Source organism: Opisthocomus hoazin, chromosome 8 (assembly GCF_030867145.1).
Source record: "Opisthocomus hoazin isolate bOpiHoa1 chromosome 8, bOpiHoa1.hap1, whole genome shotgun sequence".
Lineage (NCBI taxonomy): Eukaryota > Metazoa > Chordata > Aves > Opisthocomiformes > Opisthocomidae > Opisthocomus > Opisthocomus hoazin.
The window spans coordinates 48,542,937-49,085,558 of NC_134421.1; the positions used below are offsets into that span (position 1 = coordinate 48,542,937).

A 542,622-nucleotide genomic window follows, 5' to 3' on the forward strand; every position below is an offset into this window, starting at 1 on the left:
TAAACTTCTACAGAGAGTTATAAATGCTGATTTGCCAAAGAAATTTCTACAAAAAGATGCAGGAAAAAAAAATCTTATGAAGTAACATCCTCTGTGATTAGTATAGAGACAGATACAGTTAAATACAGTAAATACTATATATATAAAACTATAGTTAAATATAGTAAATGCAATTGAGCTGTGGTGTACTTCTTTGCTTGCACAAATTAAAGCAGCTCTTTGCCCACTGTAACTCGCACTACAAGTCAGTCTGGTGTGCAATAACATTCAGCATCACGGAGGATTTCGAACAACTTCTGACTGCTTTTTCAAGAACTATGAGATTTGCATTGCTGAGGACTCAGCTGCCTGTCTTGTGGCAGATTCATTTTGGGGTAACTCAGTTTCTGCTGCAGTTGTAATCCTCACGAAATTTAGTATGTTCACAAATAATGTAACCGTACACTGCATTTCTAAAGGCGTGTGAGAAGAACTTGCCTAGAGACCCAGCACGCTCCACAAGAACAGAAGAAACACAGTTCATAGGAAAGGGTGTCTCCGCTTCTTAGGACTAGCAAATCAAAACTGTCTGTGACTTCATTATGTGAAATCATAATAATTACGGGTTGTCCACAAAAGTAATTATGAATTTTTTTTGGTCTTTCCCTAACTGTTCTAGCCAGTTCTACTGTAGGTTTTTAAATTGGATGTCCCCATAAATTGAAAAATGTCATCTAAATTCACTTCTCTGTATCTCTTGCACTTCTGAGGTTCGTGGGATGCAAAGGCATTACTGGGCATAAGCAAACATTGGCCCTCAACTTTTAGTATTCAGTTAAAGTAGCCCAAAGTGGTTTCTAAGATGTAAACATAAAAGAACAAGAGTTTATGTGATTCCTTGCATTCCTTGTAATCACTTTTTATTATCAATTTTAAAAGCCAATATATGGTTCCTTTAAAATATAGTGGGTTAAAAAAATAAGGTTGCCATTTCTTTTTCATTTTCTGTAAAACACAGGAAAAGAAAAAAAAATCTAAGCCATTTCTAGTTAAAGCTAAACGATTATTTTTCTGAACATATTGTGGCTCAGATTTCATTTAACTTCTTCAGTAGAGATTACTTTTACAAATTCTTGCTTGTTCAGAAAAAGATACTCATCTGAACGTATTTATCATCCAAGGGTTTTTCATTATTGTTGTTTAGAAAGTTCTTGTTCAAGATTATTTCTGTTAAATTTGAGTTTGGCAAGGTTTTTGTGTGGAGGTATAAACTCTTCAGATGTTTCGTGGTAATATCAAGAGGTTAAGAGGTGTTTCAGAAATATTTTGAAAAGGTTTATTTTGTGCCATCAGTTGTATTTAATCCCTCTAACCTAAAGTACCACCGATCCAGGTTTCTCCTACATGCTGTGTCTGTCTGCAACTGAATCTTATCGTCCCATCCCTGAAAATGATCGTTTAACCTACCAGTGCAGTTGCAGACAAGCTGCTCACATTTGCATTTGTGAAGTATCACTCCCTTGTTTTCCACCCAAAATAAAACTTACCATGTATTAATTTTTCATAGAATTATTCAGGAAAAAAAAATCAGAAAGTCAGCTTCTCTGTGTGTTTTAATTGATAGTAACTGAAGACAATTTCTTAGAAGTCACATAATAATGGGGGTGAAATATTAGCCATCTCAAAGGCAGAAGGGGAGGAGTTTTTGTATTTCCACCAGCACGGTTATTGGATTTAGTACCATGCCTGATTAAATGCGCAAGGATTCGATTACAGCAGAGTGACAGAACAGTGGAGCCATTAAACAACTTCCACGAGAGCTTCAAAGGATGACTGGAGACAGACATTGGTCACACCTCATCATACCACCAGAGGTGCTTAAAAGGAGAAGTTTGGTATTAGTTGAAGAGTCTCAGACTGCTGAAGCAGAACGCCGATGTTCTGCGAAGGAGGGGGCCTAACGGCGGGTCCAAGCAGGCGTCGCGGGGGGTCGCAGCGCGCTCTGCAGCCCCTCGGCGCTCAGCCAGAAGCGATCCAGCTGGCAGTCGGCTGCGCACCAGGAGAAGAAGGGGCACCCAGCGCGGAGCTGGAGCTACCACTGCCCCTACAGGAGCTAAAACTACCACTGCCTTTATGGGAGAGGCAGGAGTTGCTACTCAATTGCTACCGCTGCGGTTGCCAGCGGGGTGCCGCACAGTTCCCCCTGTTTGAGGATGGTACCTGGGCAAACCAGTAACCGAATGGCCAGTGGGTGGAAAGGTGTACACGCCTACAGAGTTATAACTACTCCATAGTAGCATGTCAAAACCTCAGGCACAAATCGGGTCTCTATTTTCTTTGCCAAGCACCAAAGAACAAAATAGTGACTGTCCCATTCGAAGTATGGCACATCAGGTGCAGAGCAGGAGCTTTCCAATTTTCTAGTTTTCAAGCACTAATTAAGCTGTTTGTGGTGCTAAGCTGTGACCAACATGCCTTCGTTTGAGCTGACTCCAGATGAACCTGTGACACTTAGTCTCTCAATTTTCACCACTGTGGTAATCAAGAAAAAAAAAGGGGGGGGCAGATTTAAAAACAATATGCTTCCTTGATTAAATATTGTCCAATATCCGTTTTGGGTGCCTTGAAATACTCTGGATTTCTGTTCAGCAACCTGTGAAGTGGAACATAGTTTTGGATAGCTACTGGAAAGCTGTGTGCTTAGTTTATATTTTGGCATGCATGGATTTTTCTTAAAAAAACACAAAAACCATAGCGCTAATATGTTTGCCTCCTCCTTTTTTTTGGAGGGGGGGGCAATTGCCTGATCACCAATAAATTAGTAGCAAAGCAAAGCCAGTACCATTTCATCTTCAGAAAGAAGTATGTATCTGACTCTGTGAGAAGATCCTGCTGTTGCTGTTACTCCATTTCTACAGCGATGTATGGCAGCTTTGATATTTCTGGTAGCTCTTCCAGATACGCGGCGCTTCCAGCGTTGACACACATTAAAAGAACTGTAGCATCTGACAAGCACAGATGAAATTCAGCCCCATCTGAGAAATCCTGGGTGGGGACTGGGGGTAGAGGGCAACTACTCCTCCTTGACAAGAGCTCTCGGCTCCAAGTCCCAGAGGCACAGGTCTCCTCTCCCTTTCATTCAGTATTAAAGTGAAGCTATTGTGATTGATGGGGGGTGGGCTACAACACCTTCAGGATGCTAATGCTGAACTCTACGGCTCTGTTTTAGCAGATTCAGACGCACCAACACCCTTCTCCCCCCAGCGTCCATGAGGGACCGGTAGAAGGAGGCCGACCAGTTGTCATACATGATACGGATAATATGGCAATGATGCTGACTGGCAAGCATGAACCAGAAAACATAACCTTTCCTTTAGGGACAGGTGACTATTTCTCCTGTCAAAATTATCTACAACTAAAAAAAAAACAAAAAGAAAAACAAAAAGAGATAAAAAGTATTAATCTCATCTGTGGTAAGGAGAGCTGTTAACAGCTCTAAGCTTTGGATGTATATGAAATGCTGGCTTTTGTCTCTCATGATGGTTTCACCAGCTTTGAATTGCCTCTGACCATTAACTAGAAATTCACTTAACCTGAGATTAATCTTGAAAGACAAGAAATGAAAGGTAATGCTGCGCAGGCCTTCTGAGACATGTATTAATCCCAGCCTTTGACACAAACATGATTTTACAGAGCGAAAGAACAAATGAGCTATCCTCATCTCCCTGTGAAGTCCCGCGTCTGTAGTGTTTACCTCAAGAAATGTAGGAAGGAGAAACACTTATCCATGCCCATCACTGACTTTCTCTACTTCACCTTGGAATAAAACTAGAGTGCCTCATTTCCACTCCATTTCAAAACGCGGTCGCTTGTGCACAGGAGTTCCTGCCAAAAATAGCATTTTTCATCAGGAAAACACCAAAGAAGTCAGATTATGCATTGCCTGCAGATCTTTTATGGAGGGAAGGCAAAGCACCCGTTACTGTTTATAAACCTGTAAATGGTCTACGATTGAGCAACGTCAGAAATTCTCCCTTTTGAACCATACAAAAGGAAGAAATTTAGTGCTGCTGCCTGGGGAAGCCTGAGCCCTCATTTCTCCCAGCACTTAGAAAACAGTCTGGAGAAACATGGTAGAGCACAGAACTGCCAGGCAGCTGGGCAGCCAGCGCACGCGGTCTTCTGCAGCGTCTTCAGGCCTCGTGTAGATGTTTGGTTTGAGACTGATGCGACACACTCATTGCAAGCTGGCCAGATTAGATTCTCCTTTCATTTCGTCAGATATTTACATTAATATCCTTTTGTCATGATATGAAATACTTCTGTGACTGTTCCAGCCTACCTGCAGTGCTTAAATAGTTTTGAACTGTTCAAGAGAGTTATAAAATGCAGATACTTAGTGCCTTGCCAAGAGGGTATCGCACTCCTGAGCGATAAGAAGAGCAAGCTGGACTTCTTCGATGCCTCTCAGGCGAGGGGGGGCTCACGGAGATGGCACACCCACATGATTTCAGTGGGATCTTTGGGACGCCTGACCTTTTACTACATGCTGCAAAAGTTTACGTTTGGCAAGCGAGGAAGGAAGAGGAGCCGGTGATGCGCTGCAGTCATTTGGGGGGCGGGGGGGGGTGGAATTTATCCCTGTTGGAGACCGAATGACCCTCTCCCGGCCTCGGGAGCCGGGCGGACCTGGCGGGGAAGCGGCCACGGCTCCTCAGGGAAGCCCAGCCTGTCCCCCCCGCCCTGCCCGACCCTCTCCCCCCCCCCCCCTTCCCAGCCCGCCTCCCGGTGTTCCCGGGGTCGCTCCGGGGGGGGCCGTGCACCTCCCGCATCCCGCTACCCCCCTCCGCCCCACATCAGCGCCGGAAAGCGGGGACGGGCTCCCCCCCCCCCGAGGTCTCCCGAGGGGGGGACCCGCTCCATGGAGTCCCCCCACGCCGCTGATCACCGGCCGGGCTCCGGGATGCTTTTCCCTCGGGATCTGGGGGGGAGGGGGGGGAGGAGCGGGGCGTCCCCTCGGTTCCCCTGGGGGCTCCGTGAGAGGCTCAGCCCCGCAGGGGTGCCGAGGGAGGCGGGGGGCGGGGAGGTCTGGCCGAACTAAGGGTCCGACCTGTTGCTTTGGGTGAGATGAACTCCAAGGCCGGACCCGGCGGGCAGCACCCGTTTGCGGTGCCCGGGGGGGAAGGGGGTGTGGGTGTGGGGGGGTTACAAACCCATCCGCCCCCTCCCGCCGCTCCTCAGGCGCCCACCGAGGAGCGGACTCTGCCGTCAAGGCTCGGCTTGGCATAGTCCGCCGAGCGGCTAATAACATAACAACCCGGCTTTGATCAACCCGAACTAATTATCCCTCTTAATTAAAGCCTTTAGCGGTTGTTTCGGTGTTTTGGCAATGGCGCAGCGGAGGCTCGCCGCCGGGCAGAGGCAGGGCCGCCCCCCCCCCGCGTGCACCGCAGCCCCCCAACCCCCCCCGCAGTCACCCCCGTTCAGATATTTATTTCCACCACGTCAACGAATTCTTTTTTTTTCTTTTTTTTTTTCTCTCTCACGTGCAAGGATCAAACCGAAATTCAAATCCGTACATAGCGAACCAGCTCTGTCCATATAGATACGATATTTGGGGGGAGGGGGAAATCAGGGAGTGGGGAGGATCACCGGCAGGCAGCGGAGGCAGGGCAGGATCAACACAATGGAAATATATATATATATATATATACCCGGCTCGGGTAATACAGATCCCAAATAAATACGGCAGAAATTGGCTTGGCGCTTTTTCTTTTTTCTTTTTAAACCATCTCTTCACCTGAGATGCAACGACAACCAAAAAAAAAATCCTTAAAAAACAAACAAAAAAAATTAAAAAAGAAACGAGGAAAGGGTCGGTCCCACAAACGTTAGTGGCGATACAGAGAGCGCAATACACAAAACCGCTGAACGGGAGCATGCAAAGGGGCAGGCGGGCGCTCAGGGCTGGAGCGGCGGGGCCGGCAGCAGCGGCCCGGGGCCGGGCGGGTGGTCGGGCCCCCCCAGCTCGGGTGGGGGCCGGGGCAGTCCCAGCGAGCTGTCGTGCAGCTTGCGGACGTGTTTCTTGAGGTCAAAGTTCCTGCAGAAGCCTTTGCCGCAGGTGGGGCAGGTGAAGGGCTTCTTGTCGTTGTGGGTGTGCATGTGGAAGGTCAGATTGTACACCTGGTGGAAAGCCTTGTTGCAGATATTGCACTTGAACTGCTTCTCCCCGCTGTGGGTCAGCTTGTGGTTCTTGTAGTTGCCTGGGGAAGAGAGGAGGAGGGCAAAGGGACGCGGGGTTGAGAACAGGACGAGGCAGCGAGGAGAAACGAAACAAAACAAAACAAATCCGTAAAGCAAAATCCCCGACCGCTGCCCCATCCCCAGAGCCCGGCTGGAGCCGGCGCTGCCCGCCGGTCCCCCAGCCAACACCCGCCCGCTCCCCATCCCGCCCGCCGCTCTCCCTTGCGGCCACCAGAAGGGAGTTATCGAATAAACCCAAACCACGTCGGCGGCAGAAATAAAACCCCGGCGCGTAGCCTTCCCAGCAACGCGGGGACAAGAACCGACCGAACTCCTGCGCTCGGAGAGGGGAAGAAGAAAACAAACAAACAAGCGGCGGGTTGGCTGGCCCCGCTGCGCTGGGAGTGCGCGGGGAGCGGGAGCCGCGGGTCGGGCCGGCGGCGCTCCAAATTAACCCCAATGTCTAATCACAAATTAAAACCAAAATCAGCTCTCCCCCTCCACCCCGTCGCAAATTGTCCCGACGCTTGACCTCGCCTGGGGGGAGGGTGGGGGGCCCCGGCAAGGGAGACCGGTACCTTTCTGGTGAAACCCTTTGCCGCAGAACTCGCAGACGAAGGGTTTGTAGCCGGCGTGTATCCGCGTGTGCGTGTTCAGGGTCGAGCTCCGGTTAAAGGCTTTGCCGCACTGGTTGCACTTGTGTGGCTTCTCCTGGAGGGAAACCGACGGCCGAGTCGCGACTTGCGGGGTCTGTGTGCCGGTTTGTAGGGTTGGCGGGTTTGTATGCGGGGCTTGCGGGATGGCTTGCGGGCTCTATGCACCGGTTTGCGGGGTTTGTGGGCTGGGCTGCAGGGTTTGTGCACCGCTTTCCAGGGTTTGTCTGTTTGCAGGGTTTGTCTGTTTGCAGGGTTTGTGGGTTGGTTTGCGGAGTCTATGCACTGCTTTGCGGGGTTTCGGTGTTTTTTTGCGGGGTTTGTGGTTTTTTTGCGGGGTCTGTGGACCGGCTTGCGGGGTTTGTGGGTTTGTCTGCGGGGTCTGTGGGCCGGTTTGCGGGGTTTGTGGGCCGGCTGCCGGCTCGCCGTCGAGCCCCCAGGAGCGGGGCACGCCCCGCACCCCATCTCCCCCGGGGCAAGCGAAATGCCCGTCGCCCCCGTCTCAGCCGCTGCCGCGGAGCGGCCGGGGAACGCGAGGGTCCCCAAAAAACCGTGAGCGGGGGGGTGTCGGGGCGGGCGGGCGGGAGGGAGGGAAGGAGGGATGGAGGCTCACCTGGGTGTGGATGATCTTGTGTCGGCACAGCGTGCTCGCCTGTCTGAAGCCCTTCCCGCAAACTTTGCAGACAAAGGGTCTGGCTCCCGTGTGCACCGGCATGTGGCGAGTTAAGTTGTAATGTGCATTAAATACCTTGAGAGCGAAATCAGACAAAAGAGAAAATAATAACAACAATTGCGATTAGCAGGCGAGAGCGCCGAGGAGAAGCCGTCGTTCAAGCATAAAGCGAGCGAGCGGGCGGACAGACGGACGGACGGGGCTGGGGGAGCCGGGGGGAGCCGGGCAGCGGCCCTACTTGCCTTTCCGCAAACTTCACACGTGAAAACTTTGGGCTTGCTGCTCGGGGAGCCGCGGCTGAACTCCGAGGTCTTGTAGGCGATTTTTTCTGAGAGGATCTGGGCGCTCTCCTTCATGTAATGCTGGAGCTGAGCCTGCGACAAGTCCTTGAAGGCCACCCCCGCCGGGTACTTGTCGACGGCCGGCAGCACCAGCTTGTTCCTCTCGGCCAGGTAAGCCTTGGGCGGCGGGTGCAGGGGAGAGCTGAGGAGATAAGAAGCCACCGGGTGGATGTTGACACCGGAGGACGGGTGACAGGGGCCGTCGCCTCGGTTGAAATAGCACAGGGCTCCCATGGCGTGGAAGGAGGAGTGATTGACCACTCGGGGTCTTACCAGTTTGTACTGCTGCAAAGGCAGGGCGTCGCGGGGGAAATCTCCTTTCAAGCTCAGGGCACAGTTCAAGAGATCGCCGCAGCTGAAGGAGGGCGAGGAAGAGGAGTCTAAATGAGCCTTCCTGGGTTCCGCTCCGGCCGCCGCCGCCTTGGGCAGGGAGTCGTACGCCACCGGGACGAAGGGGATCATGCAGGGGATGGAGGAGCTGAGGTGCAGCGGGTGCTTGGGGTCGGCTTTGGCGGCGGAGCCGTGGAGGAGCTGCGGGACGGGGACGGAGCGGGGCTCCGGCGTCCGCGCCATGATGCGCTCAATGGAGAAGGCGAGGGGCTTGGGCGTGCTGATCATGTTGCTCCTGGCAGACAGGCTTTCTCTGGCCGGAGGAGTCGCTAGGATTTTGGTCGCCGTGTGGTGGCCACTATTGTCCATGGCTGGATCGCATTTGTTCGCCCGGTTTGAGCCGCTTTGGTAGACGCCTCTTTTTTTTTTTTTCCTTTTTTTTTTTCTTTTCCTTTTTCCCCCTCCTCTCCCTTCTCTCTCTTTTTCTTGTCACTGATCTGCGAGGAGAGAGCCCGGCTCCGCCGGCGGAACCAGCCTCCTCAGCCCGGTGGGCTCCCGCCAGCCCATCGCCGTTTGCCTCGGCGCACCAGCGACTTGGGACAATCGCTACTTATTTCTGTCAATAGAAAGTGTTGTGTCAATAACGCAGCCAAGATCTCGCCAATCGTTAACTTCCAAGAGGAGAAGGTAAACTAGATAATTGCTCAATTCGCTTCCGACAGTCAACAGGAAAAGTTTCTCCCCCTACCCCCACCAGTAAGCGGCTACTTTTCATTGGCGCCCGCGCCTCCCCCGCCCCGGGAGGAGGTGTCTCCCCCTCCTCCGTGCCTCTCTCCCCCTCTCCCCGTCCCCCTCTCTCTCTCTCTCTTTTTTTTTTTTTTTATTATTATTATTATTTGCAATCTGCTTAACCAGGCTTTAGAGGCCAAGCAAATCCGAGATCAATTTTCTTGTTTGGCTTTAAGTGACATCATCTAAAATCATTGTCCAAGTGCTAAACAGGGACATGCGAAACCCGATGCGAGGGCGGGCGCTGGGCCGTTCGTCAAGCGAGGTGCCGCAGAGGCAGCGGCTGGAGGGGAAGCGGCTCGCTTCCCCGCCACTTTCCAGCCCGAGCTCTCTTTTGTGCGTGGGTGCGGGTGTGCGAGGGAGGGAGGAGGCTGCCCCGCTCCTGGGACTGCTCCTGGCCTGCTCGCCGCGTGAAAGAACAAGGTCAGGTGGCGGTGAGCTTTTGGAAAAACGCAGTAAACAAACGAGCGCAGAAGTGGCGACAAGAGCAGCGCTTGGGGGTGCGGGAGCCGCCCGGGCCAAACCCGGCGGCTGTTTGTGAGCGAAAGGATGAATCAAAACCTGGGGCTGGGGAAGAGAAGGGAAGAGATAGGAACAGCGAGTGCCTTTTAAATCTGAAGCACTATATATATCTATATATATGGTGTACCTGCATATACAGGAGGTACAGCTTTTTTCCCCTTATATAATACACGCACAACACAAATACCGAAATCTCAGGACCGGTATAGACACATAAAGAGGCATCTTTGTGCACCCCGCTTGTCGGTACGCGCCCACCTGCGCGGCTGCGGTCCCCCGGCGCCCCGGGACAGCCCGGCGGGCCTGGCCCGGGCGGGGAGCGGGACGGCGGCGGGGTCAGGGGCTCGCTGCATCCACCCCCGTCCCGACACCCGGCAGGTCGGGGGCAGAACAAGCTCCAGCTCCTCCCGCCGGCCCGGGGTTCGCTCGGCCGCCGAAACCCCCGGGAGCGGCCGAGGGTCCCCCCGTTCTCCCCGCCGCCGGCAGCGGTCTGGGGCCCCGGGGAGGGATGGACGGAGGGATGGAGGGAGGGAGGCCGTGACCGGGCCGATGCCGCCCTGGGCCACCCTGGTTCGAGGAGGACAAGGCGGCCGCTGCCTCATGGCGGTACCTCCTGAGCCGGGAGCCGCCGTGCGAGCACCGGGGAGCGGCGGGGGACGGGGGAAGAGGCGTCCGATGGCGGGCGGGGGCCCGGGCATCCCTCCCACCCCCCGGGGAAGCCCCCCGCACGCCCTGCCACCTCCGTGTCTGCCCGTCCCGTCGGTGCCCCCCGTGCAGGCTCCCCGCTCCGCTCGGCTCCAGCCCCGCTCCCCGCTTTCCCTCGGCCAGGGGCAGCTCCCCCCACCCCCCCCATCCCTCCTTCGCCCCCCCGCAGACGGGTCGCGGCGTTGAGACCGCAACCGCTGTCCCGCACCGGGCTGCCGCAGCCCTCCGCATCTCACCCGCTGCTTCCTGCCCCGGCACCGCTGTCACCGACCCTGGGGGGGGGGGCTGCGAGGAGCGGGGGGGCCGGGGCCGCGTCCCCCCGGCACCGTGCGGGGCAGCTGCCCCCTGCTACCCCTACCCGCTTCTCCGGGTCGGTGTCTCTCGCCTGTTTTGTGCCCGGCAGAGAAGAGTTTCCCCCTTCAGAGCAATTTACATTTAATTCAATCTAGGCAAATTTCCTCTTGATTGGTGCTGAAGAAGGGAATTATTGTTGAGTGGGTTTTAGAGGCTTCAAATCCCATATACTTAACATGTTAACAGCTTGCTCTTAACTGGTCTTTTTGGGATTGGCTTTTTGACATGTGTTTGAAAGTAAAATATGTAGTGTCATTTGAGCAGGGTAAATATCCCAAAGCAGCAATTACGGCCCCGCCATCGCAATTATACCGGCCTCCTCGACACCGAGATGCGCTCTCGGAGGAGCGGGAGCTGTATTCTTCGTTACGTCTTTACGGAGATGCCTCCTTTGCTTTCCGTACGGCGCACGAAAACTTACGCTCGTGCCTAATTATTAAAGAGCGATCTAAAAGCCATAGTCCTAAAATTTTTTTTCTTTTTTGGGAAGTCATTCCGTTCCGACTCAGAGATGGAGCCTTCCTGGTGCTGGAGCTGCCCACAGTATAGACAGACCGACTAAAATCAAGGTCTATACGTTTGTGGTTTTTTTTTTTTTGGTTTGGTTTTGGGTTTTTTTTGTTTGTTTATTTTTTTGTTTTTTTTTGTTTTTTTTCTTTAAAGCCCTGTCCCGAGCTTCGCCTTGCGCTCGGACGGCTCCTTTTTCGCGACGTTACACGTCTGCCAAGCTGCAAAGCTGCTGCCGTCGTGCCGGCTGTTCCCGAGGCAGAGACATTTGCAGGCTCTGAGGGGGGCGAGAAGTCACCTCCCGGCCTGTACCTTTGTTTCGGGGGGCACGGGGGGGTGCAGGCCCAGCCAGCCGTCCCCCCCCCGGGCCCGGACCTCTCCCCGGGCTGGCGGCGCGTACCGAGCCCCGGCGGGAGGGTCGGGGGGGAAGGAGCCGGCCCTCCGGCCTCCCGCAGGTACCAACCGCCCGAGGAACCAAGGGCGAAAGTTTTGCCAACAGTCGATTTCGCCTCCTGCCCGGGAAAGCCGCTGTTCTCTTTTTCCCCGTAATCGGTTTTGTGTTTCATTCGCTCTAAGCTATGCCCGTGATATTGCTCACTTGCGTTGTCACCAGCACGGATCTCCGCGCGCTCTCCAGGTCCGGGCCACCGGCGAATTCATCTCGGCGTCGGGATTACTCCGATCCGATCCCAGCGGCGATTAGAGGGAGGTAAAACACCGCCTAAAGCCTAATCTTCAATTTCTTTCTCCTTAATAAAACGAATAATTCCATTGCGTTTTTGAGTTTAAAAAAAAAAAAAAGGATTGAAAAGGATAATAACTGCGGTAACCTTCTGCTGCGTGCATCCGCTTCTCCCCGCAGCGCGGGCGGCCCCGCGCAGCTCCCAGCCCGGAGCCTGATTGCCGTTATTATTATTCTTATCATTAATAGTGCCGCCGTCGAGGTTCGCTGGGGTCTGCTCTCGCCACATACCGGTCCCCCTCCCCCCCCTCCCCCCGATCCTCCGGCTTTGGGAACAGGTGATTCCCCCCCCGCCCCCCGGCAGACCCCGCCGCAGCGAAACGCACCCCTAAAACCGGGGATCAGCCTCCGGCCGCCGGGCTCGCCGTTCCCTCCCGCTCGCTCGCCGGCTTTTGAGGGGGAAATCGAAATATAAACGGGGCAAAGAGTCAAACCCGGGGGGGAGCGGAGCCCGGGGTGGCCCGGCTGCCGTCCCCCCTTTATCAGCCGGCTCTGGGGGGGGTCCGGGGCCGCCGTCCTTCCCGGCGGGAGGCTGCTGGGGCGGGGGAAGGGGCTGCCCGGGCCCGGCGGGGCGAGGCGGGGGCGCCGGCAAAGGGGGTGTCGGGGTGCTCGGGGTTGTAACGCTCCGGCGTGCTCCTCCGGGGAAAAGATATCTATACATATATCATACATATATCTGTGTGTGTGTGTGTATACACCTTCTGAGGCTGTGTGTAGCCTCCCCGTACGGTGGGTGCGCGTTGGCATCCCTCCGCGTCAGTCCCACCGCAAGGCAAAGAATAAAGTGTTGCTGTTTTGAACCGAATCCGTCACAAAAGAAACAAAGAATAAACAAAAAAGCCCCACAGCTGACGCTGACCCGCCGAACACCAGTGCTCCCGGAGGTAACACCAAGCTTGGCAGCGCGGCGCGCCCGTCACGGACCCCTCCAAACCGGGAACCAAGCGGGGGCAAACGGAGCCGTTAGACCGCGGACGGGCTCCGCGTGCCAGCGGCAGCACACCTCCCCCCCCCCCCCCATCCCCCATCCCGCCATCCCGCCGGCGAGGGGACCCGGCGGTGCCGCCGGCTGCGGCGGGCCCCGGGTGGCGGCTGGGAGGGGCCAGCGGCAGCCGGAGCCGCCGGTGACGCTGCCCCGCTTGTTCCTTTCCCAGTCCAGCGAACGTTGCCCCCCCCCGCCGCTAAATGAGCTCCTCGCGCTCTTTGGCTCGGGGAAGCTATTTGGTTTTTTGTTTTTTTTTTTTTTTTTTTTTTCTTTTTGTAAGATTCCTGAATAGGATCAGGAGCAATTAACTTATTTTTGTTTCTGTTTTCTCCCGGCGTGTTGGGAGCTAACCCGGGGCAGAGCAAAGAGCCGCTCGGCTGCGTGGGCGCCTGCGTGCTGCCCTCTCGGCACGGGGAGGGGGGTCCTCCATCAGCAGGCTGCGGGCACGACACCGGGGCAAACCCCGCTCCCCGCGGCTGTGCCGCTGCCCGCGGGGGCGGGAGGAGAAGCCGAGCCACGAACACGGCGAGAAGGACAAAAAGCAGGAGCCGTGGGTTGTCGCGGCCACTGCTAGACGGCGCCCGGCGAGGGGTCCCCACCGCCCCCGCACCCACCCCCGGGCACGGGGGACAGCTGAACAGCCCCCGGGGAGGGACAGTGCTGCCCCAAAGGTCAAACGCTTTGGGGCTTGGTTGTGCGGTGGGGTTTTAATTTTTAGCTGGTTGATTGGTCGGCGTTTTTAAGTCTCTATTAGCGTGGGACGGGGGCTGCGCTGGGCATCCTGGGCCGGCCGAGGTGCCTCCGCGGGTCCCACGGGGGTCTCAGGCTCCACAAACTGAGCCCAGCTCCCCTCCCTTCGAGAGAGACCCCCCCCCCCCGTCGCTGCCTTGCGGCCCCCGCCGCTCGCTTGCCGCTCGCCCAACGTTTGATCCAGAGCCCCGTCGGAAGATGCACGACGGGTGCTCCCTGCATTGGGGGGTGGGGGGTGTCTCCCCAGAAACCCACCCCGCAGCCCCACACCCCCTCCCTGGCACTGCCGCGCCCGTCGCTGCCCACGCCGAAGTGCCCCGATGGCCCTCCGCGCCGAGGGCTCGCCCTGTCCCAGCGAGGGGCTGTGGAGACGTGCGGGGCCTGACCCGAGATCCCCCCCCGGGATACCCCCGGGACCCCGGAGCGCGTGCCGTCTCCCCACGGCCGAGGCGGGAGCCCTCAGCTTCGGGTGCCTTTGCCCAGCACCGGGTCCCCCGGGCGAGCCGCTTCCCCCCTCGCTACAGAGCTGCCTCCGCGGCCGCGCCGGCTCCTGCTACCGGGGCCGCCCCTCTCCCTGCTCGGGGTGCCCCTAAAAACACGAGTCCCACCGGCGGGGAGCCCACCCCCGAGGTCACCCCCCCCCGCGTGCCCTGAGCCCCTCGATACACGAGTGACAGCCCGAAGGGGGACCTTGCTTCCCTGCCGGGGGGCTTCTGCGGCGGCTGCCCGGGGGCTGCCACACAGACCCCCACCGGCCTCCTCCAGCTCGGCCTTGGTTCACGGCTTTGCAAAGCCAGTTACTCAGAAAAGACTGGAATTAATAAGGAACGGGGTGACCTCTGGGGCGCCGTCATTTCTGTACCCGCCTTCCTGCGATGCCCGCTGTGCCGCCTTTCCAGTAATAGCAGGTTCTCAGATACTTCTTGTCTGAGTTAATTTCTCTGGAATCACAAATAGCTTGTAACTTCTTCATGGTTACATCATCTTTGGGTTGTTTTTTGTGTTATTTCCTTACTCATCTGGCTTTCACCGACAGACATGTCTTGCAAGTACTACATGCAGATGGAATTGTATAGGAAAGCGCTCGACATATGGGGTGTAAACGTATCGCGCTACGTGAAATTTGAGTATCTCAGACCTGCTTCAAGCCACAAAAATTCATAGTAGTTTTGTTTTTGTTTTTTTTTTTCAGATGATGTCAGGGCAGAGAAAGGGTTGATTGCTCCCTGAGGGACAGGGATCTGGTGGGGGGTCCCCAGGCTGGCAGGGCCCCACCATCCAGGGATGGTCCCTCTGTCCCCAGCCAGGGAGTGGGGCAGGGGGAGAGCCGGTGGCAACCAAGCCCGGATCACCAACCTGTTTGTGATCAACAGGCACGTCTGAAGTCAACCCATGGGTCAGCGTCGGGATTAGCAGGGCCCACGAGCGAGGGCAGGCAGGGCTGCTGCTGGGCCAGAAGCCAGCACTCCTGCTCCATCGCTGGGGCAGAGACCGGCCACCCTGGGCTGAGCTGAAGGGCAGTGGCCGTGGGTGGGGGTCCCAGGTGAGGCTGCTCAGGACCACAACAGCCTGTGAGTCCTCCTGAAGCCCTGACAGGTGAAATCACTACAACCTACTCCGTAATTGTCCAAATTGATAGGGAGAGTTGTTTGCTTTACCAGGAAACCCTTCTTGGTGTGGAGACAACTCAGGACAGAGGACAGGCCCACAGGGGAGGTGAGTGTAAATCAGTGTGTTTCCCACAGAGCTTTTGGCTGGCGGGGCTGGGCAGATGGGTCACTGCCAGGTTGGTCTCTGCTGAAGGAGAGTTGGACCTATCGCCTGCTGGGCTGTGCTGGTGACAGCCACTCCTGTCCCAGTCCTTCTAGTTCCCACTTCAGGCCCCCACACTATCAGTGACAGTGTCCAGTTTTGATATTGCTTCCTACCCTCGTGTCACCTCAGAATCTTAAAGATCTCCTAATGCCTTCTCACGGGGAGAGCTCTGCATGGAGCTGTTATGCTGCTGCACCAGGAGGCCTTGGCAGCTTCCACGCACCGGCACGACTAGGATGAGAGATGGGAAAGGGGTATGTGGTTCTTTCAGTGCTGTCAAAGCCCAAACCAACCAACCTGTCCGGAAGCCTGGGAAGGGTGGAAAATGCCGCTGAGGCTCCCTGCGCTCCCTCCAGCCCAGCAGTGCTGGCAACGTGAAGCGATGGAGGGGAGCACTGCGCGTGCCCCGCCTGGCCCTCGGGGCGAGCCCTCAGCTGGGGCATGGCAAGTTGAAAAGAACAGTCACCTCCACCAGCTCCCGCATCTCCCATCTTGCTGAATTCACCTCAGCTCACATGCAGGTGAGGAGGCTGGTTTGCCACAGGAAAGAAACTGCCACTTTGGGTTTCTCCCTGGGCAAGCCAGGAAGAATCGCAGAATCATAGAATCATTACGGTTGGAAAAGACCTCTTAAGATCATCAAGTCCAACTGTCAACCCAACAGCACCATGCCTGCTAAACCATGTCCCGAAGTGCCACATCTACATGTTTTTTAACACCTCCAGGGATGGGGACTCCACCACCTTCCTGGGCAGCCTGTTCCAATGCCTGACCACTCTTACAGTAAAGAAATTTTTCCTGATATCCAATCTAAACCTTCCCTGATGCAACCTGAGGCCATTGCCTCTCGTCCTATTGCTGGTTACTTGGGAGAAGAGACCAACACCTGCCTCACTACAACCTCCTTTCAGGTTGTTGTAGAGCGCAATAAGGTCTCCCCTCAGCCTCCTCTTCTCCAGACTAAACAGCCCCAGCTCCCTCAGCTGCTCCTCATAAGACTTGTGAAGAAACGTAACTTGCCCTTCCCTGCTTGGCGGAGCTTCCAAGAGGGCTGCAAAAGACTTTCCCCACAGCTCTTGTCCTCAGCTCCTGCCACCCCACGCGCTCGCGACAGATCCCTGAAGCCCTGTGGCCTGTTCTTGCAGGGAAACTTCACGCTGGCCTCGCAGACCCCCAGCAGTCCGTCAGCGAAGCCCTTCGAGTGTAACACTATGGCTCAGCGAGAACCCCAGTAACCCTCTCTGCTGCTTTAGGTATCACCCTTGTCCGTGTTCTTTCAGATTTTTGTCTACACGAAACCAGGAATTAGTCATGTTCCTGGGGGGGAAGCAAGCTGCGTGTTTCATAAGTTGTGTGAGTTTTGACTCCTGTGTATCTGAATTCTTTCCAGCTCATACTGAGGGCATGGGAAAATAAGCAGTGGGCACTGTCTGTTCATCTGTTACCGAGGGGCGTTTGTTTGCTTTTTTTCTTTAGAAAGCCATTGCATCCTTGGATATTTGTTTGCTATATATATATGGTCTATAAACCAAATACATTCACTATATATCACTATATCAACCAAACATCATAATCTTTTAGAAAACCCACTCGTTCTCATGAGGATTCATACAACAGTTCAGATGGTTTGAAATACTGAAAACATCTTTTAATTGTAGAATTCTATACAAACTTGGGTAGATACAGAAGTGGTCACGACAAAATGTGTTGTTATTGCCTGAAATTTTTCACAGAAATAGAAACATTGATGGCAAGCTTACTGACATCCAACGTGATGATATCTTTAAACTTGCAAAATGAATAGACACAACAACACTCCTAAGTAGTGTATGAGCTTGACTGTCCTCAATACATACCAACCTCAAAATACAAAGAAGCAAGATTAAAATTTTTAATGCACATCACATAATCATGTAAAATCAAGCACAAAAAAAGGTAACGAAGTGTAATCCTGAAAATACACGATTTTTTTTTTTTTTTAACCTAGGCCACGGACATACTCCAAGAATGATTTCCTGTATAGCTGTGTTTTAAGTGAGGCACACGTTTTGTTCTCTGCACAGGACTTCAATATCTGATGGAGATACAAGAACAAACGTCAATGAACAAAAGGGAAAGAAATGTAACCACAAGTGGAACTCAAACTCCATGCCAGTGTTCTCACAGCCCTAAGCAAAGCTATACATCAAAATTTGCTACGACCATTGTTCTCAAAAAGTCCTTGGCACTTTTCCTCTAATAATCTTACTTTTGTTTTTTAAAAAAATGGAGCAAATTACATTTCTGCACCTATATCGTAAGGCAAAACTATAAATGCAACTACAAGGACAAGCTACCAAAAAAACCCCAAGCCAAAGATAACCCCCACCCTCAGGCCATCACCCTACACCTGCAGACTCTTTGTGAAATAATATCACCCTTCCTCTTCATCACTGTCTTTCATAGTAATGCCCTGAAGTCCTCCCCCATCCGTGACTGAGACTGTGGCCTCCTCCACGGTCAGACGGCTGTGAACGGTGTCGTAGGTTTTACTGTTCAGCGTTCCCTCCAGCACGCCTTGCAGCCTGAAGTCTCGGTAGGTTTTCTGCGGCAAAAATAAAACATCCTGAATTGGACTCCAGCAAGTCTGAGCAGTCTTCCACCATGCACTGGTCACTTCTAGCCTGCCAGCAGAACAGCTTCGTTCCTCCCCTAGTTAGGGACCCATCATCTAGAGTTTGCTAAAGATTTTGCAGTCTTAATTTCCAGGCTGCATGAAATTTCTATAAACTCTAGAGAGTCTACAAGCCACACCTTGGTGATCATTCCTTTAAGAGATAGTGTTTTGTACTACATTTCTATAACTGTATGCTGCTTTCTCAGTGACTTCCATTCGTATCACTTATTCAACAAGAAACCGACTAAGAATTTTTCTAGCTGCATTTTGAAACGTGAATTTGGCCACAGGTAGTTCTGTCATTTGACAGAAAATTGAAATAAATGTCTGACTCTTTCCCCATAATATGAGTTTATTTGCATTTATCTTTACATTTATATGCCAAATGTGGGAAAATAAAATAAATTTAGATTATGATCTATATTCTATAATGTGAATGTTTCTCAGGTGACTACTTCAGACAGTTAATTTACATTCTAAGTCATCCACATTTTGAGTCACATCTTTTTTTTTTTTTTTTTCCCACTTGAGGAAAGTTTCTTTCCCTGGTATCCATCCTTCCTATGAACCAGCAGATACAACTTTTTTCTTTGACTTTCTATCAAGTAAGAATTCTGAGTGAAATAGTTTTATTCATTGATGTTATGTTCAAGTGAGCATATGGAAAATCATCTACTCTACCTTCTTTATTTTTAAATTGTAATACATTTGAAGTAATCTTCCCTGAAGTTAGCCTAAAAAGCTTAAGAAGGACGAGCTGATCTAGATAGTTTCTTATTTTGTGTACACTGTTACTACGAGTTCCCAATGTTTATGGAAGAGACTATAGGACAAAGAAAATGGAAAATAATTAGGGGTATCAGGCCCATTCCTCTGCTAGAGACCGTGCACAACCCATAGAGAAAGAAAAGAGAAGAGAGCTGATCTTGTTTCACTCAATACTTCAGAGAATTGCAAAAGACACCTCTCAAAATGGGTAACATTCAGCTGGGAGAATTTTTTTCTGTCACTGTCTACGATGATTATTTAAACCTTGTCGCAATCACTGCAACTAAGATATATTTGACTTTCATAGGTCAACTTCAGAGTCAATGGATGCAGCCTATGTTTTGCTCACACGCTTCTGCGAGCACCCTGACTGGTCTTTCTCAAGTGTCACCACTGCATTCCCTTTTTGTAACACTGTGCACTCAATTTCCTTTTACGCTGTTAACAGGTCCCACAGCCATTTCTTTCAGTCTTCCATTGTATTCCTCCCATTCTCAGACCAGCGCTCTGGGGTTCAGTCACTGCTCTTCTCTTGACATACTTTTGCAGGATAATAATGTTCACTTCCAAACTTCATTTTTCATTTCTCCCTAACTTTCCTCTTGGTCCTTGCCCCTTCTTTCGTCACGTCCCTCTGCTTGTGTCCCAGACATCTAACGACACCTTTACACCATCATGCCTCAGTCTTGGCTTTAATGGCAACAAGCAATGTTTTCATCTTCTGGTCATTCTCAATAATGCCACCACCTTTGCAGCATCCAAACATGAAAGAGTCATCTGTTTCTTAGTCATCCCATGCTCATTAAAAATTATCTCTTCCTACATTTTTTGAGCATTTCCAAGAGATGACAGGGGCAACACAGCCTCCCAGTTTTCGCAAAAGCAAACAGAGATGTCCTTCCATTCACTCCAGAGTTTGGAGGAACTGTGCCTCTCCACGTGCCTCTCCCCAGCTGGGCTGTGGCAGTGAAAGCTGTTTATGATACTCGAACCACTGTTTCTTATTTCCCAGCAGCCTCCTGTTTGCTGAGTTCCTGCTTTACCAGGAAATGTCTTCTTCTCCCACCAAAACACAGGTGGACAAGATTTTTTATCTGCCAGTACATTGACCAGAACCTCTTTGGCTGACATCATCTTCTGAGATCTTCTGTATCCACAGAAGGTGCCATGGAGTCACACACTCGGAATTTATGTGCAAAGCAAACCAGGTGTACGGGCATGGAAAGGCTACGGCCATAACCAGCGTGTTCCCATCACTGCCGGGAGCCGACTTCTTTGAACAAGGCCAGTGCCAGGCCGCAGAAGGAAGGCTGCCTGACTGTGCCACTCGTTCACCTGAACTTCGGTTTTGTAAGAGCCTCTTCGTTTAACCTCCCAGATGATACTTAACTGGTATAATTCAGTCTTACCATTCTTAGATCTCACCGGGCACGGTTTTTAGATCCTGTAACACTTTTTCTCGCCCAGAGGATGACTTCCTACACTTGAGAAGAGCTTTAAACCTTTCACAAGAGCCATTCATTTCAACCACAAATAGCAAACTGCTTCTACAATTCTGGCACATAATACAATGATGAGCCAAATTCTGTTCCCAGAGAAATCAGTTAAGGTTAAAAATAGCAAAGCTAAGCTTGAGTGGTTCAGGGAGCCGTGGTGACATCATTATGACTCTCTCTTTTTTCCTTTTAACTACTGAATACTGAAAGTTGCAGTTGTGATTCTAGCACCCACAAATTAAAATACTTCTGACTCTACAGCCTTGCATGAACTTCATGAGAAAATATTTTACAGAAATCAAGGTCACCATTGACAACAGGTGCTTCTTGTTCCACATTTATACGGAGAACAAGAAATGTTCAGAGTTAAACAAGACAGAATTAAAAGGAAAAAAATCTGAAATGGCTTCCTGCCTCTCGCCTAAGGGCATTAACCGAGATCTAAAAGGGAGTTAGAAGAAAACTTTCTTTTATGGTAGGTTAACCCATAATCGCCTATTGCAAGGCAATTTACACTTCGCTCAGAAGCATTTGACATTGGACAGTGTAAATGGCTGAGGACTGGGCTGGAGCGATCAGTATTTCTATTGATACTTAGAGTATGAACAATTAGAAAATGTTATCTAATATATTGAATGTTGTTTTCCAATTGAACTTAGTAATCACATGCGCGTAAGAAACAGAAAATAGTTACTTCTTAGGAGAGTGGGGAAAAATGAAGAAAGAATGCTATTGTGCTTGTCACGGTAAACAAAAAAAAATGAGTAATATGTCAAATAATAATTTATTAGGAATACAATACAGCATTGCTGTACAGCTAGCAGTAACCTACTAAAATTCCTTGGAACAATCTTAATTGTCACTGACTACAGAATGGTTGACAATTACTAGTGCACATATAATTAACATGAGAGGTTTTAATAAATTCTTTTTCTTCTGAAATTTGCTACAACTGTGAAAAAAAATTCCCAGCCTAAAACTACATAAGTTTGCAACTTTATTCCAGATTTTTTAACTTTTAGGATGATCTACACTTAGCCATGTTAACACTTTATCACTTTTCTCTCTTTATTATGCAGCCTAACGAACACATTTTATTTACCTTCACTATCTTGATGAGAGTCTTCAGCTGGTAGATGTGAAGCTGAAGGTCTAATCTATCAGCCAACCACATGCATATGACTTTCATGGAGCTGCTATACCATTGCTGAAAAGAAGGATAAAGAAAAAAAAACAACCCACACTAAATAACCCTGCAGTATTCATTTAACAGATTTGGTAATGAGAGGTAATGAAACACTTTGAAACGATCACAGATCAGCACTTGAAGTCAACAACGATATAATTTCCTGTTAAGAGAATTGCATGGGTCAGTAGGAAATCAAATAACTTGACCTAGACTGTTCTTCACATGAATTAGCAACTGCCATTTTATCTTTCAGTTACAACATTTTCAAGCAAAATAGCGTTATGCACTTTGCTATCTGTCAGTAAGAACGGACATTAAATACACAATTACATGAGAGAATTGACAGCTAAAACAGCAAGGGAAAAACACAGGTAGGGTATCTTAAAAGAGATTTTTGCAGTACCTCGGTTTTCCAATTCAGACAGGAAAACAGCATCAAATATGGAATAAGGAATCTGTCTTTCTTTTTTTTCTTTTAAATCACTTCTTCATTAAGGAAAAAATTCAGAACTCCGTGGAAATTGTATTCAGGTATGATCAAAACACGACTGCACCCCCCCAAATAAACATGTTAAATTTTTTCTTTTTAATATGTTAATTGCTAATTATAATTACAGCCCACCTTATTTCCTTTTTGTGTCTTAGGCATGGGCATGTTTTCACTCAAAGCTTCACGAATGGCTGGGGTAAGAATAAGCTCTCTGCTGTTCGTGTCTATGTTACCGTAAAAAAATGCTCAGATCCAAATAGCTACTATAATAGTTCTTTCACATTAACTGGATTAAAAGAAATTTTACTAAACATAGTCGTAGCAATTTTCCTCCCCGTCCTGTAAAATACCAACGAGATGTCATTTAGTCAAACTGTAAAAAGGAAGGGATTTTTTTCTCATTTTAGCAGTGAGAGATTAAAAGAGTTTGTGTCGTAGCTCTGTTTCTAGCCTCTTCCCCACAGGGAAGAGGCTTAAATTATTTTCTAATGTAATTTCCTGCGTCTTTACAAAATACACAGATACGCAAAGAGAGGAAGTATTGTGCATATTTGAAAATGCAGCATGTTAGGCAAGGTATACATTGTGAAGTAATTCAAAGGAAGGATCAAACATGTCTCATTAGCCATCTCTACAATGACAAATAAAATGAAATACATATTGAAAAAATGAAGACAAATTATTTGCTATTGGATGTAACAAGAGACAAAAACAGAATTCTTTAATCAAAATGTAAGGTCTCTGGCAAAAGCTTTAAATATATACAGTAACTATATGTAAATACTTTTTCCTTACAGGAAACAGTCTCATCTCATTGTAACTATTGGTTTTAAGGCAAGTTTGAAATAAGAAATAGGATTTTCAAATAATAATGACTTCATTTATTTTGTTTAATGTGTTAAAATGTATTTTAACTATAAACCATTGGAAATAAATGTCTTTTACTTTTTTTTAGAGCTTCTCCTATTAATTTACTGTTTTACAGAAGAGAACAAACGCACCACACGAAATGCAGACAGCTGCACATTTCATAAAAGTAGTTTGATTTATTCAATAAAATGGGACTGATTGGGTATGCATAAAATGTTGGGTTCTTATCACTGAATGACATTCTTATATGATTTACGTTATTTCACCCCAAACATGCATGCTGGTTTTGATTTCCTTTACAAGCATCTGTAAAATATTTTTAATGTGTCAGAGTTGTTACTAAGTGGCAGCTGTAAATATATGACAGGTGTTGTATGTATACAGATGTCTAGAAAACAAAATACAGTTGAGCTGATTCACTTGATGAACGCTATTGATCTAAGAAACATAAAAACTCACATGCCAAGCATTCTACCCAGAACATCTATTGTTATGTACAATAAGATGAGCCCAATTATTATATTATCACTCAGCCTCTACAGTTGTTAATCTTTAACATAATCATGGTAGATATAGAGGATGATTTTCGTAGTGGAGTTTTCTCAGAACTGATATTATTCCATAAAAAAAATAATCCAATAACACACTCACGATGTGTTTGGTTTCTATCAAGTAGAAAGCAGAAGGGGCTCAAGCTTGCTCACACAAACAAACTACGGACGGGATCAAAAATTCCTTGATCGGTTTCCCCATGCAACACCACCAAACGGTGCCAGATCACTGAGAATAGACCCAGTCCCAGTTTTCTGGCAAAACATGTGTTTTAAAGCCCAGCCAGATAACTTAATTAAAATGGATGCAGTAAAAATTAGAGTCTCCACACATATCTGTGATATACTTGCATGCACTGAAAACAAAGCTAAGGAATTAGAGGGAATTAATTTTGCTACCCAAATTGGTGAATGAAAACAATACAATATCTTTTCCTGACTAGTTTTGACACATTAAACTTTCAGCAGATATGTTTCATTTGGTGATTGTGAACACTCTGTCAACATACCTTGTTCAGAAAAAATACCACTGCTGTGGTATTAGAAAAAGATGCATTCTTTTTTTGAATTGTCACGGTATTTTTAACAAAAATCACATCCAGTATATTTTGAGAATCCTCCTACAGGTACTTGTGGATAGTATTCCTGTTCACTATTGGCCTTAGACCCACTGGTTTTGAGCAGTTAGTATAGGCTGAAGCTGCATAAACATAAATCTGCGGGACTTCTTAAGCAGAAAAGTAAACATTTCCCTATCGCTTCTTTTGGAGCCTGTTAAAACGCACAGAGCTGCAAATGCCTCTCAGAGGTGGAAGCCAAGGCCACACATTTTGCCAACCTTGAGCATGTTATAGAGGCTGGGATGCATCTACTGCGGCTCATGGGAATCTACTGCAAACTCAGAAGCTTCAGCGATTAGATAATGACACAGTTTTTAAGTAATACTCATTTAAAAAAAAATCCTTCTAGCTGGTTTTGAGAAAAAGTCACTTTCCCGCTAGTAACAATAGCACTGAAAGGACAATGCGACTCTTGCAGATGTCAATAACACGGTCTTAGTGCCATATTCTTTGCTGTCGCCTATGCAAGAATAAAGCAGTAAGTGTTTATTATGTACTTTTTTCACATCAGCACATAACAGCAGCCAACCACTTTAACAAAAATATGTTTGCCTCCCTGTTTCCCCCCCTCTTCTCATTCATAGCTCATCCAGCTCCTGTAAGGGCATGCATTACTCACTTCATTTTCCTGAGATACCTCTTTTAAAGTAAAAAATAAGAGAAAAGGAAAGGCTAGGGTTGACTCTGTGAGACCCCTGTATTTATTCACACTTATCGTGCATGACTGTAGACTGGTAAATCATATTAGCAGCCTGTCTCCCCATCAAGCTGCTACTTGCTTTCCAGCCCTGGGAAGGTTCAACAAATCAACAGGAGCACGGAAAACAGAACATCAGTTTAATCTAGTGTTTAAGGTGAAGTTTTCAAACCCAATCTAAGAAGATCTTTAGAGCAAGCAACAAGCTGAAGGGCTCAGAAGGTGGTATTGACAATGAAAGAGTGCTGAAATATTGAGAAGCGCAGCACTTGTGCATTTTTAATAACAAGAGGGTCAACAAGGACACAGCTCCCTCAGTGCCAATAGTTGCCACACCAGGGCTATAAACGCTCTCAGTTCATCAGATTTCTTAAACAGTTCATCAGCTTTCTTAAACACCCTAAACCCCCTCAGCGGACCTTTAGTCTTAAATTAACAAACCAAAGCAATGAAAGAGGGTGTAGCTTGAATGGCCAGCATTGATCCCCAACGGGGCTCGGCGCGGCTACAGGCACTGAAAAACTCGCTCCATTGTCGGGAGGAATTGACAAACCTCCTCGCCTAAATAGTCCAGCTGAGGCGGGCTGGAGGCACGCAGCTGTAAAGGGCTCCCCTCGCCCCGCTCCCAGCGCTCACAATGCGCCAGGCATGAGCTCTTTGTCAGGCCCAGACTCTGCAATTTTCTAACAAGGATTAAAGTTGTTTCTCGGCAGGGCCAGTGAAAAGCGATTTAGCAACATACCGTGCTTTCTTCAGGCAAGTTAAAGACAAGTAGTTAAGGAATTTCATTATTCTGCTGAGCGGTGGAAACACAAAACAAATATATTAAATATTCACCATCTTTCTGGGTGCCTGAGCTATAACATTCGCAGAACGGTTCAATTAAATATAACACTTATCGACTGAAAGCAAGCACTTCAGATTTATTTTTGAAGTTTTTATAAAAAGGTGCAGCTGTTTGCCACCTGGAAGGAGGCTCAATACATACTAACACACAATGCTTCAGCCCTTCTAGGGCTGGTATCCCTAACGCCTGAGACACAAGACCCCGCCGGGTTTCTATATCTTGCCTGCTCTTGATAAATGGGGACTGTCAAAATGCTTTTTCTGCTGAATATGGCAGGGGGAACAGCTTTTCTAGGAGCCACATTTTATCTTCCTACCGAAGCCTTTATTGCGCTATTGATTAGGCATTGAGTCGCTCAGACGACAACGGGAGCGTCTTTACTTCCTCCAGCTCTACTTTTCCTACCAGGAGCAATAACAGAAAGCATTCTTCTCACTGAAGAGATCGTACATCAAAGGCAGCACAAGCTAAAATGCATAAGAAATACTACAAGCATGCTAAATATTAAGTGCTAAAATGCCCACTTTTTATTAAAAGGCAATGCTATTATATTGTTTCAAGATTTTGATAGCTGGCACTAGTAGTGTGCCAAGGAACTTCTAGAACATCTGAAAAAAAAAGGTCAAATGACAAAAGAATTCCTTAAAAAAAGCAAAGCAAAAGTTAGAAAAAAGTTCCTGATTTAAGTTTCACAATTTATTTCCCTCTGCAAAATACAAATAATCATACCGACTTCCTTTGTTGAATGCTTATGATCATGAGGGAGCCAAGCATTACTTGTAGTGTCTTTCAAAATACTCTTGACGTTTAGAAGTTACAGCTGTATTTTCAAGTTTAGGTGTAGACATCACCCACCTAAATAAGCACTTTCACCTGAGCAGAGAAGAACTCATAGACTCTTCTGAAGGCTGGAAATTCTTGGTAACTCTTAAAAAAAAACTAACTGGGGAAGGAATGCTCAACCTGTGGGCCACCATGATACACCAGAAGGTCGTTTGCATCTTGTAAATATACACAGGAACACCAAAGTAAGAAATCTAGTCAAAAGAAGTAATTAACATTCAAAATACATTTTTTGCAGAAATGAAAAATATTTAGTTGCAAACTAAAAGCAACAACGAAGTAACTTTGCATATGATATTTATGTTTTTCCCTCACATTTAGGTAGCCTTTTGATTAAGAAAGCCTGAGAAACCTTTGAAGGTTGAGACAACTGTAGGTAGACATAGACAAAAAAGTTCATGTATAAGCATCTAGACATTTTGTTTGCACTCTTCCTGCCCTATCAATTCTGATTCCCAACACAGGCAATTTATGGTCAAAATACCCCTTTTTTCTGCTGGAGGGAGACCAGAACTTATTGACTAGTGAGGCAGTATCCTCTCACCACCCCCTGCTGTATCTTCACTCTCCTGGGAGGAGCAGATTACCTCCACAGTGACTTTTCTGTTCTAGATTGCACTCATCATGGACGTGCATCAGTCTGCGAGGCACTTCCAGTTGCATCTCCAATGAAAATAACTGTGCCAGTCACCAGCAAAATCAAGGAACAGACCCTGGGGAAACCTCAGAGAAGAGAAAGCCCTCATGCAAGAGCTTTCTCATCCCACTATCAGCTCCATGTGGCTTCATGGTGACAGCCACTGCCCTTCTGCGACAGGTCATCCAACCCCACAGAAATGTGGTTTCTCATCATACATAGCCTCATAGTGCCACAACATAAATGTTGAGCTAGCTTTGACTCTGAGCACTCAAGTTTACAGTGACATGCCTGAAAAAATATTCCCACCAAAATTCAGAATTTTTCCTTTGTGGGAAGCCCACGCGACGGTGGTATTTTTTGTGTGCGTGTGTCTCAGTGTTATTGTTCTGAATCAAGAGAGTGAGACGTGCTTCTACATTAGAGTCAGTAAAATTCAGTTGGCTGGTCATTTTGCTGGCCTTTGACTGTAGAAACAAAAATTATACCATCTCTAGATACAATAAAATTGTCATGCACACTTGTAGCCCGGATGTTCTTACAGCAACCCTAATGCTTTTGGCTGTTTGGGTTTTGGCAAGATAGTAATCTTTCTGTTCAGAACATCAAAGAACTTTACATTATTTCTATGAAAAATGAAGAAAATCTCTACCATCCGATTCAAAGCACTGCTATGACTGGGTAAAAAGTTTTATGTGGTATAAATTTCATAGTGAAATAAATACAGAGGGAAATGGCTGACATTCCAACTGTGCCAAGAGTTAGAATTGTATCTCCACTTCATGGGCATTGATCAAGCTCTACTTACCTACATGTTCACTTCCTGTATATTTACTGTATCTGGACACACTACTTTTATTGTTATTTACAACATATAAAATACAATCTGAAAGGATGTTTTAACACACTTTGGCTTTCATCCAATAATAGTCTATATCCATTCATATGCAGACATAAGAACTGGAAAGTTTGGGGGCTTAATTTTGCATTTTCTTTAATGTTCACAAAATTCAAGTAGAACAATATAGGGCTTAGGGGGTCACCATGATGCCACTACTTTTATTCTTTTTGCATTCCCCCCCCCCCCCCATGAATTTTAATTTAAAAAAAACTGAAAGAAATGAAGATTAAACTAAGCACGAGTGGAAAATCCATGGAATTAGCCTTGTTAGAACCACGGGGTCAGCAGGCAGTCCAAACAAATAAAGCTTTTCTTGTACACTGAAAATCAGATGTTTAAAAGCCCTTCATCTGTAAAATGCAAATGATTAAATCAATATTAAATGCAATATGAAAAATCTGTATTTATCTCTGCCCCCCATTTTGCTTCAATTCCTTCCCACATTTTCATCCAAGGACCTGTCCGAAAGTCCCCCTATTGCTGTATCACTCATTTCTGCTACAACACTCCCAAGCCCTGCATTCCCTCATGTGCTCCTACTTTGCACAGAGCCCCTGACACCCACCTCTTCCACCCCACCAATGTCTTACGCTTCTAATGCTTGGCACCACTTCACAGAATCACAGAAGCACAGCACAGCAGGGGTTGGAAGGGACCTCTGGGGATCATCTAGTCCAAACCCCCTGCTGAAGCAGGGTCACCTACAGCAGGCTGCACAGGACCTTGTCCAGGTGGGTCTTGAATATGTGCAGAGAAGGAGACTCCACAACCTCCCTGGTCAGCCTGTTCCAGTGCTCCGTCACCCTCAGAGTAAAGAAGTTCTTCCTCATGTCCAGCTGTAACTTCATGTGCTTCAGTCTGTGCCTGTTGCTTATCCCTTAGTCCATTACTTAGCAAGGCACCTTCCTGCAAATGTCTCTAAGGCTTTTCTCCAGCTTCTGCGATTTGCTTCCTCGTCTAGACCTGAAATGCTAAGCCAAGTTTTGAACTTTGGCTTGGAATGTGCAAAAATGTTCACAGCCTAAATTACAGCTACATGTACCAGGAAAGGAAAAGCCAGCAAGAGACCACATACGACCACTTGCTTCAACACTCAAACTCCTTGTGATAAAGCGATCAGGACCAAGATTTCTTCAGCTTGGTAACTTCAAATTACAAACTCTGCTTGGGTAACAACTGCATCTTTCTTTTTTCTTTTTCTTCCCCCCCTTTTTTTTTTCTTTTTTGGTGCTTGTATGTGATTGTAGCACATTTATTAACTTGTCTCTTGCGCCCTTGCTTGGCCAGGGAAGAAAGGTTTTCTTCTTTCCAGTGGGACCCTTCCTTTGGTTTCTTTCCCCCCTTTTTGTCCCATCACTCCAATGAACCTCTCAGGGAGCTCAAAAATATTTCATTTTCTTAAGAATGACTAATTGAAACAAACACTTTAGTCTCTAGTCAGTCTCTTCTTTGCCTATTCGAATGAAGGATTCCCACTGTCACTCCCAAAGCAATCCGGAGAAAAGGGAAAGGAGCTCAACAGAAAGAGGAACCCAAACCCTGACAGAAAGACCCCGTTCAGCAGGACTTATGACAACAAACAGGTGGACAGCTGCTGGATGAGATATTTTGGTGATATAAGGAAAGAAATTACGCAAGCTAGTTTTCAGAAATAAATAATGAGAAGAAAAGAGGGAATGGGGCTCACTTAAAGCATATTAAGCATATTTGAAACTTCTAGGCAAAAAGAATATTATCCTGAAACAACAAAAACCATCTAACACATGAAAAGCTTATCTTTTAGGAGGAAATTCAAGTTTTCATATTTTGGGCTGATAATTAGAAGCTGGCTAGTTGCTATGGAACTGCTGCCAATTCACAAATAAATATACGCTTTTAATACAAAATTTACAGTACTCATCTCTCCCTGCATGGTATACTGGTTGCTAAACAGCAATTACAATATTTATGCTACTTTGTAATGTTTGTGACCTTCGCTTTTTTTCTGGCTGCTTCACATATGGTAGATGTGCTTGGAAACTGGAAGTTTGCAAAATTAGACAGGCATAACTTCCTTCTGTATCTGGACATATGTAATGTTACCATTCTGATTTTAAACACTAGATGCTAACATAACGCTCATGACCGCGGCAGACTAACAGCACAGACAGCTTCCCTGCTCCACTCTGGATATGCAGTGCATCTGTGAACAGTACTTCCACAGGTTATTCCGGTGCTAAAACTCTCTGGAGCAAACACTGTCAGTCTTGCTAGGCTGGGTGCTGTGTTGCAGTTTGTGTGTATCTGCAGACATCCTCCAAGGCACAGAAAGGGGAACATCACTTGAGTGCCCTTGAAATGAAAGCCAGCTTGGATCCGCAAAACAAACAAATGAGCATAATGCAAAATGACCAAGTTGTTACTCTAGGCTCTTGCTATCCGGCTCTAGCTTTAAACACTTTACAAATGTGCTTGGCTGCCTAAACGCTAAGCAGTCTTTCTAAGCGCATGCGTAGCATTAGTAAGGTTCAAGGTCCAGGTTCACTCTGCCTGTAAGGTATGTAACTGCGATGCTCATCTCTGCTTTTGCCCAGTCACGCGGGACTCCTCAGGGAGCCCCTGGAGGGAGGCATCGGCGAAGGGACTGCAGGAAGAGACCTCTCATGAGCTGCATCTCTCCCTTCAGGGGAGTATATTCTTCATCTCCGTACCATGTACCAAAAGTGAGGTGGACCGAAGGTGGGCCGAAGTCAGTGCCGTAGCTTTTACACTCACGTTAGTCCTGGAGTCTTCTATTTAGACTTCCTGCTCTATGTGGAATGAGGTCAAGTACATATTGTAATCAGAGTATTTAAACCATCCTGGGTTCCTCTGGGTGAATATTTACAGGCAGCTCATTTCTTTCCACCTCAGCAATCTGGACTCATCATCCGTTGACTCTGTATGTTGCTGCAGTGGCATATGGCAGGGCTGGATGCAGCTGCGAAGTTGATAGGGAGCTGCACAGTGGTGGAGCCACTCCTCTCCTACGCTGCATCGACCCGGCACCACACTGAGCAGCACTCCTATGGAGCAGAGGTCCAGCCTCTCGCTTCTCTCCTCCCCTCATCTCTTTCGAGAAAAAGGCCTTGGATTGGGCAGGTGCCTGGTTTGCTCCTTTGCATCTCTGACCCTATTGCCCATGTGCACTCGCTCAGCTACGCAGATTTTACAGCTGCATTGCTTTTTTTTGGAGCTGATTTCTCTGTTCATTATTTGTACTATTTTTCTTGCACATTGTAAACACATTTAGTACAGTATAGTACAAAGGATAGTCAATGCAGTGTACATTAAGAATATATATGATGAAACCCTTGAAAATTATTTAAAGGAAATAATCTCTACATAGGTCAACACTTCTGCACATTTAAATCAGCACTAAAGCTCCAGTTCTCTGTGATCAAACAGGTTAAGAAGCTCTTTCCACTGAGGAATCACTGACTTTGTCAGAGCACTCTGCAGCATCCTCACCTGGTACTATTTTGATTTACAACATAGCAACCTCTTTCTGTTACTCCAGACTTGTTACAGTAAAACTAGATTATTCTTACTCTTTCTGGCGCTGTTCTTCTTGTAATATCATCAACAACGTAGTTGTGTGTCTATTTGCGAACACTTACACAGAAGTTTGCTTGATTTTCCTTTTTAAACTAAGCTTGACCCAAAATGAAATACAGGTATAAATATCAAACCCTCAAGTAAGGTTTGAGAAACCACAAGGTTCTCCTGCTGTTTATACGTGTGTGAATTACAGTACATCAAGAAATCAATATTCCCTAGATGGTGCTTGTGCCTGGCACTTCATGGTGAACAAACATTAGATAAGACAATATAAATGGTACAATCCTTATTGATTTCTCTTGACTGCGTAGAATGTGAAAGCTGCAGCCACAGTTAACACTTACTGACAGACTCATCTAAAGTTTCAGTGCTATTTTATATTTTTATAGTTGTCCACGCTCAATTGATTCCATTAAGTTGCTAGACACATTTCAAGCCATCTAGAGAAGAAAAAAAAAATGCAGTGCCTGGAATGAGATGCTGCTACTTTGTGCCTAGCAGGATGAAAAGGTTAAAGGACTAAATTGTGCGTGGATGTTGGAAGGAGTTCTCTTTTATTTGACAGAATTTGTTATTGTTTTTAGTGAATGGATACTGTGAGTGATGGATAGATGCATTTAACTAATTTAAATAAATGAATGAACAGTATAGACCAGCAATGTCTATGGGGAAACTATACTGGAAGCTCCCGACGTTATAGCCCCTCCTCAAACAAACAACCACCCCCCCCCCCCCCCCCCCCCCCGTAGTTCCACCTCTGTTTGATAAAATTCCCTCAGAAGAAAAATCAGATTGGCTTTAAAATCTTGAGTTGGGGATTGTTTTCAATCTGTTTTCTCTTTTGACTCATGACACGCATTTTAAATTGCCTTTTTATAGCAGTTTATGTATTGCCCTTTTTTTTAAAAAAAAAAGTGAGCTTCTCACACAAGGCTGGGAAATTAGGAGGTAGGACAGTGTAAGAAATTTTGAATATCAGGATATGATATTTAGTGCCTCAGACAATAATTTTCTACTTACCTTTTATACCCAAACAGCTCTTTTATCAAGATATCAGAATATCTGTTTCATAGTTTCTTACTCCCCCACTGGGAAAATTTAAATAACATGATTAAGTTAGTGTGAAAAAGGTGGCAGACATCCATTCCACGAATACTAAATGCAGACTGGACTATGGGATACATAACGTCTTGTGAAAACCCTTTTCATATTTTTCGGGGCTTTTTGATACCCAACAAGATGGAAATTCAGAAATTAAAAGTGGCAGCAAAAATGAAGAAGTGAGGAAATGTATCATATCAAAACCATTTCAAAGCCAGCCATTGTGTTACGGTTTCCTCCAGAGAAAACACTCTCAGCTACTGTGTAAAATAGCTTACAAAGTGCTGAATATTCTGATCTTGAAGCAGCAAACTCTGAAGCACATGCTCTGCTTTAAGTGTGTTGTGGTCCTATTGATTTCAACAGTACTGAGCTTCACTGGACTGACAGCAGCATAATCAGCACCCTCCAAGAGTGGGCACTCCTTTTCTCAGCATATTCCAGAAAAAAAAAAAAAAATCAAAGAAAACTTAGATACTGTATGAAATCAGATGAAAGTTACATTCTTCAGCTTTCAAAAGAACTGTTGTTCTTTTATAGAGATATCTATCTCAAAAAATGGGGAGAATCTACTTGAAAACATTGGGAATAATTTAATAACTTTGAAAAGACTTTGAACAGTAAATTTGCAAGATGTTGTTTCCATCTTGCAGAATAGTTTAATATATTTGAGCATGTTAACATAATTCACTTTTTCAGTCCACATTTGGTGACGCTGCCTACAGTTTTCTCTAAAATTCTTTCTTTTACCAAAAAAAGACATGACAAACTGTTTTAAAACAACAAGGATGTCTTCAGATCAAGAGAAAACTGCAGAGCGGTTCTCGTATCAAGAGCTTTTTATTTTCCCTATAAAATATTAGACATAATTAAAGGTGAGTTTAGACTTTGGTGAAAATCTAAAGAGCATCGGCAAATCTGAGCACTGCTCAGCTTTTCAATTGCTTTTCTACTTCTCAGTTCTTTTAAATGGTTTACTATGGCAGGAACATTTTTCTTAATTAGTCACAGCTAATTAGTGTTCTGGCATAGACAAGTAATCAGAAATGTCAGAGCTGCAAGGCTACATCTCCCTAATCCTTTGATAATAATTTAGCCTCCTGGGAGGGCCTCAAGCTGCGGTAAGTAGTGGCTGACAATAAGGCAAAATTAGGTGGGCAGCAGACCATTAGGATAGAAAAATAAAAAGCACTACCAAATCCTGCTGAGCACCATCAGGCAACTAACTACACTGCCAGATGAGGTGCCTGTTTAAGCCTGTGTTGTTAATTAGCTGATTCTACCAGACCTGCCACATATGTCCAGGTGCATCATGCAAAGATGTGTGTTCCTGGGTTTGCGCCAAAGGACAATTTTGCACTGTGATCAAATTTCAAGAATCTGAGAAAGAAGCCCACATATTTCTTGAAGATTATTCTGAGTTATCAAAGAAATAAGAAGATCAACAAGCTACAATCCATTTTTGTTGAGTCTTTTTTAAGAAATTAGGCACGGTCCTCTCATGTTTCTCAGAGGTTAATACAAACACAGCTTTTGACTCAAACATGGCCTTTAACCAGTTCTACCTAGTCCCAACTTGCTGAAGTTGTCTTGGCATACAATGCAGATCAAAAAGCAGACCTTTTGTCAAATCACACACTTGCAAATAACTACGTAACAATGAAAGTGAAGATTACCATTAAAATTAATGTGGCAGGAAGCAATTTGAGAATGAGGAAAAAAAATCACAGTTGAAGTTTTCTAGAAAGACATTGTTGAATACTAAATACCATGGTAATGGTGCTTTGGAGGTAGACAAGGACAGCACAAGGAGCTGGTACTACAGAAAACTCACATTTAAAATACGTGTTCCTATTAGCTTTGTAACACCAGTTGAAGATTAACCCACTTGCCAGGAAGAAGCATTTGCACATTTTTAACACATTTTTTTTGTAAAAGGTCAGAAAACTTACATGAATGATGCAATTGAATAAAGCATTTGCTAAAACTGTACTTGCAGATATGATGGCAAACAGAAATGATGAGTACTTCGTGTCTCCATTTAGGCACAGAATGAAGTACACGACATAGTAATCTTTTGAGAATAATTACTACCTCAAATAACCTCAAGTACATCATTGAACTTAAATTGTCCATCCATGCTACTAATGGAAAAGGAAAATAATGGTTGTGATGTGGGAACACTCCTAGCATTTAATTCACATTCCAGACAAAATACGAGCATATTTTCAACAGAAAAAGAGTATCACATTACATCTGAACTTTTGAAATACAAAAGCCAAAAGCATCGATGTAAATCTGGAGCGCTTGAGTCTTTATACTGCTCATAAAGATGTTCAGTCTTTCTGCACTCCAAAGAGAGTTGTGCGAGTTCCCTGCCATTAACATTGCTTACGCTGCTTGTCAAACCACGACCCCGCATGAGGCCGCAGCCCCGAGGACGTTCACCCACGTGAGCAGTCCCTGCAAAGTCAGCAGCAGTCTGCCGTCACCCCACACTGGGTGAACACCCATGAGAGATGGACGATCGGGGGCCAAAGTCACCACCTGCCAATAGGTGCCACCTTGCACAAGGTAATGAAGGGACCTATTTGCCAATGCCGACCTTTCCAGGATGCACACTCTGACTACTTTATGTATTTGTGGTACACTTGTGCGCAGGTTTCCCAGAAATTAGAGCCTTAAAAAATTAGAAAACCTTTACGTTGTGTCAATGGTAAAACACGGATGTGTGAAAACTGTTCTCTTAAACCATTCGCTGTTTCTCCAAGCGGCAATCAATTATTGCATAAAGATTTCATTGCATATATAGTCTTAATAAAATTGGAATCGCACATCTGTTGACACTATAAGTTCTTCACAACAGACCCAACACAAATATAACCTACAAGATAATGTTTTTAATGGCAAATAAACCAAGAAGGGGTTTGAAGGAGAAATGTTTGAGACTAATTTTTTCTGTGTTCAGACAAGAATATCTATACTTCATGTGCAAAGAACAAGTACAAGAAAGTAGGAATCTACCCACGTGGCACTTAGGAACTACACATTACTACAGAAAGTAAGTATCACATCAATGTTTTAAACAGTGCTTCATGCAAAATGCCTTCTCTTTTCAAGGCTGGTTTGTTAACATAATCCATTTCTGTTTTAAGGGAAACAGTTTTAAAATTATAGTCTCATGTAATTTAAAATGCTCAGGAGTTCAAGACTTCTTAGTCCTATCTTAAAAATTCAGGGAGAAACATGAATCTAAGCCCAGTCAGTGATGATAGCCTGGCATGTTTATGGACACAGCACTGCTTTTATTGTGGTTAATGGTAAAACTTCCTTTAATTTTGACAGTGTAGAACCAGACCCCATGGGAATTTCATAGTTGGTTATTTTTTACCTCTGTTAATTTTGTGATCAGATACACAGCACCGTTCTTTGGTAGGCTGCACAAATGTTCTCACACCATCCAAGAAGCAGATTAGCTTTATAAATAAGTGCGTCAATAATAATTAGTAATACTGTAGATTTATTCTAGGTTTGTGTAATTATATTTAAATACTTAATTTTCCCATTCACCAACTGCTACTTTCACAGCCTTTTCTGGAAATAAATATTTTTCAAGCTCTTGTTCCAACAACAACAAAAAAAAATTAAAGTACAACTTTGTTTCTAAAACACTTTACTAAACACAATTTTATAAAATGAGTTCTTGGCTTAAGTGATTCAACTTTAGAAAAGTTTTAGTGGGTGATGCTTTTAACCATAATTAAAAATTGCAATAATTAAACAAACACTGTAGTGCCTGTCTTCATGATTTAGTTGTTTTACACGGATTCTACCTGAGTCACTGCAGCACTAATGGTAGAAAAGTTTGCTTTATTTGAATTTATTCGAGAAACTTGTCCCAACACAACTTCATTGTCTTTTAATTTACTTCAGTGGAGTATGGAATTGTAAGGAAACACATAAGTCATTCATTTAATCAAGCCTACAGAAATCATGAACGTGGAGCAGACATTTCACCCAAAGCTACTGCAGACCATCCACATGTACAGCACAAAACCTTTCTAGTGATCTTTAAGATCTGTGGTGTTAAAAACAAACAAGAGACCAGTAAAACCCCCCACAACTACAAGCTGCTACAGCATGAGAGGAGGAGATGAATATTCTGAGTTCCTGTGACAGGAAGGAATTCCCAGCTGATCTTAGAAAGAAGACCATCTCCCACAGCACAAAGGAAGACAAAAAGTCCTAAGTGTCTCTGACAAACTGAGCAAGCAAAAAACTCTATGATTCCAAATCTGGTGATTAAATTTGAGGACAAGAAGACGGCATGCTGACCTTGTAGAGCCCAGTGCTACCAGCAGCACCAAGCCACCTTGTTGTGCATGCTGTCTATACCCCTGCTGGAGGAGATGAAAAGGACATGCGCACAGAAGCCCAGTTATACAGAAAAAAAGGAAGGAAAAAATAACCACCTTGGTTCTGCTGTGTAATCAGCAGAGGTACTGAAGCATGGGATTTAAATGGTTTAAAAATGGTGCAGAAAAAACTAGCAGCCCAGTCTTCTTTCAAAGTCCCCTGGAGATCTGAGTCTCTTTCACATGTAAGGATTCGTATCTCAAGCTTAAATTCCACTCTCCTGATTTTTCACATTTTGTATTGCATGGCAGTGTGCTTTTTCAGCCTTATCCAGCACCATAAAACAATTCACATTTTTTTTGTCTTCTGCCTAGTTTGAGACTTCTCAAATAGACAGAATATTTTCCAACTTCTAGCCTTAACATATTTGTGACCCACCGGCAGACATTTCTACTTGTATCGATATTTTATTGCTGATATTCTTCAATTCAAATGACCTTTGATGTGTACCTTACTTCATACAATCAAGTCAATGAAATTCACGCATTCATAGTTTGTAAGCATACATTTTTGAATTAAAATAGCATCTGAGGCTTGATCTCATCTACATTGATAATTAACACCTCTAGCATACAGACCAGTCTGGGTTTTTTTGGTTATTCTGGATGAGGTGTTTCCCTGGCTGAAGCACAGACGTGCACTTTTCCTATTGTGCTTGGCTGACCATTTATCGGGTACAAATACAATGTATTCTGAGAGGAAACCGACTATGAACTACAACTGTAGCCAATCGAACGGCTTGAAGTATATTTACATAAAAATGTGAATAATTTTATTCTTTCTATTTAAATATAACTTTATAGAATTGAATTTATAAACAGTACTTAGGTTTTGTTACATCACGGAATCACAGAATCATAGAATGGTTTGGGGTGGAGGGGACCTCAAAGATCATCTAGTTCCAACCCCCCTGCCATGGGCAGGGACACCTTCCACTAGACCAGGTTGCTCAAAGCCCCATCCAACCCGGCCTTGGACACTGCCAGGGAGGGGGCATCCACAGCTTCTGTGGGCAACCTGTGCCAGTGCCTCACCACCCTCACTGTAAAGAAATTCTTCCTTACATCTAATCCAAATCCACCCTCTTTCAGGTTAAAGCCATTACCCCTTGTCCTATCACTCCATGCCCTTTTAAAAAGGCCCTCTCCACCTTTCTTGTAGGCCCCCTTCAGGTACTGGAAGGCTGCTATAAGGTGTCCCCAGAGCCTTCTCTTCTTCAGGCTGAACAACACCAACTCCCTCAGCCTTTCCTCATAGGAGAGGTGCTCCAGCCCTTTTTGTGGCCCTCCTCTGGACCCGCTCCAACAGGTCCATGTCTTTCCTGTGCTGAGGGCTCCAGAGCTGGACACAGGACTCCAGGTGGGATCTCACCAGAGCAGAGCAGAGGGGCAGAATCACCTCCCTCACCCTGCTGGCCATGCTGCTTTTGATGCAGCCCGGGACATGGTTGGCCTTCTGGGCTGCAAGTGCACATTGCTGGGACACATTGAGCTTCCCATCAACCAACAACCCCAAGTCCTTCAATCTTTCCAAAAATCACAGGCAAAATCTCACTCAGTCATACTATCCTAAATCGGGATTAATCTCAAGAAAGTTGAGTTAACAGAGTTAGGTGCCTTTGTTTTAAACTTCTGCACACTATGAGCTTACATATTTTATAGTGTATTTATCTGATTCTGTGCAGTTGCTTATACCTCCTAGTGTGACGTTAGGTAGAAATACAATACCACCATATATAAAGAAAAAAAATACAAATAGGTATTTGATACACAGAATACTTACCATGTATATATTTTTTTCTCTCCTTACAGCTATAAGTGTTGTCCATGACAGCATATGATGCATATTACTAAGTAGAAGGATTTGTATCTCCAAGGCAAATTTGTGTCTCTGTGTCATGGCTTGCATCCATACAGGAGATGTTTTGTTGTGCTGAAAAGCTCGATTGCTGAAATAAAACTTCAAAGAGGTCCTCGATCCATGACAACTCCGGTTGTACTGAGGCCTTGTCCTTGGGCTAGGGCTAGTTGGTCTCACTTAAAATTACACCAGGAATCATACTTATGACTTAATGGTATGGATGATCACTTAATTGTTCTCAGGTCTGTGACCAGGCCTGGGCCAGTTTACTGCTATGGACAGAGCCGGACACTTGGTCCAATCCCACTACGTCAACAAAGTCAATATGGTCTCTCCAGTGAGAGTTAGACTTGGCCTTAGTCACATAATTTTATTAACATACAGGAAATTACAACATAAGCAAAAATAACCCCAAAGAAAAACAAAAAATAGAAACTTGAAAATGAAACATATGCTTGCAGATTCAGTGCAAAAGCAAACTGAAGCAGAAGTTGCTAATATGGTTTTAGTACTTTGTGAAGGTGCCAGCTGGATGGATGATAATTTTTCTACCCCTGCAGGGCATCAAAGCTTTTATAAAATCATTCTTTTCACACATATTAGCACTTAGCTTATTAAAACAGATGATACTTTTTTTATAAAGCTGCCTGGGAGTGTCTGGAAATATAAAATCTGAGAGATAAGTCTCATTTTGACCACCCAGTCTAACAAACAACAAACACTGACATGACATACCATGGCTGAGAGTCTATGTTATGGGACCTTCTGTGACTGCCACAACTGTAGTGTCACAATAAAGGCTGTGAATTGCTGTTATGAAAACATTTGCTGTAACTTGCATAATTAAATGAAACTGCCAGCAAAGCTTTCTAAAATACTTAGGAGATGACACACAAATAAATACATTTCAAAGTCTGTATTATGTTCTAGAATTTGTTTTGTAATGAATTGCTTTGCACAGTGCCAGAGATGACTTCTTTCCCTGTTCAAACTCCTACATCATTAGAAGTAACTGGCATCATTATCACGTAAATTGATCCAAATTTATAATAAAATAACATCTATTTTAGACGTATATTAACTGCGTAGTGCTTTAAATTTATACAGAAGGTACAATTCCTGCTGCCTACAGCTTCTCCTTCAGACCACTCAGAAAGGAATATACCAGACATAAATTAGTGGTCAGAACTTTAATGAGCAGAAACATGCCCAAGAGTATTTCTAGTGGCCTTATAGGAGAGCTTTGTATGAGGAAAATTTTGGTAGGGTAGGTGTTCATTTCTAACAAAAAGAGGAGGAATCAGGCACAAGTGGAGGGAGTCCACAAAACACACCAATCCATGTCTCTCCATTAACAGACTAAAAATCAAAATATGGAATAAAATTGGACTACTCACAGTGGAACAATGACTATTTCAAATAATAATTTTCTACCAATTTGATTTATGATTTCTAGCACTTAGAATTTTCCTGCAGCAAATGTTTAAAGAAAGGCCACCCTTGATAGCTGAATATGATAAAGCAAAAGCAAAAATTATCAACAGGGAAGAACATCTCAACAGCTTGCTGAGTACACATCATCAAAATGCAGCTTATCCTTTCTAACGTAGTAGTGATACCAGCAAGCTTTGCAAGGGTAGTTACTTACATCAAATAACTTCTCTATGTACATTTCCTCATTGACTTTTTCTCGAAGTATATCCTGGTTTTGCCGAACAAACATAATGTAGGTATCTGCCAGATCCATCCCTGGTTTCTGTGGAGACATAAAGTCAGGGGACAAAGTAGTGGGAAGGGAAAGAGACAGACCACTCAACAACTGAGACAAGAAGTCATACATAAACATACTGAAAACTGAGATTTATAATGTTCACACATGTGTAAACTGTATTTACTCCATCTGCTGTGAATTCTGGGTTAGTTACCAAGTTCAGGAGGGTTTACTATTAATAAAGTTCTCAGCGTTATAATTTATGAATGCTTGGAGTCACAAATCTATGCTGACATATGTAACAGAATGAAGTTTCGGCTCCGGTAATGTCAACGGCAAACTTGGACATTTTCCCCTTTGTCGCCAGCATGGCTCCCATAGTGACTCCATTCAAGGTCCAGACCCTGCCACGACATTCAGAAAATGTTCAAAAAGCACTCAGTTCCTTTTGCTTGGCCTCAGGTTTGCTGCGATTTGCTTCCAATCTACAGTTGAATTTTGTGTTTGAGGTTAGCTTCTACCAATTCCGATCCAAACTAAGTTCAAGCATTTCCCTGAGAGCATCGGTGTAAAAAAGTTGGTATGAGAGCAGACCTGTAGCCCTGTTTTTCTGAACATGTTGTTCTGGCAGAATCAGTCCAGAGGCTGACTAAGGAAGAAGCAAGAGCTGAAATGTTTCCTTTCTTGTACCGATCTATGCTCTGCATGAATAGCAGAGTAGATGTAACTTTATGCCACGCTCCCAAACATGGGATGGGCTAGGGTATGTCGTGTCTATGTGACATTATGTCAGGCCAGGCAGAGTGGTTGCTGAAACTGCTCTTTCCCACCCAGCTGGGACTTCTGGACCTCTGTATCCACGAAACATTCTTCCTCGCTGAAGCCCCTGACAGCCAGCAACATCTCCTTTCCCGGCAGTGTACGCCAGAGAGCTGGTCAGGAGTTCACCTTTCTCTACCAGGAACCAAGACCAAACGTAAACACTTTGGAAAGTCTTCTGTAAATGCCATCTGTGTGAGCAAGTCTGTAAAGTATCGCTTGCTCCTAGATAATACAAAGTTCACGGCATGCGAAAGAAGGCTAAGTTTTATAAATAAGCCTTAGCACACAGCTAATTTATAAATGATTCAGATTTGGCTAAGACCGACTCTGTACAGAGTAATTAAGAGCTCTAGGGAAGGAGGATGAAAGCAGCTATACCCATTCCCTGAATTCCCAGGCATAAGCCATCTCTGTTTCTCAGAAGCTGTTATTGTCTGAAAACAGCATAAGTACAATGCTGTAAGAGTAAAATATTTAGCATATTTTGAAGGCCTGTATGCATAAACATGCTCATACAGTTAAAATATTTACACGTATTTTTATGTTAAGGCTTCCTTTCTAGTCTACAAGTGGATAACTTTTAATTTTTCTCATTCCTTATTATCATGTATGTAATGGATTATAATGTATATAAACAGGTCTGAGCACAAGAGGGAAGGAAAGGTGCAACATGACCAAACTAATACCTGTCCAGAAACTGCCATTACAACAGTAGGATGAGAGCATTCTCCCTTCAAAACTGCAGTGACTGAAACCTGCTGGGTCATGAGCTTCATCTCTTTTTTCCTGAATCTACCATGGACACATACACGAATATGATGTACAATAAGAAGATTTCCTTTTTTGTTTATACATGTGCATCAATGGCAGTTTCACTTCTTAAAAGTAACAGTTAAATGTGGAATGATAGCCTGATTTTACACTCCCAGCATCTCCAAAACTCACACTGAAAAACTGAAATATCTCCTGTACATTTAGACTGGTCATTCCAGAGGCAATGAAAGCTCATTTCAAAAACTTATCACACACATACATGAAACTCTTAAGAGGAAAGCAGGACCATTTACATTTATATCTGAGTTACACACCTTGAACCTAAGCATAGAAATAAAAATAAAAGCTTACAATAGATAAAACAGTACTCTGTTGGAAAACCTGGCTCATGGAAATCAATAGATTTCCTTCACAAAAATGTGCTTTCATTAAAATGTGACAGAAATGTTTTTATATTAAACTAAATCCAAAGTGAAGGAGATTTAAAACAGAAAGCTCCATATCTTACCTTAGTATACTCATTTATGATGGTACAAAAGAATGCAACCAGTGTTGAAATTATAGATACTTTCTAAAACCTGACAAGCAGTTTATAGGAATTGGACTAGTTTTGACTTGGAAGGATAACGGAAAAATATTTTGAAATCTCCAGGGGTGGTGAAGGAGATAATCTAGCAAACGAAAGGCTGATTATAGTTCTTAGAGATATACATATATTTTTTCTTTTACTAAGTTCAGTAAAAAATGTTGATCTTGTAGACAGCCAAAGCTAGAAAAATAACATTTCCCATCAGCATTAACTCTCCCCATATCTTTGAGATGTTTACCTCATCCTGAAGCTGTGACATATGGGAATTTCACACCTAGTGAATATATTTTCATGTAGCTTGTGGCACAGAAGTGTAATCATTAAAAGAATATACACAAGTAAGAGTAACTGCAACAGCTGGTGACATTTACCAATTAGAATTACATTTCTTTAAAACACTTCATCCTTCTTTAATGTGTGCAGGATAATTATCTTTGAAATTGCTGTGGAAAAAAAAATGAATTTTCCTTTTAAACGGTGTCTGCCTACAGTAGACCTACGTCTGGGTAAGAAAGATTATCAATACCCCAATAGTATGGCTCTCTGTTTTAAAATCTCACCAAAATCACTGCAAGTTAACCACCTTTGCTCATGGTAGGCAAAACACACATTAAACATTGAACGAACCAACATCCAGTAGTTTGTTATCTCTCCATATTGCATGCATTGAATTCATTTGTTTTCTCTAAACATGTGAAAGAAGAAAAGCAAGCTATTATAAGCATCAAAACAGGCTTAGTGCTATGTATTTCATGTTGCAACTTTTTTTTAATAGGGATTATGTATTAGATGGGAACCTCTGATTACATGATCCTCTATTGCTTTATTTTGGATTTTTAAACTTCAGAAAAAAACTCAGGCTAATGTAGAATAAAAACACCAAACAACAATTAAGCAATTGGATGTACCTTAAAAGACAAATAGAAACTGAGATACATTTTAAGTAACTGTCGCAGCGGGCATTTCATTACTAATATCAGACAGACTTCAGCAACTCAAGTCTCCACTTCTGCACCCAAAATAAAAATTTCTGCTCCTCTGAATTTCTGGCAGAACATCTGCTGAAGTTAATGGGACAGAGTTATTTGCACGTCTTTGGGAGAAGAATTTAACCTGGTATACTTATCTGGATAAGTGTAAAAAAAAGGTATTCTGTCTGAAAACTTCCCCAAGAAAAAAAGTGTTATTTTATGACAGATAAAAAGTTATTGTAGGTTTGTTTTATTCAGAACACCAGACAAGATGTTTTGCCTATCTGAAAATGAAAGAGAACCAAACAAAGAGATGAATGGAGAAACTGGAAACACAAAGACATCAAATAAAATACCAGGAAATGAAGAGTTGTAAATAGGGTTACTTTGTCGCTGGTTACACAAGTAACTGAATACGCTGGCGAGTGAATGAGTTTAAACAAGAGTGTAGGCTTCAGCACATTCTTTTTTAGGGTTAATCACTAGTTAACCTGGCAAGATGAACATGCTGTTTGGGGGGAAAAAAAAAATCCGTGTTAATTATATAGTGCAAGCGCTCTTACTTCCTGCTGCTGCACCTAATCCCACAGGTGCAGGTTGTCGCTTTTACTATTCACTGGTAGGTGGGTCCAGATCGACAGGCACTTTTTCATAGCAACACATTCAAATAAAGAAGAAACAGCTTAACTTTCCCCCTTTAAACAGGAAAACACTATCACAGCGTCTGTTTAACAAGGAGGCAATTTTTAAAACACATTCTTCCAGTTTCCAGGATGATGGAGAAGCTGTATTGACAGCCATGGCTCCCGCTGGCAAAATCTGCCTGAGGCACCTAGTCAAAAGCAATGCTGCACTGCCTTGATTTCCAGAGGTTCAAATATTTTGCTGCTGAAAGGTTTGCAACAAGCTTAGTAGTGCCGCTAATATTAGACTCTCCCTACAGGAGAGATACACCTAAGTTTCTGCACAGCTTTTTGCAGTGCAACAGTTTGTAACAAATCTCAATAAAGCCTGGGTACATTTGTAAATATTTGAGTTCTGTTTATCCTCAATTTGGCATTTGTCACAGAACATTTCTTACCATCAGAAAGCATTAACCAAACTTGTATTCTTGATATTACCAAGGAAAAAATATCTAGTTTTACTAAGTTGCTATCCTGTCAAAGCATTAATGTTCCAAAGACGAGAACAGATGTTAGAGACTAACTATATAATAACAAACTTCATCCCATTTTGTGTTTGCTCTCCTGTCCACCCCCTTCCCCTCCCCTGCAAACTGGAGGGAGACATTTTAACTACAGCGTGGATGTAACAATGAAATGAAAAGGCGTGATGAGCCGGAGGGGGCTATTGTGAGAAACAGGAGCTCCTTATTCAGTGTCCACCATCAAATGAAAGAGCACGTTGGAAAATTTCACTGCCTGAAATACTGCAAGGCTCATCACTTGGGCTTTGGAATGCAGCATTAAAGTATCATTAAAATATTTTTGGAATAGAAACTACTTGTACTCATGACAAGATCCTCGCTCCCTTCATTTCTTACAAATTGAAATACAGAAGTTGGGCAAGGAAGATGCACCGTTTGTACGATCATTGTATTATAAAGGTAACATTTTATTCTCACATGGTTATGAAAAATAATATTTCGCTTAAATGAAAAAATACAATGCATTTTCCCTGCCTTTACTACATCTTCTTGTAGATGAAAAAGCAACCTTAGCAAAGGCTGAACACGTGTATTTTGAGAACTGTCATGCAGAACTTAGGCTGTGGTTCAGCAAGCATTTAGGAAAATGCTTTTTCATATTTGTATGCTTTCATTGCATTCATGGGGCAACACAGGCATGCAAGGATCTTGATTCAGTAGCGCAAAAGGTCTTCAGAATGCTACAGTTCCTATGACAAAATCAGGTATTAAAATACGCTTTTTCCCAAAAAATAACTGTGCTATTTTAACTTTCCTGCTGATTAGCAGCCCTCCTTCTGATCTCCATTCAAGAGGTATCTCAAAAACACTGCTGACTTAGAAGAGATGATGCAGGGCTTTCCCTCCAATTCTGCAACAGCTTGTCTGTAGGGATCTGAAAACAGAAGGGCCAGTTCCCAGGTTGGGTTATACAGAGGAGGAGGAGGAGGAGGAGGAGGAGGAAGAGGAAGGCAGGAGAAGTCCTGAGCATGAGGATAACAACTGTTTTGTGCTCTGTATTTTTAAACAGAGGTCTCCAAGTAAATCCTGCTTAAAAATGAATGGCACAGGGTGGCCACACCTGATTAAACACTGATTTCCCAGAAAAAGTCGTTCGCTTCTCAAAACCAACTAATAGAGGCCACGCAGTACAGGTGTGGCGTTGGGAAATGGAGGTATCTGGAAGGTCCCAACGTGTATCCACATGGCAGAAGGCAGGGCTCCTCCTCTGGCCTCTGCAGGACCCCGTAAGTCAAACACTGGCACATGTGCGAGGCCCCTTTTCACACCTTTGATCCCCGCATAAAGGCAAGAGCGGGGCGAGAGGCCCGGCACTGTGCGAGCTGCACGCTGCTGTTGGCCCCGGGTCCTTCCCGTGGCCCCTCTGCACTTGGTGCGACAGGTGGCCTACGTGACCTGAGGGAGGATCACGTTCCTTCTGCACCCTCTAAATGACTGGCATAGATTACCGGCTCCTACAAAGGGATTTAAACGTACCTTTCTGTACAAAAAGCCGTATATAAATATGCATGTGACTGGATGCTCAATTTGTATGAGTAATTGTTCTGGTTATATTTGTAAATGAGGCAAATGTGTGTAGAAATGACCAGTTACAGCCACAATTATTTGTGTGCAAAACTGACTTACGCGATAAGAAACTGAACACAAGGAAATTATCTACATGATTGAGGATTAATAATCATTTGAGATTAATGACACACATTTTTGCCCCCAGTTCTACTGCAGTCTTTCTCTATTCTCATTAATTAACTGGCTTTGTGACCAGAACGTTACAAAATAAAAAGGAAAAATACAGACAGGTTGTACTACATCTCCTAAGGATTGCTTGGGCTTTAAGAGTCTAACAAAGAACTATAGCGGATTTGAGTGAGTTGTTTTTGTTTTTTAAAAAAAGTAACCTAAATAATTTCCTGCATTTCCAAACATCAAAAATGGCATTAACAAGACAAAAAATTGCATCCTTGCTATACTACTTATAGTTGTAACTATTTACCTCTGAACATTTGGTTTCTTTCACGTGCACAGCAGCCACAATTTCTTTCACTTCAGAGCATGGCATACTGTGACAATTATCAACAAAAAGAGCATAACAGCAACCTGACTTTTTAATTATTATTTTTAGGAAATCGTAAGCCTTCATTCTTGTTACTCTTCTTAGTCTGGGTTATTTTGCGCTGTTCCTAGTATTTCTGTTGCTGTTTCAATTACTCAAACATATACAGTGTCCATATAGCCCTACATGCAACCGCTGCGGAAAGCAATGAGAGCTCCTTGTGACTGCGTACGTCCTGATTCCTAAAGGGCATTCTGAAAAACGGAGGCTTATGTTGAATGCTTTCTTAAACAGGTTAAAAAACAAAAAGACAAAACTTTTTTTTTGACTGAGATATTCATAACTCTCTAGCAAGATTAACGAATGGAAGGGTAGGCAGCAACATTTTAACGAACATATCTGCCAAATGAATGGCAAGTCTGTGTCTGTATTTCCCACCCTGGCCCTGAGAAGTTGAGGGATGCCTTCTGAGGAGTGCGCATCTTCATGCCCAACTATTTAATGTTTACATCCCCTCTCAATATTAATAGAATTAACCTTTTCCTCAAAATTACCAAGAATCATCCAAGAATGTCCTCCTCCTTTTTGAATCCTTTATTATTTCTATTTTTATTTACCTTTTAACTTAATTATCCCCTTTACCTCTCACCCTTTCTCTAAAACATTCTGCTCAGTACTATCTTCATTTTCTTCTAGCATCTCTTTTGTCTAGTTAGTTTCTTCTTCTTTCACTATAAACCAGCATATTTTTCCCTCCTTGCCAAATACTGAGCTTGGTAATCAAAGATCAAAAACTCCGTTGAACTCACACACTCAAAAAAACCCCAAGGGCCTTTTGCCCCCCAACCTCCTTCTCCCCCAGAGCCACCAAGTGATCAACAGCTCTGTTTCAGGGACCCCAAGGACAGGGCTAAGGTGATCCAGTGACATCCTCGAATGGGGGTGGGGCATGAGGGCAGAGTGCAGTTGTCTAACAAAAGTGCAATTTTGCACTTATTTGCAACTGTATCAAAAGAAAGGGTCTACTGTGGTCACCTTTAAGTCAGTTCCACATAGGCGGCTATATGGTAAGAAGGGACAAGAAGAGACTTTAACCCGTATCAGTTCAAAAATGCAGCCACACAAAGCATTTAATTAGCTTCAGTGCAGGCTTGCTGGGATACCATCACACTACCGAGAGCTCACTGTAAATTCCTCACCCTGTGCTGCCTCTTTCTCCATTTCTCACTTCAGTTGTTAGCCCAGGAGATGACCTTGTAACGTGATGACTTACAGACTCCTTTTGCAGTTGGAAATTGTAACTTCCACAAGCAGTGACTTTAGACCGTATTCAGACTGGACACTAGCTGCCAGTTGTGACACTAATGGCTCTTCTTGGCATCTCAACTGCATCTTCACAAGGGCAAGAATGTGGAGAAGCAAAACCAAACCCCTGCCTATCCAAGTCCTTCAACCCAGGAAAAATGTCCTCCAGAATTTGGAACATGTTTGCTTGGCCAGACCCACAGCCTCCCTGAAGTACAGTTTGCACCTGTGGTTTACAACTACAGTACTGTTGCTCTAGTGCAGTTCACATCTTGGGCTGTGGGAAAGGTGTGTGGGATAGCTGAAGAGCAAAGGGGCTGTAAAAATGCCAGGATCCTGATAGCCTGTCTATAACCTGGTCGCCTCTTCAGACCAAGCAACACCATTCAGTGAATGTGAGACAGGTAACGGGGCTCCAGCAGCCACCTTCCTGCTCTGCCTTCCTCTTCCTCTGGAGCAGGGCATCGTTATGTGAACTGACTTGCAATAGTCCCCTAAGCCTGCAGCAAAGGTATCTTTAAGTCTCATCTTTATCACTAACTCAGACTTCAACATATCCAGGCTAATGGTAAAAGACTTTGACATCTCCTTCTCCTAGATATTCTATACAATTTGGAGAGTTTGTCATGTTACCTAACAGAAGTCAATGAATTTCTAGTTTGTATGGTAATTTTTTCTTAGGCTTTTGAGTCTTAAGTGCCTCAACAAGGACCTGTTGGAGCAGCTCCACAGCACAATATATTAACAAGAGGTATTCTAATTTAACTGGATTTGATGTGAGGTCACCCCTTTGAATGCAAGATTGGGCCTACTTTTTCATAAAACACAAGAGCATTTATACAATTCAAGGAAAAGAAGAAGTCCACATGTAACCAAATAAGAAAAAAAATCTGAAAACAAAATCCAAAGAAATATGTTACAATTTGTCATATTCTGAATAAAGTGAATATGAAGATAGCAAAATAAGAAGTTCCAGAAACAGAGATTTTTCCTTTCATTTAGCACGCATGGGTTTTTCAAAAATATGTAACAATGTAAGCTTGAAAGTATTATATTTTTAAGTGTAGAACTGCTGAAAGGATTTCTAGAACCACAGAGTCTAGCATGTCTGGCTTTCTTCTATATTTGTAATTTTATTTCTTGTAAGGCCATTAACATAATTTTAGCCAATTTTTTTTCTATGAAAATAAGATTCTCTTAAAATCACATAAAAAGGGATGAGAACACAGACTCGAGAAAGAACAAAGGATATTCATCAACAGCGATAATGACAATATTTGAGAACTTCTTCCTTGCTTTTTTAAAGAAAAGATATTTTACTATGACAGTCCAATAAAAATATTCTAAGAGTTGAATTTTGCTTTCATGTGTAAAAGAGCTCCAACAGGTACCTTTTCTAGTTTTTATTTATACCATACAAACTTTGCAGAAGCAATGGCAAATCAAATAGAGACTTAGCAAGCAAGGGATTAAATAAGGTATATTGGGTCCTGAGGTAAGAAATCAATAAATAATTGATATTCAAGTACGATGCTTTTACTTGTTGCTTATCCCGTACATTCGACCAATTTATCCAAACGATTGAAAAACCCCTACAAAAGAGTAGTATCTAAGTTGCAATCCTTGCTCTTCCACAACTGAAAAAGTGCATTGAGAATAACCTTTCTAAGCTTTGCTTTGAGAGTTACTCATTGCCTGAGGGAAATGAAATGCCCTCTGGGGGTTGTAGTGGCTGTTTAAATACTCTGTGTAAAACTATAATGAATCTCTGTAGGAAAGCAAAGTGTCAACAATAAAAAATGTGCGCTAACAAACCCCTATTTTTTGAATTATTATGAACACTAGAAAAAATAGATTAAAAGGGTTGTACTTACAGGAACGTCAACATATTTTGCAGCTGCTTTCACCTTTAGAAAATTAAAAATAAAACAACACACAGTAAGTGCTTCTTACTACAGATTGTGCACAATTTCAGAATTATGCACAGAAAGAAGAACAGCACCATTGTGAATCCAAACACTCACAGTGAATGAAACTAATGATGAGAAGAAAGTGCCTTCATCGTATCTTGACAATTTAGACAGCACACCTTCTAACACCGAAACAACCTGGAGGAAAAGCATAGAGAAAAATATAAATGCACAATCTGAAAAGAAAACATTTTGAATCAGAATGCGAGTTCTTCTTCCTCAGATTTTTATTGTTCAGCAGGGCAATGCAAACTGTAAATTTGATCACTTTCTCCATCTCACAAAGTGCTGAAATCAAGGACAACACTCGTTTCTCAGCTTCCCCTATCGTCTGACCTGATGGAAACCATTGACGAACCACTGCAGAAATAGAAATCCAATCCAAAAACTCTCCTGATGAGGGCCTGCTACCCAGCACCACTTTGCTGCCTCTAGAACGTGTGCTTAAACATAGGAGTGTGTGTGTACCCAGCATGTATTTTGGGTAGAAAACACACGCTGTTTTCTAGGACCACAGTTTCTCGGATCACAGCTTCGAAGATGATGGAGCACAATTGTTAAAGCCGATTATCTTGGTAATGGGTTCCTCTCATCTTTGCTATTGAATAGAAACCTAGCCTTGATTTCACCCAATAGGGTAACAGCACTTGTGTGTTCTGTCAGCTCATCTTCAGCCATGGCACGTGCTCTTGAACTGCTACTACATGGCCAAGAAGGGGCAAGAAAATGTAGGCCCCAAATCTCTGGTATGGTGTGGTTCCTCTCCCCCACACTTTCACCTGTGATTTTCTAAGTAGTGCGACTCCTCAGCAAGTGGCACAAAAAGGCGTTTTTCCCACATTTCTGTCCAAAACCTATCTTATTAATTGCATTAATTATAGACAATATTTAAACTCCTCCAAATTAACCTTAAAGCAAACAAATCCCCTTCTCACATTCCTCTGTGATGTTACGTTGCTGAAGTCATTCATAGTATATAACATAAAATACGTCAGCTGTTGTATTTGTGTGCATTTATTTTACACATATGAATTGCTTTCCAGTTTATATGAAGATTGTTCTAAAAGTCATCCCTTGCTCCCAACACAGTCATTCCCACAACCACGAGTATCATTTTATGAGTGTGAGGACAGAACAAAATTCCATCTGGCATGCTGTTAACGGGCACTGTAACAGTGTCACAACAGTGTCACCTACAGAGGAACGGAGATCATCACTTTACAGTAAGCCCTGCTCTTAACAGTTCAAGGAGCAGGAGCAAGTGCAAACCTACATTTGTCATTTATCAATCTAACTTGTCATATTTACAGTGATTAATTAAGACACCAGTGCGTAGGTGCCGATCAAGAAATAAAACCATATCACAAGAGAGAGTGGCAGTTGCTTCTGCACCCCATGCACAGCATAATTACAGTCCCTTTATTAGACCAAATACCAGTTTTCTGCTTTGCTGTTGCATCCCTGTGAGAAGCTGCCGCTCATACTTTAGCTCATTTTATCTGACTGGCAAGGATTCTTGCTGCAGAAGGGTGTTCAATCTTCTTGTGCAAAAAGACCTGCTATGGAAGGGGCTGATCTCACAGACAACATGGTGTCCACAGCACCAACAAATGGTTCCAATATAAGTGGGACACAAAAGAACAGAGAGGAAAACATTGCTGTGTCAAGGATGCCCATTTAAACAAAAGGCTTAGTTATGAAGCTGGAAATTTGTTTTCTAAGATCTCAGCATACAGAGACATGGGAAGCTCTAACAGCATCTTGCGTGTACCTCACATTCTTTCAATTGGTTACCCTGAGACACATTGTGCTTTGTTTCATTGTTTTGTGCTATTCCTGTGATTTCTTAAAAGCTTTAGCTTGGTAAATCTTGCGTATAAAATGCATGGTGTAGTCTTTACCAAGTAAAGTCTCAATGAAGTGAAAGTACTCTTTTCATTTTCACAGATGACTTGCAGCTAAAAACAATTATTGAAACACTTATTCCACTGGAACTCAAAGGAAATAATACAGAGGCAAAGGCTAAAAATAATGAAAATAGATAAAAAAAATGAACACACATGGATATTATGCACATTGATGTGAATTTTTCCTGGTCAAAACCAAGAGCGAAATATCACCTTCCCCTCTACGCTCAGAGGCTTTCTGCCTTGAAACAGAAGCTATCAGGATGTCATTGGCGTTTCACATCTCAAGTGAGGAGAGACTGGTTAAGCTTCCAGTGCTCAGCCAGTGACACAGAATATTTGCCTCCTGTTCCCAGACTTTAACCTCTGGTAATAATGTATGTGATACTCCATGATGGCAATCCCTCTGTATTGATGGCAGTTGTCTCCAGAATTTCTTGTACATACATTCAGGGGGAATAAGACTATTTCTTCCTTCTTATATAATCTCAGATATTAAAAACATCAATGAAAAGGTTAACTTTTAATAGCATGATTTGCTCTGATTAAATTCCCCTTTTTTCCTTGTCCTCTTCATGAACACTAAGCACATAAACTGACAGGTCAGTTCAGAATGATGACAGGTGACATGTAAAACTTGAAACTGTTGAGTTGAACTGTTTGTAGTTACATTTTCACCAAAACTTTACTTTAGAGAAAAAAACATGTGTGGTTTTTACACATTTATCTGTAAGTGGACACATTTTGCTTTAACTTCTACAACAATCTTACAAAAACCCTTCCTCTTCAACTCCTGTGCAAGCATGGTGGGTGTCAACCCAAAAGGAGATTCCTGCTCCCCCCACCCTGTGCCAGCAAGCTGTAACAAGTAAAAATTAAGGTATGATCAAAATATGAGCAGAGTCTTATTTTTTTTCCCACTCGCAAATTGTAAATGTACAGCTTATTTCTCCTACCTGGAAAATCAGATATTTCTGGGTAGTTTGCAATGCATAGATAACAAAATGTCTTACAAAGTTTTTCTGTCCTGTGATTATTTGCTGTGTCCTTCCAACTAATAGGGACTGAAAGCTTTTCTTTTATATCAAGCACTTAGGACTTTTGCTGGAGCAGAGGTGCTACAGTAACATAAGACATCATTTAAGTTTTCTTCACTTATTCTCCAAGTACCTACATCATGTCAAAACATATTTTCTTTTTAAATATAAAACACCTACAAAGTCAACTTCAAGCAACAGCAACTTATAAAATATTTTTAAATTAAATGGTTTGTAGAGCAAAATCTTATTAAAAAGTTATACTGATATTCTGTATGTTGTCCATCTTTAAATACAAGATTTAAATACTACTTAGTGATAGGAAGAAAGTTTTCATGTGAAAAATTAAACAAAGAAATAAAACATGCTATTACTTAAGATTATATTGACATAATCAAGTCCCACCAGTTCTACTAGCTGCTAGCAGTTCTTATCTATAACAGAAACACAGATGAGAAACTTATCCAATTAGCAAGTTGCATAGAAATTGTTTACCTAATGGGTTATAAAATTTAATTTTGCAAATTCAATATTATTTGGATGACTATTTACAAATCGTGTCGCTGTCCCCCCCCAAACTCACTGTGTCCAGAAAAACTGTGATATTTAAAGACATTTCAGAAGTTAGAGACGTATTTTTTTGCTTTATTATAAATTAAAATCTAAATTGTTTTACCTTTGAAACAAGAAGTGAAATAATTTCTTTAACAGTTTCTTCAATCAAGTCATCTATTTTTGAATGGTATTGTTGCTGTATTTCAAAAGATAAAGAAGCATTAGCATGTATATGAACACACACTTTTGTCATAAGTCATAAACAGTACAAAGCTGATAACCCTGCCAGATCAGATTTACTTAAAATTATCATTTTGAACATCAGAAGAACAAACCCTTGAAAATGATCCACCCAATCAACACTTTCTTACATTCTGTGTTGAAAATTTTCCCATGTACACTGTTGAGTTAAGCAGCTAATGGGGTTATTATTTAGATGAATTGAGTTCTTATTCTTATTCAGGCGAAGGAATGTGAAGGATACTTTTTGTCTTCTCCTATATAATTAAGGTGGTCATGTATTTTTTTTCTAAAGGGTTGGTTTAGCTGGAGAAGCAAAAAGACTAGAATAAGATTTAATTAATACAGCATTTCATGTCTGACAACTCTCATTCATAAGTTATTTTAAATGTCCTCTAGAAATAAAATGAGCTCCAATTGTTCATCCTAAAAGAGCCTTTCTGCTCACACAGTGAGCTGCAGTTTATACAGATCTTACAATCTGCTCAAGCAAGGGCAAAATTAAAATTTCATCAACAAAGCAGAATACATGGTAACAAATTAATAGGCCATAAAGGCATAATAAAACAGACTTCATTCTCCATAGCCTTTTTTCTTTTCCTTTTTCTTAAAGAAGGTGCCTTTAAGTAAATGCTTTTAAAATAAACCTGAAAGACTTTTTAGATAATACTACAGTTTCCTCCTGAAATTAACAGGAACTAGGGATCCCATTCTGTCAAGGAGGCACATCAATTTGAACAGTAATTCTTCCTTTAGAAACATTTATCTGACAGCAAAGATTGTCCCCAATAGCCACTTCACAGAAAATGTGACTTGTAAAGACTAACCCTATCTTCATAGTTCAAGGCTACTTGGAACAGCTAACAGCATAATGCTCGGTGTAAAAGTACTGAGGTCAGTATAAACATTAGCCTAACTTAGCAGCTGCCAGCTGAATAGTTTTCAGAGTTGTACGTTTTTAAAGGCTATTTTTCATCTGTCTCAGAGCTGCCACACAAAACAAAACATTTAAATTTGATCTGCTCAATATATTTAGGAATGATTTTCTGAACAGCGCACCTACTGAACTTGCATTTAAATTAAGAGAGAACAAAATTATGAGATGTGTTTGCCCACATATATGTATCTGTTCCAGGGACCAACATCAAACGTGCTAATTTTTGGTTTTAATTTCTTTTAAAATTTAGAATCACTTGGAAAATGTAAATACATGTCTCAGACAAACATAAGCAGACATCTCAGAAGAGTGAAAGAATGTATTAGAAATACACAAAAGAACTTTCCATAGCTCCAGATATATTTTACTCTAATCATATTAACTTCTTGATCAATATAATATTCTCCTGATCTGCTAAGGACTTCAATCACCCAAAATTGTCTGACATCTGTTGCTTCTACAGTCTTCAGAAGGCAATGGTTTCTCATTCTCTGAAAACAATAAGTTAATTATACTCCCACAGATGCATGTCAAAACTATACATGTTCCTATCATCCATGAAAAATCACAGTTGTCCCTCCCATAAAGTGTCTGCAACTTTACCTCCACAGCACATTAAATTCATGGATCTATATATATACTAAGATCAGTTTCTGTATTTTTGCTTTTTTTTCTTTTCTTGTTTACTTTTTTTTCTCACCACAAGGCAAATACAATTTTGCAGGAATGGAATATGATCAGTAACTTCACTGTGTGACCAAGAAAAACAGCAACTAAATCAAATTATTTAAAAATCACTAGATTCCAAAATCATGACATTTGTTTAGAAATAGTTTTTGATTTTTTTTAACCTGAATTTAATTTCCTTTTTTTCAAGATTTGTTTTGCAACCTATGAGATCATAAATGTTTTGATCCACTCCTCCCCAGTGCCAACATCCACTAAACCAGCCACTCCCGACAACACAAAACTTCAGATCCTCACGGAGGATTATTTGACTCCAGGAGACAGGCTTTAAGAACATGGGAAATGTTGCAAAATTCATGACAAAATCGCATGAGCTGACAAGGTTGGATGCACGATCCTGAAACCAGCACTTGTAGGACTCCAGCTTTTCTACTTCTGCCAGGCTTGCTCGGTGAGAACAGACAAATGCCCACGCCTTTTCCAAACACATCTATGGCTAGTTGTGCCTTTGCATTCCTCTGCGGCTGATGGGATCGCTGTCCGCATGGAGCCCAAGTGTAGACAAGTCAGCACCCACAGCTGAATTATTTGAATACACATTGTAGAGTCTTTCAGCATCATCCCAAGGCCCCTGAAGGGGCCTCTGCCTTTCCAGCTCCCCTTGAGTAACTCCCAGTAAAATATGAAATACAGCTGCAGCTGCAGGAGGTACCTGGGAGAAAACTACGCTCGGTGGCAAAGGGTGTCATGGGACGTAACCAGACAGGACTGTCTCTTGAGGACAATCTGGCTGGTCTTCGAAACGTAGCTCTCTGCGCCAACTAGCATTTGGAAGGAGAGAAAGTATTTTTGTGCCTTTTGACACTTGTGCTTTCGTGGAACAAAGGAGTTTGTTCCTAAATCCTGTGGTGATGAGCTGAGAACTGTAACTTGCTCAACTCTCCAAGACATTCAATTTTCTTTTCAATTCTACCTCACTGTGACCCAATATTAGAGGTGGCTTTTTTTATTACTTAGGGTTTTTTTTTGTTTGTTTTATTTAAAAGATTTTCAAGTTAGTTTTCCTTTGTTTGATGGCTGTGAAAATAAATTGCACATGACCATCTGACTGGAAACTGCTACTGCCAACATATAACATTACAATATTACATACATATTAAAATGTCTCTGCACTTTACTATCAAATCAACTAATTCCCTAGTACTTATCCAGTTAAATGAGTCTCCTCCTTGAACTGTATGAATCAAAATAGATTCAGAAACAAAGTTCATAAAATTAAAGCCCACTTTTCCCTCAATTTGTCTACAGATATATATAGCACTGGCTGTGGCACATTCCATGCAAATGGCACATCATTTTTTTCCCCAAATTGAAAAGTATGTCTCTCTTTTATAAGCATGATACAGTACTGTGAGGCTGGAATTCTGAAAGAAATAAAATAACTTCTATACATGTTCTGCTATGAAGCACTCAACAGTACAGAAAAATGGCATTTACTGTGTACATGCTACCCAGTTACACAAAACAACAAACAAGCTGTGACTGAGATCTAAGGTCCTGCTTGGATCTAACAATTTGTCAACTTAAGCGGCCCTAGAAATATTTTTCTATTTGATTCTTGCATCCAGCAATATTTCCTGTGTGATTCTTACCTATCATACTCAAAAAGGTGAATGTTGTCAGAATACTGCAGCATCTAGACCATAGAGTTAAAAGTTAACAGGCTTTAAATCGCAAATAACAAAGGACAAATATCTCTGGATTGAATGATGCATGACTGAAAAGGTTTCCCTCACTGCCGCTATTCATTTGACCCGGGGTCTGTGGACTGTAAAGGAGTAGCACGTGTTGGCTTCTGGTTCGGGAAAGAAAGAAGTGGGATATTGCTCACCATACCACTACGCAGGATTACACACACTGAAACTAAGAAGCCAGGCAGGCAACTGTTTGAGAAACAGCAGCAAGTGGTATGTTACTCAACTGTCTTCCTGCACCCTTCCCCTGCACTCCATGAACTGCCATTCTGGTTGTCCATGAAGTGAGCTGCAGGCACCAACAGTCACTATGAGATAAGGTGATTCTCCCCTGGACCTGCTACTCAAACCCTCCTCAGGCAACTGCCAACCAACGCAGAAGGCATGCAGTCAGCGGAGCTCTCTTTGAACAAAATGTAATGATTGTGGCTGTAGCCAAATGATGCTGTGCTTGTCTTAGGTTCTAAGATGACATCCAGAAGGCAAGGAGGGGAGCCCTCCTGAATGGCAGACAGCAACTCTTTATGAGAGTGGACTTCACTGGAAGATATTTCGGAGAATGATGAGCAGTGCATGAAGTAACGTAGGAAAACCTGGAAATTTAAACTCTTAACTCAAGGTGCTATTATTGGCAGCCATGACCAGAACGCCCTAATTACATGGTAAGTAAGAATTCCCTCCTATCTGACAACACAGGGTGAAAACTTCCACATCTGGCACTACTTGAACAAGGTATGCAACTGCCCATAGCTCTGTATAGGGAATGAACAGAGCATGCTGTATTCAATGAGATGCTGGGAGTCTAACCATCTCATTAAATAACACCTTCCATCACTTGCAGAAGAAGTTCTAGAAATTGTCACACGGATATTCAGTGTTGAATTTCAGATGAATGAACAGGCCTTTTAAAAAATGTTAACTCAGGCGTTATGGACTGTTTTTCTTGACCGGCAAAAAAGACCATGTTTGAGACTAAAATGAAGATGAAGGAGGATGAGGGAAAGAAAGGTACTATGGAAAAGTTTCAAGACAAAGTGTCTAATTAAGAGTAATTGGAAATGCCAGAGCTGCTACAGAGGAGCCAGAGATACAACTGTTTATGTTATGACATGACCTCCTGCCTGCTTTGACAGATGGGCAGATTCCAGAATTATCTCACCCAAGAAATCCTGAAGCATTTCAAACAACCAAGATATCAGCTACAAGCAACTGAAAAGCCTATTTTTTCTTGTTCTTCAAAAAAAGCCTTGGGAATGTAAGAAACTGATAGACAAGAATTCAAAATCATATGAGAAAGCAGGCAGTTGCCACATTATCTGATCATTTCTGATATATGAAGGCTCTGAGATTCTTTTGGTTTATTAGATGAATTGGGATGAAGGTTAATTTGGGGACTTTGAAAAATGTAATGTATTTCATCACAAGTAGGCTAAATTGTTGAACTCTTGCACTGAAATGAAGCATTGGAACCATCTAGGGTCGTGGTCAGACCTAGCAGGGAACAAGGACTGCATTTCTGTTTTGGTGTTGTGAAAAGTGTATGATGGAGCTTGAAAACCTAGAGAATGGGAAGATTTCAGAAGAGAATTTGGTGAGTGTCTGCAGTCCAAAAGGTAACTGCAAATGCTGGACTTTGGCTTTGAGGGGCCTGGCTGAGAGTGCAGGAGGCATCGTCCAGGGCAGGCGACTCTGTGGCGCAACTGTGGAGAGCGAGGCTATACCATCTGCCTGCAGATCCTTATGGAGGTCCTGGTATTGCCCGTCCCCAAAGAAAGGTATGCACGGGTGTGTTTGCAGTTTACTGCTCGGATAGTAAGCGAAAGACGAAATGGCAGCATCAGCCTAAGGCAAAGAATTGCTACTTGTGGTTTACTTCTGATGAGCCTGAAACAAGACTGTTTGTTGCTCTTTTGCCTCACTGAGGTGAAAGAGTCTATAACTTTGCGACCCCATAAGACAGGACACTAGGTCTGAAAAGCAGAAGAGTGAAGAATGCATCTGGAATCACCTTAAGAGGATGAAGAAGGAAAGAAGAATTGAGAAGCTGACAATGAGTCTGTAGCAAGGTCAGGCTGCAAAGGAATTCCGAAGGCTCGGCTAAAAAATTAACAAGAAAAGCAGTATTATAATTTCAAATAAAAAGTGGCTGTTAACCAAAGAAAAAAAGTAAGTTAAAAAACAATGAAAAGACACTTACCCATTGACTAGTAAACTGGTTCATGTCACGGAAAACCAAAAGGAAAAATAAAGATGACAGGGTAGAACAGGAAAATGATGAATGTCTCATTGAATTGGGAAAAAAAAAAAGACAATTACATCGAATACGCTAACTGGACAAGATGAGCCAATAAAACGCAGCGCACAGTACAGAAATGGAAAAATCAACAGAATCAATATGACCAAATAATGTAAACGTGAAACTGCCCAAAGGAGACATATGTTTTTGTTGCCAAATGCTGACAAATGTTTCTACCCTCTCTCCAAAACCAAATCAAACAAAATTACACTGCTAATGAACTAGCACAGCAAGAACAGTTTGAATTTTATGCTGGTGATCTCACCAGTCTATGTAGTGTGCCCTTTTTCACTTCACAGATTATTCCTGCCGAGAGGGACAATATGGGAAGGACAGTAGTCAGTGAAGTCTAAATATCCTTCAAAAACACATCAGTGCTCCACTGTGGAGTGTCTACAGCCCTGGCAGCAGTCTACTGCCAAAATGGTCCCTGTCCTTGGAGACCAAATAAAAAATCCCATTAAATTACCCAATTATTTCTGTTCTCTATTTTCAGCATGTATACAGACATGAATGCTGGATATATGAGCCATTTAAAAACCAACCTTACTCATTTAAAACCTGGCTGCAAAGGACAATGTTTTGGCTCTATTTTACTGTTACAAAAGAGTCCTGAAGTGGGCTATTTCTCTGCTGCAACCCAAGAGAAATTCCTGGAGAGGCTGCGAGTCAAGAAATCCTCTGAATGTTCAACAGATTCACAGGTCAAAGCAAATAAATTACAGAAGCACTCTGTGTCTTCTCTGGTGGAAGAAGAGGGGTTGTGTCTTGCGTGGTGCTTCTAGGGAGCAGTCTATGCGTGCTCCCGTACAAACAGAGCTACGTGACACATCTCAGCTAGTTTGAAATTAATCTACTAAGGACCGTCTGCAGTGTGAGATATTTCAGATTAACCGAACATAGGAATTAAACACACAAAATTCTACTTACCTCTTGCCCCCCATCCAGTATGCAGAGTTTAGCCGTCTGTTTTTTGGCATCAACTAAGACATTAAACATTGTACACAGAGAAGAAGGGATACGCAAGTCTGTGGATTTGTTTGTCTTTTGCAGCTTGAGTTCAAAGGCAATTCTTGTTCTGTTTATTAAAACATAATTCATGAGTCTCTGATAATTGTGAACAACAAGGGCACAAACGTATAAACCTTACTAAATGTGTTGTCTTAACAATGTACATGCACGTGAGAACATCTTAGAAATAAAATTCTGTAAGTACAGAATATCCACTCCTTGAATAAACAACTGCATTGATGGTAATCTCAAGGTTCTGCACTGCTTCAACTAATTTAGTTGAACAATAAAAGTATTATCTTCTTGCCTACTAGATAACAATATGCTTCCTTGTATGAGGACTAAGAACAATTTAAAGCAGTGAAAATACCCCACATTATCCAGCTCTTCTATGTTAAAGTGCAGTTTATCATACCAAATACTTGCTTCTAAGAAATATAATTAAAAAGCCCTCTCCTGAATTTAACAGAAAAGAAAATTTTATTGAAGAAAATGAGTTTATTATTAAGCAAATATTAATGTTTATACTGAAAGGTAAGACGCATCAGGAGATACATAACACAAAAAAACTATTTTCTTCTCACAGCAGTGTACATAAGGAGCAATGTCACTGAAATAAACTATACTAGTTCAGAATACATAAATATAAAAGTAATGTTTTATTTCCACCTTTCTTTTTAAATGTGGGTACCAGAAACTGACACAATATTTTAAGAAGATGAGAACAGAAGCATCCTATTTCCATTTAAAAAAGTCTTACAGATCATATTAGTATCAAAATAAGAGTTACAACAGAATAGTTCCATCATTCTTTTCTGAGTTGCTACTGTCTGATACACTCCATCTTATGGATATAATTTACTTTCTTTGTTACCTGACGTACAGTATCTTTGACAACACTAAAACGTACTTAGTGTATTAACACTAGTATGTTATGCATTAACTCTAAAATATTAACACATTTCATGCGCTGACACTAGGATCATTCTGTAATGTTTATTAAACCTTCATCTACTGCCACCAGAATCTTCTTATTCTCTACAAAAGCAAGCAGCAAAAATGTCAGGGTTGGTATCACAGACCAAAAAATGATCCATATGGAATTCTTTTCGTAATGCCTCTGTGTTAACAATTCTGTTTTCAGCTTCTGGTTGTGAACCCGGCAGTGAGCCACTTCTAACATAATTTTTGTGTGCCATTAAAATCCACACAGTCAAATCTGTATGGTGCAAAGATTTAGATCATGCCAATATGTGGCATTAGATTTACTGCCCAGGAGAAATTCAAGTATTCATATTAACACAATTGCCTTTCCTACATTAATCTGTAATAAGCTTTAAAAAAAGATATGAATTTGAAAAGCTTAATTTTTCAATAAAATATTTTAACTAGTACTACTCGTATACGTCTTATCGTATTTTACACCTTATCGTATTTTACATCTTGTTGCATTTTAGTCCTGTTAACAGAGTCCCAGTGTCAAGATTTTTTTCATTTTTTTCCTGACTCAGCGTCAATATAATCAATACATTACTGCATCTCAATGCTACTCCTTCTATGGTTTTTAAGACTGAGATTACACTGATAGTCTTCCAGTCCTTTGAGATGTCATCATTTTTCTAAGATTTGTGAGATATTTGTAGTGGACTGAGCTTCTACGCCAAATTCTTCAGAACAGATGGATGTAAGCTTACATGACTTCAACTTTAATAGGTATCGTCTCATATCTTCCTTTGCTACAGAACTTAAACTTTTATTCCATTCTCTGTATGATCCCCTTTCAAAATCAAATAGAAATGTTTGTGAAATGCTTCTGCCTTTTTTACCATGATTTCAGCATTGTAGCTCTAGCGATAGGCTCATATACTAGGCCTGAGGTTCTCCTTGTTCCTAGTATGTTTAACAGAAAATAATAAAATACATCATCAGATTTAACCTTACTGGACATTAAAGGTTCTGTTTCTTTAGCCTTCCTTATCAATGTTGTATATTTTCTGATTGACACTGCAAAATCGTCTACAAACTTTATTTTTTCCCCATTTTTCTATTTATTTTTCAAAAAAATCAGTATTTCTCTATGTCCAGATTAAGCTTTCTCTGTATGTGGGATCATGGCTTCTGAAGTACCTAGTAGGAGATCCCTGTAAATTTTATGGACATACAGATATTTCTTCTGAACACAATGATATGTACCGAAAGCTATGGCAGAGATCTTTTCAGATCAACTGTGCTTCATTTAAAAGAATATACCCAAAATATATTGAAGAAAAAATCAAGAAAAAACCCCACTGTTTTCTATAATTTCCAGAAGCTTAGCAATATAAAACGTACTAGATGACCCACAGAGGTCCCTTCCAACACCTACCATTCTGTGATTCTGTGATTCTGTCACTTACAGATTGCATTCTTTTGTTTATTGCACAAATGTGGAAATGCTGTATACTTTTTAGATTGTAATATATTTCTTAGGGACAGTCCTTTAAGATAATGACAAATTAAGGAGTATTAAAGAATAATATAGTAACGGAGAAGGGGAACGTACTAAAAGAAAAAGGATTTCTTCCAGCAGAATTCTGAGATTTGTCAGTATTTGCCACATATATGGAATAGAAAAGAGATTTGTTTTTTTCACTTCCAAGGGTCTATTCGCAACATATGTAGAAATTCTCCTTGGTATTTCTTAGATGTTGCCAAACTGCTGATTGCCAGATGCGGGGAAATACACACAAGTCATGATCCCTTTGCAGTTGCCCTGATTCCTATGATAGGATTTTGGTACAGATGCACCTCTGCAAGCCAGTATGGCTGTTCTTCTGTTAATTTTCAAATCTCTCCCAATTTTTAACAGATCATTTCAACTGTACCTTTTAACGCAGGCTTCTATCATGTCAGTGGCCATGAGTTTAAGTCTCTGCTCTAAATGATGGGCAAATTCTGGTTCTGGCCAGTGAAGATCAAAAACAAACATCTGCAGAGCATCCAGTTTCCAGAAAAGATCTTCTGATGTAGCTGAGCCATTTCTGTAAGAAACAAACCAAAACAAAGTCCCCAAGAAACCAAAGATAAATGTATGGATGTCTATCCCAGTTGTCACAGAATTATCTAAGTTAATAACATTTCCTTTTCACACCATCTTCCTCCTTCACTCCACTGTATGTCACACCACAGTTGCTCTTACTCCAAGAATGTGAAAATGGTCATAGAAAATTTAAAGTAATTCCCACTAGGGTGAAAAAAGTAAAGTTTTCTCATCTGTTAGCTGAGAAATATGACAGGCTAGGGAGGTAGATGGGATGTTGGGGAACATGGAAAATGAAGTAGCTCAAATTTCAGATCAAGACAGGAAAAATAAAAGGTACAGGAATTATCAATTACTAAGAATCTTTTCAAAACAGTGAAGATTTTGCACATATGTTTTCTTGCCTTCATAACTCTGGTAGATAAGCCTACCAAAGAAACGAGGATGCTAGTAGTAATATTGTAAAAGAGACACCCAGACAAATAGTCCCTTGATAAATGCTCATTAATTCTAACTGAGGGAATAACATCAGATCCTGGTGGAAAAAAGAGAACAGAAATTATTCAAAGAAATGTGTGCACAAACAAAACAGGGGATTAATATGGTTCTGTGTCATCTCAGATTGTCCACACTGTTTTAAAACTCTTCTTCCATCCCAAACCGATTCCTAAATTTAAAGACATTGGCTTGTGATAAGATACAACAATTTAAGGCTAACCTTAGCTGTAACTACAGTGACACTTCCACTGTCATCGCGGATTAATTACATTTTCACGATGCGTTGCATTGCAACGCCTGGGTTACTGTTTAAGTACAGTTCTACCACGCAGCATGGCATTCCAGACTGTTGGTGACACGAGCAACCAAAACTCAGCCTGACAGTCCCGGTTCAGATCCAAACAGTTTAATATGTCACTGCTGACATTTTATTGCTTCTGCCTCGTGACAAAAGAATGTAATTGTCAAAGTGCTCAGTGACCCCAGCTCTCATGGAAGGAGTCAGTGAGTGCTGAGTGTGCTCAGGACAGAGCAGGGTCAGACCAAAAAAGAAATGACAAAATAGAAAGGACCTGTAACACCCGACCACCCAACGCACGCCTCCGAGAGCAGCACTGCCACAGTTCACACCAGGTTAGCAGAGGCAGTGGGCGGTGAAGGGAAGCAAAGCACAGCTCATGTTCAGGGCTCTGAGGAGGCAGCACAGATGCAGCAGGAGCACCAGTCGGTCCCACAGCACCCCGCCACCTCCCATATCCCCCCAACTGCTCCCTTGTCCCCACTGCCTTAATGCCAGCATGACTTCAGAGCCATGGCTGCCAAGTTGGGAGCATGGACGCCCGCCTAAGGAGGAGGCCGTCTCCCAGCAACCGATCCTGACTTCATCTCTGGATTTAAACGGTGCAAGTTTTGGTATCTTCACTATGCGTAGCAGGATATTCCACAGTTTTAGACAGGCTTTTTCGATATCACACATATTTTCCCCACTTATTTTACACAGTAATTGTTAAGTTTACATTGCATCGTTGCTCCTGAAAGAAAACAGCAGAAACAGGCGAAAGGCCCGTGGGACTGCTAAGGTTACAGCTTGCACAGGGACGGAAGTTACCTGTTCAGGTTGGACCTCAATAGGGAACACTTTCATACACCGCTAAGTTTAATTACAAAATAGAAATAACAAACCACCCAAACTTCTCAGGAAGTTTATAACCCTGTTAGACTGTTTCTTAAGTTACATGATAAGCAAATATTGAAGATTTCATTATATCTGCTGTGTAGACCGTCAGTGAGTGAAGTTGTAGATGTTACGTTATACATATTATTTGATTCAGAAGTGACTAAGTCAATTTCTGAGATGACTGGGGTAAAAGACGAAGACAAATTATATAGGGACAGAAATGGGGACAATCTCAGTATACATATTACAGTTGATAAGAACACGTATTTTCCAGAAAACAAACCATAATTTCTCAAGAAACAGAACTAGCATTTTTTATCATCAGATCACATAATTTAACTATTTTTTATTCTTCCATAGTTTTTCCTTTTTTTCCCTAATGGAATTCCAAATGAAATTCTTCAGGACTCAGAAGGACTAATGTGCTGCCAATAACATGAATGTATTCTTGTGCACGTTCACTCCCTGGTAGCCACTTAATTTGGCTTCATTAGACTACCAAATAAAGTTTCACAGTTGTAATAAATATAATAACAGATACAGGTTCATGAAACACTAATTCATTCATTCTCTTTTCATATCATTTTGAGCTCCCACTCTTCAATTTTTTTATTCAGCATTGTCCAATGACACTTAAATTTACCTAACATATTATACTAGTAAGATGGGGAAGGAAAACAATGTGTTACAACAGAAGTTATTTGTTCCTAGTTCACACATCCAGACACAAATGTCTAATTTGTTTGTTAAATGCTGCAGAAAACTGCGATTTCAATTACCTTGTTCTCTGTACCAGACACTTGTTTTATTTGGATTTTAGGATTTTTCCTGGCCCTTATTCAGTAAAAAACATTAGAAATAGTACTAATTGTCAGCATATACCTCAATACCCTGAAGTGGTTGTACAGACTATAGATTCGCTTTCCCTACTAGGAGCTAGATATGTCACTCCAGGGTTTAATACTACATAAAGTGTAACATGAAGAAGAGCTAAACTCAGTTTTTACCTCCTCCTGGCAGCAAGAGGAATGAAAACCACCAAAGCATTTGAATTGACATCTGTAATTCCAGAACTATTTCTTTTTTGTGAAGGGACAGGACAAATTCTTGGCTATTGAAAAGTTTTTATTTGAACCTGTATGGTAAAGCTACTTCAATCTAATGAATGGAATAATATTGTTCTGCCAGGAAAATGAACTGGTACTCTTTCTTTAAAAACTATATTCACTATAGTTATCTACATTTTTAAAAATAAGCCCAAACTCCACTGTTTTGCTGGTCAAAACTTAAGATTTCAGCACTACTTCTTTGCGCAAAAGGTACTATCTAGTCATCCACCCTTTTTAATCAGGTCATGGCAGTAAGAGAAGGTTTCCAACGGTTAAAAGAGGCAAATATTATGACTATCTTATTTATTTTTAATGACAACTTAACTTTGTATTTGGTCACACTTTGACTGGGAGAGTGGACCAGGTATCTCCAGAGGTCTATTTTAACCTAAATTATTTTATGGCTTTCTGCCTTGCATCGTATTGAACACAGCAAAAAAAGGACCAAGACACAATGTTTCTCCAAGACCCCACAGAATGTTAAACTTAGGAGCTACACACAGCTTCCTAAGTAATTCGCTTATCCACTGACAGCTGAGAGAGGCAGCTTCCCACTAGTCTTGCCAGCTACCCAAACAGTAGCAATTAGTCCAACAGTCCACTAATAAAGCACATTGGCTGCAACATCAGTACACATATGACTCCAGAGTAGATGTAGAATATATCATTTCTTGTCCAGATGTGGAAAGCCATAGGGTAGCTTGGGATATGAAAATGTAGGAGAACTATTAAATATCTAAGGGCATTCTCAATCAACCACAAGATTCAAAGGCAGCTAGCTTCCATTCTTATGGAATTTGCCAAGGGCAATGATGGTGATTTTATAAATTACTGTAATTATCTTTTTTTTTAAGGTTATTACTGAGTTACTGCCCATTAGTGTTTTGTTAGGACTGTTTACAAAACAGGGCATCATCTCTATGTCCTTTGTGAGCCCCCAGCTTGTGAGCTCCACCTCTATTTTCTTTATGCTGCCTCAAGATGTATATTCAGGGCTCAGAAAGCCAACTGAGAAGTTCTTCAATAGAAAAGGATTTTCATTAATTATGAGGTCAATGGCACTTAGCTCCATCTCTCTATTTTCCACCAGCAGATGAGGGGGAAGGATGCAGCAGAACTTTGGTAAGTAACAGCTTGCGTATGGTCCCTCAAAGATAACAGGGACAGAGTTACCTCACAGTTCCTCTTACTTTGTCCAAGACTGAGGCAACCTGAGGATCAAACAACCAAAACATGTTTGTTGAGTCTTCTTTCTTCCTGCATGCTAGTATTTTTGAAAGGAAAGAAATTTGGCCCACAATATACATTCATCCTCCAGAATGCTCAACAGGAAAAAACTATATTCAAATCTCCTTATTCCACAGAAACTAAATCAGCTAAATTTCACTATAACATCAGTCCTATGGCTATACTTTTAAATACCCAACCTTAAAAACGCAGACCATGGCCTCCTACCACTTTACGGGAGGCAAGTGCTATGACAAGAATGTATGTGGCACTACAGATGCAACCCCCCAAAACAGCACTGAAACGTGGCCTCCTGACTTATTCAGCATGGACAAACACACAGAGAGGTCCAGTATAAGAGCTCGGACACATTCAGACCAGATCCCTTCATATCACTATGAGAGCACTGTGACTGCTCCATCTGGTCCCTCTTGTCACTCATCATAGCTGAGCCATAGCAGGAAGAAAAGAACATAGCTGACACATTTCCTTTGATGTTGCCTGTTCTGGGTGAAAGACAAGCCAGGACTATTCTCCTGCAAGCATGTTCCTTATTCCATGTTTCCCCAGCCTTGAACTTTGCTCAACCCGATATTCTAGACTGGCACCAGACAGCAACAGAAAACCTCAGGTCTATACCTGCAATATTTTTGGTCAGTGAATCTATGTCATGTCTGCACTGAAAATAATACTATATAAATTAAATGATAAACAATTAAAATTACCCACAAATGTAACTTAAAAGCCAGGTCCAGAAGAGGCAGAGAAATTTAAAATAGAAATGGAACAAAAATGCAATTTAAAGTAGTGCTTTTGAATTAATGAATAAGTAAGGAAAAATCCCCCTCATTCTGGCTGATTAGAAGCTTTTACAGAATATCCAAACTTTTTTCCTCTTCAGGGAAGTTGCCTTCAGCCAAATGGAGCAGTAATCCACAGTGCTCTGCATGTCTAGCCAAGGCGTCCTCTGAGTTGTTCTCTCCTGAGACCAATCAAGAAAAACAGACTACTACTCACAACACTTTCCCCTTTTCATATCTCCCTTTCCGATGCCCAATAACAAAAGGTTAAGCCAAAACAACTGAAAATGAGCTAACGGTCTTCCTAAGCGCTATTATAAGCAGCATACATTTACTGCTCCAAAACATGTGATCAAGGAAAAAAAAACCAACAGTGAATAAAAAAATATAAACAATCATCTCCAGCAATGTTCAGAAGAATTGTAGAAATTTCTAAGTGAGAGAGGGTAAAATCTATTTTCTTCAGTAAATCACACAAAGAAATGCCTAAATGTGAATACATTTTCAACTCTTTCTCTTCAGCAAAATTTCTCAGGTAGGCACATAACAGCTCTGTTGAATATGAATGGACTTAAACACGAATATTAGAGCATGAATATGAACGTTAGTAAAGTTTGGAGAGCATGAAATCTCTTCCTGTTGCAGACAAAATAGACACAGGACTTGACATTCTCAGTAAACATTTAACCGCAACTCAGTTGGCTCACAGACTGCTTTTCCTCATTATTTTTGCCTGCAGATTCTTCATTGTGTAATTCAAATTGATAATGATTAATTGGCAAAAATCATCACTTTCCAAAAGAAAGAGAGAAGTCCAGCACAACTCTGTGACAGACATAGTCATCTTCTTGCCAAAGCATCAGCTGTGTGGCCAGGAGGCAGCATAGTGGACTGGGAGAGAAAGACTTGGGGGAGTCGGTGGGGAGCAGGAGCTACCTGCGATGACTGACAAAGCAGGGCCTGGGCTCCTGAATTCAGGCACCTCCACTGACTCTGTGTACAATACAATATGCCACGCTAGTTCATTTAAGGTGGGTGTTCATCACTTTGAAAGGGAAAGCCGACAGGAAACACTGGGTTTTGCTTAACAGGTATTACAGTGTAGGTATTTGGTTACTCTCCACTGGAGAATTTAACTAGAAAGAGGAAGCTTTGTTCTTCCTGAAAAGGATGAGATGGGAGAAGTGGGGGAAATAAAACTCTCCGCCTTTCTTTCATGTAATAGTGAAAGTGAACCACTTCCTCCACCAGAAGCTGAGACACAGGAATCCGCAGGAAAGAGGAAACTCTTTAGCTTGGGAGGATGAATAACTCGCTTGCAGTGCTTTCACTTTCATTTTTTGATCCAACTACAATACGTGGCCATTCTGAGAAGTTACTTGGCTCTTCAGCAGGATGTAGGTAGGATGATTCTTAAAATACTACCCGAATTCCACAGTATTACAAAGGTAACTTATACTACCTCCAATCTTGAATGTTAATTTATGCACAGTTTATAAAATACAACTTCAAAGCTCTATGTTTAGGGAAAAAGAACATGAAGAGGTGCCTACAACAGAGCCAGCACCTCAGCAGACCTCCTCTCGAATGCTGTGCGGAGCAGCTGAAAAAGGGGTGATGACCTTACAAAGGCCATACTGCAGTGGGGACACCGCTCATCCTCACTTCTCTTACGAAGCAGCAGAGCAAAAGCTACTGCTGGCAAGTGCTTACGGCACACGTCAACCTCAGAATTCACTGAACGCTTTGAAAACCTCACTGATTAGTTTTAGATGTTCTGCGTACTTTGCCATACACACCATGAACATTAACACCAGGTGATGTGCAAGGGGGATGAGCTGATGGCTGAAATTCACTACACTCACACATTTCTTTGACAATACAGTCTAGGAATTTATTGCTACACCAAAAGCTTCATTTAGGAAAGATCTAACACTACTATCCTCCAACCAGAATCCATACTTATTATACATTAATTATAAATTCAATATTCAAAATACATGAATTTTAATATGTACAAGTTATTTTTACTGGATGTGGTTGCTAGAATACAGCCTGTAAGAAGACCACATCTAAGATTATAACAACCCTGAACTCTGAAAGCTATTCTTTGAAAAAAAAGTAAACCCTCGAAAGCACTGGAATAACAGAAAGGAATTTGAGTAGCAGAAGACCAATTAGTTTGTATTCAAAGCTGAAATGATTGGCATAAGCACTTCAGGAGAAACCTAGCATTAGTATGGTAAACACGAAAGGTACCAGAGCCAAGGATTAAGAGGAATTTTGTCAGCTTTTAGGGGAATTAGCATCAGAACAATAATCATAATACTCAACAGACAAGTGCCAGAAGTCTGGCAGAGCACAAACTATCGAGTCCCTTTTTACAAGGAGTCACACAGAAAAGATGAGGGGTAATGGGTACAAGTTACTCCTGGGGCGATTCCGGTTGGACAAAAGAGGAAAATTTTTCACAATGAGAACAACCAGCCATTGGAATAATCTCCCCAGGGAAGTGGTGGATTGCCCAGCACTGGACACTTTTCATGTTCAGCTGGACAGGGTGCTGGGCCGTTTGTCTAGACTGTGCTTTTGCCAAGAAAGGTTGGCTTGAGGTCCCTGCCAACCTGGTATTCTACAATTCTATGAACTCTTGCAGTAATGGATCTCAGCGCTTGTTAGGAGTGTTTAACTCCCTCATAAAACCTGAGAAGACAATACCTGGCTTGAAATCCTATCATCAAACTTTGTGTCCTGAATGTGTGTTTTTTTAAGTCTTTCACATTCATCCCTTTCTAATACAACTTTAGTCAAAATAAGGTTCTTCTTGAGCCTTTCTCTAATGTATATGAATGTGTCCTCACACAGAAATCTGGCCTGTAACTATGGGAATATTCCCACAGAACATGGCACATCTGCTCTAATTTTTTTTTTTCTTTTTTTAAAGAGAAGAGCACTGAAGTGTTAGGGAGAAATCAAAAAGAAATACATATTTTTTCAAACAGAAAATGAAATGGATGTACTTCTACTCTGGGTACTTACTAACCTTTTACTATTTTCCTGTAACATGGACATTTAATCTAATGACAATATTTGCAATCAATGATTTTCAGAACCAATATACAATGAGTTAATCAAACCCATGCAAAAATATGATGGGCTGCCTCACTTTACACAACCACGATCTAAAATAAATTATCCAAAAGGTTCCGCACTGCTTGTTAATTCAGAAGAGTCGTTCGGTTGTTTAGGGTATTAAACACCATCCGTACTATGACAGACCTTTGCCAAGTTGATTTTGTAAGTTATTGAGTTTAAAACTGCTACATTTTAATGCACTAGAAAGCGCAACTCACTAACAGCCCATGCTTGGCTCACTCCCAAGAAACAATGATTTCCAGCTAAGAGATCATGAACACCATGCAATCCAAATACAGCTGCACAGAACACCAGCAAGGCCATGCAGAGCTGACATACAGTCAGAAGGTTATTGAAGAATACACACGTGGAGTCATACAAAGAAGTCATCCAGGTTGGTGTAGTAAAGCTAGGTATTTGTGGAAGATTAAGAGGCAAACTTGGAACTTTTGGAAGAGCTACATTAGGAAGACTGTTGGTGATGCTCCTGTGAAGAAATAAACAATGTAGGAATACAATAAAAACCAGAACATTTACAGGACAACAGGGGAGAACACCTGATTAGACAGAAAACTATAGGCAGGTGCTTTGTTCAGATCTTGTAGCAAGCACTTACTTGACAGGTTGCCATGACTCTTGTTCAAGACCTCTGTGAATGGACTGGGCAATTGATGATTCCATGAGATCGATGTAGCGGATGACCATGGGAACAAAAAATTCTTGCAAGTGCTTGTGAAATTTTCCATTGCACAAAAATGCTTTAAAAACAAACAAAACACAAATAAAAAATGTCACGCCTTTCCCCATTTTATTTTGCTATAGGAAAAAGTATATTTTAAAATAATACCTCTTAAAGTGTTTTAGTACACAAAAGCATTTTAAGAACAAGATCTGCCTTGTGTAGGAAATACAGTTCATAAAAGCTAAATGAAGTGCTCCATGAGGACACTGCAGTACATTTTAAACTGTCACTGTTATGAAAACTAGGCACATATTAAAGTCCTTTGTTGAATCAGAACACTTTTGCATCTTCTTAAAATTAATAATATACTTTGCTGAAATGAAACCTGAGCAATTTCGTTCAATACTTAGACACCAAGACAGAAAAAAAACACAAATCAACCAAACAGTATTTGAATGTCATTCAATTATTTTTATTTTATTTTATCCTAAGAAGAACAAAGGTTATAGTAAAACATTTCAACCTCACTAGACTATGTGTAAAAATACAGATGTATACAGCTTTTCCTCCAGATTGGTTAGTGGAAAAAAGCAGTATGTGACATATGAGTGTTTGGGGGAATAAGAATAGTTAACCCATCTGCTCTGTGTCCTCAGGAGCTGACAAAGTCCTGAATCACTGCCTATAGCTGCACAGGACATTCAATGAGCTCTTGAACGTAAAACATGTCTTGGTACACCTATGCATGTCCATATGCAAAAATCTCAAAGGCCAGAGCTCACCACCAGAATCCTGTTTTTTCCCATCCTGACACGTGCCCAAACCTCACCAAGACCCCCACAAACAAAAATACCTCCCAGACAGTCTCTGTTCGTGTGAAACTCAGCCCCAGCAGCCAAGCTTACCTCTCCTCTGCCCTCTCAGCTGCCTTGCAAAATTTTAAAGGGCGCTAACTCTACACTTCCCTTCTGGAAGTTTGCTAATTCTCTGGTGTGATTATCTCCAACTTTACAGCAATCGCAGTTCTGCAAGTCTTTAAAGGAAGTCCTGAAAACTAGTTGCCTATAGTGCTTAGGAAAGTTGACAATATGTAACACACCTAGAGGTGTTCTCTTGCTTTTTGAAAGAAATGGAGTTGACTGGTGAGCATACTATTAAGCATGAAACATATTACTCAAGGAAAGTAAAGTAGCTATAAGCAGTAGAAAATTACCTGCTTCACAAATGGGATTTACTTCATGAAAAACTGTATACAGAACACAAAATGAAAATGTTTCAAACCTGAAAATTAGTTTGCCACCACCGCTGCTTGTCCCTGTACTCCCTGAAATGTCCTCTTAGCAAATCCTAACTCTTAGCACACTAATGTCCTGTCCCACCACGGGAGTATATCAGTTTCATGTTTTGAATGTGTCTCTGCGCAGCCGTTAATCCAGCATTATTATTAGGACCTGTAAGAATATTTCCAGGTGTACGTGGAAATCATACAGGCAAGCTGAGCCACAGAGAGAAATTTTCATGATTTTGGTAGCCCTTCTTTTCTCCTACCCATATTCTGTTGTTTTAAATTCTCTTGTGGGTTTCTCCTCCTACCTATTCCCACATCCAGGCTTCTCAGTTGATTTGGATCGGTACCACAACTGTATTTTGAGGAGGCTTCCTCCTCTTCCTGAGAAGAAAAGGCTGGGTCATGTGGCTCAAAACCCTGGAAACTATCTCATAAAATTACAGTCCCTCTTGTTCCACTACTGGTACAACTCCATGTATAACATATAAAAATTACTTATGTAACTTCCAGAAACTCTCTTGCCTTCCATTCCTGAATGATGCCCACCACAAACTGAACCTGGGAGAGATGGCAACTTGTGAAAACGTCATCAAGTTTCAGTTCTCTATTGCTACTTGTATTGCAAGGAAGTGCCTTTGCTGCTGAACACTAATATTTTTTTTTTCTTGAATACAATGATCTGAAAGTAAGAAATATTTTCTTGAAAACATCCTTGCAGAGTAATGGGAAATTATGTATCAATCACCTTTACCTAAGGAGACAATATTAATGTGGTCAGCTCTCTCTGGTTTTGTTCACCTGCCTCTCTCTTGCTAAGAATTTTGAAATTTTTAGCCAATTTCAACCATATTAGACACAGGGGTGAAGACATCAGATATATGAAGCTTCATGAAAACAGGCAGCTAGGTAGCAGGCAGAGATTATCAGGGTTTCCACTGAGAAAAAGGCAGTGGCATAGACTCATTAAACACTTGAGAATCCACCCTTGAGAGCACCTGTGAGTCCATTACAAACATGCTCCATTATTTACCCTGCTTATAGAACTACTTGTTAACTAGCTAGCTCTGGCATAATTATTTGCATATCAGGCACTCAAAACAGTGTTATTTTTTTCTGTATTTATATATCTCAAAACTGCAGCCTCTGTGACCAGCAGTAATAACAACTGAGAAGGATTTGGATATTGAGACAAAGGTTTCTCAGTAAAAGGATGATGAACATTGCCTTGGAGAAACAAAAGGGGGCTGGTATAAAGTTACATATTAGGCTGATTTTTCAAGGCAACCTTGAGCTTAAGAACAACAAGAATACAACTGTGTCAATTAAGTCAATACTGCCACTTTACAGTGATTCAGTGCAGGACTGGCATTAATCAGGCAATCACAGTTACTTGAAGGGATGAGCTTGTAGTTTACTGTTTTCTGAGCACACCGCAGAAATGCTCTGCTACAAGTCCTACTCTGGGAATTACTGTAATAAAGCCTCATGGGCAGGAGGGCAACTCTTGTTATTCCAAAGTCAGAATGAAATTTAAAGAAGTCACAGGCAATAAAAGCTGTTCAACTTAAAAAGCTGAATCATTTTCCTAACATCCTGACACCAGCCTTTGCAGAGAAGGGAAACTTTCCAAAATGATGCCAAGACTCTTAATGTGACTGTCCCTCCGCAGAGATCCCTCTGTACGTGGGCACGCGCACAAGAGCGCTGTCTCGGATCAACAACTCGGTGAGCATTCTGTTTTCCCAGGGCTGAGGACATGGCAGCTCTGATTTAGCCTTCTGGAGATCTCCGTCAAGGATTACTGCAGGGCAGGGCAAGAACTCGGAGCACAGGGATAAGTGATATAGCTGAGTATCATCCGCAGACTCGTGGCACTCTACCCTATGATTAGAATTGATCTTGCCAAAAGGTACCACCTGTGCATCAAAGTAGATGGGAAACAAGAGATCCTTGAGGAAATGCCACACTTCAAATCCTTCAACTACCACTTGTCTTCAAAGCTATGTAGCTTAATTCTCCATTGTCTTGTCAATATAGACACCCCACACCCTCTTCATATGAGTCATCTCATATTCACACAAACAACAACAAAATGAAAGCCTATGCCAGGGCAAGCTAATGCATAGACAACATTCATGGAAAACAGATTTTAGAAACAGAAATAGATCCCCAAATGAAAAATTCTTGAAATACTGAAGTTGAAGATGAAAGTTACTCAATTTTTACATATTAGGTAGTTGAAATATATTAAAATATGACAAGAAGAGACCAGAGATGAAAAGTACAGTCTAATAACCCAGTACTGGAATGACGTTTCTCCTCTAATAGTAGGAAAAGCATCTACTGTGCTTGTGTACAACAGAAGCTGTAGGGCTTGTTTTGCTTTTACTTATACAGGCACAACTTTGGAGTTCTCCCGGAGCCAGCGTGTTAACGCTGTCCTCAAGAGCTTCTGGAGAATCAAAGGAAAGGAAGAATGACACAAATGAACATGAGTGTCTCCTCCACCGACAAAATTAGCACTTTGGCAGACAGTCTATAATTATCCTGCTCTCCATAGGATTCTCGGGAAGGCAGCACTTGGATTTTCTGGTGTATGTTAAAATCTAAAATAAAAGCTGTAAATTTCAAGAAAGAAATTTCCTTGCAGTTCCATTTTCTATTCGTGGCAGTTGAAAATCACCCAATAACTTGTAAAAGGAAAGTTTACATTTCCATTCATTTCCTGTTTATATTACATTCTGTTTCCACATTTATTAATCTGTTACTTAATGTGGTGAAAATTGCAAATGTCTCAGCTTATATACAAATTGTGTATTTTTACATACAAGACACAATTTAAAAGTGAATTTGAGAGATGTGCTATGTGGATGCAAGCTGAACATTTATTTTACAAGACAGTGACACCAACAGCTTATTGCAAAATTTTCTTGTGCCTAAAGCTACCATTCAGTCAAAAAGGTTATTGGATATTCTGGTAAGCAATAATGCAGCCTGAGTTAGCTCTCAGTATCAGTACCCAAAACACGTAGCTCTTATCTGAAGGCAGATTACGATTTCAAAGCAGCTCCTAATACGACTAAGCAAAAATCATAGCTCCCTGACCTAAGAAAAGATTCCCACTACAATTAATCAGAAGTGTAAGGTTTGATGAGAGATATCAGTGTGGGTATAAAGTTTGCCCTGATTACCTTAAATCTGCATTGTTATCTATCTTTGCCCTGATTACCTTAAATCTGCATTGTTATCTATCTCCATCCTGTAGTTTAAGATGGGGGCTATGATGTTATGCATAAATACTAGTACAAAAGTGGTACACAGGCTGTAACAAAGCATGAAAGTGATGAGGTCTTTGGTTGTGTTTGCCACTCTGCTACTAGCAACAGCAATAGTGGAAAAAACTTCTCAGAGAATTCCTGTTTGAAATCGATAGCCATGAATAATGGAAATGGCTTTCAAGAGGCTAACACTCATGCTGTTTTTTCTAGATTAGCTTCATTAGACTGTCTACAGGTGTACCATGGCTGAGTTAGAGCAGGTACACAGACATTTCACTGAGTAACACTTGATGGAAAATGAAGATTAAGAGTTAATTTTAGAATATTCCTAGTTTGACGGATTTGTGCCAATGTAATGCAATAATGCTGAGCAACAGCACAGTACATAGTGTCAGTAAGTGATACTTGGAAGGAAAACTTAGCAAGTAAAGGAGCAGAATATTGAATATACAATTGAAAAACCTCAAAAATAAGCCAAATATATAGACACTTCAAGGCATATGCCACTACACGATATCTCTGACACCATCTTAAACAAAGAGGAATTAATACATGTCTGTCTTGAGGCACTAAAAACCTGATTAATCTGAATAATTAAACAACTACACAAAGTAAATTGCCCTCTAGAGCAGGCCCCTTCATAACATCATTTATAGGCTCTGTGTACAAAAAACAACATGGTCATTACAGAAAATAAGACACGATCCTGGGACAACCATGTCCTTCTTCCCTCTATGAATACCCAATTCTGGAAAAAATAATTTCGCTAGCATAGAGAGAGACTGGGTACTGTTACTGCTGCTCCACCTGCAAAGCTTTATACAGTCAGGCGTAGGTGTGTATTAACAATAGAAACTTTGGAGATCACGAAAATGTATACTATAAAAGCAGCTACAATTTTTTTTAAACCTTTAGGTTTTGAAAAATCACAATAAATTTATCTACAATGTATTACTCATTTCCACAGTAAATGTCACTTTTAAAGTCACTTTTTTTTATTTGTTAGCTCTTGTCAGAAAAGCTGAAATATTTTATAGGATAGCAAGATCATACTCCTCTATCTACTATTTTAAGTAGTTCTTCAGTTAGACTTAATAGGAAAGCAATTGCTGATGAACTCAGTGATGAACTCTTAATTGTTGTAGAATAAGGTCAAAAAAAAGTGGAGAAAATATGACTTAAAATTGAGTCCTTCATAATAGGAATGTGAAGCTTCAGTCAGGACTCGCTCTTCCTCCCTCCTTTTACTTCATAAAAAGTTATACGCTGTATGAGAAAATGCACTTTTCTCTCATTGTTAAATGAATATTGGCTTTGAAGTATTCGGCTTGAATCTTGTGCAATGTTTTGTATACTATGTAAAAAACCACATTCGGTATTATTTGAAAAGCAAAGACTATGCATTTTCATTATCTCACAGTCTTTCTAATATTATATTTTTGTGACATAGTTATAAAAATAGTCTCACATGTAAGTTTTCTTTAATGTTGTAAATGTTCGATTGTTTCTTTATTGTTAGGAGTTCGCTCATGTCAGGTTTACGTGAAAACTGACTCCTGCATCGAAGATTTAGAGCTCATTTAAAGCTCTTGAGATAGAATAACACGCAGGTGTCAGTCCTCCAAATTTCACTGAAGATTAACCTAATATGCAATATGGTGACCTAACAGTTCTTCATTTGAAAGAAATCTGAAAAGTAATCTCTGATATAGCCGGAGAGTGAGAATAACCCAGTGGGATTTCCACCTCTTCATTTCCTAATGAGTTTTTTGATAATGAGAGGCGACTTTGCCAGTCACTGTGGGCTCTATTATGGCTAATTTACTCCACTTCACTTTCCTTGTTAATTATTAACACTAGCCTTTTTATCCTCATGAGACCACGTTCCAGTTTTTCCCTTTTTAGATTTTTTTTTTCTAAATCTATCTTTATGAGGGTGATGATAGTTTCAGGAAAAGGTTTTCACTTAGGGTAAAGCCAGAATTATTCATTTCATTGTGAAAGACTGTAAAATTGATTATGTAAGCATGGAGAGCTCTTTCTAATGGCTTTAATGCACTTGCAAGGTGAAAAGGCTGTTAATTAAAGAATAAGCACTGAGGTATGTTCCACTTGGGAATCAGTTCTAGGTAGAATGGTCACTTGCCACTTGCTAACATATCCACCGATTAAAAGGTGACTAATTTCCATGATTGCTTTCCAATAGTTCCGGGAAAAAAAAAAAGTATAATTTTCCAGATGGCGTTCACTTGCTAGAAACTGTCATTTACTATATCTATTACCATTAGGGAATTACTGAAATTGGTATACAGGTGTGACATTTCATACAGCAGTCATTTCGTATCCTTCAGTTAAGCTTTTACAATCTTTCTAATAATTGCTTTGACATGAAAGTTTTCATAAAATGTCTTTCCTAAGGCTGTTTTAATCATTTAGCATTATTATCCATTTAATCTTCTAAGGAAAGAAAAAAATCAGCAGCCTCCCAGCAACCTCTCTGCATGTGAGGACAAACCTTGTTTGTTTCTGTCACTTCTTTCAGGTTGGGACCAAAGTGCAAAGGAACACAAGCGACACAATAATCTAGTTAAAACTGGTGCCACAAATCCTTCTGGTAAAACTACTGTTAAATACCTCCACAGCTTTCAGAAACCAACTAATTGTTCTAAGTGCAGATAACATCACAACTACAGATGCGCTTCCTAAACTGAAAATATAAGCTGGTAGGAAAGACACCTGAATACAGGCTTCAGATTTTTAACTCTGGATTTTAGATGACCAGACACCCACCTAAAGTAATGCAGAATCCACCTTGCAGAAGTCTAACTCTTAGGAGAACTGTACCAAGACTGAAGAATTCCTACATCCCTCTGAACAGCCTTCTAAATTGAGTTTAAACTACCACCTGCATGGCATTTTTAATATGTTTCTGTAGTTGCGGTTTGTCCAACAAAGGTTCCAGATGAAACATTCGTGAACTTCTTAAAAAGAAACTAAGGGAAATACTAACCAATACATCTTCTTTCATGAGGATAACATGTGAAAAAAGAAATCATCAAGAATGTCACATTTCATATATTGCTAAATGTCAGGGTATGGAAACATAATTCCTGAAAAGAGAGCTCTAAGACTGGATGTAAATGTTCTTTCACTCTGTCCTAGACCACATCCAACGTGGTGCAATAACACTGACTTTCAACAATTCTGTTTAAGATTCAGCTTTAGTTTAGTGGCCCTCTCCATTTACCCCTCTCCCTCCATGAAGTTCGTCATCGATCATCTTACAGTGAATTGCACATTTGCTATATGCTCCGTTTCATGATAGGGTGCTGTGGCCAACAGGTACTATACTGAGATGACCTACATATTTCAATAAACACTTGGCAGCTAAGGTTAACAATAATACAGTGATAAATAATATAGGTTTCCATATGTGTAACCTTGGAGAAAATCTCTTTATTACTATTTTCCATTCTTTCAGTCAAGCAGTTTCCATACATGGAGCTGAAATTCTTAAAAGCTATTGAACTTCCACAGAAATGAAATGAATTTTCAGGAAGAGTTAAAAATTATTTATTTCTTGTATTTATAATAAAAAAATCAAATTTTGGAATAACATGAATCATTCAATAAAAAGATCATTTGGATCACCAAGAAAATGAAAAAAACAGTAGGTCATTTTCTCATTTTTAAAAATAGAATATGAGGAAACACATAGCACAAATATTTTTTTTCTTTATGATGCCTTAAAATATTAGGTATAGTCTAGTATTTTTAAATCAACACCTAATCTTCTTTGGTTTCATTGGTTATTTCCTTACTTCCATTATTAAAATCACTTTCACAAAAAACACGCCTAGGACATCACCTAACTATCATAAAAAAACCCAAATCCCTCTCTTCAGAGATGAATAAAAGCAAGATAATATGGCTATCTAAAATTTTGGTGTCCAACTCAAATAATACAACAACACATCAAACGAAAATAACATTCTGCTTTGTTGTGTGTATCTTAGCCCATTCATGCTAAGCCTACAATACCTTTATAGATGTAACTAGTCTGAAAGTAGTTTACATGAAAGCTTAGAAGGAAATATTAATTACAATTTTATTCAAGCATTATAGATTAAATATGAAATATCAAACATATTATGCTGCTTGTACCTCATTGATTTAAAACTGAAAACTAAAACAACTTGTGAATACTGAATAGTTAAGGGGTTGGCAGAATAAGGACTGAAACCGTGCAACAATAGAGAGAGACTGCTCAACTTCCATGAAATGTAGCACCAGGACACATATCACAGACACAGGCACTCTCACTTTTATTTTGAGATTTATATTATTTAGAAACACATTTCTAAGGTGCAGGCACACTGAAAAATCTTATGCACGCAATAACTAAAAAACTTAAGATCTTACTGTCGTTTCTGAGGGCGTTATTCAGCAGCTGGAAAAGTGGGAAGCTGTCCCAGGAGTCCTGTGGCTGTGCCTCAAGCGCTGAATCCATATCAACAGAATACAGAGACAAAAACTTCTCTGCATGCTCAGCCAATAATTCTGGCCACCAAGCAAACGCCTGCAAACACGACAGAATAGAATTACTAAACACGAGTCATAAAGCAGAGAGATGTGTTGTATCTATGGCAAAATACATTTGGATATATCACTTCATGTCCTATCTCATTTGGGGAGGACGAACAGGCCACGTGAAACATATGAAAACATTTTATAAAACCTTGCATCAAAAATGTAGGAAATAAAATAGATTATGCTGGGAAAGATGATATAATCAGAACAAAAATGTAACACAAAAAAAATTAAAAAAGGAGTACAAATCCCTATATATCTTATTGTCAGAGAGGAAAGAAAAGAATAAAGGCCTCATTGTTCAAAAACTGCTGTATCTGTTTTGATTTCATTCAATTCTAAGGCTGTAAGTAATCAGAATAATTTATTTTTCAAATACATCCTTGTGAACACATTTTGCACTCATTTCTTAAACAAAAGGTATGGTTTTAATGTGAAATGATATTCCTGGAAGTCTAAGGATTTTTTTAATAGATGCAGAGTGCTTTTTACTTCCTATTTTTGCCTTAAAGATGCTGGCTTCTCCTGAGAAAGGTATGCAGTTTTCCTTCCACAAATGCTATGAACACATCATAGAATCATAGCATGGTTTGGGTTGGAAGGGACTTCAAAGATCATCTAGTTCCAATCCTCCTGCCATGGGCAGGGACACCTTCCACTAGACCGGGTTGCTCAAAGCCCCATCCAACCTGACCTTGAACACTTCCAGGGAGGGCGCATCCACAGCTTCTCTGGGCAACCTGTGCCAGTGCCTCACCCCCCTCATGGTGAAGAATATCTTTCTTGTGTCTAATCTAAATCTACCCTCTTTCAGTCTAATGCCATTACGCCTTGTCTTGTCACTCCATGTGCTTGCCAAAAGTCCCTCTCCACCTTTCCTGTAGGCCCCCTTCAGGCACTGGAAGGCTGCTATAAGGTCTCGCCACAGCTTTCTCTTCTCTGGGCTGAACACCACCAACTCTCTCAGCCTTTCCTCACAGGAGAGGTGTTCCAGCCCTCTGATCATCTTTGTGGCCCTCCTCTGGACTCACTCCAAAAGCTGCATGTCTTTCCTGTGCTGGGGCCTCCAGAGCTGGATGCAGGACTCCTGGTAGGGTGTCACCAGAGCAGAGTAGAGGGACAGAATCCCCTCTCTCACCCTGCTGGCCATGCTTCTTTTGATACAGCCTGGGACATGGTTGACCTCCTGGGCTGTGACTGCACATTGCCGGGACATGTTGAGCTTCTCGTCAACCAGCACCCCCAAGTCCTTCTTCTCAGGGATGCTCTCAATGCATTTTCTGCCCAGCCTGTATTTGTGCTTGGGATTGCCCCAGCAAGAGTTGACAGATGAGGATTCAAAAATTTTGGCAAGAGTTTGAAATGGAGTATTTTTTCTCAAACTAGCAGAGGTTCCTCACTAGTAAATTCTGTTTGAATGGGAGCTCATTAAAGCATAGACTCCTTACCTCAGAAAATAACTAAAAGCAAAGAAATAAAGAAAGAAGAAAATAAATGTATACAGGCATTGGCAGGTGTTCCTGTTAGGGAAGCAAAACTCCTTCCAGAAAATATTGCCAAAAACTCAAAACAAACAAAGCAAAACCTAAACCAGAAAATCAGCTCATTTTCTTTCCACCCTCTTCCCCTTTGCAAATGACATTTTGAACCCAGACAGAAATTCTTCTGATCCTCTCAGGAACTACCCATCATTGCTTAGGCAGCAAGGAAGAAGAACAGAAAAACAAACACTACAGATAGTTGTGCAGTCATTATGGATAATACGAAAACAGGCTGAAGGCAATTAGCAATTGGTGACACATTCTAAGAGAACAAAAACATTGACCATATTAAAGGAAGACTGAAGTCCTTAGATTCTAGAAACACAGACAAATGTGGCAATACCACACCAGAAATCACCAGAACAATTTATGCTACACATTCAGTGCACAGTTCCATGCTACAAACGGTGAAAAATAATGATTAGTTCATCATGGATCACATACCTCTCTTCCCTTTGGGAATCCCAAAAATTTGGAAGTGTTATGAATTAAAAAAAAAATAAATCCAGCATTAAAACATGTGATATACTATTTTAGAGATTACTGACCCTTTTCATCAACTGCGTCATCAAACACTGAACATTTATGTAACATTATGATGTGAAATCACCATTCATTTTCAGTAGGGAATGCATAATTTTGTGATCTTTTTGTCAGATATATTTTAATATTGAAAATCTGCATGCTCTATAAATTTCAGTAAAATTGAACATTTATTACATGAAATGAAGGAAGGAGAAAGTAATCTTAAAATTATGTTTACTCTTTTCAAGCTGTCTTAGGGTAGACTGAAACCTTTTGCTGAACTGATTTTTCGAAGGCACAAGCAACATATTTACCCTTCTGAAAAATACCACATTTCTGACTGCAAATAAGTACTACAGAAAGTAATATTTGAAAGAGATGTTTAATCATACATGTATCACCTGATCTGTTTCTTCTGTGTTCTTTTCCACAGAATTTTAATATGCTTACAGTAATGCAGTGCCTCAAAAGATAAAGACAATATATACATTTTATTAAGTAATCATTACAGAGTAACAGGGTGGCAACAGTAGTGTAGAACGGGACCTCCAGGGAATTAATTTCAAATCATTGAAACAGCTGTTTCTTCAGTATAAGATAAAACATCTATAACAAGTTCACACATGACAGGTGTAAGCTAAAAACTAGATTCTATAGTGTGATATAAAATCAGATGTTTTGAATTATCATATTTATAACTACATATACTAAATCATGTTTATCTCTTTGCATATTTTCCTCAAAAATATTTATTAAGTTTTTTGATAACATTTTTAAAACAATTTCCTGATCCTTAGAAAACTATATTTATTAATTAAATGTTAATAATATATACAATTGTGTGTACCTGGTCAAGTTTATTTTTGTAGTTCCTCGATAGAAAAGATGCTATAATTACAAATATTCTAAATATTATGGTTTTGGTATCATGAAGCAAAAGGCTTGAGAGTAAGAAACATGAAATTGTTCCATTTTATTTCTTCTATCTTATAATGCCATTTTAAAAATGGCAAGTTTAAAAGCAGTACTTTTCCAATCAACAGAAAAGCAATGTGAATGTGATTATTATACCCATCATTATTTTTATGTTAAAATCGAGATCCATACTGCATGATGAAAATTAGCATTCAATTATATTTTCTTTCTCTTTTGAATGAGGTGAAAAGTTGGAAGGAACAACTGTATAAGGCTATGAATGTTTTCCATACCATTTCACCACCTCCAGCACAAAGATGCTTTCTCTATTTTATGCTCTTTAATCTTCATTTCCAAACCTACAGTTCATTCAAGCAGAGTTTTATTTCACTTCACTTTTCATAAGCTTCAAGTCTCTTATTCCTCTGTAAATGTGAACTACCTTAAACATATGTCAGAAAGTAAAGCTAAAATGTTTCTTGACAGAATTGCTTCGCATCAGGGGAGAAAAAATCTAGGAACAAACCATTCTCTACAGCAAATGCAGTGACGGCCTTACCTCTGAATGATGTTCTTCATTTTGCTGCAATACCTCGATACAGAGTTCTGCAAGGTGAAGCACCTCTTCCAGTTTTCTAGCAGGTGTTGCTTGGTTCATGGTCTCTATATGAACGTAAAATGCAAATCAAAATTGCTTTAGTTAGAAATAAGACTCAATAGTAAGAAAAAACGATGCCAGAAAGAAATGGGAATGGTTCAAAGTTACAATTTCTTGAAGTATAAGCTATTTCACTTGCTAAGGACAATCCTTTAATACAAGAAAGTGCAGCTGAATGTCCAGATCACCAGAAAGAGAAAGTATTTAATTCACAAAAGAATCACTGATCATTGTAAACATTATCCAATTTAATATGCGAGAACTAACAGGTGCATCAATGTATTAGATGCTCAACTTCTGCAACGAGCAAATTCTAATTCTCCTCAAGGTCAGACGCACAAAGACAGCAGACACCAGAGACCTTTTTTGTTATTGTACCGTCCGTACAATGCTGTTCTCGCTAGATGACTCATTACTGTCACCGGCAAGATTCATGCATTTTGCAGCAGTCAAAAATTCCAAATGTTTAATCTAAATAAGACAGTACATGTTAGGTGTATTTAAAAACAAGAAAAGTGCAATAATTATTTAAATAACTAATTTCTAATAACTAATTATTCAAATAACTAATTTTCTACCTGCTGCTCAGCAACAAGAGTGAATCTGCATTCTTTTCAGAACCATAGTGAAAAGTAGAACTATAAATAAAGAAGTTAGAATTGACACAAATCTACTGCAACTCCACATAAAAGAAAACAAGGATAAATGGAAAAGTTACAAATGACATGAACATCCCTCATTCTACAGATGAGACTTCAACAAGAATGTAAACAGCAATGGTAAACCAAATGTAACTAAAACTATTACAGGGCAATTAAACTCAGTTTAATTTTCAATAAACAAAAAAATGCATAGGACCAGATCCCAGGAAGAGTCATAGAATCATAGAATGGTTTGGGTTGGAAGGGACCTTAAAGATCATCTAGTTCCAACCTCCCTGCCATGAGCAGGGACATCTTCCACTAGACCAGGTTGCTCAGAGTCCTGTGCGGTAAGGGAAGAGACCAATTGAAATTTTTTACAATCATAGTTTATATCAGTGAAAGCAATTTGTCCAACTACTTAATCTGTTTCATTAGGAATAACTTCAACATTAGCTATCTGAGCTTGTTAACCTAACAAAGCTCTTGTCCCTAAGCGAAAATCACAGGACAGAAATGATGCTGTACAGTATAATCATATATACAGTATGGTCACATTAACCAGGTTTGCAGTGGATTTATGAAGCTGATAACATGAGGTGAGCGAGGGTCTCAGGAATCCTATTTTCGTGTCTTCTGTGCATATTCATGGATCACATGAATAGTAAATCAGACAAATACAGATGTTCATATGCATAAAATGCTGGTGATATTTCTTTCCCACTTTTTGTATTCATCATGGCATAGAACATTAGGAGATTAATTAAAAAACTTACATAATCTCCTTGGTGTCAGTAACAATATCAAACTGCATGTACTAAATATTTTTAACACTTCACATTTCTGTCAAGTCAAAACAACTTTTCAGACATTTTAAAGTCAGGTGACCTTGTCCAGTTCTTCAAGACTAACACCCTGATGCATAGTACCTTTAATGCACTTTTTGAAGAAATATTGGATTAGAACCTCCAACAAACGTCTACTTAAAGGTGACTACAAAACCCCATTCTCTTCATGCAAAAAACAAAGCAGACAAATTAGTTACTAAAGCAACCAAAAAAAAAATCAATTCTTACTAAAACAGATCACATAAGCAGACACGTTCAAATACCATGAGTTCCAAAACCACAATCTAACTGAAGAGAGTTACTGTATGAACATGGACCAAGCACAAAACATGCACCAGGACACAAAACTACATTTGCTATGTCAAGATCATGGTTATTAATACTGTACTGAAAATTTGCAAATTTGATACTGTGGAACAATTATAGGAGTCTAACCACAACTGTATTAATGTATTATGTCAAGTGAAATTAGAAAGGATTAGTCCAGCCCCTATTATTTAGGTTATATTATACAGACTACTATTGGATTCAGACTTCAGCAGTGGTTTCTACGCTTATCCTGGACTGAAATTGCTGTTTCCTCCAGTGGTCAGTGTCCTCCCCTTCTTGCACACACAGCAAGTACTATTCATACAGCTGATACATCACTACCAGTATCACTAGCGAATCTTAGGAAAAAACCAGTGAGATTTAATACCGAGCATGACTGGCACGTCTGATTTCAGCGTAAACAACTCTTTTTATTACAAATTCAGCCTGATCTTCATAGACCTTACCACTAATCAAGTAAACAAAATAATTGCATTCATAATTGCATTCATTCCTAATGCAACTAAATAAGCTGTACACTAGTCAAAAATCATATCCTAGAAGGGCTCCTCTAAATTAGCGAGAATGTAACTCTAATACTTACATTGAATCTGATGTTGCATTTTTGCATTGGACTAAATTCACTTATTCCACACCTGGAATAAGCTCAAAACAGACTAGAAATGGCTATCAAATGGACATCATTATCAGTAGGGACAGCAGGAGAAAGACCATAGTTTTACTAGCTAACTGTCAGATTATCCTGAACCACTACTGTGATGAGATCACAGTGAAGAGTGACATGTTCTCAGGGAAGTATTATTTCCATTGAGCAACACACCAAGGTAATGCAGTCCTGGTCATCTGTATTGAAGAGATGAATTTTGATCGGAAATGGCATTGAAAGTATGAGAATTCTGAATTTCAGTCAGAAATGGCAATGAATGGAGAGTCTGGTTTTGTTTGTTTGTTTGAAAGGCACAATAAACCTAACAAAATCAAGGGTGAAAGAGGGGATCAGAAGTGTTCTCACACAGGCAATGTGGGAATGCTTGGGAAGGAGAAGACCTACTTCTGATCAGGGATGATGAGGCATGAAAATAAATCAGCCATGATAAGTTATTTAAGCCAGAAATTTCAAGGATTTCAGTCATTATGGGACTAATGTTCAGGAATACTTTTTTCAATAGGAATAGTGTGTTTAGGAGGAAAAAGAGGACGAAACCTGTAAATTTCCCTTTGAGGTAAGTATGGCAAGTTTCTGAATGACGTTTCATGGCAGGAATGACTAAAAATGTGGGATAGATTAGGCTCAGTGAATTCCAGCTTCAAGTTTCCATGAAATTCCCCGTGCTATTTACTTGTTTACTCCAAAACTATTTACTACTAGCTAAAACCATGACAATTACTCTCGATGCTTCATACAGCTTTAGACAATTTTTTAAGAATAATTCTTTTTCTCTAAGGCTTATTGATAAGAAAAGGTGGCACATAATTGCACTCACTTTGCATCCTTGGAAAACCTCTCTAATTTTGTTGTCTTTTACCTATTCACAGAATAAATCAAAAAATGCATTTTCATTTGGATGGTATATGCTTCCCTACATTTTGCTTAGGCTACATCTAAAGCTTCAATTTCCACCTGTAAATTCTCAGCTCGTCTTTTTTCTCTCTAACTAATGACCCTTCTCTTTACAAAATCCAGCAAATATGTGTTATCGATAACCACTGTTTACACCAGTGTATAAACAAGGGGCCATGTTTGAGAGAAAAAGAACAAAATAGTAACTTTTTTTTTACCAAACAAATAGTATATTTGAAATACGAGCACCAATAAAGTATTATCTGGAAGCTTTAGGATCTCCAAAACATCTGAGCAAAATACTGTGCTTGTTTTTATAAGCGTAAAAAAATTACAGGAATGGAAATCAGTGCTGTCAGTTTTCATTATATTCATGATGTCTTTCTCCCCACAATTACTAAGGGTTGTTAAGATGTGTTTACACTGCTCAAACTAACAAGTTGCAGCAGGAGTCGAGTCAGTAAATGTGCTGCTTGACATCTTTCAGAAAATAAACAGAAAAAGCCTTCAATCATCTGTTTTCAGCTTCACATTCTGCTGAAAGGAAAAAGCAAGCCAGGCTTTGCGAACAGTGGATGCTTTCTCAAGTACGCGTTATGCGTGAGTCACACAGGTACCAAGAAAATATTGTTAAATGAGCTAAGCTAACCAAATAAAATGCTACTGAAATGAAAAGGTGACTGCTTCACGGACCGATGGAGCCTGGGGCCAGAAGGGACTGTCAGATCATCCAGTCTGATCTCCTGTGTCACACAGGTCAGAACTTCTCCCCGTTCCTCCTTTCTTGAGCCCATCAGTATGGCTATAACCTAACATCAGTGTGTCTAAAACCTAACTCCAGCTTGCTTTCCAGAAAACAGTTTATCCTTGTAGATAAATTTACAATTCACCTCTTTCTTTTTCTCCCCAGAATGTAAGCTGTTACATGTGTGTATTTAATTTCTCATTGGCATTTGCTGAGCACAGGAATCTGCTGACTGAAGAGGTGATTCTGCTCCTCGGGTACGAGTGCGGTGCAGCTGGGAGGTACCTGTCTCTGGCCTGCCAGTCTTGCCCCCGTGGCACAGCATATATCCCTTACTGTTTTTCCCCGCCCAATATTTCACCCTTCCTCCTTTCCTTCATACAAGCATATCCAGACCAAGACACTCAGGAGAGCCAACCTGTCTCCAGGCCAGAGGATCTCCCATGGACCAATTTCAGGGACACTGGAAAACAGGCCAGTAGCCGTGTGACACTTTAGAAGGGCTGTTCCTTTGGACCGTCATGTCCCTCCACCCCAGGTTCACCTACAGGGTGAACCTCCTCACGCTACATGTACCTCCTCACCCAGCTGGCTAGGTGGAGCTGGAGGCTTCTGCGGTCATACTGCAGCTTAGAAAGCTGGTCAAGCTCATTTTATGCCAAACTGCAAGAGAACATCCAGTCTGCATTTTGATCCTTCATGTAAGGCATCTGGCAGTGGTTTTAATTTTCATCAGCACGGTTGCACTGGTCGCTGGCAACTCCGCTGTTGTGCTACATAATGTTAACGCTACCAGTGTTCAAGCCTGGAGAAAGTGTAAGATGTCTACTAATGGAGCTGCCTGACCATCAAGTAATTAGTTTCTATGCACGTGCCAGAAGAAGACCCACAGGAGGGGAGATAACATGACGACTGATGGCTGTAACACTCCTTCCAGGATGCCCTGCACACACAGCAGCACATGGCCTGAGCAAGTTTTGGTTTCTGAAGGAATATTGCCTGTTTGCACCTTGTGCAGAGGAACCTAAATCTTACATGCTCCTTTCCAAATCCAGTTCTAGTGCATGGAGGCTAAATGAGCTACCTTTTACTCTGTATCAGCTCTCTTGCCAAGGAATCTGATGGATTCACTCCCAACAAGAGCCTGGGAGTGAACTCATATTGAGGCAGAGGGAAGGATAGGTGTCCTGGTTTCAGCTAGGATAATTTTCCTCCCAGTAGCTGCTGTGTTTTGGATTTAGCACAAGAATAATGTTGATAACACTGATGGTTTCAGTTGTTGCTAAGAAATCAAGGATTTTTTGCATTCTCCCATATTCAGCTGAAGAGCAAGTATGCAGGAGCTGCGAGGCAGCACACCTAGACAGACAGCCAAGCTGGCCAATGGAAATATTCCATACCATAGATGTCATGCTCAGTTTATAAATGGGGGTTGGGCAAGGGGACAGGAATCTCCCTTTATTTATTCCTCTCTTTTCTGTGAGTATGAACCTTTCTGGGAGTTCAGTCTTTTTTGGGGGTTCCATGAAATTCACAAAATCCGCAAGCTCCAAATTCCGCCATTTCTGCTCGGGGACTGGCTGCGAATCAGTCATCGGGTGGTGAGAAAATTGTATTGTGTACAGTTTATTTTGCATGTTCATTACTATTACTATTATTAGTAGTAGTATTAGTATTTCCTTAGTTGTCTTAATAAACTATCTTTATCTCAACCCACTAGTTTTACCTTTTGTTGATTCTCCTCCCCCATCCTGCTGAGGGGGAAGGGGAGAGGCAAGCAAGTGGCTGTCTAGCATGTAGCTGCCAGCTGCCGGGTCAAACCACAACAACAGGGAAGCCCTGCAGTAAAACAGGTCATAAAATAATTTGATAATATAGATACATCATAATTTGAGCTCTGTGGAGCTGACTCTGCTCCAGTAGGGCCCACTAATTCAGACTTACTGACATGTGAAACCAGCAAGATTGCTTGTAGACTTGTATCAAAAGCAGTACAAACATCAATAACCCGGAGCCAATACGTTACTAGACCTGAACTGACTCTCTAGAGTTAATCTGCAACTGGGATAATCCACCCACAGAAAATTTAAATTTGACTGTGGTGGATTGTCTTTGCAAATTCCACAGAATTAATCTTGCATGAAAAAGTAAGGAGTGGACATTTGGGAGAACATCCTATATTCTTCTGATTAAAAAATAAATCTAGTTTTATATAAATAATGGTATTTAGCTTTAATTATGAAGTTGAAACCAGTCTTTCCATAATTGCTTTCCAAGAATTCAACAGGATTTGAAGTTCTAGGGACAAAAAAAATTTAAAAATTAATTACCATTATCACCTATGTATAGAGAAATTACGAGATTTGTAGAAAGTTAAGAGTTTATATCTCCCAGTCTGTAACTTCTCATTTTATAAAGAGCGTCACATAACAGTGTTTTCAGTTCTTTAAGATTTATGATAGTATTCAATGGAATTACCTTCATGGGACAATCACAGATTTTTTTTTTAAAGGAAATCTTTTGGCTCATGTAGAGCTGGAAAAAAATGAAACAACAAATTTGAAGAGGTAAAAGCAGAATAAAAAAGGCAGATATGAAAAGAAGTCTCAATTTTTAATTACCAATCAATGGCACCTAATTTATGATTTTTTGTATTCTAGTTCTGGCAACTCAGTTGGTATTTTCATCCTTTCCCTCACTTCTAATTTCTCTTCAAAAGGGGGAAGAAGTAATGTTCTCAGCACTTTCTGTTCTGTGGAACAAAACTCAGAAGTAACAAACATGGCAAACAGAAGAGCTCCATAATGAAGGGACTTGAATAACTGACATCCTAGAATGAGAGAAAACTGGCACTTGAAATAAATGTTTTTAAAAAAATCTAATAATTTTAGAAGTCTGAAATTTAGAGAGTTACTGGAAGATGACAATAGCAAATCTAACGCTAGCAGGTAAGGAGAAGGGAAAAGTGATGTTGACATTTATTAACTTTAAAACAAATTTTGAAGAAATGACTAATTGACGACACAAAATTAACAGAAAACAGCATAAAATGTAACACAGATTTTCAAAGGTAGGTCGTACTAGACTTGTGCAGTAGCTTTTCTTGACGTGATATTTTCTTGGAAAAGAAATTCAGTAGATCTCATCTATTCTGAGTTTAATAAAGATTTTGATACTGTGCCTCATTGGAAAACTGTCAGTTAAGCTGAAGAAAATGAGGATTAAAAAAGAAACTATGTGTTGGATAAAGAGGCTGCCTCACAAGAAAGACAATGGGTAGCATTGAGAAAGAGCAAAGCAAGGTTTCTTGAAGAATCCTTGATGATCCATCCATCTTCAGGCTGAGCTTCCTTAATATTTTCACCATTGATTTCAGAATAAATATTAGGAGTGGACTGACAACAACATTGTAAAACACTGGCAATAGACAGCAGGGTCAAAGTGCAGTAACAAGAACTGGGTGATTCCAAAGAAGGAGAGAGGGAAACAAAATTTAATACTTTAAGAGGGAGCACATTTGCTGTAAACTGGGAACTCGTCAGCTGGAAATGATCAGAACTCTGAAGACTGGGTTGAACTAACTTTTCACAGAATGGCTGTGCGCCACAAGCATGATATAGACAGGAAAAGACAAGTGTTCCTTGAGTATATTAGATTAAGCATTTCTGGTATAATAGTACTACTAGTACTGTGTAAGGCATCTCATGGGGATGACTGTACTGTTTTGGTCACCAATTTTCAAGAAGTTTAATAAAGAAAGGCTCCTAAGACGATACAAATGAAGAACAGGAGCCTAAAACTCTGAGACAAGGTGATGAAAGCCTAGGTTGAATAAGTACGAAACAATTACCTAAAAATGCATCATATGGCGAGGAGGAACTGGAGTTGATGAAATGCTAATGAAGGAGGGAACTATCCCTCCTTCATTACGGATATAGAACCAGGTTAGCATGCTAAAAACTAGGAACTACTTTGACTGTAAGGTGATTCCTACACCTATAGAGCAAACAAGACTTGAAATTGCCTTCACATGGATGAAGCAGGGGGTAGAAAAGGGGAAGAGCAGTGACAAAGACTGACTCAGCCCAGCTGCTAAGAGAGGATGTGGGTATCTTTATGAAAGAGGTATCAGTACGTGGATCTAAAAATTAGGGGTTCTTTTCCAGACCTCTACTCCAAAATTGAAAGCAGGGATATTTGCCCATATCCTCTTCTTTCCATTTAGTTGCACAACTGAGACCAAGAAGGTGCTATGCTGCTGTGCAACTCATTCATTTTTGTTTGTTCAGTGAAATGAACATGCATGAAGAGCTTTAATCAAGTCCTCTCCAGGTACAATGACTCTCTCCACTTGCCTTCTCAATTTCAATAATGTTTGTAGTGTTCTTCTTTTTAAGTCAGATAGATCCTTCTGAGCCTTGAGGGTATTTACATACTACCCTTCCTTTAGAAACCTGTATGTAATGATTATGTTAACGGTCAATGTCCTTTAAAAAACAGCAAACTGTTGAGTTGCTCCTGACCTTCTGTTTTATGGAGTTAACAGTTATTCAGCCTTTGGCAGTCTGATAGAAAGAAACATTGGGATGACAACTGTAATTTGTCTTTGAGCAATTGCACACTACACAGTAACTATGTGCTCTGATTTTAATAGAATTTAATCTCATTCCTTTTATTAAAACTGATTGGCAGAAGGAGCCAAGAATATTCAGTTACTAAAGACTTTTAAAAATCATGTGCTAAAAGACAACTACCTAATAATTCAAATCTTTACAATCTGTTTCTTGCCTTAAAAATGAATATCTATGGATAATGACAGATACTGCCCTGTTTGATTCACAGCCATCTACTGCTTTAATCTCTAACCCAGTCCCCTTTTTTCTCTACAGCAAGGTAATGCCCTTGTGCTGAAAAATATATTTACATGTAAGTTTCTATCACTTCTCTTAGGCAATGACAGCAGCACTAGCAGAGTCCACTACTCTTCAGCCATTCAGATTTGAAATAAATTTAAATGGGGAAAACCATTCATTTCTGAGAAGTAATAACTAAAGTATTTTATTATTCTGTGTGTTAATGGATGTGTATAAAATATAAGTAAAAAATACGAATTCTGTATAAGGAAGGCCATCTTTTTTGAAGGAAAGAAAACAGGTGAGGGAGGCACGCAAATTTCTATAAGCTGTTTATTGGAAGCTATATAAAATGCATCTGAAGAATGCTAGTTGTCTCTGGCCTCAGCTTTTAGCAGGTCCAGCTATGTTCGACATTATCTATAGGAAGAGTCAACTCAAGTTAAACACTGAATAAGACAGGAAAATGTGCCATACACAAAATGATCAAAGTACTTTCAGGTAGCGAAGTCTCAAAGGCAGCATGTGCTGAAATAAAAATAGTTTACACTTCAAAAGAGATTTTCACAAATTGATGCTGTGATCGTCTCCTTGACAAATTATAAACCCTTGCTGCAAACTACAAGGGCATTATATGAGAGTTCTTAGACATAGTTCAAAATTATAACAGTAGCTTTGCTGCTGTTCTCCCCATAATGGTAATTATACTGACTGAACAGATCAGCTGCTCCATGAGAATTTCAGCTACACATGACATAAGGAATGACATGCTGAACCTTGTATAATTGTCATTGCAAATGCAATTTTTATTGAAAAAAGCTGTTCTATATTCATAATAGTACAACGACACGGGAGTGCTAAATAAAATGTCATCCTGACTGCAAACAAATCCTGTTGATGCAAGTGCTGCTTATACCACTGTGTTTGCCATTAAGAAAGTAACCACCGTCTTCTGGGAAAGCATTCAGAGTCTTGTTCAATTGAGACTGCGAAAATGAGCGCACTTGGGGAACAGACCTGGGAACGTGGCAACCACACTGCTGAAAAAGGATTCTTGCAACAAAAAGAATTTGCATGTTCACCTCTGTCTTACCTAACAAAGACACTCCTGCGATCCAAGATTCTGTACACAGTATCTAGTGCACATGTTAAAGGGTAAATAATAGTTATCAAGAAATAGGTTCTTCCTTATTTTCCACGACAATGCAATATATGGTATTGGGGCTAAGCATACTGTACATCAAATTCATGATGAAATCTGTAGGAGTTTAGCTAGCAACACCAACACAAGCAGGATTTGACCCTCTTAGGCAGGCTAAAATATAATTTTATGGGGATTCCTTTCAGCTGCTTCATCTTTTGCATCAGAGAAACATGTTCAATGGGACACAAAATTCTGGTTGAACACAGTCTATTCACTCCTTTCAATAAAAGTAACTTTTCTGAGTTACCTGATTAATTTTCAGCTGCATTTTTCATCAGAAGCAGAATTTAATTAAGCAATTAAATTATAAACACAGCGTATAAACCTCGAGCTTCACCTAACTTGCACAGTGAATTTCCATTTACTCACTGTATGTGATAGGCTTTCCTCTCATCAATTACCTAATACAGTTATTTGCAAGGTCACTTACAGGACAGCTTTACTATCCTATCTTAAGAACACGGCAATAGTTTCTTTCAAAGCATGCATAAACCTAATGTAAAATGACTGAAATCAGGTTCGGTCTTTTTTCTTTTTTCTGTGCTTGTAACTGTATGTCATCTGTGCTTAATCATCCATATTTCTGACATAATGAGCCTCAGAAAAAATAAGAACAGCAAGCATGTGTGGCACAACGAAGATTTGTACTTGAAATGATGCACATTATATAAAAGTGTACAGCTGCGGTTTTACAGAATCACGGGGTTGGCAGGGACCTCTGTGGGTCATCCAGTCCAACCCTCCTGCCGAAGCAGGGTCTCCTACAGCAGGCTGCACAGGACCTTGTCCAGGCGGGTCTTGAATATCTCCAGAGAAGGAGACTCCACAGCCTCCCTGGGCAGCCTGTTTCAGGGCTCCGTCACCCTCAGAGGGAAGAAGTTCTTCCTCATGTTCAGATGGAACTTCCTGTGCCTCAGTTTGTGCCCATTGCCCCTTGTCCTGTCACTGGGCACCACTGAAAAGAGTCTGGCCCCATCCTCCTGACACCCACCCTTGAGATCTTTGTAAGCATTTATAAGGTCCCCTCGCAGCCTTCTCTTCTTCAGGCTGAACAAGCCCAGCTCCCTCAGCCTCTCCTCATAGGAGAGATGCTCCTGTCCCCTCACCATCCTCGTAGCCCTCCACTGGACTCTCTCCAGTAGCTCCTCATCTTTCTTGAACTGGGGAGCCCAGAACTGGACACGGTACTCCAGATGGGGCCTCACTAGGGCAGAGTAGAGGAGAACCTCCCTCCATCCGCTGGCCACACTCCTCTTGATGCATCCCAGGATACCGTTGGCCTTCTTGGCAATCAGGGTCAAAAGACACAAACTCCAAATTAGTTTTCTCATTTCACAAATTAATTTCAACATTTTTCTGATTTTCTAATTTGAAGAGATATTTTCTTCAATACCTACAGGTGTAGAAATACTAAATGGAGTATTTGTGCTGTCTTACCTAGTCAGGAAACTTTCTTATACTGCATTTGTATTTGACGGTGTGAGACAGGTCCTTTCAGAGCAAAATTGCTAAAGAGGCCTCCAAGTGCTCTCAATCACCTGCTTAAGAAACCTCTCCCTGTTGATCAGAGGGGGTCAGGAGATTATCTGATGAACATGAGCTCATATAAACTAAAAGGCTGTGGCACGAATGTCCATACCACCACTGCATCATCTGCTCTCTTTTTTAACAATTCCAAATAGAGCTCTTCTATTTCCAGGGCATTTAAAGCTTTCAGATGAAAACCAGTGGAATTTTTGGGAACCAATGGAATTTTTTGACCCTTCAGCTACAACCACTGACTTTAAAAAAAGTAGTTTCTACAATTTGCTAATATTTTTTGCTTGTTTACTGGCTAAAGAAGCTGTTCCTCTGAAAATGAACCATCTCTCTCCTTTCAAGCCCCTCATTGGCAAGGGGGCCCATTCTGAACTACTTTCATGTGACCTTTAAAGTCATCACCCCAGTCTGTCTTTCCAGATGGAAAATAATTTTGTCTTGAGAAAACTACCAGCTAAATGTGCCTTCCCATAACTGTGGTTGATATTTGTGGAAACCCCACAAAGCATCATGATCAGGCTTCCACTGGCTCTGTGTACATATTTAAAAAAGGTAAGACCAAGCAGTGTGTGCATCTATATAAAAGTATATATATGCACAATCCCCGATACTTCTATGCAGCCAGTACTACTCAGCCACAACCACTTCAGCTATGCTCTTTTTACGATCACTCTGTTAAATATTTGGATATAAGCACTCAAAAAACCTCTCTGTACTACTGGAGAATATATAACATATCAGCTTCATGAAATTAGGAACACAAAGAAATAATCACCCTCGCAACACTAGAAAAAGAAACATATTACTAAACAAAGCCATATAAAAGAAATGTAAAACCAGCTTTACAAAATTAGTTCTCCTATCAAGAGCTTCATCAATAAACACAGTAGTCCCATCAAAAAAATGGATACCATTTTTGCTGATGACTATGAAATTACATTTCTCTAAATAGACAAACTGATATTGAATTTAACAGCCAAACTTTTCTCCACCACTTAGTTATACCCCTTTCACAGAAACTACAATTGTACCAAATTCCAAAATATAACATTATCTAAATTGCTAATAAATATGCACATCATAGTTAAGTATAAGTGTAAATGAAGAATGCATAGACTATACTACATCAAAATTAATTTTAATATTCACACATGTTCTGATAAATATCTTGATTTTGTTGAAATCAACAAAAATAATAAAGCAACAGACACAACACACTAAATCTGTAATACATGCAGACATGCACACACATAGTAATCACCTGTGTCCTTTTCTGCTGTTGCTAAATACAAAACAAAAAAAAGAGAGAAGAAAATCATTACAGAAATGGACTATTTTAGTTTCATTAGAGTAAAATAAATACCAAATAAGGACTTAAAAACTTTTAAATATCTTGAGTATAGCGGTGGGAGTCCTGACAGCCAGCTCACCCAAGTTCTGAATTTTGTCAGCTGAGGCAGAAAAAGTGTATGTGTATAGGTTGTATATTTTTATTTACTATTTCCATGTAGTCTCTATTTCAGGCACACTGGCTGAGATTGCATCCATATTGTGCCTGGGAATTTAGAAACATAAATAACAGTAAAAGAATATAAGAATGTAAGAATGTAAAAATATTATTTTTGTTAGAGACCTCTTTGCACATCTACTTTTTAGGTAGTTACTATTCGTCTATAGCTGATGTTGTCATGCAACAGTTGCACTTTGACTGATACGATGATGTTCACTGAAAAAATAGTCAAAGAACAGCAAAAAAATCCAATTGTACGACAGCTACATTTGAGGACATCAGTAATGTTAACAAAGAGAATGACTATATGCTTTCTGTATGCAATCTGAGGAGTAAGCAAACAACGTAAATAGTAACACACATTACGTTCAAGAGAAGAACGTACTTTCAGTGCACAGATAAAATAATACTCCTATAAACCTAAAGAAGCAGAATGGAACCTATTGCTGAAAACTATTACATTTATACTGGTAAAAATGCAGGATACTTGTAATGACCTGAGTATAGAAAGAGACAAATCTAGGTCTCATTGCTACTGAAAACCAATGTGTTTAATTTTCTGATGTTATGATGCTGGAGTCCTTAACTTTCAAATTGTACCCTACTTTATTCTCAGAAAAGTACTCAACCTATTTCTTGTTGAGGTACTAGACTTACATATGCAATTCTCTTTTGTGCTTTGGGTTTACAATTACTTGAGCGTAAAGCTACTTACAGAAACCTAGTTGTGTTTCAACCAAAAGACAATAAACCAAAAAAGAAATCTGCAAGTCAAAATATGCCATGGGATGGACGGTAGTTTTATGTGTTGCTCCAGCTTACTGAAGTGTTAACAGTGCATATTTTAAAGTGCAAAATTTGCTGCTTGCAGTGGAACTGCCACAATTCTCTAGGATACAGTTAAAAATCCTGAGCAGAGATGTATTTATCTCACTGTAAAAAACTCTTCCAATCCAATTTAGTGTCAGCGAGTTTAGATATCTGTTGCATGCTTTTATCATCTTTTAAAAATGTTTCTATTTTTATATCCATTTTTTCAACAGGTTTGCTAAAAAACTGAAATACCAACCATTAAAAAAATCCCCTTTATGAATACAGAAAGATAAAACTAAGGAAAACAGTACTTCTGCTTTTTCGTTGTCCAGAATAGATTTAATATTCATCCTTCTTTAACACAACATGATATCATAATTAATTATGATAAACTGGTTACTAAAATGGTTCCATGTTGTTACTCCCGTGATATAATACTGGTTGCTATAGTGATAAGATGGGGTTTTTTGTTAATCACTTGTGAGATTGGTTAACTCATGTTTTTCAGAGAATTTGAGCAGAAACGGAAAAAGGAGAAAAGTTTGCTTTATAATATTGCTAAACATGTGAGGCTTCTTCATTTTGCTGCTTTGATAACTCCATTTTTTCTAGTGCATTGCTAGAAATACATACTGTAGAAGAACGTATCATGCATAAAAAATGGATTTTTTTAAGGTAGAATTCATGCTTCATATATTTGCCTACGAATTGACTCTACTTTCAAAAAAACAGTTATATAGATGCGCACACACGGTCTTCTATTCCTGAATATATCTGCACAGGTATATCTTAAGCTTTCTGCACTTCATGGAGAATTTTGACAAGACAATTGGCTATTATGACTTCCTTTTTGTTCTACATAAGGTTTACAAATATTAAAATGACATTGTGTATGCTAGCCAATCTTTCTGAGCAAAATCTTCATTAATTTCATGGTATACATTCTAGCAGATATGTAAATTCCAGAAAAACTGCTGATTACCATTAGATCTAGTACTTTATCCCATTAGTTCATTCTGGAAATCAGGATGTAATTGAAGTTTTGATGATCATATTATTATTATACATCTGACAACAGAACAGCAAAAATAAGTAAGACTTCTCTATCCTCCTGCCTTATAAGTACAGCAGAAAAGCATCTATACCCAGAATTTTCAAGTTTCAAGGTACTGTTACTGCTGATAAGAAAAGAAAATCCTGTCAGTAGCTAATTACTAGAAATAGTTAGAGAAATAAAAAATAACCCATAAACAACCTTTTAGATTGATGGAGAACTCAAAAGTAAGAACAAAGGGCAACTTAAATTAAGAAGTCCTAGTCTTCCATTCAAACAGGGTCCCAGGAGGCATATTAAAGCAATGAATAGGAAAAAGCTCCATAGTTCACCAGCTGAGATTTTAATGAGACATTTCCCCTTGCTGTGGAAGGGGTTTGTTCAGGAAAGGGAAAAGGCTGCTCACAGAATATTCAGTTAATAGGCATTGTTGGCTTTTACAGCCACTTTGGCAGTTGATTGCTGTACTAACCTTCTATTTTGGCATACTCTGTAAGTCGAGTGTAATTGATCAAGGCAGCCTTCTCCAGACATTTTCTAACCACTTTCTTCACCTCTTCTGCTGGTATGGGAGTGGCAATATCTTTCATTAAAACCTGTGCCAGAGACAATTATACCGCTTGGTTACACTCATTACCCAAAGCCCAAAGGAAAAGGATAAAAGTAGCCTAAAGTTAACTGCAGATCTGATAATGATTAAAGCCAGAAGTCAAAAAGGAACTATTTCAGCTGGTGGAACTAGATATTTGTCTTTGAAGGTTTCTGTTCAACCCTGACTTGTCTGCCTATATGGCATTTATATACCATACCCCTACCATTTGGCACCTTGCAGCATGCCACTCAGGCTTCACTTGGGTGACGCCAAGAGCAGTATAACAAGAGCATTCCATGAATGGGCTGGATCATGGTGCCCACTAAAGTTGTGGAGGTAGAAATTTGCTTGGTTCTCACCTGTGGAAAAGTTTCCACCATTGCATAACCATTGATTTTTCAACAGTGTAAAGGAGAAACTGTGAAGACCACCATAAGAGCTAGATAATACTGACTTGCTTTTCTTCCTTCATAAAGTTATTCCAAATCAGTATGTCCATGCTATGAAAAAGAGTCATCTATAGTAAGGAGGGGAAACACTCAGCTTCTGGCGGAATATTTTATTATGGACAAAGAGAAGAACGGATCATGAAAAGCTCTTCTTAAACCTGCAAGTTTTTAGAGCCTATTCATTTTTAAGATATAGGACTTTGATGGAATGGATCATCTGTTGCAAGTGAGGTAATCTGAGAATATACCTCTTTATACACATGCAACTTTATATACCCTGGATTGCTAACACTGAAGTTGATAATCAAAAAAAAAAAGGAATAAATATTGTTAATAATTCACTTGCATTTTTACTTTAATTCTATACTCCACTAACTTTCAACAGGCAGGTGTAGACAAAACTCAGTATGTTTTTACCACATGTTAGTGTAAATAATAAAATTTCAGACAACTCACGACCTTTTAAAAATGCTTCTTCAGTGGATCCGCAGACAAGAAACACCCTTATAAAACATATCTAAAAGTTACTGTTACAGGGAGAGAGCAAGAGATATGGTCTGGCAAAGGATATGGTAGAAAAGAAACAGGGTCAGCACCAGAGAAGCTGTTAGGAAGGCATTGTTTCAAAGCAGACTTCTCCCATTACTTGCACACAGATATGATGTAGCTAACTTTGTTAACTTGCACCTTTTTAATGAGTGACTTCTGTGTTATAAACAAGTGAAAATACAGTATTCAAAACCATTTATTCTGGATCTAATTTTTTTCCAGAATTTTTAAAGGCAGGTAAAAAAATGTTTGTAACCCGTTGTGCATCCACAGGTATAGGCATGTACATTCACTCCCAGTCAAGACTGACAACGGTGTTGCTTGACAGCCAGCTAGAGAGCACCACTGCCATTCATAACAGCAGGGACAGTGAGAGGAAATGGCTGTTTCATATAACGCAAAGGAATCTACAGCACTACAATCACTGAGATTATAAGTGAAAGAAAACTTATATACCCAGACTCCCCACGCATCTTTGAACATGGCAGAGGTTTTCTAAGAGTGAATCTCCACCCACGGAGTGTTCCGCAGTGCAGAACAACTGACACTCCCCGGGATCGGATCTCTCAGATTTTGGCAAAGCCAACACAGACTGGGATCTAAGCTTTTTTTCAATTCATACCTTCATCAGGCTCCTGCTGATACAATTCCTCTGAAATCTGTGCTGGAATTTCAAGTTCTCTTTCCTCAGAGATGACTGAGATGCTTTACCATTATGAGATCTTCTCCCCCAGTCAATACCAGAGGATTTGCCAGGGAGGAGTTTACATTCATAGCTGCCCATGTCAGTTTTGCTGCATATAGCTTTTTCTTCTTAAATTGACACAGGTTATGCATTCATGGAAGACTATTTGGATTATATAGAAGCTTTTTAATGTTACATATCAGTATAGACAACATCAGCAGCACAGAAGCCATAGAAAGCAGGAAAAGGGGGGTGTAGAGTAGACTTGTACTGCTGTAGAGGTAATGCTGGGTAACCGTTAAATTATATAGAAAGAGAGCGTCACTACAGTGGCTTGAAGTGAAAGCCAAATAAATAAGTCCTACAGAAAACAGCTGTTTGCCTCTGTGGAAGATACTGAGAAAAAAAACCTCCTAGTGAACAATTAAAACCAGTAGTAAAATACCTGAGAAGACACGAGTCTGTTCTCTGTAGCCTGAAGGCAAAAGAAAAATGCAGGCTTAGCACTCAACTAGAATTAAAAAATGTTCTCAAACTTACCCTTTCAAGTAACGAAAGTGTGGCTTTCAAAGCTCCTTCAGGACGTCCAAAAGGGAAACAGTATCTTAAAAAGTAAAAAAAAAAAAAAAGAGGAGGAAGAGAAAATTATCAGAATTATAATACCTAAGTTAAGAAATTACTTTGAGACATAACTGTACACAACTTGCATTAAATTATTGTCCTGGTTTTGGCCAAGATAGAGTTAATTTTCCTCCCAGTAGCTGCTGTGCTTTGGATTTAGCATGAGAAGAACGTTGATAACACCAGTGTTTTCAGTTGCTGCTATGAAATCAAGGACTTAAAAAGTTTCCAGCTTTCTCATATTCGGCTAATGAGCAGGTGTGCAGGAGCTGGGAGGGAGCACAGCCAGACAGACAGCCCAAGCTGGCCAAGGGAAATATTCCATACCATAGACTTCATGGTCAGTTCATGAATGGGGGTAGGCCATGGAGAGAGAGCTATCGGCTCTTCTTGGTTTCCCCGAGTTTTGAATCCTCTCTTGGCCAGGAGTTTGAACATTTTTCAGGCTGCGAATCAGTCATCGGGTGGTGAGAAAAATTATATTGTATATAGTTTGCTTTGCATAATCTTTATTATCATTGTTATTATCATTACTATTTATAGTATTATTAGTAGTATTAGTATTTCCTTTGTTGCCTTATTAAACTGCCTTTTCCCAACCCACAAGTTTCCTCTTTTGTCCATTTCTTATACCCATCCCACTGCGGGGGGAAGGGGAGGGGTGAGTGAGCGGCTGTCTAGTGCTTAGTTGCCAGCTGCTGGGTTAAACTAAGACAATTATGTTAGCAGAAGACTCCCATACATGAAGTACTAATGAAAGCAGAAAACCTCTTCAGCAGTCTGCCATGAAGCATATATATAGTACAGCAGTATCGGCCCACCAGTAGCTCAGGCCTAAATACAGAAAAAAATACAAAAGACAAAAGCATCACTTCCACTTTTTCAACTATGAAGGATATTTAATGGTCTCTGAGGAGCTTCACTGTTATCTTCCTGGAAAGAGGTACAATTTCCCATGTAGCCATGACAGCTACTGGAGCTGTGAAGCAGAAGTTTGTATATTATATCTTGTTTTAATAATGGATTAAGAGAAGGATAAAAGGTTAGATATTTAAGTTTCTAGAGATATATGGGAATAAACATGCCTGCAGATATTCCATAACTTTTACTGTTATATCGTAAATAGCCTGGAAAAACATTTTATGTTATCTTAAATTTTATCAGCTACAACTTAAACCATATCCACTTCTGTCTTGATACTTCTAAAATTATGTAAATTAAAAACTGATCCCATTCATAGCTTTGTTTTTCATTTTTGTCTACAGAATGATCCAATTTATCAGCTCAGTGGGACTACAATGTTCAGGAAACTGTAACCTCTCTTAATCCTGTCTATAAAATCTTGGTGGGATATCCCCAATTGGAAAAAGGATTTTTTACTTTGCTGAGATTATTTTTTTCTTATTATTACTCACTGAGAATGGTAGGCTCATATTCTAATATCTTCCAGTAGTAAAATCTTTTCCAATAATAAAAGGATTCAGACCAGTGAATTTTAGATAGACATTCTGGTCAACCAAAATAAAGCCCTGTAAATGAGTTCAAAAAAGGATTTCCTGCAGTGAGAATTCCAGTATTTGCTTTGCCTCATTTTGTTTCTTTCTTACTGTAGTGCTACCAATTATTTGGGACAGGTTAACAAATTAGCAAAGCAGATTTAATGACCTTTAGGCATTAAGTCATCTTAAAACAGAACACATCTTTAGGTGTTTTCTCCCCTCCTCCCTTTTCAGCATATTTCCACAATCCTTGACTTGTCTTTCCCGATGTTTATTCCTATCAATCTCTAATGACAGTTTTTGAACAAATGTCACTCATTTCTTGATTATACTTAATATTTCAAATCAAAGACTTCCAGACTGCATCTTAATCACAAGGGAGCCAGGCTGATAGCAATGAAAATTAGAAGTAAAAAGGCTATAGAGGAGTATTAAAACTGGAAGCTAGGGGTTATCTGACAGGCATGGGAGAGTATGTTTTTCAGATGGGTGTGACCTAGTGATCTAGGAGGACACAGCAAATTGTCCGTGCATCTCTGAAAAGGCAGAAAGAGAAGTACACTCTTCAGTTAAACTGGCCACAATGACAGCTCACCAGTGCATGCAATGCTAAGCAAGGGAGGAGCGAGGGCAAAGCTTAGACGAGTTCCGACATATTACAGAAAGTGCTGGTGATCCTTGAAAGTCTGTACCACTGACCCCCTAATTAGGATGATGAGAGTGATTAGGAAATGTTAAGTGAGATTAGAGGAGCTGCAGATTGATGACAGATAATAATAGTAAGAGATTTCAACTACACACATGTACACTTGATCAATGTTTCATTAGGATGAGATATAATGATAATATTTTGGGACACAGTTTTGAATTGCTTCCTTGGACAGCTAATTTAGGACTCACAAGAAAAGATGCTATTCTGAATTTGGTCTCAAATGTGAATAGGACATAGTTTGAGAGGTGCAGAGCAGGAGAGGTGCTCTGTAGCAGTGATCATAAAACAATAAAATTCAATAATGTAGCTCAAGGCAACAGGCTAAAAAAATCAGTATGTGTAAATTCAGTAAATGTATATTAAATTTCAAGAATAGGAACTATGAAAAGATGAAGAACTTAAAAAACAAAAGCCAAAATCTTAAAGGAGCAACCATAAAAGCAAGAAACCTACAAGCAGCCTGAGGGAAAATTCAAAAAGCAGGAGCCCAAGTCAAATGCACACCACAATTGAAAAAACAAAGTGGTCGAAAAAAACAAACAAAACACCCTCTATGTGACTGCTTGAGAAAGATAAAGAGGTTATTGTAGGGAATCTGCCCTTCAGAAGCTGTAAAATCTACCCGAACAAGGAGGACATAGAAGTCTGTAATATGTTCCAGGACACATGTAAACAGCACATGCTCAAACAGACAGTTGCCAGAACAGTGGAAGGAGGAAGCCAGTTTGGGAGACGGTGGGACTGCCCAGTGACATGAAAAAAAAGGGCACTCAGGGACAGTAAGGCCAAAGCAGAGAAACTCCGTGCACGCTTTGCATCCATCTTTACAGCTGAATGTATTTTTTGAAATATTCAGCATTTCACTGTTATCACAGCAATTTTGATCGACTGAAATACGGAGTGGTTTTAGTATCATGTTTTCTTAAGAAATTAGTCTCACAGTCAGAATTATTCTGTGTTAATTAAGGATACATGTGATCTTTTTATATTACCTGAGCGTACATTTCTTTAAAAGTCTAATGCCAATTCTTTATCAGGATGTCCTATACAGTGATTCTATACGCTTTATAAATTCTGATACCAGGGCACTATTTATTCTTCCTTCTACCAGTACTATGCCAGCATCCTCACTTAAATCCAGATATTCCACCTATTTTTTTTTTCTTTTCTAACAATTGCTTAGAGAAAGATATAGTAATTACTCTTCACCTGGCACAGCACTGTTTGTCTATCTTGATTAAACAGGATTTTAATGAAAAACTTAGAGTCCTCTGAAGGATGGAGGCATTCACCTTGAATGACACATTTAATTGCTCTCAAGGAGGAGTTTCTATCTTTGTTTGAATTCCCTCAAAACCCACCAAGACTAAGGCAGAAAGATCCTGTGGTCACTGACACAGCCCAAGCTCATCAACACACTCTAGTGTATAGGTAAGCAGAAATTATGGGTTTTACCTTCATTTGTTCCAACCAAAATAATTATTTAGATGTTATTAGACATTTTGTAATTAGTCTTATGCACACAAAGGCCTGAAGGTGAACAGAAATGTTCTGAAGATGCCCAGCCTTTTTTCTTGTTCCCCCATCTCCCTCCTTTCTGAAGAGAGTCTTCAGAAGGCTTCTGCTGCTTCAATACTTTTTGGGCCACAGCTGCTCTCACTGCCCTCACCACTGTGTATGAGTAAAAGTACTTCTGTTCATTGGGAATTACAGCAATCGTTTCTACCATAAACGTGACAGGATATGTTCTTAAATATGCCATTCACAGGCCAGAGGTTTAAAGGGACCTCTGGAGATCTTCTAGTCCAAAACCCCCGCCAAAGCAGGGTTACCTAGAGCAGAGTGCACATGACCACGTCCAGGTGGGTTTTGAATATCTCCAGAGAAGGAGACTCCACCACCTCTCCGGGCAACCTGTTCCAGAGCTCCGTCACCCTCAGAGGGAAGAAGTTCTTCCTCATGTTCAGATGGAACTTCCTGTGCTTCAATTTGTGCCCGTTGCCCCTTGTCCTGTCACTGGGAACCACTGAAAAGAGCTTGGCCCCATACCCCTGACATCCACCCTTATGATATTTATAGGCATTTATAAGGTCCCCTCTCAGCCTTCTCTTCTTCAGGCTAAACAAGCCCAGCTCCCTCAGCCTCTCCTTGTAGGAGAGATGCTCCAGGCCCCTCATCATCGCCGTAGCCCTCCGTTGGACCCTCTCCAGTAGCTCCTCATCTTTCTTGAACTGGGGAGCCCAGAACTGGATGCAGTACTCCAGATGAGGCCTCACTAGGGCAGAGTAGAGGGGAAGGAAAACCTCCCTTGACCTGCTGGCCACATTCCTCTTAATGCATCTCAGGATGCCACTGGCCTTCTTTGCAACAAGGGCACACTGCTGGCTCATGGTCAACTTGTCGTCCACCAGGACTCCCAGGTCTCTCTCCGCAGAGCTGCTCTCCAGTAGGCCAGTCCCCTGCCTGTACTGGTGCATGGGGTTGCTCCTCCCGAGCTGTAGGACCCTGCACTTGCCCTTGTTGACCTTGATCTGTTTCCTTTCTGCCCAGCTCTCCAGCCTGTCCAGGTCTCACTGAATGGCAGCACAGCCTTGCGGTGTATGCAGTCAGTACTCTCCTCCTCCCTTTCCAGGACCTGGGTAGGAAGCACTCTGTCCTACATTGCTCTGTATTGCTTCTCTGGCAAGAGCTATTTAATCCCGCGGAAGACAGGAATAGGAAACATGTCAGCGAAAAATCTTTGAAGGGAATAAAGGAAGGGAGCATAATTTTTTATCCAAAAAGAATCCCTAAACATCTTCTACTGCTATAGCAGTCCTCACATATGACAAACTCTTTACTGAGGATGATGGAACTGATTTACGAAAGGTCATGAAAATGAGCAAATGACATTAGACATTCAGAAAAAAGTTTTATCTGCCATATACCTAACATGTACTCTATTCATACAATTTTTCTGATCAGCACTAATCCAGAAACTGGTACAACTGTCATTTTCACACAGGTGATTTTCTTAGAGCTACAGAAATCTTAAAGTTTAAAAGGACCAACAAACTTTAGGCCTATACTCTTGCACAATCTTTTCTACCATAGAAAAATTCAACTTATATGATACGCACATAAATTCTAAGCACAACCAGTTGTGTAAATAAATTATTCCATATTTAATATATTAAAAAACTCTTTGCACGTGGACCCTTTTATTTTCACTCCACTTGTTCAAGAGTTCAGCACTATTGGTTGATCAACATCATCAAACAGCATGAGAAAATTCTTCCACACAAAACTTAGTATTTATTGAATAACTTATACACTCACCTGAAATGGCTTATTTGGTTTTCTAAAAGGGAGGATAGTCTGTCCTTAATTTCCTCAAACCTTTCTTTCTCTTCAACAGATACTGTTCCAATTCCATCTGGCCTGTAATATTAAATATTTAAGAATTGTTGGTATCTTTTCATGCTGATTCCTCTTCAAACAGCGATCTTTGTTTTTAAAGCTTTCAGTTAACATGCGTGCTAATTCTCCTTTCCCCTTTCCTATTGCCTTGAAGGATAAACAATAACTTGTGAATACAGCTAAAGAACAGGCTGCAGCTAGACAAACGACTTAACTTTGGAGCTGAACTTTTAATTTCAAGTCCTAAGTTGCTACCTGCTCCCAATATGAACACAAGCCCGTATATATTTCTACCAAATAATTTCCTAAGATATATAATATCCTTTCTCAATAACATTTGTACTGTTGGAACAATAGAGGGGCCTATTTGGATCTTGTTGATTTTCAGCTCCTTGAATCTTCCATGTTTTCCCAGAGGCACAACATGTCTGAAAGTCATTTTAAAATAAAGGTGGGAGGCAAACTACAGTGAGAAAAGCAAGAACAGGCAACACCTAGGAATCCCCCTGCTTAAAGTAAGCATAGATTTTTGATTGCCTATCCCATATTGACAAATAGCAGCCTGTAAACAAGACTTCCATACAAATATAGCATAAAAGATGTATCAAATAAATAGTATTTGAAAAACAAAAGCGCTGGCATTTAAAGATCAGATTTATGTCCCAATAATTAACAATAAGGCTTGTATTAAGTATGTTAAGCACATACTTAAAGCCTTTGCCTAAAGGTGTTAGTAATGTATTTCTATTAAAATAATGACAAAATTAAATAAATTTAAATACACATTTCTCAAATGGTATTTTTGCCAGGCAGTCGCAATCTCTTCGCTTACAGCATACTTTAAAAAGGAATATCTGAAAACTTCCTGGTACTCTCTTAACTTCCAGCACCAGGGTAACAAAACAGCTACTGCTTCCCCCTGAGTTTACTACCCTGACACTAAGGGTGGATCCAACCTATACCTCCTCCAGAGCCTCCAACACTGCAACTCCATGTTTCTAGAACTGCGAAAATTGTAGTAAAATGACATGAAGAAAGACAACATTGTTTTGCTAAATCTTTACTTCAGCTTTATCCACTATACTTCAGTCTAGGGGGGGTAAGTAGCTACCTGGCCCTGACATTAACAATTCTCTCACCCCCTAAATGACTTATAGTTGTGATCTGTCAAGTGAAGGTGGAAAGAATGCCTGAGCTCCTTAAATTATCGTGAAGACAACAATAAAAATCAGATATGGTGGAGATACGAGTAACCAGGCACTTCAATATACTATTGTATAAATTTGATGTGAAAGAACAAATAACTTATCTTCTCTCTTTTGATGGATGCCAGGATACTTTACCTCAGCCTTCTGACAGATGGAATGGGTTCAAATTTAAGTAAATTGCACTGTCTGATTTCATTGTCAGGAGAGATCGTGCTCTAGAGTGATAAAGCAAATACTTCTGTCATATTAAACCTTGCTGAGGCATGTCATATATATGACAGAAAAGACCTAGGGGTTCAGATAACAGTAAGTGAAAAAGGTGACCCAGTAGGATGTCATATCTGTCAACCTGCACTAAGGCTAGGATCCCTACGTACCAAGGACCTTTCACTTCACTGAGTTTGTTGTCATAAAGAACCTTGCTCACAACACCTAAAATTTCCAGAACTGTTAAATATATTTTAAGTGGATGTTTGGATAGAAGCAAATGTCCCAGAAGAAAAAGATAGAGTACACAAAAAGGTGTTAGAAAAATGTACCACCTATAGTACTGAAAAACTTGTCTCTTGAAAACATGGTTTTAGAAAACAGCACAAATTCCGAGTCATTATTTTGTTTCTTCCTGTTAGCCTTATTGTAACAAGCAGAATATAAAAATGCATTTTTGCAGCACAATTCTGAGACACATATTGAGCTGGAGATAATTTTTTGCTACTCTTGGGAATGGCTATCTACTACTGAGAAAAAAGAATCCACAGAAAAAATAATCTGACTCTGAGACGAGCTGAGATAGAAAAAACAGATAGTTTCAAAATTCCTGTGCATTTTGTTTTATTCTTCTCCATGATTTTTGTCTGTTTTCTTTAATTGCTTTAAAGACGGAATAAAATGAATTTGCACTGATTTGAGCTGGTTATTTTTATTTACAAATTACTGTGCCTTCCCAGAAAATCAGACTGCAGTTGTCACTTGGTTGTCAAAGGTTTAGGCCATCCATAAGCTATGCAAGAACTATTTGCAACTAAAACCAGCAACAAATGTGCCTTTCCTACTATACCAATTGTTATGGATAGTGGTTTGGACTTTTTTTTTTTTCAATTCAAAACCAATATTCAGCTTTCTTCTTGCAGCCTGGGACCTCTCTTTCAAGAACTCAGACAAGAAAAGTGACGGACTGTCTTAAGAAGAATTTTAATTTTAACTTTATCTTCTCAAGAAGGTAAAGGAAGAGTGAATTTTCCTTTCCTCCACATTCTTTTCCTCCTTGTTGTTCACAACTGCTTTGGGGATTAGAGAACTAGGTAAAACAGTGAACACTCAAAATCTGAGTAGCCTCCTCTCTCACTTCTATTAGTTTTCCACTTTTTGAGAACTCTGTCAATTTGATGTGGATTGTCTTGTCTTGTCTGCTTAGATCACAGTCTAACTGGTACAGATGTTAATATTGTCTCTGGTCACAACTCAGATTGTTTAATTCACTCAGACTTAAATATCAAAAGAGATTTGAAATATATACCTCATGAACTACAGCCAGTAAATTAAAGTGGGAAGTAGTTGTTCGACCATAATGACATCAACAATAGAGGTTAACCAGAATTTGTAAAGAAACTTTTACTGTGACAAGCTTGCAAGACTGCTGTCCTGATGGCAGTTACTCTAGTGAAGCTGATTGATTAGGTGGTGGATTTAGGTTTTTTTCTGGGAATGAACTTGTTTTACTCACTTCAAGGCTTGGAGTACCCCCTAGAAATATTTTAATGTCCAGAGGTCCTAAAACCTGTAATAATATGCAGAGGTCACTTGATGCATTGTAGAATTAACATTTTTGTGAATAGTTATGGAACGAGATAAAAATGGTATTCCAGTTCCAATGGGAATTGGATATGATGGACTCTAGATTGATTGTAGATTGTTTCCAGCCCTCAACTTTGGAAACAGCTTCTCCTAGTGGCCTCTCAGAGAGTGAACTGTTACCTTAAGCAAGACTGCTTTGTTGAGACAGCCTTGCGAAACACTAACTGAACATGCCTGACGTATCTTTTTATGTCTGGAACATCATTGATACTGGTGCTTTTTGCACATTTTAAAACTGTTTAAACTCTTTTCAATAAGCTTTCCTCATTAAAAACACAGAACATCACCTTCGTCTGTCATGAAAAAAAAGTTATGAGGAGAGGAATGCACATATTGATATTCTAACACATACACACACACACACAAATGAGAACAGCAAGTTTGACCAAAAGAATCTGCCAGAGAAAGATGAGAAATTATGAAGAAAAACAAAATACAAGAAAAATACTTCAGCTAAGGTCTTACTTCAAGACATTTATATAATAAACTACATTTCAAGGGTGTAGGAAAAACAAAAACAGAACTTAAATGTCATCTTGGCTCCTAGAAACAAATTGTTTTAGAAGACTTCAGTGCTTTCTAAGAGCACTTGGTTTTAAATTCAGCAGGATGTACAATAAAATGAAAGAACTGTGACAATTTTCAAATTAGCAAGATAAAAGTTTGACTTCTTGTTTCTTAGTAAACTGAACATTAAATTGTTTTGAAATTTGATGTAGAAATTTTACTATCTATTTATAGGACTTTAATATCCAAGGACTTTAATACCCAAATTATCTTTTAAAACACAATTGTATTAATTAAGGCTTTTGCAGACTCCGTGGTTTATGTTAGACAAATCTAAGAAAAACAATGATTTACAATATTAGCTTAGAAGCAGACTGAGCAGACTTCTTTTTATTAACAGAAAATGAAGAGAACAAATTATCACATGGCATTTAAACATAGCTTTAACCAGCAGGCACTTGAAGACCGAGCATTTTGTTGTTTATATTAACTATTCTTCAAACATTCTGACAAAAAAACCCAGCACAATAGAGCCTTCTGCTGTGTGCATTTCTAAGGCTGATCCTACATCTGCTTACAGGTCATACCCTCTTTTTCACAAGTGAATGAAAAAGACCAATTCTGAAGGCCACTAAAACAGATTAAGATGACAAATCAGGTTAATTTTAATGATCTTTTATGCAGTTATACTTTAGGTGGGATTCATTAATGTCCTTCTACTAAAAAGCTAAGCATGTACTAATATAATACCATTTTACCCAAAGTGTAAGGGTATGTATAGGCGTTATTCAGTTGAAATTAATGACAAATCAATGTATAATGTTTAGGGCAGGCGAGAATAAATAATAGCATTAGCTGTTCCTTCATTGCCTAAGATGGAAAGTATCACCTTAAATAAGCAGAACTTTGTTCTAGTATTTCTTAATAATGTGTGAATTGTGATTAGTTTTCAATTGACAATTTCTCTGAGGCTTTTTAGAAGCAGATTTGTTTTGATATGTTGAAAAATTTGGCTCTGCTAATATTGCAGTGAGGATACATTTTATTATAATGTTATTATAGTTATTAGCACTTTAAAACACAGGACAGAATCCTTCCTTAAACCAAAGATGAGGTCAACATGGTTTCACTTGGTACCTGCAATAGGGTGGAGAACTTCTAGCTTCTAGCTTTGAACTCAGCAGAACTCTACTGATGACTTTCTTGTGGCTATTTATAACAGTAATATATAGAAAGCTCTGTCACTAATTGAACAACGTTAATTAAAAAACCCCGAAACAACTATTTAGAGAGGCCTCGCATCAGAGACTTGGGGGTACGATGCTCATAAATGAACCACTTAGAAAGGAGAATACAGATTAAATTAAAGAAGATTTACCTTCCTCTGTGCTCCATGTACCTTGGAGATGATCAGCTTCCAAAAATGAAGGTTGAACTGGACGATGCTAGACACTTGGCATAGGGCAGTACATAAAACTGAAAGACCTAGTGAAAAAGTTCTGTTCTCAGCATTGCCCAACGAGCCTCAGAAAAGGGGAAGATTTTATTCACTTGAAGAAAAGGGATATAAATATCCAAGGACCAACTAGTTTTTCCAGTTTTGAGAAAACACCGCTTTTATGTAGAAGCACAAGCTCACTCAGCATATCAATCCTAAAAGGTATATTTTCTCATTCTATTATTCTGGGGAAATGGTGACTGATAACAAATGACTTCTGAATAAAAACACCCTTTCAAGTATAAGAAATCCCCTCTCACCATTTCCATTTTAGAGGACTTACAGAAAAATGAGACAAACTACAAAACCAAAAGACTCTTGTTAAGTCTCTAGATGCTTTATCAAACATGAGAAAGAATTTATGTACAATGCTTGTAGACTGCTGGAACATAACTTCTGATGTAACATGCTGCCTTACAGATCCACACTGTAAGGGATCTCAGGCTCCTTCCTCCAGCTGTCGGACAGCCTGGGAATGGATCTAAGATTAAAGCAGAAGGCCCATTTGCCAATAAATAGAAAGAAAACCTTACACCTGATATTGTTACAACACAGAAAGAACATGTGGGGTTGAGAGTCAATAAGCAGCACAGCAGAAAGAGGAAGCATTTTCAAGTGCTTAAAACTGAAAAGTTCCACAAAATCCTGCTAGCAATGGTTTCTTGGGAAAACCTTCTAAGAAGAAGTCTACATGCTATTAAAATACTTTTATATACAAAATTACACATACAAAAACATAACACTTCTGAGAAGAGATCAGCTGGACGAAACCTTTCATGTGAGATGGTTACCATGAGCAGATATACGGTGAAACTACTGACTTGAGTTCTGGATTGTTAAGTTAAATCTTATTAGATATTGTTTATGAAAGATATAAGATGAAGGAGAAACCAGCAAGACACAGCAACCTTACTTTAACTCTAGTGTTAATCAGAAGAGACGGAAATATCTAGCTAAAAAAAAAATATATTAGAAGAGACAGAGCAATGTAATGATAATATTTTCCGTATTTTTACAAAGTTCTTGTCCCAGATTTGAAAGGGGTGATTTCTCTGAGCATTCTTTTATCACTTGACACAAAGTGTAAAATTGCAATAAATGGTTCTTATCACAAAACACTGAAAAATGAAAAGAAATATATGAATGCGTAGCACTCTCCAAAGTATCCATAGTTTCATTTCTCTTATGTATTCATTTACTCCTCTTTAGGATACTTCCTCCAAGCATAACAGGAGCAAGAAGCCTATCAGAGAGTCTACAGTGCCAAACGATGGCAAGGATCTAAAAGGAGCTCTCAGAGAGGGCAAGTCTATTGCAGAGATATGAAATGAATTCTTTGCACTGGTGTTTATTATGAAGACAGATTCTGTGCTGGAAGCCTTCTTTGTTCACTGCAAAAAAAAAAAAAAAAAGAAAAAAGAAAATCTTCATTTTCAGCACAGAATCTGTCCAAAATTAAAGCTACTAACAAAAAACTTATGGAACGAATTAGAAAAATAAACAGCAGTAAGTTGCCAGGACCAGAACTGAATTACCTATGGTGGTGTGAAAGTTCTCACCGAGAACAGCCTTCCTCCTGAGGAATGGGAGGTGAAGAATGTAAGATCAATTTAAAAATCGGAAGAAGTCTCCAGGGCAGGTAGGGGGAATTACAGGTCTGTAAACTTTACATATATCCTAGTAAGAAGGAACTATAATATTAGGATATTTAAGGAAAAAATTAAAGAAAATTGGGTAAATATCTATTGTGAAGAAGTCTGTATGGCTTTGAAGCCATTAGGCAGAGAAATCTTACCTTCTGATCTTCTTGCAGCTCTCTAAAGGGCTCAAACACAGGTGGATAAGTGTGACCTGACTGATACAATGTACCTGGATTTCCAAAAATCTTTTGTCAGAGACACTAACCAACAGCTTTTAAGACAATTAAGCAGGCACTGAGTAAGAGTGAAAGTCCTTACATTTACAGTGAAAAAAAAGAGAGTAGGAATAAATGGTGAGTACCTGCAGTGAAGGCAAGTTATCAGTAGAGTTCTTCAGGGATCTGTGCCGAGACCTGTGTTATTTTACAGTATTCATAAATGTGCTGGCAAACAGCGAAGAACTGAGGTGACAGTAAATGTAACTGTAATGATAGTTATACGGTGTAGTGTGGAATTCCAGAAGGACCTTATGAAATCAAGTAGCAATAAAACAGCAAACAGTGATCCAGGTAGATAAATGTAATGAAAAATCAGTTGCTACTCAGGACAAAGATCTTGGTGTCATGATGGATAATTCTATGAAGGTGTCCCTGTTCAGGAGCAGTCAAACAAGTAATCAACATTGGGAATTACCAGGAAAGGATAAGGAATTAGCAGAAAACATCCAACCAGTGTAATCAATGCATGGTTCACTCTTACTTCTTGAATCTTAAATAGCAAAGAGACAAGAGAGAAGGATATTTTTTTTTGTCTCTCCTCCGTCTCTTCCAATAGCAATAGGGAATGAAACAAGATGTGTAGGAGTCAAGTTCAAAGCAAGAGTTCTTCAAGCAAGTGGAGGCTGTGTTGTGGAACTTGCTGCCAAAGGTGTTGAGGGTTCAAAGGGCTTACACAGGTTCAGGGGTGCAATGGACAAGTACCTCACACAGAGACTCTCTCCAGGTTACCAAACAGGCATATTCTGAGCTGCAAAGAGCTGGAGACTGAAAGAGTGCTAAGAAGAAATATTGCATACGTCTGCCCTTCTCCTACTTCAAGCAAGTCAAGGCTGTGAGACAGATGACTGACTGGCTTAGAAGAACCCTGACTCAGTATGACTGTTCTTCTACGCAAATACACATGCACTGAAGATTTCAAAGCGAAGGCAGAAAGAAACTATCTTTGGTTACAAACTGACTTTTGTGGTATTACTTTCACGTTCATTTCTTTTATACAAACTTCTAATAAATCAGCTTTCTTTCTGAATAGAAAAAGGTATAACCGGGGAATATGTTTGAATTTTGAATTTTTCAATTCCGTCTGTAGCTCAGCAGGTGGAAAGAAGTCACTTTGCACTTCATGTGATACCCACCAGCATCCATTTCAGACAAGAGGGACTGAATAGAAGTCACAGCATGAAAAGCAGACAAAAGTGAACGTGATGGGGAAGAAAACAATAGCTCCCACCTGGACTGTTTAGACTGAAATGTCAGCATTCAGGAATATCTATAGTTCCTTGTTCTGCCCACTTCACTTTCACCAGAGATACACAAGTGTGTGCATAACTGCAGTGCAAGAAGTTCACTTGTGAGCTAATGACTTTGATGGGGACCACACAGTGGAACGTCTCAGAAGAAAAACATTGTGAAGAGGAGCCAAAGGAGATGATACTGTGAAGTTACACAGCACCACAAGCACAGCCAACAAAAGTTGATTTTAATTACTAGAGGAAAAGGAATCCGTTGTTTCAGAAACAAGGATGTGTTTTTGTTTAAACACTCATCAAGGCTGCTCTTTTACTAAAAAATTTTGCTTTTTGGCTATTTAGGAAGAGAATGTCTTAGAATGTCATCCACAAAAGCAGAAACAATTTTCTGCATAAGCAGTTTGTTCACCCATTCATAGTGCTCTTCCCAGCAGGAAAGGAAAGGCATGAATGAGGCTTGAATTCCTCAGACTAGGACTCAGCACAGTGTGCTGGAGCCTGCATCAACAATTCTGTTCCCAAACCAACAACACTGGCATAAGCAACACACTAAGTACCAGTATGCTTGACAACTCTGTCAGAACTTGTTACCTGTATTTTCATCTCAAGAAAGAAAACAGTTGGGTTCTGTTCTCTGGTCCTGAAACTAGGTGTCAGGGTCTGCTGCATACAGCCTACACCAGAGCTCAGTTCAGGTCTCTGTGCTCCACAATGTCCCTGAAGCTCTAGGACAGCAATTCATTTTTCTGTGTTTATTCCAGGTGTTTTGAAATAAACCCATGGCTATTGTGTTACAGCCTGCAAGAGCACTACAGCCTGCAGCATGAAACAGAGTTAATATTTCAAGGCCTAGGGTACAGCAAAAGAGCACAGGGGATACATGAGTGCTCAGAATCTGCCAGAAGAGTTCTGGAGACATACGAAGGGTGGAAAGAGCCAAAGCTTATTCAGCCTTGTTCATAGTGCTTACTAGGAGCAGCATTCAGTACATGCAATCCCACCATCATGCCTGGGATCTTAGAAGAGTGCCTATGACCAACGGAGAGTTGGGATCCGTTGTATGAGACTGCTTTCTCACCAGTTTCCTTTCACAAATCAGATGTAGCCATTGGTGTACTCAGCATATGTCCTGGTACAGCCCTGGTATATTTTGTAGATTTGTTCTGAATTGTGCTCGATTTTCTCCTCACCAGACTACCAGAAATGAAGGCGAGTGACACCTTTATCTGATCATTTGACTGATATCACTAGATTGCCTGCTACTCTAAAAATCATGCCTAAAAGAAATTGATAATTTGAACTACAGATACTGCTACAAGCTCCTCCATCATCTGACTTCAAGATCATTTTTGATGATCTTTCTCAGGCTAGTGGAAGGTCTAAGATCCCTCTGTGAAGCAAAGGTGAAATACAAATTGAATACATCATGCTCAGAGCATAAAGATCATTGTCTTTGTTCTGCGGTCTTTCTAATTCTCAGCCTGACTTACGAAACTAAGATGTATAACGCCAGGGATCAGCCTAGAACTTTGGCCTGTTGTGCATTGTCTGCGAAATTCTTTTTTCCCTTTCACTATTTCTTAGTGCTGCGGCAGATGAATGAGTGGATGTATTATGTGCGTATATGTGTGTCTGTCATCCTCAGTGAGTGTGTCTGCTTCTGTCCTTGACTTACTTTTCTTCTTTCTTCATGTTTCTTTTTTCTTCCTTTTTACAATATCTCAGTTCTAGTCAGACCCTCTCTGTTCAACACTTCTTTTATTCCTAAAACACTCATAATGCTATTCAGAGAATATCTGTACAGAAGGAATAGACAGAATACAGAGTGCTTACCACTGTGTAAATGATGTGCTCCCTGAGATATTTTCATGCACTGCACGCACTGTTGTCCTTCACTTAAATTATGAAATAAAAAGAAATGTATCTACCTTTCTTTTGAATTCTTGAAATAAGTTTGAGTAATTATCACTGTATATTTGTCTTGTTAGGTTGAAACCAGTAATAAAAAGGCTAGAAACAACAAAGACTTAGACTCAGTAGGAAATACGAATGTGTCTGGTTCTTCAGGAACTGACAAAAGAATCATGCTTTTACAGAGAACAGGTTACCAAGTAAAAGCCAGAAAAACTCCTAACTTACCAGTACGAACATTAAGATTCTTGAGATTATTTCTGGCATATTCAAAAACATTTTAATTTTGAATATTATTATCAAGGATTACATAATGTTAATCTTCCACTACTAAATCACTCAGGTTGCAAATGCCCAGCACCTTTCTCACAGATGAGGCTTTGTCTGAGCCAATGAAGGAAACAATATCCATTTTAGGGACTGGCCCTTTTTCACTGGCTCGAAGACAAGTAAAATGGCCTCTGTGGTTGACTGGCTGCAAGGCAACATTAGCATATATGTTGGGAAGAAATCCCCTTTCTCTCTCCTGATCTCTACCAGGATTCAGTTTTGAGGATTTACTGACAGCATCACAGTAATCGCTTTTTGGGACTACAAGTAGGTTCTCCCCAAGTGGGAGGACTGGATCAGTTGAGGGGAGGAGATTTGTTGGGTTTTTCTCTGTTATGTTTTGACTTTTCAAAACATACTTCCTACAGCAGTATACAAATCTAGTGTGCACAGCAGGGTTTAAATGCATGTTGTGCTGTAATCTCATAGATTGCCCATTCCACTGCCCGCTCTAAGGAAGACATGGACATACTGGAGCAAGTTCAGTGGAGGGCCACCATGACAGTCAGAGGCCAGAGCACTTGCTCTGAGGAGAGGCTGAGGGAGATGGGCTTGTTCAGCCTGGAGAATCCTTGGTGTCTAGGGGGGACTGAATGGCAGCCTGCTAGCTGCTGCTGGGAGGTTGACAAGAGACAACGGATAGAACTATGCTGCAATAAGACAGGTTCAAACCGAGCAAAGACCTGACTGGATAAAGCCCCGAGCAACATGGTCGGACCTCACAACTGACCCCGCTTTGAGCAGGAGATCTTTGAGTCTAGAAACCTCATGAGGTCTCTTCCAACCTGAGCTATCCAATGATCCTACCTCCAATACCTGCTGTTCAACAGCAGAGCTAGTTTCTTCACAACTTGGAATAAGACATAGATGAAGCACAAGCTTTTAAAGAATGTGCTTAGCACAGCAAAGCAACAACTTAATATTTTACCAAGTTTTTCACTTGCAAGTGGAAGGAAGACATCGTCCCAAGAGCATTACTGTGACCAACAGCTCCTGAAGTAGCCTACCCCTTTAGTAGGAAGAACTCCAGAAGTGTCCTAGCTCTTCCTGGCTGGGGGTCACACCACGATCCCAATATATGTTATTTCTCCCTGTGGTAGCACAGCCAGAAGAACTCAGTATAGCACGCTTAGTTGCCAAGCTATAGACTGCAGAAAAAAGAGTTAAAGCTTCCCTTGAACTGCAAAATTGTTCAAAATGCTCACTGGAAATGTCATTCACTAACACAACACAAAAGCAGAATGCAGAAGACTACCTTTTTAACAGAGTGATATCCTTTAGTCTTCAATCTGCCTGTCTTTACAACGCCCAAGAAAACACACTGCATTAAGACAGTACAAACTGAAAGGAGATTTTTTTTTTTTTATACTAATCTGTACAGAACCTCCAATAGCCCTTAAGAAACTTTCATGAACTGATTTCTGTTGCATGCAACTTCCCTACCTGGTGAATGCAAGGGACTATAAATACTTTTGCTTCATCCTGAGGCTACGAATTGAAAAATATACCATTAAATTACCTGTTACCATGAACATGAGAAGCACAAAATGCAAAACTGTAGTGGAGCAAGGTTGGATCAATGACGGAACCATTTTCTGAATGCTCAATCAATTCATTGAGATAGCAAAGATGGCGGTGACAGCCTCTCACTCCGTAGCGAGCACAGTATTCATCTAATACGAAGACCTGACCTGGGCTAAACCAACCCTGAAAGAGAAAGGCAAAAACATTTTCAGATTTCTTTTCCTACTCACAGCTTTTAAATAAAACAAAAAACAGACGCATATATTTTTATGTGCATTACACAAACTTTTCATACTAGAATGATTTATATTTGACTAATGCTGTGGCACTGGAAGCTAGATCCAACAAGAGCCCTCTGTCTGAAAGGAGTAAATGTCAGAAAACTATTCGCAGTTCTGAGTTACCACTACTATGAAATACGTGGTTTACAAAAACATGTTAATACATCCAAAGTCTGGTACAGATTCAATTATATCAATACCTAACATAAAATAAACTAACATTTAAAAATAATTAATTATGTTAAAGTAATTGTAAGCTATGAGAGAACATTTGAGTAATGGTGAGGGACATGAACACGGACAGTTAAAACACAGTTTCTGGATGGTGAGTTTCCCGTGGCTGCAACTTTCATGCAAGAGAACCACAATTTGACCATTTACCCTGTTTCTTATGTAACATTCATGCACTTTTAACAACATTTTAACAACCTTTACTAGTAAAGTGATACAAAAGCTAGGTAGTTTGTTAAAAGCCACCTGAGTAAGATAAGTATGATTTGACCTTCAATAATAATTACATATTCTGGGTGATACTGTGGGCTTATTTGAGCACAGGCTTGATAAGACCAGAACAGTGTAACCCTGACACAGACATGAACAAAGTACAGACTCCTTCCCACCACAAAAACAGCTCTTGAGTGAATCCAGAGTGTAAAAAACGTAGTCGATTCTTGGTGTGCAAATATGAAAGAGAAGAGCCTTGATTGCCTTACTTCCCAATATGAAAAAAGATAGCACAGTGCGCTTCCAGAAAGCAGCAGGAAGAAAATCATAAGCCTTGGGAAACCACAGCTACTGCATAGCTGTTCTAAATAAGCGTTTTTCTTTGTTCTTTTCTTAATTGTGGTGATATATCCCTCTTACCATCCCTGCCAAATGATTAAGAGAGCTTGAGGAACACCTGAACTCAAATATACAAATAACACAGATAAGCAATAACTTGGATAAGCAAAATGGTTTTGCGAGCCATGAATTTGTAACATCAGTTTAGCATCTAAAGACTGTATTTCCCTATTGCTTGTGAATACTTCTGCAAGCTCAGATGTTTAATATTTCCACAAAATACCAGCAAAAATACTATTAATAGATACAAATATATTCATATCAGGTTTAAATCATCTGTGTTTTAGCTTTACTAAAAAATCTGCATGAGACAGAAATCAAAATTTTATATTCTCTCTCAACTCTTGAATTTAACATATCATTTGCAAACATGAATGCTCAGAGTTATTTCATAAATTTCTTTGCTCCTGATTCATTCCTTCAAAGTCAGTGTTTCCACTGCCTTTAAAGAGCTTCAGCTGTTTCTAGAGAACACTTAGCTTTATTACAGCACCCAGAAAAGTACTCAGTGTTTTAAACTGTCAATGCCTAGGAAATAATTATTAAAACTTCTGTATTATAGGAGAAAATTCTGACAAGAACAAAAATTCTAAAAGAACTCATTAGTTTAACTTCAGTCACTGCAAGAGATCTGTTTTAGTGTGATCATTTTCACACAAATATGTGCCTTCCTTGCCCTTGACCAGCTCCACACCACACGTCTCACAAACACATAATAGCTCTTTGCTAGAGAGTATTAGATAACTACTTATTTTTATTGTATAATTGCAAAAAAAAAAAAGCTCCCCAATATCTAGATGAATATAAAATTAAAGAAGTTTAGTTCATACAGCAATTTAATATAGAACTGTGCTTAATACTAGTTTTTACACATTTTTTGTTTTTATTTTTACAAGTTGTATGCATGGTTACTCTATATTTATCAAAACAAAGGGATGTATTTTTTCTAAGAATGGTAGCAAGCAAGTTGTTCAGGAAAAAAATAATCCCACTTACATGTTCACGTATTCTATTGCCACCTTCACATTCTGGATTTTTTTAATTAAAAATTAGTTACATATGCAATTTAACAAAAAATGATCACCCACTCTACTTATTAAAAGCTGAATTTTAAAAAGAACAATAAGAAATGCATCTGCTTTATGGTTGCTATAGCACTGTGTATTTCACCTAACCTCTTCTAAAAGTTCCTGATTTCAAGGTTATATTAAGTGTCTTACTATCTTATTATTATAAAAAAAGATTTTGACCCCAATGCACTGTTAGAAAGCTAACCATTTTCTCTTTGAGTGCCAATTACTTTGTACAGATGTACCTTCAGGCCTCTTCTTTGACTCAGTGTGCAACCCGCAGACGGAAAATGAGTCCTTTAACTTTTTCTATACATACTTATCTGGTAGCATTTTAAAAAGGAAGCAACTGTCATTAAATAATCTCCCCCCTTCCCCATTTTTTTATACTTGCAAACAAACCTAAAAAACCCATCATTATCTTTGTATTCTATGACTAGTCAGACCAACAGAAAAAAAGAAGTATAGTTATCCTTTTTTCTTGCTGTTCACATGGTAAAGTGAAAAAAATTATGCGCTATCAGGCATTTTAGGTCTTTAGTGAGAAATCACTATTTCAGACACTATATCGAGTGAAAAATAAAGCCACACAAAACTGTTTAACAAGTGTGTATAATCTGATGTACTTCCACAAGACTGTTGCTGGTTTTCCCTACTGAAAACAAAATCAGAAGCAGCCCCATCCTCAACTCCCAGTCCCACAAAGCACAGAGTAGAAAATGTTATGTAGGAAAGAGAAACTGCAGCTACAAATACAAAAGCATGTTATGCCAATGTCTTGTCTTTCATAGCTGTCTTTGAATGTGAAAAACATTAATTTTGATACAGAGATCACACTTTACTTGTTTTTGTTTAATAATTCTATTCCCGTTTGTTATTTGCAATTCAGGTAATACATATACGCCCATATATCTCTATTGCCTGTGGTTCTGCTTCCTTTCTTTTAGCATTTTTCCTGCTTCACACCACAGTAGAAAGAAGAAATACAAGATAGTGAAAATGTCTTACATGAGGCGACTACATTTGTACCTTAAAATGCCTGTACAGGTGTCAGTAAATCCTACCACAGGAGCTCTTACCATTTATTCAAACCTCCATAGAGGACATGATAAATTTCAGCTGATAAAATCAGAGACAGTTTGGGTCTCTTTGCTTTCTATTGAGTGGCACAGCAGCAGCTTGCAAGTGTATAATTTTCAAATTTGAAACCAATCGATTGGACCCTATAATTCAAACTACAACCGCAGCTATTGAATGAACTAGGAAGAAAGGACTACTTTGTAACAACTATTTCTCACTTCTTTATATCTGTCTTCCAGCCAGTACTCACCAAACAAGAATAGGAGTCATTCAATCTGTGATCCAAGGTCTGCCTCTGAAGCAGTCTAAAGAGGGAAGCATGGTCAAATTTGCAGGGATTAGCAGAAATAAACTCATCCATGCCATGTTTCTGACCACGGTCTGTATCTGTTCATACAAAGGAAAAATGTGCAGAACAATACACGTGAGTGTGTGCGCAGATTTACAAACACAAGGGTACACGTGGTACATAAATCTAAACATACAAACTTTTGTGAAAAAAAATCAAAGAAACAAGTTACATACATAGATGCTTGCAGGTGACTTAATATAGAATCTTGTTTTTTAATCTGAAAATAATATTACTACATTATTTTTCTATCATACCAATCTATGCAGTGTAACAGTGAAAATAAAATAAAGCTGATACCCACTCATAGATTAAACAAAATTTAGAAAAGCTACCAGAAAACACAACATAGCACATTAAAATAATTCTTAGAGCATGGTTTTCTAGTGGAGTTCTTCAAATGTTACAATTCACAAAACAATGTTATGAGTACAAAAAAACCGTGTTCCATAATTTCCTGATTTTGTGTGACTCTCTAATTTTAGCAAAATAACAAATAAATATATTTCCCTCCATTGCAAAAAAAAAAGAAAGTTTTCTGCATTTATTTCTTCACACAAGAAAGAGCATCTTTAAAGCAGATCAAAGTACCACTCATAGAAATATTCATCATGGCTTGAAGCCTACTTCTCAAATGGCAAACTGGAGCAGAAATGAACACACTGGCTTGAGCTAGGTCATTTCCAGCCTTCTTTTTGTACTCAGCTTTTAATGAGACAAACCTTAATGTAGTAATGGCAAAGAGCTCCTTCAACCTTCCAGCAGAGAGTAGTGAAAAAGGGAGCAGCATTTTCGTGTAAATACATTGAGAAAACATACCATCCCAAATGGCACTTCAATCAAAGGCCCAAATTTATTGTTCTTCACAGATTGCATCTTTCAACGCCTTTAAACCCCGCGGGTTTATCAAAAGAGAAGCTCTAGTGATTGCTTTCATTAATGCTATGTTTTGTCAAAGTCCTCAATGTGAATTATCTATCTAGTATGGACAGAAAAAGCCTTACAGTGCCCAAAAGGACTAGTTATGTATTAGCACATTAGATGTCTCGGATTCTATAGACTGTACTGGGGTGAACAGTCCTATCAACTTAAAAATTGACTTCCCCTTTCAATAGGGTCTTAGCTCTTTGTTCCTTTAAATTCAGACCTAGGTCTTTTTATATTCGTTACTAGAAAAGTATAGATCTAAGTGTATCCTAAATGCAATTTTGAAAACCTGCATAGTACAAACCTAAAATTTCTAAAGAAAAGGAGACAAAAGTTTATTGATTAAACCCAATTATAGAGTCAGGTTCATAATAAAACTCAATATTGATCTGTGGGCATGATGCTAACATAATCAGTCACATTTAGAAATTTAGCCCCAGATCATATTGATCCATGTCAAGTCCAACTTTCAGCTGTATTTGTGGATGGGAGAATTATTTAATTCAAGCTGAAGGATCTGCAGCATCACATCCTGGAAAGATGTAGAAACTAATTCATATCACTTGGCTTTGCATTGTCAAAGCAAGAGTCACATCCATGTGACAGTTTTCACCAAGGTGGATGTAGCAAATAAACAGTATGACAATACATCGATGGTGTAAGGTATGAGACCATCATCCCAGAGAAACAGCGGCACATATTTTTAACGGTTTAAGGATCAGTAGCGTATGTGATTACATAGATTAACAATATTTCCATGAGCATTAGACCAGCCTATCATTAACAACAAACATGGCTCACATTTCTGACATAGATACATGAAATACTTTCTCTTAATTAGTGCAATTTAAATGTACTTAAACACATGATTTCAAAGATAACTGATATCAACATAACTACATTACTGAAAGTACTAAAGTACAATGTGAAGTTATCTATAGTTTCTAAAATGGTCCAAACACAGATCTGTTTCATGTGTGACTGGTTTCTACATTTCTTGTAAGTATTCCTTTTTATATGGATATCTGATTTATTAAGCCATTATTTACAATAGGACATGACAGAAAAGAAAAAGGTTTCGTATTATTAGCTGGGCTTGTTCAGCCTGAAGAAGAGAAGGCTGCGAGGGGACCTTATAAATGCCTACAAATATCTGAAGGGTGGGTGTCAGGAGGATGGGGCCAAACTCTTTTCAGTGGTGCCCAGTGACAGGACAAGGGGCAATGGGCACAAACTGAGGCACAGGAAGTTCTGTCTGAACATGAGGAAGAACTTCTTCCCTCTGAGGGTGACGGAGCACTGGAACAGGCTGCCCAGGGAGGTTGTGGAGTCTCCTTCTCTAGAGATATTCAAGACCCGCCTGGACAAGGTCCTGTGCAGCCTGCTGTAGGTGACCCTGCTTCGGCAGGAGGGTTGGACTGGATGACCCACAGAGGTCCCTTCCAACCCCTACTATTCTGTGATTCTGTGATTCTGTGATTCTGTATTTCTGCCATTGGTCTCACACACAAATTAGACACAGCTGAATCCTTCTTAAATTACCGGCTTAATATTTTCTCTGGTTAACCACACAAATATGAAAAAAATCCCCCTTTTTAAAAGAAAATCTGTTTTAGTACTGACAAGTAATGAAGTATTTTGAAATCAGGAGACTGCATGTTGCAAATGAACCAGATTCAACATTCTGATACAGTCATCCAGATGATCAGAATGTATCAGGTAACCTACTGCGTACAATGCAGCTTGTGAAAGCAGAATCTTCTCTTACATAATTTGGACAAAAGACACAAAAATATTTATTTAAAAATATAAATAGTTGCTACATTTAAGTCTACACAAAGAACCACGACTGATCACCACCTTTTTAAGTGAATCAAACAGTACAAATAACACTGTCAAATAGTAACAGAAGATCTGTTACCAAATATATTCTAGCAACAGAAAAACAATTACAAACTTACTTTTGCCAGCTGTAGGCGAGCAGGAAATAATAGAAAAATAGATGTAGTGTAATACATTACATTTTACTTTACTGCTATGATATACATACAAGATAACTGGTAAATCTTTTTGAAACAAAATGAATTTTCAAAAAAAATACAGGAACTTGAGCAAAGATTATGAGGAATTCATAAGTGTTATATGACTGTGATTTAAAAAATATTTAACACCCTACATTTTAAAAATGTTAGAATTATTTAATTTTTCAAATTCGTCCATAAATGACCTTTAGATGCCCTGTTCAAATTACATGCATATGCAAAAAACAGAAAGAGTGCTGTATTGTGATACAATTCAGAAAAAATACAATTCCATTTTATTCTCTACACTTTCTCAATCTTGGAAAATATTGGGAAGATATTTGGGGAGAACTTTGAAGCAGTAATACTTCTCCTACTTTTCCACAATTCATTTTCTTCTCTCAATGGAATCTGTTGTCCTGCTTTCAAGTTGCCTCTAACTTGAACTCACTGTTTTGACTGCTATTTCCATGTTACACTCTCTGTTTCATATATGTAATCTTCCAGAAACTGTTAGCCAAAAAAAAAAAAAAATTCATTTTTTTTGGATCAAGGTAGGACAAATACATATATTTTAAAACCATGGTAAAAATTTACAAAAGCTATTGCAGGAGTTTTAGCAAGTTCTTTGAGTGTTCTCTTAGACAAGGACATCCATTTTGGCAAAACAGCATCCTAAATATGCCTTTTGCCATCTTGACAAGAAACTTTCAATTTTACTCCAGTTGCAAAGGCTGTACAGATCATCACATCCTCAGTGACTCAGCAGAGCTGAGTGAATGAAGACCACCGAGAATTCTATGTTTATGGCACATGCTCGAGTGGTTCCGAGGGATAACCAAATCACCAGGCATCATCTCTGCCCCATTCCAGCCCAGAAGCAAATATAGGTTTTCTGTAGCATTTACTCTGTGCTAGGGTGAACTAAAGGAACTGGCCTTGAAAAGTGGTGACCTCCTCCCTTTTGTGGCCCTCAGTGACATCCCTGCTTGAGTTTAAGCATCGTGGAAGCAATTTGAACTAACTCAGGCAGGCAGGAGAGAAGAGCGGGTAGGGACAAGAAACGTAGTATTGTAGGGATTAAAAAGATGTAGAGACTGGGAGTAGTAGGGTAAGAACTATGACTCTGATAGAGAAGAGGCTGGAACTGGTTGGATGAAGATGAAGATGCACATGCTCTTTGCACAAGACAGTGACAAGACATGCATTACATTCCTTCAAGTGCCACTCCATACAGACAGTGATAGCTTACATCGGGAACATTTTGACTTCTGATCATTGACCAGGACTCCAAAGTGCTACATGCTTAGAAACACAGGCCAAAGAGACAATCTATGCCCCCAGAACCTTATCATTTAAATATCAGACAATGAAACAACAGATGCAGAGAAAGTGGCAGAACATGAGAAAGCCGCTGGCCCATAGGCCCCAGCAGTCAGGGTGGGGACAGCACACTGATGGACTGCCAGAATTTTGCTGAAGGACAGATCTGGAGAATACTTGTTATTTTTTGTGCGTTTCTGTGTAGCACGAGAGAGAGCATAAATGTGACTTACTGACTGCCTAAGATGGTAGAGGCTAGCGTTAAGCTTTTCTTTCTGAATGGGAGATGAGTGTAGTTGGAGACAAGCAGGAGTGGGACCAGAAGGGGAATGGGGGAACATGCAGGGAGGTTGGAGGTGCCAAAGTATATGATGGATATAGAGATGCCAAACCTGCTGAAAAAACTATGTCAAATGAAAAAATGTCTTATATTACTCTTTCTTTCCAAATGATTTAATTAACTGAACTTAAAAATATAAACTTGCTCAGAACTATTTTAAAAGAACTGCTTTATAAGAACATTACCAATTACTCCAAAACTGAGCAATGCCACCATAAGGTTAAACAGTGGTATTTTTATGTGTACGTATTATGACACCAGTATCTTAATATTAATCATATTTTTGTTTTCCCACAGAGTCTCAGAAGTAGCCAGTTCAAAGACTGAGAGTGATACAAATAGCACTTGAAAGAAATACGAAATTCATCATTTATTCCCGTACCATTGTACTACGACATGGAGAGAAATTTTATAATGCTTATCATTGGTATATCCAAGTAGATTGAAAATGTTAATGTTATATTTTCATGACTAATCCCAAAGCATTTCTTCATTTAGCAAATTGCCTGCACTTTCTTCTTGAACATAACACTGATTGCTCCACTTTGGATAATTTAAATGTCCACACAAGCTTCCTCTGGGGTGCTCTTTTGGTCAGATGGATGTTTCACTTGGAAATGTCTCCAACATTGCTGTCACTGGACTCATGTCTTGTAATACCAATGTATGCCCTATGTATTTGACTCCTTTTCCTAGTCCCTTGCTATATAATAAATAGGATTTGATGTTTTGTACTTGGGTTCTAACCAGCATTCTAATAACAACTGTTATAATTGGTTTCTGCAAAATCTCAGATTATTTTCCCTTTGTGAGCTGTTTTGATAAGTGATATCATACTAAAAGAGAGATGAGGAAAACTATACATCTCAGATCAAATGATTCCTCACCTAATTTGGTTTTCCAGTATCCGTCTCGCTCCTTTTCTCTCTGCAGATATTTTTACAAAGAGACCGTCTCTGAACTCACAGTGGTGTAAGATGAGAATGATGTTTGCCTTTGCATTGCTTCATTAAGACATGACAATCCTCCTCCTGCTGCTGTTACTTCTTTGTTATGACCAAGTTATTAACAGTGGTCATCACCTCAGTAGCCTTTGCAACTGTATGAACCGATCTCCTAACACATTGCTCATTAAGAAAGGGATCGCCTCCTGCACCTTTATGTGACTCAGATGAATCTATTTTTAATTGGTGCTTTCCCTGAAACATTCATGTCCTTGGGAAACTTCTGGCTTTTCTACAATTATGCATACTTAAATACTCTGTCCTTCGCATTACAGCATGCTTATTCAGAAGAGCAGAACCGAAGAGCAGTCTCTTTTTTTTGATCATTGTTGACATTAGCCTGTCTTCCCTTGTGGAGCCACCTGCTACTACAGAAGCACAGTACCAAGTTACTTAGGAATGAAGAAACTGGCTAGTATTCATTTTAGAAGTTGGACTGGTACAATAGCAGTTTGATTCCAGTGCCACTCTTAAATGTGTATTTACCTCTCCGGTAGCATGGAATATCAACTTTCTTCTAAATGCCCTACATCAATGATCCTAAACTGCCTTACAGCATCAACGAAAGGAGGTTGCCCGTTCAGATCAGTCAGAGCTCTGCAGGTTGGCCTTTCGGAGGGCTGCTGTTGTGCACACGCAAGAGCAACATTTCCATTTGCTGCCTTTGTGATAATTGCTGTAAAGATCAGTCAGACCCTGGCTGTCTTACTATACACATCTCTGGTTTCTTTTCAGAAGTTCCTGATGTGTTTGTTTTGATCCAGCTCTGAGATGGCTGGATCTTGTTCACGTCATTTTAAGCACTTTTTTGTACAAGCAATTATCTTACATGGAACAAAGCACCAGTAACTGCAAGAAATACAGCTCTCTTTATACGAAAGGAGTCTCTTACTCCTTCCTTTCTACTACTTTCTTTTATACAAAAGGAATTCATGGTATAGACCACAGGAATAATTCTATCACAGTTTACAAAAACTCTTCAATAAATTTTGAGCTCAAGAATATAGAAAACAGTAGAGGTTGTGAAAACAAGGTGTCATTTATTGTCATGTACATGTATCACTTGACTAAAATGTTAAGAATTTAATGAAATACTTTCACAAGTTGCCATTTTCAGCTAATAATGTAACACTAACTTTGGAAGGTAGAATTTTTTCTACAAGGCAATGGAAAATGGAAATGTTAGAATATATTTCTAGCAAAAATTAACCTTAAAACTGCTAGGTATGTGACACATTAATCATCATCTGATGTTTTAATTTCTTTAATGACAGTTTTCAGTTGCTTTTCTTACCTATTAAGAGAATTTCAGAGTTTGGGAAGATAATTTATAAACACAATATATAAAAAAGTTGTTACATGTCTCCTTAAGTTGGTTTTCTCTACATCCAGCAGTTCAATGACATTTAAAGTTTTTCAAGTTATTGAAAGCTCTTTTTGTACATTTTATCAGGATAAGTGAGTTGCATTTCTTACCTTCCTAAAGGATGAGGAATATGGGGACAGCCTTTCAAAGCTTGAACATTATTAAAGGACATTTCTTTTGCAAAGATCTAGTTTGTTATCTGTTTTATGTATGTGGAGGTGGAGTTGTGTGACATACTTTTAAAATTGAAACAATATGATCTTGCATTCGCTGGAAATGGTTACTGGTGTATTAATTGAAAAATAAGATACATAAAAAAGTAGTTGACAAATTCTCCAGTCATAACTGTATTTCCTAATACTAAAGTTGTATCATAACAAAGAATACAAAACTGGAAATTAATTTCACTTAATATATACACTAGATCTCAAGTACTTGGTGTTGTATCTTCCTTAAAAATGCAATACTCTCAACTTTGTACAAACATTTTTCTAGAGGGAAACAAAATTAACTTCTTAGGAAACTGAGCACATTCAAATCTGATAAAAAGTCAGATATACATTCTCCTTAGAAGTAAAACTGTGCCCCAAGAAGATCAGCACAGTATGTGTAATTGAAGAAGGAGTTTCAGAAAATTATCTAAGGTTATATCTGTAACCCTAGGTCTTGCAGTTTCTTAAAAATCGATTCATTTAATTAAGCTCATTTCTACATTAAGTGCAGAAGAGAAAGAATAACATTTTCCTCGTGTAGGCAGAACTGGAGGTATTTCAGAAATCTGTTGAACATGGATTCTTTTAAAAGTAAACCTCTTATTAAGCTAAATTTCACGTTACTCTATTGCAAAGAATTCTATATATTAATTCTAAAATACCAACATTGAAGTGTACTAAAACCAAAGGCAAATAATAATGTAACCATGGAGAACTGATTTATATACAACTCAGTTATATCAGTTTGTGCAAGTTGATAAATAGGTATGACACAAAAGCACACGATATTTTGAGGCTGTTGAGCTTCCCTTAAACTGTTTTTAGAATAAGCATTATTTTTAGTATGGTTTCCACCTAAGAACTGTAGTCACCCTAACTTGCAATTGTTCTTTGTACCTCTTTCTTTCTATAACTTCCCCTGCCCTGTGGTCAGCATTTTCTAGTTGCTTTCACTTCGATGTAAACCCTCTGGCCAAGAAGAAAAGCAGCTCCTTCTGACTACAGTCACTTCTTTCGTGCTCTCTAACTGATGCATGTGAAGTAGAAATGTTAGGAAGGGAACACAAGGAACTCCCGGTACCTAGCCCAGATCCAGGTAACTGGGAGGTGGTGAGCATACCTTGGCTGTTGCCCCACCTTTGCTTTTGCAGTGTTACTTACATTCTTAAAGTACTTCACCTTAACATCTCCCATGACACATGGTTAGTTCACCCTTCCAAATCAGTTCAGATTAAAAACTCAACAGGTGTCAGTGCTTCTGTGAGATAAACCATGTTTTTCAACAAGCACATTTTACTGTCTTCTGATAGTGTAATGATAGAAGGTTACAGGATAAATGGAAGACCGTGAGACTAAGTGATAGCAGGTCTGAAGTAGGAGAATGGTTTTGGGTCAACCTGCTATAGACTTCAGACATTAAACCAAGCTGAGTCTAAAACATGCCCTTCTGTCACTCTACATATATATATATATATGATAAAGAAGGATTATTGTATGCAGTCCAATGATGTTGTAAACATTTGATAGCTACTACAAAAATCCTTGGATTGCACTAGTTTTATAGGATAGAAAAGTTGCTCCCCTCAGCTCCAAAACAATAAAAAACCCATATATGCTTCCTATGTGCAGGTATCTACACGACAGGGTACTTTTAAAGAGATTATACGAAAATTTCAAGATCTGATTAATAAATGCTGTCTACCTTGATTTTCTTTGAAACAGTATTTTCTTCAAAAAAAGGGAAGGAAAATTCAAACCTGATTTTTTTTTTTAATTTTATACGCAGTTTAATATTAGACTGAAGGGCACAAAAATTCAGCAGCCCATCTAGTGCCTTTCAGCTCACAAGATACTGTCTGCATTGCAATTTTTAGATCACCAATAATTAAAATGTATGATAAAGCTGACCTAAAACTATAAAATTCTGAGGACAGATTGTCACTTTTCTATTCAACTCTGCACTGGCTGGCTACTGAAAAATATAATGTAAATGAAGCACCATCTCCATGGTAATATGTGGGTCAACTGTAACGAATATGAAGCCAATTGCTGTATTTCCAAGGATTACAATAAAAATAATGACCTGCAAGTCAGGATTTCCCTGGCTGGTAATAATAACGTGAGCTAAAGAGCTTCTGGCTAACGACAAACTGCTAGGTACATCTCCTTAGTGAATGACTTCTGCTTAATTAAACTTCGTTGAGGAAGCTGTTAACATATTTTACCAACTAAAACCAAAACCAAAGCCACAAAAGAAAAAGAGTCAACTTACAAATTGGGGATATATCTGTGTCAACATTTCCTCCTTTAGGATTCATCTTCTGAGCTTGACTTGCAGGAACAGGCTTATATGATTGACCTGTGGCTCTGTACATGGCTTGAACCCAGAGTATTCTATCCTGTTCATCATCACTGGCAAATATTACGGTATCGCCTTCTTTAACAGCATTGAAAAACATTCGACCACCCTGAAGACCTGAAGCGAGAAATAAGAAGGTAATATTAATAAATAGATGTGACTTCTAAATCACCATCCATGTTTATCAAATTACTCGTTGTCCTCTGTGTGTGTGGGTAGGGTGGGTGTTAAAAAATGTTATAGGTATTTATGACCTAGAAATACGATTGAGAGCTATAAGGATCAAATGGTAACACATGGAAGTAACATATAAGTAGAATAAATATAGAAGTCACTGGAGAAAATATTTCCATAATTCCATTTCCGATTCAATTCTAATTTATCTCTTATTCATCTTTCTGTGTCATATGCTATTTTGCATTTCTCTAACATATCTTCCTTCTTGGCATCATTTTCTTAGTTGGAACTCCCCATCAACTTTATCTCTTCTTGAACAGAGGCAGCTCCTTACATATCAGTGTTCCTGCTCCTTCCTTGGTACCTTTTTCTTATTCTAGTGTTCTGTTCTGACAGTGCATACCCAGAACAGCACATACCAGTCAACGCGGCTGACCTAGAGATTTTTTTATGCAAATGTTGTTTTGGCTTTCCAAACACCTTCTGAGCATTGTTTGCCTTCTCAATTATTCTAAACATCGAGCCAACGTTTCCAAAGACCAATCATCAATATTTTAGATGTCTCTTAAATTCACAACCCTCCACTGCATAGGTAGAGTAGAATCACAGAATCACAGAATCACAGAATCACAGAATCACAGAATAGTAGGGGTTGGAAGGGACCTCTGTGGGTCATCTAGTCCAACCCCCCTGCCGAAGCAGGGTCACCTACAGTAGGCTGCACAGGACCTTGTCCAGGCGGGTCTTGAATATCTCCAGAGAAGGAGACTCCACAACCTCCCTGGGCAGCCTGTTCCAGTGCTCCGTCACCCTCAGAGGGAAGAAGTTCTTCCTCACGTTCAGACGGAACTTCCTGTGCCCCAGTTTGTGCCCATTGCCCCTTGTCCTGTCACTGGACACCATTGAAAAGAGCTTGGCCCCATCCTCCTGACACCCACCCTTCAGATATTTGTAGGCATTTATAAGGTCCCCTCGCAGCCTTCTCTTCTTCAGGCTGAACAAGCCCAGTTCCCTCAACCTCTCCTCGTAGGGGAGATGCTCCAGTCCCCTCACCATCCTCGTAGCCCTCCGCTGGACTCTCTCCAGTAGCTCTTCATCTTTCTTGAACTGGGGAGCCCAGAACTGGACACAGAATCGTGTGTAATTTTGATTTCCTTTTGCCATTTTAATCCTACCTTGTGCATATTTTTCTGGTATCGTCAAATTTAGTTTTGATTGCTCTGAGTAGTTTGTCTTTAGCAAGCACTGTCATCATTCACCTTCTTTTCTAAGTATGAATATACTTCACAGTACTCTGCCACATGACTCCACCATCAAAAACAGAGAGAAAAGGGAAAGACTAACTAGAATTCATAATTATTCCCTTGTATCACATGTGGTTTTACAATGTTTAAGGCAATCATAGTGTAAGTTTATTGTTTGTTCTTTATAGCACAAGCTTCTTTCTAAAAGCATGATTTTTCACACTAGAAAATCCTAGAGGAATAATTGCAAAGCCTTCAGATGCTGAAGAAAAGAACCTAGGGTTTTTTTGCTTCTAGATCAAAATGAACAAATTGAATCGATGGCTTTACACAAATATATCACACTTCAAAATCATGAAAAGTACCTGTGTGAGGAGCTGTATAATCCACAGTGTATCCTTCGAGTTGCATCAGTTCCTGAGGCTCAGATTTCTTTTCTCTGTAACTGCACATTGCAAACGTGTATTGGCTAACCTGAACAAGAAAGGACTTCTTAATTGCTGAATTCAGTTCTGGAATTCTATAACACATGTACCATGGTTTAAATTAGCTTTCAGTTGTGTTGAAGAAATAAACCTTTTTTTTTCCCCCCCAGAAATATTTTCAGTGTAAAACTTTACGTTCTTTCCCCTTCCTGCCAAAAGGAAGGAAAAAAAAAAAAAAAGCCATAAACGTATTTCTCTGCAGTTTCCTGAAATACAATGTATTTTGGGCTGCTGCTTTATGAAAAATGGAAAGCAAGCAAATTGGGTTCTGATAGGGAAAATACTTTGTACTGTGGTACTGACCAAACTGATCAGTCTACTGTGTGATAAAAAAAGTCCTGCATTCCAAGAAGCTGGAGAAAAAGGACTTTGAAGAGTACTGTTTGCAGGAGTGCCACAATTATTTATTAGCTGGAAAGATGAACACATAATCTGGCCAATTCTAGTTGAAGATGGTAAGCACCAGAACCTTCAGTTTGATTTTATAGTCTAATTTCTGCATCCTTTGCACCTGTATTCAGACCTATCTTCAGGTTGTTTGGTTCACTGGATACAGTACTGTGTAGGCCAAGCAGCTTGTGGCTGGTATGAACAACATCAGTTGCTTCTCATCAAGTACAATTTTTAAAAAAATAATTAATAAGATGACAATCTGTCATCCTGTGGTTTAAGACAGAATAGAAAGTGATAAGGAGAGCTGAGGAAAAAGTGACTGGAAAGGGCGAGAAAGGAACGTAAAAGCTTGGAGAGGAAAAGCAATCACTGAAACAAAACTGACATGTTCCCAGCCCTAAATGAAGAGCTGGAAAGACTATAAAAGGTGACCAGAAGAAAGAGCTTGTGAATCTGTGAACACTTGAAACTCACGGGAATTGAATTTACATGGGCCTCGGAACCTCGGAAACTCTGATTTCCATGCACTGTAAGACATCTGGCCAACTGACTTGTTTTGAACTATAACATAATTTCTTAGATCTGTAAAATTATGCAGGGACACAAGGACAGGCAAGGAGCTTGTCTGATAGATGATGGATCATCTTTATCTCAGTTGTCCACTGCTCAGCTAACTGTTACCTAAATTTGTTGCTTTGACTACAGCTTCAGGAATGATCCTTTTTGAAGAAAATTTCAACAGTTGGTTTCAGCTTTATGCATATATTCACAGGTGCTGTACCCACACACCACTCCACCTTGAAGTACAACTATTCAACTGCAATTGACAGATGATTTTTGACTCTCTGTAAAAGACTGATATTTTTGGAACACAAGGATAGAAGGTGTGGTTATTATCTGCATAACGCTCTAAAAAAATATCACTGTTTTAAGTATTTGGGTTTTTCTGAAACAGGATTATGCTGTGCTATGTGTATGCAGCGTACGGTGACTGAACATCCTCTGCCACAGTGCACACATGCAAAAGGAACAAGTGCAACAGCTCGCTCTGCAAAAGTGCCATCAGCTCTCAAACACTGAACTGACATCTCCAGAACCACAGCAGAAGTCTACATCTGAGAGAAATTATAGGTATTCCAGTTTAATCAATGCATTAGTTATGTGAAGGCAGTTTTATAGAAGACAAAAATTTGAGACACTGCGAGGCAACTAAAACTGAGTGCCAGCTTTCCACATCAAAATTAGTATATTCACTTAAGTGGGCTGTACCAAGAACTGAGAGCTAAATATAAATAAAGACAAGAACCAATCTACCCCATCACTTTCAGAAATTCAGATTTTCAGGCTAGAAGGGACTATTACAACCAGCCAGCCAACCCTCCACCGTAACACACGACAGAATTTCACCTTGCTGTTTTGTGCATTGAGCCCATAGTTTTGCTTTCATTTATAATACATATTTTGTAAAATTACTATAGTTTGGTTTAAAGACGTGAAGTTATCCCTTGGGTGCCAGGGCAGGGCCTGGTAGCCAAGGCCCGGCCAGGAGCAGGGCAGCCGAGGGCACCGGGCCAGCCCCAGCCCCTGGTGTCGGGCACCTCCCTGGGCACAGGGCACGGCTGGGCCGGGCTGTGGGCCTGCGGGCCTGGCTCGGCAGGGCCCAGGGCTGGGCAGGGCATGGCTGTGGGGAGCTGGAGAGCAGCCCTGCTGTGGTGTCACTGGGATAGGGGATGATGGCCCTGGGAGGCTGAAATGGGGTCCTGGGCTGTGGGCAAGGCCGGGAGGACCTGGAGGTGATGGGCAGGGACAGTCTGGGCCTGTGGTCCCTCTCGGGGCCCTGACACAGGGCTCAGCCCCTGCGCCATGTCATCTGCTCTAGGCCCAGCAGCAGCACCACTGCTGCTACTGCTTGGTGTTTCCCTCTCTGTGTTCCCAAGAACTGTATTTGCCCTCCTGCCCAAGCACGGAGGGAGCTTTTGGTTAGACACACCCCTCTAAATCCTTTGCAATTAACACCATATTTCATGAGAGCTCCCTCCTCTCCTTTTCTTGTAAACTGAACCTACAGATTTAATTTTCCATACCTGGCACTGCAGTAAAAACATTTTTCAAATTATTCTATTTTGTGGAATGAAATAGCCTGGCAAGCACCCACATCGCTCACATTTTCATGTCAACGACTCTGTGTAACCACACTGTACAGACAAACTGAGCCATCAAAAAGGAAGCTAGCAGACGCTACTTGTGCAAATGCATAGGATGCCCATTTTTTTCCACATTTTTTCAGCCACTATGTTTTTGAATATAAGCTTGTGGAAGACCTGGGCTATGCGTCTTTTTTCACGTTTAACCTCAACTCTGTAACAAGACAGAGATTACAATGCTGTTGATCTTACCCTTCAAACTTATTTCAAATGCAGTCTCTTATTTTGAATTAACAATTTATTAAAAGATATTCATGTTACAATCAGTCCTATACTTCACCTTTTTGTTCAAAATGAGACATTTTAAAGACTCTCCACCACAGAAACAAATAGAAAAACTCCAGAAAACTTTGTTGGGGGAAAAAAGTCTCAACAAAATAAAGAAATACAGAACTTCCCTCATTTGTTTACACTTCCACACACTCTTTTCCTCATGGTTATCCGTGGCTGCTATCAGTTATTATAGAGAAAACCACCAGCACAAGCTGAAATTACACTTTTTAATATAGATCTATGACTGGGTTTAAGTGTATTGTTAGCAGCTAATGGAGCTGTTCGTAGTTTTTTGTTAGAATTCAGCAAATTAGCATCAATACTTCATGGAATAATGGATACTGAAAAGTCAGGACTGTGTACAACACATTCTCAGATAAAAGCAGAATCAAGCCACCTTCTTAAATAGTAATTCTTGACAGAAGGAAAGGCAGTTCTCTTCCTACAACCGCATTTACCTGAATCTCCTAATTTTCCAGAGGTCCAAACACTTGACTACCAGCTGTTTTACCTACTTTGTAACAAAGTGGAAAACCAACAACCTGTGCACGCATGACAGACAGACAGGCACAGAAACGTGGACATGACTTATGAGCAGTGTCACGCGGGGATGTCCCCACGGGGCAGAAAGACCCTGCTCAACGTGCTTGGAGGAACTGCGACTGCAAACCTGGAGGCTGGCTCTGTGGTGCCTGCTACAGGGCATCCCTGGGCAGCCTGCTTCAGGAGTTCGGCAGCAAGAATTAGCCTGCGTGGTTGGCGTGTTTAGAAAAAAATTATCCATGAAACAAATGACTGACAGTTCAAACATTAGAACAGATGAAATTAAAATGACAGAAGTGAATCTGCGTTCAGATTCCTGGAGGAAGATATTATCAGACAGTAGATGAAGTAAAACACAGCATGTCCAACTGAGGCTTTTTACCTAACGTGTTATGTCCCTGTCTTTTTCCAGTTTGAAATGAATAATATTTTAGAAAAGTGACTGGACTGTAAAAGGAAGAAAAGCAAATATAACGAAGAGGTTAAAATTTCCAGACTCTGTAACCTTCCTACAACATAGAGCTGTTCTTTCAGAAACCACTAACAACTTCTAATATGTGTAGCAATAATGAAGGTGCACATTACTTACATCATGCTCCTGAAAAATCAACATTATTCACCTAATTTCACAGCTGAGTTAAATTTTCAAAGCATGTGTAAATCATACTGACAGTCTCTGTCTTAGAACTGAATTTCATGGCCTTAATATCTTACTAATGTAAGCTAAAACCTAATCTATAGAAGAAGACTCATCAATGTGTCAATAATGTATCAATACAGCAGACTGATATTCATTACTGAATGGTTATTTCACAAAAATTGACTTCAGCTAATTATCAGTGTATGTATCACGGCTGGACTATGTAAATGAGCCAGAGATGTCTGGACAGTATTGATTTACCATGGTATTTTTTATATAGCCTTATTTAGTTGATAGTTGCTTTAAAATGGAAAAGATGTTTAAATCCCATCACAGTTGGAAAATTCCTGTAATATTCTCCTCCAGTATTTCAATTTCAGCATAGAAGGCAGAAGATAGTTAAAATTAACTTGGCTGGAATAAACTGGTCTCCCAGGTGGCTCCATATCACAAGCACAGAAAGACTGGGTCTCTTAGGTACACACTTTAAAACCCAGATGACACCTGTGGCTTAGAGGAAGAGAACAAGGTCTTTCTTTTTGTGAAAGCAAGGATGTAAAGTAGGAGGAGCGTTAAAGAAAAGCGCGAAGGACAAGAGAGCATCTAGCTTTTCTTTTTTCTCTTTTTTTTTTTTCCCTGTAACTTTAAGTTATTTTCTCTTCACATCCATGCCTCAACAGCTATCCCATATAGCAATCTTCCCAACCTTTACAAATCTTCATAAAGTCACAAAAAGTCCTTGTCTCTTCACAGAGGGCCTTGGTAAAATCAGAACCCAAATGAATTTAGTAGATTTTCCAGAAGATCCTGTTCAACCTTATAACCATTACTCACTGATTATCAATACGCAAGCCAATTTCCATTAAAGTCAGGGAGAACACTGTATTGACATTAAGCTTAGTGAGAATAATATGAAAATACTCTCAGCTTTTAACTTTACTTTATTAAAGATGTTGCTCAGGATTTTTTTTTTTTTTTTTACATCCTTACAATTTTCATCGCTTAGAAGTAGGAGGAGATCGGGTAATTGTGACTGACAGAGTGGTAGAGAAAGGAATCAGGCTTACTGTAAAGTAGTTTCAGAAGCCTTTGTTCTTAAAATAAGCCTCGTTAACAGGCTTCATCCTTTGTATGACATTTACGGAGACTCACAATTTAACAGTTTTCTTTCAACAAAACAAAGGACACAGAAGAAGAGTGTTCTCTGAACTGACTCAGAAGAACATCAAATTTGTAACTGCAATCTGAAGACAAGCACAAACAGAAAATAATGACTTTTCCTAAGGCTCACAAGAATCGTTCATTTCTCAGTTTTGATCACTGTTCTACTCCTATTCTATTAATGTCATGTTAATGTCACCTTCCACTAGCATGTGAAAATACTTGCAGTTCTAGGTTTGGACAAAAAAGTTATGAAATACCAGCCCAACACATTTTTGTGGCTAAGAACAATTGTTACACCAGATTTCCTGTAACAACTACATAATTTTACACAATTTAACATTGCACGGAAGAACAAAAAATAGCATTATTAAAGAAATATTTACAAAAAAGTTCTTACTAGGAACTATTGTTGCTTTTATTTAATTTTTAAGGCAAGAAATCTTTGTTGAGATAGAACAAATGAAACAGTAAGTACAATCCACTTTGCGAAATGTAACTTTATTTTAAATTGAGTGCTGCTAGAAAGCTGTCAGCGAAATGTTTCAAGGTCACAACAATTTCATTCAGAAATTTCTAGGTTTCAATCAAAACACTGCTCGGTGTAGGGACTCCTTTATATATATGTAAAACTCGGTGACATTTCTGTTTACTATGTATGAAAATTAAAAAAAAAATACCCTGGATGTGTGTATGCTGTAAGAAGCTTGGAGTAGTGTGGCATATGTTGCCTGAAGTTACGGATTTACTAATGGCTCCAGAAACCATATGTTAAGAAAATTGATAGTCCAAGACTACTTTTTAAACAAAACTTCATGGCAGACTACTAACCTGAACAAGAACAAAGTAGCGTTTTTTCCACCGCTTCCAAACCTTCTGTCCTAGAGCATACAAATATCTGCAAAGGAAATAATAAAGAGAACGTTTTTCCATTAATAAGCAGCATGATATTAGGAGGATCCAATACAAATGAGTGTATTCATTTGCTTTACCTACTGAGCTGCTTCTTCACTGTTGTCACTTCTAAGAAGTGATTTTTTTTTCTTCTGTTTACTCAGACCATAAAAATGCAAAGAGATACTCTTATGTTTAAGAAGACTAGCCTGCTTATCACTTATATTTTAGCAACTGTGTCCGAAAATAGAAAAAACAGCTTAAAGTAGAACACTTTTGACTGCACAGAAATACTGTATATTAGAAAAGTTAAACTCCGCAACACTTTGCCCCCCCCCCCCCCCTATTTGGTTTCCATAGATTTGCTAGTGTTTCTCTAGTCAGTGAGAAGTCAGTCACAGTGTCAGTTTGGGAAAATGCTCAAATAGCAAAATGCCAGCAGACACATAAGATTGAATTTTTTTTCCACAGTAAACTAGAATCTAATTTCCCAAACAGAAGCACTTCGCTATAAAGACTCATAGATTACAAAAAACCTCCATGTCACCTTGGCAACTTCCAGGCTTGGGATTAGGCAATGTAATCAACCAGTGAGATGACAAAACCACAGATGATACTGTTTGGTGGTGAAGAAAGCACCCTCATCACCCAAGAAGATGCAGTAAGTTTTATGGCATTATAGTGACACTTTTTTTCTGTCACTGTGGTCACGTTGCACTGCTGTTAACAAAGACAGCAAGAGGACAAGGATGAGCTGTGGCATTGTAAGCAAGAGCCTACAAGTGGTAAAGATCTGCTGCTTAAAACCAGACAGGAGAATAAAATATTACTTATGAGACATCCCTTCCGGCTGGCCAGCTTCTGTCAAGGGCATCTAGTACAACTAGGTAGGTCAATGGCAGAATAAAGATCCAAATTGTTCAAATTAATGAATGCTGCTTCACAAGGCACTCGCCAGAAGATGCTGGCACATGTACTATGGAGAAGTTAAAATGACTTGGATCAGAGATGGTTGGTTTGGATGGTTGGTAGATGGACAAGTGCCTTTGTGGCAACAGGACAGAATCTGCTGCCCTCTACTTTCTGGTGTCTTTTTGGGCTCTGTTGCCCGATGCTTCTGAACTCAGTCGAAAAACAGAGCAATCAACCAATAACTCCCGTGAAACAAGCAAGCACAATACAGGCAAAACCTCTTTCCCACCTGTCCTGGGCATATACTCGAGCACATTCTCTACTGCTTGTGATATCACAAAGAACAAATTTTTGCCTAACACCTTCAGTGTAATGCTTATTTACTATGGTGGTTTGTCAAGCCTTCTTCAACTGTGCTACACCTGTGTTGAAGCTCTGCCTCGCTTGGTTACTCTGCTTTTTATTCGTATGAGAGAGAGGAGAACTAGCTTCGTGTACACCATTACCAGTTATGTAGCTTTGATAGTCCAGATCCTGCCATGCTCTTTTTGCCTTCTTAATTATGTGATAATATTTTAAGTTCAACAAAGAAGGAGAGGAGTAAGAGTTATGTCAGAAAGGTTACCATAAAAAGGGCCTGCTAGGGTTTATATAAAAGTTTATAATGTTTTGCAGCTAAAGAAGCGCTTACCTCACAGAATGATAGGCACATATTCCACCACAAAATAAGAACTGTTTTGCTTTTCACATGTTTCAAAAGAGACAGGCATGTTCCCCTAAATCAGAGCATTTATTTTCCCCAAAGCACACCGCATTGCTATTGCCCCATTAATCTCTTTACTACTGCCACAAGGTGGAGAGAGAATGACTGATGAATTTCACTCATCCTTGAAGACGAATGAGCAGGGGGGAGAAAAATACAGGGGTCCACAGGTGGCCTTTGGGCTCTCTCAGTCCTAAGCCTGCCCTGTTCTTCACGGTGATTCTACCACCACAACCCTCAGAATATCCTGTGGGTTTCTCGGATGCATGTTGGAGGACAACTGCCCCGTGGACTGTGAAGACCAACTGAGAATACACAGTCCTCAAATGCTACAGTACAAAGATATCCTGACCATGTTCCCACCCTCTTGGCATGTCTTAAATGACTGTAAAGGAGCCATACACTAACGGAGGATTCTTCTTGCTCGAGAGCAATCCCAGTATCATCAGCAGTGAGTAATCCTGGTATCATTAGCGGTAGCGACTTTACATTCTACCAGGACCACGGCAGAAAACGAGTAACCCAACCTTAGCAACACCAGGTTTAACTCATTCTTTTTCATTATTAACTGAGCCTGGTATAGAAAGGTGCATTTAAAATAAGAGATTTTAAAAGAACTTTGGCTATCAGAGAAAAGGTGGGCTGCTTTTTAAATTACTTTTCATGCAAGATACACCATATCACACAGGTCCTACAGGCAGAACTATCATAAGTTACAGTAAATTCAAAATCATAAAATAAGAAAGCATACAGAAAAGAAATTAAATAGCATCTTGCACTTTTTATTCCTCCTATAAATCAATTCCAACTAATGTGCTAAATAAGAGCCTCCCTGGGAAACAAAGGAGTGGAACGTAACTATCTAACTTTAAAATCCACTGGTCTTAGATAAGATTAGGTAACAAAGAAAATACCGTTCACAGACAGAAAGCTGGGATTTAGCAGAGAAGTGCAAAGCCTTATGTTACTCGTTTTGCAAATCACTCTAAACACACAGTTATAATCTTATGTTATTAATCCCTTTTCCAGTGCCATCTCCAATGATGACAGGTTTTTTCTAACACAGAAAGTTTCAGCTATTCACACGGATTATATCCTGTGTTCACCTTAAGCATGAATGTTCCTGAAAGATGAAGAGATTAATTCTTACTCAAGAGTCTAACATTTATACCCAGAAGGAGTGAAACATCCTAGACCCTTAAAATCCTCTTTGACCTTATCCTTCCCATTTACTTTCCATTGAAAAACATGGGAAGCAACGGATCTAAGAACCTTGTTAAATTTGAACAGTAATATCTAGGTTTTGTAGAAACTGCAGCTGATATTTAGCACAGAAACAGTCTACAACAGCCAGTTCCAGAATTAAATGACAATTGGTTTTACAACTGGAGCAAAAAATTAATAGGTTAACACATTCAGAAGTGAACTAAGTCCTAGAGCTAAGTTGAAGAATGTTTTATTTTTAAGATGGGGAATTGCATCAGTTTTCATGGGTCTCAGGTAAATGTCAGTACCACAAACCAGAGCAGACCCTCACAGTAACCAAATCCTAGAGCTTCAGCCTGCTATTTCTTTACCCATACTTGTATCTGTTATTCACCTACAAGCCCCACTCACTCTCCCCACCCAAAAAAATGTGCACAAAATGCACAGCGTTAATTGTTCAGACTACTCGAAACAGCCTCAGCACCAACAAGAAACACACAACAGCCATTTCTTCAAACACTGTACCTTTCCCAGGCAAAATATTCTATGAAATACAAAGAAGAAACTGATATTCAGAAGTAATCAATTCCAGATTTCTAAAAATAAACCACACCATTTGCTACAATTTTTGTCACTCTAATTTGGGTTCCAGAATTGGGATAATCTAAAATAATTCTTGAATTATTACATTTTAGTCATACATCGAGAAGGAAGATACTGAAATAGTTCCCCTGTATCTGAGCGCTGAAATAGTAATTGCTTATGACTAAATAGATTTATTTTGACTTTTTAAGATAATGTTTTGAGAGTGTTTAATGAGTAGGCTGAAAAGAAGTTAGGAAAGATTGGTTTTCTGATGTACATAGAAACAGATATAGATGGCAGACTTTTATTCTGTAAAAATTTAGTAATATAATAAAAATGTATACATAACATCCATATCTGTACATGTGCACATTAGACAGCATATTTCTAGTTAGTACGTATGTGCTTGGTTGCCTTCTTCAGTCTTTTTAAATTACTCACACAATTTCCAGTAACTTCAGACTAATATGCCTGCTTTTATACAGCACACAGAAAACAGGACCTTGATCAAACGCGTTGTCATTAAGTGCTACCTCAATGTAAAGATTTTCTAACACAGTTTTGTAGTAATATGAAAACGCAACCAAGCATACAAACTATACAATTACTTTCTCAAGACTTTCGCACTTAAAAAGTTCTACAATTATCTTTTCTTAAATATTATTTAATACTGCTTTCTTTCTCTTCACTCACTCTCACATTGAAAAGTAAAAATAGGATTTGTATGAAGTCACAGATTTACCGGATTATACCTCACAATGCTTACAATATGATAAAAAAAAAAAAATTAATATTTAAAGTTCATTTTCCTGGAAAACAAACAAAAATACAGGCAACTACATTTCCACTGCAAAACACAGAAACTCCTGGACAAAAATGTTTTTTATATCATCCTGTCTCAGCCAGTACCGTTTTCTCCTCCAGAAATAGAACACACAGACTGAACAACCATTATCTTTAAAAAGTCTCAGCATCGCTATATTTTAAATACATAAAGGTTAAATATTTTTCAAAGTGCATTTCCTTGCGTTACAAAAATGCAAAACCATATAGCTAAATATTATAGTTCAGTTTCAATGATCTGATGGCATACACAGGAAAGAAGATGGCAGCTTATTTGCTCTAAGTCGATGCTGCGACAGTGCAGGGTTCTACTTTTTGATGAAAAAATCAGCACTAATGAATAGCTGGAAAACATAATTGAGTGTGGAATACCGGAGCTATTCACTGCTGGAGAAATGAGAAAAGACTTATTACTTCTACAGAGATCATTTTTAGACCGGCCTTTTTATTCTAAGGAATGAAGCAATCTATCTACATCTTGAATGATAAATTCTCTACTTGTAAAAGGCTTCATTTATCACAAACAATGAAAAAAAATATAGAAAGAAAAATCAATACGTGCAGCAGTTTAGTCCAGCAAAGGCCTTTCTTAAAGAGAAACCTCAGTCAAGGTTGAAAGAGCAATTAATGCAGTCTCAAAAATCTGGGCCACTCTGATAGAGTTCGGTTAACATGTGGCAGAAGTAATCATCCACTTGTGAAAATGATTTTCAGTTCATTCTCAAACACCTTTCAGACACTCATGATCCCATTTAACTGACAACAATACAGGCTATCTGTGGGCATCATTGCATTCGCTGCGAGAGCCAATGGGGACCAAATGCCCACAGGCACTTTCAGTCATCCCTGCACAGTTGCATAAAAGGAATCTTCCTTGCACTGCATTCCTTCTTCTATTTAACCTCGTAAGATTAAGCCATTTTTTTGTCTTCAGTTGAGGAGGAGAGAGAAAACTGATTCAAGACAACAATATGACCTGGGTCATAAGAAACCTAGCTGTAAACATTCTTGGATTCATTTTAGTACTTTCTGTGCTCTTGAGAAAGAAAACTAAACAAGCCTTCAACAGATGGAAAGAAAAAAATCAGCCTAAACTTCTACTGTAATTATGCCTGCTAAGGATAAAGAAATGTTGAAGAATGTCAAGTAATACAAACACCACAGCCACAGAAAACAGCTCCGTTTATTCCAATGAGCAAGACACTCATAACACAAAAAGGAAAATGTGTGGTGTTTATTTCCCCCCCAAACAACTTTTCACTTACAGTATAAATGGTTATTGGTATTCTGGAAGATCAGATATCCCTAGATTCTTTAACAGTGGGATCTTGCTGCACTCCAGAGCGCTTCAAAAGTTACAGAATCACAGAATGGCATGGGTTGGAAGGGACCTCTGTGGGTCATCTAGTCCAACCCTCCTGCTGAAGCAGGGTCACCTACAGCAGGCTGCACAGGACCGCGTCCAGGCGGGTCTTGAATATCTCCAGAGAAGGAGACTCCACAACCTCCCTGGGCAGCCTGTTCCAGTGCTCCGTCACCCTCAGAGGGAAGAACTTTTTCCTCATGTTCAGACGGAACTTCCTGTGCCTCAGTTTGTGCCCATTGCCCCTTGTCCTGTCACTGGACACCATTGAAAAGAGCTTGGCCCCATCCTCCTGACACCCACCCTTCAGATATTTGTAAGCATTTATTAGGTCCCCTCGCAGCCTTCTCTTCTTCAGGCTGAACAAGCCCAGCTCCCTCAACCTCTCCTCGTAGGGGAGATGTTCCAGTCCCCTCACCATCCTTGTAGCCCTCTGCTGGACTCTCCAGTAGCTCTTCATTTTTCTTGAAATGGGGAGCCCAGAACTGGACAGTACTCCAGATGGGGCCTCACTAGGGCAGTGTAGAGGGGAAGGAGAACCTCCCTCGTCCTGCTGGCCACACTCTTCTTGATGCACCCCAGGATCCCATTGGCTTTCTTGGCAGCCAGGGCACACTGCTGGCTCATGGTTAACCTGTCGTCCACCAGGACACCCAGGTCCCTCTCCACAGAGCTGCTCTCCAGCAGGTCTGCCCCAAGCCTGTACTGATGCATGGGGTTGTTCCTCCCCAGGTGCAGGACCCTGCATTTGCCTTTGTTGAACCTCCTCAGGTTCCTCTCTGCCCAACTTTCCAGCCTGTCCAGTTCACCCTGAATGGCAGCACAGCCTTCCGGTGTGTCTACCACACCTCCCAGTTTGGTGCCATCAGCAAACTTGCTGAGGGTACACTCTAACTCTTCATCCAGGTCGTTGATGAAGAAGTTAAACAAGACTGGGCCCAGTACTGACCCCTGGGGGACACCACCTGTTACCAGCCTCCAACTAGACTCAGCGCCACTGATGACAACCCTCTGAGTTCTGCCATTCAGCCAGTTCTCAATCCACTTCACCGACCACTCATCCAGCCCACACTTCCTCAGCTTCCCTAGGAGGATATTATGGGAGACTGTGTCAAAAGCCTTGCTGAAGTCTAGGTAGACAACATCCACAGCTCTCCATCTACCCAGCCAGTCATGTCATCGTAGAAAGCTATCAGATTGGTCAGGCATGAATTCCCCATGGTGAATCCATGCTGACTACTCCTGATAGCCTTCTTTTCTTCCACTTGCTTGATGATGGCCTCCAGGATAAGCTGCTCCATCACCTTTCCTGGGATGGAGGGTGAGGCTGACCGGCCTGTAGTTCCCTGGGTCCTCCTTCTTGCCCTTTTTGAAGATTGGAGTGACATTGGCCTTTCTCCAGTCCTCGGGCACCTCTCCTGTCCTCCAGGACCTCTCAAAGATGATGGAGAGTGGCTCAGCAATGACATCCGCCAGCTCCCTCAGCACTCGTGGGTGCATTCCATCGGGGCCCATGGATTTGTGGGTGTCCAGATGGCTTAAGCGATCCCTCACACAGTCCTCCTCGACCAAGGGAAAGTCGTCCTCTTTGTAGGCTTCTTCTCTTACCTCCAGGGCCTGGGATTCCTGAGGGCCAGTCTTAGCACTGAAGACTGAAGCAAAGAAGGCATACAGTAGCTCTGCCTTCTCTGCATCCTCTGTCACCAGGACACCCGCCTCATTCAGCAGCGGCCCCACATTGTCCCTAGCCTTCCTTTTGCTGCTGATGTAGTTGAAGAAGCCCTTCTTGTTGTTTTTGACATCCCTTTGTTGTGAATATGCACGCCAGTACTTATGGAACCCCTGAAGAAACTGCAATGGCAACTTGAGAATTATTAATCCAATTTATGTCATATCATGCAAACTATTTGGTATGTAAAGTGGGAGTGTTTGTCAAGACATAAAAACATCCTTCAGCCTTGAGAGAATTCCAGGCAACAAAAGAATGAAATCCTTCAGATGCAACATAAATTTAGAAAGTGCTCTGATTCTAATGTAACCCAATTGTAATGTAAACCGGGAATGCAGCACGACTGCGAAACAGCTGGTGTTGAGGAGCAGATATCCACTCGCTGTGTTCTTTGATGCGCCTTACTTTGGACTAGCTCTAGTCTGAACCCATGGACTGAATTGCTACCAGTGGTGGCAGCATACATGGGTGCACCCCTGGAGCTCATCTCTTGGTTTAACTTTGTCTAAAAGGGTAGCAGTCTGTGAACACAAACTGTTCTGTTATGTGAAATAGAGCACAATAAGCAGGAACAACTAAAAGATTGGTTTTAAAAGTGAAAATCTGAATTTAAACGCTGATTTGATATAGCAGAGAAAGTTTCAATTGCACTGCTCTCCCCTGAGGTCCTGGTGGCCCCTTTTTCCACACAGGCGGTGAATTTATTTGTGATCTAGAAAGCCCAAATGGCCAAGGACCTGTTACTAAGGAAAACCTACTTTTGTTTCTAGGTCATACAGCGCCACTGATGGAATCCGTCAAAACACCCTGCTCAGTGTCACACTGGAGTAAAACAAATCAATGAACAGAGCCACCAACTGAAGCAACTCCAGTTCTGCAGTCCCAGTGTTGAAAGCAGCCCACTTTCGGGAAGAGTGGCTGAGGCTAGTAAGAGCAGTGAATTCCTTCAGGAATGATACCTGGCTTTGGCTATCTCTGCCTGGTTATGTATTTATTTTCACTGTCTAGAAAGCTACTTTTGAACTCATATAACTTAAATTTCGTAAATACAGACCTCAGCAGAGCTACTTTTGTGGGTTTTTTTGTAGTAACATACATAAGCAGAACAAGAGGCACATATTTGCATCCTAAAGATTGTAATTTCTAAGTATTCTCATAAGATTTATTGTCATCATCACTAGTAGGTATTATAAAGTTATTATGGTTTAGTATAAAGAGGTGCATCTGATCTATAAAAGGCACGAGGAAATATGTTACATCTAGTATGCTTTTTGTGATCTGAAATGAAGCACAGAAATTCTTGACAGTCAGATTTTTAAAAAATCCCTAAAATAATCCCATTAAAAACACTGTTTTAAAACATCACCGAAGTTTTGAAACAAATCAGTTTAACAAGTCCTAATTTACCTCTTGCTATTTTCTTAATAGGAACATTGCTTGGCACTTGAGTAGTGCTTTATAAACTTCACGTAACTACTGCCTCACAACATGTCCAGTGAGGGAGGTTAGCATTACTACATTAGCTTCTGTGGGAGGGAAACCACGGTGGAGAAGAGCGAGAACTGTTCAGAAACTGAGGTCCTAACACAGCAGAAGAAACGTTCAGGAAAGCCTCACACGAGCCCTTACCTTCCAGACATCGGAAAACACATTTCAGAAGCCTGTAAAGCTGTTCAGCCTTTTCACTCCATGTGTCAAAATAGACAAATCATCCATGAATTAAAAAAAACCCATAAATGTTCCAAAGGGAAACAGCAAATCAAATACATTTGTCTTTGCAACTCCCCTGTGCCACTTCCAGAGACCCTGTTTCTCTTGTACTTTGCACGGATCCAGTGTAAACTACTTGGGGCACACTTCATCTTCAGAGCTTTGTGAATTACCCTTTGGAAGCACCCTTCTGTCTCCTTGGCTATATCAGATCCCTACAGCGCCAAGACTTCAAACTTCAGCGTTGCAGTCAGTTGCCTGAAAACAGATGAAATGAAGGTGGCCTTCTGTACCCAGGTATCATCAAAAGGAGATAATGTGACATTCATGGAAAATGTTTGCTGTTTGCAGTCTGACAGAAGTACTTGCTCTAAAGCACAATTCAGAATAATACGTATTAGTTTGCTCTTTTCAGTCGGTTCCATGAGGTAAAGCTTCTGTGGATGCAATGACTGAGCTTAGCTGACAGTGAACAGAGAATACATGGACTGTAAAGATTCAAAATGCTTGGCACACTTTGTAGAAAAAATTTCTTTTCAGTTGCGCTACTATAGAGCAGTCCAGAACGAAAAGTGCTAGAGTACAATTTAAGCAACAGTAGGGAAAATGCCGTTACCTTCTTGGGAGTCATATGCAACCTTTGAAATAGCAGTCTCCCCATGTTGCAGAAATAAAGCGCTTTTTATTGGGAACCATGTGCTTTTTCTTCTAGTTTAAAATTTTGATGCTTCATGCTCTCATACATTGGACAAATTCCTTTTAATCTACCAGACTTCACAGAAACTTTGGAACCAATGAACACCATCTCTCCTTCCACCAACATACAGCAGCAGAAAACCCCACGATGCTGCCTCTGTCAGTGGCACAGACTGGCTCCGTTGCATCTCTAGCACCTCTAAGGAACATAGGAACAGTGCCAGACGTTAATTTCCTTTCTCACACAGCAAAGCAACTGTTATGGCTTGTTTTCATGAACTCAAATTAGTCACATTTCATTGTGCTTTTCATGCATTCCTGGAAAGGTTTGTGAAAAACAAATTGAATTGCACTGAATGTTGCTTCACACAAAGAACCGTATCTGGCTCAGGAGGTCCTTGCTCTGCAGATGGGTGGAGTCTGAAAGACTACTGATAACCCTTCCCAGTCATCTGCTGCTGGCCACAGTGGGAGACACAATACTGCTTTAGCTGAACGTTTGGTCCAGGACAATAAGACTAACTCTAACATTCTGATAGAGACATTTCATCTTGGAAAGCCTACCAGAATGACAACTGTAGGTGATCCTTTCACCGAAACTTAAGAGTCAAAAAAGTACTTTTATACTCCTAGCTGCCTTTTGATGACAACACAGGAGTAAGGACAAGGAAGAAAGCTTCACAGTATGACCCAGCCAATCAGTTCTCTTGAAATACACATTTTAAGAAACTTTCCTATGCAGAGTATGTGCAGAATTTTAAAGATGCCACAGAAACACAGAAACTTCTGATTCCATGTCACTTCAGCTCTTTTGAAGAAAGTTTCTCTATGAAAGAACATAGAATTGGCCACCCAAAAGCACATACGTGCCTGTACCTTGTTCCCAACAGGACATGGAGAGAAGCAGAAACTGGATGGAAGCATGCAGTTACACATCACCAGAATTTTCTCCTATATTCATGCTATTACTGGCTCTGGGAGTTCCTTTACCTTGAAATGGTGTCTCTGTATTTACTACTTTTTAGTGTATTTTTGTTTCAATGAATTTCCATAATGGTTTTCTCAAACCTTTTCGACTTTTGAAATCTATGTCCAGTAGCACAGTTCCACGTCTCAACTACTTGTGCCTAGAAGCAGCAATTTTGGTTTGCTTTGAAACTGCCACCTACTAGTATTATCTAGTGATCGTGGCACTAGAAGAGACAGCTTCCTGAGTACAGTAATCTACATTAGAACCATTAACATGTTTGAATGTTTATTCTTGGAAAAGCCACATAGAAACAAACAACCTAAAAATGAATTCAACAGGAGTTATTCCAGGAAACAACAGAATTGCACCACTGAGAAATACATCCCCTTTAAGAAACTTACTTTAGTATCCTTTCACAGAACTCAGGATTTTTAAAATTCATTACGATAAATAGGAAAAAAATCCTAAAGAAATGTTAACAGATTACGAATATCTCGAAAATGGTTTTGGTTTGGGTGGTTACAGAAAACCAAAAAAAGTGATACAGGAGTCAGACATGAGCCTGTAACAGCATGGATTTGCTCTTTGTCAAAAGTTCTTTACTGTAACAAATACATAGAAAATAAGAACATTCAAATGCACTGTCTCTGCACGAGAGTTATCAAATTGGAGCTAATTTGCATTTGGAGCTGTAGAAGTAGGACTTCAAGAACACAGAATTTACCACCTGTGAGGGAGCATCAGAGCCATCTACTGGGGTCAGCCCATTCCTGCTGCACAGGATTGCTCTGACAAGCAACTGCCCCCCCAGAATAGCAACACTGAAGTGATACTCTACCGTAAAACTGCTGTTACATAAAAATAACATTAAAAAATCCATAAAATCTAAGAGAAAATATAAATTGTAAGACTGATGAACTGGATGTGAGGGGAGGTTTGAGTGGATTCTCCTCTCGAAGTTTTATAAATACTCTTTAAAAAATAGTATTTATTTGTGTATAACACAAAAGGTCAAATGCCTTCTTTGAGTGCTTTGGTTATCAATTTAAGTGGAACAAAAATATAATTAATCTTTTTAGCATCACTCATTGCTTATTGTTCATACCTCAGACTGAGATTTTTCAGTCTCCTTCTCCAAACAGAACTTTACGCGCGTGTGTGTATACATATGTATAGAGAGAGAGAGACACACACATATATGTCAAAAAACTTATTTCCTGCTACAACTCCATCAAGAGTTAGAGACAAGAGTAGTTTCAGTGTCCCTTAAACCTACTGGAATAGCTACCTTCACTCTCCAAATATTTACCAAAATACTGTAACAGATTTTATTGGAATTTGCAGAGCTAAATTTCCAACCAGGCTTTAATAACTCCTGCATGATGTTTTTTAAGACCTTCTAAAATAGACTGCATATATACGGAGAAAAACTTCACTTTTCTACCTACTAAGAAGCTACACTTGGAAACTTCTAAAATTAACATGTGTTTGCTTTATCTGCATAGGCTAGGGAAATCTGCAGTATTGTAAATTACAAAAGCTTTCACAAAACAATATAAACAAAAGTGAGACTCACTTAGCTGCATTGTGATTTCATTCCCATATTCTCCCTTGATTTAACCACGCTGCCCTCCTGTGGATGTCAGGAGATGTGTAACCCAACGGCTCAGGCTATGACAACCTGCTGCCTGCTACCTGTCTCTGACTGACTTGAAGAGGAAAGAAAATGCCACTGTGTAACCACAAAAAAGCGGTTAAATTACACTTCAGGTTAAGGACTGTGAAACTTCTGTTTGAAATAGTTTTAAATTGAATATTTTATACAAGCAGAATGTCTTACTATTCTACAAATCGTGGATATATGCAAGCGCAGAGTCATACATATCAATAATACATTTATTCTCAAATTAGGGGGAAAACATTCATTGCATAATGACGAGTTACTTCATTCGCTGAAGTGCTGTCACTGTTGAACACATATATTATAAAGATTATCAAACAACTCAAAAAGCATAGAAATCATTTGCAATATCAGCATTTGATAAACTGAAAAAGTGCCAGCGGGTAGAACTGAAATCTTTTTTTTCCTGGTACAGAAATACCAAACACATCTTGAGGAATTATTGAGTCAAAACTACTTTACGTCTTTAAAGAAAAATATCAAAAATGGTTGGGAATAGAAGAACCTAAAACTAAGGGCCGGTGTAATAAACTGTTCAAACAAATTACCTCACATAGAAAAAAAAAAATCTTTTTTGATCAATTACACTTCCATAAAATGTCTGTTCTCATAAGGCCTGTTACTGTTTCAGTGGAAATTAATATTACGCACTAAAACTTTTATGTAATTTGATCTCATCTATATTCTGTTAGAGTTGTCAGATTTGTAAATTATTGGTTTAAAACAGATCAGTACAGAACAGATACCAAAGTGCAATAGCTGGAGTGACACAACGCTGCTGTTTTTCCTCTAGACTAAATCTGTAAATGCTGACAAATTATGCTTAAAGTCTTACTGATAAAGAATGCCTAAAAATACTTTTCTTTCTGAATAAAGACCAAAATTTCTAAAACCTACAAAAGGCAGTGATACTTTGTGATTTTAAAATATGTTAGGAAGTAAACACTTTTTCTTTAGAATCTTTTTTGTCTTTAACTCAGAAATAAAAATGAAAAGTGAATTGCAAAATTTTAAATCAAGCCACTCTCTGCCAAAATGTTTTATATATTATTGAAAAGACTGAAATAAATAAAAAGTCTTAGGAAAGCGAAAAACCATAAAAAATTATTTTGGACAAGAAAAGACATTTAGTACATTCACACGCTATTTTGTGCCAATTAGCAAAGTTGCTAACATGCCATATCAATAAAAAACAATTGACCTAAGCAGTGGGGCTAATTAAATGAAATAAGAGAATTAAATGCTTCTCAATATATAATACAAAATCATGGCTGAAAGTGTTCCATAATGCTGTCTTTTTGTTTTCCTATTATCTGCTTTTCTGCTTAGTTTTAATTAGTGTATCTACATGCATAAAAAACAGATAGTGTCCAGATGTTAATGTGTTGGTGACAGGAATCAGGTGTTCAATTAAAATTTATTGAGTATGCAAGGAAAAAAACCCAAGCCTTCCATTAAGCAGAATACATACAGCTCAATTAAAAATGAATGTAGCATTTGTGATTAAATTGAACACTCACATTCTATAATGGCAATAAAATTTTACCTGACATACGATTAGTTTATTAACTTAATCTTATTCATACAACACTAATCTAAGGATCAGAGTTATCTTCTGTTTGAAAATGGATCCGTCGCTTCTTAATATACAAAATAATGGTAAAGCTGCATTTATGCAAATTGTTGGTTCCTCTCCTCTGGTGCTTTGATTTTTTTTGGCATAAGTAGTGAATGAAAGAAAAGCAACTGCAACATTTTTAGAGATCTTAGTCTAGCACATGTTCACAGCTACTGGCCATACTTGTTCTACGTAATACCAGCCCCGACTGTGTTGCTTGCGTAACAACTCCGATTGCGTTTGAATGCATTCAGTACTCAGAATGCTTTTCTCAATGGTTTGACTGAAGGACCCTTAAAATGACATCTCATGCCCACGTAACGTGGTATCAGGTCCCAGCCGACTGCCTTTAACCTAAAATCATTCCATAGTCTAAGTCTTCACACCCTTGTTTCAGATTTCAGCTTCCCATTGAAAGCTAAGACTTACACCTAGATGAAAAGGGCTAGAGAGCCACAAACGCTGACTTTCAGACAAGAAACTGGCCGTCAGGAGTCCGGTTGTGAGGGAGCACATCCTCAGGTAGACTTCTCCATGCCAGCGCTAGTATGCACTGAGCCAAGTTTCTTGTTCTCTTCTACTTAGTCAACAGCATGGTGCATTCCACTCAAAACTCTGAACTTAAAATGATTTCAAAATTTAAATCAGTGGTCAAAATCACAAATGGAGGGACACATGATAAAAACAGTAACTTCTAGGCCACTGATTCACTGAGCAACAGTTACTAGTTTTGTATTTAGGATTGTGTTCACTTGTCTCACCAGAACCATACAGCTTTACATCTTTGGAATAAACTCTGAAGGAAAGCAGATGGCAGTTTCGGGTTGGTGATTTTCTAATGTTTTCAGAGGAGCTCTCCATCTGGTAAGGCCAGGGAAGTTGGTCTGACCCCGATTGAGACAGCGGTGGAACTCAAACCTACACCTACCAGAGTACTTCCCCTGCCAATCTGTCCCTGGTGTACTGCATACAAGCAGCATGAAAGACAATCTAACAGGTCTTTTCTGTCTCTTGCTCCAAAGACAAACCATGCACAGGATTTCACATACATGCATTTTTCACTTACCTGCTCTCTTTTATCATTTACACATAAAGTGAAAAAAAATCACCCCACACATCATGAAAAGAAAAAGCAATACTACGTTGCTGAACAAGCACAAAATTAATTTTGGATGGGATTAAATTACAACAGGTTTGTGACAGTAAGCATGCTAAAAAGATTATTTGTAGTGCAGCGTGAACTCTTCATCACAGTTTTTATTTAAACAAAAAGACAGTGAGCTAATCGTACAGAGCTCTGCATGTTCTCCACTACACTGAGGACACCACAGCCTACCAAGGTGATGCCAGCACACTGCTCACTCGGGGATGTGAGATGTACTTGAGGACCCTGACAAAATAGTACAGTATGGAACTGCCAACACAACTGTATTGACATTTAACAGACTGTGGAATATTTAAAGGGAGTTGGCTGTGTTGAATGTACTGTTTGGGCAAAACAACAGTAGTGCGGGGCCATGGGGACTCTGTTACTATGCCAGAATTAAATGTAATACTGTAATCATTGAAATGACACTACTGTGGAGGGAAAAAATCCACTAAAGTGAATTTACGAAAAATTACCTCTACCTCTAAGCCTCATATAGACTAATATAAAATTGCAAGTACGGAATGTATTAGCCACATCCAGTAGTGTTCTAAAATTATTTTTGCCCATACAGAATAGTGTATTGTGAATTGAAATCCACCCTCAGACACAGTGTAGCACAACTGACTGTACAGTATCTACCTGGGCCAGCATTCTGGCACAGAGAGGATTAAATTGGTTACATACTATTAGCATTTAAAACTGCTGTCATAAATGCCTTTAATTTTGTAAGGGTTTATATTCCAAAAGACAAAAATTAGATGAATTTTACCTTCCTACAAGTAACAGATGGACAGCGCAAGTGACAGAAGGATACAACAAGCAGGTGGCATGCCCTCGCACTCTTGATACAGAAATAATGGCACGTCATGCCAGATCATATGCAATGTCAAAGTATGTCAGGTGGCAATAACTCTTCCTTAAATTTATATTACAGATTAGTGTATGGTACCAAGAAACAAGCCAGGTCACCTGATGCGACCGGCTAACAAATAAATTGCATCACAGAATCACAGAATCACAGAATGGTAGGGGTTGGAAGGGACCTCTGTGGGTCATCTAGTCCAACCCCCCTGCCGAAGCAGGGTCACCTACAGTAGGCTGCACAGGATCTTGTCCAGGCGGGTCTTGAATATCTCCAGAGAAGGAGACTCCACAACCTCCCTGGGCAGCCTGTTCCAGTGCTCCGTCACCCTCAGAGGGAAGAAGTTTTTCCTCATGTTCAGACAGAACTTCCTGTGCTTCAGTTTGTGCCCATTGCCCCTTGTCCTGTTCCTGGGCACCACTGAAAAGAGCTTGGCCCCATCCTCCTGACACCCACCCTTCAGATATTTGTAAGTATATATTAGGTCCCCTCGCAGCCTTCTCTTCTTCAGGCTGAACAAGCCCAGATCCCTCAGCGTCTCCTCGTAGGAGAGATGTTCCAGTCCCCTCACCATCCTTGTAGCCCTTCGCTGGACTCTCTCCAGTAGCTCTTCATTTTTCTTGAAATGGGGAGCCCAGAACTGGACACAGTACTCCAGATGAGGCCTCACCAGGGCCATGTAGAGGGGAAGAAGAACCTCCCTCGACCTGCTGGCCATACTCCTCCTAATGCACCTCAGAATGCCATTGGCCTTCTTGGCAGCCAGGGCACACTGCTGGCTCATGGTCAACCTGTTGTCTACCAGGACACCCAGGTCCCTCTCCGCAGAGCTGCTCTCCAGCAGGTCCACCCCAAGCCTGTACTGATGCATGGGGTTGTTCCTCCCCAGGTGCAGGACCCTGCATTTGCCTTTATTGAACCTCCTCAGGTTCCTCTCTGCCCAACTTTCCAGCCTGTCCAGGTCACGCTGAATGGCAGCACAGCCTTCCGGTGTGTCTACCACTCCTCCCAGTTTGGTGCCATCAGCAAACTTGCTGAGGGTACACTCTAACTCTTCATCCAGGTCGTTGATGAAGAAGTTAAACAAGACTGGGCCCAGTACTGACCCCTGGGGGACACCACCTGTTACCAGCCTCCAACTAGACTCAGTGCTGTTGATGACAACCTTCTGAGTTCTGCCATTCAGCCAGTTCTCAATCCACTTCACCGACCACTCATCCAGCCCACACTTCCTCAGCTTCCCTAGGAGGATATTATGGGAGACTGTGTCAAAAGCCTTGCTGAAGTCTAGGTAGACAACATCCACAGCTCTCCATCTACCCAGCCAGTCATGTCATCGTAGAAAGCTATCAGATTGGTCAGGCATGAATTCCCCTTGGTGAATCCATGGTGACTACTCCTGATAGCCTCCTTTTCCTCCACTTGCTTGATGGTGGCCTCCAGGATAAGCTGCTCCATCACCTTTCCTGGGATGGAGGTGAGGCTGACCGGCCTGTAGTTCCCTGGGTCCTCCTTCTTGCCCTTTTTGAAGATTGGAGTGACACTGGCCTTTCTCCAGTCCTCGGGCACCTCTCCTGTCCTCCAGGACCTCTCAAAGATGATGGAGAGTGGCTCAGCAATGACATCCGCCAGCTCCCTCAGCACTCGTGGGTGCATTCCATCGGGGCCCATGGATTTGTTGAGGTCCAGATTGCTTAAGCGATCCCTCACACAGTCCTCCTCGACCAAGGGAAAGTCGTCCTCTTTGTAGGCTTCTTCTCTTACCTCCAGGGCCTGGGATTCCTGAGGGCCTGCCTTGGCACTGAAGACTGAAGCAAAGAAGGCATTCAGTAGCTCTGCCTTCTCCGCATCCTCTGTCACCAGGACACCCGCCTCATTCAGCAGCAGCCCCACATTGTCCCTAGCCTTCCTTTTGCTGCTGATGTAGTTGAAGAAGCCCTTCTTGTTGTTTTTGACATCCCTTGCCAGCTTCAATTCCAGGTGGGCTTTGGCCTTCCTCGTTGCATCCCTGCACGCTCTGACCACATTCCTGTAATCTTCCCAAGTGGCCTGCCCCTCTTTCCACATTCCATGGACCTTTCTCTTCCACTTGAATCTCCACTAGAAGCTCCTTGTTTAACCATGCAGGTCTCCTGCCTCCTTTGCTTGATTTCTTTCTCAGGGGGATGCACCGCTCCTGTGCATGGAAGAAGTGTTGTTTAAACAGCGTCCAGCACTCATGGACTCCCCTGCCTTCGAGAGCCCTGGTCCACGGGATTCCTCTGAGTAGCTCCTTGAAGAGGCCAAAGTTAGCCCTCCTGAGGTCCAAGGTTTTGACCCTGCTTATTGCCCTGCTTCCTCCACGCAGGATCCTGAACACGACCATTTCATGGTCACTGCAGCCAAGTCTACCTCCGACCTTCACATCCTCCACCAGTCCCTCCCTGTTTGTTAATACAAGGTGCAGCAGAGAGCCTTTCCTTGTTGGTTCCTCCACCACTTGCATCAGAAAGTTATCATCGATGCTCTGTAGGAATCTCCTGGATTGCGCCTGCCTAGCTGTGTGGTCTTCCCAGCTGATGTCAGGGTGGTTGAAATCCCCCATGAGAACCAGGGCCTGTGACTGTGAGGCTGCTTGCAGCTGCCTGTAGACGGCCTCATCAATTTTCTCCTCCTGGTCAGGTGGCCTGTAGTACACACCCACCGTAATGTCACCCTTGTGAGCCTGTCCCTTAATTCTAACCCACAAGCTCTCAACTCTTTCCTCATCTGCCCCCAGGCCAAGCTCAATGCATTCTAGTTGCTCCCTCACATATAGAGCAACTCCCCCACCTCTCCTTGTTGGTCTGTCTTTCCTAAAGAGTCTGTAGCCATCCATGACAGCATGCCAGTCATGCGAGTTGTCCCATCATGTTTCTGTGATGGCGACCAAGCTGTAGCCATCCTGCTGTATAATGGCTTCCAGCTCCTCCTGTTTATTGCCCATGCTACGTGCATTGGTATAGACACACTTGAGCTGGGCTGTGAATCTCACCGCTGACCCTGGCACACCAAGCCTAGGCTCATCCCTAGTGAGCTGGGTGATGTCCCCTTCCCCCTTCGAACCTAGTTTAAAGCCCTCTCAATGAGCCCCGCCAGCTCGTGGCCAAGAATCCTTTTCCCCCTTTGAGATAGCTGAGTTCCACATGTCGCCAGCAGGCCCGGTGCTGTGTACACCTCCCCATGATCAAAGAAGCCAAAATTTGACTGATGGCACCAGTCCCTGAGCCACCTGTTAACCAGGCGAGTTTTCCTGCCCCTTTCAGTGCTGTTCCCTGCCACTGATGGGATGGAGGAAAACACCACCTGCGCCCCTGATCCCTCGACCAGTTGCCCCAGTGCCCTGAAGTCCCTTTTGATGGCCTTGGGGCTTCTCTCTGCAATCTCATCCCTGCCAACCTTCATTACCAAGAGGGGGTAATCTTTCATCTGCATGACGTGTGTCATGCTGATCTGTAGTAGAATAAAGCAGTATATACAAAATCTAAAACAATTACTTCAATGTTTTTTGGTTCTGCAGTCTGGGAAAATAAGAATTCTGCTTAGGTGACTATGTTCTGTAATAATTTTGTGAATATCATCACAGTCAGTTACATCTTCATTATTACAGACTCTTGCACATAAGGGAAGTTTCCAGACAACTTTCAAAAGGAACATATATGGCAAAAAAGTTAAAAATTATAATGTAAAATAAATACATATATTCTACTATATATAATTCTGGAATAGGTTATGAAGCAGGGATACTTCTGTGTGATTTCATTCTAAAGGTACTGTCAGCACTATTCTAGAGTGCATTTACAGAGCAGTAATTTTTTTGTTAAGTTTTAAGCAAAACTAAAAGTCAGATGTTCTGAATGGTACTTTTCTGAAGCTATGGGAACAGTGTAACAACAGCATAAAGAAATTTAAGCTAAAGAAACCAACCTGAACGTTCCAGTCAGAGCAGAGTCTCCTCAACTGGAGAGTAGAGTTACTGGGAAGTTCCCACTACTCTTCACTTACTACCGAAAATTTAAGAACACCTCTGATGAGATAAAAATTTTTTAGCTGTTCATCATTAATTGAAGCAAAAATAAGCAGCCTACTCTATGCTCTTATTTTAGTAAGACAAATGATGCAAAAGAAAATAAAATGACCTGCCTATATTTCACTTCACGTACATGTAGAAACAAAACTGCTCAGACCATGATCTTCCATATGGGGACCTAATAAGACACATTTTGCTACAACTTAAGAACATTTGTTTTTTTTAATGCTACTTTCAATCCATCAATTCTCAATTCTTTTACTTCATGTTCTGAAAAGTTACCAGCAAAAACAAAGTAACATTTTTTTTTTAAGGAAAAACCTGTACGTTAAGTTTTCTAACTATTAACCTTGCTTAACCCATAGATCTTTTCCACATGAAGTATGTTGTGGTTAAGCTAAGTGAGTTTGGACCTAAATTTATTTCTCAGCTTTTACAAATATTTCAGATTAATTACTATGGAGTGAATGAAGAATGACACCTTAATTAGTAATGCTTCTCTTGGCAATTAGGATTCTCTTGGCTTCTCTTAGCAATTAAAGTGGCAGTGGCATATCATTAAGGTCTTGAAGATTCCCCATGCCTCCTCTGAAGCAATTACTGTGGGAAGCACTGAAAATCAGGCTCATAGCTATAGTCTGTTCTCTAAGGATCTAGCAGCAGGATAAACACTTTTGCTTCTTCCTTCCATAGTAATTTTGCATTAACCCATCACCATTATCCAATCAATCATTAATGTAATTTAAATGTGTCATTTTTCATGAAGTTCAATTTTCAATTTTAAAAAGTAACTGATTACAGTCAATTCATTTTGCAAATGTGTAAAACATTAAAATCATTTAAATGAAGACAGTTAACACATTAGCACTGTTCTCCATGTCAAAATGCTAGCATTCATTTAGCACAATGAAATACTAGCATTTAACAGAATTTAAACTAGCATAACAGGAAATACTGCTGTAAGACACCTTGGAATAATAATAGTAAGGCATTCATATATCACTAAAAGTGAATGAAAATCAAGCCACTTTATCATGCCACTTATAATGCATACAGGAAAGTGTAGTATATACAAGTGCATGTTGCCTTATGAACGTAAAAATGAGGACAGGAATAGTCAGAATTTAGCAAGAAATATAAGCTAATTATAGCTACATGAATGATACTTTTGACCCTCTGACTAAACAAAGAAAATATACACCCTTGCTATTGGACCCAAACTTAAAAATGTTTATTAATTATCGGCCAAAATTTGACCAATATTTCTGCTAACTGTAAACTCACTGTTACAGTTTTCAAATTTTGTGTTAGTTTCTCGGTGGTCTCACTCCATGTGTTCTTAAAAACACTTGGGTTTACTCTGTGCTGGGATTTATGAGTCTCGACTTGCAGAAGGGGATATGCACATGCCTGTCTTCTGGGTCTTGGATCTTTGGAGACAGCAACTGTCTGAGAGCTACTGCTGAAAAGAAAGATAATCTCTTCCTATGTTTCAGCTCTTATGGTTTCGAAAGAATCAGGCAACCTTATGTCGCAGGAAGCGTATCAGCAATGCCAGTTCAAGGTATTCAGCAATGACTACGTTTCACGAAGTATTCTGAAGTTTGCAGCCAGACACCTTCCACAGTGCTTTCTGACATATCCTTCCACAGGATCATTCACTGAGTAGAGAAAATATGCTCTACACATACAACTATGTGGTGCTGGATGTTAGATGACATTTTGGCATACCTTGATGTAAAGAGAAGAGCAGACATTCCTGAATATTCAGGAGTATTTGCGGTGCTGTATACTCCTGTTGCTGCTCAGATTTTGTACTGAAACCCCTTTTTTCTTCAACAGTCGACGGTGAAATTCAACCAAAGGCTATTTCATCAGCATCTTCCTCAATGCATCTTCTGTAGGTGGTGTTGAGTAAAGCACTGGCATTAATACAGTTTCCTTCAGCACTGCAGAGCAACCTACAGCTACCACACTTGTCTTGATCCATCCTAAGATTCTGGATTGTCATTCTAGGTCTAGGTTGAACACGGATTGGAACACGAAGCTTTGCAGTTCACACCTCTTCTGTCTCTGAAGCCAATGAAAGTTAACTGAAACTCTGATACTTCTTTATGCCTTCCTATCAGAGACTACAATGAAGTCTTTTGCCCAGTGTCTTAAAGGTCCTCTGTATGGCAAGCAAATATGAGGTCACATTGTCCATGCTTTGAGTCTGAGCATGAGCCAACTCTAATGCAAGAGCTGTGGCCATGCTGGTGACCCCAACAGTTCTGCAGCTCAGGTGCTGGCACCACATTGTCAGTTCTTAGTCAGGGTGGAGAGCTGGCCAGGTATAATTCTCTCTCTCTCTCTCTCTCTCTCTCTCTCTCTCTCTCTCTCTCTTTCTCTCTTTCTGCTGCCAAGTCCCATGACCTCCTCAAACTGTCATATCTGAAATATTTTGTTATGTTAAAGAGAAACCTCTTTTTGCTTAATATCAACCACTTTTGCTGGATAAATAAAGTTTCTTTACTACAGACCTTCCTTTAGATATGTCTCTTTTGTTCATCTTCCGTATTACTGACATCTCCATTAGCTTATAAGGAACTCTTTGGAAAAGAGTTCATCTACATTGATAGGTGGAATGTGGTTCTATGAACAACTTCAGCACTAATTTTGAGGCTAGCTACACTCAGCAAACATTGTCCCATTTGCCAGTAACAGCAGAGACCAGAAAAGCCTGTGCACTCTATACAATCAAAGCTAGAGGGAGTGACTATGTTCTACTTAGACCCAGCTGACTTGAACACACACTTGATTCCTCTGATGGGACCCTCTTGCAGCAGATTGTTGCATCCCACAGTATTTCAACATGTTATAACAAGATTTCATCAGGTAACAACTGCAACAACCTGAGCCAATAGGACCATTTTTGTTATATGGTTAGTGAATCAAGACTCAGGTGAGGACCGAGGTGCCCTTCACCTACACATGAGGAATGAGTGGCAGAGGATTATCTTTTCACCAATGGCACAAATGTAGTTTAATAACCTCCCATTTTTATACGGATTACAGGTCATCTCAAAGTACTCGAAGGCCTGAGGTTGCAAATGACTGTGGGCAATATCTGTTAGGTATCTGTGGAAATATTTACCTCCTAAATGTATTTGAGACTAATCAGGAGTAATTGTACTAAAAATTATACAGAGCACTGATATACTCCACCCTTATTTCTTACAACTTTACTGTGCTTATGACAGAATAAGAAGATGCTTTGATCAAAACTGCAGATGTTAAAAATACAAATCAAGCATGTCTGCTGCCAAATAGAACAATCTACATGCGTCACAGGACATCACAAACCCAAAACTACCACCAGTGCACACAAAAAATCCTCACAGGAATTAACTGAAGTGACATTTATTTCATATAAAACACCTATTTAATTTCATTCATCTTCTTAAGACTATATACACAGACACTATTTTATCTATAAAGAGCAATATTCATAGCTAGTAAGAAACCCAAGAAATATCAGTAGAAGTGAAGATAGTTCTCCTAATTGCATGGTTACCTGTAGCACAATTGTCTTACCAGCTATCAAAAGCAGCCCGTTTCATTTAAAATAAAAGGAGACTTAGCTTTTAAAAATTACATAGGCACCTATGCATAGTTTATCTCTGACCTGAATTTAGATCTGAGAAACTGTGAATTAGGCAGAAGCAAGAAGATGACACGACTGCAGGGGGGTTTGGACTAGATGACCTCTATGATTCTACAACTGAAGCCCACCTCTTGGTCTGGTAATTAATTTTTCCAAAGCTTTGGTGACTAGGCATTTATTTTAATTTAGCAGATAATCTATACTTCTTCTGAATGCAGTATATGCAGAGAAAAGTTTACCTTACCAGCTTCAGTGTACCTTTCCTTTTTTTTCCATAGCCAGTGTCTCAGCATTGATAAACCACCTGTCAAGAAATTCCTCCCTTTGAGAAAACTCAGAGAACTCTGACATACTCTAAATAACTAAATTTTGGGCTGCTATAGTGAGGCCATGTGACTAAATGATCAGAAAAGGATTCCAAATTATCTGATGTTCTGTAAAGTCCGCGAAATCAAAACAAAGTCAACAGTTTCTTCCATGTGACTTTCTTTATGCTTCCAAGACTTGACATTCACAAACTGAAAAATAAGCCTTCTACTAAAGGACAGAGAGAACTCTGCTCTTCGAAGCAGCAGCTGAAGTCAGCGCTCTACTACCCTTTTTTAAGCTGGAAGAAAAGTGCAATAGCAACAAGCAGAAAGCTAGATGGTGCCAATGTACTGAGTTTATGGTTACAACTAGACATGCTCTGCACAGACTTGGAAAGGCAAATCAGATGTTACAAAGAGATACAGAAGAGTTTACGTACGCAGATAAAGAAATGCTGTAGTTAGGTAAGTATCTACTTCACATTTGGTTCAGACAATTATGTTGTGTTGGTAAGAAACAAAAAAGAGCAACAGGAATCTCTCAGCTGGCCCCCTCCCTTTTGTAAGAGAAAACCATCACTATCCTCACTAATGAGAAAAGTATTTTCAGCAACTGCTGAAAAGTAATGTAGAAAGTTATTTGTTTTATCTCACAGAAAATAATACTAATTGAAGAAGTCAATGCTACATATTACCACATCATAACAAGTATTAGTAAGAATTTTCTACGATGTTGGATACATACAGGTTTCTAACACTTTTTCTCCGTTTGCAGCGGCTGTATACCTGTCGTTCTAAGAGAAACTAAACTTGACATTTTAGCTTAGCCAAAATTTTGTTTCTATTTCATCTTTTTAGCGGTGGTAAAACAAATTATTTAGAATTATTCTGACATATCTATGCGTTTCGGCTCAGACAAGGCTCTGAAACCAGTTTCAGATTCATTCTATGCAAAACAAAGGCCTAGCTGTGACAGGGAGCATGGGGCGCCTGCTCAGAGCATTGTGGCTGTATTGTGACAACTTACTTTACCTGTGAAAGTAACCCAGAATTGAAATAGAGTTATTTCAATGTGGTCACCTTGCACATTTCTCTGAAATAACGATACTGGGAGCAGATGTCATCTTCAGATCAGCCTTCAGCCTATACATCTTGAAGCTGCAAAGCTAATTCTGTTCCTCCTCCTGCCCTTCTTTGCTGGATGACCATGGACAAGCAGCACCTAAGAGCTGGCACCACCTTTGTTCTGGCTAACTTCAGTGACACTGTGGCTCTTCTTTATTAGAGTTATGAGCTCACTAGTAGCTATGACAACGGTTTATCCCGGTGACAGTCACACACTACAACCAACCTGACCCGCTGAGATGCCAGCAGACCCCAGTGCTATCCTCAGCTCCGTCACTGAATTGCCTGTGACCTCGGGTGATCTCCGTTCATTTCTGCGCTTCATTTCACTCATCTGTAAAACTGAGATAATTATACTCGCCTTCCTTCCCAATGAACTCTTTTCTCAATGGGTGACAAGGGTCATAAAAATGAGAGGGGAAAATTACTTATCCTCTAATTCTGCATCTTGGAAGACTGCAAGCCAGGGCATTTATCTCACACGTTTCCTTAGCTCTAAAACTACAGCAGCAGGAGGAGAAATGTGATACTACAGTCACACACAGGAACCAGTAGCTATATTTGTTGTTTATAAATGCTCTCCCAAGAACATTTCAGTCAACTCCAAATGCACATTAGAAAAGTTTTTAAAAGGTTAGCAAATTCATGGTGATCTTTATATTCTGAACTCATAAAATAATAACAATAACAGTAAAGTTGTGAAAGAAAAATGATGTCACACATATTCCTTACAATTTCAGAGAGTACAAGTTCGAAAAAGTTGCCAAAATAATTGCTTTATAGATGAGAGACAGGAAGAAAATCTTGGCATGTACATACTCAGGACTGTATATTCCAAACACAAATGTTTAAGAATTTAAAGGTATAACAACTCTATATGCAACTTGTCATAGTAGAAAGCAGAACAGAACTTCTAAGAATGAATTTTGCCTTTCAGATCTTGGAAAAAGTTCTAGGCTAGAGCTACGCTGAAATGTTTTACTTTGGAAGTCAAACCCAAATAATACTACTTTGTAATATTGTCTTCTTTAGGCTGTTCAATCTGTAAGAATTTCAGTTTACCTTACCATTTATCGTCCTTTTTTAGGTATGACAATTGAGCATTACTAATCCTTTTAAAGCAAGCTATTTGAAAAAATATCAGTATTCTTTTTTATTTCCAGTTTGGAAGCGGCAGAATACTACCCTTTAGTAACCACTAGGCTACACTAACAGACAACTCAGCTGACACAAAATCTACTTTAGAAAGAATGTATACTTTAAATGCATGCGGATATGCAAAGGCACATTAAAAAAAATGCATTAGAAAAGGTATTTACAGTAACCCATATACCTTGAGCAGATGAACCTGCTCTCCTTGGGTTTTAAACCTTGATTTAGTTAGGGGTTAAGGAGAGTCAGGTGAGCCTTCCTGAGGCAAACAGAAACTCCCTAACACTGCCTATCTAACTCTACAGAAATGAAAAGGCTTTTTGCATTTTATATAGGAATTTTTTAGACTAAAATTTGCTTATTTCCTCTGATGATTTGTTTTAGGTTCAAGATTGTAACAAAAGAGATGAATAGAAATGTCACAAAACCTCCTTTCGTATGGATGTTGGCTTTACTGCCTTAATATTGAAGGTAAAAAAAAAAAAAAAAAAAAATGTATCTGCTCTGGATTTTAGACCAGGAAAAGGTTACCACATTCTATGATAACATGACAAATACATTATAAATTACGAGAAAGAAATCTGAAGTATCATGAATTGCCAGTGCTCGGCATTGTTCTACAAATCCCCATTAATAAGTGACATTTACCTTGTCATTACTCAGAATTTCTAGCTGTGCTTGCTTCCCCTTATAATCTATTCATGGGGTTTAAACAGAAAAGGATGGTTATACAACCTTCAGGTTGTTCCATACTTTGAGAGCCTTTCACACAAGAATGAACAAAAAAACCCCATTATATTTACTATAAGACATATGTAAGTATTCTTTATTATTTAAGCATGTAACTATGCACAGAAAAATCACTGTTTTCTTAATCAAGTGTTTTTTTAAAAATCACATTAGTGGAGTAACACTAGACTTGCTGTATGAAGGTGTCATCATAAACACTAGTGTAGAAGTAATGCGGTTAGCAAAGCTACCTCTTTCGCGCAGTGGTACAAATCAACTGCAATTGAGATTCATGGTAGTGTTGAGTCACAAGGATTTTTATTTGTTGTTCTTAGGTTTCAATTTGTATTGAAAAAAATCCCAAGTTTATAATTCTATTTGAAATATAATTATTTCTTATGACTGTGGAAACCCAAAGAGGGAACGCGATCTGAAGGTGCTGCAGTCCAGAACACTGTCTGTGAATTAAAACTCTCAGTTTAAGTACAAGACAGTATAATTTGTAAAACTGAATATTCTTGAAGCATAAATGCAAGACAGGTTTTGAAGTCTTTCAGCATATCTCCTGAGTCAAAAAGTAAAGTCAGTCTTAAATAGTAGAAACTTTTCTGAAGGAGTAAAACTGTAAATCCACAATTAGCTTGGATCTGTGGGTTTTGCTGACCGTGCAGAATCTGAAAGACTTGAGCATAGCTTCCATTTCTGAAGAAAAAATGGTCTTTTACTATCATTATATTTTTTTAGTCATGATAAAGCATTATCTAACAAAATCCCTCTTTCTACAGTTGGGTATAGGGTAAAATTTTAATTTAACTTTCAATAAATTTTGAGATTCTCAGCTGAAAGGCATTATCTAATGCCAACTGATTGCCTTTTTCTCCTGTCAGACAAATACGAATCTTTCACTTTAGCTTGTTAACTCAGACCGACACAGAAGATGTAAGCTTTCTAGTTCAAAGATTGGGCAAAGATAAAGCATGAGACACTTCTGCAGAATAAACTAAAGAATTAGAACTTAACTGGGATAATCAAACTAACTATGCTAGAAATCTGTTTTTAAGGTTGTAAAATTCAACTTGCTAACATGACGAAATTCCAGCAGCAAGGATGATCACGGTCTTTCATCCTTTTATTTTCTCTCCTTTTGTGTACTCTGTGATATTGTGCTTAAAATATCTGACCACATACTAAAAATAAGATAAAATAAGATAAAATAAACAAAAACCTCCCAGCCCTTTTCATTATTCAGGACAGCAGCAGCTGCCTTCCAGCTCTTCAACACTTTATTTTCTCCTATGGCCTGTTTCATTGCATGTTACTCAAATGCTGCTTTATAGAGAGAATGGAGTTATTTGCTTTTCTGCCTTGTGCAGGTTCCCCAGGGAGCTTCAGAGCCTGGCACTGCAATAACACAGCCCGGCAGAGCGTAAGCCTTTCAAGAGAAGCAACCATGCCCCTCTCTTGTCCCAGCTCACAAGGAACCTTTTCTACTGGTTTCTTCTCAAGATTTGCCTTCAAATGTCTATGACTCTGGCAGGTGGTATTATTCTCCCTTGATAACAGGAGAACTGAAGTACTAAAAATTTTAGGCTTCAGATACTAAGATGAAGATCTCATTTTTAGGGTATCTGGACTCTGACGGCACAATGTATATTTACAGCCCAGTTCCCACTGATTGCAGCTAGAAGCTGTGAGTGTTGGGCACCTCTATGAAGTCAGATTCCAGTTTATCAAACTGGTCCCGGGAAAGAAATGACATATATAGGACCGGTTACTATAGGCGGAGAAGCTTGGTTTCAGGCTCTTATATACAGGTAACACAAACAAGAATAAAAGCCAGTCCTTCAAGGCATCTCTCAACTACCTTAACCGCAAAGTACTCCTTTAATACCATTCATCATACACTGTGTGTTTCCAGCCTCTTCACAAACGAGGATTTCTCTGCTAACACAGTATCATCTTGGAATCAGAATAGCTTCAATCTGTGTGTTGAAGCAGGTGGGAATCCCTCTTGAAAAAATATCGGATGACCATTTAATACTTCTACTCACCCAGGAAGTCAAGAGAAGGCTGCAGAGAGTGACTGGGTGATGGCTTTTTGTAACATTAATTACAGTTCCTGACTGCTTTTTTTTCCCTCCAAACAGCTTTCTTCCTATCACTGTAACTCCAGTGCCATCATACAGTATTTCATCAGCCTTTTCAATGGTTATTGGAGGAAATATTAACCTTTTATTTCATTTCACATAAATTTATGGTGGAGGAGTCCATACAGCCCTCCTTCGGTGCCGTAACTTTCCTAGACAAATGTGTAGGTAATAAACTTTATAGCTAATGGCTACAAAGAAAGGGAAATGATGACTGACCTTGAGCATTTTTGGTGGGAAGAACAGCAATTTTTGCTGGTGAATAGCGACAGCAGTGACCATGAAGTCAAATGAAGAAGTAAACAACTGTGTCAGCAGATTAGAATTAAAAATCAAGGTGAGGAAGTAACCAGCCACACAGATGAAAGGGATAATCATTGAATTAAATTATTGAAAGTAATATTTGATTGGGCAACCCATGTAATGCTCAGACAAGACTAGTGACTTAAACCAGCATGGAAAAGCAAACTGGGGGTTAGAAAGACCCTCTGAAGACCCCAGAAGGACAGCACCCCCCAGCCACGAGAGCCTCTGTGGAAACCCAGGAGCACGATGGGAGGAAGCATTGGAGCCTTGTCCTTGTTGCTGGACCCAGGTCAAAGTAAGTCGTATTTTAGGTTGCAGACACCACTATCCTAACATTATTAGTGACCTGATCAAACATGGGGGCTTCTGCCAGTCATCTGCTGGGATAGGTGCATGGCAGCACAACACCCCTGATGTAGCTGCAGGGTGGACTACACAATCAAACCAGGTCACGTACAAGTTAGATGCATCTGTTGTGTATTACTCATCACTGATATTGTTCAAGCCATCCCATCCCCATGGCTGCCTTCTGACAAGCCACTGAAGAATGTGCCACCCCTGCAGCATTCCCTGCTTCAGCCGACTGAGTAACCTCCAGCAGTGGGAGACTGAAACCATGCTAGCGGACTGAATTTAGGCAAGGATGTGCCACAACTACCAAACCATTTCAGAGGCGTTTGGTGAGTGCAGATGAATGGGGCAGGGGGTGGCGACTGACAGGAGAGCATCATGCTTTAGTACAGACAAACAGTTTTCTCTCCTCCCGAGGTCCTCTCCACTCCAACTTACTCATGTCAGCCTGGCCTTGCTGCTCTCTCCTGTCACATTACCCCATCTCCCTTATACATGTACTTGCAGCCCTGTTTCTAACTCTTCTAATCTCAGTCCCAGTCCCCAAGCACAGCAGCTCCAGTTCCCCCACTGGCTCCATAACTGGTTTCCCTCTCTCTCCTCTCGGCTCCTGGTCACCAGCCGCAGGTCCCCAGCCAACAAGTCCCACTGTTACAGGCCTGATCACTTGTGTTTCCCAAGACCAAAATGAGGGCTGAGGTTGATACCTGGCAAATTTCAGCCCAACTAATTATAGCTTTGCCAAAACTTAAATAAGTTTGGTTGTTTTTTTTAAAACAGTATTGAGTATAGGAAGCTTTGGCAATTGCTGTCTGTATATCAACAAGCAAAATATTAACAAGAGGAGACTAAAAAGAAATCTAAATAGTATAGCCACTACATTAATTCTACATTAACATGTTGAATAGTTCTCTTTTTTTGAAATGTACTACTTCTGAATTAAGTAGAAGTATGAAGGGTGGAAAACAGCCCTGGTAATTGCTTTATAACAACAGATACAGCCTTGCTTACTATGGGCAACACTACCTGTTTCTGCAGCTGGGATGAAGAATAGGGGTGGCAGCTGGCTAAGGTAGCTGTCTTTATGAATAATCTATTCCATATAGTTTCAGTGTTAGACAGAAAAACATCCTTCAGCTGGTATTTGGACATAAATTTCTTTCAAGAGAATTACCATACAGCTGACAGAGTGAGAAAAGGGGAGACTATGTTGCAGGTACCATCACATTCAGGTATATAATTAACCCTATTTAAACAGAAAAATATGTTTGTCTGCAGTATTAACTCTTTTGTTTTTCAAAGTGCTATAAATTGTAACATTCAAACCCAGTTTCTAAATGACATTGTACTCTTAGTTCTGCATTTCTTAGTTCTGCATTTCAGAGCTAGCTCATCATCTGTCTTTACACACCACTGAACATCTGAAATTAATAATATTCCTGACTATTCTAAACTTTACATATAGAATGAGGATATAACACAATACTATACTACAGGAACTGCTGTACGCATTTGTAATGTATTACAAACTTTATGTTTTTAGCCACACATGGTTAAACATAGGCACAATGACACAAAATAATTAAGTACACACAGCCCCAAAATGGACACTTACCCACAGTGCTTCATGTGAGGTGGTTTATCCATTCTCACTGCCAGTTTAATTTTCAAGTCACTGTCCTGGCTGTTTTTGGGGACTATCATTTTATGCAGATCAGGTGACTTCGGGCTATTGGATGTTGGATACAACACTACCTGCAAGTCATAAAATAAAAACTTCAACGAGTTGATACAGAAAAAAATCTGGCGATGTTTAATGGAAACTTCTAAGCAGTGAAGATTCTTGTTGCATCTCCTCCAATCTGAAAGGCAACTAAAAAAGTTTTCATAAATCTAATAAACCAGTTGACTCAACCTTCTTGTAACTGACCTATTTCCAAAATGAAGTTATTAATTTTTTTACAAATGGGAATTTTTGTAAGAAGAGTTAATAACTTTCCTCCTCTGTTAGTTCATTCTGAATTAACAGTTTTAAACAAAAAGGAAGAGTCGACACTTGAAAACGGTCATGTACAATTAAACAAGAATCTGAACTTCTACATTACTCGGTGCTCTCCTGGGAACATCCTATTGAAACAACTTGCTGTACCATTATGCAGCAGATTACCCCTACAGTAGTGACATTGCTTGAGGGAAGAACACCAAAATATGTTCTTTCTTACCAACTCCTTTATATTAATAGAAGTCAATTATAGTAAAAATCACAGAAATTGGAGATTAATTCCAAATCATCTTTGCTGTATATGTAGTATAATAAATGTAAGATACTATGTCCAGCTCACACGTGCCAAGACAGAAACCTTTCTTTTAATCTACACTGGTAGACATAAAAAAAAACATATACACTGAATTTTAAATATTTAATTTAAAAAATACACATATAAGTTTCTTGATAGTTTTACTAGCTAACCATTAATTTTAGATTAATATTAGTCACAAGCTGTTAAATATTTATTAACTTGCCATCCAGAAAGTATATCCATTTATAGCCAGTACAATTAAATGCTACTACTCCTTGAAATCCTTACCCACAGTCACAAATTTAGCAGTTAAATGCTGCTGAAATATAATTTCCTTTCATTTGTATTGTAAGCACTAATTTTGAATCTATTTAGACTCTAAAATATTCTAAACACGCTATTTGGGAGACTTTCATAACAATCAGTGAGTTCTGAATTATCATTATCATGAAACAGTATTTCAAAAGTAATAACAGTCTAAAAAGCAGCGTTCTTCACATCTTTTATTTCTTGAAAACTAAAATTAATCATAATGTTAACCATCAAGTTAATTCCTTATACATAGTACATATGCCTTGTGTCACACATATAAAACACAATATATTCTCCCCTGTGTTATTAGGAAAGTTAAACCAAGGATTTGAGTAAGAATCTTTAAGAAAGCATACATCCAACAGATGTTATTCAGCCAAAAATATTACAATAGTGTCATTCAGATCTAATCATCTGCAAGATGACGTAGGCTGAAGGCCTTCAGCTTCTCATCTCAGTATTTTGCAGAACACATTCCTGCATCCCGTTAATATCAGAAGCTCCAGTGAAGCAGAGAAATATGATGCATCACCCCTGATCAAGTGTGCAACCTTCATAACACCAGTGGGAGAAATAACCTGTCAGATCTACTGAATACGTCCTGCACCTTTCAAAGAGACAGCAGAAGAATCAGTACATTCTAGTTTTAATAAATCAAGAGGCTACTTTTTTTTTCTTTTTGCAAATGCATAGCAAACACTATCATAGAGCTTATTCCTTCTTTCCTAAGACACAATCTGATTTTCATTTTGAGTAAAAGCCATCTCTTCAAAAAACGTTTAAAAGCATTATGAGTATGGCAACCTTTGCGTCCTGATGCATTGAACAGAAAATGATTTCTAGTTTGTTTACCTTTTTAAATGCAAGCTCATATAAACAGAATTATTACTCAGCCCTTGCATTTAATCACTTGGCATTCACGTAGGACTGTAGGTGATGTTACGCATTTTTCCTCTTCTACAGGCTGCAGCTCCTGTTGTCCTGTAGCAGCTCATTACTACAGCTCATGCACTGCAAGCAACATCTTTCTCCTGTCAACTTCAGGAGATTTTAGAATGCTGATGAAAATATAAGCAGACTTGTATAATTAATTCATAACTTCAGTACTGACAATTCATTTTCTGAATTTTTCAAGAAACATTTTTGAGCTTCATTTCTGAACCTCGCACAATGAACAAGTATCTGGCAGAATCTTTCAGTATGCACTGTGTTGTGTCTGCATTACGTTTTGTCATGCCTTCCAGATTTTAACAATGAGAGCTAAAAGAATTTTGTCAAACTTTTTATCTTTACCCACAAACACACATATGCACATGCACACAAAGCATTAATTATCTTCACTATAACCTTCATGCTAATATTGCCCTTCAGGGCAACACTAACTGTTGTGTACTACAGCATCAGGTGGCACAAACTGTAAGCTCCCATGAAATCACTGAAGCCAAAACACTGGGCTAACGTTTCTTGATAGAAAAAGTAAAAAGTTGCTGAGATTTTTATTAAAAGCATTCTCTCCACTATGGCACACTGCAATGCAATGTCATTGCAATTATCCACGGAGAAACTTTGTAGGCTATTCTGCCTCAGATCTCCTTTCAGCACTGCTTAAGGGACTTTAATCTTCTACTTGCTGTTTTGTAATTTACTTTAAAAAATATAATGCTATTAACTCCTATGTTGTCTCTGGGGGATATAAAACTCACCTACAGGATACTCTTTCACTGTGCCTAAAACTTCTAAAAGTTTCATAAAATTCCTACTACATCATACATTTCTGAATTAATTTTTATTTTATTTTATCTTATTTTATTGCTCTTATACCCGTGAATATCACCATAGTAGATTATTCAGGAGCAGCACAGAGAACTATGAGTTGTTAGTCTACTGGAGAGAGTCCAGCGGAGGGCTATGAGGATGGTGAGGGGACTGGAACATCTCTCCTACGAGGAGAGGCTGAGGAAACTGGGCTTGTTCAGCCTGGAGAAGGCTGAGAGGGGACCTAATAAATGCTTACAAATATCTGAAGGGTGGGTGGCAGGAGGATGGGGCCAAACCCTTTTCTGTAGTGCCCAGCAACAGGACAAGGGGCAATGGGCACAAACTGAAGCACAGGAAGTTCCGTCTGAACATGAGGAAGAACTTCTTCCCTCTGAGGGTGACAGAACACTGGAACAGGCTGCCCAGGGAGGTGGTGGAGTCTCCTTCTCTGGAGATATTCAAGACCTGCCTGGACAAGGTCCTCTGCAGCCTGCTGTAGGTGACTCTGCTTCGGCAGGAGGGTTGGACTAGATAACCCACAGAGGTCTCTTCCAACCCCAAACATTCTGTGATTCTGTGATTCTATGACTGAGTTTACAATAAGTAGTCTAACAGGTAATCTGCATGAAAAAGTATAATGAACTATTAATGACCAGAATGCTACACATTGAACATAGCTGCTGAGCACTGCATTGCTTCAGCTGATTTAAGGCAAATTAATAGTATCAGAACAGTGTCGGTTGAGATAATTCAGTAAATTCAGTCATCTCATGATCATTAAAAATACTCGGCTGTGTGGTCTGATCATATCTAGTATTACATTTCCTCAGACCACACTTTAACTGAAAAAGTGTCAAGTTCACTTTACACCTCTCCTCATTTGGATGTAAAATAAACACAGAAATCTGGAATATTACAGAGTAGCACATTTATGGATTTGTGCAAGTTGATGTTCTCAAAATAGTTTCTTAACTCTGAATGACCAAAAATGTTTCTCGCCTGGACTTAAAATATGACAGATTGAAAGACAAGAAGCTAGTATCATTCGGAGACTTAAATAACCATCATTCATTGTGAATCAGATGTGTATTTAAGTCTCCAGCTGGATCACAATAGAAGTTGTTACTTGAAGTACACCTGAGTCAATCCAGCCTAGCAACTACTAACTCTACTCCATCTTTAGCACATTGATCATATCTTCTTTGAAAGGTACGAAAGAACCGTTGAGGCATCCAAAATATTCTGAAAACTTGAACAAACCAAACTGGGGACACTCTTGCTTTCTCAGAGCAGATAACCAAGCAGAAGGTTCCGAGCCAAAAATACTGTGCAGAAATACCTCCTGCTGGTATTCACATGTTTAGATAAAGCTCTCAAGCTAACCATCCTGGGACGCAGTTGTCCTGTTGTCAAAAGAAAATGCAGCCTTGAAAAGGGACCAATGAAGCAAAGAGGCAAGCAGAGTGGCAAGCTGCAGGCACATTTAAGAAAAATCAAGAGTCAAGATAATCTCTACTTTTTCCCCCACCCCACACTCACAGCTGAGTTTATTTTCAGCCAACCCATGTCCTCACATCCCAGCTGCTCCCCCTCCCCATCTCCCACTTCCACCCAAAAACATTATATTCAAAATGAGATACATTTTACAAGTTGGGGTTGTCTAAGACACATTTTGAGTTCTCGGACCTTGGGCACCAGACCTTGGTAATCATAGTAATTCTGAGCAGACCATGCTGTCACTATGGCTCCCTGTCACAAGCAAAAAAGATGAAAGTGAAGAAGATCTGCATCTGCTCCTTAATGCCCTGGTGAAGTGGTAGATAACACTTCACATTCTATTACAGAAACAAACCAAGAATATCCTCATCTCACCTTCAGTACAGCTCATACCACACAACGCTGAAGAAAATCAAGATGCTGCCCATCAACAGTCTCTTCTTCATAACAGAGACCGGGCCATCTTCAAAAAGCAGACCAAGCACTCAGACTGTCCCCATCGCCAGGGAGGTCCCCGATGCCTGGGGCTGCCCTGGTGTCCCCCATCCTGCCCTGCTCTCTCCTGTCCCAGGGAGTCCCTGCTGCTTCTGGCACCCTGCTTCCCGTCCTTTCTTCAAACTGCGTGGTCCCCAAATAGGAAAGTCAGAAGATTTTATGAGACAAAAGAAGTTCCCATACCAGGTGTGCTCTTCCAGAGCATGAATGGTGCTACAAATGGTTGCTTTTTGCTATTGACCAAACCCACATTTTCTTTCTATCTTATTGCATACCTAGAATGAAAAAATTAAGCCTGAACACTTAAGGTCTGACTAAGCTACAAGCAACTGAAAACTGATGGTCTTAATCATAAGCAGCATTTCCAACTCTGTTCAGAATAAATAATATGCTTGTGGTTATGCAAGAAACCCCACGATGAACTGGAGAAACCAACTTCTCTAACTCCTGTGCTCTACCAGAGACACTTATAACTCAATTTGTGATTATTGAAAACTATGAAAAATAGCAAGTGCCCGACACATAAGACCACGCACTCCTTCAACTGCATTTGTTGAAGCTTTCATCACACAATGGGTTTAATAACTCATTCTACGGAAGGGTTTTTCTTTCATGTTTTAAAATGCAGCGATTTGAAAAGATGCCTATGCAAGCAGAGAGGACAGGCCAATTTTACGTTATGAAATAAGGACTCATTATTATTTGGCACAGGCACATTTTACTTTATGAAATAAGCAGCCAACTATTATCTGGTACATGCAAATCTATGCCTCCGGTCATTGTTGGAACAAAGATCACAGGAAAAATTCCTAGTTAAATACAATCTGTTTCACTGATTTCAAAATAGCGTTACAGACCAAAAATTATTATAGCTGGTTTGGGATAGCAAACGGATGACTAGTGACAGCACAGAGAGCCTTTAATGTCAGGTTGTTTGTGTAACTCTGGCCCCAGCCTTACTTAGGAGGCGCTTATCTGGTTTTGACAGAAATGTCTGCTGACTCCTCTCCAGCCACCTTCCCCCCTAGCTGGAAAGTCTGCGGCTTTTCCAAGTTACGCCAGCCCCTCGCCTGAAGCCCGAGGAACGTCAGGAAGCCAGAAAATGCCATTGGTGCGGCCAGCAGCGCTGCTGCCTCGATGCCCCAGCCGCCAGCTGCTGAGCACAGCACCACACACGCGTCCTCCGACCACTACGTCGCGATGCGCTGTGCCAGCAGGATGAAGCAGAAGAAGCTCAAGGGAAGGGACGAGGTTGGAGGTAGGTGTGGGAAAAGGAGATGGCTCTCTTGAAAGTAACACCCCTAGAGAAGTTCTCACCTATGGAACCCCTACAGAAAGGGTTAATAAGAGCTCGATCACCAAAGGAGCTTAGAAGCATTTTACACAAGCTCCATCGTCTCACCTACTGAGCGATCTCCTACTTTTCAGCTATGATTGTGTTACAGTCGAAAGACTGAGACAAGGCTTCAGGCAACAGGTGGTTAAAAAGGAACAAAAATCAAACAGAAAAACTGAACAAGTGCACGGTGAAAGAGCTATCTAAAACACTGTTGTTGACAAACAACTGGGAAGACTTTGCAATTTATGCAATCAATGGACCTCTGCTGATGCTGCCAGCTGAACACTTACCTTAATGGAGCTCAGCAATTGATAGAAGTTGCCTTTAAGTCCTTCCCAAACAACAACTCCCCCAAATCTAAGACAAAGCACGCCTGAATGAAAAATATCTCAAGAATTTCTGACAAGAGGCATTCTCAGAGAAGCTACTGAGAAACTCCCTGTTAGCATGGAAACAGTAACACTCAGCCAGACACAGCAGGGTGCTGACAGGCAGACTGCTTGGGGAGCAAGAGAGAAAGGGGGGAGCGGAAGCAATCTCTTGTCATTTTCCAAACTTAAAAAAAAGGCAGCAAAACTCAGACCTGCAAAATCTCAGTCATTTCAAAATGCGATGGAGAAACACATTGTGCAGGACAGCAGGCTTTAAATTAACATATTCACAGTACGAAATTGTCTTTGCTCAGCGGCCCTTCGAACGCAGCACAGAAGATAGCCAACACACCCGGTGTGGTCGGCATTCAGAAACCAGGCAATCATGCAAGTATGGGTACCTAGCCAGTAGAGCTATTTCATAATGTCTTTAAATCAGAGTAACGGCACCAATAAAAAAATCCATAACTGCACAGATAATTATTGCTGGCTGCAGCTGACTGTGACAAGCAGGTTGTGAGACAATAGTTCCCTTTTAATTGAACAGTCAGAGCAACAAGGCTGAAATATTCTTAGATTTAAGAAGTATCAGCAATCAAACACCACCTGGTGTTCTCACATTGTATTCACATGTGTGCTATGCAAGGACAATGGCTGTCACTTTGAATTACTAGGTTTGAACATCTTCATACACAAAGTACTGAACACAGAAAAGTGGTGTCACATCCCTGGTTTTCAGAAACCACCAGGCTGATTTTTCAGAAGTATTTACTCCAAACTCTGCAGGCTTCTTCACGATTCCCCACTTGTTGCACCTACAAATACAAACATCAATTCTGCCTTCTCTATGCACATACAAAAATTACTGAAGTCGCCAGATCAATGTCAGTCACATAAAAACCGGGCCACACATTTCAAAGATATTTGAATAAATTAAGTACTTAACATTTCCTCATTACAAGAGACTTGGCTACAAGGATGCAGGCTGCCTCACTTTCTAGAAGTTAAATTCAGTGGCTTACTGTATGCAGAGGTCCTCACAACCACAGACACAGACCGTGACTCCAGAAGCTCACATTCTGCAGAACCCAAATCCAAATAACATCCTTTCGCCTCCTGTGCACACGTCTCCATTTTTCCTTCCAGCGGAAAACTGAATTTGTCCAACTGTCCTTCAGTTTGTGTAGAACAGAGAATAAAGGCTAAGATCTGTTTTTTGTTTGAAGACACTTAAAGTGGTCAGCAGAGAGCCAGAAGAGTATCCCCCAGCAAGCAACATCATCTCTCCGCATTCACAACTGGACTTATTTTGCTTTTTTTAGAGGAAGAGAGAAATGTCAGACAAGCAACATGGTAAGTCCTACTTCCTATCGGTTAAGCACATCTTAACATCTGCTCCCTTCAAGGCATTTAAGTACAAACAACCACCCTGCTGTTGCTCGGTACTCACCTGGTGACTTCTGCAGCAGAGCCGGAGCAGCCCCCATCCTTTGCTTCCCAACAGGGAGTACACAGAGCTGTAAGTATGGCCTGCCCTCTCTACTGAAAGCATGAGCCTGCATCCCTTCTGCCCCAACATGACCTAGCTACTTCTAGAGATCAGCAGTGTCTACTCCTCTAACTGAGGAGCTGCAGTGCCATCACACTAAGACCAGGGCCTACATCTTCAGTTTGTAAGTGTGAGAGACTGCCATCCACTGATGGCGTCAATGGACATGCCTTCTCCTCTGCAGCTCCTGGGAGACCTTTGTTGGCTCCACATTTCACACCTTTGATCTGTTCCCATAAAAAGTCGATCCCCTTGGCAGCAGAAGAAGCCCTTTGGTATGCGATGAAGTTCAAAATTCAAATCGTGTAGCTTGATGCTGTCTTCTATTTCTAATTACAGATTAAACAGAACAAAACCTTAACAACAACCGCAGGGTATGGGAAATGCAAGCTTCAATAATGTACAAAAGCAGTATCTGGTCAAGACACATGTTTTGAAGAAAGTATTTGACAGGAGAATTAATGTCCACAGCAAGCCTACCTCAGAAGGGGCAGGTTTGAGTTGAATTTCTAAGCACAGAAAAAATACCAGCAGAAGTATCTTCAGGTCTCTTCAGAGCATAACAAACTTTGCTGAATCAGCTGCACTCCTGCAAGGCACTGCAGTGTACTGACCAGGCATAAAGTTGCCAAACTTTATTAGAATTAAACTTCTTGAGATGCAGATCCTGCATCTTTTCAAAGGCTATCTAAATTTAAACCTCTCTAACCTGAAAATGAAGACATTGACAACAAAACAAGCCTTTGAAAGGTGGAATGTATACCACGAGCATACAGGGTACCTTAAAAATATTTTCTAAAAATTCTGTCAAACATTGTCCCAATGTCCCCTGACGCCAGCAACCACCAGTCTGCCGTACTCTGGACAAAGCAGAGAGGCAAGCTGGCAGGTTCCCCCTTCGCCCGAGCTGAGCGTCCACCACCAGCAGCCAGAAGGTGTCTGCCAGCAGCCCTGGGTATTGCCAGACGCGGGCGGCGCAGGACAGACCAAACAGGCTGACATGCAGCCAACATGCCCTTTTCCATGTTCTTTTCCACTGCAAAGGACCATGCGCTGTACACAAGGTCTATCTTTGACTGACTTATCTTTTGCAGGGGGTATTTTTTGGGCAAGGACTGGGGCTGGACATTTTTGGTAAATCAGGAATAGATTATAAAATGGAAAATCAGTATCCAAGCATTTCTCAGGTACTTCTACTTGCTATGCCAAAGCTTTAACACAAAAGGTGATGGCTTTTGTCCTTTGTGGCAAGGGGGAGAAAACCCAGCAAAAAGCGGTGATTTTAATAGCCTAATTCTGGTACAAACTGTCATACCTCAGAGCACCTGATACATGCAGACTTTCCACTGAAGAACAGGAGAGTAAGAATCAGCAACAGAAGCCGAAGATTGCTCTTTCCTCCTCACCTTTTCTATACATTGCTTTGTCTCTGGGAAAGCTGGGTCAGACTCCATCCAACAACAGGGCAGTGAGCTCAGCCCCAGCCCCTCTCAACTACCTATTCTTATTTTCTCTCTCCCTTCACCACTCCCAACCAAGAATGGAAAGTTACTACCTTCTGTAAACTGGTTTGGCCAGCTGACAAATACAGATGTGTCAGAAGGCAGACAGGAGTGGGAAGGGAGCGGAGGCAGGGAAAAAAAAAACACAAACCAAACATCTAGGGCCACAGGATACAGTTAAGGCAAAAAGCTATATCAAATATTTTACAATCGAAATGTTTCCATTCTTTAAAGTCACTAAAAATATTTTATCCTCCCATCCTAGAAACTCTGACAAGCAGCAGCGTAAGAAAGCAGACCAAGCTTGTATCTGACCTTTGGCTATTTAAGGTTGCAGAGCAAAAGGATCCTGTTAATGCTTGTAATTCTTTGCCTCTTTATTCTGTTAATGCTTTTTTTCTTTTCTGACTCCTTGGCAACGACTATGCTGGCTACTGTTCACAAAGGCCACGCAGTCCTGTCTCCAGTGCCCTGCACCTTTGCATTGACACTCCTTCTGCTTCTTTGAAAGGACCGAGCAAGGAGGGACAGAGAAGAAACTTCTCTGTGTTTAAAAGCAGTATGTAGTTCCTGTAAGTCCACCCTTTCAGTGTCTCTTCTTGTTGTTTTGAACCCAGATATTGGTTCCTCTTGTCTGCTAAGCTGCACCACTGTGGCTCTTCTGCATCGGCCACAATGCCTGCCTGGCTCCTGCCAGTGTGTTATGCCTACTGGAAATCCTCCCCACGCAGATCCCACCTTCACCTCAGCCATCCTTGACCAAGTGACCCTGGAGGCCTCCCAGAAGGGCATGAGAGGACGCAAGCAGAAGTAATACTGGGGACTCAGTCCAGACCTTAACAAGTGACCCAACGCGTGGCAGAATCTCTCTTTGTGCAGTGCCTGCACATGGAGGACACAAAGTGGGGTAGAGCCCTGCTCCTCCCAACAAGCTGTCCTTGCTTGAATGAGAAACAGCTCTGACACTGAATGAGCTCTCCCCCAGTGCCGTACGTGTCAGAGGGGAGAATTTCAACAGGAGATGGGGGGGCTAGATTTGCAGATGGTCTCTGTCTTGTTCCTACTACCCTCCTCTTTCAATGATGCATTGCACTTTCTAGCCCCTGATTTTGGCCTAAGAAGAAGAAATGGTCCTGTCAAGATAGGGAAAATGTGAAAAGGGAAGGGAAGCTTATACAGCGCAAGAGTGAGAACTCTTACTTTAGTCTGATGTATTATCTCCATCTCTCCCTTCCACTCCTCATCCTTCCACCACTTAAGTCCTTCTTTCCCTTTCCCCGTCATTTGCTATATTTATTACACACCAAGTCTTCTCTCTTTCCTCTTCACTCCTAATCTGAATAGCTAAAAGCATTGGTAGTTCACATAGGAATTAAAAAGAGTTTTCAACAAGAGAAAGAGAACCCGATACAAGTTTCTGAAAGGCAATTCAAGTTAACACATCACATTTTGAACACTGGGAAAAGTCATCCTTTAAAGAAGAAGCACTGTTTGGTTCAGCTGCAGCAGAACAGGTGCTGTACCGAATACCTTCTATCCTTCTATGGTATGTTTTATCAATACTCACAATGCTGTGCATCATTTCTCACATATTTCTTTTTTCTACACATGATACTCACTCTTCCCAGTTCTTTATCTTCAAGCGCCAGCACCCCAGTGCTTTCTGTAAAGAGTTTTACTTTGACAACAGGCCGAGGGTGAGTAGTGGTGAAATCCCCTTGGGTTCCCCATCTGCAATAAACAAAAGAACAGAGTTTAACTGTGGCAGAGGACTGGCCTGAGTGTGACAGGATTGTAATCTTTTCACAAAACATTTATCAATGCACTCCTAGAACTTAATTTCCAAACTTATGAGGGGAGAGGGCATGGAATTACATTTTTGAGCATCCAAGATTAAATATCTACATGGGAATACTGGCTTTTCTCTGTGATAAGAGAAATCTGGGGGGTTTTTGTATGACTTTTGTCATCAAAAATCAGTAAGAAACTTTCTAATGGCAAACCCCAAAGTACTGGAATTATATCCTCCTAGGAGAAAACATAACCAAGCAAGAAAGCAAAGCAGGAGGAGGAAGAGGAAAAGGGGGAAAGGGAAGAAAAATCTCTTTTACATTAAATATATTATTAGGTTCGCTATCTTGTGCATACAAGCCAAATTAACTCATCAAAGTGTCATGTCTCAATTCTAAAAAAAAATCTTACACGTTTAACTTTAGGTGAAGGAACTGTGCAGAGACAGACTTGAACAGACAAAACCTCATGTTTCATGTCTCAGTTACAACTGAGAATAAGCATGCAGGAAAAATGTAAATGCAAAGGCAAAAGCTGGAAAAAATTGTTATTTATCAGAGTGATGGTAGCTCTGCAAGCTAATTACTGCCACAAGGCTTCACGCTTTTAGAGAAGCTAAATTACGCAGACAAACTTCTAGCTGCTAATCTCTTATCTCAGTTAAGACACTTGGTTTGTCAGCCTTTTCCCTTCACTGTGTGACAGTGCTACAGAAAAAGGACAGTTACATGAATTAGATTGCAACTGCATCTGACAAGCTATTCCACTTTGCTAAACAAATGCATGGTACTCATTGCACTGATGATACTGATGCTGATTACACTACTACGCACAAACAAAACGCAAAAAGTACACACAGCTCCAGTTTCTCTTCATTTTTTCCACTACTTGAGATATTACAATTAGCAGAAACTAAAGAAATAAAGAAAACAGGTGACCTTAGGAGTATGCTCTCTAAAAGGCTGTATTACACAAGCAAACATCTTAAAAGGGCCTCGTTTACAAAAAGCAATATTTTCATTCTACGTTCAAGAATATTTTACACGGACTCTCCATTGTCAGGAAATGAGCGTACAGTAGTAATCCTCTAGCAAAGGGGTCTCATAGGTAAAGGAAAATCCTTCAACTAAGGTGAGTTACAGACTCCAAGACAAAGTCTGGAAAGTAATACACAACCAAAACCAAAAAGTTTCACGAAAGCAGTGGTTCTGTACAAACTGGTCCTACAGGTGGCTGAACACACGCCAGACTACAGAAGTGAGGTCCACTGAAAATCAACCAAATCTTACATTGCATTCTGTCGTCTTTACTTTGTCTGGACTAGGCAGATGCTCACTCTTTCTGTCTGTGGCGGACACCGCCTTAGCCTCAGCTACAGTGGTAACTGAAACAGGGACTCTGACACTAAATTACTTTCCTGAGAGGGGAAAAAGCCTGTTTTGTGATCTGACGCTAGATGCTGCAGTCGCAGGACAAGACACTGCTTTGTCACAATACAGAAATGAGATCTCCAAGGCAAAAGCATCTTCATAGAAGATGAGACAGTCGTATCTTCAGTCTCCCCCCCCTAGACCCCACTACTCGGGAAGAATGCTGCCTTGCAGTCACAAACACAGCCTTAGCACGTTGTTAGCTGCACTCTCTCTCTCTTGGGCATCAGGATGTATTTTTCCTTGAGCTTCCAGAAACCTTGAACTGTGCACACCGCAGTGGATAGGACCACCCAAATAATCAAGAAAAACTCCTATTAAAATACCAAAACAAAAGCCTCTCTACAAACACCTAGTGCCGGCATTACCTCATAGTTATTTCCACTGTAAAATTCTGTCAATTCTCTTCATATTTTTGGCTATTTATTCTATAACTATGTATCTGTTCAAGGAACTGTTCGGTTCAATGGTGAAAAAACACCCTAAATCCAGGTCTGACAAACGTTCTGTCGTTTGTGAAGCACTGTGTGAATGTGGAATTTATGAAGCATTGCATATTACTAACTACTACTGCATATCTACAGACAGAGAGAGAAAAAATCTGAGCGAGCAAGCCGCTGAACCAGCAGTGCAAGTTACCCCACAGCGCTCTGACAAGAAGTCTTTAATTTGACAAGGAGGCTCCATTCAGCCAAATAAAAATAGAGTCAAATTCACACTTCTCTGATTCTGGATTTTTTACTGAGACTCACAAAGAGAGTATTACTTCATACTAATTGCTGCTGATTCTTCCCCACGAATAATTGGACAACTATCATTAAGCATTTCCTTTTCTCCTATGAGCACAGAAATACTCATCCATTTGCCAATGACTGACACCAGGATGCCATACTAGAAATCATGACCTCAGCGCCAACAGCTGCCTTATACAACCCAAAGGCATGTTTATTTTCTCTTTTGCACACCTTACACAACACCACAAACGTTTCAGCTTCTCCTCTTTATGAAACATTTTGAAAAAGGATGTTGAAATATTACTGCACAACTGACAAGTTTATTATGCAGTGTCACAGATTTAATAGGGTAATGATTATTACTTACATGCAACATCACCATCACTATTTTATTCAATATATATTTATGTAGATACTCTCCATTACATCAGTGGGATCTCGAAATCAAGTTTAAAACCACAAGGGGAAGAGTTTGTATGTTTGTACCATTTCATAATGCTTGTAACGTGGTTTAGGTTGCAAATTTTTTCGGGGGGGGGGGGGGGGGGGGGGGAGCGTGTGTGTGGAAGAGTCTACATTTTCTTATTTCACTACTTCAAAACTACTCATTTATTTTGATGAAAGCGCAAGGAGCATAATTTCCTCCACCAGAGCAAGCACATTAAACTGCAGCTGAAAAGCAATGCATAAAGAAGGTTCTAAACAAATCATAATGTCCTTTTACAGCAGAAACACAGACAAGCCCTGCACTCAGGAAAATTAAATCGTGAGCTTGGCCAAGTGTCTTGGCCCTTGATCACTGAAGTAATCTAATCTTTTACATGCCTTGAATCTGTTCTTCCCCGTGCTACTGTGACTCCACTACAGGATGGAAAGTGATACAATTGCCTGTAAGCGTCACCTTTGATTCCACCTAAGCAGTGTCTACACTATTGTCCCTTACTTTTACTTTTTCTCTTTTTATTTTTTCTTTTATCATTTTTGATTTATTTCCATCTATATGGGAAACTTTGACTCGGCACCCTAGTGGTTTGAAATGCAGACTAACAAGCCCATCTCTTCAGCGCTTCCCTTACAGGAAAGTCAGGTGTTCTGCACCTGTAGCTGCATACCCTAAACAGCCCAGCAGTCAACTTCTGAATGCACTGTCGAGTCACCACCTAGTATAATCGCTCAGAAGAGTGGATGCTTTTCATTTCCTGTGAATTCCGCAGCAAAATTAAAAGTTTTTTAGGCTGGTTGTTACAAAGCATGGGCAATCGCTTCTTGGAACTCTGCTCTGAAGAACTGAAAGCTCCGAATCAGATCTTTACTCCATCAACAGCAAGGATACAGTGTTTTGATGGTTATGCTATATTGTAAAGCCCCTTTACACAACTAGATTAATAGTAAAGGGAATAAAGAATAATCTGATGACATGGTGGTTTGATCAGGGTTTGCTTTTAGCAAAAATAATAACTGTTTTAAATAAAGGAATTAACAGAGCTCAAAATCACTAATCATTTATCACAGAGCTAATAATGAGCTAGATACAATCATGTATTTCTTTTTAAACATAAAAGGTTAACAACATCTGAAAAAAATTACTTGTAAAAAAAAGACAAAACTGTTCATAGTTTTCCTTTAAAGCAAAAAAGTGTCCAATACAAACCTGAAAGGAAACCAGGAAAGGGGTTCAACGCATAACAAGCAACTAAGTAAAAACACTCATTTAGGCTTTCTACACCGAAAACGAAAACAGTGCATACTAACACCACAGAATGCTATTATGACAAGTATTGTCAACACAAACATAAAACAGTACAAATAAATTATTACTTAGTCTTTCCTTCCCATCTCTTTTTTCAATGTAGATAACCGAATCAAGTCAGTGTGGAGATTTTCAAGGGTATGCAACGAGACTGACACGCTGCCAGGCACTGGGAACCACTGCTGAACATACTGTATGAAGAATTCATGACAGGCATTAACCCCTGCTTTCTACCGAGCTTCAAACCCAACTAGGGGCTGCTGATGGACACAAAGGCAAGACACAGTGATCTATGCTCTCAAAGTTTCTATATGCATATTTACCTCACTTTTGCCCCGAGAAAGACAATCATAAATCCATCACAACAGTGTTAGAAGTTGCAAATCCTACTTATTTCATGTTACTTAGTATTTGTGTAACACTATAAACCTTCAAAATGTTGTATAAATGTTAAACTGACAGTACTTTGTTGAAGCAGATAGATGTTGTCATCTCAGTCTAAAGATGTGGGAAAACAAATCACAAAATAGACTGATCTATCTGAGCCTTCACAGTTTATCAGGGAAGACTCAGGAATCAAATCAGAAAATTTCAGTGTTCCATCTGGCATCACACCACTTCTCTTTTATTCTGAAACCCCTTTTACTCCTCTTTCTGACTCCTACTGTTCTTATCAGCTGTCCACATTACTCTGCCTTTGTTTCTGCTGTCCTCCTACACTCAATCTGCTGGTATGGCTCTCAAGTAGGCACATTAACCTGTAGATTCATACCTTATATGCTAAGTAGTTATTAAGAATTTTCAAGATCTATACATTTTTCTCTTCATCTGTTCAGTGGATAATTCTGCATTCTAAAAGTATTGGACCTCTTGACATCTCTGAGGATCAATGCATATACTGAGATAGTGACAGCAAAGAGTCTGCCCATGGTAGGGTGAAAAACAGTTTTCTGAGTGTCATGAACATTTGAAATGTACAAAGTATTCTTAGCCTGAATAGGGCTCAAAAGCATAAATTTTTTTCTTTTAAACCCTTTGCCTCAATCTTTCTCTTCACCCAGAAGAACAAACCAAAACTAAATAAAACCCTAAAACTTGTTCCAATTCAAACACTGCATCTAGTCAAACATTTAGCAGTTATTCTGAATGTACCTGTATTATATTGCTTACAACAAATATAAGCAAATTTTTGAAAGGTGTCTTCAAACCAAAAGACAAGAACGGTATATTTTGAAAACGTGAAATGGGACTTCCTGATCATATCAAAATTTAAGAGAAATCCAAAGGAATTATTTTCACATCAACTATTGCTCACAAAAAATAATTCAATTTTCCAAAGATAAGGCAGGGCAGACCACTCTGCATGACAAATTTCAAATCCACTCTGACAGAGTATGCCAGAAGGAGACTGGAGGTAAAATTTGACGTAATCTTTCCCAGCCCCGACTTCTTTTTTGACAGACCATCATCCCTCTACATGATACTTCACAGGCTGCCTTTGCCTTCACTTTGACCCAGCCAGAGATCATGTAGCTATATTAGTATGAGGCTTAGCCTGATCCAAAATATTTTTCTTCTGAGCAGGATTTAATTGGCTTTGGCTCAACATCACACTATTCATAGCCAAATGCCTTCCAGTTTGAAGCTGGATGACACGTCTATAGATGCTTTAGTGCAATGTTAGAGAACGCTTATGTCTGTCTGCAAAATATGACACATTTGGTGTAGATCAGGTGGGAATGAGAATGGAAACAGCTATACCATGTACATTAAGCAGCACGTAAACAGTCCTTCTCCAAGCCCTGACTGTTACAGAGAAAGGGATAACAGCGAGACATGCATCTTTAAGCCCCAAGGTTTCCAAGATTTGAAACTAAACTGGTATTAGTCTTGCAAGAGACACGTCGTTATACATTTTAGAAGATGACCATCACCCCCAAACAGCTATTCTTTCAAGCAGGGACACTAGATGAGGAGGGTTAATATCCTGACTCTGAACAGAGAACCTACTAATCATAAAGCCTTCATCCCACTGGCTTTCTGTCTGGGGTCAAAGCGCTGCAGCAGAAGGCAGTGCACCAAAGCCGCAGTCTTCAGAAGTGCAATCACACCAGGGCAGAAATCCTGTTGCTTTCAGTCAGTTATTAGCATGCTGAGCACACACGAGCAAGAGGAACAACCAGGATTTAGCCAGAACAATCAAAAAGATTAAGATGAAGAAAATTAAAAAAAAAGATATGTTCTGGTAGCAGAAGGATTATGTTTATTGCTAACTATTCAAATAGAGTAGAGATCACAACCAACTTTATCTCCTCCCTCCTCTCATCCCAGTTTCTTCCGTGTCACTCTTGTCTTGACCTGACAAGTGAATATTCCCTTCTAAAAGCGGTGGTTTTCACAAGTCCCTGAGGTAGATGGACTTACATGAGAATATTTTGGGAGTTAATCATAGAATCACTGTAAAATTTAGGCTGGAAGAAACCTCTGGAGGTCATCTAGTTCAAACCCTGCTCAGAGCAAGGCCAGTTAAAATGAGGTTGCTCGGGTTATTATCCAGTTGAGTTTCAAATGTCTTTTAATATTAAGAGCCTGCATGTAATTCATATTTCTCTGCAATAAGAGAGGTGAAAAATCTCTTAGACAACACAAAATAGAAATCAATGATGGAACATAGCATAGAAACTTACTTATTTTAGAAATCCCATACCTTTTTCTTGTGGATCTCATATTGCGCTTATTTGAGGGGATTAGGTATTATGTCCTTTCTTTAAAGAAGCAATTGATCTGGCATCAAGAATAACTGAATAAAATTGTCATGTAAATTTTCAGCTGAATCCATACTCCTTTTGTGAAACTCTTCCATCATTAACCCAGAACACAGGCTGTGATAAATGTGTTCTTTTTCTTCTCCGTCTTTTTCTTTGCAGAACCAAGAAAACATAAGACAATTTCCTACTGGCAGTTTCTTTTTTCCTCTTCACAGCTGGATATTTGACTGACATATATGGTATTTGCTCATAGCATCCAATTTTTTGCAAGGTAATTTCTTCCACCCTATCTTGTTAAATGCTCCAGTCATGACAATCCAAAAAAGAAAGACTTACTGACATATGACAAGATGAAAGCCGTGATAGAATTTATCCTTTAAAGAGATAGAGTTGAATCTTTGAGCAAACGATAATAATAATAATAATCCTTATGCAACTCAATCAAACCTAGTTTATGAAAGCAGCACTTTGTTTCCTGTCATGATCCTTACCCCACTGGCATCTCTGAAATTCCAAAATACTTATTAAAGGATCACGCTCCCCTTCACCAAGTTTTCAACATTGTCCACATCAATGTAATTATGTCTCTCAGGCTTTAGCCTTTGAAATGATTTTGCTAATAATACACAGATGTTCTCTAACATACAACCTCGCTTTCGTAAATGTTGCATGCAATGTATTTATGTTTTAAAGAAAGTAAGTCTGAATGACAAAAGTACACTGAAGATTTGTTATCCTTTGTAAGATCAACGCTGGATTTCACTGCGCTTACCTGTAAGTAAAAAACTTCCAGTGGCAATAGTCAAAAAAACAGGTGAAATCCATCACGTAAAAGACTCTCTTTAAGAAGACAAATCCTAAAGGGGATTTATCCTCAGAAGATACAATAGAAAGCACACGAACATCAAGATAAGCACGGTTAGATCAGACACTATGAAACTGCAATCTCATTATCCCTCTGTAAAAAGCCCATGTGCAAATACATTCATTTCAACAAAAAAGCACCCAGACAAACAATGGAAAAGCCTCACCCCCTCAGGAGAGTTGTGTGGCTTGCCAGCAACAGACTGGTTTGATTACTGCCGATCTGATCAGCAAGCACTTGTGCTTCTGTCCCTCGCTTCTTCCTATGTGTAGTCTCTAGTTTTATACTAAAGACTCGAAGCAATATGAGGCAGGGACAATTTCTTAATTCTACTTTTTCTCCTGTGCAAGAGCAAGAACACCGATTCCTACACATGTAAACAATATAAGGAATGATTACTGAAAACTAAAAGTGTAAGTAAAGTATTACTGATCAAAATTAACCTCATTTATGCAGGTGTATCACATACAGAGCAGTAGCAGGTGAACAAAAAAAAAGAGTAGGTGTGCCTTCTCTTTCCTTACACACGGTACATCCATGTCGTGCAACCACAAGTTGGTGACAGTTGTAAGTATGTTCATCTCCTTGTTTCCCTTAATCAAAAACAAAAATTGGAAAGTTGCAGGGACTATGATGAAGAAATAAAACTAGATTATACTTGGAACATGACTGTCACAGCTTATAAGTGTTGTCTATCCTTTTTCCCTTCAGAAATGTCATCTTAGGCCATATCCTCAAAACATTCTATTAAAAAAAGTATTTTTTTCATGAGTCCATGTTGTTTAAGAAAGTTCTAAATTTTAGAAATTAAGTCTTTTTTTTTTTTTCAAACTGTTATATGAAAGTTTCGCTGAGCAATATTTAATTATGCATCCACAAGCACTTATACTTCAAATACTTTGTGAAATTAACGATGGTGGAATACTGCATAAAAATAACATAAGCAGCATTAACTATTTGTGCAGTGTTGATGAAGGTTCCCTGCCTCCTTTGATCAGATATTTAATCATGCATCCTTCACATCCTTCTAATATATAATAGCTCTTTTTATAAGGTTATGCATTCACTGGCATCAAAATATGATCACCTTATTTGTCTTGTTTGTATGAAGAATTAAATGGCTTAATTAAATTTAATGGCTCCATTAAAATTTTCTCATCACGCAAGATACGATCTTTTTCTATTGCATAAATATGTGACAACAGAATGTCACTTGTAGTGATAAAAGACAGCATATTGCCATCTTTTATCTTTAGGCATGAATATACATACCCAAAAGATGACACTTTCAGGAAATCACATTATTTAATATTTAGAATGAATAAAAATCAATGATAAGAAAACACGTGGACACAGACTCCACAAGAATAAAAACTAAGCCACACCAGTAACATCTGAAAACTGAAATTAGCACTGGATTTTGCAAGATGACCCACTGTGGCGTCACAGCAACAAAGTTATGCAAAGCTTCACATAACTGAAGGGGTCCTCTGAAGGCGCTGCTTACTGATATCTGGCAGAAAAGGTCACCGGCTATGTTGGAGGGATTTTCAGCAGGGCTAAAAGGCAGGAAACAGTTGGAAGGAATAAAGAAATATTTCACAAGCAGTAATAAAAAATTCATAGGGTTTGCATGTGAAGCTGTATAACTGATCTGCTTGCAAAATTGTCCAAGACTTAAGCTCAGTCAAAGTATACTGTTCTACAGCATTTGCATTTTAGAATGACCATTAGCTATTCAGTAACATACCTATAAACAGTGCTTTCTTTAGCTTCTTAAAGAAGGAAATGAAGCACTTCAGTATAAACTCACTAAATTAGTATTCAAAGAGAGAGAAAGCAGACAGTGGTTAAAAGTAATAAGAAAACAGAAAATACTTCTTACTGACAAACTGTCAGGATAAAACTGTGCTCTCCTCTCTCAGACTTCTAGGTCTTTCCCCTTTAAGAAAGAAAGAACATTGTTCCTAATTTCCTTATTACTCTTACAGAAGCATCCAGGGATTCAGAGGAATACTTAAATACATATTCATAAAAATAATTGAGAAAACCTTCAGCACTGGAATAGTAGATAAATCCTGTATCAAGTTTCCACTTGACTCCTGCTTCCATTAATCTCCATTCTAAGGTCACACAGGCGTGCACTCCATTTTGAAGCATTCGTCTGAGTATCTCGTTTTCTCCTTTTCACTGTCAAAGCTTTGGAAATTTCTGACTGAGTAGTAGCATCGCACTGCGTACACTGCTGTTTCACAGACGAAAAAAATAGGCATAAATAATTCTTTATACTGCTTCTTTTCACAAATGTAGCTACCAGTTCAAGACGATAAACCAACTTCAGAAAACGTGTGTGACAAGCACATGATTTGGAGCTCTTGCCAGCAGGCTCCCACAGCAGGCTGGTGGTAATCATTCACTTTTCATCACTGTCTCATTCTACGCTTAGGATGAGAGCTTTGCTACCCTTTTCTAGCTGCACGTCCTATATAAAATCTGAAGTTATGTTCTCATTTATCTGGGATTTGTCAGTGCAAATATGTTACTGCTAGTGATTTGAAGAGTTGAGCTGAACTACAGTTCTCAATTCCTTTTTTTTTTCTTCCCCGATGAGTTTTGGGTTTTCTCCTCCAGCCTCACATCAGAATAACAGTATGGAAAATTATTCCAGCAAGGAGCCAGCTCCAGCAGCAGGCAAAGCAGGCAGTAGCCTAGGGCAGCCGACAGTTTGTTTTTTCTGCGTTGGGAAAGAGACGGACTGTTTGTGCTTGCCCAGCTGGTCACTGGCCTCTGCTCACATGGCTTTGCCCACTGCTGCCAAAGGACTGAGACGGAAAGGAGGCATCTCCCTTCCCAGCAGTAGTACCACTACTAACATCAACAGCAGCGGAAAGTCACTTCTGTTTCTGTTTCCACTCCTCATTGCAGGAGAACATCCAGCCCTCCACCCCGTGACTGATCCCCCCCTCCCCATCACCCTGGCAGGTCCCCATCAGACAATAGTGATGAGAGCTGGTAGAAGCAGGGGGGCAAGAGGAGGCAGGTGACTGCATGGGGCAAGGGATGCATTGGTCATAAAAGTAAGAAAGATGTTAGAAGGACTGGGCACAGGCTGGGATAGAAGAGACACACCGTAAGTCTTCTGAAACCTGGGGAATCCTCCCTGTCTGTAACAGTATTTCCTGGGCTCTCTTCATCAGAGCAATTTTCTGTTTAAACTCTGCCAAGCCCTCTTGCTTCCCTCTGCCATCAACCAAAAAAGGCAATATCGCTAGTGTCAAGAAAACCTGATTTGGCTCTAACAGAAAAATCAAACTGTGGAATAAAGAATCTCCCATTCTATAGGCAGCTTCCTCCATCTTCTTTACTGTTTGCCCATAATTTGCTAAATTCATGCTTGTCTAATTTAATATCCTCCTCTGTTGCCTCCAACTACATCTCTATATATGCTCACAAACTACATGTCTCTATATGCTCATAATCATACTGTACGCCAATGTCTCATAACTACTACTCTTGCCAGAAATGGAAAACAGTACAACTCAGAAAAGCATAAGAACTAGATAGATTTCAGAATTCTGTCAGCCGTGCCCCTTCAAGTTACACTGTTTTGTAGGACAGCAGGTCAATAGCACCAGTAACTCCCATTCCTGTCCCTCCAGTGTACGGTTCAGGGTATCTCTCAATCATTCACTTCCTAAAAATGCATAATTTTTTCCATATAAATCCATATGAATTTGGTTCATACAACTTCATTTATATGGAATAGCCCATAACCTGTCTTTCTCCCATATTCAATCAACTCATATCTATTGAGCTTGAAATCTGCTTAATCAGTTCACATGCTCAGAGCAGGTCCTTACACTACCCCTTTTCCTAGAAACACTCCAGTTGTTCTCCTGTTGACCCTATCTATTCTAAAAATTTCTTTTCACAAAGCTTCTACTTTGACAGGTAGGAAATTCAACTAAACTGATATTAACCTTTACCAGATGTATCTATACACAATGTATATCTTCTGATTGGTTTTACAACCTTAACTGCAGCCCTCAGTATGTTCTGAGTAAACCATGAACTGTCCATGAACCATCCCCACCATGTTTTGTCCACCATATCTGGAAACAGCTACAGAGAAAGAACACTTAACATTTACAAACTGTTTTCTGGAAGGAGAATGACTGTGCCCAAGATTCAAGAGTTTGTGTATTCTAGCTGCTTTAGGGAGATTTGAAGACACTTACCAACGACATCAGGGGTTAACTGAGAACTTCAAATAGAAGTCAACAAGCTCAAGGGTGAGGAAAAAGTGGGGCACACCATCAGAAGAAACGGGAACCTTGACTGTGACAGTAGGCAAAGGTTGGCGGCACTCAGTGCAGGGAGCAATATGAGAGCAACTTCTGAGTTTGAAGAGAAAGCTTGGCTTGGAGATGTGTCCTCCATGAGAAAGCCTTGCAACTCTCCTGGGACCCTAAGCCACCAGAGAACAGCCCAACGGGTTCACAAATGAGCAGGGGATGTTGTATACTCACTTACGACCTTGCTTCAATGCGTGTATGTGTGCATCTTTTACGCTACCGTTGCTTTTAGAAGTCCCTCACGTACCACACATAAATGGTAAGACTGAGCATTCCTACGCCCTGGAGTGTGTTTTACATCTTGTCCCACATACTTACAGTTCTGCAAAGCTGTCTGAACATGTTACTGGAGTAGGCTGCTGGCTTACTTGCCCATGAAATTTGCTGCCACTAAGAGAAAAATCTACCAAATCAGATCTCCTCCTCCTCTCAGCACCAGAAGAGGCAGACAAAACCCTGTGCTTATAATTTTGCCTAACAGAAGTCCGTATTTGTGGTCTGAACGGAACAGAAACCACCATCCCAACTCCGTTCAAGATGTTTTCTCACATACTGTAACAACTACAATTTTTAAATTGTTCTTCACAAGGCACACTATGGTGCCAGTAAAACCCAACACGCTGTCTGGAAAGTTATCTACAAAAGATTCCAAATGACACTTTAACGGAGAGAAAAGTGTCTGAAGTCAGTGTGCACGGTCAAACAAATCAACCAAAAAACATACTTCATTTTCTTCCTCTCTGCCACTCTGACTGGTTCAACTACAGATGGCATGATGTTATCCCCCTCCAAGTCAGTTTGCTGACTGCCTCCCTCAAAAATTAATTGAACGAAGTGGATCCTATAATTTAAAATGAAATAGGCTCAGCAGGTGCATAAGCTTTGTCAAGACTGATTACCGAGTATTGATTTCCCACCAATTGTACAAGTTACACTCCACAAGGCCACCTGCACATTAACCTACAACACAGAAAATCACCTCAGGCTAACATCTATCAGAAGGTTTGTATTTTCAGAGGATGCAGGTAAGAACACAACGCTGCGGTCCCTAGCTCTTTCCCTCAAACACACATTCAATGGTGTTTATTTGGACAGCACTCACACTTTGTACTTATTTCACCATAAATAACTATTATTTGTATTTTCATTTTTCAGAATGAATTTAAGATAGCTACCCAGGAAAAAAACTTCACATAACCTCATGCTAATTAATTCTAAAAACTGTAAAGATACTCAGTTAGGTTCTCCCATGATACGGAGGACAGAGATGCTGGATGCAGCAACAGCAAAGTGGCTTACTGTGGTCTGGAAGCTTCTGCTTGGTCCGTCTGAAGCTTCTCACCCCCTTCCACCTCCATGGTGCAGTAGACAATTCGATTGGGAGCGACTGACTTTAAACCCTGCACCTCCATTATAACAATCTGAGGAAAAGAAAGCAAATAGTTTATGCTTCAGAAAACACTACATAGCACAGCTACCGCAGTACCAACCTCCATGCCGGTGAAACAAAAAAGAAAAAAAATCCCCAAACCCCACTCACTCAAATCTCAACAGACAGAAGATTTTTAATTCCGCCTTCTTTTTCCACTTTCAACAATATATAGTAGGAATTGAAATTTTCACTCTGTTTGTACTTGGACAACGACCAAAAACTCACTCCAACCATAATTTAAATGCTACTAGTTGGATGAGACTAATGTCTAAATATAATTCTAAATCTTAATACATGAGGAAATGTATCTTTTAAGCAGCCATCTAAATAAGTGTTTACAGAATGAATAGGTTACTAAGTCACGCTGTAAACAAGTAAGTACACTGGTCACATCTTGAAAGGCTGATCGTGGTGCTGTGACAGTGGGAGTTGCAACCCTTGCCACTCAGAAATGACCTGGTGGTGTGCGGAGCGGGAAGCACGTCAGAGTATCACCATCAGCAGCTGTCATTTTTTTTCCCCTGCTACCTACCCCTTTTCCTTCTCCCAGCTCAGTACTGGGAGCCAGGTTGAGCATGCATATGGGCCCAGGGCAGGGGGAAGAGAAAGGGAAAAAGCCACCTCTACCAGCTGCACTCTGAGAAATTTCCTCACCAGGGAAATTCTGAGCTTGGCAGATCCCATCGTTTTTCAGCTCCTCCTAACTACTCAGTTATAGCCTCGAAGAGCCAAATACAGTCCCTGCTTCAAACTCTCTCTGCCTTTTATAAACCTTACGGTTTGTCACTGTGTGAAATTATTGGAATTTTTACACTTCAGATGTTTCGGAATCAGAGAAGATTTGAGAATAAAGTCAGGTTTCCCTGCTTGCTTTGGAAAAGCTGCTTTCCTTTCCAGCTCCATTTGGGCCTCTGAGAAGAAACTGGGGAAAAATGTAGTCCATTCAATCAGCAGAGAAGCTGTCCTCAACTGAACTATACGCAAAAAGCAGTATTTATTAGATCGTTTTAAAGGTGACAAAAGTAATGACTACTTTTGGTCTCATTAGAGGCAATTGGGTTCTTAGGTCAGCAATCAACTACAAAAACATTTTGCTATTAAACTGTCTGCATATTTGCCAACTTGTTTCAATTCAAGCACGTTAAGTCAGACTTCACCCCTAGCTGTAAAATTCTTTGTACTTTAAAACTGCCAGAACCTTAGTAAGTTAGATGTCTCGTAAAATTGCCAGTTCCATAATATACAGTCAGATGACAGTCATTGATCATTTAGAAAATTTTTACCTTACTCATAAATTATCAACTCCGCCCATTATGCTTTATAAATAATAACAGCAATTCAGGAAGAATGACATAATCATCTCTCTTTTCCATCTTTTGTGGTCCAAGAATTCAAGTAGTTATCAAAGTGATCAGCCATCACTGGGAGACTGCATTGGAGAACCTTCTAGCTAAAACTGCCCATATGACCTTTCCACATCGCCAAACATACGTCCTTGTTGAACACAGACTTCATGCTCCTTCGTTTTTGTGTTGCTACTTCTTTTCCTTGAGTTTCCAATTTAATTGTACAGTACTTTTGTCTTTGGCAGCAATTCTGGACTCCGGCAATGGAAAAAAAGTTGCACTTCATTAGGAAAGAAACTGTCACTAGCTGATTTACTAGCTCATTAGCTGATAAACAGCTTCCTAAATACTGCTTGTCTATTTCTGAAATTGTCCAACAGCTGAAGAACCTAAGTCTTCTCCTACTACTTTGATATTTTATTATTTATTTATTTTACGAATTCCTGCCAACAGGCTGTTTGAGGAAACATCCGACTTGCAAAAACAGTCAGCATTGCTTGCAGCGATGCACAGGGATGTCTCTTATCATAGCCAGCAAGGTCTATTCCCACCAGAACATTAAAAATGTTACTAACATCTTTTGCTGTTCTGCCTTAATAACAACATGCAGCAGCAGCATGAACCTCAGACACTTTTCCCCCTGCCAAGAAACTTGTCAAGTTCTTAAACTTTATTTTAATGTTTAGATATGTTGCAGGAAATGTTTGTTTGTGTGCCTGTGCCGCAGCCCTCAGTGGGGATTCTGCTGGTTACCCTACAACTCAGTTCAGTCACCCCACAGAAGACGTGGCATGACTATGTTCACATGTTATTCAAGAAATGTGCAACTGTACACATATGACCACACATTTTCCAAACCCAGAGTATTCTGTCTCTGTGCTGGTTTTGGCTCAGATAGAGTTGATTTTCTTCACAGAAGCTAGTATCAGGCTATGTTTTGGATTTGTGCTGAAAACAGTGTTGATAACACAGGGATGTTTTAGTTCTCGCTAAGTCATGGCCTTTTCTGCTTCTCATGTTGCCCCCACTGGTGAGCGGGCTGGGGGTGCACAAGAAGCTAGGAGGGGGCACAGCCGGGACAGCTGACCCCAGCTGACCAAAGGGATAACCCATACCGTATAACATCACGCTCAGTGTGTCAAGCTGGGAGGAAGAAGGAGGAAGGGAGGGGATGTTCGGAGTTACAGCATTTTGTCTTGCCAAGTAACTGTTACATGTGATGGAGTCCTGCCTCTCTGGAGATGGCTGAACAGCTGCCTGCCAATGGGGAGTGGTGAGTGAATTCCTTGCTTTGCTTTGCTGGTGCACGTGGCTTTTGCTTTACCTACTGAACTATCTTTGGCTCAACCCATCAGTTTTCTCACTTTCACCCTTCTGATTCTCTCCCCCATCCCACCAGGGGGGAGGGAGTAATCGGCTGTCTGGTGCTTAGCTGCCGGCTGGGGTTAAACCACAACAGTCTCCGAGGAAATGCAATCAGCTTTTCTTATTTGCCCATTTGCATAGGAAAAGAGCAGATCTCCTGTGTTTCAGTCTAAATGAATATCAGTTCAGCTGTTTCCTTTTGCCGTCACATCCTCTGAGATTTAGCTTCCCGAGAGTAAGATATATACATGCTTGTCCAGCAAGCAACTCAACTTTTGTGGTTAACACCATGTTTAAAACAAAAATTGGGTCTACTAAAAACTGCTACATGTAGAGTAAGACTTTAATTCCTTGCCTTGCACTGGAAGAACTGTAGATTACCTACCTTGCAGAACATCTGTGTGTTTTCTTTATCAGTGATGGGAAAAAAAAAAAAAAAGAAAAGCCAAGTTCACCAGACCTAACAGTCGACACTGCTGGCGTGAGAGGGGAAGGGTTGTAAACAAAGCAAAACAGTTCCAAATGTACCAGAAATTATATCTCCTGTCATTTTTCATTTCATGATTGTTTCAATCTTTCACTGCACTTTTCCCCCAAATATCATTATCATTTTTAGTACACACTTAATATTTCTCTCTACAGACACAGCGAAAGCTTTTCTTCTTACCTCCCTCACCAAGAAAACTTTCTTGAAGATAGAAAACTTTATCAACAGACTTTTTCAGGCACTTTTTAGATGCTTCAGAACTACTCTTTGTTATTGCTACTTCTGGACCATTCCAGGCTTGGTATTCCACTTGAGGCAGACACAGAAGCACACGTGATGGAGATGCACAGGAGCTGTAAAACTACTTTATCATTTCATATACTTCGGTACTAAGGCCGGCACTCCAGTTTTACATGCTTGAAGAACTAATACTTTTTGGCATATAGACCGATGGCTCTTACTACTCTTTGAAAGTTGACGTTGGGCTTTTACATTCTTAGCTAGTAATATTAAAATTGCATGCAGTGGGATAAGTTATACAAAGAATTTAAACTTTTCATCTGTCTATTTTTGACATTTTTTTAGTTCTGTGTGTATATTGATGACGTGAAAAAAAATTCATCTGAATTGTCAACATTACATGAGAAAGCAGATGCTCGTTTCACTTAAGAAAAAACATTGTTTAAAAGATAAACAATTTTTTTTGTTTGTTTTAAACCATTTAACAATTGAAATATTTATTCTGTAACATCATCTGTTGTTTTAAACAAACTAAAGCCATTTCAAGTGCATAACACAAGCGTGGCACCTTCTGACCAACAAGCACACAATATACACTCTCAGAATGTTTTGATTTATTATTATTGAGAGATCAGCATTTCCTGACACGCACATTTGTGGAACCGGACCTGAGCTATGACACTGTCATTAGGTGTGTTTAAGTAACTAACTGCATTTGTGGCTTCCTGCTGAAGTCAGTTGAGCTCTACACAGACTAGGACATCACCCCTTATAGACCAGACTTCCTGCAAAGTCTCAGTAAGCATGAGCTAGTTTCTGGAGGAAAACACAGAAATCTGCTACAACCATCAGCAAAAATTTTTTTTTTTTTTTGCTTATTCTCTAAATGCTTTCCGTGAGAAAACATAACTTGTTTGTAAAAATCTATGAATGAGCTCATGATAAAAACTGTGTTTTGTTATTACACTCAAAAGTATACTTAGGTATTTAACGTACTGGAATTCATTTAAAGTTACCTACATGTGGGAGATTCAACTGCCCACATTGCTGTGTGGGCCCAAATGCAACTACTGCTCCAAGAGAAAAATTCATCATATAGCTCTATTCTAACTCAAAGTTACCAAAGAGACAACGAATAATTTCCTTCTTTAACACAAAATTTTAAAATTACCAAGCAAAGACTAATAACAAGAAAGTATTAAGACATATATATTCTAGTAATTTAAACTGTCAACAAGTTTTCTGTGAAATACGTGATTACCTCTAATGTGAAGGAGAGGACCACATCAGACTTTGACAGCTGAACCTCATTTTCATCTCCTATGTCCAAGAATGCAGAATTCTGTGATCGCTTTAACTTCTGCAGTTTAAATTCCGGACCACCTTTAGACACTGGAAGACTTTCCAAATTTGCCATCAGTAAATTCACCGAAGACCGCAGCTCTTCTATGTACATGTTCTCCATTTCTCTTGTTATGAATTTTGGGAATTTTCTTTCCTTGGAAGATACATTTTTAAAGTTAGGGAGGAAAAAAAATATCATCCCACATTATATGACATATTAATCTACTGATTTGCTCTCAGTTAAGAGATACTTAATAAAAATAAAAGTCTTAATTCCAGCGTTTATCTATTTTAATACTGTCAAAACAGTAATAGGAAGGCTAATCCCATCCCATAAATACAGTTAAATTTGAGAAGAAGTTTAATCTGAATTGAGAATTCCATCATATTCCTCAAATATAGCAGACAAAATATCTATTTAACATGTCAAAAAAATAAAGTAATGGGTATTTGTAAATACGGAACCTCTTCCCCCCAAATCATATAACCATAAGCACAGGTTGAATATGTACACATTAGATATTTCTAATATGAGTGTTTTAAGCATATCAATTGACCATATGCCTTTAATGTTACCTTCAAATATTTTATATATTGACAAAATGAACTGTCCACTAATAATTTTATTACTCTATCCATTTCCCGTGCTACCAAAAATAAGTCAAACACGTTCATGCTTCTAACATAATTCTATTAAACTACAACCATGACATGAAATTCCTATCATTGTTTATTTCTACTTTCAATAATAGGTCATTCATTTTGAAAGTAATGCTGAACTATTACACAAAGGATTATTTTAAACGTAAGTGTTGGACAGAACTTAAAAATCACTTTTTTTCCTCTGCAGGAGTGAGATAATAGCATTTAAGTACTGTGTTTATAACAAAGAAGGAACATACAAACACATACAATGCATATATGAACACTGACAGAGCCAAATTTATGCACAGTTTCTCCCCTGATACTGAATATAGGACAGCTTGAGAGAATATGTCACTCAAGATTAAACAAAAACCTAAATTATACTAAAATACATGTTTTGTGCATAAATGAAACATAAACACTTCTCCCCATGTATTGTCTACAAAGGTAGGCACCTTGCTCCTAAACTAGACAATTTTTATCTTTAGGTGTTATAAGCAATATCATAGCATATTTTACATGAAAACCTTTATGGCATATTTTGTCTCGATAACGAAGACCAAGCAAGCTGACTGTGACCCAAAAGACCTGCAGCAAGTCCAGTGGTCTGGCTCATTACAGTGGAAAAAAAAAAAAAGTTATTTATAGTTGGAAACTAAAACCACAGAGTAAGGTTCAGGGTGCTCTACCCATAAAAATCCCACTTCAGAGTGTTTTTCAAACTGTACCTTATCCTGTCAGGATCATTCAAATAATAACATGCCAACACAGAAGACAGAAAAGACAGAGTATGATCATGTTGTTAAAAGATCTTTCCTCTTGTTCACATGCTTTTTCCACCCCAATGGAAAAATTGAGGAAACTTTTCACAATGCTTATTGCTGTATATTTTTCATGACTATAATCTCCCATGATTTAAGACAGCACTATCAGAATACATGGAGGCCTCTATTTCTGTAAAACCTGAATGTTTGTAGCCACTTCTCTCCCTCACAGCTGAGGTCTACGAATGTCACCCCTCTGACTCCGCCACACCCCCCTCCTTTTATTTGCTTTTTAAGATGGTGAATTTGTACTGAATGGCTATAGCACACAATATTTAAAACAATTTAGAGACACAACAAGAACAGTGGGGAATTTCCACTATTTTTTAGTGCACACTAATATTACAGTAAGGTTATTAAGTTGATTTGAAAAGCCCAGATTGTCTGAAGAACACATCCCTCGGCAGAGCACTGGAATTTTGGGAACTCTGATTGCAACATACCAGAATATACCCTGAAACAAATACCCTGGGGACAGATGTGAGATGCTCACCAGGCTGATGTACACACTAGCCTTTAGGTCTGGATTCTGAGAGTGCTAAAATGGCTTTTCAGGATGCATTTCTCAAGGAGAAAAGACACTGGGTAGTCTCTTTATGGGCACATGTAAAAGTTTATCTTAGAAAAGCATAGCACCAGTTATAGTATGTACAAAATCTCATTAGGTCATGCACGTTTTGATTTTAACTACCTCAAATTTAGCCATATGAAGAAACAGATGTGGGCAAATGGATCCAGAAATTCCCCCCTGACTTTATTTTGTTATAGATGAACACATTTCTAAGGTTCTTGCCTCCATTAAATAGGCTGTTATGTTTTATGCTAAAATAAACTTCTCATTTACAATCAACAACTTGTAAAATCAGCAAGTAATGTATTATAAGAACTAGTAATGAGACCTCAACAACAACAAAAAAGCTATATGCAGAGATTTCTCTTGAGCTGTGCTAATCTTTTCAGGGTGCAGTTTAATAATTATCTTACAGACAGGTAATCACTGAAAACCCTTTTCTTTACCAACAAAGATGCTAGAATACATAATCCAGTATGAAAAAGCTTGGCTGTGAGCTCTGAGAATAAAGTTCATATTTTGCAGCATTTGATTGCTTAGGCTTATATGATCTTAATAATTCTCACAGCTGCTAGAATTAGGACTAGCTCTCAAAATCCCCAACAAAAAATTCCGCATTTTAAGTAGTTTTTAAAAGAGATGTATGAGAACTCTGATTTCTGACTTGGATGAACCATGTAGGACATGCAGTTCCTTATTCTGTGCAAAACCATGCAGTGGACAGTGTGGCAACCAAGAGAATTTTCAAGTAATGGTTCAGGTAAAAAATAGATAAATACTTTTTTCTTTAAAAAAACCTACAGCTGTGCAGTGCATGCACATTAGAGACAGAATAAACAAGATCTATGCAGTTTAAATGGTGCTCATAATTTTCTCTTGCTTTAAGATGTAATTGAAACTTCGATTGACAGCATTTTGTTTTTGAGGAAGATTACACCTCCAAGATGTTATTTATGAACTTTATAGACTTAAATGATAATTTTTTCCTTTTAAAGAAACCAGCAAATCTTACCTGCTTTACAATAAATATCACATTAATATAACATGCTTTCTTCCGCACATGCACACAGTACAACATACACGCTTCCAATATTTTGCAGCTTTTGCAGCTAAAGGTAAGAAAGCAACAGAGCAAATAGGATTATTGGACAACTTTGATTATAAGCCCAGGCCTCACAGAAGACTGAAGAGACTTGAGATTGCCTTTCTGTGAAAAAGGAGTCTCTCCAAAATTTAATAAGATATGGCCAGGGACTATACCAATCCCACCTGTGATATTTAATATAGAGGGGCATAATCCTGTCCACGGAAATAAAATACAAGCTGTAGGGGAGAAAAATAGGCTTGCCTTTCTAAAATACACAAAAAGAATCAGTAATTTACCCAGTCACCACTAATTTGACCTATAAGACTCACTCATAGTTTTGTTACTTGCAATACTAATATAACCATTATGAACTTAGACTGAACCTATAAATGTAAACTATATTATTATCCTGGGTTCAGCTGGGATAGGGTTAATTTTCACCAGAAGCTGGGAGGGGACACGGCCAGTTGGACTGACCCAAACAAGCCAAATAAATGGGGTATTCGATACCATGTGCTCGGTTTTTAAGTGGGGGAGCTGGCTGGGATAGGGTAAATGCTGCTCGGGAGCAAGCTGGGCACTGGGTGGTGAGCAAATTGCGCTGTGTACTCCTTGCTTTGTATATTCTTTTTCTCAGTATTATTGATACCGTACACTTCCTTTGCTGTTCTGTTAAACTTTCTCTATCCCAACCCATGAGTTTTGCCTTTTTTTTTTCTGATTCTCCTCCCCATCCCAGCGGGTTGGAGGAACGACCGAGCAGCTGGGTGATTCTTTGTCACCAGCTGGGGCTAAACCACAACAATTATATATACTTAAAAAGTGTATCACGTATAACCTGTAATCAGACACAAACATTATGGTTATACCCTAAGCACAGCGGAATGCACTTCTGCATGTAAAAGATGACTTATTTTAGATCCAAAATACATAATCTCATATGTGCAAATAATGTACCCTTTGTTTCACCACTGGACTTGCTGATGAAGGACAGATAGGATCACACAGCATATGACTTTACAAACAAAAGTTTTGCTTTCTCCCTACCCCTGTTGACACAGATACTCTAGAGCAGAAAAAAATGCATCTGCCAGACTGTTTTCAGATGATCTTCTGCTTAATTTTAGATTCAGAAACTGAAAACACACACTATGTATCGTCCCATTCCACCTCATATGAAGATATATTTTTGGTACACGAAAGCAACCACTTACCCTTGCCATTTGTTCTGCCAATTGCAGTTGTCCATCTAGTTCACGTCTGATCTGGGCTGCTTGCTCATCTCCATTATCCAGCTTGGATAGAGAACAGAAATAAAGTTAACTGTGAGAAACACACACTATATTTTAACTTTATAGCAAATAATATAGCTAAAAAAAGAAATTAATTGCATCCTTTTTGTCTTAAAATCAGTGAAACACTAAGAAAACACATGGCTTTGAGTCTTACCAAGATGAAAGAAATGCAATGATGACTCGTTACCCATGGCAGTCAGGGTCTCTGAAGGGTAGCCAGCATTCTCTTGAGTTTCTAATACTCAGGCATGAGCACTCACATTAATACTCTCAGCATGAGAAGCATCGATGCTTCTCTTCTCAGAAGAAGCATTACTTCCTTACGAAAACAGCAGTTGAAAACATTTCTCCATGAAGCAGAAAACTGGACTGACAGACCGGCTTAGAAAACGTTTGCAAGGAAATTTGCTCTTTTGCGCCATGAGTTCCTGTATAGGAATTTATAGGTATAGGGAAAGAAAACTGTGTGGCTATGCCTTGTAAGTATGGTATTATTTCACTCACATAACTCTTTTCCCCAAATATTGGCTAACTGCTCACATGCAGGTACACCAAATTTTTGAGCCTCCAGTATTTTCATACCTAGGGAATAGTCATGACTACAGGTTTGACTTCACTCAGGGAGGTAAAGGGGAAGGACACACCTCTTCACCTCCACAGAACAGCCAGGTCTCAACAGCAAAGAGACTCCTCCACTCATTTTTCACCTGTTTACCTGTGAAGGTCGGTGCAGGGGGGGAGTGCAGATGAAGTGGGGCTTCACCTCACTGCAATAAGCTGCACAGCTGGTTACGAGGAAGACACATGATGCATCTGGAACAGATCAGGCACGACTTGCCTTCTTGCCTGAATAAATGCCAAACAAGGACAAAGATGGAGTCCCAATGGAGGACGCTCTCTGTCCCTAGGACTAACCACAGACGCGATGCGAAGTGGATATGACCCTAGTGCTTTTAGTATGCAGCTAAGGTTTAAGGATACCTGAGTTGCTGTTCACTAAAAAAAAAAAAATTAAATTGATTAGGGATGTAAACTGGCAAAAAGTGGTTCTCTAATTAAATGAGCTCTTCAGTTAAAGAATACACAATTAGTTTGGTAAATGATTGATTACATTAAACTAAGCTTTTTAAGTAAGACCGCTGTTCAGTGCATCCGGCCAAATACATAACACCATCTCCTTTGCAACACTGCTCAGCTAAATCCAGTCGATCTTATTGAACCAAGGCGCTCTTGAAAATTAGGCATTTTTTCTTTCAAAATCCAATTTTAAAAAAGGAATAATTAAAAATACACTATCAGTGCTTACAGGTCAATTACAGCATTATGTATAATGCAAATCTGACCACATTTAGCAACAGGATGAAAAGTTTTCTACTGCTAGTACGGAAGTGATGACAGAACACACAATCTGCCACCTGTGCAATCTGGCATCTCACAAGATCCTTGCAGGAACCGATCCAGGCTACCAGAAAGCAAGAGAACAAAACCTGATGGCATCCCCAAAAGAGGCTCAAGCTTTAACTAGAGAGTAGAAGACGGATCATGTTTCAGGCTGGAAGGGTCCTCCCACTAAGGATGGCTGCATATCTGCTCCCAGTTTGACTGTGAGCATAAACGGCAAGAGCATTCTTGACATAAGCAAGTATCTTAGGTTTTCAGAATAGAGTTACAGTATTTCAAATAAACTCCCAAATTTGTATTCTTCCATTTCTTAACGGAGTTAAGAGACTGCTTATTGAACTTGTCACCAAGCGTATTTCTAACTTCCATTTTCCTTTGTATTATAACCACATAATTTCTGCAATTATTTTTGTTTAACTTACGAAAGTCAGTCTGATATGAAAAATTGTTTTGTTTTCCTTTTTGAGCTGAAAGGTTAACGTTATTTTCACAATATATCCCACGACAGACAATTGCTTGAAAAATAACTGCTTGAAGGTAATTTTGATGAGTGAATTTTGATCTCTGCAAAAAGGAGGGTGTGGGAGAACAGAACAAAACTAAAACTTTTTCCCGTGTCAAGGCACAACTTAAATGACTGCCTCTGTTCTTAACACATTTGAAGAGATAAAAGCTTTTGTTTAAAGACTGACATTGAGTTATTTTTCCATTTGAAAAACACATGAAATGATAATTTCAGTTAATGAAGGTGTAACCTGGTTTTGTAAATCTTAGCATTTTTTCCTTAACTATATGTTGCTTCCTGTTATCTGTTTGTACTTGACTACTTAAAAATGTCATTTCCCTACTGACTTATTTTTAAACTTCAGTCTTCCTCCTGAAATACTTCTGCAATTGAATGATTTTGTTAATGAACGCATGTAATATTTTGTAAGGTATGGAAAGAAGTGGAAGAGGCAAAACACCGAAGAACACTGCTTTACTTACAGAAAAGAGGCAAGGCAAGAATGACTAGCAGGTCATTCTAGGAAGAAATAAAGTTGTTGGTATTAGTATTTTTGCAGTATGCAAAATGAAGTGACAATGAGAAAAACAGTAACTTTTATATCAAGCTCCACGCAAGGTGATTCTACTTTATTCTAAATTAAATAAGAGGCTTGAAAAACAACTTTGTAAACAAAGCAGTCAGTGATCATGAATGTGTAATCAATCATACTTTATACATCTACTGAATCTGAAGTGACAACAGGAAGACTGAGTAGACTCCGAAAATGCAGGTGGCACTTGGAATTTGTGAATTGTGTCCACTTTTTTACATAGGGAAGACACTTGATACAACCCGCTGTACGGGTGGCAAGCAGAGACAAGGGTTAACATTAAGTGTACCCTTTTCCTTAATTCCTTCTTTGTGGATCAAACATGTATCCAAGACATCTGTGGAACACGCAGTTCTGACAACCATTGTAGTAAACTGTAAATAAAACCTAGAAAAGCATATGACACTATGCACTGAAGTTAATAGCAATGTAACATTGCAGAATAGCAACTCAGATTCTTCTCAGCATTGCAACTGAAATTTGGTTAAAAACCCCACTAACTGGTAATCGCTTAAGCAAAGAGTTTTTGCTTTTGTTTTAAAAGAGAATTGACACTTACATGGCATCATATAATGCTTCCCACCCTTAAATATGAAGGCATGTTTTTTAAAAAAAGTTACAGCCTTAGAGATTACTTTAAAAGAGGGTACACATAAATTCCATTTAATAAAACCATTTAAGCTTTCTGCAATGGTAGTAATTACACACCGTAGCTATTTAATGACTGCACCAACACTACAGACAGACACACCTCATGTCACTGAAACCTCACATATCCAATTAGTCACTATTTTAGCAGCAGGGGACCTCACTACAGAAGACTCTACAGACACCAGAGACCTGTTTTCAGTATAAAATATATCAGAAATCCTGACCAAACAAACCAATGCTTCCCCTAAAGGACATATATCTGGCCCCCAAAACCTGTAAAATCTAGGCAAAGAGACTGACTCCCCTTTTGAGGCCAGTTACTTCAGTACGAAAACTCCCAACTGAGCAAGAGTATGAAAAAGACAGCTGTGCCACTTGTGCCTTTTCTTTTTGCAAAGATGATAATTTGGATTTTAAAAGCTTCTTCAGAAAAATCAGTAGATATGAATGATTATGCTTGGGTGAATAAGAAGCTACTTTTTATTAAAAAAAAAAAAGTGATAGCTCAATCTTTTATTCCCCAGTGGTGTTATATAAAAACAGCTTTCTAAAATAAACCTGCCACCGGTAGACATCAAGCTATTCATTCAAATGTGTTTTTATTCATTAATGCTTGAAGTTGCCTTTATTTTTTCTCACTCTGAAAAGGGCAACCACTTTTTATTACAAACTTCTTTATTAGTAGAGATGGAGTGGGAACATCCTCAATATGCAAGTTGCCCAACAATTCTTCTTAAAGGATGTTATCAGTTGCTTGTGTGTCAGCTTCTAAAAGACAGACTCAAGCTTTCTGCTCCAAATTTCTGCTTCTCAGAAACTGCTTTTGAAGAGGCCAGGGAAGCCAATACACTGCTTTTTCCACAACAAGAAAAATGGTGACCATCTTGTCGAAGAGCTGTAGCACCATCTTGCTTTGAAGTAAGGATCTGAAATTCAGCAGGGCCCCACCTGTAAAAATCAGCTCAACTCTGGCCAGGTTACTTACGACCCTTTGAAAAATGAAGGCTGCAGCAGCCAGGCTGCCAACAGCCACTACCAGTGGCTAAACCACATTCAGCATTCAGACTCCTCTTCAGGTCGTACTGCTCTCTCTCCCCTGAATACGCATGGAGTCTACGCTCCTCAGATTATCTGCTCATTTAAGAAGGACTGTAAGCTTCTCAGAGTTAAAAACCTCTATTTGGATCAATGGCATGATATCTTTCTTGACAAACTGTCATTTAATTTGTGTGCTTATACAGCACAGAACAGAAATACATCTGAATGAATTATATGTTTATATATTTTAAAAGGTTGGAAAAGACTGCATACTTTTTGATTCCTATTTAAATAATAACTTTTTAAAAAAAATGGTACCTAAAAGGCTGTAAAATATTTGTGTATTTTGGTGCAAAAGAAAAATGGTACACTGGCAAAAAAATCTGGTTAATGTGCAAGAGCAACTTAAAGTAAAAAAGGTACTAATGCTGCCAAGAGGTACTGCACTAAAGCCCATGGCACTCATCTGCACTCCTCTACATACACAGTACATCAGATCTCCTTCACCCAAGAAACAAGGCCAGTTTGAGTATGGGCGAGTACTGACCTGCTGCAAGTTATTGCTGGTTCTTTGCATTCACAAGTGCTCAACCTGATAGTTCCTCCGAGTGGCTATTTTATTTAATGTTTGGTTAGCTTCCCTGCAGCTTTCTAATTCACAGTAACATCAACGTGAAATTACATTTACCTGCCCATAGCGATATAAATTTCTCTACATTTAATGACTAAATAGACAGTAGACATATCTTAGGACTTGCTCTTATTTCTGCAGCACAAAACCCAAAGTCTTTTCACTCTGTGTGACAGTAATGGTCCTTTTTCCTTTACAGGCACTTTTTGCCACAGGTTCCCAAGCCTGGGCCCTGCTGAGCTGACAGGTTATTTGTGGATGCCCACAAGAGGGAAGCTGCAGGGTCCATTCCTGACTACTGTCTGACAGCCAAGGCAAAAGCACTCAACATACACCAAATGGAGGAAAGGGCTTGGATTGAAAGTGCTGCGATTATATAACGCTGATAAAAAGGAATTTCTGGAAGTAACTGACAGCATCCAGCAGCAAGGCTGGAAGGGAAAGGAAGGCCAGAAAAGTGCTAGTGCTCATTTCTGGTTGTCAATCAAGCAAGCAGCAAGCAGGCAGTAGGTGTAGCAGATACAAATACCGACATTTTAAAGACTGTTGTCCTCGCTACTCTTATCTCTAGACTCCAGAAAAAAAAAAAAAAAGGAGTTTTGCTTCAGACAGACCTGCTGCCTCTAAGACGCAGAGGATTTATTCCTGTTGCTATCTTCACACAGGCGGTATTGCTCTAAAGGAACAGACTGGGAAGAGGTTAAAGGCATCTTGCAGTGTGAAAGGGCTGCCATGCACTGAACATGAGAAGTCTGTGAAGATTCCCAAAGTTTCCCTGGCTTGTTAACCAAGATTAGCAGCTACATTTGGAAAAGCAGAAGGATCAACAACTTCCATGTCAGGCCGAAAACAGAGTGCCCAACTCCAGTCTACGACAGCAGGCACTTTTGGACACAAACTCAACAGGACTTCCAAAGAACAAAATCACGACAGAAGTAAATTGCTTTCACTTCCTATAGGAGGGAAAGAAACAAATTTAATTAAGTGCAGGATGTGTGAAGCTTTCTACTGGACCTTTTCCTAAACCTTCTGCCTCCTGTTTTGCAGGAAGAAAGAAACAGTTGTACAAGGGAGGAAAATGTAGTCACTCCTCTATTTCAGGGGTCTATGGTGTTTAGTTTCAGTTTTAAAATCTTTTCTCATCCTTGTGTATAGATTATATAGTAGATTAACTCAGGTTCACAAAACAGATAAATAAAACGGTATTTTCAGACTCTTTCATGTTCTCTGCACCCTGCATAATCCTTCTCATGTATCACGCAAACAGCTGTGCTGATGACTGGCCCTGCCTCTGTGACAGTGAAATCCTGCAAATTTCCCACAGAACTCTGCAACAGAAAAACTTTTAAAAACTCAGTTCCTAACTCCTCCTCTTCCCAACTCGCTCCCTTTCTCAGTCAACATACACAAAAAACAACAAACTGCTACATTTGGCAAATAAATTCAGAGATGGGTTTTAGAATATGTGCAACACAGAATCGAAGTGAAACGTAAGAGGAAGGATGTCGGAGAGAGAAAATCTGTTAATGGTTAAAACAAAATGGGGAGGAGGGGAGGAAAGCAACTATTTTTGAAATTATTTCTTTTGTGGAATACCAGTGTACATATTTTCAGCTCATTAACTCAGCAACCGCTGAAAGCATTTCTACTTTCAATGTGTCTGCAGCAAGCAGACTCAACAGCTTGCAGGTCCAAAGCCCGTATCAGGTGTTCTAACAACCTTTCACAATGCACCATTGAGCCTCACAGCCTTTTCTTACCGATTTTGCTCTAATAGAGCACAAGCAGATTGCCTTTCAGACAGCTCACTGAGCTGATCACTCAGTTTTCCTGCAACATTAGTGCAAGCAAAAAGCCCAAACAGCAGTTTGAATTAATTTAATACAAATTCTTACTGACTGCTATTATTTTTTTATCATTTTTTGCAAGGGAAGCAGCAGTTTTACAATAACACAAATATTGACATTAGGATGGAGGGGGTATAGATGGACAGAGCAAGCAACTAACATACCACTTTCTCTGTAGGCAATATTCTTAACAACAAGTAATAATGCAGATAAAGAGCAAGGCAAGTCAACAGTCAAATACTCTACAGTGGCTTCAGTTAGACAAAAAAATAAAATCCAATCAAATCAACGTTTTCAAAAGCTGTGTCTGAGTACCTTCAATTAGTCCATGAGATATAACACCTCACTCAAAATTTTCTTACAAGCCCTGTAACAACTCCAGAAGCTCAAAAAATTAATGCACAATCTGATATGGTGAGAGGTTTTGGTCTCTGAAAAATTTTTATAAAGTTCTGGATCTGCTTATGTGATTTCAATGTTGATTGGTATATGTATGACTGTGGTGGCAGAAGATACAATTTATACTAATTGTTTGTACTCATTAATTATACTGATTATATAATGATTTGTAAAAAACAGTTATAAAAATATTAAAAGCAAAATAAAATCTAAATTCAAGATTACATTAATTCAATGAAATAAAAAAACTTCAATGTTCTCAAAAATAAAACTGCAAACCATACATTTTTAAAATCTTGGACTCTTTTTTTTTGTTGTTTTTTTCAGCCATTGGAGGGACACTTTGGCAGTTTCCAGCATAACCAAAGCTGAGACTTTGATACAGCATCTCCTTACATTCAAGTTTTGAAAATATATGAAGGGCAGTTTTGAGAGTTTTAGTGCCGGCTGAAAAGCCGTCTCTTGCTATTAGATTTGAGTTTGTTCGGGGACTACCAATACTAAAAACCCATAGGAAAACCTTCAGTGAGACTTGAAAAGAAACAGGAAAGGAAGCACATACTATATTCAAGCCGCCCACAATATATGTAATGGGAATAGTTAAAAATTTATATGAAGTCCACTCCACTCAAAACTTAGCATAAAGCACATGCACACAGTTCATACTTTCACTTAGCCAACACCTTAAGTGGTAAGACATTTAGAGAATTAAATACACATCATGTATTAACGAGAAAGGCAAACAAGCACTTTCCTTTACAATGCAATGTGCAGATGTACAACAAAACTTTATTCAACAACTGTTTCCCTAACAATCACATTTCTGTTATTTGCTAATTGACTGCTATAAACCTTTTAGGGAAACTGTAACAAGTGAAATACCTTTTATTAACAGCTAACTTGATCACTCGCCAGAAAACCTTAGCCAAAATGATATGTCTCAAATGGCAAAGAATAGTCCAGTCTTTAAAAAGAGCTTCAAAGGATTCTTTAAATGCAACATATATCTTCTATTTAATATTGCCTTTAGTGAAGACAATTGAAAAAGAAATTAACGGTTCAAAATGTGTCCCAACCCAGATTAAAATGTAGTCTTCAGTATTTTATTGCATATTTTCATCTGCTGACTTGAACTGACATTTTATGAACAGGACATTTGGAAAAGTAATGCAAACACCTTTGCACAATAAAGAGAGTTTTCTATGTTTGTCTATTCAAACTTGAACAGACCCAGCACTCTCTTTGTCTACATGTGCTGAGAAGAGAGTAGAGCTTCCCAACTGTAATGTTCACTAATTTATACACATGGTCTTTTCCACAACACACTCTCATATTAGTGCTCTGCAACTGCCCAGATGAAACATCATTTCCATTTTATTTTATATCACTGAAATTAAAAAATGGTGCTCTGCTAACCTAAATTCCAAGAGTTAAGAGATGTCTTTCTCTTCTTGGCCAAATCTTGACATATGGTTTGTAAATAAATAAATAAAATTCAATAATGGACACAAATCACCTTTTTGTCTAGGTATTTGGATGATAAAATGGGAAGAAAGTCTGCTAAGCCCTCATATTTACAGGGGAAATCACTCTGCCACACACGGAGTCTGCTACTAGTTTTTCCCCTGTTTTAACACAAAGACAAAAGTTCAAGCTTCATTTGGTTCACAGAGGCTGTTAATTATGCAATGTGGGGTTTTAGTGAAAAAGATACACTGACCTCAATACAACTGTTTTAAATATTTATGCACAGCAGCTTGTTTAGGCATCAAGGAGAGAAAAATCAGACAGCAAGTAGTTAGACAGTTAAGTATTTGTCTTTAGCTAGCCTTTCTTGGATTGTATTTTCAGGATAGCAATTCTCTGTAAGTATTAGAGACTCTTTGCATAGCCTTAGAATTATTATATTACTTGGACATTACTACCAGCAGATTCCAAGAGGAAAAAAACCTCATTAAAAATAAAATTAAAAAAGAAAACTCCAGCATTAAAAACCACCAGAATTTTATTCGCTATATAAATGGCTTTTCATTTCACATCAGTGTTGATACTGTCACAGCTTGTCCATAAGTACCACGATTTTGGTGCTCTTCTTACTTTCTCTGCAGTGAAGAGAATCCAGTAAAGACATCTCAGTTTTATGAATTGTGTAAACACAGATATACACGTACACCGATTAAAATGCTAACCAAGAACAGTTTCACTACATTGATGTCCTTTTCTGCAACAACAGACTTTTAAATCGCTTAGTTTCCCTGAACATTCACTTCAAATTATTTTTGTAGCACAGGCTCTACTCTATATAAAGTGGAGTCCCAGAACTGCAAACCATGCCTCTTTCTCCAGTAAAGTTTTGGTTCTGGCTATAGCTCCACTTATCTTTGTAATTCAACTAGAACCCACTTGTTACACAAATGGTTGCCCATACTCAAACAGACTAGATAAAAAAAGCAGGAAATTCAAGTATCCCTCTAGTTGTACATATCTAGTGGCTACTATGGACAGTGAAAATAGTACATACGTAACCACTGTGGGATTCTTGCGTGTGTGTTGTCAAAGAGTGGCTTATTTCCCACAGCACTACTTCTGACACATGCTTAAAAGTAATACAGCTGTTGCTTTCATAAGCATTCCCCTAGGTAAACCATCAAGATTTAAATAAAGCAAAACCCAATTCATTTAGTTTATCTCTAACAGTGCAGCAGATAATTTTTTAACTATAATGCATTTATAAATTGTTAATAAAAAAAGAAGTACAAGAACAATCTATTTACTCAATGCAAGCCAAAATAAAAGAAACCTTCCCTCCAATTTTCCTTCTAAAATATCAAGAGTGCACCATAAAAACACTACCATCAGGCCTTGGATATTTACTACAGAACTGGCCCTTCAGAAAAAAGTGTCATGGGATAATGACAAGCCAGCCCACGGGCTGTTTAAGAACAGCACTCTGTAAATCAACAAGTATTAACAGTGAACTCCAGAAGCCACATTTGGATGATTAGAATCACATTAGGATCCACATTAGTGGCTTAGTAGCGGACTACAGAAGAGAAGTGCTCAAAAGTGTTACTGCAAGCAATGGAAATTTCTGCCTCTCATTCTCCTGGCATTTGTCATAACTGCACAGATGAACAGCCCAAACCCAGGTTGCCCTTCTTACTGGTCAAGACTACAACATTCAACCACCTCTGTCGGACAGGACAAAAACCCGAGGAAAGCATGTTGTGCTGAGCTAGAAGGAAGGAGAATAATGGCAGGTTCTTATTACTTACACATCTAATCACTCTAAATATTAAGAAGATAAATCAAGGACATGAATGCAAAGCATCATTCTTTTATCAACAGGAATGGAAAAAATAAGATCTGTTATATGTCATACTGGAAACATATTTTATCCAACTGTATCTTGTTTTTCACATCCAGATATTGGAGTTCAGGGATGCTGTCAAGACAGACTCTACATACCCATCACAGCACTGTGTCTTCCACAGTGTAAAAGTCAAACTCTTGAGTTGTTGCTAACTATGCAAAATGCCTTCCACCCCAACTTTGCAACCACAAAATTATAAATATCCACACACAAAAGACTTTTAACTTTTATTTATTTTCTACTGAAGTCTTTGCCTTGTCATTTGTATGGGTGTTCTTCCTACATCTAGGCAGTGAAAAAAGCTCCAGAGCTATGCATAGAGTCTATTGTACCACCCAGATAAAGTATCTTTTAAGTCAGAAACTAAGGTCCCTAGGTAATCAATGCAGAGACTGAGAAGCCTCCAGAGAGTTATTAAAAGCACACAAGCAGTTATCTACACGCCTACCATAAATACTGTGGAGGTCCCCACTGCACTGGTGAGTAAGATGATCAAAGAAATTGGGTGTTCTTGTTCTCCCTCTCACCTTCCCCCAGATCCTTCTGAAATAGATACTGGCTGTCACCTTCAATGCCACTTGCTTTCAGGCTCTGGCGAGGGAATACCCTCCCACACCCACCCTCATCAGGAAGGGATGGGCCTTAAAAGAGCTCTGACTCACATCCTGAGCCTCCTCAGAAAAACCCTTCCACCCTCCTCCTCTCCCACCACCTGCACAGAGATTACCATATCTTGACAACCCAAAGATGAGCATGCAAACCTTGTTGGTATATGCATATTTATGTCCTATAATACTAAATGGGTTCACAGTGGTTTACGTTTTCCTAAAATTATGCATGCTTCAGAAGGAAATGCTCTCTCTTCTTACTTAGCCTCCTCACTCTCCAAAAATATCATGCAGAATGTTTTCCTGCCGTATTAATCACTGATTAGATTTTCTTTGGAGTGTTGAAACTGAAGGGAATATATGCAATTAGGGCTTTAATGAGCATTTTATTAAGTAAGCAAAAACACCTTGAATGTCATGCCAATATTTTTCCCCAAATAATTATACGTGGCTGACTTAACTAGGTAGAAAACTTAAAATTCAGGCTGACAACTCACATTTGAAGCACTGATTTATCACAGATTTTCAGAAAACTATACATGATGTTGCTTTCAAAATGCACCATAAAAAACCCCACCCCAGACCAAAACAATCAGTTGCATATAAACAGTTCTTTCAAACAGGTAAGATATATTTAGATTAAAGTCTGCATTCATATTTAAATATATACAATATTTGAGCATTTTAATAAAAATATTTTTTCAAAACAGCTAATAATTTCTTCAGGAAAAACTATTTAAGAAAATCACTGGATAGAAAGATATACTCCTGAAACTGTTTGTAAGTATGATGGAGAGAAGCTAGAAGCTGACAGAAATGGAATCCCATTTTTCCCCTTTCTGTTCAATTCCATAGCATCAGCTGGAGGCAGATCTGGATTGCTCTCTTTTTCTAGAAATCAGTGTATTAGGGATGTGTACCTACCTATCCATGAAAATAGAAATCCCACACAGTTGAGTAATGACTAAAAAAATAGATGTAATCTAGAGGTTAATGTATAAGAAGGCAAGCTTCATCTACAGATTTGTGCAGCATGATGAAAAACTGACTTCTAGATCTTCGAAGGTTCTGTTTCAAAACCCTCCCATGGTCAGGGCATGCAGAAAGCTCTTTCCACTTGTATCCTCTAGATATACAATAAGATACGACCTGCTGTTCTCCTTGATGGAGAACTGTAACCTGCTATTGCGATCAAGCAACCTGTTTTCACAGGAGTCCAAGTACTAAGTTTCTAAGTTCTTTTCTTACACCAAATTTCTTTCAAATCAGCAGATAGGTTAAAAAATTGCTAATTTGACCACAGCCAGACCTTCACCAACTCTCTATTCCACTCATTCCCAAGAAGTGAGGAGTTCTGTAGACTGCATTAATCTAATTGTTTTAATTTTCTTACTGTTCTTCAAGCTCAGGATTAATAATAAGCACAACGGGATTCTTGGCTGCAAGTTGAGAGTAAGAAAGAGCTAATGCTTGGAGTGAGGTCCAAAAGAAAACATATTATAGATCTTCAGTCTATATTCTGTTTACTTAATGATCAGGAAAAAGATCTTAACACAGAAAATGAAAAAATACTGCGTAAGAGCTAGTAAGTCCTTAACACAGGGAACAACTATTTTTTTGTGTGATGCAAGAAAAGAACCAGCATCTGTTTTACATTTAAAATCAACTCTTACTCTTCTGGAATAAGACCTTGTAATCAGAAAATTTCCATGTTTATCAAAAACTTCACTGGTAACACATATGTTACAAAATAGGTCAGAGAACACCTTGTACATCACTTATCCCAAAACAAGGATGAATTCTATTTAGCCCAGCCTAGAAATACTTCTCTAACTTACTAGAAAACACCTTTAGTGATAAAGACTCCATATTCCATCTAAGCAGCCAACTCCAGTTAAACACTAGTACAGTATTTAAGAAGCTTTATACGGAGTTCAGCTGACCAGCAAGGAAGGGTCTATTTGATGGTACTCTCAGGGTTCCACTGCTTGGCTAGATCTCCACTGACTATAACAAGGCTTTGATATCTAGCAAACATATAAACAGTAATATTTAGGTGTTTGCACAAAGAACTGTGCACTGTTGCTCGCACCTCCTATCAACATTCTTTTCTTTTTTGTTTTAACTACAAGACACAGCACTATAGAAACATTGGTCAGATAGGCAATTTTGAGGTTATTAAGTCCAGCCACCTACTTGGTACCAGCACGTGAGTCAGCTGTGGCTGTACCAAGCAAAGTTCTGAAAACCTCCAAGATGGAGGTTCCACAGCTTCTCTGGCTGATCTGTTCCTTTAGCCCATTACTTCCATACTGATTTTTTTCTCTAATGATCATTCTGGATCTCCTAAGTCACAGCTTGCGACAGTTAACTCTTGTTATACCATCTGCTAGTACACGGTAATACCTCCATCATTTTTGTCTTCCAAACTTCACTCCAGGTTGCTTGTGGTACACTGATACTAGACCACCCGTTAGACTCCTCTTTGCCAGGCCTCACCACTGCCAGGCAGAGGGGAAAATCAACTCCTTCGCTATCCTACCCACGCTTCTTCTAATGTAGCCCAGCATCATCCCATCTGCAATTAAAGGACATTGTTGGCTCTTACTCAATCTGGAATCCATGCTGCACTCCCCTGACCCCCCATGCCAGGCCATGTTTTTCAGCAGGACTTCAACTCAGCTGTTGGTTTTTAGCCCATAATCAGGCCAAATCATCCTGCCCAAGGTGCAAAATTTTCTGCTTCTCCTTAATGAACTCCATGAAGTTTCTGTTAGCTTAATGCTCAAGATCACCGTTAATCATTCAGCACGCCAGCTCAAGGCCTCTAACAGACAACTGGTCCAGACCATACCTCCTCCACTTACAAATGTGAACGGGGCAGACGATGATGTCAAAAGCCCTACTGAAGTCAAGGTATATTACCGTCCACTGCTCTCCTTATTCACAGTTAGGCATTTCATGAAAGCAAGCAGTGAGGCTGGTCAGATATGATTTGCTCTTGGTATCCATATAAACTAACAATGATTACCTTTACGCATGTGAAAATGGATTGCAAGAGGTTGTGCTCCATGGTCCTTCCAGGGACTACGGTAGCCCCTGTAATACTCAAACTTTCTGTACAACTGGATGGTTTGCTCCTGAGCTCTTCATGTTCTCTAAAGAAACCAGCCAGCTCCTGGGTTCTCCTTTTCCCCACATGGCAGCTTCTCAAGCGTCTCTGCATAGCAATTCTTTCAACAGGGAGTAAGTTCACAGCTTACCTTCTCAGCCTTCCTCAAATTCCTGAACTGTCTGTCAGCTGGTGATTTCTGCAGCCCAGCTGCTACCTGTGGTCATGTCCACCCCCAACTCTTCCCTGTTTGTGAGCAGCAGGTCAAACAGAGCACTGATCTCAATTGCTCCTTTGCATTTGTGTTCAGAAATAATCACCAACAAAGTCTAGAAATTTTCTCGACTGCTTGCACAATGCCTTGTTATCCTCCCAGCAATCTGGTGGCTGGTGTCTGAGATCCACCATGAGGATCAAGGCCTGGCATTGGGAGACTTCTATTGTTTGTAGATAGCCTCATCCTCTTGTTCAGGTGGTCAGTAACTGACCCTCACCAGAGAACTACCAATATTAATTTCCCTTCTGATATTGACCCAGAGACTGGACTTCTTGTTTGTTGCCCAAGTAGTGTAGACACTACAGTGTAGGCAGTAGTGTAGACACATTTATTAACACTCTCCTTTCTAAGAAGGAATGTTACTGTCTCCCTTGTAGCCTTCTACCACACACATCTTCTCCACATGCATTGCTTTCTCATTTAACCCTGAGATTAGCTCCCTGTCTTCTGAAAACCTAGTTTAAAATCCTCCATGTTAGGTTAGCAATCCTGTCCACAAACATGTCCGTGCTTGACAGTCGGACTCTATGATCTTAGAGGTCTTTTCCAACCTTAATGATTCTATGATTCTTTCTCGTCAGGTTCATTCTACTGCTTCTTACCAGTTCTTCTCAAAACAAGGTGCCACAACCAAAGGTCAAAGCCTCACTGACGACATCATTTATGCAGGTTGGATCTGTCACCCTGAGCCGTCTTTGCTCTCAGTCTTATAGTCACCGTTGATCTTCTCAAGGTCACATCACTGGTGCTCACGCAGACAAGCAGCAAGGGGCAGTGGCTGGAAGGCTAGATGGGCCTCTGCAATCTCTCTGTAACATCACAGATCCAGCCCAGAAGCCGGTAAAAAGGTATGGCCAGCCAATGGGTGCTTTTGTCCTGGAGTCACCAAACAGTAACGCTTCTTGCTTCCTCTTTATGCTTTGATCCCAACCCCATGACCTGCGGTGTCCAACATGCATTCTTCCAACGACAGGACTCACTTCTCTCCTCCTCTGCTGCCACGGTCCTCAACCAGTTTTCTAGATAAACAATTGCAGAGACACAGGGAGCCATTGTCCTGCTGTTAGAAGTTAAGAGCTTCCAGCTTCCACCCTCCTGGAAACATGGGAATGGGAAGAAACTACTAACATTGAACAGGTGGGAAAATTACAGTGACAGAAAGTCTGCTATCCATCTGTAAAACATAATAGTTGCTCCAGTATGGTAAAACTGGAATATCGATCAGATAAGTTTTCGTAAGGAGCGATAGGTGTTTCAGGAAAGATCCCTGCTGCCTCCAGTCTCCTGAGGAAAGACATAGTACAGGGAGAAGGCTGTGCCAGATTGGTTGGAGCATGATTTAACAGTACTCCCAGAAATAAAACAAGGCTACCTCAGAAAAATGTGTGTACACCTTTGGAGGCTCTCTGAGGCATGGCTCAGTATTATATTTTGCCATATATGGGCAGTTCTAGTGTTCCTGCATTAGAAAAGCTTGGCACTGCATAACCAGTCAGGAAAACTGTTTATTTGGAGATGACGGAGGGATTGACTCTTCCCTTACTTCATTTGCAAAGGGATATTTCTTCCATCATAGCCTCACAGTGCTTACCATACAAATGCTCCTTTCACCAGCAGCCAGAAGTCAACATTACAACTAAATAAGCAGCCTCAACTTTATTTCAGATTTCTCCTGTTTATAGATAAAATGCCTGGAATACAATTTACTTATCTGTTATCTCAAGAAACAGATTCCCATAGTGGACACAAAGTACAGATGAATCCTATTTTTACTCTCCTCTTACTCTTCTCCTTCCCAGTAGGCTCTAAGCTTTTAGACTGCGGGTTGCAATTACTTTTTATTCTCTCTACTCATGTTACTGACCAAAAAAGGGTTATTTTCAGCTGGCCTGAGAATTTTTCCTGCCTGTAGCAGAAAACTAAAATGAAGATAATCCACCTACCTATAGGAGACCTATAGAGAGAGAAACAGGCACTTTCTTGTAAATATGTCTGAAGTCTGACGTGATGAACACCTAACCACAAAGCAGACAGCATCAGCACTGACATCAGACTGAATCTGGATGATACGAACAACTGTCTCTGAGTCTTGTAATATAAAATACAGGAATGAATGATAGGCCAAGGAGCATCTCCCTGCATGATGGCTCTTCTGTTGAGAACAAATCCTCTTTTAGGGTGAGAGGGTGTCTGAGGTTGACAGCCTGGAAGGACAACAGCCTAGAGGTTAGGACAGCCTCAGCAGAGGAGACAGCTGGAAAGGTGACTCGAGAGCTCTCTCGTTTTCAGGATGGCCACAAAAACACCTTCCTAGAGGATAAAAAAATAGACACAAAAATTATAGCTTATTCAAAAAGAGCTGTAGATCTCAGCCATTTTACAAACACAATTACTCTTGTCTAGGACAGCTCTATTGTGGCTGTGCTTTGATATTTCTATTTAAAATATGTGTCTACCATATATATCAGCTGGCTTATTTCCAAATTTACCTGCAGCCTTCCCATTGGAGCAATTGGGGTGTGGGAACCATAAGAACCTTGTCCAGGCAGCCAGCTGCAAAGAAACTTCCTCTCAAGAAGGGAGAGCTAAGGAGAGTCTCCCTTAAAAATTTCAAAAATGGGGGAAAAAAGCAGGTAAGCTTCAGAACAAGACATTCAGTACCAGTGAGTGAGAGAGATACAGAAACATAAGCTCATTCTTTTCCTGTGGCTTGTTCAGCTGCTTCTGCTGGCTTCACACTGGCTGCTGAAGATACCTCACAGGATGAAAAATGCTGCAGAGGAACAAATCTAAATAATCAAATTGATCCTTGGGATGGAAGTGACTGTTCTAAGCAAAACTGCATTACTTTGAAATGATAAAGAGGGAATACAGAATACTACCATGCCTTAAGCAGAAGAGGTGACAAATTCATGCTAAGGGTCATTAACTTCTTCAGCTTGCTCACAAGCATTCATTCAAATGCACATATAAGCTAGGAATCCGACACATTAATAAACTTAATCATCAGTCTGGAAATCATAGAATCATAGAGTGGTTTGGGTTGGAAGGGACCTTGAAGGTCATCTGGTTCCAACCCCCCTGCCATGAGCAGGGCCATCTTCCATTTGTTTTGTATTTGTTTACCTGAAGACACAGAATCTTTCCTTAAAAACAAAAATGATTTTTTCTTTTTTAAATAATACTAAAGCCTTTGGGAGAAAATATTTATTTTTATTGCTTAATACCAAACTAGAGGAAATTTATCCTCAGCTGGTAATATTAAACATGACGAGTCAAGTGCACTGGTGATGATAATATAAGTGTAAGTTAAATGCTGGATATATTTGGCTTCGAGTGTTGAGGCAGCTTAACTCCCTTGGATCAGGAAGTCAAGAGAATGTCAGAACAGTATTAATTACTTCATGAAAGCACCAAAAGAATACTTTAGGGGAAGAAACACAGGGAAAGGTAAAAAATAGAAGCTTAAAAGGATCTGCTCTCACAAAGCCAAAAAAAGCCTTCCTTATTTTTTTATGCTACGATGCCCATTCTGCTGCTGTTTTCCTGCACTCACTGAATGCCAAAGACAGACTCAGAAAACAAAACAGCTTGGAAGAAATATCTGCAGCCAAAATCCAAACGCTGATGATTTCAATCCTCAGAGGAGGCAGAAGACAGAGCAGGGGAGATGGGGAATTCTCAGCTTCTCTCTGCTGATTCTCAGTCAAGCCTGGCTTACCTCTTGTGAGCAGAAAGGTGATACACATGAGAACAGGCCTAGAAGGATGCTAACTTAGAAAACACAAGTAAATCCACCAGTGCTGGTAGCCTCTCAGGCTACTAGAGACCATATGTGTCCAATGTCCTCACACAGGTGGAAAACAAAACACAAGAACAGAAATCGCATATGCACAGAGAGCGCTCTATGACAGGAAAATCCACAAGCAAATTTTGTCTTTGAAGTGATTAAAAGTGAAAAACTATCCCTCAGTGTTTTTTCTTAACACTTCACACACTCAACAAGTAAACCTTTGAATATTTTAATGGTTTTCAAATGTCCCACTCAAGTCTTCCTTTTAAATGTAGATGTCAAAGCCAATTTTTCTCACTCAATAGCTGAATGTAAGGAGGATACTGCAGTACCTCAGATACTGAAAATGCATTACTGTTGCCAACAAACCGTTTTTTTCTGGTATTTTCTCAGTATTCCTTCAACTACAAACATAAATATTTCAAAGTACTTGTCCTTTATGTAACTTGCAAGGCTTTTAAACACTGTTCAGAGTCAGATATTTAAACATGCTGAAACAGTAACTTGCTTCTCTGAAGATGCTTTAGTATTCTTTCCATCATTCTTCTATCATTAAATAAGAACAAATCAACACCCCTTGGGGCAATCAGAAACTTTTTCCGAAGTAAACTCTGCTACTATAGAGAAAGCACTTGTTTACAGGAGCTAAAACTCCCTTCTTTAACCCCCTTAAATACCATCAGTGTTTCTTAACAGATCTGAATCACTTGGGGCTTCGAAGAGTTACTTGTTCATCAGAACCCACATTACTAAGCTGAAACTCGAAACTGGCCTGATATACCCTGTTCTTGTTTAGAAACATAGAATCATTGAATGCTTTGGGTTGGAATGGGCATTTAAAGGTCATCTAGCCCAAGCTCACTGCAATGAGCAGGCACATCTTCCACTACATCAGGTTGCTGAGAGCCCCATCCAACCTGACTTTAAATGTTTCCAGTGATGGGGCATCTACCACTTCTCTGGGCAACCCGTGCCAGTGTTTCACCCACCTTACTGTAAAAAATTTCTTCCTTATATGCAGTCAAAATATACCCTCTTTTAGTTTAAAAACATTACCCCTTGTCCTATCGCAACAGGCCCTGCTAAATAGTTTGTCCCCACCTTTCTTATAAGCCCCTTTAAGTACTGGAAGGCCACAATAAGGTCTCGCCAGAGCCTTCTCTTCAGGCTGAACAGCCCCACCTCTCTCAGCCTGTCCTCACAAGAGAAGTGTTCCATCCCTCTGATCATTTCTATGGCCGTCTCTGGCCCTGCTCCAACAGGTCCACGACTTTCCTGTGCTGAGGGCTCCAGAGCTGGACGCAGGACTCCAGGTGGAACTTCATGTTTAGCTCTAGATTTCTCACAGTCTCATTACAGAAGTAATCTTAGGAGGATTATCTGAGGTTGCAGCACCACTTTCCAAAGCACTGAAAATTTTGTCTTGAAAGACCTCTCCAGACCGCTCAAACGCAAGTAAAAGACACATGAAGTATTTCAGAAAATAAACCCCAAAACATTTAAAAGAACTCCTATGTGCATGTAATCAATACATTTCATGAAGAAGAGAAATCTAAAATCCTGTCAGAAATGACAACTTATTTCTCCATTGAAATATTTGGTTTGAATTATTCTGCTCTCGTTCAAGAACAGATGGTGGCAGATCTTTTTTCCCCCTTGAAGAACAGGGAAAAATCAACCAGAAAGTAGGACTTTTGTGAGGACGAGAAGAGATACTCCTGTATTTACAGGTAGTAGAAACCAATAGAGTTGATGTGTGAACAAGCCTGAAGTGTGAACATTTTAAAGTTTCTGTTATCAAAGGCATGAAACACTTTTCAGGTTGACAGACACTTATGACAATTTCAAAGCACTGACCTGTTCTGTAAGGAAGTATATCATTACTGCAGCGTGACTGCGGGCAGAAACTTTCTAGCCTCACATTTATCACCTAAAAATGTGGTCAACACCTGAATAGTAACTATATGGCCTCCCACAGTCCCACAAAATCATTGCTTTTCTCCTCCCAAAAGATGTCCCACAGCCCTGCAGTCCTTTCCTGCCCACTGGAAGCCCGGACAGCTTCCCCCCTCACTCCTGCCCTGCCTGCCGCCTATTCTGCACTCTTGGCAAAGCTGCCTTTTATCTAGAGAGCCAATAAACCCTGCCCAGCGCTGGGGACCTGCACTGGCTACCCAGCAGTAACCTCATACCAGGTAAGGCCTGAAGACAGCAGATCTTCTGTATAAAGCAGGTGATCAGCACAAGGTGGTTGTAGACAGTCACTGGTGACCATGAGAAAGACACTGGCTTAGCTGAAGTCCTGGTCACATTATAACATTTGACGGAGTCAGTATGTTCTGTTTTGACTAAAAAGACTCAGATAGACATACTGCATAACAGTATGTATTCTATAATACACAGCCCAAACCAATTTTCCTGCACCTTGCCTCCACTTAAAGAATTAATGAATCTGTTTAAGTTTCTGTCTATAGCCTAAAGGGAATCTTAACACTTGTTTAACCATTTCAAGAAGAAGATCATCATCTCTACACTGAAACTTTCTGGAAAAAGATATCATCATTCTTTGTGCTTCATAAAGTTGCATTTGTCCCCATAACTTTGATAGGGTATGAAAGTTTCTAAGAAAAATATCCAGAAGTATGGGAAAATCTGTGATCCATGACATAACTGCACTACTTCTCATGATTTTACTGAGGAAACGGTCAGTACTATGAACATTCAAAAGTCATGAAGGCCTTGTTGCAAATTAAATTGGCCTTAACTTGACTTCTTTCCAAAACTGCATAATTAACTGGACTTCAGTGAAGCACTGGGTGAAAGAGCCCTATTGTATTGAGCACCATAAGCAGACCTCAGTTCAGGAGAAATTCTTGACAGAAAATATTCTCATAATTAAAAATACAAAAATTTATTATGGAAGATACAATATAGTCCATCATTTTCAATATTAGACACTTATACAAAGAGTTACATCTTGCAAAAGCTGAAGGTAATAAAGGATTCGAACCAGATGCAACACAAGGCTTTTAAACATAAAATTATACCTTGCAGCAAAGCACTATCTAAAGCTACTTACAGAAGAATCAGTTTGTGGTTGATTCCCAAAAAGGCAACAGTAGAAGACTTGGGAAAATAATTCTTCTTAAAAACTGAATCATTATTCTCAAAATTACTTATTACCTGTCAGAATAGAAAATATGACTTGCAAGAATTCTTTCATTACAAAAATCAGTGTTATTCTCACCTCCCCGCACCCAAGACAAGGAGTTTAGATAAGCCAAAAAAGTCAACCTTATAAAGGTACTTTCAAAATAAAGTAAACTCTGTGTGGAGTTATAATTTACCTGGTACAGAAATTCTTATACTGGTGAGGTGGTGTAATAATAGTGCATGACCACACATTAGTTTGAGTTTGACTTTCAGTTTGACTTTCCGCATGAAAGTTATCCTCTACATCAGTGAATAATTAAAAAAACAAAAAGAAAGAAAAATAGACTATATCATGTTTGATCTCTATAAATCAAAGAATCCTTAACAACATATTGTGGCCAGGCATCTCAAATGCAAGTCAAGCAGCTCATTAAGTCCCGGCTAACTGGCAATCATTTCTTTATCATAAAACACAGCTCAAGGCAACACAATGTAAATAAAAATCAGGTGAAAGTGTTAGCACTTAGAAAATTGAATCTTTTAATCCCAAAGAGATATAGGTGGTTGGCAGCAGTTGCTCGCCTTGCTGTAAATTTAGAAGTTGAAAACAAGATCATAGAAGTCTTCAACGTCCTAATGTGAACGACCTGTTAATGTTCACTATCTTAGGAAGAGCTTAGGCATTTAGTACATGTTACAAGATTGTGACAAGAAAAACACACAAAATTCTCATAGCTATGTGGACTGTGTTTGACAATGTCAGAGAGCTGGTCTATTACTATTCATTTTATTTTTGATTAAGTTCTTGTGCTGATTGAACTAACAGTGTTTCGCACTGCTGTCACACAAAGTATAGTGAGTGGCAACCTGTGTGGACCCGCAGCAACCCACACCCTAGCAGAACTGCCTGATGAGCTGCTGCAAGATACCAAGGGTTTAAGAGTTCAAGGGAACGCTCCATTTAGAATAGGCTGGGGAGCAAAAGCTGCTGAAAGCCAACACAAAGTTTCTAAATGCAGAGGAAGTCACAAGGAGGAGGCTGGCAGACAACACCTCCTACTGTTACAAATAGCATCCTTGTCTGTTCAGCAGCCCTGTAGGTGCAGGATAATTTACTGTTATCGTCGACATTGTAAGACATTTTTCCATTTCCTATTTCCAAAGGACTGGAAGAACAAAAATAGAGGGGAAATAAAAAGACAGAGTTTTCTGCACAAATTATAACCGCACAGGTTTGCTGTTAAGGGCAGCTGTTTCTCAGAGCTGCAAAATATACAAAATTTCATATATTTGATTCTCTGCTAGAAGCACAGGCTAGACATCAACTCATCAAAACCTCAATCAAAAATACAATTTTAACATCTGTTTGGACTTTCACTTATCTCACTGCTCCCAGACACTATTGATTATCATTATCTGGAAGTCTCTAGTATTCTAAACAGTAGCAAAGGGAAATAAAAGTGAGTATTTTCATACAAAGACAGATAGAGGCTTCTAGGGCAGAATGAAAATTGCTGGTGCTGACTGAAATCTGACTTTAACTTCATCTCATCTTCTATAAATACACTGTCAACAGAAAGGAATAAGATACAGCCTAAACTAAAATATTTATTAAAACTATAATGAGAAATAAGGGATTTTGCCAAAGGAGAAAAGGCATTACATTATTAGAGACTGATTGCTGTCTGCAATATACTTCCTAGGAAGGCTATAATTATTGCCTTTTTCTTCGCAACAGACTTCTCCTCATGCCTTTGGTGTATTACGTGCTTGCCTGGACCACAGGAACAGGATACGAAATGTAGGGTTGGTAGCAACTCTGTCAGACAATATAATAAACGTTTTTGCTTTAGCAAAGTAATCTCATCCCTCCCTTGGAAAACTAAAATCTTCTGAGAACTAGAACCCCAAACAAGACGGGCATAGGCTTGAAGCCTTTCCCCCTCCATTCTTCCCAGCTTGAAACACATAGATGCTCCTGTATCTGCTACCAAAGAAGTAAGTCTCCCTTTCTTCCTGTCCTTCAACACTTATATGAATCCAGGGTAAACAATGTGTACTTTGGAGATCTGCACAGGAGATTTTACAACCTGTCAAGTGCTCAAAACCAGGAAAAGAAGAGTCTTCTCTTAATCCCATTGAGTTATTGTCGCACACATCAGGATGATCAGTCCGTCTTTTTCCCTTCCTACCTATCACAAAATTATTTCCTCTTTACTTTATAATCAAATCATAGAAAAGACAATCATCCCCATGCTCCAAATTCTATTATGGTGGAAGACAAAAGTGAGTCACTGCGATGCTCCAGTCTTTCCATAGGTTATGGAACAAGAACAGACAGAAAATTGTTGGTATTTGCCAACCATTCTTGTTCCATCAAAACTCCTAAAATTAAGAACCAAAATAAAGAACCTAGTGGACCGTATCATCAGAACCACTTCTAGACAAATTCATTTGTTTAAATATTCAAAGCACCACAGTCACATTTTTTTGTGTTCTTCTAGCACAATGCAGACTAACAGCAGATTTTGACCATTCACAGTGACGTATAAAGTAAGATTTAGCAATCATCAGACACCAGAGGAGGAAGGAATCCATACAGAGTTTATGTAACTCTGTTAAGTAACAGGTTATCTACTGTAGGGGAAAAAAATAGTTATTTTTTCATGTTTTCAGGTATTGGAGCAGGTTGCTCAGAGAGTTTGTGCAGTCTATCTCCACTGGAAGTTTTAAGACCTGACTCATATAACGCCTTCAATAACCTGTTCTGTCCTCACAGCTGACTCTGCTTTGAGCAGGAGGTTGGACTGAATGACCTCCTGAGGTCTTTTCCAAACTGAGTTATCCCATGCCTCTACGTTCTGTTGTATAAATAAACTCAAAAAAGCAGGATTATTCCCCAAGATTTCAGTGCTTCTTCATCTTGGTACCAGCCTGCAGATCCCAGATGTTAGCTTTGTGATTTACATGTATGTAAATTAAGAGGCAAATGGAAAAAGATGCGGCAAACAGGAAAAAAATGAAGGAGTATTTTCCCTTTCCATTCAAAACATTGCTCATTCAGAAGTCTCCTTCCACCCTATCAGTAAACAGCTCACAGTGAAAACCCAAGCCCTCATAATTTGATGCAGAATGAAAAATTAAACTTTCTCATCATGAAAGTTGAATCTACAACCCTGAGAAGCATTAAACACCACAGATGTTCAACTGTAGAACAGTTACATGATTTCATGCCATACTAATCCATAAATGAAGTAGGCAACAATGTCCAAGATTCCTCATTTGTTCCCATATTAAGATGGCCCATAACTACAAGCCAACCTTCAGGATAATGTATGAAAAAACACCATAGCTGTAGTCTGGTGTACTATTTTATAGGCAGTGTAGAAAGCTGTTTAAATGCTACATCCACATGGGTCGGTTGTGAGACTTTCAAAAATACCTCGCTTTTTTCAGGTTTTTCCTCCCTAAGTAACTGCTAATTCATAGTTGCATCACCAGGAAGACTGGCCAGACAAAATATTTCTATGTACCATTTACACTACTGATTGGCAACACATTATACATAGAAATCCAAATACGATTACTGAATAGACTGTTCGTCTCGGCCTCGGTAATTTATGGGGAACGCCACTTTTATCCAACAAAACAAGAAAGTAAAAATACGCAAATTAGCTTTGTAGATGGTGCTTGAAATGAAGCACGTTGAGTTCTAACCTATCGACCTTCTAGACACTGGATGGCCAAGAGCATCCTGAATTCAATCACCTGTCACCTACCTATTTCTGGCAGTAAATTTCTTTTAAAGATGTACACACATACACACAAATGTATGTACATACATACGTAATTTACATGAGGGTAAGCAGGTATATAGACCATAGAACATTCTGCAGAATCGCCCAAATCACTAGAGCTGTGACACTGTAAAGGGTCTCAGGAGATCCGTGTAGCATAAGCACCGTATATTCTGGCACACCCTTTTTCCAAGTGCTCTCCAGAGACCAAATGATGCAAGGATCCCTTTTAAAGGGGTCTTGTCTCCTCGGACTGTGGAAATTTACTTAAAACTGAAGGCTTCTACACACAGGGAGGAAGCACTTGACCCGCTGGCATGGGGAAGATATTCTGGACACAATAGAACCGAGTGACACCAATACTTACTTGGCAGGCATTATAAATTAACTGATGTTCCAATTTTTTGATCCCTAGAATCTGCTGAAACATTTCATAAAGCTGTTCCTTGCTCAGAATCAGCTCCGATACAGCACTTAAGGCCATTCTATTCGGCTGTTTGCAAAAGTCCTCTTCTCCCCTGAATATGGCATCGTATTTGGCTAGCCAAGAACTTAACACTGTCTCTTTGCTTAATCCGTCGATTTCTGGCAAACTTCGGACTCTCTTTTCTATGTTTTTCTTAAAAACATCTCTAAAGTCATTTGCAGAACATCCTCCACTGTGGACCATCCTTGCAACCCGGTCACTCTTGAGAAATACCTTTTGAAATAAAAGAAGAGAAAAAAAAGAAACAGAAAAAGTTAGGCATGGGTACAAACACAAAACAATCCCTTAGAAAGGGATTACAAGCTAATAATTTGCTTCTGCGTAAGGTGGCTTTATAAGCAAGAGTTATACAGGCCAAGCTTGCTATATTTTTCATAAAGAAACAAGTGATCATGTTAAAAAAGTAAGTTTCTGCATTGAGTAAGTACTTCATCTAAGTATCTTTTAAAGTATTTATGCATAAATTTACAATAGCTAAGCTAGAATGAGGTTTGAACTAACAGCAGCTAATTTAAAACTTACCTACAAGATTTAATTAATCTTTTCTCCATGAAAACCACAGAAGTCTAAAGTTACTTGCAATTAACTCATGGAGAAGCTACACTGCCTCGGAACTCTGGAGTAAGAGTTAAAGCACAATCTTTAAACCAGCCAAGAACCTCACAGAAGATGAGAGAGAAATCCAGGAAAAAAAAATACTAGAGAAATACTACAATCAATATTAACAATAGAGAGAAGAAAGACTCAAAGATACAGAACTGGTTCTAATACTGTGGATACAATACTGGAGACATAATATGGCATTCTCTGTGTAAAAAACCCAAACAAAAAAACAATACAAAAAACCCCTCCCAGGTGCACATGCTCTAAGATATGATGAGGCAAATCACAACAACAAACTAACTAAATCAGCATCAGCATTCTGTAAGAACTTTTTCAGTGTTCAGGGGTGGTTGCATCCATCTCTTCTTCTAACAGGGGCCTTGACACAGTTGATCATTCCAGCCATGGTGTGTGGCCAGCTCATTTCTCAGCAAGTCTCATGAAACTGTTCCTCTACAAAATGCAACCAACCAAAACATGACCACTGCAGTATGATCAGCCACGCAGACAACTGATGCATACGTTGGGCAAGGGATAAATTGCATCGTGCCGTTGAAGGGACAACTTGGGGAGAACCACCTTGTTTCCTGCAGCAGAGGGAGATGGGTTGAGGCTCTGCACCCTGCAAGGCTTGGCTGCTGGGGGACTGCTTGGGTGCCACACCAGCACCCCAAGCACAGCTGAAATACGAAGAACAGATGTGATACACGTCGTCAAAACAAATTTCCCATCCATCACCTTTCCGACTGCTTGTTCTCTTCACTCACAAGCTATGAAGTGGAAGACGAGTTAACTATGCATTTTCAGATAGTTGAGTCGCCAAGAGCTATGAAAATGCAATGAACGGAGATGACAGCACAGCAGAGCTCTGACTCCGTACGCTGTCACATGTTGGAAGACAGCGCACCTAACAACCAACCTAAAATACTACCGTGCTTCACCTGGAAAACACAAAACAGAGGAACAGCAGAGGAGCTAAAAAGCTGAGCAGAGAGGAGCACGCAGGTGTAAACAGATGAAAAAAAACTTATTCTAAAAGTTCCAGTGCTTGTTGATGCATGTTTCCTTGTAGCGTATTTTAAAATGCAGTTACTTACAAAATGTATCTTTCAACAGGTATCCTAACCAATATTGTACAGAAGGCTGCAGATTAAGCCTAAAAGTACTTGCCCAAACAGATTATTCAAAAAAACCATCACCAATATCTACTAATCACATTTTATGCTCTAACTGTACCATGATGGGTTTCCTTTTTTGGAAACATAAGAATCTAAGGTTAAATTCTTATCCATGAAGCGATGTAACATGGTTACTGCCAACTAATGCTGATATTAACTTCCTCAAAATGCTAAACAAATATTGAATCTTTTTTCAAAACGAACAGTAATCAGAAATTCCACTCAGCAATAAAACATATCAACACAAACAGGTACAAGCATATTAAGCCTTTCTTTGTTTTAATAGTCTGCAATTACAATTGATTCATTCCTCCAACAGCTTCACTGGAAAGCAAATAGAAAAAAAAACTTAAAAAGATTACTTCAAATTAACTTCAGCTACTTTGTACTTTTCATAAACAACATTAAATCTTCCACCACATTAGTTTGCATACCCAATGACAGAAAGCAGATGCAGAAGGAAGAGTGAAATTAAGAATACTTATAGGCTCTTCCTCCCCAAATCTCATGTTTATTCAAGATTACACAACCCTATGTATTGCTAATGTAACTGTATCAGTCTAATAACGACAATTAAAAAAATCTGCAAAATACACACTGTAAGATCATCAGAATATAATTCACCTTTCACACCTTCTTTCAGTCACATTATTCAAAACCATTAATCCACAACGCAGGGGATGAAAAGCTGCTAGAGCTTCCCCTCACTTGTGAACCAGACTAACTGAAAATTTATGTCTGATTTTGAAGTTGATTTTCTAGGAGACTGCAGGAAAAATCTGTTCCATTTTTTTCAACACTTACCCGTGGAAGGGGAGCACTATGGTAACACTTGGTGCCCACAGCATTGACAAAATGACGGCAAGTTCATGTTGGGCAAAACAAGAGAGAGGTGCAAATACAAAATACAATTTGCATGTATCCCTGACCTTAAAGCATTCCTTTCTGAAATGTTTTGGGTCACAAACTGTATTTTTATTAAATTTTCAAAAATCATTCCAAGATAATTCCTTTGCAAAAGATATGGTGGATATTAAAGGAAATTACTTAAAACATAAAGCCAAGGTGTGAATAACAGACTACAAAAAATACTTGGTTGGTTCTGAAAAGGAATCCATTGGACCTACAGCTCTTATTTTATTACTCCACTACTCCTTTTTGAGCAGCAATTTACGAACATTTTTCCTGTGGGGGAAAAAAAAAACATCATCTTTAAAATGAACTACTTGCTATTTGAGGTAATTAAAAAGTAATAATAACATTTGAACAGAAAGTCTCCATTTTCAAGACTTTGTTTGCAACAGAAAACCATAAGAGAATGGAAATTCAGTTAGGAGTGTACAATACGTGCCTCAAATTTGACACAGTAAGATGCATTAAAAAGCAATTAAATGTCTCATTATTCCTGCTCCTGAAAGACATATGTTACACTTCATGTTAGATGCAAAATCCTCTGCTTCAGTTATATTTCTTGAGATTTGTCTCTTCAGTTTCAAAGCTTTCCAAGCTGTTTTACAGCTGCTTTTTAAAAAAAAAAAATAAATCTGCATTGAAGTTTATGGGAATCACTACTGTATGGAGAGTGGTGTGCCACCAGTTTCATGTCGGTGGAGTTATTCTTTCAACCATTGTTCCAGACAGCCCCCCTGGCTGAGTATCTGTGGGTCTAGAGTCTAGGGATACATACATGCTTTACAAAACCAGGGTTACCTTCTCGGCAGTGTTCATTTTTGCAATGAAATATATATGCTTTGGTAGTAGTCTAAATGTAGTCCACCACTTTATCTTCCATGTGGATTAGATGCGCAGCCCAATTATGCCCATTAGGGAAAATATTTTTGTTGATATCTATCTTTAAAGCAAAATACTAAGTAAGTACATTCACTAAATCATTGGCTCTTCTTCCCTTTTTTCCTCTATTTGGATTGTCTCATCATTAGACTTGGTTCTACTTGAATAATCATTCAAAAATCTCCAATGTTAAAATGTTATCTCAAGTCTCTCAACACTGGGGGGGGACTGGAGAGAAAAAAAAAATAGAGGTTTGAATGTAAAATATAAAACACCAGAAAAAGTTATTGTGGTGACAAATAAATCTGTTTCTACAGGGAACTAGATTTGGCAGATCAGCCATGACCATTGGGAAATTCTCATATCATTCGGAAATAATTCGACTAGGGTCAAAGTTTTTAACAAAGTATTTTCTGTTGTACCAACATTTTCTGGGCTTCCTCAAAGAAATCCCGGAGTGCACTCTTTGTCAGTCAGCCTTTTAACTTTTGGTATCATTACTGGTTCCTTGAATCTTAGTCAACATCAACTCTTTATGCTACCCACTGCTAACAAACGATCACACACCAAAAAGAAATGCTCCATTAACACATACAATGCATTCAGGAAAAAATAGTTAAAAGACAGGTTTTGATGGGCCCAGTGCATCTATTGTGAGGAACTTTTTCAATTCACATCATTTAGAGCTCTTCTAAATATTCTTGGACTGAGCCATTCCTATAGTCTTTGAGGGATACAGTTCTCCTCATATAACCATTCAAAGATGATCAGTAAGGAATTTAAAAAAAAAAGAAATAGAGTCCTTAATTTCTTCTTCCCTTATAATTACAGTAACAATTATCATTTGCATTTATCTACTGAAGTATGGTTTAAATTCACTTTTTTCAATCATTACACATACGCAATTTCATCTGTTGCAAATGCTAGTAAAAAGATTAATTCAAAATAGTCTTTAGCGCTAGACAGTTACATTAAAACTACATTTCTGTTTAAAGATGAAAAAGCACCATTTAGCAGTGCCTACAACTTGAGAAAATATTGTAAACACTAAACAAAGAACTGCTGTTACATCTTCTAGCACACACCCCCTGAAAAACATTTCTATTTATCCAACATCATACAAAATTTAACTAATAATACATGCAGGCAACACAAAAATAATCTTATTCTCCACTGTAAAACTTAGAATAAAACATAGGCAATATGCAGAAGAGTTTGCCTAAACTCAGCTGTAGATCACCTTTGCCTTTTCTTTGTAAACAGATGAAATATGAGACACATTAAGCCACACATGGCATTTTTATATATGCTTTCTTTCATTTGAAAGACACATACTGATGGAGTATTCTATCAAGGCCACCTTTTTAGCCAGTTTGGAAGAAAAAACCCAACACAATAGTTATAAATATCTATAAGGTTTCTACCAGTTTTTATAAGTGGTATTAACAACAACAACAAAAATGTAATTCTGCTACAGATACCAGTAAAACGTGACCTTTCAGCTATCTGCTTACGTATCTGTTCTGGCAGAGCCTGCCTTAGCTCTAGGCAGAGCACCACTGACCAAATTATTCTACAAGCTCTTTTACTCTCAGGTAGAAAACTTTGCAAAAGGGTTTGATGAAGAGAAAATTTGTGATCTCAGCCCCTCCCACTTTTTAAACAAAGGATTGCAAAAACAAGCAAACAAAAAAAATGTGGTCTAAACAGTACATTACCCCAAAAGAGAAAAATATAAATACATGAGGATTTTTAAACAAAATCTCACTTTCATACTAATATTCTCTTCCAAAGTAAAACACAGAAAGTACCTCCCCCATTTTTAACTGCAAAAATGTTGTGTCTACAGTAGAAACCTCTTGCAGAACACCACTCACATCTGTAGTATATCCAGTGCTATAAAATCAAAAATCCTTGGTTTTGTAGGTAATAAGCTATAATGGAACACTTTTCAACATAAAATTGCTTTCTTATTAACCACGTGAAAAGTGAAATTTTAGTTTCAGGGAATATAAGTGTGTGAGTGTGTATATATATATATACACACATATGTGTCTATGTAATGCTTGTGTGCATACACACACACACACACACACACAGAGAGAAAGGCATTGCAGTCAGTCATGTCCATCCATTATCCATTTTGAAGACAAACCGAATTCAGCTATGACTGTTTGCTTCTTCTGTTTTGAGTAGTTATGTGTGGTAACATGGATTTTGTTTAAGCAAAACTTTGTTTGCTCTTTTAAAATTCAAAAGGGTACTGAGAATGGCAGAAGGACCATTGACATGAAGGACCATCACAACAAGAATGATTTTGCAGCCTCTGAAAAGGAAACTCCTTACTCATCTGGCCCCTCTACACCTTCTAGTACCGCTAGTACAATTGCGCCGACATTCTCCTCTTCGTTAAGCAAAGCAGCACTGGGAACTTCATTTGCCACAAGATCAGCTAGAGATTTTTCTTCATTTTTGACAGTCATTGCTGTTCCTCTAGCTTTGAGGAGAACACATGTAAACTCCAGACATCCTATGTCTTAACAGCCAGTGCTCAACGCATGTCCCATGGAAAGGATGGTTGCAGCTTAAAACACACACTACATCTCTGGGACAGTAAACTTGTAGACACACTAGAAGTCATCTGAACCAGCTTCCTTATCACCTTTCTTTACAACATGTAGTTTAAGCTGCTTAACAGCTTTTTTCACTGCTGTTAAATTCTGGCATTACTGCATCCAAGCTCTTGGTATCCTGCATGCTCCATCATGGTAATAGGTGGAATAAAACACCACAGCCCTTACACACAGAGAGGGCCTCTAAATAACAGTTCACCTAGGAGTTGTAGTAGCTTCCTACTTGTATTGCTATGATTACTTCTTTGCCATTCTAAAATGAGCATAAAATGTCCTTGTCTTCCAGACTACCAACCACAGCTGCAACAGTATCTGCTGCACTGATGTAGACCATAGGAAACGTTTCATTCCCTACAGCTGGACATTTGTAAGTGATTGCACCAATTGCTCCAACTGATGTTGCACACTTCATATTGCTGGTGAAGGTACACTGTCTCCTCCTAATTACAACTATCCAGGTCTCTGTTTCTGTTGGCCTTCTGAAGCTTGCTAAGAAGCTTCAAGCACTGCAGTGTGGACATTTGGGTAGTATCACCAATCCAGACACATTCTTTAATGGTGAAGCTCTTCCAGAGAATCCACTGGGTTCTGACTCCCGCATGGTCCTCTTCTCAGCCTGGAACAAAACACTTAGGCAAGCAACTCCCAATCCATGGGTTCGTGATCAAAGCAGACAAGGCATCATCAAGGCTGCAAGGCATAACCATTGGGAGGATTTGGCCTCTCTTCTCGAAGCCCCAGTCACATCCCGTTCATGAAGCAATACACTTCAAGGGCTTTTTCCCAGCTGGAGCCAGAGCTTGCCACAGAGGCTCAGTCATCTTGGAGTTGTGTTGCTTCACGGTATTACTGGCACCAACGATGACACTACTGCTTTTTAGCTGGTTGGATCCTCCTTGGCCAGATGGGATACACTTCCCATTCCCGTGTTTTGTGGTGCTGACATGTCAATCTCCTGTGCTCAGTGCAGAGCACCAAGACTCAAAAAATTTCAGTGACGTTGGGGATAGACCCACTGTCCCCAAGACAACAGCTGCCCCAATTTCATCTGCTTGTCATTGTTACTTATTATACAACACTTTAATCCTACACTCATCGAACATCAATGCCTCCATATAAACATTTAAAGTTTAGTTTAGGCTCTCTTTCAGGCAAAAAAAAAGCACAAATTTCACTGTAAGGCATGGAAGGAAAGTTCAGCCTCTGACAACATCAGACATTCCACCCTTCCTTCAAGTGCTTCCAAAACTTTCAAATCATATTCCACACATAAATCGTAAGTGTATTGCTGTAAGAGGGCCAAACACTGTCTCTTCTACACTGGTTCACAAAGACCGATGAGCCAGATAGTTCATTATCTAGATCTCCAATGTATTTATTAATGATTATGTACTTCAACTGACCATAGCATCACAGAGTGGTTTGGGTTGGAAGCGACCTTATAGATCATCTAGCTCCAACCGCCCAGCCATGGGCAGGGACACTATCCACTACATCAGGGTGCTCTAAGCCTCATTCAACCTGGCCCTGAACACCTCCAAGGAGAGGGCATCCCCAACTTCTCTGGGCAACCTCTTCCAGTGCCTCAACACCCTCACTGTAAAGAATTTCTTTCTTATGTCTAATCTGAATCTACCCTCTTTCAGTTCAAAACCACTATGCCTTGTCCTATCACTACATGCCGTTGTAAAAAGTCCCTCTCCAGCTTTCTTGCAGGCCCCTTCAGGTACTGAAAGGCTGCTATAAGGTCTCCCCACAGCCTTCTCTTCTCCAGGCTGAACAACATCAACTCTCTCACCCTTTCCTCATAGCAGAGGTGCTTCAGCCCTCTGATCATTTTTGTGGCCCTCCTCTGGACCTGCTCCAACAGCTCCATGTCTTTCCTGTGCTGAGGGCTCCAGAGCTGGACACAGGACTCCAGGTGGGGTCTCACCAGAGCAGAGCAGAGGGGCAGAATCCCCTCCCTCGTCCTGCTGCCCATGCTTTCTTTGATGCAGCCCAGGATATGGTTGGCCTTCTGGGCTACAAGTGGACATTATCAGCTCATGTCCAGCTTTTCATCCACCAGTACCCCCAAGTCTTTCTCAGCAGGGCTGCTCTCAGTGCCTTAATCCCCCAGCCTGTATTGATACTGGGGGCTATGCCAACCCATGTGCAGGACCCCGCACTTTGCCTTGTTGAACCTCACGATGTTCACATTGTCCCACTTCTCGAGCTTGTCTGGGTCCCTCTGCAAGGCATCCTGTTCCTCAGGCGTGTCAACTGCACCACTCAGTTTGTGTCATCTGCAAACTTGCTGAGGGTGCACTCTATTCCACTCTCTAGGTCATTGATAAAGACATTAAACAGTACTGGTCCCAATAAGGACCCCTGAGGGACACCACTTGCCACCGATCTCCAGCTGGACATTGAGCCATTGACCGCTACTCTCTGGATGTGACCATCCAAACATTTCCTCAACCACCAAACAGTCCACCCATCAAATCCATATTGCGCCAATTTAGAGAGAAGAATGGTGTGGGGGACTGTGTCAAAGGCCTTACAAAAGGCCAGATGAGACGACATCTATTGCTTTTCCCTTGTCCACTGATCTAGTTACTCCATTGTAGAAGGCTACTAGGTTGGTCAGGCAGGACTTGCCCTTGGTGAAGCCATGCTGGCTGTTTCAAACCACCTCCCTGTCCTCCATGTGCCTTAGCACAGCTTCTAGGAGGATCTGTTCCATGATCTTCCTAGGCACAGAGGTGAGGCTGACAGATTGGTAATTCCCAGGGTCCTCCTTTCTACTCTTTTTAAAAATGGGTGCAATGTTTCCCTTTTTCCAGTCACCAGAGACTTCACCTAACTGCCATGACTTTTCAAATATGATCGACAGTGGCTCAACAACTACATCAGTCAGTTCCCTCAGGACTCTGGGATACATCTTATCAGGTCCCACGGACTTATGTACGTTCAGGTTCCTCAGGTAGTCACGAACCTGATTTTCTCTTACAGTGGGATGGACTTTGCTCCCCCAGTCCCCGTTTTGCGGTCCATCCACTTGAAAGGTGTGGGAAGAGTGGTTGCCAGTGAAGAAAGAGGCAAAAAGTTGTTGAGTACCTCAGTGTTCTCCTTGTCTGTTGTTAACAGTTTGCCATTCTTGTTCATCAGATGGGGTACACTTTCTCTGACCCTTCTTTTCTGGCTGACAAACCTGTAGAAGGCCTTCTTGTTATTCTTTGCATCCCTTGCCAAGTTCAGCTCCAGCTGTGCCTCGGCCCTCCTGACCCCTTCTCTATGCAACTGGGCAGCATCCCTCTACTCTTCTCAGGATACCTGTCCCTGCTTCCACTGCCTGTGCATTTCCCTCTTGCCCTTTAGTTTGACCAGCAGGTCTCAATTCAGTCACACTGGTCTCTTGCCTTTGACGGAAGTCCAAGGAACACTCAAGTTTGTGAATGCTTTTCTGGTTTCTGATATGCTTTTCCGATGCATTCTCCACTCAAGCTGGTTACCAGAATTCTTGAGTTTATGACACACTGAATACATTTTTTTAAATAGCCAACATTTTTCGGGGCTAAATTGAGCTCTAAAATTTCTGCAAAATACAGTAAATCTCTTTCTAGGAACTAAAAGGAATTTAAGTTTCTTACTTCAAAATTTGATGTGACATGCATCATGATACTGTGCTAGAAGCATTACTTCATGTAAAACAAAGCACAGGACATTTGCTGTGTGTTATTAAATAGCACCTTTGCTGCTATTCTAGCAGCCCTTCAAAGCCTCTCATACAAATGCTCATTAGCAACTCTCATCGCAGTCAACAGCTCTCATCCACTTCTTAAAGTCCTTCTTGTTCCACAGGAGTAAAAATATTCCCCATGTTAGTCATTAGCATGAGCAATGTTCTCTGGGACCAGCTCACACAGCCCTCAGCAGTTGCACTGTATTCTGAAACTGCACAATGCATCATATCAAGAGTTAGGGCTAGTTTGATGAAGGTGCAAAAAACTTCTGACAGTTTGGAAAACAGCTTCCACAGCTACATATTTTAGTAATAAAGGCTTATGCCTAGTAGGAATTAACATATAACCCACATTTGCTGCTATACCCTGGAACTGCAGAAAAAACCACTGTTTCACATATGATATTCTCACTGCACTTATGAGAGTCAGCAAAGAAACAAAAAACCACTCCAAAAATAATGAAGTTGACATTTAGATTAGGTTTAGTCTGATCAACTAATCAGACTACAAGAAGATTATTTTGGGTCAAAAATAAATAGCTCATGCAGTGGCTTTGTACTTCTAATAGTACTTATTAATTATTTTTATGCTAGTTGAATAAAATTACTACATTAGCCACTGAAACAGCATTTATATTCTAAGAAGAGACTAATAGATACTAATGTATTTTAATAACTACTTTTAATAACTATCGGCTGCTGAACATGAGTGGAAATTGAGCTACTTATTGAGATTTGCTCAGTATTTTGAAATCAGAAGTACTTTTTACATTTTTAGAAAAAAAAAATATTTATGAGACTGGCTTGCAGGTCTTCTTCCTCCCTTGTTCCCTTTCACCCCCTAGAAGTATCCTCCAGGCACTATGTTGATTTTTTTTTTTTTCTCCAATAAAATTATCAGAGTTAAAGGGCCATTTTTCTTTACCTGTGTAAGTCTTCCAAACAGAGTCCTTATCTTCAGGTAAAAGCAGAAGATACCCATATTTTAAGAGATCACACTAATAAACTCCTGTTTCTCTATTTAAATATTTCTGTCATGATTTTGTTAATCACAGGTTTCTTCTCCTAAACTTATACCACACTGTAAGGTTTTCCCTAATTCAGGGGGCAAAAAAATGCCGAAACAAAAAAATCTTAAATTTTGATTAACAGCAAGTTTTGTTGTTTGCTTTTGAAGCCTCCTTAAATATCACATTACATTAAGGTGAGTTAAGGAATTAAAATGTAAAGCAATAAACCATTAAAATGTAAAGCAATAAACCATCATCATCTGAAGCGCCATAATCATGTCTACTACCCTTCTGGAGTATATTAAGCTATTATTTATTCTTATCAAGAGTAATGGTTCAGAAACCATCAGAAGTTGAAACCTTTAGAAGATTTACTTTGTTTTCTTCAACTCTTTTAGGCAATATCATAGCTGCACTTTGGACATTTCCCACATCTTAGCAACCAGCTATCTGTCAAAGAAACACCAAAACCCAAACTCTTGCAGATTAAAATGTATTCTACTTCTCTAGGCTTACATGCTTGTAAGCATACAACACAACACTGTGCACCAGGATTTGTTTCTTTGCCTCTTTTTTCAACTTGGCACAAGCAATTGCCCAAAGCCTTCCCAAATTTCTGTTCCTGATGGCTACGTATTTCACAGACTCATGTACTGCAAGGTTCGTGCCTTGGGCGTAAGAACAAACAGAGCTACAGCGACAATCACCATAAAAAATCCACAAAACTATTTCACCCAGAAGCAATGTTTTCTCCTGGATTCATTTATTACAGTTATCCAGATGCCCTTTTGGAACAAGCATATTTATCCTCCTTTCAAGGCTGACAACAGGAACAATAGTTTCAGCACCCTTGTGAGACATAACAAGTTATGTACTGTCGCCTATACGAGCAGAGTTGTGGATTAATTTAGCAACAGCTCTACTTGCCACAGCCACTGCTATCTTCTCTTTACAAGTACAGTCTCCCCTTCCACGAAGCCCCAGAGTCCACTGGCTGGCTGAAGCGTGCTGAGAGACTTTGTGCACCACGGTACTGACCCTCAGGTGGCACCAGCACTCTGGAGGGGTTATTTTCCAAATATCACCTGGATGTACAGCTCCAAAGTGGTCCAGCTGCCCTCCCAAGTGACTTTGCTCACACGGGCACTGAATGCTCGTGTGGTTCGAGATCTGTGTGGGCTCATCCACAGCCACATATTCAACACTGGCAGCCACAGAGAGGCAAATCCTCTTTCCCAAAGATGAGGCTCGACAACCTTCATGCTAGACCCTGCATGAGGGTATTCACACGCACACACCTAAAAAAATGACTTCTCTTCTTCCAGTTGTCTACAGCAGGGAGAAATTAGCTGATAAACAGGTAAAAGACAGCAGAAACAGATCTGCATATTTCAAAATGTTGTGATGCTTGATTTGTTGAAACATAAAACCAGCCTGCTGTTAAAACAAGTCTCTGTAATTCTGTGTTCAGTAATGGGACTGGGACATCTGACGTGCTGCTAAGGAGAAAGCACTGTTCCCTCTGCATATTCCTTTCCTCCTGGCTACGATATTTTAAGTCTGTTGTAGACAATGCCATGACTTCTGAAATCACAAATATGCAGTCCCTTCATCACTCCTATGTAACTGTGGAAATAACTGCGTAAATGTCACTGGGGGTTGAACAATTTCTGTACAGGTCTAGGCTCTTCTATCCAACAGCTACCTCTCCTGCTAAAAACGCCATGTTATCTCCATAGATTCTTCTCAAAACCTTCAGATACAGGAGAAAGAACAGACTGCACAGACGGTACCTAGAACAACTAAGTTCAGTAGTTCCAAACCAGAAATGGTACTCCAGCTGCAAGCCTGCCCAGGGGAAGATGTCAATTACTGTCATAGCAAGAGCAACCTAAACTCCATGCTAGACATGAGATGTTTTCAACATCTGTCTTTTTAATGTATTGACCGATGCAGACCATAAGCACAAGTGAAAGTATTTTATACTGAACAATACACAACCCCAAAGCGAGGGAGAAGACTTTTATGCTTTGAAGCACACACTTGCTTGCTTCCAAGTTAAATGCAGGGGTTGCCTTGTCACCAAGCCAGACTAGTTACCAACAACCTATTCTTATGCTATTTTCCCAGTTTATTCAAGACTCAGTAATTAAAGAAGACATGAAACTATTTCAGCATGAAGATACAAAGCAGAGGTTTTCCTTAACCGCGTAAGGAACTTCTTCCTCCACTGTGTAAGGCTGCAATGTGCTTACTGACCTTGATTATATCCACCGCTGTCTATTTGGCAAAGGAGTAATTAGCAAAGCCTCTTTTTGTCAAAGTGCACTTTCTTGGTTAGTAAAATGAAATTCAGCAAGCATGAGGAACTCATTGACACCCTGCTTCCAGAGTTTCTTCCCGCTTTTGTGAAAGAGCTGAAAACTTGCTCCTCAGTATGCTGATCTTGCCTGACCAGAACTCCTCCCTTTGGAGACCGATGGAAAGCTCCGGGCGCGAGAATTTCAACGGGTCTATTTTAGTTACCATAAGCCAGAAAAAGGCTGTTAAGCTGAACATGTAACACAGCATGTCTTGGAGGTATCGCTGAAAAAAGGCTTACTGTCACTACACTGTGGTGGCCGTTCATTTTCCAGCAAACAAATTCCTGCAGGAAGGTGTCTGGCCCTGACTGAGGGAAAAAGGTAAAGGACAACAAAAGCAACTAAAAATAATAAAGCGGAAAAAAGAAAGTGGAAACTGCAGACTGAAAGTAATAGATTTCAAAAAGGAAGCATATACACACACATATTTGAGTAGCAAACACAGCCATGTGGAAAGGACTAGAAAAATCATTTACTTAGCCTACTTTTTTATTTCACAATCACGGATGATTATTAGTTTATGCATAACTACCTCCTTTGGTACCTGCAAACTTGAGAAAAACACACAGCTGCTCAAAATCAGCAGCCCACATTTTCATCTGCCTTGCTAAGGAACTCAATTTGCTGACTTTTTGGTGTTTATTTAGTGCTGTACAAAATACACAAAACCCAGCACTTTATCTCTTATGATAGTATTTATCTCTTAGGATACAATCTTTCTAAATAGAAGATGCAATTTCTTGCACTAACTTTGAGAAAAAGAGAAGTAAATGGGCAAGTACAACAAGAAATGGAAAACAGTCCTTCACTTCACTGAATTTTCCTCCAGATTCACTTGTGGTTCTGATTTTTATTCCACTTGACCATGAAGTGGAAGTTATGTAAGTGACAGTTTTCTTCATTGATATTGCACTGGGGCTCATTTCGTCAGAGATAAGAAGAATTGGCTATTTCACTTCCTTATTATCATTAATGTTCTCCTACATTAACCATTTTCATGTCAGTATAGATTAATAGCTTTTAATTTGAACAAACACACTACCCTATCTCTATTTAGCCTACAGTCAGAGCAGCTCTGCTGAGATCCTTTTGGTCCCTATTCTCCACCACCAAAGTACTTTCATTTAAAATGAGAAGGACACCGATTCAGAATATATTTTTCTACTCACCGAGACCACTTTTTAATTTCAAATTTATATATTCTGCCAGTGCAGATGAATGCTCAAAAAGCACATCAGCACACAGAAATTGGGCTGAAGCCACCTGAAATGTCATCACATAATATTATTTTTTTTCTGTCTCTTTTTTAGCAACCAGAAACATGTCAGTAAACTGACAACTTCAGCAATTAACCTGGAACTTTCTTTCCCTGTACTATTTAGGTTTGGTGGTTTATTTTTCAGTGGAGTGGAAGGGGTGTTGTTGGGTGGAGAGAAAGATGAAAGCATTGAGTTCACTCTGTGGTCTAAGGAAACTGGAAAAGAGCTAAGGCACCATGAATACTGCAGAACGTGGGTAGTCACTGGTTAACAAAGAGAAGAGCAGACCTTCTTAAGCCTTTGCAAGGCTTACTGATGATGTCTCACCTTTTAACACAGCATCTTTCTCCTACTATGTTCCCCAGGATTTAAGGAAGCAATACATACATGGGAAAACTCAGTCCCTTCCCATCTAAGGAAAAAAACCTTCTTTTGCATCCCATGAAGGGGGACGTTGTTTTAACAGTATTTTTGAGGATTAGAGATTCTGAGAATCCGTAGTGTGCAAAAGTGGCAGAAAGAAGGGTCCCCGAGACAGAACCACAGCTGTGTATTTCCCATCCCAAAACCAAAGGCTGTCTGCACCTGCCGTCTCCTGTGTGACCCAATAGCTGCTAGGATAATCCACAACAATTTTTTAAAAAATAATCCCATCATTACTAAAATGATGGAAGTAACAACAAAGAGGCTGAACAGGAGAAAACAAGGTAAAAACTGCTGTAGACATCAAGAACTGTATGTCAGGAGACAAGTGAATAAAGAAGAAATGCAATCCAGAAGACTAAAGGAGTAAAATTCCATGTATTTCTTAACTTAGCAATGTCTAAACTCTCAGCAAAGAGAAAAATGACAAGTCTCAGTATCGAGTCTCCACCTGTATTTACGCATTAAGAGAAAGGAACTATTCAGAGGAGAATAAGGACAAACAGTCCTACAACCCACGTTTAGCTGTGCAACTCACCCGCTTTAGACCCCTCTCCACGTGCTGGGAAAGGGCATACTCATCCAGAGGACAACTCAGAGCCCTCAGTGCAGGCTCTGCTCTGAAGCGTTCCCTGGAGGAACCTCCCTTTACAACGAGGACAGAGAAGCTCACAAAGATTCATGGTCCAGACCGTTGTACAAAGCACCTCAAGGCAAGTGCTGTGAACACTTCCCAAACGTTTCTAAACTGGCCAAGTAGAAGACTTCAAATGATTTGGGGAGAAAAAGGATGGAACAACACAGTCAAGTTTAAGTGCAAGCTGATGTGATAGATAATACTTGCTTTGTGATGAAAACACATTTGGTGTTACAGAAATTGTCTCCTTGCCCCCCCAAAAAGACAATCTGTCCCTCAAAGTGTTTCTGTTTTAAGACAGTAATAATGGAAAATGAGTGAAAATGCAGGCAGGGACACTGTATCATGAAAATGGGAGTGCTTGGGCAATTATTTGCTTTGTTTTTACACTAAAAATGCGTTACTATTTGTCTGGACATTTCCGTTACAGCAATACTATCTCATCACTCATTATAATGCATTTGTATTCTGGAAAGTGGTACTAAGGTTATACAGAGCTGTAAGACACCAAGCCATTGGCATGTAGGATTCAGCTGTTCACTGTAGTCTTATAAATATTTTAATTCCAATAAAACTTTCTTAAAAAGTCAGCCTTTATGATAAATACAGCACCTTCTCTCCCCCCTTATAAAGTACAATCTTTGTGTGTCAAAACACAACAATATCTTTTCCTTGATTAACTTCTCACAAAGGTGATCAATTCATGGTGTTAGTAGAAAAGTTCTAACACACATAAAAGCTTCAAAATGCATTCTGAATCTTAAATCCTTCTTTAGATTTAATAATCACCCACGTGGCTACACTCCAGACAGCAATGCTTCAGTGGGAAGATTAATGAACATTTGGTCTGCAGTTTAATCCCCCTAGATTTTAGCATGCAAAGTGCAAACTTTTATAAATTAGACTATTTTAATGCATTCTGATTATATGTCAGGGTCCAAATGGCTATAATGGTAATTTTGAGGCTTCTTACTCATAGTTTGCTCTCTCTTTACAGTACTTAATTTTTTGAAAACATGAATTCACTCCCCTACAGTATTCTCTAGACCATTTTAGAGATTACTTTTCAATATATCATCCCAAATCAGAAACACCTTCAATTTCTTATATATTTATTTTTTACAATCACCAGTTATTTTTCCTTCCTAGCAGTGTATTCTGTGGCAATGATTTAACTGAGCAAACAACTTTAGACACAAAAGTGAACAGCAGCTTCCCCACAGACTGCCCTACAGCCACACTGGCCAGTTACTGCCTCCACCTTTTACAGCAGCAATCGATACCCGCCAAGCTCCTGCTGCCCCTCACCTCTGTGGTGCCCGTATTGTTGAGATATTGCATACCTCCAGTTGAGGTAAGAAAATCTACACCCAGGTTGGGGCAGCAGGGCAGACATTGCTCACGCAGCTTTGTCCTTCTCCCACAGCATTTCCACGCCACCACCTTCCCTCTTCTGTGCTTCTGGAGGGAGATGCTGATAGCAGCAGAACAACCTATGAAACTTCATTTGCAGTTAATGGGGTAGTCTAAAATGATTAGAGTCAGAGGAACCTCTTTCTTAGAGATAACTTTGGTTGTTTACCAAGGGATAAAACCTAGTTACCAACCCAGTGTATTGCAAGATCTTGCAGACGGCTTTGTTGGAGAACTACACATAGCAGCAGTAAAAAAAAAAAAAAAAAAAAAAAAAAAAATCTTCAAAGATACAGGAAGGAATGCTTATTTTTTAGCTTTTTTCTTTTAAATGCCAGTAGTAACTACACAGATATTCCAAAATATTTTCAAGCTAAGCCTGTCAAGAGCTTTGGCAAGAAATGCAAATGGTACACAAGTCAAATGTAATAAGCAAACAAACATTACCCTCCTGCTGTAAAAACAGTGCTACTTACACCAAGATAAGCCTTAAGTTATTTGGTTATCATGACTAGCCTATTAGTCAACATCGTAATGCATTTTTAATGCGCAAAGAGAACAACGCGCATCTTTTGTCACCTCCAAGGCTAAATCCTAAACACTGCAAAACCAAAGTCTGACTACAAATTCTTCTCATTTTAATTTTCATTTTGTTATTCCACTCCATTTCTAGTCATAATTCCACTAATGCATAAGATTTTTCATTTGTATTACAGCTTCTTCTAGACTATTCTAAAAACATATTTCCCACTTATTTAAGGAGCAGACTTGCACTGATCTAAGTAGTTTTTATAAAAAACGTAACTCAATTCTGTGTCAGGCTATTTATTCGGAAACATTTGCACTACTTGTCTGCCAACTTCTGAAACACATTACTAATACCAAGAGCCTTCTGCTGTCTTCAGACACAAATTTTCTAATTTGATGGTCTGAAAAGCCCAGAATAATCCCTTCAAGGTTTTTCACTTCAGTCACAAACTTTATGACAGCCAGAAACAACTTCCTTATCATGGCCACTTCTACAAATGATTGTACCTTCCAAGGCACTTATATTACAAACAGATTAATTTGCTGTGCAATTTGCATACATATCTTAATCACTATGGAAGTAATGAAAAAAATCAGTTAGTAAAAAAGCAATAAGCCATGTATTTAGCATTTATATTGTTGGCGTTGCAGAATTAATGCTTCCACTCAGTGAAACAATTCAGGTTATCTCACCCTTACACTAGGAATTGAGCCCATAAATCATGAAACAGGCAAAAGGCTGGTGAATTTGAACAGTTAAGGGAGAAAGATTAAGAGAAGGAACAAAACTATAACAGGACACAGCCTATTAGAAGGTAAGCCTAATACTTGCTGCAGCCACAAAGTACATAGCTGCCCAACAAGAGAAAAAAAAAGTGACGTGAACTCTCTATTGCCAAAGTCAAGGAGGAAAGAGTTTCTACAAGGTTGCCAGCTACAGACTACGAAGCCCAGCACACTGGCATACAGCTGCGTGGCAGCGCTGCCACGTCCCAGAGCATGCGCTAGTGGAGCAGCCACACCTAGAGAGACGCGCGCAAGCTACAGCAAACACAAGAAAGCTGCCTCAGCTTTACCCGGGGCTGCCCTCATTCTCTTCACTCAGCGCATCCAGTAGGTTTTGGCAGGTACTTCTTCAGACACTGATAGAGCCAAGTTCAACACCTTTAACTTCCAAGATAATATATATTTTGGCAGGTTGCATTGGAAATCTGTCTGCATGAAATTTTACCCAAAAAATCTTGGAGCTTCTAGGCGCAGAGCAAGGTGCAGTATCACTCTTGTAATCAGGAAGCAATTAAAGCTGTGGTGTCGTCAAATGAGAGCCTGGCAGTGATCATACAGGTAGCTCATAAACACATTGTAAAAATGTGGAAAAATGACGAAAACTTCACTGTCACTCTCAGCCTCTGATCTTTTCAGATGCAAAGAATAACAGACATCAAAATAAAACAACATCCAGCTGAGCAGCCACTGCTAGGTTTGAACAAACCCTAAATTAAAACTTCACCAAAGGCAGCTATGTCTTAATGTCAGCAACAGAAACAGATTTATACTGAAGTTTGACCAGATCTTGGCTTTAATTTGAATAAAGATTCATGATAGCTTTCCAGCAATTCTTTCCTGTACTTAATTAAAAGCAGGTTGCTACTGTTACAACCACTGCCGTTACTTATGCCATTTGAGGTAAGACTCTATACCAACTTTGTCCCATGTTCAGTTTACATCAAGCACATCTGAAAATACCAACGCTTCCAAATTCTAAAGCTTTGTTTTATAAAAAAATTTGACATAGTAATGTAGGAGAAGGAAACTTTGAATACCAAGAGCTGAGATCCACTGGGTAATCCAGATAAAACAGTCCTTGAACTTAAAACTTCATCTCTGGTCCAGCAGTCCTTCAAGGCAGACCCTTTCCCACAGTTTTGTTTTATAGTCTAGAAACTTCCAATGGCTTCCCGGCCGCCAGGAAAGTAATCTTTCTCTTTATTGCCTGTTAGGCTGAGTCTGCTCCCTGCTGGAAGATCTCTAGGAGATCTTCCACCCAGGAAGATGGAGCCTCCCCTCGTCAGAGGTCTCCCCCAACCTGGCATGCCACAGCCACTGAAATGCAGCTGGGTCCCTTTCTCTTGCCTGCCCAGACATGCTCAGAAGTAACCACTAAACTGAACAAAGACATTAAACCAGATGCATCCCCCACACTGATTTCTTCATCAAAAATGCTGTTTATGAACAGTGCCCATTTATGAACATCATGCCCATCGAGTTATCCAGCAAGCATGCCATAATGTGAGAAAAGAGGTGGCTTTGTTATATGTTGTCAAGTATTGCATGGTTCCATTCCAAAAGCAGCTTAGCTAACCCTAATTTGTGAGAACTTTCTAGACATTATGCTCATATTCACTATGCTTTATCTATATAAAGCATATATAAAGCAGATTCACTATGCTTTTTTTGATTGTTTCGTTTTTAATTTTAGAGTAAACCTGAGGCCGAACTTCCATTCTGCAGCATCATTCAGAGAAGAAACAACTGAAAGATTGAAGAGAGCTTCAGAATAATCCATTGTACCAAAAAGACTTTAGTCTAAATGGTATATAAGCAATATAAATTTCTGATTCCAGCACAGCCGTAGAGAAGAAATCAAGGTCATCAATCTAAAACCCAATGGAACTGAGTTATTGACTTTCTCATCTTTTTAGATGGCATCTTGTGGTATTTCAATTAGGATCAGAGGACAGTAATTCAGTTTTTCTCATTTTATCTAGTTGGGAACTCTGGGAACACTGCAGAAAAAAGTTACATTTTCTGATCTGCGCAAATAGGGAGTAGGAAAAAAATGTACTATAGATATGTACCCCAAGCACACAGAGGTGGCTTCTCCCTTTCTCCCCTGACTTTTCAGTTTTTATTCCTGCAGGTGTTCAATTGGGTTCACTTCACTTTATATCTCTATGTAAGAAATATGAGCTACACACTACAAGGAGCACACACTATTAAAGTTCTTTCACAGAACAGTCATGATTACCCGTATCTAAAAATGAAAAAGTGTGTGTGTGTGTGTTACCTATTATTAAAAAAAGAAAATTGCTATGTCTGGACAAAGTTTTAAGACCTCTGTTACAGAATGCTGGAGAAAGATGAAAAGGCATTGCAATTGTTGCCCAATTATTTTCCGAAATACTATTAAACTAAGAGTTCTTCCAGTGATCAAGTTTGAATTATTCTATGTGTGTACACTAACACTGTCTATGTCACCTAAATAATAACAACTAACAAGGCCAATAATATCCTCAATTTTCCCTGCAAATTATTAAAATGTTAGGAACAAGAAGTAGTCTTGAACAGAAACGTTTAAGGTAACCTGAGACTGGCGGCCACCAACAAGCAGCCAATACTCCTTGCCCAAATCCCTCCTCAAGTGTCCAGTGGCTGTCTTTCACCTGACTCAAACCTGCTGATGATCCCAATTACAAGACTCTGTCATGTAAATCAAGGAACAGATCCAGCTGAAAAGTAACAAAAAACAGATAATATCTGAAACAACCTGCTCCATCTCTCTGCCCATGAGTTGTCAGACAAATCTGGCTCACGGCATGACTATGCAGTGGGGAGAGCAAGATGGGGGGAGAAAAATCCTCCCACAGGCAGTTTTCACTAAGGTTGACTCAAAGAACCTTCTCCATCCATCTTCCTACCACAGCCGAGATGTGAGAAATCTGGCTCTACAGATTAGTGGTATTATAACATCCATGTGGGAGGAAGCAGAGTGTATTCTTATTCCTCCTTGTTGCCTTTGTTGGCGTGGCGACCTGGTTCAGGAACGGCACGGCGACCAACCCCAGGCCGCTCGGGCCATCAGCTCGCAGACACCAATGTGGTGGACGGCAAATGGCGTTTATTGACGGGTAGCACAGTATTATATAGCTTAGGTTTACAGCGTCACTTCCGTCTGCTTACACCTATGGGCTAAACGCTACTGGTTATCAGGAGAGGAGGGGGGGGCCTAGCTTTCCGTACAGCACGACATCTTCCGACCGCCAGGCCCTAACTATCCACATTTCCCCCCTCCTTATGCTTAACTAAATAGGTTAATATAAAATATAAAAGTGTTAATACTTAACCTTAAGACTTAAACTTAATATCTGGCCAGACTTAACCTTACTTAACCTTAACTACAATTTAAAAAATGTAAATATTAAAATCTTACGATTACAAAGATAAGGTACCTTAGACAAATGCATTTGTAAATTAGCTAAAATATAATCTTAAAAATTCTATTGTTATTCTTATTCTATATTGTACAGTAGTGTTAAAAAGTATATGCTATAAACTTGAATAGAAAACATAAGGCACAGTAAACGGGTAGAAGTTAACTTTTAGGGACGATTGAGGGTAACACTGGGTAGGTACATTTTTAAAGCAGTTGTTGGTGTTCTACGAACATGATGTTAACTTTCTCTAGCCGACTCTTGACGAATGACACGATCTTGTTCAGTATACAGGGTCCAAAAATTAGTGTCATTACGATCATCGCGATCGGCCCTATCAAGGTGGATATCAGGGTGGTTAACCATGGCGAATGGTTAAACCACGACTCAAACCATCCTTGTTGGGCTTCTTTGTCTCTTTTTCTTTTTTCTAGACCTTCTCTAAGTTTGGCCATGGTATCTCTGACTACTCCGGTGTGATCAGCATAAAAACAGCACTCTTCCCCTAATGCAGCGCAGAGGCCTCCCTGTCGCAAGAAAAGAATATCCATTCCCCTCCTATTTTGTAACACAACTTCTGATAGTGAGGAACTTCCAGGCTTGGACAGAACGTTTGCTGACTTGTTATCTTCTTTTGTCGTCAGGGTGTGCGGGTTATGGGGGTGTCTGATGATCTGGTCCTGTGAACAAAAACTCACAGTTTTCATTAGTTTTATTCTGGCTAGTATGATGCGAACAGCCACCTGGATCGGGGTTAGATGCTCTTCCTTCGCGACATGCTTAATCATGTCTGCGATACTCGACCCCACTGATAGTGATCGCAGGATTTCTTTGGTTGTTGAATTACACTGCTGATGTAAACATTCTGCTACGACCGGGCCTTTTGCCTCCACAGGCAAGGCTGATGAATCGACCGCTGCTTGGAGACGATCCACAAATGTTGTGAAACTCTCACTTTCACTTTGCTTAATTGTGGACCATGGCGATGGTTTGGCAATGACTTTAGAGGCTATGTGAATAGCTTCTCTGGCCGCACGAGTAGTTGTAATGACTTCATGGGCCCGCAGGCCCTGGGCTTGTGCCTGGGGAGTAATCATTGTGGGATCTGTGCCCATTAACCACTGCAGGCTGGAGCCATGCAGTGGATGGTCTGCCCCAGTTACTTGGGCCAATTGCCTCGCACAGATGTCCTCCCATTCTTGTTTAAAAACGATCATCCCTGCCCCGTCAAAGATCAATCTACAAGTTTGTTTTATATCGAACGGGAGCATATCGTCTCCCCCGAAGACACCATCTATGAGGGCGGAGACAATGGCAGAATTAAGGCCTTTATCTGCGATTGCCTTAACAATCGCTTGTATATCCTTAGGGTTTATCGGTGTGTGGACCCTCTGTCCCCCGTCCGTCACCCGGACCGGGAACGCTAGTGCGGCCGATGGGGTCCAGTCGGCGCACGTAATCTTTATTTTCCTCCAGTCCGTGAGAGGGATTTCTCCCCCTCGCGGTTTCTCTTTAATTTGGATGGGGATATTTTGGCTCTTGACTTTATTTATCTTTGTTTTCTTCTCTTCTAAACTTAAATTAGTTACGAGCCACTCATTCCCGCTAGTGTTTGACTCGGAGTCGGAACTCGACTGACTGGTTACTTCCGGTCTCCAGTACCTTTTTGCCGAGCTCTGGCCCCCTCCCCTATGGGCGGGCCGCTCCTCCCCCCGCCCGGGCCCGCCCCGCCCTCCGCTCGGCGGGGTGCCCACCTCACAGGCGCATCTTTTGAAATGCACGCGCCGGTTGGCTCTCTGCCCCCCGCTGGCCCCCCTTTCCCCTTCTAGGTCGCTCCTACCGCTCCTCTCCCCCCTGTTCTCCTCCGCCTCCCCTTTGTGTGCGCTTGATAACTTTAGCGCTTCCTCCCTGTTATCACCAAAGGAATTTTCATCCCGCCTTTCCCCTTTGTGCTCGGTGCCATCTTGGGGCGCATAGGGCGGTGGTGTGGCCCAGACTTTATCAGACTCTGTTTCTTTCGCGGCGCCCCTAGCCTCCTCGGCTAACCCGCCCCAGAAGGATTTAGCTTGTTTCTCTCCCTCCGTAAGCGGATCGGGGTCCGGGAGTTGAGGGGACGTGTCGCCCTCTTGCTGATTTTTAGGCTCAGCAGAACCGTTATCGTCTGGGGGGTGCGAAGTCTGTGTAGCTGCCCCGATTCCCAATTTTGGGGTAGCTAACAAACAGTTCTTTGCCGCCTTCCAGGTCTCCTGCTCTTGTATAGCTTTCTGCAGGGCCTGCACGACTTTCCCCCACGACTTAAGCTTTTTCCCACAACCCGAGGACATCGTTTCCTCGGCTAACGCTTTAGTGCACTTATCCCACACCTCAGGGTGGAGAATATCCACCGGCTGGTCAATGACCCCAATTTGCAAAAGCCTCGCAACTGCGAGCGTAAAATCTTTGGGCTTACAATCAATTCCCCACTGCTTATGTAATTGCAATACGACCTTCACAAGGGCTTCCATCCTCCTTGTTGGTCCGGGAGCGTCCTCCCCGCCGGGCTGGTCCTGCCGCTCCGGCCGCCGTTCACCCGATTCCAGGCGAGTCTTTCCCGGGTTTCGGCACCACTTGTTGCCTTTGTTGGCGTGGCGACCTGGTTCAGGAACGGCACGGCGACCAACCCCAGGCCGCTCGGGCCATCAGCTCGCAGACACCAATGTGGTGGACGGCAAATGGCGTTTATTGACGGGTAGCACAGTATTATATAGCTTAGGTTTACAGCGTCACTTCCGTCTGCTTACACCTATGGGCTAAACGCTACTGGTTATCAGGAGAGGAGGGGGGGGCCTAGCTTTCCGTACAGCACGACATCTTCCGACCGCCAGGCCCTAACTATCCACACCTCCTCCAAGGTATGTTAATCTATTTTAACCAATAATCAATTAATCTAAAAAATATAAACAAGAGCATGAACAAATCGCTGGAGAGAAGCCTTAAAGACGAAATGTCAACAGAGTAGACAGAAAAATAGATAAAACTCTGAAGAAGGTATTGCTATTATACTTCCTAAAGTCAGAAACTGCTTGCAAGCTTGATATGATCTTGTTTTCATCAAAAGAAAACAAACATCTGACCTTCTGAGCAAGGAATCTTACTCAGTTACCATGTGTTGAGTCTGATAACGCAAGGGAAACTTAGCTTATATTTAACTAATATATCAAAGGAGTTACCTATTCTGATCTTAAAGGCTCCTATCAACCAGCTCTTACAGAAGTCCACCCAAAGAGCCAGAGCTAATTACTGTCATATTAATTACTGTAACATTATTTTTTTCTTGTGTTAACAAGAAAAATAGCTAAAAGCTGTGTCTCTTTTTGCTAGACTAAAACTGGTTTTATAGTAGCTACAGGTAGTAGTTACAGAAGATGCTGAGGAACACCTTTGGCATTCATAGCACTCATTTTTTTTTTCTTTTATGAACTGTATGAAGTGCTAAATCAAAGACAGAGAACACGCACCTTTGCCTTGGTAACTATGGCTTTTCTCTCCCCCCACCTCCCCCCCCCCCCTTCAGTGAATACTTCTCTTATCAATCTCCTACGCTTCATATATTCTTAGCTATACTGATTGTTACCAGTTCCAGCTGTTTTACACTCATTCTTAGTTTAATTGCAGACTTTCCTTCCTCCTGGATATGGTTGCTTTCACCCACCATATTTGCCATCATGGTTTGTGGGTAATCAGCTTTTATTAAACAGCTCCTAATTTTCCACATACATTTTTCCCCTCCCAACCTGTGAATCTTACCAGTTTCTTCAGCTTCAGGAAGCTAGCGATTCTGCTACACTTCAGGAACTGCAGTTGCATTTACTCCAGCAGCCTTGCTGAAGAGCCCTCATCATCTGCAAACTGTTTTATATATAAATATAAAATATATGCACATAAATACATATACATATATATATATATATAATGAGATGTCATTTCCTATGGCTCTTTTAGTTCTGCTATATCCTTTTCTGGAGATGGAACAAACGTAGAAAGAGACAGCAATTAAAGTCATACAAAATAATTACGGTTTTGTTTTCTTTCTTGAGTAGTCTTCCCTCTGCAGAGTTATTGCTTGCTCTCTACAGATCACAGATCCTGACATCTGAAAATACACTGCACTGACCTGAATATGTCTGTCCCCTCCAACTGACTACAGGGAGCATGTGCACAACTACTCACTTGGACTTCATGGCTGAACTTACTGGAAATTATTTTCAGCTTTTAATTCACATGCTCTGCTTAAATGACATTTCTTTAGATTACTCTTTACTATTTAGCAACTGAATTTTACATGTTTTTCCTATTTTTTCTAAGATACAATGTTATGATTTCATTTACAAACAACGTATTATCTCGAAGTGATTGCTTTGTCCTGTGGTTTACTTTTTAAAAATCTGGTACAATCTTTTTCTAATTTTAGGTACCAGCAACCTAGTTCTTTTCTGGCTTAGGTGATGCCCATCTTTTTCAGACAGCCCTCTGACTGCCGAAACTTTTGCTAGTTCTTAGCAAACCTCCTCCTCCTTGCACCATTTTCCTCAAGAACATACTGAAATGCTCCCAGCACAAGGCACGGGGCCAGCTAAACAGGCAGGATGAGCTTCAGAATGCTGCTATGGAAATTCTACTCTTTAAATCCTATTTTTATATGACCCAAAAGAGTTACTTTGCTTTGGAAGTCTATCCTGTATCAAAAAGCATTGCAAGAAGCCCTGAAAGAGCTGATGGTATTTTACAGTCAGCCACATGAAATCTCCAACCAAAGCCACCTAAATATAATTTTTCCATGAGAACTCTTCCCCTCCTTGAAACAGAAAATAAGAAAGAAGTTTCTCCCACTCTCAAATCAGCAGCCTTCATGAGATGCCTTCTCTTTCATCTGTGAAGCTAATTTTTCTGTATTTCTTACCTTTCAGACTGTTGCTTCTGTTATTGCCCTCACAAAAAAATTATGCATAGCCACAAGACATATACGATTAGAACTGATTTTTTTTTAACATAATTACTACCTTTTTTGTTTTGGAGGGCTTTGGGTTGGAAGGGACCTTTAGAGGTCATCTAGCCCAACCCCCCTGCAGCAAGCACGGACATCTACCACTAGATCAGGTTGCTCAGAGCCCTGTCCAGCCTGGCCTTGAACATTTCTAGGGATGGGACATCCACTACCTGTCTGTTCTAATGTTTCACCGCTCTTATGGTAAAAAATGTCTTCCTTGTGTTCAGTCTAAATCTACCCTCCCTCAGTTTAAAGCCATTATTCCTTGTCCTATCACAACACATCTTGCTAAAAAGATTTTCCCCATCTTTCCTATAGGTCCCCTTCAGGTACTGAAAGGCTGCTATAAGGTCTCCCTGCAGCCTTCTCTTCTCCAGGCTGAACAACCCCAGCCCTCAGCTCATTTTTGTGGCCCTCCTCTGGACCCGCTCCAACAGCTCCGTGTCTTCCCTGTGCTGAGGGCTCCAGAGCTGGACGCAGGACTCCAGGTGGGGTCTCAGCAGAGCAGAGGGGCAGAATCACCTCTCTTGACCTGCTGGCCGCGCTTCTTTTTATGCACCCAGGATACGGTTGGCCTTCTGGGCTGTGAGCACATATTGTCGGCTCATGCCCAGCTTTTCATCCCTCAGTACCCCCAAGTCCTCCTCAGCAGGGCTGCTCTCAGTCCCTTCGTGTCTCAGCCTGTATTGATAGCGGGAGTTGCCCCGAACCAGATGCAGGACCTTGCACTTGGCCTTGTTGAACAAGATCTACTGCTGTCTCGCTGTGGTTAGAGCAGTTAAGTGGCATGCTGCAGAAGCACGGCCACCGTTTGAAATGAGTGGCAACACCAACAAACCCAGCTGAACGTTAATCCCGAGGGCTCCTGACAGACCACTCCACCTACTCTTCTGAACGATAATTTTGTAACGTGGTTTTTATCCAAATGCTGTGACAATACTTGCCCTCTGCTGCACCAAGTTTATTTTCCTGCATCTACCTTTCAGCTTTCCTAATGAGCTGCCAATTAGTTATGCAAATCTGAAGAAACAAACATTCAGCTCCGCTTATGGCAACCTCTTGCTTCTTGCCATTTAAATTCACTAGCCCTCTGTTGCAGAGGATGCATTTGATTTTCAAACCCACCCCTCACAGAAGGGAAGGCAGCACCAGCAGTTTCTGTGTAAAACATGGACTTTATGCTAGAACTATAAATAACTGCACATAAAATTCCCATGGAGTTTTGGTCCTTCAGTCCCCCCTCAACTGAACAGACGACGACTAAATCCTGCTTTTTAAAACACCATGTCTGGTTATTGTTCAGGAACTCAAAAAATTTTGAACCACCCTCCATGTAAGGGAGAAGGTGGGTTTCTGGGCCTTGCACAGGACATGTTGAAACTTGGCACAGATCTTTTAACAAATTGAGGGAGATTCTAGTTTAAACAGCCCCGTCAATCCAGATGTGAGCACCAGAACCTTAGCATTTCTCCAAAACATAGACAGATATGCTGCTGTAGTCCAGAATAAATAAATTTCTGTAGGCTGTAATGAGATGAGTCCCTTGCTGGAGCTCTATTAATTAGCTAAATGTGTGCTGAATTTCAGATTTAAACAGCCTCCCTTGTAGTTCTCAATGAATGTATTTTATTTCACTACTGGGCCATGTTCAGGGCATCTGCCCAACCCATAATCCAGCTGACAGGTAACAGCTGGATTGCTTTGGGTCAGAGAGCTACATGTGAATCACCTGAAGTACTCCAAGAATGCTTTTACAGAAATCATCTTAAAAAGTGCCATTGTGGCTTTTTCAGACCTCCATTTTAAAGCTTCTATATATTTCAGACCCACTTTACTTTCTTCCACCATAATGTTTACTCAATTACTGAACAAAGGAAGGAAAAAAACTGCACCCTACAGTAATTTTAGGTATTCTGCGCTTATTGCAAATTTCTGAAGCGCAATGGGCTTCTCTCTCCAATTGGTTTCAACCAGAATAACAACTGTTTCAGGATCCTCAGTTTGCCTATTTTAGAAGTATGTTTTAGAGGTGAATAAATAAATGTTCTAAAGAACCAACAAAGGTTGAGCCAAATACTTCCATTAGTTCAAATATTCCTAATATAAATATTGTTCTGTTGCTACACTGGTATCCAAACAGAAGACTGCCAGACACTGAGGTCCTGAGTATTTCCTCAAACAATGCAATGGCACCTGAACACGCAGCAGGTGGATGAGACATTTCTGCTACATGCTGTACTCAGAGAACATGGTGATAAGAAAGAAGCAACTCTGCTTTAGTATGAGTACCTAGAGTCATGCTTTTGGTGCTGAAGGTGACAAATTAAATTCCATGGTGACAAATTAAATTCCATCTCGCAGGTTGTCATCAGGCTGGCTACATTATTTTGACAGGAAAAGTAGATTTCTTCTTTTTTCCAAATCACCAACTCCTTTGTCATAGTCTTTTGTGTGGAGAGGGAATGTTGTCTTTACTGAAAGCTGTTAACATGTCTGCACTGCTGTTTAATCATAACCTTTTCTGACAGTTTAACAGCATCAACTTAACATTCATTAACATCTATTCTAACTTAGGCTAACAGGCAAATCAAAACCATTTCCAAAAATTAAATTTGCAGACTGTTTTATAAGTAATGTTTTCTATATTGTTAACCTCAGTACATTTTAAGAGCTTTCATTACAAAATTTTTTTCCCCCTCCAAACTAACAGTAATAAGAAGGACTTGTCATTACTGCTTACACTGAACACAACTTTCAGTCCCCACAAGTTCCTGTTTTGCAGACTCCCCTGCCACCAATGTTCAGTGTCATTATTACTTTTTCAAAGGATCAGGTCTGGGCATGTACACAAAGACAGGGCTTATGTACTTCTTCTAAAAGAAATGTCTCATTCCTGGACACCTGAAGCTATTCCAGTCCCTGTAGCACATGTTACTTACCTACACACTTTTTCAGACCTTCAGGACTACTTACTCAACTTCTTCACTGTTGAATTCAAACACATTTTGGAAGCAGTCTTTGCCTCCTGTCTTACTTGAGGAAAGACAGACATACCTTCCCTTTCAGTAGAGGAGATCAGGTTTAAAGAAAGAATTATTGTGAAGCCTACAGCCATTGCTGAGTCTTCATATTTTAAAAGTCAGGAGAAATAACTATGCATATTCAGATCAAGAGCCATAAAACAATGCTGAGCCTGAAAACACCCATGGTGATCAATATGATTCTGAAGTGACATACGCAATTTATTCTTCTCAGAGTTAACAGTAGAACCAAAATCTGCATTTCACAGCCACAAAGAGTTAAAACATCTTCCCCTGAGCTGCTTGGGAATTTCTCCGTGACTCCTATCCAAAGTGGCCTTATTGTTTTTCCACAGGCTGTCTGAAAATAGTTCTGACAATTTCCTCTCTTGCTGCCATTTTTTGGTTACAGAAGTCTGACCTCTGCATCATCACCCTGTCTTGTAATGCTGGCAGACAATTCAATCTCCTCTTCGCAGACCTACAGAATGCAGTGAGATACAAGCTGCACACATGTTGGGTCACCACGATCAGGTAGCATGTCAGAAGGACAGCAGCTTACTTGCAGTTCTCAGACTCATCTTTGTGATATTGCCAAGGAAAAAAAGGCTACATGCTCATTCTGGGTTCATCCTCAAAATGTAGGAGAGTTACTCTTGCTTAACGCCAGCAACAAGGCATCCTTCCAGGAGAAAGCAGTACTTTTTGAGTAGACCCTGGGGTGACATCTCAGTTCTTGTTTCAGAGGTACCCACAAAAAGGACTTCAGCATTCATGCATATCTGGGCCAATGGCCACTACCACGAGTCCTGCTTATTTAAAGCTCACTCCTCCAACAGTGACAAACTCTCTACTCCCATAAGGGTGACAACTCATCTTCGACTTCTCCTATTCATCTTCTCTTCAGGGTCTGCAACTGGTGTGGTCTTGGCTCTGTCCTTCCTTTTAGTCTTAGCTTTGAATTTCAGCACCGGTGTTGAGCTAGTTCAACAACAGTCTTGAACTATGCTACACTCAGAGCAGTATAATGCTGGCATCAGGAGCTCTTCTGCAGTTGGAAGAGAGTTGGATGAAAAGTGGTTCTCTCAGCAGTGGTACCACATTGAGGAGACAGCTGAGGGGACAGGGCTTCGCAGCAGATTTTGATATTCACTCAGATTATAGGTGCAAATGATGAGCTTTCCTGTACATTATCTAAGGCATCACACACCAACAGAACGTGTTGCTAGCAAACGACAAAGGTTTCATTTTAGCCATGCAGTTGTGCGCATTTGAAAATCCTTCAGACAAAAAGATTTGATGGTGTAGTCATCTTGTGAAGGGAAAAAGAAAAAAGAAAAAAAAAACGCATCGCAGTGCCAACTGAGATGTAGAGTAAGCTGAACATGACTAACATGAAGAAGGTGCAGAGCTGCTGGTGTAGTTAACACTGTATGCTACACCTAGAGTACAAAAGGAGTGTACTTCTGTTTAGGTACAGATACTGGTCTCAAGTTCAACTTTACTTTCAATGTTATGTTCACAGAAATGTAAACATAACAATGGGAAAGCAGTCCATCCTTTTTGACCCTTATCTGAAGGGAAAACACAGTTAGAAGTGATTCATATGCTCAAAGAAGAACCCAAGTAGAGAGGCAGGACACTATCTTTTCCTTCTTCATCAATTTATCGGCAGCAGAGATCAACTTACTAAAGCAGTACTCGCTGCTAGTTGGATTAGAAAAGTGGTAAATCTCTTTCATGCTGAAAGATTAAAGCTTTAGCTTACTTCCCAGTGAACTTTTATGGATGTGCTGAGCACTCCAAGAGGGAAAAAGAGCTAAAAGCCTCATGGCAAGCTGCACAGCTGTGCTGGAGCTGTCGGCTCCCAGCACACTTTGAGACACACGCCCACTCTTATTCCCCTCTGAGCCCCTTTCCAGGAGCAAGACATAAAAGACTCATCAACCCAAACCATGCAGAGAAGCAGAGGGAGTTAAATGGAAAGCATCACTTCTTTTTGCTCCCTTTTTTAATTTTCTCAGTTGTATTTGCTGCATGTCTGAAGCACAGTCAGAAGGCTGAGAGTTGGAATAAGGCAACAGAGATCATTTACAATTAATCACCAATTACTGCTGCAAGTCTCAGATCAGAACCTGTATTTCAAAAGAACTTTCTTCTTCAGCTACGCAAATTATCTCAGTAACTGGGGCCCCAAGGACCAGCCTACTTGGTCTTTTCACAGTTGAACATTTGTATAGTTGTTAGGACAGGATGTCACTGTCCTGAAAAGAAAAAAAATTATTTGAAGATCACTTCCATAAGTCCATCATTCCCTCCCAGCATAAGCAGAGAAGGAATGGATGGACAGATAGCAACTAAAACCAGTTCCACTACAGTATGGACAAGGAAATTAATTGATTCTGGAGCTAAGACTACAGGGCTTCAAAAACTTTACCCATATCCCTCCTTGCAAAACAAAACAAAAACTTCCAAACAAAAAACTTCCCTTGCCACCACAGACTTCTGAGAAACCTGAGAAATGAGAAAACGAAACATTCTAACAATTGATATAAGTCTTATTTTCCAGACACATAAGACTGCCTGCACAGAATATGAACACAGTAATAACAAGCTCTTCTTGTTGCTGAAAAAACAAAATTGAAGAACTGGTTAACTGCCTTATGCTGTTACCAGTGATGGAAAGGTGGCTAAGCAGAGGACGTCCCAGAGCCCTGACAACTGGAATCAGGAAGAACACTCATGGAAATTACCACGTGGGCATTCCCTGCCCAGGTACTTTTCATCAGACATCTCCTTTGATCTGGTAATATCTGAGAAAGGACACCGAATTCCTTGGAGACTGACCTAACACAATATTGCTGTTTGGACATCATTAAGTTTAGGAAACTTGTAATTATTCATTGCCTTTTTTTTAAATCAAGTTTTGTAAAAGATTTGGCTGTGTTTTTTCATAGTTTTCCACTAAGTTTTATTGAGCTACCAAAAGCTCAAAAGCCAAGTAAAAAGGTAACCTGCTTTCTGTCACAAAAAGGTTAGACTTCAAAATTACTTCTCAATTACTGGCAAAAATAAAGGGCATTTTCTAATCTGTGGATTTATCTCAAATAAGAAACTGCTGCACTACTGCCCTGGAGGAAGGTGCGGAGAGATCACATGCGAGGGTAAAGCCAAAGGGGTTTCACGTGAGCATTTCAACACTGCTGATCAGACTGCACGTGCCACAGCTCTTTACAACAGTGCAAGAAAAACAGTACAGAACTAGACAGTTAGCTTTGCTTTGTTCCAGCCTGCTTCCACCTCATTTAGCTACTTTAGAGGAAATAAAAAATACTCTTGAAAGCATTAAAAACTGAACTGCATGCAGAGACAACCAGTAAAACAGACCAGGGACAGTACTGGGATACCGAGTCTTCTAGTTTGCCCACAGATTTCTACCACAGCATTCTAGACTGTCTGGATATAAACAAACCAAGGAGAGGAACTAAGAAAGACCAAACAAACAAGCTGTAATTCCATATATAAACTGACTAAGGTATACTCCTTTTATTGTTAATGTTCAAAGGAAGATTATAGAAGACTTGTAAGTGAACAGACTCAAAGCAAGGACATAAGTATGTATTCGTGGCTAATTTCATGCTAGTCTGGAAGCAAGGTCTGAGAAAACACTGGATTTCACTGAAAATAAAATCTGATCTCTGATTAAAGTATTCCTTAAGACTTGGAAGGCTCTGCTGCAGTAGTATCTGCATATAATAAGCAGAATAACATGCTATTCATGGCGAACATTTATCCCAGTGAAACTGCAGATACAAACACATACAAACAAAGGATGCCTGCTGCTCTCAAAGGAAAATCTTTCTTAGTTTTAGGAAAGGTACACCAAGAGCAGAAAACTTAACTGTAATACAAACATCATAGTCTCACCCCCAGGAGATTATTTATTTTCTCATGCTGGGCTGTGAACCAGCATGCTGACATGCCAAACTGAGGGAAAACACTGAAAGCTATGCAACGCTCACGAGTCCCAAGTACCCAGCTGCAGCTTTCTAGCCGGGAAGTGCTGGCCTAGCAGTGTGCCACAGGGTGAGCATCTTAATATCTATTTTGCCATCACTGCTGAAAAGATCGAGAAACAGAAGGAAGACGTCCAGAGAAGTCATATGCATGTCTAGGACCATATGAATCTATGAATATAGATGCAGAACTGCATCTTTTGACTATTTCATTTCAGAGGAAAGAAAAAAAAAAGCTAGACAGCAGCGCTATCTTTAATCATCTTGCCAGTCACTGGCAACTGTGCAAGCAGGCACTCTGTGTGGGACTCGGCTCTGAGCGTGGGCGCACACCTCCATGACAACGTGCTGGCAAGCAGACAGACAGAAGCTCATTCTGCACCAGCTAACCGAGGTACTACAGGCAGCGTCGCCCTGTGTACAGCTGCCCTAGACACCTGCTCAGAACACCCGCAGACGTAGCTCCAGGGCCCACGGTGCTTCCTGTCCTGGCACAGTCGCTTGCAAATTCTCCTTCCTCTGCATCAGCCCTAAAATTCATATCCCTGCTGATCACTCACTTCTGTAAGGACCATGACCTAAGATGGGTAAGGGGAATTACAGGAGTAAAACATAAAGCAGTACACAATATCAGGGCTGTGTCTAGAACCCTGATTTAGAAGTAAGAAAAGTGAAAGGTCCAAAGAGTAAGCATAATAAATGCCCGATATCAAATTATTTACTACAGATTAAGTAATTTGCTCAGCATTTTTGTTTTGCTAAGGAGGCATAAGACAGAACCATTTATGTAAAGGGTAATACAATAAATGAAGAGATTGTACAATTTACATTAAAAAAACAGCAAACTAAGCAATGAGCTTAAGTCAATAAGAAAAACTGAACTAGGAAATTAGGGGAAACTGTTTGATGGCAAGGCCAAGTCGAAAGAAGAACAGTTTCCTTAATGAGGTAGTTACTGTTCACTAGTGGTGCTCAAAGCAGGCATTTACTAACTGGAACAGACTGGGTAATCTATTTCTCTTAGTATGCACCATTTAAGATAATGTTGTTTCTTGTTGGGAATGGCTAGCTAAACTTCATACCTGGAATTAACTTTGGTGAAATCTTTCTTGCTCTGTGAGGAGCAAAACCTTTGTAAGTCAACACGAAATAGAAAAAGGCATCTCTACGGCACCGCAAAGCTTACTTCAGAATACAGAAGCTTGAGCAGGATCTCATTTTCCAATTTGGCTTTCCAGCAACACCCTACAGTGGGAAATGTAGACCAATCAAAACCTGAAAACAATCACTAAGAAAACATTTACATCATCATTTTCTGTGTTCTGCCTTCATCACTCTCAGAGTACAAGAATTTGTTGTCTTTTGAAACTAGCAATAGAACAGAAATGAAATGGGGTTGAGAGAGATCAGTGACAATTTAAAACCTCATTTCTCACCATTTACTAACTTCTGGATTTCAGCAATGCATTTGCTGACCTTTTTTATCCCTTACTGCCATGTCGTCTCTAGCTCGGTTTACTCAGAGATTATCAATTCACCATTAAGAACAAAATGCCACTTTTGCAAGACATTAAAGTTTAAAAGATTTTTGACAAGTCACACATCTCTAAGGATTTGACAGGTAACACTTTCTATCACAAAGTAAAACGGCAACAGAGAGGTTCAATCAAAACATGCAAACAAAAGTTATTTATCCCATCATCTAGAAATCTAAAAGTAAATGAAATAATATCCAGAGTAAATACCAGCCCTAGAAATTCAATTTAATGGTACATAAAGTAGGAGATTTTCTCCTTTACTATTTGTTTGCCTGGTGGGTTGGGTTTGGGGGTTGGTTTGTTTGTTTGTTTTATTTTCTTTAAGATCAAGAAATCCTTTAGCTATTACTTGCTTGAAATCCAGTGGAATGATTAACTAGAAAAATATCGCCACTTTCTACAGTGGATCTCTAATCAAAACTTGAAGCCTAAAGAAATTATGTGAGAAAATTCCAGCACCTACAGAGTCAGGAGAGAGAGATCCTGGTTGGACTAACTTTGGCTCAGAGTCTGTAGGCATCTCATGGAAATTTTCACTTGTCTTGTATTCACGTGTACTGTTGATGGGGAAACTACATGTCTCCCTCCGGGCATGGAGACAGACAGCACGTCAGAGACTGGGCTGAATATCCGTTTGACTGTTGAAAGGAGAAAAAAGTTGTCCAGTTGCTCCCCATTAATTTGGAGAGTCCCTGAGATAGGGCTGACTGGAATGCACAGACATCACAATATAAAGGCACACAAGAAAATTCATTGGCATTAACACAACTCTTTTAATGAAATATTTTGCAGTATTATTTCCAGTTCCAAAGGGCGTCAGGTCAGTTCTGTGCTGAGACCTGGAAAAGGCAGTGGGAAGGATAACTTAGAAAGACCAACAGTTGTCATCCTTTCAAGATCTAGTGAAAGAAAAATTGTTCCAAATAATGATTTCCAAATTAAAAAAAGATAATAAAATTTTATTATCCCCAGCAAGATTTCTGCTGATGTTAAACATTCCTTACTAGTATCAGGCTAGCTGAAAAAAACTCCACTGTTTTCAGCTGCTGAAACAGCATCAACAAAAATGTGTATAGTCCACGTCTCAGCGCAACATACTGTTAACTGTGCAAAACCAACAAATTTTGATTTCCTTTGAGACCGAGTAAAACAGCACTGGGATTAGGAGAAAAATAATTAAGCAACACAGACCAAATTCATGGTTGTGTAACAATCTGAACCATTCCTGGTTTTCTAACTGGTTTCTTCAGATTAACAGACATTCAGAATTTACCTAACAAACACGTAAATAACATCACATAATGCTGACTAGAGTAGCGATACACCTCACTACCCAACCCCTTCTGCAGTGCAGTGTCAGATCTACAAGGCTTCCTTATTTTCCTGGAACAACAGTAGTCACAAAATGAAGGAAAAGGATATCATTATTGGTTTGGGGTTTTTTTAATCTAAATTCATTGAGCCATTCCTTCTGCTCTTCCTGTCAGCACACACCACTTGCAAAGATAAGGATTGGTACCATTAATGCACTAAACTCCATCTGTCAACTACCTGCCTCATTCAGAAGTTTGAAACACAGGTCTGTTATAATTACATCAGTAATGCTAATGTGGAAACTGTACGAATGGCATCCTGAGTCAAATTAATAGCAATCATCCACAGATACCAGTGTTGAAAGAGACAAGACAGACACCATTTCAAGAGCTAGCAGTTATGTTCTGTGCAGACGTACAGCAATGTGCTTTGCTTCTCTGACACCTTACAGGTGGAAGTGAAAACAGGATTTCCAGTTCTCTAAAACGCAAAGAATATAGTCACATGTAGCTATTTGTAAGGCAAGAGACTAGACACTTTCAGCACTGACACACTTTCCATGCAAGAGCAATACAACACCACACTCTTCAGAGAAAGCTGTGCATTGCAAAGCCTGCAATCCGACTCTTTCAGGTCTCTCCTTAGCACAGAAGAGGTCTAGCTCATGTAAAGCATGTTTTAATTTCTTTTATCTTATCTATCCCTCACTTGTTTGAGGAAAATAATTAGACTGCTAACACTGAGACAATCTCCATTACACGCCAAATTGTGGTTGCTGATCCAAAACATGGAAGGCATTAGAGCTTCTTCAATGAAATGGATGACCTAGATAAACCTTCATTATGCCTCTCTTGGAGGTGGCCAGAAAATATTTTTATGAAGCTTTTCAAAGAACTGGCCTAAAACAGACCTTTAAAACAACAGCCCTCATGCCAACATTACACTGACCTCAAGTTTGCCAATATTTTAAAGCAACTGGAAGGAAACTAACTGCATAAGTGCTGGTAAGTGCAACTATAAACGTGTTGTTGAAAGGTTCCCTCACAAGGCAAAACACACATTATCCTAAAGCTAATGTAAGAAAACATCCTGTTGAAACAGCTTTTCCTAACAAGACTGTATCAACAATAAATCCCAAGCTGGCCTAGTATTCAGGTTCCTGAAGGGGATCTGAAAGGGATCTGAACAGAGCAGAAAATCCATATTCTTCAATACACATGTAGAAAATATGAAAAAAACAAATGAAAGCAGGAACCAGTGAATTTATACTCTCAAACTCAGTTAGCTTCTACAATTCTTATCCTAATGTATTTATATAAATGTTTAATCTACTGATTCCATTATTTTGCGTAGATAATACCAAAACAGAATGTTCCAACATTTAATTACTATTTGTGTGTACTATGTTTTGATTTTAATGAATGCTTCTTAGTTGCTTTAGGGATCATCTTCATCCCATCATTCATCAGGATCAACTATGCCTTTTGTTGCCTTGAATAAAAACCGTGTACCTAAAATAGCTAACATTAAAAATCAAGCCATAAAAGCAACCAAAATATCACTTAGTCTAGAAAGCTAGCTCCTTTCTGCAATCTCATCAGCAAGATCATTTTGCCCCTCACTGCCTTGACATACATGCAAAAAAACCTTCAGACCAAGTTTTCCGTAATTACAGGCAGAAATAGCATCATTGCTTCACTCCTTCCTTTACAGAAATACCTCAATTTTTTCAGACTAATCCAACATCTGAATGTTCTCCCATAAAAAGCTCCAATAAACACAGTTCAGTCTTTTCTAAGGATAAGTGCAATAAATAATCAACGTTTTTGTCACACTAGCGTGTGCTTCCACTATGGGCCAAACAATTGCTCTGTGTTAGGGGAAGGAAAACATTTTCAGGATGCCTGTAAATGCTCACACGGATCTGATCAAAACAAAGAAACACCAATGTTTGCACAGGTCCATCTACACTGGCGGATGTTCACAGGACTGTTTTACATATCATTTTCTTCCATTCTCAGTCTCTGTAGAACTTTCAAACTCCTTACCAGCCCAATATCCACCACTCTGAATACACCCAAGACTGGGGATGGCCACCTTGCACCACGCCCACCTCACCCAGCTGCCAAAGCCCACACAAGGAATCCTTTCTGCAAGCCACCCACAGCACGGGGAAGGAAGGTGGCCTGGGACTCAAGAGGAGAGGGAAGGCAGGCTACATGAGCAGAGACTGACCTAAGTAGCCCAGTTAGGCTCAGGAGAGGTGTGCCTACAGACACGTCCAGCAACGTGCAGCCAGGTTTCATGCCTTGCTTGTCCCTTGCCGACACGTCACCCACAAGGGCTTGTGCTGGCAGTTCAGGATTTGGTACCGAAGGAGGAAGGTATTTGTAGAACACTTGCTCTACTTGCTGCAGAAGCTGTAAGGTGTCACCTATCCCCACGGTGGAGAGGGAAGGGAAATGTTTCTCTTACCATTAGAAAGCTTTAGAGGGTAGATTTGGATTGGATAGAAGGAAGAAAGTATTACGATAAGGGAGGTGAGTCACTAAAACAGGTTGTCCAGAGAAGCTGGACAATGCCCCATCATTGGAAATGTTCAAAGTCAGGTTGGACAGGGCTTTGACCAACTTGATCTCGTCAAAGGTGTCCCCGCCTGCGGCAGGCAGGTTCCACTAGCTGATCTTTAAGGTCCCTTAGAACTCAAACCATTCTATGATTCTATGACACGGGACCTCTGCTCTTTCTTATTGTTGGCTTTGGTGGTTTTCTCCTTTTAGTTCACTTTTTTTTAAACCCTCCTAAACCCTTTCCTTGACCTGTTAGCTAGGTTTGTACATTAATCTCCTGCCTCATCAATTTTCGCTATTGGCCATGCCTCAGTTCTTTCCTATTGCCTGACTGTGGCAGACAACTATTTAATTTGCCAAGGACTACAACACCTGAATTCAAATAGAAATTAAGTTAAATATGATCTCTGTATCACAAGCAAACAGATACAGTTGAACTAAGTCTGATTGTAAATTCTGAACACCCCTCATAGTGCTAACTGCTACAGATCCTGCATTTAACATTCAGATTTAAGCAGCATGCAGTAATTATGGTTTTGAACCACATATTTAAAATGAAGCACTAAGAAAAACAGGAAAAACACCAGTACATAAAATCTTACAGCTGCACAATGCTTTAAGCAGAGCTGAAAACTTGAGAACATCCAATCATCACAATATTGAAAAAGTTTTTACAATATGTCGAACATTCATTACAGTTCTGCATCCATTTTACTCACATCTAAGACTGCATACATTCAAGACTAAAGAATCGGTACTGTGAGTTTAGTCCAAGATATATACATGCCTACTAAAGCTGGCACATGAACATCTTAGGGCTCTGCACAATAGCGTTTTCCAATCTCCATGAAAGAATTGATGAACGAAAGATTGTCTACTATTTTACTGACAAATTTAAAAAAAAAAAAGGGTTGAAATATGCAAAGAAAGACTTTATTTAATAAGTCATTTTCTCTCTTAATTTTACCCTTAGCATTGTGTCCAATATAATTACTCATGATAAATTGCTACACGATTGAATTTTTTTCTTTATCCAAAAAGCATCACCAACATCTGATGTTCTACCGATCAGAATGTGGCTCAATGTCTGTAATGGAATTTTCCACAAAAAAAACCCCTGTGTTAATTCTGAGAGAACAATTACAGAAAGTGAACTGTAAACATTTCCATATCTTCTCTAAAACTGGGATGGAAGAGGAAACAATTCCTCAAGACAATCTTAATTATATATATATATACACAAAAATGAACCATGGTAAATTTCAGGGAGACTTTCAGGAAGTGTGGTGGGATGGTAGGGGGAGATCATGCAGAACACGAAAACAACCATTTCTGGAGACTTAAAGACATTATGCAACTTTTCCTATGAATTGTTTTCCCATTAGATTTTTAAGATACATGAAAAACAATGCCAGAGTATTAACAGAAAGTCTTAAAAACCACAGCAGTATCAGAAAAGACATAATGCTGGAGTATAAGGCAACAAAATAAGGCCAGGTTGGACGGGCTCTGAGCAACCTGGTCTGGCTGAAGATGTCTAGCTCGCTGCAGGGGGGTTGGGATAGATGACCTCTAAAGATCCCCTCCAACCCAAAGCATTCTACGATTCTATGATTCTAAAATTGACCAATGTAAACCTTCCTAAGTAGTCCTGACACAGGAGCATCACTGTCTTACAACACAGTGAAATTAACAGTGAAATTCATATTATTTATTTAATACATACATTACTCTTCCAGCAAATATTTATAGGAAAAAAAAAATCAGACACAGCTATAATAATTTCTTAAATCCTAGGAACTTTTAGACTCTTAAGAGGACAAATCCTGAACAAACCCCGTAATTACAGCAGATTTAGTGACTCAAAACACCTGCAACTAGTGATACAGGATTTATGTCACATGCCCAGAACAAAAGTTCTCTTCCATATTCAAAGTTAAAGAGTTGGGTGTGGAATATGAACTACAGTAATGAGAATAGCCAGGCTTTGCAAGCACTATTGTAATAAGTCTCAAACCATAATTACTGGATAGGATTAAAGGAAAATTAATCATCTTCAGAGTAAAATAATTACTGTGCAGACCACGTATTTGTTCCCTTCCACGTCAGAAAAAACTGAACTGTAGCTCAGCAACTAAAGTGTAAGGAAATGAACACTGAGGCTTACAAGATGCCGTATGACAGAAACAAGCAAGTACCCATAACTCAAACTACTACCGTCATCCAACAGGAGCTGTGCTGGATCATATGTGGAAGACACAGAGTTGATAAAGTATCAGAGCACAGCAGCAGCATAACACACAAAGAAGTAATAGGGATTAGTATTTTCAACAAATGGATAATGAAGCAAATGAAAATGGCACAAGAGACACGTACAAAACAATGAGATGAAAATACGTGGTAAGATGCATAAAATTTGATTAAAATGCATTGAAGAGGAACAGTAGCTTGAACTAAGTCTCCAGCTGAATTCCACCATTGCAACATTCATTAAATCTAATATTGCATATTGGTAACTATCTACCACAATCCTGAAAAGAAATTAAAAATGAGTAGCAAGTGCTGACTCAAACTGTACAACTGGAAAAGGTTGTGCTAGTCTGGAAGGAAATCTCTGGAAAGAACAGAAAATGGAATTGTGGGGGTGGAATAAACAAAAAAAAAGACTAAAGAACCAAATTATAGCTGGTAGACAAGCTCACAGTGTATTCAGATGGGATGAGGATCCCACTGGCTCACAGCGTCATTATAGCCTTGACAGTGATGTCAAGATCTTTGGAATCCTCTGTTTGACACTGGACAGCTAAAACATTTATACACTTAATTCAAAGCGGTGAATGGCTGAAAAAAAGCTGGAGAATTTGAGTCTTCCATTCTATAGGACTATCTTAGATAAATATTAATCATAGCCCTTCATTGCAATAGCAGATATGCTGGAAAACATAGTTCTAGGTGTGTCCAAAAAAATCTGATTAACAAGAGACACTAAGTAAATGTTAACAGGACAGTTGCTGTTTAGGCATTTATTTCAAAACAATAAGAGAAAGAGATGAGACTATGTGAGAGAAACAATCCTGCAGACACCAAGGTCAGTGGAGGAGGGGGAGAAGGTGCTCCAAATGCTGGAGCAGAGATTCCCCTTCAGCCCGTGGAGAAGACCATGGTGAGGCAGGCTGTCCCACTGCAGCCCATGGAGGTCCACAGTGGAGCGGACATCCACCTCCAGCCTGTGGAAAACCCCACACCAGAGCAGGTGGATATGCTGCAGCAGGCACCTGCCAAGACCTCTGGACCCGTGGAGAGAGAAGCCCATGCCAGAGCAGGTTTGCTGGCAGGGCTTGTGACCCCGTGGGGGACCCACGCTGGGGCAGCCTGTTCCTGAAGGACTGCATCCCGTGGGAAGGACCCACGCTGGGGCAGTTCACGAAGAGCAGCAGCCCGTGGGAAGAACTCAAGCAGGAGAAGTTCATGAAGGACTGTCTCCCATCGGAGGGACCTCATGCTGCAGCAGGGGAGGAGCGTGAGGAGTCCTCCCCTTGCGGAGGAAGGAGCAGCAGAGACGTGTGATAAACTGACTGTAACCCCCATTCCCCATCCCCCCATGCCCCTGGGGGGAAGGAGGTAGAGAAAATCGTGAGTGAAGCTGAGCCCAGCAAGAAGGGAGGGGTGGGAGGAAGGTGTTTTAAGGTTTATTTTTATTTTGTCATTACCCTACTCTAATCTGATTGGCAATAAATTAAAGCAATTTTTCCCCCAGTCGAGCCTGTTCTGCCCATGAGGGTAACTGGTGAGTGATCTCTCCCTGTCCTTATCTTGACCCACGAGCCTTTCCTTATAGATTTTCTTTCTTGTCCAGCTGATGAGGGGTGGGATAGAGCAGCTTTAGTGGGCATCCGGTGTTCAGCCTGGGTCAACCCACTACAATACTGTTCTTACACTCCCACCTAGTACCTCATGAATGTTCACGCTCTCTTGTTTTACTTGCAAACTTGTAAACTAAGTTAGACCCATCCCCATCCTTTCACACGTGTTTTTATAAGATTTCCTTCATTTCCACTGATGCAGTACTGATCAGACTGTGATTTGGAGAAACTTGCACTGAGTTCTCACATTTCTGTACAACAGGGAAACCATTCGTCCACCCTGTCTCTTCTTTTTTTGTGTAAGATAAAACCAAGCTAGGACATAAGTCACATCTTTCTGTCCATGAAGAACAGTTTCATTCACTAGCAAAGAATAGCTGACAGAGAAAAATGACAAATAATACATAGCTAAAAAGATTTTAAAGCAGATGTGGTAGAGTGAAATATAGAGGAAGACCTTTCAAAAGAAATAAAAAGTTTAACACACAGCCCTTGTGACTGATTGAGCGAGTTTGAAGTTAGGCGAGACAAATTGAACTTGCAGTACCATTTCCTAAGAGAAAGAAATAAATTCTCTAGCCATATGCTGCCGATATCACAAAAAGAACAGTGAACTCTCCTCTTAGTTTGGAATGGGACCAGTCCCTAAGGCAATTAAAACCACATCTACAGATCTGCACTGGTGGCCATAGGCACTGAACACGCCTGGGAGGTCACCGCAGAACGTGAGAGCTGGCCCAGCTGCATGGGAAGATGGGCATAGGAGTCTCTAAAAAACTCTGCACAGTAACTAAAAATCAGAAGACATGTTTCTCAAGATGGTAACTTACAACTGAAATGCTGATTAAAAGAGGTAACTTAGACATATGGAGATAAAGATAGCAGTGCCTAGTTGTATCAAAAGCTGCCAGAAAGATTTTTAGCAGCAGGGGTTTTTTGTTTTTTGTGGGTTTTTTTTTTTCCTTCTTCAAAAAGGGTGGATGTTTTCCAGTTCAATTATCTCTTGTACCCAGGCAGTGGATTTCAACTTTCAAAACAGCAAAGCTGGCGTAGGAGGAAGCTGTTTCTAGAAGGTTTGGAAGTTCGCAGCCTTTGAAACTTAAAATTCATTTCCCTGTATCTGCATTAGAAGAGATTCTATGAACTTTTTGAACAATACAGAAAACAAAGCACATAACTTACCTCATAGTAACTTCGCACAGCATTGCAAAATGCTTCATCTGCTACGATTTGCGTCTCCCCATTCAAAAAGGCCTGGAAACGTTCCTTCAGTATCTGTAGCTGCTGCTTATTGAGCTATGCAAGCGAAAAAGAAGGAGAGGGGAGAGAACAATAATAAATGCAGTTAGTCTCGAAGTAAAAATATGCGGCACTATACACACTTGGAAGACGTGAACAGGGAAGAAAAGGCAGAGGCTCCTGGGCCAGCTAGCTCCCGAGGGAGCCATAGCTCTCCCGAGTCCCCTGGGCAAGCCAGGTTGCTGCAGCAAGTCACACATGCACTCAGCACACAAGTAAACCTCTGCTCTTTCCCTTGGGTCCTCGGGATGCTACAGGGAAGTCTGCGTGCGTGTTTCATCTGAGCAGCATTTTGCATGCATATGCTAAATAAAAGGGCTGACCTTCCTCATGGCAGCAGAACCAGCTAATAAAATGTAGCTCTTAGCTCCAGTCCTCAAATATTTCAATTTTTTTTCAGCCTTCACATAAGTGAAAAACAACTGAGATGCCTCCCTTTTTCGGAGTACTCTAGGCACTACCATTGGCATGCTTTAACAAGCATGCCCACTGTGAAGAAAATGGATGAAACATGCTCCCTATGAAGAAAATGGACTTCTAGCTACTGATGTTATATTACTATGAATGACATGAAACAACTAATCTCAGTTAACAACAGCCACAAGGCTCCAAGACTGATACCAGATTACTTTTGATGTATTTCATGTCAAAACTGAGTGCATTTTGAAAACAGACTCCTAGTAGAGAACATTACATGATTAAATCCTGCAATCAACCCATTTTTATCAAAGTTTAATGTTATGGGAAAAGGCAAAAATATGAAAGCTCTCCAGGGATCCAGACACAGGCCTTTTGCCAAGGTTCCTACCAACTCTCGAAATATTTGGCAAGATATTTCTCCTTATCAAATCTGTGAGAAGTTAGAATGTCACATCAAAGGAGACTGCCACTAAAATACTAACGTAACAAAGCAACAGTTAAAAATAGTTGTTTTGCTTTCTTAGGACTTTAACACTAATGTAAAGCTTTTATTCCAATGAGTATTCTTGAACTTTAAACTTCCCATTACAAAAATTCAACCACAACTGATTCAAAACTTTTTTTTAACCTTCCTGTATTTTCCTTAGTTAAAAATAAACAAATAAATAAATGTATAGCCAGAAATTCACAATATTTTCCCAGGGGGTAGAAAGTTATATTTATAATGGCTAACCTGCAACAAATAACATTACCCTGATAGCATCATTGTTTCTTACAGAAGAACTTTTTGGCATCTACAGTAAGTATGGTGACCTTAGCCTTTCAGGTCTCTAGTGTCGACACTGAAGCCATTTAAGCTACAACACTGTTCTAAGATTAGCAAAACTACTGCTACCCTGATAATGTGCCTATCTTGGCCAGCCTCTATTTCCTTCATATCAAGGGAGGATTTTCATCCTACCTAAAGTTTGCCAAGTTTGTCGAGTCATGTGCTTCTATGCAATATGCAGCAATTTACTGCAAAACACTCTCCAAATTGAACGCAAACCTGAAAGCTGTTCTGTTTTCACAGGAGTCAATAGTATAGGTGCCATCTAAATATTGCATATGAGAAATCCTCTGCAAAATGGTGAAAAGTAGGCAGTAGCAATGCAAAGCCAAAGATCTATGCCTCTGAAAAAAATCCAAGCTAGTCAAAAACACATGATAATTCTGTTCTTCATCTTAACAAAATGATTAGCAATACAGAACAAGCCCCAAGAAACCCCTGCAGAAGAAAAGGCCTCCCGTTGAGGTAAGTAAACTGCAACAGAGGTTGCTGTGACTCACAAAAAAAAATTTCCTGCGTGAGCCCTTGAGAGCAGCAGCCCCACACCGACATGTTGCCAGCCTGTACAACTGCCAGTTATAAATCAACGGAAGAGAAGTACTTGTATTATGCCTGTCCATACACCAAAAATGGCATCTATCCACCTGTCTGCCAGACATCAATTCCTTGCACAGAATCTGCACCGCAGAGGTCAGCCGTTTCTAACACAAATGAAACTTTATTCCCAGATACGCAGGACAGGTCTTCCCCTTTATTTGATTCCCCTTATTTTTCTCTCATTTTCTGAAGACACTGGACAAGCTGAGATACTGGAAAATGCAAATCATTAAAAGGATGGGCTGAGGTTTTTTTTCAGTGCACACTTGTTCTCATAGGGGACTTAAAAAATGAGCCAAGCACTCCCGCAGACGGTGCGCCACTGCTGAGCAAGCAGCTCCTCCATCCCATGGAATATTCACAGCTCTGCCATGAGAACATGCAGGCTTCCTGCCAAGGCAATTATGGAAATGTGTTTTCATGCTTGCAGACTTCATTCTTTAGGTGATTTGCTTGTCTATTACCCACATATCAAACACAAACATTATGAATAAGGCAATGGAATATAAATTTAATGCTGATTTCCTCATTTCTAACCATCATAGTTGAGCAAACTGAAATGCCTTCAAAATATTCATGTATGGCTTTCATATTCACTACTTCAAGTAGTAATTCTAAGGGTTGAGTGGCATTTTAGGATTACTGTACATTTCTTATGTTTTAGTGAAAAACCTGGACACACAGGGGAAAACTAAAAAACTGCAAAACTAAAAAAATTATAATTCCAATGGAAAAATATGAAAAGCTACAACTTGCAGTAAGGATGATCTGAAGTCTATTTTACAAGTCCCAAGTACTGTCATAAATAGAGACGCAGTTGTGTTAACGGCCAAGATACAGAGTAATTTATAGTAGACTGCTGCAGTATACAGTTCCTCTGAGTTTTTTATTTGTCAGAATATTGAGCATACAGTGAATTCTCACTCCTCTTATTTCTTTCTTGACGTTGGTCATTTCTCACAGATTCATTAACACCCTTCAATTTGCAGCCAAGTGCCTTTACAAATAAAACAAAACAAAACTAACAGTAAAAGTAGTAGCTTAGAAACATGGAGAATAAAGAGAAGTCTCATTACATTAGAATGCCATAATAGCAAATGGAGAGAAACAGGCATCTGCACAGAGCATTAAGCCTCGGACGCTGCCAAACAGCTCAGCCTGTCCAAGTCTGGGCTATGTTTGAAGTTGTCCATCTTGGTGAACAGGGAACAAGCAATAAGGACATCATGCATAACCAGAATCTCAAGTGAAATGCTTAAACTTAAGGGCATAAACCTGGCCAGCTTCTCCCTGGCAGGAGTTCACATAAAGGAGCTCAAAAATCCTTCTGCAGTAGGATTACCTTTCCATCGCACGTGCCCGTCCTCTGTGCCAGATCCATACACATCTGACCTTTGCTTTCAGCCCCTCACTACTTCTTTACATATTTTCTGCCAGTGCCTCTGTGTCTGCATCTTAATTGTAATAGAAAGAACCATGAACAGCAAAATTAAAATAAAAATTGACATTACTAGATACATCCCCAAACATACACTGAACTCTGAGTATCACCTGAAGCGTACAGCAAAGCCTCACTGATTCTGTTGCTTTCCATTAACCTGCTTCAGTTTTGTATTTGGATTTTGCATTCTCAGTGATACGAAATCTGTCGTCGTAACTCTCTGTGATGCTTCATAAATAATTCCTGCTGCTTCATGGAAGAATGTGTAATTAAATTCCAGCGACTCAGAATATCAGGTTTGATTGCATTCTGCAGAATGAACGAAGATAAGCAAAGACAACTTTAAGGGAAAACCAGATTAACTGCCCTCAAATTTGCTTTTTCTTTATTGCAGCCACGCATCAGATAAAAATCTCTCTTCCCCTCCATCCTTGTGCCTCTCACAACAGGTAACATTTCTTTTTTATATTTGCTAACCTTAGCAGACTATCAAAAAATTAAAACATATATTTAGGATAGAACAAACTTCTCAAAGAGCTATTTAATTAAAGAATAACTTTCTTTTCAAGTTGCAGTAGCAATTTAACTTCTCATAAAGTAGAGAGTAATACAAAGGTATCAAGAGCCTCAAGCACATTCCTCACCTTGCATTTAACATTTCAAAGAAGTGTTATATATCCCAATATATTCCTCTTTGAGCTCTAATTTAAAGATTTGCTTTTTCCCTTCTAAAGTGAAACTTGGGTATGAAAACCGAGAGGCACTTCTGTTTTAGCTTCACTCATACTTTTAAACAATTTCAGTAAATGGATTTTACGTAGAGTTTCAATTATTTTTGTAAGAAGTTGCATTTCAAACAGATCCGGCCATTCAGGGAGTTGTTCCAATGTCACAAGTTATATTTCACTAAATAATAAACGGCAACATTTTGAAGGAAAAATGAAGCACGTATGTATTTGTAGCAGTCATACTGCTTATCTTCTCTTTGAAAGAAAGAAGGAAAAAAACCCCACCCCTCGCTTCACAGAGTTTGATGCTAGAGTTAGAGCATTTTCACCTGCTTCTCACTGCCTACGTACACACAGCCGCTCACTACTGCCCTAAACATATGCAGCCACCAGCAGCTGGCAAAGACATAACACAGCACAACTGACCCCTGCAAAACTTCAAAATGAAAAAGCTGAAAGGGTGGGCTGTGTGTTGGCCCACGGCCCGGAGGCCACGGATGCTGGCTGGCAACCACTGACCCTGTTCCCCGCAAGCCAAAGAGCCGGCACCAGAGGGATATAACGTTCTGAACCATTGCCACCTTGTGGCAATTATAGAAATATAGCAAAGAAATAACAGCAGGTTGCATGTCTTCACACTTGGAGCTGGGATCCGCGCGAGTATCAGTCAGCCCCTGACCTTAACACAAGCGACAGCATTGCTTCTTCTCTACTCCCACGCTGCAGTGTGAAATTACCCTTTCTCAGACCGTATGGGTATTTTGGGAAAACAGCAGGACGTGATGACTGCAATCAGAGAGAGAGCTAGATAAAACACTTCTTATGCAGACTACAAAAACGAAGGGGTAGGGAGGAGCCGACCAAAGAGCCACTCCCCGAACTCTCCGCTGCGATGTAGATGATCTGTAGCACCAAACATGACTGGAGTCCCTGAACACTTCCTAAAAATAAGAAGCTTTGTTACTTCAAAACTGTGCTATTTTGTCCAATGCCTTCCACAGCAGCAGCTGCTTTTGGACAACTTTAGCCAAAACTATACTTGTTGAGCGCAGAGTGGAAAAAGAAATAACCTGGTGAGCATTCCCCCTCAAACAGCTGCCTCTCCCTTCCATTTCAGACAGGACATAAAAATTTGCATCTCCTGAACAAACAGGAATGAAGGTGCAAATAAATCCTTTTCCATCCAACTTCCCACACACTTCTTTGAACGTAACTTTGTTTCTTGTCCTGCCAGGGTCTTTGCCAAGAAAAAAGAAAAAGGAAAAAAAGAGTAGAAATTCTGCCAAGGACTAACTTTCTGATCTCATAGACTGAGTTTTGCTACAGGATAATTCATCCCGCTTGCCCATACCCTCAGCCAGAACCAAACCTGGATGACACAATAGGTCAACACATTTACAGCAGCATTCAATTTAACACACCACTTCCAGGATGATAAAAATTCAACTACCATTAATTTCCTAGCAATTCAAAAAGACAGCGTGTTCAAGGCCCTGCACACTTAACATGTCCACTTGCACATCAAACCAAGTTTTCAGCCTAAGCTCCACACGCCTACGAAAGGATAACATGTGCCTTACATGGTTTTTGTTGGGTTTTTTTTAGATTTTGTTTCACATGATTTCACTCTGCCATGCAAGGTAGTTGGTTAAGTGCCGATCTAATTTCTGTCTCCCTGGTCTCCCTACCTTCCCAAGTCCTCCAGCCACAGTAGTGTGCTCAAGGATGCTGAGCTCAGCAACTTCCTTCCTGCACCTCCTCTGCAGGGTCTCCCAGCTCAGCGGCGCAGTGCTACTGGTCAACCCACCACAGCGGGCTCTCCTCTTCCCAAACGAGCCTTAGAAATGGCAGGACAGCATCTAACAATACTTGCAACAACTCTCACTCCATTGCGGAGTGAGACACAAGAGCCACCCAAGTCTTCGTCCCAGACCAACCCTGCTGCAAGCCCAGCTTCCCACCACCACCCATGGTGGTGGAGAGGGCTTCATCCCCAGGGCCAGACTCTGGAAAGCCACACGCACACCTCCTCTGTGAGAGCCAAGGGCAGGACACAGAGCCTTAGGCTGAACCCATCGTTCCTCTCTCCTTCCACAAAAACAAAATTCCTGTGCTACATCACTGGCTCTTAATGAGCTTGATCTCCCTTCGGTGATGAGAATAAACCCGCAAAGCAAAGAGCGAGTTATAAACAGCGATTCTCACTCCGTTTCACCTCCTTCTCCCCCACCTTGCCTCATCTTCCAGTATCTGCCTACACAAACAAGAATATTACTTATGTTTCAGAGCAGAGACAGAGAGTGTTCATTTATAGTGAATTACTCCAGAGATTTTTTTTCTGAGGAAGAAGACTAAATAAATATTATTACAGACAATCTCAGAGATTCAGAGAGGGATGATAGCTGTGGTTACTGTGCTGAATTATGCAGGTCTTCATGGTGTACAATAATGGTCCTACACAGCACGTGGGTGGCACACAATATATGCTGCTGTCCTTCACTATTCATTGCATAAACTGGTTTGATTTTCTAAATAATGGATAAATATTTTGCTGTCACTTAGCAACCTTAGCCATTTTTTGGTTTTCTTAAAGCTGAAGTTACTCCAGGTAAAACAGTGTCTGTAAGGATTCTATTTGCTGTTACTCAGTGCAGACTACTCTGTGTACATACTCATTGTGCAACAATGCAGCACCTCGTAGAATCAAATATTAGATCTCCAAAATTAACCAATACATTTACGAAACAAATGTCTCATTCTTTATAACCAAACAAGCACAACATGGAATTTACCTTTCATTGGTCCACCACTTGTTTAAAAACCAGAAACACTACCAACAATGTGCTGCTCATTCAACTCCACTTACAAGGTATTTCATTCTAAGTTAGAAATGTTTTCTGTATCATTAACTCTGAAACTTTAAATATTTTCATTGTCCAGAGCAGCACATTCAAGATTCTTTGTCAGAATTGTAAAACATTTCCTGAGGAACAGAGGGTTTGGGCATCAGTTTTCTTCAGGAATAGAGGGGATAGGACAAAAATCACAGGCAATGCACAAAGGCAAAGTCTGATTTATGTGAAGGAATTCAAGTGCACCACAGTGACTGGCAAAATATAGAACTGAAGACAGCTTCCAAAATGGTCAGACTGACCACTTGAGAGGAAAAGAAAAATAAGTATTCTGATAATGAAAAGGAACAAATATTTTGTGAAGGGAAAAAACAGTAAAATCAGACTTTCCTAATTTTTGGACAGAAGAAAGAAAAGATACAAAGAAATGCAGCAGAATTTAACTACTCAGAAGTGCCTCATGGCTATGGCAGATTTCTTTACTGTTGAAAGAAACTGTCAACCTTTTACAGACTATGTCACACTCAGAAACAAAGCATCTGCTACATGTTTGTCCTAAATGCAGTAAATATCACACCCCAACAAAAGCCCTCTCCTCTGAGATGAGGTTGTCAGTACAGTTGCAATCATTGTCTTTGTACCGACTCCTACTCCCCGAGATTTGCTGTAGAATTCAGCTGACAGTCCTCACCTAGATTTATTTTATTGTATTTGTTTCTTCTGCGTGGCAGGTTTCACCGATCCCCTCTCAGTCTTGAGCGGCTACACAGATGCGCTGCAGTGAGGCCAGCTGTGCTCTGCTGTCCCTTGTGCCACCACTCTTCGGGGCCATCTCCCACCCAGAGCACCCACCGGCACTGTTGCATTGCTTCCTGGAGGTTGCCAGAGGCCCAAGCAGACCGGTCATGACCGAAAGCTGTGCAAGCAAAGCTTCCAGCCACGAAAGCTGGTGACAGCTCGCATGGGTCACCATGAAAATTACGCCTAGCAGAGAAGCACACAGGATGGTGTGAAACTCAGCTACCACTGCCTTTCCAGAAATGAGAACTGAGGAAGTTTTAGAGGTAACTGCTGCTAACACGTAGATAGATGTACAGCTCCGACTCACCGCGTACGTCAGCAGTTCAAACTGTGCTGGACTGAATGGATCTGCATCACCTCCTACAGCACAGCTCCTGTCTCCCTCCTCTGCCTCTACATCGTCTTTGACACCCCATGCCAACTGTGCACCCCCAGGTGCTGTTGTCCGGAGAACACTGTTTGTCCAGAGAACTGTTTACTCCAAGAAACCAGCCTTCTCATTTCGCAACACTTCTCCACATATAAATAAAGCTAGCAGAAACAGCTTTTTCACACCTCAGAAATGTTGCACTGGAGAGCTTTGTTTGCCAACAACTTTATACCAGGACATCTTGCCAGCAAAGATCTCTAAGCATAGCTGAGGAGGCTAAGGCAGAGCTGCTTGATTGAACTAACGGAAGCATCAGAAAAACACATGTTCCTCCAACCTACTCTCATTTTTCCAAGGTTCACATTCATGTTCCGTTTTAGACCACTTTCTCAGGAGACACTGTGATCACACAACCCTTCCTTGGTTGTGTAAACATCACCTCTTCCCTGCACATGTAACTTCCGCATGCACTTCTCAGTTTCTATCAGTTCTGATTAAAAAAACCACCACAAACGTGTGGAGGTTTCACAGATAACAACATTTTCTCTTCTCCAAAAAATGTAACTAAAAAGAAATCCAAATTATTCTTCTCAATGATGGAAATGCAAGCAAACCTAAGAGACTTTAATTTCTACTTGGCATCTGGCAAATATAAGTTATATGGCCATCACACCCTGTGGAAACATGTTTTGGGACCAGTTTGGCTTAAATTCAAGGCATAGAAAGGATAACAATAAAAGTTGGAACAAAATCCAGAACAAAGTATCCATCTGACTCTGGGTTCTGATAACATTTAAAAAATTATATCACCAAACTAGGTAATTTTACAAAATATTTTCCACAAAAATTTATCTAGTTTCATTAATAAGCAGAATTGTGTCCATACGCCATCTACCTTCTCTGTGAGGGCTGTGAAACAGAGAAATTTAGGATAGATGGGATCTCTAGAATTCGTCTAGTCAAATCTCCTTCTCAAAGCAAGGCTAGCTCTGAAGACACATCGCGCTGTTCAGCACCTTAGCCAGACAAGCTTTGTGTATCTCCAAGGTTGAACACACTGCAAATTCTCTGTGTAACCTGGTCCAATGCTTTTTCTGAAGTTCTTCCCCCACTCCCTAGTATCTAGTCAGAAGTTCCTGCCTTGTGGCTTCTGACTATTCCTTTCTGCTCTTTCCTTATGCACCTCTAAAAAGAATGTGGCTTCATCTTCTCTGTAGCCCTGTCCCCCTTTAGCACTATAAGGCAGCAGTGAACCTTTTAACCCTCTCCAGACTAAACCAACCCTGACGTCTCCACCTCCCCTTTAATATCATGTCTTCCGCCTCTCTAAGCATCTGAGGGGACTCTGATGGACTTGCTCCAGTTTGTTGATACCACCCTTCTACTCAGGGACTAAAAAATGGACAGAGCATTCCAGACGTGGCCACACCGGTGTCAAGCAGATGGGAAAATAAATGTACTTCCCTTTACCAGCTAGCCGCACTCCTGCTAATGTAGCTGAACATGCGGCCAGCCTTCCTTCCCCCAACTCACGCTCTAGTCGCTCTCCATCAGGATCCCCAGGTTCTTCGCTGCAGAAGACCCAGCCAGTCAGTCCCTTGCCTGTAAAGAATGGGGCTCTGGCCCGAAAGTGCGGCTTGGCTTTTGTCTGTGCTGAATGCCTGGAGATTTTTGTTGGCTCATTTATCCAGGTAGTCAGGAGTCCCCTGAGCAGTGGCCCTGCCCTTCCGCTATCAAGTGCTCCTCTCAATTTGATGTCATCGGAGGATACGCCGAGGCTGCATTCAGTTCTATTCTCCAAGCCAATCTACGCTTGGTTACTAAACTTGTACATCAGCATCTCTTGGTCAACCCACTAGTACACTCCCCCAGTTCACCATCCCAACAGAAACAAGAAATTACCGCTTCTTTATTGAGATCAGAAAGATAAAACTGACAATACATAAATTGAAGCATAGTTATTTTGAACTAAAGCTTTCTGGCTTCCCTAGATCTAGATAGGAGCAGACAGTCCACACCACTGAATCATTCTTCAGGTTAAGGGCAATAAATTCACACTTAAAAGCTATCACCTCATTAATTACATGCCTTCATCTAACAAATTAATGTCAAGAAACTTTATCAAGATCAGTGGACAACAGACATGTATCAACACCTTGCCAAAGTACATTGTAGGTGCCAAAAATCTCCTTGGGAGACTAGACAAGCTTACAGAAGAGAAATCTACTGCTGATTATGGGCACAGAAATGCTACATGCTGAACACAACCCCTACTCCCCTCCAACTGGTACAGGAAATTCCTGAGATTAATATAATTATGGGAACTACCATATACACTTACTCCATTTTTCAATCTCCACCTAGGCATCTGATTAAGGCCACTGTCAGAAATAATGTTGCTGGCTAGATGGACTGTTTTTCCAACCCAATTAACAAAAAAAAGAACACAAACAAATAGAGGTAAAGCTTGGTCTGTAAGGTCATTAACAGTTATGTCTTCAAGTCATACAGACACACATACTTCACACATGACCATACACAACCCAATTTAGCTATGGTATGGTAGAACTAGGATGCTCAAAGAGGCATAATATTAAAGACTGTAGAAAAAAAAAACAACAAAAAATACAGTACTATCCCAAGTGACCTTCATTTTTGTCTGGCAAGGACACCACTACTGCGAAAGCGACTGCAGCTTTGATTGAGCTATCCAGGTGTCACCTCATCTCATTTTGTACACTTACATTTGTCACACACTCTCCTACCTTGGAAACCTGTAGTGGAAGAAATTTTTGCTTTGAAATCCTTCCTCATCCTCTCAAGATGAGCCTTCAAACTTCTACATCTCCTACTTTTCAAGGAGCCTCAGGAATCTGTTTATCACAAACAACATCTAGACACTATCCAAACAAGAAATACAAACATCTGCATAGCCATCATGATAAACATCCTCTGTGACAGACACATCCAAATCCTCGAACACATTTATTTCTCAGTGCATAATATGATTTTGAACCAGCAGAGCAGATGATTTCATGAAAACCACAGGGATGAAACTAAGCAACTGCACATGGCAACCAACTCTCTCAAACATTTCCTTAACAGCAAAGAGAGCACTTCTCATGAAAGTGTGCCACCTCTGACCCCCCCAGCCCTATCTCTCTGAGCTATCTCTGGGAACTAATTTTCATAAACTTAGAGGACTGCAGTACTCCTGAACCCAAGAAAGCTTAGTTGTGTGTTGCATTATAAAATTATGCCAGAGAAATGTCAAATAAGGAGGTAAAAGCTTTAGCACATCTTCCTCAATGCCCATGTACGCTTCCCACAACTATCTATTCTCTATCACAGTCTGACAAGACAACTGTAATGTGGTTCATTGACGAACAATTATCCCCAGCTAGCAGTTAACTCTGAAATTTTATGCTTCTATCTCAGACCTGAATACCTCTCACGCCTAAAACTCCCTCCCCTTTCCTGCCCTCCCCCAGTCATCCAGACCAGTCTAATAGAAGGTATAAATTTTCCCCCACAAATCTTGTTCTCCATGATGGCTACAGCATTATTCAACATCAGCAGTCTAATACACTCAAATACAAAATTCTTAAAGAAAAAAAAAATATACCACTAGGTTTTGCTCATCAAGTTATGTAGGAGACTTTCCATCATTTGAAGACTTAAGTACACAGGAACATTTTCCTGAACCAAACGTTCCAGCAGAAAGAAAGGATTTGAAAAAAGGAACAACAGGATGCATTTTTAAATGCACATAATTAGGAAGTCAGACTAGATCATCCCAGTCCTTCTGGTCACTTTGCAGAAAGTTCCCACAGCTTAGTTAACACAGCTGAAACTACCGTATGAGCAATACAGATTTTATAATGACATCTGACTGCAGCTCTAAGCAGTACTCCATTTATTTTTGAATTCTCAAACCAAAAAAAAAAAAAAAAAGCCTTTCAAAACAGACCTAGAAGACCTAGAGATAACATAATCTTCGAGCGTACTACAATCAAACATGTTTTGTTAGATCTTTGTGTATATCAGACTTCATTAATCCTTTCTATACCAAAATACATAGACATACTATCCAAGTTTACACACTTGGTCACAGTGACCCACATATCTGAAACGTAAGATCGAGCATTCCACAGTCAATCTCATTTTGGTTGTACATACATATACCATATATGACTACGGTGTCGTCTTTTGTTGAAGCATTATTTTAGTCTGTGAAAAGTTTACACACAGCACTCAAACTTTTCCACAGCATCCCTGCTCACTGCAGGAGGGGTGGGCTAGATGACCTCTAAAGGTCCCTTCCAACCCAAAGCATTCTATGATTCTACGATCTTTATTAACAGGTAAAGTAAATTACCAATTAGTGCAAATTCATTCACCTCTCTAAAAACGAGCTTGTCTCAGAAATGTAAGCTACAACATTAAAAAGTAAAAGGAAAACACAGTATATAAATCTAAATGTACAGTTTTCACATGCTAAAGAAATCTGTCAGACTTCACACATTTCTTAAGAGAAAGCCAAGAGATTGGTATACTAATTCTATCCAAAGTTTTATTTCCCTGGGCAATCTTTATATAACCAAGAGCCGCAAGAAAACACTTGATTAAAATTCCCTTAAAAGGAGAAGTACTCAAAAAATCCCCCTAGAATATCACAAATAAATGGCTGTCCATTCTGGTTTAGAGGTTCCAAGCAATGGGATCCTCATAATTGTTAAATTGGGAAACTATAACAGTAGCTAACAGATTTTATTGTCAGGCTTTTCCTGATAATGACTCAGAACTGTCTCTTTTTTTTGCCACATTTTAATCCTATTTCTAGTGCTGCCTTTTGCTATGCTAAGTGATTTCTTCTGCTTGGTACGTATTCACATCATCCAGGCATTTTAGAATTTACTTCTGTTTATGAGCACCTTTTTCCCATCTAATCCCTGTTCCTGTGCTTTTTTTGGAGGGAAGAACTAGCTTCACACATTAAAAAGAAAACATTTGTTCGGATTTTTCTGTTCATAATCAAGATTCTGGATTCTGTTTCCTTTTTTACTTAATGAAATACTTCCCTCTTAAGCATCTGAAATGAAGTCACAGCATTTACTATCACAACACCTACTAATTATCATCTACAAATTTCATTCCTAAGTGTTAATTCTGTCTTCCCTTGTGAAAATGCCATATAAAGCAACCCAACACGGATAATCCTTGGTTCTCACCAAGTCCTTCTGATGTACACAATTCAGGCCACCGGAATGCCCGTAACTGCTGAGCTTTCATTTGATCTCCAGCACATATGTGCTCACACCCCAGATGATGGGAATAATGAACAGTATTAGTACGCTAACATTTCTGAGTAAAGTACCTGATTTTGTCACCTCTGCTGTACAACGTGTGGACAGAGTCAGAGACCAGCCCCTTCGTGTCAAAGAGCTGCGGTGGAAAAGGGCAGCATGGAGGTCCTGACGCTCCTGCCTTGGGAGCCACTTGTCCCAGCCCCCATGCTACCTGTGTGGCACTTGTCAGCTTGTCAGCACTCCATCTCCTGCCTCCAGCCCGATCCTCACCCACTGACATGGCTGCCTGGCTTGGTCCTGGACCTGCCTCATCACCGCAGCCTTCCCAGGGGACCACCAGACAGAGGCTGACCCTGAACACTGCCTCCAGACACGATCCTGACTCCGGACGCCGTTGGCTTCCCAGCTTGCCTCCCCTTAAGGCTTGGCCTGCCCCTACTGCTCCCCAGTGCTCCTTTCATTTCCCCCCACTGCCCTCAAAATTGCCCCTTTCCTAGCAATAACCTGGGGCATCCACATCTGCGCTCTCTCTCCTCTTTACTTACTCCCCCCTCCAGCTTTGATGACCACATAGCTTCCAGCACGCTGCTCCCCACCTCACTTCTCCTTCTCTTCTGTCAGGCATGCTATCAGCAGAAAGGCAGAGGACAACCCTGAAAAACAACCATCCCCCACACCCTCATGAGCAAAAATGTACTTTTAACGTTCGAATCTACGTTGCTCAAAACACAAGCAGAAACTACACCACTTCTAACACCTCCCTGTAGATCTCTATGTCCACCCTATGTAAACTATATAAGATATACACTGATGTTATCCGAATAGCTTTCATCAAGATCTTCAGTCTTTTCTTTCCAATGATAACCCACACTGTATCTTTGCCATCCCCATTTTTGTACTGTTTTCAAAATTTTGCAGTCTTTCAGCTTTCATAAATCAATTTTCTGCTTATATATCTTCTTCCTCATAGATGCTTCAGAGAGAATCCAGAATATTTCACCTTTTCATTCATCCCAGCTCACATGCACAGGTACTTCTCATTCAGCAGGCTCATCTAAGCAGACAACCCACAGTTCTCTTATCTTCTTCCCTCACCTCAAGTTTCACTTAGAAGAAGGGACTAGTGTTACACTGGCATTCTGGTATCTCTCCCATGGTGCCCAGGTGTCAAACCAGTTCCAGTACAGTCCTCCTCCTCAGAGGCTCACAATGTTGTCCACATTAGAGTCCCCCTCTCCTTCCTTGGATGAACACTGCCGTTCTTGACCAGGACTAGAAATTTTCATCAGCTTCAGCTCAGTCCTTTTTCCAGGCTGAATTTTTGCTTTCCCCTAAGCGATCTCTGTCATCCAACTTTTCCTACATTCAACACAAGCTACTTACACTTGAGTTATTATTTCAACTTCTACCAAATAAGTACACTACCACTGTCTTCCAAAGACGTGATTGTTCACCACTGCAAATACTTGCCCCTTTCTTTTGCAATGATAAAAAGGTAGACAGTTAAGATACAATTCAGTCATATGACCAGTTTTACACAGATGCATTTTTCTAAATTGATTAATAGAGAAACTTGGAGGTTTAGGTCTGTAATATTTCTGCATTAGGATATTTTATTAGGTTTTCAAAACAACTTTTAACTAAAAACTTTGCATCTTTTATAGTTGTATCCCAGTAACTCATTTGCTATAGAGCCCTTTTGTGCAAGAAACGGGGACCATCAGACAGATGGCAATGCACAATACAAAGCACTGAGAGAAATTTAATTCTGTGAAAATAGAGCATAAAAGTCTCGAGAAGTCTGGCCGTAACCTTATCACTTATTCTACTTAAAAATAAGGAGGAATAAAGTCATAGAAAAACTCTGCTTTCCCACAACAAAGGTGGAAGAAATCACCTTTCAACTGAAGTTTCAACTTAAAAAAAAATGATAATCTCATCTCCAATCATAAATCAGAGGTTAGATTTACATAAGATTTCAGTATCAGTAATACAGACTCAGAGGAAACAAAAAACCAAACGACAAGTTTAATTAAGGTGTTCTCCACTGTGCAATAATGTTAGCACTAATTTAAAAAGTTATTAAGCTGCACTTATTTCCATAGAAAGTTACTGGCAAAATGTATTTCCTTTATTGTAGTCTTTGATGCCTTGAGGGAACAGAGCTAAATGGGTGAGTCAGTCAGTGAAACAGCAAACCATTTCCCTTGCATCACGTTCTTCTCCATGCTCTGAATACTAAACAGGACAGAATATTGAAAACAAAAGCTGACTGTCTGCCAGTTGAAACATGACTCTGTACCATGCTGGATGTATTGATAACTTGCTCTCTCTTCAATGAGTAAATCATATGAATCACAGCAAACAACGAGGTTGTATGGTATAATACTACAGATTTGTTTACTCCACACATGTATATTCAACTCAACAATAAATATAGGCAGTTACTAAAACTCATTCCCCAGGAAAGATTTTTTTTCTATTTGCAATATAACTAAGAGGATCTGCCAGTAACATTACCTCTACGGTCTTCATTCTTACTCTGTACAGCATACAGCAAGTATGTTTTATTTCCCTCCTCTTTTTGTACAGCCTACATATATCAAATAATGAAGAACAAAGGCCTCAAAGACATTCTCCATTGTAACAATCCAAATAATCAGGTTAGGCAAAAAGTCACTTCAAATGCAAGTACTTTCAACACAAAAACACGTGCATCTGAAGATATACCTGTGATGAACTTCTTAAAAAGACGTTATTTTCTGTACTCATGGTACAATTCACGAGTCTTTGCCAGAACAGCCGATGCCTGTGAAATGAAACCTCGGCATTCCTTTCTCATACCAACAGTTCACGCTTCCCTGCTCAGAAGTGAAAGTGTGGTACACCTGTGGGAATGAGGCCAGGAAGAGAAGAGTGACAGAAAACTTGGGAGTTTTATACTATTGATTTAGGCTCCAACATTTCCCAGGGCATACTGCAGAATCAGGTTTGATAAAACCCAACAACAGACTGGCAGGCAAAGGCAACAGCATTAGATGTAAGCTGGGTGGAGCAGGGACAGATGGTACGAGATGCAAGTGAGGGAGTCAAGGTTGAGCCAAGTGCAGTAGGTTGTCACTTGCTGAACCATTTGGACAGCAGAAATAGCTATTCTTTGACTTGATAAAACAACCCAAATGTGGAAATCGTCATACAGAAACAATGTTCTGTTGACCTTGAGCTCAACCCAGGAATCAGCCAACAAGCAATCACGTTCATTTCTTCTTCTCTAATGTTTGCGAGAGATTAAACCACTTAAACCAGTGCAAGGGTTTCTCCTGGAATGACAGGACACAGCAAGTGACTAATTCCATTTTTACCACATCCAAATTTTAATATATACAGGACCATTTCTTTGTTCAAAGGACAGTACAGCATCTAATAACTTTTTCAGATAAATATATTACTAAGTCTAGAACTGTTACAAATATTCCTAATTAGCTTGCCACAGATTATTCATTAAGATTGAAAGGGAACTGGATTGACAGAGTATTTTGGGATACGTGCATTTGTTAAACTCAGTGCAGAGGAAAAGAAAATGAGTCAGATCAAGATTAAATCAACATTGTAGAAGTCTTACATTTCTGATTAGAAACTAGCTAATGGAAAATAGACAAGAAAAAGCACCACATAGAGGAAATCTAGTTGTAAGAAATATTATTAGACTTCAATGATTTTTTTTAGAAAATGGCAATCAAGGAAATACAGACTAGAAAAATAATATTATAAATACAGTTTGGTAACTGCTTGGTTACTAAACTGCTTGGTTTTTATGTATACAGTAAACGACTGTGAAACCACAACTCATTTTAAAACTTGGTCTGACGGTATGAAGGAGAGGACAGAGTCTAAGTCAACTGGCTTTTACTCTTCATGAAATCTCTTAACTACAGACATCCTAACTCAAGAAAAGACAATAACAGTCTTAATCATATATTGTGCTTAGCTTCTGCTTACTCTGGAAAAATTTACTTTGCAGTGATGGGGGCAGGGGAAGACATCCACAAGTGAAATTGGTTAGTCATGAGCGAACAGCGGAATTCAAGTCTGAAGTATCAGATTCACCAGGGTATCTGGCATTCAAACTGGCCAGCTGCAAGGCAAGGACAATGCTCAAAGCCATCCAAGCACCAAGGGGCATTGTCCTGTGCCAGATTTTCATCGACAAGTGGGAAAAGGAAGCAAAGAGGGAGCAAAAAGCTTTAAGAAAAACCTTAACTGGATACGACAGTAATCAGAGACTAGCCCTCAGAGTAACATGGGCTGCGGATAAGTGAGCGGAGATGCAGCTTCCTACTTAGCTGAGTTATTCCTGAATGTTCGTTAAAAATCTACTGGGAACACTCTCACTTTGGCCATTAAAATTAATTTATGAAGTGTAGAAATGGAACCAGTGAACTCTTCTCAATTTACCTGTACTTCCACGCTGACAAGTGTTTGCAGTACAATGTGTTTAACACATTAACAAGCTATGGGTCTCAGAGTCAGTTCACCCACTTAAATTGCTACCATTCTAACATATATAAACATTAGGTATCCAAGTAATCTAGGAAGAGAAGCAAGAAACTACACATCATACAGCTCTTGGAACATACACTGGCACTGCTGTTGATATCATAAAAAACGTCTTCAAGTTTAAACTAAAAATCACATCTTTGCTTTTCATCTAGTTAAAAATCTCAAAAAACCTGGAGAACAGATAATATGTGGAGTTTAGGATTATGAGTGGGTTTTTTTTTTGTTGGGGTTTTTTTCCTGTCAGTCAGTGGAGCTGTTCCAGGTGATACGAGAGATGCACTGCGTAACAGGAATTATATCTTCTACCTCTAGGACGTCCCTTTTCAAAATCAGTTATACCAAAATATCTTATTCTAGATACCCCCTCTATTCCCAAAGCCCAAACGTGATCACAAACTTTGCAATATGCACATAATACAATGAAAAGGGCTTTCCATATGCATTTTATTGCTTTCATCTTCTACAATTCTTCTTAATTTTTCCACCCGCGCAAGGAGCAACGTTCTCCTAAACAAAAGGCGGGGGAAAAAAGGAATTAAATAACAATGATAACTGTTTTCTGTCTTATTAAAAGAGCAGAGAGATGTGATGCAAACAAGTAAGCACGGCCATACCAAAATTGCCTAGCTGACTATCAACAGCTAAAGCTACTGGCTAAACTAAGCAAAAGAAAAACTGGGATAAGATTTGCCTTCAACACACTAAGCTATTAAGCAAAAATTTAAGCCTTCAGGGGTTTACTATAATGATCTGGGTGAATACTCTATAACTGAGGCTGAGCAACACTTCGTGCATGAAGCAATAATTTAACCGCTTTACATATAATGCCCAAAAGTTTATATTTAAATTGTTACTTCAAAATTGCAGTAAGCTTTCTGAGAATCACAAATAAACCCATTAATCATCTAACTCAGCCCTTCCAGAGGTACAGCTTCTGCCTAAGTCTTTAAGAATATTGTTAAAAAGAACTCCAAAAAACCAGGTAGTTTCCCATATGGTTACAATTACTTCAAGTCAAGAAAATAGGCTGTATTCCAAAGAAATACATAGCAATTAGGCTAAATTCTAACAACTGCGTTTAACTGGTTAATACACTAGAAAGCAGGCAGAGATTAACCAGGGACATCACTAAAAGTCAGCTCTGTCACGATGAGTATTTCCCATAGTACAGGATTATTTCCAACATCCTCTATGACACCAGCAGCACCTCTGCAACTTCAGCTGGGACAAGAGCCCGAATGTTCCAGAGCACTGGCATGTGACACTGCCACACTCCTTCTTCTCTGACAGTCACATTCAGTTCATGGTTCTAGATCATGTTCACAAAATAAGCTTGCCCCACCCCTCCCTAACTGGTACACCTAAGCATACTTCTTTCTAGGATTTTCCTAACGCTTCCTTATTTCTGGGCAACGTCGCCAAAGCTCAGTATGTCCCACGCTTTTGAGACACATCTGTTTTCCTGTCCGTGTCTGAACACATCATACAGTTGGTATGCATATGCCCAAATAAATCAATCCAAAATTTCTTGGAAGCATCAAGTATACTGTGCAAGTACACACCATTTGTGCATTGCTCATGCACAAAAATCACAGAAAAATCTAGGATGGGTGGGATCTGTAGAGGTCATCGAATCCAAACTCTTACTCAAAGCAAGGTCAGCAAAGCTGCTGTATTACAACTGCTGCAGTGCTCAGTGCCTTGGCCAGTCCAGGTCTGCAAACCTCCGGGGATGTAGATTCTGCAAAACCTCTGAGCAATCTGTTCTGGTGCTTAACCACAGTCACTATCAGGTTTTTTTCCTTTATTGCAACGTGCCACTTTTGTGTCTTATCCTCTTAGCTGTCCATCTCTCAGAAGAATCTGGCTCCATTTCTTCTATACCACTGACCCCACCTCTGCAAAAGCTGCCAGGAAATCGCTTTTGAGACCATTGTCCATGATTTCTCTACATATCAATAGCAAAGTTATTCGTAAAAAAAGATAAAGACTGGAAGATATCCAGGTAGAATGGAGGAAGACACATCAGGAAATAGCTAAATGTGTCTTCTGCACATGTGATGATTGGCAGATACAGGGACACTTGCACTGTCAAAAAAAAAAAGCAGCAGCACTTAGTTGTCTGAGAGATACTGCACATATTCAAGCTTTTCTGGGTAACTTACCTTGCAAACATCTTTGCATTCTTTAGAGGTTCCTCATCCCCAACCATCCTGGCAATAGCAGAAAACGCGGATGTCACATTCAAGGTACCACACGCAGGAGATCCTGTGCTAATGTCCTTAAAAGTGCATGCATTGATTCTACAATCTCATCTCTCCTGCCTGTACCAGAAACTGAATTTCTAACACAGTGTTTCTCCATGCAAAGTAGTTTAACAAGATTTTCAAAACTAGGAGGAGTCACAGTATATTGGAATTATGGGTGCCAGGGTAAGGTTTTTAGCTTACAGACTGCAGTCATCCTCCAGAATGATGCCTTACAAACAGTTGAAATTCAGAGTTAATTATGCTGAAATCCAACCTTCAGACTAAAAGCAAAAAGTATGATTAAGCTATTCCTACAACATCATCCAGAGAAGAAAAAAACCACAAAACGTGACAAATCTCCTATTTGTATTAGAGTGAGATCGAACTCACTGGGGAGCACATGTCAAAGCGTGTCTGAAAGCACCGGTTATCGCGTGGTACACAGCAGAACAACTGCTCTGTAGATGTCTTAACTGTGTTTCTAAGAGTTACTAATCCAATTATAATATACAGCAGTGATTTTTTTTCTAAAGGGGAAAAAAAAAGCAACACTTTATGAATATTTTAGAAGTAACATCCTGACTGTCAAACCATAGCCTTTACCGTATGCATGGGGAAAGCAGCTGTGGAGGACTAATTATTTCTTGTGGTAGGGATTGCGCTGGGGGGGGAGGGGGGAAGAATGTTGTTTCAGAAGAGTTCAGTGCTTAGCCTTGTTATTCAGAAGTATGACTTACCTGGATTGCTAAATCTGGAGTCTTCAGGTTTCAGTGACCTGATTCTAGAATATTCCTGTTTATTTTGTTCAAGACGCATTACACTCAAACTGCAAAGGAATTAAAGGAAAGACTCCCTAATGACTTAGGTCTGAAGATCCAACCTCACGTAAGGCTTCTCCATCACTAGACAAGATGGCAAAAAATGTTGAATTCTTACTTATTTTTTAAGAACTTAAGTTTCATGTTCTGCCTCAGTGGGCCACATAAACAGGTGAATTATTTTCTTCCAGTATCTTTGAGGATCAGTTTGCCTAAAAGTCTTCACGTGGACTCTTTTGTTAACAACAGAGCATGGTTTAACTGGCATTGTGCATACACATCTGAAATTTATCATTCTGACCAGAAAAACAGAGTATGTTCACAACTACAAATTAAATTTAGTCATACATCTGCAGCACAGTTAGTTTATGTCACCTATGGTAAGAAACGTCTGCCAAGACTCTCCATATACCCATTCATTTTTTTTTCCTGTTCATCAATATGTAATTCCTTATCATCTTCTCCACTTCTTCTGTCAGAAAATGTGAGAAGGAGGATGATGAGTTCTTGACTGGTATAGTCCAAGTGAGTTTTAACTCAGAGGTTGAATAGCACATGAAAGCAGACAAACTTCTTAAAGAGCACTTGGATCTTTCAACCGGGTTGAAAAAGATACTAAAAGAGTACTGATTAGAATCTTGTATTCCCTCAAAATTACTTTCCACCCTAAAATGATCCTTCCAAACCCTTCCAGTCCCTACCGGACTTCAGCCTTATGTTATCTGTCTTTAGATCGTTCCACTAGACTCCCACTGATTTTCTCCCTGACTTTAAAGGTCAAAAGTCCATCCGTCTTGAATGAGGCTTTCCAGCATCCGTGACTACAGAAGAGTAGATGCCAGGTATTTCAACACTGGCCAAATTTATCCTTGAAAGAGGAGAAAGAAGAAAGGGTTTCCTCACACAAGACCAGCCAGGTCCCTGCCAGCACACAGGACAGCAATTTCAACAGAAGAACAACCATAAACAAGAAATAAGAGGAGGATTGCAGCGATATGGAGAGCAGGAAAAGCCCTCACACAAAATGGTATATTTTTCTGCTTCAAAACACAGCCTCGGATATTTATGCCTCATCAGCGGGATGGCACTGTGGGCAGAAGACAACCAGCTGGCAGTACTGGCTTCTGCCACCTTGCCAGAAAGAAACCAAGCGGCAGAGGCAGGAGTACTTGCTTCTGAAAGGCCCTCTGATCTCAGCAATGGAGCACGTACAAAACCCCCAGTTCATAACAAACTTCTAGAAAGGAGGAAAGGCAAAAAGCAGCAGCGTTAGCAAGGCACTGCAGGCACTCCCAGCTGAGAGCTGCCTATCGGTTACCACCACTCCTGCACCAACACGCACCCAAAACCAACAATCTGAATACCAATGAGGAAAATGAATCTCGTAGTTCAAGGGCTTGCTAAACTTTGGCTTGAAGAGAGAAGACAGAGAAAGAGGCATGATTACTGGAGCGCTGCATACACAGGGTTTTAGTTTGGTGTGTTGTTTTTTGTTGTTTTTGTTAAGTGTTTCTGTCTGGGTTCCCCCCCCACGCCACCCCACTCTTCTGTTTTTCTCTTCAGCATCTGACATTTTTCACTGAGAAAAAAAGAAACACTTCACTAGATCAAGTGATTGACTCTTCATAAGATCTTTGGCCAAAACTCTCTCCGATAAAATTATATTACACCTATTTTAAACACTCTCAGTTTGGAGGAAAGAATTGATGCCCATTAGCTAGATTGTAAGCTGCCAGGATTCCAGTATTGCTTTTAGCTCTTTGCATAAAATAACGCATCCAATGTAGTTTTCTTTCATTTCAGTATTTTAAAATATTTGCTACTCCTACAAATAAGTAAAGAAGCAGCTGGTAATGAGCCTGTAATTTTCACTGCTTAACATTCTGTCCTTTTAGAAAAGATGCATGCAGTATCCCACAGCTCTGAATCTCAACACTATTTTCAGCAAATCCTTGAATTAAATGAAAGCCCCAGACTTCAGATTTATTTTGTGCTTGCCCTGAGGCTTTGTTTACATTCAGCAGCAATATACATCCATAAGCCTCCTAGCTTCCCATGTAGAAAATGTAAAATTGTGTGTGTATCAAGATGTTTGACCACAGCACATGACCAGAGGACCAAGCACAGTCAACATGTTAGTAGCAGCACTGTTAGCCCAACTGTCCTTCTGTAGTAACAGACATTTGCAGGAAGTTCATAGCATGTTCTTAAGAGCTGGAATTCTTGTTCTGAGGTTTAAAATGGAGTGATTATGGAATATGTTTTTACCAGTTAAAAGATAAGGAACTGTATATTGAAGTTATGTTTAACTTACCAATTCAAATCGCAAAAGCCAAGGACTCAGAAAAAATTGAATTAAAGTTACCACCTTAACTTGCTTCCATGACATCTACACACGCTACTGTCACACTGATTGGTGTCAGTGAATATTTTTCTCACATGACATTCATCTTAACAAATAGCATACACACAGACATATGTATGTTTGCCTTTCCTGTATACCAGGCACCTATCTAGAAAATAGTTCCCATCCTGAGGTAACCCAGCACCCCAATGACAAATTCAGCTGTTGACTGCGCAGAGAGTTAAGCTGTTTGATCAAAAGCTCAGTGAAGTTTTATAAAAGAAGCAGATATTTTAAATAAGTCACGAAAACTTCTATCAACTGACACAGCTCTAGTTTCACAAACAGAGCTTTTGTACGGACAGAAGCAATGGGTTGTTCAGTCCCAAAATCTGACAACCTCATTAAGGATGAGGTTGAGAATGCTCCTTGTATACCATTTGTTGCTGTAAAAACAGGCTGTTAAATAACTGATGGAAATCCAAACTAATCACTTCATTCTTTTCTGCGATACGGTGATCTCCACGCAGATTAAGCTGAATCTCAAGAGAAAGTTTAAATAAATAAGCAGTCGTGGAAAAGAACTGAACTAAGCAGTTGAATCAAGTATTTTCAGATCTGACTTATTAACCAAAACACTTCTATTAAATCTGTTGTGCAAGACTGCGCCACAGATTTCTTAGCAGGAAATTGGGGGGGGGGGGGGGGAATAAGATCATTAGTATTCTAACTAATGAAAGGAAAGGATGATGGTTGATAAGTTTGGTCAAGCACATTGACAATAAAGGATACATACTAGCGTTGAAACCAGCAGAACATCTAGCTTATGAACTCCCTACATCTTGGCAGTCCAAACAGGACAAGAAATCAATCCGAGTGACAAATTCAGAATCTTAGAAACTCTGAATCTAGAGTTCAGACTGAAGATTCTAAGACAGCAGTAGGTATTACTAACAACTAGAAAAATTTGCCTTTATTTCAGAGCAGTCAAATTGTCCTTTCCAAACCTACATAAAGCATGATTTCCAAATGGAATTTAACAAACTACTGGAGAGAGTCCAGCGGAGGGCTACAAGGATGGCGAGGGGACTGGAACATCTCTCCTACGAGGAGAGGTTGAGGGAACTGGGCTTGTTCAGCCTGAAGAAGAGAAGGCCGAGAGGGGACCTTATAAATGCTTACAAATATCTGAAGGGTGGGTGTCAGGAGGATGGGGCCAAGCTCTTTTCAGTGGTGTCCAGTGACAGGACAAGGGGCAATGGGCACAAACTGAAGCACAGGAAGTTCTGTCTGAATATGAGGAAAAACTTCTTCCCTCTGAGGGTGACGGAGCACTGGAACAGGCTGCCCAGGGAGGTTGTGGAGTCTCCTTCTCTGGAGATATTCAAGACCCGCCTGGACAGGGTCCTCTGCAGCCTACTGTAGGTGACCCTGCTTCGGCAGGAGGGTTGGACTAGGTGACCCACAGAGGTCCCTTCCAACCCCTACTATTCTGTGATTCTGTGATTCTGTAATTGCCTAATCTGCAATCACACACGCAATCAATCATGTTTGCCGTCCTGGAACTTTTAATTTGAAATATCAATTGAATCTAATCATGTAAACATCCGTTGTTCCAATATAATCATAGAGAAATTTAGGTTGGCAGAAATGCCTGGAAGTCATTTAGCATAACCCCAGGACCAGAACAAAGCTAACTTCAATGACAAATCAAGCTGTTTTGAGCATTAACAAGGATATAGTTATCCAGGATAATTTTGACATCCTTCACTTTTAAGTCCCACATTGAGGAATTGTTATAAGGAAGGTTTAAAGAAAAACACACAATAAATTACTTCACAGTTATCAAGAGAGGTGAAATTTTGTCTGTCTAGCCAGTAATCTTAGACCAGCATTTAAAAGTCTTCCTGACCTAATCAAATCGATCCAGTATTTACCATCTCAAATGTGTCTCAAGACACTGTCTTTCCACTGTCCTAATTTGTTAAACGCATTGGTATCATGGTATGTGATAGCTCAAAGCTTTCACAGTCTTTATTGTATGACATGGTAAACAAACACAGAACTGCCTGTTTTTACCGACTACCATAAACTGGTCTCCCTCCCCAACCCCTTCTTCCTTACACACTGAAAAATTGTGACAACTCAGCTAATCTTCGCTGATTCATTAAAACTGGGAAATGCTTAAGAAAATACACATTTTCCTTCTCCTTTTCTTCTAACCCTGCTCCTCCAAAAGAAACAACATGCTACAAAAAATGGTGAAAAAAATGTTTAATGTTATACTTAAAACATATGAAACTGCTAGATTTGGGAGATCATCAGCTATTGGAAGTCAATATAAATTCTCAAAAATCACCCAAAACTGAACACCTACCAGCAATCACGATAAAATCGTATATTGCCTAGTATTTACCACCTCAGAAAATGCTAGAAAGGGTAAGTGTCCCAGTTTCTTTGGGACATCTCCATTTATACCTTCCTTCTAAGATTTCACAGAAGCATTTAAGGCAGAGATATGGGAAAGCAAAAGGTGGCAAGAAAGGAATGTACAGAATGTACATTCAGGTGAAAGAGGTAAACCAACTAGCTGTGCCTTAAAAGCAGCTGAAATGGAGAGCTAAAACCAGAAGATGTACCTACAGAACAGATAGTGCATCTTATGAGCAACAAACATGTATGATCTAAATATGGGTCACTTCTCCCTCTTCCATTTGGGGACAGAGATCAGGATTCAATTTTGTTTGTTTGTTTTTATTGACAGGGTTTGGAGTCTTGCTGTTTATTTTCCTAGAGAGGAAAAGATTTGAAACATACAGAGGAAAACAAAAAAATAGCTTTAGAGTTTTCAAGCCCTAGTGTTTACATCAGCACAGGTAATTCCCAGTTTTATTTACATTTGTACAGGAAAGCCCCCCCTGATACCAGAACTGAAGACCTGCCCTCTTCTCCCACCTTCCTAAGGCACGGCTTAAAGGGACGAGCCTCTACTCCAGCTTCTGCCCCTCATTTTATCACTACACATGGATCCTAAAATACTGCTCAGTGAAGTGAGACGTCTTCCAGCAATTTAGGATGATGATCAACATACCACAGTTTCTGGGAAGAATTCAGACTCCTTAGTCACTGAAGAGACATTTCCAAAGATGGAGAAATCAGTCTTAATAGAGGCTCATTGCTCTCTTGTCTCGGACAGGGCTTCTTTCCAAAAACATCCTTCCTCTAGAAGGCGGCTCACAGACAAGAGGCTGCCTAATTTCCCAGGCAAGACATATAACCAACACGCAGAGAACAAAAAGTGAAATGCTCTTCCTTCACTCCAACAGACTGAACTGAGTAATTGATCATCTGGCTCCAGGATACAGTGGGAATGGGTCGTAGTGAAGAACTGGTGAAAATCCAGACTCCACCGCCCAAGTGACAAAAATCTCAGGTTTATTCCTTAGTTCATAGTGAAAAGGCTAACAAGCAACAGTGTGACCACTACCAGAACAAAAGGCTTCTGTACTAAATAAAGTTGATTTGAGATTAACTATAAATTCCTATCAGTGTGACAAAAACAAGGGAACTTTTGCAAAATGAAGCAGAGGTTAATGCGCACAGCGCGTAACGGTCCCACAGCTTCAGAAGGGAGTTGGTAAGAGCTATGCACAATTTGTACTAGTCGAGTCTAAGAGGCCCAGTCCTAAAAAACTACGATTTTCCTGATCAGTGTCATCATTTTTCATCTACAAGTCCTTTTTTTCGCAGAAATATGCAGAGTGAGCTCTTAAGGAAGGGCTTTTTTCCCCCCTACATTGCCAACACAGATTAAAAGCCAGCACATTACTGAACATTATGGTAATAGCGGAGGCTGGTGTGAAGTCTTTTCTTAAGAGTTCTTTACGCTGACAATTTCTACCTCTTGGACAGAGGATTGAATCCTCCCACTTAAAAACATCCCACACGATTGCTAATACATACATCAACAAGGGGAATTAAAAATATTTTTAGAATTATTGTATTTTAATATCTGTTTCAATAGATACAAGTAGTATTACTCTTTTTGTCCCTTTTAAAGAACTGTAGGACCCCATCTTACATCTATGCATAGATGCTAATGGTAATGCGACAGGTTTTAATATAGTGTCTCATGTTAGCAGATGGCCCTTCAGTGCTGTGTTTTATTAGTTTGTTTTGCCCAAAAATATTTGGCTACAGGAACTGCAGAATGTAATTGATTTTACTACATTGGTGAATTATCTCAGAGCCTGGTAACACAAACTGCTTAGGCAGTTACTCATTTAATTTACGTTTTGTTGTTGAAGAAATCTCTTTATCTTTTCCCCCTGCTATCAGTCCTCTGCTACCACTCCCTTCTCATCAACCTGAACTGATGGTTTTCCCATGTAATGTTCTTGCCGTCAACTCATTTTCCTGTCCTTTCAGTGTTCGGAGTGGATTCAGCATCCAGCTCAGCTCACATTTCAGTCTGTGCCATGGCTCATGTCCCTTCCTCTGGTCAGCACCGGTGACAGACTCCCTGCCAGCCACCAGGCTCCGGGACAGCTGCCAGCCTGGCTTCTCGCATGCTTCTAAGCTCCCGTGCCGCTCCATCTCGCTGTGCAGCATGAAGCTGGTGCACAAGTCGAATGCAGGAGTGGAGTGCTGGTGTAAAACCACCCGTTGCTCCTCACAGAGGCACCTGGCACACCGGTGGCTCTTCCATGTCCTTCTGCCAGCTGCCAGGACCATAAAGCACACCTCCCTGCTCTGAGCAAACAAACATCATCAACCAAAAGCACACAATGCTAGCAAGCATGACGTATTTACTTCTAAATATGACTTCTCCTAAACGCTTTAAACAGTTACTCCAAAATAATTATAGTAGCTTACAAAAAAAAAAAAAAGATAAGTCTACTTTTTAGCCTTATGTAGGTCATCCAGTGTTGGAACTTAAAACTCTCAGATACACAACACAGTTGATAGGAATGACTGGAGGGGAAGCAGCATCTAGAGCAGCCCATATGGGCAACATATGCTCCACCAGGAAACCACTAACTTTGTGACAGCAGCAGAATTTTCAGGGTAAGAGATGTTTATAGGTGGCTCCAAGAACAGAGTGTGGTCTAAAGATGGCAGGCAGCATATCCAATTACAATAAAATATGCCATTAGAGTCATCTGCAGAAAGACAACAGGCATGATCCCCTACTAGAATGCTAAACAGCTAAATGTGCTAAAACACACAGGCACACTAATACAGCCAAAGCCTCCTCGCATGAATTCAGTTTAGAGGCAATGCAGTCCAGCATTTTCTGTCTAAAAGACAACATATATTAAAAGAAAAAATAAAACGAAAATAATGCATGGTACATTTTAAAATTATGCCAATTAGCAACAATTTGTGTATTATTGGCCCCATCTGGAGTACTGTGTCCAGTTCAGGGCTCCCCAGTTCAAGAAAGATAAGGAGCTACTGGAGAGAGTCCAGCGGAGGGCTAAGAGGATGATGAGGGGACTGGAGCATTTCTCCTACGAGGAAAGGCTGAGGGAGTTGGGCTTGTTCAGCCTGAAGAAGAGAAGGCTGCGAGGGGACCTAATAAATGCTTATAAATATCTGAAGGGTGGGTGTCAGGAGGATGGGGTCAAACTCTTTTCAGTGGTGCCCAGTGACAGGACAAGGGTGCAAAGGGCACGAACTTCTTCACTCTGAGGGTGACAGAGTCCTGGAACAGGCTTCCCAGAGGGGTTGTGGAGTCTCCTTCTCTGGAGATATTCAAGACCCACCTGGACATGGTCCTGTGCAGCCTGCTGTAGGTGACCCTGCTTTGGCAGGGGGGTTGGACTAGATGACCCACAGAGGTCCCTTCCAATCCTAAACATTCTGTGATTCTGTGATTCTGTGATTATCAAATAACACGTTAAGAGTTTACCCAAGTCCTTTCCAAGCAGGCCAAAAAGCAGAAAAATTGCCGACAGTCCTTAGCACAGAAAGTGCTTGAAACCACCAGCTGAGAAAAGATCCAGTGAGCTTGGGAAAACTGACTGCTTAAGACAGGAAAATGATAATAATCTTCTATTCTTCCCTTAAAAGGTGATAAATCCTACTTGTATCACATGTAAATATGCAAAACATAAAACAGAAAATGAAGTTAAAATCCAATGTCCACCAATTCTTCAGGATCTTAAAACACGCAAACAAAAGGCAAGCAGGGAAATACTGTTAGTATTGTCCTAATTTAGACAGAAGCTAATTAATAAAAAACAAAACAAACAAAAAAAAAAAGAAAAAAATGCTCTGAGAAAGAACTGTTAGCAGGCAGAAAAACATGTAAGTGAACTATTGCAACAGTCAAAGCTGTTTGTCATCTCTAGGTAAGATCCACTGGTGACTACAAAATCCAAACGTGAATCATAAATTCTGACCCTGCCACCATTTTTTATCTGATGTGCAGAAAGATGTGGAGAAGCCTCCACACTTCCTATATTGGATGATCACTGTAAGATGCAGAGCTAAATTCTATTCAGAACTCAGCGTGAAGCCACATGTAAGCCTACAGTTCTCAACTTAAAATGGGTGACTAACAGCTGCATCGCACAAGATAATAATAATACACAAAATCTTGAACCATTTTGAAAGTGTCCAAAATCACAGAAATATAGCTACAGTCTTTGAATGAGCTGGATTGTTTTGAGCAGAGTAGATAAACATTTACTACTTTTGATATTCTAACGTAGCTATTTATTGTTTCTTTCGTATTTCTCAACTTCTTGGACTGAAAGACTATGATCAAAGAGCTATCAGTGTGAAGATGATTCCAACAACTCATTTCTTCTTCTTTTACAACCTACATTTAGAGTACTTCTTAATTTACTTATATTCTTCCATTTAATATCAGGAAACTAAACTCTACTAGCTGAAACTTCAATGTATCAGTGTTTACATCACTTTCAACCACCTTGTAGCACAAATGATTTTACAAATGTTTTAAGAAAATATAAATCTGGGCTGTTTAGACATGAAAAGGCTCCTTATCAAATGCTTTCACTGCCCTCTAAATACGTACTACCCTATAAATGCATACCACTACAACATACTGAGACATTTCAAGGAATTGTTGTCTTTAAAAAAAAAAAAAGACAAAACCCAACCAAACTCTTCCCCAGAATGCCCCACTGTATCATACTGGCTACTTCAAAAGCAAATAATCCTACTTTTACTACCAGTGCAACTTTCAGCAAACAAGGTCTCTAGGATTCTAGTTTATTTCTACTCACTCTACTGAAAGTATCAAAGATGTTCATACATGCCACAGAGAAAATCATGATCTCCCAGCTTACAGAAGATTGCCCGAAGGTAGAGGACAGTGTGTGGTGACCTTATCTTCCTACACATACTTCCACTATTTCTTTTGCCTCCTCTTTTTACCCCATGCATCTCTTCCAAAACTTACCTACACTTCATAGCAGAGCTCCTGTGGGGCATGTAAGGAGAGTATTTTATAAATATTACAATATTTCAAGTATTCAGAGCTACACTCTTTGCCGTTTCATTCATACATATACGGATACGCTTACACTATATGTGTCAAAACCATTTATATTGTTGGGGTGACTCTACAAGTGCATGTAAGGGACTGACAACAGTCATTTCTCCCCCTCCTTTGCTTATTCATGCCAACTGCACTTGAGGACATGACCATTTACTTCTAATCTAAGCCTTAACATAATGGAAAAGCTAAGGCAGTAGAGGAACGGGAAAACCAGCAATCTGCTAAATGTTATCTTGCTTAAACAATACATTCTATATGCCTACATATTCACAGTCTCACACACTACCGCTGCCTCTTTTATAGACTAGAAGTATGCAGGTCAATTATCCTTTAAAACTCTTGAGTGCCAGCAGAGCAGATTTCTGGTCTGAACTTCAGGGTATGCAATGGGTGCATTATGGAAGAAGAGTGTATGGAAGGAACAGCACAACGCTATCAATTTTCTTTCCTTTCCCCTCCCACACCTTAGCAGTAAGCAGTTATAAAGACTCAAACCATTATCTTAAAGAAATTGATAGCTAATTATGTCTTTATCAGCATTTCTTTATATTCTACTTGCTCAAAAGACAAAAGTCATAGTTTGCATTTAAATGTAAATTACTGAAGATAATCCAAATAGTCAGATTTTTAGGAAAAACCATTTCCTAAAGAAAGAGAACCACAAAAAAGCCCGTAAGTATTCAGAAACACAGGACAATTTACTTTGTTCTTAAACAAACTGATTCTGAGTGATGCAGTAGTTCATTTCCTGACAAGAGCTTGTGATTCCAGCTCATCACTTAATTACACAGTAACTTGTCTGGCAATAAAATCCCTGTGCCAGAAATCCATAAACTTACAGCTCACAGCCTTCCCAGTGACAACTTCCCTCCACAGGTTCAGGAGCATATGTTACGTCAAGCCACAGATTCCTAAGTTTATAAAGATTAGGGAGAGCTTTCAGGGATTTAAATAGACAACCTACTTCCTAGGAATTTTCTAGGCTCTGTCTTTTAAATTGAGATAGAAAGGTAGGAAGAAAAACATAAAATCTTGAGGCCAGACTAGACAAGTGCAGGAACTTATTTAAATTCACAAGTAGAAAGTCCTTGATCAACCCAAGTAATGAAAAATAAGACAGGCATTAACAGGAAAAGGAGACAGTAACCAAGTGTTTACATTAGTGACTTTAAATACATTATAAGGTGGTTTTTCAGATTGCAGAAGGATTTTAAATACTCCTACAAGCGTTGTAGAAAAAAAACTGCAACAGAGCAAATGCATTTGCAAAAACATTATATGCAAACTAGGAGCATGAAAATCATTATCGGTAAGATACTACTTTTTCTCAGTAAATACAGACTAAGCTTTTACAATAAGAAGTTCAAACGACTGAAATCCCAAGCCTTCTCACACATCATGACTGCTGTTTGGAAAGCCAGTTACATAAAATTTAACACAATCGCGAGGGCGCGTGCTGTAATGCTCCCCTTCCCTCCTTCCAAAGCACAATCCAAAATACACAGCCAATAGCAAGGGCATAATTCATCTAATCTGAGATGCCTTTGAATATATATTTACGTCCACAGCTGAACTGTCAACTTAGGCCCCTTCCAGTCAGTGGAGACAAACAGGCATCGCACAATCTGCTCATCCCAACGCAGACACCTACAGACAAGACAAACGGCAGCCCGCAAATGCCTGCTTCTCCTCTGCTGATGATGAACAGTGACCTGCAATACACGCTCAGCCAGGTATCTCCACTTGGTAGGATTAATTCCACTTATTCCACCATATAGGGTCCAATTCTCTCATCCCTGCCATAACTACTAAAACTTAAAACTGAGAAAATAAACCAAGATAAATCCATTATTTTAAAAGTAAATGTAATTCATACATAAAAATCATTCTCCTGCTCACAAACTGTCAGAAATGTATTAAAAGATATTTCAACTAAAGAAGCCATTAAAAATGACCATACTGTAAGCATCAAATAAAATCTTACCCAAATCCTAAAAAAGATTTTTCCTTTATTCTTATACAAAGGTCCAGCTGAAACCACTGCATCTAAAAAGGAATCTGTAGTATCATTTGCATTAGTACGCAATAATGGGAATATGATTCAACTCCTGATTCAGAAAGACAAAGGTAATTTGAAATTTTTTTTGTTAACATTCATCAACAATTTCAACTTCACATCATGTTGCACTCCTATATGTATTTGGATGCTGCTTAGTTTTTAGCTGTAGGTTACTAGTGCATTTGTAATTGCATTTCTTTAGCTTCCTGATTCCTCCTGAAGAAATTTTACTTGGTTTTAGAGATGCAGTCTTCTCACAGATGTTTTTGCCCTTGTTTCACGTTTCAAGTGATCACCTACACTAGAAAAGTCAAGGTGATTTCTCCAGCAAGAGGAGCAATGTAAACTCACATCATGCATCTATGCACTGTGCTACAACAGTTAAAGCCTGAGAAATTCTGACTATTAAACATTCTCTAGCAGTGGTTACTGTTGGAAAGAATTAACTCCTGTGCTTCCACATTATGTGAAGTTTTGAAGTCTCCTCCATTAGACACCTACATACAGAAAATACAGATTTTAGCATTTGTAGGACTGGTGGTTTTATTCTGTTTATTTGTTTCTGCATGCATAGCCAATTCTTAAGGACTCCATACTATGCAGGAAGTTATTTTTTAAGATTGCTGTTTCAGAACAAGATTTCTCATTGCTAAAGAGTGAGCTATTAATAAAACGGAGTTTACAGCGAAATTACTTGTACTTCAGTACAGCTTTACTTTCAAGCGTATCAACAGTCTCTAAGTCAACTGGACTATTCAGATAACACTGTAAAACACTAATTCCATTCTTCGACAAGGTTTCAGCCTGATTTTAATCCAAGGAATTTAATTCCTCCTTTCTGCAGGAAAGTACAAGAATGCATCTAAACGTGAACAGAATCAGGTTCACACCCAAATCATTCTGTATCCTTGAATATCAGACTATTGCATATACCTAGTTGGCATTCTCTACTGTTTCGAACAATAAAAAGGTGTCTTGAAATCCATAAATACAACTTAGTTGCCAGTGTACCCCATGACAGATGTAGGATTTCATGTTGCCTTGTGCTTGTACAAGTAACACAGAGGTGGATCTCCAGGTGCTGGCAGGAGCTCCAGCCTTCCCCGATTCTCTCACGTCTCGAGTGTGGAGCTCTGCCCTACCTGCTACAGCCCCAATAGCCAGCCTTCACACCAGCTTTATTTGTCCACTAGTTCTCAAGGTCAGCCTGTTACGGGTGTGCGTGGCAAGGTTTTGGTAGCATGGGGGCTACAGGGGTGGTTTCTCTAAGAAGCTGCGAAAAGGTTCTCCCATGTCTGATAAGGCCAATGCCAGCCAGCTCCAAGACAGAACCACCGCTGGCCAAGGCCAAGACAATCAGCAACGGTGGTAGCGCCTCTGTCATATTTAAGAAGGGGAAGAAAAAAAATTTGGCAGTGAAACGGCAGTGAGGAGAGAGGAGTGAGACGATGTGAAAGAAACAACTCTGCAGACACCAAGGTCAGTGAAGAAGGAGGGAGAGGAGGTGCTCGAGATGCTGGAGCAGAAAGTCTTCCCTTGCAGCTCGTGCTGAAGACCATGGTGAGGCAGACTGTGCCCCTGCAGTCCACGGAGGTCCATGGTGGAGCAGATCTCCACCTGTAGCCCATGGAAGGGACCCCACGCTGGTGCAGGTGGATGCCTGAAGGAGGCTGTGACCCCATGGGGAGCCCGTGCTGGAGCAGGCTCCTGCCATGACCTATGCAACCATGGAGAGAGGAGCCCATGCCGGAGCAGGTTTGCTGGCAGGACTTGTGACCCCGTGGGGGACCCACGCTGGGGCAGCCTGTTCCTGAAGGACTGCACCCCGTGGGAAGGACCCATGCTGGGGCAGTTCGTCAAGAGCTGCAGCCTGTGGGAAGGACTCATGTTGGAGAAGTTTGTGGAGAACTGTCTCCCATGAGAGGGACCTCAGGCTGGAGCAGGGGAAGAGTGTGAGGAGTCCTCACCCTGAGGAGGAAAGAGTGGCAGAGACTACGTGTGATGAACTGACCGCAGCCCCCATTCCCCGTCCCCCTGTCCTGCTCATGGGAAGAGGTAGAGAAACAGGAGTGAAGCTGAGCCTGGGAAGAAGGGAGGGGTGGGGGAAGGTGTTTTAAGACCAAGTTCAGTCTGTTTTGTCCATGACAGCAATTGGTGAGTGATCTCTCCCTGTCCTTATCTCGACCCTTGAGCCTTTCATCTTATTTCCTCTCCCCTGTCCAGCTGAGGAGGGGGAGTGATAGAGCAGCTTTGGTGGGCACCTGGCATTTATCCAGACCAAACCAAAACACAGCCCAAAACTAAGCACTCCCTCCAGTGTATCAAGTGCAAGAGGAAAGAACAGAAAAAGCAAGAATTTCTGCTATGCAATAACGCACCAAAACCCTCAGCTTTTGCCAGGAGGTCTGGTCCCCTGTTCTTCCTTCCCTGACACATTAAAAGCTAGGAGGGATGAAAGTCAATCTCTGATCTCCAACAGCAAGCGGTACAGGGTCGCCTTTAGAGACGGGGTGCTGCAACGCAGTGCTCATTTTCCCTCCCGGAACCGATCAAAGCCATAATGGACAGAAACCTTTATATTCATGTTTTCTTTGTCTCCTTCAAGTAATAGATAAAACCCGGGAGAGAGAAAAAGAGAAAATAAGTAGCCTCCCAAGATGCTTCCAACTAAAACAGTGCTCTCTTTTTCCAGCCTCAAAATTACATCCAGTTTCGGTATGAATACTTTTGGCACAGATAATGCAAAATAAAAAATCCCACCAATGCCACCGGCATGCAAAGGGAGTAGCACCTGCTTTGCACCTCTGAGGGTCCAGCCTCACACACAGAGAGGCCAAGTTCGATTCGCATTCCCTCTCTTTTTTAATATTAAAGATTAATCATGAACAGCAGCAATAAAATCTGCAAAGCAAGAACATTTAATAAAGGGGGTTTAAGTGACTATATTTATCTGAAAAGCTCCCCCCCCCAAGCTTTTATTGGTAGACAGAATAAAAACGAAATCTCTGTAAGACCTACTGGTTTTTCCTCACGCATTATTTCTACAAGTTGTTTTGTTTTAAACAAAGGAAAGCAGAAATATGGCAAAGGACCACACAGTTCTTGATTGAACGCTACCGCTTCTCTGGATGCCACAGCAGATAAGTAAAAAAAGTAAAAATATCCAGTCAACCTAGACCTAAAAAACCCGAACAAGAAGGTAATTACATCTTTTCAAATAAGAAAAGGGGAAGGGAGATGGTTTTAAATGTTATCAGCAGAAAGTAATCAAGATTGTTACTCTGCCAGAAAATATCCCAAATGCATAGAGAAGAACAAAACCCACATATAAATAAGCAATCACTGTGTTGTGTAAACAGACAGTTCACTTGTTAATAAAGCTGGCTCTTCTTAAATTAATCATGATTAAACACAGAGATGTTTTCCTATGGTAAATGAGACTGGCAGCACTATATTGGAAACCCCCTTAACTGGATCACAGGGCAAAAACTTCAAACAAATTTTTAAGCTGCAACTTTGTATGTATCTACAGTGATCCCACCCCAAACCAGGACAACTCAGCAACGCCCAGAGGGGCAGCCCAGGCCATGGCCACCGCTACCAGGGCCGATGGCTTTCTGCATCACTTGGGTGGGGGAAAGAGGCAGACAAGCTGGGAACAAAGGAGTGACAAAGAGCCTGGGAAAAAGGTAAGGTGGGATGGGGGGCGGAAAACATTTTAGTTTTCATCTGTTTCTCACCATCCAACTCCATTCTGACTGACAATAAATTAAATTAATTGTCCCCAAGTGAAGCTTGTTTTTCCTGTGATGGTAACTGGTAAATGATCTCCCTGTCTGTCTCCACACATGAGCTTTTCCACCTCATTTTCTCTGTCCTGTTAAGGAGGAGGAGTGAGAGAGCGGCTGGGTGGGTGTTTGGCAGTTGGCCAAGGTCAACCCAGCGCAGCTCTAAAACTCTCATTTCTGTCTACTCAGTCGAGTCCTTTGCAGCTGCGTACACTGAAAAACCTCCAGAAGCTAGAGCCTCCCTCTGCAGCCGAAACCCCAAGGTGCTGGGCTGCCCTCTGACACAGCTAACAAGCTAACAGAAGTTGTAAGGAAAACTCCAAACAGCAACATTGCCTTTGCCAGTCTTTTTCAACCCTCTCTCAAATCAATGAAGCCACCCTCTTCCGCTTAGGGTATCCTTGACACTGGGTACTCAAAGATGGTTAAATAGAAGGTGACCTGATGAATGACGAACGGAAAGAGAGTGGGAGGATGGTGAAAGGTTGGGAGATGACACCTGGGGCAAACAGGAAAGCAGAGCTGGGGCAGGTTGCACGACAAGGCTGGGACAGGACCTGGAGGTAGCACCAGGAGGCTGAAAAAGGACAATGAAAGGAGACGAGACAGGCAGCACAGCTCTGTTACAGCATGATTCTTTGTAGGAATGCAAAATTAATCTGGAAAATGAGCAAGAACTGGGTCCAAAAACCCCCACAAGTCAATCTGGTGAAATAAGGAGGGCTGCTGTGTGTGATGCTTGCCCTACAGCATACGCTTCAACACGTGCAGGAAAAGTGGCAAGCCCTGGGAGAAGGGACAGGCTGTCCACCATGGCTAAATCAAAGCCAAAACCCAGCCCGTTCTCACCGGCAGCAAACCCTCCCCAGCCACGCAGGCAGTGACAATGTTTTGCACAGTGCTCTTAGTACTGCTACGTCCCCTCTGATGGGGAGTGACCAGGCAGGATGGCAGAGTGCTGAAATGCCTCCCTTTGCCGTTTGTAGTTCTGCATTAATTAATATTAAATCTTTCGCTGCGCACTACCACAAACAGACACTACAAAAATCTGTAACTGCTTACCATAAATTGTGCAATTCAGTAAACACAATGGAAATGTTACTACCTTGAACATTATTTGTTTACAAAAATTCCTTGATAGCCTCTATTAATTCAAATAAATCTTATGATTAACACAAAAATATGAATGAAACCAACTCCATGAATTATGTGGGGGTTTTTGATGATACATCAAGTGCAAGTTTTTTCTTCAGTTTTTGCTTGCTTCCATTTCTCCTCTAATGCGTTCAGACTCCATGGACATGTACTGACAAAGGACATTTGGTAGGTGACCTTTGAGTTTCAAGTAACTCGATTATTCATCACCGAGTGACATTATCTGCTGAGTACTACTTACATTTGGCCTTTGGTTGGCTATGATCACTTATGTATTTTTGAAATACTGCATCTTTCTCATCCCCTAGAATTGCTTCTTTTTTTAAAATGGAGTCCTCTAGAGATAAAGAGCTTCTCAGCAAAAAAAAAACAAACCCACTACGCAGTAAATTAAGTGACTGCACAAAAAAATGCCTTCCTGACAACATAACTGCTGTACCATCCATGTGAAAAGACTGCAACACCAAAAAGTTTCAGCTTCTTCATATCCTGTTTTCAAAGGAGCTTACTGTGGTTTCAAAGCAATTTACTTTGCCCTGTAGTCAAAGAAAAAAGAGAGGCTATGATGGTACAAAAAAAGAGAAAAGCGCACAGAACAAAGAGATTCACGATTCTCTGCAAGACACTTGCAGCAAGGTTACTGGCCTTTGAACAGCTACCTAAATGAAAGTTTCCCCCTTCTGTCCCATGGCCCTTCCAAGTCTCTTCCTGGACCCAGCTTCCCAGCCTCTCAGCTCCACACTGGTCCAGGCAGAGAGAAGACTCCAAAAACCGTACACCAAGTTTCCCAAGACCGCAGCTCAGCATCAGCCACATCCCTTGTAACTTCTGATACACTTAGATGCCCATGTTTGCCAGCAACGTCATCTTCTTAGCTACAACTCTTCATAAAGCTTCTCATCTGCTTTTTCACTGGCATTCAGGTCTGATGTGAGCCTGGACTCCAATAAATACTAATTTCGCTACTCTGGTGCCAATTTCTTCTTGTGCTTTAAGTCACACGTAAGATTTATACACCATCTGAAATGCTGTAGAGCACTGTATTACAAGTAGTAATTATTTGAAAGACTACATCTTCACAATACTTTTGTTTATCCCTCTGAAACAGCTTATTCTTTTCCATCCCACACCTGAGTGAGCTCTTCGATAGCAGAGAGTTTGCACAGCAGACTACTACTAGGCAGCACGTTGAAAGCATCTCTACCCTTGAGAGACAAGTAACAACTCTGATGGGAGAGCTCTTGTGAATTCTCGAGTGCCAGATCTTAGAAGGATGTTACACTTCAACACAAGATTTGCAGCAAACGAAAAGAGAAATCAATAGAAATGCTACATTATGCCTATGGCGTGCTTGTTCCCACTTTATAAGAGCCTCCTCTAAGCGACTGCATCCCTGTGCTGAAGGCAGACCATTGATATGAGCCCGAGTTCAAGCAAACAGAGCTGTAACTCAGTCCCTTCCATAGGCGAAGTCTGATATCACATCGCAAGAAACAGGAGGTGGCTCCAGTCACCAGGCTGTGAACACACTGGCAGGGCCACAGCCTTAACATCCCCAGTCCATATTCCAGCTAAACAAAAGACAACAAAAGGCTCAAAAAAACCCAAAAAAACAAAAACAAAACCAAGCAGGGAGAAATATTAAACCTAGTGCCGAAATTACTTTTCCCCATAGTCAAGGCAGTTTAGAAGAAATTACTAAAAAATTTTTTTCCCCACTAAGATCTGTGAATAATATTAGGGTTTTGTTCTGATTTTTAAACAAAAAGCCAACACGAAAACCTATAAATACAGCTTAAGATTTCACAAATGTAGGCATTTAAGTTTTGACTTTTCTGTTCTTTTTTTAAAGCAATATTTTATACTGTGGCTCCAAAATAAGCTCGTCAAGCTGACCAACTGGCAACAATAGTGGTACGCAGTAAAGAGAGAAACAATAATTTAAAAAAGGAAAAAAACAAACAGACCAAAAAAAGCTGTGTATTTCAAAAATAAAAAGCTACATGACCTCAGCTACATTTAGATTCGGCAATGGAAGACAGTCTTCTATGAACACAGGAATAAGTCAGTCAAAAGGACTCAATACAAAAACCTTCCAAAGCTTTTCTGACCAGAAATTCCAGCAGAACGGTACATACCTGTTACAGTGGGCAATACAAGTGAAGTAGTTCCCAGACAAGAGGAAAACAGGGATTGTGAGCTCCACAGCAGCACAAAATAGACCAGAACTGGTCATGGAAGGAACCATCTACAGCAAGCTATCACAGCTTTTATGAAGTATTACTTCATATTCACGGATGAAGAATATTGAAAGTATATTCCATCCTTTTTTGGGTCTTGCAGATTATGTTCCTCTTCTCTAAAGGCAGTACATTACTTAACTTTGTATTTCAGTTGTCATCTTTTTAGTTACTTCATATGCACCTTCATCTATATTCATTAAATAATTCACTTTACAGACATCTTTCTCATAACATGTCAAAACTCCTTGGTAATCCAACCTGGCTTTACAAGCTAGCCAGCTGAAAACAAATCAAGACAAAAATTACTAGAAACGAGTAAGTTTTTAATGACAATTCTGCTCTAACACTACGGAGATACAGAAATCCAACCTCACAGTCTTTCCTGATATTAGAATGCATTGTAATCAGCACGTCTGCTTCTTTGAATGGAACACTGATTCCCCAAGGAATCGCCTCTGATGTGTAAGAAGTCGAAGCTTGCCGGGAAGCAAAGCATTCTCATAAAGGCGCTATGTCTTCCTTTGAAATAGAACTTGAAACTTGCAAGTTTAATTTTCAAAAGCCCACATCCCAAGAAAGTTTTCTTTCAAAAAGTGCAAAAAGGAGATAGAGCTTCTGTTCTTCTTTTAAAGACAAACATGCGATAGCATGTTGTGAAGCAATAGGAGCTGTAGCATGAAGTTATTATAAAAGGTTTCAGAGGCAGCAAGCTACCCTGAAAGGATTTTCTTTCAGGGGAATGACTGAAAATAAGATTAATACTCTTGAGAAAGCAGAAAGCAAACAAATCATATAGAGAATGAGATTCTGTTTTCAAGAGGATGAATTACTGTAGGTAGAACAAGCAGTATCACCTCCTCATAAAGTTAAGAACTGGACAGACTAATACGTACTGCCAAAGCTAAAACAGAAGTGCTGTGGTAGCCACTTCCCTACAGATAGAAGATATTACGGAGAAATATCTTTTCTAGGACCACTCAATCCAGCAGGAGAAAAAAAGGAAGAGAAACTCATCATGAGAGCTTACTTCTTCCTTCAAAGTGGTGTTTCTAAAACCCTAAAACCAGGAACAGGCAGGCAACCAGCAATGAATAAGCAAACAACAAAAAACCCAATGAAACAAACAAAAAAACCCAAACCAATAAGCTAGCTGCCATAGAATAAGGCCCTATTTCAAGGGAAAATAATTGTCAAACAATTGTTTATTAAAACAAAAGTAAATGTGTTTTGCTAAATAAGGTCTAATATAATTTAAAATCACATTAAAAACACAACTGCTCTTCAAGATAACCGAGTTGCAAGGGGTATATAAGAGGTACAGGGAAAAAAAATACTAATTGGGACAGAAAATTATCAATATTAAACACAAAACAAGCTAAAAAAAAAATCATATTTTTTCATCAAATAAATGTACTTTCTAATTCTAACTATTCTATCACAGAAAAGGGTGTGCCTTTATTAGGCAAGCGTACTGGAGTAAAATTGTCTTGACTTCAGATAGCATGGTATGCCTTCAACTTAACGCTTAACTGTATTTCATGACCCTTGTGCATCCCAGCCCAGCAGCTGCGCAGTGCTTGTCTATAGCAGTGTCCTACAGCAATGCTGAGGTATGCCTGGAAACAAAGATTCATGTTGACAGAGATAGATTTATCTTCACAGAGAAGTTCTTGAACTCCCATTAGATCAGAAACTTTTAAATCCCATCACCTGGACAAAATTAAATAGCGTAGTTTCATTCTGCTGCTTGTCCCAGTAAATAGGGGGACATCATTTTGGGAAGTGATGTTTTTTTTCTTAAGAGAAAGCAGAGGTTTCTCAGGGCCTCCCCCCTCCTCTCCCTTACGTGCAAGAAAATAATGTTGTGTGAGTGGTAATCACTTTGGATGAACTCTGGTCTTGAAGGAAGAGATTCCATGAAAACACACAACGTGGTAAAAATGTAGCAGACCAGCAAAACGAACACAACATCCAAATTCAACTCTAGATACAGTTTATACTGTAAACAGTTCGGCAACACTTTGGGATGCAGGATATACTTCCTCCTGACAGAGTCACACGGATAGTCCTTACCATGACTGGAGTTGTGGCCATCACACACCAACCCAGCACTTCCCACTAGCCAGAGACCCATGCCATTGTCCCACCCACAATGCCTACAAATGGAGAACTCAGTGTGGGAAATTCTTCTCTAGACCTATAGAATTTTTTTACATTTTCTTTCTTCCCCATAAGAGTGGTCAAACTCCTAAACAGATGTCCAGAAGGGTCACAGTATTCATTCCTGGAGATGTTCAAATTTCTCTGGACACTCAGTGGAGATCTTACCCATGCAGTCAATGCAGCCAAGCGGGCAAGTCACCTCACTCTACTGTAGACACCTTATAAATGACCCAGTGACCTAATCAATGAACTGATGCAAACTAGCCTCTGCTGACCAGACCACCACTAACTAAAGGGAAGTCCAGACAATTGTGCCCAAATTTACAGATCTTACTGAACCTGCCCCCTTCCCAAGCTTTTCTTCTTGCGTGAGCAAACCAATCTCACCAGTTAAATAAAAACACTAAATCGAGCTCACTTCTGAATGACTGCTTACATCCATGATACTATCTGCTACTTCAGCATGACAGCGCTTGAGAAGTAATAAAGCCTCTTCATGTATCAAGTGAGAGAAATAACCCTACTGCATGGACAATTCTGTCATTTACAATAATTAGGTACATTCCCTGAAAATTTTCCATTCTTTTATTTGTAAAATATGTGAAGGGTAGTTGCAGTGTGCGGTAGCATAAGGAACACAGATTCATTCAAAGCATGATGGATACAAATGTTGTACAATCACTAAAAAGGCTAAAACAAAACATTACATCTCTCGGTTTCTATCTGGATGCAGCATCACAGGTTACAAGATACTCTGAAAGTGAAGCATTTTATTACTCCCAAATATCAAATGTTTCTGGCATCTTGCCAAGACAGCAGCACGGTCACAACATCTACAATAATCTACAACCTGTAGAAAACCCACACTTACGTGGGATAACACTTAAGGACCAACGCCTTTCTTACTTTAGAAAACATCTTCTGTGTAAACCAAAAATTGGAGTTTTTTGTAACAGTATATCATTAATTATTTAATCACAAACAGTATCAAACAACAGAAAAATAAGTAAAAGGAACCAAGATTCTGTGAGCCTTCTGTAGATATCAATTCACCTTTCAAGAAGGGAATTTCTCCCCAGTCTTTGATCTCCGTTTCTGCTAACTTTCAGAGCTATGGAAATAATGCACATCCAGCTTAAATTCCCAACCTCTGACAACCAGATGCAGGACTTTCAGGCATGTTTAGCCACATCATATTCCTCTTGTGAACAACTACTACAAAAGAATTTAAAAAAAAAAAAACAAAACACGATGACTTTGTTGCTTCTTGTTGCTTATATACAATGATGTCCCAGAGTCACATGCGAAAGAATAAATTCACACTCTCCATGAGCCATCTGGTTTAAAGTCAAGTATTTCTCTTCTCCACCCAGAAATCTTGTATAAACATAAGAATAGTACATTACTGTTCTTTCAAGAGGAACACACCTAGCAAAAACCAACAACTCCCTCTCAGCCAGCTTCACAAACACATTTTATAAGGACAAATTTGCAGCCTGTCCATTTCTGACAGTAGTCAGAAAAGAAAGGTATGTCTGGATAGGAGGCTGAAAGAAATAAAAACAAAACAGAAAAAAAGATATTTTAGAATCCGTTCATGGGCTGCTATTACCACATGCCTAATTTTCAGTGCAGTAGTTCCCATTCACAGTGGTATGGGCTCACGCAACCACCACCGAATTCCTTTCATTACTTCCAGGTTATCCCACTGCTCTTATGTCACAGGCCAATTAGTAACTGCTCAGCTGTATATTAGCTCAACAGGCATTTTAAATTAGATTTGCCTCAGACAACTAACGTCTGATACCACTGTTCAGATCATCGAAGTCTTTCAATGCTTGTCCTTTCTCTAATCTTGCTTTTTATCTTCAGTCATATACAGAAGGCTCCCATCCACCAACAGTTCTGTAATGCCTATTAATTTGACTAAATGAATGTCCTCAAAGCATCGGGGGGGGGGGGGGGGGAGAAAAGAGACAGGTCTTGGTGTTTATTTTTTTCTAAATCATGCTTGCCCTTCAGAGGCACTATTGACAAAATAGGTAAAACCAATTAAATTCATTTTTGAAAAAATATAAATTTCTAGGAAACACTATACTATCCAAACTGAAGTACAATGAGTTCTGAACAATTACGCGAAAAAAATATCTGACATTTTCCTTTGCTAACTGTCCTGCAGTTTTAAGTCAAAACCTTCAAGCAAGAGTGTCCGTCACTACCAGACTGCCTCAACCAGAACAAATTATTTGCCTTTTCTCCTGCCTGTCCTTACGCCATGTGTTGGCTCCTCCGCCAATCCTCCGTCTGCTCCTCACTCAGGCACCCCGATCGGGAGATCTGCAGGCTCCACTCGCACGCCCGGAGCTCCCCACCTGAGCAGGACAGAAGAGCTGGAACCTTCAATCTTCAGTGGGCTTTCTGTCTGCGAAGCAATCAGGTTAGCAGTTTCACCAACTTTCTAGCAAAGGATAACTGAACCTCTAGCCAAAACTGAGGCACCTCCAGCCTCTCCCTTTTCCTGAAGACATTACTTCTCTCTTGCAATGACAGTTAAGAAAGTATATTCTACACATCCTCCCGAAAATAGAGACAACTAGTGTATCATCATCTTGCACATGCCTCCAAAATTTCTCATTCCTATTACTGCTGGGGACCATGCAGAAACTCACATGCCAGCCATTTCACAGTTTCTGCCTGTTTTCCTGTACATCTTACATTTATTTCAAAGGCACCTTTACAGAATCTCACAGTACTTCTTAAAATTCAAGATTTACTTATTTCCTTCAACCATGACACTTAAGGGGTCAAAAGCATTTCACTCTGTTTCAGACTAAGCCATTTAGCCCAGTAGTCAGCCTGTGACAAAGGCTAGCACCAGGTTCTCCAGTGGAAGATGCAAGATCCTCATGATAGACTGGAAGCGATTTGCCTTAAATAAAAGTTTCATCATGTAATAAACAGATAAGCTTAGACCTTGACCCATAAAGTTCAAGGGCCTTAAAATGTGTTTTGAGAGTAATTCAGAATGAGGATAGGCTAGTTTCGACTATTCAGGTTTTTTGAATGTGGGAAGAAGTTTAGAAAAAAGATAAACTCCTTTAGTCCTAAATTTCTCTCTCTCTAATTCTTGTCCTACAGCCTCGCTGAGAACAACAGGCAGGAAAGATCCTGCCGGCAGACACTGCAGTGTGAGCAGAGGGCTTCTGTCCGAGCAATCCCATGTTTCACACCGAGGTGCATCGCAGAGAACAAACTGCACAGACAAAACCCCTTCAAAATACATCAACCAAAGGAACAAAGCTCAGAAAGTGTCTGATATACCAATCCCACTGCAAAAATATTAACAAATAAATGAAAACACCATGACATAAGAGTGATGAGAGACAGTTTTCTCCTCTTGCAGGATCTGTTTAGTTTGGGTTTTTTTGTTTTAAAGACAAATTACCCCAAGTTTTAGTCACCAAATCCAGCAAGTTATTTGCTGCCAGATTGGCTATACCTCAATGACAGCAAGCACGGCTGAGAAGACTTCCCTCCTGGAAACTAATTATCAAAATTATAATATTCAGATTATATTATCTCAATTATTTCATTAAAAATCAGAATTGAGGATAGGATTTGCACTGCTGCAAAGCGTATCATGAAACACTGGCAGCTGCATCCCACGATCTCATTGAGTTTCAAGACAGCTGTTCTAAAGAAAATTAAGACAATGGACACACAAATTTTTACCAGAAGTGCTCCCCGCTTCCATCAGCAGGTCTTTAAAATATCGCTTCCAAGGAGAAACAAACCAGTGAAACAAAGGTGAGTGGGGAAGTCTCAGTCTAGAAACAAACCCAGGAAGGTAGACCCAACATCTGACTAGAGACGGTGAAAAACTAGTAAGTTTTGAGCATCATAATAGTCCGTGCTCTTACTTCCCTGTTTTAATACAACAGCTAGCTCCATAGCTATACCATGTTACATTTCTCTGGACAACTCAGAGAAGCCAACATTTGACTTTTGCACACTTACAAAGACAGGAACGGGGGGGGGGGGGTGCACAACACTATCTAGTCATTTTTCAGATCTGCGTAGATTAGGAAAAAAGCATACAATTATACTGTATTTTTAATTCTGCATCAGTTATGATTTAATTACTTGATTTCTGTTTAAAGGAAATGGCCAAGAAAATTTTCTCTCTCTGCCTGATGCTGGCAAATCTATTAAAGAATGAGGTATTTAAACTAAAATGGTAAAGTTTATCAGCCCTCTTCCTCCCTCCCCCCCCGCCTCCCCACTGCCTTATCATTGCAGAGTGGTATGATTTTTCTCAAAGTCTACCACTTAAAAAGCTTAAGGAACAATCTCAGAAATGTTTATTTCAAAGTGTTGCACAATGTCATTATTAGCATTTTACTTCAAATTGTGACTCATGGATATTCATTCTGAAAAGCTATAAAATAAAAGCACTAGGAAGCATGCAGTGAGAGACCAGGGCAATAATGAAAACAAGAATGGAAATCAATAAAGAGAAAAAGAACTAGAGCAATGGGACCTGGACCATATCACAGACCATAATTCACTGGTGACTAACTCAGACTGAATGCTAACGACCGAATGCTGGCAGGAACGCATTTGATCAAAACCTACCTGACACAGCGCAGAGCTCAAAAGGCAAATCAAGCAGGTCTCTCTGAGGCTACTGTAATTAGAGCTTAGCAGTGTGACCATTTTTTGTTCCCTTCTTAAGGAGAAAAAGAAAAAAAAGAAAAGAAAAACACGTTCTTAAAGCTATTACTCTCTGTAAATGCTTAGATACAACTCCACAATATACTCGCAGAGCATCTACTTGTGCAAAATCCCACTGAAATGAAGAAAGTTCACTTGCTCGCGTTGCCTGAAGGCCAGGATCTGAGCAGGGCATTGCAGGCATGTGAATGGGAAGAGGTTAAGTGATTCCAGGACAGCACACGTATTTAATAACACGCAGGCAGGTGCGATAACATCAGATGTTTGAAAGAAACAATGCAAGGAAGTCAGCCGAAAGCCTCCCAGCCGTCCCCGCTGACAACAACCGCGCTCAAAGACAAGCCTCACAACAACGGGCCAACAGGGGAATTACCGGAGTAGAACGAAAGCTGTAAAATCCAAACCCAAGGGAGAATAAAGACACTTTCAAACACGGACTACTGCAGGTCTGCATTGACAGAGCAGTCCCTGCAGGTGATGGGGAGTGCTTCCAGGGAGCCTGGGGAAAGAGACTGGCATGTCACCTCGGCACCATAAAGCCGGAATACAAAGGTAAAGGCAAGCAAGGACAAAATCCCAAACTGGTAAATTAATATGCTTCACGTCCCAGTGAACATACCCTGTTCACCTCCAGTCTATTGCCAAGAAAAAGTAATCAACCACTCTCCCTCTCGGATGCACGAGTGAGTGACAGTGACTTTCCTTCTGCCATATTTAAACACGGGGGGAAGCCACAGCTTTCTGCTCCAGACAGCTTCATTTCCCATTTTAATCCAAAGAGAACTCACTGATCGGCTGCAGTTTATGTTCAGGGTTTGTTTTCTGTCCTCAGGTCTTTCCTTTAAGTTCACACAGAATTAAAAACACTGCTTTACATTGAAATAAACTGACCGCTAACTTCTTTGCAGGTGGTTTTACAACAAGTTTAGGAGACAGCTGAACTGCAGCCTTCTGCTTATAAATGGACAGTAAGCTGTAGGAGGAAAATGCAGCATCTCCAGATGTCTTTTTAAACCTCTGATGAGTTAAGTCAAGTGAGGTACCCAGCCAACCCACCAGTGTCTGAAGTGACGCAAAGGCTTATTCAAACTAGGAGTGGAAAACACGTATTTTCCCCCAAAAAAAGAACACCACATAATCTAGAGGTTGAGTTTTTGATTGTTGTTTTTTATAACATGTAATTGCTTTAAAGGCAGTTTTTCAAACAGTAACAATTCAGTTTTGGAAAAAAGAAATTGGACTAACCTCGTCGCATACAATTACCAACTATCCTTCCCTCTCGGATCACCAGGAGGGGCTGAGCGACGGATCTTTAGATGCTCAGCACAGGCCTTTCTCGTTTAAGTCAGGAGTAAATTCTTATCTTTTATCCTGCAAAAGCTGCTTAAGAAGATTTCAGTATACACTGTGCTGGTAATTTATGTATCTAACCAAAAGCAACAGAACACGATTGCTGATCTCTGTCTCTTCCACCGTCACAGAAAAAAAAATGGCACAGTGATTAGGAGCATGCCCAAGAAACAGAGCTGACACTGTTGCATAGCTATTGCATAGTGAACTGGGGATGCTGGGAGGGGTGGGGGCTGTCTGCTATTCTGGAGATGCAATTTCCTTTCCAAACTTCAGATAAAAATCAACTTTCAGTAGTTCTATTATTTGCAGAGTGACAGCAGAGGACCAATACTTAGCTATCCTTCATGTTTTTGTGCAGAGGGCATAACAATGAAGGACTGAAGCATACAGAAACCGGAGCTTTCAGAGGGAGAGACTGAGCCTATTCCTTCCTCCAGCTCCCAGGTCTGCACTCTTCTACCGAGATGACCAAGTTAATTTGACAAGATGCCTTTTCCCCCTTTCTAAAGCTTTTCTTCCCTTTGGTGCAAAGGACCAGACAACACAATCCCGTACCAAGACACACACATGCTGTTCTGTGAAACCCAGTATAGTGGAGGAGTGTAACAAGTGGAAAAGAGTCATGGTGAATGCAGTTTGCTTAACATCGTGCAAGTAAACCTCACAGGAACACGCACCAGAGTTTCCAAGTGATTCACTCAGTCCCTAGCACAAGTGTGAGCACTCTTCCCCAGAAGCACAGAAATAATGACTGATCTTCAGAATAATCCACAGCATATTCTTGGTACCAGCTTTTCCAAAAATTATAATTACTTAGAAGTGCTGAGTAGGAGTACGGCAGACAGGCTAAGGCTCCTTGCAACTTTCTGGCATTGGGAGATGCCTGAATTATAGCACTAGAGGCACGATAAGAGATGAGGTAGACCCAGAAGTCACTCATTGTTGTGCTCTATTCAGCCACAAAGTTGTGGTGTCAAAGAAAGTTGGGAAGGAAGCAGGAATCTATGGCTTTTGTTGCACAGAAAACCAGTATATACATGCCAGTAGGTTCGAAAACAAAAACATTGGCTCAGGAACACTGGATAACATTTTAGGGGGGAGAATTAACTCCAAATGTTGTGGCATAACAGCACCGCTATATACGTTGCCTGCTACAGCCATTCAAGCCATATGCAAAAGTACAGTAAAAATTCACAAGTCTAGACGCATTCCGTAGAGAAATCAGGACATCCTGACCATTTAACCTCCTGTGGTTCACGAAAAGCTTGACCCAACAGATGTTTGTTAAACTCTGCTTTGCAGCGTGCCAAATGTGGCCAGGGCAGAATGCCAGAAACAGCCTTTTTAGAAGGTTATTGGACAACCTGGAACTCAGGACTTTTGCTAGGTGTTGGGCTAAGAACGAATTAAAAGGAAGGCACACAGCAATGGTGCGACTGAATGCATATGAATTGTGCTACTGAACGGTCTTTGTTCTTTATCACTGCAGTACTTAATTATTTTGAGAGCTTGCTGATATGCGTGGCAATTGAACATGAATCCAGTCTCAGCAGTTTGTATTTTGTCAAAAAGATCTTTCTAGCCCAGAAACTGAGAAGTGATAATTTATTCTCTGCATCAAAGAATTAAGAGGAGTTAGTCGGTTCAGTCATCTAGACTAAAAAGAACGAGGTGGCGGGGAAGTTCTTTAGAACAAGAGTCTGAAAGTTGTCCAGCACCACCCAAAGAAACCTCCTTCCCAAAGGAAGGCAACAGGTCTCCATATTTGGAGGAGCATAGACTCCTCAGGAAAAGGATATAAAAATAAGGTTAGAATCAGGGTCAGGGCAACGTCTGATCCAGAATAGGAAGGATTAGTCCTACAAAGTCACAGATTTGCCACAATTATTTAAAACATGATAAAATCAAGTAATCCGTTTGCTTTTTATTCTTGCTTTCTGGCTAAAAGAATGCTGTAGATCTTATCTAGACAGCAGTTAAGCAGCGGAGATACTGCCACAAAGGGGGGAAAAAAAATCCATAAAAACGTGAGGGTAAGGGTTAAAGCAGAAACAGCAGGCCTCCGGAAAGCTAGCTGCAAAGTTCCCGAGGGCTGTACCTGCAAGTTAAACATAAACGCAGTATTTCCATACTTGTCGTGACAGAGAGAACAGGAACATTGTGTTGTAATCTTCTGATTTAGAAGACTGATACTGAAATTCACGGCTGGGATGCACTAGCACACAGAATAGGTAAGAAAACTGTATCGGAATACATGGCCAGCGTGGGAGTTGTGGTAATAGAAATGGGGTGAAATGCAGCATCCCACAGTCCGGGCCAAGACTCAGAAGAACTTGTGTGAGGTCTTCATTCTCCTTGGCTGCTCTGAGTTGAAGGCTCAGATGTGCTGCCTCAGTGCAGCCCAGACACCACGAAAGGCGTCATGAGAAGGAGGGAGCCTCAACTCCAGCTGCAAACTGTACAGAGAAAGGCTGTTTGGATCATCAGAGAAGGACAGAGACTACTGCCCGAGGGATGGTTCAGAGCTTGGAGTGTTTCATCTGGCAGAACGAGACACCATCCTCTATTAAATCGTTCACGAGGAAAAAGCTGTTATTTTAACTGAAGGGCAGAGCTGACAGGACAGTAAGTGGGTATAAAACAAGCTGCAAATGCATTCAGTTGGGAAACAGAAGTCTCACAACCATTACAGCAATGTAAAACAGTGGGGATACGCTACTAACTCAAGTTTTACCAAGAGGTCTCTTTTTTCGACATGAGACTGCCTCAACCCAATGGGTCCATTTGGTGTAAAACTACGATGCATGGTAACTTGTTTGTGTGCTGAAGACATTCACCAGCTTTGCAGTAATTTTGCAAGATAAACTCTCCATCCCACAGCAAAGCAAATAATTTCATTCAGCCACGATACATGCTAGGTTGTTTACAAGGTGTTCCTGAGGCACGATACCTTCGTTAGCCTAGCTTACCACACATTCTGTCAAAAGCAAAGCATTTAATTAAACTAGCATCACTGAAGGCATAAATATGGTAGCAGAGTCCTCTGGCAGTAGTGGTGCTATTCCCTGGTAACTATTCAGTGATTCAGAAAGAATCTTCTGAACTGGCAGGTGGATAAAATACCTGCTGTAACACAAAAACTATTGAGGGAAAACCTACAGTATCCTACTTGTACCACCTTTCAGAAAAAGCCCTTACTTTGGTTCCCTAAGTTGTATGCACACAATTTGCAAACATACACATGAAACTCCTTAGAAGCTACTTCATCAGTGTGTCCCCAACTCAGCCTGTCTCAAAGCATACACAAGTTTCTGAGTCCCCTTAAAAAAACAAACTCTCCTGCATTAAAAGCCATCACTCTTTAAACTGTATTAGTTTAGTCCATTCTGATCTTTCTCACTCATCTGCACCGGTTGCACAAATGTATTTACTTGCTATAGAAAAAAAATCAAATTATTTCAATGCTGGATTGGACTTAAAATTATTAGTTTTTAAATTAGCAACCAATTTACAGGCACTTTGACACAGTTCTACAATTTTGATAGTACACTAAGTTCTATTTTTCTCACTTACTCATACGAATGGCTATAGTGAATAAATATTCCCTGACACCTGGCTTAAACACTCAAATGCACCTACTGTCCAAGAATCAGTTCACTTCATTGACAAAACTATCTAGTTTCTCATTCTGAATCCTTCACCCTCATTGAAAGAAAAGGTTAGAGGCTACCTATCTTCTTCTGATGTTATTATGCAATTCTGTCCATTTTCCAGGCTCTCCAGCATTATAGATTGAAATGGATTTGCATCGCTGATCATCTGTATTGCTCAGAGCTTCAACATCTCACACCTCTTTACTTGATTTCTCAGTCTACATATCACTCCAGCTATTACAATCAGCATGCATTACCCCATTTATCTTTTTAGCACTGGGGCAGTGTGATTCTGATCACTGATATGAAGAAGCTTTTCCACTCTAACTACATCACTATTGAGAACAAAACAGGCCAACTTCTTCCCCCCCCCCCTCAAAGAGTGGCTTACAACAGCTGTGCCAGTTGCTCTGTAGCCTCGCTAAAGTCAGAGTGAGAAAAAAGTGAGAGCTACCCACACAGTCACGCAGTGCAGGGGGGGTAATTTTTTTTTTTTGCCTTTTTATTTTTTTAAATCACACTATCAGGACAGCTGTTCTAATGTTGGAACTAATTCTTTTTCCACTGTAGGAAAAAAAATAAAAATTAAATCAAATTAGGAAAATAAATTACCCTTCATACTGACCACGCCTGTGCTATGTTTCAACCCAGAGCAAGTGTCTGCAGCCAAGGTATAAATCCACCCTCAAACAAATCAGGTATTTAACTGTCATGCCTGTAAGACTTAAAGACCAGCAACAGAAAAGTATATGTTCAGTGCACTTCATTCAACAGGGCACACTCTGAGCTAGCGCTAAGGAATCAGATCAACTCTTAAAGCTCAATATTCACAGAAAATAAAACCTCTACTGTGAACAGAAGCCATAGGAACATCTTTGCTTCCTTATCACAAAGTTAGGAGTTTCATTTTACATGAAGTACCTACCAACCCGAGCCAAGACAGAAATACAGATCTGCAGGGTTTGGGGTGTTGGGTTTTGTTGGTTTGGCCTGGGGAGGTTGGGGGTGGGTGTTGTTCGTTTTTCAAAAAAGTAAATGGCAATTTACAATTTTTACAACAAACAGAAAAAGATATTTCTGAAAAAGCAGCAGTATTAAGTGACTTGTATTCAGTATTTTACGCTGAATGTGTAATCTCTTTAAAACAGATTAGATCATAACATGCTACGGAGCACTCATTCTGCTCCCCTCATATCAGCATCTATAGCCTTCTTCCCTGCCTCTCTCATGCACACACACACACACACTATCCCTCCTTTTATGCATAACCATACATACGGATATTTTTCACATCATACACACACATTCTCTCCCTCCTTTTATATATAACCATACACATGCGTATTTTTCACGTCACATAGGGAATGTGGCAGAACCACAGCGTGCAAGGGAAGCGGGGATGCACCACCTTGCCTCGGTCACAGTCTCCCTTCAGGCACACAGGAGTCGATTGCTTCCCCTTTTCCAGTACATGAAGACATCACATCAGGAGTCACAAAACACAGCCTCATGGGACCAAAGAGATACGGATCAATTTACTGAATCCCAGAGCAAGTAAAAGACACTATGGAGGATATGGATATCTCAGTTCTGAGTCTGCTCCCTCTCTGCACACAAATCCCACGTAAAGGGGGGCTCACTAGAATGGTCACAGATCGATCAGCAAGATCTGTGCTGGAGGGACATCGGACAGCAGTGGGTTGGTCTCACAGCCTAATTACTCAAAGGCACCCGGGTCCCTCTTGGCTGGCTCCATGCACACCCCAGCACTTCAGGGAACCTCCAGCCTCCCACCTCAGCCTCCGGCCGATGCTTAGAAGCAGCATAAGAAGTTGCGCCTTGGGTTCGATACTTCCAAGCATTTATAGCTTTGTTTCCTAATCTTAAGTTTCTATAATCATGTCAAAGTAACTGAGGACTAGAGCTCTTTAAAACATTTCAAGTTTATAAATTCAGGAGTGCTGAATTAGGCAGGAACACCCAAACCGGTGCCTGGATAAAACTTCACCCCGATTAGCGCCTTTAAAGAACTGCTTAGGATTAAAAAAAAAAAAAAAACAACCAAAAAAAAACCAAACTTTTTTTTTCAAGGAAGATAAACCTTTAAACTTTCCATTTTTTGTTCTGTCAGACATAATTTTCAGACTATTTTTTCCAAGAACCTAGAAAAAAGAAATCACAGTCCATTTGGTGACCTGCACACTTGACAGCCAACACTTGCCACACATACACATGCTACTAATCAACACAGAGAGGATGCTACCCAAAGGCCCTCTCCAAGCATGAAAGACCTCACTCAACTGTACAAGCAGCAGACAATTGCAAATGCAACTATTAAAAAAAAATACAGTATGTCAGCATATTTCATAAGTGGGTTCTACTGAAGTCATACATAAAAAAATGGAAGAGAGCATTTGACATTAAAATGGAAATACTATTCCTATTCTACCTGTCATTCTGCCCCCATTAATCCCTACCTCAGCACTAGAAAGTATAAGCACAGTGACCTCTTGCAAATCAGTTCAGGTCTATCTGTGGGATTAGATTCAGTGGATGGCTCAGGGTGTTGCAATTTTCTCCAAGAGTACTTTATTTGCTGTCTGAAGATACATTTCAAAATGATTTCTTGTCCATTAATTATGCATTCTATTTCTTACAATCAGTTCTTTTAATTAGTAGCCCAGGCAGCTTTGCTGAGGATACCACACTTTTAGTAATTAGGGGCAGTTTGTTGCCCCTCATTAACTTCAGACATACCAAGACTCTATTACTTTGTTACTTCAGCTGTTTTTCTGTTTGCCTTGCATATTCTGTCCTGCTTTACTGGCTCAGAGAGTGCCCTGTTGTACTATTTATATCATTTAGGTTCCATCTCTCTTCCTCGACTCTGTTACTTGCTGTATTTTAAATCCCTCTGACTCTCTCCGAAGTCATGTCTACCCTGGCAAGCAGTGTGACACCAGAAAAGCGCATCTGTCCAGTGAAGCAGTTCATGCTGAGGAGCTAACACCCACCCTAAATGTGTACCAGGAAGCCTTATCTCAATCTGGTTGCATGGATTTAACATGCTCCCAGAATGGAACTCCTAGTTTAGCTTTGCCAACACACAGTGATATTATCATAGAATCACAGAATCATTAAGGTTGGAAAAGACCTCTAACATCATCAAGTCCAACTGTCAACCCAACACCACCATGCCTGCTAAACCACGTCCTGAAGTACCACAGGTACATGATTTTTGAACACCTCCACGGACGGTGAGATTTTTGAACACCTCCACGGACGGTGACTCCACTGCTGCCCTGGGCAGCCTGTTCCAACGCCTGACCACTCTTTCAGTAAAGAAATCTTTCCTAATATCCAATTTAAACCTCCCCTGATGCAACTTGAGGCCATTGCCTCTCACCCTACCACTTGCTACTTGGGAAAAGAGACCAACACCTGCCTCACTACAACCTCCTTCCAGGTAGCTGTAGAGAGCAATAAGGTCCCCTCTCAGCCTCCTCTTCTCCAGACTAAACAGCCCCAGTTCCCTCAGCCATTCCTCATAAGACTTGTTCTCCAGACCCCTCACCAGCCTCGTTGCCTTTCTCTGGACATGCTCCAGCAACTCAATGTCCTTCCTGTAGTGAGGGGTCCAAAACTGAACACAGTACTCCAGGTGTGGCCTCACCAGTACAAGCGCACCATCATCTCCCTACTCCTGCTGGCCACACTATTCCTGATATGAGCCAGGATGCTGTTGGCCTTCTTGGCCACTTGGGCACACTGCTGGCACATGTTCAGCTGGCTGCTGACCAACATCCCCAGGTCCTTTTCCTCCAGGCAGTTTTCCAGCCACTCCTCCCCAAGCCTATAGCATTGCATGGGGCTGTTGTGACCGAAGTGCAGGACCTGGCACTTGGCCTTGCTGAGTCTCATATAATTCACCTCAGCCCATTGATCCAGCCTGTCCAGATCCCTCACACAGTCCAAACAAGAACTCTGCAAGCAGGACAAGGAGGGTGACTTATGGCACGCTCCTGAGCCGAGGTAAAACAGTGATGCAGATGCCAATATTGTCACTAATCAAGTGTGCGACCTTTCAGGATGGTCTCTTAAAAAGTGTCTCAATTATCTGGGCAGATGATCCTTCCACAGCTACTGGACAGTGGCCATTACCACCACACACCAGCCCAACACCATCAGGCATGGATTAGCAAAATACAGCAGTCAGATTTAGAAATAGATTTTTATAGTATGGGAGCAAATGGAGTTTGTTAACTTCCACCTCCAAATAATGTCGCTATTTGTTGCTCTTCAGTCTTCATTGGTAAGAAATTGGAAAATCCTCTGCCTATTAATGACACTATAGGAAGGGAGAGAGTCAGATGGGACCTGATTGCTAAGAAGATTTAATATCAGATCTATACCAATCAACCACTTCTTTATTTTTATGCTTCATCCATAACAAGATTAAAATAAAAAAATAAAAGGTCAATATTAATATTTCAACACTTATGCATATTTGATGTATTAAACAGTTGGAAAGGTGAAACATTGGTAGCATACTTTTGAACAAGAAACAGACACCAGTACCTTGCCACAAGGCCTCAGAATACATAATTTAGAAATAAATGAAGGAACGTATGAGCAATAGGCACTAACTGGGGACGCTCCCCAGCAAAAGCCAGCAAGATAAATATTTGGTGCAGACTGCCTGGAGGTGGATTTTTTTATTTATTTTAAAAAGAAAGCTCATGAATTCACCATAAGAAAAACCTAAACACATAAAACAACTGCAACCTTCTGCAGAAAAAAATCTGGGCCAATGAAAACACCATTTTCCCCAATGTACTATACCCTACCACTCTGATTTCCATGGACTCCAAGTTCTGAGCACCAAGTTTCTCATCAACCCTTTGCCCTTGCTATCCTGTATTACACTGACATGGACATTGAGACTATTCACTTTTTTCCAGCTTAATCCTTATCTCTTTTTCCTAGCCCAGTATCTTTCTTGCAAAAACTCTTACCCCCAAGATATTCTTAATTTCTTTCATACTGAAAAGCATAACTCTCACAGCCAGTGGATTTCTCTGCTATAAATTCATTCCTCTTAACTCTGTCACTGTCCTTGCTGAACAGTTCCTCTACTCCAAAATTAGTTCAGTTCCATGTACTTCCTTAATACCTTCAACTCAGTCCACGAAACTCTCCATCACTGATTTCCATTTCTCCCCTAATCTTTGCAGATGTACATCATCTCTTTGGAGATCTCATTTACACACTGTCTGAGCTTTGTCCTTTCTTCCATGTCCTTACCTGTGGCCCTAACAGGTCTATTCAAAGTACTACTCTATGGATATTTTTTGTGTGTCTTTGCTATCACTCAGAGTATCCCTCCAGCATTTTCATTAAACAGAAGCTGCCGGCCTCTATTACCAAAAACCCACAGCCAAGACAGTTAAACGTAAATGAATAATTAATGCATGAGAGAAATGGAAACAGCTGGAGAAAAATTCTTGTACAATCACCTTCTCCTCTTCTAATTTTTCTTCACCAGGTCATGTAGTTAAAGAAGTACTCACTGTAGCTCTGTTCATTCTTCACGATGCTGTTAATTAATGCTTTTCCCCTTCCTGACGGGAAAACCACTCAAGAACATTCTTAAACTTATGCATACAAGTAATCACGCTTGAAGAGAAGCATATGCTTTATCTCCTTGCTGTAAAACAAACAAGAACCAGAAATAAATTCTTTTGGGCAAGTACCATCAAATTCGAGAGAGTGTTAAACAAAAAAATGAAAAGCCTTCAACGCTTATGGCTGTGAAAATAACCTTCAAAACACAAACCTAAGCTGATGCTGCCTGGTACCCACACGCAAACACTCTGCCTCTCCTGCTGCTCAGAGTTTCCCCCACACAGCAACAAACTGCAAACTGCCTTTTCACAGCTGCTATTCTGAAACCTGGGGGAATCGGCTGCAACGCACAAGAACTGGGCTGCTTTCAGTTCGGCGCCGGCACTTCTAGGCAGGAGCAGGCACTGGAGGAAGACACCAGGCAGAGGGAACAGGAGTCCAGCAGACGCTGATCCTCTCCCTGACTCCCCTCCGCAACAGCAACAGCCAGAAACCGAGGAGGAGTTTGAGTACCAGACCTGTGCACGCCACAGCCATCGACAAGCAGCAAGAGGAGTAAGTTGGAAAGAAATATAGGAGGCATCTTGGCAGCCCTGTGACAAGAAAAATATGAAACGAGACTTAAAAGATTAGAAAGTTTAAAAATCTCAGAGGCTGGCACCCAGTTCAGACAGAGTAATATACTAACTGGGGCTCCATACAACTGAATACAGGACCAGAGTCAAGGCACAAAGACTAGCACCCCAACACACATCCTTCATCCTCGATGGAGGAGAGCCAAGCACTTGCCTAGAAGACAACGCATCATCCCATCTTCCCCCCCAGACACCTCTTGGGTTGATAAATGGGAAGCAAGTTTTGTCTCTGAGCTATTAGCTTTCCACTTATGGCAAGCAAATGAATAAAAGGGAAGCAGCAGGAGACAGGGATGTGTTCAGCTAGCAAAGTAGGAGACATCTACACACAAAAAAGAAACAAGGATAACAAGAAAGTAGAACACCAACACAGAGGTACATTAAAAAAGCAAAATGATATATATCAAAAGCAATTTCAGGATTATATTCACCAATACTAACAAGAAGTGGTAAAAGCCAGAAAGAGAAAAAACAAGTCTAATAAGCAGCATGCAAATGGAGAGGTGACTGGTTAGTAGTGTCCCCAAACATGAACCGGTGACAACACTTGTGCTTGGGGGACGAGAGGAGGAAAACAGTGAATTTGCTTTAATAGAAATACATCATTCAATCAATAGTCAACTAGCAGCCAACATTTATTTTCTGCTCTGGCAATATTCTACTGGTTAAAAACAGCACATGGCAACCAATACTTTGATACACTGCCCCTCTCCAGATACAGGGAAAGGAGCATGGTTCGGAGGGCAAAAGAATATTTTTACCAGCTTTGTTCTTCCATGGCAGCAATGTTTCTCAGATGATGTCAGAGAAAGTTATAAGGACAAGATGAGCTGATTTGGCATTTCTGCTTCTCTGTCACCAATTACCAACTGTTCAGATACACAAAATATAACGTGAGAAGAACAACTGATCGCAAAGGGTGAGAAATGCAAGGCAGCCCAGCCAGCCAGTTCCCACACACTGGTCCTGCAGAGATGGCGACAGTCAGCTGATCCTTCAAGCTCTCTCCCTGCCAGCTCCCCTGTAGAAAAATCTAATAAGTAGCCTTCCTCAAGCACTTTAAATGGATTATTTGCCCAGAGAGTTAACACACTTGTCAAACTGTGTGGGTGACAGAAAGAAACAACCTGAGGTCACACATTCAGGAAAAAAAAATTAAAACTGTCCCCTCAAATAATAATAATTAAAAAATAATCACATTTCAAAGGCAAGTATGGGTAAAACAGGCAGGGAAAACAAAACAAGCAAAAGAAGAGACTGATGATTTTCTCAGCACAGTGAACTTCATTTGCAGGCTGTCCCTACGTGCCACTTCACCGCACAGCTGCTGACCAAAGCCTTGTTCCCCCAGCATGTTGCCCAGCTTTCGGCCAAGCCACACCGATCAATGCTGAGCTGGCGAGGGAGCAGAAGAATTTAAGATTAAAACAAAACTCTGATGGATTGTCATTTCTGAAGTGGCGTTGGTAACCAGAAGGCTCTGCTGCTCTCACCACCCTTCAGTATTTCTTCAGCCCTGGCTGACTCAATTGCCCATCGAGAGCAACCTTCCTACTGCAGGCAAGAACAATCTCTTCCCTGAAGAGCAAGTTCTGACTGGGGTAAAAAGATTTAAGCCCCTTCCAAACCAAACCATTCTATGATTCTGTGGTTCTATGTGTGAATAATCTTGTCTCAACATGTGTAGAGCTGTGTAGGCCACCACCTTAACGGCCTCTGACAGGATTTACCAAAGCACTCTATATTCCCTTGATTGAAGACAAAATACGCACAGCTTAGAGCATCATGACAAGGTGTCATCAAGGTGTTTGTGATGGGGAGGCAGGGGGAAGAAGAGTCAAATAAACTTGATTTAAAATTACTTTTTGAGGCACTTCACAAAAAAAAATAAATTTGTAAAGGAAATGTTGAATGTAGGAATGGAAGACATCTCCCTAGAAAGCTCTTTAACGGAATTTTGACCACTCAGCCAAGTTTTATAGCTAAGCTCTTCCTCTGAAGCGTGTCTAGAGTTTCTGGCAACAACGGCTTTGGATGTACTCTCCTTGTTACCTTTGCAGTGGGGAAAAGAGCATCTTACGAAGAAGGCTCAGAAGCCTAGAGATGATTTTTCTTTCCCAAAGCAGGCTCAGCCAATAAATAAGTAGATACACATCACCAGCTCAAAAGCAAGGAAAAGTGGGGCTTGAACCAAGAAAAATAAAGACATTGAGAATAAAACTGTGATCCAGAGAATGAAGTCTATCCCCGTAACCAACATTTTCCTGATGAAGTTACTTAGCGGACAAGTATCATTACAAACCTCTCCTTTGGAGGTAACGTCCAAGCAACAGCAAGGAACAAACTTATGGAGTTCAGATCAAAATAAATTACTGATTAATACCACTCCTACTTTTGAGAATTGAGAAGTCAATGTTTTTGATCTACTCACGATTGAGCAGGTGGACAGAAGAGAAGAAACGGAAGAAAAACAGGTCGTCATGTATTCAGAAAGTGAAGTCATTTAGTTATGATTTCTAAACAGCCAGGTCTTCTGCTACTTATTACCTCTGATGTACCAAGCTTTTCATGCATGAGGAATCTTGTTTGGCATAGGAGTGTTACTCTTCCCCCAGTTTTGTGTTTCTGTGTGACCACTTGATGACTAGAGCAAATTTCAAAATGTCAAGGAAGAAAAACACTGGAAGAACACCTTTTGTGTTAGTTGTAGCATTTCACTGTTCCTTCCTTCACCAGGAACTTTAACTCTGATTCATCTTCCAGATACAGAACCCACCTTTGGCATACACTCCCCGAGTAAACCTGAGTACGTACGTACATACAACTGATGAGTACAAACCACAGTTACCAGGGTCATCATCTAATTACTGACTCTATGTACGTTCACATACACCACTTTCCCTTGATTGAAGACAGCCACACAGGGAACACATTTCTTTCCACCACCTAACTCCCATTCTATGGACAAATTCAGTCTGCTGGTTTGAGATTCAGTTTGGCTGGGGTAGGACAGAAGAAGAAAAAGGAATGGGATTAGTTAATTATTTTCTTCTTCTGTTTTGTTGGACTAGAAAGGAAGAGCAGTGGAGAGGCAGAAAAAGAAAGATGCTGAAATATATTCCAGAGGACTCCTTAAAAGAAGTAGAAACTACAAAAAAGTCTCTTTAAATCAGGGACAGACAAACCTTGGTTGATAAAAACATGACATGTAATGCACTGATGCATTAATATTTCTCTAGAAGTTTGGAAAACACACGACCAAACGTCCATAAATATCTACTGAAAATATGTTACTTAGTACATATTAGTTCTGCTCCGTAGAACTAACTCCGTTTTTGTCAGGACTTGCTAACCCACCTTGAAAAATCACATCATGTTTCAGTTCCACACCCCCAATACTAGCTTGTTCTTCCTTCTCCACCACAAATCTACCAGTAGCCAAAGTAAGACAGGATGTAATAGTAGGCCACCAACTAACTGAACAATTAACAAAAGAGTATTTCTACCACATATCCTGCAGATTAAAAAAGAACTGCAGCCAGATGATAAAAGTATGTGTTTCAGCAGAGTCTGGGCTAAATTATCTTGAATTTGGCATTAAAAACAAGTTAGCGGAGCTCATGGACTCTGGTGAATTATGATTTTTTAAAAAGTTTGATTTCTTCTTTTTTTTTAATTAATCTTATCTATCACAGTAGAGCTGAGCTAATTTTACTCGGTGAGAAGAAAGAAGGATGAGAAAGGACAACAGAGGAGTGAAACACTGCCTGCATTTAAAATTCTTTATGTTAATTAGTACAACTCAGTCCATTAAGTATGATGGTTTCAAGAAACCATACAGTACATTTTAATCTGATACTGAGGCAAGAACATAAGAAGCCAGCCATATTGTAAACTATTTCCTCACTGATATTACAATGCAAGTGAGGATATCTGATATGTGAATTCCAACTCATTCCCTTACTGGATAATATGTTCCACATTAAAAAAGCAGCAAACTGCATTCTGCAATATTTGCTCAGCAATATGCCAAATGAACCACCAGCAAGAACAAATTACTGCTGCTCTCAAGCAGGGTGGATACTATTCTTAGGTTATCGGAAAGACTGCTGGTGCAAAAGCATGACGAGGAGTGCACAACCAGAGACTGGCAGACTGGGCTGGGAGCTGGAACCACAGAGCATCACAGGTTCCGGTTCGAAACCATACCTTGGGTCACTTATCCACTGATGATGGGCAGGGCGTGCGGTAGTTAATGGCTCCAGCTGAACACCACAGGTGAGGAATCGCAGTCCAGCCAGCAGCGGACAGCCAGCCACATAACAGAAGGCAGATGTGAAGCAAAAGAGCAAGAGATTAAGGACAGCCCACACCTATATCATACTTTGGCAGTGAGAAAATTCATTCAGGACGTAAGACAGACTTTTACCCTATGTAGTACGAGTCCAGCTACCACGCACCCAGAAGCGCCTTTCTACAGGGCACAGCGCAAGACAGGTGCTTGTACTCTCATTCCTCAGGCTGACACAGGGCCAGGGTGCAGCACAGCGTGCAAAAATCAGAGCTCAGAAAGGGGCTCCTTCGCTCTGCTCTCAGCGACCTGGAACGATCAAAGCAGGTCTTCTGAACTGTCACAACTCAGGGCCAGTGCTGCTACCCTAGACTGAGTAATTTGTTGGGTAATAGGTCAAACTGTCAAATAAGAGGAAGGATGTTTATGTGCATTTCATCATTTCTAGAGAGCAATGCAACTCCTAGAAAGATTTTTTGTTTGTGTTATGTCTTATTTAAAAGCACTAGTTCCTGAGCAGCAAGAGACAAATCATCCTCGTTCTGCAGCTAAATTCCTAAGCATGACAAGAATCCTTCTACATATAGCAGTTAAACCAAAAGTCAGAGTTCATTTAAAAACAGTAATTAGCAAGAGTAACATTTCATTTTGGGTATCAAGTCATTTCTGTCAATCGGACTGTTCATTGCTCATATATTAAATCCACAGCTGTTGTATTTCTGTATTCGCTGCACATCAGTAATGTCTTTTCACATATCTTATTAACAAAAATAATTAATACTGTAGTTATTTTTAAACAGCAGTTCCTATACTTAGTGACTGAGATCAGTGAGAACTTCTAAATGTTCAGTATCTTCTGCAGCTGATGCCCACAAGTTGTAACTTGGAAGATGATCAAGGAAATCTCATCACGAGACAGGCAATGCAGCACCAGAGCAGGTCACACAGATGAGCTGTGGGATCTCACCTCTGAAGGCTTCTGAGCCTGCTGCTTGAACCTAGACTGATACCAACACTGCATCAGGTCAGCTTTGGCTTTGGCCAGTGGGAAGACCTCCAGGTGTCCTCTCAAAATATAATTTCTCTGACGACTCTGGTTTGGGGTGGGGAGTCCTCAGCGGGGTGGTGAAAACTCTCATTTTGCCAGACTTTCTTTGGCTTCCTGCTTACAAGACGTCTTTACACAGGCTTCACAGTTTAAGTACCTAACACTTAATAAAAACAAAACGTTCTTCCAGAAATAATCTTATTATTACCGCCACGTTAACTTGTCAGGGAATTCACTAAGCTCAAATTATCTATAGCAGGCATAATTCAGACACCCCAAAAACAAACCCTCAGAGATGGATTTTACAAACCCTTAGAGATATGGAAGTACCAAGATCATAAAAAGCCAAGTGGAACCGAATTCTTCCCCTCTGGAAACTGACGTGAACGGCGGGTTTTTGGTTTCTTTTCTGTTTTGATTTGGGTGGGTCTGTTTGTTTTACAGAAATGAAAGTAAAAAAAAGAAAAATACACAAACATTTCAAGCACTGAGCTTTTAAGCGGTTATCTGGAAAGAGAGTGCCTTGTTTCCAAACTTGAAGTACTCCGCCTCTCCAGCAGCTCACAAGTCGCAGCGAGGGAGCGCCGGTACCCGCCGGCCCCCCGGCGCGGAGACCGACGCCGGTCCGCCGGCCCCAGCAGGCCGCTCTCGTCACCTTCTCCGCACGCAGCGGCCGCGCTTCGCAGTCAACGAACCGCAACGGTTTCCCCGTCCGCCTCCGCACTGTGGCCGAGTTCGCTCGAGTCGGGGACGGGAGGTCGGACCGCGACCGGCAACTCTGGCAGCCCCGGTTCCGTCCCTCACCCCGCGCCGAGCCGCGGAACCCCCTCTCCCAGCGCCGAGCGGCCCCGGGCGACTCGGAGCGCGGCCCCCAGAACTCCACGGCCTCCACCCCCGCCGGCTGACGGGCCGCTCCGCTCCGCTCGGTGCCGGAGGAGCCCGGCCCCGCAACGCCACGCTCCGACACCTCCTCGCCCGCCGCGCCGACGGCCCCCCCCGCCCCGCCTCAACCTGTTGCGGGCCGGAGCGCGGCGGGCGGGCGGGGGAGCGCGGCGGCGGGGAGGCCGGTGCTCACCTTCTGCTGCCGGCGGGCCATGTCCGTGGGCTGCCTGGCGTTGAAGGGGTGCGCGATGCACCGCGCGATGAACACGTAGAGCTGCAGCCGGAGCCGCTTCTCCCGCTCCTCTCGCTGCAGCCGCTCCTGCTCCTCCCGGCCCTCGCTCAGCGCCGAGGGGCTGGGGCTGGCCGCCCGCGCCGCGCCGGCCTCCCTGCCCCGCGGGTCCCGAGGCGGCGGCGGCGGCAGCGAGCGCAGAGAGCCGCCGCCGCCCGCCGCCGCCGCCAACAGCAGCGCGTCCCGCCGCTCCTCTTCCAGCAGCTCATCGGACTCCTCCTCGCTGGAGGAAGGGTCCAGCATCGCGCTCGGCCGGGCGCGGGGCGAGGCGGGGAGCGGCGCGCACCTTCCCGGACACGTCGAGTTTGCAGACGGAGCGTTCCCGACCGGCGGCGGGCGGTGGGCGGGAGCGGAGGGGCGGGGAGGGGAGGCGGGGTTTGGGAAGGGGGTCGAGCCTGGGTTGCCGTGGGAATTGCTCCGGGCGGCTCCCGGCGGAGGCGGGGCCGGGGATGGGCCGGCACCTCCGCCCGCCCCGGCGGGGGGCAGCGGTCCGCAGGTGGCCGGGCGGCACACGGCCCGGCCCGGCCCGGCCCGGCTGGCGGCTGGCTGTGCCCTCCGTCCCGCTCGGCTGGGCTGGCCGGGCTGGCTGCTGACCCCGGGCTCGCTGGCATCCTCTGCCGCGCCGTGAGGGAGGAAACGAGAGGCCTCTCGAATGCCCGCCGAGGCAGCCGCCGCCGCGGCCGTGCCGTGCTGAGGGGGGAGCGAGCCGGCGCTGGGGCGTGCGCGGCCCCCTCGGACCGGCCCCGCTGCCAGCCCGCGGCCGCGCACGGGCAGTTCCCGGCTCTCCGGAGCCGTTGTTCCCGGCTGTCTGCGGATCCCGCCGGGGTCGTGTCCGCAGCGGTTGCCTTCACAGGTGAGGCTGTGAGAAACGTACGACAGCCCGGTGCCATCACTCTCTAAAACGGAATAAAAAAAGGCTTCACCATGCGAAAGCTAAATCTCTGGAGTGCGACCAGGGCGCCGCGGCAGGGCAGCCCCGGGGAGGGAAGGCATGTCGGGTTTCGTGTGGATCAGCGAGTCCTCCTTCGCTCCCCGCACGCCGTGCCCGGTGGTGCCGGTACCAGGGGGGACGTGGGAGCTACCGAGCGGGGATGGGTGAGGAGGACCACGGCTGGCGGGACGGTCTGGCAGTTGTATAAAAATAAGTGGGTTATTTATACGGTGGGCTCGTGTTCTTAACATGAACTGATAATAGTGGGCAAAACTTGTGAAACACAGGAAAGCGAGTGTCAACCTATTGAATATCTCTGGTCACGCTTCCTTAGTGCAGGAATTGCTAAGGCCACTTTTCGTGGGTACCACCATCACCAGTCATGTGTCAGTGTCTGTGTTCCCGGTGCATCACTGCAAGTAGTGCTAGTCCTGTAGCAGATAAGAGGTAGTTCCATAAAAAACATGGAACTGGTTACTCTAAGATACTTTTTCACGAAGAGGAATACAATATGCACTCAGATTTGTGGGTGCCTTTTGCAATAACTTGTTCTCATTCTAATGGCAAAAAAAAAATTAACAGAACATTACAAAAAGCTTGCCACCAAAGATATGCAAAGCACCAATTGGGATACAAACTCTGAAAATTCAAAAGTCAGGTCCCAAACATTTTTAAATGTAATGACTCAGTCCAGCAGTGTCATCTCACAACTACTGCTGCATTAAGGCCAGGGTGATCATGTTATCATACATAAGATTACACAAATCTCCTGTGTAGAAAAGATAATATTTGCTCCGCTAACTGCCTGCACCTTTTGGAGGGACGATATCTCTTATTTTCCTTCATGCTTCATATCGGAATTGCAGAGCTGTTGAGACTGGCAGGGACCTCCTGAGATCATCTAGTCCAGCCCGCAGAGCAGAGTCACCTTGAGCAGCTTGCCCAGAGCTAAGTCTAGGCAGATTTTGAATATCTGCAAGGATGGATACTCCACCACCGAGAGGAGCAACCTGCGCCAGTGTTTGACCACTCTCACAATAAGAAAGCTTTTACTTATGTTTAAAAGGAATTAATTTCCTGTATTTCATTTTGTGCCTATTACTTCTTGTCCTTCCCTGAGTACCACTGAGAAGAGTCTGGCTGTGTTCTTTACTGCTCTCCGTCTGCTGTTGATATACTTTGATAAGATTCCCCTGAGCCTTCTCTTCTCCAGGTTGAACAATCCCAACTCGCTCAGCCTCTCCACATATCTCACATGCTCCGAGCCATTAATCACCTCCCTGACCTTTCGCTTGCTCCAGTATGTCCGTGTCCCTCTTTACTGGGTTTGTGTGGCAAGGTTTTGGCACAGCAGCAGGGACGACCAGAGTAGCTTCTGTGAGAAACTGCTAGAAGCTTCCCTCTATGTCCAACAGAGCTGATGCCAACCAGCTCCAAGACGGACCCACTGCTGGCCAAGGCCGAGCCCATCAGCAATGATGGTAGCGCCTCTGGGATAACGTTTTTAAGAAGGGGGGAAAAAAAATTTAAAAACCTGCATAATGGCAATATGCAGCAGGAGAGGGGAGTGAGAATATGTGAGAGAAACAACTCTGCAGTCACTAAGGTCAGTGAAGGAGGAGGAGGAGGTGCTCCAGGGACCACAGCAGAGATTCCCCTGCAGTCTGTGATGAAGACCATGGTGAGGCAGGCTGTCTCCCTGCAGCCCGTGGAGGAGCACGGAGAAGAAGATATCCCTCTGCAGCCCATGGAGGACCCCACGCTGGTGCAGGTGGATGCACCCGAAGGAAGCTGTGACCCTGTGGAGAGCCCGTGCTGGAGCATGCTTCTGGCAGGACCTGTGGACCCATGGAGAGAGAAGCCCACGCTGGAGCAGGTTTGCTGGCAGGGCTTGTGACCCCGTGGGGGACCCACGCTGGGGCAGCCTGTTCCTGAAGGACTGCACGCCGTGGGAAGGACCCACACTGGGGCAGTTCGTGAACTGCAGCCCATGGGAAGGACTTATGTTGGAGAAGTTCATGGAGGACTATCTCCCGTGAGAGGGACCTCATGCTGGAGCAGGGGCAGAGTGTGAGGAGTCCTCCCCCTGAGGAAGAAGGAGCAGCAGAGACAACGTGTGGTGACTGTAACCCCCATTCCCCATCCTCCCATGCCACTAGGCAGAAGGAGGTAGAGAATTCAGGAGAGAAGTTGAGCCTGGGAAGAAGACAGGGGTGGAGGGAAGGTGTTTTTAAGGTTTGTTTTTGTTTTCTTATTATCCTACTCCAATTTGATTGGTGATAAATTAAACTAATTTCCTGAAGTTGCGACTCTTTTGCCCGTGACAGTAATTGGTGAGTGATCTCTCTCTGTCCTTGTCTCGACCCTCGAGCCTGTCATCATATTTCCTCTCTCCCTGTCCAGATGAGGAGGGGGAGTGATAGAGCAGCTTTGGTGGGCACCTGGTGACCAGCCAGGCTAAACCACGGCATCCTCTTATACTGCGGAGCCAGGACTGCACCCAGCACTCCAGATGTGGCCTCACCAGTGCTGACAGGAAGGATCACACCCGTGACCTGCTGGCAACACTCAAACTAATGCAGCCTAGGAGGCTGTCGGCCTTCATTGCTGCACGAGCACATCGCTGACTTGTGTTTGGCTTGGTGTCCACCAGCATCTAAATCTTTCTGCAAAGCTGCTTCCTGTCAGTCAGCCCCCAGTCTGTACTGGTGCATGGGGGTTGTCATCCTCAGGTGCGGGATTTTGCAATTCCCTTTGCTGAACTTCTTGAGATCCCTGTTTGCCATTTTCTCCAGCCTGTCGAGGTCCCTCTGAACAGTCACACAACCATGTGCTGTATCAGCCACTCCTCCCAAGTTCATGGTGTCTGCAAACTGTCAAAGGGTGTGCTCTTTGTCCAGGTCATTAACGGAGATGTGGAATGGTATTGGTTCCAGTACCAGTCCCTGGGTACAGCACTACTGACTGGCCTCCAGGTGATCCCTGCGCTGCTGATCACAGCTCTCCCAGCCAGACAGTTCAATCAGTTTTCACTGCACTTTGCTGCCCACTTATCTAGCCTGCACTTCATCGATTTGTCTGTGAGGATGTTATGGGAGACAGTGTTGAAAGCCTGGTGGAAGTCAAGGTAAACGACATCCCCTGCTCTCCTGTCATCCACCAAGCCAGTCATTTGGTCATAGAAGCCGATCAGGCTGGTCAGGCATGATTTCTCCTCCATGGATCCATGCTGGCTACTCCCAGTCATTTTCTCACTTTGAGTACGTTTGGAAATTTTTTTCCAGGATTCTTTGCTCCACCACTTTCCAAGGGATCAAGCTGAGGTTGACTGGCCTGTGGTTCTTTTTTCTTACCCTTGATGAAGAGCACTGTTTGCTTTTTTCCCCACCACTTAAAACATCGATTTAAAATGTCTTCCCTAGAGCTGTATGCAAAGGACATCTAGCAAGGCAGCAAAAGTCTTGTACTTTGCTTTCAGGCCTCGTCTTTTCTCAGTGTATCTCCTCATTTGGGGAAAAAGATAAAAACAAGAACTATTTAGATTTTATTTTCTGTCAGATCAGGCTCAAAATAGAATGTTCTCAACTTGGAATTGACTACATCAATAACATGAATTGACAATATCTATCAGCATATCTAACAGCTTAGGACAAACACTCTTACGTTCTGCAGCTGCTTTTAACACAACCCTTTATTTGCTATTGTGTGTTTCCATTCTGTAAAGCTAATTCTCATCCAACATTATCTGAGTTTTTGGTTCTGATCTCTTGTTGGTTCTTGGTGCTATTTTCTCATCTGGTGATACATTTAAATGTAGAGTATCTTGTTTTATAATTTAAATATTTCTGCAGAGCACAAAAGCCACCCTTTCTGAGTCTCCTTCGTCTACTTTACTGATAATGCTACCGTCCAGCATCGGTGGTATCAGGCTTGTAAGAATCAGTCAGAACTTGTCCCTGAATTCCTCAGATACTTCTGTTTAAATGCCGCTCAGCCAGTAAAGTACACAAATGTTAACACAGAATGTTTATATTTAAATACCTATAAGCTTAAAAAATCCAACCACAACAATGAAAAGTCATTAATTAGTTCTCATTAAGATAATCTGTCCAAACCTATTTTATTTGTACTTTCTCTTCCCTTTGTCCAACCTCAGCACGTTTATTTACAGTAGCACTCGTTCTGCCTAGATGTTGTATTTTGCCTAATTTAGTTTGTAGAGCATATTTATTTTAACAAAATGGTGTTAAGAACAGGACTGTTATTTTTTATATGGTAATGAAAAGAGGGTTTTTGTCAATGAAGCTTTTGATTTAGGGGATAAAAGAAGCAGTAAATGTAATGGTGAAAATCTCAGTTTTGAACTGATCTAAGATTTTTATTTCAAGATGTAGATAAAAATTTTAGCTATGTTTTCAAATCCTTTATTTGGGAAAACAGGTGACTAAAAATAAGGTGTATAAGAATATGCCTGGTAAAAATTTCCTATTACAGAATCAGTGCCTTATAATTCACTTATAAACTGTCTTTTGGTCATAACATTCTTTATTATTTTGAGGCTCAGTAGTTCACAATAATGAGTTTTAGCTTCATGCAGTGCACTGTCAGTTTAGGCACTTCTTGTACTATTTTTCCCTAATGCTTTGGATTACCAAATCATGTGATTAGGCAAGAATCTCACTTTATCTGATTTGTAAGCAGGTCATAGCCAAAGCCAGACATGATGATAACATTTCTAGGGTGCTTTGTAAGTGCTGTATCATGGGAATGTACTACCCTGAGCAGCAAAGAGTGGTGGGTAAAGTCCCGCCTCTCCCTTTGCCTTACCCACTGTGACAAGCCCTATATACCATGAATTTGTGCAGAAAATCTTGAAAGCATGAAAGAATACTGCCACAAAAGTGCAAAACCCAAAATTAAAGTAAAAAAAATAACCACAATTTTATGTTTACTTTAAAAATAATATGATGGTGAAGCTGAGCATGTATTGTTTTTGTGGTCTAGCTCACAGTTTCTGAAGGCATCTGACTATTGCCACTGTTGCCCATTGATATGTATGAGGTTTTGCCTGGGCAAGAACACAGAATGGAGATGCAGTACAGGCATACGGAATAGGTAATGTGGATTGACAATCCGCCTGGAAACACAGAAGTTTGAAAGTGCAAAAGAGCTTGCATTCTTCTTCATGATGAACAGTGTCCCATAGATCTTCTTAATGATAAATTTACCAGCATTTGCCTGCTACCAGTGCGCAGTGCTCAGCTCTGTGGTGTGAGAAGTATGTGCATAGCTGATAGATTTCCCAGTCCTCTAGCTGTTCCATGCAGATTATTTTATTCCTTTGTGAAGAGTTTGCAGGAGATGGCTAAAATTTCTGGAGGTTTCATTTCTGGAATATAATTTCATTTCATTTCAGGAATGCATTTCTCCCAGAGGCATGTCAGATGGTACCTCCCCATTAATTCCAGGTGGTCTGTGCAGATTTAATTATTTGGTTTGGGTGGGTTTACACTTCACTGGGTAAAAAACTGGCTGAATGGCCAAGCCCAGAGAGTGGTGGTGAATGGAGTTAAATCCAGATGGTGGCCAGTCACAAGCAGTGTTCCCCAGGGCTCAGTTTTAGGGCCAGTCTTGGTTAACATCTTTATCAATGATCTGGATGAGGGAATTGGGTGTTCCCTCAGTAAGTCTGCAGATGACACCAAGTTGGGCAGGAGTGTTGATCTGCTGGAGGGTAGGAAGGGTCTGCAGAGGGATCTGGACAGGCTGGATCGATGGGCCGAGGTCAGCAGTATGAGGTTCAACAAGGCCAAGTGCCAGGTCCTGCACTTTGGTCACAACAACCCCATGCAATACTACAGGCTTGGGGAGGAGTGGCTGGAAAGCTGCCCGGCGGAAAAGGACCTGGGGATGTTGGTCGACAGCCAGCTGAACATGAGCCAGCAGTGTGCCCAGGTGGCCAAGAAGGCCAACAGCATCCTGGCTTGTATCAGGAATAGTGTGGCCAGCAGGAGTAGGGAGATGATGGTGCCTTTGTACTGGTGAGGACACACCTGGAGTACTGTGTTCAGTTTTGGGCCGCTCACTACAGGAAGGACATTTAGTTGCTGGAGCATGTCCAGAGAAGAGCACCAAAGCTGGTGAAGGGTCTGGAGAACAAGTGTTATGAGGAGCGTCTGAGGGAACTGGGGCTGTTTAGTCTGGAGAAGAGGAGGCTGAGGGGAAATCTTATTACTCTTTATAACTACCTGGAAGGAGGTTGTAGTGAGGCAGGTGTTGGTCTCTTCTGCCAGGTAACTAGCGATAGGACGACAGGCAATGGCCTCAAGCTGCGTCAGGGGAGGTTTAGATTGGATATTAGGAAAGATTTCTTTACTGAAAGAGTGGTCAGGTATTGGAACAGGCTGCCCAGGGAGGTGGTGGAGTCACCACCCCTGAAGGTGTTCAAGAAGCATGTAGGTGTGGCACTTCGGGACATGGTCCAGGAGGCATGGTGGTGTTGGATTGACAGTTGGACTTGATGATGTTAGAGGTCTTTTCCAACCTTAATGATTCTATGATTCCATGATGTGGATGGGAATTTTTAGAAAGACGTTACTAATACTGTGGTATTGCCCACACCTAAAATGGGTTTGGAAGTAGTAACTAAGCATTGCAATGAGCAGTGAGTTTACTTTGACAAAACAAACGGAGCTTTCTCTGAAAACCAGGCTTGCCACTTATTTACTTCATAGTGGGTCTCACTATAGCAGTGTATAGGTGGTGGAACTCTCTGTGTAAATATTCACACAGCTTCTTTCTGATGCCTGAAAAGTTGGATTTTATTTTTTATGGTCCTCTCCACCATGCTAGCAAATGGCAGAGCATTTACAGGCTCAGAAGGTGGAGAAGACAATACGTCATGTTTTCGTTGCACTCTTGCAGCCACCATCACACCTTTACGCTGCTGCAAAGTCTTTCTTGCCCACCACAACCTCTGGCATTTGCAGACAATGATGGAATATATTCTCCTACTTAAATCAAACACCTTTGCTCCACTGATCTGTATCAGAATTGCAGAGCTCAGGAAAGCGTTCCTCCCAATCTGTTCCATTTGATTTGACTCCCTAAGAGTAATCATAAAACAAAATGGTTTTAATGTCCCAATATTTCCTTTTGGCATGCCAGAACTGGATACCAGTGTTCATGAGCTAGACAGGTCTCAGACAAGAGCGTAGGGTGGAATGCAGAGCGTCCACGTACTTGATTCCTAACTAGCTTTTCTAGGCCTTAAGAGAAATTCCCATGCTCTCCTCAGGTGAGTCCACAAGGGCAACTGACCAGGATAAGCAATGTCAATTGCTGATCCATATAAGGAAAAAACCTAAGTTAGATCCAAGTATTTCGACACACAGTTTCCAGTTTTGTAGCTCAGGTTTAGTTCATGAATATGTACATAAATATACAGAAGTATATGAGAAAATGCTAATCATATGTCCTGGTCTGACGTTTTGGAGGCACTGCATTACTCACAAGCTGTGCAGCATCAATGTAATGAGCAGGTTATTGCTAAGAGGCCAGATTAAAATTTATGTCACATCACCACTTAGTACTAAAAGCTATTCTAAAAAATGGAGATTTTTGAATTAATTTGATTCAGAGTAGATTTCAGACATTTGTGTCTGAAATGTAGTGTTGTTCTCCACACCTTAAGATCAAGTAGTTAAGGCAATCTGATTTTTCAGTGTGGGGTCGAAAAAGTGACATTAATATCTGTTTTAAAATTCTAAAGAACTATCCAGATCCATTTTTCTTGAAGGAATGTTTCTATCCACAAGAAACCTCTCTATCCCACAACTTGTCTTTATTGGCAAAGGATGTTAGGACCATATCCACCACAGGATCTGTTGTCCTGTTAGCTTAATAATGCCGGTGGAAGTCTTAAAATTAGTCTTGATATTGGTTAATGAACTTCTGAATTACCAATATCAAGAAATGCATGGAGCCATAAAATAGCTGTTGTTTAGCTATAGTGCATTAATACTTTCATGTGGTTGTTATCATTAACACACAGCATTGTTTTTACTGGGGATTTTACTGCTTTCTGAAATACTTTTTTTCTCAGCAAGCCCAGATGATGCAAAACTTGCTGATGTGAGTGGTGTGGAGTCTTGTGAGCAATATAATGGAAAGTGGTATCTCTCACGGGATGACACAAGTGCTGCACGTGTGACACCGTCAGACGCTGCTGGCGAGTTCCGGTGAATCCTGTCATCTCCAGAGGAATGTGCTTGCTCGAGTCCTGTTCAGGTCTATAGGCAAAAATAGAAAGCAGGCTTGGAAAAGATCTGAAGAAGTTATTGGGACTGTACTTCTGCTCCCAAATGAGATTCACTACAGCTAACTCATTCGTGACTGACGCTTGTCTAACTTTATTCTTAGTACCTTCTAGTATTTCATCTCCCTTGGAAAACAGTTCCAACACTGAACTCTCTTTCAATTTAGAAAATTTGTCTTAATGTTACCCTAAGCCTCCCATTCTGGAAACTTGTGCCATCCATGGGAGCATTCAGCCTAGCCCCTGTTATTGCTGCTCAAAACATCCCAAACCCCGTCCCTGCTCACCCTGCACTGTGTTTCCTCAATTCCTGGGCATGCAGGAAGACAGAAGCACTTTGCCTTCACTCGCTTCCCTACGGGAGCTGTTCTGCTCTGTCTAGATAAGGGCAGACCTTAAAAGCTTTCCCTGTGATAGAGGGAAAGACTCTGAGGGGAATCTCCCTGGGTGCAAGAGGGGCTCATCTGAAAAAATCGATGATGTCCTTCTTTTTATGCTGAAGGGAAAAGAGACTTGCAAAGGGGGCTTGACCCGGTTCTCCACTTGATACTAGGGCATGGAGGAGGAAGCACAGGGTGGGTTTTCAGGAAGGCAAGCAGAGGTCAGGCATGTGTAGAGCCAGGCCCCATCCCTCTTCCAGGAGCTGCTGCTGGGTGGGCTCCTGCCAGGAACTCGTGACACTTTTTGGGCTGGAGAAGAGGAAACCAAGGGGCTTGTTCTTCTGCTCCTTTCAGCGTTGCCTTGGAGCTCGGTTTCAGTCCTGCTGAGAGGAGGACAGGAACGAGAGGGGCCAGTGACTAGGAGATGCTTGGGGGGAAGAGCAAGAGAAGGAGTTTTCAGCCTCTTGTCAGCAATGAGCTTGGAGCTGCTAAAATCTACACCGTGTCCCTAAGCAATTTAAACCTGTTAGTCTCATCTGTCTGCAGCAGACTTGGAAAACAGATTATTCCCTTCCTATTTATAAAAGGTTGTTGTATGAAAAGAAACTGTCTTCAGTCTGCTCAGCTTTCTGTGGGCTGCGTGATCCCTCAGTCTTTTTGCATAGGTGATGGGTGCAAATTCTGATTGCAGAAGCATAGAATCATAGAATGGTTTGGGTTGGAATGGACCTTAAAGATCATCTGGTTCAAACCACACTGCCATGAGCAGGGACGTCTTATACTAGAGCAGGTTTCTCAGAGCTCCATCCAACCTGGCCTTGAACACTGCCAGGGAGGGAGCATCCACAGCTTCTCTGGGCAACCTATTCCACTGTTTCACCACCCTCATGGTGAAGAAAAATGATTATCCCTGTTTCTTCCCAGCTGAAGCACACTTTTCCTGAAATGGCAGTCTCAGAGGCATGCCAGCCTTACCACGTCACACTGAACAGACAGAATACTTTATAAACTTACATATGACTGTCCTTTTAATACTTCCAATGACAGAGCTGCCTTTTTTTCCTAACACTATGAGCTGAGCAGCCACTGATGTCATCCTGCTTGTGTTAGAAATGTGGCCCTGCTCTCCAGCCAAAGCAGGGATTTTGTGCGGTGCCATTGCTGGTGAGAACTGCTCTGTGACCGTGAGAGGAGTAGGGGTGAGGTGGGGAGAGAGATAACAGGAATGCAGGAGGGCCTCAGCCTCTCCAATTCTTCCTACTCTCACCGCACAAGCCTGTAGTTTTACATACCGGCCACTTAAAGAATATTTTGAGGTCATTACTATCCTGCTAATGTTGTTTCATGTGTGAGCTCAGATTCCTGGCTGTGTACAGAAGTGATTAATTAAATGAAAATGCAGTTTCTGTGGACTGTTGCCAGGAACCGGGCCTGTAACTGAATAGTGCAGTGCATGACTGCTTACATATTTCACGGAGATCCTTTCTTGTTTGTTCTAAATTACGGACTTCAGTCTCAGTCTGGTTACCTGCAATGAAATTTGTCTTCCTTTAAGGTGTATGATGGAGTTCAGGTGCATTGACAATGTCTTTTTCATATCTTCCATTCCATTTGTTATGGAAATGAACTGTCATTTAATGCAGCCCTATTCTGCACTGCACTGACCGATGAGTGGAGAATCAACCTTCTGGAAAAGAAAACAGATTAAGTTTAAGCTTCCGGTGCCCTAACCTTTAGAAAAACAGCCAGACTCAATGTTTGCTTTGTCAAATTCTGGATAATGAAATAAATGGTACGGAGGGTCATTAACTCATATCCTAAATGATTTGTGTAAAGGAAATATTCCTAGATGGCAAAACAAGATTAGCTGTTTAATCAAACTTCTGCAAGGAGGATGAGAGTGTATGGAAATTCCTTCAAGAGTTTGAAAAGGCAACAAGAGAACCTTGTGGTTATGACCAAGTCTTTCCACTGCACGCAAGGAAACCAGCTTGGTTCAGACCCTTAAGGAGTGATATATGGTAATTTTCTGTTTCGTGATGAAGGGAGTATTTGAACACATTGGCAGACCTTTTACGGCATATGGTCAAAACAGAAAGAATCCCTGCTATCACGGTTGAAATCTGCGTTTTGAGTACTTGGACAGTCAAAATTTGCTCAGATGTGTGTATGAGCTTGAATTTCATGCATTTTCTTGTATCAGAAATCTCCGCAAACAGCTTCTGTACTTTATTGTGCAGAAAAATGTTGCAGAGCAGACAGATAGAGGCAGCTGTACCAAACATACCCAAAGGCCACGCTCCGGGAAGGGCAGAAATCTCGTCACTGTGATTATGCCTCTTTGAAAAGCCTTCTAATAGCACCCAGTTGTCCATGTTTTGAATGTAAATCCTCGTAAGTTAGGACTAGTTTCAAAGTCCTCTTATGACAGAAGTAGCCCCTTCTTTCTCTTCAGTGGGCTTTTCTCTGTTTGTTTCCAGCAGGCTCCTAATCTCTGCCCTGCATTTGAACTTGAATGAAGTTTCTAGCTGGATATGACAGAACATAATCATTTTTAAACCAGGGATAAGAGGAATGTTGTTAGTGTTTCGATTTATCATTGAGAAGACCTTCTTATAGCCTTTTTGAAGTGGGATGTTTTTAGACCTAGCAAGCTGGAAACATTTTTAATCACTCATTTTTCAATCACTGTTCCATGGCTAGACTTGAATTAAATATTTCTTTAGATTTTATTGTGAACAAGCCCAGTAATTTAAACCATGTAATGGAAATCACATTGCACTCTTTTCTCTGCGTCACTGTGTGAAAATTTTCTGCTTTCTCATGCTCTCAGCCTCTTGGTCTTCTAACACAATGCCTTGGGTTAGCTGAAGGTCTGATTTCAATACTGTTGTTTTAGTACAGTTTCAGTGCTGTTTTAGTACAGTTCAATTGGTTCTTCACAGGTGACCTAGCGATTCCTTTTTCCCAGGAATTTTTGGTTACAACACAAAGCTGCTTTATTGCATTATTCGTGCAGCTTGCCACAATCTTAATAGTATCTGGGTATGTTATCTTTAACTTTGTCAACTGCAGTTAGAATACTGAGTGAGAATTCAGCTTGCGTATTCCCCCAACTCACTCCTAAAAACCGCTGCCCTTCTGCTTTTGCAGGGAATTCAGAGTGGCTGCTCTCTAATGGCTTGTCAAAAAGGAGGCTGTTAAAAAGAGTGCAATGTGAGCCTGGCTTTTCCAGATCTAATGCTTTTAAAGGCAATATTACAATTAGGAATCCTGGATTCCCGAGAACCTGGGCTTGGTACTACCACATTTGGCTGTATGCATCTTTTCATAGTGCCACATTGGCTCTTCAGCATCTTGTCATCTTTCCACTGTGATTATTGAAACTGTGTTTGTAGTGTCTTAGTGACTCTGTCAGAGAGGATGTTGTAAATTCACTCTTCTTATCATTCAAGACAGGTAAAATTTTGATTTATATCTTGATTGAAGCTCTGATGTGATTACTAACCTTCTGTCTGGCAGTAAGCTGAAAGGCGAGCAGGTAAATAATTCTTGCCTTTTCTGCTAAAGTAAGTGCATAAGTATGATCAAAGGTAACCTTTGGTTTCCTTTTTTTGCATCTTCTCATACATATAATAGATATTTTAACTAAGGTTGGCATTTACCAAATACGTTTTTCAATTAAGGTATTTGTCTGTTTTTTTCAAAAACTAATTTGAAGAGAGTAGAGTCCTAAATTAGAACACGTGCTTCCATACAAGTTTATTGAAATATGTTTGACCTAACAATAGATAAAGCAAGCAGAAGGTGACACACTTGGTTCATATCGAATGTGTTTAAATGTTTGTGTTAAACTAATTCCAAAGGCAAACAACAAAAACAAATATAATTCCTTTTTGCTGTCCCTCATCTTGCAGTCAGTGCTTTGATTACAGCCTTTGGGGATGGTTGCTAAATCGTGGCACAAGATTACTGTTAAGTGGAAATTTAGCAAAGTGAAATGTCAGGAATTATGCCAAATTCACATGCCATTCGTTGCTAGGTTTTGCAGCTGGGTTTTTGACCTCCAGCACCACCCGCCTGATCACCTGGTGAAGGTGTGATCTTACTGTGATCTTACTTACTATCGATGGGTAACCTCAACACTCTTATCTGTTATCAAGATACTGCACTGGCTGTCCGTTGGTTTCCAGTGAAGTTTAAGATGTTTATTGTAAACCACAAAGCTGTAAGTGGCTGTAAGCTATAAACGTGCTTGTAATGGCCGAAGACAAAGAAAACCTTTCTCCTTATATGTCCCTCAGTGGTGACATTTCAGAAAGGCTGCAAGGATGCAGTCTAATGGGATTTTTGGGACCTATTCTTCCTAGAGAAATGGAATCCTGGATAGAAGTTATTCTAGAAATCAGTTGATGTTTCAAAGCTCCTAGGATTTCACTGCGTGTGTTGTATTGTTACTGAACAACCAGGATAACTAGAATTTTAGATTGTATTTTAGATGTAGTTTTACATGTATTTATGATAAAACTTAATTGATAAAAATAATGTAATTTAAAATACTTGTGTATGATACACACACAGACTTACATCCTACATATGCTTTTGCCATCATTCAGAAAGGTATTTCATTTCAACACACAAACTTTACCCAAGTCAAAAAAATAGCTACAAAACTTTTAGACTATTGAGTTTGATGAGACAAAACTTTCTATGATTCTATGATTATATGACTAAAACCTAATAGTTAATAACCTTAAATAGTTGGGAGTTAAACTGGAAAACAGGATTGTGAGTCCTTGCTACTTGAATGTGGGGGTTTTTTCTGGAGCTTCTGGAATCACTGAAATAGGAATGAACTTCAATAGTTATGGAAAGAAAAATGAAAAAGATAGTGTTATTTAGAATTTCAGATAAAATATTGAAAATATGACCCTACCTCATCTTAATGGCCTAGAAACTGAGCGAAAAATAAAACTAGATTTAAATGTATTTTTTAATGTAATGATTAAGAAATGAATCTCAAGTGTTTCGTGATCTCTTCCATGAAATTTTAGTACTTATTGGAAGTTGCAATACTAGAATACTGGGAATACTCAGCATCCTGATCATAGACTTGGTAATTAAATGGAAAATTTGCCCAAGTGACTGTGTCAGAACAATGTCCTTTCCCATTCCCAGAGCTCATTCTGACTTTTCACATATATAGAAAGTGCACAGTGATGGCTAATTCTGCCTTGCTGTGTTTTGTTGGCGAAGAAATGTTTTTGCTAGCAGAGAAAAAGTTGCACTCATTAATCTATACAGAAATATCCATAAGATGGTGCTGTATCTTAAATCTGACCAGAGTCATTTGCATTGAAAAATAAAAAGTATGTTGCAATTGTAGCTTAGAGCTCTTGCTATAAGCCGGGTGTTGGTAACAATTTCTTTGGCAGGCATATTGCAAATGTTAGTTTCCAGTCACTCCAATATGTTAATCTAGGTGTATTCAAATATTAGTCACAGCATCTTTGTCCAAGCCTGGAAAACATAAAACCAGCTGGAAGGTAGTTTCAGTGGCGCTCGGAATATGAGCTGCCGGTAGCTTGCTTTCACAACCGAGTTTCATTCAACCCTTTTTTGCTGAAGGCAAGTGATGGTCCAAGGACTCCTCCAGACATGACTTTAATGGAAAAAGAGACAAAACAGTGCACTGATGGTTCTATTTGAAGAGGTAAAATGAGCGATAATGGCCAAATCTGGCCAGCAAATGAAAAGACTTTGGGAGAAATGAATCTGAGACATTATAACTGCCCACACAGGCAGTGAGCAGAAATTTCATGTGCAGCTAACACATAGTATTGCAGGATTTTGGTGAGAACAATGGTGTTGAATGGAGGACTGGCTGGAGAGCAACCAGTTCCAGCATTATCCCGCTGGAGCCTGGGCAGCGATTTATGGCTCAACCATCGCCTTCCCCCGCACCTCATGGCTGGAATAATGCGCAGCCAGGGCTGAGTTGGCAGTGGTGCCATGGCTTGCAGCCCAGGACAGCCAAATCGCTGACAGGAGGAGGGAAAAGAGATTGCCAGATTGAGAGAAAGCTGTCACATCTGCCAAGGTCCCTGCAATTCCACGTGTGTTTCAGCTGGAAGGTTACAGTTCTCCAAAGGCCTTGTTGCACTGGGAATTTTGCCTGCGTGAAGCATTAAGGTTTGCCCATGCATTTTTCTCCCTGCTTGCTTCCCTGATGGGGTGAGATGACAGGAGCGACGATGATCAGCTGATAAATCTCTGGTTCTCAATGTAATTTATTTCAGTTACACATTTACTTCTGGACTTATTTGTACATAGTCTGAGACTGTTTTTCTCCTTGAAAACAAGTGTCAGGGAAGACACAACATGCAAAATGGCTAATGAAAAATGGATTTGGTGCAGCATCAGGCTGTAGGCAGTAAGGAAAAAAGCAAATGGCGAGTGTATTGTGCGTGGTCAAGGGAGAGGGAGGGCACTTAATGTCAGCAGTGTAACTGAGCTGATCCGGGATAGACCAGGAGAAGAAATACGTCAATAAGAGACTCCTAATATCTTCCCTCTGTTTCTGAGGGATAGAGATGATAATCTCTGCAGATGTCATTCTCCTTTGCCTTTTTGGATAAAGCTGTGACCCTGTTGATTCCAGACCTGGAGAAATTCCACTTACCTCATTAGAAGGATAGAGACTCCTTTCCAGCTGGCAAATGAATTTAATTCACTGGTAAATGTTATGTAGAAAAATCTGTGTGCTTATACTCCTAAACTTGGTCCCTAGATTGCAAAATAAAATGCTGCTTTTGGTGAAAGATACAGCACAAACCTGAAACATATTTAAATTTTTCTCCTTGCTATTTAGCTGTTAAGCAAAAGTTGAAATATCACTCTTAATAGTACCTGATCATGTGATAACACCTCTCTTCAGGCAAATTGGTTCTTGAACCAGTTCAGATGATCAAGGAGGATAAAAGGGAAGCATAAGCTACTTTAAAGGAGCTAATATAAATTGGAAGCTAAAAATATACATATATAAAGCAAATGTAGTGTATGCCAGATTATTCATCAGATGCTATAGCATTAGTTTCTAGAAGCTAAATGCTAATGTTAGGCTAGAACTTCTACCTTGCATCATGTAACAGATGCTGTCAATGTATTTTGGTTTACTTTAACCCTATGAAATCTTGCTAAACACACTTTAGGAATTTTTCTTCCTTCCTATAGTGCCATCTTTCAAGCAGCATTCTGATTGCTTTTCAGTGTAGTGATGCAAGACCATCATGATTATAAAGACAGCCAGCTGCTGAAGTGCTGTGTTATTATAATGCCAACTGGTACCTCATTCATTTGATACATTAGGTAGTGGACTACATCAATGAAGCAAGCGCTCATGTCGTTTCTACAAAGATGGAATGTTTCAGTGGCAAGCATGAATTCAGGGTAAAGGCTATACATATGCAGCAATGACAAAATGCCTCTTGGCTTTGTCTTTTTCACTTTATGAAACTTGTTATATAATTCAAAACCAAGAAGACCTATTAAAAAAAGATGAACTCGTGAACTCATCTATTATGATCTTAACATGACAGAATTCTCGGTTTGCTTTACATATATATATACACACACCATCATCAAAATAAGAAAATAAAAGGAGCATGGTGTTTCTGGACCATATTTAGTGTTTTATCAAGCAGCGATCTCCAGGAAAGCTGATGACTAAATGCTGTGTTTTCAGTAGGTATATAAATGACACAGAAACAGAAGTAACTTCTAAAATTAGTTAAAAGATATACTGTAAAAGTCATTGTGAAGACATCAAAGTGTCACGTAAGGAATAGGCTCCCTGACAAATGTGCCCTCTGGAGACGTACACTAACAAGTCCCATGCAACAGGAACAGCAGAAGAAAATCACTCCTCTGAACTCAAGTTCTGCGACAGAAAGTTAAAGGGAGGTAAGGAATTAAGCAATTGTGTCCCAAACCATTAAGGATATTTAGATATTATCCCCTGTTCCTGATGTAGGGATTCTTGAGGACATGCCAGGCTGGGGTACAGCCTGCATCTATTTTACAGCCTGCATCTATTTTACAGCCTTGCAGTGCCTGTGTAATTCCCCAGGTATCCAGTGTGACCGCAGCTAGGGGACGTCCCACGGCATTTCCGTGGGGTCCCGTCACTGACACCATTCCTGTCCTGGGCTGTAGTGCTGTGTCTCTGCCTGGCCCTGTCTTGAAGAGAGACTGCATCTGTGTATGCGACAGGGATGGATCACGGCCTCTTCATGTGGGTTTATCACTACATCCCTGAACCAGACTGCAGCACTGATGGGTGCTCTGAAAGGCAAAGAGGGCAGGTGGCTGAGAGAGGTAGGACAGCCTCATAATCAAGGTCCCCACAGCGTACCTGTGTCTGACAGGTACCCAACACACCTTCTACACACCACCACTTCTTTTCCCCATCCAGGTTCCTTGTTCGTGTTTGTATTCCTCATGTCCCAGCTTGTTGCTCGAGCTCCTCCAACTACGCCCTTTCTTCTGTAGGCACCAGTGGTTTGCTGCTGTGGAAGTCACTTGGCTGCCTGTTGCTGCCTGCTTGACATCGTTAGTGGGCAGCTTGTAAAAAGCAAGCTGTCTGTGTAAAGACATATCATGTTGGACTCCCATCCTCTTTGGAAGTGGACTAGCGGGCTGAAGTTTGGGCATCTTTCACAGCATCTTTTCCATGCACATATACGACCTCTCTGTCACAGTTTTTCTGGGAAAGGCAATTTCTGAGTTACATTTGCTTCCTCTGCAATGCAGAATTGCTGTCCTTGGCCTGACTGTGGGCCTTCTCTATTTTTTTCACCTTTACTCGCCATCACACCCAATTGCAGTGGTTTCCCTGCAAGGTCTCCTACGTGACAGTGGAGGTTCGGTTCCCTGAAACTGCTTTCCCAGAGGCACTCGTTCCAGGGGGATGGAAAGTCACTGTCATTTCCAATGGGCACTCTGGGCAGAGGGTTCCTGAGTGCTGGGATAGACTGAGCAGCCCTGTGCCTTCTCTCTTTTCCCTTATGCATCCATGCCTGAGTATTCCTGATGTGTTTGTCAGGCACTCCTGTAGCCAGATGGTGAGGATGATGAGGGATTTTGTCTTCAGGATGGTAATTGAGCTACAAATACGAATGCAGCTTTGAGCTGAACTCCTTCCACTCTAAGTTAAGACCATCCTGCAGAGGCAGCTGCTGATCTGCTTGTCCCTATGACCTTAACAGTCAGGGCTGCTGAGACTGGGGAAGTTCTACCTATTGCCAACCATCAGCAGGTGAAATGAATCTCCATCTCCAAAATATACTGGCTTTTATGTCCATTGTCTTGTGAGGTCTTCAGGCTGTGTAGAAGACAATGTCATGAAGAGAGATCCCATCCCAAAGCCACTGGACCCTACAGTTACAGTTTCGTATTGCTAGTCTTTCTTGATGGCTCAGAAGGGGGACCTTGGTCTCTGACAAACTCTGGTTGGTGTTCTGGTGGAGAATTTTCCTGTCTCTATGTGAACAGAAGGCTCACTGAGAGTGGTGCAGACTATCGTGAATTCACAAAGAACAACCAACAACCATCCAGGCTACCCAATACTATGAGAGAGGGAGGAAATGCAGACACTGAACTGATTGTGAAAAATGTGCTTAAGGTTAGAAATACTACAATGGTGATTTTCAAAGTGTGCATGGACTTCCTTAAGGAGGTGCGGGAACTAAAGTATCTTAATTCCTGTGCCACAATACTCTGCTCCTGAGACAAAATCTGCCAGCGTAAGATTTGCAGAGCACTTGGTGGGCAGACTTTGCACTATGATTGAGATAAATAATTTCAAAATGTCTTTAGCAGATTCAATGTAGTGGAGGTTTCATCCATTGCAGCGCGGGCCTGGGAAGCTACAGCAGGACTCTGCTGAGACAAAGGCTACAAGAGGCCAAGGGAGCCACATCTCAGAGGGGCAAAGCCTGGTTTGTACTGTGGTTGCAATGTCCTTGTTCTGTCTCTTCCACCTCTCTCAGCATCACAGACTGTAAGTGTTAAAGCATGGCTAGTGCTACAGGGCTCGGAGGTATTTAGGGTACAGAAAGCATGTGCTGAGAGCTGGAAGGGGGGCTGGAAGCTGCTCTTTGTATGTTTTCAATACGTTTCACCTGACACCCCACCTGAGAACTAATTTACATGGACTTTAGCCTTACAAGGGAAAAATACGTTGAGAAGCAGAGTTGCTGAATTGCCGCTTAGAGAGCACACTTGAGCAGAACTTACTGTGCTCATTTGTCAGCTAATTCATTAGGGTTCACGTCATGCTGTCAGGGTGCTTGGCTGTGTTCTGTAATGGCATTTTCTTCCTCTGTTGAACAGCAATTTTGCAATCGCTGCATCAATTATTACAATGTAAAATATTTGATATACTATTAGATGAAAAGTAAATTTATCTTCCACTAAGAGTTGCATCAGAATGTAATAAAAGTACTTGATGCTCATTGGGCTTTAAAGAGAGAGGCACTCGAGAGAGCAGATTGTCTAGCATGAAACTACCATCTGGAAATTTTGTCTGAAGCCGGATTACAACTGAGGTTTAAAGGGACACTTTTTTTTAAAAAAACAATGAAGATTATTTGAAGGAAATACATCTGTATGGGCAATTTGAACACCTAACAGGATTTCAATAAATTCTGATAAAGTGGAGGTGTAAACCAGTATCTCATCTGCATTCCTTGCATATCTAATGTTCAACAGGATCTAAATAAGTTTATAAAATGCTCCACAGTGTACCAGATAACTTTATTTGTATGTAAAGAGCACTGATCTAGTTTGAAGATTTTTAGATGTGATAGCAAAAGATATGCTTTGTGTATTTTCAGGATTTTTCTCTTTTCTTCTTTGCTTGAAAAGCCTCATGAAAATTAGATTCTTCAGAAAAATTACCATAATCCTCCCTGGAAACTATGAGCTTGAAGAAACTTGGTTTAGAAACAAGAAAGGCCCAGAGATTCAAGCAATTATGTGATGTACTCTTACTGAGGAGCCAAGGTCTGTCACAAATGTGTGGTCTTTCATTACGAGATTTTAATAGAAAAATGTGAGTCACAGCCAAGCTCTCCCAGTTTTTTGGCAGTAGTTCTTTAAATGATCCAACTGGCCAAAATTGCACATGGTTCATTCTCTTCTTCATCTGTTCTCAAAGGAGAGAAAAGTGTGAAGCACACTGCTTTGCTTTGATGGAATTATTGTTTAAGGTTATGCATTTATTTCACTTTCGTTATATAATCTGCTGTTTACTTCAAAAGAAGGTAATTTTGAAGATATTCTCTTTGCAGCTGAAGCAACAGTGTGAATTTTTGCAGCTGACCTTACTGCCTATTGGTATTCATATCACATTTTCATACACTTGAAAAATCTGATTTTTCTATCACAATTTAGGAATAAAATTATTTTGTCCCTGAGGTATAAACCTTGATATTCATCCTGTATTTCTCAGCTTGCTTGGGCCCATATCATGGGGCATCACTAAGAAAAGTATGGCTCCTGTGAACCTGAACAGTACTCTCTGGGAAATCGGTGCTGCTCGTGTACACAGTGGTATTGTTCCGCAGTTACCCAGGGTGTTGGCGGGATGGGACAGTGCACTTTGTGCCACTCACCCGACTGCTTTGTGCTGAGGCAGGTTGCTGTAGCCTGGACGAGACTCATTGAAGGTATCCATAAGGGGGACTGGCTGCTGCTCACCGGGATGGAGCGGGGTCTCCCAGGCAACTGAGACCGGTCAGAGATGCCGGCTGTGAGAGTTTAGTGACACCAAGAAACGACAGAGCATGCCTTAGCAACAGGCTCAATTGGCCGTAATGAGTATCTACCTCTAACCACAGATGGCTGCACAGAAAATTTTTCAAAGGGATTTCATCTGCCTGCTAACATTGTCCTGCCTCCCCTGAGCTCAGACTCAGCCTGCTGGTCCTTACACGGTAGAGAATACGCCTAAGGACCAGGCAATTTACTGACACTGACGTGATGAAGCATTTTGAAGGGTAGCTAGAACTGTGTGTCATCTGTGTAGCACTACCATGCACCTCACCTCTGTGTTATTGGCTCAACTACTGCTAGAAGGTGTGTGCTGATTTGGATTCCAAATAACCATTATTTTCAACAGCATCAACAGGCCCCGTTAGGGATAGGAGACAGGTCACAGGCACGTGTAGAAGACAGATTGAATAGAAAGGTGCCCACAGGGCTGGCTTAAAGAAAATCTTTGATATAGATTTCTTGGTGCTAGTATTATCACCTAGGAAGTAGAGAAGACTGATTTGAAGTATCTATAATAGGGACACCGTCAGGACTAGTTGTATCATAATACAGATGCTTTAGAAAGAGAGACAACATGCATACAAATATTTTGTAAAAGAGATTTTTCATTTAATATTGTGCATACCAGTATCGATTCTTCTCTGAAAATAGTGCTGTTCTCTCCCATCTCTCTTTCATATATCTAATTATTCTCATCATCTACCTCTGAGCTCTTTACTTCTATACAGGATCTTTTTTGGGGGTAGGGTGACTACAGCCAAATGCATCATTCTGTCAATTCAGAGAACTGCATTATCATTCTTACATTATTACTCCCTCCTGCTCCATTTAAATTCTGGCAATATGTTTGCTTCTTAACTGCTCTCACCAACAAATCAGAGATTTATTTTGCACTGTCCACAATGATTCCTAAGTCTATTTCCTGAATGGTTACAGTTAATTTAGAACCAAGTAGTGTGGCTGCCTGGTTCAAATTGCTCCTTCCACTGCTCATTAACCTCACATTTATCAACTTTTAAGAAAAGCTTAATTATTTTAATGTTAATTAAATTGCATGAACATAAGAATGGAGAAAACGTGTATATTCTTGTATCGTTTTAAGAAAGAAGGCATTGAAAACTTGATTTTAGATGAATCCCTTATCAAATCAGAAAGAAACCCTGCTACTTACTGTGTGAAAGCCAATTGCTTTTTGTTCATCAGCCTTTAGAAAGTCTTTGATTGCCAAAAAAAAAAGAAAAATAAAAATGGAATTTTCAGGTTAACTTCAAGACACTATTTCTATCGCCCTTCTAATGTAACAGGAAGGGCTGATAAAGAATGACACATTCAGTATATAATATCTGAGTTAAGTACAAAAATTCCCAAGGTAATATACGTAATTGGGGTCATATTCCCTAATGACTGTCTCTATTTCCCCAAGATCAACTTGCTTTCAAATTTCTGTTGCTTTTTCCTGATTAACATTCCAAATTCCACTCTCCCTCACCATTAAAATTCCTGCCCAAGGCAACTTAGTCTCTCACTGTAATACTCTCTCTGTTCACATCAGCATGACCAAAAGGGTGCTCCAAAATTCATCTGTCTCCAGGCTCTCTAGTCACATAATTCGTAAATTACTATCTTTCCTCTTAATATATAAAAACGAACCTTCCCTTTGAAGCCCTACATAAATTTTGTCCCAAGAGAGCACGTTATCTCTTTTGCCTTTTCTGCTCCTGACACTCTTCCAAAACACTGCAGCTGTACAGACACAAGCAAAGCAGAATGTGACCTGCAGAAACATTGCCACCAAGCAACATGGCTGGAAGAATTCAAAAAGATCATGGTGTGGTTCCCAGCTAACAGGTTGCCTGTCCTGTTAGACAACCATTGAAAAATTGTCCATAACATTGTAAAGGAATATTTGACGTAGAAGTTGCTAAGATGCTGTCATTTTGCAAAATTATTTTCACCAGAGTAAAATGATGTAGAAAGAGGTAGTTAGCTGTGTGACCTTTCCACGCTTCATTTTTCCCCTTTTGATCAATAGACTGTATTCTTCCACACTGCATTAGACTTCTTTCATTTCCCACAAATAAAAGAGCAGTCATACCACAGGACAACTATGTCATTATTATTTCAGTAGACTTTGCTTTTAATGTAATCATATAAAAATAAATAGTGAAAATACTATGCTGCCAGAGATAAAAACTGGCCTGTCAACTTCTCAGAAGTGTTACCCACGGAAAGAAAAAAAAAAAGCTAGCCTAATTTTTAATGTAAGAGTGATAGGAAATTATGAATATTTTTATTTTTTAAAGTCTCTTTATATTTGTAAATGTAAAAACCTCTTAGTTTGACTCACATGGTATTCTTGGTATATCATCTGTCAGATTCTCAACTGGTAGAAATGGATTTAGCTTACTGAGTGTAGCAGGTCTATGTTTTTTCACCCTAGTTGTGTAACTCACCCAGAGCAAGATCATGAATGTAGAAGGAAGGCAAAATTTCAATATTATTAGCACTGTTCTGATACATCTGTTGAAATTGTGAGCTAAACACTAGCTGTAAGCCATGCATGGAAGTCTTGAACCTTCACAGCCACTGTTCTGGACTTGGTGATACGTCTCTTGAAGTGTGTGTGACCAGTCAAGCCCCTTTATATCAGTTACTTTTCAACTGCTCTGACTACAACTGTGGAAAATATGAGTAATTTCGTCAGATGAGTGGTTTATGTATTACAAATACTTTTATAAACAGTAAGCAACAAACTGCTGTATGTCCATTTTTGTATCTACAATTAATTAGACAAAGTCTATCAAATGAGTTGCTGACTGTTCCTTGGATTAGTTGCATAGACAGATTAATAGGCTTTACAACCTCTGTGTGTTAGCACCCCAAGAAAAAGACTATGGCAAGCTTTGAAGAGGTGAACCTAGAAACATCAACATGTAACTGCTGTTTTAAGTAAATACCAGGTTCCCATTGTAGCAGCTGCAGCAATGATGTTAACCCACTGCCTGGGTGTTGCAGGGCTCCTGTATGTGGTGCTGAGCTGGTTTCTGGGAATTTACATATTTCCCCTAGAACTTTTTTTGGAAGTCATTGTAGCTTTTGAGGTGAGCCCTCTTTAGTATCAGAGGGCAAAATGAAGCTTAGGAAGCTCCATCTGAACATGAGGAAGAACTTCTTCCCTCTGAGGGTGACGGAGCACTGGAACAGGCTGCTCAGAGAGGTTGTGGAGTCTCCTTCTCTGGAGATATTCAAGACCCACCTGGACGAGGACCTGTGCAGCCTGCTCTAGGTGACCCTGCTTCGGCAGGGGGGTTGGGCTAGATGACCCACAGAGGTCCCTTCCAACCCCTAACATTCTGTGATTCTGTGATTCTGCGATTCTGTGATTCTGTATGTCACCAAGCAAGAGGGCTTTGAAGGCCAACAAGAAGGCAGTGGAGCTCAGTTCTGAAGGGAGAACCTTGCTATGGACACGTACTCGCTATCCTGCAGGGAGGGCTCAGATGCCCATAGTATGTGAGGACCAGAGCAGTTTGGCAATTGAGTGCTTTTCCTTTCAGTAAGCTACTTAGCTCGTTATTCCCCTGGAAGGATTAGGAAGAAGCCTTCACTCGGAAACCTCCCAGGTTTTGTTTTCCTAACCCTTTTTTTGCTCACACAGGCATTCCCCAAAGCGAGGATGACAGAGACTGTAAATCTCCCTGCAGACCTATTGCTAAAGTAAACAAATAAAGAAGAACAATATTGTCAAACAGGCATTTAGGAATTGGACAGTTGGTACTGGAATTAGCTCACAGCCATCTGGCTTTGAAAGGAGGAACTGGCTGGCAGTTCAGCTCTAAAAGAAACAAACAATTCTGGGTATTTCCCCGCCACCTTTTATTTTTTATTTGTAGGCATGGAAAAAAACTATGCAGTTCATTTTGACTGTATTGAAGAAACCTGTCTCTCACAGTATCTGCAAGGAAGTGAAAGACCACAGAACATAAAATTCAAACTGAGGTGCCTCCTGTTTTACTTGTAACTTTTTGTAAAGACTATTTATGATATAAGTGTGTTTTTATTATGTATTGGTGACACACTCTCAGGCATATACTGTCCCCTTCTTCCAGGGATAGTGGATGAAATTCTCTGTAAGAATCTCCCTCTTTAAAGGAAAATGCCTGGCTCTTCTGTGTGGAGTGAGCAGCCATGCAGAAGGGATTGACTACACAGTCAAGGGCAACACAGCCTTAATACTGCCCACCCCGAAGTCGCTGGAGTCTCATCATCAGTGTTACTTGTTACTCAGGTGTCTCCAGCATGCCTAGCTCCAGACCTTATTCTGCTTATAGCTCCTGAGGGAAGGAAGCAGTACGGAATGGAGGATGTCAGGGCAATCTGTGGTCGACCTTCTCCACCAAGCTCACGGCCCGTGATGCCCACGGGTGGTGGCTGTCCTTGGCCGCAGATGCCTGTCAGGCTGGCTCCGAGGTGCATCTCCTGTGGGCTGAGAGCTTGCTCCTCTGTTTTCTTCTCAACTGTTCTCAAGAGAACATCTGATGTTTGATAAAAAAATTCAAACTCATGCCTCCATATCAGTCTTTTCAGGTCATACATACAGGTTCACTCAACGTTCTTCAGACATCAGGCCTTACCCAGAGATTAAAGAAATCAAAATCTTTTTTACTGACTTCACTGTTTTCAGGATGGGCTCCTTGCCTTGGTTAGAAGCTCCTTAGATGGTCTGGGAAACAATAAGGCCTTCAGTGCAGTGTGTGATAATTTCTCTTTGTATGTGTGCGGCGCTTTTTCAGTGACATTGCTTATTTTTTTCATTCAACCTGCACATCGCTTAGATTGCTTGAAGACATTAGACTCAATGATTTCTTTGCAAAATGAAGTGGAAAAACATATTCAGTCAAGGCCGGCCTCTGAAGAAACCCACTGTTTGCAGTGGTTCAATTTAATTTGAAACATATCACATCAGTTTCTATTGTTAAGTTTAGTATTTCAGCACTATAGAACCTGATGAGATGAAATTGCATTTTCACTGTAAAATCAGATTTAGCTCTTTGAATGAGGAACTGGTAAAGGATTATATTTCATTATGTATATTGCAGAGAAAAGAGAATGCTTTGCCACACAATAGCAGCTTGCACACGGCTAGGTTTGCTTTTTCTTCCTTTTCTTTTAATGTATGTTTGTCTGTGAATGGTCTTTTGGTCATAAAGTGCCAGTGTCTCTAAGTTTTAAGCTCCCTAACTTTGCCAGTGAACTTGAATCATAAAATTTGTTCCTATGCTCCTTTAAAGTGTTGTTTTCATAACCTTGGGTTTTCCAACACTCTGTAGCTGAATGTTGGTGCTCGTTTAAGTGCAGTGTGGTTAGCTGTCCTTGAAAATATCAGCTCTGGCAGTTTGATTATGTAGCAGAATGCCAGTAGTCGAAGGACACAGGAACATCCTCTACACCCACCAGGTATACTTACAAGTTCTGAAAGAGGTATATAATTTCAGGCTTTGATTTGGGAAAATATTTGTATGAAAGACAACTTGGATAGATACATCTAGTTAAAAAACACTGCACTAAGCAGATGTGTAAGTTCATGTCTTGGAATTTGTGTAAAAACATATTCAGGTGATTATATTTTCCCAAATTATGGCCTATAACATATTGCCACTGAAGTCCAGCAATGGACTAGACTTGGGAGACCTGGTAATCCCTTTAATAATTTGAGTCTGCCAATTAAATAGGCTTACAAACTCCTTGAGACATTGCATGACTTAGTTTTCTTTAAAACTGCAGAATCCTCAGAGTTTCCAACATGAACATGCTTTCAGTTACAAAATAGGAATGTATGTGTTTACACACAATTTAAAATTGAGGTTTTGCAGATTTAAATGCAGAAGATACTTTTCTATAGGTAAAACTTCTGACAGGTTGATAAGCCATTTGCTCCACGTGGGAACCCTTTTTTTTATGTAATTACATGAACCGCCAAATCTATTCAGATATTAACAACATGGTTCTTCTGTGATATTACTGCCTTTTTATTTCTGAGAAATTAAATATGTTCAATGCAGCCTGGAAGAATTCAGTCTTCTGATCTGATGGGTAAAAACTAAGTATGGAAAGCTCATCCTGTATAAGATTGATCAAACTAGCAATTCCTTTTCCTGTTCCTGCTTGAAATTTGTGGGAGGATTTTTTTTAATGTTACAATTGCTAAAAAGTTTTTAAGATTGGAGCTGAGGATTAGAAACCTTCCTCAAAGAATGAAAACAGCTGCTACAGATTTAGGGCTGTTTGCCTTAGTCTAATCTATGAGCAAGTTTGTAAAATACAATGCTGTTAAGCCGACTGACAAGTGTACAGCTTAAAAGTCTGTTTGAGAACACTGTGAAGTCTAATAGCTGTCTGCACCCTCAAGCCAACCAGTTTTGTTTGACTTGTTCCTCCTTTCTTTCCTGTAGCTGCAGCTGCGGGTCTGTGCACTCTTGTAACGCGCACCTTGCACAGTTATTTACGACCGTAGCAACATACCATGGGCAGAAGTATAAATTAATAGACCGCTTTGATTTAAGCACATCATCATCATTTTGCACAGCTTGTAACACCACAGAAGCAGAAATATAGTTAGAGAATCTGATGCCAGGTATAACCTGCTTTCTGCATAGTTGAGTCCTTTGCTTCAGTATCTACTCAATCTGTCCCTAAGTCCTGTACCTCCAACCACTGTTCCCGTCGTCACTAGAGCTGAGAGTTGTTTCATAGAAACCCATAATCTTCTCTCTCCGCTTCCAGAAATGAACCTCACTCAGTTATATAGCAAACTTCTGCTTTTTCTCAAGTACCTTTGAGCAATCAGCTGACTAAGTGGCGGGCTGTCAGCACATTTGGTGAATGTCAGCCACCTTTATAAGTTTAAAGTAGCTAATAAACCTATGTCATGTCTTTTAACTCATTTGTTCTGCCTTTGCCAGATTTCCTACCCTTATATTTATTACTGCTGCTCCGCTTTGTAATCCTGTTAGTGTCTCCTCAGTAGTGCTACCTGCATTGTAGTGATACTCCTCAGTGCTGAAAAAAAGCATATATGGAGAAACTTATCATTAAAATATTAAATAAAATAGCTAGACTGCATTTTTATTCATATGTCTTGGGATATAATTAAAAATGGTAAAATTTCATCAGAAAAGGGAGATAGGTGACTTATCTAAGTCTGTATATCCTTCCGTCTAACTTTCACATGCGGACTGTCATTTTGTTCTATACAGTTGTTCAATTCTTGTATTATATGCACACAAAGTGATGGTGACAGATACAACTGATACTTGACAACCTGTCCCAAACATTAATTTCCTTCTGCATTAAGATAAGTGTCATCTGAATAACCTCAGGACTTGCTCTTGCTAAAATTAACATGTGTAGTGGTTGGTCCACAGAAATTCATGCCAATCAATCACAGTCCTTAAAATAGTTTAATATAGAAAGCATTTCACAAAAGTCTTTTCTCCAAGACTGTCTCTTTCTAACCCCCACCTCGATGGCATTCTTTAAGGATGGCGTTTTTTAAGGAACAGCATTGAGAGAATCAAGTAGCCATTTTCAGGAGTGGGGATTCAATTTACAGAGAAACAATTAAGAAAAATTAAACAGCAGCCACAAATTAATAATTGCAATATGTCTTTCTCCGAAGTCTCTCTGGCAGGATGTTGTATAGAACAGTAACTTGAAATATAGAACTATATTTCCTAAGAAGTGCTATGTACTATTTTATTTCAGGAAACCAAGGACTTCTCAAGCCTTGTTTTTCCACAGCAGGAATATCTCTGCTGCCTGTCTCTTACCCCTGAGCTGAAGTATTTTACATCTCTGATGGTTTCTATGTTTATCGCACCATTTGCATGCAGCTCTACTTTACTTTGTGCTCCACAGCTCTTAGTTAGCTAAGCAGTCAGAGACAACTTTAACACAGAATTACTGTGCAAAAAAGGACCAGATATGGTTATTATTAAGGAATTACAGGCCTGGATGTCTCAGCCAATTACCATGATCACAACCCTGTTCTGCCTATTGTATGCAACTGCCCTACTTCAAGCTGTGATCTTGTCAGAGCTCATAAGCAAGGCAGAGTGGGGCTGGTGAGGCAGCAAGATGGATTTACTCTGGAAATCAGGCAGAAAAAAACCCACAAAATGAATTGGTAATTCAGAAAGTAGCATCTCATACACTCAGCCCTGCCAGTTTACAGAATTTTCTACTGAAGCTTGTGGTAGTGGCGTTTTTCTTGACTCCAAATTTTCTAGGTTAGTAAAGAAAAACAGGTTTTAGTTTATATAAGAAGTTTCTAGATATAAAAAGGAGATTTGAAAGATATCTCAGCTCTAAGTATTAGATAGTAAACAACCCCTTCCTACATTACTCTCTTAAATACTCTCACAGTCTTGGTGGTTGATTCATGAGCTTTGAATACCTGGGCAAAAAAGGAGCAGTCTGCAACATTACCCTTCTGGTGAAGCACAGAGCCATGGTGCTCGCTGCTGCTGTGCTGTTTGCGTTTCTGACCGTAGACTCCCCACCTCCGCCGGGACTGAAACACCTGACAATCCTACTCTTCAGGAAGACCTGGGGCAACAGCCCTTCCTGTGCCAAGTAAGTCAAAAGCTGTATTTTTCTACGTCAAGCCAGGATAACCCTTTGTTGCCATAGGAAAATCTATCCCTGCCGCTGTTTCCTATTGCCTGCTTCTTCTTATCCCCACATCATTAGTTCTCTTGCACTAAGTCAGCCTCCTGTCAGCAGTACAACAAAGGACTTAGGATCTGAAGTGGGTTAAAACACACCACATAAAAAAAAAAGAAGAAAAATTGTAATAAAAAACTCAGATAAGCTAGTATTAACACAGTTTCATGGTTCCAGAAAGCCTATGGATTTTACACACCACCCTCGCAGTCTTCTTAAACAATAGTAACAATAATGTCTTGTCTTATACACAGCGAAAGATATATATAACAGAATTGCAATGAGAAAAATAAAATAGTGCAATAATTGAATGTTCCTCTGAACACCCAGGAGTGATCCGTCATCTAACTGGGTCTGACATGTGGGATCAGAGACTGGAAAACAGGCTGCTCTACATAAATGTGTGTGCACCAGCCCCAGCTGGGAGGCAGCGCGAGCGGGGCATCTGGTTTCCCCGCGTCAGACCTGATGGACCTGCTGAGAAGTGCTTTGCTCCCAGGCAAAGTGCTGGAAGCATTCTATCAATTTTATTGAATTGATCTTAAAGGTCTTAGAGTCATAATTTCTTTCTCTGTGCTGCAAGGCAATTCATCCTGCGGTTAATTGTGGGCATAGCTGAGTAGTTTACATTAGGACTATAGTAATAGTAGGGCAAAGGTTTGTTAAAGAATAATATAGTTACTAGAAATTGAAGGTGCCTCATTGTAAATACTGGAGGCACAAAAGTCCCCAGGCAAAAGATTTGATGAACCAGACAAATCCTTTGTCACATAACAGTCTGCAGCATTCTTTCATGTAGTAGAAAAAGATACTTCAGAAGTCTGAATAAATATAAGAAGTCCTTACCCTCTGTTTTGGCTTTTCTATTTCAAATTAAAAGGCTGAAGTGCTAGAATGAGGTGCTAAAAGTTTTGTATTTGGTAGGTGGCAGATTCTCCCTTTGCCAGATGTAAACACATCAAGCTCTCTGTGAAGGCTTCCTCACAGCCTTGGCAGAAAAGAAAAGACGAGTCTGAGTTGGAGGTGAGGGAAGTGCAAGATTATTGCACACAGTGACAGAAGCATACCAGGAAAGGCTGTGTTAATTATAAAGATTTTCTGTCCTCCGCCTATGCAACGTGAATGACATTCGGTCTTCTCCAACCCCTGGACAGACAAATTCTATCAAGGAAACAAGATCTAAAGCACAGACATTGACTTTGCAAACAGCTGCAATGATTTAAGAAGTTATTAACCCATAAGCATTTCTTGCAGCCTCTCTTCTGGGGATGCTTGCTTCCCTAGCTCTTCCGCTGAACTGGTAGGATCACACAAGCATTACCTTTGGAGCAGCTAAGGAGGTGATCCGAGTGAATTTGGCTGCTTCTGCCTGGACTGGATGATGAACAACTCACCTCTCATTCCACCAGAGCTGGAAAAGCCATGAGCTCCAGCTGGTGCATCCGCGCAGGTCTGTGGCCCCAGCTAGCTCTCCAGGGACAGGTCAGCTCTGGGTTTTGAAGTGCAGTTCACAGATTCGTCCTAGGGCATTAGCAAAACCCTGATTTTTTTAATCAGAGATTGTTATCTTGGTTCAAACACTGCACTGAGAATGGTCATCATTTAACTGTCAACATTTTTGTCCTTTAGGTCTGTCCCTTGAATTCCTCTGTTTCATACATACAGTCGATTTTCATACATATAATTGGTTTTGACTCTCCCTCTGAATGACAGGGAATATTGCCTTCCTCTTAGATCATCAGTTATATTAAAATTATCTCATCTTAAAGATACTGACACTTACATGAAAAATGTGTTCCTAACATAACTGTCATTACTTACTGCAGCTTGATTTTAACTCAGACTCTATAACAAATTAAAGTGTTTTGCTAATGAGGGCATGTCCAAGACTACCAGAATAGTAAATGCAGTGTAGAATTACTTAAACCGTTTAAAGCTATGCTTTGTTACAAAGCATTACTCTGCTTGGATTTTATACCAGTCTGCACTTGAGTGTACTGACCTGTAGGTAATACCTCTTCATTCCTAAAGTCTGTCTGCCTGATTACATATTTTTAATGCATAGTTTCCTTTAAGTAGCCTTACAATAAATAAGGGCTTCAAAATTCTTCAAGAAAAGAATGAAACATGCTTCATTTGTATAAAAAGATACTAAGCTTAGCTTTTCTTTCTTTTGTGTTCTTGCTGATGATGCAAGCGACTTCAGCCGGGACTTAGGGTGTTTTGCTAGACAAATAAAAGTGTTTCTATGTGCAGCTGTGCTAAGCAGAACAGTGCCATAGAGTTGCCCGCAAGGCAGTGATCCCTGATGTGGTCTGAAAAACTATTCACAGAGTTTGAAATGAGTGATTATGGTTATAATCAAGCATCATCGTGGACTCATCATCCTGATAACACAAAGTAGATTTGCTCCTATAAGCTTATATAAAATCCCATGTTTTTTTCCTCACGTTATTGGATAATTTGCATTCCTTTAGTTAGCAGAGAGTAGTCCCACACAGAATTATCCCAGTACAGAAATTAATATTTCATTACTTAAAAAAGCCTTAAGACTAAGGCAATTCTCCTGCTGCATGACGTAATTGCTTTTCAGTTTCATTTGCTTACTCTAGCTTATTTCTCTATCTTGTGGATTTAATGAAGTTATCCAATATTGAATTTGATTAATATTTTGACGGACTTTTCCTGGGTAAATTTTATAGAGTACTAAGTGAACCTAAACTGGTAACTCTATAAGATTGGAGTAGATGTATCTGAAAAAGCCCAAAAGCTGGAATCAGTCATATTGATGAGTGAAGATATTTATATTTATTCTTGTTATTAGAATGTGCAATAACAAGACAATGCAGATAATATGTGGTAAGGAAGGCTTCCTGTGGATAAGTGACAACACTTGACTTTTCCTCAGCTAAGATGTACGTGGCAGGAAACTAATTGTCTTTGCGTTCTGTAAAACCATGTTCAGACCAAAACCATGTTATGCAGATTAAAATGAGACCTACAATGCACAGGCGAATTCCTGCTCTCCTTTGATCTGATTTAAGTTCAGAGAGTCTACTGGATCATTAAATTCAGCAACAAAGGAATTAGGACTCAGATCTTGAAACATTCATATTAGTTCCATCACCACGGTGCCCGGAAGCCCAAAGCTCTGGTTCAGACCTCTTTATCCCAACAAACAGAGCACATTAAAGGTGGCCTCTCAAGTACGAAATAAACAGCAGATTTGATGCAAGGGAGGGCAGTGGCAACAGCCGTGCTGACTGTCGTTGCTGGAGATGTCCAACAGGAGCTTTGTGCAAGTCTTGGAGGCGAGACAACACAAAGAAGCCTACCTGAAAAATTAGCAAGTACGTGGTGGAAGCACATGTTATGGGAAATCCAAGTTGCGAGTTAACTCCTGACATGGAATAAGAGGTTCGGGTGGAGTAGACAGAGGATAGGAGGAATTCAAGACTCAAGACAGAAGACACGAAGAATTCAAGACTCATGGTGTGCAGCTGAAGAGCAGCAAAAGAAGAGTCCATGGAGAGACAGAGAGGAAGGCGATGCCACTGTAGCCACAAGCCAGGAAGGTGCTCCTTGAATAAGAATTTTAATAGGTACAATTGGGCAAGAAGACACATGTCAAAATCAGCAAAAAATATGTCACAGCAATCAAATACTGAGGTCATAAGGATCTGGCCAAACATTTAGCTGCAGGATAGTAAGAAATACTGTAATTTAGAAATATTATTTAACAAAACTGCTGGCATTTTGGAGTTCTCGCCAAAGGTGCCGGCTGTGCTACGGGCTTCACTGACAGGCAAGATGGAGGTGGTTTCCATAGTGATGACCAAAGGTGGAGAAGGCATAAACATAGACAGGACCAACTACAACATTAGCAAACTGAAGGGCAGGCAAAGCGGGAGAAGGCTGAGAGCTGGTGGGAAGTCATTAAGCCTCATGAATTTAAGTCATAGAGAGGTTGAGCTGAAAAAGTTGATGAGCCCAGGACAGGCAGCCACACTGAGAGGATGCCGGAGACAGAGGAGAATTTGGCAACGAGGAGATCAGCACAGAGCAGCGCTTCCTGAGAACAAAGGCAGCTGCGTGGCCCCCACGGCAGCTGGGAAAAGTGTAATCAAAGCTGTGGGCTGAGCGAAGATCTGAGGGTAAAGCAGTGAGCAAGGAGAAGTCAAAGGAGCAACAGAAAGCCCTGTAATCACGAAGGGTGAATTTGTCAGAGTTTTAACTGGGGTGCAAAACAGTTTTTAGCTGGGGTGCAAAACAGAGACTGTAGTAAACTCTTGAAGTTCAGCAAGTATAGACTGGTTCTTAATTAAAACAGGGAGAGCTTTAATGAACTAGCTGACAATCTATGGTATTCCTTCTAATGAACCGAAAGACATGGTGGGAAGGTCCCTGGATATCAGCTAACAGTTGGGAGGCAGGTGGGGCAGAGCACTTAACCGTGGGAAGCAGGAGGTCCTGGAAGTGCAGCATCTGGACAGGTGAGACTGCTCCAAAATTTCTGCTCAAGTAGAGATACTGTAGCAGAAAGCATAGAAAGGATTTTAAAAGAAGTTTCCACTTAGACTCCAGAGAGACTGGAACACTCTCCGTAGTACCTGAGCTCATCTCTGAAGGCCTCAGATACAGCAGCAATCAGAATTGCAGCCCTGTGCCCTGTGTAGGACTGATGGGTGGATAACTGCCATTGACTTCAATAGGGCTTTCTTGGTCAAAGATTTTTGTGACCTGCGAAAACGCAAATTTCGCAGAAGTTGTTTTTTCTGTGTCTCCAGACGACAAGAGTTTCTTTAAAATAAAGCGGACAGGGTAAAAAGAAATAAAATCTGCCTTAGTGTCTGCAAAGACCATACGAAAACTGAAGAGCTATGTCTCTCCTGTGCATGACAGGGAAACAGACAGTAATTATAGTGGTAGCAATGATAAAGTATGGGTAGACTAGTTGTATACATATATCTGTCCAGCTAAGTATAATATATAAACCTTGAGGTTATGCAGTCCTATGCTTATAAGGGACCAACTCACCAGCTAGTGCAATTCTATTAACATCAATCAAGCAACACGTAATTATACAGTGTGTAGTACATATACAGTGTATGACTCTTGTGCTTAGTTTTTTATTGCTCATTTTGAGATGAGGAATCTATTCTTACCAGGGGCTCTATGCTGGTTTTGGCTGGGGTAGAGTTAATTTTATTCATAGTAGCTAGCATGGGCGTATGTTTTGGATTTGTGCTGGAAACAGTGTTGATAATTCAGTGATGTTTTAGTTCTTGCTGAGCAGTGCTAACACAGAATCAAGGCCTTTTCTGTTCATCATACCACCCCCCAGTGGGTAGGCTGGGGGTGCACAAAAAGCTGGGAGGAGACACAGCCGGGACAGCTGACCCCAGCTGACCAAAGGGATATTCCATACCATATGACGTCATGCTCAGCCATAAGGTAGGGGCAAGGTTGGCTGAGGGGCTGCTGCTCAGGGACTGCCTGGGCTTCCGTCGGTTGGTGGTGAGTGATTGTTTTCATTTGCATCATTTATCTTTCTTGGATTTTGTTTCTCTCTCTTTGTTGTTTTGCTTTACATTACAATTTATTGTTGTTGTTATTATTAATTCAATTATTAAACAGCTCTTACCTCAGCCCTTGAGTTTTCTCACTTTCACCCTTCCAATTCTCTTCCCCCCATCCTGCTGGGGGGGTGAGTGAGCCGGTGGCTGTGTGGTGCTCAGTTGCTGGCTGGGGTTAAACCACAACAGGCTCTCATTCCATTCAGGAAAACAAGTGAAGAAAGGCAGTGATAAGTCACTGATACTAGTGGAGACTGCCTATGTGGATTCTCCATTCATAAAATACTTCTGTAGCACCAACTCTTTAACTCAGTGGTATTTGCTCTAAAATCCATTACATTGTGCGATCTCAAGGTGTGTCTTCCTAGCAACAGTAGTTCATGGAACTATTCTAAGCCATAAAAACACAGAAAAGTTACATTCTTTTTTTTTTTTTCACTTAGACAGAAGTTTATTTATTTTACCTTGAATGTCTTACACTGGAGGAAAAACTACTCAAAAATTGTATTTTCAGTTATACAGTTATTGTTCCTGGTATGATTTCTTTACAGATGGTGAAAATATTTCTCACTAAGATTTAGTAGCAACTAAAGGTTAAAAAAAGTCTTATTGCTGAGATGGGCCAAGCATAATCAAAAGTCAGGAGGCTTGGTGGAAGATCTGAGCCTTAACAGCTGTGTGCGTACTGTGAGGCTGTGATATGGCAGCTATGCTCAGTCTGGCCACCTGCAGACTTTACATCAGGGCGAACCTGATCCACATCATTCTGCTGGGCACCCTGATTTTGTTGGAAAGGAAAGCTAGTGGCCGGGCAGGGCACTCCAGTGGGCCCCTCAGTCTTGGCATCTAGGTACCTGTGTAATGGGCACCTGTGTGGCTGTGCAGTTCACGGTGGAGACATGTCCAGGAAGAGTTTGCATCAGCCAATGACCTGTCAACATTACTTCATATTACAAACTTGTGGCCTTAGGTCTAGTTAGGTAATATTTCTTGTTCTGCTCTGTGAAAGCTAGTGGTCTCTTGGTCGGACTATTTCTGCAATATTCTTTATTGCTTCATTTTCTTGCTGTCCTATTATTTCTGGTCATGATCTTACTAGATATAGTGAGTTTAAATGGAAAACTTTAAGGACCACTGAGGTGATGTTAGAAAAAATACTAAAATATCATGAGTAGCCATATTCTGTAATGAAACAGTGCCTTGGCATGGGCTTGCCTCCTGGAAGTGCTGCCTCTTCAGTTATAGATTAACATAAAGGTTTACTACTGGCAAGAACAGAACCGTACAAAACTTCCCTGATTTAGTCTGAAAGAATGTATATGCCTTTGATTTGCAGAATTCTAGGTGAGGGATGCTCTTGTGCTAAGAAGCCGGGGTGAAGCAGGCAGACTTGATTTTTTGGTTTAATTTCCTGCCTGCGCCACAGACTTCCTGTGTAACCCAAGATAAGCCACTAAGCCCTTTGTTCATTATTTCATGCTCTGTGAAATTTGGATAATAATGTTTTCCTTCCCTTTGTATGCTCTTATTCTGGCCTAGTAAAATACTACGCTCTCTTGCTTAATGTAGCTGGTATTGCATTTGTATATTCAATAAACATGCACATGAATACAAAATTCCCAAGACTTCATACCTGTGCATATTCAGGACTCGCTTATAAATATAAATTTGCCTTGAATGTGAGTATTTGCACAAATCTGTCTGCCTTTTCAGCTGGTTGCAGATATATTCAGGTCTGGGTACTGATCTGGAGTTGTCTCTAACTGGACTTGATAAATAACATGCCAGTTTTCAGGAACTAATAATTCAGTCGGAATTAAACTAGCTTTTTCTTTATAGAATGTTTGTTATCAAGTAATGAGGAAGGTTCATTTCACCATATACCTCTATGACCTAGGTTATTTGCCTGAAATGTTATATTTGGTCAGTATCCTTAGAATACAGTTTATCCAGTTTCTACCGCATTATACTGGGGAGCCAGTAACTTTGGAAATCAAGAGGTTACTTCCCTTTCTGCTTCCCTGGAAACTCCAGATTAGCTAATAACATTTTAATGTAACTAACAATCAACTGGGAATTTTTCACCGGTATTTCCATGACAAACTGTACCTGCACAAGATCCTGTGCAGCCTACTGTAGGTGACCCTGCTTCGGCAGGGGGGTTGGACTAGATGACCCACAGAGGTCCCTTCCAACCCCTACTATTCTGTGATTCTGTGATTCTGTGAATGGCCAGATGCACTTGATTTTTCTCAGACAATTCCCTTACAGCCTTAGAATGCTAAGAGTCATTCAGACAGAGTAAAATATTTATGGCCAATGTTGACGAAAGGCTCATTAAAATCATCACTATTAGTTAATGAATAGAAGTACATTTGGATCCAAGGTTGATAACATGAATGAGTTGAGGACCGAAGAAGAGTTATTTACATCTCTTTACAAAAAGCATCAGAAGTGAAGATTTTTACTATGTACCCTGACTAACACAAATTTGAGTAAATATATGTATTCTCTCTCCAAAGTCTCCCTTTAGTCTCAGTGGCTATGACTTTACTCTTCCTGTGCTTTAATCCCCAAAAGCCATGTAGATGTTCATTCGTACATAAACCAATGCTGTATTCTGGTTCGAACTTGACTGTAGATAGGGGGATTGATCTTTGACGTAGAAGTGTTGCCAGTAGGGTAAACGACATCTATCTATCAGCTGTGTTACTGCCTTGTGCCAAATAGTGGGAGAGAAGCAGGGCTGTGTAATGCCACTGCCCTGTTAGTATTGTAGTTTAATTTTGGAGAGCAAAGGTGCTAGCTGCATCTGATCACTCAAGCAATGAAAACTTTTCCCATAGTCAGGGCTGGAGAAACATTGTCCTTGGAAAAAAACCCAGTATTTTATTACTTTATTACGCATGAACCTGAGCTGTTGGTGGCATATTCTAAAAATAAAGATGTCCAAGTTTCTCAGCACTTGAGCCTAAGAAATTAAATCAATAGCTGTTGGTATTCTGCATATCCAGTCCATAAGATTTACGTATTAGATTTTTATAATTCTATTGCTTACATATTTTAAGGCTTTGTTAATGTCTACCTGGTTTGTTTGGCACATATCAAGTAGCACTTAGTGTCATGGAGGCTACTAGTATAACTTAGTTCAAAATGCTTACTGTGTACGGTAAATATTGTTAAATGTTCCCTACATCCAAAGTGAAGGCTGCATCTTGCTGTTTTACATACAATAGAACTGCAATTCCATTTGCTTCAGATTGACATAACTTTTAATTGTATTTTCCTGTGAAAACCATAACCTCCATCCTATTGTTCATCCCATTTAGAAAGTTAGCCAGTCCATGAAAACTGCCAATATAGGTTTAGCAACTGTTGTTTTCAGTTTCCTATAGTGCAAGTAACCTCCCTGAACTTCAGGTGCCTCCCACAGCAGAGCCGTGGTGGGGAGGAGGCAAAGAGTGTAAGGTCAGCTCTAAGCCACTACAAGAAGCTCGCATTCCTCTTGATGAAAAAGGCACTAGACTAAGGTGAGGAGGATGTATCATGGCAGCTTTTGGATCAGTTTGGCTCTCTGCAGTTGTTTGTGAGGGGGAGCAGTTAAGACATCGTCCAGTCAGTTAAGACATCATCTAGTCAAAAATGGTGATTATCAGAAGCATGAAAAGAACCAGTGCTGGGGAGGTACCTTCAGCCAGGCAGTAAATACATCGAAAAAACAAAGAAGTCCTTTTCCTTGCAAGTCACAGACTCATCTTGTCTCCCTCAAACCATATCAAAGGGAATAATTCTGATTTTTGTTTAATATTATAATACAATATATACAAAATGTAGCAAAGAAATAGTAAAGGAAATCCCAAAATGGTTCTGTTTCCAAAATTAACATCTTTTTATATGAGACTATTTTTTTCGGAAAGTTTTTTTGCAAGGTTCTGGTAAGTCTTCCTTCCTGTAAATAGAACAAAAGTGTATCTCTCCGTAGAAAATGAGACACTGCCTGGACTATTCCTCCTAACTCTGTATCTCCACTACTGCATTTAAGTCCACTTCAGCATTTGGAGCCTGACAGTTTTGCAATTACTCATGATAGCTGTATGCCGAATGAGGAATTGGCATTATATTACCAGAAGTGCTGTTTAGCTTTGCTTTGATGTCCTTTCTGGTAGCCTTACCATCTGCAGGTGTATAAAAGCAACACCTGCTCAATGAATTCAGAATAAGACAGTTTATGGAGGCACCCACACATGACATTACAGAAACTGTCTGGTAGCCTGTAATATTAAAAAGAACATTAAGACATAGAATATTGATCTTATTCAAAACTCCTACAGCACTGGAAATGAGACAATAGTACTCAGCGTTTAGGAAAAAGATTGATCTTTCTGACAAATGGAGAGTTCAAAGACAGACTTGCCGTTAAAAAATGTTAAAAGTCTGGACCAACTCCACTGAAATCGGGAGAGTTTCTTTGAGTTTACGTTGATGAACGTGAACTTAGAATTAGTCTTCGGTCTCTAAATTTTTTAAGTAGTCCAGTAAATGGATGCTTTCTCTTTAGCTTACTCTTCATTTCTTGATCAATCAGGTTCTTCTTGGAGAGCCAGAGCTTTATCTTCTGCTATCTGTTGATTCACTTTACTGGAAACTAATGTCTAGCCTTCACTTGCCCATTAATCTAGTAATCTACGACACATCTATTTTATGTATTTCAATGCCTTATGCTCGCATATCAAAATTCAATAGTCCAGCATAAATCTGTAAATAGTCGCCATACAGTTTTCTAAGACTGGTTGTGTTGCTTCTTCTCCTTTAGTTTTTAATACTATTTAATGCAATGACGCCCACTGTTATAAGTTTTTATTGTATGAAGGCCTTTGCTGTAGAGATTCATTAAATATGGACAGGCACAGGTGTCCATTTATCATGGTGAAGCAGGTCAAATGAATCAGTAAGTAGTTAAGTGTTTCATAGTGGAGTTTATGTTAAGCAGGACAAACTATGTTGATGGAGTTTTGTTATGCTAAAACCTTATAAACATTATTACATAAATACAGACTTTGATCACTGTCCTGGGTTCGGCCAGGACAGGGTTAGTTCTCACCGAAATCCAGGAAGGGGCACAGCCGGGAGGCGGGGCTAACCCCACCTGGCCAAACATGTGCCGTCACGCTGGGTTCCGGTGGGGGGGAGCTGGGGGGCGGGAACTATTGCGGCTCGGGAGCACACAGCGGCGGTGCGGTCCGAGAGAGCGGTTCTATTCTGCGGGCTCTGTTCTGCTGGTTTGTTTTGTGTATCCCCCTTTTCTGTATCGTTGTTGTTGCTGTTCCCTTTGTTTGCTGTTCTGTTAAACTGCCCTTATCCCGACCCACCAGTTTCTGCCTCTTTCTTTCCATTCTCCTCCGCACCCCGGCGGGGGAAGGGGCGGCCGCGTGGCGCTTTTACTGCCGGCTGCAGCCGAACCAGAACAATCACTTAACTGGCTAATAACATTTTTATTTTGGTTTTGTGGAGTAGTTCAATTAAATGGAATAAAATTGCAGTCCGATGAAGGCTATAATTCCTCTTCCACCAATTTTTACCACTCCTTTCTGTAACAGGTAGTAGTATGACAATTTTCTATTGCGTGACTTGAAAAGGCACAGAGACCAGACAACATGCATTGTCTGGGGATCCTCCTTTTCTCTGCCGGAGTCCCTATGATTCTCACCGTTCCTGGTTTTATCTGTCTTAGCCTTGAAATGTTGAGTTTCCAGCCTAGGAGCAGGGTATGGAAGTAACTTAGCAGTTTGCTTTTTGAAGTGCTGGCCCCCTTTGTGTTGGCTGATATATATTACTTGACTTTGGCTGTAGGCATTTCACGCTCGTGCCACTGTAAAAGGCAGCCAAAGCAAATGGAGTTAGACTGATAGAAGACTCAGACCTGTTTTGAACTCCAGTTATATTAGACCGTGGCTCTTTATTTCCTCACAAAGAAGGGTGGAAATTAAAAATGTTGGCCAAGTCTTTCTCCTCCCACGAAGAGTGAATGTAACCACTGGAGGAATACCGGCAGGGCAGGGAAGGGTCTGAGGGTTATAGATAGCCACAGGCTCGCTTTCAGGCAATGACTGCAGAGCCGTTGAGTATCTCAGGTTGGCAGGGACTTGGGAAGTCATCTAGTCCTACAACGCTCCTGCAGGAAAGCAAAACTCATTTCAATTGTGTGGATCTCATACCTGCCGCCACCCTGAATTAATAAAAAATAAAAGTATTTAGGAGAGTTATTATTTCAAAGAGTTATTATTTAAAAGGAAAGGTTGATTCTAATTCTGTAATTTTAATCCAAATCCATTAGTAAGTAGGTTTTCTTTGAAAACTCTATATATGTGGGTATAAAAATATGTACTAGCAAAGCATGGTGAAAAAATTAAAGCAAGAGCAAATACAGACATTTAATTATTTAAATTTCCAAATGACTGTAGATGATTCTGATAATACCACAGTCTATAAAATGAAGATATCTCTAAAGATTTCTCCTTTTTAAAGTTATGCACATGCAATTACAGTATTATGAAACATGATTATGGTACCCTCAGTATTTTTCCGTAGTCTTTACAAGCAACCTGACAAGGAATTGATAAAGTGCAGGAAATAATCCAATAAAACAATTTGCATTAGTTTTATCTCACAATATTAATTTAAATACAAAACTATTAAAGTATGATTGTATTGCTCTTATAAGAAATTATTTTTAAAAGTGCTTCTCAAGACTATATATAATAACAAACACATTTATTCCTCTCTGGGGAACTGATCCTCTAAAGACAGGGAAATCTTGCTTTTCGTAAGGCTATCTAGTATAACACCAAATTTTGTTGCTTGGAAATAGTTGTTTCAAAGCTCGTCCTTTTTATATATAAAGTTAGGAGTGTTTATTTTCATACACTTCTCATAGGTTATCTACACTGAATGTCCTCTGCCATTTTTTCATCCTGTCACCTGTGACCATAAGGTACCTCTTCACCTCTTTGCAGTGGCAGTTGTCTGTGCTACCTTAGTGTCATCAGCAGACTTTGTAACCTCATTATTTATCTCCATGATTGTGTCATTATCATCGAGTCATATACGGATCCCATTACAAAAATGTGCATGGGATGGTACAACACATGCACATTTAAGGACCTGTATAGGACGAAAATAGAACCATGGTCAACATCTGCAAAAGTGGTGTTCATACCAGTGTATATGGGCATGAGAAAGCTCCTTTCAGTCTCTCATTCCCTTCCCCTGTCCTAGTGTGAAGCTGCATTGTGTCACCTGGATTGAGCTGGCTTTGTACAAACTAAATCACAGTGTGGATCCAGAATCAGAGATGAGGGACGCACATGCATGCAGGCATGGTTCTTGGCTGCAACTGAACATAAGCGCCCATGCTGTGCTGATCTGCATGAGATCTTTGAAAGGAAGGCTGTGCTTGAACCACCTATGGTCTGTGTGCTTCTGTAATGAGTGCTGAGTGTCCACAAGCAGATGCTGTAACCTGAGCCAGGTCTTCTTTTTGAGTTCCTCAGCCATTAAGGCCACAGTGGATGTAAGGAAGAGACTTTATTACCTGCAGAAGCTCCAAGGACTGGTGAGCAAGTGCACATCTCTGGTGTGATGCAGGAGCAAGGATTCGGTGTCGTGTGGGTAGTGATGTCAGAGAAAGACAGGAAGAGGAGATCTTGGGGGGTGCAGAGGCTGTGCTAGGGACATCAGTTGATGCAGTGGACTGCCTTTGACAGCTAGAAGACATGCATTGATAAGATGGGGAGAATCATCCAACGCCATTTTGTTTCTCTCTGCCCCACACAATCCTCATTGATGGGGGGTTATGGTTTATTCCTGAGAGGGCTCATCCTCACGTTTGAATAAAAATCAGTTCTGCTGTAAAGACTGCTAATGACTGATCAGAGCACATGCCTTACTTCATGTTCCTTTGTCTATGGCACCTCCCCAAATGCTGTTGTTAGTGATATGGATACTGTGTGAGTTCATTTGGAAAGCATGTTGGGACTCACACTACTGAACAAGTACCTTGTTATCAACAGCGCAAAACACAGGCTCGCTTCCACAAACTTGTGCTCATTTTTGCCTTAATCCATCAGAGACTGTAAGCACATGTTTATTTTAAAGAGCATGAAGTACTTTGGAATTTCAGAGGGACTGCTCACATGCTTCCTATTTAGCATTGCTTTGATTGCTTCGCTGAACCAGAGCCAGAAGACACTTGCAGCAACTGAACCCATCATGCTCAATGTTTTTTCGTTGTTGGTTAGTTGCCCCAGATATGACAATATCAATTATAGTTCAGTTAAAGAAGAGCATCCTTTTTGTTCAGTAGTTTAAACTGAAGCACAAGGTGACGTGCAGGTGGCTCTGCCATGTGAGAAGTGTGTTGTTTTGGCAGGCCGGTGTGCCACCTTCTAAGAATGACACCTCTCACCTTCAAAATGCGGGGGGATGGCCAAATTACCAGCTGAGCAAAGATCAGGGCTGAGCGACCATCCTTGTCCTGCTGAAAAGATTACTTCATCTTCTAAGTGTGTCATGCAAGCTGCTTTAACTATGAGCTAATTTAAATTTCTTATGCTTTGGCTAAGATTAGTTCATATAGTGACATTTAAATTTCATTTGCTCTCAGTAATTTTGTTATGCAGAACGTTGCAGATAACAGAAATGGCAGATTATGTAAATAGCCATTTATAAACAGCAGCTTTTTTCAATCCATTGTTCTGAACATCCTCCCCAAATTGCCTTGTACATGTTCCTCATTTTAAATATGTGTGTCTGTGACCAGACCCTTTGCTTCAACAGACGTTTAAAGTCACCCATCTCCCGAAAAGTACGTCAGTTAAATTAAAAATGTTGTTGAAAGCCAGTTATTTCATCAAACAACAATAACAGCAAAAGTTCCTGTGCAAAGGGCAAAAGATATAAACTAGCCATCTGCTACAAGCAGCAACAACAACATTGACAAGCATAAGAAAGAAATGATAATACTTGAAGTGATATTGCTAGATATTTCCCAGAAAGCCATATACATTTCTTTTTCATTACATTTGGAAGCCTTTTGTCATTATGGCAGTGAGAGCTTGGGATAGATAGTTAAGCTGAGTGTTCATACAAGTCCTAGTGCTAAACGCTGCTTCTTTCCACGTGTCCCTGGTTCCTGTAAGGACAGTGCTGTCACATGGGTAAGCCATGCTCTTCAGTAGAGGCTTTGTTGGTGCGGGGAAAGCACTTGCTGCCAAGGACAGGGCTTTGAAAATCCTACTTGAAAGAAGAACGCGTGGAGGAATTGCTAAGGGTGTTTTCTGTTTCAGTACTAAAATTCAAAATGAAAAACTAAAAAAAAAAAAAAAAGAGAAACAAATTAAGAGGATGGGTTTGCTGAAAAGCAATCATTGAAGCTGAAGGCCGAACAGAAATCCTTAGTTGTAAATGTCCGAGGGAAAACGTGAAGAAAAGCAGCACTTCCAGTTGTATTCACTGAGGGTAGATAAGAAGCTAAATTAAGACTTGCTTCTCCAGTGGTGGTGAAGGTATCTTAAGCTGATGTGACTTGTGGGAATGCCTGATGGATGTCTCCCAGCAGCAGCAGGTTATGGCAGCCCTGCCAGGCATGAAGGCCGCTTTCCTCCAGGAGCTGCATCTGTGTTTGTGCCAGCGAGTTGCCCACTGCCCTGGGCTTCTGCAAAACTCCCCATCCTCTGTATCACTCCTATCTGTGTCTTCCCATTACAGACTGGTGAGTGGTCTTCAGAAAGACCAAGATTCAAACAGGAGCCAGAGACTTTGAGCAATCTGGTCTAGTGGAAGGTGTCCCTGCCCCTGGTAGGGGGTTTGAAACTAGATGACCTTTAAGGTCCCTTCCAACCCAAACCATTCTAAGATTCTGTGATTCTGTAACTTTTAATGTGAATGGGATGCTGCTGGTCTCCTTGAGGGCAATTGATTATGTTCAACTTGGTTTTGATTTCTCTGGATCAGGTCTTTCAATGTATAATCTAGAGGAAACTAAATGAAAAAGATTTGAATGGTCCAGAGATGTAGCTGAAAAGTGCAGGAGAGAAGTATGTCATAAATGGTATAAAATATGTATTGCAAAAATAAATAGTATGAAAAAAAAAGATAAGATTGCACAAAGGGTAAACATACATTTACAGTGAAGCTACTTAAACCCAGTGATCATTGATGAACGTGTAAATATACGCACAGACAACAAAAATCTTTTAATTACTTAATGGTCATTAGTAAATATTATTAATGTATTCCTAAAGAATTTATTATCATTAGATTTCAATATTATTTATTAATAACAAATATATTAAAAAATAGTATAACATAAATACATGCTTATCCTTTTTTTCAAGATAACCTCTGCTGTGTGCTTTCATTATAGCTCAGATATAAATAAATGATTTCTATCACATTTTATTAAATTTTACATAATTACCCTTTTAAATATGTTCTTTTATATTTATGTTGGAGGTAACAGAAACACTGGTTAATGGCAGATGCAGGACAACAAATTTCAACTATGCATAAAACTGTGAAGCTGTGTTGTACAGCTATAGACATAAGATAGGCCTACTAAGGAGTAATCATATTCTGGGGGAAAATAAAAGAAAAAAAGGCTAGGCTGTAATCTGTAAACTGTGACTATCCACTTAACATGGATCTGACAAGCATGACTAAAGAAGAAAGTATGAGTATGAAGAGAGAGGGATGGAAAGAGTTAGATTGAGAGGCATTCAATTTTATCTGAGATCCATTAAGACAAGGACGTGGATGGAGTATACTTCATAGAGGAGAGTGTTCCAACAGCAGTACTAGAATCTTCCTCCACGTTGCATTTATTAGCATGGTAACTGGCTTTCTACCATCACAACTATGAGTCGTGTCTGTTCTAAAGCTGTGATAGCTCTGCAGAATACATTGGTCAAATCTCGGGGCAGCATACACTCTCAGTATAAATCTCGGGAGCTCTTTGGACACTGCAGTTATGGCAGAAGAACCATTGGGGGAGGCTGCTGGCCACACAGTCTGCCCCTCGCGTGTGGGATAAACACACAGGAGGGAGGCTGCCAGGCACAGGTTCTGGTTTGCACTTCCCCAGCCAGGGAGAGAATGGTCTTCCTGTCTCAGAGGTTAGAAGGGTTAGTTAGACTGATACAAGGAAGAGGAGAGCATAGTACTTTTTCATAGAAAATCTGGTCAATCAGATCACAAAGTGGGTCAGCAGGGACTAATAAAAAGGCACAGTACAGTAAATGGGATCTTCTCCCTCCTTCTTCCATCAGGAAGGAGGAGATACAAACGTTTTAGATGCAGTCTAGTTCTCAGCCACTGAAATGTGTCTGGAGGGACTGAAGAGACGGATGAACTCCCTGAAGAAGGAGGTTTCAAGAATGGTAGCTGGTGACAAAGAAAGCAAATATGTTTGGAGGAGAAACGGTGGGGTGGAATAGTAAGGCTCGTGTGTTCTGCCTACAGCTTTTGTGCTTTGCCCCACATCATTGGGAGGACAGCGTCCATCCTGGTTTGAAGAGGAACATGTAAGAAGGAGCGCGTACCTGCTTTGGGCTTTTTTAGAGTGACTAAATGAGCTAGACCGGTGACAGGTGTAACTGGGAGGCTAGTTCATGATCGTATCGAAAGTATCTACTAATATCCATTACAACCAAAAGATCGCTTTAAGCTATTTTTAAGGTGATAACAAGCTCCTAGTTTTGACATCATAGGCCCCCACTTTACTAATAATCACTTCCAAGAAGGCATTTAGCATATAATTTCAGAAAGATACGAATTCATGACGAATTGTACTCATTTAAATTAACCATTTAAATACATTTCCCCCCATGATGCAATTTCCCATTGCCATTTTCAGAAAATTAGAAAACAAAGTACAAAAAATCTTAAAAAATAAACAGATATACCTTAACTATCATAATTTCTTTTAAAAACTTCAAAAATTGTCTGATCTCGAATGAGCTGTTATGTGTAAGTTGCATAATATTTTCTCTCTTTTGACAGAATTTACAAGAAGAGGACTGAAGCTGAAAGCTATATTCAATACCAGAAGCATAAAGAAATGTTATATTCGATATTAACGATGGAGAGGCTATCAGCGTTCTAAATTCAGTCCTGAGATTTTGTTAGACTGTTAAATAATTAATTGCATATATATACCTTTAAAAGGACTTTTGCAAACAAAGCCTCTATAGCTCCATTCAAACACACCTACCGCCTCTTCGAAATTTGTTTGTTTTTCCTCCCTGAGGTTAAGTGCAAAATTGGCTCCAGCTTTTCTGAAGCACTGCAGAAAATCTCTTTCCCAGCTTACCTCAAAACTTTTAATCTTCCTGTCCCTGTCTTCCTTCCCAAGTCTCTTTCAGAGGGTTTTTTTTTTTTTGTCTTAATATGATGTGGACACAAAATATCCATTTGAGGACCTAAGTTAGAAGTTTGTACTCTAGGTGTCTCATTTACCAAGAAAGAACTCCAGAGGGTAATGCAAATCTCTAAATAAGGCTGTAAATTAGTTTGTTAACCTAATTAGTCAACCTATATCTAAGTTTGGTTCTGTAAGTGCTCTACCCTGATGACTCCCTGACTTGTGGCTGAATGCAAAATTGTATGAAGACTTAAAGAAGAAACCTTTCAACTACATTATTCCTTTTGATGCTCATGATTTACAGTTGACAAACACGATTCTATTGATGTGGTGCACAATAGGAGTTATAAGAAAAATAACTGGAAGCATATTGCAATTTAGGACTTTAAAACTTCCTTTTGATCAAACTAAAATGAGTAAAAGCTTTAAAAAACTTATAACCATTTCCTTTTCCGTTTTCTGCATCTCTTTGTCCATCTTGCTTTCATGGAAATAAATAATCTTCTATTTCTGAAGTCTATTGCTGTGTTATTATTTAATGAAAAGATGAGATCTGGGCTGGAGTATCAGAGTACTTACAAAGTAGGATTCATCACTTGTGAAATAGATGTCCTGATAATTTGCAACACCTTTGTCTGTATTCTACGTATATCATGAACTCCTCTAAGCTTGGTCAACTTATTCAGCAATTCATATATTTTCAGTCATAGAGAGACACAGTGATCAAGTAATCTAACCACTTGACTTAGAAGAGCATATAAAAATTTTAAAATTCAGCCAGTAATTTTTGCACTGAATCCATTATTTTCCATTTGAGCTACAGTGTGTCTTTTGGACAGATAATTCTGATGTAAAGATTTCAGATAAGGGAAAATCCACTACAACACCTTCATGTGCTGTGTCACTGATTAACCAGAAAGTCTTTCTCATCACAATGATTTTTTATTTTCTAGCATGGAATGTGTCCTCCATAAAATGGAATACATACCTCAGAAAGTATAATTTTATGATTACTGGGGAAAACCTGCATTTTGTTTTGATTGATTGTGTATACTTTATTTCCAAAGTTAGGCTTATTTAAAAAACCCCCACATATGTAGTATGCAATTCCAACCAACTGTCAGCCATTGCTAGTCTGTTTAATTCTAGTACTATTTAAGTGAGTGTGTCACTCCTACACTGTATTATTGTAATAGAGCACCAGCAGGAGGCTGGCAGACATGTTGGTTCCCAACAAGGAGTTGTGTCATAAGTTTTAGTAAAAAGAAAAAATTAGAGGAGAAGTTACTTGAGAGTTTGGGGCCAATACTAGTATATACTATAACCAGTCTTTCAAAATTAAAAACACTTTCAAAGCAGTAAACGTTACCTGGAGCAGCCTGAGCTCTGAGCCCACTGTCCTGTTCTGCACTAACACCGGACAGCTTCCCACCACTGCAGCAGGGATGAGGAACAGTGTTGTGTCCCGCTGTGCCTTGTGAACTGGTGTTTTTCAGCAGATTATGAAACTACAACGTAAGTGCCACCTACTGATAAGGCACCATGTCTCCTGGTTACCCTCTAAGTCAGTGACCCAAGACCAGTCACTGGGATGCATCTGTCACCTGCACATTATCTGCAGTGGGTACTGGAAGTCACAATGTGCCAGGTATGCAAAAAGCAGCTGTCGTCCTTGACAACTATTAGGAATAATTGCCAAGTTTTCTTATTCTTTCTACACGCAGCGTACTAAGCTCCCTATTCTTTCAGGTAACTACTGAAGAAATTACACGGTGGTGATATCTTGGCCTCTGTAAACCAAAACAGTACTTTCTATGCCCAGTCCATCTTGGTTCTGGAACTTGAGCTATATTCTTTCCAGCATAAGTTTCACTAAAAATTTATTTTCTGCTAGTTGAATTCAGTGACAAATTTTACTGATGCATGAGACAACATGAACTTAAATCTCTTCTAGTTGATCTCTGTGGTCTATCAGACTGTCTATAAACGTTATTTGCTTGTATGGTCCCTGTCACCAGAAGGTTGTCAGTGGAAAAATTGAGGGCAGAATTTCTTTCACTACGGGGAACTTAGCTAACATGCAATAATGCAGAAGTCACAATAAAACCCCACTGATGTTCTCTGAAACATGTCGGTGCTTTGTTGCTGACTGAAGGAACCACAGTTTTCTCCTGTCCCCTGAACAAGCAGATGGGACCCAGAATACTGAAAGGAACAGATTACTTCGATTTAAAAGAGACTTTAGTGAATAAAACGATATTACAGCACAGCTTGATGGAGCTCCAAGCTGGAAGGAGAGGGAGAAAGTGGTTGTCATGTGAGTATTTCTGAGTTATACGACCCCTTAGGCAGTGCTAATAGGGAGGAAAATGGGTAGAGCTCCCTTTTGTGCATCTCTTTCAGAGTAAGAAATGCAAAGGCAGTGCAGCATATGTCTCACAGCAAAGCCTCAGTGGTGGTTACACAGCTAAGGAGAGAAATGCTGTTTGCAACACTGAGTTATCTCATCATTTAACCTCACCATATCTGCTGGTGTGAATGTTTTATTACAGCTGTTAAGACTACAATAACTTCCTCTCTGCCCAGCCTTATTATTGCCTGAGAGACATGGTGGGAGGAAATATGTACTGAAACAATCTTGTTTTCATGCTTCTCACTTGACACAAGTAGTCTTGCATAAGGTCTCTGACGGGTGGAAAGATTGGCACCATTTTTAAACAACAGGTGTTGTCTTCAGTATCAGAGGGTGAGGGTTTTTCTCTCACCACAGTAATTTTTTAACTAATTTGCCACAGCAGGTAGTAACCCGGCAAGCCTCCTTACTTTCTGATATTGTCTACCAGTCCTCAGATGTCGCTTTTGTTATGACAGCCTACACAGGAGGTCAGCTGGCTGCTTTTGCTGTGGTTTAATGACAGAAGGAAAAAGCAGCTTATGGGCTTTTACACTGGATGTGTGCTGTGGTGAGGCCCGACACACAGGTCCCGTCATCAGCCCCTCAAGGCTGCCCAGCAGATCCTGCCCCAGCTAAGCTGGGGAGCAGTTCATCTCCTTAGGGACTGCATGCTCAGGCTCCCCTGTCGGGTGTTACTTAGGCAGGAGCACACCCGGGTCTCACTCCAGTACGGAGCTGGGACACAGCTGGTGTGTGTCAGCAGCTCCTGGGTTCCCTGCTCTGCAGGTATTCAAGAAACCTGGGATCAGATGAGAAATAGAAGACAATAAAGGCTGAGAGGATTGAGAGTGTATATTTCTCTATCCTATTTTTCTTTCAAACTTTTATTTTAAATGATTTAATTTATATTGTACAACATGACTCATTCACTTCTTTAGTGAGAGGTTGGACCATCTGATTGTCAAGCTTACTGCTATGTGGGGACTCTAGATCCCCGAGGGTCTTCATCTGCCAATAATCTTAACTGCAGTTTGCTGTAATTGACATCTTATCTGTTTCCTTTCCTTCTTTGCACTTAGAAAATTCAAAATGCTCACAAGCTAGCTTTAGTATCTGGTGAATGTGATAATTAAGCAGGAATTGGCAACCACTTCATTATCAAACTATTTTTTATTTTTAATTGAAACTGCACTTAAGCTTCTGGTGAAGCATAAAAATAAACCTTAACCATAACCAGACCTAAAGTTATGGCCCCCAATTTACAGCTGGTGTAAACAGATGTCAACAGAAGATAGCCTTTCTCTGCTGATTTACATCAATCAGCTGAAAATGGGATTCGTTGATCTTTCTCAGAACTTTCCAGAAAATTACATCCTTCCTCAAAGACTCCAAAGGAGTGAAAAACAGCCCTGTAAATACACTGGCCTTGGTGTTGCAGTTTATTCAGATTCTATAGACATATTTATATTTCAACTTTTACAACCTAAAATTGATAGACACCTTTAGTTTAGTTCTAATCTGCAGCCTGCTTAACAAAATTCGTTTACGAGGTGAAAACAATCCAGAACAAAATCATTAATTATCAATAAGAATGATTATAAGTATACCAGTGAAGCTGAGTGTTGGTACAGTTTTGACAAATACTAAATTCCAAAGTTTTATCTAGTATTATAAATTTTGTGTGGCTGCATTTTTGATGAAAAAAATAAAAGAGGTTGGTTGTCCTGCTTCACAAAGGTGTAGAAGGGAGTAGCACAAATTCTAATGGCACATTGGACCACCATGGAAGAGATCCTTCCCTGTCTTGGAAAGTTTGTAGGAGAAGACTCCTTTGCTTCCCCTCAAAAGTCCCTATCCAGCAGGTTCCGTCCTGGCTACTTGCTGCTCTAGCCTGAGCAGCTGTCTGGCCCTGACAGTATTTCTAAATATATGGGGGTACAAGGTAAAGAAATAGTAGAGCATTTGGGTTTAGTTATTGTGCTAAATCAGCAGTTTTTGAGACATGTCTTTGTCCAAGGTGCCCCTGCTCTCATCCTCCTACACCTTCTGCAGCAAATGTAACCCCTGGTAAAACTTCTTTCACAGATAAATATTTGAGTTATTTCTGAACTCTATAGTCTAGAAGAAAAAGTGAACACCACCTCATTCTTCTGTGAGTTTTAGTTGATCTATCTCTGAAATTAATGGCATCTTGGAAGTGCCAGCCTCTGCTCAGTTGAACCTTTGTGCCAATCATTTGGAGCAGCATGCTGGCAATTGATTTATTATCCCTCTTTTCTTCACTGTGAATTCACACAAACTAGCATTGAAGATGTAGTCCAAAGAAATACACTTTGAAATTGCATGGCAGAGATTTGTACAAAGCCAAACAAAAGGAAGAGGTGCTTCTCCCTGTGCCTAGCTAGGCCAGAACTTCTTGCTCTCTGCCATTGTAGAAGTTTGACGTGGGTTTAAGGTGAGTCAGTGTTGGTTCTTGGAAGAAAAGTACAGTAAGAGTTACTAAGCATAGAGAAGTTGCTTTTAGTGAACTAGAGGAAATCTCCATTTCTTCTAATGAAGCTTTGGAGGATATTTTGCTTATTCTGCTTTATATTTTTTCCAACGCTTCTGCTTTCAGACACTCTTGAAGGTTCCTTAAGTCCCGGTCATTCCCTGTGGAGTTAGCAGTAGTCCAGCAAAAAATAAGGAATAAGACTGGGAATGATCATGGAAATAGTATTTCAGTAAAGGGTTCTTTACAAGGAGGACAGAAGCTCCTAAAGAACTCTGGAAAAAAAAAAAAATCTCAGAAAAAGCGCCTGCAGATATTTCTGCTAGAGGGACGTGGTGACAGAAGCAAAGCTTACACGCAGAAAACTCCAGATGGATGAACTTGCAGCAAAGCCTGCAAGCTGGGTCTTGGTGGTCATGACTGGCCTAGGAGGAGCTTTTGCTCTCAAATGAAAGAGAGATGGATACATCATCCAGCATCATTATCAGAGCACACTGAACATCTTTCACAGTACTGGTGTGGGTAATTCTCTGTGCCATCACGAATCCCTCCTTTAAGCCTGCTGTGCAGAAGTCATAGTAGATCACTGCACCAAACTAACTTTGAGGTTTTATGTAGTAATTCGGACTAATGTTACTGCAGCAGATAATATCCCACAGATGTCTGAAGGAGAGGAATGCAGATGAGGAATACACAGGTTGGGGAGAGGGTGCAGAATAAAGAGGCAGCTGGCTCAGCAGCAGCCAGATTACGACATTACCCTGAGAAGGGATGGGCTTTGCTTCTTTTCTGAGAAGGGAGGGTTACTTTTCTTCACCGGGGAGTAGAGAAGAGAGAAGAGGTAGTATTTCAGAAGATGTGAAGGAAACTGCAAGCTTGTGTTTAAGGGAAGTTTAAGTTTAATCCATGAGCGTGCCTTCTTATCGTAGAAAGGAATTTTTAGGGGTGAGAAAAGGGATCTGTACTGCCTCACTGTGGTTCATGCAGCAGAGAGGCTTGTGTGTGGGGGTGGGGGTGTTTATATGTATTGCTTATGAACTGTGACTATGTATACATATATATATAAAAATATATATGATTGTATATGCATTGTATCGCACTTCATATAGAAAATCAAATGGCATGAGAAAATATCCAGGATGGACTGGATCAGAGATGAAGCTTGGTGGCTTCTCTCTGAGACGAGCTACGCAACAGGCTTGAGAGGAAGGCCAAGGTGTGCACCCATCTGCGGGAAAAGGATCGTGTTCCCTCCGTCGTGCAAAGCCTTGCCTGCTCTGCTGGAAAATATAGGCTGGATAAGCCTTCAGGGATAAAGTTTAACATCCCTACGTTTCTATTTTTTTGTGATGAATTTCTGGGTATTACTGCAAATAATGCTTATTTTGTTTTTAAGTCCTTTGTCTTGCAGTCTGATTCGGAGGTGCTTTCAGTGCACGGCATGATGAGCTGGTAAAATGAGAATAACCAGTCCTTGATAAGGGAGGGTCAGAGAGACAGGGCACAGCAGTCTCTTAAAATGGGAAAATTCTTGCTAGTTTCTACAAATGAAAAACACAGGTTCTGTAACCATAGAAACATGATGGGCCAAGGATAATGCTGAACTTCTGATGAATTTCTTTTGTTTAGAATAAAATGCTGTTTGGAGGAAGAGATATGCTGTAGATAAGGTGAAGTAATAACAGTGCTTTTCTTTCTGTACTTCCTTCCCCTCTTAGGTCTCAGAATCCTTTAGATAGCTGTTATTGTTCCGTTTTACAGGAAGGAAAACAGAGACCCAGGGAAGCAAAGATGATTTCCCCAAAGTCACATTGCAGAATCCAAGTCTTCTCACGTTAATCAGGGTTGTATTGACAGAAAGAACAAAAGTTCTTGAAATCAGCTTTTTATGTGATCCAGGAGAAGTTACATGAGATGTGACACAGTCTCCTGCCGGAACGATGCTGCACTCAGAATTGCTTGCTGCTTGGTTACATCTGTGCAACGAGACATGTGTTATACACATCTGAACTAGCAGCTCTGATATATCCAAACTCTGGACAACTGCTTTGATTTCTTGCCTAAGCTATGGACTTCATTTTGTGCCTCTGTGACTCCTTTGCTTTCAATGTCTAACATATATAGATATGCCTGGGCTAACCTGATGCTCCTGCCCTGCTGCAGTCACACTGTTAACAGTGTGGGGATGGAGCTTGGATCCTTCACTCTATCAATGACGCCTAAAGACATACTATGAAATCCAAACATGAAAACTTCCAATATTGTTTTGGCTGGTAACTACTAAACATTCACTGAGGATTTGGTATAATACTCCACTGTCCCATACAAGTAATAAACTCCGTTGACTTTTTCATTATGAATGAGGAAAAAAAATTGCCGATAGAAAATTGACAAGATGAAGGGAACACAGCAAATTAGTCTAAGCAAGAAGGGGAGATTTGTAGAAAGTTAGCCAGTCTTACTGTCAGTTGTCTTACATGTTCAAGTGACGCAAAAGTTCTCATCAATGTGAAAAAATAGATGTCAGCCTTATTGAACAGTGGAGATCACATACTGCAATGGCAGAAATTAAATGGAGCACAAATGTGTTGCCTGGAACTGTTTGCCAGAAATTTGGTCTGTATCCAGTTTCAGAAAATACCAGCAGTGCAGAGGCATTTTGTTTCTAAACCCGTAATAATTGCACTTAATCTGTGCAAGAAATTCTTTCCATGAAAGAAAATGTTGATAAATGTAAGAGTGTTGACAGCCCCCCTCCCAAGATGAAAGAACCTGTACATGTGCATAAATATTAAGGGCACCCACCAAGCATCCACAAATATGACATAGGATTAGATAACTAATAATTAACGATATGGCAATTACAGAAATAAACAACAAGCTTAGACCCCACAGTAAGAAGCCTTTCAGTCAACAAAGGAATTCATTTTTCATACATTCAGGTTAAAAAGGAGACTTTTTTCTTTGTAAAACCTTTTGATTTTGATGCAGAGCAGTTCATTCAAAGTTCTGTCCTCTGGAGGCATTCATAATGCCAAAGGACATATTTACAGGAAAAAAAATCTAAACTCCCATATAGCCATGGGGAATACATTTTTATCTCCACTCTACAGTAATCTCTTCAGGGTCTTGTGCAGTAAGGTTGAGATGAAAAGAAGCCATTTAAACCCTGACAAATCAGATATTGCAACGCTATAAAATTAGGCACTCACACCGTCAGGATAACTTGGAGGGTCAAACTAGGGCCACTATATTCCTTGTAATGTTGTCAGGGAAAAGAGTTAAGTTCCCTTATAAGGACGGTTCAGTGATGAGTGGCTTGAGGCATCTGGCTGTCCTAGAATGATCTACAGAAACTCCCTTTGCAAGGGAGATGCTCAGAGTTAATCAACCAAGGAACAAGCACAAGCAGTATCTGAATTCTTGTTTCTCTTTGAGCATGCATTGGGTCTGCTCACAGGATGCTTCCATCCACTTGGTAGTATTTCGTAGCTTGATGGTTGAAGCATTCTTGTGGGTGATATGACTTTGAATCCTATCAAATTAGGGAGGGAATTAAACACTGAACTTACTTTCTTTGATGGTAGCACTTGGCAGGATCCAACTGTACAAGTCACTGCCACCTCTCCCTTTGCTCTGACCCTGAGATAGCAGCTGTGCCTTTGGTAGGACTTGGTGCTGTCAGTAATGAGGGTGTCTCCATGAGATTAAGATCAGGTGCCAAAGGCAAGAGAACTTTCAGAGCCAAAATAGAAGCACCTGGTGAATTTCAGATTCAGTAGCAGCTCAGTTCAGATCATTTGATCTTAAGTACTGGATTATGCCTGATGGCCATTTTAAACACTGTCCTGCAGGAGTGGGTTTTTTAGTATGTCATACTTCACCTCTGTGGTTTTGCGACTGCTTTGTCAGATTCTCTTGAAGTGTTACTGTTGCTGAAATAATGAATAGCTAAACAATCAAATAGAATTTCAAATATTTTTGTCATATTCAGCCTTTAAGTGGAGATTAGGGGTGTCAGCGCATTTTGATTATATGCGATAGACTCTGCTTTTCTTTTGGTGGTAGTTTCAAACAGCTGGATTCTGCATCTGGGAAGAAAGAATTATTATTTTTTAAAACTATGTATGCCTGTCACACTCACTTTGAAATGCTAATGGCAATAGAACTGAGAAGTCATTTTCTATTCTGACAGGCAAATGATTAAATCAGCCTGTCTATCCCTCTTCGGCCTCTGAGCTGTCCAGTAGCCATGATGCTTTGGCAATGAAATTAGATTTTAGAGGAGGCGTCTGATCATGGGGGAGCTTTGCTTTGTAGAGACACACATGTGAATCTTTATACAGGAAAAAGAATTGGCTTTGGAGTACTGAATGTAGCAAAGTAGGAGGTTGATGAAGTCTTCAAATTTGTGTAAATAAAGTGTTGTTTATTTTCTGTTAGGCATGAAAATATCACTCGGTGTTTTTTCTTTCTCAGGTCTGTGAACATGTATTTCCCAGCGTACCTCAGATACTCAGTCCGCTCTGACCCAGGATTTTGGCTCAAAGGCCATGTTTCCTCAGAATAGTAAACTTTTTCTACCTCTTTCTAAGAGGCTTTCCTTGCTTTTGTATTATGCCTGGAGTTCTGGCAGTGGTTCTCAAAAACAAATTCACCTTTTAACGAAGAACATAGGTAACTGGTACAAAATATCAAATAGAATATTGGAAAATAAGCTGTTTGTAAGAATATGAGTGAGTTTCACTAGACTTTGAATTGTGACAGAGCAGGGAATTTCCCTCCTGTGAAGACGCTACAAGGGGAAAGAAGGAGCTTGTTTGAAAAACCAAATCTTTAGTCTCTTTCAATGTTAAGAATAACTGCCCCTTGAAAATGTAAATTAATTAAAGGCAGTTTCTACAAGTTTAGAAATGATGAGCAACCAGATGTGTATGTGTGAGGGTATACATGTGGGAGGCAGGCAGAAAGGGGGCAACAAGATATAATTCATATTCAGTAACTGAGATCTGGAGGGGGACAATTAGACTAATGAGTTGGAGTTCTGAGTCTCTCTGGTCATTCTCCCCTCATCTTACGCAGCGCAAGTCCACAAAAAAATCTGCAGCTCCAAAAAAAATGTAAGACAAAAATTTTGAGTGTACCAAGGAAAGAGTGCAGGGCAGCGCAAGCACATTTCCAGTGTTCTGTTAACCTCTTACTAACTCAGTTTACTTTGCCTATATCTGTTGGAAATATAAATAACTATATTTTAAATATAAGGGAGTTTATTCTTTTTAAAAGTATAGACCAGTAAGTATTCCTATGCATTTTCTATTGATTAACAGAATAAGGAGAGCCATACTTTATTTAGAAGTTTATAGGAGTAATCTTTTGATGACACAAAGCTTGATATCGCAGCAATGGCACTGATAATTTTCTACAGAAAATGTTTACAGGAAGCTTTTCAGCCTGGTGACTTGTTTTGCACAAATTTTTAGCTGCCTAGAATTTCTCTTCAGTTGTGTCTCCTTATAGCTTGCAAATGTACAAAGTCTTACATCTGGAGTATTTAGCAGCTCAAGCGTCGTGCTTCCTCCAGCCCACTAGTGCCTTCATTTTCTAGTGCATTGGCTAGCTTCATATAACTTTTCACAACAGAAGGAGAACCCATTGAAAATGTTTTTATTGTTTGTCACAGTCTGTTATCTAACTTTGTCATCCTTGATTCTTCTGTCTACCTTATTAACCCAATCAGGATGCAGGGAATTTTTTTCTCCTGTTTCATATGAGTTCTTAACTGTAAATATCAGTAAGGAGCGGTATTTAGCTAATTCAGTTTTTCTCTGAAATTCCAGGAGTCCAAAAATATTGATGTGAAGTGAATTTATGTTATAACTCTCTTCTTGATTTCAGATCTTAGCATTTAAAATCAATTTGATACTTAACGCTTTTAAAAAGAGCAGTATTATGAAGCAAGGCCATAGCATCAAAGCTATTAAGATACCATCCACAATCCTGGGGCAATTTCAGTTTGCTTAAATTGGAAGCATTTTAGTATATTGGAAGTTCTAATAAAATTCTTGCATTTGTGATCAATCCTATCTAGAGCTACATGAAGATCTAATAATTTCTCCAGAGATGAGTAAGTAGTATGCACAGCTGTGTTTACCCAGTACCATGGATAAAGCATGTACATAGGGGAGAGACAATCTGAGAAAGACATCGTCATCTTGGTCATATATGTTGTCAAAATAAAACAAACAAACTTGAGAGATCATCTGGGGTTTTACTTAGGTGCCCAAACCTTAGACCTCTAAGCCTAAACTGGGTATTCTAGATACCTTAACCATCTGCATGGGCAAATATGCAAGCAGAGCAATTCAGCTTATTCTAATATATATCTCTAGTATAAGCCTGATAAACAGGAGATGCCTCTTGTTATCCCTCAATTAGAAACAGAGCACAACATCAGCTAAGGCTTAGACGTCTAACTTAGAGATGTCACAAATAAATAAAATAAACTTTACACCTATTGAACAGATCTATGAAAATTGTTTTTACATTTGGGTCTGATACACAGTAGATCCTCCGAAACTAGATCTTCACTGGCTCTTCTGAAGATCAGTGGGGGAATTCATCTTTAGTATCTTAGTCCCTGGGTGGTATAAATAGACATCTACTGAAGAAGCTTTTAGATTTAGAACTGATAAAGTCATAAATTGTCAAGGTATTAGTGATCTGTCTGGCATTCCTATTCTTAGTTGGTTTGTCCTTTGGCTGATTTTTGAGAAAAAACACTGCCAAGATTTTCTTTCATCTTTTCCAGAAAGTAAGATTTTCAGCCCAAGAATGTTTTTGTAATATCAAAAGAATTTCCTTCCCAAGCTCAAGATAAATAGTTGACATCTTGAAAGTTCTTGGCACAATGATAATCATATTTGTGTTTGCTAGTTTGTGTGTGGCAATCAAAATACAGTGTTCCGATTGAGTCTGAATGTTTTTTAGATATTGGTTCGTTTTTAACATTTCTCTTGTTAGCTTAAATTAAGAAGCTAAATATAATTTCAAACGGAGAATCTGGAATTTATATTTTTATAAAACATATTGTATCAAAAATATCAATACTGTTCCTTTTTGATGTTTTAATTTCAACAAATTGTTATTTTTTCGAGAACAAAGCATATCATCCCTGAAATATCCAACCAGTTTTACTGACTATCTTGTTTTCTGGTGAACAGGTGTGTGACGTCCTATTCTGAGCTGGAAATAATAAGAAAGCTCTGCCCTACTCCCCTGTCCTTGATAGTCCAAACAAAGGCTGTGTGATTGTAGCAGACACCAACTCTTAACATGATGTCAATGTACCCTGTGAGGATGTACTGCCTGCTAATGAAAGGCAGAAAGGGAAAGCAGAGTAGAAAACAATAATGAAAAGATCTCACTAGATGCAGAAATGGAATCACACAGCAGAAATGCACAGAGATCAAGGATCTTACAATCAGTCAGAGACAAATTCATTACTTTCATAACTGCAGGTTGTTGCTTCTCCTATTCTTAAACAGGCAGATACAAACAACAGTCTTAGAGGAGCCATAAATAAAGGATAAATCTGAACTAATCTAGTTAGGCTTCCTTAGATAGGCAAGGAGCCAGATTGTCTTATAAAGTCTCTGACTTCCTGAGGCATTCATAGGCAAAAACGACTTGGGAAGTAATGCTGAGGGAGTGATCGGTCACTGGAAAAGGCTCCCCAGGGAAGTGGTCACAGCACCAAGCCTGTCAGAGTTCAAGGAGAGTCTGGAAAATGCTTGTGGTCATATGGTTTAGGTTGAGGTACTCCTGTGAGGAGCAGGGAGTTGAATGCAATGATGCTTACGGATCCCTTCCAGCTTGAGATATTCTACAATTCTAGCATTGGAGGCATTTTTAGCTGTGGATTGAATTGTGATCTCATGAATATGCATGACAAATCTGGAATGTGGTTTTCATGGCCTGATGCTTGTCCCTTATTGTACAACCTTAGGTTATCTAACAGCTTGACATTTAGAGAGAAATGAATTTTATCCCTTCTATATTAGTCTGTGGGAAGTTTGCATGAAAATTAGCAAAACAGTGATAAAAGCTTTATAAATCAAGTTAGAGATCTGCAGATGAGATAGACCAGATTTAACTTCAGCGCATGCAATAAGACATTTCCAAGGGCAGAAATAATACTATTTAAGCAATATCTGTGATTACATATGCTGAGAGAAAAAGAATAAAGACCTGGCAGGGAAAACATTCTGTGAAGACTCGTAAACAGTCAAAGTGAAGGTTATGTATAGTGTCTTCGCAGCAATGAGTAGGTGACATAAGCCTTGCAAAGATAGGCCCCTACCCTAAAGCCAGCCTGGTGTATTCAGGCTCAGATCTCATTTCAGGATGAGTATCATTCAGGGTAAAAAATATATCTTCAGAACACAAATATCACTTGCTAGTGTTTCACAGGGGAACAACACCTTCTTTAGTTCAGTAATCTGGGTAATTTCCTCCTTCTTATCTCCTTACAAATTTTAGAAAAGCAGAAACTGTAAGCAAGCTGGAAAACTCCCAAAATAAAAGAATGTCTGCAAGACTCCTTTGCTATTTGTTTCCTGGCTTATGCAAATTTTGAGGTTTGCTAATCATTAGCAAAAGTTAAGTATGATTTTGTCACTTAGCAACCACGATTAGTTTTTAAAAGTTTTGTTTCAAATTTTATCATGTGTTTATCCATGTTTTTCTCTGCGTCTTTTCTCATCACTGGAATTCAAACTCAGGAAAGTTTGAATGCAGCCAGACATTGGAACTCACAATCTTTGCACCTACTTGCTTGCAATAAACATGGAAAATAAGAACTGAAATACAAATCAGAGCAAGAGAGCTATTGTTATTTCATCTACATGAGGATCTATTCTTAGCTGGTTTTCAATTTGCACTGTGATGGCTTAGGCAGAGAAAATAACCTAGAGCAAATCACAAGGGTATTTTTAGTTTTTGTTTTATTTATTTTCGTTTTCAGTGTTTTGGCTGTGGTGGAGCTTTGTGCTTTATCAGTTTCAAACCAAAAACAGAAGCCTGAAATGAGTGGTATTTTCAAAATTATTTCTGAAAAGTGTGATTAATTTGGGGATTAGTTAAAATATTCATCCTGCTGTGTTGAGCTTATGCTCATGTATATTTTAACTTTAGACGAATATTTAATCTAGTGCAATATGATCTATAAAGCTTGTTCACCCAAAAGCTTACCTGTTTTTTACAACTGTGTCTGTTACTGTAATAAAATACATTACTTGTCTCTAAAACCTTTGCTTTGCTTTCCCATCTTACAATATTATGTTGGCATCCTAGTTTAGATAAAATCAATGGGAACTTTGCTGTCAAGTTTCCTGGGGTCAAGAATTTATTCTAAGTGAAAAACAAAGGCAATTGTGAAAAAAATCATACCCCGAAGGGTTATGAGCTGCTAAGCTCTTGTTTCTCCCTGGAAGCTGTGGAGAACAACATGGACGTGAACTTCAAACTCCTGAGACCTCCAGCTGCCCAGGAGGTCTGCTGTTGGGAGCTGGTAGAGCAGAAGTTGCCTGGAAGTTCGCAGTTCTCATTATTTGTCCTTTTTAATGTCAGTGGTGTTCATCAGTTGTTGTGAAAGCCATATGGTACAAGGCTTTGCAGATGTACCAACATAGTGAAAAGGACTGTTGCTGTGCTTGTAACACACCTATTTCTGTTCATAGCAATGAGGTGAGCCTGAAGAGCAACTGGAAGTCATGGAGCACGATTGCTTGAGCGCCTTGATGTACGTCCGTGCTGGACTGTATTATTCTAATTAAAGCAAAGATGGAATTTCAGACTCTCAGGCAGCCAACATAGAGATGTATTCCACTTATAAGGGCAAACAAACCAATCTGTTTCAAACCCCTGTAGATATCTGGAAAGCTTTGGAACAGTAAGCGTGTTTATATTCACAGAATGAGGAATATAAGGAAAAGTAGAACTAGAAGGACAGGGGGAACTTTAGCCAAACATCTTTTATTTCCCTTTCTTTTTGGAGAAGGTTTCTGTTCTTACTCAGTCTCCCATAAGCAACAAGGGCAACTGCCTGAGCCTGACAACACAGGAAGCAATGGTGAAAATCAACAAATCTTGGTGTAGGCAGAGCAGAGTGGATGTCTTCGCCTCTACCCAGGCATTCAAGAGCCTAAATCTGGCCCTGATTGTGTCTTCAACCTTCCCACTCTAGAAATGGCTTCTAACTCTCCACCCCACCTTGGTACGCAGAAAAGGTAGTGTGATTGTTTTTCAAAGGGAAAAATTTTCGATGAAGCTCAATGCACAGGCACAGAGAAGAAGCAGCAGCATTCTGTGGAATTTGTGCTTTGCAGAGACGTGTACCTCATCTGTGTGTTCTTGAAGACCAACTGCTGCCCTGCATTTCCTCTCGAAGCCTAGGGAGCTTCAGGCAGGCATGCACACTTCTCATTCCTCACTGAACAGGACATTACCTCCAGGAAAATGGAGAAATATCGGGGGACATGTACATGGGAGGTTCTTGCTTAATTCCAGGAGCATTCCGCAGATATGTGCCCAGATGGGTACCGCCCTTCAGCATAAGCCACTCTGGTTTGTCCATCAATGTTTTTATCCCAGTGTTCTTTTGCGTGGTCTTTGGGTTATTCAGAGCCAGAATACTGACTTCATATTTTTAATGAGGTTGTGTTTTTCTTCTACACAAAGATAATGACATTTTCTAGATTTAATCACCAGATTAAGTGCATTTTCGAGAGTTTTCCAAATTTACTTTCAGATATAGCAACCAACACTTCCTTAAAAAAAATAATATGGGGGGGGGAGAAAGAAAACCATCCCTGAGCTGACAGAATGCAACAGTAGGAGGCAAGCATTCAGCTGGCAGTTACTTACTTCCTGGCATGCAATTTTAATTAAGGAGTCAGCATGTCTGCTACACAAGCCCACAGGAGGCAGTAACTAAAAATGTCTGGGAAAATGTCCATGGATAAAAAGGTAGGAGAAAGAAACAATGACACTGTATTTCAGGAAGCTAATTGAATATCTTCATCCCTACTTTTCTCTAGATAAGTCTTATTACCTAAGGAAAGCAAGCACAAATTGCTGTACCACAGAATGCACAGGAATACCTGTTTTGTGGTGTATAGTCAGAGATTCACTATTGATCCAAGATAGTTCAAAGACAGAATCTTTTTTCTTCAAGTAGGTCTGCCTTTGCACCAGTTTTCAGATCTCTGCGATAAGGTTTTGTCTTTCTTTTTATGCCAGGGACACTGCATTCACAGCAGTTATGCCTTTCACTGAGTAGTTAAACTGCCCAGTGCATAAGAAGCAGAAATTACCTGCTCAGGAGTCATGTTCTGAGATATCAATTTGGATTTTTAAACTGAAGCCGGAGCAGAAATCTTTCTTTCCTTAGACCATAGCTGTAGTGATTACCTAGCTAAGGAAGTCAGCAAGTAGATTGCTTTAAATCACTTCCAGTAATTTTTCATAAATACTTTTTTTCCCCCTGGTATGATGATTTTTTCTTCTTCTCACAGAGCCAATCATCAGGACATAGAGGCTGATTCATATCCTGTACTTTCAACAACCATTATTAATCATACAAATATCTTTCTGAAGAGGTACTGTGAAATCCTGTGTTGAAATCTCATTGTCGGCTCTTACTTTCTCCACTGGTAAATATTCAAATGTAGCACTGAGGAATAAAAACGAGGGAGCTCATGCACCTGCCTTGTTTTATATCTATACACATCAATCTGAAAGGGCTGGGACTAAAAATAATCTGTGAAAGAAAAGCACATTAATATGACATGACTTAAAATTAGAGCTACGGGTTCTGTGGGGAAAAGAACTGGTCAGCTAATCTCAGTCTTTCTGTCACTTTCACTTATTAAGAGCTCTTTGGCTAGCAGGAACATAATTTGTGCTTATGGTTAAATGAATTGCTGGGTGAGTGTTAGAGAAGTCAAATGAAGTCAGATAACAGAATCAAAAATTATTTCAAACTTCTTTTTATTTTTTTATAACTGCCATTTAATGGGCTCATTATGGGTTGAAAAATTATTTCTGAGGCAATGTAACTTGGGATGAAACACTGAACGATCACTAATGACTTTCTCCCTCCTTCTGCTGAACTGCCTTTATGAATCGGGATTGATGGAGTAGTGTTTGGAGCAGGCTGGGACTACAGTGTGAGTTGTGTGAGGCTATACACATCTCTCTCTTCTGGTTGTCTGCAGCCCTGGAGACCATCTCAAGAAGATTCTGATGTCATTACTTCAGATTTTGATGTCTTGCTTACATGAACAAAATTAATGAAAAAGGTGTTTTTTCCTTTTCGCCTGTCGTTTTATGCTGACCTACAGGGAGAAATTTTCATTTTCTTTTACTGAGCAGAGGAGAAAATATCCTTGATTTTTTTTTCTTATAACCCTGAGAAATCCAGACACTGATAGAATAGCCTGAAGATTTCTGTAATTTAAACCAACTGACAATGATCATTTCAGGAGACATAGGTTGCCTGAAAATTGCCATAGTTTACTGACTGTCAGTTGCTTCTCCTACCTGCCTTAAGCTACAAAATGCCCTAAAGGCATCACAGAAATGGACAAATAAAGACCCAGTAATAAGCTCTGTATCACTGCAGCATTGCCAGGAGAGTATTTGTAGCCAAAAAAACAGAGAAGGCAATAACCAGTGGCTCTAGGGCTACTAAATTTTTCTCCCAGGCCACAGCCATTCCTGTTCATATCGCTGGATCAGGGTCTGCACAGCCCGGCCACCCTCTGCAACCTGCCGCACCTGTGGGCAGCTTTGAGCTGATGACATTTATCATGAGCTTTAACCAGCTGATGTTTCTTGGCTGTTTGTGGTAAATAGCTTGAGGCACAATTCTAAAGCAGGCTCAACTTTTAGCCATGTTGCTGTTGATCATTTTTGCCAAAGCATCCGCTTGTCAGTCACTCTCCCTTGCCTCTGGAAGAAGCCATTTCAGAGGGCTGAAGCTGTGCTCTGTACGATGGCTGCAAAGTCAAAGAAGTCTTCTTCTAGGGGCATTTCTCTCTCCTTCTCAACTGCAAAGGGACTCCAGGCAAGTGGATTAATTGAAACACCTATAATGTAGGTGGCTAAAATATAGTGAGAAGAATTTCATGCAGAGAAAATTGTCACTCCATTTCAATAACCAGACTTTTAAATATCTCTGCTCCTACTTCAGTCTGTACTTTTGCTCGGTGAACCTCAAATTTTTGTTTCATTTGAATAGCAATGGTGCCTTTAAAGGTTAATTATTTATCTTGCACATGTAAAGAAGGGACCAATGTCCAAATGACACTACACAACTGCTTTTAATAAACTCACTTCAAATCAGCAGCATGCTATAGTCTTTCTCTATTATTTTATATGAAGACATGACAAAGTTTTTTAGATGAAATAAAGCTGCCTTCAGGCAGTTTTAATTTGCAACAGAAGAATAGATTCAACTGATCACTATATTGCAGACAGCATGGGTCCTGGCTGCATGGCAGGGATAATATTTTTATATGGATGAGCAGTTCTTGATTAATTTATTTGTGATAGAAAGTTTGGGCAGGCCTCTGTAGGCATCGGAGCATGGTTAAACTGTGATTGTCTAGAGATGTGCTCACATACATGCTCATTTATTGCATTTAATTGCTAGCAGCTCACGGATGATGCTTCCTGCTACTGAGGGCTGCAGGAAGAAACCCAGACATTCTCAGACCGTGATGGGGCCAGAGAAGAGGTCCCGTGCCCTCTCAGCTCCAAAGTGCTCCCCCCTGATCTACACACAGCGTGTGCATAGGGGACAAAAGCTAGGAAAGGAAAAAAAGCCCAGGTCTTGTGATACAGGGAATGAAGACAGGTGGATGAGAAAGAAAAGAAAATCAGTTAGAGCTCTGGGGGTTAGAAAGTGCATGAAACAAAAGCCAAGCGCTCTCTCCGAGGTGACGCTAGGAGTCTGAGGGAGCTTGGGAGCAGGAAGAGCGCCCCATTAAATGCATCACTGGTGATGGACATCCAGCAGGGCTTGGAGAATACTTCCCAATAGTCTGTGTATATTGATTTTTTCTTTAAGATACATCCGCAATATTCATGAAATTTTAAGGAAAATTCTCCTTGGCAAACACTAGCATCCTTTTGGACTTTTCTAGTGGAAAAGCAATTTGGACTTTTAAATTTATAAAATTTAAACTGAATGTGCAAGAACTATTTGTTCATCTTCCAAATCTGGTGTCACCCGTATCTCCAATTTGACTGTGCTACAATCCCTTTTCAAGGACATTCCATGATTTTACGTGAACTCTCCTGCTTATTTCAAATTGCTTTCCCAAGCTGCCTACCATGAAACTTACTATTTTGGGGGTATATAGCAGCAACTCATACCTGTCTTTGGACCCAGGTCATCAAATATTTAAATATTAATTCAGGTTATTTTTGTTTTAGTGTATTGTTTGTACAAAGTGTATAAGCAGCCCAGAGGCTGGCCAAGAACAGAAAGAAAATCAAAACACACACAAGGGACAGAGAGTCAAAGAGATGGGAAAACAGGAGAATAATGGCCTCTGGCCATTATTTTACAGTTTTTAGATAAGTTTTGAAAAAAACATTAACTCATTTTCACCCTTACTTATGTAGCTGCAGTCTCTGTGACTGAGGAAAGCAAAAGCAACTGAGTGAGATGGTTTCCTAGCTTAAAAATGTCATCACTGCTACTGAAAGCAAATATCTCTTTTTACAAGTACTGAGGCTTGTTTTTTTCAAAGCATTCATCCTGTCAGGCAGTTTGATCCCCTACAGGACAGGTGGAATTTAAAGGAACAAATGTCATGGTCTTCAGAGCAAACCTATTCGTAATAAACAGAAAGGAAAACACTTGGGTGGGTTCCCAAATATGAAGAACAAATTAAGATACCCTTGGGTATATCCACTTTACGTTATCTGTAATTTTTAACTATACAACTACAGCATTAAAAACTCAATGGACTTTATCTTGCCTGGTATCATTGACTGTTATCCAGTAAAGCACTTGCACATTGTTTAATTTTAAGGACATGATGCCCTGGTTTCAAGCCAGAGGACCCAGTGGCGTATTGGAACAAAAGAGTGATAAGCAGTTTGACAAGCCCTGCAACAAATACTGTCCTGCTGCTTCTTAGACACCTATATGTAGTTGATTCAAACACATTATTTCACCAATATGTATTGAAGATACACCTAGATTATTCTTTTTCCCCTTTTTTTCAGTGTTAAACATAGTTAGCAGAATTGCTCTGTCTGCAGTCTAACTCCCAGATAAATAATAATTCACTTCTTTTGAATCTGTATTTGATAAAGAGTACAGAATAAAAGGGAGTGCTAATGTGCATTTCTGTGATGTCAATTTTTCGTTGCTGCTGTTTCTGAAATATAGCCCTATCTTGTCAGATTAGGATTCCTGGAGATTCTGTCTGTGAATATATATTTAATTCTTCCACCTTGTTACGAACCTATTATTAGATTTTCACATCTGTCATTTGCTTACCATAAATGCAAGCAGTTGCTTTTTCTTCCCCTGACTTTTTTTGAAGTAAAAATGTACTTTTCTCATCCAGCTTCAACCCAGATGACTAGAATAACAACAAAAATGCACCCTACCACAGCGTTTTCATTTATTTCCAGCAAAACTTATGATACCGAATATCTTCCTTTAGGTGAACACAGAACAATGAAAGAGCTGTTCTATTTTCTGAGCTTTTCCGTGGATGATGAGGGTTGTGTTACGTATATTAAAGGATAAACTCCTATCTCCATAACGTTTAAGGGCAGACAAGACACATCTTTGATCACAAGTCAACATTTGGCTTTCAGTTCTATAACTCACCTTAACAGTGTTTCCATTCAGTGGCTGACCACATAGCACAAGCTTAAATACTTGAGAGCAGTAATTCTTCCTATGGTACAAAGACAATGCTTTGTCACAAAATGGGACAATTAATTTAAACTATATTCTGTGAATAAACTGTATTCATTCACAAAACTCTATTCGTTGGCCACCCAAGAGAGCCTTTCAGATGGTTATTTTTACAATGGTCAGTTTCTCTTGCTACTATGTCTTCAAGTGATGTTTCAATGAGACAGTGTCTTAAATAAGTCATAACTCTTTCTTTTGATCTCCACGTGCTAGCACTCTTGTCTGTGTGTGGGATTTGCCTGGATACCAGCTGGCATGGTTGTGGGTCTCCTCAAAGGAAAAGCAATGATGACTGAACAAACAGTTATTAGGGCTGTTGGAAATTTAGGATTTGTTGAAGGTGTGGCATTTTTGAATAACGAAGCATTCCTACTGTTCTGTGGGCATTTGGACAAGATTGACCAAACCCTAATCCATTCTCCTATGGAGTCTCTGGACAATTGCCTCTTGTGCATGTGCTTGAACATTTCTTTCTGGATAAGAGGAGTGTGACATTACAGAGGAGAGGATTGTTTTTAGAAAATGTAGCTGCAAACAGGACCAGCTAGGAAAGCCAGCCAGTCAGTACAGAAGCTTAGAAAATTCCTTGGTTTAGGTGCTAAAAGGGGGTTGAGGTTTTCTTTATCTAATAGCTTCAAAACATGAGGTCCAGGGATCATGCCTGGTCTCACTGGGTGCTGCTGTCTCAAGAGAAGGCAGTCTGACCTACAGGTAGTTCTTAGTCTGGAGAACAGTTAACCTTAGTTGACTTTGCTATTACTAGACCTGGATAAAATACAATATTACCACATCATCCTCAACATAAGTCTCACCTGAGTTGCTTTAAGCAATGCAAGCACCACTTTCCTTCCTTTTCTTTTTGTTTTGAGCAGACTGATAGTTGATACACTACTCAGTTATCAGCCAGTGGCGTACTGTATTTCCTTACTGCCACATTCGTGTCACAGTGTACATATGGGTTGGATAAGAAAATTCGTATAAATCAGTCTTAAGATCAGGTCATCTAGAGCCCATTTAAATGGCTGAACAATTTGGCTAAGGCAGACAACTCCCGGCACTGACCATTAGTATTTGTTGCTGACACGTTACACAGCAGTGAGTGATTAATATTGGTGGTCTGCTTACGTGGAATGAAGTAGTAATATTTTGAGCTACAGCTGGACAGTGGTGCATCATTTTTTCCAAAGTTTTCTGTCTATTTAAACCATGTCATCCTTCTCAATAATACCTGGCTCACTGTTTTTCCAGGTATCGAGTCTTTCTGACCAGCTTAAAAAGTGTTGTCACCTTTACTACAGAAGAGATTCCACGTTTCATCCTGAAGTTGGCTGCATTTTCCTAAAGCTGGAAAGTGGTGTGATATACTGAACTGTATTATGCTGACAGGGGAGAATTTTAATTTTATGTATAGATTTAACAAAAGAATATAGTGAAAGTTTCAACACACCATGCACCTTCTTATGAGGTTCATAAATCTCCATTTTCTCCTTGTTCCAATGAATATATTAATTCTAATAATGTTGAGAAACTTCTTTTGAATGTCAGCAATCTGCTAGAAGAAAGTGAGAGAAAGGGTTTTTTCCATTCATCGTTGATAGTGTTGGTACAGCCAGGAAAAAAAGACACAGTAAGGTTGAGCTACTGGTTAGCATGAGGCAATGGTAAAACAGTGAAAAGAAGCCAATGTCTCCTATCTCAGGGTCCTCTCTTAGCCACTATACTGAACTTCTGTACATTAACTCCTTTCCAGTGTGAGCTGAATGGTGAGTGGCCATGTTGCTACATAAATATATTATTTGGTCACAGAACCATTAAACAGTTTCTGATGTGAATATATTTATAGCTGAGTATGTAATGTTGCATATGCTCTTCACTCTAGTTGTGATTAGCAGAGTCAATACCAATTAAAACTGAAACTAAAAAAAGTGTGCATATTTATTTAGTTTCATCTTCCTTGTGTTTTTCTAACTGCTACCTGCAGTCCAATTAGTGGCATAGGCCATTAATAAATTCAAGGTCAAATTATATTACCTTTCTTAAAAATAATAGGGAAATGAGGAAATACTGGAAATACCAGCAAGGCAAAGATCAGGGACCCTAACAGATTTGCTGACCTTTATTCTTGAGATGGGTTAGTAGTCATTATAGTGCTGTGAATGTTCCCTTAAATAATTTAGATGCCGTTGCTTGCTTCTTGGAGGCACTTCATCAAGGTTCTGTGAAGCCAGCAAAGCATGGATAAATATGGACACTCCTCAGGAATAAAATAGACAAAAATGTCACTCCATTGCATCCTGGGTAGATACCTTTAAGTTTCTGCTCAGATGTTTAAAGAACTTCCAACATGCTTCTGAATAATATATTCAATAATGATATACATCCAGAAGCAGAAAGACGTGAAGTGAGAAAAAGCCTGATTATGTGTCTTCACACAGAGAACACTTCTTCTATTTTATTTTAGTAACATTCCTTTAGCACAGGTGGCCCAATGAGAAAGAAATCGGGTAAAGAAAAGCCACAGCTTAAACCTCATAATTACCATATGTGAAGAAAAAGCATAACCGCAGAACTTAATGTAAATTATTAAACTTCTAATTAAACTTCAGAGAGTAATTTCTTTTTATTCACAGATAGATTGAATGTAAGTACATCCTGTCTCCCTTAAAAAATCAGTGATGAATCACATCCATTCCAGTTTTGTGTAAAATCGAGGAACAGACTTATTAAGGGGACCTTTGAGCACAATATTTGCATTCCCATGGCTTTTGCAATGATAGGGTCCTGAAGTCTAGATGTCCAATAACGTCCACACTTCTGCTGCCTGACATGCTGTTTTGGTTTGGCCTGGATAAACGCCACATGCCCACCAAAACCCCTCTATCACTCCCCCTCCTCAGCTGGACAGGGGAGAGGAAATATGATGAAAAGAGAAGGAGAGGGAGAGAATAATTTATCATCAATCAAATCAGAGTAAGATAATGAGCTTATAACACCTTCACCCCCCTCCTCCCCTTCTTCCCAGGCTGAACTTCACTCCCGTTTCTCTACCTCCTACCCCCACCCCAAGTGGCACAGGGGGAAGGGGAATGGGGGTTACGGTCAGTTCATCACACGTTGTCTCTCCCGCTCCTTCCTCCTCAGGGGGAGGACTCCTCACACTCTTCCCCTGCTCCAGCGTGAGGTCCCTCTCATGGGAAACAGTTCTCCACAAACTTCTCCAGTGTGAGTCCTTCCCACAGGCTGCAGCTCTTCACGAACTGCCCCAGCGTGGGTCCTTCCCATGGGCTGCAGTCCTTCAGGAACAGGCTGCTCCAGTGTGGGTCCCCCACGGGGTCACAAGCCCTGCCAGCAAACCTGCTCCAGCACGAGCTCCTCTCTCCACGGGTCCACAGGTCCTGGCAGGAGACTGCTCCAACTTGGAGTCCTTTTCACAGGCTACAGGTGGATATCTGCTCCACCATGGACGTCCATGGACTGCAGAGGGACAGCCTGCCTCACCATGGTCTTCAGCATGAGCTACAAGGGAAGACTCTCTGCTCCGGCATCTTGAGCACGTCCTCCCCCTCCTTCTTCACTGACCTTGGTGTCTGCGGAGTTGTATCTCTCACTTCATCTCACTCCTCTCTCCCCACAGCCGTTTCACCGCAGGGTTTTTTTCCCCTTCTTAAATATGTTATCGCAGAGGTGCTACCACCGTTGCTGATTGGCTTGGCTTTGGCCAGCGGCAGGTCTGTCTTAGAGCCAGCTAGCAATGGCTTTATCAGACATGGAGGAAGCTTCTTGCAACTTCTCACAGAAGCCACCCCTATCGTTCCCCCACTACCAAAACCTTGCCATGTAAACCCATAACACATGCACAAAGACACCAAGCTGAGCAGAAGCTGTGAAGTAGGACTGCTTACTGGTAACTCCTGACTGGTTCCTGCCTTTTTAGAATCCTCCCGAGCCAATACTCAAAATGCATTACAAGTAGCAAAGGACACAAAAGATAAGACAAAAAATTGTTTGCCAAAATAATTCATAGGAATATAAAGTGTAAGCCATAACTCATAGGGGAAGAGGAGCAATTTTCACTGAGAGGAATAATTCTCACCAAGAAGACAAAATCTTCAGTACTTTCATTTTTATTTTAATTTTCAAACAAAAGGTCAGTTGTGACCAGATGCTCAATCCATGGAAATTATTAAGGATATAGAAAGTAAGCCAGAACAGGAAAAGAACAGGCGAAAGAACATTTGGATAGGTACGATGTACTCAGACCGGGAATAACTGATCAAATTTGCCCTTTTTGAGTATTTACGGAATTTACATGAAACAATTTTGGGAATAATTAGCACTTGTTTGTGAGACCTCATAACAGATGGTGAGGTCTGCCAGGAGTAAAGAAAGAGCAACTGAACGTGTCAACCTGACACTAATATCCAGAAAGCTACAGAAACAAGTAATTAAATAATCAATTATAAATAGTTAGAGGATAATAACTTGGTAAGAAACAGCCAACACTAATTTGTCAAGAGCCAGTCATGTCAAAGAAAGCAATTCCTTCTCTGACTACCCAGTGACTTTGACTGGTCTACTAGATGAAGCAGAAATAAAAGTAATGCATCTTGGTTTTAGAAAGATTTTTGTTCCATTACATTCTCTTATGTATATTATGGTAATATGACGTGCAAAAAAAGTGTATCGTGTGAGCATATATCTGTGTTCAAAATCTGCACTCAAAAAATAGGGGTCACGTGCCAAAAAAGTGGAGGCTTATACCCAACAGGCTACCCTGGAGAACATTGTGGTTCAATGGTTCCAGCAGGTCTAGTTTAATCTGTGATTTAGATCGTGTGTAAGGGAATTATATATTAAAATCTGTGGAAAACAGAAATGTTTTATGTGTTGTGAGCTCTTTGGATACAGGTTTAGAATCCAAAACTGTATTGCTAAATTGGGTAAATGCTCTGAAATAAAAAAAAAAATAGTTAAGATAGATGTAGAGAGTTGTGTTTAGCAAGGCAACGCCAATTGTACAAATAAAAACCAGGGACTTAGAATCATAGAATCCTAGAATCATTGAATGGTTTGGGTTGGAATGGACCTTCAGAAATCATCTTGTCCAACCTCCCTGTCATAGGCAGGGTAACCTTTCTGTAGGTAGAATGGCTCAAAGCCCCACCTAAACTGACCTTGAACACTTCCAGGGAAGGGGCAGCCACAGCTTCTCTGGGTAGCCTGTTCCAATGTCTCACCAACCTCATCATAAAGAATTTCTTCTTTATGGCTGTAGAATCATAGAGTCATAGGTTGGAAAAGACCTCTAAGATCATCATGTCCACCCCAATATCACCATGCCTACTAAACTTTATCCCAAAGTCCCACATCTACACGTTTTTTGAACACCTCCAGGGATGGTGACTCAACCAGTTCTCTGGGCAACCTATTCCAATGCTTGACCAATTGCCTGTTGTCCTGTCACTACAGGCCTTGGTAAAAATTTTCTCACCAGCTTGCTTATATGTCCCCTTTATATATTGACCTGCTGCAGTAAGGTTTCCCCGGAGCCTTCTCTTCTTCAGAATGAACAACCCCAATTCTCTCAGCCTTTCCTCACAGCTGAGGTGTTCCATCGCTCTGATCATTTTTGTGTCCCTCCTCTGATTCCACTCCAACAGGTCGATGTCTTTCCTGTGCTGGGGGCTCCAGAGCTGGACACAGGACTCCAGGTGGGGTCTCACCAGAGCAGAGCAGAGGGGCAGAATCACCTCCCTCGACCTGCTGGCCGTGCTTCTCTTGATGTAGCCCAGGGTGCCGTTGGCCTTCTGGACTGCGAGTGCACATTGCCGGGACATGTCTAATTTTTCATTCTCCAGCACCCCCAAGTCCTTCTCGGCAGGGCTGCTCTCAATCCCTTCATCCCCCAGTCTGTATTGATAGCGGGGACTGCCCTGACCCAGATGCAGGACCTTGCACTTGGCCTTGTTGAACTTGATGAAGTTCAAGACTTCATGAAGTTTCTTCATAAAGGGCTGAGTGACAATTCTTCATGAAGAACTTTATGAAGGACTTGGTGAAGTAATGACTTCTTAACCATACAGTAATAGGACAGAAAAAGCACAAGTTCTATAGTGGATCCCAAACAGAGCAAGATGCTTCTCTAAAAAGAGTTTAGAAATAATAGTTATTTTTTGAATGTATGAACAGAGCATTGCACTCAGAACTGTTTGTGCCTTATTTAGATTTATCAGGTCTATCTGCCTATATTATTGGATCCACAGAGACCTCTGTGAGCACCCCCAGGTTCAGGAGGGTTGTGACTGTACTTCAAAGTGACCAGAAGAGGACAAAAAAAAAGATAAAATGTTTAGAAAATAATTGTTATAAAGTGGAAAAGGCATGAGGAGATTTAGCAATGCAAAATGGTCGAAAGTTGAAAAACCCACCAGCCAGACATCTTACTGAAAGCTTTCCTCTGTCAGTTAAATAACTACACTTTTCTTAAAATATACATGGCATGCATGGCTTTTCCCATACTGTTGTGTCAAGTACCCAGGACCTCAGGCTACCGAATTTCAAAAAGGAGGTACTGCTGCTGTACGCAGATAACAGCATGAGCAGTACAGCTGATCAGACTCACATACTGAGTAAGGTGCAGATTGCCTCTTTGTGCGTGCTTTTCTACCCATAACTGGCCATTGGCATCACGCCCAGGAACATACAGAAACATCTTTGCTCTTTGGGCTAGAAAGCAGAAGTCTAAGTAAGGACCAGAATGGCAGCTCTAAGTGTTAAGAACAGAAAAAAAAAAGCATCTTTTATGGGGAACAATGATCAGTTGGTCACCACATCCTCTGGTGCTTGCTGAGATGTGACTACTTTACGCAAGGAAAATTTAGATTATATATCAGGGATTAAAATCTGTGCTATACAACTTTCTGTAACGTGCTATCCAAAGTTTACTTTGTTGAATGATTCAGAAGACAAACTTGGCATTTGTCTGAATACAGATCTCTTTTCTCGTTAGCTATTAATTTCTAGACAGAGTAGTGGCTTCTGAAGTTAGTAGCAGCATTATCACCTGCAAATGCTAATATGTTAACCAAATTCAAACCATTAAATTATTTTACCACACTTTTTGCATTTGCAAGTATTATTAGTGCAATGTCATTACTGTCTTGGCTATAATCAAAATTACAAAGAAATATTTGCCCTTTGAATTTACAGTAATAAAGAGCTACAAAAATATTTTGATAATTCTATGTTTTGAAGTCTTAGTAGCCACAGAAAAAAAAAAAAAGTCCAAACTAATTCTTCATTCCAATCAATCTTTAGCTATTTTCACAATTAAGAAAGAAGCCAGTATAATGCTGGCAATGAATTGTTCGGTCCTGCTGAGATGCACCATTTTATCCTAGGGGAGCACGTATCTTGGGAAACAGTTCTATTCAATTTGCGACTGTAATCAAGTGAATGTGATTTTATTTATGTAGGAAAAGTGTCTGAATTTTATTTACAAATGGATTTCAGCAGGATGTGGCTCACAACCTTGGGTAATCACACTGAAAGGGCTTATGACTGCTCTTATGAGTGGAATTTTCTGTAGCTCTGATCTACTGCTACATCACTCAAAACTTCCATTAATGTTGTCTGTCACAAGTTTCTCAAAGGGATTTTTACTTTCATCTGTTTTGCTAACCTGAAAGACAGTCATAATTTTGCTAAGGCTGTATGCAGTAAAGTTGCCAGCAGTAATTAGTACTATTGTTTTCTTTGAGTATTTTTTACTTTTCTGCTAACAGTATTGGTCTGGCAAACACCGCAGTGATTTCAAATTAGAGATAGCTTGACATTTCTCAGATGTGGACAAGGAAGAAGACCCAAGATGTGCCTAAGGGAGACTCATTCTGGAGCTTGTTGCAGAAGCTGAATGAGGTTCAGGACACCTTCCTGGACTGCAAGTGCCTTGTGGTGGTATCTACTGTCAGAAGACCATCTCCAGACCTCTCCCAAGAGCTGTGCTCCCAGGTGATCGAACAAGGTAAAGTCTATTGGGAGAGCCTGGGCTAGAATCCAGCTAACGTTTAGGTAACTTGGGTTGTGACAAAGCTTGAGGGAGTACTATAGACGAGAGACCTGTTTGGCTGGCCCAGCATCAGCTGTCCACTCCTGTGCTTTGCTAGCTTTGAAGGAGAATCAAAGCAGACAGGAGTCTCCATCTCCCACTACTTAGGAGGAGGCTTAGATTTCCTGTGGTTTAGTCCCATCATGGCTAGCAGAAGCAGAAAATTCCCATGCTCCTGACAACTTCATAGGATTGATACCTTTCATTGATCTTGTCAGCATCATGTGTAACAAAATCCACTTTTTCCATGTCGTCTGTAAAATCACCCTGGAAGTGCAATATAACTTGAGAGTGAGGGGGTAAGTGGCTGCAGGAAGGCACTGGAAGTGTAGCTCTGATTTGGCTTAAGTCATAATCCACTATTAAATGAAGGGTGCGCCACACCTAAGAATTTCAAGAGTGGTGTTCAAAAATATCTCTTGTGAGGTGTTACCCAAGCCATGAATTCTAGAACTGCTACACTAAAAATATGCAGTGCAACCAGGAAAGGGTTAATGGCTTATTGGAATTGAAGAGTTGTTCTTAATGGGTGCAAAACTCCATCTGCTTTCACAGTGTGAACTGGGAAAATTATGGTACTGTCTATGCCATCCATTTCCTTCTCCTCTGATGCATTGTAATAGCATCTAAAGAAAGAACTAGCCAGCACATGGTTTTCTATATTATGCAAACTGAACTTTTCAAATCATGAAGGATGTCAGCAAAAGTTGTCAGTCTTGTACACGGATCATTACCAGTTTTGAAAGGTGAGACTCAGAACTGCAGATTGTAGGTTAGCTTCTTTCTCTCTCTCTTTCCCTCCATCCCTTCCTTTCCTTCTTCCCTGCTCCCTTGCCCTTGTCATTTTTTTTTTTCTTTTTTTCCTATTATTTCTTTACAGTGAGAAACAGAATTTTGCAAGAAAACATAAAAGTCTGATACAGGCAATGGTTCAGAGAAATCATCTAGGAGAGCAGAAAATGCTTTTGCCATTTGTTATGCACTCAAGCAAGTGCTACAATAAACAAGAGACTTTTATTCTGTTTACTTCTCCTGAGCCAAACAGCAAAAACTGTCAAATGTTTGTGGCTTAGTTACACATGCCTGGAATGCTTATGTTGTGTAGCTTTAGTGCATATGTTTGCCACTTTATGTTTGCTTTGCTAGCTACACTCATGATGTGCACAGAAGAAGATGGACATCATATAGCATGAATTACAAAGTTTAGGATGAAGAACAGCCTGTCTCAGTGATGCTCTGTGTGCTGAAAAGGCAGAGCCTCCTAGCCTGATAAATCCCAGTGAATCCTGTGTTAAAACCCACTTACAATAAAAAGATTTTGGTTTAGTTTTGATTAAAGAAAATCACGAGGCCTGAAGGTCCAACTTGCGTGTTTTATCATAGGCTTTGAAGTTATTTTTTTTCCATGCTTGCTTACCCATAGGCCTATATCCAAAGAAAAATCCACAAATCTGATTGCCTGCTTAGTCCTGCAAATATCAAATTACTCTCTCAAACTGTTCAGATGATTGATTCCTACTTTAGACATCTCTGAATGACACTGTGACCATGTCTCTCTGTGGGGTGTGGGAGCATGATCCAGCACCAGCAAGACACTCTCATCCTCAGCTGCTGAGGGTGAAGGTTCTCCCCACGCCTTGGAGGGGTAGCAGTGGGAGAGGGGAAAGTGTAGCTGTGCTCCCAGCTGCCAGACCCTGACCTTCCCCTGACAGCTGATCGCCCATGCTACGGGCTTAGGGCTAATCCTTTAGGGACTCATGATTTTTTCTCTGTTGGCTACACAGAGTCTGTCGGGAGGTGAAAGCATCCTACAGCCTGCTGACATTGGGCTCTCTTTTGGGATGTAAAAGCTGCGAGTTCAAATCAGTCAGTGTTTGAGGAAGGACCACAAAAGAAGTGTTCATGCTTCCTGTGTTGACAGAGGATGCTGGAGGACAGAAACAGAAATCCCTAAGTGAAGGAAGCAGGTTGCACAAAAAGGCAGCACTCTTGGACCAATGCCCAAGAACAGAGTTTCAGGCATATGCTTTTCATTAATATTTTATTTTAGATGATTTCGCTGTATGTTTGCTGGTTCTTCAGCCCTCATGTGGTAGCTAGTTTATCCCCACAACTTCTAGTTTTGAGAGCTCAGAGCAGCAATTTGAAGCCCTCTCTTGGAGCTTGACACCCAAGTTTCCACATTTACCCCAACTGAATGCGTCAGAACCTGAGGCCCTCATTGAAGGATGGTCAAATGAAACCCTTCCAGCCATTCTTGAGTGTCTGCTCCAGCACTCTGACCTAAAATGATTCTTCCTGACTTGAAGGGGCACTGAATCAGGTAACAGGCTCTCAGGAACTATTTTTCACAGGTATATGCATTGTTTTCTGATTTTCTAATGATGAACCAAGGAGTTCGAGACTCTGACATATTTATTCTGTCTGTGGAAGAACTAGGCAGAAAGAAGAATTTTTACTTTAACTGCTTTATGAAGCAGTTAAATATCTTTCTGCCTTTTGAATTCTTTTAAAAGTGGGCTTTTTTGATATCTAGTAAGTTTAAATTATTCTCAGCAGGTACTCTTGTCTGCCACGTACATCAGGTGTTGAGATACTATAACAAGAGAAAAGGTTTAAGAAATCTCAGGCACTTTCTTCACAGACTACAATTTCAGATCTTGTTAATTTATCACTAAATACATGTTGGACTGCACAGCATTAGGGAAATATTTATTTTAAAAATAGCAGACCAGTGCCATAATAGACAGTTGTACAGAAATCGAACATTTTGCAGGTAAAATAACATACAACAGCTTCCAAAAACACAAGGCAAAAGCGTTAAGGAATAACACTGACAAAGAGTTCAGTAATTGTTAAAAACCGTGAATCAGCAAATCAGTTTTGCACAGACAAAGAACTAAGCTGATAACTGATGCTATCATTTATCACTAACAGCTGCAAAGCAATCTGAAATCTGTGCAGACCTGATGCCTTGGGAATACCCTCAGCCTTGGGAGCTCTGGGGCAGCAGGCTCTCACCATCGGGGCAGTTGGCATCCTACCGTGGGCTGCCAACAGCAGGCAGGGGCAGGAACAGACTTCTGTGCACCTAAAGGATCACCAGAAGCCTTCCAGTCCCACCAGCAACAGCACAGAACATACAACAAGTCTTTTGACTGTTGTAATTAGTGTGCAAACTGCCTTGGTATCTATACCTAACCAAAACGTTGTAAGATCCAGGGTATAAGGCATTTTTTTTCACTACAACCTTCTTCAGCTGCTGTGCTGCACTGCTCCTCAGTGAGCCCTCAGGCTACAGGCTGGTTGACTTTAAACAAGCAAGACCCTTGCAGTAAACACACATAGATATTGCATTTTAAAAGTACATAAGGGGATTTACACTGCAAGATTGATCTGACCATCCAGTCATAGTAGTAGAACAGTCAAGAAGCTTTTTCCAGGGTTCACTTGTTTTTGTAGTTTCTGGTAATCTAAAAGCACATCTTCCAAAAGCAAAGTGAAAGTATATTAAGTATAGCACTGTCATAGAAAAGGAGAACAAAGACCTGGCACATCTCCCCTAAAGAAGTACACAGCAAAAGATTTAATTCAGCAGGAATGGGACCACAAATAAATAGGTAGTCATAAATACTAACACAGTAGACTAATTAGACTCAGCTAAGAGGAAGAAACATTTGCCTCATTTTATACGAAAATAATGCACAAAGCAATTTACAAATAGTTTATGTAGTCATCATATATTAATCAACTCTTAAAATAAGTATAGATGCATTTCCACCATTTGTCACAATACTCTCAAACTCTGGACAAAGCAATAAATATAACAGCGACGTAAGAAGAGCATGTTTTCTGCTGACAGTCAGCATGGTGCTCTGTGCCTGCAGTCAAGGCCAAATCCACCCATTGAGTACCCAGAGAGCCAACCTTTTGGAGCTTCTCTTCTTCCTCCATTTCAACACTCTCAGGTGAGGAAGTTCTAGCAATAGTAGTCTCTGCACTGCAGAGTTGTTAATTTAGACTTAAAAGGTTCTTAAAAGCTTTAAAAATGTTAGCAATAATAACAACTCAGCTCAAAGATTGTGTCTGATCTGTTCCTTAAACTTTTAGTAAAACAAGGCAAAAAAAAAAAATCCTGTTGAAACCCTACATTCACACTGCTACCCACTTGTTTATTCACAACTGGTTTACTTACAGGATACAATCTCTCAAAACCTCCTGCTTGACTGTTTCATTTTTGTCACTGATTTGTCACATCACAGTTAAGATTCTAGTCACCAAAAGTCAGTTTATTTATAATTCTGCATTTCATTTTGATAACTTGTAAATACACATGCCCCAACAGATGACTATCCTTCTTTACCTTACAAAACCCTCCTTTCTCTCTTTGCATATTATTCACTGCATACGCAGGACGTTCACTGCATACCTGGACAAGGTCCTGTGCAGCCTGCTGTAGGTGACCCTGCTTCAGCAGGGGGGTTGGACTAGATGACCCACAGAGGTCCCTTCCAACCCCTACCATTCTGTGATTCTGTGTAAAAGGACTGTCTCCCTTTTTGTGTTTCGTTAAAAAATGAAAAGCAGTTTTACATACAGAAAAAAAATCTGTCCCAAATAGAAGTAGAAAACCAAGTCTATTCCACTAAAATCAATATAGCATGCTTGCTCATTTGTTTAGAGACAAAACATTCAACCACAAGGACAGTAAAGACTGGAGAACATTACCCAGGGAAGTTGTGCAGTGTACATCTTGGAGATTTTCCAGATGTCAAAAGACAAATCCCTGAGCAATCTGGTTTGAATTCAGTGCTAACCCTGCTTTGAGCAAGAGGTTGGACAAGATGGTCTTCTGAGGTCCCTTCCACCTGAAATGTGCTATGATTCACTGTTTCCAATGTTCTTGAATAATCTGGAAATTACTGACGGAACTTGAAAGGCAATAATTGGGAATCTTAAAGTCAGAGCACTCTCTCAGCTGGTTCTCCTCTCTGTGCCTGCAAGACCAGAGGACTACATAAACCATAAGGTCCTTGTTTCTGTGCCGCACATCCTTCTGGGAAGACACCGTATGATATAATCAAGCCCCTACATCTTGGATTAGCTACTTGCTTAAGCATTCCCCTGTAGTACCTGATGAATTCAAGACTTCAACTAGTCAAGTGTTGCATCTCTGTAATCATAATCATTACTGCAGGGGATCAGTTAACTTTGTGTAGTGACAGCTCCTGATTGGCCTAGTCATAGACGTAGTCCTATTTTGCAAAACACTGTATAAAAAATACAAAAAATAAAGAAAAAGTAAAGGGAGGTAGCCATCCCAAAGAGACAGCAGCCTCAGTCAGGCTGAAACATGTGGGGGCATGTACAGATAGCAATCACTTACACAAAACCATTATTATTAAGAAAATATGCTTTAGTTACTCATTACAGTTGAATCTGCAACCAGCATCTAATGGAAGGAAACTACATACATAACAATCCTATACACTGTATTCTGGCATTATAGGAGTCATGAATGACATCTCTACTCTAAATATGCACTACCAAAAATAGATTTAAACCATCTAATAAAAAAACAAAAGCACTATGTTGTTGTTAGGAAAAATGGATAATTTACACTGTCTGTGAAAGAGAGATTAAGGTTTGTAGCCATCACAGAGGTGCCCCAAGGGTTCGACCAAGTTAAATACTTGCAGCTTTGATTCAGACTATTAACTAAATGCACTCTACAAATTGTCACTGGTCTTCCCAACAGGTGAAAAGAACGACACTGTAGTCCTTACAGTGAAAAACATGTATCAGCCACATAAAGCATCATTGTTTGAAGATATTTTTCCATTCTGATTACATAGCATTGTTCTGTGTGTACAACATTAACACAGCCTAGAAACCTTAAACTACCACCTGTCCTGTAAAGATTATGAGTTTCCTGGTGAAGTTGCATGGTAGTCTTGATCAATGGATTGAGTGTCACATCTTCAGCACTCTATCTTGTGCTTTCATTCATCAAGGGGCTACATCTCTCCCCTTGGCAGAGAGGCATGATGACAATTTAGTCTCCATTCCTATAGATCAACTCAGATGTCTCAATACATGTCTACCCAGAAAAATACTAAACGGCATGCTTCAGAGAGGTCCTGGAAGGAGGTAGACTAAACATTTCTTTACGTATATATTCTCTTTCCAAATTATAAGGTGCTTTACAGATAAAGTGCTGTGTAAGTGGTCGTGCCACTCTTCTCCATTTTCTGTGCTTTTTTTTGACAGATCTGTAAACTATGTGTTCAAGACAATCCCCTGCCTGATCTTTCATTTGTGATCAACACCATTTCAAACAGTGTTTGAATCTAGAAAACAGAAAACTAGTGTGTTTGAGCAAATGCCAAATATCACCAAAGTACTAGTAAGAAAAAGTATTTGAAATAATAAAATCTAAATCTCCTTATTCCACTACCCTGAGAATGGAAGGAAAGTGTCGGTGATGATGGCTATGCACATTTCTTTTTTCCTTCATAACATGAAGATATAAAAATTCAGACTAGCTGAACTAGATTGGAAACTTGATCTAACTTTGTGATATTCAGAAAGTCTAGCACTCTTCCTGATTAGACTCTCAGGCTGGATCATCAGTCTCTGGGACTGTGAAATATGGCATTTACAGCAATGTGGATCCCTATTGTAGTGGTGACAAAAAGCATTTTAAGTGACTCACCACATGTCAGTGGAAAAGAAAAGAAACAGGACCAATTCAAACCAGTTCCCAGGATTCTTTTTTTTTTTTTTTTTTACAGCCCGGTGCTATTTGTAGAAGAGATATCTGGTGCCCAACTTGGGTAAGTATAGAGATCAAATATAGGTACTGTCCATGTCATAATTGCAAGCATAACTACAGCAACTCCAATGATGTTAATGCCCAAACCAGCTTTCACCTAAAGGAGAGGAAAAAGCAAGCAGAAACTCACATCAAGACACTGAAGAAAGTTTTTAAAATGCTAAAACTCCCCTTTAAGGAGTTTTGCTTAAAACTCACCATGTCCATAATAGTTAAATGACCGTATGAAAATACTATGGCGTTGGCTGGATTTGCTACAGGAAGCAGGAATGCAAAGGAAGTACACAAGGTAGCAGGTATCAAAATGAAAAGTGGGTTCACATGAATGGCTTCAGCCTATCATAAAATAAAAGAGAAAGAACAGCTGTCAAGGGACACGTTTGCCAAATGTAATACATAAATACTAACTGATTATATTAACACAAGTGAACTGTGAACAGAACTGCTAGCTTAAGTAGTGAGAAATAACCTTTTCTGATAACTCATTTTTAAGATTATATCTGGGAATGCTTCAGGAGAGAGAAGGTGGTTTTAATACAGAATAGCTACTGAACTTCAAATTCACACCTGATGTTTTCTAATTGTAGTTGAGCTTATAAAATAAGACTATTGCAAAGAGTGTGGGCACTGCACAAGCCCTAAAAGCAAAACACTGCAAGAAAGAAGATAAAATTGAATTTTTATATAATACACAGGAGGGATTCAATGAAGTGAGAACGGATGTTTCTTTGTAAGAGAGGGAACAGGCATTAGTACATGTCTAGGCTGCCCAAGAGGAAAATCTGCAGGCTAGAAGATGATCAGTAAGTTTTGAAGAAGAAGAAAGAACTGGGTGTTTTGATAAAGATGAGAAGAAAGGACACAATTAAGCCAAGGAGAGAAAAAATAAGAAGTACATAAAAAGCACATCTATTAGCCCTCTCTTCTCTTTTTTGACGCTTGAAAGTTGCAGTGCTTCCAATTTTCACTGAACATGTGGTCCTGAAGAAACACTAAGAGAATTGTCCTTTTCAAGTCCTTCAACTGTTCGCAAATAGGAATAACAGCATCAATTTTTGAGTGTTGAACTCTTACTTAATTTTACTGAATTTTCAGCATTTCTTGTAAGAAAGCTCCAAAATAACCAAGTACCCAATGTACCATGCAGCACAGCAAAAAAGACGCATGAAGTATTTCATGGAGACTTTTAAAAACTGCTTCTTTGAGCAGCTGTATTATTACATGGATGATAAGCAGTTTCTGATTAAAAACAACATGTGTTCTACTCACCAAAGGAGATAGTATGGGCAAAAATATCGTAATGGTAGCTGGATTGCTGGCCACTTCTGTTACTGAAGTGACAATAAGGCATGATATCAGGATAACCAGCCACAAGGGTAGTGATCCTAGAGGGGTCAATTTATTTGCTATCCACTCAGAAAGTTTTGAAACCTGCATAAGGAATACAACAACATCATTATGTTTTACAAATTACTGAAAAGCAATTTTAATAAATGGTATAGAACAGGAATTTACTTATCTGCTAATTGTGAAGTCTTTGTGTAAAAGGGAAAAAATCTGAAATATTTTCCATATTCCTACCACATGTTTTTAAGCACATTTTTCTAATTCAATGATGCCATATAGGAACCCATGCAAACTATATTTCATTTATTTATATTTGCACCTCTGAGATGTTTAGAGGAGTCACAATCAGAAAATTGTAATATGCATATGTCAGGCTTCATAACCAGAGTTTGGGCCCAAACCTGCTCGATTTACTGGAGTACTCAGCAGGGCTCCACACGGAAGGTAACTCAGTGACATGGGACATTAACCCTAAGCCTTTGGCAACTGTGTGTCTGCACAACTCCTACCACCATTAGCTTTAAATTAAGTAACAAAGAGTCATCATCATTTTGCACAGTCTTTGAAAACAAAGTAAATCCGTTTCTTGTAACCCTCTTTCTGAACACCTTCAATTTTCATCACATTTATCAGGTTCAATATTGTTACTGAATAACTTGTTAAAGCAAGAGAATAACTGTGAATGCATTGCATGTCTGAATTGCTCCTGATGTGGGTCATCCTAATTGTTCAGTATCTTCCATAGATTGCATTACCTCACAGCCGTCTGCCAGTGCAAACCCGCCACCAACAAGAATAGCTATTTCCCAGGGCATGCACGACTGAAATTCCTTCCAAGTAATCAGTGGACTGTAACCAAAAACAGCTAGAGAAAAAAAAATAAAAAAAAAACAACCCCCCACCAACATTGAAAATCATATTGAAAAACACCTTGAAATACTCTCTCTGAGGAAGTACTTGGGAGATATTCAAAGGTCAAATCGCATCATTATAACATGAGGAAAGTCTTTGACATGAGCAACTTGCAGTTCTCGGGACAGATCCTTAGCTGTTGAAAACTGTCACAGCCTGAAGACAATAGAGCTAGCACAGTTTCCAGCTGCAGAGCACTGGCCCCTCTCCCCTCCCTCCCGATGTGGAAGATAGCTATGGGATATCAATGAGTTTAATCTACTCAATAAAACTGCACTACTACGACAGATTGCTGAGCAAGTGCTGTTTCACTTTGACTCGTTTATGTTCTGCACTTGCATTCTCTGTGAACCCCCAGATCTCATTGATTTCAGTAGCAGAATTGAATGCATAAAGAGGACAAGCTGGGGGTATACATTAACAGGGTAAATTCAGTTTTGAAGGGGAAAAATTAAATGAGAATGGACTCATTCACTAGGATGAATTTTAGGGAGTACCTTAAATAAGCAGTAATATTTTCAAAAAATAAACTCAACCCTGCCTGGTGCAGTCCCATTCAAAGCCCACTGCAGCTAATGGAAAGGTGATTTCCACTGGCAGCAGTGGGCTGCAGGTAGCTGGTTCATGCACAGCACTAGCTCCTGCTCACATTGCTTAATTGTTGGCGCTGACTTCCAGGCCAGGGGTGCTTTACATCCCAGTAAGAGATTATCGTGTATTAAGATCGTAACATTAGTGTTTAACAACATTCCTCTAACAAGTGCAGTAAGTTACATGTACGGTTGTGTCTGAGATGATACCTTATTGTAGTAAAATCCACATGAAAATATACTCAACTATTTTGTCCATTTGAAGTCCTAGACAATGTCTTTGCTGGAATAACAAAGAACAGGAGGCCTACCATCAAGGCAGTTGTTGAATCCGTAGCATAGCCTTTATATCTAAGGAGAAGTTAACAAGAAAAAAACACATAAATATATATAGTCAGGAGGAGCAGAGGAAAAGAGTGAGGAGGAGGGTGGCGTGGCAGAGAGGAGCTGTTACAGACTGACCACAGCTCCCTGTTCCTCATCCCCCACGCCACTTAGTGCAGTGGAAAGAAGTAGAGGAGTCGGGAGTGCAGGAGTGAAGCTGAGCCTGAAAAGAAAGGGGGTGGGGCAAAGGTGTTTTAGTTTTTATCTTTGTTACTCGCCATCCAACTCCATTTTTAACTGGCAATTAAATTAAATTAATTTTTCCCAAATCAAGTCTGCTTTGTCCATGATTGTAACTGATAAAGGATCGATCTTTGTGTCTTTATTCAAATCCACGAGCTTTTTGACCATATTTTCTCCCCTGTCCTATTAGGGAGGGGGAGTGAAAGAGTGACTGGGTGGTCATTTGGCAGCCAGCCAAAGTCAGTTCGCCACATTTGTGGAAATATTAGATGCAAGCCCTCTAATTTCATAAACAAGCATCTTGAATAAGCATGTGTTATTTTGTCACACAGAAATAAGCTGGGGGAGGGGAATCTTTGGGAATAGCTGATGCTTAAACAGCTAATTTTCACAGTTCAGTGATAAATTTAATAACTTTAATATGCTCTGTAACAGATTCAGTCAAACAGGCCTTCAGAGCAGTGTGCATACACACAAAGGATGATGCTTTTGTAGCCAAGAGAAGGCAGCAGAGCTTTATTGTGATCCTTCTATGGCTGTTACTACTAGAGTCATAGACACAAGGGCCATGTTTATTTTGGTCATTTCCAGTGCCTGAGAACTGCTTGCACTAATGTTTCTTAAACTATTCCAGTATCCTTCTAATTTGGACAGAGTAGCCCCAAGATCAGGTAAAGTGTAAAGTGGAGCTCTAAGGCCATTTTAACACATCCATCTGATTCTGTTTCACGTTATTATGTGGTGACATGTCCCAGTCTGTCTTATTTCAGCAAGATGGTCATCCAAATGAAGACAAATTTTGATGAAGAAAGTTAAACCCAACACTTTCTTAGGCTTTGTTATTATTTTTTTTCTGTTTCCTGTAAGTTTTCCTAAAACAATACACCAATATATTTGTCCTCTCGGCCTCATACCATATGGTTTTCAGCATATGCAGCTACAGTAGATCCAAGCGCAACTTCCTAGTAGATTTTCCCAGCAGCTTAAGTGTTTATACTAAACCAGGGCTTTTCACTGAAAGGAAAAAATCATCTCCCATTTGTGTGTTACAAATGTATAAACTGGTAGGTCTGTTTGCTTTAACAACAGTGTTAGGTGAGATTCAAAAAACCTGAATATGCATAGCACACTGACACCACAACCAACATTTAGTTTAGCTAACACTGCCACAAAATGAAGCTACCATAGAATTTGAAGTCGTTCTCTAACATATTCTGTCTCCTGCTTCCTATTATCTGCCAACACACAAAAACAGTTTTAAAAAACAAGTTATTATTTTCTTATGGTTTCTCAAGGCAGAGGGTTCTGCCTGTATACCACCTTTAGCCTAGGACCAGATGCACTGGGCCTTAAAGAGCAGAAAACGTTTTCCTCTAGGATCCTATCCTGCACTGACTTAAGACTTGCTAGGAGTTTTGAAGGAAGGCAAGCTTTAGATACAGAAACAATTACTGCTGCCACTTCTAGGCAGCTGATTCTTCACAGAATGGTTGAGGTTGGAAGGGGCCTCTAGAGGTCACCTGGTCCATGCCCCCCTGCTAAGCACATTCACCCAGAGCCAGTTTCCCACAACCATGTTCAGATGGCTTTTCTATACCTCCAAGGATGGAGACTCCACAACCTCTCCAGGCAACCTGTGCCAGTGCTCGGTCACCCTCACGGATAAAAAACGTTTCCTGATCTTCAGGAGGAACCCCCTGTGTTTCAGTTTCTGCCCATTTCCTCTTGGACTTTCACTGGGCACTACTGCATCCTCTTTGCACCCTCCCAGGTATTTCTAAACACTGACACGATGCCCCTGCAGCCTTGTCTTCTCCAGGCTCAACAGTCCCAGCTCTCTTAGCCCCTTCTCGTATGACAGATGCCCCAGTCCCTTAACCACCTTTGTGGCCCTTTGTTGGACTGTCTCCAGTATATCCATGTCTTGTACTGGGGAGCCTAGAACTGGATGTAGCACTCCAAGTGTGGCCTCACCAGTGATGAGCAGAGGGGAAGGATCACCTCCCTCGACCTGCTGGCAACACTCCTCCTAACACAGCCCAGGATGCCATTTGGCTTCTTTTGTGGCAAGCGCACATTGCTGGCTCATGTTCAACTTGGTGCCCAACAGGACCCACAGGTCCTTCTCCACAAAGCTGCATTCCAACTGAGTGGCCCCCCTGTGTGTACTGGTGCCTGGGGTTGTTCCTGCCCAGGTGCAGGACTTTGCACTTCCCCTTGTTGAACTAAGGAGGTGCAATTTTTTGCTCACAAAAACTTAGTATTCCTGATGTAAAACACCATTCTCAGAAAACTATTCTCAGTCATACTATTATGAAGACACACAAGGCACCATTGCAAACAGAAGCTATTCAATCATTATAAAATTTTGAGATAAACATCTTTCAAAGTCCATTTATCTAAACTGTAACACAATTGCATATACAACATCTACCTGCTTGTAACACTGCAAATCTGATTGCCCTGTAAAGAAGTAAAAGAGCTGTTGATTAAGGACATTTCACAATCACTCCAGCTGAGATCATTGTAGAGAACAGGGCTGTGGGCACGAGTACACAGTGGTAGTAAAGAAAGGAATAAACCATGCAGAAAAAAAGGAAGAATGCACTCAGGCAAGAATCTGAGGAGGCGTGAGGGAAGCCCACCTTGCATACATCAGCTGTAATCAGTTGCAGCCAAGCGTTGAACTTTCTGTTTCTTACGAGGTTCATAAAGTCCTGGCCAAAGGCCAACTTGAAACTCTTCTGGTTGAAGCTAATACCCTACAGCCTGGAATCAGGCCAGGACATGGCAGGAAGCTGCTGTAGCAGAAATGATGTGTGATCTTGTGCTGTCAACAGATGGGGAGGAAACCAGTGTTTTTACCCTGCGCTGTTTTCTGTAGTGTTATACAACATTTACTAAAACATCTTGCAGTCTGCCTCCAGAGCGAGGTGGCAGGGGCTCAGGGCAGGATTGTAAAGGATTAATTTTTAATAGTTGTACAAAATTTTCTTAAGAAAAATTAACTGGTAAATGTAATGTATATTTGAAAGACATCTGATAATGCTGCTTAAAAATGGGCTCTACTTAATACCAATACAGCACAAACGCGGATTAAAAATTGTCTGACATTTCAAGAAGTAGCCCTTAAGAAGTGGGGAGGTATCATCCTTAAATACTAGTACTTCTGCTGGGATTTAAAAAAAAAATCAGTGTTTGTATTTTAAACAGATATTCAGTAACTTGTGAGGATGCACACAAGGTGCTGAGAACATGAAAGTGGGTGGTGAGAGTGATAGGAAATTGTTTCTTGCAGCAAGACTTTGAGCATTCCATTTAGTTTGTCAAAACAAATCTAATATGATATAATTAAACAAGATGTACATCCTGAAAGAACCTATCACAGAAAAGCTTTTAATCCATCAGGGAAAGACAATAACAGATGGCTGGAAGCTATATTCAGATGGAAAACAAGGTGCAAGTTTGTGTTAGAATCATAGAATAGTTTGGGTTGGAAGGGACCTCTGTAGCTCATCTAGTCCAGCCCCCCTGCAAAGAGCATGGACATCTTCAACTAGACCAAATTGCTCAGAGTCCCATCCAACCTGACCTTGAATGTTTCCAGGGCTGGGAAATCTACCACCTCTCTGGGCAATCTGTGCCAGTCTTTCACCACCCTCATTATAAAGAATTTCTTCCTTCTATCCAGTCTAAATCTGCCCTCTCTTAGTTTAAAATGATTACCCCTTGTCCTATCAACAAGAATGTCTTGTTTAGTTCGGCAACAGAGATGATTATCCACCAAGAAAAACTGTCAAGGAAAGTGGTAAATTCCAAAATCTGAGGAACCTGTGCTTTGCCACCTTGAAATCCAGCCTGGCTACTTTCTGGAAATTCACCTTCTAATAAAACAGAACTATACTAGGCTTAACACAGAATACTGTAGCTCTTCTGATATTCAGCATGTTAGAACAAATGAACCAATGGTCCTGTCTGGTTTAAGACCCTGGGAGTGGTGTGAATCATACCCAGTAGGACCCACTCACTGGCTGTGGAGGGCCACAATGTTACTTGTAGCTCTGACATTGCAGCTTGTGCTAAGGACAAAGCTCACCTATGCAGGTGACAGAACTTCGCTGAGGCTGGCTTGAGACTGTGGGACAAGGTCCTGTGCAAAATAAGTACTATCAGGTTTCTGATAAGAAATCAGATTTCTAAGGGCAGAGAATATTTACTTACACTTGTTTCTTGTAACATAAATTTAAGGAAATCATGCACATGCCTATCAGTATGCTTAAATACAAAACACTAAACAATTTTGTACACAGCGGTATTAGGGAACACGTGCATAAGAGATGTAAGCCACAGTTCGTGCACTGCTAGAAGCCTCTTGGACTTCAAGGTGTTGAGTGCAATGTAACCACTGACAGAACCACAGTTGCTGGGTTTTGATTTTTTTTACCTGTTTGTGTCTTTGTTTTCTTCAAAGATGGCTCAGCACTACTCCCAGCTGTACCTGAGCTGGCTTCTTGACCCCTCATGCATCATGGCTGAGAAATCTTCTGTTTCTCAGAAAAGTAAAAACCAAAAAGTAATTGCCTGGTTTTAGGCCAGCTAATGCAGTTGATTGATAAATTAAAGCTATCTAGAAACAGGCGAGATCTGAATAGTAAGAAATGCTTTCTATTCCCTTAAAGGTTTTGTTAGGCAGTAACACAAACTTTGCTTCTCTTCAGGTTACTTCACCCAAACTAGAACATGATTCAGCCTAATGTGACATGACATGTACTTGCATTCCCTTTCAAGCAAAACATCAGAGGGCATCCACAAAGTCACATCCCCGTGCAGAACCTGTAACCACACTTACTATGGGAATGTTCTGCTTTTCCCTGCCACTGAACAAAATCTTCAGACAACAGTAAACAGACAACTTCAGATAGAAAAATGGGGATCTCGGGACTGAAATAAGCAATTTGAGCCATAAGTCCCAAGTTTGAAGGTTGTTCACAATGTCTGTTTTTCAGTGTCAGTTGTATCTTGTTAAACGGAATGCGATGAGCCCTGGATGTTAATATGAAGCAGAAAGGGAAACAAAGCCAGCCTGATTGCTTAGCTGGCTGATTGCTTGATTAGGTCAACACTTCAAAAACCATTCAAGAACACAGTATTTCGTGTGAGACAATGATCATCAGTTCTGCTGTTAAGGGGAAAAAGTGTTCTTTTGCAATTTTTTGCATAATGAAAAAATAATTTTAAAACAATCTTAGTTTTTATTGCACTTTTTAATGTTGTGTTTTACACAAAATAATTTTGCTTTGTACTTTAAATCCTCAAAGGGCTATAATCAATTTGTGTAACCTCCTCTACCAAAACTTCTGGCAGAGGACTGGTACATGCGTGTGTGTATGAATGGTGGGAGGATATTTAAAGAGAGGAGTCATGGCGGATGCATGTTCACATGTCATTTATGCCAGACATGTAGGAAAACAAAATGGAAAATTACCGTGCAAGTCCAGCATTGGCCTTTGACCCATCCGGTAACAAACGTTAAACCGAGAAGGGCCTAAACAGCACAAAGTCCCACTCCTCCCAATCCTGCAACTACTTCCCAGTACTTCAGAGTAAAACTCAAACCTTTATCACAGAACGGAACTGAAATTACTGTAATTACAGCAAGAGAACAGGAGGTATCACAGTATTATAAGTTCTTGCAAGAGCAACTGATTTCTTAGGAAAAAGAGTCTAGGTGATCCTGGAGAAGGGACTGGAAACCAAGCTGCAGCAGAAGGCAAAATGAAAAAAAAGAAAAAAAATTTCCTGAATAGTTCCTAGCTTTTTGGTTGTTCACTGAATTATGATGCTGAGAGAGTTATGTATGAACAGATAGTAATTTATATCACTAATTAGAGCTGTCAAAGCAAAAGATGTTGACCTGTATGCATACAAGTGTGGCTGCCACTAAGGGCAGTAGATCAAAAAATTCTAACCAAAGATTTATTCTTGAAATTGTAGATTTGATGAAGAAGTAGGATACTGTAACATCAACCATTACGCATTACCGTTATGCATTCTCCCTCACTGGATCAAATCTAAAAACTAGGCATAATCCCTCTTAGGAGGCACTTTATTTTATCCTGTAATGGGTTTAGCACATTTCAGTTATTGCACACACACATCTATGAAATTGCTGGAATTTAACTATTCTGTACACACCACATAGGTTTTCAAGAATTTCAGCCTGGAATATCTCAGAAGTTTTGAAAGTATTTTATTTTATTTTTAATTGAGAAGAAAAGCAAGTATGTAGTTAAGACACAGTACAGTTCTTGCTGGTGTATCAAAAAGATTACTTACTCTGCAAAAAGTGAAGACCATCCTGGGATGAAGCCGGGGTCTCTGGTGAACCACAGCAGGGTCATTAGAATGAACAGGATAAGTGTAACGGTTTCTGGGTAGCTATATCAGAAACAGAACCGGTTAAACATTTTTTTAAATTTGCACTTGGATTTACTCACTCTTGTTGCAGATTTATAGTTTGGCATACCTCATTTGTCCAAGCTTCTTGTACTCCTCCTCAATCACCTGTGCTGAGGCCTCTTCTCTAGCTGTTTTATTCTTGCCGCACTTGAACATGTTTTTAAAACTGGAACATAAATCAGCAGTAATGAACAACGACTTAACAGTGCATACAGAAAAAAAAGAGTCCAGCCTTTCCAGTTACCAATAGCACTTTACAAAAGTAAAATTTTTACTTTACAATGCAGTATCTGCCACTTAATTATCACCCACCAAATTGAGCATATTGGAATTAATTGACAAAGCCCAATGGGAGATTGACAGAGGCAGCAACAAAATGTGTCCTGTTATTGACTAGGTCTTTTGCCCAGGAAGTAAGAAACCTCAATCATAGAAACTAACTGAAGCAATCAAATACATAAGCTGGCTATTTAATGAAAGCAATCTATGACTTTGCTTTACTTTGTTTTGTAATGAAAAAGTTTGTATTGCATGAGTAGCCTGCATACAGATAAGCAGACTATTTGGTGTGAACTAGGTTTTCATTCTTGGATAAGACCCTTACATATTTTTAAAAAGAACATTAGGGAAACAATTAAGAAAAATGAAACAATAAATGTTCACTTATGGAGTGGTAAACATGGGATGATTTTAAGTCTGCTTAAGAGTAAAGTCTCACTCTTCATCTCTTGCTCCATACACAGCAATATGATCATGGAAGACAGGTGTCCACATTGTTATCTCTGCAGATGTTAGTGAACTTGTGGAGAACTAGGCTTTGAAGAATCATCCCAAAAAAGTATTGTCCTCTCCAAAACCTTAAAAGCACAAGCTCTAAGGGGGAAAAAAAATACCATGCCATCACATATAAATTTTGGAAAAGTGGAATTTTTTTACTTCCCATTTACAAATACAGTCATCCAGTTTGTAACACAGATACTGCTCAAGTATTCAAGCCAATCCCTGACTCCAGTGAAGGGCAGCATCCTGACTAAAAATCTTCCAGTCTTAGAACAAAATGTACAAAATTTCAGTGTTATTCTGTCTTGCACAAATGCACTGTTTAATGAAGATGTCTGTATATTATAAGGGAATGGGTATTATCATCTGTGATACGGACTTTTCACTTTGGGCTGAGCAGTGAAGAAACATTATTTTAGAAAATTCTTGTCCCATCCAGAGACTCAGCCATACTGATCAAGGATGTAAAATCATTGCTGCTGCATTATCTTCCTATTAAGACTGTTAAGCTTAGATGCAACATTTGCTTCTGGTACAAAATATCTCTTACATCATCAACATTTGGTTTTGTTGATTACAACATTTACTTACTCAAACCCAAGGAAAAGCCACTGGAGCCAGACCCAGGAGAGCACCAGAATAACAACTGCAACGGGGATGGAAAGGATAAACCAGGATCCAAAATTGATGCACTGGCAAGCTGGGTAGCGTCTGGATGAAAGTAAAAGACTGTTTAGTTGAGCCTTGCAAAGGAATGAAGACTTGTGAGAAGTGCCAGAAAGCCCTGCTGCAAGAGAGTTCTTCTGGCCGGCAGCTGACTTCAGCATGAGGTGACCTCTGGTGTCCTCTTCCCTCACTCTCCCATCCTGTTCCTGGTCATCATGACCTCTACAGGAACTAGCTGTGCCAGTTACTTGAGCATGGGATCAGCAACAGGTCCAGGGATCTGACACTAATCTAGATGTGTCTAACCCGAGTTCAGGAGGCAAGGAAAGGCCACTCACAGCATTAAGAACCATTAGGACCACAAAAAAAAAACCCAGAACTTGAAGAAAAACCCTTCTTTGAGAGAAGGCTTTAGCGCAAGAAAATATATTCAAATGAACAAGCTCCAATGAACTTAGAAGGCAATAGTGGATACAATGTTCAGACTTATACTGTTTAAGGTTTCATAAGGGATTCAAAACTGATTAGAAACAAAATTATTACTAATTTCCAGGAAAGGCAGGAATATTCCTTTGTTAGGTGGATTGTCTCTCCAGTCACTTTTTCTCTTTGAGACTGTCTTAATCTACTGTTTACAGATTTGGGCCATTCAGCTAGAACTCTCCCTGCCATGTGCATTTGAGAAAAGGAGAAATGGGCTTTGGTTTTCTGAGGGAAACGAATTTATTGTTGGATGAGATAGATGCCAGATAGGCAAAAAGGCCAGGTAAATGAATCCTGTTTTTCAATTTACTTCATGAACAGAATTTATTCTTCCTTTGAGCTCCTCCAGCTCTACTGAGAGAGTTTTTCATGCTAAAAGTGAGAAAATTCTAGTCTCCTTGAACAGCCTTCCTCCTTGATGCAAAAATCAGATAGAAGTAAAATCACAATGTCCAGACGAAGGATGTAATGACTATTTTCAATATTATCCAATCTTACGTATTTCAGGCCTTGCTAGAAGAAAAGGAATTCTGATGGTCACATAGGTCTTTGAGGGAGTGAATGCTTATTACAAACGCTTTTCTCAAGTATTGAGCAGATTTTATGATTGATCTATACTTATTATGATCCTTACATGTATTGCTATTAAAACGCCAGCTGGGACTGGACCAAAAGCCCTACCCACTTCTTGAGGTGGTGTTCTAAATTGCAACTGTACATAGTGATGAGACAGTGAAACCTGAACAAGAAAAGGCATTGTGCTATTATATATGTTATTGATTACTTGCTATTTAGCTTTTGTTACATGATTAGCCACAGCACATTTTGAATGTGTGAATTCCAATATAGGAAAAAACTGACATCGGCATATCAATGACTTAGCATTTCATCACTTGTTAAACTGTTTATGATCTTCTTTCCTGTATTATGTGTAACAACTCCTTATTGAGGAACAAAACAAGCTCTTGAAGATTTTATACTAAAGAGTCAATTCCATTACAAAAAGTTATTGTGGTCAGATTTCCCAGTAAGTTTGTGCAGGTCTGAATATCTGTGTTTCTACTAATCTTACTGTTAAAGTTAGCTATTCTTCATCTCCATAGCAAATATTCCTCAGGTAGACTGGATGATCAAGTTAAATGATTTAAAAAATTGTCTATTATACAGTACTGGTTGGATTATCTGGTATTGTTGGATTATCTCCTACAGGTCTTGCCTGAGGCAAGGATGGACAGGACACACTGAACTATTTATTTTCTATACCTGTTTCCTTTGGGAAATGAAAAAGTTTGATTGACTTTAATAATTCTTATTTTATAGTGATTCATTGCCAATAACAATAAACTCCTTCCAGGCAAACACTACAAATGCCAACAGATTTGATTCATAGAATAACTCCAGAGAAGATTGTATCTTTTATGACTTTTATAAAATTGCTTAGGTTGAAAATTATGTAATGTTGGCAAAATTTGATTCTTCATGTCAGAAGGTCCTAGTCGGTAACCAGAATATGATTCAGGAAACTGAGTAACTTGTCAGTGAGCCTGGCTGGAGAACCAAAGGTTCCATTGTAGGATCTACTCTTCCTCAAGTACAGAACTCTGTTTTCTGCCTGACTCAGTGTTGTCTGATAAGCCTTTCTCTCTCTAACCTCTCCACAGCCTTCCCCTCACCCTGGGGTACAGCTGCCTGTACTCCTAGGATCTACAGCCCTGCTCTATTATGGCCCAGCCATGAACCTTGGCCTGAAGTGTTGAAGAAACTGCTTCACATGAGAAAAAGCTGTAAGAAAGTCTCCACAGCAGAGCTGTGTAAGATTAGATAGGTAAAACTGCAGATGTGCAGTTTTGTTGTGTAAAGATAATTGACATGGGGATCGGCAGCAGCCTGAAGGATTCAAGAGGAAAAACACCAATACAGAAGGGGATAAAATACTAAAAGAAAAAAAATATGGAGTCAGAAGAAAGTGACTCAGCATCTCCAAGGATCTGTTCCAGGAAGCAGTGAGGACCAACTCATCTCATCCTCATTGATGCCTTCCTGGCTAGAAAAGGTTTCTGGGTGTCTTATGGACAGTTGTGAGCAGACTAATGCTTAGCTTACTAGGTTGCTACATATCACAAAATCACAGAATCACAGAATGGTAGGGGTTGGAAGAGACCTCTGTGGGTCATCTAGTCCAACCCTAAGAATGGTGTGTTAGCCGTTACTTTTTTTTTTTATTTCCCCCCAGTTGTCTTTATTCTAGACACTATATTGTATTGTCTCTTTGCATAAAATTAAAAACAGAGTGACCCTGAGAGGATCAGTAATAAACATGTCTTGGAAAGAAGCCCTTATGGAAGTTGGTCTCACTGGTTGGGATGCTTCTGCTGTGTGGATCACAGCATAATTGCTTGTCCTAAATCAACAGCAGGCTGAGGATTCCCAGCAACACACAGGCTCCAATGCTAACATAGATATACTACCTTCCTCTTCATGGGACAAATGAAAAGGAGGGAAGAACAGTAAACACTCATTCCAACTTGGTTAGTACTAAAATCAAGAAGATATAAAGAATATGGAATTTCACAGTGCCATTTTAAGTGTTTTGTCACTGAGTTGGAAACCCAGGAACATGCTATATGTATAGCTCTTCTGTTGAATTATCTTCCCTTCAGGTGCTTATGACTCCTGAAGGTAGATGCAAATGTGTCCCAGTCATGCTAACAGGTCACTTCCCACTTCAGACAGGGCATGAATAGAAATGAGGCCTCCAAGGAAAAGGGGAGCAAGAGAGTTAAAGATAAAAATATTTGCACAGTTAGGTGGCAGATTCATATTAAGCTAAGGATTAGGCTCAGTCGTTGTGTAAAGATTAAACAAAATTCTGGTGGGCTATAAAACTAGATTACACATGCAGCACTCGATGTACAGCCCATGGTCCTAGCAGAGGGTGAGGACCCAGGGGCAGAACAACAGTCTGCTTGTGTGTTCTTGAAGAGATTGCTAACAGCTAAGACAAACTGAAAAACGAGCTGCAAGCCAGCTTTATTCAAGTTTCCTACAACTGCAGTGAAATGAACAAGAACAGCCCTCACCTCTACCAGTCAGTCTCAGCTTCTCCTAGGCTCACAAGTGTGAAGCTGGCTTGAACCAGAAATGCTTACATGTCTGAAAGTTTAAGTCTGAAGGACTTATAATGCCATAGTCTGCTCTGTGCAGTTCTTTGGCCCCAGTAACAGGCACTATGCTATAATTTCCATTCTATCTCCATTGTTGGTGGTCTCTTAGCACAGGCTGATTTACAGACTGTACCACTTCAGCTCTCTTTAGCAGCATGATGAAGACAAATTTCATCCATTCATGGAACACAGGTTGGAATAAAATCTATCAATAACGTCTTTCACCATTTCCCCCTTGGCAATACGGAGTAGTGGGCAGAGGGTAATAAAAAGATGTATTTTACTTTGGTCTATTTTAAAGTTAGAGTTCAAATATTTCTGGCAATGATTAGTTTGCAGAAGAAAAAAAGTTCAGCAAGAACGATTACTTCTTCAAAAGCTTTGGAGTGAAATATGCCAAATTTCTTTTCAAAGTAGTTCTACTTAGAAAAGGAATATTAAAGATTTTTTTTAATAACCTCAAAACAAAATATTCCATTGAATGCAAAGTTTCAGACTAGTTTGAATTTTTTTGCTTAATCTTTGATTAATGGACCTAAATTCCTCATTTCAGCAATGCACTAACCATAGTGCACTAAGTCCTGAAAATCTCCTGATGCTCTTTTCTAAGCAGACCCAAACTTAGCTCCCACTGTACTTAGAAATGAACAACAGTCCTTTATTGTCAGATAGTGTCTGTCACAGTCATGCTAAGTAGTGTCTTCCTCCTCAGATAAACCCATCGTTCTCCATACAGCTATTCAAAGAGTAAAGTACTACTGCACCAAAGAATGGCCATCTTTTTGCATGGGGTAGGCGATCACTTACAGCCTTTCCAGTGTAAGGCAAATACAACCGTGCAATTTCATTTTAACCCTTTAACAAAAAATAACAAAAACGAAAGTAATAGAATCAAATACTATCAAATTAAAGTGTAAAGTTTCTGATGCATTTTAGGGGAGCCATGTGAGAGCTCAGGAAAGAACAGTTAAAATTCTGGATTAATAAGAATAAAATAATTTAATATAATTTCTCACGTATTGAAGTGCTCAGCAAAAATCAGATTAGTCGATGTTCCTGTGATTGTAGTCAGCCCTCCAATGGTAGCAGAATAAGCAACGCATAAGCACATCACTTTGAAAATCCCATTGTATTTTTCCTTTTTGCTTTTTCTCCCTGTTTCAGCAGGTGGTAGGTTCTGCTTAGAAAGAATGTACACCAATTAACATATAAGAAGGGCTCATCATCAAGCGCAAAAGTAGGATTCAAGAATGTCCCAGAACAGCCAGACAAATTGCTGGCAATATAGCCAAACACTGCATGGTTTGGTTTGCTGTTACAGTGGTGCCACAGTTATTCATGCAAAGGAAGAGAAGGGAGAGTCAAATCCTGAAGTCCTTTGCCTGAGCTGTCTCAGACTTGACACACATATATACACCTGATACAAGGAGTTTGTTCTCTGGTGAGATTGGTTTAACTTGCATGAGATACACTGGGAGTGCAAACCGACTAACAAAAGAATTAAATAAGCAAACTATATGTATATGTGTATCTACACATATATGTCTTAGCCACATGAAACTAGTTTCATTGCTAGCTGTGCCATGTTAGGTGTTAAATAGCAGTGAGACGGGTTAAAACTAAGTTCCACACACTAGCTGCATTAAAAAAAAAAAGACACCTTCAGTACCTGTTCTTTTTCTTTTTCATTTTCCTTTTCAATTGTGCACACAGTACTACCCAGATCATTGTCATATCTGGAAAAGCAAAGGTATGTATTGTAATAAACAGATATTATATTTAGATTCGTTCTTAGAACAGAATTTAATAAATGAATAACTATTACCCATTAACTTGTTTTTCTTTCTCCTTCCAGTCACCATTTTCACATTCTCCTACATTTTCTGCAAGACATTGATGGAAAGACAGAGAAGTGTTTAAGGGAGCAATACTGGAAAGGCTCCATCAGCATGTCCCATTCCATGCAACAACTTTGCATCATCCCATGAATACATGTACCAATGCCAATCTTAAAAACAGCTAAGTTGTGCCCTACTCCTTCATGCCTCCTATTCCCCAAAGTTTTAACCTTCTAATGATGAGAAATCTTTTCCTTATTTACAATCCAGCTGTGCACGTAACCAGTTTAGATTCATTTGTTCTCCCCACGTTACCCTTGAGCTTAAAGAGCTCTTTGCTCTTGATAACATTTAACTCCCAGTGTATTGTAGTATCATGTAACTGCCATATTCTGCACCTGTTCAGTTTTATTTAATCTTTGTGAACGTGAGAGACCTCATACACAGTGATTCAAGAGAGGTCTCCCAAAGAAGCATGTAATGGTTATCACTTCCCTAATCATTCAACCTTATTTCATGTGGTGTTTACTCTGCTGCAGAGTGAGGGTGGTCAAAGTCACAAACTGTGCTGCATACCTACCGTCCAGCTCCAGTGCCAGGTTGACAGAGCCGTTAGAGCAAGACATCTCCAGCGCATCAGCTTCTGTTTCAGCTCTGATGATCTGCTGAGCTACAGCCTCTACAATTGGCATCACCATGGCAGCAGCAGAGGTGTTGCTGAGCCACATTGACAAGAAAGCACAGCTAACCATGAAACCCAGCATAAGCCTGGAACAGGAGAGAAGACTCTGTGGCTGTTACAGAAAACACCTCCTATCACCACTCTATCTAACATAAATGGAAAGCTTTTTCAACAAAAAGCTTGCATGTAGGAAACACTGAAAATTTAAAGCTTGTAACTGACTTCTGAGGAAGTTTATGAATTAAAATTATCTTGACCAAAGACACTGAAATTATCATACTTCAGAGTTAAAGGATCAAATATTTTATAAACTGAAACAGAAGCAATGATATTTATTTACAGAATGATACCGTAGTTTAATCATCTTTGAAGAAAGAGCACCATGCATGTCACAACAAAAATTAGAAGGGCTACACTGCTAATACTATTAATCTTGTATTGTATAAGCTAGGTCAAACCCCTGGACTTATCACTTAGGCTATAAATTCTCAGGATACCAGTGCAGGCGTTATAAGAAGAAATATTAGCATTTCAGTAGGTGGTGCTTAACTTAGTTCTTAATCCACACCCTGAGACAGGTGTAGGGATTATTTGTGCTTCAATAAACATCATACTTGATATTAAAAGGGGAAATTAAGGTCTTTATAAAGTCTTAGTCTGGTCTTGGCACAGCTTATGCTAAGCGTACTAGCAAATAGGAATTGCATCTGGTCTTGGCGCACTTATGCTAAGTTTACTACCAAATAGGAGTTGCATCTGTGCAATTCCTGATTGCACTGATGCAATGTACTGAATTGCATCAGTGACTGGAGTCATTCTAGTTTTACACTAAAAACCACAAATATTCCAAGTCATATCTGGTGAAGTTTGACAGTGATTTTAGAATACAGGCCACTGTCATTTTTATGCATCTCTTGGAGTTATGAATGAGAGTATTCCTCTTGACTTCTGGTCCTAAGTTGTTATCTGTGCTGTTAAACCCCTGCCCCATGTCACCACAGGGAGAGAACAACTGTGAGCAGAGGGACTGTGGTGTTACAGCATTTTCTGAGAAGTCATTTCTGCAGTTTGTAAAGCTCTTTGCCTAGTCTTGATCAAAAGCTTCACAGCACATGAATAGAAGGTTTTATACAAAAATAATGTCAGCAGTATTTTACAACACAAAAATACCATTCAAAATGCCTCTCATAGCCTTTCATTTCAGGTAATAGAAACAAAATCTCAAACTTGATTTTTTTCTCAGTAGGGACACCTTTTCTCTGTGCACTTTTAATTGCATAATGATGAAATGATCTGCAGATCTGCAAGTGCTGGACCTGATCAAACATAAATTGTCATCAGCAATATAAAACTCATTAACTTTACATAGCTTTTGATGAAGTCCTCAGATGATAGTTGGAGAAGAATTGTGTTTTCAGGAGAAATTTTTGTGCAGAAAATACTGGTCAGGCTAAGCACACAATATGAATGTTCACATTGTAGAAAAATATAATTTTAGCACAACTTGCAAGAGGATTTAAAATCAATGTAAATGAAGACATTCAGTAACATGTTTCAAAACTGTTCATCACAAATTTCCAGCATTTGATGGACTGATGGTCAGGTTACCATTTAGTACAGTGTGGTATACTCTAATGAGTGACTCTAAAATTGATTAAAAAAAGAAATATATCCTCACCTCTTCAGCCCCAGTTTTTCTGCATTATTCTCCCTAAGGTGTTATTAAAAATATTCTACATGAAACCTTGGATCATAACTTCATTTACATTCAGCTATAAAGTTACTCTTTGCTACGTAATGCACAACCAATATTTTATTACTCTAGTCCTTGCAGGTTGCATAGATGTATTCACCTTTCCCTGCTAGTCTGCAGACCAGACTGCATAGCTAAAATGATGGGAGGCCTTTAGGGACTTATAGAATCATTTAGGTTGGAAAAGACCTTTAAGATCATCAAGACCAACAGTTAACCTAACACTGCCAAGTCTGCTACTAAGTCACGCCCCTAAGCACCACATCTACATGCCTTTCAAATACCTCCAGGGATGGTGACTCAACCACTTCCTGGGCAGCCTGTTCCAATGCTTGATAACCCTTTTGGTGAAGAAATTTTTCTTAATATCCAGTCTAAACCTCCCCTGACACAACTTCGGATGTGCTCCACCACCTCAACATCTTTCTTGTAGTGAGGGGCCCAAAACTGAACACAGTATGCAACGTATGGTCTCACCAGTGCCAAGCACAAAGGTTCAATCACTTCCCTAGTCCTGCTGGCCACTCTATTTCTGATACAAGCCTGTTTCTCCAGAAGAATGCAGAATGCAGTATCCAGAAGAGTCCTGCTATTCTACTTCCACTGCTGCATCCTTCAAGTCCTCTCATGCAGAAACCTTCTACAATGATATCTCTGCCTCGGTCTGGATGAGGCTCCAGTGTGCACAGGCTGGCTGGGAACTCCTGCTAGCAGAGGAGGAGGGCTGTGCACAAAGAAGAGCATGCATCACTTTGCAGTGGGCACAGCTAACAAGCAACAGATGCTGAGAGGTGGGAGGATCCTCTCCTTCACAGATCATTTTATCATGATCTTATCATCCTTTTGTCATGATCAGGAAATATGATAGAGCTGAGATAGTTGTGAGGGATACTGCTTGCTCAGGGTTACAAAGCTGTCTGTGGAGTTGTTCTAGGTATCCTCAGCAGCTGGCTGCGGGCTTCTGTGTTCACAGCAAGTTCCCCAGCAATGTTCAGCTTAGCACAGCACGCCATCCACTTGTGTTCTCGCTTTCAAGATTTCAGCCAAAGGTGAGGATTTAGGAGGGATCAAAAAAAAAAGAGGGAAGTTGAAATAACTAAAATTGCATAGATCAAGAATATAGCTAGAGATAATGGGAGGCAGCTGAACAAGAATGTCAAAAAAGAAAGCTACCAGGTATCGAAAGATGCAGGAAAAATCAAAATACATGTGATATTTAAGATTAAGACAGACAAATCACTGAGGAATAGGAATAACCCAGTATTTCGATGAGGAAATACTCCATTAGTTACATCACCTAAGAGGCAACTCATTTTTTAGACCTGGGGTTTCTATTTTTCTGACATTTTATTTCCCATCACTGTCTGCTTGCTGACAAGGAGTCATAAACATCATGTATCCTGGGAAGCCAGACTTGCCCTACAGATGTTATCTGCAACCTTACCGGTGTGCTGACAGATGAATCTGTGGGCCTAGAGCTTTTCTGCGAGCTTGTAAAGCAAGCAAAGAGTTTTCACTTCATAAGATATATGCTGATAGTGAGTAAGTAGAGAGTGTGTGATTTGATTTCCCTCATCACCTCATCCAGCTGGGGAAGTTCCTATTCCTTCAATATTTTTTTCATAGGTAGAGAAAGAAAAAAACACATAAAAAGACATTGTTCTTAATGTGTTTTTCCTCCCCCACCACATCTTTAATTTTATGATTTTTTTCCTTGTTATGTTTTTGAACTCTTGTTGTATTTTAGAGAAATGTCCACAATTTTGCATACAGTATTTAAATGCAAATTAATTATAAGCATATAGCAGATTTTGAGTTGTAGGCATCAGGTACGAAATGTACTAACCACCATTAAGAAACAGGACCCTTACATTATTCGCAGATTCATGAGACTTTTTGTTCAGAGGGATCCTTATTAAGAGCAGAATCACTGCAGGGAACTTTCAATTAGGATTTCAGCAAAATAATATAGTGTCACCTACAAATCAATCATTTAATTTCAAGTATCTACTTCGTTTCAGTAGAAAAGAAAGGCTGAATTTCTACTACAGAAAAAGCAGTAGGCAATTATTTCTGGAATACATAGCTTTCCACAAGTATTATCGTCCTTCAAGACATTGTTTAGCACATACCATGCAGGGTTGACACCCACCAGCATCACCATTCTTAAAGCCACTCTTTTGTGGAAATTCCATTTTTCTATTGACGCTGCCAAACAAATTACTCCGATCAGCAGCAGATGAAAGTCTTTAAAATAAGCAGATGCCACCTGAAATACAAACAAAAAATATTTTGTTAACTAAATGATGACTTTCTATTAATATTTGGTATTATCAATTTAAAGAAGAAAAAATGCCAGTAAGGGTATATATTGAAATAAATATCAAGAATGGTTTTTGACTTACATTTAGAATGTTAATTTCATTGAAATTATTAATTTCATTTAAATCAAGTGATGCAAGACTAACTGTACTAAAGTGTATATGCTAAAATGAAGTGAAAAATAAGGCTTATGAGATGAACAACTTAAGATCTGCAGTCACATCTCACATACAAACTACATCACAAATGAAATGCTGCTTTTATTTATCTAACAGATAAAAGAACAACTTTAAACATAGAGTAGGATCATCTGCAGTGTCCTCTCTTTGACAGGAAAATGTATACACAGAATTCTGCACGAGGTCTTTAGTGTGTTGTCTTATTTATGTAACATTAAGGATATTTTATATTTAGCTAGCATCCTCCCATAGACTGATGTCTAAGCACTGAAACACAGTCTAGAGAAAAAATAGTAAAGAAATATGAACAAGACCTGAGGACAATGCATGCAAGCAAGTCTTAAGGCAGACCTACAGTGACTGTCTCTCAGCAAATCCATGGATTAGGCCATCAGGTTTCAACATTATGTGGTTCTTTCTCTGGGTATTTTATCACTGAAATCCATAGTATGATAGAGAGGAAAAACAGGGTTACCTCCTTGGATTCCATTATACCAAACAATGGGAACATAAAGGCAGGGAGCAAAGCTGAAACAGCCAGCGGCAAAGCTTCCGTGAGCCAAAAGATGGCAACTACAAACAATGTGTAGGCACATTCTGCTTCCTGGAATACAAAAGGCACCAACAAAAATAGGAGTGGATCATCCAGGAAAAGAGTCACAATTGCAAAAGGTCCACCTATGTCACTAGAGAAATTCCCCCCACCTGGAAGAAGTATGAGTCAAGGGACCTGAATTTTGGGTACTCATTGTCTGCTGTTGGTAACCCTGCTAAGACACGAAACATAGTCTGTTTAATAGTTTTAAAGTCTTTTTTTTAAGACATAGTAAAATTACTTAAATTCTGCCACTTATGGAAGGTGGAAAAAAAGTCAGCTGCTTTTTCCTTCAAGCCCCATTAATCATACAGGTCATTCAGAAGCATTCTCAGGCCATTAATTAACATAAATCACAAACATTCTGCAGCTGCAAGCAAACCTTTAAACCTCTAGGAGCACTCACAGTCAATAATAGGTCAAATTTTGTCTCTCCTGTAATCAATGAAGTTTTGTCATCAGCATTAATAAGGTAAGGATATCATCTAATATAAAAAGCATTGTGCAAGACTGACAAGAAATACAACTGTTGTTTTCAAGGCTTGTAATTTTAGTGAGTGTCCTCTATCTAAACTCCTGAAAAACAGGAAGTTTTTAATTTTTTTCAGGAGGATTTACTTCAGTGCTGCCCATAAAATACAGCAACAGTCGAATATAATGAGATGAAGTGAGTTTCTTCTAGAATCCTAGAAACCTCTTTTGTGTAGTTTTGATTCGTATTTCTGCTTTTGAGGAAAATGGTTTAGATCTTTTAATGCCACTGGTTAGGGCATGAAACTACTCAATAGCAGCAGAAACAGCTTGTATTGGGAAAGGAATAGCTTATTGAAATGGTTCTGGGAACCTCTGACTGGAAAACAACAAAGTTAAATCCAAGACCATCAGCTATGGGTAACATTTATTTTTTGGGGGCAGTTTGTGTTATGTATGAAACAATTTAATAGTGTCAATTCATTTGTCACCCAGCAAATGTTCATCTCACTTCAGTCCTACCACATTCTGAATCTGACAAATCCTTCATGCTCAGAGAGGAAAGTGAAATATTGAAAACGTGATGTGAGACAATGTGAAGCTTGTTGCTCTGTAACCATAATCCATCTGTGACACAAAGTCTTCTGAGATGGATTTTCCTGTATTGTTATGCATGCTACATATAGTGCATACGTGATAATACGTCACAGGAGAATAACGTTTCATTTTGCTGACACCAGAGCTGTACCAGATAGAATCACTAATACGACTGTCAGATAGCTGCTTTATCAGCCTGGAGTTGTTGTAAGAGTTTTTGAATGCCAACAGAATTTATTTCAACTGAAATAAAACTAAGTTGTCCTGCCATAACCTTTGCTTTTTGTAGGAACCAGAGATAATTTCTCAGATCATTGATTCCGGTCATTTGCTACAAGACCACACAGTATATGATGAACTTAATGAAATCATCATCAAATAAAAAGGTAATTGCAGCTGTCTTCCTTACAATTCATCTTCTTTTAAACAGAGTTGTTTAAAAGTGGCCAAAATGTAATAGTAAGGACAGGGTTTTCACAGTAGTCTAGATGTAGTTAAATAAGAAAAATATTTCCTGAACAAGAAAATGAATGTATAATTCAGAACATCATGCAACCAGCACAGAATCTTGCATTAAATCTGTTGTCCTCTCTACATTTCTATGCAAATACTCTGAGTTGACAAAAAAAAAATCTACAATGAAAACATGATGAAGTCATTCAAGGTCCCCTCCAACCCAGACTATTCTATGACTCCATGATTCTGAAAAAGGTCTGAGAATCTCAGGCATGACATACAGGTGCAAAAAAATTACCTCTCAAAGTAAGTCACTTACTTTGGTTTTGATGATAAGTGGAAGTGGAAGTAAAAGCAGAGGGGTGAGGACAATGAGCAGGAACTTTCGGTAAGCCAGGAGGTAGCTAAGAATCTTCATGGTTGATGGCTGGTAGATGAACTTTCCTGCAGAAACTGCCCAAAAAAGAGGTCTGACTTTAAATAGCTGACTCTGATTAATATTTTTCTAAGCTATCACCTTTAGTCATTGCTAAAGCAGGCCAGTAAACCAAGTTAAAATTAAATCTTGCTCTTTATTGTTTTAGTGAGTTTATTAACAGTAGGTTGATAAGATAAGTGTTCATCATAAGCCAAGGCTAAATGTTGGCCTCCTTCTGACTTTCTCCCCCTGCCCTTCCTCATAACAAATCTGTGTAATTAGAGTGGGTTTTTAGACAACTAGATAACCAAACATTTTAGGTGCTTTCCCAGTCACTGTTGGCTTCAGTAGGAAATCAAAACATTTAATATATGTAGAATATATGTTCAAGATCTATAAAGTCATTATGTGAAAACATATGCAAGATTATTTTACTAAACAGAATTAAAAATTTTTCATCTTCATCTCCATCTGTGGAGATATTTAAAACTTGATAGGACAAGGTCCTGAGCAACCTGACCTAGGTCTGAACTTTGCTTGCTTTGAGCAAAAGGTTGGCAGAAGTCCCTTCCAGCCTTCATCTTTCTATTGATTCAATCAGTCTATAATTTTCAATGCATGAGAAAACCAGGATTTTTTTCTGTCTTGCCTGGAAGGGAGTTTTCATTTTCTCTCCTCATGCAGCAACAGGATAAGGTGTTCCATGTACGTCATATAAAGCTTTGAGGAATTCTAAGAGTGGGAGAGTTTTTGAGAAAAATCATTTAAAAAAAAAATCCTTTTGCCCGAGTTTTCCTGTTTTCAGTAAAAGAAAGCTGGGTACAGTCTCTGTAATACAACAGAATAGCATCAAATAAAGCAGAGAAAAAGGTAAGAAAGAAGCTTGTACACTATCTGTGGGTAAAGATTAAAAGGGGAAAGAACACACTGTTTCATGCTTAGGATCTTGCATGAAGCAGAGAATTGAAAGAGGAGACACTTGAAGGAGTCTTTGACCTACCAACAGAACCACAGAAAAGCCAGGTAATAAGGTAGATTTTTACTATCTGTATAACTTTTGGGTTATAAGCATCCAGCGTGTCAGGGTGTAGACAAACCAAGTGATCAGACTGCCACTGTTGCGGACAAACTTTTGGTTTCAGGAAGACAGGACTTCAGTTTTACTAGGAAAGAGGTATTTCAAATCTAACTGACGGGAAGGAATTGATTGAAAACTTAAAGGTGGGAAAAAAATTGGGGATGAAAGTAATGATGAAATAACTGCCTTTATTACTGCACAGAAAGAATTGGGAAAACAGCTTTGACACAACCTAGGGAGCTGAGACTGAGACCTCCTGAGAAGGTAATGTAAGAGATGAAGAAGTTCAAGTCAGCTGGTAGCTTTTGAAAGTGGCTATTCTAAATATATAATGACAAACCTGGTTTAAAGAGTTCAGAGACAGTGAGAAGAGAGGTACACTGTGGTGCTTGCATCCGGAAAGTTTCAAATATCCAAAAATGAAAAAGGAATTGTATGAGATCTGGAAAAATTGACATGTGCCTGAGGACTGCTATGAAGGAATAACAAAAGTATAGATGAATAAATTCAGGGAGATTGTGATGCAAAATATACTTCAGTTGGAGATGTCAGAAAATTTCTGTAAAAATGTCAGAAATAAGAAGAAAACAGAGGAAAGTAGAAAGATTTAGTAAACAGAAGGGAAGACTAACTGCAGACAGTGCTGTTTGTATTCAACACTTTCTTTGAGTCTTCACAAAGGTAAGTGGCAGTCAATTCTCTAACGAAATTAATTTTGACGTGGAAAAGGGAATGCACTATGGGCACGGTGCTGGTGGGAGTGCTGAATATTTAGATTTAATATATGTATTTAAGTCAACAGTTGCGGATGAATTTCACCCATAATTCATGGGTCAGAATTCATGCCGTAATCTAAGAATTATTTTAGAATATATTTGAATATAGTCTGATATGCCTTTTCAGAACTGATAAGAAAAACCATGGAGGATGACAAGTTCCTAGAAAATTGGTCAGGAATACATGGAAATGAAATATGTCTGGTATGTCATGTGAAAGCAATCTAATTTTCTTCTTTCATGGGACAACTAGCTTAGTGATCAAAGATATTAAATATATGCATTTTATTTTATTTTAATACACTTTTTAGGTGAACTAAGAGCAATTCAGAAGTAAGCACAGAAGAAATGCTCTAGGGGAAATTATGTTTGGGTGCACACCTGATAAAAAAGAGTTGTTCTTGAAGAGTAGTCACAAATGCTTCACATTCATACTTAGATGACATTTCAAACGGGGTCCTTAAGCGGTCTATTCTGGTTAATTTTGTAGCCCATATTTTCATTGGTGGTTTGAATCACAAACTAGCAATGGGCAGACAAAGGTAATACCTTCTAGCTAATATTAGACCACAAAGGCTATTTTTTAACATTCTCAGACCATCCTGTCTGCAGCAAAATGCCATGTGGACATAGGTGTACACATCTCAGAACAAAAGAGAAACGGGAAAGAGACTTCCAGTACTAACCCAAGTGAATTATTGCTGATGAGGCAGTAGAAATTGGCCTGCAGAATTAGCACTGAAATTGTCAAACCTGTCTTCAGGTCCCTGGTCTGAGACCTGCAGTCAACCACCAGAGATGGCCAAGGCAAAACTAGGACCTAGAAGGAGAAAGGAAGCAGTTTCCTTCCAAATTTATGCTGAGATGTTTCTAGAGCAGTCAGGCTTTTACAGGTAACCTGAGAACGGATTAACAGACAGATGCTCAGCTAGATAATGAATTTGTAGTGGAGTAAGTTTAGTGGAGGTAGGCTGAAGGCCTTCTGAGTGACAATGGAATCTGGCACAAGACTTTCCTTATAGGCAGGAACCGGGAACAAGCAAGGGCATGGAAAATTTCTTACAATGTCCGCAAACGTACAGCTCTGCATGTGAAGGGGAAAGAGGTTCTAATGTGATTTCAAGTATTACTGAATGATTAGGGAAAAAAATGATAAAGGCGGTTTGAAAAATAAGGACTTGTTTGCAATAATAAAAAAAACAGAGAAGACGTGAAGTTTGTAGGGAGAAAGAATATTTCTTGTTATATCAACCACTGCTAGCTGATCTGCGTCAGTATTGATCCTTTACTCCCTAGCCTTCTTGGAATGCTTTATTTATTTCTGTTATGTCTTGAGTTAACTGTGAATAGCCCCTGTGTGTTTTTTCAGTAGCTGAATGAAGCTTTGTGCTTCATCCTTCCAGAACCCAGGAAAGCCTGTGGGAATGACCATTTTATGCTGAAACTTTGTCCGCATAGCTGTATTTGCAACTTGGCTAAGGACTACTATTTCTGTTTCATAATTGAAGAAGGGCTTGTGTGCTCAGAAACTCATCATTGTGTGGGGCTACATAGCAGAGGAAGTATTTGAGAAAGGGAAAAGAATAATCCAGATTCTTCCAAAAGCTGATTTTGCCATATAAAAAAACATGATCAAAGGATCTGCATGACATCCAGTTATGGTGAGTAAAATGGCAAGATGGACATCGTCACATCTAAACAGATATCATCAATAAAGTAACAGTCATGTCCCCATCGGTTACCAAAAAAGAAACCCAAACTTTCCTAGGCATTATGGGGTTCTGGAGACTGCATATTACAGGTTACAGTCAGCTTTTGAGTGACCCAAAAGAACTATTTTGGCTGTATTTCCAGCGGAGTGCGATGAAGATGATGAGGGGACTGGAGCATCTTTCTTACGAGGAAAGGCTAAGGGAGCTGGGCTTGTTCAGCCTGAAGAAGAGAAAGCTGAGAGGGGACCTTATAAATGCGTCTGAACATGAGGAAGAATTTCTTCCCTCTGAGGGTGATGGAGCACTGGAACAGGCTGCCCAGGTAGGATGTGGAGTCTCCTTCTCTGGAGATATTCAAGACCCGCCTGGACAAGGTCCTGTGCTGCCTACTGTAGGTGATCCTGCTTCGGCAGGAGGGTTGGACTGGATGATCCCCAGAGGTCCCTTCCAACCCCTACCATTCTGTGATTCTGTGATTTGAGTTGCACATAATAGGAGGTACTACATCAAAAATCACCTGAACCAATGGAGAATGAACCTCACAAGGCAGGCAAGTACAACAGTGACCCAACCTGAGCCCATAATTTAACACAACATGCTATCTTTCCTGTCCTGAATGACCACCATAACGCATGAAGCCCAAGCCATGGATTAAACAAACTCCACGGATATTTTATAAACGTTTTTCAAGGGTGGCCCATAGACTAAGGGAATTATGTCTGTAAGTATAGATCACGTGACAGGAGTGGTTAATGGGGATGTATTGGATAGTGTAAGACCTGAGCATGACATAGGTGGTATAGCATAAGGGGTGGAGATTGTATTGGGTCTGGCCAGGATGGATGGATTCTGTTCATAGTAGCCTGTATGGTGCTGGTTTGGATCTTGTGATGTTTTGGATTTGGAACTGAAAGTGTAGGCAAGATGCTAGTGTTTTGGTAATTGCTGAGCAGTCCTTGCACAGGACCACGACCTTTTTCCCACTCTGCCCTCCCAGCGAGTAGATTGGTGGTATGAGAGAAGTTGGGAGGGGGCACACAAAGGCAGCTGACCCGAACTGACCAAAGGGATATTTCATGCCACATAAAATCATGCTCACCAATACAAAGTGAGGGAGAGAGGTGTTTTGGGAAGGGAGGCATTGGTCGGCGTCTGCCTGGGCATCAGTCTACTTGTGGGAGGTGGGCAGAGATTGCCTTTGCATTAGTTGATTTACTTTGGTCCTTTCTTCCAGTTTCCTGTACTGATTAAGCTATCTTGATCCACAGGTTTTCTCACTTTTGCTCTTCTTCTCTCCCCTGTCCCACTGGGGACAGAGCAAGTGAGTAGCTGGGTGGTGCTTAGCTGCTGAACTGGGCTAACATACCACACCTTGTCAACAGCCTTGTAAGGTACATTACCACTCTCTACCTTGCCATGCATTTATCTTTTGACCATCACAAATACAATAACACTACCGTACAAAACTAAGGGGGGTGCTTCAGTTAATGGATATTTCCTGGAAATTTCAAAAGCATGAAAAAATTTAGTATACTGTTCAGCAGGACAGGATCCTTGGATAAGCAGAGGAAAAAAAAAAGTAAATCAGTATTTCCTTGTCAAAGGTTGATTATGCAGGTTTAGCAGGATAGCCTTATAGAATGAGATGAGCAACATTTTAGAGCAGCACATCTAATCTAGCAGCAAAGTATTTGTTACACCAATGCATGACTAGTTACTGTAACAGAAAAGGTGTGTACCACTACAAGAGCTTCATGATGGGTAAGCTACTGCAGAAAGGGAAGACATCAGTGGAAAACAACCACGGCAAAGGAATGTTATAAAATCAGCTTCTCAAAGATTTTTGAGGGATTTATAATATTACAAAATTTTATTAATTATTCTCAAGATGATCCTTATTGATAACAGAATTGAGAGGCATTTTCAACAAAGTTTTTATATAAGAAGAACTTGGGAGCTTGAATTCTGAAGTTGGCAGGTTCTAAAACATGTACTGGGCAGAGAAGAAAGCTCCAGAAGTGGCATGAGTAAGCACTGTGGTGGGATTCGCTTCAAATTTCACACATCCATATCTAAACTAGTCACTGTAACCTTTTTTCACAATCTGCAAAGAGATGTAAGTACTTCCACCTCGCCTAACTGAGATGCTTATACCAGGCTGAGGTGAATTACACTCTAAAGATGATTGTTTCTCTTCACTGACTACAGGTAGCCCTAGGCAAATTGGTTGGAGCAAGATGTCTAACTTGTAGGTGTCTGTGCTAGGACAGGTGTGTTCCTCTACCTATTTGGAGAAAAAACCCTGAGATGTTATTTGAAGTCAAGAATGGCTACAAAAGACTTGGAGCACTGAGTAAAGAAACAACTCTCTTTTCCTTGGGTCTTAGAGTTTAAGCAAACAAGATATAGGACGTACCCATCAATAAACAAGAATGCATAAATATTATAAACTTCATTATTATTGAATAATTAGCTTTCACTCCCTCCTTATAATTGCAAAAATTGTAAAATATCTCTAATTTTATTTGTGTATTAATTTACCAGTGGCTGTGATCAACAAGTTTCTATATTGCTAGAGAAATATGAAGTATCTTCACTATGAAGCCAACATTGATTGCCACCTTTTAAAAGATGCCACTGAGAATGACTTTTTACCACACGGAAAGAAAGGAAATTAAATCACAAGCACTAATTCCCCAAGATCTTGCATATTCTGCAAGGCTTTTAACCAGCTCTGGAAATTTTGCCTGGCTGCTTTCCATTTTTACCATTTATTATTTTTCCTCAAAATTGTAACAGCTTTTGGGACTAAAAAATCAGAAAACTCATTCGGAGAGAATGAAACTCACCTTCTCCCTCCTTTTCTCCCTGTTACAGATGTGAAAGCAGGGAAGTGAGAACTGTCAGAATTACACCTAAGATCAGGGGCAGAATTGGGTGTGTAACCATAGGTGTCTCCCACAAGACACACAGTGTGTCCATCAAATCAGTGGTGAAGAGAAACGAGGATACAAGAGCGCTGGGCCTTGATCAAGATTTGCTTCTCTAAAACCCACAAGGGAATCAAAGCAACAGATGTTGGGAAAACGCAATAGCATATCTAAGATTTAGCACTTAGGGGTGTTGGATGAAATCCCACCCTGAAGTGCTCCCATTTCTAAGTACACATCCAAGATGATGACAGACAAGTGCTCCGACACTAAATGCTCCAGAAACTCTCTAAGTTAGTAAATCTTTATGGAAATGTGGTTTGATGTATTTTAAACTGTGTTTTTTCATTTTTGTTTTTGTCATCTTTTTTTAAACTGTCTCCTAAGGAACAGTCTCTTCTAAGTTAGCAGAATGCTATCAAGGACAGTCAGATTTGTAAGGAAAAGGAGGTAAACTTATATGCAGAGCAATCAGAAAAATAGTACCTGTGTGGAATTTTAATAGCATGAGATTCAATACTCTGGACAATAAATGAGATTTATCGCCAGAATGAGGATGGGAGCTTCTGAAATAATTTGGATGTTGTATTCCTATGATCTTGGCCTTATTTGCTGAAGAGTGGTAGTTAAAAAAACCGTACAAACCAATTTTCCTTTCCAGTTTTCCTTGCATTTCTGTTTCTAAACCCCAGAACTGCTGGGAAAGTGCTGGTTGGAAGACATATTGACAATTTTTGGAGAAGCGGTTTGCAGACACAAGATGAAATATATTTTCAGCATGCGATGAGAGAAAAAGAAACATATTTCATACCTACATTGAGGATGTATTTCTGAATGGACAGAATCTGACATGCTGAATACATTTCCAGACTCCTTACTGCATAAAAGCAAACAAATTGGAAAGAAACAAAACTGAATGACTTGACTCGGAAAATTTTAAAGACTAAAAAGTTCACTATTTCTTGTAAGCACATTATATCACTCCTTTTAGTTTTGAATGGAAACCCACTGTACCTGCAGGAAAGTAATGCCATGATTTTTGAAGATGACCTGTACTTACAGCCTTTTTCTTTGAATCAGGTATAGTGCTTCAGCAATTGCTACATAATCTTCATCCTTTCTGAAGCAGAATCCTCTTTTATGATGACGCTAGACAGCACAGAGCTCCCTCCACTATATCCGTTATTCATTGCGGGTAGACTCTATTTCTGCGAGTCTTCCCACCAGAATCACTGGCCAGTGACATGAAGTAGTATTTCCAAGATGTAATTTATATGTAAACTACATTTATATGCTGGCTGTAGAAATGTAAAATACAAATAAATAATGGGATATTAAAGCTATTAAGAGCCCAGATACTGGTCTCTCATATCTGAAGCATGCTCTGAAAGCTTAAAAAGGCCCAGTTACTTGAGACTTATGATACTGTGTGTCTACATTAATCTGCTTCTCGCAAACAACTCCTTGATAATGCTTCTCTTCAGCTCTGGACTAGCTGTAAACAACATAACCTCAGAAATGGTAGCAATTTATCTTCATCAATGTAATATCGTGCTTACAGTAAGTAAGTTCTGATGAGAGTGTTACCTGGATGGAGCATGGTATTAACCAGGTGAGTCTGGTTCCACATACTGGAACCCATCTTGGAAATCTACCTGGGGAACCTGCCACTCAGGTTCCACAAAGTAAGTTATTTACTTTGCCAGGACCTCCCTGCTGAGCTCAGCACGGTCCTCTTGATGAAGGAACTGCTATGCTTCCACTGTGTCCCATGTTTTGCTCCACCCTCATTCCAGATGCCTCAGCATTATGTACATGGTTGGCAGTGTGCTCCTTTTAAGGACAGGAATCATTCTGCCTTTGGGCAACTGATGCTAGTTGAAGATGTCCCTGCTCCTTGTGGGGGGTGGGCTGGTGTTGTACTAGATGACTTTTAAAGATCCCTTCCAACCCAAACTATTCTATGATTTTATGATTCTATGATATTTGTACTCCTAAATTCTGGCAAACTTCCATTGCCAATTATCAGTAGGTGATGGAAAAAATCCAAGCCTTCAAAAACTTTTCACCTTCCTGCACGTCCTGCTCACTGACTGAACAGGCAATAATATCATTGTCTGAGAGACACTTCCTCTGGGCTGCTGTCACGCGACTCTGGCACAAAACCAGATCACTAATCTCGAATGATTTATAGGCCTGATTCAATATTTAACAACTTCTTGGCTCCCTAAAATATGGCCACGTAGTTGGTGCTGTGTGAATCCAAGACTGCTGTGTGCGCCAAAACCGTTAACCTGTAGCGGATCTGCATGGACAAGTCTTTTCACGAGTAGAGCTGCTTCTTAAGCCTAGGCGAGTCTTTGTGCACACCAGAGTGGCTATATGGGCAGATCTGTTTGCCTTGTACCATGGTCTGATGCTCTGCTGGAGTTCCTAGCACAGAGTTCTCAGACTTCTTCCCACTGGAACGTATACATTCCTCATATAACATGGTGATAGAGACTGTGCTAGAGTAAGCACAGATTTGTAAGCCTCTTCATTTTATAAAGCACTAATAACACTCCTCACACTTATAAACAAGTTTGGCAGTGAATTTCAAAGTATATTTCTGAAAATAGCGTACAACTTTCAGCAAACAATCTGAGCTAAGCACCATACTATGCTTTTTATTTTTGTCATTTTGGAGGAGGAATTTTGCTTTCAAATTAATTGTACATTATGACTCCCAGATCAACAGTTTCATTTTTTGAAGACTGCATGTTTTGAAGACTACAACCTAGGTCAGGTTGGACAGGGCTTTGAGCAACCTGATCTAGTGAAAGATGTTCCTGCCCACAGCAGAGGTGGTGGCATAGGTGATCTTTAAAGGTCTTTTGCAACCTAAACCATTCTATGTTTAGTCTCATACAGAATGCAAAAGCAGCAGGAAAACAGGTCTGCCTAGAATGGAGCAATAAAATGTGTGTTTTTGTTTCCAGGGGGACTTTCCTTCATGACAGCAAAATCTACTTTACATGCTCTTCTATCAAAGAAAATTTGAGTCAATAGTACCATAATGATGTTTGTTGACAAGCAACATGAGAAGGGAAAATATTTAAATCAATTCATCAGTTGCTTGCTAGCTTAAGAGCTTTTTGTTATTTAGTTATTTCAGGTGATGACAGCTAATTGAAGTGGTATAATTATACCTTTTGCAATTGATGTTTTCTGTGTGTTGATGACATATTAATGTCATCAACCATGCTGGGTTTTTGTCTAAGACATTTGATCAGTTTGTGTTATTGTTGAGGAAAGATGTTAATCAGTCAAAACCATTAACTATTACCTTTGACTTAGAACAAAGTTCAACTTCTTCTTCCTTGGAAGCCACAGAGGAAAAACCAGTGCAAAGAAAATTACTAAATTTATTCTGGTGATTGATACATAAAATTGAATAAAAGTAGTTTTTCAAAAATATGTAGGAAGGGTTAACTGATCAATGTCACTATGTGAAATTTCTCAGTGGAGTAATTATTCCAAACTGATAATTCCTAAACTCAATCTTTTATTTTTTTCATTTCTTAGTCACAGATTACTTCAATAATTTGTTTCCTTTCAGTAAAAGACATTTTTATTTCCATTTTATTAATACACTTTAAAAGTCCTTATGCTTATTTAATATTCCTCCATCATGTTTAACTTTGTGGGAAAATAAATGCTTTTTTTTTTTTTTTTCTTTTACCCCAAGGGGCATTTTATGGATCAAGCTTCTATTATGCTACCTATATGCTCTCCACATTCAAGCCACGGATTATAATTTCATTTTCTTTTCCTGGTACAGATTTGTTGGATTCTTTTATTAGATCTTCTCCTGCTTTGGCCCAAAACTTCACATTAATACTTTATTCTCCAAAATGGTATCTGTTTTTCATAAATGTTCACAAGCAAAAACACATGAAAAAATACATCTCATAATGTTTAGATATGTGTAAAGGTTGGACTTTGTAATACTTTTGAGTTTGGAAGTGTATCATCTCCTCTGTTAATATTCTTATGTACTTGTTTTCTTTACAAAGTTTATCAAACAGTCACATAAGCTCATCCAAAGTAACCTAATTAACAGGCTTATATTTTAGCTGATCTTCAGTCCCATTTTCTTTGTTCCTTCCTTCAACTTTCTGTTATCCTTCGTCTCTCTTTCAGTGAGCAGGTTATCATCAACAATAAGATTGTGGCAGTCTTTTGTATTTATAAGGTCCTGACAATATTTCATAGCCAGATAAAAGCTGAGTTTGTCTTAATTAAGACTTCTCTTCCTAATCTTTCACTAATTTTGGACAATAAACACACAGATATATTTACTCAGGGATTCTTTGTAATCTAGACTCTCTCAGAAAAAAAATTCTACTACATCTACCAACAAAACAAACCACACAAGTCCTCCCATCTCCCCACACCGCAGCAAACAAACTCAACTTGCAATAAAATTGGCTTGTGAAGTCTAGGAGCTAGCCGAACGTATCCCTCTTTTTAGTCATTCAGTGGGAACTCTGTCTACAGCTAGTAAACCTTGTCCAAGCCTGGGTTGGCAGAGTGTCTCCTGTGCTACCAGGAGGCTGAGCACCTTGCTGTTAGCAAATGCGGGCTCGTAACATGCCCCAGGTCAAGCAGTCCCAGTGAAATGGGCCAGGCTCACGGAGCAAGCCGCTGCTTGAGAGAAAGAGTAAGCTACTAGCACACGTCACATCACCAGTCCCGTTCAACACGGTCAAGGAATTTTCCTGTTAATGAAGTTTAAGTTTCGGGCTGAAACTGCAGCAACAGGAGGAGGCTGCAGCCATGCAGCTTCCACTGCAATGTGGTAGAAGTGGGTGGAGGCAGCCTCTGTGCCCATCTTCATGCCCATGTCCACGTGTATTTATTTTACTACTGACTGACTTAATCATAGAAAATTAAGGTAGATATGCCGTTAATAAAATGTCTTAAAAATATGGGACGTCTGCATCTACAACTGCATTGTCCCAGTGTTTACACTGTCCATGTCAAGAGTGCTCTGGCTTACAGCTACAGCAAGACTTGCTGCTGTCACGGTAAAGAAAGACAGCTCAACTTTGAAGAGTAAATTCTGCTTGACAAGAATATATTTTCATAGATTATTTTTTCAGCACTGTCACAGGGATAGTTAGAGGGCACCTAATAAATAACCGATCTGTTCAGTTGTACTGCAGTCTGGAGGAATATTCACAGTCCCTCATGAGCTGACCATGATGGAAGAAAGGATAGAAGCCATGGTCATTCCTCCCAGAGTGGCTAAGTGTAAGAAAAGCTACAGGAGCAGGGCTAGGACTTCTGAAATGTGCTGCTTTATTGGACACCCTCCATCCAACACCTTGAAACGTTCTGCAGAAGCCTCTCAGTCCTGCTGAGAAATTTTTGTTGAGCCTCCGGCAGAATTCTGCAGTAATTTGTCCCCCAACAGAGCCCTGGAGCTCCCCAGCTCTGTGCTGACTCTGTCACGCAGGGCTGAGCCTCCAGCCTCCGGGATCAGCGGGTTCACACAAGTTTACATCAGTGGTGGGCAAAGCTTCTCCAACAAGTGATTTCAACAAAACTTCGAAGGTGGATTTACGGCATGTCAGCTATTAACTTTGTGCAGCAGATACGAAGCAGGAATGAATGACAGTATGCTCCAGATCTTGCCGTATCAGTAACAGTGATATACAGAAACATGTTCAGGTAGCCAGGTTCCATTTCCAGCAGCAGCTGCCAATGCCAGTGCCAGCTGGGCAATTTAGTTTTGGAAACACCTCATGCCTTAGAAAGTTAAGTTCCCTCTCTCTTAAATTTCTGACATGCCAGATTTTTTTCCTTTTAACCCAGATTCAATCTGATTCAAAACAAAGGTAAGTTTTCATATTAACAGCTCCTGTGAACTGGAAACACTCTGCCTTGGCCAGCTCTGCTGACCCACTCCAGTGCGCTGCTTGCCTGAAGGATCTGCTTAGGTCAGGGAAGTCAAATCACCAAATCCAGTGGGTGTAAATCAGGAACAATGTGACACAAACCATACTCTACAGGTCAGAAACCAGAAATGTCTTTTATGTCTTACAAATCAACAGTATTTCTCTACATTTCTGTGAAAGGCTTCATTAGCCATATATTTCCAATTCCAAAGAAAATATCAAGAAGAAAATATGTAAGCATGGCAGCCTGGAATTCTTTACCAACATTAGTTATGGAGAGATGTTAATCACTGCACCCTCTAACTTGGCTTCAGGTCGCTGCCTTTACTCTTAATCTTTACAAAGATTAACAATCTGCCAATTTACATATACAGCTCTGTAAAAGATTTACAGATTCCTATTGCAGGAATGAGCTCCAGATATCCCTGCAAGCTTCCTGTCTTTCTGGTTCTTCCAAAGTATTCTCCTCACCCCCCCTCCCCACTCACCCACCCCCAACCCCACCCCCAAATTCTATCCAGTCATAGTGGAATAATAATTTTTCAAAAATATGTAATTTTGTATTTTGTTCTGACTTTTTCGGAACAGGGCCATTTTTTCTAAAACGTATCCTGAATGATTATAATTTTACCTATGAAGAAGGCAGAAGAAAATAGTTCAAGGCAAAAGATTTTTTGTATTTTTTTGTGCTCCTGGATAGAAAGACACAGCAGTTCTGTGCTTGCAAGGGCTGGATTCTTACAAAGCGAGCTGAACTTTCTTATAAAGTGAACGGCAGTAGCTTAAATGAACTTCTTGGCCAACTGTTGCATACACTTTAAACAAAGTGTCAGCACTTCAATGCAATTAAACTTCTCTTTCCTTTCCTGTTGTGTGACACACAACTTTCATGGGAAAAAAACACCTATACAATCCCTGGCCAACTTCCCGTATACTGGGAAAAATGTTGTTTCCCTCTGACTTAACAGTTTAAAATCTCACTATAACACACCTACACGTCCAATACAAAGAAAAAAAAAAAATACTTCTTTAAAATAAGAAGTACATTCCCAGCTCTGGTATTCAAGGCCAGACTGACACTGTACCAACTATTCAGGCTTTATACATTTAACCCCTGACTGGGGCAACACATGTCCCTTTATTCTGTCGCCTTTATTGAGACTGGCACAGCTCAACACTGACTCATCCTGCACCTCGTCTTTTCCTATGGGACACCTCCACCAGGCTTGCTGCTTTTCCCTGAGGAGGGACAATCATTGCCCAAACAGTCAAATTACTCCTGCCTGCCCACAGCTGCAAGTGGCGCGTAGATTTGGGGAGCAGCGGCCGACTATGCAGCCCCACACCAGAGGAGGATCGGTAACCTCAGCCGTGGTTTCCAAAACCAGATCCAATTCTTCTGGCTGCTGAGGGGGAGACAGTTTGCAAGAGGGATTTCTGCTGTATGTCTTAACAGAGTATCCACCATATGGGGTCCCATTTCATTTAGAGTCCTTGTGCTCTAGCTTTACACAGACAGTAAGCACTGCTAACCCACTACAGCCAAACAGAGAATCATAGAATCATAGAATCATTAAGGCTGGAAACGACCTCTAAGATCATCAAGTGCAACCATCAACCCAACACCACCATGCCTGCTAAACCATGTTCCGAAGTGCCACATCTACATGATTTTTGAACACCTCCACGGACGGTGACTCCACTGCTGCCCTGGGCAGCCTGTTCCAAAGCCTGACCACTCTTTCAGTAAAGAAATTGTTCCTAATCTCCAATCTAAACCTCCTCTGATGCAACTTGAGGCTACTGCTAGTTACTTGGGAGAAGAGACCAACACCCACCTCACTACAACCTCCTTTCAGGTAGTTGTAGAGAGTGATAAGGTCCCCCCTCAGCCTCATATTCTCCAGACTAAACAATCCCAGTTCCCTCAGCTGCTCCTCACAAGACTTGTTCTCAAGACCCCTCGCCAGCCTCGTTGCCCTTCTTTGGACACGCTCCTGCACCTCAAAGTCCTTCTTGTACTGAGGGGCCCAAAACTGAACACAATATGCTAAGGGTGGTCATGGCAGCTTTCCCTTATAGGATATATATGTCGTGCATTTATGCAGACACACACACAGCCCCCTTTCCCTGGGTATTCTGAAAAACAACAATGTGGGGTTAAGAAGAGTTTCTGTCAGTATCTGGAAACTCTCTCCCGGCTAATCAAGCAGTCTGCAGATTCCTCTGTCACAAGATTCAATGCCTCCACATTCCTTTGCAGAGTGTCAGGGCAATTTAACAACAGGAAACCTACTGCTGGTTGCAGAGCAACCAAGGAGAGAAATTCTCTGTGTTATAACAATTTGATCTTCAGCCAGGCTCAAGCTCATGTTGCTGGGGCTGTGGAATAGCTGACCATAGCTGTGTGATGAGACTGAAAGCTGTCCACAGCTTTGAAGTCCCATCCCTAGACCACTTCCTTATTTGGCTCCTCGAAGGCAACAGGTAGCTTTAAAATATAAAACAAACCAATCAACCAGCCCCCGTGGTTTACTATAATATAAAGTAAGTCAGATACCAATTTAAATAGAAAAAAATATCAGCTATGTAAGATGCTAATAAAATTAAATATATAAATAATATATTTTACCACATAGCTCTCCCTCTCCAACCTGTATTTGTTATTCAGTCCTTTAGTCTGGGCTTGGTTTAGCTAGTGTTTTGTCTTACCGGCCATAGCAATTTCTGCACAGCCTCCCCCGATCCGTAGTCTTCCCTCTGGCCCCGGCAGGGGCTGGCCAGCTGCTCCCTGCTCCTTGCTGCGGTCCCCATCTCTGAGCTGCAGGTTCCCAGCTCTGTGCCCTGTTTCCTTGCTACCTCTCCTTGCCAGCTCTTGAACCTGCCCGGTCCCTTGGCAGGCTCACTCGTTCGGGTGTGATTTCCCCCATCTTGCCTTCTTTCCAGTTGGCTGCAGCTGACCTACTTTCTATTTAAAGGATCAGCATGAAAGCATCCACACCAACAAACCAAATGTCAAATCTGCCTGGCTCAAGACTTCTCAACAGTGTGGACCAAATGGCTTTTTGGTGGCCAGCACTCAGGATAAGATTAGCTAGACCCTGCTGCTCAGACTTGGAGGCAAAGGGAACCGTGCTGTCAACAACCCCGTTAAAAGCCACTAATCCTGCTAATATCTTCCTCTCCTGTCTTGTTTCTTGACAAACATGTGGCAAACTCAGCTCTGGAAGATGCTTCTACAGAGAGAGCAGGCTGCATCACCGAGGCTGTCCATCACTGCCACATTTGGTCACCTCAGCAGCCTGCTTCATGCCCTGGATGCCTTCTCCAAGACTGAGGTCCTGCTCTGGCTCCCCAGAGCCTGAAGAACACGGCGGCCTGCAGAAGGGACAGGCAGCACAAACCTGGGACGTGGGACTCTGCGGGGCCATGCAGATCCCATGATGCAGGCAGAAAGCACAGGACAACCCCCACGCTCATGCACCTCCTGCGCACACAGGGGTGATGCACGTCAGCCCTGTTCCCTGCAAAAAAACTCCACAAGCACTGATATTTTGGCCTGAATCTGAGCTGCGCTGCCAAACTTTGAGCAAGGCAGCTGCAGGCCTGCAGAGGAGGTCAGGAGCATTGTGGATCTGGCTAGTGCAATTAAGGCCCATCCCTCAACAACGAAAAAAATAATGAAAAATCAAGATCAGAAAAGGCTAAGCTGCAAAACAGCGTACTTCTTAAGTCCATGCCCTCTCTTATCGACACAGCCAGCAATGAAAGTATAAATACAATAATTAGGAATTAACCTCCTTACCTAATGCAAATTCACATTGACTAATCTTTATAGCTGAGCATATTTGGTTTATAGCTAGTAATCAATGTGTTGCAAAGAGCGGCTATGTCAAATTCAGGCAGCACGGTGAGGTATATCTGAGTATAACTCAATATACACTGTTCGTCTTCGCTGAGTTTCAAAAATCTGTACTCAGGATTCCCTAATTTCCTAAAAATTCTCTTTTTAACTAATTTTGCATTTACGTTGTTTTTTTGCCAAGGTTGCTCTTTGCAGTGGTTCTCCATTGTTTGCTGTAGCATGATTTGACAAATGTTTCTTACAGAAAACAGCAAATCAACAGGATGTCAATACATTGCAGTAAAACCATATTTTATAGGAAGCACATGCTGTACTTGTGACATAAACATGTACAAAGTTCTGAGTTACAACACAGCAATACGAACAACTATTTTCAATACTCATACTTCTTCATAAGCTCTGCTGTTGTAAAGGTCAGCAGAATTTTAATGATAGTAACCTTTCAAACCTGTTTAAGTATAAAACATTTACCACTTTAGGCAAGGTTTGGTAAGATTATTTATGGGCTACACTATGTATTATTAGTACACTACAGGACAGAATTGTTTGCTAAAACTTTTCAGTAATCTTCACTAATATATGTTTCTGTGTGTCTTTTTTGTGCCACAGTCAGGCATTACTTCAGCAAAAAGGGAGAAGTTTTCAAAACTGGCTTTTCAAAGCATCCTGCTTCACTGACTTGTCGAAAGTCTCCAGGCTTCACAAGAAATCAAATCCTCTGGGTCATTTGTCTCTAACATAGGTATAAAAACATCTTATTAATTTTCATTCATTCTGCAGAAAATGAAAAAAAAATTCGTATCATGATCCTGAGGTTCTAATGTTTACTGGTTTTGAAGGGTTACTTGCTCAAAGGAGCAGGACAGACTACACCTGCAGGAAGAGTAAGGGATTGAATGTGTCTCACTTTTCCACTTGGAACTTTTAAAAATCTTTTGAACAAAGGCCTGTTTACAGAGCTTCTCCTCATTTTTTTCAGTTCAAACACAATTAAAAAGTCAGAATGTTTCTCTCCTCACAAATTGTAAGGAACCAATGCGCTTTAGATGTCTGAGTATCTGATCCTGTTACAGGTAGTTACTGAACATAAGGGTTAAACTTAAAAGGAAAATCACAGCCGGAGAGCTGAAGAAATTCAATGTTCTGAACATTTGACATTATGAAAATTGTTCCTAACGCCGAAACCAATTAGATAGTAGAGAAGATATTCAGGGAAGTTCATGGGAGTCCTAGGTGGAAACAGGAAAAACAATTATGCAAGGTCTGCGGACAGACTAAATGATGATGAGATTCTGTATAAGTGATGTTGACACAACGAGCTTTCGCTGTGGCTCAGTATGCGGCTGGGCGTAGCAGTGGCAAAGCAGAGGCAGTGTCTCTAATTCCCCCTAAGTGACAGCAAGGTGCATGAGTGCTGAGCCATTGGCTGCTGCAGCAGCATCTGCGTTCCCAAAATTTCTGTAAAATAGCCTACATATTTAACCAAGTAAATAATGATTGAGGGCCCAGTTTTCAACAACACTGTAAGTCCAAATTCCATGGTTTTATGCAATTACCTTATGGCTAAAAAGAGCCAGGACCCTTAGTAGGTCTACAACAGTATTGTGGGCTTTTTGCTCCAAAATTGCATTCCTTTTTACTTCTCAAAATTAACTGTGCTAAGAAAACTGCCACATTAATTCAAAGCACAAACAGACAACAGGAGTATATTAATTTGGCACTTGTATTTAGGTTCTTATCATCTTGATATGATCACTACGTTAAATATGATGAAGTGATAAAATAAGAGGACAAATACGTCAGTATTTTCCTGCCATTTGAAGTTGAGGGCACTTGTCCTTCCCAGATGATTTCTAGGAGCAGCTGGATGCAAACATCCACAAACAAATGCAGCCAGAACTACAATTTTGTGAAGAACGTGCAAGGCTTGCTCTGCTTCCCAAGCGCAGGTAAAAAACGCTGGGGGAGAGGACAACAAAAAAACCCCAATAACCAGGATTCATCGCTTCCGTGTACTTTCACATTGCTTCATATTGAAACACAAACAAGAATGCAACTTGCTACAGATTCCTTTGAATTTTGGGAATTGTTTTTTTCCAGTTGTTTAATTTTCACCAGCGAAGCAAGCTGGAAAACCTCTTCTCTTCAGAGAAATGTTCCATTTAGATACCACTACAGAACAGAATATAAGTTATTAAAACCATCTAAGTAACAGCTAAATTAATGATGCTCAAGGTTTATGTTCTTTTTGGACCTTTATTTTTTGCATCAGCTTCATTTGTGTGCTTAATTATTTGTATTACAGTCTGGCCTACAAGACTCAAAATGAAACTGTGGACACATTGTACCGAGGGTTTAATGTCTAGTTTTCTTCTAACTTGAAAACTTGCCTTTATCTTGAAAAGAAAGAAAAAACCCAAAACCTACACAAACCAACCAAAATAACATTAGAATTTCCTTTTTGTTGACTTCGGTGGAAAAAAACCTTGCTTTACTACTACAATAATTGAGGGGAAAATTAGGATGGCTGTCAAGACTCTAAGTACCATTTGATCTAAAATAAAAACTGCTCCTTTTCCAGTTTATTTTATACTAATGCTGTCTCACTGGCACAAAAGAAATAATGGTTGAGATCCTTTTCCTGAAAAAGTGGATGTTCAGCTATCAAAAGAAGCACAAAACCCTTTGCAGTTGCACAGCATCATTTAACAGAGCATCACATGGCACATCTCAGTCTTAAGACTGATGATTTAGCACTAAATGACACATTATAAATTGTCAGTAGATTAAATGACAGTCAGAAAAAATAAATTTCCCTAGTTCTAACCTGTAGGCAATTTTACCTCCCCACTCTAAGTTTTCCTGATGTACTCGCAAACCTCCTCTAAATATGTTAAGGAGCTTAAGATTTGAAACTTAATAAAACTAAGGATGAAGCATTTTATCTCGTGTCTGTTTCATACAGAGTAAAAACTAGAAAAGCAATACAAAATAGTGATGCAAAGGGATGAACATCAAACCACACTGACATGAACATCTGTCAGTGACACCTATCTCCACGCTGGACCAAAGATTACATTGCAGTACAGATTTCTGCAATGGGAATGAGATCTCAGCTCCTTATCGTGTGTCTCCAGTCTGTGTAAACTGGGGCTGTTCAAGGCAGAATATAAAATTACAGGCTTATACAGAGAGCTTTTGAAGAGCACCAATTTCTTTTATTTATTCCTAAAGGTGCCTTAGAAAAGGGTTCTGGCAGGCTGGTGGGGCAAGCACCAGGCTGTGCAAGGGCTGGGTGGGAGCAAGTGCAGAAGGGTAAGTCACAGATCTGAAATGTCTGACTGTCAACCTGCTCAGTGGTTTGCAGTCACTGAATGAGAGAAAAACCAAAAAAATGATTGGGCTAGCACAGCTGACAAGCACTTCATTCATTTGTAAAATCAAAAGTCACCCCACAATCTGACAGTCCCTACTTTGTCTGCTAAAAAATGACCAAAACGCACTGACTACTTCTTATTCTCCCCAGGGTGAAGACTGTGCTGTCAGAGATATGACAGAAATACTCTTCAAGAATAATTGGTTCTTCTCAGTAGTACACTTCTAGCAATAAACTTCATTAAAGTTAAAGTTTTAACAGCTCAATCTTCACTTATGGAGGTACTTAACCAGTTACTTTCATCATAATTAACTCATCTGCTGCCATTTGCGTGAAGTTAAAAACAAACCCTGTTGCCTTTTGTGGTTTGTTTTTTTTTTTTGCATATCATTTTGCAACAGCAAGTTCTGGTTTGTTTACTAGAGATGTATGAGAGATTATTTTGTTAATGAAAAAACATACATCTGTTTCTGTATCAGTTGTTCCATTTAATAATTCTCCCTTTTCCTGCAGTGTGTGTGAACCTAACAGTAAGTCCTTTGAGGCACGGGCACTGCAGCCCTTTCAGGTGCTACCTGTGTGAGCCAGCCGAAGGAAATGGTGCGAGTGATGCTCTTAACACTAGAAGCCAAGGGCTCTCCTTCTTGCCTGCAGTGGGGGGATTAAAATCCCAGTGACCAGATCTAATTCAGACTGGGAACGTAAGGGGTTTGCCTTTAAACACAGGAGGCTCACAACCCTGTCACTCCGCCATGTGTTTTGCAACCTCTTACTCAGTAGACCATGCAATGGACTATGCCTGGTTTCTAAGATCAGGCCAAATCTGAAGCCCACAGAAGAAGATGGAAATATTCCAATGCCTTTGAACCAGCCCATCGTTTCTAACGGATGCTGCCCTTTAAATACAGTTCTCATCACAGGGCATCTGCCGGATATTGTGTATTATCCTTGGGCAGAGGGGGAGAGGGGCACCACACTGTGCTGGCACATCCCGTGTCATTACAGAAAGCAGGGATGCCTGACAACTGAAAGAAATCAATGCCAATTTGCTCATAACTGCTTGGCAGTACAGCAATTACTTCACTGATTAAATCATCAGTTAACTAATAGAGGAAACATTCAAAAGTTAAAGGAAACTTGACAGTGTTGTTATGTAGCATTTTCTCTATTTTGTTTTCAAGCTGTTATGTGATCTGGTGAAGTCCTGCTTTGTTCTCTCCGAGCTTGTTGCCATGGAAGTCACTGAAATATCACAAGTTAAGCACGATAGCCTCTATTTCCTAAACAAATAAGCAGCTTTTCCCTCTGCAAGGACCACAAATGGTACTTGTGCTGCTCTCAGATACGCATTGCACTTGCCAAATGCTCTTAAGCACTGGGCTCAGCTCTAAGCAATTTGGTCACCTAACAAGAAGGACCAGCTAGAAGGTGCTGCCTTGTGTGTTGGCAGAAGTGGAACGTTCTGGAGTTTTGGACTTCACAGTATTTCCAAATCAGATCAGGTCCTCCCTCACTTCTGCTGTTTACTAGAAAACAGGCCCATTGTAAACATGAAGAAAAGGGGAAACAGTGAACTTCATCTCAGGCAAAGCTTAAATTCAGACATCCAGGTGGGCAACACAGCCCCGTGAGCAAAAACAACAGAAGGCTCAACATTCATCTGCCAAAGCCCTTCTGTCTAGCAGGGAGCAGGATGAGCTCTGCTTTTGGAGAGGAAGGCTAATGATGTGCTTTTCAGAAACACTCCTTGCATTCAGGAGAGCATAGATACTGCTGCTGTGTCTGCTGCTTGCAAGGATAGAGGGAGAAGAGGTGGGCACCTTGCTTCCCTGCTCCCCGAAACTCAAGACGACATGAGGCAAGCCAGTCCTCGGTATGCAAGGGGGTGGACCTGAGCGGCACAGTGGTTGTTTTCCCTGCCTGCCGCCTTCAGAGCAGGCGAACAGGAGAACTGGGAGCAGTCTGACACTGCAGAGTCTCCCTCGGACTCTCTTTTGAAAGAACAAATATAGCGGTGGTCGCTTTTTCAGTAGAGGCAGATCCTTTGTCAGAATAAAAGCTTAACTCAGGGAAAAATCTGTTTGCACATTGTTATTCACAACATACGTATTCCTACCAAAGTTTATGGTGACAGAAACATTTCTGACATTTTAAAGGAGCTGCTATGTTTTCCCATTTATTTGTTTATGCATTATTTCCCACAGGGAGGAAAATGAGAAGCAGAGAGGAATTTGATCTTCTTATTTAAACTTCTGCAGCATTTCATAGCTTTATACAGAAGCCACCCATTCCTGCATCCTGTGCAGGTGTTCCAATCTCATTCTACAGCTCCTGCATATAAGAAGGAATTTTTTTCCCATTTCTGTATTTTCTAGTTTAGTTTGGATTTATCTAGATGTGAGCAATTACAGTTCTTTCCCTCAGGAGACTTCAGGTTTGGTCCTTGACTATTTATCCTTTCAGCTTTTTGACTAAAATATTTTTGAGCAGATGTAAGTTCTGTGTTGTGTTCTTGGTGAGCTTGCAAAAATTGAATGTTAGAAAAATTAGGCAATTTTTCTAAAGTTCAAAGAAGTTTAGAAACCGGAGACTCATAATCTCCAGTCCTAACCACCTTGGCTAGGATCAAACCAGCTAAGCAGGGTCAGGCTCAGCCAGTGTGATCAGCAGACTGGGTAGCTGTTGCTGGGAGCTACACCAGTGAGTAGCACTGGCATAGCAGCTTTTCTGAAAGGTGGTGGGAGCACCATGCTGTGGAGGAGTAAGACATAAATCTCTATAATATTCCCATTAACCCTTCAGATTTTTTGGGAAAACTGCTAATTTTGGTGTCTTGGCCAAACCGTATGGCCTACACAACAAGCATCATCTTGGATATAAGCTGTGTTCTTCATTTAACAGACAATTTCACACCATGCTGTAGCACACCAGTATACAGAGGTTGTGTTCTGTCAAAAAGCGGCAGTCTCTCCCTACAGATGAAGCAATTTCCATCAATACATTTTGATTTGGAGGTCCCTTCTGTATCAGAGGCTCATATTAGTACCTGGTATGAAATGACTATCACGACAGCACCACCGGCAGAGCAAGGTTACTGAGTTCCTTAATGGGGTTAGAGGTATGTAATAGGTAATGGTTTAACATTGGACTTAGCGTTTAAAGGGAAAAGATCATCCTCCTTCCAAATACACTAAAACAATAATATGTAATGACAATAATGAAATTATTCCACTTAGAATACTAATAACACCAGCATCTTCCCTGCTGCAAGTGCCCTTTAGAATTCCTTCCCTACAAAGAGTGCAAAGGGCTGGAATGCAGAGTACATTGCAGTTGAAGATCTGCGATAACACTTTGAGACAGGAGGCCCAATATATCACAATATCAGAGGAACACATGAGCTATAATGTTGTTCACTATGTAATTTGCAGATACAACAATGGCCTTACCAAAACTAGCTTTTAGAATGAGAGTCCCATTGCACATCAGCTGACTCCAGCCCTGGATTTGCAGCAGATGCATACACTGATGCTGATTAGACAAGATGCAGATATTACTTAATAAGTAACATGCAGTCTTACTGAATCTTTGAAGTGAAACCTTTGGCTATTCCAGATGAAAACAACGACCCTACTGAAGGAGTCCTTCACCTTTCTGATAAGGTAAGGTGGTAAAAGCAACTAGATCCTGTGTTAGCCAAGAGTTTCATAACGAACAGAAGATAGTAATTCATTAGGCAAAATCCTCTGTCTCTCTTAATTATTGGACACTAGTTTTATTCAGGTAAGACTTTCAGACATTACAGTTAAGAAAACTGACCATTAATCTTTAGCTCATTTATCTGTTGCCAGAAGCATGCTCAGCCCAACAGTCTGTGACCACTAAACCCTTTCTGCCCCTTTGAACTTCAGAGTGCTATAAAAGCAATTATAGCAGAAATGGGCTCAAATTATGTCATAACAAGAACAAACTTTAAATTCCTTGATATATCCAATAAAGACTTTTTTTGTGCTATTTAAGGCAGACAAAAAAAACCCACCCAAAATCCGTGTTAATTTCTCTCCATTTAGGTACCTATTAATCACTTTCAAACCATACAAATTGGTAGAAGAAAGACATTAATTCCTAAATTCTGGCCTCAAAACCAACCAGTAAACCCACAAAAACTTCTGTGAATTTCTAAATCAATGGAATCTGATGGAACTGCTCCACTCTTGTTGTATAAGTACACGTCCATGAAAGCTCTACAGGCAAAAGCAGACCATCTATGTTGTAACTGTAACACTAATTAGCTATAAAAAGATAGACAAAACCTCAGATTTTTCCATTCACAATTCAGCTTCCTGTTTCAAACACTCTGGGGTCCAATTCTGTCGCTTTGTCCACACGGTAAGATAAATGTGGTAGAGCTGCAGTGTTCCCTCCTCCCACTCCCTTTCAGCTTCCTCAGAGTTTCTGGAGGGCAGCCAAAGTGGTGGCTCCTGCCTTAGTTCACAGACAGCCCCAAAGAGTGACTCTGGGAGAGGAAGCTGAAGGCTTGGGGGACCTTCCAAGACAGCCCAGCATCCTGCAGGTGTGCACACCCTCACTGGCAGTGGCAGAGCCCTCTGTTGCCACCCTTGCTTTCCCATTGGGGTGTAGGAAGCTGGTGACCACTCAGAAATGCAAGGACTCTCCCTGTCTACTGGCAACAAGAGGATGACCTGTATTGACCCTCCTCTTCCACATTTCTTTTTCCTCTTTTTCACTAAAGAGAAAGGTTGAGACCATTGGGGTCCTGGGACATCCCTGTTCAATTGCAGTCTGAAGACACAGAGTGAGAGGAGGAGGCCACAGCTGGATCTTGGTGCTCTCTAAGTATTTTCTGCCATGGATATCCTTTAGGGTTCTTTGTAGCAGGATATGAAACAGAGCACTCCTGAAGTTGCCCTAACATATGTTGTTAGCTGAACTGCGTCCAGGCACGCAGAGACAGAAAACAGTGCCCAAAGTGGAGCCGGTCCTGCCTCTCTGGCTCTCGGCAATGGGGTCTTTGACCCTGACAGGGCACATGGATGCTTGCATGCTTTGGTTCCCCCTTTTGACAGCTATAATAAAAATCCTTCCCCAGTATCACTGTAATGTGTCGAGACATCAGTGTTTACAGCTATCTGCTTTGCTCCTCTGCCAGGATTTTATTACTCAGCAGCAGGAATGACAGACCCAGACAAGCACTTACCTCTCAGCTACTCTAGTGCAAAATCTGACATATTACATCCCTGGTGGAAAAAGAGAGCACAGCAGTGTGAACTTAATGCACAGCTGAGGCACAGGTATACATAAATGAAAGGCAGGGTAGATAGGGACAGTAATATCTCAAATCATGCCAGTATGCTTCAGTGAAAGATATCTGTTAAAAAGCTAAATTGAGCACTCTGCTGTCCACATGTATCCATATTTATCCAGAATAAACAGGATACACAAAATTACAATTCAAACATTACATTGGAAAGTCCTTAACTTATCCAGCTTCCAAAAGTACTTTTGTGGAAGAATTTGTTGGGGTTTTTTTTTAGGGTTGCAAATACTATTTTTGAACAGTTTTCATTAACTAAAGAAAGTTGCATATGGTGTCATGGTGACTGCACACCATTCTTTTTATGTTAAGTCTACACAACTGGTTAAAGGAGTATTAACACAGACTTGCAATGGGTTTTGCGGTCTTCCACTGGACACCCACATTGCCATTTGCAAAGCAGAAAAGATATGGTTGTTCAGTAAACTATCTTCCATCATGGCAATAACAAATGATACATAAAACTGTCTAAAACTAAGTTCAACTATAATAATTCAAGAACACACCAGGTCCGGAGGTTATACAGAAATCCAGCCAATCTGGAGCAGGGAACTTGTGTTCAAACAAGAGGCATATGCAAAGTTGTGGTGAAGCTAAGAAAGCAATTTCATTTGTGGGACATCAATAGCAGATGATTTGCTCTTGGGCTCAGTTGCTGTTGTAAGTCTCCTTTCCACCCACACAGGTAGGAAGACTGAGAAAGACAACAGCCCACCTTGAAGTGAGAGACTATTTACTTAGGGAACCACCCCTTGGCAAGATCCCATTTCTTTCTTTTTTTTTTTCTTTTTTTTCCCCTGCCCTTCAATAATTTTTAAGCCTTTAGAAATCTGAGCTCTGAAGAAACTGCTCTTTTCTTTTTGATTCTGCATTAAGTTTTGATAGGGGATGGACCAATCTGAGAGCACAACCTTTACTGGCAAACCGAAGAAGGTCAGATTCCTTTACTGGAAGATATTAGACACCACAGGGGTTTTTAGCATTTGAGAAGACTGAAGGCATTGTTTTAACGTTGTGTTTGTTTCTCACTATTCAACCTATTTTAATTGGCAATAAATTAATCTTCATAAGTCTATTTTGCCCATGACGGTGACTGGTAAATCGTGTCCCCTTCTTTATCTTGTCCCACAAGCTTTTCCACCTTGTTTTCTCCCCCTGTCCTGTTGAGAATGAAGAGGAGTGAGAGAGCAGCCAAGTGGGCATCTGGCAGCTAGCCAAGGACAGCCCACCACAAGATGCAACAGAAAAAATGGCCTGTAGGAGCCCCCTGTGTGGGTTGTCTCATCCTCTTGTTTAATGTAAGGATGAGATTATCACTAGACTTTCCCCCACAACCATCACCACCTGCTGAGATTACTGCTAGTTTTTTATCAGCAGTGACCGGTATCCAACATTCAGGCTTCCCCTTGTATCTATGATTCTCTTAGGAGTCAACATCTCATGGTCATTCCTTGTTTTCAGCATCTCCAGTTTCCCCTGCTTGACCTCAGCTTATACCAAAATAATGACAGAGCCGTCTAATGCCTGGGCACTGCCTTATACTCAGCTGATTTAGATTTGCACATTCATTATCTTTCAGGCACCCAGAAGGAAAAGAGAAGCTAGTTACTTCATTGAGTCTTCCCTTGACAGATGGAATGGCTTCTCTTCATTTACTGCCTACATAAAAATACTACTCTTGCACTATTTCTATTATAATTCTGTTTCACTATAAGTCTTTGCTGGGTTTCCACGAGTTTTGTGAAAAAAGTAATTTTACTAGCAAAGAAACCATCAGACTAGGACAAAAAGCAAACCTGTATCAGGTTGGGAGGTTCAGATTCTAGCTCCACCTCAGCTCTCCCCTCCAACAAATGATCATTGCTGAATTTTGTGAAGAAATACTTTAACTTCTGGCTTCAGGACTTTTGTGGTTAGGTTTGGATTTTCTATGGATTTAATGTTGATTTTTCACAGTTAAATTGATTTATTCAAGTTGTGATGTAGTTTTTTGATAGTTTCTGATACTTCCTTCTTGATAAAGTTTCATTTATTTATGTAATTTAAAGCAAAAAAAAAACAGCTTCTACTTTTCTAACTGATGATCTTTCCTATCATCCCCTCTATCTTTATTAAATTTTTTTTGCACCTGCAGAGAAATGCACTAGCACTCACGGAAGTCATTGCTTCTGATAATTTCAGTGAGCTCTGGGGGAATTCCTAAAGGCTCACACCTTCCAAACAGAGCAAATGCTCTGGCTGGAACAGGTCCCAGAGCAGGCAGGTTTTAACAAGTACACCTGTGATTAAGCTAAATTGTGAATTCAGAAGTACACAGAGCTGGAAGGCCCCTGACAGGTTTCTAACTTTATTCAGCAAGGTAAACAAACTCAGGTGGGTGCAAAATGGTGCTAGAATTTCTTGAGGCTCAGCCCTATTTCAGAGGAAGGAATCCAGCCCTGCTGAAATCAGTAACGAGTTGTCTTTGTCTCCAACCACAGGGCAGTGTGGTGTGCAGCTGCAGGGCTTCGAGGTGGCATGGGGACTCCAGCAGCACACATAATCCCCTGATGTGGTGTATTGGGTGTCCACCTCCAGGTGTTGGCAGCAGCAGTGGCCTCTGTGAGAAGAGGCCAGAGCGGTTGGGTAGGTGTCTGCCAGCCAGCCAAGGTCAACCCACTACACGTGGACAAAGAGCAGCTGATCCTTGTCTTAAAACGGACTGGCCATTGTCCCCAGAGCCCAGTCCACCTGGTCTCCAGGACAGCTAGGGCTGTGGGTAGTTCCCCTCCTTTTCTGCTGTTTTTCACAGCATAGACCTCACCAAGATAACCCTGCCACATCAAGGGCTACAACATGTGGCTTGAGTTTACCATCACAGGGATGTCCCAACTCTCTATAGAATCAGACTATATACCCCTACAGGCCCTATTTGCCTGTATTGATGGTTACATTGTTGTCAGAGCAAGTAGGAGGTAAAAGCTTTTCTCCCTAAAAGTGCCTTCTCCTTCATCCTGGAATGTGTAACGTAACGTCAAACACAGCAGACAGTTCAACCTTTTCTGAGGTCTTCAGTTTTACTGCATCAGTGAAAAGCTAATCCAACAAACATCTCTTCCAACATCTGTTCCAGTTTGATCTCTTCTGAACGAGGCTTATCTCTTCACCATGGTACAACCTAGATGAAACTTTGCATCCTCCTCTTCTCCAGAGTCCAGCCCAGGCAAGCAAGTGAGGGTACCAGTATCCCCAGTGCCACACTACAGTCAGGACACTGTAAGCTCTAGGAGAGCCCACAGGCTCAAGGGGAGGCCAGACAAATTCGTGGACTATAACTATACCTGGAGTTACTAAATACAAAGACACTACCTCTGAGGCTGAGGAAGTCCCCGAGCTTAAATGGTGCAGACTGGTGGAACATCTGCAGGAAGTACTACTACATGCTTGCCATACTCATACCACTGGTGGAGACAGGATTCTGTGCTGGGTGGTCCTGTAAAGCTGTTCTTCGGTTCCTATATATCATCATTGTTGAACAAAATCTGTTCCAAATTTTGTTGAATCTAGATAAAAGTCATAAGAAAGCTGTCTTCTACAAACCAAGGCATTTGCAATATCCTTCCTTTCTTCTAGCTATGTTACATGACTGTTCTGTCAATATTCAACATCACGTTCATGTAACCTGCTTTGAAGGGGGAACTAATAAATCAAGTCCAGTTGTCTCTCCTGGCAACTTATTTTTGCAAAGAAAACATGCCTTTCTAACATAGATTTTTAGTGTAGATGAAATGCCAGCATTCTTTGAGGTTTTGAAAAACATTTGGGAAAAACATTACAGCGGAGAAGTCACCTCTACTAGTTATATTCCAGCTTTTCTTTTTGTTTTCCAGGTCAGGATTGAACAATTCAGGAGGAACAGCTTCAGACAGCTTTTAATTTTTCTCTTTGACTGCATAATAAAAATGTGATAACCAGGAATGATGGGTAGAAACTATTGTTGGTCCAGTTGAATTGTTGATTCTAACTGTCTTTCCTCTGTATCATTGTCCTATGACGTGGATCAATATCAGAAAAGTTAGAATTTTTCTCATGTGACAAATATAATTTTGTCAAAATTGTACCTTTTTCTTCTTTAACTACTAATAGAACATGCACAGACATAACAAAACATTACAGAAGAAAGAATGAAAATGTTTTACCATTGCTCTTTTACTATTTCCTAGCTTTTCATAACATTTAGTAATTCAGGCCATAGTCAGATGGCCCAATGAGAAGATGTAGAGTCTTCTATTAATTGCAGAAGAATCCAGGACATTCTGAATATTTTCAGGCTCCTGGAATATTCAGATGACCATAAATATGCTCAGGCTTAATCAGTACATTAGCACAGTGCTTCTAGTTAGTTTATATATTTTATTTTTCCTTTTTTGTACAAAATTCATAACTACTCCCAAGATACCTGGAAAAGGAGGGATGCTAAGAAAATTCCTTTATCTCTGTTAAGATGCTATCTACACCGGTACATTGAATCATACTAGGTTATGAGCTTGGAAAGTTGCATTCACTGTCTTGACAACAAATACAACTTTTCTGTCAGTTTGGACAAGTACCTCTCTTGCTTAGTGACTTCATCAGCTGTCCCTGTCCATGGCTAAAACAAACGCAGGAGTTAGCATTTCTCAGCATAATTCTCACAGGCATAAACTGACATTAGAGGGAAGATAAGCCCTAATCCATCCATTTTTTTTTGTGATGCCACATCTGAACAAAGTGATGTATTTTGTAAAGATTTTTCAAGACCTTTTATTTAGTGACTTACACCTTTTAGTTCTGTACATTTCTTGATGGTTTTCTCACCAGAAAAAATGAGAAGACACAGTTCAGCCTTCTTAAGATGCATCAACATGTCTTGCTTACTAAAGAGCCTTTAAAGAGACTAGTAGTTTCATATATAGTTTCTTGTTGAATAAATTATTTATAAATCCTTCCTGTTTATCTCTGTTGTGATATCTTTTATTTGTCAATAACAGTTAATCTGAAGACAGTTTGTATTGGTCTTTCTAATAGCCAGATAGCATCATAACATCTACAACCACCCCTCAGACCCTTAGTGCAGATAGCTATTAATAAATTAAGGTAATAACAAGTAGAATTATTATTGCTGCCAAGCATAAGGATCCTTTTTATATGTAGTTTAATTATCCCTTTCTGCTATGATATCTTTTTAGGTTACACAAATTATGAAGTAGAAAGGTTATAAAAATCGTAAGTATCAGACCAGGAAAAGCCGTAGCAGCATTAAATAAATTCATGGCTATTCTGTCTGAGGAACAGACAGAGCTGGACCTTTCGGATCATCAAATCTGCTGTTTGTTGTGAGCTGCATGATCATATGGATTCCATAGGCCAGGATCCACAGCAAAACTATAGATGTCGCCAAGCCCATCCAGATTCCAGGAGTAAAGAAGCCTGTACAGTCACTTGCGTAGGAAAACTGGTTGTTTTCAATGTTGAAGCCTTGAATCTGAGAATGAAGAAAGGTAGACAGATGAGTGCAATGAAATGTGGAGCATAGGCCAGAATTTCAGTCTATATGTAGTGATTACAAAAAATGCACCTGTTAATTACCACTCACACTCCGCCCATTAAAAAAGAGTGAGAACCAAATCCTTTACATCGCAATTTTCCAGGTCTCCTTTCCACCCAGGAAGTCATTTGTTAGGGAAGAGGTCGGTTGTGTTTCCCACTTCAGAAATTTGTGTTACTTTTAGAAGTAAGGTCCCACAGGGGATGTGTGATCAGTGCTGCTCGATGAGCACTTCAGAACCAGGAAACTCAAAGCACCCAAAGGCATGAGAGTTAAGGCCCCCCATATCATAAGATTTGTTGAAAAACCCTGAGATTTTTAGCTAATAACTCCTTGAAAAACAGAACTCCTGAAACCTACTTTAAAATGCATCTAATGAAGATGACCTTTCTGGCTGAATTTTAGTGAAAGTTCAACAAGATAACAGTTGTGAGACCCTTCCTCCCCCTCTCCTTGGATGTCAGCGACTCAAAGCAGGAGAGAGGGCTTGCTTTATTGAGGTCTAGGATCTATGTTGTCTATTAACATATGAAACTCATATAAGCTTTTCCAGCAGTTAGAAGAATCTGTAATATCTCTCCTTTGACTGGATTCTTGAGGTCTGCCACTGACTGAGCTCCTGCCATATTGTTTTCCCCAGAAAAATCAACTAATTTGGGGATCTGTTCTCTGCCTAGCCATCAATTTTGCAAAAAGTGTCAACAAACTGAATGCTTTTGAGAACACTACCTTTCTAAAATATTTGTTAAAACCAGTCAAAGGATTAGAAAACTAAGAAAGGGAACGCAGTCCCCCCTCTACACACATGCAAAAAAGGACATAAGCACTGATTCCTTCAGAAGGAAGGGAATCAAACTAGTGGAAGAAAACGAAGGAAGGAAAGAGTTAATCTGATCTGTGTTTTTGAGTCTTTCTTAAATAATTTTATAAAGAAAAATGAAGACTGGGATTCTTATGTACTTACAGATTCATTGAAAAGGGTGTGTAAGGAAAGCACCAAACATCATAAATCCACAAGTAAAGAAACAAGATCTCAATACTGGCTATTTTAATGAAATATTATAGAATAAAATAAAAAAGGATTATTTTATTTAAATCACCTCCCTCATCAGGCAATAAGCAAGGGAGCAGAAGAACATTAATTTCTACTTATCTGTGTTCCCACTCCATGATCGCTCTATGCTTTACAATAAATCAAGTGGAAAGCTTTGTGGTAATGAAAGAGTTTGTACTTCCTAGGGAAGGTGTTAGTAGAAACGCTGAAGAAATTCGCCTGTGGCTTGCACACCATGCTACATGAGTAAGCGCCCTGAGTTTGAGTTCATTCATGGCTCAGGCACCTAAAGTTAATGTGTACATAATATGTATATTAAGACCAATGTATATACCTTCCAGAATGCTGATTAATAAAACTATTATCATATGAAGAACTAAGGTCTATTTATGTCCTGTGGAGGTGAAGACAATTTTAGAAACTCAAGCTTTTCTGGGCTGCTTAGAAGAAACTTTCCATGTCAGATCATGGTAGCTAACTTGCAAGTACTGCTTGCTTTCACTACAGGCAGTCAGACTTCTGATTAAAGCGGGATTAGCAAAAATAAGCTTTCGGGTTGGATAACTGTTAGCACAGTTTTAGAGAATGCAGGTGATTACCAAAGCCTTTTCTTGTTAAGCCACTGCTTTGACAACAGATAGGAATGTGAACAGGAGCCATGAAATGTAGTCTGAAAGACGTATTTACAATATAAACAGAAAGCGGGTGATGATTTATGTCATTTATGTTCAAAACATGGATTGAAATTCTGGAAAACAGTAGACACTTATTACCACATTTACAAGAACCCTCTGAAGCACTTAACAGGTATATTTGGTTTAGAAAGGCTTTATCACTTCTGATTTAGAGCCAGAAATACTGAATTTTATCATGACAATTCTACGGGGGCTTTTTTGAAGCAGGATTATGCTTATTGAACCTTCGAGGTGAAAGCTTTAATTATACATTCTTAAAATGCTATGTCTGCCTTTAGGCAGGACATGAAGCATATGTAGGGTTCTTTTATTGTTTTCTGAAGCTTTATCATTTCTGTGGAGGTGTTAGATCCCATGTGGGAGATAAAAATGTGACTCCTAGCATTTCTACCTATAGAAAAGTTAAAAATACTTACACTTGGTTCTCTAATTTTTATGAATGTAAAAGCCTTTTGGATACAAGCCTTTTTACTGCAGAAGTTTTAATTTTAGTGTTTGGACTAGCAGGTATTGTCTTAGTTATACTAGTCTGCATTTACTGCTAATTTTTAAAGTATTTTTTTGAATGGAATTTTCTCATCCTCTGACCTTTGACAAAGCCTTCCAGTAAAACCTGTTTTTTTCATGGCTCTTAAATGCACACTGAACACCTAATCTTTGAACTTAGAAATATTTTAGCCACAAAGAATACAAATATTGTTGCTCTTAAAGATTTTGGCAGTTCTTCGGAACAAAGGGTCTTCTAAACCACTATGACACATACTAAAGAAAAGCAGTGCTTTTGGAGACAGCCTCCTCTTAAACTTCATAGAAAATTCTGAGATCCTCAAAAGGATAAGAGGTATCATGGTAGAATAACCATTCCTGTAACAACAACAAAACCAACAAAGAACCCCATTGTTGTGGTTTTGCCTCAATTTACAATAAAGAACCACACAGTTACTCTCTCATTCCTCTTTTCTCACTGTTGGGATGGTGTTATGGGTTTGCATGGCAAGGTTTTGGTACCAGGGGGGCTATAGGGGTGGCTTCTGTGAAAAGCTGCGAGAAGCTTCCCCCATGTCTGATAAAGCCAGTTCCAGCCAGCTCTGAGATGGACCTGCCGCTGGCCAAGGCCAAGCCAATCAGCGACGGTGGTAGCACCTCTGGGATAACATATTTAAGAAGGGGAAGAAATAAACTGCGGTGAAATGGCAGAGAAGAAAGAGGAGTGAGACGATGTGAGAGAAACCACTCTGCAGACACCAAGGTCAGTGAAGAAAGAGCAGGAGGAGGTGCTTGAAATGCCAGAGCAGAGAGTCTTCCCTTGCAGCTCATGCTGAAGACCATGGTGAGGCAGGTTGTCCCTCTGCAGTCCATGGAGGTCCATGGTGGAGCAGATATCCACCTGTAGCCCATGGAAGGGACCCCACGCCGGAGCAGGTGGATGCCTGAAGGAAGCTGTGGCCCCATGGGGAGCCCACGCTGGAGCAGGCTCCTGCCAGGACCTGCGAACCCGTGGAGAGAGGAGCCCACGCTGGAGCAGCTTTGCTGGCAGGGCTTGTGATCCCGTGGGGGACTCTGTTCCTGAAGGACTGCACCCTGTGGGAAGGACCCATGCTGGGGCAGTTCGTGAAGAGCTACAGCCAAACTGTTGGAGAAGTTTGTGGAGAACTGTCTCCCGTGAGAGGGACTTCATGCTGGAGCAGGGGCAGAGTGTGAGGAGTCCTCTCCCTGAGGAGGAAGGAGCGGCAGAGACAGCATGTGATGAACTGACCGCAGCCCCCATTCCTCATCCTCCTGCACCGCTCGGGGGAGGAGGGAGAGAAACGGGAGTGAAGTTGAGCCCGGGAAGAAAGGAGGGGTGAGGGGAAGATGTTTTAAGATTTAATTTTTTTTTCTCACTATCCTACTCTGATTTGATTGGTGACGAATTAAACTCCCTTTTCTCCACAAGTTCAGTCTGATTTGTCCGTGACAGCAATTGGTGAGTGATCTCTCCCTGTCCTTATCTCGACCCTCGAGCCTGTCATCATATTTCCTCTCCCCTGTCTAGCTGAGGAGGGGGAGTGACAGAGTGTTTTGGTGGGCACCTGGCAATTATCCAGGCCCAACCAAAACAGATGTGGAGGAGAATCAGAAGGAGAAAGACAGAACTCGTGGGTTGTAATGAGAACAGTTTAACAGAATGGCAACAATCAATACTACCGATAAAAAGCATACACAACATGCAATGTTCTCACCACCTGATGCTCAGCTTACTCCTGTGTAGCAAAAGCCCCTCCTTCAACCAGCTCCCCACTTAAATACTGAGCATGACATCACATGGTATAGAATATCCCATTGGATTGGCTCTTTGGGTCAGCCCAACCAGCTTCTTGCGAAAACTAACTCTACCCCAGCTGAGCCCAGGAAGACCACCAAAACCAGAGCAGTTTAAGGACGGTGTACAGCTACGAGTGGTGACATCCTAGATGATGGGCATGCCTAGACAGCATCCCAGGGAGGCTCATTAGGTGGTAGTGACCGAGTTAGCTCCAGAACTCAAGTAAAAGGCTGCACCAGTTCAGCCTTGCACTGGGACAAGTTACTCAAGGCTTCACTGTGCAGGTGCCGTGTCCGTCTAAAACAGTGACACTGTTTTCAGTACCCAACACTGCAAAGTGCAGTTGTATCAACTAGATTAACATTGGATCCTGGTTTCTAATTCATTGCATAGCATTGACACGAAAATCACGTTCCTCAGTTTCAGCAACAAGATTTTGTGCTGCAACCACTGAGTGCATCCCATGTACCTTTTTCACCATGCATCAGAGCTTGGGGGTTTTTCTAGAACAAAGACTGATACTGAGATCAGTCGGATTTCACTATAGATCAGTGGAAGATACCTGGAAAGTATGATCTTGTTCAGACAGAACTTGGAAATGAGCCTAGAATGGTGACTTTCTGTTTTCTCACACAACAGAAAAGATCAGAACAGGACTTTTCAGGTTGTGTTCCATACTTAGGACTCAATCAGAGAAACAGGCCTTTCCCAAGAGGAACTGGAAGTTCTGTTGTCTGGACAGTGGAAGCAGTTGCTGCTTCAAATCAATAAGGAAGATGGGAAACCTACTACTACCCTTGATCAAGACTTCCATGAAAGGATGCCTACTAAGGATGGAGCAAGGCCTCTCTCTAAGCTTTGACAAGGTAGCAGTATCAATATATGTAGAAATTTGAGGAAAAGATGTGTTGTAAGAGGACGCTTTGTATTTTCATAGCCCATGTACTTTCATAGCCTAGTGATAGCAAGTCTAACTTCAAAGAGTTGACTAGGTAAAGTACAGTTGTGTGGACTCTGATATTTTCAGGCCTTTCCATAAAAAGTAGCATCAGGAGGAATCTTCACAATATTGGTGTGTATTGCTACATTACTTAGCAAAAAACTGTCGGACTTGATCCTGGAATTTGTGGAAAATAAATCTCAGCACCAATGCTGTTCCTTTGAGATTTCCATTGTTTAAGCAGAAATGTCAAATCAGGACTCAGATTATTGTAATTTGTTTTCTTTTCAAAATCATAAATACAATTATATCAGCATTTCTATCTAGTTATCATGAGGTTAGTTCACCTTTGACAAATAGATTCCACTTTGCAATTATTCCTATCTTTTCCATGATCTCTTTAATCAAAGAAATCCCTTGGTGCAATATTGTTTTATGACCCAAATATTGGTGTGCTTCTCCTAAGTCAAGATCAATGACCAAAATAATAAAGATGCAATCATCTACACCTCACATATGTACTTTGTACTACTGCACTAAATACACAGAAAATCTACGTCTCATTAAAAAAAAACACAAACGTCAACTACTTTCCTTCTGGGCCATGCAGGACATAGTATTGCTCCCGACTGAAGTCCATGGCAAACTTTCCATTAAATCTAATTGCACTGGGCTTTATTTCTGTCTGTAGGAGTCCAGACAGTCTATGTCACTGGGAACAGTAACAACACTAAGCTGTACTTTCCTAGGTAAACAAAGTGCAAAGAAATCAAATAAAAACAAAGTAAGCAGCATAAAGCCACCACCTGAGAGGTCCATGTTTCCAATAGCAGCCCAGTTCATTAAACAGGCATAGAGACTTAGTCATTCTTTGCCTGATTAAGCGTATTTGGTTTTATTGGTTTTTCTTTTCTGTGGAGAACTTCATAGTGTTTTGTTTTTCCAAGGTCTGCTTTCATGTTCTTTTTGTTCAGCAACTGCCGTCTTTTCTACCCCTTTATTGAATAGCTCACCTAGGGGGAACAGTTTTATTTTACACTTTCCCTCAGGTTGAAATGAAAATAAGGGCATTATGAATGTGTGTCGTTCAGCACCTGCAATAGCAAGTAATAGTTCTTGGAACCATCTCTGAAATGGCAGTGTGTACTCACTTGCAAGGTGGAAATGAAAACATCCCAGTTTTTTGCCTCATTGTTGGTTGGAATCAGCCTTGCAGGATGGAGATTGCTTGTTCCCACCAGCTGACAGTGAAATGAATACTCTGCAGGAGCAGAGATGACAGAAACATTAAATTTAGCAAACTTTTCTTCATCTTGTACAATCTCAACCGAATCTAAAGTGGACCAATTTCTAGCCGAGCCTTCATAGAACTTGTTGGTCATTAAAAACCTAGAACGACAAAAGAGGGAAAAGTCAAAATGACAGAAGGAAAAAGCTAATAATAATTTGTTAAAGTAGTGGTGGCAGATAAAGGTTCACTATTGCTAGCTGCAGACATCACAGTTGGTATTTTAGCTTGGCCTCCCATGTCATTAGGATTTTTCATAAGCGAAGAGACTCTGTGAATATGTTTTGACTACTTCTTAGACTTTCATCTCACAAGCACAGCCTTCCATAGCTGTGGCAGGCAAGGAGCAAATGCAATTTCATTCTGCAAGGGCCTCTGCCAGTGCAATATTTCATCAGTTACCAACAGTTTATAATCGGTGGAGCAGAACCTCAGAGACTGTCAGTAGGCCTGCAGTGGTTCTCAATAAACATTTTATGGCATTTTTTAAAAATTGCTTTTATGATAGGTACAGGCATGATAACCATGCTGATTTATCGTTGCAATTCTTCCTTGGCTCAGATGCCTAAATGGCAATTTCCTTTGCAAATGTCTGAATTTGCAGTAGAAGACAAAGTTTTCTGTCACCGGAGGGTGGGGAGGGGTCGTCAGCCTTTGTTTCCCAATTCGTAGTGGGTTAGGCACGAATAAATATTTTCTCATTTTGAAAAGACCTGTGTACGTGCGGTATTGCAGCAGTTGCCAGTGGTTTATAATCATCGGATTTATATATATGTATGTTAATACCACTACAGTCTGAACACCTCCCAGACATTTTGACACAAATAATCGAGAAGGTCCAGAAGTACATCCTGATCCTTTACAGGATGTCCTAGTCTTTACCACTTTTTATCCACTTACTTTTAGGTATTCAAGTTCTCTCATAAGGATATTATAAACTTTTCTCCTTCTTGTATGTTGCTTAATGTTTTAACCCTACTTGGTCTATGTATGTGTTGCTCGATATAGCTTGTTGAAGATTTTTTTTTTGCTTATTGATAACCACAAAGAATTCAGAAGAGGAATCTTTTTAGCCATAAGTGAGACTTGCTACAAAATGAAGTATTCTAAGATGTCTATCCACAATGGGTAACACTGTATGTGGATTTTAAAATTTGAGGTAATCATTAGATGCAATTATGACAGGTTTGAAAAATAAGCAGTCATCCATACATGTGGCACAATATAGAATATTTTATGTTCTATAGGATACATGTATATACAGAGAGAATACTCTCTGTTGTAGAATATTGCTTGTTTGTTCAAATCAGTTGCTTTCAGTAGCACATCATCCACACAACGCTGAGTTTAAACTCTACACAAACAATGCTCCTGAGGAGTAATACACAAATTTTGACAGGTTAGGTTACTACAGTAATTGAGCCTTTTTTTTTTTTTTTTAATAATCTCTGGCTTTTGATCCATATAACTTCATAATCCTCAAGAGTTTCAAAATGCTCAGAAGGAATCCTAGAACTCAAAGTGTCATTCAGGTGAGAAAAGGATTTTTTGTCTTATGGCATTCCTTACATTTTGAGCCTGAACAGCTCTTTCCATACAACATTCAGCTGCAAGCATCAGTGAAAAAAAACCCCAAACATTTGAATGTCATCTAGTACACATTCACAAATATTTATAGAAAATACTCTATTGTTATATTGATAAAGTTACAAAATTAAAACATGCATTAACCTAGATATTCATTGATAGAAGAAAGGAATCTTTTCCTGATATGCAGCATGATCTGAACAGAATTTCCATGGTGTCTCAGTAGCAACGTTATACGCACTAACTGAAGGCCAATTACAAGCATAAAATGTTTCTGACAACCACAGGTGCTGGGTGTGCTCTGTACTTTTGCTAAGAAGATAAGAAAAGTGGTAAACAAGGAAGTTCTCTGGAGACTTACCAAATGAGCAAACAAGTTCCATAAGGCTACGTATAAGTACAGTCTTAAGTGACCTCCAAGAGAACTCTGTCTCTTCACGTTGCACCAAAGACTAAAATTTTATGTTACTCGCAGATTTATGAGAATGAGGATTCTAATTAGTGAACTAGTTGAGCATGGTTAACTTAACAATACAGGCTTCTATCCTTAGTATTCTTCCAAACAACTAACAGTGAATAGCTTCCAACAAGCGCACACTTAACTGATAACTGATACAACTATAATTCATTAAATTACAAAAAAGACATTCAAACAACAAAAATCAGTAGAACTACTTCTTCATTCAGTTTAATATTTTCTCAGATGAGTAGATAGCAAATAGAATGAGAACAGTATAGCAAATGAATGACAAGGGGAGGAGAGAGAAAGATTTTTATCTGCAGAACTGAAAGTACCTTGGTTTTTATAGGAAATGCTGTGTTTGTATCGAACACTAGAGACAATATGGGAAGCAAAGTTTCACACAGACATTATGTACTTTATGTGCTGTGGCACAAAGAATTCCTGGTCATAGGCTAGACTCCCTTTGTGCCAGATAACCATACAAACTCTAAATGCCACCACGTTACCAGTCAGCATCTGATGTGGCTATTCATTACAAGGAGAGAGATTTCTTAAAAGGAAGCCAGCTGGAATTACTACTGTTTCGAAGTTTTAAAGAGAAATACAATTGTTAGGTAAAAGACTTTAAAACACTCTTCTTGGGCCAATTCTGTTCTGTACCTGCTATAAGCAACAACAACAGCCAAGTACTTATCAATGTAAGTGGGGAAAATACTAATGCTTTGCACTTCCATTCACTGTGACATCTTTTCCCAGAGAAGTTGACAGATAGGTACTTGAACAGCTGGATGTCATCACCTGCTGAGGGAGCTGAGATGAAGCTTCTTCCAGCAAAAGCTACTGCCCACTGCTCCTACCCCTGCTGCAGTAGTAGTTCACTTTTCTAAAACTAGCACAACCAGAAACATCCTACAACCACTCCCCAACAGCCCACCTCTCCATGGCAAGTGTAGGACGACGAATGGGACTGCTGCTCTTGCTAGAGGGAGGGAGAGGGAGGTGGCAGGTATTCACATAGGATGAAGCAGCTATTGCAGCTGCCAGCAGGAGGTGGAATGTGACGAGCTGCTCAGCACAAGGTGGTAGACCAGTGGTGGTAAGGGTGGGCTCTGGATCCAGCTCATGCTGCTGAGGTTAGAGCCTCTGTTACTGAGGAAGAAATTGAGCTATTCGAATGTGTTCGTCTCAAGTGTCACCTCCTGACTTCAAGTGATGCTTTGCTACACCTAAGTAAACGTTCTTTACAGGGAAAAAACATGCAGTCATGGCACTAAGCTCCGTTCCTTCCCACCTCTTTGCCCTGCTTGTGTATTGTTTATTGAGGCAGACTGTAATTTACCAAGGAGTCATCTTGAACAAGAAATGTAATCAAAGTGAATCAGAAGGGGAAAACAGAGGTTGTAATGTATCTCTGCGGGTTTTAGAAGCTCTTTAGAATAGAGATATTGAGATAAACAAGGTAAATAAAGTGTTCCTGAATCATGAAAAGACCAAGGGACTATTCTGGTTAGGTTGAGTATATCTTATTATTTGCATTGTATGCCATGCAGTATTGTGTTATGGTAGCTAATAGAGGCCTAAAATGGCATGATTTTTCTCTTAAATCAAGAGATAATCCAACATAAAACAGCATAAATAACCAAGGCACCCACGTAGCTGCTTGATCATTCCTTGTCCCCAAGCGGACGGGGGGAGAATAGGAAGAGCAAAAATGAGGACACATGTGGGTCGAGATAAAGACAGCTTCATAAAGGAAGGAAAGAGGCCAAAAAGAGATGCAGAAGCAATCACTCTTTACCTCCCACAAGCAGACCAATGCACAGTGAATGTCCGAGCAATGAATAACCTGAAAGCTACCTCCCACCTTCTTCCTCTATTCCATTTTTTATTGCTAAGCACCTGTGTTATACATCAAAAATAATCAATTCAGCTGATCAATTTTTGTGTCTAAATGCCCTAAGTGGCTATAAAAAAACAAGATCACACCTAGCCCAACAGAATAAATCAAAATCTCCTGCAAAACACAGCCAGCTCAAGCTACTTTAATTATTCACTGGGCATGATGGAGGTTGGGACTTCACCTACTTTCTTTTCAAGTCCTCACCTACTGTGGAGCCTGAATTCCTTATCCCAGCTTCAAGAGCTGTTTATGCATTTTTATAGTTAGTTATAATATATTCAAGTAGAAGCACAGGTCAAAATAAACTTTGTGAGTATTTCCGCCTTTACTACAACAGACTCAAAGGATGCAAAAAATATTCCAGAAGAAGAGAGAAAACCTTTTGTACTGATATTCTCCTTTAATTTACAGTCAGTCTGTCTGCAGAGTTGCTTTAAATTTCTTCTCTTCAGATGCACCTCAGATTCATGAATTCAAAGTTTTCTTCCAATAATTAATTAAAATTATAAGATTTTAACAAACGGATGACTAACCATAAATGTGAATAATCCTCATGAAGTCCATATGCATACACCAACATCACATTTGATCTTCTTATGCCTTTTGCAGTAATCAAAATCCAAGATAAATGTTTCAACTGCCAAAGTATTTTTTTTTCTACACTAGCATCCTCAGGTTTGCAATTTGCTGGTTTATAGTTGAGCAAATCTGTTGACTACTTTAAAGAAAACTACCCCTCTATGATCTATCACTTAACTTCGTAGCAGTGTCACACTCCATAGGATTTTCGAGTGCTTTATTGTTCATATTTTTTTTTGGAACCATGATTTTACTAGAAAGCATGGTATTATGCTGAGGATGTTCACATTCAGGGAAAATATAGAAAGCAACCAGATTCATTCATACAGAAAGAGGTTACAGGAAATCTACTAAGACCTGCATCAGTATGAGCAAAGATGCAGAATGAGAGTCCAGGGCACTGTTTTGGTGGGTCTGTCTGTACGAGAGCAAGACAGGAGCAGCAGACAGTAGGCAAAGAAGCACCAGGGAAGCACCAGAGAAAGTGTTATTCTGTGACTTCGACTAAAAGTAAAGACACAACTTGAGCAGAGTCTTGGTTTGAGAACAGTGTGTTTGGAATGGGATCCAAGGAAAATGTTTCTTTAGTTCCCCATGGTGTTCAGGGAAATGCATGTCCCTTTGATAATTTACAGCGTTGAAACCAAGAAATGCTCAACTCCATCATCAAGGACAAGTCTCAAAGATACTATACACAGCTAATTACAATATTCAAAAAAGTAAATATACTATACTAACAGCAATCTTATCTGTACATTGTGTTCTTTCACAAAGCCCTGGGTGCTTGAGGGGGAGGAGAGATAAACAACAACGCGTGTTTGGTTTCTTGCCACCTGTCATGGTCTCTGATGATGTCTGCAAGTGTCTCTGTGCACTCCAAATACACCTCCAAATACATCATTGACTCTCTTCAACACAAGTCCTTCTGGGGGTCCTTTTGCCTAAATGTAGAATGTCCTTCTGTCTCAGTGTAAATAATGGTATATATTCATTCCTGATTACCATCTTGGTGCCACGCGCCTCTTTTACTCTCCTAGCAAAATGTTGTTCAAGCTCTGATTGTCTCCTACATTATTACTTCAGACTTCATCTTTTTTTTTTTTGTTTGTTTCTTTGGATTACAATTTCCCTTATTCAAGGTGTCAAAAGCATTTTAGATGGCAAAAGGCATTTATCCCTCTGCTGCCCAAGAAAGCATCCAGGTCATTCTCTGATCTATGCAAATTTAATTCAGTGCAAGTTTCCTGGCCCAAGCCCTTCCCAAATAAATTTAAGCAATTACCTGAGGTATCTAAAGAAAAGAGCAGGCCATATTGTTTTTGCCAGAGCTTAAGAAAATAAATTTAACTGCTGTTCCTGCCGCTGAGGAAAGAAATGAAGTTTCTGGACCAGCAGCTGTATGGCAGCCCTCAAACAGTAGCAGATGCTTTCCCCATCCCTAGAACCCACTAGTGAGAGCAACAGCTGCAAGTTGACACCAAGCTGAGTGGTACAATTGAGACACCAGAAGGATGGGATGCCATCCAGAGGGACCTGGACAAGCTGGAGAGGTGGGCCTGTGTGAACCTCATGAGGTTCAACAAGGTCAAGTGCAAGGTCCTACACCTGGGTTGGGGTAATCCCTGGTACCAATACAGGCTGGGGGATGAAAGGATCGAGAGCAGCCCTGCTGAGAGGGACTTGGGGGTACTGACAGACGAAAGGCTGGACATGAGCCGGCAATGTGCTCGCTGGCAGCCCAGAGGGCCAACCGTGTCCTGGGCTGCATCAAGAGAAGCGTGGGCAGCAGGTCGAGAGAGGTGATTCTGCCCCTCTACTCTGCTCTGGTGAGACCTCACTTGGAGTACTGCGTTCAGCTCTGGAGCTCTCAGCACAAGAAGGACATGGAAATGTTGGAGCGTGTCCAAAGGAGGGCTACAAAAATGATCCGAGGGCTGGAGCACCTCTCCTATGAGGACAGGCTGAGAGAGTTGGGCTTGTTCAGCCTGGAGAAGAGAAGGCTGCGGGGAGACCTGATTGCAGCATTTTAGTACTTAAAGGGAGCCTATAGGAAAGATGGGGACAATCTGTTTAGTAGAGACAGCAGTGATAGGACGAGGGGTAATGGTTTTAAACTAAAACAGGGAAGGTTTAGGCTAGATATAAGGAAGAAATTCTTTACAATGAGGGTGGTGAAACACTGGAACGGGTTGCCCAGAGAGGTAGTGGAGGCCCCATCACGGAAACATTCAAGACCAGGTTGGACAGGGCTCTGAGCAACCTGATCTAGTTAGTGGTGTCCCTGCTTGCTGCGGGGGGGTTGGACTAGATGACTTCTAGGGGTCCCTTCCAACTCAAAACTTTCTATGATTCTATGATTCTAAGTTCTCCCTTTGACTTTTCATCCCAAGTCTTCCCATTCCCTAACTTTTCTTCCCTCTTCTTATGGTAGGAGAAAAGTGGTCTGGTTACCATCCATGGAGCAGAAAAATTACAAGGTTTTGCACTCCTCGTTAGCCACAAACTAGCTCTGACAAGAGTACACTGTTAATCCATATTAGGACTAAATACAACCCTCACCATGCATGCAGACTTCAGCCCCTAGAACTGTTTACAAATCACAGTTAGATTTCCCTGACAGGATTGTGGTCTGATGCTATTAGCAAAACAGGGTGTTTCATATAGAGTATCTTACAGTATGGTCAACTTTACCTGAGCATATTAATATATTCTGTATATAAAGACTGTATTATTGTTCTCCTGTGTAGTAACTCCTCGGAACAGAAATCAAATTGTAATTTTGACATTTTCACTTAACTCCTCCTCTTTTTTTTGGTCCTAATTTACAAACAGGCTTTGTACAGCACAAAGAGCTATTTAAGAATAAATCATAAGTTACCTTATCTCTAGGCTGCTGATTCCATTCACTGGCTTTGTGTATTTTAATGACAGTCTAAGAACAAGAAACAGATTTTTAATGTTAGAGTAGTCAGCTTTAATTAGATCATTGTGACAGTTCAATCGGAGGAAATATTCTAAATCAATAGGCAATTACAAAAGTCATATAGCAAAGGTTCAGTACACAGAAAAATATGACAAAATATTTCTATAGCTTTTTTTTTACCCAAGAGCAGGTGCTTCAAAGTAAAAGAAAACAAAGATCATGTTTCATTAATATACTTCCAGCTGAATTACTACCTAGTAACTGGCAATACTCCCCTTCAAGGGAATTTTACAATGAAACGATGATCTCATTAATGCCAGTGGAGATTTCTGTAACTGTAAGATCAGACACAAGGAAACTTGTTTGGACCAAATATACACCAGGAAGGAAGGAAGGAAAGTAAGAGGGAAAAAAATGTGAAAACAAGAGGTTGCATCTGAAAAATTTTTGTTGTCTTGACTCAATCTTTTTCTTCTAAGAATATCCTATTTAGTATTTTGCTTATTTTGGATGCTTCAGAAGAAGAAAATTAAATTAGTATTAACTTGAGGTTGCACTGTTTCTGATTAGCTTTCAGAATCACATGTATTATGATATGAAATTTCTTGTTCTACTCACGTTGTGTTGATGTTTGAGCACTCAGAAGAAGCAGTATCCACGTTCTGGGTTACAAATGTTGCGTTTATCAGATCTATGAAAACTGAATTATTGGCATTGAGGCTGAAATTTCTAGCATAAAAAAGGATGCAGGTATCATTTCCAGTGGTCACATTCAAAGGAGGATATGATGAACTGTCATCTTCTTCAGTGGCCATTAATTGTCGTCTTAATTCCCATACCACATCAGTTCTTCTAGAAATCTGAAATAACAGCACATTAACAATTCCTCTCCTTTGCAAGAGATAATATCAATAGAACGCAGACCTTCACGATTCTGTACCATGAGCACCCATCCTGCTTAAATCCTCAATCAACCTTAATATTTTTTATTTTCTGCCTATTTAATTGGCAGTACAGAGGCAAATGAGGTGGTGTTAACCTGGGTTTCTATGGTGAGGTGTCCACATGTGAAAACAAGCACAAGTGACATTAGGCAAATGAACTTGAAACCATATTATGAGTGCTGCCTTGATACAGTAGCATGCATTAGTGCTGACAGGTAGAAGAATTTTTTTTTTACACAAGAGTATATTAAAAGAAATTAACTTTTTTTCTGTGATAAAATCACAAGAAAACTTCAACTTGCCAGTTTGGTGACCATCCTCCTTAGTAACAGTAGAAGTTTTGGCAGTCTTCATTTTAACAGGCATGAAAGCAGGCTACTTAACTACAGCAGTGTTATATTTAAATTCTTCTGATGGCTTCTGGGAAAAGAAGACCTGTGCTTGTTTGGCTGATATGGTGAACTCCTGTAAGATACTTCACTGCATACATACATTTTATTTTAGGAGGTTTCCAGGAATTCCCTTTAATGGGTAATGCCTTTTTACGAATGTGCCCAGGGCATCCTTGGTAAAACAGTCCCGTTGATATCAATAGTAAAAACTAGCTGACCTTATCAGACAATAACTTAATCCTGTTGTTCATATCTTACTCTTCACTTCTTACTCAGTTTGTATTTGGGCTATTCCATTTATTTTTAAGACTCATGTCATCTTTACCATTTCATATTCTACAAAGGGCCTCTGCCCTTGGATAACTTTGAAATACAAGAAATGAGAGGTATCACAGGGGTTGCCAGTACTATAATTGTGTGGAGCTATTGCCTGTAACCGCTTTTAATGCATTTAGAGACAGACAAGGACCATTTTCCAGTGTGGAACAGAGGCTATAACATTGCTTTATAACCTGCCTGTGCAGAGGAGCCCCAGAAGATTTTGTCACCTTAACCACTGCTCTCTAAACGCTATGGACCATCTGTTATTGACAATGCATCTTTGCAGAGATCTCATTCTATGAACAAAGCAGAATGGGCTGAGTTAAAAACCTTTGACTAAACACTCAGATGAAGATTGCAATCTTCCTCTCCCATACATGCATACTTCATGAATTTCTTTTTAATTGAGAGTAGTACCTTTTCATATACATCAGAACATGCATTATTTTAAATGAATACCATTTTCTTTAAGAGTGTACAACAAAAGAAAATATTCAACTTCTGATATAAAACTTTTAATCTTCCCTTAGGCTCTCCTGAAATGTAATCATTTTATTTCAAACTGAGAAGAAGAGCCGAAGTCTAAATTATATCCTGTCTAACAATTGACTTCACTATGTAGGCCTCGCACATCATCTAAAGAGGGCTGTAAAAACCACCTGCTGATAGCTGAAAACAATGCTACATTGGAGACTGTGATTGGGCTAACTTGGGCGATTAGGTTTAAGTGTCTTAAAATAAAAGGAAAGCTATTAGAATACAACCATGAGACTCCAGTTTTAGTTCCATTGCTCTGCTGCCAGTACTTTGTCATGAGGCTCTCACCTAAAGCTTTCCTTCTGTCTCTGAAAAAGCAAGTGAACCAAAAGAGCATGTGCCTGTGAAGAAGGGGTGTCAGGGACTAAGAAATCCACTAGTTTCCCATGATTAAACACGTTTTAACAAATCTGCCCATGCTGAAGAAGGGAGGCAACACAGCTTGCCAAAAAAATTTCTAAAAGTGGGGTTTGTTTTAGTCATATTTATGGCGGAAAATACAGGCAGCCATGGACTGTGCAGCCCAGCAAGTCCCTACTTGCACAGCTATAGGCAGGCAAGATGACTGCACCAAACAGGAGCCTGAAACTATCATCTCTGTGGAGAAATGTCTCCCAAGCACTTACCAGCCTGTATATTCATCCTTTCAACCTGCAGATACATTTCTCCGAGTTACCCATGGGTAATATAATTTAGCACCTTCATAATCAGAAAGCATTACCTCTCAGAGATTCAAGAAAATTTAATCCTGAGGCTGGAAGGAGGATCTCTGAAACACCCCAGCCTGGGACCCAATAGAGATCTGAAGATGGCAGTTGCTCCTTTCAGCTGACCTGCAGTGGGAAGCTGAGAGCTCCCCCAGTACATCCCTGCCTCTCTGTTTCAGGCACATTTTCTTATTCTTTTGTTCCTGCACAAACATGAGGATACTGAATTCAAATATTTCTCCCTGTGCCATGCATTTCATGCTAAACTATAACTCACCAGATACTTCCCTGAGAAATTAATTATATTTACATTGAATTATTGTAAATAAAATCAGATTATTTAAGAACAATCCATAGTGGCAGTGTTGTCAATCATTAAATCATATTTTATTCTGTTGTTTAGTGTCCTCTTCGCCTTTACCTAATCTGAGCCATGTGTTGTGTGAGTCACTGTTTTGTTTCTCTGGATTTATCAATGACATTTTCTATCTCAGATATACAGTGAACAATCACAAGATCTGATTAAATAAGATACAGAAATGAAAGGGCACCATTTATATTGTCCTAGACCAGAACTGAACACTGTAATTACTAACTGAACCTGCAACAGAAGTAGCCTGGACAAAATTCTTCCCTTCGAACAGTTTTGCGAGCGTCCTAATTCAGAATCATCTCTCTTGGAGAGGAGAAAGACAGCTGATCTGGCAACATTTTGATGCACTAACATACTGATCTTTTTCAAAGCAAACAGATTTTACATCCAAAATTATTCATTTGTTTTGTTGTTGTTGCTGGGGTTTTGTTGGCTGTTCCAAAACAGAATGGCTAGAGACAAGCAAAAAGATTTGGGGCCATTTTATATATTTGAAAATACAAACAAATATAAATTGAATGGTTGCAAACACATCAAAGACAAATACAAGACACTGGGAAAATATAATTTTCATTGGCTGAAACGATGCATGGTAATGAACCATAGAAACAGGCTACATTTCACACTAGTTTCAATGTGGGATTTTTGGGTATCAGTTCCACAGATGGTTATATCTTCTTTTTCAGTCTTGTACTTCTTGACTTTTTTATTGCTACATTTAGGAGTGCACATCAAGAACAACAAACTGTCCTGGTGGTGCTTGTTGCTCCTTTTCATTTCTAGCAGTATGGATCTATGGCCACAGCCTCTCTGCAGAGTTGTTGCTCTTACTGTAGCAGCTATGGGAAGGGGAAGGTCTTTCCGAACTTTCAAGGAGGGAGGCAAGGAAGAAGCAGGGTCCACTCCCTTTCTCTTTTTAGGTTGTATCTTAGCATAGTCTCTGCCTCCATACTGTATTGTCCACTATAGTGTGTCCTACATACAGACCCTACTTACATGGCAAACGGCTATTTTTCCAAATTTATTCATAACATGGTTAAACCAGTTGTTGGAATCACAAAAAAGCCCCAGCTTCTACTTAAAAAAAAGGTGCAGTATGAGAACCAGATACCTCTTAATAGTATTAAACTTCACAAGTGCAGAAAAGTGCCTGAAAATGTTTAGGGCATGCAGGCATAGACAAAAGCTTGACATACATTGTGACAGGGAAGGTAAAAGAATTCTTTTGGGTCACTTATGATTGCCTGAATCATGAGGTGTAATGGCCGAGGAGGGGAGGGCAGGCACTGCAGCTGCTACCATAGCACCCCAAAGACAAATACCTGCTGTCTGAACTAGATTTTGGGTTTGGTAGAGGGTGAGGGTGACCCAACACTTGCATAGGTTACCCAGAGAAGTTGTGGAGTCTCCATCCTTGGAGATGTTAAAAATCCAACTGGACACAGTACTGGGCAACTGGCTCAAGGCGGCCCTGATTGAGCAGGGAGGTTGTACTAGATGACCTCCATAAGTCACTTTTAACCTCAGTTGTCCTGTGATTCACTGTGATTCTGACCTAAATGATCTACAGATCTAGATCTCAGCATGACCTGAGCAGGATGCAGGATGGGGAAGACTTCTTCATCACAGTGGTCAAAGCCTAGATTCCTAGTTTTCAAAAGATATAGAAGCCCAGTCTTGTCAGGATGTATTTTCCTACCTAAGCGAACTACACATATTTTACCTACTACTATTTCCAAGTCTTACTGTTTGAATCAACTTACCAGTACAAAATGTGAACCATGAAATACTATCTATCTGTCACATACAAAGATATGAAATTAGGCATAGTACTGAAAACACCCAGTGGTTCAGAGCAGCACAAAATGTCAAGTAGGTTCAAATTCAAATGCAAGCTTTGATACAGCAACTACAGTCTTTTGTGCTCTGTTGCAAAGGATCTTACCTACCTGCAACTAATTTTGACCTTCATTCTTTATAACTAAAACTGACAAGAGACAAAATTTCTGCTCTGCTGCAACTGAGCTCAGAGGATGTTTAAACTGTGTTTTCCATCAGGAATGTTTGTAGGGTGACCTAGTTGTACTCAGAATCCCCCAAACATTTCCAGTGGAGATGTTTAGCTTATCAGGAATTAACAGAAGCTCATTTGAATACATCTTTCTTGCTCATTTACCTATCTCATTCAAGGTGATAGGTTATCACAACTTCAAGGTAATTTTTCAAATTTGAAATTTCTGTTCATGCGAAATCACCTGAAATTTTATAACTTGCATATAATACAGTAAAACTTACACATTTAAAGACTGCACAAACCCAAAGAAATTGCACTTGCAGGTGTTATTAGAACAAGAATTCAATTTCTGAAATTGTTCTTTTCTTCCACACTCATTCTCTTCAAAGCAAACAGCATGAGGTAAAGCTACAACAGAGCTTTCAAGGGAGACGAAGCAGGTAAAAATATGCATTGAGTAGATTCAGGAAAATTTAGAAACGTCATTTAGAAAAATCAATTTTTGTATGTATCTATAAGCCACTATAAGCTCCTTGGATTGTGAGAGCCAAGTCCTTACATTTTTCACTCAGACATAGTTCCCGTCAACATCAATGGATTTTTTCCTAAGTAGAAACTTTAAACTGACCAGAATCACCAGTCTACACATAAAAAGCAAGCAGGTATTTAATGCACTTCTCTTCAGTGAAACAAAAAATGTAAAATTTGTTCTAAGAGAGAAACATGCTTTAAAATAAAGATCATATAAATTAAAATCCATGCATAACTGAACTACGGCAATACTTGGCATAAGTATGGACTTGAATACCTGCATTTCTAACATACATCTGTGCATTCAAACATACACATATATAGAAAAAGTAAAGCAGAAATATACTCAGAAGCGGAGAATTTCTCAGAAATCTCATTCTTTTCCCTGCTGACTACATGGCTCTACAGGTAGATCCAGACGGAGAATGCAGATCTGAGGGCATTTACAAGACGACTGAGAGAAGGAGCTTAAAGTGGTCATACTTAAAAGCACACTTAGAGTTGTGGTCAATGTCTCGATGCCCAAGTGAAGACCAGTGACGAGTGGCGTTCCTCAGGAGTCGGTATTGGGACCAGCACTGTTTAACATCTTTGTTGGCGACATGAACAACGGGATCAAGTGCACCCCCAGCAAGTTTGTCAACGACACCAAGCTATGTGGTGCGGTCAACATGCTGGAGGGAAGGGATGCCATGCAGAGGGACCTTGACAGGCTTGAGAGGTGCGCCCATGCGAACCTCGTGAAGTTCAACAAGGCCAAGTGCAAGGTCCTGCACATGGGTCAGGGCAATCCCAAGCTAAAATACAGGGTGGGCAGAAAATGGATCGAGAGCAGTCCTGAGAAGAAGGACTTGGGGGTGTTGGTTGATGAGAAGCTCAACAACGTGCACTCACTGCCCAGTAGGCCAACCGTATCCTGGGCTGCATCAAAAGAAGCGTGGCCAGCAGGGTGAAGGAGGGGTTTCTGCCACTCTGCTCCCCTCTGGTGGGACCCCACCTGGAGTCCCGAGTCCAGCTCTGGAGTCCTCAGCACAGGAAAGACATGGAACCTGTTGGAGTGGGACCAGGGGTGAAGAGAAGGCAATGGGAAGACCTTATAGCAGCCTTCCAGTACCTGAAGGGGGCCTACAAGTAAGATGGAGAGGCACTTTTTACAAGGGCATGTAGTGCTAGGACAAGGGGTAATGGCTTCAAGCTGAAAGAGGGTAGATTTAGGTTAGATATAAGGAAGAAATTCTTCACTATGAGGGTGGTGAGGCACTGGCACAGGTTGCCCAGAGAAGCTGTGGATGCCCCCTCCCTGGAAGTGTTCAAGGTCAGGTTGGATGGGGCTTTGAGCAACCTGGTCTAGTGGAAGGTGTCCCTGCCCATGGCAGGGGGGTTGGAAGTAGATGATCTTTGAGGTCCCTTCCAACCCAAAGCATTGTATGATTCTATGATTCTACAAAAAATATTCTCAAAGCAGGATTAAGTTTGCATTGCTGAAACTGGAACGGAGTTCTCACAAAAAATGGAAATTAAGCTTCCAGAAAATGGTCTCCTTCTTAACACTATACTTTCTCCTTTTCACTTCCACTTCAGCAGATGGTAGGGAATCATTATGCCACTGCTTGCTATCACACTGAAGAGAATTCTGTGCTATTTCACACATTTGTAAAACAACTGTAAGCCTAACCAAGACATCGGAATAAATGTCAATAGCATGACATTTTGCCCAGAGGAATCCTTTGCCTCTTTTTCCCTTGTTTATTAATACTCTGATAAAGCTCTTCTAAAGATCTTCTGTTAGAAGGGACAATAAAACTGCAATATTTATTTTACTGCTCAGATCAGTGGCATGCATAAGCTCTATCTATCTTCAGTATCAGCTAGTATGTTTATGGCTAGATGTGCTTCTTCACAGGCTGGTCCTTCTGCAGCACTGGGCTATAGAAGAGATCTCTTGACTGTTGTTTACATAGCATGTGACTACTCTGTGCAACTGAACATGGTGCAGAGATGAGTGAGTTAGCAGCGACATTGCAAGTGACAGAACCCAGAGCAGCGGAAGGTGTTGTGATGCAACGCTTGTGATGATAATCGTTTTGCTTGAAAGGCCTTAAAATGAGGCAAGGATTCTTGCATGTGTGGGGCATAAAGGCACATCCAGAAGTGCCACAGTAGTTCCAATTTTCTGAAGAAAATGATGATGTTTCCTGTTATTTTATCATTCCAACTTTTAACAGATTTTTACACCAAACTTCTTCAGCTAACTTAAGTAAAAGCAAGAATTGGCCTATAAAAGGATCTTGATTTTAGAAAGTAAAACAGAATATGTATAAGCTGGAGTAGCAGTGGAAGGAGCTGCTACACTTCATTCTCCACCTTCAATTTAATTTAGGACAAATAACCCAAATACAATTATTCCAATGAAAACAACATCTTGGTCATATACTAGAATGTTAAAACTCATTTACATCCTTTTAGCTAATCATATTTTTCAATCTAATATATAAAATAGAGAAAAAGAAAATTGTATTAACAGCTACCATTGCAAAACAGAATTAATTTGAAAGCAATCTACCGGATGTATCATTCAAGGAGTATTCACTGATGCCAGTCTCCCCAGCTTTAACATTAGATTGTGGGCACTGTTTCAGACAACTCTGCCATAAAGATAAAAGAAGCTACAGATTTTACATCATTTTTAGACTGCTAAGGGGAATACCTACTCCAACTGGTTGTTTTCCCCACTTTCTTGTGTCCATATGTGCAATCCAAGTTGCCATGGGAGATGTGAAAAAGGATGAGGAGCCTCTGCTGCAATAAGAAGAAATGGATATGTCAAGAGGGTTGGACTGAGGTTAGATAGGGGTCTAGTGGGTTGCCTAATTGAAAAATGCAGACAGGGGCCAAAATGTGTTACTCACAGTGCCGGGAGAGTTGCCAGCACTGTTTGTCCCAGACGTGGGCTAGTCGCAGGGAAATTAAAAATCTGAAGATCCATAAAAGGCTCACTCCCTCCACTTCATATTTCGATCCTGCAGCACTTTGGAGGACTCATCTGCAAAACTGGGGAGCCTGTCTCTCTTTTTTTTCCTACCTTGAAGAAAGAGGTGGGGACAGGATGATAGTATTACATGTTATACATCAAATTTTTATTGATACTTCAAGGAAATTAATTCTTAACTTTAAAAAGTTACACATCATTCTTACAATTCCTCAGGTCTGCCTGTAATAAATTAAAGTCTAAATACCAGTATGTTTTTCAGACTGGGTTCAGTGTGACAACACCATTCTTTGCTTTCAGCAACTCCATCTGTGTGTGACAACTCTTTTGGAGAAAGCAGAGAAAGCCATGACTTGCACTGCAGGAACTTGTGAGAAGAGTCTGGCTCTGTCTTGCTAGGATTGCTGAATAAAAAGGCAAAGGCAAATAATCCTAGCAAACTGGATCTCTTTGACAGGGAAGTCAAAACAAGCATTTTTTTCACAGAAAATCAATGAAAAGGTGCTTACTTCTACTCTGCTTTCTTGCATTCAGTGTCCACTTAATTTTTCTGACAGTATTGTGTGTAAGCTAGAAGGTATATATATATCAATGAAACCCACATCAGAAAGTCTAGACAAAACTAATCTTAGAAATAACTTCTATGCTTTTGTGAAGGGGATTACCATGCTTTATTTTCTCTTGATAAACCCTTTTTCGTCTTCCAAATTTGCCTCACAATAGACATATTTCCACCAAAGCCTATCTAACCCTTCCAGTTAACGCATCTCAGCCAATGTCATCAATCTCCATTTCATAGTTTCCTTCATCTCCTATGGGTCTCTAGCCCATCAACTAAACCAAAATGAGACCAAAGCATGCAACCTTTACCAGCAGATATTTGTAACTACCACCTCTGTGGCTGGCAGTTACTGACCCTTGCCATCATGCTTTGATATTAAACTTTGGTAAACTGAAATTCATACGGTGAAAGGTATTAGAAAACAAAGACCAGCTTCCTTCCAGCATGCCTGTGAGATTGCTTTAGCAGCTTGATGACTGTTGCTGTTCCTACACCATAGCCAAGCTTTAACGCCAGGTAATGGCAAGCTTGGCTGGGGATTTGGTTCAACCACAATCAATTATTCCTGTTGGCAGTTTGGATCCTGAGAAAAACTGTGGAGCAGTAGCAAGAAATATTGTTAGGGTCATAAGGAAAGCATGTACTGGGGAGGAGGAAGGAGGCAAAGCGGCATGGCAAAATGGGATCCAGCATTCACCTTGCAATAGTTCTGCTCAGAGTAAGGCAAGAAACCCTCTTTATTCTGTTCCAGGATTTTGCAAGAGATCTGGCTGAAAGTCCCCGAGACAGAGATATCTAGCTGTTAGAATACTTGGGGTTTAACTTCCATACTGTAGTGCACTAAAATGTAGAATGATACTTTTTATGATTCATTAAATATCTATCTGTGAAGTCACTCAATCACTTGGTTAAAAGAGAAATCCCTTTACAGAATAACAGCTGCGATGTTTCAATTAAATTGTAAACATGGAGGTTTTAGTAAAATGAAAAGGACAGAACAAGAACAAAATATGCCATGTAATATCAAATTTGATGTCAGGTACCATTTTATGTTTGGCTTTTACAGCAACGCTTCCATTAACAAACTAAATACGAGGCCTTTGGCATTTTGGCAGGAAAAGGATGAGTTTCTTGCCTTTTCTTTCTCTACCATTGACACTAAGGACATATGTCACACAACAGCCCAGTAACAGAGACTCCCATGAGAGGCTGGAGTGAGCTGGTAATCCGACGTGATCAGTACAGTGCTATGATATTAGGTTGGATCCAGAAGAAACAAAGACTTATAACCTCATGCTGGGCAAACTTGCCTTTTCTCTCATAGTATGCCCAGCTAAGAGAGTCCAGGGGTCCACTGGTGAGTCCCAGAGCCCTCCCACCATTGCCTCTGGGACTGCTGTACTTTGGCTGGTGTTAACGCAGGTGACTGAACAGGGGTCTGACTGTACAGGGCTATTGCCTCAAAATATATTAGTACCACAAGTTTCTGTAATCAATCTTCTAATTAGACAACCTTCTAAAAAGAAAGATACCATAAATTAGCTGAAATCTGACTCAATTTAGAGTTGTCAGTTACATTGATGGGATAATATGGCCCTCAGAAAGAAGTAAGATCTGTATTTCAGTACACAAACACTGCTGTAACAGTCTGTCAACGTTTTATTAACACCTTGGCTGAGTTCTTAGCTTTGTCTGCTGAAGCTCTAATGTGCAAACTTTGTGAATAGAGGCTTGCATGCAATTCCTGGTTCATAGATTTTTATGGAAAAGCCTGTAGGATTTAATAAAAGCTACTTCAGAGAGAAAATCAGAGTAGAACTATCCATCACTAAAACAAGGATATATTTCTCTATTAAAGTCATAAATAGGCTTGAAAATTACACCAAAAAAATATCATCCTCTATTCTAGTTCTAGAGGCAGGTACACTGTACTTATGAGTTCAATGGCTATGTATGAAAAATGATGGCCCCTCTTTTCCGTTTCAAATGGCAGAAAATCATTAGCTGATGGCTTTGAACAGAGTCTAATGCTTCAGAGGATCACGGGCAGTGTAAGAATTAGGAAGCAGAGAAAACCACCATTACTATATAGCAGATCTAGAACTGTGCAACAAAATGTCTTCCAATGTCTTCCTACCACAAAATACTGAATTTCTAAAATCAAAACATTCTGTGGCACCACATGAAGTGAATTCATTCTTTTCTAAAGTGAAAAGAAAGATAGAATATGATATGGCAGTTTAAACTAAAATGAAATAATCTAGTCTTAACTGTGTTACAGATGGAGCGCACTAAAACTTAGGGGTGTGTTATTCTGCCATCAGATCACAACTTCCCAGGATAAGGGATCTGCATTTTACCAATTATTGGCAAATTTTTATGCCATGTGTAGGTAAAGCATGTTTTTGCTCCTCTAACAACTATTCCTTTAGCACAGATAACAGAGGCTGCAATAGAAATCAAATGGTGCGGAATATAAATGGTTTTGCCAGTGCATGGGGAATCCCTGTGGTTGCACCAGCTGGTTCTTTACCAGCTTGATGCATTTAATTTCCTACAAAGGGAAAGAAGACAAGAAGTACTGCAGGCAGATGTTCAAGGCAAGGCTGCTCTGGCCACAGGCAGGAGCTACCTAGCCACAGGGCACTGAGCTCCCAGCTCTTCAGCCCTAGGAAAGTGTTGGGAGGAGACACATACACTGTGATCCTCTGGGTGGGTGGGATTGTTTGCCGTTTCCAACCCTTTGCTTCCCCAACATGGGAATGCATGTCTGCCTCTGAAAAAGACTGTGCCTGTGAGCTTTGGTGTCTGGAGAAGTTGCTGAAGATACAAGTCTCTGTGCTCACCAGTAGCAATGAATGGGGAAAGGATTCAGAGTTCCCAGAGACAACTTGCATATCCTTAATTACAGGGATCTTGAGAATCCAACCTATTTCACTGCACTGAAAGTCAGGAAAACTGCACCAAGGTGGGCGTGCTACCTACCCAATTTCCAGCTGACACAGTCCCTTTTTGTTATGTATTTCCTGGTTGCCATCACAATAAGGATTTACGTGCAGCAGGCATTTTTTTTGACATGGCAATTATTTTCATTTTCAAAAGTGGCAATTCTATAACAACCTCATAGGCGAGCATGAGGAGGAAAGTCTGTGAGCTTCCTTTAGTGGAGTTTTGGTTAGTCTGTTGGCTGCCTCTTCTGGCTCGTAGCCTTCAGTTAAATCAGTTACATATTACCTTCACATTCCTGTCTCAGGCAAATGCTATGTCAATATCCCAACCCACCACTGCCAAGACACAAGACCAGCTAAACTGTGAGACCAAAGGTCCGTCTAACTCATTGCCAGTGCTACGAATAGTACTTGGCAGCTAAAAATAAGAAAAGGCTAAATACAAACAGTACTTGTCCCAGGATACCCTCCTTTATTTCTGTAATCTTTGGCTTAGAAACATTCAGAGCTGAACGCTGCATTCAAATGAACACATGTAAATCAAATCTTCATTCCTTTCATTCTGTCTTCCATTAGTTCACCAAATCAGTAAAATCTATGCACTTTTGTCACCCAAAAATAGTTTATTTTGTTTCTTTAAAGGAATTTGGTGCTCCTGAATTCCTACATTATGGTCTGTGAGTGGTGGTAATCATGAATACTGGTCAGAGACAGTGAGTAATTATTTCATGTTTAGCCTGTCCATGTTATTGGTGGGATTATTGATTATTTCCCTCTTGAATTGTCACTTATCCTAGCTAAAATATTTTAAACTTGCAGCCCTGCTGTATCCCCTTGGAGATGAGGTGGCCAGAATCACATGTACTATTGCACTGGCAGACTTGCACTCACGAAGGGCTTAGGGAACTGAGCAACGCTTACTGCTTTGCCCTCTTTCTTACCAAATCGTTGGCAACAGTCTGCTCACTATCCATCCCACTGCTGGCTGCTGGGACATTCCAAGAGATCTCCCCACATTCGCACCGTAATCCCTCTTCTGAGAAACAGCAGCCGATCACCACGGTGTAATATGCATATTTAAGGTTTTCCTTATGTGTGTAACTTTCCTTCACACTGGATTTCATCTGTCATTTTATCACCCAGTAACACAGTGCTGTGAGTGGTTTCTCCAGCTTGTCAGTGCACCAGCAAATTTTGGCACCTTCGGATTTCAGCCCCCTTTCCACACGAACAACGACTGTGTTGAACAGCACAGGCATCAACATCAATCCCCACAGAATCCTGCTGGTAATTTCTCCCCATTGTAAACATGAATCCTTTATTTTTATCCTTCATTTCCTGCCTTTAATTTTTTTATTTCTGCCCCAAAATAATTTTACACTTTTCCCTTTTTTACGTAGCAACAGCATCACTTTTACCTACGTATTTTATGCCTGTCAGAGAACTACAAATCCATATTATATTTTCATTATATCCACATACTTACTACTCCAGTTTCAACCAGTTTTGTCAGCACAGAAGGTAGGTTTCTTGGTGGTATTTCTCCAGAGATATCAAGCCTCTTTCCAAACCCCATGTCACAACTTCCTGCTCCTCTTGGATTAAGGCCAAACCAATTTATATATATTTTTAATTTATATCTATAAATATATAAATCATAATTTATAAGTTTTACATTAGAAAATTTATAGTTTGGCAAGTTTCTTATTTTAGTTAAAACTTAGGTGAACATTATCTGACCTTGGCGATATGACAATATTCATTTTATTGATTTATTCTGATATCTCTTCTACTACTACCTCAGTAACAGCAAAAAGGTGTTGAGGCTCGGTGATTACTGAAAATGTCTTTGAAGTGAGAACTTCTCTATGTTCTACCACTGAGATGATCAACACAGACTCATCTGGCTTTGTGTTGTCACTCATTTTTCTGAGTTCCTCTTTTTGATTAGATCCAATGCCCTCTGAAAGAATTCCTGTCTAATGTGTTTTTAGGTCTTTTGTGCATTATTCCTCTGAATCTCTTTAAGTCTGCCATATGATTTTGCACTAAAATTGCATGAATTTGTAGCCCATTTAATTTTCTGTATGCACACAGGACTTTGCTTTTTGAAGCATGGATTCATTACTTTTAATAGCCTTGCCTCTTCCACTCTGTTGTTTAATTATGACACAGTTTGGGATGTTCCATGTGGGGTGGTAGATAAGGGGAAAGAAGTGGTCTTTCAAAAATGATTTTTGACATATAGTTTGAGCATTTAATATGTGACATTTAAACAGTTTACATTCCATCTACAAACTGTGTCAGTCAACATAATTAGTGGAGCTTACCAGGCAATTCACCAAATCACAGATACATGGATCATTTCAATCTTTAGGCTGAAGTCATATCACTCAGACGCTATCTTCAGCCTCAGTCTTCAAAGACTGTTCCTAAAATATAACTTTAGAATTCTCAGAATAATTACCTTTGTCTCCTTGAATTTAAACTTCCTTTAAGATATTTAAACTTCCTTTAAGATACAACAGCAGTCCTTCACAGATCTATTTTGTCACTCCATTATGTATTTTTGCCTTGGCATTTTCCTTCCAGAAAGTTTTTAGCATGCCTACTAACATGCTATGTCATTATGCTTGTTTACAGCTACACATTTCATATCCTACTTTAGCCTTGCACCTAATTTTATTTTGAATTATTATGTTTATGACCTCTGCCTATATATGACTGTATTTTTAAGAGTATGCATTTCAATTTTCATACCTACATTTCACCATTTTCTATTATTTTCCTCAGACAGACTTCACCCTCACCCATGTCCTTCTCCACCATCCCACCCCAGTTTTCCTCATCCTTAGCTTTAAATGTAAAATAAATACAACTTTCTAATTTGGTGTACATGGAACACCTGTATAGGCTTCATCTATCCCTTAAGAAGTTAGTTAGCAACTGAAAATAAAAAAATTGTTCTGATCAGATAAGAATAATAGTTCCATGCTGCCCTTTGTTTCCCAGTGAAGTCAATAAGCATATATATATAAAAACATAAATATAAAATGAAAGCTAAAGTTTCAAAAATGTTCAATGTCAGTGAATCTTAATACCCTTAATGCCAAGTCTAGAGTTAAAGGTAAAACACTAGTTTTCAGTTGTTTTCCTGAATTCCCCACTAACACATGGAATGAATCATACAGAATTGCTAACAAGCATTTCTCACATCCTTAGCATTCAATTTCCAAGCTAATGTGGCTATATGTTTGTTCATTTTTTTGTCCTCTAGAGTGACAACTAACTGGCTTTGATCAGCCTTAAGCAGTTCTTTTGTAATTATTTAAAAAAGAATCTACCTCTATTAAGTAAAAAAAAAAAAAGTTAGCTGGGAAATAATTAAGTGCATATTCTTCATCTAGAAGTTAAAGTTTATTTTTTATTATTATTATGGAATTCTTTCAGTGGAGAGAGGAGAGGACTAAAGAACAAGGAATTCTTGCGGTTTCTTCTTTCAGATTGGAAGCGCTGATGCTTTATTATACTGTGTCAAACTATAATTGCTCCTTCAAATGTAAAAAATACAAAAGTAAATGAATAAATCAATTCCTATATCCAAGAATGCATGAGGATATTAACCCTACAACCCCAGCTCCTGCAAATGGCATAGTAAGAATTTTTTTAACATTCAGCTCACAGGAAAGCTTCCATTATATAATGTTTGAGTATATTAAATGGTTAAAAGCACTCCATTAATCAGAATCTGTGAAGTCAGTGGGGTGGCTGTTGCAGAGTTTAGTCTCCTCAGAGTAGTGATCTGAACAGTCAACAAAAAAGAGAGGAGCTGGATCTAAGTGGAAGATGCAGCACTGCAAAGTGTTACGCATTTTTAAAAATGCATTAGGTACCAGGCAGAAGCAAAGAAAATGCAAGCACAAGCCCTTATCAAAGATAAAAACTTTTCCCATTCATTTCAGCTGGGGTGCACGTCAATAGCACCTGAGGATAACTTCGAAAAACACTTTTTGAGAGTCAAATTCAATCACTTCTGCTGCAGCTGCCCATGTTACTTACAGCTGAATAAAGTTCCTATAACTGATATTGCTTGGCTCTGAGTGGAATCAAAGACTCAACACACTTAAACGCCAACTAAAGCAGACAGCTTGTAGAATGCAGCAGTCAAAAGCCTACAGCAGCTGAAGTTCTCTGAAAATGTGGAGGCCGTAGAGAAGATTTAAACAGCACTTCACAATGCATCTGTAAAAAGTGGAGTCAGCAAAACGAGTATCAGCTGGGACGTAGCCATAATTCTCCTTCTGGCAGTATGTGGTCCCTTAGCATTCGGTCTAACTGACAAAACAACTATAAAACTGTCTTGCAGAAGTTTCAGGAGCAAACTTGTGAAAATGTTACATGGACACCATAAGGATTTGAAAGATTGGAAAAATTATGAGATTTATGATTTCAAGCATATCTATTTTCCAATTACTGCAGCCTTTTTAACCTCTCCAGTTAGCACAGGTGAAATTATGCATCACAACAGCACAGGTGAAATTATGCAATACAACCACAAGCTGAAAAAACTAACTTGCAGCAAGCACAAGTAGAGGGGTGACTTTTGCCATAGTCCCCAAGAACACAACAATTTATATATTCATGAGAACTCCTGATGCAAGAGTGGAACAAGGACTGCAGAGGGGTTTGATTCTCCTGAAGAAAAATCAGCTATCGAATGTGTTTCAAGCAGAAGAAAAGTCTTGGCAGGAGAATCCTCTCTTCTTGGGGTAAGTTTCTGGTTTTTAATGGAAAAGAAGATGAGAAAAGTTGAGTGAGATTTGTCTGACTAAACATATAGGTTGAGATCTGACCTAAGCATGATGACTGCCCTTACGCTTGTTGGAGACAAAGGAGATTATGAAGGGACAGTTTAATCTCATCCTGCAGCAGTCCCCTGCAAAATAAGTCAGAAGGATTATACCCTAAAAAGTCTGGTTGTAAAGACAACCTTGGTTGATGACTTAGATGTAGACATGCACGCTTCACTTGCCCAGAATCTCTCTCTTAGTGTCAGCCTAAATCAGCCAGACCTTGAAGGCAAAGCACTTCAGAACAAGAGTTGCAAGACATGGCAGCTGCATTGTTGGAGGACGGCATCTCCTTTATGACATGATGGGATATCCAGAAGAAGCATCAACTGGTTAGTGAAACCATTTCATGTAGCTCACCAACCAGCCTCTGTTTAAGGGTCTTACCTCTGTCTTCCAGCTTCAAATGCTGAAACTGGAACAGAACAAGAACCAGCCTGAATAAATCTCCATTGTGCAGTGGGGTAATTAACTGATAACTATGGAAGCCCAAAGGGATCTGTGGCTGCATTGACTAAACTAAACAGTTCTTTGTCATCAAATCAGAAAAGAGACTCAGTCATAGGGGAGTTTTGCTTCCCGTGTCATTAATTCACTTTCTTTGAAGCCAATACCAGTCTGGAATCTTTTCCAATATATGCATTTCTCACATTTGTGTTTCTCTGCTTGAGGCAATGGAAGAATGAGCAAATGTAACAAGATGATACTATGAAGCCAGTAACTGCCCAACAGTAAGGAGGTAGAGCGGTCTGAAGAGGACTATCTCACAGCCCCAGTTTTCGGGAACTTCACTGCATAAAATTAATTTACCTTATTAGAAGGAGCTGTGCTTTTATTCCTTTTTTTTTAAAGTGTCATGCATTGGTGGAGTTCACACTCCTGAGGGACATGGGAAAGGTGAGGAGTATAGTCAGGACACTAAATTTTAGGAAAGACAACTTCCAGCTCTTTAAGGAGTTGGTCAGTAGGACCCCCTGGGAAACAGTCCTCAGGGACAGGGGAGCAGAGCAGAGCTGACAGATCTTTACGGATACTTTCCATAGAGCTCAGGAGCTCTCAGTCCCCAGGTGTAAGAAGTCAGGCAAGGAAGGGAAGAGACTAGCATGGCTGAGTTGAGACCTGCTGGTCAAACTAAAGGGCAAGAGGGAACTGCACAGGCAGTGGAACCAGGAACAGGTATCCTGGGAAGAGTAGAGAGACGCTGCCCGGCTGTGTAGGGATGAGGTCAAGAGGGCCAAAGCACAGCTGGAGCTGAACTTGACAAGGGATGCTAAGAATAACAAGCAAGGCTTCTACAGATATGTCAGCCAGAAAAGAAAAGTTAAAGAAGGCGTATCCCCCCGATGAGGAGGTGGATGACGGGTTAACCATGAGCCAGCAGTGTGCCCTGGCTGCCAAGAAAGCCAACGGGATCCTGGGGTGCACTAAGAGGAGTGTGGCCAGTAGGTCGAGAGAGATTCTCCTCCCCCCCTACTCTGCCCTAGTGAGGCCCCATCTGGAGTACTCTGTCCTGTTCTGGGCTCCCCAGTTCAAGAAAGATGAGGAGCTACTGGAGAGAGTCCAGCGGAGGGCTACGAGGATGGTGAGGGGACTGGAGCATCTCTCCTACGAGGAAAGGCTGAGGGAGCTGGGCTTGTTCAGCCTGAAGAAGAGAAGGCTGAAAGGGGACCTTCTAAATGCTTATAAATATCTCAAGGGTGGGTGTCAAGAGGACAGGGCCAGACTCTTTTCAGTGGTACCCAGCGACAGGACAAAGGGCAATGGGCACAAATTGAAGCACAGGAAGTTCCAGCTGAACAGGAGGAAGAACTTCTTCCCTCTGAGGGTGACGGAGCACTGGAACAGGCTGCCCAGGGAGGCTGTGGATTCTTCTTCTCTGGAGATATTCAAGACCCGCCTGGACAAGGTCCTGTGCAGCCTGCTGTAGGTGACCCTGCTTTGACATGGAGGTTGGACTAGATGACCCACAGAGGTCCCTTCCAACCCCGAACATTCTGTGATGAGCAGGAATGGCAATCTCATATCAACAGATGAGGAGAAGGCTGAGGTACTCAGCAACATTTTTGCCTTGGTCTTCACTGGCAAACTCTTTCCTCGACCCTCCCCATTTGATGGATTGCAAGATGGGGACCAGAGGGGCAAAGCCCCTCCCATGGTAAAGGTAGACCAAGTCTGGGACTACCTGAGAAATCTGAACATCCATAAGATCTGCATCCCAGAGTCCTAAGGGTATTGGCTGATGTCATTGCCAAGCCACCCTCCATCATATTTGAAAGGTCATGGAAGTCAGGCGTAGTTCCTGGTGACTGGAGGAAGGGAAATATTGTGCCCATTTTTAAAAAGGGTAGGAAGGAGGGCCCTGGGAACTACCGACCTGTCAGCCTCACCTCTGTGCCTGGGAAGATCATGGAACAGATCCTTCTAGAAGCTATGCTAAGGCACATGGAGGACAGGGAGGTGATTCGAGACAGCCAGCATGGCTTCACCAAGGGCACATCCTGCCTGACCAACTTAGTGGCTTTCTGTGATGGCATGACTAGATCCATGGACAAGGGGAGAGCCATGGATGTGATCTATTTGGACTTCTGTAAAGCCTTTGACACAGTCCCTCACAACATCCTCTCTAAATTGGAGCAATATGGATTTGATGGGTGGACTGTTCAGTGGCTAAGGAATTGGTTGGAAGGTCACAGCCAGAAGGTAGTGGTCAACGGCTCAATGTCCACATGGATGCCGATGACAAGTGGTGTCCCTCAGGGGTCCGTACTGGGACCGGTGCTGTTGAACAATTTCATCAATGACTTAGACAGCAAGATGAAGTGCACTCTCCGCAAGTTTGCAGGTGACACCAAGCTGAGTGGTGCAGTTGACACACCAGAAGGACGGGATGCCATCCAGAGGGACCTGGACAAGCTGGAGAATTGGGCCTGTGTGAACCTCATGAAGTTCAACATGGCCAAGTGCAAGGTCCTGCACCTGGTTTGGGGGAATCCCCCGCTATCAATACAGGCTGGGGGGTAAAGGGACTGAGAGCAGCCCTGTCAAGAAGGACTTGGGGGTACTGGTAGGTGAAAAGCTTGACATGAGCCACCAATGTGTGCTCGCAGCCCAGAAGACCAACCATATCCTGGGCTGCATCAAGAGAAACAAGGCCAGCAGGTCGAGGGAGGTGATTCTGCCCCTCTGCTCTGCTCTGGTGAGACCCCACCTGGAGTCCTGTGTCCAGCTCTGGAGCCCTCTGCACAGGAAGGACATGGAGCTATTGGAGCAGGTCCAGAGGAGGGCCACAAAAATTATCAGAGGGATGGAACACCTCTGCTATGAGGAAAGGCTGAGAGAGTGGGGGCTGTTCAGCCTGGAGAAGAGAAGGCTGTGGGGAGACCTTATAGCAGCCTTCCAGTACCTGAAGCAGGCCTATAGGAAAGATGGGGAAAGTATTCTCAGCAGGGCTTGTTGCGATAGGACAAGGAGTAATGGTTTTAAACTAAGGGAGGGTAGATTTAGGCTAGATATAAGGAACACATTTTTTACCACGAGGGTGTTGAAATACTGGCACAGGTTGCCCAGAGAGGTAGTGGAGGCCCCATTCCTGGAAACATTCAAGGCCAGGTTGGACGGCGCTCTGAGCAACCTGGTCTAGTGGAAGGTGTCCCTACTCACTGCAGGGGAGTTGGGCTAGATGACCTCTAAAGGTCCCTTCCAACCCAAAGCATTCTATGATTCTATGGTTAAAGCTCATTTCCTTCATTAATGAGAAAAAGGCAACTTAGCAAATGCAAATCTTTCATATTGCATGATTGCTATTGATTTTCAAATGTACTAAGTAATGTAAATTCTTTTCCCATATGATCAAAGACTTTTACTCCTCATATATAGTGATTTTGGTTATCACTGAGCAGTGACCCTGTAAATTCTAGATGATGGAATATAGTCTTTATAGCTTGAGCAAATGGAGTTAGTCCTTTAGCTTACAGTTATGAAACAGTTCACAGCTTCCGCAGTTCAAACACAACCAAAGATATGCAATACATACTAAGAAGAGGTTACATGCAAATGTACAGACTGATGAACCCTCAAAGGTACTGTTTTGCCTTTTCTAGCTCTGTACAGAAGCTTACAATCTTGAATGCACTGTAATAAAGTTATTTTGGGGAAAAAATATGCTTCAGACTGGTTTATATGGCATTGAATTTACAGAATTAAGAAAAGTTTAAATTCCTTATTTTTTAAAAATGCAGAACATCTTAAAATACATTAATTATTTAGAAGTACTCTAGTTGCTCAAACTAAGTCACTTTAATCTAGAAAGCCTGTTGAAATATGCATAGATTTAAAATTCAACAAACTTTTAAAATTGCTAAAAAAATTCCTTCTCTTGACACCAATTCCTTCATTAATTAAAAATATTTTTCATTCCAATTGTTCTAAATGCAATTTTCAGTAAGAATGCCCATGTCCCTTTGATTTCAAACAGTAAAGAGCCACAATAACTAAATAATTTATATTTTTCTTTGGAACTTTGTTAAGAAAAATACTTAGAAAAAAGGCAGATCAAAAGTCCTGGACTTGTGTCCTCTCCTTTATCACAAAAACATACACCATAGAAAATATCAGTATGATCTTGCTTCCTCATGCTGCTCTGCCTTTCTATTCTAAGTCTGGTCTTCAAAACCCAGCCTCTGGAAGTGAATTTCACAGAGTGGATTACTGAAGGACGTTCTTGTTTTTCTTCAGTAGAACTGGCCTTTTTCCTAGAGTCTGAAGGGACTGTTCTGATGATCTTGTTGGCTAGCCAGCGGTTCGAGATCCTACCTCCCTGCAAAAACCAGATTGTTTCTGATTGTACACAGGACACCTTTGGGGGGCTCACCGACTTTTGGCTTAAAGGATAGCTATGAAGTGCAGTCAAATTGCCTCTTAATCTTCTTTTGGATAATCTAAAGGCACTTCACTCCATGTCCCTTTAAAACAGGTTTTCTAGGGTTTGTTCTTGTGTTAAGAACAGTTGTGAATATTTCATAGTGTTCCCTCCTGAAAATCCTCCAGCTTCTCAAGATCTTGTCTGCAGTGCCCACAGCAGATCTCAACAATGCCACTAATGGCTTTCCTGTAGCTTAAACCAAGGAAATTTTATCTTCTGTATTGTCAAATGACATTATCTTGAGTTTGAATTAAAATTCAAACTAAACTAAACATCATATTAGGAGCTCAGATGTATTACCACTGGAACAGATAGATATGTTTCTTTCAAATGTGCTCATTTTTAGGGTACAGCCCATCCCTCATATGCCTCTCAGTGGGAACTGTATTCTGTTTTCCTCAAGGCATGACTGTCTTCCATTTAATTGCACTAAAATTAAAATTTGAATATTTCTTGATTACAACCTGTGTGTCATACAAAACGGGTAACTGTGTAAATAAATATTCTGCTTTGCTACTTACTGCTAACATAATGTGATGTGATCTATAAATGATGTTCTGGCTTATCAGCAAGGGTGAAAATTTTACCTTCCAGTTGTAAATACCAACTATTGACTAAAAGGAATGAAACCAGTTAATTTAAAAATGGATATATCAGTAGCCTTCCATTAATTACCAACACTCTGTCTTTACTTACCAGCCACACTAGCAAGCTTGATAACATTCCACATGGAACTTACTATAAAATCATTAAATGGAAAAAAAATCTAAAATTAAAGTCCTTAAAAATAATAAGTTCTAAAGACAACAGCAGATTTATGGTCTCCTAGAATACTAAAACTTCAATAGTTCTATGATACAGCCATCAGACATGAAAATTCATACAATCATTTCTGGTCAAAACCTCATATAATACAGATTGCTTGCTTGTGTAATCTTGAAAATCATCCACAGCATTCCTCTGTAAACATTAAGTTGTTAGATGCCAAAACTCTGACAGTTCTAAGTACGGAAGATTACTCACCCTTGAAGGTCTCACTGCAGTATAAATTACTGAAAAATGAATCCCTCGCTCCTGCAGATCCATGGTCAATCTCCCAATTATTTTGTCTACAAATAGAAACATGTATAATTTAACAAAGTCTGTAAGCTGCAAAAGCTAAAATCCTACAGTAGTTGGAGAAGTAATGAGCTAGATGTTTAAGATTATTTAGTTTATTTAAGCGATTTAGATGCATGTACCATTTATACGTCAGTTGGTACAAATGGGATAAGACATGTTCGGTGTCTTGAAAAACGCACAATTTCAGTGAGACAATACAAAACAAGTACATCACAACTGTTCAGAAAAATGGGTGACTTCAAAACTGAAAAGCAAACACTAGAAACAATACCTGAAAGGCTGTACTTTGGGCAATTAAAAGCAAGAACAGAAGAAATTGCTTAAGAGAAGAGAGCAGGATGCATATACTGCTAGTCAAGTGACCAGTTAATAAATAAATAATAAAGCTAAAGTAGTATTATTATCTGAATTACAATGTACACAGAACCAATCCCTGAGAAACAATACCCAAAACTTAGTGCTCAGTCTGGGGCATGACGTGCATAATATTGGCAGCAATGCTGTTTTGTGATTCAGTAGATTTAAAGTCTGATTCTGCAACTTCAGCAGGATATGGAAAGTTTTGCTGTTGACTGCAGTGGAGGCCAAAGGAATAATATGGTGGAATACTTCTGAAAAAGGAAGGAAAAGCCAAGTAAGGAAGGGAGGACCTTTCAAAGAGGTCCAAAGACGCCTCTACAGAAGATCCTCCTTTAGTTCTGAAACCACAGGCAGTTGTGACAAATACTTACAGCTGATAAATGTTTTCAAGCTGTACGCAGAAATAGTGACATCTGCTTATGATAAGGAGCATAATAGTTGTGAATCAAGAACCATTAGTAGTGTTGTAATTGGGACTGATAGAGAAATGAGCAAGCAGACTCGGATTTACTGTTTCAGTGCATTCCCCGTTCTCATCCATGTACCAGTCTGGTGAATGGACATCTCATAGTCTGTATATGCAGGCTTCTTAGATTTTGAGGTTATGCTTTGCAGAAATTTTATTTCATTTTCATGTAGTGGAAGTAGAGCTTATACTATTATCATTTTTAACCTCTTCTATTTACAGTAACTATGCTCTCCTGTCTGAGTAAAATGTTTAGCTTTTGTAAAAATTCAAGTATATGTTTTTCTGTAGGGTTTTAAACAAACTGATATCCTCGTACCAGTGAAGAATTACAGCTAGGTAAATTTTCCTTCTAAAAAATTATTGGTAAAAGGATCTACTATAAGAAAAAAATTTACTCAGAAAAACAACCACTGATGTACTACTGGTGCAATTACATTGGGAGCCTCAGCTGAAATTTGCAGAAGAAAAAATGATACCTAGAAAAATGCATTGTCTTTGTTTTTTCTTTCATTAAAGCAACCAATTGCTTTCTGAAATAACATGTTATTTGCATTTCACCTCAGTAAGGAGCTATGTGTAACTATAGTTACCAGTAACATCTATAACTCTTGCCTTTGGGAAGCTTCTAGAGGCAATGTCTTCATTCAGAGAAGCTGCTGTGAACCCCTTTCTGACAACAGAGTTGATACATATCTTTGCTTGTGATCAAAACTCTACCTTGCTTATGAAGTATTTGCAAATTCTCCAAGGAAAAGGGCCCAGATTGTCCACCATATTTTAAAGGACCTAAATTACTTGGCTACATGGGAATATTAGTCATCCCAGGCTCTTTCTTTAATGGAACAAGAGGCATCTCCAGATGGTGATATTGATGTTTGAGGGATTTTAGAGTGCTTCTACAGAAGTGGGTTTTTTATTATTTTAGATAGCATGGATCAAGGAAACACTACATAGATCTATGAATATAAAATATTTGGTGTAGGATAACACCTTCTAATTAGCATAACTGCCTGCATCTATGTCCCGGTGGAAGGATTACACTTTTCTAACTCATTGAAGACACATCCCTTGAAATTCACCAAAGACTGCAGGATTAGTGCTATTATTAATTTCTAATCTACCGTAATTTCTCTGTGTGATTTTGCACATGGATGGAAGGGAGGGAAGAAATGAACTGAGAGGAAATGTTCTGGAAGGAAAAAAGTGAAAAGAAAGGAAGAATATAAACAACGAACAAGAGAAAAAGAACAGAAAAGAGCAAGATGAGAGGAGGAAAAATACTAGAGAAGAGAAAGAGCGGAAAGAGGAATGCACTGAGAATCAGAGTGGAAAAAGGAATACATGCAATAGCAATTAAAGAGCCCCATCTCATGCAGATGGAGTCATAGGCAGCTTTGTCCTTGTATTTGAGGTATGCTGGATCCAGCAGGTAAGACTGACATGTCAGAATGCCACCTTCTTCTGAGCAGAGGAACGTTTAGGAAACTGGGAAAAACTGAGTAATAAAGTCAAGCTCTCCCTCATGCAAAAAAAAAGAAAGAAGAAATACTGAGAATAAGTATAAAGAAAACTAAGTCTGAATCCCCTGCAACTTGAGCAGATTTAGATTCTGAATTCCAGTTTGGATTTTGTAATGAGCCTCATTTTAATGAAGTGCTAAAAACCTCTGCTTACTCCAGCTTCTAGATATTTCAGAACAGCACATTTCCCTTGGGCAGAATCCGAGCGCATTTGTTCCGTCTTACAGAGCTTCCTATCTGCAGCGAGTAAAACAGCAGGGGAGACTTCTCTGACATTTTATTACATCAGATTTTAAAACCCTCTACAACAGAAAGGAGAGGAGTTGCTGTGACAAACGTAAAGAGGCTTCATGAACTTCGAGGCAGCCTACTACGGTAGGTCTGCAGTGATTTTCCATGGTTTACTGTTGATACAGAATTACAAGCAATGTTTATGGGTTAACTGTTCTCTTGTCACGTTGCAGGTATGTGACAAACAGTAATTTTTGTGGCTTACCCAGGTAGGATCTTGTAGCAGTCACTCTGCAACACCAGTAACCCATGACTTTGCAAGCAGTTTTGACCTTGAAGGGTGTCCTGACAGCAATATTTGGCAAATGACTGTGGCTGTGCTGCAAGTGGTACCTGGACACCTAGATCTGCTGGAGCCCAGACTGCATGACTTGGAAGACTGTGTCTGGGACACTGCATGACTTGGAAGACTGTGTTTGGGACACTGCACGACTTGCAAGAATGTGTTTGGGACACTTATCTACTACTTTCAGAATGACTTTCTTCCGACACTCTCTTGACCCTCTTCCAAGTGCTGCACAGACCTTCAGTGGGATAATTTTAAGGAACTGTGGTTCAGTAACTTTCATTTGAATTAAAACTTTCTGCTGATGTTATTTCCAGTTTTTATTCAGCAATGCATAGAGTGGCTGCTTTGGCAAATAAACCAGATGGTGAGGATTCACCCCACACTCCTACTTTTCTAGAGCACAACTGAGATGCAGAATACTAAATGTAGATTTTGCACTTGGCCATAAAAGTGGCACATCTTCCCTGATCCACACATCTTTTTCCTGATAACAGCCAGTTGACACTAACCAGAAAGCTGGTATAGCCTGCTCCTCCATCATCCCGCAGGTCGCCCATTAACTTTGTTGTTCCAAAACAAAGTGGCCTGAGACAGGGTTTGGGAAGCTTATTCCTGAGTTTGTGCAGCTGATGAAAGGAACGTCCAATAAGGAAAAGCTAATATTTATCCAAGGCCAATATTAAGCCAAGGCTTTTGCTATCTAATGTGCTCTGGGGACAAGAAAAGAGAACTAAACAACAACTATGCAATTCAGAGATGGAAATACAGCTGCTTATTTGAGTTTAAAAACCACACTCACTTTGGAGTAGTGCAAAACAAAGAGAAAAGGACACACCACTGATTTCAGTATTAAGGTATTTTCCCCTGATTTTCAAATCTGTTTCTGATTTTCCACCCCTAGCTCTGCGCAGAAACAGTCATAGGCATTAAGGACACTCTTTAATTACTAGCCCATTACACTATGCTACACTACACTACTGCAATGCACATCCCTGAAACTACCACTACAGTGATGCGCAGACTTTATAACTTGATCTCTAATTTAGCATAGTAAGCGAAAGCCCTGCAAAAAACCCAGATGCCTCTCAGTGCCTCTTTGGTGTATGGCACCTCTTTTTCAGCCAGAGGCTAGGCAAGAAAAGTTTTGTTTTAGTGTTATATGGAGAGATTCAACTTTACGAGTAGTCTTTAATATCCGCAAAACCAATAGAAGACTAAAATCAAAGACTATGAAGGGCATCAGTATTATTTTACAAAGATTAGAAAACCATTTGCTATTCTTTCTGATACCCTTTGAGGAGACCAAGACCTTGGAATTGCCGGATGAGCCTGATACCTCCAGCTGCTGGTGTGCGAGGTGACATCCAAGGAGGTGGTCTGAGCTGCACGGAGATGCAGAGTTCGTACTCTGAAGTGGGAGGATCTCAGAGCATGAGCAAAGGCCCATGCCTGAAGCAGAGGTGAATTACCATTACATTTCAGGTCACAGAGCTGTACCCTTTTAGGTGGATTTTGAATCAGACACTCAATACTTCAACGCTATGATAATTGACTGCTTATAAGTACCGTAGACAGGAGGAAAGAAAACCTTTAAATAGTAGTGTTACAGCGAAACCCAGGAACTAGAGAATACAATCTGCTAAAATGAAAACACAGATTTAAAAGATGACATATTAGTTATATCTTGGTCGTATTGCTTACCATTTTCAGCAATTGTTTCCAGGGTGGAAATCTCATTTAAGCCACTACAAAAAGAGTGGGAGAAGAAGAATTAAAAATCTTTTCTAGGCAAGAACAATGTGAACCAGAAATGTACAAAGATACTGACTGCTAAAAGGATTACTGTCAGCATCAGTCTCTCCATCATTCTCTCATCTCCTCCTTATGACCCTTTTCTTCTGCAAAGCTTCTGTAACAGTACAAGGACCACATCTTCAGCTGACTCCTCAAACCCCTCAATCTTCCTTAGCTGCAGAGAAGGCAGACTACTGATGTTATTTTCACAGAATCACAGAATGATGACCAATTTTTGACCAATCTCTGCGCAGCTTTCTTTTCATTTGGTGTTCACCCCTAGTCTAACATTTGTACATGAGATCCTTAAAATGGGTATCACATCTTTTTTTGTGCAGTGACACAATAGCTATAATTGCACTTCCTTAGGACCCAGTGATACATGCACTGTATACCAACATGTACAAATGCCCAAGTAACAGGCTAGGAAGAGGAAAGAGCAGGAACAGCTGAGCAGAGGGTCTCAATACACCCACACCTTACATTTTCTAAATGTACATTCACCTGAAGACAGTCTCTCTCTCTACCTTCGTTAGATCACAGTTGTCATAGGCCTGGAAACATGAAGAATTATAGCCCTCCTCTTCCTTCTAGAGTGATGACAACCAGTCTCTTTATTCATATTAACTACAGGTTTTTCTGTGTGTTTATTTGCTGGCTTGTTTATCCTGCCAGTTTATTGACCCCTGGAATGCCTTCTAGCTATTAATTCTGCAGGTTAATCATGTGTTGCATAAAATAATTCAGCCTTTCTGCTAAAAGTGTGTTGTCATTTAGTTTTATTAGTTGTCCCTTTGTTCTCGTATAATGAGGCAGACAAAATAGGAATGCCTGACTGACTTTCTCAACATAATTAATCTGTTACACCTGGTAAGCTTATCAGGGGGCTTTAAAAAACACTAAATTCACCCTTGCAAGAACAATAACTTTGCTAATCCTGTAAGATTCCACTTTGGTTTTTAAATTTCCTGAACAAAAGTGACATTTTCAAATGCTTCAAAAATTATCCATAGATGTGGGTCAGTTTCGTTTGCGACAAGGTCCTACCTGGCAAGCGGTTGTAGCTGAACCACCAGTAAGTTTGGTTTAGATGTGTTCACTTCCAGCTGAGAGACGTCGAGATTAGTTGTGTTTGTTAACTTCCAGTCTCCTGACTCCTGAAGAAAGCTCAGAAGATACCTGGTAGCCTTACAGTCAACAGCTGGCAAAACTAAAGATGAAGGAGAAGACTGAAGAATTTCCTGTAATAAATTTACGAACAGTTTATTTACTTGCTTAATAATTACACAAAAACCTTTTTTTATGTATCCTTAATCTAATACTCAAGGTGAGGAACCACCATGGTAAACACTACATGAGTTCTCACCAGCCTGATGCCGGCTGCAGGCAGCTCCTGGAAAGGGGCAGGGAATGGACACTTCTGTTGCTCTTATTTCTGCACCTTCTTGGGGCAAGCCTCATGCACTCAGTGACACCAAATTCTTACTGTCCTTTCCACATGTGTGGTGGAAAAGGAGAGACAGATGATGTAGAAGTTCTCAAGCTGAGAATGTATTGGAGAGACCAGTTATGAATGCTGCCAGAAGCAAAGCTCGTCAGACAACCACCTAATTAAATGCCCTGAGAGATGAGAAGGAACAGTGTCAGACAGTTCAAGTTCTAGCAGCTCTATTCAGTACAAAGTCATACTTTGCATAATAAATACCCTTCCTTTGTGTACATCCTGGTGGTACAGCACAAGATACAGACAAGTGTCTAATCTGTAACTATTAATTAAAACAACCAACATGTTTCAGGATCTGCAGAGATTCCAGACACATACAAACAAACTTCGTCATGTACTTTCTGTCTTCCTACTCAAAATACGAATTCTAAAGCTCAGGCTGAACTGGTTCAGATAATCAAGCATCAGGGTAGCTATCACCTTATTTATGACTCTCATAGCTGACTTTCTGATGAAAATACTTGAGTGAAATGCATTTAAAAATGTTCTCGTTCTATGAATTTGAAACTTGCATAATTGAAAAACTTTCTTTCCAAATGTTTTTCTTGATAGTAAAATTAACTTGAAATATTCAGGGACATAATATGCAAGATGGAGACTTGAGAATGATCAAAATTAATGTACCCCAAATTTAACATGAATATTTGAAGATATTTTTTCCTTGAGTCATAGTTTACAACTTGCTAACTTCACTTTCCCATTTTCTACATTTAAGTCTAGATTGAGTCTGTCACTTGATCCAACATTCAGATACTCAAATTGTTACAAACTCCCTCAACCGCTCTAACTGATGCAAGTGTTGTGGTGTTGCTAACACTTTTCTCCTCCTACTCTTTTTCCTTTTTGTCTGTTCTCTGACTGCCTACCACTTTTCTGACCTGCTTTGGTTCTTTCTAATTGCTCACATGTTTTCCTTCCTAGGCAAAGGCTAGTTATTTTCACATTTCTGTGGATGCTCATAAGGGAGGATTATGCAGTATTGTCTGATTTCCCAGACTGATAGAAAAATTACTGCAGAAATTAAAATAGAGCAGAAAGCAGTGATCTGGTTCACAGGTCTTTGAGCAGCATTTTTAGCACCAACTGGAACGAAAGAATGATACATTTAATTTTAGTCTGTTTGCTTATATGAATTCAGAGCTAAAATTCTGAGCAATAGCCAATTATATTATTGTATTTTCAATATTTTAATCCCTTGCCCCCTAGCAGCAGCCAGAATGGCAGCAGCCACCTCTTCCAAGGATATATATTAAGCAGATTACTCATTCATTGTAGAATAAGATACAAAATGCATCATTACTGAGTAATATCTGAATTGTGCCTCTGCTCCTAACCAATCCTGTACTGCCATCTGTCTCAGCTTCCAGCCAGTGGTACTCAACGGTTTTCTATCTGAAGGACAGACACAGCTAGACATCTACTCAGCTATTAGCCTCAGATAGCCATCGTGATCCCATGCCTCTTCTTTGTCCTTCTTGACATTTGGCCACTGCACACTTGTCTTTGCAATACCCACATATTGCTTTACGTGTTTTAAGATTTCAACTACCATGCATGTTCAAAACATAAAAACTCCAAAAGAGGGCAGAGAATGAAGAGGACTACCGAGAAATACCTGATTTTGCATTCTGCTAAGGGACTAAACAAAGAGGTACAATCATATGGTAGCTAGGAAAGGGAGAAGGAGAGGGATAGGGACAGGGAAAGGGACAGGGATAGGGACAGGGAAAGGGAAAGAAGGGAAAGGGAAAGGGAAAGGGAAAGGGAAAGGGAAAAGGAAAGGGAAAGGGAAAAGGAAAGGGAAAGGGAAAGGGAAAGGGAAAGGGAAAGGGAAAGGGAAAGGGAAAGGGAAAGGGAAAGGGAAAGGGAAAGGGAAAGGGAAAGGGAAAGGGAAAGGGAAAGGGAAGAAAACCTCCTACTGAGCTGTTGGACTGAGAGAATCTATAACCTGTCTATGGGCAGCTTACTCTGATTTTGAGTACATTTACCTTCCTTAGCACCCTGAAGCATCCCTCCTGAGTGAAATATTACAAGAAACTTCACTCTTGGATTACATATATTGCTGTTCAGGTATTTTTGAAGGTAGGCGTGGGATGACTCTGCCCTCATTTCTAGCCATCCTGAAGCCAAGTAGCTTCATTATGATAAAGCTGTGCTTGGACTTACTTGCCCAGCTCTGGTTTCAGTGGTACATTAACTGGATTGGTATTATACTTAAGCAATTTGAAGCTGGAATAGATTACATTTAGGTCTATCATTAAAAAATGATTGTTAAAATCTTTGTTAAAGTCTCACGCATCCATCTATAAAAGATCATTTAAGCATACTCATTGTTCTGAACAAGTTTACATTTGGCATCAAAGCTGATAGACAGTCCTCTACTAAAAATATTACTTGGGAAAAAGGCTCCTGTGTTGGCTCTGAAAATATTTGGGAACCTGCACCTGAAGTAGGCAGGCTCTTCCACATAAGAGATCTTTTAAATATTTATCTTTTACTTGTAAGTAAAATTTTTAAATATTGTATTTATTTTCTACAGCATTGGTCAATGGGTTATCTATAAAAAAATATATATATATTGAAACAGATATGGAAGCACATCTGTTTCTATACAGAGTGAGAACTGCAAAGAAAATTATCATTGTTGCATATTAACTTTTAATTACTATTAATCTTAACAACTTTTACGCTGTAGCTGTGCTCTCGAAATGTATGCATAAAGCTATATATTATGATTTTAATGAAAATTGATCTGATGTACTTTAGCTGATAAAATATTTTGCAGCTACAGAAAGTATTGTTGAACAAATCTTCATACCACTGATATGGTAGCAAACATGACACCAGATTTTTTTTTCAAGGATTACAGATAGATCCAAGGAAATGCAAAGAAGCAAACCTAAAGTCCAAGAATGGAAGGAGCTATTCAAAAAAATAAGGTCTGCACTATAACAACATGAAGGATTATACTGGGAAAAACCTGACACGGATTTTGCAAAACGAAGCTGTGCCTCACAATTCTGCTGAAAATCTCTGCAGGAGTAAATAGACATGCACACCAAGGAGCTCTAGCTGATACTGTGTGCTTGGGTCCACAAATGGCACTCAGCGGATTCTTGAAGCAAAGACTCCTAAAGAAATCAGGCTGCTTTAGCATGAGAAAGGCGGTCTTCACATGGAGATAGGTAAAGGATAGATAAAGAGTAGGCAAAAAGATAGCCAGCAAGGGGTAGGAAAAAAGTATCTGCTACTGCACTAGGCTCTGTTCTGTACGTTTATAAATTATCTGGTAAAAAGGCATAAAAATTAAGCTAATGAAATCTGCTGATGATGCTGAATTATTCAAGATAGTAAAGGCAAGGGCTGACTGATGAATTTCAGAAGCAGCTTCTGGTACAGCCTCTTGGGCAACAAAGTAACTGATGAGATTCAATGTAAATTGATTTTAGTAGAGCACAGGGTGAAACAACACTGATTTTATGTACACAAGAATAGGTAATAGACTTGGAACTGAGTGTTACCCTTTAGTAATGAAACCTTAAGAGGTACAACAGCTCTTTGAAAATGTCAATTCAGTGGCTGATAGTGATCAGAATTGAAAAATCAAATATTAATAGGTTTTTGGAAAAAGCTAGAGAACAAACATCATCATGTCACTGAATAAATCTATGATGAACTTATAGATTGATTATTATGCAGTTCTGCATGCCCTTTTGCCAAAAAATAACATAATAAAACTAAAAGTGATAAAAAGAAAGGGAACAAAGACAATCAAAACTATAGCAGGACCTCTGTATCACACGTGACTAAATAGTGCTCCTCAGTCTATAACCACTGACTGAGGATACAATGGAGATATAGAACCACGAATGGCAGTGTCTTACAGTAATAATTATGCAGCTGCACAGCTGGCCACTAATTGGAGTGTGCTACCACACACTGCAATTCTAAGGAGCTGAGCATTGTTTGGGGAAAGCCACAGCTATTAGTGAAGAAAAATACTTTGTAGGGTAGGTGACTACTTGACAAAAAAGTTCCCCAAGTGCTAATCTTTATATTTTATTATTTAATTAAAAAGTTCTTTGAATATTTAAGATAAATGTTCTACCTATAAGATTCCTTTTGTATTAACTGGAAATAGGATTCCTTTATTGCATACAAACCCATCAATCCCAAAAGCTAAAAACAGCTGCTAATGTAGCTGAACAAATCTAATATCTGCAAATGTCTCTGTGGTTTACAAGCCTATAACTCTTTTACAAAGAACACTTCCTTCTTGTAGTACACATGCTGCTACATGCACATATACATTCTAAACGAGATCTCCAGTTTAGGTTTGTGAATAAATTTGCATTTCTGAAGTTCAAAAGGAAGATACCCGAGTGACATGGAATGTCTATTATAGCTTAATGGATCACTTCTATGATATAGAGCGTGAAAGTATAAAAATCTGTGATTATGCAACATCAAAGCTTCTAATTTCCCCAGTGAGAAAACTCGGACCTGACCTTCACTCTGTCCTGTGTTCTGTGAATACTATGACTGAGTCTTTCATAGCATCTTTAAGAACGGATTTCTTTCCCAACGTAACTCAAGTGGAATGCAACTGATGTGATAGCAACTGAGCAAATTTTTGTAGCCTCTGTTACATCCAAGACGGAACTGGATGATTACAAAGATCCTTTCTGGCTCTAAAAGCTACAGGTCTATGCAATAGATAGTGACAAAATTCTCCATATGGGCACCTAGGTGAAAAAGAAGTATTCAGTTTATACATCTCATTTTCTTTCACACACGTTACAGCACCTCACCCTCAGAAAACTATGCTACAAAACCATTAAGGTTGGCAAGTCCAACAGAACAAATCTCAGAAGTGCTGGAGTTAAGGTGAGCCATTTGTTAAAAGAAACTTTGCAGCTTTAAAGAAATTGTAACGAGAAAAAGTTTCTCAGCTCCAAGAAAGAAAAGGAACAGAGACAAGGTCAGAAAGCAAACAAACTGCTACTGACATTTATGCAGCTTATTGAAAACCTGGGCTTAAATTTTTGCTGTGCCAGATACAGACCACAGATTTGCTTAAGCGCAACCCTTTGTTTGGCTGAGGACTTCCTCACTAGCCCTCAGTAGGTCCCCAGTCCACTCAGCATACCACCCGATTTCTGAACCCATCAGTCTCTGGACTCATCTCTAGCCTTTGGCTATAAGCTCTACCTACAGGGCTGGTGGAGCCCTTGTTACGAGGCAAAAGTAGAAAGTTTTAAATACTTCAACATCCCTCCTCTTAAATATCCAGAGACTACTTAAATAAGGCCACCACATCATTAAGAGCTTGCAGTGTCATGAGTACATTTCACAGAGCTTCTGAAATCCAACTGGCTTTGCAGTCAGGCAGCAATAAAATTTGCTCCAGACACAGCTTTGCACAGGCTTTAAACCCAGAGAAGATAAGGAATACCAGAGAAGTACCAGTACATCTACCTGTGGGTGCAACCGCTGATCCTTGCACTACAAATGCTTATTACTCTTATTCATTCCTCAGAAAACCCATGTACATACTCTGCATAGCTGTTCTTGTTCCAGCATCAGCATTAAAATGCTGTTATATGGCAAAGAGATGATGTATCAGTGACACAAAGAAGGCGTGAGGTTCTTAGACGGTGGAGATGTAGAGACAGGTAATATGTGAATATTTATGTATTTAATTACACATACAGCTTGCTGTGTGCTGCTTGGGAATTTACACTTCATTATGTGCTCTGATACCAGTTACGTTACTAATCGCTGTGTTCATCCTGCTCTGCCTACAAGAATGCCTTCATGGGTTCCACATGTCAAGACGTCCTTTGTCTAATTGCAGTTCAGTAATTGTTCTGTAAATACAGCCAGCGATGCTGTGCACAAAATCTGTAAACCTCCTGAACGTGAAGAGAAGCTGAAGTTGCTGACCAGCTCAGGACTTCATCTTAGATTCTGTGCCTGGAGCTGACTTCAAATTACTCAAGAAGCATGGCTTTTTTTCAGGAAGATTAAAGCAACCCAGTATCTAGTCCTATATTAACTAAATTCATATATGAAACAGTTAACTCCCCGCATGAGTTGAGAGCTTCATTTTCTGTAAAAATAAAAGTACATGTTCAATTCTGAAAATTAGGAAGAAATAATTGGTTCCTATAAGTTCTTTTCTTCCTGTGGCTTCAAAACAGAATTTTGAAGTGTCAGTCTGGAAGTTTATATTGCTTTTTACAATGCAAAACTGTTTCAGAACAATTTTGTCAGTTATGATGAATTCTGCAAACTTGATCTTCAGAAATAAAATAGCTACAAAACACTTCTGCAAACTCAGTTGATTTCCTTTAACCCATCTGCTTAAACTGAAATAATCACAGTAAATAATGTAAACAGGAAAACTGCTGCAATTCAGTTTAATTTTCCCAGTTGTTGTTTGTTTGCATCTTTCTTATATGTTTTTAGATTTTAAATACTGCTAATAAAGAAATAAAAGAGAGAAATGCTTGCCTGAACATTTTGAAACGGGTTCTTGTTGCCATAGGATTCACTGAGGTATGTGAAATCCTCTATGCTAAGCTGAAAAACAAAGAGAGTAGATTGGTGAGAAGGAGCATTTCATTTAGGTACAGACTTGCACTCAGCATTGGGGAGAGAAAAAAAATTGGTGTTACATACGGTATCTTGCAGGAACAAGATGAGATTTCCAGAATTCTGGGTAAAAACAGGTTGCAAGAGCGCAGTCAGCTCCTGTGCTGAGACAACGTGTCCTTCGTGCAAAGCGGTTTCTGGATTCCACTGTGATCTACAAAGACATTTTTTATTCCTGTAAAATTTGCTGCCAATGATGACACCTCTTCTTTCTTTAAATATGCAGCAGCAGGTAATGAAATCGTTGTCTTTGGATTGTCAGGTTTACAGCTCTGTTTACTTTCATTCTACTCAGGAGGAACAGAACTTGCCCATTTATGCCCATATCACAATAACTGTGTTACAGCAGGAATGAAATTGGTCCAATCAAGATAACTGTCTCTCTCTACTTTCTTGTTTGTGTACAACAGCACTGTTGCATCTTTTAGAAAATTAGCTACTAAGTGGAATGAAGAAGAATACGCTGAAAACCTTCAAAGAGAATTCCCAAAGGGAATCCCAAGTCCCAGAACACTTTCCAGTGTTGTCAGACATCTTGGTGGCCAGAGAGGACTAGAACTCAGGCTAGATCACAAGTTGTCATAAACCAATATTGTTTCATAAGTCTTTTGTTAAGTAAAAGTGGCTTTTCAGTGTTATTGTAAACAACGTGTTCTCTCCTAAGGTTTTAATGATGAAGGAATCACTCTGCAGAAGCAGCTCAGAAATGCCACCTTTCCAAAAGAAGCAGCTCTTCTGAACAGAACTGCTCAAGACACCAAGGAAAGCTAACGATTCTTTTGTCAACCTGTCATTATGAGGATTGGACAGAGAAATAACTCCTCTAGTTAGCTTTACTACTACAAAAACCAGTTATGGGCAAAAAGAGAGGTGGCATTATTCTTTCAACACCTGATTGGGATTTTAACAGTATGCAACATGGGTCTCTAGGGATGAAATCCATTATGAAAATTTTGGTCCTAGGTCTCTTGACTAAGGTAATACTGTAATTCTCTAAAAAATCCAGAACATGAAGTCTAATCTCCCATCTTCCCCAGACACACATCCATTGCTAAGACCAGAGAGATCAGGTATTCCAGACCCTCTAAATCACAGAATCACAGAATCACAGAATGGTAGGGGTTGGAAGGGACCTCTGTGGGTCACCTAGTCCAACCCTCCTGCCGAAGCAGGGTCGCCTACAGCAGGCTGCACAGGACCTTGTCCAGGCAGGTCTTGAATATCTCCAGAGAAGGAGATTCCACAACCTCCCTAGCAGCCTGTTCCAGTGCTCCGTCACCCTCAGAGGGAAGAAGTTCTTCCTCATGTTCAGACGGAACTTCCTGTGCTTCAGTTTGTGCCCATTGCCCCTTGTCCTGTCACTGGGCACCACTGAAAAGAGTTTGACCCCATCCTCCTGACACCCACCCTTGAGATATTTATAAGCATTTATTAGGTCCCCTCATAGCCTTCTCTTCTTCAGGCTGAACAAGCCCAGCTCCCTCAGCCTTTCCTCGTAGGAGAGATGCTCCAGTCCCCTCACCATCCTCGTAGCCCTCCACTGGACTCTCTCCAGTAGCTCCTCATCTTTCTTGAACTGGGGAGCCCAGAACTGGACAGAGTACTCCAGATGGGGCCTCACTAGGGCAGAGCAGAGGGGAAGGAGAACCTCCCTCGTCCTGCTGGCCACACTCCTCTTAATGCACCCTAGGATCCCATTGGCTTTCTTGGCAGCCAGGGCACACTGCTGGCTCATGGTCAAGCTGTTGTCCACCAGGACACCCAGGTCCCTCTCCGCAGAGCTGCTCTCCAGCAGGTCTGCCCAAAGCCTGTACTGATGCATGGGGTTGTTCCTCCTCAGGTGCAGGACCCTGCACTTGCCCTTGTTAAACCTCATCAGGTTCCTCTCTGCCCAGCTTTCCAGCCTATCCAGGTCACGCTGAATGGCAGCACAGCCTTCCGGTGTATCTACCACTCCTCCCAGTTTGGTGTCATCAGCAAACTTGCTGAGGGTACATTCTAACTCTTCATCCAGGTCGTTGATGAAGAAGTTAAACCAGACTGGGCCCTATAAATCGTTAAAATTACAAAGAATAGAATCTAGAGAATTGCTGTGTTCTGTAGCATCAGCTATTATATGATTGCAATTTGGTGAAGCTGAGATGCTTATTAAATTTTCTAACCCAAAAGCAATTCAAAAATGACCCTTGCACAGCAGGCTTTTAAGAATAAAACAATCTTTGCAGTCTCTTAAGATAGAGGCAGAACAGGAGTCATGAACACATAAGGGGTGTTCAGTGTTGTTTCTCAGATAACAAAAATCTATATTTCACTTCAAGACTTCCCAGTAATTCCAATGAAGACTGCCAAGAGTGAATCGAAAGCCTCCAACTGCACCCACGGCAGTGATAAAAACAGTGCAGCCCTGCAGTGCTAGATACCGAGCTCCCTTCAGAGTTTGGGTTTGGGAGAATGTTACAGCAAAGCGTACGTGTTGAAGACTCTTTCAGGACAATGTGCTGCAGATGTTAATTTTAAATTCTAGTGGATCTCTCTGCCAGTTTTTGAGCTTTAGAAGTAAACCCTGCTGTGCAGGAAATAAATTTTTTGTTTGGTAGAAACGATCATTTGATATTTTCTTAGTTTTGCTCAGCATCTTCACTTCCTTGCTAATTTGTCCTTGGAAATCCATATTTATCTATATTTATGAAGCCTAACAACTTAGAAATTGTAACAGACAGGCCTCAACTTTTCAGAACAGACAGACTCACAATCTCAGATAATTAAGTATAATCTTTAAAACTAAGATACCTGAAAACACAAAACTCCCAAAGATTCTGAATGACTATTCAGGAACTGACTTTCATGCTGACTTCATGCATCGCATGGCCACACCAAAATATTAATGATATTAAAGGAAGATAGATTAAATTCAGAAATGTTAAAAAATGGCTTCCGTGAAAGAAAATGATAGTGAATATCTTGATATATTTATTTTAAAAACTAAATAGATCTATTTCATGCCTAGTATTAGAAAAAATTGAAGATTTTGACAGCTTTTGGGACTTGCAATTAAGAATAAAAGGTAACAGAAAGAACATGAAAAAAATGGTCATTTACAGCAGCACAATGGCAAATGCTTTTGTCGTGAACTCAAAACCTCAGAAGTTTAATGACTGTGTTTTAAAGCAGTCTTGTTTCTAAGGTATTCCCTGTTCCTTGAAGCAGCTCTTGCTAGCTATCTAACCTTGAAAAGCACCTTTTGTGATACCTTTTAGCTTCCAAGCAACCAACTTTAGTAAATTCATCATCATCACCAGAAAAAGAAATCTACATCAGTTAGTTAATAATTCTATTATAACGCAGTGTTTGCCTAATACTTACATTCACCATATTATACACACGTTTCTTTTGCTTCTTTTAAATAGTTTGCTGAGCACTATGCATGGCAGAAGGAAAGGCTACACCCTTCATTGAATGGGCTGCTACAGTCAGCTCAGTGCAACGATATTTTCACTGTGGTTCAGATGGGAAATGTCAGTAGATTTTCCTAGCTGGTTTACTGTGAACTGCAGAGCGACATGGACATACGTGACTGCCACAGACAGCGCACTGTGGATACTCTGATGGTGTGCCTTACTGAATGCAATGAACCAGTCCATTCCTTTGAACTCTTCACCTCAAGCAGGCAGCAAGACATCTGTAAGGGACGGCATAGAATGAAGCAGGCAGCAGGCCAACACACATATTGATTGCTGCTAATGATTGCTCACACAGAATTTTATGTCCAAAGATGCACAGCCTTGTGCAGTCATCCGCATGCCAAGCACGTCAGACCTAACCTACCCACTGCAGAGACATCATCGTGGGGTCCTCAGCCATGGGGGCTCACAATGACGAATATCTCTGCTTTCCTCCTGGCCAAAAAAGGGGAAACTTCAAACTCAGCTGCTCTGTCTTTCCTCTAATAGCCAGACAACGCACTAAAGAAAGGGAGGATGGCTAAACTTGGTATTTGGTTCTTTCTTGTCCCTAAATGCTCTGGCATGACAAATTTAAGCACACAGATTTTTCTCTGACCAGTGCTCCTTCGAGGTAGAACTGGGATTCGAGCATTTATTTTTGACGGAAACAAAGATTTCAAGATTTCTTGTATCTGGAACTCTCAGAAGGGCAGACGGTAAGATAACAGAAATTCTATCACTAACTTGTGAGCTTACGTTCTTGCTTTTAGCTGGCTTCTGAACTCTTTCCTAGAAGTTATTCCTGTTAGTTGTCTCTTTCAGTCACCTTGTGATTACCATATGAGGAATAATATTTTCTCCTGCACAGCACAAGAAAACAAGCTAATTAAAAGAATTTTGTAAATGACCTTCAAATACGGCTTCTACACACAAAGCTCTCATGCCAGCATGACTAGTAGCAGCAGTAGAATGAAAACTCGTGATCATAGGAAAAAAAATTCAAAAAGCTACTCAAGTGTGCTAACACAGAGTATCTTCACAGAAGTCCAATAAAATTAAAGCTAAAATGATTTTTCTGTTTCCACCTTCTTTCAGCAGATTTTTCAGCTCTTGCAGTTTTAAGAAATACTGCAAATGTACTATTTGGCATTAATGGCTTCTCAAAGTCACATATAATCTGGATTTGCCAGAATAGGATTTTTTTTCCCAATATAAGCATATAACAAATAAAGCTAGTAATATATTTTCCATGTCTGTAGGCAAAAATCATTCCTAAAACAAACACAAGGGGGCAATCACAAAAGTAATTTTAATGAATTTATAGATGAAAAGAAACTATTTCGAATGTTGGTTCAAAAATGGCTAAATCGGGTTTCTTCTGCGAATCATATGCAAAAGGAACCAATCCACCTCTCCTGCTTTGAAAAGCAAACATGGGATATTAAAGGATAATTTAAGATAAAAGTTAAGTTTTCCAGGTCAAAGTTATCTGGAGAATGTTCACTGATATATTAGCAATCCTTTGTGAAATGCAGGTTGCTGTGACCTACTGAGTTATTCTCACTTCTTCTTTCTCCTGAGTTCAATGGACAAAGATCATTGTTTTAGGAGAAAACACTTATTTTTCTCAAAGTACAGTTCTGCATTTTTCTTTCTAGAGGAAAGAGGTATTTGATTTACTAATGTCCCTGTAAGGATTTACACCACACTCCCTTACGCTTTGCACACTGCGTGTGTTTGACAGCTGAAGGTTTCACATGTATCTGACATCTAACATTATCTTTAATAGCATGATTACAGTACAATAATAATGCATAAATGAGAGACTTTCAAGCGTTACACGCTTCTAATATAGCTGTTCTGAGATATTGCTTTACAAACACTGGCTAGTTCTAAAGAAGAGCAAAATGTATTATCCTTCAACTATTTGATATCATATCCTAATGGTTAACCTGGGAGAGGGGGATGGAATAGATTAGTGAATCAGAGCTTCTGTTAATCAATGAATCACTGAAGTTTTAAGGTGGTGGGACATGTTTCCACAAAGTGAATAGAAATCCACTGATAATTGCTGCACTTCTTTAGTTACCCTTTCCAAAACTCTTAAGAATAATTTTCAGATTTCATAAGCCTGTAGGTCACACATTGCAAACCTTGCATCACTGCAAAGTACCAAGATGTAAAGCATGGAGTAAAGGCTTAGCAAACAAAAGTTGCTGTTGCCGTTTCTTCATTTTATAAAACAACTTAAATCTCCTTTCCTGTTGCTTCATTGACTTTCACCAAAATTAATTTCTGCCCCACAAGAACTTTACCTTTCAAAAATGCAAAGGTCATGGTAGGAGGAACACTTCTTCCAGAAAATGTTCTATTCATGGAAACATGAAACTGGTTTAATCAGACCACTATCCTGATTTTCTTGCTCTAGATTTGCATAAACCTGAACAATCTGCAGTAGAGCAAGTTTCTAATTGCATCTTGGTGGAAAGTTTGCTGTTATGACCATCCTGGATTAACTGATAAGATTTTGCTTATAGTGACAATGGGTGTGTTGTTTACATAAATTAGGAAGCAGGACAAAAGAAGCACTGATCTTTTCTTAGATTATTAGGATCACTTTTTATCTTAAGAACAACTCTTTCCAACATTTACTTTGCTTTTAAGTACAGAGGTTTAGTACTCATACATGTGCCTGTGTTGTATAAAGGTGATCAGATTAATTATTTTGAATATAAAAAAGCCTTGATGTTGAGATATACATTTATTTCTTTCATGGAGAAAAAAAAAGTCAAAATTACCCACTCACACTTTCTCGGACTTTGCAGGTTCCTATACCTTGTGGCTTCCCAAGGACCAGAGGTTCTGTTTCTGGAAATGCTGAAGAGATGGGTAGACATATGTGAAAGCTGGTATTCATTACTGCTGGGAAAAGGATGCAATGTCCAGGATATGTATGAAAGAAATACAGTCCACACCTCTTACACATCTGTTTTCCATGGCCCTCAACATTACAGTGTCACATATGAAAAACCAGAACAGTAGCATGCTTGTCTGTATGGCTCTATACACGGAGAAAGATCTCGTGAACAACTGAATCAGTCTAACTGCTGACATTCATAAAATTTCTGAATCCTCCTATTGCTGTCTTAAAATTACCACATTAAGAAGCAACTGAAAAAAAGAAAAAAAAAAAGATTAAAAAAATATTAGCAAGATATAGGTCTCAGACTTAATAAAGTTGCCTAAAGACAAAAGATTTACACTAGGACAAATGAGAGCAGGGAGAGCAGAATTTAGTCTAATTCTCTTCCTAGTTACAGCTACATAATTCACAGTGTCTCAAATGTGTTGAAGAATGGCTCAAAGCCTCATGAACGCAATGCAACTAGATGAAAGGATAATTATCTTCCAACAAGCCATTGGCTTGGTTCCTTTCTCATTTTACAGAAGAATAAATCACAAATAACCCTCTGGGAATTAACAAAGCAATAAAGATACAAAATAATCAAATCCCACCAATTCAGAGCTAACAAGAGTTGGTGACCAAAGCAGTTTAGAAGCAAAACTCCCCCTGCCCAGGCACACATAGCTTGGGCATGCCAGGAAAGGGATTCGACAGGAATCCCCATCACTGCAGCCCTTTCTGTTCATCCTTACAGCAAAAGCCAGTGTCAACGTGTGCACCAAGACTATTCACGATAAAGTAAACATTTTTGGCTTATGAAGGCAGCCAGCTGGATTGTGACAAATTGCAAATACTGTTGATGTTATGGATTATTTATATTAGAGAAATTAATAAATACCCAGCTGAGATCACACCTGTTGAACTGGGTAAAATATCCATGTGCTTGCAGAGGGTATGAGATGAATTCTCCACGACAGGGTTTATAATTCAGATAAACCAGGTTAAGAATGGGGAGGATTTAGGAATTAGGAGGAGAGAGTAAAGTAATTTATACAGGCCAAAGCACACCTTTGGCAAACCTAGAGTACAGCGGATCTGCTGTTACCTTCCCATCCAGAACACAACTTTGATTTTAGCCTTTCCAGTCAGTCCTGTGATCTCATAAGCCCTTTGGGATCCTTTTCTTACAAATGTCTGGCTTTGGTTTACTGTATTTTTGGGCAGTGCTTCCTGGCCAAAACCAATGTGTATGCCCTGCAAAGGCAGCCTTGTGAATAAGCAGCATGTAGTCCTCTGACATCATTATATATCCAATATCCCACCTGAAGCTACTGCTTTGCCCAAGCTGACACGTCTCTGGAAATCCCAAGTATATAAAACCTTTAAAATCTGCATGGATAAAATTCCCAGTTGGAAAAAAAGAAATCTATATCTGGCTTTTTCAAGACAGGTTCAAAGTCTTATTTCATAAGTACATGCAAACCCCTAAATTTCAGGTGTCTCTTTGGATCTGACAAGATTCAAAAGTTGTTTCTAACAACTGATGCCTATACACATAGCAGTGTATTCTATTCAAAAAAACTCCTTTAAAAATAACATTAAAGTGAAAAATCAGGATTCAGGAGTTGGGAAATGCAAGGATTAAGGCTGCCTGCACAGTTTTTGGTCAGCTCCTTTTTGTGAGACTGCCTTATGTTGTGCCTTAAATTCACGACATCTCTAACAGCGGAGTTCAAGGTTGCCTTAGGGTGAATAAAGCACTTCTACTTCAGATTTGAAGAATACGGGTTTTATTTACTTCTTACTGCCCAGCTTAGAAGACTGAAATTATAAGTAAAAATGGGTAAATTAATCTGTTATGTTGTTCGATTGCCAAGAGGTAAATATATTTACTGGGTAATTTTCTTTTTACCACAACTGATGATATACAGTATATTCTGCACACACGCACACAGAGCAGCAGCATAAGTAGAGACACTCTTTTATTAGGTTTCTTACCTCTGAGTTGACCAAAGCAGCATCGGTACATGGTCCACAGAGAGAGACATTTTGAACAGCGCAGCAAGTGAGCACAAGAGCAGGGCTGGAGCAGCAGAGTGGAGCTGCATCATGACTCCAGGCAGGCGCGTACGTAACTGGCCAGCTGCAAAGGAAAGTCCGAGTGTATGCACAGCCGCACTTCCCGGTTCGGTTGCAGTCGTATCCGGATTCAGCCAGTCTGCTGGGTGAGGTTGCTCTCTAATGACGGTGCGAATTTTCAAAACACTGACTTCCTTAACTTGAAGTTGGGGAAGTTACATGTACTTCTAACAGCTTTCAGTTTTGTGATTTAAACAGCTCGTAAAACTCTCCACAATATAAGCATAGACAGATTCCTCTAACGTTCTAGTACAAGGGAGAGTCGTGAAGTCCAAACTCCTGTCCTACTGTTCTCTAACTCCCTGATAACTGCAGGCTGATAACAGAGTTGCTCAACTTCAAAATGGAGTTTATAGAAAAGTTTTCTGTACTGCACAAAATGTAGTCTGCAGAACTTCCGTCTTATCCCCCTGGTATATATTATCATGTCCCTCAGCTTAGCTCTTTCACATGCATTGAGAGCTGGTGTCACACATTTGGGTGTTGACAGGTTTGAAATCTGCGGTAAATCTATCCATTGCAGATTCCAGCAAGAAGGAAGAGAGTGAGAAAATGGTACATTTGGAGTGTATCCACCGAAACATGAAATTGCTCAGCTATCTTTTGCATGGAGCGATGCTGTCCCAAAGATCAAAAATATCAAAAGTCAGGAGGAAATTATAATCACTTCAGAACCTGATGTGACTTCAGTATTTACAAGTCTCATCCAAGATCAAAACAGTCATAGAGAATTTCTTCATGCTGGGAAGCAAATTCCTCCAGCGTACATTTTGCTCCTGCCAAGAAGCCGAGCTGTTTCTACACCTTGTAACTACATTAGGCAGCAGTAGTCACTCGGCACGCGTTCAGCACGGGGCACGGATGCCTCTTCACAATCAGAACAAGATGTTAGGGATAATAAACAAAAGAAACTGTTAGCTACGCTAAAACAAGTTGTGATAAGGGAAAAATAAGGAAGCACAATGAAAATCATAAGGGAAGATATAAATAGATGTCAGAAGACATGTGCTTCTGAATCCGAGCACATGTAGCATGGTTAATGAAACACATTTGCCTTAACTCACAGCATACTGTTACAGTGCTGTTGTCTAATATGAGACAATTTGTTCATTACCTCAACCTGAAATCAGATATCTGAGTGAAAAAAATAATAATGTTGATGAAAGTAATAAAGCAAATCATCTACACATTCCTCTTCCTCTCTGTGTTACCTTTACTTAACACTGAGGTTAACCCTTTAATTGCACTTTTCCCTCTTCGCCTCAGAAACATTTTTACAAATTCTTCATCTGCCTTTTCACAAGCTGCTGTTTGTTCGTCTGTTTAAGGCAGTGTATAGGTAAGACAGCAATCCAGAGCACAAAGACGGGGTAGAACTGGAGTGCCCTAAAGAGAATTTAATACAAATTGGAATAATTCGGTGCACACAAGCAGAATTCCTTGCAATTCCAGAAGTGGTTGCCTTTTCCATGGTATCTTCCAGAACATAAGAGATCTAGTTTCTCACATAACTGTCCAGAATAGTCTTGCCTGTTTTTGTGTGCACCTCTTGCCCTCAAAGCCTATTGACTGTAACTATTCCTGTCTGCTTCTTACAATTAACCTTCATATAAGAAACTAAGATGAATTGAAGGTCAGCATTATACAAATCCAGAGTGCGCAATGTGTTTGCCACAGAGTACTGAAGAAATAGCAGATTTTCCAGCAAAACTTTCAAAACTTTTAATTTTGCAGAACCTGATAGGGCTGCATTGTAGTTGGCAGACTAGAGAAACAGAGCATTATTACTACACTTGCTTGCATTCCACTAAGCCCGTGCCTTCTCAGATTGTGATTCCTTTCATCCTTTATCTCGCACAATACAGATACCCTTGCTTTGTGAAACTGAGCAAGAAAGCAGCATATCTTACTATTGTTCTAACAGGAACCAATGAAGAGCAGGTTCTAGTGGGTCTCCTCCATTACTGATACAGTTCAGAAGTATGACCAACACTGTCAGGACTTCCACATCAGAATAAGCTCTCAGCAACCTGATCTGAATATATGGAAATCAAGATCAACAAATACATAGTGTTGTACAAATACATGTTGTAACCTGATAGGTACCTTGCCACAAAAGCAATTGATTCATTACTAAATACTCATTCATTACTAAATAATAATTACAATTCCATACTTTTTAATGGGTGACTAGTGCTCAAGTCTATCACCACAGAGCATTTTCACAGGGCTAAAGAATTTACATCACTTCAAAATTTCCACTGCTGACATGTGAAGCTTCTTTTACAAGTCCACACTCAAAGGCTGACACCCTGGATGACTCCTGGCTTCTTGTTTCTGAAATGGTTGACTTCAAGCAGGTTAATGAAAACAAAGAGAAGTGAACACAAGAGAGATAATTATGACAGAAAGGTATATTGTCCTTGCCTCTTTCCAGCTGGTAATATCTCAAAAACAAATTGCCCCATGGTTTGAGCTGGATCTTTCGGAAGGCATCTGCACACGCTAACCAAAGCACACACAAGCGAGGTGGAGCGCAGCTGGTGGGTGTGCTCTCTGTATTCTGCCTTATAGAAACAATCTTTTAAAAGTTTTGGAAAAAAAAAAAAAGCCACATTGTTTTCTCTCAGATTACTGTATTACTTATGAACAAACTTTTGACTGAAAACAAATTGAATTTTCCTTTTTAATATCTCTCCACAAACCAGAGTTCAGGAATGACTGAAGTGAAGAAAGCATTGAAAAAAGGAATGAGAAGAACCCATTAACTGGGATTTTAATTTGTCTTCCTCAGTAAATTTGGCTCATAAAGGCATCTGCATATATTTGCTCCTTTTTCTTTTTTTTCTTCTCTCCTAAAAACAAAGATTTCCCACCAAACAATAAGAAAAAATATACCCACTGCAAACAGAGATTTTTCAAAAAGATTCCTTCCCTTAATTTAATTAAAATGAGATGAGATCACAGTAATTCTTCTGTCTTTGAGCAGGAACCTAAAAACACTTTTGATTGATGCTTATTAGCATACACAAAAGCACACAGTTTACTGTCGCATTTTCCATAGGGCTTTTGCCTTGAAAACCAATCTGTGATCTTGAGTCCAGGTTTAGAACTGCTTGCACATGAAGATTTTTTTAAATCCTAACACAAATTCAAAATACTAAAACTCTGACTACTGTGAAATCGTTATGAAACTGCAGTGAAGAAAAAAACACCTCCATCACCACGCACCTCCACTTAACTAAAATAATTTTAAGAGA

At 40.4% G+C, this 542,622-nt stretch overlaps 4 protein-coding genes across 7 annotated transcripts; all 4 read right to left on the reverse strand.

Moving 5' to 3' along the window:
• Positions 1-5,940: 5,940 nt before the first annotated feature.
• Positions 5,941-8,588, reverse strand: FEZF1 (FEZ family zinc finger 1). The gene is made up of 4 exons (XM_075429002.1): positions 7,791-8,588; positions 7,489-7,623; positions 6,801-6,933; positions 5,941-6,242 (listed from the first exon to the last, which is right to left on the reverse strand). The coding sequence occupies exons 1-4, from the start codon at positions 8,586-8,588 to the stop codon at positions 5,941-5,943; spliced, it is 1,368 nt and encodes a 455-aa protein (XP_075285117.1).
• An 8,460-nt stretch (positions 8,589-17,048) lies between these two features.
• CADPS2 (calcium dependent secretion activator 2) lies at positions 17,049-342,486 on the reverse strand. 4 transcript variants are annotated; one of them, XM_075428322.1, is made up of 29 exons: positions 342,077-342,486; positions 277,286-277,399; positions 232,864-233,196; positions 207,239-207,319; positions 202,815-203,051; positions 197,983-198,104; positions 184,610-184,721; positions 173,483-173,622; positions 141,905-141,971; positions 135,740-135,848; positions 133,867-134,070; positions 124,303-124,439; positions 120,774-120,961; positions 108,701-108,802; positions 103,091-103,154; positions 100,748-100,871; positions 98,160-98,180; positions 85,079-85,182; positions 81,371-81,527; positions 72,317-72,458; positions 72,068-72,187; positions 63,600-63,755; positions 60,655-60,802; positions 53,932-54,006; positions 50,366-50,449; positions 50,216-50,248; positions 40,558-40,665; positions 21,411-21,515; positions 17,049-17,972 (listed from the first exon to the last, which is right to left on the reverse strand). In XM_075428322.1, exons 1-29 carry the CDS (start codon positions 342,413-342,415, stop codon positions 17,802-17,804), a joined length of 3,897 nt encoding a protein of 1,298 aa, XP_075284437.1. In that variant the 5' UTR covers positions 342,416-342,486; the 3' UTR covers positions 17,049-17,801. The 4 variants fall into 4 exon arrangements, with proteins under 4 accessions (XP_075284437.1, XP_075284438.1, XP_075284439.1 ...); XM_075428323.1 differs by lacking the exon at positions 98,160-98,180; XM_075428324.1 differs by lacking the exon at positions 72,068-72,187.
• An 83,654-nt stretch (positions 342,487-426,140) lies between these two features.
• SLC13A1 (solute carrier family 13 member 1) lies at positions 426,141-450,466 on the reverse strand. The gene is made up of 15 exons (XM_075428292.1): positions 450,368-450,466; positions 448,405-448,533; positions 447,561-447,697; positions 443,574-443,761; positions 442,981-443,038; positions 442,825-442,891; positions 442,172-442,335; positions 437,434-437,553; positions 436,130-436,228; positions 435,940-436,041; positions 429,284-429,387; positions 428,290-428,399; positions 427,457-427,618; positions 426,386-426,523; positions 426,141-426,284 (listed from the first exon to the last, which is right to left on the reverse strand). The coding sequence occupies exons 1-15, from the start codon at positions 450,464-450,466 to the stop codon at positions 426,141-426,143; spliced, it is 1,821 nt and encodes a 606-aa protein (XP_075284407.1).
• A 29,164-nt stretch (positions 450,467-479,630) lies between these two features.
• ATP6AP1 (ATPase H+ transporting accessory protein 1) lies at positions 479,631-539,373 on the reverse strand. Its single transcript, XM_009935195.2, has 10 exons — positions 539,222-539,373; positions 530,903-531,029; positions 530,735-530,803; positions 523,762-523,955; positions 522,622-522,665; positions 517,893-517,978; positions 495,399-495,640; positions 494,736-494,789; positions 487,192-487,429; positions 479,631-480,983 (listed from the first exon to the last, which is right to left on the reverse strand). Exons 1-10 carry the CDS (start codon positions 539,332-539,334, stop codon positions 480,774-480,776), a joined length of 1,377 nt encoding a protein of 458 aa, XP_009933497.1. The 5' UTR covers positions 539,335-539,373; the 3' UTR covers positions 479,631-480,773.
• Between the last annotated feature and the right edge of the window lie 3,249 nt (positions 539,374-542,622).

Excerpts from the sequence above, each read along its gene's own strand:
- FEZF1 (XM_075429002.1), bottom strand. The coding sequence starts at position 8,588 with ATGGACAATAGTGGCCACCACACGGCGACCAAAATCCTAGCGACTCCT. Across the intron at positions 7,624-7,790 it reads CGTGTGAAGTTTGCGGAAAG|GTATTTAATGCACATTACAA; the intron begins GCAAGTAGGGCC and ends TTCGCTCTCAAG. Across the intron at positions 6,243-6,800 it reads CAAAGGGTTTCACCAGAAAG|GCAACTACAAGAACCACAAG; the intron begins GTACCGGTCTCC and ends TCTCTTCCCCAG.
- CADPS2 (XM_075428322.1), bottom strand. The coding sequence starts at position 342,415 with ATGCTGGACCCTTCCTCCAGCGAGGAGGAGTCCGATGAGCTGCTGGAA. Across the intron at positions 184,722-197,982 it reads GCAGAAGCTTCCAGACCACA|ATGGGGAACCCAAGGGGATT; the intron begins GTAAGCCACTTT and ends TGTTTATTGCAG. Across the intron at positions 21,516-40,557 it reads ACATAGAGAAGTTATTTGAT|CAATGGTATAGCAGCTCCAT; the intron begins GTAAGTAACTAC and ends CCTTCTTTTCAG.
- SLC13A1 (XM_075428292.1), bottom strand. The coding sequence starts at position 450,466 with ATGAAGATTCTTAGCTACCTCCTGGCTTACCGAAAGTTCCTGCTCATT. Across the intron at positions 442,892-442,980 it reads AAAGAAAAACAAGTTAATGG|ATATGACAATGATCTGGGTA; the intron begins GTAATAGTTATT and ends TTGCTTTTCCAG. Across the intron at positions 436,229-437,433 it reads TGGCTTTTCCTTGGGTTTGA|TTTTAAAAACATGTTCAAGT; the intron begins GTAAGTAAATGT and ends TTTATGTTCCAG.
- ATP6AP1 (XM_009935195.2), bottom strand. The coding sequence starts at position 539,334 with ATGATGCAGCTCCACTCTGCTGCTCCAGCCCTGCTCTTGTGCTCACTT. Across the intron at positions 530,804-530,902 it reads TCTTGTTCCTGCAAGATACC|CTTAGCATAGAGGATTTCAC; the intron begins GTATGTAACACC and ends TTTGTTTTTCAG. Across the intron at positions 523,956-530,734 it reads ACCCGTTTCAAAATGTTCAG|GAAATTCTTCAGTCTTCTCC; the intron begins GCAAGCATTTCT and ends AATTTATTACAG.